General features: G+C 46.2%; 2 protein-coding genes and 1 long non-coding RNA gene across 3 annotated transcripts; 2 read left to right on the forward strand and 1 right to left on the reverse strand.

The window, feature by feature from the left end:
• The first annotated feature begins 14,012 nt into the window (after window positions 1-14,012).
• LOC147684616 (uncharacterized) lies at window positions 14,013-167,038 on the forward strand. Its single transcript, XM_086939720.1, has 11 exons — window positions 14,013-14,604; window positions 57,474-58,631; window positions 66,654-72,059; window positions 87,869-87,981; window positions 90,064-90,122; window positions 96,437-96,603; window positions 98,506-98,668; window positions 102,212-102,403; window positions 110,167-110,406; window positions 120,837-120,990; window positions 166,249-167,038. The coding sequence occupies exons 1-11, from the start codon at window positions 14,013-14,015 to the stop codon at window positions 166,321-166,323; spliced, it is 8,319 nt and encodes a 2,772-aa protein (XP_086795846.1). The 3' UTR covers window positions 166,324-167,038.
• TNRC6A (trinucleotide repeat containing adaptor 6A) lies at window positions 167,032-456,789 on the reverse strand. Its single transcript, XM_086940455.1, is given in 25 exon segments — window positions 167,032-170,195; window positions 181,864-182,003; window positions 196,268-196,338; window positions 196,871-197,089; window positions 197,176-197,283; window positions 210,219-210,359; window positions 210,929-211,087; window positions 217,440-217,571; window positions 221,188-221,392; window positions 243,608-243,685; window positions 243,769-243,897; window positions 252,454-252,600; window positions 264,640-264,782; window positions 283,873-283,924; window positions 285,453-285,533; window positions 285,772-285,953; window positions 306,870-307,040; window positions 308,143-310,998; window positions 321,768-321,815; window positions 325,445-325,786; window positions 336,933-336,954; window positions 369,615-369,702; window positions 455,910-455,957; window positions 456,576-456,602; window positions 456,604-456,789. Coding segments are annotated over 25 exon segments (6,051 nt in total). The 5' UTR covers window positions 456,693-456,789; the 3' UTR covers window positions 167,032-169,822.
• On the forward strand, window positions 237,256-244,129 carry LOC147684618 (uncharacterized). The gene is made up of 3 exons (XR_015300648.1): window positions 237,256-237,972; window positions 242,730-243,267; window positions 243,407-244,129. It is a non-coding gene; the product is annotated as an uncharacterized LOC147684618 (long non-coding RNA).
• Window positions 456,790-576,716: the final 119,927 nt, after the last annotated feature.

Genomic DNA, 576,716 nt, shown 5'->3' on the forward strand with positions numbered 1-576,716 from the left:
AAATGTCCCTGTTTTTTTTATTAAAAATTCTGGTCGCCCTCCTATGGTGAGCCCATCACGCCTCGGAGCGGCATAACTCACACAGTCCGCTATGCTCCTCCAACACACACATGGCAGTTTTATCATGCATGACGCAATCAATAATTCTGTGTTTAAGGGTCACAGTCGATTAATCTCTCATAAGCTTGTTTCCTTCGAGCGCACACACACTCAGACAGAATCCAGTGCAGTGAGTGCACTCATAAATACACACACACGCGCATGATTATGCAGATTCCAACTTGCACTGGGGTGCACTAGTGAATGGACAAGCATATCCCAATTCACACACACACGCATGAATAGGTACATTCCAATGTATGCACCATGTGCACGCACACACTGTGACCAAACCTATTTATGCCCACTGAGGGTGGACTTACCAAACTGAAATACATGTAAACAGTGCACAAAATTACTCGGACAGATCGCAGAGCAGTGTATATATGCACACACACACACACGTATGAATGGGGGATTCCAGTGCACATTGCCTATACACATGCAAATCCTAGAGCGGTGTATGTGCACACGCCCACACGCCCATCAAAGGGGAATTTCAGTTCACACTCAAACAGACAGATCCCAGGAACGTGTACACGCACGCGCGTGTGAATAGGTGATTCGTGTGCACACGGCGTGGTGGTCACATGCACAGATGTGATGGCGCCGGGAGGTTTATTCACGGTATCTTTCAAGCGGTGGCCTTTGGAAGGAGAAATGTGTTTTAGATTCGCTCGTTGAAGGGGGAGGGCAGAATTTCAAATCACTTATCTAGAGAAAACGTGTCCCAAGGGGGGAGGAACGGGGCGGGGGGGGGGGCACTCTCTGAAGACACAGGTCAAGAACTCAGTTTTCAAACTATGTCAGTGCATGGCGGGGAGGGGAGGGGGGGGGGAGAGGCCGGCAGGCACAGCCAATGAGAGTCGCCCCAGCCTAGTGGTCGAAGTGGGGAAAGAAAAGTATGGGAACTGTGGGTGGAGAATGAGAAGGCGGGAATAACCCTAGGTGTGGTCAGAAAGAGCAAAACATCCCAATTTAAAGTATTTGTTTGACATTTTACTGACAGTTACAGCTTATTACGTTATTTAATAAAACTAATCAATACACATGTTTATTTAAGGTTCAATATGAGTTTTTGACATTAAAATACATTCACAAAGTGGGTTACGTTTCCAATCGCAGAATGTCCCATCGCTTAAAAGTGGAAGCGCGAGCCATTTGACTCCGAGCCATTTCTGTCATCCGCCCTTCTCTCTTTTTCCACAAGAGCAGGTCTAACAATGATGGCTACAATACCTCCCCTTGCAAATGTTTTCCACATAATTATTACTCTGCCGTATTTGCCAATTAATAGAGGATCTGCTGCATAATCTGAATATTTTATCCCAAAAATTGTTAGTAGCTCAAACAGATCAAAAGTTACAAAAAACGTGACTTGTGTTGCTGCGAAGTGTAGGGCCCTTTGCAAGGGTTGACTGGTCACCTTTCTCACAGCTGCCTTTGTATGTTACACTGGTATTAATGAGACAAAATCTTTGCAGAGGCTCTTAGTATGTGTAAAAAGGTCAAAATAATAAAGTATCAGAAAATGTACCGCTTTACACTGCAGCCTGTTTTTTGCAGCATCATTTAGTCAACACTGCGACATAATTTTGTCCTCCATTGCTGCATAATTCCAGTGGCCCCAAAGCAGGCAGCATATGTTTAACCCCTTGCATATTGATGACGGCCCCCGTCCGTCATACAGCACGGTGGGTGTGTGCTGATGACGGCTGGGGGCCGTCATGAACCCGCCCACTCTTTAAAAGCGCCGCACAGGCGCAGAATCGCGGCCGCACGCAAGGGGTTAAAGTGCTTGTGCATGAAGCAGAGAGACCGTGAAGTTTGCAAAGTTAGTTTGGTGTGCCCGCAAATCCTGCATTGCCGATCCCTGGTGATTTACACTACTGTTGCTGAATCAAGGCCAATGGAGGTACCAATGGGTGAGGTGGACTGGCCCCAAGGGTCCTATGACCTCAGTGACCGAGTTAGTGTTGATCTAGGGTGTGCTGCTTCGTAGGCCTGCCCGCAAGACTGGAGGGGACTTCTGTATGGATTGTGGTGGACAGGCCTTCAAGGTTAACTCACACTTGCCACCGCTAAGGTCCACCTGCTGGTGCTAATACACCAGGAATTATAAGGTCTACAAAGGAAATGTGCTCCCTCAGGAAAGTGGTCTGGGGAACTAGTCATGATGCTGAATCTGTTTCCCCAGTTTTTAATTCGGCAGCTCTGACGATAGTGCCTCATTCTTTTCTCCACAGAATTGCATACCGCCCCACTGAGAGAAACGTGCACTGCCTTCAGCTACAACCCAATTGTGCCACGCTATATACAACTAGACAAGAGTATTATGCTGCCTAAAAACTAAAAGTAACAACATCCTGGAAAAAGCAAACACTCATATGGAATGCAAGATTGAGTAAAGCATGTGAAATGTACGCAGGAACAACATGTTACCTTTTTCCTTTTACACTCAGTATTCAGAAACCAATGAGTATTTTTGCCTGAAAACTTAGGCACATGACTACAGGGCCAGGATTGGACCCGTTTCAATGTCCATTGCTTATATCCTTACAAAACGTAAGCCGTATGGTTTACAAAGACCACATCCCTGAACACAGAGTCGCGGTACACTTTTATACACATTAAGCATTCCCACTCCATGCATCAGCCAGGTATTGCAGTACCTCCATGAATGGTGCACTTCCCCACCCAGGGAAAGCAATGTTGTTTAACCTCATGCGCGCTAGCGTTATTCTGCTCGCACGCTGAGATTTTGTGAATCGCACTTTACATGACGAGCTGGGCTCGTCATCAGCGTGCGAGGAGGCTACGCCATGACGAGCCCAGCTCATCATGAGCGTGGAAGGGGTTAAAGAAAGACGAGAAAACGAAGGCAGCACTTCCCTGGCAGACTTTGTAAAGTGGTGCTAATGTGTGTGGTTGTGAATACAAACAATCTGGCCTCTTTTTGTCCACTCTGTCTTGCTTTTATTTAGTTATTTTTTGCATTTTTAATCTTTTTTTCTTTCCATCCTGAGGCTGCACTCTGGAATAGAAAAATGTCTGAAAAATACATTTCCAGCAAAAGTGTTTCTTAACTTTTTTTGATCCATTTCAAAGGGGAAAGAATGAAGGAACCGAGAGAAAGGAGAGGGTAAGGCAGCTGCCAGAGGCAGAACAGGAGACTTCTGTGTGGACACTGTCCTGGTCTTCTCTAGGCAAGAAGGAAGAGACAGAGTCCTTTTCCTTCTCTGCTGGCCGAGCCTTATCTGTAGGCCTTGGCTATTTCTGCCGTCCTAGGAAGTATTTTTAAAATAAAAAAGTAGGGGGACGCATTCTATTAAATTAAAAAAGTAGGGGCACTCCATGCCCTGTCGACCCAACCCACTTCGACCAATGTCCCAGCCCTATATCCATGGGGGGCCTCCACTGCTCCCCTAATATGTGGGGTGAAGAATATCCTCTGCCTGCTCCTGGGAGCCCCCCACTACTTACCTGGTTACCCTGGAAAACCCCTGGGGTAACACCACTTTCCAATACCACGGGCCGGAGCACCCCAACCCCAGGCCCCGTTTCTCTGCGAATATTACGCCCCGAGACCCAGGGTCGCCCTATCCAGGGTCTCCACTTCTGATATCCCTGGGGTGAATACACCCCCAAACCCTAATCACCGCTGCCAAGTTTTCCACTGCATTTTTTCTTTTAAATCTCGGACTTGTAGTCCTGTTTTAGAATGGAAAAAACAAGAATACAAATCCCAGAATTCAAAGGGAAAAAAAAACCTGGACTGGAGCAGCACATCATACAGGGACCTGGGAAGCTTGGGAGGGCTGCTCCTCACTATAACGTGCCATCCACAGCCAGGGGAGCTCACATACACTCTCCGAACACCACTAGGAGACTACCCTGGCACCCCGGGAGTCCCGTCACTTATTAATGTCACTGCACTGGGTTGCACACTGCACGCACCTCCATCACCCACCTCCCATTAAAGCCAATGGGGGCTTCCCAACTAGATTGTACCCGCTCCCCATTCAAAGAGGCCGAGTGGAAACACCCCCCACATTACTTATTAGCAAAACTAGCCTCACCTGCATGATTAATTCTGCATGAGGCCCCCACCGTCCGAGAAGGCCCAGGTGAACTTGGTTCAACTAGTTATCTAATCACACACTGGTGACAGCCTGCACCCGCGTCTGTCTCATGCACTTGCATAGCCCTGACTAGGCCAGCCAGGGTATCGGGCGCTGCATCGAAGATATTGAAAATTGGCTATACACAATTTCAATGGAACACTGACATCAGAACGCATTGCAGATGTACACTGTGGTGAGGCCACTGAGATTATGTGGCAATGACTGATTAAATAATGTGAAAAGGAAAGACAAATTATGTGGCGTAATGCGGTACATTGTGTGGCACCTTATTTTGTCATTTTAATGCACAGTTTTAATAATGTCTCTGCAAAGGTTTACCTCATTAGTCCCAGTTTAACTCGAACATTCAGTAATCACTCAGCAGCAAGTCAAAGGCGAACAGTTAACTTTTCCAAAGGGTCTGTTACTTTTCTAATACTAGGTCTGATGCATGCTTTTATTAGTAGCTTTGCACTGTTTGGGCTAGCAACATCTTTTTCCACAACTGCAGAACCGCATAATTCCTGTGGCACTGACTATACTATTATACTGGCTGCCAAAGGCTATACTGGTTGTTAAAGGCCCTCAACCCTAGTTATTGGCTTAAGCTGTAGGTGTGAGGGTCTGTAGACTCAAGAATGAGACAGAGGCCCTTTAATAACAGCTACAGGCCGAGGGAGAGGGCTATGATGTTATCAGAACATTCCATCCACTGAGGGTAGAATGCTCTAAATTACACATAGAGAAACAGAAAAGACAAATATTGGAATGATGGTGCGGCAGGTCTGTAACACCTAATATTGGACCGCTGGAGCTCTGTTACCGTTAATGGACCTCCCAACATTCCAAGGTTCTAATAATGAATGAATATAGAAAGTAAGGTAAGTAGAATCGAGATTGGCTGATTATACAACTGAATATACAAACACAGAGTTTCAAACCTGCGGAGAGTGTAGGAGGCGAGTAATGGAACCAGAGCTGAGTAGGGAGGAAGAAAAGAGGCCGCAGGAAAACGTCTAAATGTAGAATTAAGCACCCTGTACATGGGCGGTGACAGGTGTGGGAAGCGGAAGAATCCAGAATGAGGCAGAAAGTAATAGCTAGGGCTTCCGGTTTTATGGTATTTTTTTTAAATGTTTTTATTTTTACATTTGTCGCATTTTCTCTTGTTACTGCAGTTTATATACATTTACTTTTGGTCAGTGAAAAAATAACAGCAATTAGTGTGTGTCCACTTTTGTTTTACCTATAAGCATGCACTCGCACCTTGATGTGCACAGGCTGTTTGTGCACTCAGCCGCCGTTTGTGATGCTACGGGACACACACCTGAGTAGAAGCACATCTGCAGCTATGTACGCTTCATTAGGTGGTCACATTCTGTTTTTTTTTTATTTAAATCCCTCTGCTGCTTATGTGCAGGACGGCTGCCTGGGCCGCCAAGGCTGATAACATTAAGGCACTAAAAAATCGACTTGCTATGTGTTCTGTTTTTAAAAATAAATATAGACCGGGAAATAGATTGTATTCCATATTTAATTTTATGGAAAGATTAATATAAAGAAAAGACTGGAAACCCTAGCAGGCAGCCACAGGAACAGGTATCCAGACGAGGTGGGGAGAACCTGGTAGGAGAAGACGTAACAAGCCCCCCCCCCCACCCCCACACCCCCACAAGGAATCCGGGGAGATACAAATAATGTATGTTGCGTTCACACACACACACATAGGTGGACATGCCGATCTCAGGAGACCGGGCGGATCCCCCCACTTAGCAGAGATCATTGACATGAGAATTTCTTCCAAACCCTCCCCAGGGACCCCTGCACTCTTTTCTGTATGTACAGTTGTTAAGCTTTTAATTGTGCATTCAAGAGCTCCTCCGGGTAAGGTGATTGCACAAGAATCCTGCCAACAAAGCCACTGCAGGAACTCACCCTACCCCCGCCCCATACGCCCAGCACTAAATTTGAGCCAGTGCTCAGCACTTAATTGTCAACACCGTTGCTTGTGACAGCCTGCCACAAGGTGGTGCTGTATGACTAATTTAGAGATGAAAAATCAATTATGGGGAGAATGAACCACTTGTCCTGTGTTTCCAGGGTAATGGTAACGTGCATGGAGTCGTAACAGTAAAAAACCCTCATATGCGAACACAGGCGTTAGGAGGTATATCTTGGTTCTCCGTCCTTCAGTGCCGTAACAGCATTATCATTGGGTCTTTTCCTTTGTATGTTATGCTGACCTCCACATGGAGGAAGACCAACTGGAACGGAATGACAGTAGTGGCCAGGAATAAAAAGAGGGCGTGTTGGTGCTCAAGTGGGTGTGGTATAAAATTCCTTATATCCAGTCACAAGTGTTTTTATTCTGTAGAACACTGGTATAGGAAGTTAAAAACAAAGCATTGTTACCAGTAGCGGGTGCAATATGTGGTGCAAGCTGCAGCGACCGCCTGGCGAGAGCACTGGCTTTTTTTTTTTCACAAATCAAGCACTGCTTGGGACAAACACCTGGTGCTAAAAATCAGCACAAGCAGCGCAACGTATCGCACTCCGCCACTTACGGAACTCTGCGTACTGCGGAACTCCTTGAACTCCGTCCAGGCCTAGTCAGCACAATGCTTTTAAATGGGATAGAGAACACATCCCTCTTTCTGCTCATACGTGTCATTTTTTTCCGTTTTATTGACAATGACCAAATAGTCCATTCAAACTACAGCCTAGCAAATCGCGTAGCGTCTTTGACATTTTCAGGCCTGCAAGCTTAATAATATGCAATTTCTGCTCTTTAACCGGTATCCTTGTCTATAGCGACATTTTATTTCTATTTTATTGGTCGCTGAAGAAATACTACATATATATTTGTCTATTTTGCTAGCATAAGCAATCAAGGTCACTATTTCCCCATAGGCCGGCTGAATAGCCACCGCCTTTATCTCTAAAGCATGTCCCACATAAAATCCATTTGTTATACGTATTTCAGTACGAAATTAAATACGCCCGCCTTTTTATTTATTTATTTATTTATTTACTGCGATTTTATATAGCTCGAACATTACCTGAAGGTGTCAGAGCGCTGTACAAAAGAACCAGTTGCGTTACATAAGGACTTTGGATTTCATGAGTTACATAAGAGATACATACAGAAAAAAAATGCAAATGTACAAGTTATAAACTCTAAAATCACAAAGGAATGGTAGTAAGTACAAAGGTCTACTCTCCCCATATAGCCCCTTTTCCAACTTTCTAAGATTGGGACTCGCTGAAGAGAAACTTCCTGTCTAAACTGTCTGCGCAGGGCATGTGTTACAAGTGCCTTTCACGGGAATAAAGACGCGCGTGTTTCTAAGTGAAAGTGGATTCAGCTGCTCATTAGCCCTGTCTTTCTCGCAGCCGCTTCTTGATGTCATCCCCATCCCATCGAGCTTGGGTCACTGGGTAAATAAACATGGCTGCTTCCGGGACACGTTTTCCGGGCTGATAAGCCACCTCTGAGCGGCCCTGATCTGCGGAAGCAGCCCTGAGCCTGCCTATCCCGACCGGAAGCGCACGCGGCTGCCTGTGAAAGGGGACACTGCACTGAGCCTCCCCAGACCTCTGCTGACTGAAGGCACAGACAGGCGAGGGGAGGCCGGCCACAGGCAGCTGGAAAACGCGGGGCAGGGACTGTCCGAGGTTCAGACTAAAGATTATATTTTCTGTTACGGTGCTTCCTTTCCCATAGCAAGAAGGGTGTTTTTACACAATCCGTTGCAATCTGCTGCCCCCCTGTGGTCATTTGTGGGGGCGCTGTAAGGCAGTCGCCTAGAGTGACAGTGCTTAATTTGTGCCTTTGGTGGGTACCTGCACCCATTTATTAGAAGCAGAACTTCATTCATCGTCAGACTTTGAGAGAGAAAGATGGAAAAGTGAGGAAGAGAAAGGTAAGAAAACAGTGACAAAAGGAGATAACATCTAACCAGCATGAGTGAGACAAAGAGACAGGAAGGAAGTCTGTGGTGGTGGAAGAAAGAGACATGAGGTGGAATGAAGATTAGGCAGCCTTGGTATTCAGTAACCATGGCCTTCCGCACGAGTCCCGATGCAACAGAAAATAACATAATACCATGACGTGGCATATAAACATTACCTACAGTGACATCAAATGATAAACTAAAATACAGGCAGTAATAGAGCATAACACCATAAGACTGCAGGGCAAAACAACACGGTAAGATGTAGAATAACATAGTGCTATAACTTCGCATAATAGCATAGACCTGCATGTTCAAGCGTGGTTTGTGTTTTTGACTGCGCCCAGTCTAAAAAAGTGCAGAGGCATAACCGCATCACTGCTGTGAAATTTTTCAGATTTGGAGAGCGTTAGTGTGTGTGTGTGTTTCATGCATTAATGCTATCTATCTATCTATCTATCTATCTATCTATCTATCTATCTATCTATCTATCTATCTATCTATCTATCTATCTATCTATCTATCTAATCACAAAACCTTTAGGTTAGTTTATAAGTTTAAATACAAACCAAATCCAGATTCTGATGTAATTTTTAGGTCTGTTCTAGAAAATAAATAAAATATACACATTTATATACAAACACAGAGGGGCTTTTGGGTCGACCAGCTGTAGTCATTGGCTCTTTGCACTGTGAGTGACCGCATTTCCCCAGCTCACATATCTGCCTAAAAAGAAGTTCAGTTTTTAGTCAATTTTGTGTGTTTAAACTATGATTTTAGGTAAAAATGATTCAAAGACAATAGTACCTTTTCTTTGTGTCAATAAGATCCATATTTCCTGTGATGGGCCATAAAACCAGAAAGGGTTTCTATACCTGTACCAAGCATGCCTGTCTGCTAGGAAGCACCTGTACTGGTCTATTAAAATTTGATGGGATGGTTAATTTATTTTTTCATTTCACATTTTTAATTGACGTACATGGCCTGTGTGATTAGGCGTTGGCATTACTTTTTGAGGCCGTATTTGCTTTTACTGTTCACCTGAGCCAGACCTATTATCTCTACAAATGCCTGCTGGAAGTTGACCCAGTCCAAGCATCTGATCAGACCCTGCTCAGCCCCCACAACCTAGCTAGAATCCCCAGGCTGCTCTCGCTCTCTTTGCCTTTGCACCTCTTGATTGTTCATTGGACGCTCCAAGCGAAGAACCCATTCTGGCCTTTACGAGAGTCCTCTATCCGGTTGCAACTGTTCCTGATCCATCCCTGCTCTCACAATGATTTTTGTGGGGTTTGTGGACCATGATCAGACCCCAGTGTCACCGGATTTTAGTAATCGCCAAACAACATGTTGGCCGTCTGATCTGGAGATGGCGGAAGGCTTAGGGCCTTATTTAGATCTCGGCGGATGGAATACTCTGTCAGAATCGTGATGGATATATTCTTTGCCGTATTACAATCTCCATAGGATATATTGGGATCGTAATATGGCCGACGTGATCGCCGTCACATTTGTGACGGAGTATTCTCCTCCGCCAAGATCTCAATTAGGCCCTCAGCTGTGACTTGGTCACATGGCTATGTCAGGCTTTTTATTCCTGGGGGTAAAGGCGTGAAGAAACAAATGCCCCTGCTTGCTCAGTCCGGCATCACTTACAATCGCCAGCATAAGCATCCCGGAATGTTCTTTGATGGTGCCAGCTCGGGCTTGGCACCTATAGTGACATTATTCACCAGTTGACTCCATGAAGGACGCCTGGTGCAAATAGAGGCTTCTATGGCCCTACTCAGGCCTGGACGTTATTTGGGGAGGGACGCTGCCATCCAAGCCGGAGACTGGTATTTCCAGATGTAGTGGTCTGCAACCATACCACAGAACACCTGAACTTACAATGCAATGTTGTCACTTATTTTAACTCCTACCCTCTCGTTTTTTAACTCCACTAATCTCTATAGTCAGCTTTTCACAAGCCAGTTGTCTTTTTACCTGCACAATCTCTTGTGCATAGAGGTTATTTGACCTGTGCATTCATATTTTGTTACACCTTCCCTGTACTATGCTCCTCTTCTAGCAGTCCAGTCCAGTTGTTTTTATACGAAATGGTGGCCTACATATTCCCTGCCACCCTTTATCTGTCCTCAGCAGACCAGATTAGCTCTACTCAATACAAAAAAGAGGGAAAGCCTCACAACTGATGAACTCCTAACATTTTAAGAGGTCAAATAAACTGGTCTCAATATATATCAAAGTGGAAAGGGCTCTGCACCCAGGTGAATCGGTGCAACCCTACTTGGCCTGTGTGGCATGAAGTCTTACAGCTACTTTACCACAGTCGCCTACGCGGAGTGGTCCAGGCGCGTTTGCACCTATCAGGGGACCCGCAGCCTCAATATTAGTAGCTGCATCTGTACACTACATCTGGATGATGAGAACTATAACCCTGGACCGAGGAGGTCTCCGTTGAATCTGTACCTCTCCCTTGGGTGACTTTCATTAAGAGATTCTGATCAGGATAACCCAGACTTGCTCACGTGGTCTGAGTAATTATCATATGGCCATCCCATTTTTACTTGAGTTGACATTAAAAGGGGCAAGTTTTCTACATTACCTCAATGGTTCTATTCATGGAATTTTACATCCAGATAACTCACATCTATGAAAGCTAGCAGGGAATCTGTGAGCTGAGGTCTTCCCAGCTGCCCTTCTATCCCAAGTGGTCCTAATTACTAGATGTTCCCATCAAAAACATCTGCGTGCAGTGGCCAGCATGCCACAGCATGACGGGAGCACAACTTTGGTCCTTGAGTACAAGAAACGCTGACCCCTGGAGGTACTGCACAGTAAATATGACAAAACAGCTTGGTGAACTCGCTTTTTAGGGTTTTAAAAACATTTCTTATAGATTTGAACGTTTTGTTTTGTAATCCATTACTTTACATGAAAATTAATTTTTTTAAACATGACGTAATATAACTCAACATAAGTGGAAATGGCGACATGATATGATACAATAGCGCCTCACAAGCCACAAGGGAGACCGGTAGATCCTAGTAAGGGATCATAAACTAATAACTTCAAGATTCACTCCTTTATGCATCCGAGAGGACAGATTTTTCTGAGAAAACGGAATAAAAGTGACAGACCAATGAGAGATCAGAGAGGGGCTGACAGAGGGGTCCTACTTGTCCCCAGGGGCGGGAAAGCAAATGGGGTGGAGAGATGAATGGGGTGGGCATGAATGGGGTGGGCATGAATGGGGTGGAGATGAATGGGGTGGAGATGAATGGGGTGGAGATGAATGGGGTGGGCATGAATGGGGTGGACATAAATGGGGTGGGCATGAATGGGGTGGGCATGAATGGGGTGGGCATGAATGGGGTGGGCATGAATGGGGTGGAGATGAATGGGGTGGACATGGAGGAGGTGGGCATGAATGGGGTGGGCATGAATGGGGTGGGCATGAATGGGGTGGGCATGAATGGGGTGGGCATGAATGGGGTGGAGATGAATGGGATGGACATGAATGGGGTGGAGATGAATGGTGTGGGCATGAATGGGGTGGAGATCAATGGGGTGGGCATGAATGGGGTGGGCATGAATGGGGTGGAGATGAATGGGATGGAGATGAATGGGATGGAGATGAATGGGGTGGGCATGAATGGGGTGGGCATGAATGGGGTGGGCATGAATGGGGTGGAGATGAAGGGGATGGACATGAATGGTGTGGAGATGAATGGGGTGGAGATGAATGGGGTGGGGTGGGCATGAATGGGGTGGGCATGAATGGGGTGGAGATGAATGGGGTGGGCATGAATGGGGTGGGCATAAATGGGGTGGGCATGAATGGGGTGGGCATGAATGGAGTGGGGATGAATGGGGAGGAGATGAATGGGGTGGGCCTGAATGGTGTGGAGATGAATGGGGTGGGCATGAATGGGTGAGATGAATGGGGTGGGCATGAATGGGGTGGACATGAATGGGGTGGACATGAATGGGGTGGAGATGAATGGGGTGGACATGAATGGGGTGGAGTTGAATGGGGTGGGCATGAATGGGTGAGATGAATGGGGTGGAGATGAATGGGGTGGGCATGAATGGGGTGGACATGAATGGGGTGGGCATGAATGGGGTGGGCATGAATGGGGTGGGCATGAATGGGGTGGACATGAATGGGGTGGAGATGAATGGGGTGGAGATGAATGGGGTGGACATGAATGGGGTGGAGATGAATGGGGTGGGCATGAATGGGTGAGATGAATGGGGTGGAGATGAATGGGTTGGGCATGAATGGGGTGGACATGAATGGGGTGGGCATGAATGGGGTGGGCATGAATGGGGTGGGCATGAATTCTTTGGGCATGAATGGGGTGGGCATGAATGGGGTGGACATGAATGGGGTGGGCATGAATGGGGTGGACATGAATGGGGTGGGGATGAATGGGGTGGGCATGGATGGGGTGGAGATGGATGGGGTGGGCATGAATGGGGTGGACATGAATGGGGTGGGCATGAATGGGGTGGACATGAATGGGGTGGACATGAATGGGGTGGAGATGAATGGGGTGGACATGGATGGGGTGGAGATGAATGGGGTGGGCATGAATGGGTGAGATGAATGGGGTGGAGATGAATGGGGTGGACATGAATGGGGTGGGCATGAATGGGGTGGGCATGAATGGGGTGGGCATGAATGGGGTGGGCATGAATGGGGTGGACATGAATGGGGTGGGCATGAATGGGGTGGACATGAATGGGGTGGAGATGGATGGGGTGGGCATGGATGGGGTGGAGATGGATGGGGTGGGCATGAATGGGGTGGGCATGAATGGGGTGGGGATGAATGGGGTGGGCATGAATGGGGTAGGCATGAATGGGGTGGGCATGAATGGGGTGGACATGAATGGGGTTGGCATGAATGGGGTGGAGATGAATGGGGTGGAGATGAATGGGGTGGGCATGAATGGGGTGGGCATGAATGGGGTGGGCATGAATGGGGTGGGCATGAATGGGGTGGGCATGAATGGGATGGGCATGAATGGGGCGGAGATGAATGGGGTGGGCATTAAGGGAGTGGGCATGAATGGGGTGGGCATGACTGGGTGAGATGAATGGGGTGGGCACGAATGGGGTGGGCATGAATGGGTGAGATGAATGGGCTGGAGATGAATGGGGTGGGCATGAAAGGGTGAGATGAATGGGGTGGGCATGAATGGGGTGGGCATGAATGGGGTGGACATGAATGGGGTGGACATGAATGGGGTGGACATGAATGGGGTGGGCATGAATGGGGTGGGCATGAATGGGGTGGGCATGAATGGGGTGGGCATAAATGTGTGAGATGAATGGGGTGGACATGAATGGGGTGGGCATGAATGGGGTGGACATGAATGGGCTGGACATGAATGGGGTGGAGATGAATGGGGTGGAGATGAATGGGGTGGAGATGAATGGGGTGGAGATGGATGGGGTGGAGATGGATGGGGTGGAGATGGATGGGTGGGCATGAATGGGGTGGGCATGAATGGGGTGGAGATGAATGGGGTGGAGATGAATGGGGTGGGCATGAATGGGGTGGGCATGAATGGGGTGGGCATGAATGGGGTGGGCATGAATGAGGTGGGCATGAATGGGGTGGTGATGAATGGGGTGGAGATGAATGGTGTGGGCATGAATGGGGTGGAGATGAAGGAGGTGGGCATGAATGGGGTGGGCATGAATGGGCGGGGTGGGCATGAATGGGGTGGAGATGAATGGGGTGGAGATGAATGGGATGGAGATGAATGGGGTGGGCATGAATGGGGTGGAGATGAATGGGGTGGAGATGAATGAGGTGGACATGAATGAGGTGGGCATGAATGGGGTGGGAATGAATGGGGTGGAGATGAATGAGGTGGACATGAATGAGGTGGGCATGAATGGGGTGGGCATGAATGGGGTGGAGATGAATGAGGTGGACATGAATGAGGTGGGCATGAATGAGGTGGGCATGAATGAGGTGGGCATGAATGGGGTGGGCATGAATGGGGTGGGCATGAATGGGGTGGAGATGAATGAAGTGGGCATGAATGGGGTGGAGATGAATGAGGTGGAGATGAATGGGGTGGAGATGAATGAGGTGGGCATGAATGGGGTGGGCATGAATGGGGTGGAGATGAATGAGGTGGGCATGAATGGGGTGGGCATGAATGGGGTGGAGATGACTGAGGTGGTCATGAATGGTGTGGGCATGAATGGGGTGGAGATGACTGAGGTGGGCATGAATGGTGTGGGCATGAATGGGGTGGAGATGATTGGGGTGGAGATGAATGGGGTGGAGATGAATGAGGTGGGCATGAATGGGGTGGGCATGAATGGGGTGGAGATGACTGAGGTGGTCATGAATGGTGTGGGCATGAATGGGGTGGAGATGACTGAGGTGGTCATGAATGGTGTGGGCATGAATGGGGTTGACATGAATGGGGTGGACATGATTTGAATTTAGGAGTGAGTTTAGATCCGGTTTTAAAACCTCTTCTGTTAATCTCTGCTTTGAAACCCCGACTCTGGTCTGCTTGAATATCACAATTCCTAATCTCTATAGCGCCAAGAACCTTCTATAATGGTGTACATCTGCGCTGTATAAAATAACAACAAAAGTCCTAACCTGAAAAATGTGACATTCTGCCCTGGAACCCTTGAGCTTTGACTTTGCCCCAGCCCCACACACCTTTGAGCGAGAGAGACCCCTATAGGGTGGCAAGGGAACAAGGGATGACACCAGACCTGCGTCCCTGGTGTCGCAGTTCCGTTGTTTGTGTGTTTGGTGTGCGTTTGTCGTGTGTTGTCCGTGGTTGTGTGTTTAGTGTGTGTGTTGTGTTTGGTGTTTAGTTGTGTTTGGTGTGTGTTAGGTTCTCGGTTGTGTTTCTGTGTATATGTTGCGGGTAGTTGTGTGTTTTGTTTGTGGTTATGTTACTGTTTTATGTATATGTGGTCTTTTAGTGTGTGGTTGTGTGTTTGCCTGTGGGTGTGTGTTTGCCTGAGTGCGCTGCCTGGCTCCCTGTACGGATGCGCTGTTAACATGGTTTTGCTCCCACGCACGCCAGCACGTCACCAGAGGCAGTACACGCCAGCTGAGCCATTCATGCAACCAGCGGTGCACACAATTATACATTCTTTATGAGCGTTCCTCCATACGGTGCCGCATTCTGTGATTCGTTAACTATTTATACTCCACTCAGGATATATTCTACATCGTATAGCTTGCCTTTTCTTGCATTCCCTTGCACCATAAGCTCTTTTTTTTTTAAATATAAACTTAAATTTCCCACTAGGGTTTGAGATGACCTGTGACCGATGACAATCTGGCGATAATGCAACGTATAATGATTAGACAAAAAAAGTTGAATTAAAAAATATAAAGTATGTTGTTTGTTATAAAGACGTCCGATCTCCCCTGAGCCCAAAACCCAATACTTTGAGGTGAGCACTGAACTTGCCCTAAGAGACTGGGGCTGGTGCGGGGGGAGGGAGGGGGGGGCGGGGCTGGGCTGACACAACTGGACGACTTTTAAAATACATGATGATGGGATATTCAAAATACAGTATAAAAAGAATCATAATAATGACAACAACTAAAATATACACGATTTGTACATTATGCCAATCTATAGTAAGCTCCATTTATTATCGAAAAAAATGTTCAAAGAACATGGTTTTCCTTGTGCTGATAGGCTGAACGTCCTCCTGACAGGCTGAGTACCACTGGAGACCAGGACCAATCAGATGGCAAATAAAGTTATTGTGCAACTCACTCCCATGATGCTTTTATGGTAGCAAAGTACAGCCCTTGGACCAACCTTCATTGGTCAGAGCCTGCACATCAGCTTTCTGATTGGCTATTCGCCGTTCAGAACTGGAAATCAATGCTTTAGTCTGTGATTTCTCACAGCAAGGGAGGCATAAGACACAGTCCCTGGCCTCCATGTATGTATTTATACTTGTTGGGTGTTGAAGAATGTAAAACAAGTTCTGAAGCTCCAGAGTGCTTCAAAAGGTTCTATGAGTAGCACCTCTTCACTGCGGAGACGACCTTTACTACACTGGAGTTTCACTGCGGTAGGTTTACAACGCGGGTTTTACAACGCAAGTCGTTTCAACAAATTGTGCTGGAGGGCTCTGTAAGCTAAGGAATAGTACGATTTACTATCCAACACCTTCCCTACTGTACGTAGACTGGTGTTGGAATAGTAAATTGTACTATCCCTAAGTCCAGTGCTCTCCAACGCAAGTCATTGAAACGATTTGCGTTGTAAAACCCGCGTTGTAAGATACCGCGATCAACATGACCGCGTAGTATCGTCATACAATCCTTCACTGGGGTCCACGTAGAGGAGTCCCTCTTGAATTGCTGTTCGTGCGGGCAATGGAGGAAGTACCGTCTCTTTCTGACGAGATGTTCCTTGATGCTTTCTTCAGTTTATTATCGATATGGAAGAATAGCATTTCTGGTTGGATCTTTTCGATGCGCCGTTCCAGTTGCTTGATGAACAGCAGCAGATGACTTGTCCTCGATCCTTCTCCTTGCACTTGAATGTTTTGATGCTATGGCAATACATGTTGTGCTGGCCACCAGAGATCCTGATTGGTCTGTCGGTAGGGTGGGCTCCTGGGTGGAACTGCCTTGAAGACCATGCATAACATGAAGTGATGCAGACGAGTAGCCGGCACCAGTAATGTAGCCGTCATCTGACTGTACATCGGTAATCGTTTGATGAATCTAACTGTAGCATGCAGAACGCTCTTTAGTTTTCAAGATGTCTTCCTGAGGTGCTGATATGCAGGTCTTGCTGTTGTTCAGGTTGGAGAGAACCTGAGTTGAACCAACCATGACTTATTTCTGAGCTGAATGGAAAGCTGCTTCCAGGCTACCTGTGTCTTCTTGTAATATGAGTCTAAGGTGAGGATTATTTATTTATAACTTTTTATATAGAGCGAACTTGATCCAGAAGGATATCAGGGCGCTTTACAATTTGAGGCAAAGGTAACAATAGTCTAACATTGGGAATCTAATGGGCATTGAATCAACTAGAACAAACATAACAGCTCAATATAACCTGAGTGCACGAGTAGGAATGGGCTATGCGATGGAGCATAGAGAGATAAGGGGTGTACGTACAATAATCATATACAGGAATAATAACCAGTACCCAAAACAATAATCGAAACAAGAGTCAAATGGAGAGTCACCTAGGTGAACGAAGAATGTGCTAGACGATGGAGCATAACATTGCAAATGTACAAGTTGTAAAGCACAAAGAAGCCATCGAAGTCAAGTGAAGTCAAAGTTTATTCATGTTTAGACACTTGTCTTTAAAACATAATACAATGACACACATTGACAAATGATTCATTAAAAATAACCCTGGCCGCCCCCCATCAATCCAATTTGACCAGATCAGTTATTGATTCCCATAGATCGACAGCAAAACATTGATCTTAAAAGAGCTTTAATTACTAAATATCATTCCTGCTCTCAATCCTAAAATGTGCCATTGAGAATCCTAACAAATCTTGGACCTGCAGTCCTAGCACGGTTAGCCCAGACTTATTTTGAAAACTATTACTAAGGCACAAGCTACATCTAAAAATTCAATTTCACCAGAAGTGCAAATGCTTCATTCCGAGGTTTTATATTATTTTTTTTTTAAGTGGCTTTAAAATCAAACAACAAATCTTATAAAAATCAATACAATATAGTAAAAGATGGACATTAAAATGTTGATACTTTAATCCACACCTGCAGTTATTTTCTGAATCCAAAAGTGCATCAAATTTGTCAGGCCTTAGATACCGAAAATTCAAAGCAACCTGTTATTTTATAATAATAACCGTAGCCGTGTGTCTGGGAGTGTAGATATTTGCGGGAATCCCCTCTGATTTCCCCATGATTCCAACATGTAGTTGGTCGAAGGCTTCCTCCTTACTTACTCCACATCACACAACCTAGACGCTCTAATTCACCTTTGGAGAGGTGAGATGCCTCAGACCACTTCAATTTCTCAATTTTTAGGTCTGCAGCTATTTTCCCTAGTCTATTTCTGACCTGCCCAGCCAATCTGAGTACACTCCTTACAATTTCATTAGCACCGAGGAGGGATACCTTCTGAACCTCCTAAGACCAAAGTTTGTCCCAAAATCGCAGGGTTTATTTGTAGGCTAAATATTTCCAGGCCTGTAAATCCCCTTCCAATCTTATTACCGGGCACATCGTACTTTTCAGGAGGCCTAATAGTTTCTTCAGACATTTGCTTTCACACTTCTCCCAGCTTGCCTCCATACTTAGGGTCAGTAAATTAGCCCCATATAGGCATTGGGCGAGTACCATAGCAATGTAAGCGGTTAAAAGGGGCTCCAAAAGGGTTTCCAAAGCTGTTCTTAAAACATAATAATAATAATATTAATAATTTATTTGATTCAGTTCTCTTACGAGAACAACAAATTTATACACAATAAAAGTTTCAATTTTTACTAAAAGAGATTATCACATTAATATAATTTTAAAAAAGACTTTAAAAAGTTATACAAGTTAATACACACAAATTCATTGGGTGGACCATTGGAGAGGGAAATCAACATCTCAACCGAATTTATATTACATTTTGTTTTGATAGGGGTAATGTATCTGTTCCTGGCTGCTACAACAATCTCGCTTGGACATACAAACAGAACATGTTCTAGATCTTGCACCCCACCTTTGCATAAGTCACAGAGATTCGTCTCTCCTTGATTTGATGACCACTTAAAAGTGTATGATTTCAGCGGTAATATTCCTAGCCGTACTTGAAGAATAGTTCGCCTTACTCCATGATTTATTTTAAAACATAATAGGCTTTCTATCTTTGAGACAGGCCATGTCGCCAATAAACCTTTACGTAGAGTCCAGGTCAACTTTTTTGAGAGCATCATACCTAAGTATCTGTACGAGGTTACCATCTCCACCATCCTATTATCCAAATGCCATGTAAGTGGTGCCAAGTTTTTCCCAAAAGCTATTATCTTAGTTTTTTCCATGTTTACCTTGAGTTTATTGTCTTCACAACATCTATTAAAACTATTGAATTTCCTCTGTAGGCCTTCTGGGGTCAAGTCCAAAATAGCCAAATCATCTCCATAAAGCAGGCACGATATACGCCTGCCCTCAATTTTCAGAGAGAAAGAGCTGGTTGAAATAAGCGTTCCAGGGAGGTTTGCAAGAAGAAAATAAATAAAGAACGACCGAACAAAGAAGCTCTCTTCATATGCATTGATTGTATGCTGGGTGCCAATGCACAATGAACATAATGAAAATGTGTATGCTTTAATACTTTAAATCCTGGGTCCTTTGCTCACTTTGCCACTGGATTCAAGATGGCTGATGAGGGTTACGAACCCGAAACCGGTCCCAGGATGCTTGTTTCCAGTGCAGGGAAGACATGCCATGGCAGTTCTGGCTGGACTGTTGCCATGAGGCACAGGGTCAGACTGATTTGCATATGGCCATGTCTGAACTGGGGTGGTGGAGTGAGCTAAAGAATGATGATGGATTAAACCCAGATCAGTTGACTGGGGGTGAGGGTTAGCAATGTTCAACACTCCATCCATCCTCTCCTTTGGTTTTGCTTTGTTCGCCTACGTTGGCAGGATAGGCTTTGAGACCCATTGAACCGCCTTCAGTTCCCAGTACGAACTACCCCCCCGCCCCCATACACGGACCTGGACTGGACTGGAAAGAGGCACTGAAGACGGTAGTTGTCTGACCTTAAGATGGCCACCTGGCTGCCTTGACAGCACCCATCTTGATCCAGCCTCCTTCCCTCCCACCCCTCCACCCCAACTGATATTTCTTAAGTGAGGTCTCCCAGCACCTATCATATGGACTGAGTTCCTGAGGCACACTCCCCCATGCGCGTTGAGTACCCACGGGGAGAAGGGTGCTGACCGCCGCAAATTTCTGAGAGCCGCAGGAGAGACTGAGGGCGGGCGGGGATGCTGCTGCGCGATCCCCACCCAGGTACTAAACCCCCCAATTCAGTAAATGTTGGGGGCAGCCACTGGCACCAGTACACGGGCGCATCGCTGGTGCCAACCCCCCCCCCCCCTCTCTCCAGCAAATCCCGAGGAGGCTGCTACTTTGCGTCACACTTGCCTGACCTCAAAATGGCACAGAGGAGATGAAACGCTCGGCCCATTAGGCAGATCTCCACCATAGGACTCACAAGCCGCAACAAAGGAGGTGAGAGGGACGAGGGCCTGATTCAGCTGCATAAATACCCCGCTCTGCTAACCCCCACCCACTCGCTGCAGTGCCTAACTGCGGGCTGGTCGCAGTGACTGCCATTGCCTGACCCTAAAATGGTGGCCACCAGAAGGCGTTATCACCAGTGAAAGCACCGACATTCCGCCCAAGCAGTAGCAGACAAGCGCCTGAGACACCATTGCTACTAATCTCTCCTGCGACACCACCTGTGACACGCAATACCACCTTTTGGGTGCCTCGCACACCTGAAGTCACAGTAAGGTTTTGCTCTTTTCCTTCCTCTGCCAGTATGTTTAACTGAGGTACGCCTTGTCATAAATATCAGGGCCATGCTTCAGTGCTGCATTCTGGGGTGCCTCCTCAGGGGGGAGGAGGAGGAGCCAGGATCCAACTTGGCTGCTCAGAGCCTCTGTTCCGCTGGAGCCCCGCTTTCATCAACTAAGTGAGGCACTTAATTCCCCACCTAAACAACTGTTTCAACCATCTCTCGACATCGGATGGTCTAGAGCGTCTGACGCTGTGGCCGCCGTTCCAACCGGTCGTAGCAACACAAAGATACTGGCGAAAATTTCACCTGGCGTTTTAACCTCAAGGTAGCGCCTGAGAAGGAACAGACCTGCTTTTTGAATGACTCGAAGCAGATCCATGGGAACTTTTACCGAACTACCTACCCCCTACCCCTCCCAGCTCTACTCCTCTCCACTTTCCTGCTACTGACCTCTGGCCTCACCTGTCCTGGCCCTTAGTTCCCACCCTGTTTACCTGTGAATTTTCCCTCGTCATTTGAGATCTAGCTATTTTGTCTGATGCCCGATGGAGCTACCTGGTTTAGTTATAGGGGAGACAGGTCGGGGATTCCCTCCTTGGACGTCACCTACCCAGTCGGTCTTTAGCCAGTCTTCCTTTTCTCTCTCCTGTCGTCTCTTCCCGCATCCTACCTCTATTTATGTCTCTCCTTCTCTCCTCTCTCAATGTATTGAGACTGAACTATTTTGTCTGATGCCCGATGGAGATACGTGGTTTAGCTATAGGGGGGATGGGCCGTGGACTCCCTCCTTGGTCGTCACCTACCCAGTAGGCCTTTAGACAGACTTCATTTCTTCTCTCCTTGTTGTCTCTTACCCTACCCTCTCCCCTACCCTCTCTTTCTCATCTTCCCTGTCCCCTCCCCTCTACGCTCCACTTATTTTGCCCTCCATGCTCTTTAAATGTTTTCCCATTGAGACCTAGCTATTTGGTCAAAGCCTGGTGGAGCTACCTGATAGCGATAGAGGAGATGGGTTTTGGGACTTCCCCCTCGACCGTCACCTACCCAGCCGGACTTTGGGCAGACTTTCCTTCGTCTTTCTGCCGTATCTCCTCCCACCCCTTTATCCTTACCCCCTTCCCCTCTACACTTCACTTATCTCGTTTTCTAACCTCTTGTAATTGTTTGTCTAGCAACTGATGTAAATTGGAACTGACTTAATCTTGTAATTTTGTGGAACCTCATGTAAAGTGCCCTGATACCTCCGGGTCTAGCCAGCGCTATATAAAACTCTTAAAAAATAAAAAAAATGCTTAGAAGTGGGTCCCTTGCTCACTTTGCCACTGGATTCAAGATAGCCTGGCTGATGAGGGTTATGAACCCGAAACCAGTCCCAGGATGCTTGTTTCCGGTCCAGGGAAGACGTGGCTTGGCAGTTCAGGCTGGACTGTTCCCATGAGGCACAGGGTCAGACTGATTTGCATGTGGCCATGTCTGATCTGGGGTGGCAGAGTGGGCTAAAGAACGGTGATGGATTAAACCCAGATCAGTTGACTGGGGGTGAGTGTTTGATTTGTTCAACACTCCGTCCATCATCCCCTTTGGTTTTGCTTCATTTATGTTGGTAAGCATATACCACAACGATTTTCACTGGATTTGTGTTACAAAATATATGCAAACCTGGAGCAAAGTGTTGGCAAATCTGTGCCCTCATGTGATTAGTGACGTTATTTCCAATGTCATTAATTATCTCCCATATTATGCAACCTTAGCCTGAGAATGCCACGTAATATTCACAACCCTGTTGGATTTGATGTTTTGTTAATGTAATGTGCTTATATATGTCATCTGGTTATTTGCCGGAGGTAGCGCCTAGATGCTCCATTGGAGCGATTGCTGCGCTATATAAATAACATTTTACATTACATTACATTACATTAAGTGCATCCCTAATGTACGCATGCGGTATTTGTAATGCGCAAACCTAGCTGAAAGGCAGCCTAGCACTGGGCGGGTTCAAAGGCAAAGGCACCGCCAGTGTGTGATTGGAGGGGTTTGGGGTTCTAAAAGCACACGTCATCCCTTCTTCTCCCTGACGTCATGTTCTTTAAAGATGTCTTCATCTCTTTCCTAAACTGGTGCTGGTTTGAGGCACTTATTTAGTCCTGATGAATAGGGGAGGGCCTTCACCAGGCTAGGTGCATGTGTGTCTTTACTGTATGTGTATGTCTGGATGTATACGTGAATATTATGATTGTATTTAGGTACGCATCGTGGTTACTTTGTATTCATGTCTGCACTGTTGTTTATGCACTGTGTGTGTGCTCGCGTGCGAGGTGTGTGTGCAAGCACAAGTTGTGTGTTCGTGCAGGTAGTCTCTCGGCACTGTGTGCCTGTGTGCACAAATGTGTGTGCAGGCATTAGCTGTGTGCCGAATGTTTATGGAGGCATTGTCTCAGCACTGTGTGCCTGCGTGCACTTGAATGTGTGTGTGCAGGCATTAGTTGTGTGTTCGTGTAGGCAGTCTCTCGGCATTGTGTGCCTGTGTGCACAAATGTGTGTGTGCAGGCATTAGTTGTGTGTTCGTGTTGGCAGTCTATCGGCACTGTGTTCCTGTGTGCACATGAACGTTGTGTGCAGGCATTAGTTGTGTACTGTGTGTTCGTGCAGGTAGTCTCTCGGCACTGTGTGCCTGCGTGCACAAATGTGTGCAGGCATTAGCTGTGTGCCGAATGTTTATGGAGGCATTGTCTCAGCACTGTGTGCCTGCGTGCACAAATGTGTGTGTGCAGGCATTAGTTGTGTGTTCGTGTAGGCAGTCTCTCGGCATTGTGTGCCTGTGTGCACAAATGTGTGTGTGCAGGCATTAGTTGTGTGTTCGTGTAGGCAGTCTCTCGGCATTGTGTGCCTGTGTGCACAAATGTGTGTGTGCAGGCATTAGTTGTGTGTTCGTGCAGGCAGCCTCTCGGCATTGTGTGCCTGTGTGCACAAATGTGTGTGTGCAGGCATTAGTTGTGTGCTCGTGCAGGCAGCCTCTCGGCATTGTGTGCCTGCGTGCCCTTGAATGTTTGTGTGCTCATGGCTGAACTGTTGATCTAGGCAGAGAGTGTTTAGGATTTTGTCATAAATCTCCATTAATTAGGAACCTCTGGACTCCCTTTTATCTGAGATTCAGGAATACTGGAGCCTTGTGCGGCCCCCACCCCACACGTCAGATGGAATACTTTATTTCAGTGCTGGGGGGGCACGGGGTTAACGGGATGGACCTCCTGGGGGGAGCACATGTGCTGGTTCCACTTTTGATTTCAGAGCCAGATGTTTGTGTTTTGAGTGGGGCACAGGGGGGCTTGAGGCGAGCTGTGGGGTGTCTTATGTCCAGTGAAGGCGCTCTGCATAGAACACTGCAGCAGGAGCTGTGAGCTGTCTCTGAAGGAGCTCTGCACTGCACCCTGCAGCAGGAGCTGTGAGCTGTCTTTCTTCCAGTGACTTCCCTCTGCACTGGACTCTGCAGCAGGCGCTGGGAGCTGTCTCTCCTCCAGTGACCACTCTCTGCACTGGACTCTGCAGCAGGAGTTGTGAGCTGTCTTTCTTCCAGTGACTTCCCTCTGCACTGGACCCAGCAGCAGGAGCTGTGAGCTGTCTTTCTTCCAGTGACTTCCCTCTGCACTGGACCCAGCAGCAGGAGCTGTGAGCTGTCTTTCCTCCAGTGACAGCTCTCTGCACTGGACCCTGCAGCAGGAGCTGTGAGCTGTCTTTCTTCCAGTGACTTCCCTCTGCACTGGACCCAGCAGCAGGAGCTGTGAGCTGTCTTTCTTCCAGTGACTTCCCTCTGCACTGGACCCAGCAGCAGGAGCTGTGAGCTGTCTTTCCTCCAGTGACAGCTCTCTGCACTGGACCCTGCAGCAGGAGCTGTGAGCAGTCTTTCCTCCAGTGACAGCTCTCTGCACTGGACCCAGCAGCAGGCGCTGTGAGCTGTCTTTCCTCCAGTGACAGCTCTCTGCACTGCACCCTGCAGCAGGAGCTGTGAGCTGTCTTTCCTCCAGTGACAGCTCTCTGCACTGGACCCTGCAGCAGGAGCTGTGAGCTGTCTTTCCTCCAGTGACAGCTCTCTGCACTGCACCCTGCAGCAGGAGCTGTGAGCTGTCTTTCCTCCAGTGACAGCTCTCTGCACTCGACCCAGCAGCAGGAGCTGTGAGCTGTCTTTCCTCCAGTGACAGCTCTCTGCACTGCACCCTGCAGCAGGAGCTGTGAGCTGTCTTTCCTCCAGTGACAGCTCTCTGCACTGCACCCTGCAGCAGGAGCTGTGAGCTGTCTTTCCTCCAGTGACAGCTCTCTGCACTGCACCCTGCAGCAGGAGCTGTGAGCTGTCTCTCCTCCAGTGACCACTCTCTGCACTGGACTCTGCAGCAGGAGTTGTGAGCTGTCTTTCTTCCAGTGACTTCCCTCTGCACTGGACCCAGCAGCAGGAGCTGTGAGCTGTCTTTCTTCCAGTGACTTCCCTCTGCACTGGACCCAGCAGCAGGAGCTGTGAGCTGTCTTTCCTCCAGTGACAGCTCTCTGCACTGGACCCTGCAGCAGGAGCTGTGAGCTGTCTTTCTTCCAGTGACTTCCCTCTGCACTGGACCCAGCAGCAGGAGCTGTGAGCTGTCTTTCTTCCAGTGACTTCCCTCTGCACTGGACCCAGCAGCAGGAGCTGTGAGCTGTCTTTCCTCCAGTGACAGCTCTCTGCACTGGACCCTGCAGCAGGAGCTGTGAGCAGTCTTTCCTCCAGTGACAGCTCTCTGCACTGGACCCAGCAGCAGGCGCTGTGAGCTGTCTTTCCTCCAGTGACAGCTCTCTGCACTGCACCCTGCAGCAGGAGCTGTGAGCTGTCTTTCCTCCAGTGACAGCTCTCTGCACTGGACCCTGCAGCAGGAGCTGTGAGCTGTCTTTCCTCCAGTGACAGCTCTCTGCACTGCACCCTGCAGCAGGAGCTGTGAGCTGTCTTTCCTCCAGTGACAGCTCTCTGCACTCGACCCAGCAGCAGGAGCTGTGAGCTGTCTTTCCTCCAGTGACAGCTCTCTGCACTGCACCCTGCAGCAGGTGCTGTGAGCTGACTTTCTTCCAGTGACTTCCCTCTGCACTGGACCCAGCAGCAGGAGCTGTGAGCTGTCTTTCCTCCAGTGACAGCTCTCTGCACTGGACCCAGCAGCAGGCGCTGTGAGCTGTCTTTCCTCCAGTGACAGCTCTCTGCACTGGACCCTGCAGCAGGCGCTGGGAGCTGTCTTTCCTCCAGTGACAGCTCTCTGCTCTGCACCCTGCAGCAGGAGCTGTGATCTGTCTTTCTTCCAGTGACAGCTCTCTGCACTGGACCCTGCAGCAGGAGCTGTGAGCTGTCTTTCCTCCAGTGACAGCTCTCTGCACTGGACCCTGCAGCAGGAGCTGTGAGCTGTCTTTCTTCCAGTGACTTCCCTCTGCACTGGACCCAGCAGCAGGAGCTGTGAGCTGTCTTTCTTCCAGTGACTTCCCTCTGCACTGGACCCAGCAGCAGGAGCTGTGAGCTGTCTTTCTTCCAGTGACTTCCCTCTGCACTGGACCCAGCAGCAGGAGCTGTGAGCTGTCTTTCCTCCAGTGACAGCTCTCTGCACTGGACCCTGCAGCAGGAGCTGTGAGCAGTCTTTCCTCCAGTGACAGCTCTCTGCACTGGACCCAGCAGCAGGCGCTGTGAGCTGTCTTTCCTCCAGTGACAGCTCTCTGCACTGCACCCTGCAGCAGGAGCTGTGAGCTGTCTTTCCTCCAGTGACAGCTCTCTGCACTGGACCCTGCAGCAGGAGCTGTGAGCTGTCTTTCCTCCAGTGACAGCTCTCTGCACTGCACCCTGCAGCAGGAGCTGTGAGCTGTCTTTCCTCCAGTGACAGCTCTCTGCACTCGACCCAGCAGCAGGAGCTGTGAGCTGTCTTTCCTCCAGTGACAGCTCTCTGCACTGCACCCTGCAGCAGGAGGTGTGAGCTGTCTTTCCTCCAGTGACAGCTCTCTGCACTGCACCCTGCAGCAGGTGCTGTGAGCTGACTTTCTTCCAGTGACTTCCCTCTGCACTGGACCCAGCAGCAGGAGCTGTGAGCTGTCTTTCCTCCAGTGACAGCTCTCTGCACTGGACCCAGCAGCAGGCGCTGTGAGCTGTCTTTCCTCCAGTGACAGCTCTCTGCACTGGACCCTGCAGCAGGCGCTGGGAGCTGTCTTTCCTCCAGTGACAGCTCTCTGCTCTGCACCCTGCAGCAGGAGCTGTGATCTGTCTTTCTTCCAGTGACAGCTCTCTGCACTGGACCCTGCAGCAGGAGCTGTGAGCTGTCTTTCCTCCAGTGACAGCTCTCTGCACTGGACTCTGCACCAGGAGCTGTGAGCTGTCTTCCCTCCAGTGACAGCTCTCTGCACTGCACCCTGCAGCAGGAGCTGTGAGCTGTCTTTCCTCCAGTGACAGCTCTCTGCACTGGACCCAGCAGCAGGAGCTGTGGGCTGTCTTTCCTCCAGTGACAGCTCTCTGCACTGCACCCTGCAGCAGGAGCTGTGATCTGTCTTTCATCCAGTGACAGCTCTCGCACTGGACCCTGCAGCAGGAGTTGTGAGCTGTCTGACCTCCAGTGACAGCTCTCTGCACTGGACCCTGCAGCAGGAGCTGTGAGCTGTCTTTCCTCCAGTGACCGCTCTCTGCACTGGACCCTGCAGCAGGTGCTGTGAGCTGTCTCTCCTCCAGTGACCACTCTCTGCACTGGACTCTGCAGCAGGAGTTGTGAGCTGTCTTTCTTCCAGTGACTTCCCTCTGCACTGGACCCAGCAGCAGGAGCTGTGAGCTGTCTTTCTTCCAGTGACTTCCCTCTGCACTGGACCCAGCAGCAGGAGCTGTGAGCTGTCTTTCCTCCAGTGACAGCTCTCTGCACTGGACCCTGCAGCAGGAGCTGTGAGCAGTCTTTCCTCCAGTGACAGCTCTCTGCACTGGACCCAGCAGCAGGCGCTGTGAGCTGTCTTTCCTCCAGTGACAGCTCTCTGCACTGCACCCTGCAGCAGGAGCTGTGAGCTGTCTTTCCTCCAGTGACAGCTCTCTGCACTGGACCCTGCAGCAGGAGCTGTGAGCTGTCTTTCCTCCAGTGACAGCTCTCTGCACTGCACCCTGCAGCAGGAGCTGTGAGCTGTCTTTCCTCCAGTGACAGCTCTCTGCACTCGACCCAGCAGCAGGAGCTGTGAGCTGTCTTTCCTCCAGTGACAGCTCTCTGCACTGCACCCTGCAGCAGGTGCTGTGAGCTGACTTTCTTCCAGTGACTTCCCTCTGCACTGGACCCAGCAGCAGGAGCTGTGAGCTGTCTTTCCTCCAGTGACAGCTCTCTGCACTGGACCCAGCAGCAGGCGCTGTGAGCTGTCTTTCCTCCAGTGACAGCTCTCTGCACTGGACCCTGCAGCAGGCGCTGGGAGCTGTCTTTCCTCCAGTGACAGCTCTCTGCTCTGCACCCTGCAGCAGGAGCTGTGATCTGTCTTTCTTCCAGTGACAGCTCTCTGCACTGGACCCTGCAGCAGGAGCTGTGAGCTGTCTTTCCTCCAGTGACAGCTCTCTGCACTGGACTCTGCACCAGGAGCTGTGAGCTGTCTTCCCTCCAGTGACAGCTCTCTGCACTGCACCCTGCAGCAGGAGCTGTGAGCTGTCTTTCCTCCAGTGACAGCTCTCTGCACTGGACCCAGCAGCAGGAGCTGTGGGCTGTCTTTCCTCCAGTGACAGCTCTCTGCACTGCACCCTGCAGCAGGAGCTGTGATCTGTCTTTCATCCAGTGACAGCTCTCGCACTGGACCCTGCAGCAGGAGTTGTGAGCTGTCTGACCTCCAGTGACAGCTCTCTGCACTGGACCCTGCAGCAGGAGCTGTGAGCTGTCTTTCCTCCAGTGACCGCTCTCTGCACTGGACCCTGCAGCAGGAGCTGTGAGCTGTCTTTCCTCCAGTGACCGCTCTCTGCACTGGACTCTGCAGCAGGCGCTGTGAGCTGTCTTTCCTCCAGTGACCGCTCTCTGCACTGGACCCTGCAGCAGGAGCTGTGAGCTGTCTTTCCTCCAGTGACTTCCCTCTGCACTGGACCCTGCAGCAGGAGCTGTGAGCTGTCTTTCCTCCAGTGACCGCTCTCTGCACTGGACCCTGCAGCAGGAGCTGTGAGCTGTCGTTCCCCCAGTGACAGCTCTCTGCGCTGGACCCTGCAGCAGGAGCTGTGAGCTGTCTTTCCTCCAGTGACAGGTCTCTGCATTGGACCCTGCAGCAGGAGCTGTGAGCTGTCTTTCTTCCAGTGACAGTTCTCTGCACTGGACCCTGCAGCAGGAGCTGTGAGCTGTCTTTCCTCCAGTGACTTCCCTCTGCACTGGACCCTGCAGCAGGCGCTGTGAGCTGTCTTTCCTCCAGTGACAGCTCTCTGCACTGGACCCTGCAGCAGGAGCTGTGAGCTGTCGTTCCCCCAGTGACAGCTCTCTGCGCTGGACCCTGCAGCAGGAGCTGTGAGCTGTCTGACCTCCAGTGACAGCTCTCTGCACTGCACCCTGCAGCAGGAGCTGTGAGCTGTCTTTCCTCCAGTGACAGCTCTCTGCTCTGCACCCTGCAGCAGGAGCTGTGATCTGTCTTTCTTCCAGTGACAGCTCTCTGCACTGGACCCTGCAGCAGGAGCTGTGAGCTGTCTTTCTTCCAGTGAAAGCTCTCTGCACTGGATCCTGCAGCAGGAGCTGTGAGCTGTCTTTCTTCCAGTGACAGCTCTCTGCACTGGACCCTGCAGCAGGAGCTGTGAGCTGTCTTTCTTCCAGTGAAAGCTCTCTGCACTGGACCCTGCAGCAGGCGCTGTGAGCTGTCTTTCCTCCAGTAACTTCGCTCTGCACTGGACCCTGCAGCAGGAGCTGTGAGCTGTCTTTCCCCCAGTGACAGCTCTCTGCACTGGACCCTGCAGCAGGAGCTGTGAGCTGTCTTTCTTCCAGTGAAAGCTCTCTGCACTGGACCCTGCAGCAGGAGCTGTGAGCTGTCTTTCCTCCAGTAACTTCGCTCTGCACTGGACCCTGCAGCAGGAGCTGTGAGCTGTCTTTCCTCCAGTGACAGCTCTCTGCACTGGACTCTGCAGCAGACGTCTTATCTCCAGTGACTTCGCTCTGCACTGGACCCAGCAGCAGGCGCTGTGAGCTGTCTTTCCTCCAGTGACAGCTCTCTGCACTGGACCCTGCAGCAGGCGCTGGGAGCTGTCTTTCCTCCAGTGACAGCTCTCTGCACTGGACCCTGCAGCAGGAGCTGTGAGCTGTCTGACCTCCAGTGACAGCTCTCTGCACTGGACCCTGCAGCAGGAGCTGTGAGCTGTCTTTCTTCCAGTGACAGCTCTCTGCACTGGATCCTGCAGCAGGCGCTGTGAGCTGTCTTTCCTCCAGTGACATCTCTCTGCACTGCACCCTGCAGCAGGAGCTGTGAGCTGTCTTTCCTCCAGTGACAGCTCTCTGCACTGGACTCTGCAGCAGACGTCTTATCTCCAGTGACTTCGCTCTGCACTGGACCCAGCAGCAGGCGCTGTGAGCTGTCTTTCCTCCAGTGACAGCTCTCTGCACTGGACCCTGCAGCAGGCGCTGGGAGCTGTCTTTCCTCCAGTGACAGCTCTCTGCTCTGCACCCTGCAGCAGGAGCTGTGAGCTGTCTTTCCTCCAGTGACAGCTCTCTGCACTGGACCCTGCAGCAGGAGCTGTGAGCTGTCTTTCCTCCAGTGAAGGCTGTCTGCACTGGACCCTGCAGCAGGAGCTGTGAGCTGTCTTTCCTCCAGTGACAGCTCTCTGCACTGGACCCAGCAGCAGGCACTGTGAGCTGTCTTTCCTCCAGTGACAGCTCTCTGCACTGGACCCTGCAGCAGGTGCTGTCTTTCTTCCAGTGACAGCGCTCTGCACTGGACCCTGCAGCAGGTGCTGTGAGCTGTCTTTCCTCCAGTGACAGCTCTCTGTACTGGACCCTGCAGCAGGTGCTGTCTTTCTTCCAGTGACATCTCTCTGCACTGGACTCTGCAGCAGACATCTTATCTCCAGTGACTTCTCTCTGCACTGGACCCAGCAGCAGGCGCTGTGAGCTGTCTTTCCTCCAGTGACATCTCTCTGCACTGGACCCAACAGCAGGCGCTGTGAGCTGTCTTTCCTCCAGTGACATCTCTCTGCACTGGACCCTGCAGCACACGTCTTTCCTCCAGTGACTTCGCTCTGCACTGGACCCTGCCAGGGCCGGACTGGGAGCCAAAACCGGCCCTGGCAAAATGCTCGGCCACCCTGGCCGCTTTTCGGCCGATTGAGTTACAGGGACAATTTTGAAGCTATGCTGCAAAAACGGCTCTGTAACAAACTCGGGCCCGAGGGGCGAAAACCGCCCCCACCCGTGAGGGGCACCGGGGGATTGCCAGGTGCCTGCTACGGCCCGCCAGGGCCTGGACCCTGCAGCAGGTGCTGTGAGCTGTCTTTCCTCTAGTGACAGCTCTGCACTGGACCCAGCAGCAGGCGCTGTGAGCTGTCTTTCCTCCAGTGACAGCGCTCTGCACTGGACCCAGCAGCAGGAGCTGAGAGCTGTCTTTCCTCCAGTGACTTTGCTCTGCACTGGACCCTGCAGCAGGCGCTGTGAGCTGTCTTTCCTCCAGTGACTTCACTCTGCATTGGACCCAGCAGCAGGCGCTGAGAGCTGTCTTTCCTCCAGTGACTTCACTCTGCACTGGACCCAGCAGCAGGCACTGAGAGCTGTCTTTCCTCCAGTGACAGCTCTCTGTACTGGACCCTGCAGCAGGCACTGAGAGCTGTCTTTCCTCCAGTGACAGCTCTCTGCACTGGACCCTGCAGCAGGAACTGTGAGCTGTCTGTCCTCCAGTGACATCTCTCTGCACTGGACCCTGCAGCAGACGTCTTATCTCCAGTGACTTCTCTCTGCACTGGACCCTGCAGCAGACATATTTCCTCTATTGACAGCTCTCAGCATTGGACCCTTCAGCAGGAGCTGTGAGCTGTCTTTCTTCCAGTGACAGCTCTCTGCACTGGACCCTGCAGCAGGAGCTGAGAGCTGTCTTTCCTTAAGTGCCCGCTCTCTGCACTGGACCCTGCAGCAGGCGCTGTGAGCTGTCTTTCCTCCAGTGACAGCTCTCTGCATTGGACCCTGCAGATGTGAGCTGTCTCTGAAGGCTCTTGCACTGGACCCTGCAGCACACGTCTTTCCTCCAGTGACTTTGCTCTGCACTGGACCCTGCCAGGGCCGGACTGGGAACCAAAACCGGCCCTGGCAAAGTGCTCAGCCACCCGGGCCGGTTTTCAGACGATTTTGTTACAGGGACGATTTTGAAGCTATGCTGCAAAAACGGCCCTGTAACAAAATCGGCCCCCACCCGTGCGGCGCACCGGGGGATTGCACGGTGCCCACTACGGCCAGCCAGGACCTGGACCCTGCAGCAGGCGCTGTGAGCTCTCTCTCCTCCAGTGACTTCACTCTGCACTGGACCTTGCAGCAGGAGCTGTGAGCTGTCTTTCCTCCAGTGACAGCTCTCTGCACTGGACCTTGCAGCAGGAGCTGTGAGCTGTCTGTCCGCCAGTGACTTCGCTCTGCATTGGACCCTGCAGCAGGAACTGTGAGCTGTCTGTCCTCCAGTGACATCTCTCTGCACTGGACCCTGCAGCAGACGTCTTTCCTCCAGTGACATCTCTCTGCACTGGACCCTGCAGCAGACGTCTTTCCTCCAGTGACAGCTCTCTGCACTGGACCCTGCAGCAGGCGCTGGGAGCTGTCTTTCCTCCAGTGACAGCTCTCTGCAATGGACCCTGCAGCAGGAGCTGTGAGCTGTCTTTCCTCCAGTGACTTCGCTCTGCACTGGACCCTGCAGCAGGCGCTGTGAGCTGTCTCTCCTCCAGTGACCACTCTCTGCACTGGACTCTGCAGCAGGAGTTGTGAGCTGTCTTTCCTCCAGTGACAGCTCTCTGCACTGGAACTCTCAGCAGGAGCTGTGAGCTGTCTTTCCTCCAGTGAAGGCTCTCTGCACTGGACCCTGCAGCAGGCGCTGTGAGCTGTCTTTCCTCCAGTGACTTCGCTCTGCACTGGACCCAGCAGCAGGCGCATAGAGCTGTCTTTTCTCCAGTGACAGCTCTCTGCACTGGACTCTGCAGCAGGAGTTGTGAGCTGTCTTTCCTCCAGTGACAGCTCTCTGCACTGGAACTCTCAGCAGGAGCTGTGAGCTGTCTTTCCTCCAGTGAAGGCTCTCTGCACTGGACCCTGCAGCAGGCGCTGTGAGCTGTCTTTCCTCCAGTGACTTCGCTCTGCACTGGACCCAGCAGCAGGCGCATAGAGCTGTCTTTTCTCCAGTGACAGCTCTCTGCACTGGACTCTGCAGCAGGCGCTATGAGTTGTCTTTCCTCCAGTGACAGCTCTCTGCACTGGACTCTGCAGCAGGTGCTGTGAGCTGTCTTTCCTCCAGTGACTTTGCTCTGCACTGGACCCTGCGGCAGGCGCTGTGAGCTGTCTCTCCTCCAGTGAAAGCGCTCTGCACTGGACCCTGCAGCAGGTGCTGTGAGCTGTCTTTCCTCCAGTGACTTTGCTCTGCACTGGACCCTGCGGCAGGCGCTGTGAGCTGTCTCTCCTCCAGTGACTTCACTCTGCACTGGACCCAGCAGCAGGCGCTGCGAGCTGTCTTTCCTCCAGTGACAGCTCTCTGCACTGGACTCTGCAGCAGGCGCTGTGAGCTGTCTTTCCTCCAGTGACTTCGCTCTGCACTGGACCCTGCAGCAGGTGCTCTGAGCTGTCTGTCCTCCAGTGACATCTCTCTGCACTGGACCCTGCAGCAGACGTCTTATCTCCAGTGACTTCTCTCTGCACTGGACCCTGCAGCAGGCGTCTTATCTCCAGTGACTTCTCTCTGCACTGGACCCTGCAGCAGACATATTTCCTCTATTGACAGCTCTCTGCACTGGACCCTTCAGTAGGAGCTGTGAGCTGTCTTTCCTCCAGTGACAGCTCTCTGCATTGGACCCCGCAGATGTGAGCTGTCTCTGAAGGCTCTTGCACTGGACCCTGCAGCACACGTCTTTCCTCCAGTGACTTCGCTCTGCACTGGACCCTGCCAGGGCCGGACTGGGAACCAAAACCGGCCCTGGCAAAGTGCTCGGCCACCCGGGCCGGTTTTCAGACGATTTTGTTACAGGGACGATTTTGAAGCTATGCTGCAAAAACGGCCCTGTAACAAAATCGGCCACCAAGGGCCCAAAACCGGCCCCCACCCATGCGGCGCACCGGGGGATTGCACGGTGCCCATTACGGCCAGCCAGGACCTGGACCCTGCAGCAGGAGCTGTGAGCTGTCTTTTCTCCAGTTACTTCGCTCTGCACTGGACCCTGCAGCAGGCGCTGTGAGCTGTCTTTCCTCCAGTGACCGCTCTCTGCACTGGACCCTGCAGCAGGAGCTGTGAGCTGTCTGTCCTCCAGTGACAGTGCTCTGCACTGGACCTTGCAGAAGAAGCCGTCTTTCCTACAGTGACTTCACTCTGCACTGGACCCTGCAGCAGACGTCTTATCTCTAGTGACTTCTCTCTGCACTGGACCCTGCAGCAGGAGCAGTAAGGTGTCTTTCCTCCATTGACAGCTCTCAGCATTGGACCTGCAGCAGGCGCTGTGAGCTGTCTTTCCTCCAGTGACAGCGCTTTGCAGTGGACCCTGCAGCAGGAGCTGTGAGCTGTCTTTCCTCCAGTGACAGCACTTTGAAGTGGACCCTGCACCAGGAGCTGTGAGCTGTCTTTCCTCCAGTGACAGCGCTTTGCAGTGGACCCTGCAGCAGGATATGTCTTTCCTCCAGTGACAGATCTTTGCATAGAATACTGCAGCAGGAGATGTGGTATGTCTTTCCTCCAGTGACTGCTTTGCAGTGGACCCTGCACCAGGAGCTGTGAGCTGTCTTCCCTCCAGTGACAGCTCTCTGCACTGCACCCTGCACCAGGAGCTGTGAGCTGTCTTCCCTCCAGTGACAGCTCTCTGCACTGCACCCTGCAGCAGGAGCTGTGAGCTGTCTTACCTCCAGTGACAGCTCTCTGCACTGGACCCTGCAGCAGGCGCTGTGAGCTGTCTTTCCTCCAGTGACTTCACTCTGCACTGGACCCTGCAGCAGGAGCTGTGAGCTGTCTTTCCTCCAGTGACAGCTCTTTGCACTGCACCCTGCAGCAGGAGCTGTGAGCTGTCTTACCTCCAGTGACAGCTCTCTGCACTGCACCCTGCAGCAGGAGCTGTGGGCTGTCTTCCCTCCAGTGACAGCTCTTTGCACTGCACCCTGCAGCAGGAGCTGTGAGCTGTCTTACCTCCAGTGACAGCTCTCTGCACTGGACCCTGCAGCAGGAGCTGTGAGCTGTCTTTCCTCCAGTGACCGCTCTCTGCACTGGACCCTGCAGCAGGCGCTGTGAGCTGTCTTTCCTCCAGTGACTTCACTCTGCACTGGACCCTGCAGCAGGAGCTGTGAGCTGTCTTTCCTCCAGTGACTTCTCTCTGCACTGGACCCTGCAGCAGGCGCTGTGAGCTGTCTTTCCTCCAGTGACTTCTCTCTGCACTGGACCCTGCAGCAGGAGCTGTGAGCTGTCTTTCCTCCAGTAACTTCGCTCTGCACTGGACCCTGCAGCAGGCGCTGAGAGCTGTCTTTCCTCCAGTGACAGCTCTCTGCATTGGACCCTGCAGCAGGAGCTGTGAGCTGTCTTTCTTCCAGTGACAGTTCTCTGCACTGGACCCTGCAGCAGGAGCTGTGAGCTGTCTTTCCTCCAGTGACTTCCCTCTGCACTGGACCCTGCAGCAGGCGCTGTGAGCTGTCTTTCCTCCAGTGACAGCTCTCTGCACTGGACCCTGCAGCAGGAGCTGTGAGCTGTCGTTCCCCCAGTGACAGCTCTCTGCGCTGGACCCTGCAGCAGGAGCTGTGAGCTGTCTGACCTCCAGTGACAGCTCTCTGCACTGCACCCTGCAGCAGGAGCTGTGAGCTGTCTTTCCTCCAGTGACAGCTCTCTGCTCTGCACCCTGCAGCAGGAGCTGTGATCTGTCTTTCTTCCAGTGACAGCTCTCTGCACTGGACCCTGCAGCAGGAGCTGTGAGCTGTCTTTCTTCCAGTGAAAGCTCTCTGCACTGGATCCTGCAGCAGGAGCTGTGAGCTGTCTTTCTTCCAGTGACAGCTCTCTGCACTGGACCCTGCAGCAGGAGCTGTGAGCTGTCTTTCTTCCAGTGAAAGCTCTCTGCACTGGACCCTGCAGCAGGCGCTGTGAGCTGTCTTTCCTCCAGTAACTTCGCTCTGCACTGGACCCTGCAGCAGGAGCTGTGAGCTGTCTTTCCCCCAGTGACAGCTCTCTGCACTGGACCCTGCAGCAGGAGCTGTGAGCTGTCTTTCTTCCAGTGAAAGCTCTCTGCACTGGACCCTGCAGCAGGAGCTGTGAGCTGTCTTTCCTCCAGTAACTTCGCTCTGCACTGGACCCTGCAGCAGGAGCTGTGAGCTGTCTTTCCTCCAGTGACAGCTCTCTGCACTGGACTCTACAGCAGACGTCTTATCTCCAGTGACTTCGCTCTGCACTGGACCCAGCAGCAGGCGCTGTGAGCTGTCTTTCCTCCAGTGACAGCTCTCTGCACTGGACCCTGCAGCAGGCGCTGGGAGCTGTCTTTCCTCCAGTGACAGCTCTCTGCACTGGACCCTGCAGCAGGAGCTGTGAGCTGTCTGACCTCCAGTGACAGCTCTCTGCACTGGACCCTGCAGCAGGAGCTGTGAGCTGTCTTTCTTCCAGTGACAGCTCTCTGCACTGGATCCTGCAGCAGGCGCTGTGAGCTGTCTTTCCTCCAGTGACATCTCTCTGCACTGCACCCTGCAGCAGGAGCTGTGAGCTGTCTTTCCTCCAGTGACAGCTCTCTGCACTGGACTCTGCAGCAGACGTCTTATCTCCAGTGACTTCGCTCTGCACTGGACCCAGCAGCAGGCGCTGTGAGCTGTCTTTCCTCCAGTGACAGCTCTCTGCACTGGACCCTGCAGCAGGCGCTGGGAGCTGTCTTTCCTCCAGTGACAGCTCTCTGCTCTGCACCCTGCAGCAGGAGCTGTGAGCTGTCTTTCCTCCAGTGACAGCTCTCTGCACTGGACCCTGCAGCAGGAGCTGTGAGCTGTCTTTCCTCCAGTGAAGGCTGTCTGCACTGGACCCTGCAGCAGGAGCTGTGAGCTGTCTTTCCTCCAGTGACAGCTCTCTGCACTGGACCCAGCAGCAGGCACTGTGAGCTGTCTTTCCTCCAGTGACAGCTCTCTGCACTGGACCCTGCAGCAGGTGCTGTCTTTCTTCCAGTGACAGCGCTCTGCACTGGACCCTGCAGCAGGTGCTGTGAGCTGTCTTTCCTCCAGTGACAGCTCTCTGTACTGGACCCTGCAGCAGGTGCTGTCTTTCTTCCAGTGACATCTCTCTGCACTGGACTCTGCAGCAGACATCTTATCTCCAGTGACTTCTCTCTGCACTGGACCCAGCAGCAGGCGCTGTGAGCTGTCTTTCCTCCAGTGACATCTCTCTGCACTGGACCCAACAGCAGGCGCTGTGAGCTGTCTTTCCTCCAGTGACATCTCTCTGCACTGGACCCTGCAGCACACGTCTTTCCTCCAGTGACTTCGCTCTGCACTGGACCCTGCCAGGGCCGGACTGGGAGCCAAAACCGGCCCTGGCAAAATGCTCGGCCACCCTGGCCGCTTTTCGGCCGATTGAGTTACAGGGACAATTTTGAAGCTATGCTGCAAAAACGGCTCTGTAACAAACTCGGGCCCGAGGGGCGAAAACCGCCCCCACCCGTGAGGGGCACCGGGGGATTGCCAGGTGCCTGCTACGGCCCGCCAGGGCCTGGACCCTGCAGCAGGTGCTGTGAGCTGTCTTTCCTCTAGTGACAGCTCTGCACTGGACCCAGCAGCAGGCGCTGTGAGCTGTCTTTCCTCCAGTGACAGCGCTCTGCACTGGACCCAGCAGCAGGAGCTGAGAGCTGTCTTTCCTCCAGTGACTTTGCTCTGCACTGGACCCTGCAGCAGGCGCTGTGAGCTGTCTTTCCTCCAGTGACTTCACTCTGCATTGGACCCAGCAGCAGGCGCTGAGAGCTGTCTTTCCTCCAGTGACTTCACTCTGCACTGGACCCAGCAGCAGGCACTGAGAGCTGTCTTTCCTCCAGTGACAGCTCTCTGTACTGGACCCTGCAGCAGGCACTGAGAGCTGTCTTTCCTCCAGTGACAGCTCTCTGCACTGGACCCTGCAGCAGGAACTGTGAGCTGTCTGTCCTCCAGTGACATCTCTCTGCACTGGACCCTGCAGCAGACGTCTTATCTCCAGTGACTTCTCTCTGCACTGGACCCTGCAGCAGACATATTTCCTCTATTGACAGCTCTCAGCATTGGACCCTTCAGCAGGAGCTGTGAGCTGTCTTTCTTCCAGTGACAGCTCTCTGCACTGGACCCTGCAGCAGGAGCTGAGAGCTGTCTTTCCTTAAGTGCCCGCTCTCTGCACTGGACCCTGCAGCAGGCGCTGTGAGCTGTCTTTCCTCCAGTGACAGCTCTCTGCATTGGACCCTGCAGATGTGAGCTGTCTCTGAAGGCTCTTGCACTGGACCCTGCAGCACACGTCTTTCCTCCAGTGACTTTGCTCTGCACTGGACCCTGCCAGGGCCGGACTGGGAACCAAAACCGGCCCTGGCAAAGTGCTCAGCCACCCGGGCCGGTTTTCAGACGATTTTGTTACAGGGACGATTTTGAAGCTATGCTGCAAAAACGGCCCTGTAACAAAATCGGCCCCCACCCGTGCGGCGCACCGGGGGATTGCACGGTGCCCACTACGGCCAGCCAGGACCTGGACCCTGCAGCAGGCGCTGTGAGCTCTCTCTCCTCCAGTGACTTCACTCTGCACTGGACCTTGCAGCAGGAGCTGTGAGCTGTCTTTCCTCCAGTGACAGCTCTCTGCACTGGACCTTGCAGCAGGAGCTGTGAGCTGTCTGTCCGCCAGTGACTTCGCTCTGCATTGGACCCTGCAGCAGGAACTGTGAGCTGTCTGTCCTCCAGTGACATCTCTCTGCACTGGACCCTGCAGCAGACGTCTTTCCTCCAGTGACATCTCTCTGCACTGGACCCTGCAGCAGGCGTCTTTCCTCCAGTGACAGCTCTCTGCACTGGACCCTGCAGCAGGCGCTGGGAGCTGTCTTTCCTCCAGTGACAGCTCTCTGCAATGGACCCTGCAGCAGGAGCTGTGAGCTGTCTTTCCTCCAGTGACTTCGCTCTGCACTGGACCCTGCAGCAGGCGCTGTGAGCTGTCTCTCCTCCAGTGACCACTCTCTGCACTGGACTCTGCAGCAGGAGTTGTGAGCTGTCTTTCCTCCAGTGACAGCTCTCTGCACTGGAACTCTCAGCAGGAGCTGTGAGCTGTCTTTCCTCCAGTGAAGGCTCTCTGCACTGGACCCTGCAGCAGGCGCTGTGAGCTGTCTTTCCTCCAGTGACTTCGCTCTGCACTGGACCCAGCAGCAGGCGCATAGAGCTGTCTTTTCTCCAGTGACAGCTCTCTGCACTGGACTCTGCAGCAGGAGTTGTGAGCTGTCTTTCCTCCAGTGACAGCTCTCTGCACTGGAACTCTCAGCAGGAGCTGTGAGCTGTCTTTCCTCCAGTGAAGGCTCTCTGCACTGGACCCTGCAGCAGGCGCTGTGAGCTGTCTTTCCTCCAGTGACTTCGCTCTGCACTGGACCCAGCAGCAGGCGCATAGAGCTGTCTTTTCTCCAGTGACAGCTCTCTGCACTGGACTCTGCAGCAGGCGCTATGAGTTGTCTTTCCTCCAGTGACAGCTCTCTGCACTGGACTCTGCAGCAGGTGCTGTGAGCTGTCTTTCCTCCAGTGACTTTGCTCTGCACTGGACCCTGCGGCAGGCGCTGTGAGCTGTCTCTCCTCCAGTGAAAGCGCTCTGCACTGGACCCTGCAGCAGGTGCTGTGAGCTGTCTTTCCTCCAGTGACTTTGCTCTGCACTGGACCCTGCGGCAGGCGCTGTGAGCTGTCTCTCCTCCAGTGACTTCACTCTGCACTGGACCCAGCAGCAGGCGCTGCGAGCTGTCTTTCCTCCAGTGACAGCTCTCTGCACTGGACTCTGCAGCAGGCGCTGTGAGCTGTCTTTCCTCCAGTGACTTCGCTCTGCACTGGACCCTGCAGCAGGTGCTCTGAGCTGTCTGTCCTCCAGTGACATCTCTCTGCACTGGACCCTGCAGCAGACGTCTTATCTCCAGTGACTTCTCTCTGCACTGGACCCTGCAGCAGGCGTCTTATCTCCAGTGACTTCTCTCTGCACTGGACCCTGCAGCAGACATATTTCCTCTATTGACAGCTCTCTGCACTGGACCCTTCAGTAGGAGCTGTGAGCTGTCTTTCCTCCAGTGACAGCTCTCTGCATTGGACCCCGCAGATGTGAGCTGTCTCTGAAGGCTCTTGCACTGGACCCTGCAGCACACGTCTTTCCTCCAGTGACTTCGCTCTGCACTGGACCCTGCCAGGGCCGGACTGGGAACCAAAACCGGCCCTGGCAAAGTGCTCGGCCACCCGGGCCGGTTTTCAGACGATTTTGTTACAGGGACGATTTTGAAGCTATGCTGCAAAAACGGCCCTGTAACAAAATCGGCCACCAAGGGCCCAAAACCGGCCCCCACCCATGCGGCGCACCGGGGGATTGCACGGTGCCCATTACGGCCAGCCAGGACCTGGACCCTGCAGCAGGAGCTGTGAGCTGTCTTTTCTCCAGTTACTTCGCTCTGCACTGGACCCTGCAGCAGGCGCTGTGAGCTGTCTTTCCTCCAGTGACCGCTCTCTGCACTGGACCCTGCAGCAGGAGCTGTGAGCTGTCTGTCCTCCAGTGACAGTGCTCTGCACTGGACCTTGCAGAAGAAGCCGTCTTTCCTACAGTGACTTCACTCTGCACTGGACCCTGCAGCAGACGTCTTATCTCTAGTGACTTCTCTCTGCACTGGACCCTGCAGCAGGAGCAGTAAGGTGTCTTTCCTCCATTGACAGCTCTCAGCATTGGACCTGCAGCAGGCGCTGTGAGCTGTCTTTCCTCCAGTGACAGCGCTTTGCAGTGGACCCTGCAGCAGGAGCTGTGAGCTGTCTTTCCTCCAGTGACAGCACTTTGAAGTGGACCCTGCACCAGGAGCTGTGAGCTGTCTTTCCTCCAGTGACAGCGCTTTGCAGTGGACCCTGCAGCAGGATATGTCTTTCCTCCAGTGACAGATCTTTGCATAGAATACTGCAGCAGGAGATGTGGTATGTCTTTCCTCCAGTGACTGCTTTGCAGTGGACCCTGCACCAGGAGCTGTGAGCTGTCTTCCCTCCAGTGACAGCTCTCTGCACTGCACCCTGCACCAGGAGCTGTGAGCTGTCTTCCCTCCAGTGACAGCTCTCTGCACTGCACCCTGCAGCAGGAGCTGTGAGCTGTCTTACCTCCAGTGACAGCTCTCTGCACTGGACCCTGCAGCAGGCGCTGTGAGCTGTCTTTCCTCCAGTGACTTCACTCTGCACTGGACCCTGCAGCAGGAGCTGTGAGCTGTCTTTCCTCCAGTGACAGCTCTTTGCACTGCACCCTGCAGCAGGAGCTGTGAGCTGTCTTACCTCCAGTGACAGCTCTCTGCACTGCACCCTGCAGCAGGAGCTGTGGGCTGTCTTCCCTCCAGTGACAGCTCTTTGCACTGCACCCTGCAGCAGGAGCTGTGAGCTGTCTTACCTCCAGTGACAGCTCTCTGCACTGGACCCTGCAGCAGGAGCTGTGAGCTGTCTTTCCTCCAGTGACCGCTCTCTGCACTGGACCCTGCAGCAGGCGCTGTGAGCTGTCTTTCCTCCAGTGACTTCACTCTGCACTGGACCCTGCAGCAGGAGCTGTGAGCTGTCTTTCCTCCAGTGACTTCTCTCTGCACTGGACCCTGCAGCAGGCGCTGTGAGCTGTCTTTCCTCCAGTGACTTCTCTCTGCACTGGACCCTGCAGCAGGAGCTGTGAGCTGTCTTTCCTCCAGTAACTTCGCTCTGCACTGGACCCTGCAGCAGGCGCTGAGAGCTGTCTTTCCTCCAGTGACAGCTCTCTGCACTGGACCCTGCAGCAGGAGCTGTGAGCTGTCTTTCCTCCAGTGACAGCTCTTTGCACTGCACCCTGCAGCAGGAGCTGTCTTTCCTCCAGTGACAGCTCTTTGCACTGCACCCTGCAGCAGGAGCTGTGAGCTGTCTTACCTCCAGTGACAGCTCTTTGCAGTGGACCCTGCAGCAGGAGCTGTGAGCTGTCTTTCCTCCAGTGACAGCGCTTTGAAGTGGACCCTGCAGCAGGAGCTGTGAGCTGTCTTTCCTCCAGTGACAGCGCTTTGAAGTGGACCCTGCAGCAGGAGCTGTGAGCTAGATTACTTGCGATTTATAGATTAGAGAGAGCGATTTATGCTAAAAAGGGCAGAAGGGAAAAGATAAGAGGGCTGGTAGTCTGGGATCCCTTAACCAGAAGGCTTGATACCCTGAATACTCCTGTTGATTTATGAAGGATTTTGTTGAACTTTTTATTTTGTTGTCTCCCTGTGACGACTCTCCCCGATTTCCTTCTCTTGGTCTCCTTTCCTTCATCCCGCCACAATTCCCTCTAGGGCTACTATCAGCTGTCCCTTTAGCTTTTTGTTTTTTTCCTCTTTCTCTTCTCCTACTTGTTCTTCTGGTGATTATGATATGGATAATGACGGGTGTATGCACTCTCGCTGTAGCCTCAATGTATGTAAATTTAAATATATGATTTTGGCTCTTTTTTTTGGACCCAGGGTGGGGGTTGAGGGGGGACGATGGTTAGAGATGGTATAATTGTATTATGATGGTGGTTTTTGGAAAATAAAACTTTTATAAAAAATAAAAAAGACAGCTCTCTGCACTGGACCCTGCAGCAGGCGCTGTGAGCTGTCTCTCCTCCAGTGACCACTCTCTGCACTGGACCCTGCAGCAGGCGCTGAGAGCTGTCTTTCCTCCAGTGACAGCTCTCTGCACTGGACCCTGCAGCAGGAGTTGTGAGCTGTCTCTCCTCCAGTGACCACTCTCTGCACTGGACTCTGCAGCAGGAGTTGTGAGCTGTCTTTCCTCCAGTGACAGCTCTCTGCACTGGACTCTGCAGCAGGAGTTGTGAGCTGTCTTTCCTCCAGTGACAGCTCTCTGCACTGGACCCTGCAGCAGGAGTTGTGAGCTGTCTTTCCTCCAGTGACTTCCCTCTGCACTGGACCCTGCAGCAGACGTCTTATCTCCAGTGACTTCCCTCTGCACTAGACCCTGCAGCAGGAGCAGTAAGGTGTCTTTCCTCCAGTGACAGTTCTCTGCACTGGACCCTGCAGCTGGAGCTGTGAGCTGTCTTTCCTCCAGTGACAGCTCTCTGCACTGGACCCTGCAGCAGGAGCTGTGAGCTGTCTTTCCTCCAGTGACAGCTCTCTGCACTGGACCCTGCAGCAGGCGCTGAGAGCTGTCTTTCTTCCAGTGACAGCTCTCTGCACTGGACTCTTCAGCAGGAGCTGTCTTTTCTCCAGTGAAAGCGCTCTGCACTGGACCCTGCAGCAGCTGAGGGAAGAGACAGCTCAGATGCTGTGAGCTGGCTGTCTCTTCCCCAGCTTCAGATGCAGTGAGTGTCTGCAGCTCCTCCTCACTGGGGCAAACTTTCGGCCCCTGAGCTGTAGAGCTCCGGTAAAGGGATTCCCCTGCAGTCCAGGGCAGCCTCCGCTCTCTTCTTACTTTCTCTGGCCCCTTCACTGCACGGGAAGCCTCTGGTTACAGCCGTCTTTCATCAGCTCCGAGCATTTCCTGATGTGGGGTAATTCTTAATAGGGCACATTAAAGACACAAGTGTCGTGATCCGGGGGAGGGGGTGGGAGGGGAGTTGGAGGGGGGGGGGGGGGGGGCGTCTCAGCACCCAGATGTGAAGATCGCAGCCACTGTGGATGCAGACAGCTCTGCTTGCATTGTAGTTCCATTTATATAGCTCTAAGAATCGTATTTAAGGGCGCCAAAGTACATTACTGTACGAGCAGCACACTGCACCGAAGGAGGGCGTGGGTGGGAGGGGCTCTAGTGCAGTGTGATCTGTTCGACTGGTGTGATTGGTGAGCGCCCAGAGGGATGCTGTTCCCCTGCAGCGCTTGACAGTGTGAGCTGGGAAGGCGTGTGAGCGACAATGCTGGGTTGCTGTGAATTATGTGGTAGGTCCCTTACAGAACTCTTGTGCAACATCTGGAACCCTCCTCCGCGCTGGATATACCTATCAAGGGAGGTGCTATGCACACTCCCGAAGGATACAGAAAGCGACAGGGAAGAGAAACACAGGGATCAGGGCCGGCTCTAGGCTCATGGTGGCCCTGGGCAGGGAGTGTAGGTAGGGGGCCCGTAAGAGGGGGTCCGGGCGGGGCGGAGCGTGCAGGCCAGTAAAGAGGGGAGGGGGTCAGGGAGTTTAGAAGTGAAACAGAGCCAGAGGCCGCCAAATCCCTGCCAGGGGCCACCATGCAAATATGTATCCATCCTCAGAGGATTAATATATTAAGGATATATATTGGCGTGGTGGCCCCTGGGGTTTGGTGGCTCTGTGCAGGTGCACAGCTTGCACATGCCTAGAGCCGGCCCTGCAGGGATGGACCAGATTCAGAGATTAAAGTCCACCTTGATACCTGTCAGAAACACAAAGAATTAATATTGCTTTAAAGCTTCCAATCACAGGAGTGGTAGATGACAGATCTCTTTGTGGATTGGATAGCTGCCCTGCCAGTCACTGGTGGGATTGGTGCAAGAGCTCGGAGGGTGGCTGCATGTACACACTGGCGCGTGAGACCGACTCTGGCTAGAAACCTTCTTTGTGTGCATCTCGTGTCCTCTAATACAGAGTATGATCACGGGCGACCTTCTCACCACAGAATTACCAACAAGGTCGACTCTATCAAGAACATCCTACCAGAATGTTTCATTTTGACTCTATATGACCATATCAGATGACCCAAGGGACCACCTTCTATTACACTCCAGTATCCTGCCCAGTTTCAGCATTCTATCACGTGCCCATTAAAGTCAAAAGTACATTTTCTGCAGAATACATTTAAAGTCGGGATGAAGTTAAATGTAAATGTAAATGTATGTGTCTTGTAAAAGCGCACTGCTGCCCTGAGGCGTCGTGGCGCTGTAGACAGCTGGGGAACCCATCCTGGCTATCCCTGTGAGATGGTACCTACTGGGTATCTCCAAGGTGAAACCAGGCATCTCCGGCGAATGTGGGGGGCCGTTGTAGAGATGAAGCAAGCTAATGCCAAGAGTTGCCGAGTGTGATCCCTGGTTAGAGTAGGCACCGAGGCGAAAATTATCGAGTCCTCTGACCCTGGTCCATGACCCTGCCGCGTCGGGAATTGAACCCTGGTCCCGGGCCGTTATCTGCTTCCGGGTCTGCCGCCTGTAACCTCTAACCAGTGAGCCACACCACTCTACTAAGTTGTGTCTGATCCATCGTTTAAAGGACCAATGGCCTTCTCGCGATGTTCTGCCCATGTCGCTGGCTCCTCTCATGCCCCGGAGATATAATTACAGTAACATTTTTATTAAGCCACCTTCTTTATTTCCATTTCTAAGCAGTGCTAGTTTTGACAGGCGAGCTGTAGTGCTCCATACACGGAGAGGTCGATTTTTATTTAAAATGCATCTATTTATGATATAACTTGGCACCTGGCTTCACAAGCTACTCCTACTTCTGCCGTGTTTTTAAAAACCACAGAGATGGAATTATATTTCCCCTCCTGCACTCTCCTCTGCCTATTTACTCTCCTTGTTAACAGCCGGATACAAGGAAGTGGCGACCAGTCCTGTGTCCAAGAAATCCTGGTTTATTAAACCAAGTGTTTCTGAAGCTCTTCCTGGTGGTAGCTCGGAGTCAATGAAAGTTTCAAGGCAGGTCTAATTGCCCCATACTTTTTTATGCCAGACTGATAGTCCATCCGTCTGGAGGACACATCGCCAAGTCTAGTCTCAGCAGAAGTAGATATAAGCCGGCGGACTTGCTTGCGGAAGAGCAGAGCTCCAGCTCAGGAAGACCCTTTGCCTTTCCTCACCCAGCTGGTGGACCCCTAGGTGTTTGCTGGTCTAAGGCACCTCCACTAGGTCCCCAGTCCCTCCGTGGGCTCCATCTTCCCTCTTCCTTACCACATGGCTCCCTTTGGAAGGCTTAAGGAGTGGACCCCTATGGGCAGAGTCCAGTTTGGCAGTCGCAGCCGCCTGCATCATGTTTGGTCTCATGTGAGACCGCGACGAGCTCCTTAAACCAACTGTCACTGCCTGCTGCCGATGTGGGAGATCTTTAACTTGAGCACAGCTTCCCATCAACGCACCGTCGAACTGGAAAAGCCAACCAGGAGAATCGCAGCCTTTGCCCTGTAACTGGCCTTGTTGCAATATTGGATTCTGAAGCCTCGTCCTGGTGTTTGAAAGACACCGGGCTCTTCTTCGCTAGCACCCCCTGCTGGGCGGAAACTGCACATCAGAGTTTGTACAAGGCTGCTCCTGGCCTCAACATTAGGTCACATGGCGCCCTCGAGCTGCTGAGTTGGTAAATCCTAGTTTTATGGGAAAATCTTAGGAACCAGGATGGTCCAAAACCGGCATCTAAACGCCGCAGAGGGGTGGGCGCTCCTCTTTGTCTGGTGGTAACAACCCTCCGGCCTGGGCTGGCCATAGCGGGCACCGGGCAATCCCCCGGTGCGCCGCTAGGGTGGGGGCCGGTTTTAAGCCCCTAGGGGCCGATTTTGCCAGGGCCCGTTTTGGTTCCCAGTCCGGCCCTGACAACCCTACAGGCACGCGAGTGCGGTGAGACTGTCTCATTGCATGGACGTAAACACGTCCGCTCACTTTTTACAGTTTCGCAACGTTTATTAGCCTCTCCACCGTAAATTGAGAACTTGATGTGCGCTATCAGTACCTGTGCAACTGACTTCGCTGGTGCCCCTTCGCTCCTTGTGCACAGCCCGGTATGCCGAGGCCTCTAGTTAACAACTTGGTGTGTTGACGCCCTCTCGTGGACAATTTTTGTGAAACCAGCGCTCAAATTTTGTATCGTTGGTGTACTTTTTAAATCCTATTTTTTTAAATCCAATATTCAATCAAAAAAAGCTTTATTCGATAACCGGTATCTTAAAAGCATTAACAGCCTTACATTCACCAATATAAAAACAATACGAGTTCTCAAAAAGCACCAATTTACAGTATAAAAAATCCGGCAATTCATTAAATTCTCATTACCCAAGGAATGACAAAAGCAAACTGTAACAGATAAAACTCGAGACCCTGCTAGAGTTAAAATCAATTCCAGCCCTCCCCGCACAATACAAACATTTTTTAATCCAATATTGTTATTTTTAGACATTTTTGTTTTACATATATTGCCAATTGGATTACCGGGTCATTATCCTGTGAAAGAATATTTTTCCATTTTCTAGTAGTACATTTTATTCAGTTTTTGGTGGTGTTTAGTTGTTACATTTCTTATTTTTATTAACTTAGCTTGGACCCAACATAGTTTATTATATACACTGTAGTGGTTTAATATATTTCGGTGTCGCGGTCGCCACTACTGGTATAGCAGAGGTGACCGGACCACCCCAAAACCTGAAAGTCGAATAGTTGTGTGATGCAAGGGCGGAAGGGAGTGGGGCGCGGGGGTGGTGTTTTCACAGAAGGCCCCATCAATCGTTATCCTTATGAGTATGCATTGGGTCAGTGTGATACGGTCACCACTGCCCTTTTAAAAAATTCGGTACCTCTCCCTTTCCAATTTACAGGCTCATTCTGAGTCCAGAAATAAGGCGCCACCTTCCCATTTAAGAGGAAATTGTGTTTCTCTCCTACAACTTTTTGAGGTATTGCCTCGAGTGGGGAAACATTTGCGGAGTGCGGAATTAAATTTGTTTTTTAACAGTGGCCTAGACTGAAACAACGCAGAAGGAAAACCAGAAATCGACCTTAGAACCGCCCCGGGGAATTCCGCGAAAGCGGTATTTCCCACCGGCGGTTTTACCGGTGGAGTCCGCGTTGGGACGCAGGCTGGGGGACCGAGTATTGCGCCTTATATCTTCCCAGGCTTCTTTCGAAGATCAGCTGCGTGAACAGGTTGACTTACTGCCTAATGTTGGTTCATCCCGCAGGTCTTTCTTTTATTTTTATTATGCCTCCTCACAAACATTTTAGGGATCCACTTCAGGGCGCCTGAGGCCAACTCTGGCTAAAAACCATCTTTGGTGTGCCTTATTCTGTGTTCTCTGACACATTTGACCAAACCATGTGACGCCACACAGCAGCCTCCTCCTCCATCCGAAATCCAGCCCCACTGCACAGCATAGCACCATTTACACCACATTACTCAATATCACACTGGTAAACACCGCATAAAACCATCCATCACCGCATTATTCCATACCGAGCCACACTATCCTGCAACCTACTACCCAGCCCAACCCCCTAACACATCACACTATGCTGCACAAGACCTATTACTATTAGTAAAATTAAACTCGTAGTTTGTGAATACCCCAAAAAATAACCAGAAAAGAGTAACTTTACCTTTGTGAACCAGGCCTTTAGTTTGGGGCCAAGGGCAACTATTTTTGATATTTACATAGTCCAATGGACAAGTGGGCCCTGTCCCCTTGAGCCCAAACCCTTTGGCTGTTGGCTTACCCTACCAATCTGGGAAACGACTGTCCGCCTCTAAAGCAAGATTTCTATTTATGTGTATAAATGCCTCAAATGTGTATATACAATTCCTTATTACAAATCCTTTACTGTTAGGGCGAGTACTGTAAGGAAATGACGTGAACTGTGAGCTCAACGTGCAATATTGGCAGTGGTTTCAGTACCAAAACGTATACAGTTGTTTGCAGAACCTAATAATTTAAAACTTCTTCTAATGCTAACCGCTTTCTCCCTTACACGCACAAAACAAAAAGAAATATTGGTGATACTTTGTTTATCAAAATAAAATGTATACTTCAAAAATTCCAACTTGAAAAAAGTATTTTATTAAACTGTTGTGTCACTTTACATACCATTTTTCTAAGGCTTCTTTTAGTAGAATGTGTTTGGTGCATGCCAATATATTAAAACAAGCATTGGCAATGCCAATAGGTCGCGCCTGTGCAGGAGCTATGAGGTTTGCCAGTGTGTTTTAGCCATGTTGTACATCAGTGTGGCTGCTCTTCATCATGGCTAAAGGTTAGTGGCATAGAGGAGAGTCACATGGAGTGTCATAGAGTTGAATGGCAAAGAGTGGAGTGGAGTGGCATGGAGTGTTGTGCATTGGAGTGGCATAGTGTGGAGTTGCGTAGAGTGGCAGAAACTGGAGTGGCATAGAGTAGATTGAGTTGGTGTAGAGTGCATTGGCAAAGAGTGTTGGAGAGTTCGGTGGCATAGAGTGCAGTGGCATTGAATTCAGTGGCATACAATGCAACGTCGTAGAATGCCGTGGCGTAGATTAGAGTGGTGCATAGTAGAGTGCAGTGGTGTAGAGTAGAGCGGCGTAGAGTGGCGTGCAGTGCAGTGCAGAATGGAGTAGAGTGGCATAGAGTGGTGCAGAATTGAATGGCATAGAGTGAGGCAGAGTAGAGTGTGCGGTAGAGTGCAGTGGCTTAGAGTGGAGTGCTGCAGAGTAGAGTGGCATTGAGTGCAGTGGTGTAGAGTGCATTTGCATAGGATGCAGAAGTGCAGAGTAGAGTGCTGCAAAGTGCAGTGGTGTATTGTGGAGTGATGCAGAGTGGCATAGAGTGCAGTGGCATAGAGCGCATTGTATAGAATACAGTAGTGTAGAGTGGCATGGAGTTCAGTGTCGTAGAGTGGTGTTGCAGAATAAAGTGTCGTAAAGTGCAGTGGTATAGAGAGACGCGGAGTTCATTGGTAGAGTGGCGTAGAGTAGAGTGGCACAGAGTGAAGAGACGTAGAGTGCAGAAGCATAGAGTGCAGTGACAGAGTGGTATAGAGTAGAGTGGCTTAGAGTGCAGAGACGTAGAGTGGAGTGGCATAGAGCAGAGTGTACTGGTGCAGAGTGCGTAGAGTGTTGCAGCATATAATGGCGTAGAGTGCAGGGCATAGAATTCAGTGGCATACAATGCAGCTTCGTGGAATGCAGTGGTGTAGATTAGAGTGGTGCATAGAGTGTAGTGGTGGAGTAGCATAGAGTAGAGTGGCATATAATGCAGTTGCATAGAGTAGTGAAGAGTAGAGTGGCGTGGATTGCAGGGTGGTAGAGTGGTGCAGAGTAGAGTATAGTGGCATATAGAGGAGTGGCGTAGAGTGCAGTACAGTAGAGTGGAGTGCTGCAGAGTGCACTGGAGTCGAGTGCAGTGATGCAGAGTAGAGTGGCACAGAGTGCATTGGTATAGAGTGCAGTAGAGCAGAGTAGAACGACAGAGTTCAGTAGTGGAGAGTGCAGTGCTGCAGAGTGTATTGGCGTAGAGCGGAGAGGCAGAGTAGAGGGCGTTGAGAGCAGTGACGTAGACTATAGTCTTGCAGAGGAGAGTGCATTGGCGTAGAGTGCAGTGGTTCAGAATAGAGTGGCATAGAGTAGAGTGGTGCAGAGTGGAGTGTAATAGAATGCAATGGCGTAGAGTAGATGGTTTCAGAGTAGAATGAATTGGCGTAGAGTGGAGTGGAGTAATGCAGGGTAGAGTGAAGTAGCGCAGAGTGGAGTGGTGCTGGGAAGAGTGCAGAGCCGTAGAGAGGCATAGAGTAAGTGGTGTAGAGTGCAGTGGCATAGAGTGCAGTGGTCCAGAGTAGATTAGTGGAGCATATAGTGGATTGGCATAGAGTTCAGGGGCATGGAGAGCAGTGGTGCAGAGTAGCCTAGACTGGAGTGGTGTAGAGTGCAGTGGCAAAGAGTGCAGTGGTGTAGAGTAGCCATTGGCATATAGCAGAGCGATGCAGAGTAGAGAGGCGCAGAGTGAAGAGGTGCAGAGTGGACTAGGGTGCAGTGGCTCAGAGTGCAGTGGTATGGTGTAAAGTGGAGTGGTGCAGAGTAGAGTGCAGTAGTGTATGCATGGTGGGGTAGGGCATTGCCATTACAGACAACACATTTTTAATTGAAATGACCATTACATTTGCACTGACAGACAGTTTTACTAATAAAACGATTCAGTGCACAAATGTGTGGAAATGGCATCAACCAGCGTATTGATTGTTTTGATCATATTAAACTATTTATTTTCAACACAACTCAGAATTAACAAAATATGAGCGTCATTTGTGCTTTGCAAATTCTGATATACCCTGCACTACTTGCACAGTTAATTTAAATATTGCTGTGTGCTAGGAAAAAAACTTTTCCTACACCCATTATTCACCAAGATTGTCACATAAATCCTCTCACTTTGAAGTCAGAGAAAGAAAAGTAAACACCAAGCTCCCTCAGAAGACAGAGCCTGACGTTTGACAATTGTCTTTGAATGCACAGCAAATGTGTCAAGATAAGAACAAGATTTGCCGTTCTGTTTGAGAAAGGTGCACTCAGGGAAGAATACAAGGAGATGTAGTGTGAAAAGGCTTTGCTACTTGGGAGAGACGAACTGATGCTGGACAGCCTAAAGCAAATAAAAAGCCAGAAAATGTGAGTTACAAAACCAATGGTTAGCAGCAGGTGGAATGCATTCTTATGGAAGCTTTCTGAATGTCTCCAAGATGTCTTTAACAAACCAGACAGCGGAACTGTTTGGTAGGCTTCGACCTAAAAATTAGAGCGAATCAATGTAAGTTATGGCCTATTTCTAAAAAAAAAAGACACAAAAGTGTACCTACAGACATGTCTTTGCATTGTGAAGATTTACGGCTTTCAGGATTTTCCAAAATGTTACAGACGTATGTCTGAAAATGTCACTCCTAACAAACTTTTATGAATTCAATTTTTTCATGAGAAAATAACATGATCATAAGTTAAAATCCTGGCTTGTCCACTCACTCTTTCATCCTTCTATGGCCAGTAGAATGCGTACCATGGAGTTAACCAACAATAAACATTATTATTTCTGTACCAAAAGACCCTATGGTGAACATGCGCTTTACAAATACACGGTATGTTATGTTTCCAAATGTGAACATCTGCCCTCCCTGTAAATAGTTGTTCTACTCTTGCCCTTGCCAGGAGTAATCTTTCAACCTTTTCTAGTGTGTGAAGAGATTGGAGAATAGTTGGGGAATACCCTTCAAGATGCAAGTTAGTGGGAGTGTACAAACTCGCAGGAAATTCCAACCCTGGAACTTCTCTTTCCCACCTACTTCAGCCCCTTTTCGTCAAATTACAGAAATGTGAGAAAATCAGAGCCTTTCAAGAATTCCAACCCTGACATAATATGAGTGGAATCAGCGTGATTGTTATCAGAGCACTGATATAATGAGAACACTGCCATAATGTGTCACCTCACTGCATGGTACCAAAAGGGACAAGTGGATTTTTATTACAGGACATGTAGATTTCTACAGCATTGCATCCCTGGGGCAGTTATTTGATAGAATTTCACGCCACTGAATGAATTGTAATGATTTTTCCTATATGCCACCTCGGTGGTGGAGGTCTCCACCTATGTGTGAATAGTTATCACCGATAACTTTACACTTGTAAATCCTGTTGCAGGAGGCTCCGCCCCTGACTTGAGGGGGTGGAGACATGTAGGTCTACATCTAGTTGCAAAGTTACCCTCTGAAGTAGTGCACAGCAAAAATAGTGTCGATTTACACCTACGTGCAGGAGCAGGTTTACACGTGAGTAATTTGACACATGTAAATTTACCTCTGTGAAACAGACCCATAATTCTTTTTTGCATTTTGAAGCAACCTGTCTTATACCAAGTGCAGCCTATCATATGATATGTGTAATACTTTTTTAAACCAATGACTTAAAATTCATAGTGCTTTCTGTCACAGGCTGTGACCTCAAATTACCATAAATACATGTCACTATTCCCCAGTGCATCAACCAAGATTCAAATCAGTGACTCTGCGGTTACACAAGCAGATATCTGAAGTGATCACATTAACCGACTGAGCTTTCCTATCACAACAATATATTTCTCACAGATTAGTTTACCTTGTATTTGTTTACTTAAGTTGCGTTCATTATCTTTTCTATGGAGTTAACTGTAGGCGAAAGGTCCAAAAATAGTTAAGGGAACATTTTGTTACATGTCTGTCTCTTCCCCCACCCTCACTGTTCCCTCCTGCTTTGCACTCAGGATCACAGTTCCCTTACTTTTTTATGACCTTCGACCACTGGCCATACGACACAACATCAGGAACCATCATGACATACCACACCATGCAAAAGGCAACCGTACAACATATCATAACATGCCTTGCAACATGCAATTCATTTGCCACTTCAGTTCCCTTGGTCTGAGGTTTTAGGCATTAACTACCCCAAAGGTAAAGACATTGGGAGTATATTTGAACCTGCATTTACCTACCATATCCTAAGTGACTGGTGTAGTAATATACTGTACATTCAAATTTAAGATTGACAGCAATAGCTTCTTCTTACCAGGTATGTATGTATGTATGTATAGGCATTTATATAGCGCACTACTTACCCGTAGGGTCCCAAGGCGCTTCGACCGCTGCGAAACCCTTCCTGGCATCCCTGAGAGATGGTCCCTTAATGGGTATCTCCAGGGTGAGACCAGGCATCCCCGGCGGTCTGGTGGGGCCGTTAGTGAAGATGAGGCAAGCTAATGCCCAGAGTTGCCGAGTGTGATCGCTGATCAGAGTGGGCACCGAGGCGAGAGAATTATCGAGTCCGCTGACCCTGGTCCAGAAACCTGCCGCGCCGGGAATCGAACCCTGGTCCCGGGCCGTCCTCTGCTCTCGGGTCTGCTGCCTCTAACCAGTGAGCCACACTACTTCACCCACAGGTACAGGTACAGATGGGTCTCCACTAATTAGAAATAACATTCCAATAGTATGCTAACACACTGTACATAAGAGGCCTGGGATAAATGTAAATTATGCTAGCTTAACTTACTCAATGTCAGGAATTTAGTCCTACGCTTGTTATATGAAAGTATGCCACTTTGTGTGATTACGTGCCCTTTGCGGTCAAAATTTTGCCTGAACGGTGTAGTTTACACAGATACATTGGACCAACTGAATACGAGCGTCAGTTTGCGCGGCTTTGTTCAAGTTTAAATTTTTGCTCGTGTTAAAAATTGATCCAAGGATACATTTTGCATTGAAATATAGCACAAAATGATGGATTTGCATTTCTCATAATTACCTATAATTTCACATAATTTGCATGGTTACGCAAAAGCCAATTACGCAAATTTCGCACACCCTACGTAAGAGAAACCATCAAGCCTGCCTCATAACACTGAGCCAACTCTTTAAATTGCAAAAAGTACAACCTAGGATGGGTTGAGTCCTCTCTACACTGTGAAAATAGCCACTCCTCCCAACACCGCCTCGTCAGTGGTAATAAGCGCAATATAAAGACTGACACCGCTCATTCCATAAAGATATTCCCCTTTTTGCCTATCCTGTTCTTTTGTAGTGTTTCTTCAGTTTGACACCTTTCTATTTCACCTGTTTCTTCCTCCTTTTTTCTCTCTTGTCGCCATCGTACGCCCTATGCCTCCCAATTCCTGCTCATCCCAATCCATCGTTTTTTTGCCCACTGTGCTATCTCAGATTAGACCCAGCCATATGCAAATCAGCCTTGATCCTGCTCCAATAGGGACAGTGCAGCCCGAACTGCCAAGCCAGGTCCTCTCTGACACGGAACACAACCATCCCAAGATGGGTTTGGGCCTAGTTGGGGCTCTTCAGCCCTGTGCAGCTTGGTTCAGTGGTACATTTCTACGGCATAATAAGAGACCCAGAAATTCACTCAAGCATCTACAGCTATCCTGGGAAAGAGTGGGTAGTGGCCTCTTCCAGACCGATGCTTATATTACTGAGCAGCCCAGGTGAAAAGTCTGTATTATTTGTAACAAAATAGTAGAGTTTTCTTAATATCTTCTGCTCCTCTGAGACACTACACTCTTTTTAGATTTTAGACCCTCAGTATTTTAAAGAGACAAAAATTCAAGTTACTACCGTGGTTTTCACGTTTGGTCCGATATACATACATTTTTTGAAATATCTCTTGCACGTGCAGCTATTATGTGATTGTTCACGTCGACCTACCTAACATTTTCTGCAATACATTTTCCCACCACTAGCAGAAGAGACAGACAGGGAAAATTCAAGATTTCTTTGAAGTGTGCAAAATAAACACCTTTAAGACAATTAAGAAGAAACTAGCAAAGCATAATGTGTCTTTTTAAAAGAAATGTTTACAATTAAGAGACCACTTATTCACATATTCAGTAGTCACAGAGAAAAGATCTGTCAATGGTCTGCTCAAATGAATTTCTTCTTACAACAGAATTTCCCAACTATTTTGGCTTGTATAAACAGTAGCGGCTACTACCAAATGGGGGCGGTGGGAAACAAAATAATAAAAATGTAAAAAGCACTTACCTACACCAGGGACCGCCAGCCGCGTCCTCTTCTTCCTCTATTCTCCTTACGCAGGAAGCACACAGCCTCCCAGAATCCTTAACCAATCACAACGCTGCCTTACAGCAGTGTTGTGGTTGGTCTGAACGCCGTGGTTCGGCGTTAAGACGAGGGCTGGCAGGCTGTGCATGTTCTCCACGCAGGCTGCAATACAGCCAGCGTGGAGAACATGGAGAGTGCGCATGATGCTTTGGCCAGCCCAAGACGGCTGACCAAACCATCATGCGCACTTTAGGTGCTGCCACCACAGAAAACAAAATGATAATAATGAACGTTCTTATAATTTTATTTTTTGTATTCAGCTTTCAGCTGAAGCCAGTGGGGCGACGCTCCTCCGCCTTAGCGGAGGAGCCACCACTGTGTATAAAGCTTCATTGAAGACACACCTGATGATCTAACATGAAATTACCCAACTGGATAAGAACTCATAGCTATCCCATATAAAACTTTAAATAAATATATAAAACAAATACTCAATTAAGAGCACGAGAGCAGTGTCGGCAGTGTGTTACGGGCTGATGTTTGGTGGGTCGCCAAAGTAGTAGCAATGAATAAAGATGCCTGTAAATTCTGTATTTATCTTGTTACACTTGCTGGAGTTGAAAATGTCAGGCTATGTCTTTTGCTACTTATCTTTCACATGGGGACTGATGTTTACAAACTCCTTTCACTTTGCGGTAAGAGAAAGAAAAGTAAAGAGAATTATGTGACCATCCTGCTGGGGTGCAGAGTGTGAAAGGAAAGGCTGTAGGATGTCATTTTTTTCGTAACACACAACAAAATTAAAAAACCTGTAAATTAACTGCACACATTCTGCAGTTAGGAAAGCAAAAATGAAGCACATTTGTTTGCAATTTTGAAGTGTGGTGGAAACAAAGATTTTAATAGGATCAGAACAAATCAAGACACTTTCCTTGGTGATGCACAAACAATAAATATTCACTGAAAGCCGAATTCCACACATTATCATTTGTGTACAATATAGTTTTATCAGTAAAAGTGTATGTCTTTGCAAATCCAGTAGCCATTTCAATACAAAATGTGCTGTCTGTAAATGACAATGTGATACCACTTGATGCATTAGTTACATTAAAAAATTGCCCACCTCGTGTCCATGAATGCTAGGTGGGTAGTGAAAGTTTCTCGTACTAAAAAGTGGGTTGTGGTTCTAAAATATTTGGGAAGCACTGCTCTAGAGCACAATATTTGATTTCTATGTCGCCCCTGTCAGAATTTCAAAATGGGAGTCGTCGCATGCTAGACTAAGCTACAGAGATTATACACAGTATTCATATGGTCACACTTTGTCCTGAATACAGTCACAGATTTAGACACTATTTTCTTTGGAATAACTACTAACTCCGTGATACTAAATGTTGTTACTATTGCCAGGAACTTGATTGACTGAAACTGGAAAAATAAGAACTCTCACAGTTTCTAGGACTGGTGGAGACAGTTCATTGAGGCTCAAACTCATGAAAACAATATTGCTACAGCTGAAGCAGTCTGGAAAATATGTATAGATATGAGATTCCTTTAATGCGTTTGTGATTTCGTGAGCTAATAAGCTAATATTTAGGTTTTCTAATGTCATTAGATTTTGAAATGTTATTAGATATTTATCTTGCAGCATTTTCATTGACTTAATATACATTTGAAAGAACTTTTTTTAATCACATAAATGGATTATAATAAAAACAAGATGGCCGCTCATTCATCTGCATGGAAAGACCACCTGGATTTCCCCGTGTTTGTTCTGGTATGCATCTTTGCAGCTGCTTTCAAGTTAGACAATTCTGGAACCTGCTTTCAGCACCTCTGAAACATTACCTTGGTGCTGAAAGTCTCACCAGTAATCCCATGGACCACAGGCCGGTTCATCACGGTCATCAAACGATAGTGAACCCCTACTTCTTCAAGTCTAAGAATCCTACGTTGGCTTCTGATGAGAACCAGAATCAATTGTAAAATGATTTCCCTATGTTGCAAGTACCTTGTAGTACCTCCTCCATCTATGTAACAAAAATCTCCCTCATGATGCCAACAGCCTGCTCTCTCCATCTATTCATCCAGAATTGTTGAGTCTTGTAGATCTAGGTTTTGCTGTTGGGGACCTAAACCTAGGAAAACATTCAATCTCATCACTTAACTCATTGCTGAGTCTCAGAAAAACTCACATTTTGATGTGGTCTCATCCCCAAGACTTGGGTTCCTGTGACACTTCATCTCAAGACTTTCGTTCCTCTGACCCTTCATTCCAATACTTACGTTCCTCTGACCTTTCTTCTACTGACTTGCCTTCCTCTGACCCTTCATCTCAAGACTTACGTTCCTCTGACCCTTCATCTCAAGACGTACGTTCCTCTGACCCTTCATCTCAAGACTTACGTTCCTCTGACACTTCATCTCAAGACGTACGTTCCTCTGACCCTTCATCCCAATACTTACGTTCCTCTGACCTTTCCTCTACAGACTTGCGTTCCTCTGACCCTTCATCTCAAGACTTACGTTCCTCTGACCCTTCATCTCAAGACTTACGTTCCTCTGACACTTCATCTCAAGACGTACGTTCCTCTGACCCTTCATCCCGTTCCTTTGACCTTTCCTCTACAGACTTGCGTTCCTCTGACCCTTCATCTCAAGACTTACGTTCCTCTGACCCTTCATCTCAAGACTTACGTTCCTCTGATCCTTCATCTCAAGACTTACGTTCCTCTGACCCTTCATCCCAAGACTTGCGTTCCTCTGACCCTTCATCTCAAGACTTAGGTTCCTCGGACCCTTCATCCCAAGACTTACGTTCCTCTGACCCTTCATCCCAAGACTTGCGTTCCTCTGACCCTTCATCCCAAGACTTGCGTACCTCTGACCCTTCTTCTCAAGACTTACGTTCCTCTGACCCTTCATCCCAAGACTTGCGTACCTCTGACCCTTCTTCCCAAGATTTGCGTTCCTCTGACCCTTCATCTCAAGACTTGCGTTCCTCTGACCCTTCATCTCAAGACTTGCGTTCCTCTGACCCTACATCTCAAGACTTGCGTTCCTCTGACCCTTCATCTCAAGACTTGCGTTCCTCTGACCCTTCATCTCAAGACTTGCGTTCCTCTGACCCTTCATCTCAAGACTTGCGTACCTCTGAACCTTCATCTCAAGACTTGCGTACCTCTGACCCTTCATCCCAAAACTTACGTTCCTCTGACCCTTCATCTCAAGACTTTCGTTCCTATGACCCTTCATCTCAAGACTTTCGTTCCTATGACCCTTCATCTCAAGATTTACGTTCCTCTGACCCTTCATCTCAAGACTTGCGTACCTCTGACCCTTCATCCCAAGACTTGCGTTCCTCTGACCCTTCATCATGTTTGCATCACATTTGATTAAGTCGTAAGATTGAATGAAGGATTTGAATGAATGAATGAATGATTAAGGGGCTCCACGTTTGTGGAAGTTCTGACCTGCTGGTACACAGGACCTCTTTGCCTGTAGAAATGGTATACAGTATCCTAAGTGCATTGATCCGCTTTCTCCTTTACATCTTTATCATGAGGTCACATTGTCACTCCTTCATTACCTCTCCTACCTTATTCTCTCTGGGACTCGCTGCTGTGTGCAATACATGTATTTTATATCCTTCAAACCAATTTCCCAAATCTTTCCTACAGATATCAGTGGCTCTCCCCATAGCCTATATCTAGATGAAGTCGCCCGGCAAGCACGCAACACAGTTTTAAGACATTCTTCACCCAAAAATCAGTCTGTCTCAACGAAGCACCCATCATTGCGGTCTCCATCACTCTCCATCACTCGCCAGATGTCTCTCTCGCATGATGGCGAAGGATCCGCCTGCTCCGCTCAATCAATCCCGATTCTGAGCGCACAAATTGGCTACTTTCGATGCTGGTCCAGCCAAATCATCTCAGTGCATATGTTTCCAGGGCACGTTCTCAGTAATTGCTTTCAATGAAGTAAAACACCATTTGTTCCACTCGCTGCCTCCAACCTCCAGCTTCAGTTTAAAAATGCATCTTAAATCCTGCCGTGTGGCCTGCTATGTGCTGCGCTTCGGCTTGCTCCTGGGTCCAATTGTCACCTACATTATTTAATTCTCTATAAAAATGAGGGCAGTCTGCAAGAACACTCTTTGGCTGCAGTGCCTAATACTGCAACACTCTACCAATATGGCTCCCGGCCTCCGCCACCTCCAGACATGCTTCTGGGACATAGACTGACCTCCCGGGATAGTCAATTTCGGAAACAAAGTTTAGAGTCTTACAGGCACATGCATCAAGGTAGGATTTGTGAGTGCTTAATTGCGATAATTAAGGAATCGCAATTAAGGACTTGCAAAAGCCTATGCATGTAGGAATCGCTTTAAAAATAGCGATTCCTACACATTCCTTATTTGCGACTTGCAAATTGCGAGTCACAAATAAGGAATGGCTTCCCATTCATTCCTAGGGGCCTACAGGCCCATAGGAATGAATGGAAAATTGCATGCGCAATTTGCGAGTACCAATAGGTCCTCGCAAATTGCGCATGCAATTTCAGGGTGCAAGGGTGTCAAAGGACACCCTGTTGCACCCCTAAAATTGATCTGAGCACATATGTTGCGCACACACATGCCCTAAGGGCATGTGTGTGCGCAACATGAAACTTTGAAATATGTGCAAAAGTGCATTTTTTAAAGTTTTTGCAAATTTCAATGAAGTTCAACTTCATGGTAATTTGCGCCCCCTATTAGCGAAATCGCAATTTTTTTTAACATTAATGCATTGCATTTAAGGAATCTCAATTTGAGATTCCTTAAATGCAATTGCAATTTAAGCAATCGCAATTTAGAGATTACTTAAATTGCGATTTTTGCATTTGGGATGATGCATCCCAAATGCAAAAATACCGGTCGCAAAGGGGCAGATTCTGAGAATCTGCCAGTTTGCGACCGGTTTATCTTTTGATGCATGTGCCTGTTAGACCTATGAGTGACCGTTTTGTTTGCATGTTTCCTCTTTGTTGTCTCATACCCGTTTATCCAATTTCACTTAACTAGGAAAGCGATCTCTCTCCCACGTTTCGACTAAGACGAACTGAACTCTCTTTGAAGTGTATTCCCCATTTCTGGTCCTTAGAATTTACTTTACTTTTCTGCCACAAAATATCTAATACTTAACCAGTGTTATTGTTCATGCTATCTCATTTGAAGTTTAAGAACCCCTAAAAATATCCATGGTATATTTATCGGAGGACTTTTCCGTTCCCATCTCATGGACGTTTAAAGATGGTCTGTTTCGCGAAACATGTACACAGTTCAGCAATACGTGAACAACCTACTTAGAGCCTTAGTAATATTCCGTTTTTTACAGCTAACTCAGTTTTCAGCGCTTGGATTCGTTGCTCTTGTTTTGAAGATCATGCAATGTAGTATTGTTTTAAATGTAGGTAGCCGCAGGAGACCGCTCTATCAAAAATTTACCAACACATAACTTTGGTGTCTTCCATTTCAATACTTTTGATTTTTATTAAGGGTCTGTGGAGCTGCGGAGTCCTATAAATGACTGGACCCAGAGACAGAATATTACCAGTTCCAAAGTCAGACTTTTTTATTTACTATTATGGACCATACTTTCCTGAATACCTCGCTGAAAAGTCATATCACATGTGTTTGCAGCATGCAGATGAATCAGAAGCAACAAGCAACTACCTATGCACACCTTAGTAGCAACTATATCAGTAGCAACACACAACTACCTATGAACACCTTAGTAGCAACTATATCAGTAACAACAAGCAACTGCCTATGCACACCTTAGTAGCAACTATATCAGTAGCAACAAGCAACGACCTATGCACACCTTGGTCACAACTATATCAGTAGCAACAAGCTACTACTTATGCACACCTTAGTCACAAATATATTAGTAGCAACAAGCAACGACCTATGCATACATTAGTCACAACTATATCAGTAGCAACAAGCAACTATCTATGAACACCTTAGTAGCAACTATATCAGTAGCAACAAGCAACTATCTATGAACACCTTAGTTGCTTGTTGCTACTGATATAGCTGCTACTAAGGTGTTCATAGATAGTTGCTTGTTGCTACTGATATAGTTGCTACTAAGGTGTGCATAGGTAGTTGCTTGTTGCTACTGATATAGTTGCTACTACCTATGAACACCTTAGTAGCAGCTATATCAGTAGCAACAAGCAACTACCTATGAACACCTTAGTAGCAGCTATATCAGTAGCAACAAGCAACTACCTATGCACACCTTCGTAGCAACTATATCAGTAGCAACAAGCAACTACCTATGCACACCTTCGTAGCAACTATATCAGTAGCAACAAGCAACTACCTATGCACACCTTAGTAGCAGCTATATCAGTAGCAACAAGCAACTACCTATGCACACCTTCGTAGCAACTATATCAGCACTACACTAAGTCGGCACCTTCTGGTTCTCTGGGAGGTAAAATGTTGGACCAGAACCATGTCTTGCATTGATCCTTTGATATTACTCTGAGGCTCAGTGATGTCAGTCAGAAACATCTTAGCAATCTCAACCTTGTTCAGTTAAATGCCTCCTGGGTGTGCCAACACGAAAAAACTAGGCGTAAGGTACTGAACTCAGTTAAACCCTGAATGGTCTGCCTGTGTATTCCTAGCATCACATCGCAAAATGAGCGTAGTGGAAATCTACTCATGGCAAAGTCCTAACCAGAAGATGGACAGGTCTTCGATTGCGGTACATGCTGAATGAACCTCAAGACATTTTGCAGTGATTTTGACTGCCAAAGCCGGGATTTCAGAAGCAAATTCCATATCATTGTTCATGTAGGTGTCTTAATGAGGTATTGGGAACAAAATAAAGGAATTCTATGGTGAAGAGGAACAAATTATGTAGCAGAAATTACTAAATAGTGTGCCATGAAAAGGCAAGTTATGCAGCACAGTGCACGAATAAAAGCAAATTAGGGTGCACATTTGGGGGCGTTATGATCAAGCCACATTAACATTTTAACACCCTTGACTACAAAAGAGATCTCAGTGCTAAGCAGTATATGCATTTAATAATTTCTTTGCTTGGAAGCACGGATTCACCATCCTATTAACACTGTCCTATCTCCTAGAATAAAACAGATGGCAACGTTCTGCAGTCAGCATAAAACAACCCTTCTTGTATACACCTCTTGTAATATAAGTAGGACTCGCGGTTTTATGGTATTTATTTTTTTAACATTTCCATCTGTATTCATCCATATTTATTTTTTGCCCACTTTATCTGTATTTAGCCATATTTATTTTGTGTTTTGTGGATAAATGAAGTTATAAAACTGTGCATTTTCATATTTTTATAACTGATAGACGTGCACTCATACTTTAAGGTCTGTCATGTTTAACTATTTAAGCTGCCAAATATTACAAACAATACATCCACTGATAAATATTAGCATTGTACCGCAAATGTATGTTGACATATGCTGCTATTTAAAGAAATTGCATCCTGTTTTTTAATTTCCCATGATGTCCAACTGCTCAGCTATTGGCCAATAATTCATGAAAAACAGCACAGAGAGTCACTCAAAAGAAGCCCAATTTTCTGTATTTATCCACTGTTAATAATAAATACAGACAGAAAACACATTGTTTTTCTGTCTATATTTATCTGTAAAAATCTGTAAAGATGGAAAACTGGGAACCTTAAATTTAAGATATACTGCATTTATTTGGGCCATCATTTATGGTCAAAAACTAGTCTTCGGTTTTGGATTTTTCCCTATTTCACACTAGTAAGCTTCTCTTTCCAGTAAGAAACAGCTTTGCGGAACAGTATTTGCCATCTCATATATCTTGAGTATGCTTTTCAAAAGCCTGAGTGTCCTCTTGAATTAAATGCCGCTTTGAGAGCGGCATCTGAGATGTACACATGAATTTGTATGAATAATGAAACAAAATATTTTCACACTAAGGTTTGAATCATTATTTTCACTCAGTTTGAATTAGATGTAATTGTTTAGAGGCAAATCTCTAAAAAATAATGTGCTACTCAGCATAGAAACCAAAGTTGTTGTGATATTTGCGAGAGAGAGCAGCGAAGACCCATAGTTACTAAATCTGACTTGCTGCTGTTCTCTTCCTCTGTGCTGGTGCCTAGTGTCAAGCACACCACTGTAGAACACACAGTGCAAAGGTGTGTGTGTGATAGCTATCTTTGGTTTTTGTACTGGACGGACATCCTTCCAACACTAAATCCTATAACAGGATACATTTTTTTTATCATTTCACACATTGGACTCCAGGGGCCGTATTATACAAAGTGCCCTCGTGCGCAACAGGCATTTGCGCGCACCCTGGGGCACGTTGGTATTCCAGAAGATGTCGCCGACACTTGTGTGGCCCCTTCTGTAGTACAGATAGCGTGGTGCACATACAACGCCAGCGACATCATCAGAGGGTTTTCCCTCATTTGCATGGGGGCGTGGCCCCTTGCAAATGAGGTAATCTCTTTGCCCCTGTGCCCGCGCTGTATTACAGATGCGGGCGCCGAGGCAAAGAAGCTGTCAGGAGGTGCACTGAAAGTGCCGCACTTAAAAGGCGGCGCACTGTCAGTGTGCCCCGTGATGGCAGCCTTCTGAAGGGAGTGAAAGGGTCCTAAGGCCCCAATGGGCATCCAGTTTCAGGAAGGCGCAGTCGCTCACTGCACCCACCTGCAAGGGGATCTCTCACCCCTCCTAAAGGTGCAGGCGGGTTGTTGCCTGCACAGTAAAACACTGAGCCGCTGCTTCAAAGCTGCCCCGTATTTCACTTGATTGCGCTATCCCCAAGGTATCACGACTTCGCGTCTGCCCTGGGGGAAGCGCATTCAATATATACGGTGCATTCTCCTTGTTTGTGTAGGGCGTACCTTTTGAAAGGTGCACCTGGCGCAAACAATGCAAATGCGCCGCAACGTGTAACGCAACCCCTGATTTACTATTCTTTGACTCGAGGCACCGCTGAACCAAAGTTACTGTGCTGCCTTATTTAAAGGGAAACAGAAAAAAGTGCCCTATCTGCTAAGATATGGTGCATTATTTCTCCACCCCCCCCCACTCTGGCGCACTGCTGGCTGCCAAGCACCAACGCACACACACCCGTGGAAAATAGTGCAAGGGTGTGTGCGTTCTCTGAGGCATAGGTTATACACTAAAAGGGATCCCTCCGGTACAAAGACTATGCTTTGCGGCTTTTCCCACTTTGTATGTGTGCTGTGCGATGCAGCACATGGAAATCAAAGCATTTCTCCTCGTTATGACTGCCTCGAGGAGGTGTACAATTTTACAGAAAATTCCTGTCTAGCAATGTTTGTAGATAGGGATTTGTGTCAAAGCCCATGGTTGGCTGCATGCATTGGATGCACGGCCCATGGAACGCCTCCTTGATGCACAGTAATGCACAGCAGCGCATAGCACAGCTTTTCGTTACTTTGGGATACTATTGATCACAAATCCTGATCTGAGTTGAATAGTAAATCCCATCCTAACATTTGCGCCGGCACAAAGCGTTAGTATAACTGCACCTGGATGTGTGCTGTACAGTGCAGCAAACGCACAGCGAGTGAGAGGTTTGGAGAAATAAAACATTTCTCTGACTTTACATCTCCCTCAAATAAGCATTATTTTTTTTTTTACAGAAAGCCAGGTTTGATAATCTTTGTAGTTCTGGGTTTGCACCAAAAACCATGGGTGATAGCGTTGGACCACCCAAGAACAACCCTCTGACGCACAGTTGCACAAAACAGCTCAAAGCCCTATCTGTGCGACTTTAGGGCAACTTTCCAGAGCATTAAAAGTTTTGCACTTGACAGTAAATCCTTTATCAAGACTTTCTGCCACTTTGCACAACTTTACCGTGGCACAAAGTTTTGATAAATCCGTCCCTTTGTTTTATGTTGTCTGCTGCAGACGAGCCAATTGGGGACATTTGCACAATGACGCTAAATTGTCACCTCCTGTAAATGTCTGAAAATGCCTATCAACCGCTGAGAGGGGAAACCCGCTAAGTTGTGAAAAGTGTCAACCGCGCCCACGGCGGGTGCAGCTGCCATTTTACTAGTGGCTCCTCGGTCCAGGCGTGGCTTTCCTGTTGCGTCTGAGCCAAGATCACGTTTTTAAGTTGACTTAATATGCTGAAAAGATGCCCAGACTCGGAGGTCAGAGAGGAAAGAACTTACGGCCACATGCATCATTGTTGCCGTTTGCGATTTCTTAATTGTGAAAATTAAGGAATCGCAATTAAGAAATCGCAAACGGCTATGCACCTAGAAATCGCAATTTTTTTTGCGATTTCTCAAAATTCCTTAATTGCGATTCACAATTTGCGAATCGCAATTAAGGAATCCCTTCCCATTGATTCCTATGGGCCTGGAGGCCCATAGGAATGAATGGGAAGTCATTTTCAATTTGCGATTCCCAATTTGCGAATCGCAAATTGAAAATGCAATTTCAAGGGTGCAGGGGGGGTCCAAAGGACCCCCCTGCACCCCTGAAATATAACTTTAAGTGCATTTTTCTCACACACACATATGCCCCAAGGGCATGTGTGTGTTTAAAATGAAACTTTCAAAAATGCACTTTTGTGCATTTTTGAAAGTTTTCGCAAATTACCATGAAGGTCAACTTCATGGTAATTTACCTCTCCCTATTTGCGAATTCGCAAATTAAAGATGTTCAATCGCAATTTTAGAAATCGTAACATGATTGCGATTTCTAAATTTGCGAAAAACATGATGCATCCCAATTTTGTCAATTGCATTCGCAAACGGCCGAAAATTGCGATTCGCACCGTTTGCAAATGCAATTGACAATGATGCATGTGCCCGTTTCTTTGCCCATGAAACCATGTGAGACTTTAAATGGGTGCTCTGCGTAAACCCCACGAGGAGGTCCTTGGCCCACATTTTAAGTAAAATTCAGACGCCATATTCAGTATCAGGAGCGCAGACAAGACATGTCTTTCCCATCCGCCTTCCTTGGGGTATGTCAGTGGTCCGGACCTGTGAAATATTTTCTACCTCAAAATCGCAGAAGCATAAGAAAATGATGTCGCGTCCAATATTTTTTAAGGTATATGTGAGCCAGGGAAGTCTAGAAATGTAATAAGAAAAATGCTGTGTTTCACTTGGGCAATTTATTATGGCTCTGTTACTGTATGTATAAATATGTATATTGCGTATGTGTGCACGTGCGTCTGTGCGAAAGGAAATAGTGCACATCTATGAGGAAAAAAATGTGTATTGTGCGTGTGTGTGAGAGAGATTGCTTGTGTGGGAGAGAGAAAAAGAAATTGAATGCACATATGTGAGTGCAGTGGACCCCCCTAATGTTTGTGTTTTTGTTTAGCCCTAGGCTCGGACACTGCCAAGGCCCAGGGACCCATGGGAGGTGGCATGGACCCGCTGAGGGGTGCTGGCAACCTAGTCAACAAGTCAGACAGCAAAGCAGTGACCTCTGATGACGTGGCTCCTGTCAAAACCACCAGCGTGCCACCGAGGCTTTCAAAGCAAAGACGGACAGTACCATTCCCGCCATCTTCTGCAAGCATGCATGGCGGCCACGTGGTCACCACGGCCCCCCATCCCCATGTAAAGCACCTAAGCAAGTCGGTGCGAAAATCTCTGCGGGCCCCCCCTGGGTCTTCCCCCACAGGCATGGGGCGGCCTGTGAGAGTTGTCCAGAAGCCTGCCCCTGGCCCTCCGTGGAGAGAGAGAACAGGGTCACTGCCAGGGGCTTTACCCCCGGAATACTCGGAATGGAGCAAAATGGCGCCTGCCCAAACTAGGGCACCCAAAGATCTAGCCAAACAGCCGGGTAGAGGTCTCTCTGCAGCCAGAAAACCATTGGGAGAGCAGACGCAGACGGAGAAGGAAGGATGCAATCAGCCAGACTGCGCAGGCTCGCCGTCCATCCCTCGACATCCGAGCAGGAGACCAGCATCCTTTACCCGTGCTCCAGTTTCCATGGTTACCGGGAGTCAGAGGCAGGAGCCTGACAGCGCCGAACAAACACATCGGTCTGGACCGGAGTGGAACGTGCAGCGCGTCCCTGGAGGTGGGGTTACAGACCCTGGCAGCGCTTCCCGCCCGGAGGAGGCTAATGGTAGAAAGGGCACGGGCGGCCCACAGTCCCTGCCCCACGCTGGGCCAGGTAGTGCCAGTCAGGCTGACATCCACCTTGAGCCCCCAGGACTCTCCATCTCTGCCCCCTCCTCCCTCCTCTCCTCAGCAGATAGTCTGCCACGTTCCACAGATGCACGTGAATTCGTTCAGCCAGTTGGCATGGCAACCGGTGCCTCGAAGTCGGAGACCTTGGCTCAGGAGAAGGCGAAAACAACTTACTCTTCCAGGGGGCTTCGAGAGCAGAAAGCAGAACTGCAAGCCACAAAGCTGGTAAACTCAAGGGCCATGCGAAGTAAAGCGGGGCTGACTGCAGGAGCCCCCCCAGTGGGGCCCTTTCAGGGTGTGTCCTTCAGGGGAGGTGTGGAGCCCAAAACATCACCCATATCCAAGCCCTTCCAAGCATCTGTCCATCCAACCCGCACAAGGGTGGAGCGCCTGCCAGTCAGAAACCATGGCTCAAGGACTCCTTCCTCCACCTCTGGACCAACATCTGGCTGTGCTTCAAATGGGGGCGTACAAGGTGCTGTCAACATCGAGGAACCACCTGGGGCCCCCAGATGTCCTACTCCAACGGGCATCTCCCGCAAGCCCTTCGGAAGGCTACACCTGCTTCGCAAAGCAACCTTCCTGGAGCCCACATTGGCCAGTGATCATGGCCGCTCTCTCTCATTAGAAGCAACAAGTCTGGAAGGACTGTCTGTACTAGAGCCTATCACACCAGTCGACCGGCCTCCACCGAAACAAACTCTACCCGCTAAGCAACTTCCACCAGAACTGTCTACCCTAACACAACACTCATCCCCAGGTATGCCGGTAGATAATGTTCAGCGTCAACAAAAAACACAAGCAGAGCATTCTCAACCAGAACTAGCACCAGCCAATCAACCACCTCAAGCCGTAACCATGCCAACTAACAAAGCAACTCCAGAACTAGCCACAGCAGCACAACAAAAAACAACTGTACTGAAAACACCAGGTGGGCATTTCCCACCAGAATCAAGCACATTACTAAAAGGAATTCCACCAGTGTTTGCCACACAAATAAATCAGTATCTACCAGAACTAACCACACCAGCAAAGCAGATCCCACCAGCATTAACCACAGTGCCAAACCATCATGTGAAAAAGCTAACGCCAGTAAACCATTACATACCGGATGTTGCAACTCATTCAAACAAGTTGCCACCTGCAGAAAACATACAAGCAAACAATTCTGTACAGGATATGCCAAGGCCAGCATACCACTCTCCAGCCATGCTCACACCAGCAAACCATGCTCCGAGTGGCCTTACCACACCCGCAAACTATAACCTGCTAAAGTTAACTATGGCTGCACAACAGTTACTGCCTGAGCAAAGCACAAAAGCAAGCTATTCTATACAAGGTCTAACTACAGAAGAAAACTATTCTAAAACAGAAGTAGCCAACCATGAAAAGTATTCTCAAACAGGACAAGAGGGAACAATCATTTATTCTCCACCAGAAATAAGCAAATCATCAGTCCAATCACTACTGGAAATGCCTTTCTCAGAAAACCATTCACGAGCAGAACTGCCACTAGGAAACTTCAATCTACCAGAAGCAATCACACCCAAAAATCATTCTTTCCCAAAGATAACATCGCCAGCAGACCTGTCACCACTAGACCAAACCCTGTCTACAGGTTATTCTAAACCAAAACTAAGCACACGGGAAAAGAAAAAAACAACAGAAGAAACCACACAAACGAACACTTTTCTACCAGAGCTACGAATACCAGAAGACCAACATCCACCCACATTCAATAAACTAACAAAGCAACCACATGCAGAATTAAGCACACAATACATACAGGAAGGAACCTCATTAGAAAAGCTTTCTGTCCCAAACCTAACTAAACAAGTTGCCCACCATTCAGAGGCAGCCACATCAGTGAACCAACCTGTGCCTAATTTAGTAACCTCTCTAACTCAACAATCATCTAAAAGAACACCACAAACAAACTGGATGTCATCAAATCTCACCCTCCTGAATTCACAAGAGAAGACTACAGATGTGCCCAATTCTCAACCAGAATTAGCCACAGTAAAGAGGTATCTCCCAACAGAGAACAACTTGACATCAACACAATCACAAGTAAAGCATGCTATATTTACAAGTCAGTCTCGTCATGAACAAAAAGGCACAACAATGCAGTATCCACCAAAATCACCTACACCAAAAAATAATATACTACTTAAACAAACATCACAAGATGACTATTTTCTTGGAGAAATAAGCACACCAGTCGTTCACTTTACAGCAAACAAAAGCAGATCAGTCATGCACGTGTCACCAGAATTAGGCAGACCATCAGGTCAGTCTCCTCAGGCACCAACCACATCAGCAGAGTACATCCTAAAGGAACTAACCACACCAGCAGGTGGTACAACATCTGTATTAACCCCACCAATTGATCATACCACATCAGAACTAACCCTACAAACAGGTCCCACTGTTTCTGAACGAAGGACACCAGTAGGTCACCCAAGAGGTCACATCCCTTCAGAACAAACCACAAAAAGAGAGCACAACATAACTAACCTAATAACACCAAGCCACACTACCACATCAGAACAAATAACCTTGAATCTCACCACATCCAAATTAAATACACCAGCAGTCTATGCCAACCCGAAGGTAACTGTAGCAGAATTTAGCAACACATCAAACCTAATACCAACAACAGGTCGCACCACAACAGAATCAGCCACACAAAGGGGTCAAACCGCTTCACGACTAACCACACCTGGTGGCACCACATCAGAACTAACCACACTTACAAGTCACCATACAATAAAATTAGTGACAGTTAAAGGTCAGTCCACATCAAAACTAACTACCCCACGAGTTAACACAACATCTGAACTATCTACAACAGGAAGTCGTACTACATCAGAACTAACTGAACAAACAGGTCACACCCAAGCAGAACTAGTTACAGCAGGAGGTCGCATCACTTCAGAAGTAACTACATCTGAAGACAACATCACACATGGACTATCCATACAAACAGACCACAACACATCAGAACTCACAGCACAAGGAGGTGTCGCCACATCAGAATTAACCACACCAGCAGGTCAGACCACGCCAAAACTAACCATACCTACAGTAGACATAACATCCAAACTAACCACATCGAGAGAAGACCACACCTCAAACTTGACCACGCCAACAGACCACACTATATCAGTACTAATCGCACTAAAAGGTCATACCGCATTGGGACTGACAACCACAGCTGGTTACATCACACCAGAACTAGGCACACCATCACCAAGTCCTATCCTACTTGACCTAACCAGCATTGCAGGCCATATCACTATCAAACCAACAGTTGCAAAAGATGACTCTTCATTAGAACTAGCCTCACCTAACAGCACCCCAGAACATAACTCAACAGCAGATTCCACCACAGCAGAATTAATAGCACAAGGAGACCGCACTGTACCAAATGTCACTTCCTCCAAAGTTCCTTCTCCATCTAGTGTGGCTAGCACACATAGTGCAGCTACTGAAAATGAAACCTCATTTTTAACATCCGAAAGAGAATACGATGGTGCAACTCAATGGACACTCCCTCAGCAGACTTACCAGACTAATGGAAACCGCAGTGTGTCAGTCCATGTCACTGAAACACCAGAAATACCCAGGTCAAGGCACAATCCTTCAACCGGTATGGAAGAGGGCACCCAACCACCGGATATTAATACCTCATGGCATGCCCCTTCAACCCGCCCTTCAGTAGGCACACAGATACCAGAAGAACCCGGCTCCTGGCACGAATCACCTGGTATTAGGGGAGGCCCCAATATATCAGAGGAGCCCTTCTCTGGGCAGGAGTCTTCACCAGGTCCTACGGGAGGCCCACGTGTATCAGAAGAGCCCAACCCTTGGCAGGAGCCTTTTTCAGGGCATCCTGGAGGATCCACTGTTACAGAGAAGCCAAACTCTTGGAAGGAGTCATCTACAAGACACACTGGAAGCCCCAGAGGACCAGAAGGCCCAACCTCTTGGCGAAACTACTCTTCAGGTCATATGAATGGCCCTTCTGAACAACCGTCTTTATCAGAAGAACCCAACTTTTGGCAGAACTTCTCAACTAGTCCTACACAAGACACTAAAGTTCTAGACCGAGCCAGCTTGGGGTCCACTCCCACAACTGGTCCCACAGGAGATGCAGAAATAACTACACAACGCGGCTCGATGTTGGCCACCATGTCTGGCTCAATAAGAGACATCAAACCACAGGAAAAACAAAGATCGTGGCACTCGCCTTTGACTGGTGCACCATCAACACCAGATAGCCATGCTCAAGAAGACCTGGAGGTGTTAAGTATCACTGTGACTGGAAGGGTTATCAAACCTTTGCGTGCCGACACTTCCTCATCGCCCATGCCGTCTGGAAGATACCCTACCGTAATACCCAGAAGCAGCATCAGCATCCAAACAACCCTGGTCCACCAGCAATCCCATGCAACGTCATCGGTGATGGTACATCCCACGCACAGGACAGGCCTGAGCACATCCCAGCATGCCACATCCAGAGGCGTGCCGGAGCGGAGCGGAAGGATTTTCATTGTGGACGATCAGCCTCCAATAGTGAAAGGTAAGTTGTTTCCATCACGATTGAAGTCCGTGCTAAGGACCCTTGTCCATTGGGATTTATATTGTTTGCAGCTTCCGGTATATGTTACCTGTCAAAGTCACAATGCTTGCGTAAACACCCACAGACATTTGCTTTGACTCACTATTAAGACCCACCTCCTCAATCACTTTCCTGAAAATAAGGTATTGGTAATTAATGCCAGATTTCACCAATACCTGTTGGTTATTCCACATATTGTTCTAGTGTAATTTACCTAGGCTAAATCCTCCATGATGACCTTTCTTCTAACCTTTCAGCACTCCGGATCCTTCTTCCAGAGGGAGGGTGGCTTTGTGCTGCTTTACAGCTACCACAATATGTTAAAGTCAGACCCCAACAGCTATATATAAGCATTCTCCAAACATACACTGTGGACTCCAGTGTCCAGATGTTCTGCCTGGTGAGGGACGTCTTTTCTCAAGACCCATTGAATCCGAAGACCTTACGGAGCAGGCCCTCCCTCTGACCCAAGATCAGCTCTAACTCAATAATTTCTGGTCAAGCCAGGGCAGGTGTCTCCCCTGGAGCCTTTGGAAGAGGGATAATGTTCAACATTTTTCTGCTATCGCTCAGCACCACTCATCCACCACCATCTTTTGCCCAAAGGTTGACCAAATGTGTTCTATAAAAAGCATCCACAACCTTTTAGTAGGTTGTATAGTAGTTTTCTGCAGGGGCACAAAGCTTTTTGCCTTTAGATCAGTGGTTTAATTCTCACGAGGTAAGATTTAATAATAATAAAACATTAGGATATATTATCCCTTGTAGCTCTATCTGGGGTTTTTAGGGATTTTCGCCCTCCTCGCTAGCGGCGACTGCAGCGCCAGTGCAGGGAGTCCCAAGCAACATGATTTTTTTCCAATTTGGGTACTCCCTTCTCCTTGCAAAACACCCCTTTGTCGTCATTTGACGCCATGATACCCCATTTGTGATGATGGTATATGGCAGATGCCTCTTGTACCTTGATGTAGCACCAGCCCCGGGTGGCTGCCCTAGTGAGGGGTACACGGCCTATCTCTGCCTCTGGGAGATACTGGTCGTTCTAAGAGACTGGGGATGTGTTTGAGCAGACTTCTTACACCATGTGAATCAGTGTCTGTGAGTCTGACTCACCTGGGGGCTCAGGAGGACAGGAGCAGGTGATTGGGAGGTGTAGTGGGACCAGGCCCAGCACATGCATCAGGAGAGGAAGGGGGCAGGCCTTCTTGTACAGCATGGGTACTCGCAAACATTTGCCTGGGGGCCTCAAAGTATGGTCTGTGGTGTGACCAAGGGTCGCACTGATGCCAGCGGGGGGAGGCCGCAGGAGCTCTGGGTGGATGTGTAAGGAGGCCTAAATTGTTTTTAAATAAACAGGCAAGCATTTATTTGCAGGTCAACTGAAGGTAAGTGGTGCAGGACACCACCCTTGCTACTTCAAAACTTCATTTAACTTGCAAATAAATACTTGCCCCTTTATTTAACATTTTTTCTGAATATTAGTGCTCAGCAAGTAAACGGCAGCCCTTGCTACTGTTGACCAGGGGGGCTCCATGAATGAAATGAAATGAAATTTGATTTGTAGAGCGCATGGCTGCCCGAAAGCGTCCCAGCGCTTGCTTAGGGAACCCGTCCTGGTATTCCCCTGCGAGATAACCCATTACTGGGCATCCCCAAGGTGAAAGCCAGGCATCCCGCTGCGAGGGGCCGTTGTGGAGATTAAGCAAGCTATTGCCCAGAGTTACAGAGTGGGACTCCATGATTGGAATAGGCACCGAGGCGAGAATTGTCAGGTCCGGGGAAATTTGAGCCCAAGACCCGCCGAGGCAGGGAATTGAACCCTGGTCCGGGCCAGACCTCTGCATCAGGGTCTGCCGCTCCAACCACTTGAGCCACACTTCTCCACAGAAAAGGTCAAGAGGGCCGCAAGTGGCCCCCGGGCCGCACTTTGAGTATCACTGCTGTACAGGGTAGCATGGATAGTGTTTGGAAACAACAAGCAATCCAGAGCAGGTGAACAGCACCATTCCTTGATTTTGGTGACACTCTTTAGGTACCAGTTATGTACGGTCCCACCGGAGGCCTCCATCAGGACAGTCCCAGCACTGATCTTGCCACAGATTGGCATCTGATGCAGTATAATACACCTGTTGATGCGCACAGGTGGTGCCTTTGGCAGTTTTCTGTCCTGGGCAGCTGAGGGAGATGCTGCTTAAGACTGTTTTTTAGGGTATGTGTTTTAAGGCACGTCCTTAATCACATTAGCCACGCCCCTTTGAGAGACCCCCCAGTTTTTTCATCCCGCTTACAGCGCTGGTAGTAGCAGTCTTTTTCTGTGTGCGAGAGAAGCTTGCACCTATGTTACCTGCTGTTGCGGTTTCTAGGGCGCCTGCGTGCAACACTGCCAATGCTGTCACCTATCACTGTAAACGCAAAGGATTTTATTTTCCTGGCTGTACTTTGTGTCTTACACCTACACAAGAAGTGCTAAACTAATTGCAATTGACAACAGAAGCATCTGTTGGAGTCCACCCTGCCTTTTCCCTGCTGCATGCAGATACAGTGATAAATATGCAACACAGAGGACAAACTGCTGCCAGGTTCAGACTAGGACAAGAACAGGGCCTGGCAGCCAATAACACCTCCCACATTATCTTTTGAAACATTTCTCAATACACTGCTTCGGTGGTGTGTGGGTGGTTTAATGTTTTGGATACTTTGTGGCAAGAGGTGCATTTTAAGCTTCATTGGGCTGGTAACATGCACAGCTGATTGGTATTTTATTGTGTTTTTTAGGGATTATCTGGATAATCCAGTAGGGAAATGTTGCTGTAAATTGGGCCGCTATTTACAAAAGTGCGCGTAGGTGCACACACGATGCCACACAGTTTACCGCTGCACGTGTAGGCCTTTACAGCCAGGACTGGCCTTGGGCATGGGTGAGCTGGGCCAAGGCCCAGGGCGCCTACATTTTAGGGTGGCTTCCTGTGAGGAGACCTTGTTTTTAAATTTCAGGTCGACAGTGCCTGTTCATTTTCTTTATAAGTCAATTTTCATGCTCTTCGTTATTCTCCCTGGAGTTCCCTTTCTCACCTACCCTCTCTTTCTCACCTACGCCCCCTCTCACTTCCAATTTACCACCTGAATAGGTGTTTCAGGCGAAGGAGGAAATTTGCATTCAGGGTCCAGTCAATACTGAGGTAGTCTGTTACATAAACCTGGGGGGTGCCCTTTCATCTCTGCAGCTCTAAGGCTAATAAAATGACTATCAAAAATCATTATATGTCAAACAAATGGAATTTGTTTGGACAGCCAACTAATTAGTTTTGGCAAGCTAAATTTAAAAAACTTAATGAACTCATATATTTTTGTTCTTAACCATCAGAGCTATTTATTTTTTTCTTTTGTTCTTTATAGTGTATTCAAGTGTATCTCAATTGCATACAAAAATGCACATTATAAAACCACAAATATATACAGTCAAATTCACATTGAATTACACACAACATAAACACAGCTTCTGGTCAATCTTGGCCTATCCCGACCACATCTTTTGAAACAATAATATTTGGTGATTATAATGATCCTTCCAAAGAGTTTGTAATTCACAGAGAGGTAGCCTGGGGAAACAGCAAGTAGCTTATTTTAGTGCCTAATTATACACTTCCCCACCATGAAAGATTGATAAAATTCATCCTTAATTGGCTCCTAAAAACAATAGAAGGTCGACAAGTTTCGCCCTTTATTGCTTTAAAGGCTTCATCGGGACTGACGGTTGATAGGTGACCAAGTAGTTCTCTGCACAATGCTACAAGACTTACAGGCAATGTTGTTAGTTTTCAACTGTTGTTATACTTTAATAATAAACACACCTCCACGTCGACCTGCTATTATTTGGAGGAACTTATTAAGCCCATAAGGATGAATATCGAAAATCTGTCATGGAGGGGACGAGCTTAAATGGGCACTACTTGTTGTTTCCCCTAATTAGTTGGTTGTCCAAACAAATGCAATTTTTTTGACATATATTGATTTTTGATAATTTTGTTTTCTGCGCCTTCCTTTTTCTATGGTCACTACTGAGGTAATCAGCCAAGACCTGACCTGTAAACACAAAGCTCTCCCCACTAAATTCAGCAGCAAAGAGGAACATAAGGGATCTTCTGATAAAGTTAGAGTTTCCAAGTAGAACAGCAGCAATTGATATTTTACTAAAGAATGCAAGTATGATATTTGTAAAAGCACAGTTTTCCTCAGGAGGGTGTCCTGGCACTAAGCAAACAATGTGTACAGCACGCAATGGTGTCAGACAACAGCACAAGCTTTACTCATTCCAACAGAAAGCATAGAACAGAAGCAGCATTGTTATGTGTCTTAGTCAGTGCTTAATTTGAGCCTGAGGTTTCTGGGCTGGTACTTTGTCAACACCTGCACTTAAGATAGTCTACCACATGGTGGCGTTGTTTGTCTAAATTAGAGATTAACACGACAACAGCTGTTTATTAATTCAATATACTTTAAAAATGACTAATATCCAGGGCCACTGGAATTATGCAAGTGTGCAGCTGCGGTGATATTTACAAAATTATAAATTTTAATAATCTGCAGATTTTAACAACAAAAAATGTGTTTCTAGCTCAAATGGTTCAAAAGTTACTAAAAATACAGTGACAAGTGTTGCAGCTCGCTGGAAGGTCCTGTGCAAAACTGCACTGGTCACCTTTCTGTGTTACCAAGTTTAAAAAAGACAAAATTATGAAGTATACTATTACGAAATGTGCCTCATTATGCTGCATAATTTGCCTTTTCTTGCTGCATAATTTATTCAAACCTGCCGCATATTTGGCAATCTCCTGCCGCATAATTCCAGTGGCCCTGATAATATCTGCTGCCCAAGCCATTCTTATAGCTTTGGGTGCCTGGAATATAGTCTGAATTGTCACACTTGTAGGAGTGTGATGGTTATTAATTGCGTTGGTACTTTCACTGGCATGGCTGGGAGGGGCAATGAGTGGGGCAAGCTTCAGGGGCGTCCTGACGACGGTCCTGGCACTTGTTTTTTATACAAATTAATCACTGGTATTAGTGATGGCTATTGTATATTGTTTACAGAAGGCAGAAGTATACAAGTGGATGTGGGGACTATGGGAGGGGGATTGGGTTAGGAGGGGCTCTACATTTGCTTTTGCCCAGGGCGCGAACTGTGCCGAGCCCGGCCCTGTTTACAGCGACAAGTAAACAGACGCCAGCTTCTGCAATGCGTCACATGACCATCCGAGCAAAGATTCAGCAGATTTGGGCTAGCATGTCAAATTGTGTTAGTTGAGCCATTTCTAAGAGGTCACCCAGTCCTCGGTAAGGTATGGGAGCGTGCATGTGTATTGTATTGTAATTTCATTTGTATTGCGCTTACTACCCCTGACAGGATGTTAAAGCGCTTTTTCGGTGAGTAGCGCGCTACTCCGGGACCCATAGAGGATTAGTGTTGAATTAGTATAGTGAAACATGCAAGTGTTTGGATTCAGAAGGATAGAAGAGGAAAAAAGGTTTGTATTTATATAGCGCTTGTTACCCCTGATGGGGTGTTGAAGCACGCTACTCCGGATACCCGTAAAGGATTAGTGGTGAATTAGTATGGTAAAATATGAAAGTAATTTGAGTGGTGGATATTAGTCAGTTATTTGGAGTTGCAATTTGTATGCGTGAGTATGTGATCATGCATGTTAGTGCTTGTGTGGATGTGCGTGGACGTGTGTGTGTGTGTTTTTGTATCCGCACATGTGTTTTTGGTGTTTCTGCACGTGTTGCACGCATGCGCACTTCCCTCCAGCCTGCTTACCACCAGGCGGGCCTCTTTGCCATCTCCGGCCGTTGTCCTACCTGTTTTCTTCAGTGCTTGTAATAGTTGTGCACTCGTCATTAAGTAACCAGACCACCACAACTGCAAAACCAGCCAGCACACATTGTCAGAAAAAAACACAGTCCATACTGGCCATTTGAAAGAGCCCCTCCCAGACTGCCCACCTGCTGCCTGTTGGCCCGACAAATGTGGGTGTTTACTTTGCACCCTAGGGTGACCAACCGTCTGTAAATTTCACGGACAGTCCATAAATTGGACCTCACGACCTAATTTTGGGCCTTTTCAGGGAACATAGCTGTTCCCCTGCAAAAGGCCTCGGCTCCCTGATGTCGCCACCTCGCACTCCTCTGAGCACAAGAGCAGCCCCACCACGCCCATTGTGAGTCTGTGTGGGGCTGATTGCCACATACAGAATGACAATGGGTCAGTCTAGGCTGGCACAGCAGGTGGTGGCCTCCTCCAGCCTTGGTCCAGGGCAGGGCATTCTGTCACATGGAAGTGCAAAAACGCCCATGCTGCTGCTAGGTGAGAATCCAGTTAACCAAAGGAAGGCGGTGAAAGAAGTTCAAAGGAGAGGTTTATAGTTATAGTATAGCAGCCATGGTTGCTGCTTTTTTTATTTTATGCAACTAACAACCATTGACAAAGCCAAGAGTTCTGGCTTGTTGTAGGTGTAACATTACTTGTTCTAGGTGTAACGTTACTTGTTGTGTTATGTATATGGATGCAATGACAGAAGCAACAAAAATACCAGTCGGGCGGCACAGATTTTTAGCTTATGTGTTTTAAGCCACGCATTTTATTACATCGAACACCCTTTTGGAGAGATCCCCCTAGTTTTTTCATCTCACTTAAAGCTCTGGAAACAACACCGTGTCACAGTTGCCCCATGTCAAGGCACCGTGCATCATGCATTACTCATGCCTTCCACTTTTGCAGACTGCCTATGTGCAGGGGCATAGCGAACCCTGCCCCCCCCCCCCCCCCCCCCCCCCACCTCCCCCACTCCACCCCTGGCTTTAGGAACTACAGCGAGGGTGGAGTTCTTGATGGATCTCATAATTAATGTGAAAAGGTGAGTGAGTAAGTAAGTGAAGGGATGGCTGGATGGATGGCTGGATTGATGAGTCAAATGATGGATGGATGAGTGAAAGGGTGGATAATGGGTGAGTGAATGGGTGGATGGATAAGTGAAATGATGGATGGATTGATGAATTGATAAGTGAAAGGGTGAATGGATGGAGAGATGAGTGAAAGGCTGGATGTAAGGCTGGGTGAGTGAGTGAAAGGGCGCGTAGATGGACAAAAGGAAGGATAAATGAGTGAAAGGGTGGATGGATGAGAGAAAGGATTGATGGATGAGTGAAAGGATGGATGAATGATAGGTTCAATGGATGGATTCATGAGTGGATGAGTAGATGGATGAGTGGTGGATGGAAGGATGGATGGCTAAGTGAAAGGGGAATTGAAAGAGAAAGGGGGATGCATAAATGGATGACTGAAGGGGGGCGCTAGAGGGCGCACTTGCCGAATGGCTGCTCTTGTGTGAAGCTCCGGCCGCCTGGCATGAGTATCCTTCCGTAATCCTTTCTTCCCTGCACGCACCCGCCCGAAAATCCACACGGGGGTACGCCAGGGGACAATGAACACTCGGTGAAAATCTGGAGGCGATCCCCCCTAGGACACCGGAGTTGTGACCTGCGGAACTCCCCGGCCGGCGTGTGACTGGCCGTGCCGGTGCCTGCTGTCGGCTGCTGACCCTGCGCGAGCCCGGGGATCACCACGAGGCGAGTGGGCCTCCAGCGCTTGGACGGCAGCGCTGCTGCTACTGGCGGTGAGACTAGCGTGGAGAGGGGGCCAGGGAGATACGTGCAGCTCACATAGCTGGCGCGGCCGGGGTGGAGGAAGTGCGGAGCCCCCCGCTGTTTTCGCCCGGCTGAAAGCCCCATTGCTGCAGTGCATGGCGCGATATCTCGGCGCCATAGTGGACTGACTGACATACTCCAATGACATCGTGACGTCCTGAGGCCTGACCCCCCACCACTACATACGGCCTTCAAAACTGCTTGCTGCCGCCTTCACGACGTGCTGCCAGGCCCGACAGCCTAGCACTATTGCGTGGGCCCTCACGGCGCTACGCCTCCTCATTGCTGCGGTGCGAGGCGCTACTTATAGGCGCCATAGAGAACTGCCTGAGCACTCCTGCAGCGGACCCGGAACGGCGCTATTGGGTGGGTCTTCAAGGCGCTGCATCTCTGGCCGGCGCTCCTGCATTTGCTCCCAAGGGGCCGACACGAACTGGCAGAGAGATTCCAGGGGGTAGCCTGAGAGGCCCAGTAACCTGCCTTGCAGTCACGACCTCGGAGTCTGCCTGTTGCCGGTGCCGCAGCGAGCGGACGTCTTGTGGCGCCTGGCGCCCCTGCTCCTACCCTGTAGGCGCTATATCACTGGGCTGCCGTCCCTGCGTTGTGAGGCCTGTCTGCTCCTGCACTGTACTCCTTCTCACGGGGGTCACCCCGCAAACGACAGCTAACCTCCCCCAGTGATCGGCGCGACAGCTACGTGATAGACATTGCTGCGCCGCACTACATAGAGTGGGATCGCTATATCCTCTATCAGCCTCCCTCCAATAGTGGTGCAGACGGCACATAGGCGCAGACAACCCTTATTCATCTTGCCACCATGGGGAAGCCGGACAGTCGCCAACCCAAATTGCAGTTTGAGACCTCGGCGCAGAAAAAGGCGACAAGACACACTGGAGACGTGGTACCGCCCCGAAGCCCGGTAACGGAGGCCTCGACATCAACCCAGCTGACCCCAGATATGACCGCAATCCTGCAAGAAATGCGACAGGGCTTTGCGACAGTGGTCGATAAAGTGGATAGACTCACGTCCAGGATGGACGGCATAGCCCAGAAGATAGACGTCCATGAAGAACGCATATCTGAGGCGGAACGCAGGATATCGGCACATGATGACACGACCGCGGCTCATGACACTCGCCTTGCCAGGATGGGCAACGTCCTGAGGGTAATCGCTGCTAAGAACGAGGAATTGGAAGCTAGGAGCCGGCGGAATAACATTCGAGTCACGGGCATTCCGGAATCGACCAACACGGGGAGGATGGAAGTATATGTCGAGAAACTGCTCTCAGCAACAGTCGGGGCAGACGCTCTTTCGGCTCACTTTATTGTGGAACGTGCACACCGCTCTCTTGGGCCTCAACCCCAACCGGGGGCACCACCGCGACCCATAATTGCACGCCTCCTAAATTACCGAGATCGCGATGCGGCGCTTAAGGCAGCCAGAGCAAACCAGAATCTGGCATATGATGGCGTGCCCTTCTCGATATACCCTGACTTTACCCCGGTGGTCCAAGAACAGCGGCGGAAATTTCTTGCTGTAAAGAGGAAGCTTCGAGATTTGAACATTGACTATGCTCTCTTATACCCGGCCAAGCTGCGAGTCACACACCAAGGTACGCAGCACTTCTTTCTCAACCCACAACAGGTCGAAGACTACATTAAATCCTTGCCCAAAAGATCCAGGCGACCTGCGGACGCTGAAGACTTAAATGCATCTGGTCCTGAGTAGGGGGCGACTGGCTCTCTTCGGATACATCCTTCCACAAGTGGTGGATTCGTCTTCACTCCCCTCGCTGCTGGGGGGAATTCATTCGACTAGGAGATAGCTGCCGCTACCCCTGGGTACCATGGACGGGTGCTGCACCGTGGATGGTAATGTATGCCAGGCACCACCCCCCCCCTCGTCCCTCTCTGCTCCACGGGTGAACCCAGGAATGGACATGCACGGAGTGGGATGGCTGGGGGTGGTAGACCGTGCACCTCTGATGACCCCTAATGGGTGTTCCCCAATGACATTGACTTTGTTGCTTGTTTGTTGGTTGCTAACTAGCACTGTTTTGGGTAACGGGTGGGGGGCGGGACAGGGACACTGGCGAGTTGGGGTGGCTTCAGTGGGGGGGGGGGTGGTTGAAAGACTGTCTAGTAGAACGAACTTACGCTGGGCGCAGTAGATCTTCCGTTGGAATTGTTGATCTGCCTCGCTATTTTTGGTTACATGCTGTGGACCGTTTGTCCCTTTTCCAACTAGGCCTGAGGCCTGGAGTTATCCGGGGAGGTATGGGGGGAGGGGACTGCTGGGGTTACTGTTGGGTTTCAAGTTTTGACATGTGCATGTGGTGGTCTGAACTCACACATTTGCCCTTTGGAGGGCTCCGTAATAGTGGCCGGGGGGCGCGGGGGCGGGGTGGGTGTGTTGCGCACTACTTATGGCAGAGTCGTGACGGAGGTGTTGGGGGTGATTCATTTCTGCTTCAGTTTCTGCTTCCGCTTGAGGGCTTGGCACTGGTCCGAATGTATAATGTTCTATTTGTTGGGAGGATGGGCTTGGCAACCCTCCATGCTCTGATCCCGCGGTTATGGTACTACACGTTTACATGGATTACACACGCCTGAATGTGATTACTTGGAATGTGAGGGGGCTGGGAGATCATAGGAAGAGGAGACAGATATTGAGCTACCTGGATCGCCATAATGTTCACATTGCTTTCCTACAGGAAACGCACTTTGCGCCCCACAAATCGCGAGCCTTTGGGAGCAGGTGGGCTTCTCACTCGATCTTTGCTAACTACTCCTCATATGCCCGAGGTACGGCCATACTAATTAAGAGATCCACACCTTTTCGGCTGGCGGGCTCCAAGGTAGATCCCCAGGGGAGGTACTGTGTGCTATGGGGTAGGCTGGGACACATGTCAGTGACACTTGTCTGTTGTTATGGGCCCAACACGGATGACCCGCAATTCTTTACCTCACTGTGGGCGGCGATAGTTGAGACAGGTCCACAACACCTCATATGGGGTGGAGACTTCAACATAACCCTGCACCCCCCCATGGACAGACCACACCCTGCCCCACATCACTATACTAACGGGCGCGAGGTCCTTAGAGCGACTATTGTTGGTAACAATCTCATTGATGCCTGGCGGGCACACTACGGGACTAGAGAGGAAGGTACACACTTTACTGCGCAAGCTAAGTCATGGGCGAGACTTGACTATTTCCTCCTAACCTCACAACTGTACACAGCACTAATACATGCATCTCATCTCCCCAGGACCTACTCCGATCACTCTCCCGTTTTGATCACGTTGGCTGGTTCTGAGCTAGGCCCCCCAGTGACGGCGTGGCGCATGCAGCCCGCTATGTTATTGGACGCGATATTCCAAGAGGAACTCCGTGAAGAATGCCTAGACTTCTTCAAACGCAACAAAGACTCAGTCCAAGACGTTGAGACCATATGGGACGCCTTTAAAGCCACGCTCCGAGGCTTATGTATATCGAAGGGCTCGGGAGTGCTCAAGAGCATACTCACTCGATTACGCAGCATAGAAGCTGAATTACGCAGTGCTGAGAGCCGTCTTAGGACGCACCCTGACACGGCGACCCTCGCTACCATCCGCGATAAATTGTCGGAATTCTCAGAGGAGGCTGCTCGGGAGGTGAAGTTTCGGAACAAATACTGGGTGGCCAGGAGGTATGGAGAGGGGGAGAGGCCTGGGAAGGCTTTAGCAGCAACGGTCAAACTGATGCGATCGCCGACGACAATATTGGAACTTGAGACGGCGGAGGGGCTGGTACTTAGAGACACCACCCAATTCCTTAACGAACTTGTGCGACATTACAGTACACTATACTCCACTAGCAGACACAATGAGCTCACGTTGGATGACTATTTGGCAGATATCTCCTTGGGGTGGTTGAGTGATGCGCAGAGAGCCTTCTTGAACGCCCCTTTTGAGCTGGATGAGGTCAGGGAGGCCATCATGGGCATGAAGTCGGGCAAAGCCACTGGTTTAGATGGCATGCCTATAGAATTCTACAAGACTTTCATCGACTTCATGGCTCCGGTGTTGCGGGAGGTCTTTGAGGACGCCTTGGAGGTGGGCCATCTCCCTGCCTCCATGAGAGTTGCCCTCATCACGTCGCTGCTTAGGCCTGGGAAACCCGCCTCCAGCTGCGACTCTTACAGACCTCTATCCCTGTTAAACTGCGACGTTAAAATTCTTGCGAAACTGATTGCGACGCGCATAGGCCTCCTCCTGCCTGCTCTTATTCTTCCGGACCAGTCCGGATTTGTCCCTAGAAGGGCGACATCGCATAATCTCCGTACCTTTTTTTCAGTATACGACTCTGTCCATGAAGATCTCCCTATGGCAGCCATTTTTTTAGACGCCACCAAGGCGTTTGACTCGCTCGAATGGGACTATGTGTTTAAAGTTCTGGAGCGAATGGGTTTCCCGCCTGTCTTTATTTCCTGGATTAAATTATTGTATACAAATCCAACTGCCAGAGTACTCATCAATGGGAAATTGTCGTCGGAATTCCCGATCACCAGGGGGACAAGACAGGGGTGCCCACTGTCCCCTCTCCTGTTTGCTATAGCCACTGAACCTCTGGCGGCTATATTGCGACAGCATCATCAGGACAGGGCAATGCGCTGCTTTCAGAGACAATTACTCGTCTCTATGTATGCTGACGATATCACCCTCTATGTTCGCCACCCAAGCGATAACTTGCATCCTATACTTCGTGAATTCATTCGGTTTGGTGCCCTCTCGGGGGTTCAAATCAACTGGAAGAAATCATGTATCTTCCCCCTTACTGCCTCGACAGTTCCATTCCCACTGGAATTCCCACTTGCCTGGAGCACGGGGGATTTTAAGTACCTGGGTATACATGTGGAAAGGAGTAGAGAAGAACTGATGCGTGCAAACTATGGCACTGTGATGGACAAGTTGAGCGACAATATATCTAGATGGATCACGCTCCCTCTTTCCATGGCGGGTCGTGCCTCGTTAATCAAAATGATCATACTCCCTCAACTTTTGTATCTATTCTTGAATATTCCGTACCACCCCGGATCCTATTTTTTTCGTCTGCTACGTTCAGAATTGCTCCGACTAGTGTGGGGTGGTAAAACGCCCAGACTCAAATGGGAGATTCTTGTCCGGCCATTCGCACAAGGGGGATTTGGCATCCCTGACTTTGAACTCTATTACCGGGCTGCACAGGCTCATTATGCGTACTTTTGGGTGCGCCAGCAAAGATACATGCCTCAACTGGCGGCGGAGCACTGGTTAGCACACCCGATCCCCATTGAAGGCGCGCTCTACTCCCAGGTGGAGGGTAGGGACAAGACCCCTTCCACTGTGTCGAGCACTGTGACGGCATGGCACTCTATTATGTCCAAGCTGGACTTGCACTTCTTATACGCACCGAAACTGCCGCTGGCCTACCACCCACAGCTGCCGCTCCTACAGGAGGCTGGCTTTCAAAGACTATTGAAAAAGATTGGTGTTGCTACGTGGGGGGACATGTACCTGGATGGCGTCTTCCGAACTAGGGAACATTTCTATGAGGGCATCCACCGACACCTATGGACTTGTTTTATTATGTCAGACTCAGACACGGCCTACAAGCTATCACGCCTGATTTCCCCTGCGAGCCCCCGGTGCTACCCCCCTTGCAAAACATGCTGCTTCACGATCATCCTATTAAGCTAGTATCTACACTCTATAAAGCTATACGGGCCAACACGACATACACTGATCTGCCCGCTAGGCAGAAATGGGAACAAGATCTAACCTTGACTTTCACGGACACGCAATGGGAATTTTGCCTGCAGCAAACTGAGCGCATTTCATCTAACAGCCGTTATAGAATAATCCACTATAAATTTCTGCACAGGCTATACCACACTCCAGCGCGTCTTCACAGATTCAAGCTTAGGCCTACAGATGCCTGTGACAGGTGTGGGGCCCCGGGAGCTGATTTCCTTCACCTTGCATGGGGATGTCCTGCAGTGAATGAATACTGGACTCAGGTGTTTCAGGCCCTCTCCAAAATGATACACATGACGGTGGATCCATCCCCATTGGTGGCCCTTCTGGGGTATGTTGCACCTCTTCAGGCGGCTCACCGCAAATATGTGGCACTAGCTATGCTTCTGGCTAAACGCAGGGTGGCCTGTAGATGGGGGCGGGGAAGGGCGCCCAAATTCAAGGATTGGTTAAGTGATATGGTATACTGCCAGGAACAATTGAATACCTATTCTGAACTTATGCCGCCTACTTCTAGGCCTACTGACATATGGGCCCTGTTACAATGTTATTTGGTAACCGATCCGCCCGAGGATGACAGCGAGTGAAGGTGGGCGGTGGAGTACCTTTGCTGATATGTCTTGAGCTCGCACTATGGCATCTGGATTGCTGGATATGGCATGATATGTTTGCTGCCTCTCCCCGCTCCCCCCCCCTTCTTCCCCCCCCCCCTCATTCCCCCCCCCTCCCCCTTTCTGCCCCCCCCCCTGCCCCCCCCGTTCGAGACCCTATGTGAAGTACCTCATCCTCAGTGACGTCCAGGGATGCCTGTCTGCCCACTACTTCCGATACTGTGGCTCAGCCTTCCCTCTTCTGTGGTCTCGTGACTCTGCCACTCTGATAGCACCGAGCCTACCGAGAGTAGATATGCCCACCTAGATGCCCGTGTGCCCCCCCCCCATCCCCCCCATCAATCCTGAGTTTGTATGGACACTGCACATGTCAATGGTTATATAAAAATTCAAAAAACTCGAGACTCATTTATTTAGCTGTAAGACGCGGCACTTGTCACTTAGATGGAACTGTTGGCAAAATTGTTTTCAAAGCACATGCATGTCGAAAATGATTTGTATTTCTGTAAGCACTGATAGCGGCCGGCCTCCGGGTTGTTGGCGAGACGCTGTGTATTCCTGACAATGCTCAATAAATGTCTTGAACCAAAAAAATAAATAAATAAATAAAATAAATGGATGACTGAAATGGTAAATGGGTGGAAGGATGAGTTACTGGATGGATGAATGTGTAAGTGAAAGGATGGCTGGATAGGTAAATGGCTGGATGGATGAGTGAATGGAAGGATGGGTGGAAGAGTGGATGGATGAGTGCACGGATGGATAGTTTGAAAGGGTGGATGGATGGATAATGGATGAGTAAAAGGGTGGATTGAGGGATGGATGTGTGAAATGATGGATGGAAGGAAACGTGATGGATAGGTTTGTAAATGGTTGAATATGGACATGAATGGGCACACAGATGGAAGGCCAGAATGACTGGTGAAAGACTGAATGATGGATGAAAGTATGATTACACATTGTAAGCCCCATTATCTTAAGCAACATTTCATATACACTGACTTTCCCATTTATATGAGTGATTGTCTCTATATAATATGTGTGTGTTGTAACGCAATCCAACACTCTGCCCCACATACTTGGGATGAGTAGCACTATAGAAGAAATTATATACAGACGAGAGAGGGTCTATGTGAAGATGAGGGGCGCCATGGGAGGGTGGTATCAAGGCCAGACTGGCCGCACCGGGCATCGGGCGTTTTCTCTGGGAGCTGGAAAGGTGGGGGCGGTTTTGTTACCACAAAAAGACCTGCACATTTGCTTAAAGCTGCGCGTATACTGACAAACATGAAGTGCACAATTATCTCAACGTAATATAAACTTATTTGTACTTGTACTTTAGTGGTTGTCTATTTACTTACTTGTATACTACTGCGAAACCTCCTCTGATGTATCTGTGAAACGTACCTTTTGTCCTGAATTTTGACATCCTGTCCTGAATTTGTGTCCTGAATTTTGACCCTTTGTCCTGAATATTCACACTCGCCGTCCTGAATTTGCACCCATGCCAGTTGGTCACCTTATTTGCACCCCATTACACCGCAGGCCCACTCCCTGCCAGGGACTGTTGGAAGATGCTCTGGGCAGAGTCCCAGCTGTTTGCCCCCCCCCCCCCCCCCCCCCTCCATGGCGCGCGAGGTTCTGAAGCTGCTTTTATATGTCTTTTTTCCCCCCTCAGCGCGGGAGCTGAATGTCACCTTCCAGCTGTCCCTGGAGACGGGGTTTCCGGAGCCCTTCGACAGCGCGGGCTCCCTGCAGCACCAGGCCCTGCTCCTGAGCTTCGAAGAGACGGTCAGTTCCTCCATCTCCAGCACCCGGCTTCTTATAGCGCTTCGAAGAGGGGGCTTTTAAAAAGACAGCGTCTCGCAGTGGGGTCCTTTGCATATAGATTCATGTCAGGGCTGAGACACATTGAGCTTAGCTATAGGGAAACCAGGACCCCTGGGGTGGGGGCTTTACTCTTAACAGCATTTGTAAGTAACAAAAAAAATGTTGGTATAATTACACTCCCTCAAAGCACGAGAACCAACCGGAAGTTACCAGCAAGAGAGAGAGAGAGGCATTATGGGGCAAGCTGGCAGGGTTTCATGGTGAGGGGCTTTGCACTGGCGCAGTCACTCAGAAAGAACCAACTGAGGTAAGCGAGGCAAGGCAGAGCATCATGGAAATTCCAGTCCACCAGTTACAAGTGGTTTAATCACTATGCAACTATTGCAGAAAACTCAATAGAAAAGGCTCATGGGAAATTCAACTGGTTAAATAAAAATGCCAGCCAAAGTCCTTAAGGCAGTCGCAGCCCGTGCAGGTAAGAGCGGTGGTGGGGGATTTCGACAAACGGCGAAGAGGGAAAATGAATAATTTATTTAATTTTCCCTCGTGGTTGTCTCTTGAATCCACTCCCCAGCCTGGCCCAGCGCTCTTACCTGCGTGGGCCGCGGCTGGCCTTAGGTGTCCCAAAGCTCATCCGCTAGCAACTGGATCCTGTAAAAAACATTTATGACTGGTCAACCGGCCTTTACTATTCTTAATTCCACACATACTTACCTCCCAAAAGCAGCATGTGTGGCGTTAGCAATAGTAAATATATTTTTATTGTACCGTATGTGCAGTCGCGGCGGGTGCAGGTATGCGCAGCGGGGAGCAGGGGGAAGTCAACAAATGACGGAATAGGGAAAATAAAACAAATAAAACCGTTGTCTATCAACTCAACCCCCCCCCCGTGCCCCGCCCCACCGCACCACGCTTACCTGCACCGGCTGCAACTGCTTATGTGTGATTGATATTATGGTAAATTGATATTAACAGCCTCGATATTGTGTTATACCACCCACAACCATTGTGAAAAACACAGGGGGGTCATATTTATAAGGGGACTGCGTCACTGGAACATCACTTTTACTGACTTTTGGGTGGCGCAATGCCCTGCACTATATTTACAAAGTAGTGTTAAGCCACTTTCTGTGGCTTAACACCGCTTGTAACTTTGGTACCTGCGTATCTGCGTGAAAGGGGCGTGCAGTGGGTGTCCCTGTGGGCGTTCCCCCATGACACCCATTGCTTTTTGACCCTGCAGCAGATTTACAAGGATCTGTGAACCTGAGGCAGCGCCCAAAACTAACGGAATGCAATAGCAGGCGTTAGAATGGCACAACGAGGAGAAATACCTTTATTTATCCTCGTTTTTGCTTTTTCTCTGTGTGCTGCAGCACACACAGAAAGAGCAAAACGCCATTAATGATTTTTTATGTGCGAGAAGGTGTCCCTTTCGACTCATAAACAAGCCTTAAATAATGACGCTTTGCTTCTTCATTGTGTGTTGCATTCTTGCCTCTTCTAGGTGCGCCGCACATAGCAGCACACAGAAGTAACAAATCACCATTAGTGATTGTTTATGTGCAGGACAGTCATCCCTGCAGAGCGGGCACCCTTGCACTATGGCGCAAGGGTGTCTTTGCTGCTGCTATTTTTAGTGCCAGCAAAGACATATTGTTGTAAATAGGACGCATCCCTGCGTTTTGGAAATAGCAGAGCGCGTCGCTGCAAAATCTGTCGCAGCGCCGCCCTCCGCTATTTCCTTGTAAATATGCCCCAGGGTTTGTAAAACTGATGCACCCTCTGGGCCAGGGTCTGAAACACCCTTTTCCCTGATAGCCAGGGCGGAAAGGATTGATTTACAAGTTATGGAGGCAGAGACCTAACCCCGGTTTTACCTTTGACCCGGATATGGCTCTTTCTCGAACATTTTCTTGCAGGCCTTGGGCAGGCGCACAGTCCCATCTGCACAAGGGATTATTGGTGACGTTTGTAGCAGGGGGTGGGTGTTTCCTCTCCTATCACACGTGGTAGTGATTATTCTCCCTCGCTCTCTTCCAGGTTTCTCCGTTTTATAAATCCGTGCCGGGCTTCCTGTGGCTGGAGGTGCTGAGCGTCAGGTACAGTCCCGGCCGCCTCACCAAGGGTCCTCCCCGTCCGCCATCTTGAGCGTCTCTTCCTGTGCCTCAAACTGCCTATTTAATAGAAGGTGTAATTGAAACAGAAACAGGCCCGTTCAAAAAAGCTTCATGTAACACATGTGATCTGCAAGGACATTTTAAGGATTTCGGGGGACCCTGTTCAGAACAGGTTCAAATTTATAATTCAATTTCAGGTCTTTCACGTCCTCCTCGCCAGGTCACTGGCAGTTCACAAGAACACTTGTGCAAATTATAAATGTGTTTACTTACATCTGTTATTCTGGGTAGTGATAGTTGTTTTAAACATTGAAACACAGCAGCAACTCTCTAATCTTAATGCAAATAATCTCTGTGACATCCTTCAATTTCTCTAAAGTGAGGTCCTCTTTTGATCTAAAAGAATTTTTTTTATGGATGTTGCATGAAACATTAACACAACATTGTGTCTGCAATAGACTCACACACATCACCCACATTAAAAATAATTTAAAGGAGAACGGTATTTAAAACAATCTGTTTAATAATTATTCAAGGTCATTAGGGGAAGGCTCTCTGCAGAATAGAGATGGCTCTATCAGGGGGCCCCTTAAAAAGGTTGGGCCCTGGGCCCGAGCCCACTTTGCCCTTTCCTTAAAACGTCTCTGGTTGATCTGTTTAATGTGCAAGTTGGAAAAGGTACAGGCCTTGATTCAGCAAACAGTAACAGCAACATGGTGATGGATAGAACACTTAAATCACTGGCAATCACTCTGGCTGCATTCCAATCCGTTGTTTTTCGTCCACCATGCCACTCTAGACAAAGTCCTGCTTTATCCAATTAGCACCAGCCCTGCTCATCATGGGAACAGTCCGTCCCAACGTGCCATGCAAAGCCCCTTCCAGAAGGGACCACAAGCAACTCCAGACTGGTTTTGGTCTTCTTGGGGCTCGTCAGTAGATCCGAGCTTGAGTCCTATGGGACAATGAGCGTGGGACCCGCACAATGTAGCCCAAGTGATTGCCAGTGACTGAGGTTAATTCAAGCATTCTACCCATCACCTAGTTGCCACATACATGTAAATAGACTGATTCGGGCCGGATACTCCTGATTTTCGAAGCTAAAAATGGCTTTATTTTGACTGTCTCCCGCCTGAAATTGCCTCTCTTTCAATAGAAGTAAATGGGAGAGATACATTCTCCCTATTACATTTTCAAAACCTTCCACTTTCATCTTCTAAAATGTTGGCATGTATGTTGCTGTTGCATTTGATGCTCTAAGCGCAACGGGTATGTCCAGATATGGCTCCCGTGATCACTGTGCGTCACATTGTTGCAGTTCATTCAGTGCGGGCACTTGTAAGGTGACCATGATAATGCATCACATATGCATCATTGCCCAAAGACGCTTTCCAGGGCCTAGGACGACAAACCCTCGGCCTGGGCTCCGGCAGGCCTTCACAAAAGTATCCAAAGCATATTCGCAGCAAGCTGTACGTTGCAGACTTGGAAGTTTCTTGATATAGGATCCTATAGGTTTCAGCAGAGCCATCGCGCCGTAGCCAAGGGTGATACAAGCACCAACGTCAAGCTCGTACCCAACCTGACGAGGGACCCGGAACACAACCTGGATTTTACTTTGTGTTGTATTGTAGTTGCATTTATACGCTGCTTCATACTCCTGATGGAGCACTTTGCTATATAGAAAACAAGAAAGGCTAGCACCGAATCAGATAATTGCACACATGAGTTGGGCATCCACAACAGGAGGCAAATGAACCCGGATATAGATGCTGTGTCGGGGGGAGCACTGAATCAAGAGTGTGCTTTTGTATCCGCCCATTTTTTATTTATCTTTATTTGCAAAGTTTTATATAGCGCTGGCTAGACCCGGAGGTATCAGAGCGCTTTACACGAGGATCAGCGAGTTACAGTTTACATAATTACATCAATTACAGGAGCCAAGTATAGACATTGGAGAAAAACATGAGATTACACAATAATATGAGTTATTGGCACGAAGCACAGCCAAGACACACGTCTATGGGGAAAGAAAGGTAGAGGGGGATGGTAAACAGAGGTAAGGGATGCAGACAGAGTCAGGCAGGCAGGCAGCCCGCACGGGGGAAAAGTACTTCAGGGGGAACGAAGCGGTCAAAGTGAAAGACAGACAAAACCGACCTGAGTATTGGTGAAAGTATACAAAGGAAAGGGTGGTGGTTGGAGACCATAGGGAGGGTGGACAGGAGGAAAAGGTCAATCAGGTGAACAAGGAGCAGACCAGTAGCAAAGAGGATAGGTCGATATTCACCTTTACGGAAAAGGTGTCATAGGGAAGGTGGTGCATCAAGTAAGTGCACCTCTAAGGACCTGGGGGCAGATGTATCAAAATACCTATTTGCGATTCTCAAATAGTGATTTTTTGAGAATCGCTATTTGAGAATTGCAAAATGGTATGTATCTAAAAAATCAAAATTTGTTTGCGATTTCTTAATATTCCTTATATGCGAATAGCAAATTGCGAATTTGCAATTAAGGAATCATTTCCCACTCATTTCTATGGGCCAGGTGGCCCATAGGAATGAATGGGAAGTTATTCTCAATTTGCAATTCTCAATTTGCGAATCGCAAATTGAGAATAATTTCAAGGGTGCAAGGGTGTCATAAGGACACCCTGATGCAACCCTGAAATTTACATGTGTGCGCATATGGCGCACATACATGCCCTAAGGGCATGTATGTGCGCCACATGGCACCTTCACATATGGCAAAAAGTGCATTTGTGAAAGAAATCGCAAATTACCACCAACCTCAAGTTGGTGGTAATTTGCGACATCTTAATTAGGAATCGCACAACTTGGGTGCTTCATACATAGCATTTAAGGAATCGCAATTTGCGATTCCTTAAATGCTGACGCAAAGTTAAGGAATCACAAATTTTGCGATTCCTTAATTTTGCGATGCGATTTTGAATAATACATCGCATTTTCTGATTTTTTTGTCGCAAACGCTGCTATTTTGTGAATCGCAGCATTTGTGACAAAAAAATCGTTTGATACATCTGCCCCATCATTCCTAAAACCAATGAATTGAGTGCATCAAATTTGAATAAGGCAATTGATTGGTGGGGAGGAAAATCACTCCCTTACCACCTCCCCTCTGGCTACACTGTAGGTTTAGACGCAGAAACAAGGAGGTAGCCTACCCAAAAGTACAACAGAAGCACACCTCTGATTCGCAAAGTGTTGTGCAGCCATATACACGCCCAGCCTTCCGCCAGGCGTAACTGGTTTGTAGACATGGGTCATTTCTAATCCCACATACATTTAAACTGCAATCCACATTAGATACCCACAGCATGCAGTTTCCACTTATGAATGTGTGACCAGCACATGCCCAGTGTGGGGTGCCATATGCAGTTTATCCATCGCTGATGCCCCAGTCCTTAGTATTGTAGTGAGCAGATTTCAGAAATCTTCATTCTCACCCTTGCTAATGCCTGTAGCCCTCCTGAGCATTCCTTAAAGGGGCCAGCCAGGGTAGAGGAAAAAAACAGTTCTCTTCGCCCAGCCCTACATCTCTAACAATCACCAATAAGTGGCATTCTAGAATGTTTGTTTGATGATGTCATCTGGGGCTTGGAGCTCTACTATGAAACCATTCACTGTATGGCGCTTTAAGGTTAGCTCTTCCGCCACCTCTTGGCCTTGCTGGCGTTGGTCAATATGGGCAGCCAATCAGCACACAGCTTTGCAAAACTGAATCCAAGAACCCAATGCTTTGCATTCTAATTATGGGCCCTTATGCACCTTTTAAGCTGCTTTGGAGAATTTTCCTCACTCTTCTATAGACATTTCCCCAGTCCATGGCTAGCTCCTTTTTAGGTCTGGCTCACTGCTTTAGATTTCATAAAAAGCCTCTTGCAATAAAAAATAATCATAGAAATAATACAAACATGTACATATATACATAGAGGGGCTTTCGGTCAGCACTCCACAGCCATTGGTGAGTTTTAGCATCATTTTCATTTTGTTACCGCCCACAAAAGCACCCCGCCTGGGGCAATCGGTCAGTCCACTTCAGCCACTGTCCTGAAAGTGATGGGGGTCTGCCTGATCAGGGGTGCACATCCACCTGGAAACAAGTGTGCTTTTTATTAGTATTCTTTTGATTTGTCTTGCATATGCTTGCGAAAAAAGTCAAGCAAACAGCTTGACATGGACAGACCAGTTGGCTTTGCTAGTGCTTTTTTATTGATACGTTGATGCTCACAATTTTCAACACTCCAACATGTGAACTCGACCAAAGATGTGACCTGAACTTGAACCCCGGCTGCATGCTCACTTTTTGCAAAAATCTTGTACGAACTAAAATGGAAAAATAATGAAACTCGACTTCCTGAGTAGGGCATGTTTATTTATTGAATCATTAGGGAGTTTTATAAAGCACCGCATGTCGCCTTGCAATTACCTCAGGGCATTAATTGTTTTTTGCACTGCAGGAATGCAATCCTCCCCACCCAACGATATATTTTCAGAAATAAGTGCTAGTAAATTCAAACAATTAATTCACGAGTTTCTACTGTGTACATTGAAAAAGGAGCTTCCTTATGGCCAGGTTCTGGATGTGCAATGTTCCCAGAGCACCAAGGAAGGAAAGGAGAGTCCTGTCACATCTAAAAGGCATTAGCAAGACCAATAGGTCTGGTCTTGGCAAGCACGTGTTACTTCAAAAAAACATATTGCAATTATATACCTTAATAAAAACAAAGCCGAAAACAACAATTTGCTGCCTAACCAGGTAGGGGATGGTCAGTTGTTTGGGCAGAGATCCACTTTAAACAAGCATTGACTAAACCAATAGGTTTTTGCATTGGCAAGTTGGTGCAACGAGTATTTTGTGTGCATTTTGTATTGGAAGCATATGCTTGCAAAAAAGATTAACAAAAAGAAAACCTGTTGGCACCTAAACGTGAGGGCCATATGTCTACAAATTTTGGGGGGAATTAAACAGATAATTAACCAGTGCATATCATTTTAATATAACGGTACAGGTGCTTCCTCGTAGGCACGTGTACTTTGAACAGGCATAGAAATCTTTTTTTGGGGTCAATGCATTTCATAAAACCAATGATGCAAATAAAAGGTACTATCGACTTTGAATTACTGTAAATTGAAGACACAGTTGCAACACACAAGGATGACTGAGTGACTGAAACAGTAGAACAGGCCAATGGAGCACGAGGGCTGACTCAAAAGCCCCTAAGTGTGGGTGTAGTTTTTATTTATGAATTTTATTTATTACATGGGACAAGGGAGACAGCTAAAACTGTCTCTAAGCCAGACCTCTAAAGTATAAGCAATTCTGTGAAGGGGACACATTAGGACTCATTTTAGAGAGTCCTTTGTCAACCGCTGCTGGCCAAATATGATTCAAATTCAAGGCTAGAAGTGTTTGTTGGTCAGAGTTTATTTCCAGTTTCTTACAAATAACTCAACCGTGGACTATTATTACGCCTGAAATATTATTAATGAAAGCACGCCTCAATAGAAGATAGCAGCAAGATTTCAGGTTTGACACATTATCCCAAAGAATTCCAAGACTTTGTTGACGTGCAAACGTTTTACCCATAATATTTAAGTTACTCATGTTATTTTGGAGCAGTCCGGATCTGTACCGATATCTCCTCTTTGTAAGTCTTAAGTCTCAACAACATATCTATATTACAACAACAATTAAATGATAGCTGATCAGCCCACTTCTTTGGAGGTATTACTCTTCAGTGCCATGTCCAAATAAAGGAGAAAGGAGATATCTGCTCTACAAAGGCCCAACCAAGGTCACTCCAATAGCCAGGGTGTCATTTAAGGTGCAAAGGGTTGTCTATTTGCAACTCCTTGTGGTCTCCAAGATACTCACCTTTCAGGTGAGCTAGTGCCTATGTACCACCGATGCCAAGACACAGACACTTGTTGATCACCTCTGGGAAACTAGCGAGGGCCTGATGAGCAACACTTCGCCCGAAGCAAATTACTTCAGTGCCACATCTTGGGGTCCGTAGGGTTCTTGGCGGTGCCCATCTTGCATCCATGCTCTAATCCTTGGAATCTTTCTAAAGACATATAGTTGTCCCTTGCAACCTTCATGAATTTGCCTGAATGATTCTAGTGTTATTTGAATAAGCAAATGGGACCCAATTCAGACTTAAAAACTCACCCTTTTACTAACCCGTCCCACTGGGTGTCTCTGGGTCCTGGGGCTGACTGAGGCTGGTTCTGTTGTCCTCTCATCTCACCCTGTTCTTCTCTGTGCTGCAGGGAGGGCAGTGTGCTCCTGGAGTACGATGCCGTCTTTGACGTAGAGTCGATGAACCCACTGATGATGGAGCACCCAGAACATCTCTTGAACCTGAGCCGACTGCCTGATGCCATCTCCGCGGGGCTCTGGGTGGCCGGGCACAGAGTACTAGGCGTTTCAGCGACAGGTGAGAGCTCCTCGTTCTCTTTCTTGGGTTCCAAGGTCTGGCAGCGCCAACAGGTGAGAATGGATGAATGTGCTGGTGAGTGAAAGGGGAGTGCTGAGGGCCAGATGCACAGTACCCTCTTCTTGGGCTTTGCACCTCTCTTTCAAAACAAACCTAGGAAAATAATAATGCTCAATCCCTCAGTCTTTTTCACTCTCTTTCTGTCCTTCTTTCCTTGTGTAGCTTTCTTGCTCTGTTCTCTTTACGTTGTGATCTATTGAGGTCATTGCTTCTTCCTTCCACTTCTCATCCATTCCACTCCTCTGTCATGTCTGATCCTGGTCTGTTTTCTAACCCAGTTCTGTTCCATCACCTTGTTTTGTTCTCTCCCCTTCTTGCTTTATTTCCCTGGACTCGGGCTTTATGCACTCCCATCTGTACTTTGTTTCCTCCCCTTCTTGCTCTATTTCCTTTCATATTAGGCTCTTTGGACTATTTCCTCTGCTTTTTGTGATATTCCCACATCTTGTTTTAATCCCTCTTCTTCCTACGCTCTTTTATTTCTTTGCTCACCTCCCTCTCCTTCTACATTTAGTTCATCTAATTTCCTTGTTCTATTCCATGTTTGACATGTCCTGACGGTGAAAACTCAAAATTGTCGTTTTTCACTGTAGCAACGATGGTGGTCCCGTTAGCTAACATGGAGCTCCCCTAGCCTGCGCGCTAAGTGCTAACTTCCATATGGGACCACCAAACATAGTACTCCAAGGTATCAAATTAATTCTTAAATCCAACCCTACTTAAAGTTGAAGTCGAATTTAAGTAACTTTTAATGATAAGGTACTTCAGAAGGCCACCACTTTCTAGCCCCAAAGTTCCTGTAGCTGTTGCTGAATAACTGGAGCAGTTGTCGCCTGAAACAGCGCTGCCGCCTCTTTGGTAGGAGGTGTAAAGTGCGCCCAAGAAGGGAACAAAGGGTGTGCAGGAGGGAGGAGGTGTGACCGCCTCCTGACAGGATGGTCCAAGGGCCGTGCCGACAGATACCCCAGCTTCAAAGAAGATACTGGGCCTGATTCACAGAACTAACTTAAGACAAAATCCTAAACTTACTACTTTTGGTATTGACAGAAGTTAGGATTTTGTCTTCAGTTTGTCTTAAGACAAACTTAAGACAGACTTAGGACAGACTTAAGACAGACTTAAGACAGACTTAAGTTAGTATTTTGCCTTAAGCCCGTCTTAAGTCTGTCTTAAGACAAACTTAAGACAAAATCCTAACTTCTGTCAATACCAAAAGTAGTAAGTTTAGGATTTTGTCTTAAGTTAGTTCTGTGAATCGGCCCCACTGTCTCTGAGGAGCAAATGTGAGTCGCATCTTAGCTTGCCCGCTTCTTTGTGTAGGTGGATAGGCTGACGTCTCCTCCAGAGAGGGCAGGGTTCTTCATTTACGTTGTTTATTTTCGCACACTGGGGAGGAATCCTTGGTAGATGCTTGCATCAAGGAAGGGCCTGCAAGGGTGAGCTTGTTAATGCTCTAAGAACTGCACTGTCACTGTGAAAGCGTTGTTTTTTACTTGCAGTGCAAGAAAAGCAAAATGCTGTGTTTAACTTTTTTGTTTGGTTTGGAAGCTAAACATCATGCAAATGAAATCTGCACTGTGAATTATGGGGAATAATTTACAGTTGGCTTCTTTTCTAGTAAATGATACATACTACCTACCTACCTACCTACCTACCTATCTATCTATCTATCTATCTATCTATCTATCTATCTATCTATCTACCTACCTACCTATCTATCGATCTATCGATCTATAGAGTCTGTTAAATAAAAATATAAAGCACGCCTTCTTGATAAATTAATGGTGGCTGGAACACTTCCACACTTGCTGTACTCTTCATCATGATATTCTTGTTATGCAGAGCGATGGGCAGACCTGTGTGCCACAGCATATACCTGCGTTGCCGGTTTTACGTGTGCCCACAATAGGAATGGGAACATCACCTGTACGTCCCTGTGCCATGACGGCTTTTGCAAAAATGAAGGAATTTGCACCCACCGCAGGGGTCAGGACCCCATGTGCCAGTGAGTATACGCTCTTTACATCCCCACTGTCCCTTGTCCATCCAGTCGGGTCTCCAGTGGCCTCTTGAGGTAGCAGTCAAGTTAGTCTTCACAAGGTTTATCAAGCGGCCCAGCCCCGAGGAGCCAGAGGAGGTTCAGTCGCAAACCGCACCGAAAGGGCGTATTGCAGTATAGGATTGTTATATCGCTTCATTCCCTCCCCCTCTCAAGTCCCCGAAGTACCTCTGCATGGTTTGGTAGGAGTCTCCTCCGTTTGTTGTGCTTGGCTGCTTCACCTTGGGTTTATAGGGTGGTCTATATGGGAAGCATTGGGTGTTGTCAGTCAAAATACTTTATTTCGATAAATCAATATCATAAAAAGAGACAATAGCACTATACAAGACAAACACATTCTAAAAAACATGAAGTGTTGTGCATGAGTTTCGAGGGATGCTCAATCGTCTTTCAAAAAACCTGTGGCTGTACCTAAACATGTAGTGATGCAGAAAGATAGAACTGCAGTTGGAGTTTCTTAACATGTTCAGGGTGGTTTGGCTACTGATACTATGATTGATTGCAGATGTACTTTGCAGAGTGTGTTTTTTTTAGTTGGCCAGTATGGGGACCATTGGTTTGTGTGTGAGTTTCAGAGAAGTGCTCCATTTTGACCCCGCAAACCTCTGGCTGCACTTACACATGGGACGTGGCAGAGAGGAGCACGAAAGAGGTGCAACATCGAGTCAGGTTTGCATGAGGGCGCTAGCAACGTTTATTCTGGTATGTGAGTGATTAGTGTTCCACTGAGTGTCACAGTAGACTTCCATTCAAGGAATCAATGAATGCATGCTAAGTTGCTCAACAGGTTGGGTTAGCTGGCCTCGCGTTCAAATCCTCTGGTCGAGGCAGCTTTAGCTATACATTGATGGAATCATGTCCTTCCACCCATCACTTATTGTTGTTTTACGTGAGTCGCCCTAGGTGGCATGAACTTGCCCAGACATAGGCCCGCTGTGCATAGAGACCCAGGCTGCACCTGCGGCGTAAGGCCCATTAAGGCTGAAGGGTGCCTGGGTTTTGTAGTCTTCCCATGCAGAGAGCACTAGCCTAGTAGATTGACCTTGGCTATTTGGTTATGGTTTGTCCTCTTCTGTAATGGAACAGATGAGCAAAGAAAACAAATGCAGATAGGAGGCTGGCCGCCTTCTGATAAGTTCATCGGGACCATGGCTGCGCCCACCATCATGCACACTTTGACCAGGCATTACCTCTTGTCCCAAAACCTCAACAGCTTCCATATTTTCTGCTGAGTGTCTAGAAGAAGGATGAAGGTGGAAACTACAGAATATAAACATGGCGCTTGGGGTCTCGGTGACCTTCAGTTCCTGAAGCGAGGCTAGCAGGATGAGAGCTGAGGGTAGAAGGGCCAGTGGCATCAGCTCACTGTCCAGAGCTCCCAGTATCTGGAGGACATGAGCTTGGGGACGGTGTGCAGAAGGTGGGATTAAACAATCTTTAGAGTGTGGTAGAAAGAGCTAGACAAGCACAGTCGCACCTCAGAGAGTACCAGAGGTGAGGCTGCTTGGGGTCTGGTTGCAAAGTATTTCTCTACAGGAGCTACTGTTTAAAGGGGGGCAACCTGTGAAAAGAAAAAAAAAACTGTATCATCAGCAAAAGGATAATAGGATGATGATTTCTGACTGGGTTTTGAGACATATTGTCACATCATTTACTAGGTGGCTTTTTAAAACTGTTTAGGTCAAGAAGAATAAACTGCAGTGGACAGGAAGCAGGATCCTGAGGCTGCTCTTGCCGAGGGGGCTGAAGAACAGCTGGCAGCTAAGATGTGAAGTAGGGTTTTTATTCACTTGTGTGACAACAGCACCCACGTGCAAGCGCTCACCCCTAGACTTCACCCTTTGCTGAATGGTCCTTGTTTTGTCTTCTTGGGAGAAATAAGATGCATGAGAAAGAGCTGGGGTGGGAGCAGATGTACACTGACGGGCAGGTACTAGTTGGAAGGAACCAGTGGCACACAGAGTAATCAAGAGGGGACACTAGTTAGTGGAAATAAGAGAAGAATGATGACAGCAATGAATGTGAACAAAAGGATAATGTTATGTTGCATTATACATTTTTGTATAACACACGTTTAGCAATTATTTGGCCTCTTAGCACTTTGGTGCAGTGCTTGTCTGTGGTTGTGGATTTGCCCGGCGTGCAGGCTCCTTGGGGCATATGTCCATGAACATGCCTTTGCCCAATAAGTAAGTGTGCTGTGGGATGAGTGGAGAGATTGCCTTGGGATGGGGTCCTTATGGTGTGGATCTTTGCAGCCTGCCATCAAAACCTCTGCGGAGTTCATATTACCTGATTTTCTCTTTGGGGTGTATCGCATCGCAGTGCGGTTGTAGGTTTTCTGGCCCTTTGCCTAACCCAAGTCAGCTATGTAAGTATAACTATTCTCCTCGGTCTTACCGGACAGCACAGTGCAGGGGCTGGTTGTTGCTTTTCCTATGTGTTGGTGAGTGATTGTGTCAGTGGTGGAGAGGCAGTGATAGTTGACCTTGTGTAGGTGTTATTTGGCTAAGCCTTGAGGTGCCTTGAGCTTTACTATAGACATTGGATTATCCGCATTATCTAGGGCAGTTAGAATGTACCAATCCTTCCTCTAGTTCTGAGAAGTATTCCACCTGACCTGTGTACCAGGCCCCTGTGTTTCCTATATCTGTGTGCCTTCTGTGTTTCCCAGGTGCCCAGTTCTCTTTCTCCCATCCGTGCTTGGTCTCGTTTGGTTTGTTTGTTCGAGGGTTTGGTTTAGAATTAGTTTGTGTGGAGACTTGTGATCAGTTACGTTACCAGCGAGATGGTGGGGGGTGTCATGTACTGATGTCTAGATTCAGAAATAAATGATTGATAAAGAACCAATAGGAAGGACACAAAAAGAGGTATGACACAAGAGTGTTCCTAAGTAGGCTAACAACGTTTCTAGAGTGAGCATAAGAGAAGCCTTGCAACCAATCTTGAAACCCCTTATTTTCTCCTTCAACATGCTTATACGCGTGTGCCCATTTAAATCTGTTTCTCTGGGGCCCTGTCTAAGCTAGTCTTTCTTCCTCCCAAAGCTATCTACGTCATAGGGATGGGCATATGACATATAGGGGCTTGATTCACAAACTTAATACAAGTGCTGGTCACAAACTGCACTTTTTTACTAACTCACACGTCTAGGTAGGTTTATTACTTTTCCATATTCACAAACTGCACTTTGCAGCAACTTACTCTTTTGTAGTAAGTCCCTACCTTCATTATTTTCTATGGGATGGTGTTGCAGTACCAGTGGTTATCCGTATGTAGAACTGGAGTTACTACAAAAGTATAGTAAACTTGCTCAAAAGTAGTAAACTTAGTCAGAAGTGTGAGTTACTTTTGTAAATCAGGCTCCTGATCTCCGGCTCCTGCCTTACTGGACCCCAAATGTGAGGTTCATTAACTTGCTGAAGACCATGCCTTCGCCTCCTCGCTCATCCCATGCCTCTTAACCCTTTCCCCTCTGTCTCACCACAGATGCCCCGTCGGCAGCGACTACTGGTTCATGGGAGTGCGCTGTGATTACAGGATGACACAGCAGGCTCTCCTGGGCATCTCCTGTGGAGTCATCCTCAGCCTGGCACTTTGCATCTCTGCCATTGCCTACCTCGCCATGAGACGGTTCAAGGCCTTGCTCGTCGAAACCAAAATCAACCAGACGAAGAGCAGGTAGGTGGCCGCATGCAGACGCACTAGACATCCCCAAAATCTGATCTAGGAGAACAGAGGGAAGATCTTTTTCTAATGGAAAAATTGTGGAACTTGTTTCCCTTACATATGTGTGAAATTCAAAATCACCTTCTTCAAAAAATTTCAAAACCTGTCTGTTCTCCAGCCATGTACAGGTTTTGCTCCATCTCAGAATTGTTTTGGCTCCTTTAAGTTTGGTTTTAGGGTCTATTAGTGCCAGGACACCCTTGGGTAACTGTAAACCTCAGGAAGTCTACATTCATTCATTTAACCGTTAGTTCATTTATTCATTCATTCAAGTAAGTGGCTGATTCAAGTCGGTAGGTGCAGACGCAGGTATGTGACTGCAGACGACCTTCTTGTGGACAACCCTGTTTGGGGTGTTGCGCTCCAGTCCGGGGCTTCCACAGATTGCTCTGTGTCAAATCCTGCGATGTGGCTTGGTACAACTCCGGTGACAGAGCATCCCCTGCACGTGGGAAGCATCGATATCACTACAGCGACACATTTACCTTGACAAGACTTAACTGTTAGCCACATTTACCCATATACCATGACATAAGCAAGCTTTTACGTAGTCACAGTTACATAGTAATACCTTAACACTTCACATAATCACCTTCACAGTCATACCTACATAGTCAAACCTTTACGTAGTCACCTTTCATAGTCACACCATTACATAGGCTCCTTTACACAGTCAAACCACTGTATCCGCAGCCTTTGGTGTGACCAAACAGCTGCATCAAAGCTCCACCTATCTGTACCTCTCCCCCTTAATCCAGCCCCTCACCCTGATCGTTAGCCTACCACAAAGGGGCAAATTCACTCTGCCATTTCCAAAACACAGGAATGAGCTGTATTTACAAGAATATGGCGCACCCCTGTGTTTTCACTAGCTCTGGCGTTAAAAATAGCTGCTCAGCGCCAACACCAACACCCTTGTGCCATAGAGCAAGGGTGCCTTTCTGTACATAAGCCATCAATAATGGTGATTTGTTACTCCTGTGTGTGCTGCATTTTGCATCACATATAGAAGTAGCAAGTCGTCATTATTTAATGATTGTTTATGTGCAGGAAGGGACACCTTCAGGCACGTAAACAATCGTTAATAGCGTTTTGCTCTTTCTTTGTGCCCGGCAAAATGCAGCACACAAAGAAAAAGCAACAACAAGAGAAAGAAAGGGATTTCTCCTTGTTGCGACATTCTAACGCCTGCTAGTGCATGGCTTTGTGTTTTGTCGCTCCCTCACATTTACATATCCTTGTAAATCTGAGTTTGCATCAAAAAGCGATGGGTGTTGCAGTGGAACCTCCACAGCAACACCCATTGCACGCCCCTTCCAAGCAGATACCTGTGTGAAAGGGTACTTTATTTACAAAGTGATGTTAACCCTTTCCTTGCTGCCATCGGCCATTGGCCGACGGCAGCACTACCTCCCCAGTGCTGCCGTCGGCCAATGGCCGACGTGGCCCCACCCGCGCACGGAAACGCCCGCACCGTGGCTGAATTACCGCCGCGGACCACAAAAAGTAGCCAAACGCCACTTTGGTAATCTGGTGTAGGACACTGCACCACCGAAACGTCGGTAAAAGTGAAATTCTGGTGGCGCAACGCCCTTGTAAATATGCCCCAAAGTGTCTACCTTTCCCTTGCTCTAAGTGGACCTCTGACCCTCGTCATACGCCTACACCTAATAGTAACCTTTTCCTTCGCTCTAAGCCTATATTTAAGATTATCCCTAGCCCTTACTATCTCTTAGCCTAATCCTTACAGCGATGCTAACCCTAATTTGTGCTGAGGGTGAGAAGTCCTAATCCTGCCCCATCTTAATGGTACTCGGGGTCCTGGATCTGAGGTACTAAGCAGCTCAGTGGTTTGCACATCTGTATGTAGCCCTCAAGTCAGCTCTGAAAGGGGTTTATAGTATCAGATAATAGAAGGAGAAGTGAGAAGTGTGGCTCAATGGTTAGAGCGGCAGACCCTGATGCAGTAGTCTGGCTGGGACCAGCGGGTCTCGGGCTCAATTTCCTCGGACCTGATAATTCTCGCCTCGGTGCCTATTCTGATCATGAGCCCCACTCTGCACCTCTGGGCAATAGCTTGCTTAATCTCTACAACGGCCCCAACAACGCTGAGGATGCCTGACTTCACCTTGGGGGTGCCCAGGAGTGGGCTCCTCACAGGGAAAGGCCAGGAAGGGTTCCTCGGCAGTATTCATACAAGCGCCGAGATGCCTACGGGTAGTCGTGCTCTATATAAGTGCGTAATTATTTATTATTATTACTTGTTTTTAAGCACTTGGCACTTTGAGGTCTTATACAGTTGTTTATAGTCTGTTCGAATTTAATGCACCAAATGTTTTTTTATTTGGATATTTTAGCTCATTATTTGTATATTTTGTCCCAAATGTATTTTATCGAATTGTTATGAATATATGGATTTGTATGGGAAATCTTTTTATGAACTTGTGCATTTATTATGCTTTGTGTATGTATTGTTGAGTGCTATTTTGTGATGATTTTTAATAATTAGACAATACATCTATTTATACTTATACTCAAGTCAGATCTGAATCCTAGCAAACCCTTTATTCTTCTGAAATGAAGACGAAGACCATTGAGTGGGGTATTAATAACACCTGTTATTTAAGCATTGCATGATAACGTGTGGTGCTTGCTAGAGGAATGGCCACTATATTATATGGTTATTAAATATAACCCAGTTGCTGAACTGCCTTCCTCCCCCACATAGTACTAGGAGGAAGGGATCCCAGTGTGGACAGGGAACATATAATACATTTCATAAGAATTAATCCAAAACAATTATTTTGATCCGCAAAGTTTTATTCACTGTGGGATCCGGTGTAATGAATACACGTAGCATAGCAAAAAAGTCAACTGTATTTGAGGTCATACAGTGCCCCAGGAGGGAGGGGGGAAGTGATAGTGGAGAGGTAGGGAAGTGGAGGGATTATGTGACAGTAAAAATCAACAATTCAGAACACTTTTCATGCTATAATTCGTATAGCAACAGCTGCCATAAAAACTGGCGACATTATTTATAGAAAGGCATACAACACACAGTCAGACCCCCCAGGATATAGCGGCATGGATTCGCAAATTTAGCGGCACAAAAATGGAAATTTAGCGGCACAAATATGGAAATTTAGCGGCAATTTTGCAGCATTTTATTTGGCCATTTTTCCTACAACAAACACAGATATCTTAGCTTTTGTAGTTATTTAACAACATGAAGCTATGAATATTTGGTTTAATTACAATGTAGACACTTTGTTTCCCTCGAAAAGCATGTACAGATATTCAAGTGTATCTCTGGATATGGTTTGGGAATTCTCAACGTGTCAAATCCTGGTGCTGGTCGTGGGGAAATGAAGTGGTGAAGTATTCCAGGGGCGTGACGTCTTTGGACAGTCAGCACCATTGGTCTCTTGAAGTGCGTGCTCTGCTTGTTGTCGAACCAGACCTGTAGTAGGTGATGGTGTGACCTAGTGAGATGTCAAATGCAGAGTTCACCAGAGTCCACCGTGATGCACACCCTTTGGCTCACAGCTCTACTTTTGCCTCGTTGTGATGCACGGTGCACTTTCGGTTCTCTGCAGCTATATGTGTACTGTGAATGCACCCTCTCCTAACCCCTAAACTCCAACATGCAGAACTCCCTATGGATTCCCAAGTCCAATGGCGAATCCAGAAGTTTCTTCTAAGTAGCTGCCCGCCCCTACCAATCCCCACACCTGTGCAACGCAAACAACCTGCTCACTTTCAAGAAACTGCTGGAAACACATCTATTCAAGAACATGTTCCACACTTTCTTGCATCCTTCTCTTTTCTCTCTGCCCCTAGAAGCAATTCGGGCATCCGGTGCACACAATTTAAATATATGTAAATAAAATAAGTATTCAGTGACAGTGCAGCTTGCATTGTGGGCACCCCACCGGCAAAATCATATGTAGTGATGTGGCCAGGAGTATACTGGGCACGCACGATATCCTGGAAGGTCTGATTCCCTGATTCCCTGATGGAGAGGACGGTAGGCAGCTTGCTGCACTTCTCGCTTTACCCGTTTTTAAAAATTTTTGTTTTGAAAATTATCTTTTTCTAGTCCTTTCTCTGGGTTTGCGTTAAGTGTTTATGGAAGGTTAGGGAAGGACACGCGACATCAGCATAAGCATATGCACCAGGGAGATGCCCTGAGCTCACGAGGCAGCCAATTTAAGAGCTAGGCTCTCTTTGTCAGTGAGAACTGTTTGGACTGTGCCTTTCTAGAGGCACCGATGAAAACAACAGTCGCATCTAACTTTTCCCCACTCAAATGTCGGTACTTTGCATAAACGCAGTTATTTTGTACGAAGTATGTGTTTATGAATGTTCCTATTCGATCATAAGCTTGACAGCTGCAGCAGTTTGTAATTTATGTTTCTACTTTTCTTGCAGGAAGTAGTGTCGTCACTTCACCTAATTATTCGTTGTAGCATAATTGACACTGTATGCTATAGGGGCATCCCATGTGAATCGAACAAAGTAATCTCTTCTACCACATCCGTCCACATGAAAATCATGACAGTGCATGTAGTATGCATCCTTTCTTATTCAATTAGAATGTACTCGTTTTCTGTAGGGTACACTTACAGAAAACAGTGTTCCCCTATTTATTTAATGCACTTGTACAAAAACACTCTACAAAACGTAAGTTTGAAAATAGTTACAAAATTAGGCACAGTGAAATGGACGCTTTTTGTTATACGTTAATTTCGCTCCATGCAGCGGTAGCATTATTTTGATTCCATCTCATGATTTGAAGTGAACATTTGCAAGACATTATCTAGGCGGTATTTAGAACATGTTTAAACATGAGGTACTGCATTTCCTGTATAAATTAGGGAAGTTGAATTAGACGTTTGTCAATAGTCAGACCCCCCAGGATATTGGATTAGCTTTTGTAAAAATACCGCGATTTCAACAAAAGTGCCGATTTCGCGGGCACTTATGTAAAAATCGCGGCATTTTTACAAAAGTGCCGATTTCGCGGCAAATCGCGGAATCGCGAAATCGCGATATCCTGGAGGGTCTGCACAGTACAGTGTATATACAAATTTTGGCGTGTGTGGTTGCCGCAGTTGGAAAAACCGTCAACGTTTCGACCCTCTGAAACTGCAGGCAAAGTTAACCTTGCTGCGGGGTCTTCATCAGGACCAGGGGGAGGGGCAGGGAACCTAATGAAACGGGTATAATAGACTTATGTTAGAGGGTTGCTGCTCCGGCCTCTAATTATCACATAGGTAGTTATGAGCGTTAGACACCATCGTAATTTGAGATGCTAACAGTAGGAATTTAGTACAAATCAAGAGTAAATTAAAGAGAACCAAGGTTTGGTAGAGTCCGAAACCTGGAGTCGGAGTCTGAGCCTGGTTTAACACAAAGGTCCAAGCACTTGAGTGGGGAACCGGCACGGTACAAGACGGCCAACCACTTACACAGTAAGGCATACAATGGAGAATACCAATAGGAGAGAGTATAGACTAAATTTGCAGACATGAAGGAGCCACTATATTATATGGTTATTAAATATAACCCAGTTGCTGAACTGCCTTCCTCCCCCACATAAGCAGAACGACTACTGCACAAAGCTATTTCCAGGCTTGAGTGGTGGGCACATATTACTGCTGGTTCACCAAAGGATAGTGTGCGTGCATATAGCTGCTGTACATTACATGTGTCATCACCCCCAATCTGTGCGCCAGTCTCTTAGATTTTGTGCTTTTACAGGAAATAACAGTATTGCAATTTCATTAATCAATATTGTTTATTTCGGATACAAAATATCCCAACCCCTTGGCTGCGGGGCAAATTCCCCTGCAGTGCTGGGGGGAAGGGGCGCGCACAGCGCCCCCCGCTCATGACGAGCTCAGCTCGTCATGAGCCACAGTGCTTGTGTGCTCATGACGAGCTGAGCTCGTCATGACCACACCCATTTTCATGGAACGCTTAGCACAGCAGGGGAATTAGCCCAGCGTGCGAGTGTTCCAACGGTTATGACGAGCTCAGCTCGTCATGAGCACCCGAGCACCGTGGCTCATGACGAGCTGACTTCGTCATGAGCACTCAAGGGTAAAGCTGCACATTAAAATACAAATTAAAAACAGGGTATCATCACAGTTCACCAACTATTAATATCGATCTACGATCAGCTTTGTATTTTAATCTATACCATGAATAAAAATGCTAAAATAAATTCATCAGTACCTCTACGATTTTCGAGGAGATGCAACACAAAAATTCCTTTTCATTGCCCATGATAGTAGTAAAAATAAATGTGACCACACTACGGGCAATTGCTACATCCGTAGTAGTTCTCAAAATTCCCAGCGCTTGTAAGTGCTGTCTAGTTCCTGGCAAGCAACACCTGAGTAATTGTTAATGAATACATTAAATTCCACAAGATCCTGACCCTACACATGTGTATTGCTTGTATTGCTTGCAGATTGCGCCAGTAGGGTTGGGGAGATGGCCACTAGTCACCATTGTACCATACATATACGCGAATGTGTACATTACGCATCACAAAGGAGCGTACTAAAATACTAATGAATTGTTAAGCACACACATGCAAAATGTGTATTTGGACCAAACAATTTTACTCAAAAGTTTTTGTTGGTGCGGTATAACAGATGTTTATTGTTACCCAACTCACTGGCATTCATGTTATGGAACTCAAGGCAAATACTAGCCGTAATGAACCATCGCCCCATGACTCTAACCTGTGTATTGCCTAATTTATATGTCTAATTATGCAAACTTCTGAATCTGCCCAAGAATGAGTGGTGTTACTGCTATGGAGTAATTCGGCATCAGGTACTCCATAGTCGGTCACTTGTAAATTCATATATACTCCCCAAGAAAATTCACGTGTTAGTATGCGTTAAATGTTAAATCAAACCATTTTGGTCAATGAAAACAGCGTTACTGTACAGCGAAGAGATCTCTGGTTTAAACTTGTGATTTCACAGTCTCTTTGCATGTATCACTGGGTCTGTCACTTCCTGTTCTAGAATGTTTCCTCATCCCAGGAAAGGAAAAATCCTTAGAAAAGCCAATGATTCTGGCATTGGTGGGCAGATTTTTGGCTTTACCAATGCTTGTTTTTTTTATTTATTTATTTTTATGGAATTGAAGCAAAATATTTTTGGCCTCAAAAAGTACACATTGTCATAGTAGATCTTGGCATTGAAGGGGATTATTTTGTCTGTGGATATGCCCCTTGTTTAAGAGCAGAATGCGTCAATCACAGTGAACGCTGTACTTGACCGAAAAAATATGTGAATAACAGAACTTATCAGTGGTTTACGAGGGCGGCTTAAATCCCCCTTGTATACAAGTATATTGCACATATAATTTAAATTAAATTAAAAAAAATATTGGCTAATGCTTGTGCTAAAAAAACAACGAATTATCAGGCAAATAAAGGCCAGCAAGGAAGTCCCTCACCTCCACCTTGCAAGAACTGAAGATTCAGGGCATTTTTGGGGTACTGGACACTCCCTCGTACTCCATGTCCCCTTTACTGCTCACCCCAATTGCCCTGTACCACTTGAACTCGAATCCTACCAAGAAATGTAAATGCATGGATACTGGAGGTACATTAAGCATTGCAGACATTACTATGAAGACTTTGAGGTATTTGTGGGACAGGAATTACAAAATAACCTTTTGCTCTCCAGCTACAGACGATTCAGTCGCTTCGATGACATCTCCACCCGCTACTGGTCGCACTCGCAGTCGCAGTCCTGGCTGGGCGCCTCCATCAGCTCATTGGACAATCTGGCCTTCAGTCATTCCGAAGAGGTGCTGCACCTGCACGCCCTGGAGAGCCGGCGGGGCAGCTCTCTGGAGGACGCGGACCACGCCGGCACCTGCAGCCCACGGAGCACGCCGCACCGCAGGCCGGAGTGCCGACCAGGGTGAGACCTTACTCTACCTGTTTGATTGTGGATATGGACTGACTGCTGGGGATGCTGACCATGCCAGGGATGCTCCTGCATCTTCTGCAGGAAGCTTACTGCTCGCCTCACAATCTACATCCATCCTTTAGTTTTTCATATTTAACTCTTGGGTGCTTTTTAATTTCTTAAATTTTTTACAGGCTCCCAACAGCTCCCCAGCAGTCCTGGTGGCCTGCTCACTCACCGCTCTTTTGCTGCATGTCACGCTGCCACTACTTCTAACCTAGGCGGCCATTTTGGGACAGTATTGCCCCTTTTACTGATTTACCAAAGAACCACTCCATTTATTTGCTAAATTTAATTGACTCACTTCTCCTCTTTATCTGACGTCATCGGCTGGCTTACTTTCCCTTGCCTTTTCCAGATGTTGCTGAGATTTAAACCCTTTACACTTGTATTTTCAGCCATTTTTTCGAAAGCTCCATGTTGTCTTGCTTTTTGTCTTCTTCATTAGACCTCATATTCTAGCAAAGGTTTTCCTTGTCCTTCTCTAAGGCAAAGGCCTGGGACCTCTCTGAGTTGTGCAGAACAACAATGAAACCAGGGCCGCATTGCACTGAAATGGTCGTTCCTCTCTGCAGCTGGCAGGGAGCCAGACTAAATACAATGTCATCTTGTGTTTATGAACGGAAGCGCTACGAGTCCCTGATAACCATTTTCCAGGAGTATCTCTATTATTTCTATGTAGTTGATCCGATATATCCCCAGCTCACCCATCTATGCAACCAGCCCTTCAACTTAGGACTGGAAATGGAAAAAGTAACTAGATAAAAGTTCCCATTTCCTGAACAAGCTGGGATGTGTGCCAGGCGGTCCAGCCTCTCATCACTTCCCACCACAGCCCATCACTGTGATGAGGTTCCACCCTTTGTGGTTGGAGTGGTGAGTAATGTGTGGCGGGGGGCAGGTATAGCACAGACACACCCATTGTGGGCACATCTAAGCCACATAAAATGGCAAACAAATGGGCCAATTAGGTACCAGTAATCTTCATTACTCTGATTGCCCTTCCTCATCCCAGTGTTTACTAAATGAGATGTGTCCACCTCCTCCCAGGCACCACAAGGCTCAGTTAAAATCCTTCTCACCCCCCTTCTGCACCACCCTCTCCTTAAGGACCCTCCAATCATGAGAAGTAATACGCAGAGGACCAGCCCTGCAGCACATCCTGCCATCCCCAAGCACAGGGAATTGATGTTATTGCAATGGGGAGTATTGTATTGTAATTGTATTGTAATTGCATTTATATAGCACTTACTACCCCTGACGAGGCGCCGAAGCGCTTTTTCGGCAGGTAGCACGCTACTCCGGGACCCACAGAGGATTAGTGTTGAATTATTATAGTGAAACATGCAAGTACATTTTAAGTGGCGGATAGGTTAGTCAGTTATTTGGATTTGGAATGATAGCAGAAGGATAGAGGAGGACAAAGGTTTGTATTTATTTATCGCTCGCTTGTTGACGCACGCTATTCAGGGAGCCTATAAAGGATTAGTGGTGAATTAATATGTGAGAGAGAAGCAAGTACTCAGACAAGAAAGCATAGTTCCTTGTCCCAGACCTCACTAAATGAGGATGTATCAAAATAGTAAGCCCTCAGCCTGAACCCTATAAGCAGGGCCACTGGAATTACAAGATTCTGCAGCTGCATCCTTTGTCACATAATCATCTGTTGCATAATCTGCAGTTGTTAACATAAAAAAAAACTTGTTTCTAGCTCAAAGGGATCAAAAGTTACTCGTGTTCCTGTGCTCTAGAAGGCCCTTCCGCAAGGCTGACAGGTCATCTTTCAGTTGCTTGTTGATGCATTTGGGTATTAAATTGGTACTAATCAAGGGAAACATTTTCCCCAGACAGTGCTACCATGTGAAAAAATGACAATAACACAGTAATATTGTCACAAAATGTGCCGCATTACGCCACATAATTTGCCCTTTCTTGCAACGTAATTTAGTCAACCCTGCTGCATAATTTGGTCCTCCCCTGCCGCATAATTCCAGTGGCCCTGCCTATAAGTAACACAAAAGGTCCTCAGAAGCAAGTGCACAGCATGATAGGTAGAAGTGTGGCTCAATGGTTAGAGGCGGCAGACCCGGAGGCAGAGGTCGGCCCGGGACCAGGGTTCAATTCCCGACGCGGCCGGGTGCAGGGCCAATGTCAGCGGGCCCGATAAATCTCGCCTCGGTGCCACTCTAACCATGGGGTCCCACGCTGCAACTCTGGGCAATAGCTTGCTTAATCTCCACTCCGGCCCCATCACCGCCGGGGATGCCTGGCTGCACCTTGGGGATGCCCAGTAAAGGGGCCATCTCACAGGGAAAGCCAGGATGGGTTCCCCAGTGGTACAGCGCTGGTACGCCCCAGGGTAACCACGCGCTCTATAAATCCAACATTCATTCATTCATTCATTCATTGGTGGAAAGGCTACAGGAGTAAATAAAACACCAAACCAACAATCCAGGGATCAACAAGCACCCATGGCCAGCTTAGAGAGGGGACCAACCAGAGGATGTTGCCCAAGACACAAGCAGGCATGTCACCAGCCATCAAGCCAACTGGTCCTGCACAAGCCAGACAAACCAGAGAAGATCGAAACAAGCCCAAATAGCAGATGGGGACAGCCCTAGAGATCCAGGCACAGGGAACAGAAAGGAGTTGAGGAAGAATAGCACAAGAGCCGGCACCAAACAGTCAACTACAGCAGAGGCAAAGGAAATAACCAAACACTAGCAAAAACACCCCATGAAAAGCAGAGGACAGTGAACAAACTCCCCACAAGACTAGGGTCCCAAAAGAGCCACCATAGCGACTGAGCACCCAAGTGCCCAGGCAGACTAATAGTCAAACGCTGCACAGGAGAACACCAACAGGCCAGTCCAAGGTGAGCCAATCCAAAGAGAGAAGCGCACTAGGGTCAAAGAGACAAGATGGGTCAGGAAAGACAAGCGACAGCAGCCTCCTCCCCCAACCCGCTTCCAGGAAAATAGAATGAGAACTGAAAACACCCTGCGGTGATACCTCAGAAAAGAGGGGTGAGCATCAATAACTAGGAAAGGAAACCCCAATCAGAGGCAATACCCACACTCTAGACATCACTCCGAAGCAAATCAGTGTAAAACACAGAGTGAAGCAGAAGGCACCCAACAGGCCACCAACAGCACCAACACAACAGGCCCAAAGAACAGCGCAACAGGCAGAGGCGAGAAGAGTGATAAGGCTTGGCTCTGAAAGGAACTGAACTTCCTCCATCCCAGTCTCCTCCAGAATCCGGGTCACGAGGAAGAATAGACAAATACAACTAGGGTGAGCAACGATAACCACAAGGAGACCTGAACCCATGAACAGAGCCATCTGAAAATGACGAGAAACTCAACCAAGGAGAACAACTTACCAGAGCATCCCACTCTAGTGCAGTCCGCCAAGCCATCCATCAAAACGTACCAAGGACTTTTACAAGTCACACCCGAATTCCCAAATCCCAGAAGAAAGGGAGGCAAGACAACCCAGGCAAACCCAAAGTCGACCCCCGACCTAACCTTCACAGAGAGCCACATCCAAATACTAAAGGGGCCACCAGAGGCTCGCTGGCATCAATGAACCAAGAAAGGAACCGCAACAGGTCCAAAAATTGCCACAATAGGAGACAAAACGGAGTCTAACTAGGCACCAAGACGCAGAAAAAGTGAAGGGATACCACCAACGCCCATAAAGCAGCTAACTAGACACCGCAGGTCAACAAAGGAGACCCATGGATCGGCAGGCACCAGGACGCACTTTCGTTAAAACTTTTGCCAGAGCGGAGTTCAAAGGTAAATCGTCTGAGGAAAGACATAGGATCAGTGCCTGTCTGCAAGTTCTCACCCCTCTTTCATTAAATAGACTCCTTAGTACAGTTACTCTTTCATTTCTCAGTTCAGAATAGAGACACAGGAGATGAATAATATTCTCCTCACCAGATTTGCACAGCCTACATACAGTATCCGTTGCATGCTTTTTTCAGTGGGGTAGATGGCATAGACCCGGCAATACACCAAAACGCGCTTTAATAAAGATTTGTTTATTTTTGAACGACCATGGAGTGACCAGGTATTGCTGAGCCATCTTTTTTGTAAAACCATTTATTATGGGCCATGCGTGCCTTGTCGTTTCGCAGTGATAACTGATCTGTTGTTTTATTAACACTTTTCTTAGATTATTTCTGAGTAGTATTTCCAAGCTGGGGATTTGCTGTTGCCGCTAATTTCCCTCGAGATTAACTGGGACATTAGGTTGTCTTGGTCATTTTTTTATTCTGTACCAGACTTTACTTATATGACCCTTTCGAGCATACATCTGGTTGTTTAGACCGAATTCCAGTCTGACCTTTTTTTTTTTTTGCAGAGTTTTATATAGCGCAAACGTGACCCGAATCGGGTATCGGAGCGCTTTACATAGCACCAGTTACGTTACAAGGACACACATTCATTTTTGTTAGGCAAGGGGAGATTAAGTGTTTGCCCAGAATCACAGGATGTTCAGCGTCATAACCGAGACTCGAACAGAGTTCCCCAGATTCGAGGTCGACCGCCCTAGCCATTAGGCCAACTCCTCATCCACCCCAACTATCCTATCCGCAGTGCCGTCATGGTCTACCTCTAGTAGGCCGCGGGTAGACCAAGCCTTTTCCTTGGTTACTCAGCAACTCACACACTATGTCAATCCGTACTTCTGTAGTAACGTTTTGCATGTATCCTTCTAAAGGGTTCATGTTATAGATGATGCCTAGCACTTGTTCGCCAATTTCCACTAGAAATCAGAAATGGAAAAGGATTTTAAACATTTTAGAGATAGCATCGTTGATAATAGCTGCCTCTTTTCCATTTAAGGCTTCGCTTCCGTAGGTTAGTGAGGGTAGCAGTTTAGCAGAAATCACTTTTAAAAACGGGCGATAGGTAAGGTCACTAATAGATTTTTGGATAGTCCTAAATGCTGGTGTCAAGGCATTTGGTTTCCTATGGATTTCAAGTTTTTGTAGAAGAAAATTTCCGTTATCATTGAATATAACCCCCGAATATCTATAGGTTTCTACTTGATCTAATTGTGACTTTCCCAGAAACCATTTAGATTTATATTTCCTTCTTGAATTTTTTGTAATCACCATGACTTTGGATTTTAATTCATTTATAACCATCCTATTCTCTTTTGCATACTCCGATAATCTCGCTATAAGGCATTGTAATCCCACTTTTGTATTGCTTAAAAGGACCACATCGTCGGCATATAGGAGGTTTGATATGTGTTTGTCCGCAAGCTTAGGTGGATGAGCATTTATATCATTAAGTACCACCGTTAAGTCTTCTAGGAACAGGTTAAATAATAATGGAGGAAGTACGCAGCCTTGCTTCAGGCCCCCTGACGTCTCGATTTTCTTAGTTAGTGAATGGCCATCGCCCATCCGCACTCTTACCCAAGTGTGTGTGTGGAGGAGATGAATCAACTGTAATAGTTGTGGTGGAATCCCTTGCAGTTTTAGCTTTTCCCAGAGTAGATTTCTGTCCACACAGTTGAAAGCTGATTTAAAATCGACAAAGCAAAGGTAAAGTGGTCGTTTTATTGCAATAGCTTTGTCCATTAATATCGATAAGGCTAGGATGTTTGTTGTCGTACCTAGACCTTTAATAAAACTTGTTTGATTTGGCGGAAGAATTTTATTTTCCTTTACCCAATCCGATAGGCTTGACAACAAAATCCCAGCAAACAATTTTACGTCCGCGTCTTGTAATGTTATTAGACGACAGTTCGCGGGGCGGGCCCAATTTCCCTTTTTAAAGATAGGGTATATTAGTGAGCCTCTCCATGATTCGGGCCGCTTCGTACTACTTCGTTAAAGACTTTGGTTAGGTGTTCAGCCCATATGCCTGGACCCTCCTTGTAGAGGGCAAAAGGAATACCGTTTGGACCTGGTGCCCCGTCTTTTTGTTTTTTTAATTAAATTAGCCACTTGAACTTGTGAAATATCTATTTTATTTTCCAATTCTGGTTCTGATGTCTCCTTCCCTTTATGGACGTATCTTTACGTTGTTTTGCAACCCGGATTTAGATGGTTCCCCAAAAAGTTTACCTATTCGGTCTCAGTTAGTACAGATGACACCACAGTTTTATCTGGTCTTACTAAGCTATTTATCATTTTCCAAAACTCCCTTGAGTTTGCTTCATTACTGGCATAAAAAATGTTGGTCCAGAGATCGTGCTTGGCTTTAAATTTTTTCATTCCAGATTAGCTTCCTCAAACTTTTATTTAATGATTTTATAGTGTTAAGTATTTCGTTGCTGTTTGGGAGCTTAGTTAATTCCTTCAAGAGTTTATTTCGCGACTGTTTCATTTTCTGAACCGTATATGTAAAATTAATTTTGTTTCAGTTTGTTCTCTCCGTTTTCAATTATTATTCCTTGACTTACTTAAAGGGGCGTGCGGCTCAACTAATTTTCGTGTAAAGCTTACCCAATGATCAATTGCAAACAAGGTGGTTTTTTCATGAAAGCATTTGATTACCAGCTTTTGTGCTAATTCACTGGTACGTTCTTTTAAATTTGGTTTCCAAATTGATTTCCTGTAATTTATAGTTCCGACCTGCCCTTGCATTGACCGATATAATTCAAACTTCATGTTTTTAAGTGATGTGGTGAATATTTGCTGGTTGTGATCACTCTCAGCCAGTTTCCTGAAATAAAACGAAGTGATATTATTAAAGATACTCACAAATACCATCGTATAATCTATTCGTGACTTCGTGTTTTGTGCATAAAAAGACCATGCTGGGGCGGAGTCAGTTTGAAATCTCCCATTTAATATACGTAGCCCCGGTGCTTCGATATCTTTAACAAAGTTTAGATTTGATCTTTTATGCTTAGTTTTTGTTGATGTGTCCATTATTTGCTCTGGGATAAGCCATTGTTGATCTTGTGACTGGGTGACATTGTCTCTTGTAAATGGAACTAGCAGGTTTAGATTAAGGTCTCCCGTAACTATAAACTCTGCAAAAGGATCGTCAATCATTTGTTCCAATAGATACCTAATGAGTGTAGAACACATAGACTTCCTTGCAATTCCTGTCGGAGGAAAATATATGTTAACCAACTTTACAATTATTACTTGGTTGTGTGTTTTATATTCTAGCTTTACCATTTGAATATTGTAATTTTTCGACGCCACTTGGAGATGTTTTGCTTTCAAGTCTATTGATATAAATATCGCTAAGTTTCCGCATGGACGGCCATGTTTATTATGCTTCTTCGCCAGTTCAAAGTATCCTTTACATTCCTGTAGAGGAAACAGGTGGATTGCCCAGGTCTCTTGTAATAATATAATCTGGTAGGAATTGAATATTGATGATTGAGTAAAGTCATCTAATTTTTTACTTATTCTATTTATATTCCACAAACAGAATGTTAATGTATCGCTTTCGTTTGTTAAATGTTTGTATGACTTGTGTTGTTTATTGTGTCATTGGTTATCTTTCCCATGCAAGGACATAGTTATCCATTTCTCATTTATCCCTCTGGTATTCTCTAACTTTTTGTCGACCCGTTGCTTTTCGACATCTAAGTTTTGTTTTTCCTTGTGGATTTTTTAATACTGAGACCGGGATGCCATGTATTCCTTTTTCGCTGGCTAGCCGTTTTTTTACTGTTAACAATGGTATCGGGTATTCCTTTGGTTTGACTTTGGTAATAATTATCCCCAATTGCGAAAGGTTTCTTGCTCGTTTATAATTTGTTCCACTAAAGAGGATGATATTACAGTTATTATTGTTAGTGGCTGAGAACATCAGAATTATGTAGGAAACCAACACATTCATTGTCACTCGACGACATGTTGGCTAGCAAAGGTATCGATTTAAAGAGACACAAGAGATTGCCTCTGTTCAACATATCTTGCTGACCTTGGGATTCGTATATAGGTTTGAAAATCAGTTGTTCCGACCCGTTAACTAGCAGTTCCCTTCCTGGATTGTCTACCGATTCCTTGTGGGCTTTATGTATAACTCTTTTGTGCTCACCTTGTCTTACTATAACTAAATGGTCCATTTTTGATAATAGATTTCTATCCTCAATTGAGTCTGATCGTTCCAAATGTCGCACCTGTTCGTGCTCTGCATTGGTTTTTAGTTGTATTCGACCTGAACAAGTAATATTACAAGCTGGTTGCTTTGAGTTCCTGTTTAAATCCGACACTATATGACGATCGCCTTAAGGTGATTGTTGGCCCAGGTTACTGCGATATGTTTGCTCTACTTCTTTCAAAACTTCTAGGGCATTGGCTTTACCCTCATTTAGCGGACTTGTTTTATGCTCTCCCATTATCGGTGTGCTCCGTTGGGTGTTCTCCCTGACTACTTTTTCCTCATTGCAACTCCCCTGCTGCTGTTTGGTAGTCTTGTCTGGTTGAGCTTGCTTCCTTTCCTCGGTTACACAGCGCGTCCGTGGCTGATGAAGGAGTGGTTCCGTCACCAACACGCAAGGAGTTAAAGTAGTGGCTGTCTTTCTGTTCTTGGTCTGTCTCCCAAAGGGTTGTGACAACCCTGGGGCCTCCACTGTGAGACATGCTGTGTCGGCTCATCAGTCAAGCCATGGTGACTATTTGACTTGTCCTACAACCCGAGAGCCTGGTTTGCAAAGATATTCTGGATTAATGGACATCAGGGATTCAGACAGGGCTCCAACAGTACTCCTGCTAACTTGTGACAGTTGTAGGTTAGTAGGTCAGGTCCAGGGAAAGTTTAGTTCATTCAGAATTGCCGCCATGCAAAGGCCTTTCCGCGTGCAGAATAGTACATAGCATGCAATAATGTAAAACTAAGGTACTGTGGCCTCGTAGTGCGTCCATAGAGTACAAAGATATTTTGCGGACAGTGCCCCATCACAGTTCCTCGTGGAGCTTCTCTACCTGGGAACAACTGGACAGGCGAATGCACATGTCAAGGCCCGGCCCTACATTGAATTGACCAGGACAGCACCCTGGGCGTGAAGAAAATTTAGGGGCAGATTTTTTAAAAATACATGCAACGCAGCACAGCACCCAGGGAGGGAGCAGGGGAGTGCCATATCTTCGGAGATATGGCTCTTTCCCTCGCGCTGCACTGATTTTAGCTGCCCTGCCCCAGGCACACACCTTAGCGCCATAGTACTAGAGTGCGTGCCTGATTCTACCATAAGTTATGTACAGGTAGGGTACCCTTCCTGTACAAAATACCACGCCTAGACAAGTTTTAAAGCTTTTCCCACTTTGTATTTGTGCTGCACACATGCAAAGCCGGAAAACAAAGGAGAAATTAAAACAGTTCTTCTTTTAAGTGGGGTTAAAATTTGGTGTTAAACCCTGTCTACAATGGTTTGTAGATAGTGTTTTGCACCAAAAGGCATGGATGGTTGCATAGGAATGCCCATATACCACCCACGTAACACACTCTTGGTGCTAAGTAATGTTTTGCACTGCTTTACTGTACTTGAAAGTAAATTTCCCCCAAAAAATGTTGTTCTGGTGTTGTGACGCTAACCCAGTGCGAAATGTTTGGAAATCTATCCCTTGGAGTTAGTTGTAAGGGCAGGCGGGTCGTAGTGGTGTGAAACAGGAGGTTGATGGGGTTCTAACATTGACGCGGAGTTACATTAAGGTTTGATTACAAATTCTTTAACTGGACCGAGTGAAACCAAGTGGGACGGACGAGCTGCTGTTTGCATGGCATTAAGTCAATCGGCTCCCTGCTGCGCCCCTCGAAATATTGGCCACCTGGGCCCGGCTTGCCCATGCCCAAGGACAGCCATGCACGTGTCTCTCTTCCTTGCAGCACCCTAGAAAGTTTGCAAGGCAGTTGTGTACTTTGTAATACAGAGCAAACACACTGACAGGAGATAAGAAACGATATCGACACTGGCCATTACTCTGCCTACCACAGCCATAGGCCCTCCTCCGCTCGCCCAAAATATAAAAAAAAACAAAGATTTATTTTAATTAATCCTGGAATAATTACTAACTCATTAGATGCTCCTGGTTGTCTGTTTTACACTTAAAACGTCTAAGCTTCCTTCCACAACCATGCTGTTACATATATAAAACACAAATACGTCTTTATTTAAACACGCAAAAGCTTTTCAGTAAAAACACAAAACTGGATTCGCTGGCTTTGCCAATGCTTGTTTTGCACTTTCCTTCCAATGCTGTCTTTCGAACCACCTTGGTGCGCTGCGGAAGGCTCTGGAAAGGCAGGTCTCGTCCATAGTCTGGCACCGAGCTCCTCTGCTGCGAATGTGTGACACATTTAGGAAGTGTAAGCATAATTAAGGCAACAGCTGTGCAGACGCGTTAACAACACGCAGGGTCGTGTTTTTTTTCTCTTTTTTTCTTGCAGATTTCACTCTGACTGGGAGACCAGCTGCAGCAGCTTCAACGATCCCATGGTCGACTCGGGCAAAGCCAGCGCCATCTCAGTGTCCAGCTGGCCCATGGAACCCATTCAGTGGACGCCGTTCCCCATCCTGCACCAACTAAGTGCTCAGTCACCGGTACGTTAGTGGACCTGCTTCAAGCCGTGTGAGTCTCACTTATTGGCAGTGCTTAATTTGAGCCGGTGGTTTCCGGTGCTCGCCTCCGGCACTTAATTGTCAACACCGGCTCTTGTGACAGTCTGCCACAAGGTGGCGCTGTCTGGCTAATTTAGAGATGAGCACAACAACAGGCAATTATTAATTTAATATACATAAAAAATGACTATTTCCTACTGCCCAAGCAATTCTTATAGCTTTGGAGGCCTTAAATAGTCAGAGTTCTCACACTTGTACAAGTGCAGTGGTTGGTAGTTGTGTTGTTACTATCATTGGCAGCGTGGCAGGGGAAGTGTGTGGTGCAAGCTGCTGTGGGCTTCTGATGAGAGCCCTGACACTTAATATTTTACAAACTAAGCACTGCATTGGGTGTGTGTGCGCCTTGAACTCTGGCCATTTTCAATGGGCCGCTGGGTGGCAGGTGCCCACATCACGTACAGCAGCTTCAACCACTGCGATGTTCGAGCCAACAGCACTTCGCATTCCTGAATTTGCAGACCCATGTCTATAATGGTGTATGTGAAACTACATGTCCCAGAATGCAAAGTGCTTTGGTTTAAAACCAGGGCTACATGAGGGATGACATGGAGTCATTCCTCAGCAGTCATGTGGATTATTATGGAGCTTCTCACCTTGGAATAATATTTGAGACACTATATTTATTTTGAATTTTATTTATTTTGAAAGTTTTATATAGCGCGAACAAGATCTTTGCAGATAACAGAGCGCTTTACATAGACGAGGGGTAAGAGGTAGGGTGGGTACACGAGGGAGCATAGCAAGTAATACAGATAGGAGGGAGTATGACAAATCGGGTAAGGTCGATAATACTGGTAAAACACATGTGCAAATGGATCAAACAAGAGTACAGATCGACGCAGAGTCTTAAAAAATCAAAAGTAGTAGTTCAAGTGTATTTAGCCATGAGGATAGCTTTAACTTCTTTCTTAAAAAGAAAAGTGGAGGAGAGGAGCCTGGTTTCAGGAGGGAGTGAGTTCCAGATCCTAGGCGCCATTCCTGAGAAGGAGCGTTTGTAAGTTCTTTCCTTCCGGAATCTTCGAGGCTTCAGCAGAAGATTTTTTGTGCTTCTGGTGGTTCTGGAGCCGCCGGAAATTGTCAGCTTCTGAGTGAGGTAGCCAGGTGAGTTTAGGTGAATAGCCTTGTGCGTCAAGCAAGCAATTTTCAGATGTATTCGGGCTTCAAAAGGCAGCCAGTTCAGGGATTTAAAGTCAGGGGAGATATGTGAGTGTTTTTTTGATCCAGTGATGAGTCTCCCTGCCCTTTTAGTGAAGCTCTTAGGGGTACAGTTGTAGTTAGGGGGGAGACCGCAGAGGGCGATGCTGCCGTAGTCTATGCGAGGGATGATTAGTGCTTTTACTGCAGTTTGGAAGTCTTTGGCTGGGAGGAAGGGTTTAAGTTTCCTCAAGGAATTTATTTGGAAGTTCGCTCCCTTAGTTGCCTTGCTGATATGCTGCTGCATGTTGAGATTGGCGTCAAGTGTTATGCCTAAAGATTTTTATTCTACATACATGTGCTAAGTATCCATAGGTATTACAGGCAGTTTTAAAGAGAAACCACCAGAATACTCATGGTGTGTAAAATAACCTAGGCACATTGTTTCCACAGCAAACCATGTATGTGCCTTTAGGAAAAGTGTGTGCTTCTCCTTCAGGGCTGGTCTGTGGATGGTGTGGCAAGTGAGTTCATCACTCCAGCCATACAAGCAGCCCCATGCCCTACAGCTTGATGTGTGTTTTTGTTGTGTCCTGGGTAAACCTTAATCACGACTCTTCACCTGATTGTGAGAAAATAACTATCTTCCTGTGCCTCAGTTCCCTCTTCTCTCCAAATGGGGTGGTTAGAAAATAAGGTGGCAAAATCACTTTAATTGATTCATCTGAGACAAACACATACATCTACATCTTGACATGAGAGGGTTTTCTGGAGCACAGCATCATTAGACTTGGTGTAATGGTCAACCAATGTGCTTGAACCCTGAAATATGGAGCCCAGGCCGGCAGTGCTGTAGAATTAACCCTGGGTGGAGTTCCACTATGCAGAACTCCGCAAAGTGCAAAAAACTCCGCTACGCAGAGCTCCGCGGCGAAGTTTATTTAGATAAATGCAGTTCGCGATGATTTTCAGTGCCAGCTGCTTGTCCGCACTGTGCAATCATCGCAAACTGCACCATGCACAGCTCAAGTGGACGCTGCTTCCTTTCTGCCACTCGAGTAGATTTTACTCGAGCAGCAGCTTTCTCAACGCGAACGGAATGTTTCTTATCATGAGCATACGCGACCACTCGCAATGAGAAATGTGACCGTCTGCGTTGAGAAATCTAGCCAGGAGTTTTATTTTCTACCTTCGCGCTTGCCAACTTGATGTTGGCGATCGCGAACAAGGAAAAATCTCACGGGGCGGTAGATTTTCCTCACTCGCGCTTGCCAACTCGACGTTAATGAACGTGAGCGAGGGAAAAAACTTGGAACGGAGTTGTTCGGAACTCTGCGAGCTCCGCGTAACGCAGAGTGCAGAAAACTCCGCGAGCAAAGCGGAGTTCACCCCCCAGACTTATGCAGAAGGGGTTTCTATAACTGGGACAATAGCAACCTGCCCCTCTAGGTTCCACCAGGTGGCAGCATTGATGAACAAATACAGCCCTCTAGGAGTATTGATAGAAACACACCCCAGGACATGTACCAAAATAGCACATACATTACACCAGTGGTCTTCAAACATTTTAATACCGCCCAAAAATCATTAGGCCCCTCTCCGAATTTTTCACAATTATTCTATAAAATTGGCAATTTAAAAATATTTTTGGACCAATTTAAAGATTGCGATGACGTTTTGTCACTGTTTTAAAAATGCAACTAAATACATGATTGCTAAACATACTACTCTGGTCAGGCAGGCCTTACTAACATGTAACTGTATCCTTTGTGTAATTATTGGAAATAGGGGTTGGGGTTTTGAAAAATACTTGGAGTCCCTTCCCTTGTGACACCTTCTCCCAGACAGAATATAAATGACAAAAGATGTTAGTGATGGTCCATTAATTTGCGGATTACTGCCGCCCCCTTGCGAACACTTGAGGCCCCCCTAAGGGGGCCTGCCCCCCAGTTTTAAGACTCCTGCATTAGACTGAGCTGATTTAGTCTGGAGCACACCTAATGGTGCTAGATTGCTTAATAAGAGGTGTGACAAATTCCGTGATGTCACTGGTGCAGTTGTTGTGGTCCTGGTAACCTGTATCCAAGGGTTCCGCTCAAGGAGAAGTTTGCTGTGAAACGCAGCTTGAAGCAACGTGTTCTATATAGCTGGTGGGGGTGTTTTTGATAATTATGGCAAGTCCTTTTCCGGGCTTGTGCGGACGATCTCGTCTGGTGATTTTCAAGCCAATGGCGATCTCTGGTGTAGAGGAAGCAATCAGTCATGTTTCTGTGCGGAGGAGGCGGTCTGGAGCAGGATCTTGCAGCAGGTCCCATATCTCTGTGGCATGTTGAGTGAGCGGGTGTTAAGGTACATGCATGTGAGTTTGGCGTGCTATGTTGATAGTGGTTGGTCCATGTTGATGTGAGCGGGTGGTTGCTTTGGGTGAGCGGGTGGTTGCTTCGGGTGAGCCGTGTTGGGGTGGGAGATGGGAGCGCATGAGGAGGCAAATGCAAAAGCATCCTCAAAGGTATATGGAGCAAGGCAGAATCTGGGTCCAAAATGATGGACCAGGCACAGAAAAGTCCCAGGGGGGTTAGGGCTATGCACCTGCTTAAACCCAACACGTTACCATACCCACCCATGCTGCCAGACACCTATTGGGTCTGATTTACTCCTGCATCAACAGCATCATTGGTGACAAGCCAGCTCGTTTGACATGGGCTGACCACGCCTTTCTCAGGTTTGACAAACCCATTCCGCATCAATACAAATCCACCACCTCTAGACCCACCCGCCACAGTTGGGAAAAACACAGAAAAGGATGGGGTTTCCGCACCAGTGCAGCGCACCAGCAACCTGCCAAAACCTATCAAGAACCTCAAGAGCTTGTGGCCTACAACCCCCGACCACAACACGCCTTCACAAAAGGACTCCTACCGATCAGCGAAGCACCAACACCCATCCTCAATAACTCCATTGACTCAGCTACATTTCCAAACTCCTGGAAACACACCATCTCCCCTCCTACCTTACGCAGTCCAGGTCTAGCAGAAGCTTCTCAAATGACTCACCGACCACTTCAGCAACCACCAGTTCCACAATGTCCGGATTCTGGAACAACCATAGTACAATAGTACATAAACAGCACTCATCGCCACCACAGATGATATCCATATAATCCTTGACTGAGGAGAGACAGCAGCCTTCATTCTCTGCAGTATTTGACGCTGTCTCACACCCCATCCTCATGAGGTGCCTGCCGAAGATTGGCATCAAGACTCGCTCTCAGTTGGATCTGTTCCTTCCTAACAGATAGTAGCCTGACATCTCACTCCTCTGACGCCCGCAGGCTCATCTGTGGAGTGCCTCAATGCTCATCGCTCAGTCCCACCATCTTCAACACATACATGATTCATCTGGTCAATGTCATCCGTGCATTCATCAACATCCTCTCCTTCTCTGATGACTCGCAACTCGTACTCTCCATCTTAGACAAGACTGCCTAACAGATGAAACAAGTTCACTACCTGCATGACCAACGTCGCTAACCGGGTGAAAGACAACTGTCTCAAACGCAATATGGACAAGGCAGAAGTAGTGATCTTTGGCAAGAACATCTTACCAAGGGATTCCAACTGGTGGCCGTCAGAACTTCGACCTACACCCAGCTCCCGGAACCTCAGAATCATAATTTTCAACAAATTAGACCTGATTGCACAAGTCCACACTGTCACTGCATCCTGTTTCCACACCCTGAAGATGCTGAGAAAGATATTCTAATCACTCCCTAGCAAGAACGAGAAAGACGGTTACTCACGCCAACATCACCAGCAAGTTGGACTACGGGAACACCCTCTATGCTGGCATCACCAAGCAACTCACCAGAAGACTACAAACCACCCAGAACTCTGCAACCAGACTCAACCTCAACCTCCCATGCAATGCTCACATCACACCACACCTCACAGAGCTCCATTGGCTCCCAATACACAAACACGCCCACTTCAAACTCCTCACACACATTGAAGGCACTTCACAACTTGGGTCCGACCTCCATGAACAGCTGCATCTCCTTCCAATAACCGTCCAGACACCTCCGCTCTGCAGGACTCCTACTCGCACACATTCCACGTCTATACAGAAACAGATCAGGCGGACGGGTGTTCTCTTACATTGCTCCTAAAGCGTGGAACAACCTTCCACTTCACATCAAAGCCTACTCCTTTCTACTTAAATTTCGCAAGAAGCGGAAGACCTGACTTTCCAATTAACCAACCCAGGACTAAGTGCACACAACTGCACAGTGCCAGGATGCTATCTGAGGTGATAGTGTACTTTAAAAATACATATAACATATCCCAAAACAGGACAGAATTTCCCTGAAACCAGAGGTCTGAAATTTGGACCTTGGTTAAAGGGGAACAGCGTTTACCATGCAACTTTTACCACGCAGACCTTTACCACGCAACTTTTACAACGCAAGTCGTTACAACGACTTGCCCTGGGGGGCGCTGTAGGATAGGGAATAGTTTAATTTACTATCCAAAACCTTCCCTACTATCCACGGGGAATGGAGTTGGAATAGTAAATTAAACTATTCACTATCCAGCACCCCCCAACGCAAGTCGTTGTAACGACTTGCGTTGTAAAACCTGCGTGGTAAAGGCATGCGTTGTAAAAGCATGCATAGTAACGACATACATCCTTGGTTAAACCCTCTTAACACAATCTGACAAAGAACAGACCTATTGCAATACTTTTCTCGCCAAATATCAGATTGCCAATTTTGGAATACAAACTTCACATTTTGAGCACATAAATTAAATTTCTCTCAAAAAAGCTTTTAGTGTTTGAAAAAAAACAGTAGCTTGTGTCAAAAACACCAGCGTTTCATAATTTCTACATTCACATTTTTGTTTTCAAAATATTTTCCTATTTCTTAGTAATCACATGTTCTAGTGCCTTACATGGAGAGATTTGGCCTCACTTTAATACGCCAGTCAATTTCACATCCATTGTTTACAGGTGTTACTTCTGCATCTATTCGGGGGCCTATGTTCCTTCCCTAAAACTATATTGAAGCTAAAATCCAATTGGCATCGCTGGCCACATGTAAGCCCCTGGTAAATGGTACCCAGGGCATTGTGACTTGAGAAGACCCCTAAGGGCTGCAGCACTTGTTGTGCCACCTTAGGGGCCCTGCACCCTGACACACACACACACTGACACACACACACACACACACACTGACACACACACACACACACTGACACACACACACACACACACACACACACACACACACACACACACACACACACACACACACACACACACACACACACACACACACACACACACACACACACACACACACACACACACACACACACACACACACACACACACACACACACACACACACACACACACACACACACACACACACACACACACACACACACACACACACACACACACACACACACACACACACACACACACACACACACACACACACACACACACACACACACACACACACACACACACACACACACACACACACACACACACACACACCCACACACACACCCCCCCCCCCACATCCCTGTGTGCCATGCCCTCAAACCCACTGTCCTGGCATTCCGCAGTCACCCCTCTAGCTGGGTGCCCTATGCCGGTGGTGTGGGCACAGATGCATGAGCCCTGTGCCCCTACAGTACCTAGGGCCATTCCTGGGCACTGTAAGTGCAGTGATGCCATTAAGAGTATATGGTGCTGGGAGGTTGTCATTATGAACTCCACAGCACCATAATGGCTACACTGAAGACTGACAAGTTTGATATCAAACTTCTCAGCACATTAAACCCACACTGATGCCAGTGTGGGATTTAATGTACAAATGCACTACAGAGGGCATTTTAGAGATGCCCCATGAAACCTAACCTACAATCCACGACTTGTCTGAGAGGCTGCCTAGGCTGTCTCACAGCAGACATGTTGCTGGACCCCTGGGTGGAGAGCCCCCGCTCTCCTGGGCCTGCAACAATGCACATCCTGGGCGAGGTGCTCGGTCTCCTCCCCAAGGATGGGCAGGGGGAGCTTCAAAGGCATGCCGCCTTTGTGAGCTTCTCCAGGCCACTTGCTGTACTCCGCAACTGGCCCCCACCAGTTCTGACTCTGACTCCCACTCTGGCAGGAAGACTAGCTGGAAACCCTACGTCAGGAAAGGGTGTGTGTCAGTCTGTGCCAACTCCACCACTCAGGTGGAGGCGGCACAGTGAAGCACGACTCCGAGTTACCGCCATCTTGAGGATGGGGAGCCCTACCCAATCACAGCTAGGCTCCTGCCCCCCTCCCACAGAAGAGGAGCAGGCTAGGGGGTGTACCCACCCCAGGACAGGGACCTATTGGTCCCTGCCCTCACCCTACCTATAACACCCCTAAATGTTGTATTTAGGGGCACCCTGAATCTTCCTTCCTCAGATCCCGATACAAGGAAGAAGATCAAGAAGAAGACCCGCCGTGCAGCTGCTAACAAAAGGACGACACCAACTGACTTGGCCCCAGCCCTACAGGCCTGTTGATCCTTGAACCTGCTCCTGCTAAATCTCGGTGACTCCTGCGGGCAGCAACCTTGAAAACCCTGAAGGACCTGCCTGCCTTGACCCTCTGAAAGACTGGGACTCCCTTGAGCAGTGGTTCTGCTCAAACAGCCATACCCTCGGTGCCAGCCAAAAACCGTGACTCCAACACACTCTGCACCTGCCGAGCCCGGCCCGAGTGACCCAAGACCACAAGGACGTCCCCCCGGCGACTGGGACCCGAGGTCCAGTGCCCAAAGACCCGCCTCGACGAACCAGAAGACGCCTGCAGCCTCACAACCAGGGACCCCTCCAACCACGACCAGCTGAGGGTAAGATTTCCCAACGCCAAAAGACACACCTGCACCCGGCACCCCACGGCCCCCTGTGCCCAACTCCTGGATGCCTACCTATCCTCCCAGACCCCAACTTACCTCTCGAAGTGCTGGTCGCTCCTGAACAATCTCCGTCCCTGAGCCTGCAGCCTTTTTTTCCACTTTCCAAGATCCCCATTGGTTAACATTGAGCGCCCGAAGGCTCAAAAGCACCCTGCACCCAGCCGCCCGAGTGCCCCTGGCAGTGCAACCTTTGCCCTATTCTACTTCCCCAGTTGCCCTGAGCAAGTGACCAGGAGCCTAGCTCCCACAGCCGCGTGACCTGCTAGCCAGCAGCCACCAACCGAAGGCCCCCTGCCTCTCATTGGATAACATTGGGTCTAACTACCTCTGCACCCAGCTGCCCTTGTGTCGCTGAGGGTGTACCAACTGTACCTACCTGACCCTGGGAGACCCCGGAGTCTATGCCCAGAACCTTAACTCTGCCAGTCGAGTACTTACCTAAAAGCCGATAACTCACTTTTCTTCTATAGGCTAACATTGACTGGTTTCACTCAGAAATTCTTCTAAGTATGGCGTTTTGGAACTTTAAAATATTCACCTAAAATCAGCCGAACAACAAATGCAGATTTACTCGCCTGTTATCAGGGGAGACCTCCGTGTTGCATCTTTTAGCCCAGCACAAACCCTGAAAAGTAATCCTTACCGTACTTACCAGTAACTTGAATTTTCTTCCACAGGAAACCATTGACTGTTTTTCTGTGAAATTTCTTCTAAGTGTCGATTTTTGCAAACTACAAATATTCTTTAAAAATTGTACCAACTACCAAAACATAATTACTTACCTGTCTTAGATAGAAGTCCCAGTGCTGAACCTAGGAGTCCAGTATTGGATTACAAAAGTAACGTGAATATACTTTACTTGCAAGTAGAATTTCCTTCCGTAGGATAACATTGGTACTTTCATCTGAAAAAGTTTCCAAGTGTCAACTTTTAAAATACAATAATATTCCATAAAAATCACTACTGTAACCAAAACGCTTTTACTTAACCGTTTACAGCTTAGGTCCTGGGACTGAATCGAGGATCCAGTCCTGTGGTTAGAAAAGTAATTTCAAAAAGTAATCAATTGCATTTATCTAGAAAAACCCATTGAGCTCAATGTTAAATTGTGTTGCCTATTGCAACCACCGTAGCTATTGTATTTACAAAGTCTATTACCTATTTTGCAAACTAATTCCCTAAAGACACTCATATTGAGAAGTATATTTTGATACCTTGTTGGTTCTAAAATAAAACAACTATATCTTTTGATACAAAACAATTGGCCTAGAGTTCAGTTCTTGAGTGTGTGAGACCATTTGCTGACGGAGGGCCCGATTCACAGAACTAACAAGACAAAATCCTAAACTTACTACTTTTGGTGTTCACAGAAGTTAGGATTTTGTCTTACATACAGACTTAAGACAGACTTAAGACAAAATCCTAACTTAAGTCTGTCTTAAGACAAACTTAAGACAAAATCCTAACTTCTGTGAATACAAACAGTAGTAAGTTTAGGATTTTGTCTTCAGTTAGTTCTGTGAATCGGGCCCTGAGCGAGTACAACAGATGCTTTACACTGTCCTCTGATACTGCCTTACTGCTCGACCAAGCTACCACTTTAGAAAGTAAGGTTATATCTAACTTTAGCCTCTGCCAAACCTCTGGGGACTCTATACACACTGTACCTTACTTTGGTTCAGTATATATAGAGCCACTTTCTTACAGGCTACTTCATATCCGCTCCGTTTTTCACTTGAATGCGCTGCCCCCACGGCAACACGACTTTGCAGCTGCCCTGGAGGCACCCTATTCAATGTAGTAGGGTGCACTTCCGCTGTTTTTGGGTGCGCCGTGTCGCTAACAGGGAAAGTGCGCCCTATGTTTCATAGGGCCCCTGGTCTTGATTCCATCGCCTGCCTATTTCTGCTGCCACAATACATTTATTGCCTCTTTATCTCACTCTTGCGGGTACTTGTTCATTCTTTCTCTCTGATTGTCACTGTATTCCTACCCTTCTCTTATCCCTAATTTCTCTACTTTGTCTCCCTTGATCTGGGTCGGTCTTATTCTGAAAAATAATCCCGGGGGTCCAAAAATGAGTGGAGGCGCCCACCGGCACAAATTAACTATGGTATGTAGCACTGGAGCAGTATAGAAACTGAGAACGAAAGAGGACAGACATCACGGGAAGGAGGATACAGAGAATAAACACAAGTTAAGGCAAGAAAGAGAACTGATTCTAATGGAAAGAGGAAGATAAAACCGGCAGCGAATGGAAGAAAATGAATGAAATCCTATACTAGAACGGGAGTGTATGAGGGAACAGACACCACAGGGAGAGTGTAAGAGAACAGATACCAAAGAGAGACAGAACACTCAACATACAATGAGAAGGGAAGGAGGGCTTAGAAGTTACAGATGGGAAAAGAGAACAATAAAGAGGGGCAAGGCGAGCAAACAATTTTCACTTTTCTCTCCCTTCTGGTATTTTTATTCTGTTCCTTTTTCTCCCTTTGGTTTCTGTTCTCTGTTGCTTTCTCTATTGTCTGCAGTGCTTGAAATGGGGGAAAAAAGTGCAGGTACTCTGTACGAGAGTACCTGCTTGCTTCTGAGAAGTGCCGTTACTCTCCAATAAAAAGTATTATGGTTCCCTTGAGAAGTGCAGGTACTTCTCAAAATAAAACGTGCCGGTACTCGGTGTCGGACAGTACCGGCCCATTTAAAGCACGGGTTGTCTGTAATATGTACTTCCATCTTTGGCGCTCTGCTCTTTTCCTGTGATCCCTTCCAACCCTCGTCTCTAGAATTTAAAAAAACCTGTCCATTTTACTCCCCGTTGTGCCTCCACAACGTAACAAAACTAATGCGCAAGAAAAACAAAACAACCAAAAAATGGTACTAACCTACTGACTACTAATCTTGGGTTCCGGAGTAGCGATCTACTCGCCGAAAAATAGCCTCAAACCCTGTCAGAGGTCGTAGGCACTATATAAAACATTTCCAATAACAATTCTAGTCGCAGTCTTTGGTACTCTCCTGCTATCTGGTGGCCTGACGTAAACCAGCACAAGTGACCAGAATTTCCTCATCTCGGCTCAGTAGAGAGCACTGCCACTCTTTTTTCTTGGACAAAGAAGTAGGGGCCAGATGTAGGTAAGTAACATTTACCGATTCTTAATTACCGAGAATTACCGAATTTTACCGATTCGGTAATTAAGAATCGGTAAATGTGATGGGTGGGTATGTAGGGAATCCAGATGTTCCCTTTTACCGAATCGGTAAAAGTCGGTATTTACCGATTCGGTAAATACCGAATCGGTAAAGCCTATTGATTCCTATGGGCTTCAAAGCCCATAGGAATCAATAGGCTTTACCGATTCGGTATTTACCGAATCGGTAAATACCGAATTTCACAAGGGTGCAGGGGGTGTCACTTTGACACCCCCTGGCACCCCCTAAACAGGATTGGGTGCCATGTGGCAGGCGTACAAGCCCTAGGGGCAGGTCTGCCTGCCACATGGCATAGGTGTGCATGCACACATGTGCATGCACACCGGAATCGGTATTTTACCATGAAGTCGGATTTCATGGTAAAATACCGATTCGTTAAGGCCTTTGGGACTCGGAAGAGTCCCACCTACATATGGAATTTGCAGAATCGGTAAAATTACCGATTCGGTATTTTACAGAATCGGTAATTTTACCGATTCTGTAAATGTAGATTTACCTACATGTGGCCTTGGATTTAGGCCCCTACATACCGATTGGCCATTTACCGGTCGGTAACGGCCGAAATCGGCCGTTACCGGTCGGTAAATGGCCTGAAACGGCCACCTACATCGGGCCCTAGGACATTACCTCTGAGGATGTCATTTTCACCCCACTGTGTGGCACACTGCACAGGGGTTGTTTCTCTGCTCCTTGCCCTCTTAGATTCATGCTTCCGCGCCATGGCTGGAATGCTTGGCCTTCCATCGCGGCTCTCTGCACCGGAGGAAATATGTGGTTACTTCCCATCGAGCACGACACTAGTTTAGTGGGACAGCGGCGCTTCCATAGCTTTTTTTTTATTCTGCTGCGGTAAGGTGTAGCATTTTTAGCATTTATGGGTCACCTCATCACCACTCCAATAACGCCCATAGGCGCTTCTGTGCAGTGGCCAGGTGGTACCCGGTGCGGAAAATTTCTTGACACCCCCTGCTTGACAAAAATGTGTTTAAAACACATTTTTGCCATTTTGTCACCCCCCTCAGTGATGACACCCGCGGCGGCCCACACCCACCGCTCCCCCCTTCCTACACCCCTGCCCCTGTGCCACAACTTCCTAAATTAGGCAGTGATCAAAGGTCAGTCTCCACTTCAGGGTCCCTGCTCCACTCTGACGAAGGAGCCTGTAAAGTGGGGGGCTATAGGCCCACAGACTTGCAAATAAGGCGCGCACACACAGTGACTTTGGTACTGATTGAAAACTGGCCCAGGGCACGTGCGCCCGGTCCCGTTTATTTTCAGGGTCACCTGACCAGTGCGCTTGTGATGGGTGGGTGTTGGGTATGGTACAGCACAAGGCTGAACACTAGAACTTGTCCCGCAGGATACTACATCCCTCTCAAACTTTATTGGAAAAGACACAAACAAAAGTCCGACCTATGGGAAAAACAATCAACAATAACGAGCACCAATGAGTCTCTTCAAGCCATCGGCTGGGCAGGGTTGGAACTCTGAACGGCATGGCCAGGAGGGTTTAGTCCATCTCGGTGTTGTAGTTCGAACTGGCCTGGTCTCATGGTGTAGGAGACTATTTACACAGTTCAATAGAGGTGCATTTGGAGACCTTGAAGGTACTCAGGCTTCGGTGGACGGCAAACCTGCAAAGACTGAGGATGACCTTGGTGAATGAGGGTCTTCCTTGAAGGCGAGGATCATTCCCAGTGCCTGCTGGTAGAGAAGCTTCCGACTTGCCTCTCCTGTCTGGACTCCCCTCTCACAGGAATCTCCTTGAGGCCCCTTCTGCCAGGCTACCATGGAAATGTCTGGGGCCTCCCTTAGGCGTTGCTGAGGAACTTCCAACAGGACCACAGCCAAGTCACCCATGCAGCTGCAAAGGGTGATGTCTCAGAGTCTGTGTGCTCTCGCGGTCAGGACTCGGGTTCACAAGCCTTCATCAGATGGTCTTTGGGTGACCAGTCTCTGTCTGCGACCTCTGTTTCCTGGTGCCAGTCGTGGAGCTTCTACAGACACATCTCTTGTGTCAGGATTCCCCCTCTAACCAAAATTCCCTTGAGGCCCTTGCCCCTGGATTGCCCCATGGCTGTGTGGGGCTTCTCGCAGACCGTGCTGAAGGGTCACTGCAGGACTCCCTATAGGGCTATGACCAAGCCTAATGCAACCCCAAGGGTGGATGGTTCAATAGTCGATTATGCTCTTTTTGGCAGGCCTCAGGTTCACTGGGGCACACAGAAGGTCTCTGCGTGACCAGCCTCCCATGGTGCCAGGAATGCCTGGTCAGTCTCCTGATGTTTTAGACGTTTGTATCCACTCTGATGGTGCAATGCTCCTTCGGTTGTACGGGTGATGCACCTGGTAATGATAACTATTGCCTTCTTACACTTGGGCTACAGGTAGCGGTGTCTTGCTTGGAGTGAGGAGGACTGGATGGACTTCATGACCTCTTGTAGTTTCTTTCTTCGGCATGTGCACTTGCTAGCTAGGATGCAATCACTGCTAAGCAGCCATTGTGAGGTGACTGGACAGTTGCACAGTGAAGAATAGGGTCGGTACGCAGATTGCGCTTATTAGGGGCTGAATTGGTCCTCCCACAAAGCTGTTTCCTGTTACTTCGCTGCACCCCAGTGGCTGGCTTGTGTTGATGGATCCCCTCTCTGGTAGTGGCATGAGCCCTTGGTCTTAACGCTCTTTTTTTTTTTTGCTTGTGCACCTGTGGTGGTTGATTTGTATAAAAATATTATTTAGTTATATTTATTTTCTATAACCAAGCACGCCTTGGACAGGTAATTGTAAAGGGTACTTTTCAAAGCAGGTTGAACAATACAAGCAAGCTGAATGAAAATGTCTTTGTTACAGGTTTGTAAATACTTTCAATACAGTGGAAATGACTGTTAAATTACTTTTGATTACTTTATGGTAAATTTTTTCTACTCAGCGTGATATGCTTAGATATCACACTGGGACATTTCCTAGAGAAAAGGTAAATAAAGCAGTTTTTAGATATATGCAGTTTTCAAGTTCTCATACAAAACCATCTCCACACTTATAACAATTTTCACAAAACAGCAGTCCTATGGGAGGAAATAAAGTTATCGGTTTAAAAGTAAGTACTTGGGAGTTGGTTTTCTGGGGTTCGAACCAGAGTTCCCCCAGGGTCAAGGATGCACTCTCAAAGCACCCTCAGCTGCACTAGGGCGGCCGGGTGCAGAGTACTGTGGCCCAAGGTTATCCAATTAGGGGGCCTCTGGTTGGTGGCTACTCACGAGCAGGCCACAAGGTGTGGGAGCAAAGCTCCTGGTGTTAGGCTAAGGACAAAGGGGGATCGGAGTTAGCACCCAAAGTACATCCGCAGGGGCGGCTGGGTGCAGGGTGCTGTTTTGGCGTTGGGTGCTCAGTTGATTTCAAAAGGGATTCTCTGGGTGCAACAAACACTGCAAGCTCAGGGACGAAGATCTTCTGGAGGTGACCACCGGTTGGAGAGGTAAGTTGTGATGCCTGGGGATGCTGGGACACCGTTGGTTGGGCCACCCAAGGCCGTGGGATGTCAGGTGCAGGGGAGCCTTTAGGCATCGGGGTTTCTTACCGGCTCCCGTCGTGGTCAGGAGGATCCTCCAGAAAGGGTCTGCAGGTGTCGATTGGAGATTCAAGCAAGGTCAAAGATCACTATATCTCAGGTCCCGATCACCAGGGAGATCTCCTCATGGTGTTGGGCCACTCGAACTCTGGTCGTGTGCGTCGGGTGCGACTCACAGATTTGGCCAAAACCAGTCTGTTGTTGAGCAAATCTGGTGCTCACAGGAGACATAGTCTTGGTTTTGGAAGGCAGGGCAGGTCCTTCGGATGCTTGAGAGATGCTGGCTGCAGTACACACCAGGATTTCGCTGGAGCAGGTTCGAGGTGCGGATTGGCCAGTAGGGCTGGGGCCAAGTCAGTGAACGTCCTCCTCTTATAAGTTCAGCATGGCTTCTTCGTCCTTTTTCTTTTCTTCTTGCTCGGTTCTTGTCTGAGGAGGCAAGGTTCGGTGTTGCCCCTAAATACTAGATCTAAGGGCGTTATAGGTAAGTAAAGGTCGGGACCAATGGGTCCCTTCCATGGAGTGGGTACACTCCCTATTATGCCACCTTCCAGTGGGAGGAGGCCTATACCTCTCTGGTTGGCTGGGTCCCCCCCCCCCCCCCCCCCCATCTGCAAGATAGCGGGGACTGAGTTGTGCTTCACCTCCCCTCCCCCACCGGAGGGGTGGAGTTGGCAAAGGTGGGCACACCTCCCTTTCTCCTCGGTTTTTCAGCCGATTCTCCCGCCAGAAGGGGGAGGGTCAGGACCAGGGTGGGTCAGTTGCTAGAAGCAGCAAATGGCTGCGGTAGCTCACAAAGGCGGCAAGCCTTTGAAGCTTCCCCTTCGTGGACCCTGCCCATCCTGGGGGAGGAGGCTTGGCACCTTGTCCCAAGATGTGCATTGTTTCAGGTCCCAGAGAACTGAAGGCTCTCGACCCAGGGGTCCAGAAATATGTCTCAGGGTGGCAGCTGGCGAGCAGACACTCAGCCAGGACAGGTCATTTTTCAGGGGGCATCTCCAAGATGCCTGTTGTGTATTTTTCATTTAATCCCACACTGACATTAGAGTGGGTTTAATGTGCTGAGAAGTTTGATACCAAACTATCCAGTTTTCAGTAAAGACATTATGGTGCTGTGGAGTTTGGAATGACAAACTCCCAGCACCATATACTCTTAAAGGCATTACTGCACTTACAATGTTCAAGAATTAGCTTAGACACTTTAGGGGTACAGGGCTTATGCACCTGTACCCTCACCCCTGATATAGTGCACCCAGCTAGAGGGGTGGCTGACCTATGCCAGGGGGCAGTGGGTTGTAGGCATGGCACACAGGGATGTGTGCCATGTCGACTCTTCACTTTGTTCTGCACCAAAACATGCAGCCTGCAATGGGGGGGAAGAGCAAGAGAGAGGGAATGTATGTATGTAAAGGCCACACTACCCTTGGTATATGGTACCTTTTACAAGGAACTGACCTGTGGCCAAAAGGTGTCAATATGTTTTGGTTTTTAATGCAGTGTAGAGCAAGAACATAGGCCCAGGGTACCTAGTTTGTAGGAACCGAGGGCACACTTGGTCAAAGTACATCAGCAGTTTTGCAAAAAGTGGGGACAACCATGCAAAAAGGGGGCACTTTCTTACAACGTGCACCTGGCCCCATTTATTCTCAGGATCACCAGACGCCTGTGATGGGTGGGTGTTTAGCATGGGTACAGCACAAGGCTGAACACTAGAACGTGTCCAGCAGGGCACTACAGAGTCCTCGAACAAGTTGTGCGAGACGTCCATTCTGAATGCGGCATCCTGTTTAGATTTCATTGTTCACACAGGGCCGGAGCTAAGCTTGCGCAGTGTGGGCAGCTGTCAGGGGCCCTGTACAAAGCCAACAAACAGCGTGCGCCATAGCCAGGCCACACATTTCTATCTCACCCCAAAGATCTTCTTGTTCCCACTCCCCCATCTAATTGAGAGAGTGGTCTGTCACACTGCAACTAGGCCCAGAGGAGGGGCAGTGAGCGCCCTCCACCTGGCCTGGCAGTGATGCTGTAGTACTTTAAAGCATGTGGGAGGTGGGACTCTCCTAGGCCCACTTGCAACATTGCTACCTCCCAGCCACCTACAAGCACCTTCCTTTACAGCCCAAGGACGTTGATGCTTAGGCAACTACTGTGGGTGAACAACCTTTACAACAAAACTTTTACAACGCACTACCATTACAACGCAAACCATTACAACGCATTGCACTGGGGGGCGCTCTAGGATAGTGAATAAGTTTAATTTTCTATCCAACACCTTCCCTAGTGTTCACGGGGACTGGAGTTGGAATAGAAAATTAAACTTTTCACTATCCAGCACCCCAAAGCGCTATGCGTTGTAAAGGTTTGCAATGTAAAAACCGCGTTGTAAAGGCATGCGTGGTAAAAGTATGCGTTGTAACGTCACACATCCCTACTGTGAGGCCTGTGGGATGGGTAATCTTTCAGGGGTCATACGTGTTTTAAAAATGTTTCAAATGCAATTTGTTCTAAATCACATGTATTAATGTCTGCCAGCTGTGAGATTTGTTTAATAAGATGCAAACATTTTGACCTATTTAACACACAAAGCTAAATTTTCTTATAGTATTTCCTAGATCTTCAAATGGAACAGTAACCTCGTTTCCTCTCAAACCTGCTACTCTCCTAATCATTCTCACCACTCAGAAAAACATCTACAATAACTTTTTCCTTAGACAGGGCAGAAAACTTCACTTCCTTAAGTGAAAATATTAAAGTAGATATTTGCCCATTGTGGTCATCTGCGTAGGCTTACTTCCTTCACGTGTTGGAAAATATGTTCTGTTAACAATTTTTCATTGTTTACTGGAGGGGATAATAGTTTGGTTTCCTTCTTTAACACTGCCTCTTTCTTGAAAAACCTGCAAATTCTTTAAGAGCTTTTTATGGGCTTACTTTTCTTTATTACAGAGTATACATTAAACAATATTTCCATTACTATTTCCTTATTAACAATAGTAGATAAGAGACAAAAAAATCTAAGGGGTAAAGATGCATCTGACCTTCACTACCCCTACACCTTTTCCATTTAACCCTTCGCTGCGGGGGTTATTCCCCCGCTGTGCTGGGGAGGGGCAAGCACAGCGCCCGCATGCTCATAGCGAGCTGAGCTCGTCATGAGCTACAGTGCTAATGACGAGCTCAGCTTGTCACAGGTGCATTGGCTCCGTGGAACGTTCAGCACAGCGGGGGAATTATCCCTGCGTGTGAGCGTTCCACGGCTCATGACGAGCTGAGCTCGTCATGCGCACCAGAGCACCGTGGCTCATGACTAGCTCAGCTCGTCATGAGCATGGAAGAGGCTAAGGACACTTCTCTTTGATTTTCAACATCCTGAGTAATTGGTTCGAGTGCAGGTAAAACGAAATTACTACTTACCTGAAGATGTAGTTTTGCAGCTTGAAGGATATTCTGGATTCTCATGCTGTGCGTTATTCTGCTAGTTGTTGGGTCCAGAATTGTCCTTGGGTCTTTTTTTCCATCTCCAGTGCGAAATTGACCATTTAATGCTCTGTCCTTCCCTTTGTGATGTCTGCCCCAGAAATCCTTGGGTGCGGCCACCATCTTCAGAGTTTTTTTCTCCCTTCCCTTGGCGACTTTATACTTTTGTAGCTTCCATGTATTTTTTTTCTCTCTTCCTTGACCTTTCTGTTAATCAGCCTCCTCATTTCCGGGAAAGTGGGAGGGTCGCATGTGAATCCAGAAAATTCTTCAAGCTGCAAAACTACTCTTACAGGTAAGTAACCATTTTGTTTTGCATAGTTTCATACAGTGTGCATTTCTTATGTATAGGGACTGGCCACCTTTCGAAGGTTGGTTAAAATGAGTTTGAAGAAGCCAATAGGTGTTTAGCACTTTCCATCCTACCAGTGACTCTTTGTCCGGTTGAATACCCACGCAGTAATGTTTTGTGAAGACATGCATTAAAGACCTTATGGCTGTCATACAGATTTCTTTAATGGCGACAATCACTATGAAAGCTAGTATGATTGCTTTCTTCCTTGTACAGTGCGCTCTTCATCTCTGTCCTAATGCTACACTAGCTGCCTTGTAGCATGTCTGGTCTATCCACCTTACAATGGTCCCTTTAATAACTGGTGTGCACTTGTTTGTTTCCCTGATCTTTTTTGTTTCTAGTAAGTAATACATGACTAACTTTATTACATCCAGTGTGTGAATAGGGCTCTTTGTACTTCTGGAACAAAGCTGGCAGTTGTATTGCCTGATTGACATGGAAGTGCAAGATGATCTTTGGTAGGAACTATAGATTTGTTATTACTACTCTGTCCTTGTGCATCTGTAAGTTGGCTCTTGTGATATGAGCACTTGCAATTCACTAACTCTCTGCAAGGACATAAGGGCATTCAAGAAATTCTCGAGTGTCAGGTATTTTAAAATCTGCTTTGAACATCGGCTCGATTGGTTTCAATAGTTGTCCTAACACTAGGTTGTTTCAATTCCATTGTGGTAGAAGCACCGTTCTTGGTGGGGCCACGCTTCCTGCCCCTTCAAGAAACCTCTTGATCACTGATGTATTGAAGAAACGTCTTCCTACTACCCCTATAGTGTATGCTGCTATGGCAGAGGTCTACAATAACCCTCACCTAAAAGGTGGATGAGGTATTTGACCATTATGGTGTCGTATGAATCTGTTCCACTTTGTAGAGTCGCATTTCCCTGTGCGCCCTCTTTTGGCTTCTTGGAGGATCATCTGGGTCTCCCAACAAGAACCACAAAGTCCAGAGGAACCATGCTGCAAAGCTCTGGGTGGTATGGCTGGGCTCTTTTCATTAACGAGTCTTGATGCGGTGCTAGTTTCGTTTTACTAACGATCAGTCGCCACCAATTCTAACAAGCATTTACAATGCAATGGTCTCGGCATTATTAAAGGTAGAGCTATTGGCATTGCTCATGACTTTTTTTTTAAATCATAAACAAATGGCATTGTCATTTACAATGCCAATAGCTTAATCGCTCGCAAATGCATGACCTATTGCCTTTACACCCACACAGAGCCACACATATACAGAGCCACCCACACAGAGCCACCCACACAGAGCCACCCAGAGTCATTATCACAGAGCCACCCACACACAAACAGAGCCACCCACATATAGAGCCACCTACAAAAAAAGCTATCCACACATAGAGCCACCTACAAAAAATAAATGGCATTGTCATTTACATTGCCAATAGCTTAATCGTTAAATAAATGGCATTGTCATTTACAATGCCAATAGCGTAATCGCTCGCAAATGCAGGACCTATTGCATTTACACCCACACAGAGCCACACACACAAAGCCACCCACACACACATACAGAGCCGCACACACAGAGCCTCCACACACACCCAACGCCCCCCCACACACACCCAACGCCCCACACACACAACCAACGCCCCACACACACACCCAGAGCCCCACACACACACCCAGAGACCACCACACACACACCCAGAGACCACCACACACACACCCAGAGCCCCACACACACACCCAGAGCCCCACACACACACCCACACACCCAGAGCCACACACACACCCACACACCAAGAGCCACACACACACCCACACACCCAGAGTAACACACACCCACACACCCAGAGACACACACCCACACCCAGAGACACACACCCAGAGCCACACACACCCACCCAGAGCCACACACACCCAGAGACCACCACACACACCCAGAGACCCCCCACACACACACCCAGAGCCCCACACACACACCCAGAGCCCCACACACACACACCCAGAGCCCCACACACACACCCACACACCCAGAGCCCCCCGCACAAACACCCAGAGCCCCCCGCACACACCCAGAGCCCCCCGCACACACCCAGAGCCCCCCGCACACACCCAGAGCCCCCCGCACACACCCAGAGCCCACACACACACACCCAGAGCCCACACACACACACACCCAGAGCCCACACACACACACCCAGAGCCCACACACACACACACCCAGAGCCCACACACACACCCAGAGCCCACACACACACCCAGAGCCACACACACAGGAGAGCAAGCAGAGCGAGGGGGCAGGGGAGCAAGCACAGCCAGTGTGCAGGGGAGCAAGCTCAGCCAGGGGGCAGGGGAGCAAGCACAGCCAGGGGGCAGGAGAGCCAGCACAGCGAACTTAAAGGAAGGCACGGATACACACACTTGATTACAGGTATTATCATTCTTTTAGCACAAAAAAGGTGGAGGTAAAGGGATCAGAAGGAAAAAGCGAAGGAAGAAGAGAAAAAATGGAGAGAGAGGAGGAGAGCGACAATGGGAGCAGGGAGAGTGGAGGAGGTAGATAAAAGGAGGTGAGAGGGAAAGAGATAATAAAAAGAATGGGTATAGTTGAGATTGGAGGAGAGAGATGGCCAAAAGCAGAAATGGAAGGGAAAATGCTACGTTCTAATCGAAAGAGGCCCACTTCACCTTTCACCCCAATTAGGCAGACAAGAACAGTTTCAAACATGGTAAATAATAAATTAGCAATAGAGCAACATGCAGGCATGCCAGGACACTACAAAACTTCTGTGAATTACAGTGATTTTTGTACCCGACCGGCACCCACTGTGACATCTGCCGATAGTGCGCTCTCTTTTGGAATTACATAATCACACACGCACAGGCTTCATTGCAGCACCCCACGACTCCCACTTACTTCTCAAAGCTGCAGGAGCTCGAGCCACCGCAGCATCACACAGCCTCCTCAGAGTGTCTTCTGGGCCAGGCCTAGACTCGGGTCACATGACTATAGTCATAGTGTCAAGAAGGGCGGTATTTCAGCGCTGGTTTTTAATTTTTAACAGGTCTGCGAATGGCGAGCCCCGCACCTCTTGAAGCCCTGTATAAACTACTACTGCAGCAGCCGTGCTTAGAAGCTTGTTTACACAGTCCCATTAGAAGACTAGCAGCCCTGCTTATGAGCTTGTTTACACAGTCCCGATAGAAGAGTAGCAGCCCTGCTTAGAATTATGTTTACACTGTCCCATTAGAAGAGAAGCAACCCTGCTTAGAATGTACTTTACATCGTCCATTAGAAGAGCAGCAGCCCTGTTTTGAGAAGTGCTTACGTGCGAAAGAGGGAAAGCAAATGCAATGAGAAGTGCGGCTGCTAGTATGCGAGGTCTGCTGAGAAGTGCTCGTGACAGTACACAGATCTGCTGAGAAATGCAGGAGCTAGCATACCAATGAAGCTGAGAAGTGCAGGTACTAGTATGCAAGACCTGCTGAGAAGTGATGGGTCTAGTGCAGCAGATCTGCTTAGAAGTGCAGGTGCGAAGCCTTTGACCGGAAGTGCAGGGCACTGAAAGCTTGGCAGTATCGGCCCTGCCACTCCCCCTCGATGGAATGAAGGGAACTGCGGGGGGTGAGCTGTAAAAGCTTCGCAACAAAAATTGTTTTTGTTCTTTTTTTCAAGACACAAGTTTGAGCGCAGAGATGGCCAGCAAGGCAACATCTAAAGTTGGAATGGAGAGCAGCTCTCCTTGCAGTTTGCCTTCCTTTGTGGGCTCAGCACAGCTTGCTTTCTGCTGTTCAGCCTGCATCAGGTTGCCCACATCTAGGGGTAAGTTTGGCACTGAGTGATGTCTTCTCCAGAGATGTCTGCGGGTGTAGCTGGGCATCAGTGTTTTAGGTGTGGGCAAGAAAACAGGGAAGACGACAAAGGTCATGTGCATTATTACTAACTGTAAAACAGCCATGGCCCGCTACCACAGAAAAGAGGTTCTAGGTGCACCCTACTAGAGCCACTGGGCACATGGAGTGGCAGCTGGATATTCTGGTTGGCACAACGACTGATGGGCACTGGGTGGGTCATTTATCACCTCTAGCACCACTTTCCGTGAATTCTTCATTGATAAACGATGCAATTTCTGCCCAGTCATGCTTCATATGGGTAGACATCAAACAGGTTGGGCAGAGGGAGATCAGTGCCAAATGCCAGGGCAGAGGAACAGGGAACCAGCATGCCCACATAACCAGGGGTCTATGAGGGGCAACCTCTCACCAGTGACTTCATGGGGCACATACGCCATTACACACACTCACTCTTCATGTTATCTATCCCCAACACGCCTATCCTATCTCACAACACTTTGTTTTTGGTTTTTGCAGTTTTATATAACGCGAACTCGACACGAAATTATTGGAGCGCTTTACACGAGCACCAGTTAAATTACAGAAGGACACATTCAGCTTTTTGGTAGGCACGAGGAGATTAAGTGATTTGCTCAGAATCACAGAATGTTGAGCCGACGCCAAGACCTGAACCTGATTCCCCTGTCACAAAGTACTACAAACACCGAGTACAGGTTCAACAAATACAAATTCAAACTGAAAGTCAGCAAACTAATGACAATGTATTCTGAAGAGACATTGTCTTATTGGTTGTTGGGGCGGGGGGAGGGGGCGGGAAAAGCTGTGCAGCAGAAAATATACAAACAGGGATAGAATCACGCCTGCTTGTGTATGCGATTCCTTATATCGGGGGCTTCAAACAAACGGGCAGAATAGGGGCGCGAGGAGTCTGCTGAGGAGTCGTCGACGCTGTACATGGTGAAAGGAAATGCATACACGTATGTCGGTGTGTGCATAGTTCAGCCCTCCAGGGGCTGGAAATGGGACCCCGGCCTGTCACTCAACATCAATCATTCACCGAGCACTGCACAGGTGTGATGGGACCGCGGCCTCTTTCATACAACATCCGTTAATTCACTGAACACGGTACACGTCTGACGGAGTACAGCCTTTTACCTCCACGCCATCCATGTAGTCACTTAACACCGCAATCCACTCAGACATATACATGTGAGCATGTTCCACCTTTGCAGCGTACTTGAAGTAAACGTTGTGTCAGTGAATACGAATATCTACACTTCCATTAGCCCACACTGCACCATATGCATAAAAACATCTACAGATTACACGCCCTGTGCTGTTTCACACACTACACCTTTATACATTTACACCTAGAATGCTGATACGCACTGCAGCACTTGCACACATAGTACACGCTTAAACACAATGCACCCCCTCTTAGAAGCGCACATACCTCTGTTACTCAACCTGCACCCCTCGCATGTGCAGACCTACAGTGCCCGTGCACACAATATACCCCAGGACAGCTCGATCCCCATTACATAATCGTACCTGCACACTCCTTCACACCTGCACAATCCCTTACACAGTCACACCTATTCCATGCCCACACACCTTCGGACACATAGCAACCCCTTCACAATCACACACACAACTCCCTTAGACCAGGCACACAAATATGACACTTTTGCACACATGCGCTTCTTAAACGTGCATAGCAGCGCCCCACACACACTGGCCTCTCATGGCGCATAGCACGACACAATACACAACACAACCCTCTTACACATTAACATAGTAAACAGTCTACACACATATTTATAAATAACTATACAATACAGTAGAGTACAGTACAACAGGACACAGCGGGAGGACAACGGTGCTGTGTATACAATAAACTGCAAATCAGCCACGACCAGAGATGATGGACATGTTTGGGTACTCTCCACACCACCCGTGCATCACGCCACATAACATGCCGTATAATCGAGACTATAAACGTGTAATGTTACTGGCCGCAAACCCCCGCTCCCCACCACTGTAATGTCCACCGTACCTGGATGTGTGAGGGGACCTGCACACCTCCAGTCCTCTCTGACATGTCTACCATTTTGTCTCAAATACCCCGACCGAGGGGTTCCTAGCTTAACTAGGTGTAGCTGATGTGTCCATAGGAATAAATGTCCCACCGGCCTCAGGTTCCCTCCAAAGCAACCTTTCCCGAGCGGCCGCGCTTCCGAGGCACTGAACTAGCTGCCGCCTGTGTGCACGGGCACTAACGTGGCACGGGGGTGTCTATGAGGGCGGGGGGATTCAGGGGAAGAGCGGGACCAGGGCTCGGGACTCTTAGGATATTAGGTGGGTAGGTGGGTAGCTGGACAAGACGGAAAAGCAGGGTTTGAGAGTGAGTTACAGAGGCAGGGCACGGCAGGTGGGGACGGTGACAGGGGGGCACCGAGGGTCACACCGTGCTTGTGCGCAGAGGAATCCCTCCCGGTGCCTGCCAGTCCCCGCGCTCTTCCTGGTTGCACCGCCAGTGCCACAGCCGCCCCAGAGACTCGTACCTGCTTACCTGGAGGTCACCGCGCAGAGCAGGGGCAGAGCCCGGGGTGGGCGGCAGGGGCGCGGGCTGTCAGCACACACTCGATGCCGTGCGAGGGGAGCTTGCACCTCGGCCTTGAGCTCCTCTGGTCCTCCTCTTTCTCCTCAGCCGTGTGCGGTGCCGGAGCTCCGGGTGCACTCGCCAGGCTGTGGGCAGAGCTCCTCGGGCCCAGCGCAGGCTCTCGGCCGCCACCCAGCAGAGCGAGGGGTGACTGCAAGCCCTCAACCCAAATGCCTCCCACAGCAACAGCGCTAGATATGGAGCGTGTAACAAACAAGGAGAAGGAGGCAACAAAGAGAAAAACCGCACGCAGCAACAAAAAAAAAAAAAGGTCCGGGAACAGCTACCGAATCCCACAGCGGCCGACCTAATCAGCGGGAGGAGGGTGGGAACAAACACGGACAGTGGGAGGGGGGCGGGAAAAAGACCACGGCAGGGAAAGAATACAACGGCCGACCGATTCAGCGGGAGGAGGGCGGAAACAGAGACGGACAGCGGGAGGGGGCGGGAAAAAGACCACGGCAGGGAAAGAAAACAACGGCCGACCGATTCAGCGGGAGGAGGGCGGAAACAGAGACGGACAGCGGGAGGGGGGGCGGGAAAAAGACAGCGGGAAACGAGGACAGCAGCCTACCTCATCACAAGAAGACTTAAAATGGCGGCCACAAGCTTTTGAAATTTTTTCGGAATTGGGGGCGTATTTTGCTGTTCTGAGTGACGGACGACGTCACTGTCTAAAGAACAGCAAAAATGACGCCCCCAAATCCGAAAAAGACGGGGCTTCTTTGGAGGGATGGCTCTCTCCTCCAATGGCTGGCCTCCATTTAGGAAGCCAGCCAATGGAGAAAGAGCAAAAAGAGGGAGGGATAAATACAGCACTCTAAGAATCATTAAATCTCCGACTTCCGGTTTCTGCCTTACGGCAGAACCGATAGTCCTCGACCTAAAAACGATGTCTGCCTGGCCCACTGAGAGGCAAGGAATATCAGCGCCAAGAGTACTTGTATAGAACTAGCAGCATCATCTGAACTAATGGAAAAGCATATGTTCCCCAGACCAGTCTATCGACGAGGCATTTCTCTCAGACCATTGGTGTGGGTATTTGGAAGCAAAGCTTTAGCATTCTGTATTTGCTTGAGTTGCAAAGAGGTCTATCTGTGATTTTCCCAATTTGTGGAAGACATTTTCCACAATTGGCTGTTTTTGTTCCCATTCTTGCGAGGAGTTCCTTTGCCTGCTTAGGCTGTACACTGCAGTATTTTGTATCCCAGGTAGATAGGGCTGCTTTTAATGCTAGCTGCCTCTGGATAGCTCATTTCCATATTTCCTGTGCTAAAGTGAGGGTGACATCTCTCTACTTTTGTTGAGGAAAAAAAATGTGGTTGTGTTGTCCATTTGGAATTGCATTGTTTTTCCCTGCGTATGCTTTGGAACGCATTTAGTGCCAAGAACACCACTGTCTTGAGTTCCAATATGCTTCTGTGTATTGATGCTCCTCTTGGCTCCTGATCTTTAACTTCCACATGCGAGAGCCAGCTGACCCCCCCCCCCCCCCCCCAACCCCCCACCCACCCCCACACTGTTGATTGTAGGGAGGGTCCTGATAAGTCACTTTTGGGGGCAGGTCTCCTTGCAGACCCACACATCTTCCTTTGGATGGAAATTGAAATTGACATCTGTTCTTCCCCTCCGGGAAAAACCTAGTCTGGACCATTCAGATCCAAACAGCCACCCGACCTACATCTGGACTCCCTTTTCCAGCTAAAATTGTACCAAACTTGCCTTGATTACAGCCACAGAACAAGTGAGACGAACGGTCAACGCTGGAGGCAGTGCAGCATTAGTCCTATGGACTTATCTACAGTATTTGACATGGTCAATCACAACATACTTTTGGACCGTCTTGCAGCTATAGGGATAGAGGGTCTTGCCCTATCTCTACTCACATCCTTTCTTGAGAATTGTAAGCAGTTTGTGGCTCTGGAAGATTATCGCTTCTCTACCATGCAGTGTACCACCGGGTCGTCACTGAGTCCCACTCTTTAATACATGTGTGGGCCCCATTGGTCAAACTGATCAAATCCTATGGATTCACAGTGGTATCCTATGTCTATGATACACAAATTGTGATATTGGTAACCCGCGACCCTGATGAAACTGCCTTGCGCTTTCAGGGATGTATGCTCCAAGTGGAAAAATGGATGACCTCAAATCGCTTAAAGCTTAATTCTAGCAGAACCAAGGTCCTACTTTTTTGAAGAAACACCACTTTCTGCTCCCCTACCTGGCAGCCACAGGAATAGGGAACATTACCTAATCCCGCTGATAAAGTAAGGAATCTTGGAGTGATATTTGACAATAACCTATCCTCCGAGGGACAGGTCACTGCTGTTACATCAGCCTCGTTTTTCACCTTAAAAATTTCCTTTTATTCCTCCGAAGCTTCGAAAAACAGTGAAGTCTGCCGTAGTACTTTCAAGAGTTCACTACTTCAATGCCCGGTTTATAAAAATCAGGAAGAAATCCTTGACCAAAATTCAAATTGTACAAAATGCGGCTGCTTGCTTTCTCTTCCACATCCCTATCTGCTTCTTCTGCACTCAGTCATCTACACTGAGGTCTAGTTAAGAAGTGCATAGACTTTAAAGCACTGTGTATTGTTTTCAAATCTCTTCAGGGCAATGGCCCTCAATATTTCAGGAACTGCTTTCAGTGGTATGTTCCGCCTAGACCGCCATGGTCCGCTGCAGTACACAATCTTATTGTGCCTAAATTTAGGAAAGCCAACTGCGGTGAGAGAGTCTTTGTTGTAGGAGGCACCAGCACTGTGGCACTCTCTCCCTCGTACGCTGAAAGGGATTACCAATTTGTTTGCTTTCAGGAAGGCACTTAATGAACAAGTTACTTACCTTCGGTAACGATATATCTGTAAGAAACATTAGTTAGTGTTAGATTCCTTACCTTAGAATATCCCCAGGCGTCAGTCTGGATCCGGAAACTTTTGCGTAGCAGTACCCTTGCGCGTCGGTAGGCGTCGTCTGCAGGCGTCTCCTGCGGCTCCGCGTCCGTCGTTGGCGTTGTGCGCCGTGATGACGTCGCTGGAGTATATAGACGCCGCCTCCGCGCGCTGACATCAGTTCTTTGTACACAGCTTTTCCGCGCCAGAAGACGCAGAGCCATGAGAGAACCAACACTGGTGCCTTTTTGAAACTAGGGCCCTGAAAGGGATGACCTTAACCCTAGGTATCAGTTCGCAGAACGGGGAGGATGGGTGGGTTCGGTAAGGAATCTAACACTAACTAATGTTTCTTACAGATATATCGTTACCGAAGGTAAGTAACTTGTTCATCTGAAAGAAACACGTTAGTGTTAGATTCCTTACCTTAGAATAGATACCCCAGCAATACCAACCCCGGTGGTGGGTCTGCGAACCAATACATTCCTACACCAGAAAGTCCTGGAGAACAGAACGGCCAAAGAAGCCATCCCTCCGGACTTGACTGTCTAGGCAGTAGTGCCTCGCAAAGGTGTGCAGCGAGGCCCACGTAGCCGCTTGGCAAATGTCCTGCAAGGGGACTCCCCGGCCCAGGGCAGTAGTAGCCGCCGTGGCCCGAGTGGAATGGGCCCTCAGCCCAACAGGAGGCTCCTTCCGAGCCAAAGAGTAGCACGCTTTGATGCAGAGAACGACCCACCGCGAGATGGTCCGTTTATGTACCGCCCATCCCTTCTTCGCACCCACGTAGCCAACAAACAGTTGGTCATCCACCCGGAACTGGCGTGTGCGATCCATGTAAAATGAAAGCGCACGTTTTGGGTCCAGACGATGGAGCCGCTCTTCATCCTTTGAAGGATGCGGAGGCGGGAAGAAGGAGGGGAGGGTGATGGACTGCCCGATATGGAAAGCAGAAACTACTTTGGGCAGGAAAGAAGGTCTAGTCCTCAGAACCACCTTGTCAGGATGGATGGACAAGAAAGGAGGTTTGACAGAAAGAGCCTGGAGCTCACTCACCCTCCTGGCAGAGGTGATGGCAACCAGGAAAGCCGTCTTTAAAGTCAGGAGACGGAGAGGGCAAGAATGAAGGGGCTCAAAGGGAGCACACATTAAAAAGGTTAGAACCAGTTTCAAGTCCCACTGAGGCATCACAAACGGAACAGGTGGATACATGTGTGTGATGCCCTTCAAGAATCTCGTTACAATTGGGGACTTGAACAAAGAAGGCTGATCAGGAAGCCTAAGAAAGGCTGAAAGGGCAGAAAGATAGCCCTTGATAGTGCCCAGAGCAGAGCCCTGCTGGGCAAGAGAGAGAAGGAACAGAAGAACCTCGGAGAGAGGGGCAGAAAGAGGATCCACAGCCTTTGCTGTGCACCATGCCACAAACTTGTTCCACCGACAGGCGTATACCGATTTCGTGGAGGGACGCCTGGCTGCCAGAATTACATTACAGACTTCAGGAGGCAAGTCAAATGGCCTCAACTGCCGCCGCTCAATCTCCAAGCATGGAGGTGGAGACTGGACAGGTTCGGGTGGAGGACCGTCCCCTGTTGCTGCGACAGAAGGTCCTCCTGAAGAGGCAGGCGGATCGGGGGACCGACTGACATGCTGAGTAGCTCGGGATACCAGTACCTTCGAGCCCAGTCCGGAGCCACAAGGATAACTTGGGCCCGGTCGCGCCTGATCTTCTTCAGCACTCTGGGCAGAAGTGGTATAGGCGGAAAGGCGTATAACAGACCGCAACTCCACTCGCGCCGAAAGGCGTCGCCGTGCGAGTGCCGTCTTGGAAACTCCAACGCGCAGAATTGATGACATTGCGCGTTCTCTTCTGTGGCGAATAGATCTAACCAAGGCTCTCCCCATTTCCGAAAGAGGCCTTGCGCCACGTCCGAGTTCAGACGCCATTCGTGATCCATCGAGCACCGACGGCTGAGTTCGTCCGCCCTGGCGTTCAGAGAACCTGCCAGGTGTTGAACCGTCAGAGTCACACCCTAACGTTCCAGCCACTGCCAGAGGCGCAGAGCCTCCTGGCAAAGGGTCCACGACCCCACCCCGCCTTGTTTGTTGCAGTACCACATGGCGGTGGTGTTGTCCGTGAACACCTGCACTACACTCCCGTTGACAAAGGGGAGGAATGCCTTCAGTGCTAGACGAATCGCCCGTAGCTCCAACAGGTTGATATGGAGCCGGGACTCCGCCGGAGACCAGATGCCTCTGATCTCCGCCTCTTCCAAGTGGCCCCCCCAGCCCTGGAGGGACGCGTCCGTCACGACAACGTGCTCCGGTTGGGGAAGGGAGAGGGACTTGCCCCTGACCCAATCGCGGTCCGTAAGCCACCACTGCAGTTGTCTCGCAGTGCCCTCCGAGATCAAGACGTGGTCGGACAAGTTGCCCTGATGCTGGGCCCACTGAAACTTCAGGTCCCACTGCAGAGCCCGCATCCGCCACCGGGCGTGATGCACCAGAAGGATGCAGGAAGCCATCAGTCCCAGCAGCCGCAGCGTCAACCTGACCGAAACCCGGGATAGCGGCTGAAAGATGGGAATCAACGCCTGAATAGCCCGGATCCGCCGTTCCGGAGGATAAACCCGAAACTGCGCCGAGTCCAGAACCGCTCCGATGAAAAGGAGCTTTTGAGAGGGACACAGGTGTGATTTCAGCACATTGATGGAGAACCCCAGGTCGTGCAAGAGGTCTGCCGTCATCTGGAGGTGGTGGACGACTGTCTGGGGCGAGCCCGCCTTCAACAACCAGTCGTCTAGGTAGGGGAAGACTGAGACCCCTAACCGGCGCAGATGGGCTGCGACCACCGCCAACACCTTTGTGAACACCCATGGGGCGCTGGTAAGGCCGAAGGGGAGCACGATAAACTGAAAGTGCTCCTGGCCTACCGTGAACCGCAGGTAACGCCGGTGGGCCGGCAGGACGGGGATGTGAAAATACGCATCCTGCAAGTCCAACGCTACCATCCAGTCTTGCGGGTCTGGAGCAGCCAAGACCTGAGCCAAAGTCAACATCTTGAACTTCTCCTTCCGGAGGAAGCCGTTGACATTCCTTAGATCCAAGATAGGACGTTGGCCCCCTTTGTCCTTCTTGGGTACCAGAAAGTAGTGGGAATAGCAACCACGTCCTACTTCTGGCCCAGGAACGCGCTCGATGGCCCCCTTGGCCAAGAGGGCCGTAACTTCCTCCTGCAGAAGTTGCAAGTGGTCCCCCGACACACGGTGGTTCTGCGGTGGCATGGCTGGAGGAGTTGTCTCGAAGGGGAGGGAGTAGCCCCTTCGGACGATTTGCAGCACCCACCTGTCCGATGTGATCGTGCGCCAGCGGGCGTGGTGATGGCGAACCCTGCCACCCACTGGCGTCACGTGGGCCTGAAAGCACGGACTAGGAGGATTTTGAGGCAGATGCTGCGGGGGAGATGTGGCCTGACCCCACCTCTGTCCCCGACCGCCTCCACGGCGGTTTCCACGGCCGCCACCGCGTTGAAGTGATTGCTGCGGTGCGTGGCTGGCAGCACGTGTGGGGGCGCCCCTTCCGTGGCCACGAAAGGAGCGAAACGAACCCGTTTGCTGGCGCTGGGTCGAGAGACCCAAGGACTTAGCCGTGACCCTGGAGTCCTTGAAGCGTTCCAGCGCGTGGTCCGCCTTGTCACCAAACAGATGACAGCCATCGAACGGCATGTCCATCAATGTGTTTTGGACATCTGCCGAGAAGTTGGTGGATCTCAACCAGGCGTGGCGACGAATCGCCACCGTCGTGGACATCGCTCTGCCTAGCGAGTCGGTCGTATCGAGACCACATCGAATGGAATATCTAGCTGCATCTCGGCCTTCAGCAACAGCTTTGCCGAGTTTTGCCCGCACCTCCATGGTGCATTCAGGCAGCAGCTCCGCGACCGTGTCCCACACAGAGTGGGTGTAACGGCCCAAGAGGCAAGCGGTGTTGCAAGACCGCAGTCCTAAACTCAGGGACGAGAAGACCTTCTTGCCATATTGGTCATACCTCTTGGATTCCCGATCGGGCGGGGCCTACGGGAATGCGGACTGGGAGGTAGAGGCCTGGATCACCAGGCTCTCAGGGGTGGGGTGGGTGGACAGGAACTTGGGGTCGTCCGGACAAGGACGGTGGCGTCTGGCCACGTTCCGATCAACAGGCGCACCTGAAGAGGGCCTGGACCAAGTGCCCAACAGAACGTCTGATAAGGCTTCGTTAAACGGCAGCAGAGGCTCCTGTGGGCATGACCGCGGTTTGAAGACCTCAGTGAGGATGTTAGGCCTCACGGCCGCGACGGGGAGCTCAAGGTTTAAGGCCTTGGCAGCCCTCATCAACACCACTGAATAGGCAGCTCCCTCCTCCGATGCCACGGAAGGAGGAGAGACAAAGCCAGGGTTGGGAGAGTCATCCAAACCACTGGCGTCCCCCAAATCACCTGTCCAGTCCATGTCATACTGACACTCACGTGACAGAGGGTCCTCAGACCCCTCCCAGCCCTCACCGTACTCTACCGGTGTCAACCATGTAGACCGGCTCCACGGGGTCGACAGGCCCCATCGGCGTCGATCCCGGCGTCGGGCGACGCCGGTCCGACTCCGCGTCCGGATTCGGTGAGGGTATGGGGACGGCGCCGCCCGGAGCCGGAGCCCCAGTGCCGCCCGAAGCCGGCACCGAGGAACCGGCGTCGCGCGGAGGCGGCGCCGGGGGCAACCCCGATGGAATCGGCGCCGGATTGGACGGACGTCCATCCGGCGTCGACGCTGAAGGCCCTAGCGGCGCCGGGATCGGCGCCGGAGTCGGAGCATCCGACGGCGTCGAGGTAGGGTCAGCTGAACCGCTAGGACCCCCGGACGGGTTCACTGGGCCCATAGGCGCCGTGGAACCCGCCGGAGGAGATAGGGCCCTCATGGCCACGAGGAATGCCTCTATCTCCTCAGGCGTCGCACCTTGCCCAGGGACCTGAGGGTATGGGGCAGGCCGCGCCGGCGACTCTCGCGGAGCCGCGGGGTTGGGGTCACCCGAACCCCCGGCCGCATTGCGCGAGCGTCGGGGGGGAGTCGGGGGTACGATGACGACGCCCCGACTTCTTGTGTTTCTTACCTGATGAACTCGACGAGTGATGTCGACTTCCGGAGCGCCCGGCGCGGCTCCGCGACAGCTCCCTCGAACGCTCCCTGGACCTCCGGCCGGACCGCGACCTCTCTCGACGCGGGGCCGACACCCGGAGCTCGAGCAGCTTGCGGGACCGCTCCCGCCTAGCCTTGCTAGTCAGAGCCCGGCAATCGACGCAGGAGTCGACATCGTGGTCGGGGCCCAGGCACCGGAGACAGAGTCGGTGATGGTCCGTGACCGACATCGTGCGGTCACAACCGTCACAGTTTTTGAAACCGGGCATCCTACCAGGCACAAAAGATAGAAATAAGTTGAAATAACTTGGTCAAAAGACCGGGTACCGCTCTTCAGATCTGCGTCCACTGGCGCGGAAAAAAGAAGAACTGACGTCAGCGCGCGGAGGCGGCGTCTATATACTCCAGCGACGTCCTCACGGCGCACGACGCCAACGACGGACGCGGAGCCGCAGGAGACGCCTGCAGACGACGCCTACCGACGCGCAAGGGTACTGCTACGCAAAAGTTTCCGGATCCAGACTGACGCCTGGGGATATTCTACGGTAAGGAATCTAACACTAACGTGTTTCTTTCAGATACATGGTTATTTAAGCTCTTATTTTATCTGACTCCTCTATGTAGTTTCCCTACCTGAGGCCAGCGCCTAGACTCCTTCGGGCAGTGGTGTGCTTTATAAATCTTTTTTTTTCCATCTTTCTTTCTATAGCCTGGCTTCCTTGCTTTGCCGGGTATTGCCACTGAAGTGGTGCAGAAAGGCACAACGCCTCTTACCAGAGGTCTGCTATGTGTCGAAGTCCCTCAGAAAGGTCTCCTGAACTGTAGATCTCTCATGGCTTTGGCAGTGTCACTGTCGTTTGTTTTCTGCAGTGATTCAACCACTGCTGGTCCAAACAAATTGCTGCCCATTTGGGACAAAGTTTGAGCCACCATCTGCACCTCATGCTTGAAACTAGCAATGCATGTCTTAGGGTGGACAACAAATATCCACTGCATCTAGAGCAGACTTCAGGCATGTGTTTGAGATAACCTTCTGGGCAAGTGTTTTTGCTCTGTGTCAATATTGCTCTGGAAGGTGTAGCATCTCCTCCCACTGTTGGTGTGCATACATGTTAAGGAGGGGGGTGAAGTTGGCAATGCACCATTGAGTAGCTGCCAACCTCTTTACATCAACACTAGCAGCCCGCCCCAGCGTTGCCTGGGGCAGCAGGGGGCTGGGGGCAGCATTTCAGGCTTGCGTGCACTCCCGGTCGGGGTACGGGGCGGGAGTGCACGCAAGCTTGAAATGCTGCCCCCAGACCCTGAGCCTTACCGCAGTTGTTCCGGGCCAACCTCCCGCACCGGCTCCCGTCCCGCGTCCCGTGTCTCTGAAATGCTGCCCCCAGACCCTGAGGCTTACCGCAGTTGTTCCGGGCCAACCTCCCGCACCGGCTCCCTCCCGTCCCGTGTCCCAGAGCCTTACCTGAGCCGCCGCTCCTCCCCGAGCTCCTCACTTCACCGCCGCTCCTCCTCCTCCTCATCACGTACGTTGCGGCCAGCGCTACGTTGTGGCCGGCGCTACTTTCAGGGCAATACTTTTTTTTTTAAAGTTATATTTTTAAATTTACGTTTTTTTTATTTTCTATAGCCTATGTCCATCTTCACACCCTGAGGATTACAACAATGGATTGGGTGTGTGGATTGGCCCTGTGGTTCCAGAGTTTACCTTGCCAAAAGGTTTGTGTTCTCTCTTTATAATAGTAGTATAGATCTAGATTATTATTTTCTTACGCTTCCTTGTCCGTTGGGCCCTCTGTGGTATTGGGAGCCTTGGCTCTCTTACATACAGTGGTCACGATAATGGAGTCTGACCATTTTGCCTCCCATGTAAGGTGGATCTTTCGAAGAAAGCTCTAAATACTTCTTTAACTATGCTTTTACAGCTTTTGCTGACACTGTTTCCATAAAAGATTCTGGTCCTTGATCTGGAACATTCTGAAGCACTGGTAGAAACTTTTTTCCGCTGCATGGTAAGACTGTGTCCAGTAAGAAACAGAACTATTTTTCTCTGCTGACTGGACCCCCTTATGTGACTGCTGCCCTTCTGACCAGGAGATTGCAGAGACACCCTAGAGTAAATAGAGATAATATGCCTACCACAAGCATGATATTTCCTGGCCCTCTTCCCGGAGGAACAGGAGGGAGAAAATAAAAATTTTGGGTGGCTAGAGATGCCTAAACCACGAACCTCTTAGCGGAAGGATGCCTAAAGAGACAGGAGGGATCCCCCGGGGCCAGGCGATGCCTGTGAGAAATAGAGCGATCCACAGGAGGCCCCTTTTCAGGGTTAGCCCACGCACCTAACAGGATATCAAAAAGACAGTCAATAAAAAGGAATTACAGGCTCAACATTAGACTGGTCAGGATGTAGAACGTCAATTAAAGGGTCTATTGACAATTCCACAGAAGGAAGTTGCAAATCCGGCATGACAAGCTCAATTGAGCATGTCCGCCAGAGCAGTACTCTTTTCCATAGCCAAACCAGGAGGAGACAGGATGCTGGAGAAGATTCTAAGCCACTGGCATCACCCAATTCAACTAACTAGCTAAACTGCATAGGAGGTGGAAGAGTGTGCCAAATGGGAGGGGGACACACCACACCATATATAGTACTTCCACAACCATGGTCCTCAGAAGGAAAAACCAGAGGAAGGGAGTCTGAGAAGGTCGGCTTCATCAGCGCAGCATCTGATGCAGTAACCAAAGCCAGACAATGCCTTGAAGGCGATGAATCAACGTCAGAAGGAGCGAAGATCAGTGGCTCCACTATGAGAGCCGACAGACAAGAGCCCGACACAGACATTGGAGTCAACAGACCAGAAGGAGGATCTGCAGGGTCACAGGCTCTACCTCATGCACTGGGGTGGGGCCCAAGGGCGCTCCACTCCAGAGGGAGGTGATGACCCAAGAATAGAATGAAGAGATTGGAGAATATGGTCTCATCTAGGTCAAATAAACCCAAGCCCCAGGATAGGAGGGGAGATGTGGGGCGGACTTATGCCCTGACACTTCAACAGAAGAGCGAGGACCAGCAGTAGGTGACGAAGGCGAGAGGTGCAGCGACTTCAACTGCAGACTTACCTCAGGACGATGAAGGAGAATGATGCCCGCAGGTACTGCTCCTAGAGTGGGCGGTCCGGGGAGTGCGCAGGGAACTGAGGAACACGAGAAGACTTTGATGACTGACATCCGCACCGCAAGGAGCTTCATGAAACACTCCCTGCACTCTTTCAGTCCGAGCTGGCAACAGGAGTCGCACTCTTCGGAGGCATGGCGCTGACCCAGGCCCCACATGCAAACCGAGTGAGGGTCCTAGACGGGCATTTGTGGTTCACAGGGCTCACAAGGCGTGAACCCCGAAGACTGAAGGGTAGAAAAAGGCAAACTGCTCAACTGTCAAGTAGGCCAAAAAACGACGAAGAAACCGCAGTGTGAATTAGTGTGTCTAGCGTGGAAAAGTAGGAACTGACATCAGTGTGTCAGGGGAGGGCTTGTATGGACTCCATTGAAGTCACATTTGGGAGATGACGTCGCACGATGCCTTCTACTGACGCACAGAGGTACTACTGGAAAAAATTCCAGATTCAGTCTGGTGCAGGTTCTAAGAAAAGGAATCTGCAGTTAGATGTCGCAGGTACCAAGTTTCTTTGATCTCCACCAGATGGTCTTCCAAGCAACAACGCATCCACAACTTAGTTCTGGGTGGGGTAGAGAGAGGGGTCTGCAACTGGTCAAACTGTGGTTGAGTAACCACCACTGTAGATGTTTCTCAGTCTCCTTCAACACCTGAATGATTGTGATAGGTCCCCTTGATGCGGAGCCCAAGATGTCAGCCCCTACTCCAAATCCTGCATGTGTCACCTGCTGTGATCCACAAGCAGGATGCAGGAGGCCAACAAGCGTCAGACGCTCTCACTGAGGCCGAGGTCAAGGTTTGAAACATTGGGGTTATTGGCCTAATGTCCTTTACTTGAGGCAGAGAGAAGGGTCGGAAAAGCGTCGTATCCAGGATGGCTCCAAAGAAGTGCACCCATTGTGAAGAAGTCAGGCGTGACTTCAACAGAAGAATGTACAAACTCAACAATGTCAATAGGTAGGCTATTGTCTGGAGCTGGCTTATGACTGAGGTGAGCCTTCTTTCAGAAGCCCGTCGTCAAGGTAAGGCAAGACTGGCCTTCCCAACCTTCGCAGATGGGCTGACCCTCCCTCTTATGAACACCCAAGGTGCACTGGTCAGGCCAAAGGGGAGCTTGGAGAACTGAAACTTTGCTTAACCTACCTGAAACCGCAGATCGTGTCTGCTGGACTGCATGATGGGGATGTGGAAATGAAAATCCTGCAGGTCCAACACAACTGTTCATTCTTAATTCACAGGGTTATTCAATATATCTCTTCTTTTGTCAGAATCTTTGGATCAATTCTAAATATTCTGCCAAGGTAATCAGCAGCACGTGTTACTTAAGAGTCCACAGCACGCTCCAGGTCTGTTCTCAGATTCTGGACTTGCCCAGCTCTATCTTTGCAACTTTGATCACTTGTCTACAAATGAAATCCAGTTTGCAGACTGAACGCTGCAAGACAAATAAGAGTGTTCATGAGTAAATTGGTCTTCCAAGAGGAAAGGCTCTGTGAATAATTAAGAGTGTGCCGCCGGTTATTAAATATGCTATGGTTCTTTGGGATAGAACACAGGGGAGTCAAGAAAATGGCACAGGCTGGCTAGTTAGCTAGTACCAAAGCCTGAGGGTACAACCATCAGTATAGAAGATGCCCCAGAAGTAGTTATGCTGGGCATCCACTGGTACTGATGAGTCTTCAATCTGTTACTGAATGTTGCTTCATTCCAAGACAAAGCGCTGGAGAAGTTTATGGCCATGGTTAGCAACAAGTCTTAGAAAAGTGCTTCAACCCAAATCCAATGTAGTGAGTCTCAGTTATGGGATCATGTCTAAGGCTTACTCTGATAAAAGTACCTAATAATGCTGTTCGACCGCAAGGTCAGAGTTCCAAGACAATAAGGGCAGGAACTTGCAGGATGGTTTCAAGATATGAAATATAGACCTAGTAAGGACCAGCAGATGAAACTGCCCGATGCACAGCTTGAATCAAGTGGTAAATGGAAAGTACTGAAACTAGCAAAATGGATTGCAGACCCATTCATCACAGCAATCCTCCAGTGCCAAATGAACCACAATATTCAAAGAAGGGAAAACAGCAAGAGAAAATGGTCCAGAGCCCCTACTGTGAGGTTGGGTCACCGAAAGGATAATGTTACTTACCCTATAAGCATCTATTCGTAGCGTGTAGTGCCTCTGGTTCACATGCTATGCATTCGTCAGCCATCTAGTATTGGGTGCCCGGGTTTGCAAGGTGTTTTTCCTGGAGGAAGCTTTACAAACGGCGTTGTGCGTTCTCTCCTCCCCCCCCTCAAGGTATATTGCGTATGTTGAAGTGTCTGTTCCTCAGAAAGTTTTCTTTTTGCCACAAAAGGAGTGAAGATATCGTCTGCTTTGTGTTTTCTGTTAAACATGCTGCTGTGTAGGTATTTTGTCAACATCCAATACCTGCCGGGGAGGCAGAAGGGTGCATGTGAATCTGCAGCACTACACGCTACGAATAGATGCTAACAGGGTAAGTAACAATCAGTTTGCAGCATGTGTTGGCTGCAGATACACATGATCTGCATAGACTGTAAAGCAGTAACCCTCAAGGTGGTGGCTTTAGGCCTGATATGGTGCAGTTGTTTGAAATAATGTTTAAAGGGCCATTTGTCCAACTAGAGCTGGTTATTTTGATTGAACATCCAACACAATGTTTTGTGTAAGTATGCAGGTTTATCCATGTTGCTGCTTTGCAAATCTCATTGAGGGATATTTCCCCCAAAAAGCTATGGCTGCTCCTTTTTCCTTGTTGAATGAGCCTTTGGCACATTTTGATAGTCTTCTTTTTGCATAACATATTTGGATGCATTTAACAATCCATTTTGCTATACCTACTTTGGATAGAACATGTCCTTTTGTTGGATTTGAAAAAGAAAAAAGGCTTGTTAGTTTTCCTGAAGGGTTTAGAACGTTCTAAATAGTACATAAGAGCAACTTTTAACATCTAATGTAAGTAATGAACGTTCTACAACGGTTTGTAGTTTTGGAAAGAAGACTTGCAATTCCAAGGCTTGGTTCAAACAAAATGGTGAAATAACCTTGAATAAAAATGTTGGGCTACTGCTTAAGCACACTTAGTCTGAGGAATTTGAAATAAGCTTCTTCATTGTGAGGGCATGTATTTCACTGATCCCTCTTAAGGACGTTATTGCTATAAGGAAAGCTGCTTTCTATGATAAGAATTGTATTTGACAATTGTGTAGTGGCTCAAATAGTGGCCCCTTAAGCCGCGTTAGGACAGTGTTTACATTCCACACTGGCATTGGAGGTGGATGTGGTGGTTTGACACTTTTTAATTCTTCCAGGAAGGCCTTGATTAGAGGAATACGGAAAACTGATTGGTGCTTCCTGTTTTGTAAATATGCTGCAATGGCTGCTAAATGTATGCGTATTGAGGTGTATGCTAACTGTGATTTTTGTAAATGTAACAGGTAGCATATTAATTGTTGTTCTGTTGGAGAAGAAGGGTTAATGTGTTGTTTTGCACAGTAATGCAAAAAATGCTTCAATTTTTCTGCATAGTAAACTTGTTGTAGGGCTTCTTTTAGCACAAAATGCTTACATTTTTCTGCATAGTAAACTTGTAGGGCTTATTTTAGAATAGTCATACATTCCTCAGGTACATTTAGGTATCCAAATTCTACAACCTCAGGAGCCAGATTGCAAGATTGAGCAGTTGAGTGTTGGGCTGTTTCATCCTGCCATTGTTGTGTTAGAAGATTTGGATGGTTGCGTGGCTTCTCGTGAGGTTGTAGGGAAAGCTTGAATAGTGTTGTGTACCATGGTTGACAAGCTGATGTGGGTATGGTCAGAGTCACTGAAGTCTGTCTGAGTTTCCTGACCACAGACTGTATTAATGGGAGGAGGAAAAGCATACGCAAATATCCGACCAGTTCATCCAGAGCATTGCCCTGGGATTGTGGATGACTGGATGCAAAGCTCTGGCATTTTACGTTATCCTTTGTTGCAAACAGATCTATTGTGGGTGTACCCCACCTTTGGAAGTATGTTTGTAGTAAGATACTGTGCATCTCCCATTCGTGAACCTGTTGTGATGTCTGCCACTGTGTTCTCCTCTCCTGGTATTATTGTCCTAGGTGAATGTTGGCCCATTTCCATGTATTTTGTGCCAATTGTATGGAATGGGTTCCCTAGTTTCTCTATGTAATACATCACAGCCCTACTTTCTGTGCATGGAATAGTCTTTCCTACTAAATTTGTGAGAAAAGCTCTGAGAGCCTTTCAAATGGCTAGTAGTTCCAACATGTTGATGTGTAGCAACTGTTGTTGTGTTGTCCAGCGAACCAGAACCACAATGCCGTTCATATGAGCTCCCCATCCCAAAAATGATGCATCGGTTGTTATTGTTATTTGTGGGATTGGGCCTTTGAACACTGTCCCTGCCAAAATATTTTGATTGTTCCACCGTAGTAGAGCCTTGGGTGAAAAACACTAGATCCTCCATGTCCCCTCCCTGTTGTGACCACTGCTAAACACTCCTGGGGGGGGGTCTCATGTGTAGCTGAGAGTGGGGCACTATTGCTATGCAAGTTGCCATCATTCCTAACACTTTCATGATTGTTTTAACTGGTGGATGTGGCTGAAAAAGATCCAGCTGGTTTTGGAGAATAAGAACCCTTTGGGGATTGGGGTAAGCTGTCCTCAAGATGGTATTGAGAATTGACCCCAGATACGGTTGAATTTGTGAAAGTGGGTTTTCTATCAATGCAACAGTCACATCTTCAACCATTATTCAAAGAGTTGCATTAAGCGAAAAACACCATTAGTCCCTAGAGTTCACAATTAATATTAGGGAGAGCTACACGATATCATTAAGCAAAAAAAGATAGGTCAAAGTCCCTAGGATAAAGGTGTGCTTTCCAATCCACATCCCTACCCAAGAGAGGGAGTAAAGAAGTGAAGGTAATTTATTTTTACTACTGCTGGAATGGGGAAAGAGTTCACGGTATCTTTTTGTACATTTATACACCACGTGCAGATTCCAGTACAGTGGTGTGGAAATGAAGCCCATTCTGTAATCTGTGCATTCTAGACAAGCTTGTTTCATAGACAAGCATAATCCTGGCAAACTAATTTTCCTCCACCTTATTTGACAGACATTCCATAATTGGAGTCACTTTAGAACAGTCTTGATGCAAATACAAGGTGCATGACTTACAAGTTGGTTACCTTCAGTAACGCTCTTGCTGCTGATTTCCCACCTTTAGAGAATCTAAGATGCTAGACTGCACTGGGAGATATTTCAATATACCTTTGCACCCTTAGCTGGCATTGTGTGGCTCTGCTCTGTTCAAGAAGTAAGAGTTGGCGCATATAAGGACCACTCAAGCACAGTGACACAAGTCTTTCTCCACACTTTCTGTACCCTCTTGACGCTTGTCTTAAAACCAAATATCTGTGCCAGTGTGCAAATGTCTAATTTGGGACTTTTTTTAGAGTGAAAAAATGCCATTCCACGGGGAGGTGGGTGTAGATTTCTGCAATTACATAGCATATCCACTAGAAAGAGCACTACTAAAGGCACATAGCTTGCTCTTTTAACAGATACTTCTAACTGCAGGCTCGTCACCTTTCAAACAGAAACCAATGCAGTACCTCTGTTGGTGCTGAATCAGTGGAAGGACTCAGACCAAAAATTCTTGAGGGACTTAATGGCCAAAGTGCCCTTTCTGTAGGATCTAGCCATCAAGGCAATAATGTTTTGTTAATGTGTGCACGGATGTCCACATTGAGGCCTAACAAATATCCTGGACAGGCATGCAGTGTGCCAACGCAGTGGTAGCAGCCTTGGCCCTGGTGGAATGGGCCCTCAATCTGTCTAGAAGCTGCTTCTTGGACATCTCTCAGTATATCTTAATGCAGAGGGCTATCCACCTGGATAAATTAAGCTTCTGCACCGCCTTTAATTTGTTTGCCCTGGAGACCCAGACAATGAGCTCATTATCTACCCCAAAGGATTTTGGTACGATTGATAATAGGAAAGTAGGACCTGATTTTATGGTTACCCCCACTTTTTGCCTGTTGCTATGCTGTTTCTGACTGGGATCCTGATAATCAGGACCCCAGTGCTTTCTCCCCTAAATTGGTATGGTTGTGCAGATTAGCAGTGCATAAGTATGTGAAAGTGAAAAGGTGAGGTATATAAAATTGGAGAGAAGAGAGTAGAAAAGGAAATGTAATGGTATCTCTCAAATCTTCCAAGCTCTAAAAACAGTGTGAATTATAAGCAGATTTAACAAAATATCTGCTTCTAAAGGTTGACGGTCGACATGTTTCAGCATATGTGGACACTATTTTTCCACTGCTTTCTTCAGGACCATACATTCACTACTGCAAAATCGTGAAAGCACTAAAATTCATTTTAGTACTTTCACGATTTTGCAGTAGCTAATTTATGGTCCTGAAGATACCATTACATTTCCTTTTCTACTCTCTTCTCTCCAATTTTATATACCTCACCTTTTCACTTTCACACACTTATGCACTGCAAATCAGTTACTCCTACATCCACTTATTCTGGTACTCCCTATTATTACATACGATTCTCAATGGTTGGGCGGCAGCCACAGCAACATCTGGTGGTTGGCAGCGTACTCTCCTAGGTATAAGGAGAACCCATATGATGACAAGGCCGGTACCGAGCGGGAACTGATGGGTACTTTTTACACCCTAGTGACATCATGCTGTGCCTTTAGTTTATATAGGTGCACATATTTCCTTCATCACTATTAAGTTTTACTATTAGTTGTGTCTTGGATAGGATGTATAGTTGAGCTCTTTTGACCCATAGACATTTTTTGTTATTATAGTGTATCTGTCGGGGCCCATGTCTATGTGTTGGTCTTTAAACTTGCCCTTAGACCCTCGTTCAAACTGTTGCCTATGTGGACCGGGAGAGATGCCAGCCCCATGTCCAGGGAAGTGTATGGTCCAGTGGTCTCTTGTGGTTTCAAACAGAAATAATCTATAATACGAGGAGAAATTTAGCCCCAATCATTGCCATAGGCTGGATGGATTTTGTCAGAATCTTATTCGCAACTTCTTGGGATTGCTGGAATTCAGTTCCTACGCAAAGGTGCTGTTTTGACTAAATCAGAATTAACAAGGGCCTGTCGTATTGGGATTTTTTGCAGGACGGGGTCAAGGTTGAGACTGACTCGGTTCAGAGGCAGATAAGACAATACGATTAGCGTCCTTTTCTAGCATCACGGCCAGGTTGAGGTGGCAAGAACTGTTGTGGATTATGATACTGGTTGTCAGGTCGACTACTGGACATCAGGTCTACTCCGGAGCTGAACTTTGGAGAGGATGTGGCCTAATGTCTAGGGTGGTCAATCTTAAATCTGGAGAACCGGATTAGAGTCTCTGCAATGACGCTCAACATCCTGTGATTCTCGCCAATTCACTTGATCTCCCTGTGCCTAACAAAAATGAATGTGTCCGTCTGTAACGTAACTGGTGCTCATGTAAAGCCCTCTGATACCTTCGGGTCAAGTTCGCACTACATAAAACACCGGGGGTGGAGGGGGAACCTGAAGTGGATTAAGGGGGACACAGACTGTGAAAAAGGCAGATCTGCCGGTAGCAACCAGACAGGAAGCCTTCTGTGGATCCATGGGACACATAGGCACCAGACGGAACTTGCACTCTCCCAAAGATGTGCTACATGGCTTCCTTGAGAGCCTCCCATCAGTTGCGGCATCACAGACAGACCTTGTAATTCATGGTGCTCCCCTGCAGGGTATTGGGGAAAACCCTTGACACCCTCACGACTTAGAGGGAGAGTGACGAGTGGGGAGAGTGACGAGTGGGATGAGTCCAGTTTGGCCTAAAAGTTTCTTTTTTTAGTCCAACCACAATGAAGATCTGTTGCAGGTCTGTGCTCCAAATTCAGAGTGGGAACAGAGTGTACAAGATTTTCTGCTAAGTTCAGCAACATGCAGCTTGGCTATGCGATCCCGAATCGCCTTCAGTTGTTTAAAGGCATACTTCTCACACAACTTGAAGTTGAGGCCTGAACCCAAAACACCAAAGACATACCATGTGGGGATCAGTCACAGACAATTGCCTGAAACGGGCTTAAACCCTGTAATTTTAAGAGTGTCCTGTTCTCTTACACACTGGAGAAAAATAGTATATAGAGAAAGCTCCTAATATGAGGAAAAAAATTGGGTGCTACCTCTGGGTCTGCATACGAAGGTGTGGGAAGAAAAGAACACAAGTTCGCCAGCTTGAGTGCTTCATATACGCAGCACCAACCATCACTTCCAGGGCAGAGCCGAGTCGACAGAGCTGCACAATGCTACCAACCACGGCACAAAGGCTAGGCTGAAAAATCTTCTGGATTCAGCCTGGCACCTGAGGTTATTCTAAAAGTGAGGAGTTAGAAGTAACTATAAGAATAACGAGGAACTGTATACTACATATGAAGATGTGTTCATCATTTGCTGCACAACTATCCACTGAAGCAAGAGAAAACAATGAAAAAACACTATGACACTTAAATGTTAACATCACATATTTCTTTCTGATAAGAGCAATGCCCACTGTGTAAACCCTGAAAGACCGACTTGGTCTCCCTAAAATATAGAAAGTGTGGAATCTTTGAAGATATTATTACGTGATACAGTGTGTTAGATTTTCATATTCATGTAGAGTGCTTTCAAAACAATAGTCTGCAATTCGTAAACTTAACTTTTCTTTTTCCCATCACAGTTCAGAACACGGAGACCCCACTCTTACTGCGAAGGGATGGAATTGGTTAACATGGAAAGAAGCTGGACTGCATGATGCCCTGATGAAGGCGAGTTGGAATACAAGGGACTTCAAAGACTCTAAGAATGATTAAAGATCACTGTTCAAGCAGTCTGTGTTGGAACAAGCAGTCCTGGTGCAAGCAAAGGCATCAACCTACTTCTTAGAGCGTGTGACTGCAGAGAACAATTCACAGCCAGGTGTACGAAGAGGAATACGTGGACATGCAGATGCTGTGAAAGGACCAGGTGGCTTCACTGCCCAAGCGAAAGTTCCCTGCTGATATGAGGACAAGGTCTCTTTCCCCGATGTTAGAGAAGGCTTCCTTGCCCATGCAAGTGGGGACCAGGTGGCTTTCTGGCAAATGCAAGAGGACCACATGACTTCTATGCTCGAGAGAGGACAAGTTGGCTTTCCCACCCATGCAAGAGCACCAGGCGGCTTCCTTGCCCACGCAAAAAGACCAGGTGGCTGGCTTTCCTTCTCATGAGATAACCAGGTGGCTTCCATGCCTCATGTGAAAGGACCAAGTAACTTCCTTGCCCATGTTCGAGGACTCAAAGGACTGCACTTGTGAGCCTTCCCATTCATGTGAGATCTAGGTGGCTTCACACCCACATAGAAAATCACTAGACTATTTTAAAACCAATAGCTGGAACAAAATGGTGAAAGAGAGAAAAGCTTCATAATAAGTAAAAACTTTCAACTTCTTTAAAAACAAAATGTAAAGAAAGAAACACAAACTTTATTAAGAGCAACCATACTTTATTTTTTTACATAACAAGCTTTCTGAAATGAAACAAGAAGCTTGCAAACACTTGAACAATACAATAATAAAATGCAGTTAGGTGGTAAATGATTCTCCATTCAGAAGGCTGAAGATTATTGTCAGCTAAACCTTGAGCAACTAGTTATTCTCCTGGGAAGAGTCTGAAGCCAGCTTTGGTTGTTTTCTCCTTCTTTTGTTAAGTAAACTACAGTACTAATTGTAATAAGTTACACAGAAATGTCAAGAAATACAGAAGGATGACTTAAAAAATACCCAACAAAGTTCACATCCCACGAACTGGCAGGCGGGTAACTAGACTTGACAACAGTTGGCAAAGCCTTACAACAGAATACACAACCAGTTGTGCCTTACAACACCTTTAGAATAAGCAGCACACATGTGCTAAAAAGTGAAGATATACATTAGTAACCGCTGCGTTATTCAATACGTGTGATACAACTGAGGTATAAAGAAGTTAAAAGCTTACTTAAAAGTGTTCTACACATCCATAGTTTGTTTTCCTAAATGCTCTCCTGTGCGGAAGAGGCCTTTTGCAAATGCTCTCGTGGTGAGCCTAACTGGCACAAGTGGTGCAAACTCCAACTGCACACTAGAGGCGGCTAAGGCAAAGGGGATCCTGAAGGCGCTGAAAAGGGGCTATGAATGCACAGCCCCACAGCCTTTTTATTCCCTTCCCATGGCTGCGCTCAGTATACACTGAAGCAAAATCCTGTGCATCTCAGACGGCCAAGCCAAGTCTGGACTTTTGTACATTAGGAGATAACGTGTCAAAAAAGTTGGATTTCCTTTCTCCTTTGAATAATAAAAAAAAAATAAAGACCTTTACAACACAAGTACAGTCCCAGCAACTTTTTTTTGAGATTGCATCAATACAGCCTCCAAGTAAGTCACACAAAAATAAAAGATTAAATGCTAAGCAGCCAAAAGTCATGATTAGTAATATCCGTAGAAACTTCATTATTCGAAAAACACAACCAAATCGTACAATTTACAGTCACATTCTATTTGTAAACAGTTAAAAAAAAGCCACCGACTTGGTTTGCATCATAGGACACAAAACAGTTTTAAGTTTTCAAGGCAATGGCAGCATGGCGAGATCTGCATGTTAAAATATTTTTTTTATTTTTTTTTTATTTTTACCCTTGCTTAGTCTTTTCCATTCTTTGACTAAACAAGCATAATACCATTTATGGCAAAAGAAATAATAAATGTAACTTTTTACTTTTGCAAGAACGCATTTTCAAGAACTTTTTTCCTAAACATTTAAAACTTCAGCCCTCCCGCTCTTCTCCCCACTATACAACATACTATCCTGTAAGCGTGGGGCTCGCATACAAGTTATGCATAGTTACTAAATATCTGTCTCCAGGAGCCAGTCAAAGGTTCCTCCTGGATAAAAACACAGTCACAAGCAGGAACATTTAGCCACACAAAGTGTTACAAAACAAAAGGAAAAAAGTCAAATAGCTACAGCATTCTTCGCAAAGCATCTTTAGGTCACTAAAAGGATCAAAAGTTAACGTTGCAACGTTAGCAGCCAGAAAACCATCTGGCTCATTTCTTTTTGGCAGAGAAAAGTATTCGAGCGTCAGTGCTATAGAGTTCGATTCTTTCTACAGGAAACACAAGTCCCTTGGTCTGAATTCTTATATTTAAACATATCTGGGGATGGGGATTTTTTTTTATATTTTTTTATTTAATATTCCTGAGAACCATGTTCTTTCACCTCTCCCCTACCCTATGGATCTAGGAGACAGGAACAGAAATCAAAGAAAAAGAAAACAAATAAGAAAAAAAGAAAAACACGGTCAAAAACACTGTTTGATATTCCCAGAGATACAAATCATCTTCATCCGTACTTTCTTTTTCCCCCCATATTTTTTAAATGATGGAAGAGTAAACACTTGAAAAAAAAATTAAAAAAGGAAACATTTTGTAAACAAGAGGTCGCGGCCAGGGCGCCTCCGAAAGAAACTCACTGAAAGTGCTGCCCGCCCTTCCTGACTCGCAGGCTGGGGGGGGGATACATATCACAGCTGTGGCCACAGTTTGATTTCATTTTTATATACATTTTCTTTTCTTTATTAAAACCGCGGAGCTAAATTCTTTTAGGTTTCAACACGAAAAAAAAAAAATCTGGTGCAATACTCTCTGCAGGAATTGAGAGAGGTCAGTCGTCACAACTTGATCTTTGAACTCTGTAATACCACAATACAACAGGCATACAATCAAGGCATAGTAACAGGCCAAGAAAAAAATCCTTATTGGATTTACCAAGGCCTTTTTTCTACTTGAGTGTGTTCATCTTAAGTACATCTCGGAGAAAACACACTTGAAACTCTCCTCCTTCTCCAATATTGCCTATTAGCTGGAGAAAAAGGATACACCATCGGTCAGTGCAAGTTGAAAAAAAGCTCCATCATTATCAGCACAAAATTTTTTTTTAAATAAAAAATGGAATTCGGACACCATGATTATTACACAGAACGAGCTTGACTGCATGCGTTCCGATTGTAATGTGTATATGTGTAGCACTGTGTGGAAGTGTTAACTATATACTTATTTTTCACATTATAATCTTGGCCTACATAATTCAAGTATTTTAACTGATATGTTTTGGGCTAAAACAAAGTGTGGAAAATGTGCAGAAGGAAACTTTCCACAGGTGACCCCACCTCCCCAGTTGTAGGTGGACAGTCCAAATTAGTGCTGCTTTGTTAGGAATTGCTGAGGTCATAAACGACATTACATGGACTCTCCACCTAAGTGGTCAACCGGAAGAAATGAACCAATGGGAGATTGACTTCCCATCCCCCGGGGGTCACTGCTGCTTGAAGTGCCCCACAAGCTTGTGGAATAGGATGGTGTTCCCCAGAGAGAAGTGCCATGAAGGTCCCCAGTGCCAGTGCCAGATAGCCCAGAGCTATTCCAGTGTGAGAGATCATTGCGGTTGGAGAAGCTGTGGGAAGCCTCCATGGATCCTAGCCGACTCTGAGTGGAGCCCATCGACTGCCAGCCGCTGGGAGACGAAGTCAGAGACTGGCCTTGTGCAAAGAAGCGACTAATCTCCTCTTCACTGGCAAACTCAGCAAGGATAGTAGTGTTCCCCAAAACACACCTGCAGAAGCGGAGAAAAAGAAACACTTGTCATTCCAGAAACTGTGTGGTATGGAATTAAAGAACATTCTTGCATGGCAGCAATAGGTATAATCACCACATTTCAGATAAATAGATAGGCCTCAATGGAAGAAAAATAATCCTTTCTGTAGCGGGGTACATGTAAAGGTAACTCATTACATACATGAAAACCTACTTACCTGTAAGAAAAGGTTACCTTTGGAATCGATATTTCTGTTGGGTACTCTATTTACCTGCAGATTTATCACCTTTGAATAATAACCAGGCATCAGACGGAACAGGAAACTACAGCAATAGCTTACCAGCACTGGTAGAGGGAGCAGATTACTTTGTTAGGTACAGAATAATCATAACGTTATAGGGTGGGGCATAAAGTGGCAGGACAGGTACCCTGATATCAGTTCAGTTTTGTTCTTCCCCTTTTGACGCGTTTGACGCGTTTGGCGCTTCGTTTTGTTACACTCTGTGGAGAATTGTTTCATAATGGTGCAGATAGGGGCACTTCCCCTGTAAAAAGGCCTGGTTTCAAGCCCTGTCGCCAGTGCAACAGCCAAATGTTCATAAGAGACCCGCATGTGACTACGGTGTCCAGACACGAAACGTTGTCTGGTGACCTCTGCCAGCAGTTGCATCTGAAGGCCATGAAGGAGAATAAGGCCAAACTGTTCATAGCTCACTCTGAAGAATGTAGTTGGGGCGCAGCAGGAGAAGATCACATTCGCAGGCACAGTCTAGATCCAAGTCACCACCAAGGTTGTCCCAGTCCACCTGGTCTTCGAAGGAATAGAGGAACAATAAGACAAAGCACTCTTCCCCTCGAAGGTAAAAAAAGAAAATGGACTGGTAAGCCAAAGTACTTTCCAACCCAGTCTCAGGGGGCTGGCCCCCGACTAGACAACTGTCTCCACTCCCACTTTCTCCTCTTCAACCAGATCGGGTACTCTTTTCTGGAGCACTCAGGGAGAGATTAGTCAGCATTCATGCAGGCTATGCTGGACCTTTAGAGGAGGGTGGTCGTCTCCTCTGGAAAGACATTGGGCTCATGGGACGAGTCGCTGGCTTCTACTTCCTTATCACATGGAGACTCTTAGCACTATACAGTTTCTTATCTGTGTTGTCCCTGCCTTTTGGGCCCCTCTTAAGCACAATGACTTTGGATCCGACGTCTGTAAAAACCTCAACTCTGGTCAGGGCTGAACCTACTTTGAGTCTAGTACTGTTGCATCTCAAGAATGCTGCCTGGGTTATGGAGTTGCAGACCCATCGTCTCGATCTAATTTATGGTCAGTCATAACCATTGCATACCATTCAAGTTCTCGTAGCTGCCTCTTTCGGGCTTCAAGGGCGTAGATAATTCCTAGCCAGCCTTGTCCTTGAGCCTCCTCCTCATTCCGAATGTCAGGCCGCAAATGCCAGCCTGGCAGTGGAACCTCTGGTTTCAGTGGGCCCAGCATTTGGGCTGCCTCACTGACTCCATCCAGACCTCACAGGAGATGGCCCAATTCTTCTGTGGTGGCAGACTGATCTGTGCCCGCAGCTCTCGCTTTCTCAACCAGACTTCATGGTTACAACAGGCATGCCCCTGATGGAGGGTGGGGTCCGCTGGAAGGATTATTATACTTACCCTGAAGCTTCTATTCGTGGCATGTAGTGATGTAGATTCACATGCTCTACATACTCCTGCCATCTAGTTTTGGGTTTGGAGTTGTGCAACTTGTTCTTTTCCAAGAAGTCTATCGAGTCACGCAGTAGTGACTCCTCTCAGAGATACTGCACATGCGCATCAACTCATTTGTTAAGATTATTGTCCCGCAGGCGGGTGAGAAAGGAGTGCAAGGAAAATGTCAGAATAAAAATGTCCATACAAAATGTTGATGTACTAGAAAAAAACATAACTGCAACGCCACAGGCATCCGGGGAGGAGGGAGTATGTGAATCTACAGCGTTACATGCCACAAACAGATGCTTACAGGGCAAGTGAAAATTTGTTCAATGGCATGTGTGGCTCTAGATATACACGCTCTGCAAACACTGTAAAGCAGTCCCTCCTTCGTAGCGGTGGCTAGAATGTGGGAGTTGCAGTAGTTTGAAAAAGGGTCTGTTACACTGTCCGACCTACATTAGTGTGTTGACAAGCTAACACATCTTCACAGCAGTGTTTAATGAATGTATGTGGGGTAGACCATGCGGCAGCTTTACAAATGTCAGCTATGGTAATATTACCTAAAAATGCTATAGTCGCTCCCTTCTTACGAGTGAAGTGTGCTCTTGGAGTAACAGGTCTTTTTGCTTTCACGTAGCAGGTTAGAATGCATTTAACTATCCATCTGGCTTTGCCTTAATTGAAGAGGCTACCTTAGGTAGGAATTCAGAGTTAGTCCGAAGAACTAGTTTGTCTTCATGTATTTAAAAGAAAGGTTCTTCCAAGGTTTGTGCCTGGAGCTCACATATACACCTGAACGGGAATGACAACTAGAAATGCCACTTTCCATGATAGAAATTGAAGGGGCATGAGCACAGAGGCTCAAAAGGAGAACCCATGAGTACGTGCAATTTCAGATTTCAAGAGTGCTAGAGCTACCAACGAGCACGCAACGAACACATCTCCGGTCACCTTAAAGACCTCCACTGGCTACCCGTCAATAAGAGGATCACTTTCCGACTGCTAACCCACGCACACAAATCACTCTACGACATCGGACCAGAATGCCTCAACTCACGACTGTCCTTCTACACCCCCTCCCGTCAACTACGTTCTTCCAGCCAAGCCCTCGCCACTGTACCTCGCATCAACAAGACCACCATGGGCGGCAGATCATTCTCATACCTGGCTGCTAAAACATGGAACTCACTCCCCGCTTACCTTCGCCTTACCCAGAACCACCTAGCATTCAGAAAGCAGCTTAAAACGTGGATATTTGACAAGTAATCTCCCTCCCCTCTCTAAGCGCCTTGGGACCCTCTGGGTATGTAGTGCGCTATATAAATTCTCTGACTTGACTTGACTTGACCTGAGGGGGCATGACTCGCTTGAGTCCTTCCATGAATGCTTTAATGACTAGAATTTTGAAAAGCGATAGATGCAGTCTTTTGGACAGTTCCCATGAAGCACAGGGTCAAGACTGCATATTTGCATATGGACAGGTCTAAACTGGGGAGGCATGGTGAGCAAAAGAATGATGGATTTAACCCAGATCTCTTGACTGGGGGTGAATCTTGATTTGCTCTGCATTCCGTCCATCAATTGTGTCTTTTGCTTTCTCGCCATAAGTGCGCCAGGTACACCCAAGACGTGGGCTCTAGGCTCACTGTGCCATTGGATTCAAGCTATCCTGGCTGATGAGGGGTTAAACCTGAAACTAGTCCTAGGATGCTGGTTTCTAGTTCAAGGTGGACCTGGTTTGGCAGTTTGTTCCTATGAGTCACAGGGTCAAGACTGATTAGCATATGGCCAGGTCTAAACTGGGGTGGCATGGTGAGCAAAATAATGATGGATTTAGCCCAGATATCTGGACTGGGGGTTAATGTTTTGATTTGTTCTACATTCCATCCATCAATTGTGTCTTTTGCGGATAGGCAGCTATTGCAATCTAATGAAAGTGCATTAGAAATTTTACTTGTGCAAATTAAGCAAGTAATAAATAATGTCTTGTACTGAGGCTTTGATGGGATTAATTTGTTTTGGTTGGCAGCAGCAAACAAAACGTTTCCATTTTACAGCACTACAGGCTCTAGTTGTAGGTCTGCTTGCTTACTTAAGAATCTCTATACATTCTGATGGCAAGTTTAAATAACTAAATTTTAATACTTCAGGAGACCATTCGCTAGGTTGAGTAGCTTTGAGTCTGGGTACCTGATATGTCCCTGATCCTGAGTGAATAAGGTCCGGCTTGTTGGGGAGATTCTGGTGTGGGACTACTGAGAGATACTGCAGTGTTGTAAACCATTGTTGACGTGCCCAAGTGGGCTCGGGAAAGACAGTGGTGAGAGGTATTTGCCCGAGTTTCCGAACCAGTAATGGAATAGGAGAGGCGGGAAAGCGTAGGCAAACTTCCCTCACAAACTCAACCATACATAGTGTGTTGCCCTTGGATAGTGGGTGTGGGAACCTGTAGGCAAAGTTTGGGCATTTTGCATTTTTGGCTATGGCGAGCAAGTCTGAGGGAAAACCCACTTTTGAATGTAGGGAAGGAGGACTTGTGGGTAGAGTTCCCATTCGCTGGTTTGTTTGTACGTTCTGCTGAGCAGGTCTTCAAGAACGTTGCCATCCCCTGCAGATATTCTGCCAACAATTGAATGTGAGCTTGACGAGTCCAGTTCCATATGGTCGGAGAGAGAGCCGACAACTGAAGACCGTGCCCCACCCTATTTCTGTAGCTAATACATGGCTGTTATATTGTCCGTCCGGACTAAGACAACCTTGTAGATAAGAAAGGAACGGTTTCAGTCCTAGGATAACTGCCTGAAGTTCTAAGCAGTTGATGTATAGAGATTGAGGTCTGGCATTTCACAGACTTTGAATTGTCAAGTCTTGCAGATGTGCACCACAGCCCATCTCTGAAGAGCCTATGGTTAGGGTGATGCGAGGCACAGAGTCCCCAAAAGGACACCATTTCAACAGATTGTTGGTGTTCCACCACTGCAGAGAACGGTAAGTGGGGCAGTCTATCAACACTACATCGTCAAGGTGTCCCTGTGACTGAGACCACTAGTGAGATGGACATTGCTGTAATGGCCGCATGTGTAGTCTTGCATGGGGAACAATGGCAATGCAATACACAATCATCCCAGAAGACTCATGACAGTCCGAAGTGAGTGTTTAATTTGACTGGAACTAAGGTACACGTGTCTGAAAATGTTGTATTCTAGCGGGATTGGCTAAACTAGTCCCAAATGTGTGTTGACAATTGCTCCTAAGTATTGCTGAAGTTGAAGAGGTTGAAGGTGAGATTTGGGGACATTGATGGTGAACCCTAAATTGTGGAGCATATCTACTGTCAACTGCATGTGATGTTGACAGTGGTGACGGATGTGAGTAAAATACCCAGGCAAATTTTTACTACCATCTAGCACATGAAAAGTGGCTTAGGCCACGTAAAGAAATGATAATCCACTACTGTTTTTACACATTGGAATACAGATTTAATACTTCTTACAAAAACATGATATTTGATAAAATCAATACACAGTTATACACAAAAGATAAAAAAGTTTTTTGTCGCATTATAGCATATGCATAACTTCATTCATACAAATAATTCATAAATATAAAAACTGTTGGATGGTTTCCTGTCCCAGCCACTTTTCATGTGCTAGTTGGTAGTAAAAATTTGCCTGGGTATTTTACTCACATATGTTATTTGCCCTGACCCAGGAAGTTGATCTGGATCAGGGGGTCCTTTTTGTCTCGCATATTGACAGTGGTGACGGATGCTGATTTTGATAAGCCAACCATCCAAGTATGGAAATACATTAACATTTTGTTGTCGTAAATGTGCTGCCACTACCATCAAGCACTGTGTGAACACCCATGGTGCAGTAGCAACTCCAAACAAAAGAACTTTGAATTGGTATTGTTTTCCAGCAACGACAAACCCGATGCATTTGTGATGACCAGGATGAATAGGTATATGGAACTAAGTGTCCTTTAGGAAAGCCCATAAAGGTGCCCTGTTGTAGAAGTGGAATGACATCTGTAGAGTGACCATATGATAGAATGTAGTAGTTAAGAGGTCTGAGGTCCAAGATTAGTCTGAGTGACCGGTCTTTTTTTGGAATCAGGAAGTATAGGGAATATAATGCTGTGCCTTGTTGAAGAGGGACTTGCTCTATAGCCCCTTTGAGAAGGACTTTGACCTCCTGTTTTAGAAGTGTTATGTGATAACCTTTAAGTGTGAGTGGGATGTTGGGTGGGGTGGTAATGAGCTTCAGGCAGTAGGCATGTTTGATAAAGGCTAATATCCACTGGTCTGTTGTGATGGACTCCCAGACTGTGTGAAATGTCTGTAGTTTTCACCCAACAGGTGTTGTGGGGTCTGGGCAATCACTGTTTGGCACTAGAGGCTACTCTGTCCCTTCCTCTATTACCTAAAAAAAAAACACTGCAAAAACCCTTAGTATTGGTGGACTGGCTCTGCTTCTTCTGAGAAGAGGCATCTGCGGTAGTGTATTTGAATCCGTCTCTGTAGCCAGAGCGGCTAGAGGAGCTTCCAAGTGTAGGAGTTATGTTAAGCTATAATAGCTTTAGCAGTATCAGTGTCTTCTTTCATCTTATATACAGTGGTGTCTACCTGAGAGCCAAACAGATGTTTCTTTCTGTAAGGCATGTTTAGGACTGCCTGTTGGACCGCAGGTTTAAAGCCAGACCATCTGAGCCAAGCATGACTCCTGAACAATATGATGGTATTAATGCACCTAGCAGCTATATACGCTGCTTCTAAGGTACACCTAATCAAACTATTAAGAGATGGCCTGACAATTTGTTGTCCACTTTTTCTACTTTCCTCTTGGAGATGCTGAAGCAGTTCTTCCATCTTGTTCAGATGAGCGCAGTCATAATGTGCAAGAAAGGCCAGGGAATTGGCAATGCGCATTGCTTGTGCTGCTGCTCACTTCCTTGCTGCATCAATAAGTTTACTCTCCTTTTCAGGAGGTAGCGTATCCCCAACTGCCTGTTGGCTCCCACAAGCTGTAGTATCAATACTAGAGTCTGGTGGTTCCTCCTCCTCCTCTTCGAACAAGATTTCCTCTTCTTTCTCCTTCTAAGGTTCAGGAGTTAAGGGGGTTTCTAGGTCTTCGACAATTTTCTCCCCTTACTCTGTTGTCATCGAGCTTTAGAAGGGTTTGATGTGGTTATAGACTTTCAAAGTCGTCCTTTTGTACAAGACTAGACATTTCATCCTCGAGCCTTCTCCTCTTCCTCTATCTCAGACGCTTGATGCTGGGCATCAAGAACTTCTGTTTTTCTCTATATCAAAGAATCTTTTGAAGACTGTGCTGATGGTGAACTGTCTCTCTCGGATTCGGACTGCTCCTGTTTCAACGCAGATGTGTGTTTTCCTCAACCGTCTTTCGCCAACATGGATTTGTAGTTTTTTTTTTTACAGCTGCTGTTTCCTTTTCCATTGATCCGAGGGTACTTTTGTCTCTGGTCGCGCTGTTGTTGTAGAGTGCTAGGATGCTGAAGGTCCCTTTGAGGTCTTAAAGAGCATGTTTTTTGGGACTGTCCTAAGTTTAAGGAGAATTGTTCTTTTACCTCATATCTTTATCGATCTCTCCAGGTCCTTCAGCAACGATGTCCTTTTCGTCACTTGAGGCCCAGTTCTTGTAGAGATTGTGGTGTATGTTGGCCCTGCATGTTGCAGTTGGCTCTCCTCAGCCTCTCTCTCACCCTCTGTCTCTTCGGGGTGAACGCTGAGCACCCGTTGCAGTCCCCATTTCGGTAGTCTACCAGCAGGCAGAGGTTACAGACTAGATGCAGGCCCTTCTGGGCAAACTTGCAATGGCAATTCTTACAGAACTGTAAAAGTGTTTTTTCCATCATCACGTACAGGAAGCCACCTGCACATGCATCCTCTGCACTCTAAGGTACTCACATCTCAGCTAAAGCTTCTCTGGTACCTTCTTCTCAGGTTTCCTTCTCTCTGGTTGGCTTTCAAAATTAGTTTTTCAATTTTTTGAGAAGTTTTTTTTCTTCCAATTGTTGGAGTTCCTCAGCATACATCCAGACCCAATGGCAGGAAAAAAATCTGGATGGCGACTAAAGGTAGGAGCTTCCGGAGGAAGCACACCATCACAAGGGGACACCAAATGGAGATCTGTCGACGCCCATCAACAACAAAAAACAAAAATAGAATAGGTTTTTTAGATTAATAATTCAAGACAAGCACTAGATGGTGGAATAATGCACAGTAATTGAATCCAGAAAAGTGTAATGCTGCCAAACTCAAAATCGACCTCATTATAATTTGCCCAACTTTTTGCTCAAAAGGTGTGAGTCGAGTTCGCTGAATTTGCCCATGCCACGCGGTTGAGTGAAATACAGAAATTGCAGGCTGAGTGCCTAAGTGCAGAACTAAAACAAGAATCGACATGGCACACTTCCCTGTGTCCCATGCCTACAGATCCCACTGCCCTGGCATACTTCAGTCACCCCTCTAGCTGGGTGCCCTATGCCAGAGGTGAGGGCACAGGTGTATGAGCCCTGTGCCCCTACAGTACCCAGGGCCATTCCTGGGCACTGTAAGTGCAGTGATGCCATTTAGGAGTATATGGTGCTGGGAGGTTGTCATTACGAACTCCACAGCACCATAATGGCTACACTGAAGACTGCCAAGTTTGGTTCCAAACTTCTCAGCACATTAAACCCGCACTGATGCCAGTGTGGGATTTAATGTAAGATGCACGAGAGGGCATCTTAGAGATGCCCTCCAAAACCCGAACCAACAATCCACGTCTGGGCTGAGTGGCTGCAGAGGCTGCAACACAACAGACATGTTGCTGGACCCCTGGGTGGAGAGCCCCCCGCTCTCCTGGGCCTGCAACAATGCACATCCTGGGCGAGGTGCTATGTCTCCTCCCCCAGGATGGACAGGGGAAGCTTCAAAGGCATACCGCCTCTGAGAGCTTCTCCAGACCATTTGCTGTACCCAGCAACTGGCCCCCCACCCGTTCCACCCCCACTCTGGCGGGAAGATTGGCGGGAAGAACTACGTCAGGAAGGAAGGTGTGCCAACCTATGCCAACTCCACCCCTCAGGTGGAGGAGGCGAGGTGAAGCACGACCTCGGGCTCTGGCCATCTTGTAGATGGGGAGCCCTGCCCAATCCCAGATAGGCTCCTGCCCCCTCCCACAGGGGAGGAGCAGGCTAGGGTCCTCACCCCAGGACAGCCCTTGCCCTACCTGCAATGCCCCTAAATGTTGTATTTAGGGGCTCACTGAACTTTCCTTCCTCAGATCCCGATATCAAAAAGAAGAAAGAAGATCAAGAAGAAGAAGACTCGCCGCGCAGCTGCTAACAGGACAGCAACAACTGACTTAGCCCCAGCCCTACCGGCCTGTTGATCCTGGATCCTGCCTAATCCTGGCGACCTCCACAGACAGCAACCTTGGGACACCCAGAGGACCTGCCTGCCTTGACCCTCTCGAAGATTGAGACTCCAATCAGCAGAGGCTCTGCTGTAACAAACCACCTGGTGCCCACCAGGAAGCTCCAGTCCAGCCCACTCCGCACCAGCCGAGCCCGGGCCGGGCCAACCCAAACCACGAGGCATCCCCCCAACCGCGACCAGCTGAGGGTAAGCTTTTCAGACACTCAAAGACACCCCTGCACCCGGCGCCCTACAGCCCCCTCTGCCTCCTTTGGGGGTACCTACCTGTGCTCCAAGATCCCAACTTACCTCTCGAAGTGCTGGTCGCCCCTCGAGAGTCTCCGTCCCCGAGCCTGCAGCCTTTGTTCCCTTTTCAAGGTCCTCATTGGATAATATTGAGCGCCCGACAGTTCAAAAGCACCCTGCACCCAGCCGCCTGAGTGCCGCTGGCTGTGACCTCTTTGTCCTATCCTACTTCCCCCCTTGCCCTGAGCAAGTGACCAGAAGCCCAGCTCCCAGAGCCGCGTGGCCTGCTAGCCAGCAGCCACCAACCGAAGGTCTCCTTTCTCTCATTGGATATGATTGGGCCTACCTCTGCAACCGATCTAACTGTACTTACCGGACCCTGGGGGACCCCTGAGTCTATGCCCAGAACCTTAACTTCAACAACCAAGTACTCACCTGGAAACCTGTAATTCACTTACCTGCCATTGGATAACATTGACCCATTTTGACTCGAAAATTTTTCCAAGTGTGAAGTTTTGAAAACTGAAAATATTCCTATAAAATCAGCCAAAGCCCGAATTCCGAAGTACTCACCTGGGATCAGGGGAGAAGCCAGTACTGAACCTTTCAGCCCAGTACTGAACCGCAAAAGTAATCCCTAGCGGGTTTACTAGTAATCTGTATTTTCTCCATAGGAACCCATTGTCTGCTATTCTATGAAATTTCTTCTAAGTGTCTACTTTTGAAAACTGCAAATATTCTTTAAAAATCGACGAAATACTGAAACGCAATTACTTACCTGTTTTTGAGTTAAGCCCCCAGGGCTGGAGCTAGTAGACCAGTGCTTGGCTACAAAAGTAACGCGATCGTACTTTACCTGCAACCTGAATTTTCTCCCATTGAATAACATTGTGAGATTTATATGGAAATGTTTCTAAGTGTGAACTTTTAAAACAGCTTTATATTCATGAAAATTCACTACAGTAACAAACGTTTATGCTAATCTGGTTTCAGCTACCACTTTGGAGAGTAAGGTCAGTTCTGACTTTAACTTCTGTTATACCTCTGGGATTGGTGGACTCTATACACACTGTACTTCATTATAGTCCAGTATATATAGAGCCACTTTCTCACACCATTCATACACACGTCAGTCAAGTTTACCATAGAACTTAAGATGACAGATCGCAGGAGGGTAAATGGACAGTTTATACATGGGTTAATATGCCCCAGCAAGGAGGGGAAGGTGTCAGGCCATAAGTGTTAAACAGATCGCATTGTATAGGAGTCTATGGGCCCCATCAAGTATTGGGGAACTTACACCACAGGAAACTAGATACCATTTCACATAAATCTAGCATTCATTGTTAAGGCAGAGATCCCCTGGAAATGGTCAGGCAGGGTTGCTGCATCCTACCATTTTGTACTGGAGTTGATCTATAGGATACAGTGATGATGTAATCCTCAGTACGCTGGGACTGACTAGGGACCCAGGTGAGTGGGCATTCAGATTGGCCCAGTTTGGGGGAATACAAGTAACCTTCAAAAGATACTCAGAAATAAGTATGTGAAAGCTGGAGGATGAAGGAAGAAACACTCAAAGGGATGGGGCACAGCTTCTGGTCCTAGGCCCTAAGCACAAAGGAAGAGTGGTACAGAAAGACACCTTCAACTTTGAGCCCATTATCTTGATGCTAAGACTAGACACCTTGCAAGAAGCTCAAAGTATACATCAATAACAAAAGTGGTAGAATGTTTGGCTAGACGGAAGGCCTGTACTGGAACACCACAGCACAGGGGCACTTAGTGAGACACGGGAGGAACTAGGTGTTATGACTCTAGAAGAATACTTATAAGGAAGAAAAGAGATCTGCCACAAAAGAGCATTTAACACACAAAACCACTTGCACCTACACATCACAATCTACAATGGTGAAAAAGGGGATGGGGTGGACTGCAGGAGTGATACTGCTTAAGAGTTTGGTGCCATCAAAGAAGCAAGCCAATGAGTGACAAAAAAGTAAACCAAGTGATAAGCAATGTCCCAAAGCCCACTGTAAGCATTGATATTGTCCACACAAGGTCTTCAACGACTGTCAGCAAAAAGCTGTAGGCGAGTCCTATAAATGAGGAATGACAAATCTGAGGCAACACAAATGGTTTCCATTAAATCATAAGTATGTGGAGTTAAAACTGGGCAAGCAGAAGCACAAACAAGTAAAAGTCATTCTGACATGCTCAATATCGATATCCCTGAGAAATGAACTACCTAGCCCAAGGCAGCATATTCTGTCTAAGTGCACTAAAGCAGTCAATATTGTTCATTGTACTTACATGTGCAGAGATTTTTGTGCCTTCACTACCTCTTCCTTGGAACTGTAACGAACCAGCGCATTCCCGTGGGGAAGGTTAAGGTGGAATGTTATCAGTGGCCCATGCTGCATGCACAAGGTTCGCAGAGTAGAGCCGTCGATCTGAAACAAACATAGCATAAAATTCAATGAGAGTTTACACACATTAACACAGCGGTGCCATTATATATTTTTCTTTAGCTAGCTGGACAACCTATAATATAATATAATCACAGGTGCAGGACCCTTCCACGATGCCTCTTAACCCCTTCCCTGCGGGGCGTTTTTTCCTGCTGTGTGGGGGACCGTGTGCGGTGCCGCCGTGCTCATGACGAGCTCAGCTCGTCATGAGGCACAGTGGAGCTGCACTCATGACGAGCTGAGCTTGTCACGGCCATACCCGTTTTGGAACATTCAGCACAGCGGGGAAATTATCCCCGCTTGCGAACGTTCCAAAGGCTGTGACTTGTTGAGCTCGTCTTAGTGCAGCTGCACTGTGCCTCATGACGAGCTGAGCTCGTCATTAGCACGCAACGGGTTAAAGTGCTTCAAAGAAAATGAGCCTGGAGATACGGAACAAAGCATCAATCTCCTCAAAGCAGGCAGCCTAATGTGCGCACCAGGAGACCAAATATCCCCAACTCAGCATTCAGAAACTCCCAAAAAAATCCAGCTTAATGAAACAATGCAGAGTATGCAAACCCATGTCCCAAAGAACAAGTTACTTACCATTAAAAACCCTCTTTGTGGTGGATATTCTATTCGCAGATTGCTCCCACACAGCTCTGCTTCTGCTGTTAGGTGGCGTTGTGCACATCCACACCGACTTTATTCCACCTGGGAAGTGACCGAGTGCTGCTGATTTCCCGCCACATGCATTTGGACGTCACTTTATTTCTTAATCGGATCTGAAACCTCAGATGCAGAACCCAAAATGTAATCAGCGGTACGAGGGTGCAGATCTCTAGATTGGAACCTTTTTATTTGGGAAAAGAGAATATTCCACATGACGGGGCAGGTGGGAGGGCAGAGAGGAACCTGTGGTTAGAAAATGTCCGCCAAAAAGAGGGTTACTGAAGGTCAGTGACTTATTTGGACATGTATATCACAGGCGTGGATGCTCTGCATTGTTTCATTAAGCTGAATGCTTGCCTGGAGATTCCGGATGATGAATTGTGAAGTAGCATGATTCTTGTGATGGATACTTCAAATTGCAGAATCCTCAACTTTAGAATAGAGCTAAAGCAGTACTTCCCACGGTGGAGAGTCTGTGGAATGGGTTAAGACCAAAAACGCCCTTCCCATCAAACCTGGCAGCAATGCTTCGTGAATATGTACACCGATGCCAATGTCGCAGGCTAACTAATGTCCAGGACAGCCTCTCATTACTATTCAATACTAGCACCATTGGCCCTGATGGAATTGAGCAGTCAATGCTTCTCGGGGCTTCTTATTGGCCAGTACGTAGATCTTAATGCCAATGACAATCAACCTGGACAACACTTTTCTGCACTTTCCTGCCAGAGAACCTCACTATGAGCTGACCATCCACTCGACTGTCTTTAGTGTAATCAATGGAAAAGCTCTTTTGGGGTCCAGGCAATGGGGTCTCTCTTCCATCTTCGAGGAGTCAGGCGGAGCAAAGAACATTTGGAGGGTGATGGATTGCCAAACATGAAACGGAATCATGATTTTTGCAAAAAAAAAAGTCATGCTGTTTTGCAACACCAATTTGCCTGGAAAAAGGTTGGTGTAAGCTGGTTGCATTAACAGGGCTTAAAGCTCACTGCTACGGCAGGAAGAATTAACTGCAACTACAAAAGGAAAGGAATATGCTACTTACCAGTATGCCTCTGTTCCTGGCATGTAGGGCTGCTGACATTCATATCTTGTGCATAGATCGCCGCCTAGTGTTGGGTCCGGATGATTGCACTTGTTGTCTTGGAAGAGTTTTCAAAGTATCACGAGATAGGCGACTCCTCCCTTGGACTACAGTGCGCATGGGCATCCTCTCCATCCTCAGATTGCTATCTCCATCTCTGCCACCATGGCGAAAAACAAAGTAAGAGATGGCCATGCCAGAGAATGCTGCAGCTGCCACAGGCACCTGGGAGGAGGGTGGGCGATATGAATGTCAGCAGCCCTACATGCCAAGAACAGATGCATACTGGTAAGTAGCATATTCCGTTCGAGGCATGTGGGCTGCTGAATTCATACCTTGTGCATAGACTGTATAGCAGTATCTCCTCTAGCGGTGGCTACCTGTGCCAGCTGCAGCAGTTTGAAAAAAGTTTTGAGGACAGCCTGGCCTACAGCAGCTTGCTGTTTTGTTTGTACATCTACACAGTAATGTTTTGTGAAAGTGTGTATGGTGGTCCATGTGGCTGCCTTACAGATGTCTTCAAGAGGAATATTTCCTAGGAAAGCCATGGATGCCCCCAGTTTCCTAGTGGAGTGTGCTCTTGGGGGGACGGTTAAAGTGCGTTTTGCCTTTTGATAGCATATCTGAATGCATTTAACTATCCATCTGGCTATTCCTGATTTTGAAATTTGATTCCCCTTGTGCTGTGGTGCAAATGCAACAAACAGTTGCTTTGTTTTCCGAAAGGATTTAGTTCTGTCCACATAGTAAAGTAGAGCTCTCTTTACGTCTAGTGTGTGCAGGGCTCTCTCAGCTACTGACTGTGGATTTTGAAAGAACACTGGCAGTTCTTTTGATTGGTTGATATGGAAATTGGATACAACCTTAGGCACGAATTTAGGGTTTGTTCTAAGAACCACCCTGTTGGCGTGTACCTGCATGAAAGATTCTTGAATTGTAATCGCTTGTAATTCACTCACTCTTCTGAGTGAGGTGATGGCCACTAGAAAAGCAACTTTCCACGTTAGGAATTGTATTTCGCAAGAATTTAAAGGTTCGAAAGGAGGGCCCATGAGTCTGGTAAGCACTATATTGAGATTCCAGACTGGGGAAGGGGGGTGCCTAGGAGGAATCACCCTTTTTAGACCCTCCATGAAAGCTTGGATTGCTGGTATTCGAAACAGTGAAAGGTGCTGTCTGTTTTGAAGGTATGCTGCAAGGGCAGCAAGGTGTAGCCGTATTGAAGAGTATGCTAAGTTACATCTTTGTAGGTGCAGCAGGTAACATATAATGTTCTGTATTGATGTGTCTAATGGAGTGATTTGGTGGTTGTTGCAGTAAACAACAAATCTTTTCCATTTAGCTGCATAGCACGCTCGTGTGGTTGGTCTTCTTGCCTCCTTAATGATATTCATGCAGTCTGGGGGCAAGTTAAGATATCCAAACTCTAAGACCTCAGGAGCCAGATCGCTAGGTTTATTTGGTTGGGATCTGGGTGTCTGATTTCTCCATGGTTCTGAGTTAGAAGATGAGGTGCAGTCTTTGATGGGGAACTACTGAGAGTTCTAGGAACGTCGTGTACCACGGTTGTCTCACCCATATGGGAGCAACTAGGATAAGTGTGAGGGAGGGTTGCCGCAGTTTGCGTGCCACCAGCGGGATCAGTGGTGCTGGGGGAAAAGCGTATGCAAATCTACCTGACCAGTTCATCCATATCGCATTGCCCTGTGACAATGGATGTGGGAACCTGGCGGCAAAGTATTGGCATTTCGAGTTTTCTTTTGTGGCGAACAGGTCTATTTCCGGGTGACCCCACTCCTCGAAGAATGGTTGGAGGACCTGGTGGTGAATGACCCATTCGTGTAATTGCTGGCTGTGCCTGCTGAGCAGGTCGGCAACTTTGTTGTTCTTCCCTGGAAGGTGTTCTGCTAGGAGAAAAATGTCTTTTGGAATCGTCCACTTCCAGATGCTCTGTGCCAGATGGGACAGCTGTGGAGAGTGCGTTCCTCCCTGTTTCTGGATATAGTACATTGCGGTAATGTTGTCCGTCCGGATCAACACTGCCTTGCTGTACAAGTATTTCTGAAATGCTTTCAGGGCTAGGAATATCGCTAGCAACTCTAGTTGGTTGATATGCAGCCTTTTCTGCTTGTTTGTCCAGAGCCCCTGTACTGTGTATTGAAGGAGATGGGTTCCCCACCTGGTCAGTCATGCGTCCGCTGTTAGTACTAGTTGTGGAACCGGCTCTTGGAACAGTCGCCCCTTGGAAAGGTTTTGTGGGTTCCACCACTGCAGAGAGTTGTGAGTGCGACTGTCTACCAACACTAGGTCTTTTAGTTGTCCTTGAGCCTGGTCCATTGCCGTGCTAGGCATTCCTGTAATGGGCGCATTTGGAGTCTGGCATGGGGGACAATGAATATGCAGGAGGCCATCATGCCTATGAGCTGCATAAAGACTTGAGCTGGCAGAGAGTGTTGTGGCTGGAATTTGCGAATGAGTCTGCATACTGGCTATCCTTGTTGAGTTTGGATACGCCTTTGCCACTGAGGTGTTTATAGTGGCTCCCAGGTACTGCTGTATTTGGGACGGTTGCAGATGTGATTTTGTGTAGTTGATTGAGAATCCTAAGATGTGTAACAGCTGGATTGTATGAGACGTGTGTGCTGCGCATTGGTGGTACGATTTTGCTTGTATAAGCCAATCGTCCAGGTAAGGGTATACATGGACGTGCTGCCTCCTGAGATGTGCTGCCACGGTCGCTAAGCATTTTGTAAACACTCTTGGAGCTGTGGTAACCCCGAAGGGCAAAACCTTGAATTGGTAGTGTTGACCTTCTATTGTGAACCGGAGGTATTTTCTGTGGGCTGGATGATGGGTATGTGGAAATACGCATCTTTGAGGTCCAGTGTTGCTAGGAAATCCCCTTGTTGTAGCAATGGGAGCACTTGTTGTAATGTGATCATATGAAAGTGCTCCGACAGTATGTATTGATTATGGGGTCGGAGGTCCAATATTGGTCTGAGAGAGCCGTCCTTCTTGGGAATAAGGAAATATAGGGAGTACACTCCCTTCCCTTGCTGTTGGAAAGGGACTTGCTCTATGGCCCCCTTTTCTAGCATGCAGTTCACCTCTTGTTGTAATAAGGTGATGTGTTCTCTGGACATTGGACAACGTCCTGGTGGTATGTTTGGTGGTGTTGAAGTCAGTTCTAGGCAGTAGCCAGACTGGATAATTTCTCTCACCCACCTGTCTGTGGTTATTGTGTTCCAGACTGGTAGGAACTGTTGGAGTCTTCCTCCGACCGGTGTTATGTGGTCTGGAGGTAGTGTGATAGAGTCACTGTTTTGAGGCAGTGGAGGATCTGGTGCTATTGCCTCCACGTCCTCTTCCCTTGGTATTGTTACCTCAGTAGCCTCCTCTGGTGGTGTTTTTAGCAAAGGAACTTTGTGTGTTACCTTTATATGAGGCCATTGTTTGTGAGGTATGTCCTCGTGTGTTTGACCTGTATGAGGAGCGACGAAAGGAGCCCCTTTGTTGCTGAAATTGCAAAGCCCCCATAGATTTTGCTGCCTGTGTCCTTTTTCATTTTATCCAAAATGGTGTGGACAGCAGGGCCAAACAGAAAGTCCAGTTTAACAGGCTGGTTAAGGATAGTGGACTGTACCTCATTTTAAAAACCAGAAATATGCAGCCATGCATGTCTGCGGAGTAGAAAGCTAGTGTTGATTGACCTAGCTGCAGTGTCTGCTGCGTCAAGCGCGCATTTGATGGAGGAGTTTGTTATGAATTTTCCCTCCTGTATGAGATCTTGGGCTTGTGCTTTGAAAGGCTCAGGCAGGTGTTGCATTAGGGTCTCTAGCTGGTCGTAATGCGCCCTGTCGTACCGAGCCAGTAGAGCTTGTGTATTAGCTATCCTCCACGAGTTGGAGGCTTGTGTCGCTACTCTTTTCCCTGATGCCTCTAGTATCTTTGACTCTTTGTCTGGGGAAGGTGCTTCCCCGGTTGTTTGGGAGTTGGCCCTTTTACGTGCATTTGCCACTACCAGTGAATCAAGGGTAACTGCCCTTTGATGTAAGTAGGGTCTGTAGGGGCTGCCCTATACTTTTTCTCTATTCTGGGGTTGATTACCCCTGCCCTGGCTGTGTCCTTAAATATGTCAGGTGCATGTTTCAGAACTCCCTTTAACATGGGAAGTGTTTTGACACTTTTTTCTGATGTAGGGAAGGTGTCAAATAAGAAGTCTTCTTCAACGGGGTGATTATGCATATCCACTTTGTGGAAATGTGCAGCCCTGTCTATGAGCTGATTAAAAACTACTGTGTCGTCAGTAGGAGACGGTTTAGTAGGATAAGAGATCATGTCAGGGATGGGATGGGTGTTGTAAGGGTCAGTTGGCTCTTCCCATGGTTCCTGTGATTCAGTGTCCTTTGGGATGTCATATTCAGGATGTGGCTCATCCCCTGGTGTTACCCTAGTCGTCCCTGTGATGAGCAGGTATCGCAAGAACTCTGGAGAGCGGGGTAAGAACCGGACAAGAGGAGCGACCCGCAGCGGCAGCCAAGACTGCTTCACCTCACAGCGACAAGCAATCTGCAGGCGGGGATGACTCTTCAAACCACAGATCACAGCACCAGCCAGAGCAGCTCCCCAGCCGATCTCAGGGCCGTCTCTCCAGGCCAGCGAAGCCAGACACCCCTCTTAAGACTACTGCTGCGGGTGAATACAAGACACTGCTGCTGTGAGGGCTGGGGCGCAAGTTTTGGCTTATGCGCAACTAGAAGATGCTATTCTGCGACAGTTCGGCAAGTACTGAGAGATCAGCGAAAAGATCTCCCCCACTCCCCCGAACTGGGCCGCGTTGCCTATGTGAACTTCCGCAGTATGCCAAGGACGCCCGATACTCAAAGGGGGGCCGCCTGATCCTCAACAACCGCCCGATCAATGTGAAACCTGTCTTCCTGCAGATGCCGGGGCCGCACGCTCCCTGAGCCTGCCTACCAATCCAAGATGGCTGACAAGTGACTAGCTCCGGCCGGGATCATCTACGCCCCTAGGGATCTATGGACGGTGGTCTTCTGATTTTCCAATTCCCTAGATCCATCTTGAATGCGATTTAAGAATTTCTAATTGAACCGTGAAAATCTTTCGACTGTGGACTAGCAACATGGCCGATACCTGGTGGAGCTACCGAAATAGCTGATTTGCTGTGAATCACCATCTCGGCTGCTCCAGACATGGGCACGGTTTCTCGCCTCCCTGCCTCGTCTTCTCCTTCCCTCGCCATCCGATGAATCAACAAAAATCTGCTGATTGAGCATCCATTCCTACAATACCGATGCTCGGTTGAGCTGCCTAGGTAGCTCCTAAGGAGATGGGCTGGGGATCTCCCCTCCGGCTGTCACCTGCCATCCGGACTGGACCACAGTTGCTTGGTATCCCGCTACGCCTTCAGGAATGGCGGTCTGGCACTGGATGTTATGATAACTGGACCCCAACCAGTTTGTTGACTCGTTTACTTTGACTTTGTGATGTTCCCCTGAAGTACTATCTCCCCGGCCGGCCTGCCTGACCTGATCATTCCAACCCCTTGCTATTCCTCAAGTACCTTTTATGCTCCATAGGACTTATTTCTATGTTATGTTATGCTCTAGTAACTGATGTAATGGAAGTAACACTTTTTTATCTAATGCTAACCTCATGTAAAGGGCTCCAATACCTCCGGGTCTAGCTAGCGCTATATAAAACTCTTCAACTAAATAAACAAATATGATAGTCCTCTGGTAACTCAATGGTTTTTTGGAAGAGTTGCCTGAATATGTCCTGTTTTAGGGTTTATTACCAACTTTTTCTATTTCAGGTCTAAAGGTTGCTCATTGGACCGAGTCTCTTTGGGGAGAATGTCTTTCTTTACGTGGTGATTTTGGCGCCAAAGGTTTTGGCTCCTAGCCTTTGGGCGTCGAAGGTTTTGGCTCAGAGTGTTTAGGCTTGGAGGGTTTATTCTCAGAGTCTTTGGCCGTTGAGGGCTTCAGTTTAGAGTCTTTAGCCTAGGAAGGTTTCAGCTAGGAGTCTTTGGCCTTGGATGGTTTCGGCTCAGAGTCTTTGGCTTTGGAGGGTTTCAGGTCCGAGCCTTTCGGTGTCGAAGGTGGAATCTTTGGTCCTAAAGGTATGTTGACCAATAGATGCTTGGTCTTATGTCTTAGTGTTAAAGTTGTCGGTTTGGCATCAGAATGGGGCTGGCTCGAACTAGAGGGCTTCTCTTTTTGTCTCAGGGCCGGAAAGCGGAGCATCGGAAACATTTTGTCGGTGTAGACCTGACCGGAGGGCAAAGGAGGGACAGGAAACTTTGTCTCATGTTGAATGGGCACAGGGGGATCTGTACTCACGGTACGCTGATCCGGAGCGATGTTTTCTTCTTTTTCCATGTCTGAATTGGCCTCGTACACAGAGATCTGCTCTTCTTCCCCTGCCCCTTGAGCTGGGTGTTGGGTATCGGATTCTTCGGCGAGGATGTCCGGGACAGAGTCGCTCTGATGTTTCATCTCGTGGAGTCGAGCCCGCCGATCACGAAGTGTCTTTTTCGATCGGAATGATCGACCCGCGTCGCAGTTGTTGTCGTGTTCCGGGGACAAGCAGAGGTCACACACGTCCTGCAAGTCGGTGCATGGAAATTTAGCACAACACCAGGGACATGGCTTAAATGGAGTCCGTTCCATCGACTGCTAGCGTGGTCGGCACAGGTAGGCCAGATGGCCTGCCTCGAGTTTTCAGATAGAAAGGTTTTTCCGAATTGAGACTATGTGCTTTGAATGAGGAACCGCGATCGATAACAATACCGTCAAAGGTAGTGGATTGCGAGTTGAAGGGGTCCGAAAACGGTAACGAACCGGAGCGCAGCAATACACAACCGAACCTGATGGCGGGGAAAAAAATCTAAGGATGGAGTTGAGGCCCACGCGCACTATTACTGAAAGGAGGAGTCACCTACATCATGACAACAAGACTTCTTCGAACGAAAACAAAGTGCAAACATCCAGGCCCAACACCAGATGGCGATCTATGCTAAAGCATATGATCTACAGCTCATATACCTCGAACAGTATTTACGCAATTCCGATCTTGGTTTCTAAATTCATATAAGAGTATGTTATTTTTATAAACTGGTGTCAGAGTTCTGAATATAATGTGTCTCTAACTTACTGCAGTTGTGTGTGGAATAAATGCTTAGCATCACCCTATGATATGCATAACTGCTGGTCACTGCACCACATAAGAGCATTTGGGGTATCCTTTCGTGCTTCTGAAATTCCTTTAGGGTTTGCCAGGAGTCCTTACACAGTGCACCACTTTTTAGTTCCCCATATAAAGAGCAGGCTCCTACACTCTCAATTACAATGAGAATGTGTTTTTTTTTTCTCCAACAGAACGGTAAACTGTGAGGTCATCTGGTGCTTCAGGGATTGAAGGGTAAAATTCAACATCTTCTCGCGCTGAAACAGATTCTATATTTCTGGTGTATGAATGCTTCAGCCTGATCTTCCTGATATGGCTCCTCCTAACACCCGAAGTTGATCAACATCTCATTCAATGTTTTTCTCATGAGTATATTTTAGTGTGGGTGCAATTGATCTAGTCTTATCAAATGTTTGTAAGGATTTTACATTAATCAGGCTGTTCACCAAAGGGCTGCTACTTCTATTAGAAATGTTACATTGATTTTGGAAGCCAAAACACCCCTACAACCTTTCATAATCCGATGTTGCAGATGTTTGCTGGCATACAAAAGCTTCATTTTCTTTGGTTGACTTTCCATCTCTTTCAAGTAAGACTACTGATTCTGCCTAACCTGTATAGCTTGTGATTCAACTTGGAATGACTTCTTTCTACTCACTCTCAACTGCTTATTTGATATTACAAGCAGGTGTTTAGAATTGGAATCCAATTGTACAGAAGAATAGGACAGTTTGTACAGAAGAATAGGACAGTAAAAAATGTGAGTGTCACTATTCTCTGTGTTTTTACTACTCACTCTGCTCCCTCCCAGCTCCTCTTCGGTAACTTAATCACCCGACCACGCCGCGCAGCGAATCCAGCGCTGCTGCGGTAGTTGACCCGGGATACTCTTGGCGTCATCACCGGCGCTCGCCGAGGCCACGCCCCTTAGTGAGGCCACGCCCCCTTCGAGCCCTTTAAAGGCGTTGATTACAAGCGCCGGGCAGACAGCCTATCTCCTGAGGCGGAAAGCCGTGAGTGTGATTCGTGCTATTTTAAAAATTTGAGTGTCACTATTCTCTGTGTTTTTACTACTCACTCTGCTCCCTCCCAGCTCCTCTTCGGTAACTTAATCACCCGACCACGCCGCGAGGCGGATCCAGCGCTGCTGCGGCAGTTGACCCTGGATACTCTTGGCGCCATCACCGGCGCTCGCTGAGGCCACGCCCCTTAGTGAGGCCACGCCCTCTTTCCCCGCCCTCTCTCTATAAATCATGTGCCGTTTCAGGACGCGCAGCGGGAGCGCCGTTTGCGCGTCGAAGGCACGCTTAAGGCAAGCCCGTCTGCGCCAGGACGGGCCCTAGGGCACGCCGCGCTGACCATCTTATCACGTACTCACCTCAATTACTCAGAGATCTACAATATACTGCCACCATGCCATCCCCAACGACCATTCGCCGCATATTCACTGCTGGCCTTATGAGCCCTGACCAACTCCATCTATGCAGACGCACACCTTTAGCTATGCCGATCAGGAACACCACGTCCATCAGGGTGTCATATTTGAACACTCGTTCATTAGTGAAACACTCAGAGGACATTTTCATCTTGTTATCCAACACCAATCCTGACATGCTCCTGCTTACGGAAACTTGGCTAACATCAGAGTCCCTCCCAGATATCCTGGCTGCCCTCCCCCCTGATTATTACATCCTCCACGCCGATCGCCCCGGTGATCGGCCCGGGGGTGGGGTGGCAGCCATCATATCCAAACGCTTGAACTATCTCCTCTCACTCTCTTCCCCTCCCGGAGGTGGAGAACTTACTCATCAGTGTGCAAACTGACATCGGCACCCTTACTTTCCTCGTCTTATACCGGCCTCCCCATTCTATGGCATCTTTCTCCCCCATTATGAGTGAACAACTGGCCACTCTGTTAACACTGCCCTCTAGCTTCGCCATCTTCGGCGCCCTAAACTATTGGTTTAACAACACTAATGCCGGCCCCCATGCCACAGAGCTCTTCGAGACTCTTAAAAGTCTGAATCTTACTCAACAGGTCACCCAACCCACCCACATCAAGGGACACATCCTGGACCAGATCTGGACTTGCAATCTGGCCCTGTCCCCACCAGACGTACTCCCCTGTGTCTGGTCCGACCATTACCTAGTTGACACCACCATCACAGTCGCCGGTCAGATTTCTGCCCCCCTGATGGCCTCTCACGGAAATGGAGCATACACGACTCTCAGGGTTTCCTCACTGCCCTGGCCGACACCCGCCCAGCCTCTCACCCTTCTAATGACATCGACGAACTAGAACACGACATCTGTTCTTGGTTAGAATCGGCCAGTGACCTGTTTGCTCCCCTAGTCAAATTCCCCCGCACCAGGCATCGGAACTCCCATAGGTGGTTCTCTGACGACCTCAAGGCTCAAAAATGAAAAACGTGCCAGTTAGAACGCACCTGGAGACGAGATTATTCCGATTCAGCCAGACAGTCCTATCTGGCCGCGCGTAAAGATTATAAAGCAGCCATCAGTTTAGCGAAGATGGAACTCTTTTCCAACAGGATCTCTTCGGCGGTCGACAAATCTAAGGAGGTGTTCAGAGTCTTGAACGAGCTAACTACAGATGACAGAACCCTCCCAGCCCAGACCCCCACTCAGGAGGCTTGCAACACCCTCAACTCTTTCTTCTTGGAAAAGATCACAAAAATTAAAAAATCTATCCCCCCCCCCCCCCCCCCCCCCCCCCCAAATCACATTCCCCGGATATCTCCTCTAATAATTCCTCGACTTTTACCACTTTCCCCGCTTTAGACCCTACTTCCCTAGCGGAACTTGCTACCCACGTGAAATCTGGCTCCCCGAACGACTGCTGGCAACCGTCCGTCCTGCGGAGTATATGCCTCAACCTGCCAGATTGTATCCTACATTTACTTAACATGGCTCTTAGCAGTGGCATTTTACCTACTTCTTTTAAGGAGGCCATCCTAGTGCCCCTCCTCAAAAAACCCGGGGCCGACCCTGCGGAGCAGTCGAATTATCGCCCCCATCTCCCTCCTCCCATACTTCTCTAAACTAATGGAGGCCCACGTAACCCGGTGCCTGTCAAACTTTATTGAATCTTCCTGTCATCTTGAGCCTAATCAGGCCGGCTTCAGACCCGCCAACTCTACAGAGGCCGTCATCCTGGCAGTCCTTGACACACTCCGGAGCAACGCGGACGTGGGGCTCCCCCAAAGCCCTCGTTCTCCTAGACTTGTCGGCAGCGTTCGACACTGTGGATCATAACATCCTTCTCCACCGTGTCGAGCAGGCAGGCATCCAGGGTACTGCTCTTGAGTGGGTCAGGTCCTTCCTCACTGGAAGAACACAGGCGGTCCGCCTGGGTCCCTACACTGCCCAAAAAACCCCCACGTCTTGCGGAGTCCCCCAAGGCTCCTCCCTTTCCCCGCTTCTATTTAATCTATACCTCCGGCCACTGATTCAATCTCTTCTGAAATGGGACACCATTGTCTATAATTACGCTGAAGATTTACAAATCAGCCTATCACTCAACTCACCACATGCCATCAATACGTTCCACGCAGCCATGATTCACATCCAACTTTGGATGAACCAGAACCAATTGAAGTTGAACCCCGGTAAAACTGAGCTCCTTCTCCCTGGACTCAGTCACGCCCACTGGGGCCCGCAGTTCTGGCCTCCGGAGCTTGGCTCTCCCCCTGTCCCGGCAAAAACAGTTAAGAGTTTGGGTGTAATCATAGACGCCAAACTCTCCCTTAGAGCCCAAGTTGGAGCGGTAGTCTCATCCTGCATGTACCAACTTCGGAGGATCCGCAAAGTCCGCCATCTTCTTCCCCCTGCGGCACTTACCCAAACTGTCATCTGACTTGTGCTCTCCCGTCTGGACTTTTCTAACTCCATTTACCATGGTCTTCCACAATTCTTGCTACATCGCCTCCAAATCGTCCAGAATCAAGCGGCCCGCTTAATTCATGGAACCCCCAGATGGCAATCAGCCAAGCCTTTGCTCCACAGCCTTCATTGGCTCCCAATAGACCAAAGGGCAGCCTTCAAGGTGGCATGCCTCACTTGCAAAGCCCTTCGCTGCTCTGGCCCCGCGTTCCTCAAATCTCTCATCCGTCCTCATTGTCCAATACGTAACCTCCGATCAGCTCACCGTCATCTGCTAGTCACTCCTAAAAATAAAACCAAGAAATTCTGCGGTCGCCGTTTCTCCTACCTAGCTCCCGTGCTTTGGAATCTCCTTCCTCTTTCAATCAAATCCTCCTCTTCCCTTCTGAACTTCAGAAAATTGCTAAAAACTCACCTTTTCCCTCCCCTTAGCTAGAATCCCGCCACTCATGCTCCCTCCTCACTCATTCTGTCTATCAGCGCCAGGAAGCTTCGGTGTCAGTGCGCTTTACAAATTGCACCCAAGATAAGATAAGACAGTTTCTGATCCTTCAATGTTAATAAAACAAATAAAACTTTAGAGGGTTGGATGTATTCTGGCACCATTTTAGTAACATATGAATCTTGAATTGTTATTGCGCATTTTCGGCACCTTGAAATTGTTTGAGATGTCTCTTTGGGGAAGCTCATTTCCTCCAGGGTTGGCTCTTTAATTTGAGACATACCCGAACCTTATCTTTTTGATAACGCATTTGTGTGACCAATGCAGTCGGCATTTTTGGGTTAGAAATCACAAACTGTCCACTCATTATTAGCTACACAATCTGCAGTAGACGAAGCTTAAACTGTCTATCGTGAAAGTCAAAAACAGTTCTAGAAGCTTCCATTCTTGACCTATTGCCAAAACCATGCAATGCCGGTGTTTAATCAGCACAGCCTCAAATGTAGTTATTGGCACCTTCCTGCACATTCAAGGTATGTGATGTTAAGATACTCAAACATTCTTCAGCTTATATCCCAGTCTGCCCCTATCTCATTTCTGAACTCACAAGAAGGAAAAACAATCAAGAGGATGGTGGATGCGTACTGGGTCACTGTGAGCCTAAGTAGGCATCCTAGTCCGTTGTATTGGCTCAGCCCATGCCGAAAATATAGTTATTCTGAAGTTTATGCCCCAACCTAACCATTAAATAACAGAATACTACTAAGCACGTGAACTAGTCAGGTACTATCACCCACCTTAAAAACGTTTTTGTGCACTACTCCTAACAAATAGGCATTTGAAAAAAAGGGCAATCTACGACCAACAAAATTGTCAGATGCAAAGCACCCCTTTACACAATTGGCAATGACAACAAAGTATGCAAATACTAGAATAGTAGTGATTTCTTACCTGAGGTGTAAGGTTTTTTAATACAAGCCAATTTGTTATTCTCCCTGAGCTGCTCTCACCCCAGCTAGAACCTAAAAGGTAAGGGGCAATATTAGCAGACCTACCACACCATAACAGTTCTCATGATGAAAAAAACACAGCCAGTACATAGAGAAAGAATGGAACTGGGGCACAGATTGATAAAGGGGCTACCAAGAGTCAAACGTACGTCCCTTACTTGGACCAGATACTACCTTAGCTGCCACACTCACATGCAACTCACAGATGAAAGTGCATGTACAGTGTAAGAGTGTGAGACAAACAATACTAAAGACTATGGCGCATGGGACAAAAGTGTGTGTAACTGAGCATTTTAATTACTTGGTTGATCCAAAAAGCATGCATAACAGGAGCAAACCAGTACCCAAGAGAACATGTGTATGCATTAGTAAGACATGCACAAGGGAGTCTGTTGTGCTAAACTGAGTTTGACTGCTATAAGAGCAGAGTTGTACAGTTGTAGTGACTAAAGAGTCATGAGTAAAAGGCCTCCATTCAATAAGAGTGAGAAAAGTTGATGAGGTGCAAACAGAATAAGCGACAATACTAATAGTATCCATTTACCTGGGGTGTATCTGGCATCAGAGTTGCTCCACCCACCGAGACGCAATGAGTTGTTATCCCAAGTGGATAATGGTGGCTTCTGGCCCGTAAGACCTGGGGGAGGACGGGATGGAGCAGTGGGATTCTTAGGCTGTAATGGAACTTTCCACAGCTCATGAGCCAGAGAGGTGTTAGATACTGAACCAGGAGGCCATGAAGATTTCGGATCACTGTTTCGGGCTGTTAAAAGAATAAACGAGTTAACTAACAGAATTTCTAGCATTATGGTAAAGAAAACAATCTGGTAGAGATTAAAGAATACATACCTGCAGTGCTCTGTGCGGTACTGCTATGGGAGACACTGTAGCTGGAGGCACGAATGGAGGACCAGGCACTAGTTGAAGGCAGCGTGGTGTTCATTGATGAGGATGACCCTGTGAGGATACATATGGAGCTTTACCAAAAATGTAATTTTTCAAAAAGTCCCAACTTAACAGGACCCCCTTCATACTCTTTTTAAATAGTAAAGTGTCCTTCACTTAGATTCATTCCATTTAATGACTATTTAGTCCGGAAAAAATCATCTTCAACAAAACTTGTTGCAGCTAGCATGCACTGTGTCCAGGCATATAAACTTGTGAACTCGCAATGAAACTAATTCTGGTACAGAGTGTGCATTTCATTTGTAAATGTAGGTTTCAAAGCATACCCTGGTCGTTGCCAATGCCACCTAGTAAGTAACCCGTTAATAATGCCAAATAAAGGATAGCCTTAATCTACTCGCTTGAAAAGAACTAATCAGCAAAACTGACAAAGCAAAGCTTTAACTATGTGACATCTTGGCTGCTGCTTGTTGAGAAGCTGAAGTCATAGCAGAGCAGTGTGTCTACAGGATGGAAGAGAGTGGAAGTCTACACCAACAGGAAGTCTTGCTCTTAACCTGTGCATAGCACTCTTGAATATACATTAAAATGTGCGTCAAATGTAATACGACGTTGGGGTTTATAGGCATTCATTGCATGTACTATAACCCATTCAGTAAACATTAGATGGCCATGAAATTAAAGTGAAGTCATTACTGGCTTGTGTACAGTAAATTAAATGAGCAAACTGCAATTCTAGATTCATAACAGAACACCCAACCACCTCACTGTAGCTAGCAATGTTGAAAGTATTAGGATCATAAGTCAAATAAGACTAAATCTTTTGATATTAAAAAGGCCTTCAGCAAACCTGAAAATAGACAGCAGAAGGCCTTTCCTGGGACAATCAAATGTTACAGGGCTTTAACGTTTGTGGATACTGTTTATCAGAAAGGTTTCAGGGCGATAGCAGGTGCACTCCCATTGGACAATTAATGTACTTCCTTAAAGGGTACCAAACTCAAATAACAAGGTCAACCACTCAAGTCTTACTTCAGGTAATGGTTTGAAATTCAGGTTGTCTTCATAGCTTTGTAACATTAGGCCCTAACTTTAATTTCTCTGCATGGTCAATGTTATCCTAAGGGCATTAACTGGGTTCAGCTACATGATGTGGGTGATTGGGTCTTAGTTTGATGTTGAGGGAATTGATAGGATTTAGTCGAAAGTACTGGAAAGTAAGCTTTGCTGGGCTGATAAAATGCAACACGTCCTAAAGATGCCCAAGTCAATCACCAACATTACCAACCTTGCTCTTTGTGATGCTCATACAAGAGATCTGACGCATAGTGAAATGTCCACTTTCAAACACAGCCCACTATTACCGTTCAAATTCAAGTTATTGGCCAAAATAGTCCCTATTGTGGGACTGGATATTTCAGGCCAGTTCTCACTAAATGGGCATGAGGGGGCCAGATACCTATATCGAAGAATCATTCTTCTATGGACAAGATTTTAGGGCAGGGCACCCAAAGAGACAGGGAGAACCCAGAGTAGACAGGGGAGACACCATTAGTCACTGAATGGTGTACAGGAAATCTTTCCTGTAGCTTCAACTGGCAATATCTCCCAAACCATAACATAAGGGCTCATAATATGGTTCAAGAATCAGGACAATCCCCCCCAGCAATGTGAACCAGATACCATAAGTGAAAGCACAGGTGGCGGTTTCTCAGTGATACAAGGATCAACTTTCTACTGGACCAGGCTGAGCAAGAGGAGTCTGGCACCATACAAGAAGAAATGGACTGTAGGCGATGTAGGTGCGCCCCCTGATCCACATACTAAATAAAGTGAGGAACTTTAACAACCAAGATGATCTTCCTCATTTCCTCCTGGGCAAGTGTGCCATTGAGGCTTCTGAGGAGTCTCAGGTGGTCAAGCAGACCTCACGGTAGTCCTTCCAGTTAGCAATCCTTCCAGTCCAGCAGAGATTCTACCCTTAGTCATGCTATTTTTTCCTCCTGTAGTAGTGTATAGCTTCCTCACTGTTGAGATGATGGTGAACCAGGTTATGGTTCAGTGATCTACTAGCCCTCTTTGTGGCGAAGACAGGAACTACACAACCAAGGAGAGAACCTGCCTTGACTAAATGTTTAATGGCTCTCCCAAGTCCTGAAAAGAGAATCATTCTGGTATTGTTGCTGGTCAGATTCTCTGCTTTCCTGCTCAATATCCACACAAACCAGTTTTGATTGGTACACTTGCAATATGTATTTGACTGCCTGGAACCTTGCTTTATCCTGGAAGCCGAGGGGGACGGCCAGGAAACTGGGGATTAACAAATTTCACCCTGTTGGGGAAACCTATACTTAGGACTGGGGGAATAGGATGGAGACCTTCCACACTCAACTGAGAGATGTAAGCAGGGGGATAGGGAGTGTGAATATAGGCCGACACCGCTGCCAAAGTTTCAGATTGCTTATGTGTGACATTTTCATAATTTCAGTGTAATTATGAGTGACATTCAACAACTATGTGAGACACGTTCTCGCTGAGAATTCTGAGAGGGAAATCAACAGCCCAGAAGAAAGAAATCCACCATCTTGTTCAGCACAGATACAGGGGGCTCACTGGACCCCAACACTAACTAGTCAACTTGAAAACAATACAGCTTACATTCTTTATACATGATAAAGGCTAAAAAACAAATATGGGGAAAGAATAGTCCTTTTTTTTACCTTTACTCCTACTGGGAGATGATGTATCTGCTGTACTCAGTAAATTACCTCTCTCTGCACTAGAAACTTGCTACTGCCACCACCAGTCATCAAACATGAATGGAGAGGGCTGTAGCCACTATATTGCGGGTGCTCTTTTCCACCTGAAATCAGAATACAGCTCTGGTGTAGGCAACAAAATACGTAATTTACCTGTAACTATAGTCTACTTCCTGGTGGATTTAGGTCTATCAGTTTTTTAACTGTATTTATATAGTGTTTACTATAACTTGTCTGAAGATTGCTCCAGTTTAGTCAGGTGAAACCTTTTCAACATTTGAACCTGGACCTCTCACTCTGTTACTTTTTGGTAAAAATGCCTATAGTGCCACACATTCAGGTTTGACTGCAGCTTCCGAGGCCTACAATCATCTGATTAAGATCCCATGTGTGCAGGACATCCAGTGTGTAATGCATCAGTGTGGATGGCCACTGTAAGAGTTGGTTGTTTTTAGTTCCTGCCTCATACTAGTTTTTTTTTTTAATAGTCTACCGTTGTAATTCCTTCTGCAATGTGTTTGTGACAACCACTAAATCGCACCAGTCCTGTGTTCCCTAGAACCACTGGTTTGTGACCCACTCCTACATGAATTGCATATGGTTCGCGCTATACAAAACTTTATAAATAAATAAGCTTCCCAAGGGTATTAATGGAATGCGTGTTATTATTAACCTCTTCATCACAGTTCAGAGTATCAGAGAATGTGATGTCTAGTAAAAGCGCACTAGCTCCACAATGTAAGTTTAGTAAGCCTTGGCTTTGTGTTTAGTTCTGTGCTCAGAAAATGTTGTCTTTGAAGGATGAGGCAGGCATGTTCCCATGTTTGATAAGAATCACAATAAGTCCATAGCAGACTTCACTTGAATGAAATGGTTCTGCCATAGTTTGAACGAGTTTGCCTTTAGCAACCAATCGTTTCAGCTACTGTTATGCAAATATCCCATGTCACCCAAAGTGTGCTGCCATCACGCTAGTATTTATCCCAAAAGGTAAAACTATGGACTAATAGTGAAAACTCCAAATTTTTCCTTATCTTGCTCGTGGTAATATGGCAGCAGGTGTCATTCAGACCTCCAATGCAGTGCCTGTTTTGTAGCTTTGTGATTCCTTCCTTCAAGGCTGTAATTATGAATTTTGGATTCTTTACAAACTTGCTCAAGAACTTTACGTCCATTGTTGCTCTAAAAGTCAGATCTTGTTTTGGGATTAAAAGTAGAACTAGTTCACCCCCTGGTTTCACATTTCTTTGGGACTATAGTGCCCCACTTAATTCCATAATCTCATCCCACCAGTGGGGGACAAACATACTCTGTGGATCATTTGTGACCGGAATTGGTCATGTTTCCGCTCCCTTTTGACTTGGGGTAATGACTTCAGGTGTAACTTACTTTGAAGATGACTCTCTGAAAGCTTCCTTTCACTGGAAAGCATGGGCAAGAACTGATTAAAATGTTTTGGGATTGTAGGAAGCTGGCTCTGTATATACTATTCCAAAGTGAGGTATAGGGTGCACAGAGTCCAGTGGAACCCAAAAGGTAGGCAGCGGTAAAGTAGATAGCACCTCACTCTCTATTTGTGGTAGTGAGGTTGAGCAGTAAGGCTGTCTCAGAGGACAGTGTTACGCATTTGTTGTACACACACAATCTGCAAATGATTTCACACACAAAGACTGAACTTCAGTCCAATTGGTTTTGTATAAAAATATTCTTTTAATTATTTTATTTTCTTGAACCAAGCAAGCCTGGCACAGGTAAGCAAAAAATGCTTTACAGTAGTAATGCAGTTGCAACACAGTTTGGATTGCAATTTTATATGCGCTTCGTTTTGATTACAGTTTTGTTACTGAAAATGCAATGCTTTGGAAATACAGTCCAACTATTTTGTATTGGCGTTTTAGTAAAATGACCAATAGATGAATTTGCAGATTAATTTTTTATGACTTTTCCTAAACAGTACAGTATACCTGAATAATGCACTGGGACATTTCCTAAAAACAGGTGAGTAGAAGCGTTTTTTTGTTTAGTACAATTTTAAAAGGTTTTCCAACTCCACACTAAAAAACTTTTCATGGAAAAAATAGTCAATGTTATCCTAGGGAGGACAGCTTAGCCTACTGCAGCGTGCTGCTTGACTTGCACATCAACACAGTAGTGTTTAGTGAAGGTTTGTGTTGTAGACCATGATGCAGCCTTGCATATGTCCTCTAGGGGGATGTTTCCTAAGAAAGCCATAGAGGCTCCTAGTTTGCGTGTGGAGTGAGCTCTAGGAGGAACTGTTAATGTAAGTTTTGCTTTTTGGTAGCATATTTGTATACATTTTACAATCCATCTTGCAATTCCACCTTTAGAGATGGGGTTGCCTTTATAAGGTGGAGAGAAAGACACACAGTTGTTTTGTTTTTCGAAAAGACTTAGTTCAATTATATAGTAGAGGAGAGCTCTTTTAACATCTAGTGTGTAAAGCCCTTTCTGCTACAGAGTCTGGGTTTTGGAAAAACACATGCAACTCTACAGACTGGTTTAAATGAAAAGGAGTAATGACTTTTGGAAGGAACTTTGAATAAGTTCTTAAAACCACTTTGTTACAATGTATTGTAAAAATGGTTCTTGTATTGTGAAAGCTTGTATCTCACTTACTCTTCAAAGAGGTAATAGCAATAAGGAAAGCTATTTTCCACGTGAGGAATTTCAGTTCACATTTATGTAAAGGCTCAAAAGGGAATCCATGAGTCTTGTAAGAACAACGTTTAGGTTCCACACTGGAGAAGGTGGCAACCTGGGTGGGATGATTCCTTTTAATCCTTCCATAAATGCTTTAATTGCAGGTACTCTGAAAAGAGACAATGTTGTCTGTTTTGTAAATATGCAGCAATTTCTGCAAGGTGCAGGCGTATGGGTAAATATGCCAAGTTACAACTTTGTAAATGTAAAAGTTGCAAATGACATTCTGTATGGAAGCATCCAGGGGATCAATTTGGTTATTGTTGCGATAAATGGCAAATCTCTTCCATTTAGCAACATAACAGGCTCTGGTAGTAGGTCTCCTGGCCTCTTTAATGATATTCATACAGTCTGGTGGTAGGTTAAGATAACCAAACTCTAAGACTTCAGAAGCCAGATCGCCAAATTCAGTTGATTTGGGTCCGGATGTCTCCATGGTTCTGTGTTAGCAGAGATGGAGTCAGTCGTAACTTTTGGTGTGGAACTAAATGTAAATGTAAATTGATACTTGTATAGCGCACTACTCACCCACAAGGGTCTCAAGGCGCTTGTACGAATACCGCTGTGGAACCTATCCTGGCATTTCCTGTGAGGCGTCCACTCCTGGGCACCCCCAAGGTGGAGGCCAGGCATCCTTAGCGTTGTGGGGGCCGTTGTGGAGATTAAGCAAGCTATTGCCCAGAGTTGCAGCGTGGGACTCCATGATTGGAATAGGCACCGAGGCGAGAATTATCAGGTCCGTGGAATTTTGAGCCCAAGACCCGCCGAGGCGGGGAATTGAACCCTGGTCCCGGGCTAGACCTCTGCATCAGGGTCTGCCGCTCTAACCATTGAGCCACACTTCTAGAGAGTTCTAGCTGTGTGGTGAACCACGGTTGGCATGCCCATGTGGGAGCTATCAGGATTAATTTGAGAGACTGTTGTCTGAGCTTGCGTACTACTAATAGTATTAGTGGTAGTGGCGGAAAAGCATACGCAAATCTGCCTGACCAGTTCATCCTTATCGCATTGCCCTTGGACATCGGGTGTGGAAACCTGGCAGCGAAGGTTGGACATTTTGTGTTTTTGTGTGTGGCGAACAGATCTATGTCTGGATGACCCCACTTGTGGAAGAATGGTTGAAAAACTTGCGGAGGAAGTTCCCATTCGTGAATTTGTTGTGTTTGCCTGCTCAACAGATCTGCTATCTGATTGTGAACTCCTGGAAGGTGCTCTGCCAACAGATATATGTTTTGTGGAATGGCCCATCTCCAAATGTTCTGTGTGAGCTGGGACAGTTGTATAGAGTGTGTCGCCCCCCCCCCCCCCCTGTTTTTGTATATAATACATGGCTGTCATGTTGTCCGTCCGGATTAAGACAGCTTTGTTTTGTACTTGGAATGTTTTGAGTGCTAAGAATATTGCTAGCAACTCTAGATGGTTGATATGGAGCAATTTTTGTTGACTGTTCCATTGTCCTCGAGTTGTATGATGTAAGAGATGGGCTCCCCATCCTGTGAGATACGTCTGCTGTGAGCACTAGTTGTGGAACAGGTTCGAGGAACGCCCGTCACTTTGTCAAGTTTTTGGTGTTCCACCACTGCAGAGAGCGAGGTCTGTTAGTTGACCTTGAGCCTGGTTCCACTGTTGTGCTAGACATTCCTGTAACAGACGCATTTGCAGTCTTGCATATGGTACTATGAAGTTGCAAGATGCCATCATGACTTAGTCTCATGAACACTCTGGCTTGCAGAGATTGCTGGTGTTGAAAGGCTGTGACTAAGGCTTGAATGCTCTGTATCCTTGCTGGACTGGGATACGCTAGAGCTGTAGACGTGTTTATTGTAGCCACTAGATACTGATGTATAAGAGAGGGTTGCAGGTGCAACTTGGTGTAGTGGATTGTGAACCCTAAGTCGTGCAATGTTTGAATTGTGTGATGTGTGTGTTGGACACACTGACTGAATGACTGCTTTTATGAGCCAATCGTCTAGATAAGGGAAGACATGTATTTGTTGTCTCCTGAGATGTGCTGCTACTACTGCTATGCACTTTGTGAATACTCGTGATGCCGTTGTCACTCCGAATGGAAGGACTTTGAACTGATAATGTTGTCCTTCCAGCACAAACCTTAGATACTTTCTGTGAGCAGGATGTATAGGAATGTGGAAGTAGGCGTTCTTTAGGTCTAGTGTTGTAAGGAAATTGTCTTGTTGCAGCAGTGGGAGCACTTGTTGTAAAGTGATCATATGAAAATGATCTGATTGTATGTAATGATTGAGGGGCCTGAGGTCGAGAATTGGACTTAGTGTCCCGTCCTTGGGAATTAGAAAGTACAGTGAGTAAACCCCTGTTCCTTGTTCTTGTAAAGGAACTATTTGTATAGCGTCCTTTTGTAGAAGTGACAAAACTTCTTGCTTGAGCAGAGTAAGGTGTTCTGTAGACATTGAACGCTGCCTGGGTAGTATGTGTGGAGGGGTTGCTGTAAGTTCTAGGCAGTAGCCATACTGGATAATCTGTCTTACCCACTCCCCCACTTTGTGTGGGAGAACCAGCGGGGAAAAACAAGTGAGGAAGAGCGGTGTGCCCACCTCTGCCAACTCCACCCCTCGGGTGGGGGTGGCGAGGTGAAGCACAAGTCTCAGTCCCCGCCATTTTGCAGATGGGGGGGGGGGGGGGGGGTACTCAGCCAATCATGGACAGGCTCATGCTCCCCTCCCACTGGAGGGTGGCATAATTGGGAGTGTACCCACCCAGGGAAGGGACCCATTGGTCCCTGCCTTTTACCTACCTGTAACACCCCTAAATCTAGTACTTAGGGGCACCCCTGAACCTTGCTTCCTGGGATAAGAAGAAACTACAAGAAGAAGAAGAACCAAACAGCCGTGCAGCAGCTAACAAGATGCCCACTGGCCTGTCTCAACCTCGAATCTGCAAAATCCTGGCGTGTCCTGCAGCCAGCAACTGCGAAAACGCCGGAGTAATTTTACTGAAAAGCCCATACAAGTCTATGTACTGTATTTACAAAGTATTGCATTGCTCTGAAACCATACTGTAAGTCAAAACAAATTGCACATACAATGTAAATTGTTTATGAACTGCATTACTACTGTAAAGTATTTATTGCTTACCTGTGCCAGGTTTGCTTAGTTCTAGAAAATAAAATAACTAAACAAATATTTTATACAAAAGCAAGTGGTCTGAAGTTCAGTGTGGGAATTCATTTGCTGACTGTGTACAACAAATGCTTAACACCGACCTCTGATACTGCCTTACTGCTCAACAATACTACCACAAATGGAGAGTGAGGTGCTATCTAGCTTTACTGCAGCTGACCTTTGGGTTTCCACTGGACTCTGTGCATAATATACCTAATTTTGGTATAATATATACAGAGACAGCTTCCTACACCTATCCACAACGGGAGTACACTTAAAAAAAAACTAGAACCTCAGTGTAGGCACTGAGACTGACCCAAAAAGGTGAAACACCAGGATCCATTCCATGTCATGGGCCACTGGTCAGAGCTGGAACAGGTAGTCAGGCTTCTGATCCTTACGAGTCTACGTCTCTGTCCTGGGTACAAGGAGAGCAGGCCCAGTCCTCTATGGCTCTTCTGAGGTCTCTGCCAGCAAGTACAATCCATTTCTGACCTCCTAGAGCAGGGGTCTCCAAACCGGTCCTGGAGGGCCGGATCCATGCCAGATTTTTGGGATATCCCCATTGAGATACATGTAGTAATTTTAAAAATCTGGCGTGGATCCGGCCCTCCAGGACCGGTTTGGAGACCCCTGTCCTAGAGGTTCAGTAGTTTTCTGAAGTAGTTGCATGGGGATGCCATAGTTCTGCCTGGTACAAACTAGTATGTGGTAATGGCTTCTAGGCACGGTGTAGCCAATGGCAAAACAGTACCCAGGGCCTAACTTTCTTACTTTGGGCAATTTCGAGACGGATGAAGCTTTCAGCCATAGTGAACTTGGCCGCTGTGGGTGTGCAGATGAGATAGTCTACTATAGTTATCTTAGTGTCCTCCCACATCAAGCACCAGAGCCAAGTTAAGGGGAGTCACTGTACCATCCATTAACCTAGAGAATAAAGTTTGGTAAAAACAAAGCTGGCTTTACATTAACCTGACAAGGGATACACAAAAATTGTTTTGGAATTCTGCTTCTCGTCATTTCAAGTGCATCCCCAGTATCATTTGTAAACCCCTGCAAACCTGTCAAGCAAGATTTGACATTAATGCCAAAAAATGAGGTCCACTGTGATTGGACCCTGGCTGGTGAACAAATAATGAACGCTGGCCAGATGTCAGCTAACATCTGTTACTAACAGGGAAGGCCTCTGACGTTAATCCAGTCCTTGGCCCCAACACCATTGGCCATCTTGTCAATGGAACAAGTGCCCAACCTCGAGCCTTTGTTCTATGCTCTGGGACTAGTTTTTGTAATTCTTCAAATGCCGATTATGGCTGGCAGAAGACAAAGAATAAATGCAAGAGTCGCCAAAGGATTTAGTCGGGTAAAAGGTACCTTTCTGAAAGTCCCTTTCACCTAATACTCATCAAAAAACCCCTTCAACATTCAATTGGATTTTAGTAACAATTAAAATAATTGGTTATTTATATTTCAAGCTGTTTCCTAACCGAAATTATTATTAAATGTAATATTGTAATCCAAGGGTTTCTCATGAGATACTTTGCAACAGTGTTAATTGGATATTTTGTACTGTAGGAACGTATTTAACATTAAATTCCTACATATCCTACTTTTAAATACCATGCTCCCTGCCCTATGGGCAATAAGGTTTACAGAGGGGTGACAATATTTAAATGAACGGTTTTGATCTGTCAAAAAAAGATTTTGACAGGTCAAATGTGCAATGTAAGGTCAAATTTGCAATTCAAAACTACAACAGCAAGGAAGCAAACTTGTTGAAGTACCACACGTAGCTACTGTTCTGAATCTCTTATCCTCCTCAATGGAGGTGACCAGGTGATTGGGAACCATTTATACTCCTAGCTCCTGTTTGAATGTCCCCCTGCGGGGGGGGGGGGGGGGGGGGGGGGGGGGGGGGGATTCAGTAACGGTCTGCTTCTGCAGCTGTACTATTTGTGGCTCGGAGACTCGTGTGGTTTTACCTGCCTCTCATGGGTTTTGTCTGTAAAAAGTGTCCCTTGAGGGGATGAACTGTAGCACCTCCATGAAATTTATAATGGCAGTATATTTTATACATTTTTGCCAACATTTCATCCACTGCGAAGGGAATGTTGGAGAGGTGTTGTTGAACGTCCGGTTTAAATCCTGATACACAAAGTAAAGCCTGCCTGCGAAGCAAGACACTAGTGTTGCAGCGCCTAGGGCAAAGGGCATTTTTGCATTGGTGATTATTTTTCCCTCTTGGAGCACCCTTAGCAAATCTAAACAAGAGTATTCCTCTGTATAACTCTTTAAGTTACATCTCACACTGGATCCTGGTTTAGAGCGCACCAACTGAGGCCTGTATTGTATGGGCTTCGTATTTGGTGTGTTGAAGAGTTAAGACAATTGAGGAATGCGCTTCATGATTTTATTACTCAACCTCAAGCCTTGAAGATTCCTCCGCAAAGCTATATTAAGATGTCCCTATTAATACTTGGCCTGGGAGACAGCTAGGACAATCCATCTTCGATTTGCCAACTGTAGTGATGGGGCAAAGGGCAGGTATTGGGAATCATTCATGGAGAAGAGGGAATCTTCTATATCTCAAGGCCCCTTATTAAAATATTTTTGCACCGTAATCATATAAGTGGGAGGGATTATTTGACCTTATTAATCCACCACTTTTAAGATCTTTATATTTGAAGTTTAGATATGGTGTTTTACCATGATCTAAATTCACATTTGCTTGGTCATCATCTGCCATTAAGTCCACGCTGTGCCCTTTATATTGTACGGCGGAGGAATCCAAGGAACATCTGGTTTTCTCATGCAGCCTACTCTAGACCGAGTTGCTCCATTATATCGGTCTACGGACATATCGGACCAGATAAAAGTGGTAAAAATATGCTAAATTAATTCAAGAAGGTATATAATGTTTGCAGTCTCTAAATTTCTGTATGTGGCGTGACTGATACGGTCTAAATCACTTGCCACGGCCAATACTTCCAACACATAATACCTATGATTTAAAGCTAGTCTTTTTTCAAGTGTTTTAGAATTTCAAAAGGATTATGTTACTTAACCTGTAAGCATCTGCTCTTGGCATGTAGTGCTGTAGTTGCAAGCTTTGCACACTCTTGCAATCTAGTGTTGGGTCAAGATGTGTGAAAGTTGTTTTTCTTCGAAGAAGTCTTTCGAGTCATGAGGTTAAGTGACTCCTCTCAGTAATAGTGTGCATGGGCATCAACTCCATCGTAAGACTTATCTTTTCGCTGCCTAGTTCGGACGTGTATTACTGCGCTCCGGTTCAAGACTGTTTCAGATTCCTTTCGGTTCCTATTTCACCCATAACCTGGTCAGTAAATGTTATCGAACGCGTTCCAACCTTTGCATTTTGAAATCTAGTAAACTATCATCATACCTAGAGGACCTACACTGGCCCATGTTACACAAATGCGCTCAATTCAAACGCCTCATGCATTCAAGGTACTACACAACTCCGGCACAACATACTTGAAAAGTCGCATCTCCTTCCACCAACCATCCAGAAACCTCTGCTCTACTTGAACACATCCCACACATTCAGAACAGGACGGACGTTCTCTTACATTGCTCTTAAAGAGGGACATAACCTCCCACTCCATATATCAGACTCTTTCCTCTCTTCTTGAATTACGCAAGAAGTTGATCTGGTTTTTCAATTAACCAACTTAGCAAAGCACTTCCCGAACTAAAAACACAAAAGTGTGCTGATTCCCAGTAAAATAATTCAGCATGTTCACCTAAATATCTAACACATTACTCCATGGACAACACTTTGGTGTGTGTCACCCCACAAACCACATGGGAATACATGCACCAAAAACAATTAGCACACTTCTTACCAAAATGAAGGCATTCCCCTCTCAGAAATCTAATTGAAAAAAGCTTTACGAAGCAATGAGGGTACTCCCTTTCACCACACAGATTTAAAAGACCATGCCTGTCATTCATCAGCATATTGGCATTGCTAAACACTGACCCAGCACTGCCTACAGGAAAGAACAAGCATCCCAAGGAACTGAAATTCCAACCAGCAGACTCTTGTGTGCCATGGCAATCCATTGTCTTACATTTATTATGGCAGCCTCTTGTGTGCCATGGCAATCCATTGTCTTACATTTATTATGGCAATGTAAAGGCCCAGTAAGGTATTTCAAAACTGAATGGGTCTCCTGAAAGTACTTAACTGCCACTAAAGTAAGACATTAACAATTTAGAAGTGGTCTAAGGATAACTCACTAAAATAATATGTAGCATTATTACAAACATCACCCCCCCCCCTTTCCCCAAAAAAAAAATAATCCTGACATGTCCATCTTCTTAATCCTCTTTCCAAGTCACTCACCATTATTCCTGTCCCTGAGGTGGTCAACATCCCGCACAGTATTAATGGACAGATTGTTGATGACACTGCCGGGAGTGACATAGGGGTCAGTTTCAGGGTCAATGTTCGGATAACCTTTCCAAGGCTCACCAGGGCGAAACTCTGAAATAAAGATTAACAAATATCTTGATTCCTTACCAAAACTAAAATTATACAAAAAAAGAAAATTATATACTGATCACACAGTAACAACAAAATTCTACTACAGCATGTGCTTGGAATAAAAAGGATAGCTATGATCTTTAATCATGATAACAGAACAATGAATGCATCAATCATGCTAAAACAATGAGAAGCTAGCAGTGGAGGTAAATACACTGCCATGATGCAGGAAGACAAGCAGTGCCTGGTTAGACAGGGGGCACATTGCAAACAAGCATTCCATGCATCTGTGAACAGGAAAACTGCAAGGACAGTTCATGCAGTTGTAGAACACTGGTAGAAGAAACACAGCTTTTTGAGCAGATCTCTCGATATTAGAGCAACATTTAAACATCTAACTGATGCCGTAAAAGCGCCATTCTTGATACTCTGCCTTTGACACCGTTTATCTTCATTGTTAAGTATGACGCATGATAAATTATGTTCATTTCCTGTACATGCTGTATGATGAGCAATGTTTAAATGAGTTTAAAAACAAAAAAAGAAATGTAGAAAATTAACTATGTTACCTGGTGGCCAGTTAACATTGCTGGAGCCATTAGGCGATTTGGCACTGGACCAGCTGTCCCCAACCGATCCGGGGGGGCTGGCTGGAGAATTACTGCTATTCAGGAAGTCATAGTGACTGTAAGGAGGGTCTTCAAGGCGAAAATTATTCGAAATAGCACCTTAGGAAAAAAAAAAGGAAAAATGTTAGCATAAAACAGATTTTTGCTAATGTACTATCACTTACAGAAGGCCAACATGAATTGATTACTTGGACAAAGATTATCTTTGTGTGACAAAAGGTAGAAACTTGCAACTGTACACCAAATCGTCATTCATTTTATACAGATATCGCAAGCTCTTCCTTTCTACAAAGATCCAACAAGATTGAAAAAAAACAAAAGCTGTGCACTGTAAAAAAGGAATGTCTGACAGAGGAGAAAGTTTCAGCTGTGGTAGGCATATGCAAAAAAAAAATCTCTTTATATTGTTTATACAGCCTGCATTTGTTTTAAACAAAGGAGCAAGGCAAGCTGAATCTTCCACACAACATCAAGGATGAGCTGAGACAAGCTGTACACATTCAACTTGAGGAGGGCTGAGTGATGGGCTTAGTGTGGTAGTTTCAAGAATCCTCATTCCTGTTTTTCATGGAATTATACTTGCGTCCTAGTTGCTGGAGGCATATATATGGCATAGGAAGTTGGCTCTGTATATAGTATACCCAAATGAGGTATAGTGTGCACAAAGTCCAGCGGAACCCCAAAGGTAGGCAGAGGTAAAAGTAGATAGCACCTTACTCTCCATTTGTGGTAGTGTGGGTGAGCAGTAAGGCTTTATCAGAGGGTAGTGGTAAGCATTTGTTGTACACACACAGGCAAGAAATGATGTCACATTTAAAGACTGAACTCAGATCAATTTCATTGTATAAATTACTATTTAATCATATTTCTTTACTCGAACCAAGCAAGCCTGGCACAGGTAAGTGTAAAGGGAACTTTTCAAGGAACGTGGTACAATACAAGCAAGCTGCATGAAAATGACTGTTACAGGTTTGTAAATACTTTGAATACAGTGGAAATCACTGTTCGATTATTTTTGATTACTTTTCAAAGCACTCTCTGTGGCACTAGGGTGGCAGGTACAGAGTGCTGCGCCCCAATGTTATCCAAAGGGGGAATAGGGGGCCTCCGGTTGGTGGCTCCTCTCGAGCAGGCCACAAGGGTGTGGAAGCAAAGCTCCTGGTATTAGGCTCAGTGCAAAGGGGGATCAGAGTTAGCCCCCAAGGTACACCTGCAGCGGCACAGGGCGACGGGGCGAAGGGTAATGTTTTGGAATAGAGTGCCCTGTTGATTTCAATGGACATTCTCCGATTGCAACAAACACTGCAGGCTAGGGAACGAAGATCTGCTGGAGGCGACCACTGGTTGGAGAGGTAAGTTGGGATGCCTAGGGATGCTGAGACACTGTTGGTTGGGCCACCCAAGGTCGTGGGACATCGGGTGAAGGGGTGTCTTTAGGCGTCGCGTTTTCTTACCAGCTCCGCTCACGGGCATCCTCCAGAAAGACTCCAGGGGTCGATTGGAGATGCGAGGCAGGTCTGAGATCACCAGATATCAGGTCAGGATTGCCAGGGAGACCTCCTCGTGCAGTTGGGCCACTCTACCTCAGGCCGTGGGCGTCTGGTGCAGACTCAGGTGCGGCAGATCCCATTCTCTCTTCACCTAGCACACTCTATAACTCTTGGCCAACCTCCTGGTTCTGTGACACTAAAAATATTGACATCGCTTCCCTCTGTGAATCAGCTTCGCTGTCACTTCCAAGGCTAGACCCGAACCTAGATGCTGACAATCTCACCTCCCAATGCCTCTCAATCCTTGCAGTCGAAATCAATAATGTCGCTCCTCTCCAAAGCAAAAAGAAAAGGCCCATTCCCTCAGCACCTCGGTGCAACAAATCCCTCTATGAAGAAAGGAAGCACCTAAGACTCCTGGAGAAACAATGGAGGCAAGCACCTTCCACCGATAATTTGGCAACACTTTGTTCAGCAAGATCCAAGTACCACAAGCACATCTTCCTTGGGAAAGCAACACACTTCAGAACCCTCCTTAACTCAGCCAAAAATAGACCCAAAAAACTATTGGATCTCATCAAGAAAGCTAACTGCTCTCCCCCAACCTCCAAGTTGGAGGATTCTACAAAGAAAGCAGCGGATTTCGCTGTAATCTTTGACGAAAAAGTGAAATCACTTATGGATCAAGTCGCTCATCCTACCCCTCCAGAGGAGCGCAAATCACTAGCCATTTGGCAGAACTTCGACCCCATCTCTCAAGATATTCTTCTCAAGTGCATCCTCGAAAAAAAAGCCCTCCAACCATTCTCTTGATCCCATCCCTAGTGCCATTGCCATTGACTTCTATACCCATTCTCTTCCCTATTGGACTACTCTGGTCATCCTCTCCCTCTGTCAAGGCTCCCTTCCTGTTCCCTTCAAAACTGGGCAGATCACCCCTCTGCTTTAAAAACCCAATGCTGATGCAAATGACCTCAACAACTTCCGCCCCATCACTAACCTACCCTTTCTTGCGAAGATCACAGAAATATGTGTTGCGAAACAACTCTCTCGTCATATCAAGGACAATGATCTTCTTGACAATTTTCAGTCCGGCTTCATCCAAAACTGCAGCACTGAAAAAGCCCTGCTGCAAGCGGTTGATGACGCGCTGCGGATACTCGATTCGGGGGGGGTCTTGTCTTCTAATTCTCCTTGACCTTTCTGCAGCCTTTTAGACACTGTCAATCCCAACACCCTCCTCAACACTCTTCAACAAAGAATGGGCATGGAGGGCACTGTGCTTTAATGGTTTGCTTCCTTCCTCTGATAGATCCCAAATGATCAAAATAGCGGACAGTCTTTCATCTCCTTTGGTGGTGGGTCAAGGTGTTCCTCAAGGCTCTATACTTGCACCCACATTGTTCAATCTCTATTTGGAACCACTGGGAAATCTAAGTAAATCAGGGGTCCACTATCATCTATGCAGACGACACTCAAATCTACCTCAAGGTTGCCTCCACTCACGATCTCTCCGTCCGAAGCTCTACTCTGAACTCCATTCAAAACTGGATGTCAACACATCAACTGATTCTGAATTCCTCCAAAACTGAATTCCTCCTCCTCACTTTCTCCTCCCCTAGTTCAATCATGTATGGACCATATGAATCTACTGAACAATAAACCCATCATTGTCGACAGCGCAAAATCCCTTGGTGTCATACTCAACACAAAACTCAATCTACTCTCCCACATTAATTCAATTGCAAAGTCTGCTCTATAACAACTTTGCCTTATTTGGGGGGGTGGGGGGTTGTCGCTTCTTCCCGGAGTATGACCTTAAAACCCTGGTCCAATCGCTGGTCCTCTCCAGACTCGTCTAGTGCAATTCTTTTCTTACTGGCCTCCCCAAATCCCACCTGTCCCCCCCTTCACCATTCAGCAGCTCGTTTCATTTATGGGGCCAAAAGAAGCGACCACACCACACCCATGTTATCCACCTTCCGCTGGCTTCCCAATGAGGCAAGATTATCTACAAGACTGCCTGCGTCAACCACAAAGCCTTGCACTCCTCCTCTCCACGCTACCTGGCGAATAAACTGAAACTCTCTGGAGACTCTAGACCATCACGAAAAGAGGAAAATCTACAGCTTGAACCTCCCACTTTCAAGAAGGAAAGATCAATGGCCCAATCCTTTTCAGGCAACGCAGTGAGAATCTGGAACTCACTTCCGCCTCAGCTCCGGACCACCTCCTCCTCCCAGGCTTTCAAAACTGACCTCAAAGTTCGCCTCCTTCAAAGACACTTCCAAATTTAATTCATGCCCTCTATTACCTGAAGGAAGACCTTTTATTATATAAAATTTCTATTCTCCATGGCTATGGAAGTGCCTTCCCAGTGTGTTCTTGTGGTTTGAGAGTCTGCCATTTATTGCAGTATTACCCTTTTACCTGTGTTTGGTACTCTTTTGTAACATGCACACGTCACTTTTCTCTTGTAACACACTGTTTGCTACCTCTTACATTTTGTTTGCTTTCGATACTTGCACAAGGGCCACCATTGCCTACCTAACTTTTGTTCTTGTGTTTTGGTGTCCTCCATTTATTCCAGTATTATACCTCTACTTGTACTTTGTACGCTTTTGTAACCTGCACACATGTCACTTTTTCCTCCTGTAATGCACCGTTTGCTACCTCTTGTATTTTGTTTGCTCACGATTGTCACTTTTGCCTCATGTAACGTAATGTTTGCTTTTGTAATTTGTTCACTTGTAATGTTCTCATGTATCAGTTCTGTTCCTATTGCGAAGCGCTCTGACACCTTCGGGTAAAATCTGCGGTATATAAAAACGCATAAATAAATAAAGTTCAGCAAAAAGTGGGGGCAACCATGCAGAAAGAGGGCACTTTCTCACACCTGGGGGTGGGTGTTTCTAGGCCAGTCTTCCGATAGGTCCTATTTGAGTGGTGGGTAAAAGGCGGTGTTTTACTCCTCTGCTGGGGATTAAGGGCTGCCAGTGTCAAAGTAGGAACTGTGGTGAATCAAGTGAAGAATCTGAAGGAGTTGACAATAGTGGAGGATGTTTAGGGCTGGTAGGCTGGTAGGGACACTTGGGTTATTGCAGGCTTGGAAGAGTTGTACTGTGCTTGAAAAGCAAGCCTTCTCTTCTTAGGCAAAGTCTCTGTGGTGCTTGAAGAGTTTCCTGGTACAGGGATGGATAATCTGTCTCCATCAAGCTCCTCTTGGAGCTTTTAAAGTACCGGCCTGTCACAGTCTTTGGAGTCAGTCGTGTAAGGGGGTCTTGGGCTCAGACGCTGGTTTCTCCGTCCAACGGGGCAGGGCCTTCAGCTTGGAAGGGTGTTTCGGTACAGACAGACCTCAGGCTTTAAGGCAGAGGAGGGTCAGAGCTCTTGCCTGAATCCAGTCTCAGTTCTGTTACTATGCCTAGTAGCTGATCGCAGCTGAAATGCTCAATGCCCAACACACCCTGGCGGGCAGTGTTCCACCTCAACATGCGGTTTTGTGCAAAGCTTATGTGCTTCAATTTCAACCATACACACTGCTCTATAGGTTGACTGTGTGAGGGCCTGTGTGAATGAAGTGTAAGTAGCACCTTTGTGTGTCTCTCTCTCTCTCTCTCTCTCTCTCCTTCCGATTCAGAGGAGTCAGAATCTATGACCTCTGGGATGAGCTAAGAAGCCAGGACACCGGATGATTCATGGCCCTCCTCTTCTTCAGGTGATTGTATCAGCCTTCACCAAAAATGTCAAGCATGCTGCATCCTGATGTTCGCCCAGTATCTGTCTTTCCAGAGTCTTCTTGCAACTAACGTATAAGAGAAGGTATATGAGGTGCTGTCATGGCTTAGGAAGGCAAATTTAAGACCTTGTGGAGATCGTCCCAGGAGTATTTGGCATGGCACTGAGGGCATTTCAAGATGGTGCCCATGCTTTCACCCTGTACAAGTCCGGAGTAGATGAAGAAGCCACGAGAGACAGGGGCCGGGTCTTCAGTAAAAGTCTCAAAGCATGTTGAGAGAGCAGACAAGGAACGGCCAACAATTCAGGAATTCTTCTTGGCAACTGGAAAGGAGGATTTGGTCATGTGGGCCGAAGGCAACAACCATTGAAGACAGAGTCCAGGAGCACCATTGATGCATGTCTGAACACTATGTCGGAGAAAAACAATCTAACAATGGAGTTGGTGCCCAGACGCATTGTCAGGGAGGAGTCACAACATTTCCCGTTGCTCAAAAGACGGCTTCTAACAAAAACAAGTTACAAATGTCGGAGCCTAACACTAGATGGCAGAAGTATGCAGACCATGTCTACTTACAGCCAAAAATCCTACAAAAACACTGTCCAGTGGTAAAAGAGCTCACACTGAGGACTTTCACAGGAAGAGAAAATATTCGGACCTGTCCTTCGGTGGTGGATCTTCAGGTTAATTGGTAACTGGAGTAAATACCCAACCCAAATAATGAAATGGATGGGCCATGGTTTTAATTAGTGATTTACTCATGTTGCTAAACTAAATATTTAGCTTTTAATGAATAAATCATTAAAGGCATGTCATTCTATGAATGAACCAATGCTGATGAATCCCACCTTCCAAAGTTTAACAAGAAAACGTAGGCATGCCACACCTGCCCAAAAATCATTCCAGGCAATTAGTTTGTGTTTTTTGTCAGGTTCTAACTCACTATGGAGGAATTGATGAGCAGATACCCCACAAGGACACCATCACATTAACACATAGGTATACTTTGCACCAGATACCTCTATCCGGCCTAGTAAAGGAAAATCTAAGATATGTAGTTAGCTAGGCCAATGCGGCGCATTTCAAAAAACAGAGAAATCTGCAAACACGGTTTTAAATATTGTTTTACGTATGATTTGCTATCAACTTGTATGCAATTAATTATAGGTATTTTATGTTGTAGGGGTTTCAATTATATTATAGCATTCCATCCCGAACTTACCATGTTTGCTGGAGTTTTGATCCAACGATAGGTTAGACATGCTGTTGTCCCCCATTGTCCATTTTCTAAGTCTTGACTGTGGTTCTTTTCCACTGCCCATGTCGACATTTACACTCAAGTTAGAATTCAAGCCTGAGAAGAAATTACCAGTCAAATCCGTAATGACGAAATGTCAAGTAAAATAAATCCCTACTGCCCATACCCCCCCACGCTCTTAACAGTAAAAAAAAGTATATGATGTGCATGAAAATACAGGAGACTACACAATATTTTTTTTAAAACAAGTTCCATGCAGCAGTAGGTGAAAACAAAACCTGTAATCTTAGAGAATATACTTCTAATAGGCTAATTCATAGGTTGTTAGATTTCAAGACACTTCTTTCCAAAACATTCTCAAATCATATTTGTGGTCTTGCTAATCCATTCAAATTCACTCCAAATACATCCCATCCATATATAGAAACATATTTGAGCCAATCACGACTACCTTGTATTTAATTACGACATTTATTTAGGGCTAACTACCACTTGTGAGGCACTTAAGAGCCTCCTTTCCCAAATATATAATGAAGAAACCACCAGAATCTAAATCCCATCAAGCGAACCTGTGGTGGCACAATACTGACTGTTTGCACACACCCTCTAAACAGCAGCACATATGGTGTTGGGAAAGATCAAAAGTACAACATATTCGAGCACAATCCCAAACGATTACAATTTTAACAGCAAATCCTAATTCTAAATGTATTTGAGGTCTCATACAAATCACACCAAATGAAGCTTGATCTATCAAGTCTCACGTACCCCATAAGAAACTAGTTGCTTACTTACATGCATGTTTATTTCAGGAACATAATGTTCCATGTGTACCATGTCTTTGCATTTCTCAATGCCAAGTGTACTAAGCAAGCCTTGATAGTGGATAATATAGTGTTCCTCTAAGCTGGCTTGGGTAAAATATTTTGTGGTCTGTTATTATTTGTGCTACCGGAAACTATCAGACTCTGAAACATGCTTAAGACTAAGAGCTCCATTTTTAATTCTTGACAGTGGCTATGTTTTACCACATTTTTGGTAACCACTGTCCGCCAATGCTCAACATATTAAAATGTACTCTCCAACCCATGTGTGGCTGATCTAATGTGATTGCAGGACTAGGTGTTTAAAATGTCTCACAAGTTGCTGATGGTTACTGTTGAAATACAGAAACAATTTAGTAGACAACCAGTAGAACCTTCTAGTCCCTCTTCACTTGAGAATTCTGACTGTTTAAATAATCCTGAACAGGTTTCATGTGAAGGCAAGCATTTTGGATAAACTGGATATGTGGTGCAGTCATTCTAGTAGTTACACCACAGCCTTAGTAGTCAGCAACTGATGTTTTGTAAAGATAAATAATTTTGCAGTGCCAACATTTTCTCCTGAGCTTGATTCACTGACACAATCTTTGTATTTGAATTATGATTCATACACAATGCAGTGGCGATTTTTTTGAGTGTACTTTATATGCTTTAGATGGTACACACAACTTGGAATGCTAAATTAAAAAAATATAAAATACCTATTAGGAATTAAAAAGCAGAGCCAGACAAAGATTGGGGGGAGACACAAGAGAGGAGCAACAGGAAGCTAGGTAGGGGGATGTAAAGTGTGAAAGCAGCAGAAAGGGGGGCAAGGAAACAAGATAATAAACACTCCCACTAGAGTGCTGAAAGAAAAGGAAAACAAACACAACCAATGATAAGCAATGGGTTGAGCCAAGGCCTGCTTTAAGTTCTGGTATTGCACAATATCGATCATTTGGCAGCTGTCGGTAGGCAAGACATAAAAACATTCTCATGCAATGAATGTGGCTAAAGGTTTCTAACGTGAAACAACAATCCTCGTCATAAGTGCAAAGGCTCTCCTGAAAATACATATATGTTTCAAACGAGCAAGGCCAGACTGAACATCAGCATGAGAGCACTAACTCTAGAGTATATGCATGTCTGGGTTAGGGCACAGAAAACTAATATTCTTAACAGTAATGCCATCCAGCCTCCCAATAATCAGGTTTGTAAAGACATACAAGAGGAAATATTTGCCTGCCTTCATTATATAAGTGCAATAATTACCATCTCTCTGACATGCAAGATTTAAATCCAAATAGTGCCCCTCTCTAATCTGCCCTGACGGCTTTAGGTACCTTCATTGGTTCCACAGCGGTCAGCCTCTTTCAATACTCTATGACCTTAATATTTCTTTTTATGAGCTGGACTTACCAGCTGCTTTTCAAGTCAATTTGCAGAATCTTGGCTTATCCCTAACCAGTAACAACTATTTCTAACCCACAAGGATCTTGGTATATCAAGGCTGTTAACTAGGGAAAGCTCTTGTATCTTTCACTTTGGACACTGTTTTTTTAGGCTTGATAGATCACTTGGGTATTGATGGTCTAGACTGTCTCGGAGGCTTATTGACATTGCCCACACAAGTAAATAGTGAAGGTATTCATTCCAAATTCGAGCCACTATTTCAATGCCTCTAAATCATCATCCACATTAGAAACTTAATTTCTGATGAACATGGCTTTTTTATTTGGACATTTATATGAATATATCCATTTTAACTATACATTCTAACCTTCTGTGTTTTTAAAAGTCATGGGTTTAAATCCGAAGCATAAATAATAGTGAGAAAAAAGTTGTGCGTCGCTGGATGCTAATTTTCGATGGCAATTGGAGGCTGGGGGGCTGACTGGAGTAGTCACCTTAACTACTCCAAAATAGAGCTGATTACACCCAAAGAATACAATCCCTTAGGCAGACATTCTCTCACCTTGAAAGTCAGATAAACAAAAACCCTGCCTCAAACGGTGCAACTGAAAATAACTTCTGTGAAGTTCTCCAGAGGCTTCTACCTAGGTCACGCTTTCACATCTGTATTGATTTTTCGAATAAATCAAGGAAGCCCTGTCTTGATTGCCAACTCACCACCAGTGGAATAAAAGAACCTAAAATGGTGGTCACATACTGGGGCAATTTGGCTTATGGTTGACATAGGTAATCATCACGGCTTTGCATACAGTCAACATCCAGAGTTAAGAAACTAGAAGACGTTCATACTACAAATCCATGAGCATGAATATCAGCAGCGGTAAGCTCACTTCAACAGGACCATGCCACGTCATAACTTCATGCATCTCTCCTAACTGATTCCACATAGGTGATACTACAACCACAACACTTCTACAACCAAATAAAGATGTAAGCTTGTAGTGACTCTAAATAGTTAAGAGTGCCACAATGCCCCTAGTGAATCTTGGGTGTTATTAAACATGCCTGCTAACAAACCACCTGTCCAGACTAAAGAGAAATTGATTGTTCCCATCCAAGGGAATTAAAATCACACATTATGGAGCCACAATAGTCCAGAGCTCAGGCAGAGCAAATGCGCTACACCTATCCAACAATCAAATATTTGGAGGTATCAAACTCACTTTTTCATAAAGCAAAAAGGTTATTTGGATACACATGGTGTGCATATCCTATGACAGGTTGGCACCAATTTGTTCCCCATGACTCCAAGGTCGGGCAGGGAAGCCCCCTCAAAACCCAATAACTCTTTACCACGGATCCCAAAGTAGGATAGACAACATCCGTTACAGAACACTCATTAGTAGCTCCCCCATCTTTGAGCTCATTCCAAAGTGAACATACAGGACAATATCGGACAACCCAAACATACCATTAGGAAATTAATAACCCACCTATAGGAAAGTTGCTGAATGAACTGATGGGTGAGGAGCCCTTCTGTTGCTCCTGGGAGGAGTGGGGAAGCATACTATCAAGGTAGGATTTCATTCCAGGAGGCTGAAGGACTTGCTGTTGAGGCAAAGGCTGCTTCATCAGCAGGTTTGGATCCATTTGTCGGGCCTGCTGCATCATCTGCTGTTGCATGTTGAGATATCGACCCTAAAAAATAGGAGGCAGGAAACTATACAATATGCAAGACAAATAACTTACTAAGTTTGCAAGATAAACATTCTTTCAAATTAAAATGGTTGAAAGGTAGTATGGGCTATATATAATGCTAGGACTGTCTCTCCATTCTCCAGAAAATCATTTAAACATCAAATGTCTCACTTTACTAAAATCATTGTGCCTACCACGGTCTTGCAGGGGAAAGTGTCTTCATTAAGGACTTATGATTGAATCCCAGTACACCAGACTCAGACAACCAGTTTGCAGCTTGTATTGCAATACAGCCCTATTCTCTGGGAAATTCTATCTAATGTTCTGTTCGGCGCAGACATAAGTTGTTTATATTTGAGCACAAGTTACATACCTTGGATAACTCTCTTCCTGGTGGATCTTAAGTCAAAATGCAGATTCCTCACTCACCTTTAGAATAGACCACCGGTGTCAGGCTGAGTCTGGAAAATGTGTTGTCAGTCTTCCTGAGCGCCTTTAGAGGGCGTTGTCTAGTTCCACCTTTGGCTCTATACCACCTCGTAAGTGACAGAATAGCCGTACATAAGTGCACCCATGCATGCAGACTTCTGTTTTTTCGTATTTTCCCTTACAGTGCCCTCAGACACAGCACAAAACAATTGTAGGTAACAGTATGCCGATTGCTAGCTTGGGATCTTTTTTTAATTTGAGAGACCACTCTACAGAAAGGGGAGGTGGGAGGGCAGCGAGGAATCTGCAGTTTAGTGTAAGATGAGGAATACACTAGTAGAGTAGGGTGAGATGCAGGAACCTTTTGCCCCATTAGTTAGGGGGTGGCCAGGAGTAATTCCTACACATTATCTAGTGCCAGGCCTGTGTGCCACCTTTAGGCACCCACTGGAGAACAGTTCCTGGACCTGTGAAAGATCAGAAGAGCACTGAACCTGCTCTGTGACCCGGGTTGAGCCCTGAAGGACTGGACCTGCTCCCTCTTGTACCCAGGATAAAGTTGACTCCCAAGAATTGTAAGACTGACTTTCTGTTCAAACTACAGGGATAGAACAAGCTACAAACGTAGTGTTCCTGGAAGCTGATCATTGACAACTGGACCTGAATTGGACCCTGCTGTTGACCTCTGCCTAACATACAGAGTCTTTAAATGCCTCCCCAGAGAACCTGGGGAACTTATGAAATGTACTCCTGTGGTGGATTGCAACTTAAAGGGCTAAATCAGATGTTATTATCTTTGACCAAGACGAACATGGCTGGTGTATCCGACTGGCGCTCAATTGAGACTCAAATTGCACCTAGATCCCCACTCTACCACAACCACTATAATTTCAGCTTTGTGTTTTTGGGCGCTATTTCGAATTAAAACTTAAAAAGTTATACCTCTGGTTTCCTTTATTGGATTTTTATTGTTTTATCATATTATACTCTATTGTTCTAAATTGCTTTGAGGATTGTTATTGTTTAGCATTTTGACTTTATGGTTTTGATACTGCATACGTATTTTAAACTTTGTCCTAAATTAATCCAGTCTTCTCCCTGCCATAGGCACCAGGGGGTTAAGCTGAGATTAAATTAGTGACAATGATTGTGCCTATTCCTTGAAGTGGGCAGTCGGCCACACCATAATCCAATTTCGTATAGCCAGGCCAAACTTCAGGACCTTAAGAGGTAGATCACTGGGCTGGCCGGTCACTGGGTGAAAAACCTTGGGCCTGAGCGGAAGCTTGTAGACATTTTCAAACTATGGAGTACCAGGGCTTAAGGATCCAAATAGGAGCCACTATCACGAGCGTCAAGGACACTTGTTGCATTTTCCTTATTACATACAGAAGGAGTGGGAGAAGAGAAAAGGCATTGGCAAAGACCCATTAACAGTACATCCTTTTTGCATTTTCCACAAACTGTGGATGTGGGTACCTGGAGGCATCTTTTGGTATTTTGCGTTTTCAGGGGGGTCACAAAAAAGTCTATTTGCAGTTGTTTCAATGCTGAAGTAACTGTGAAGAGTTGCTGGTGGAGTTCCATTCGTAGACTTTTTGATGCGTCCTACTGAGTAGGTTTGCAAAGTTGTCGTTCACTCCCAGAAGTGTTCAGCAAGGAGTTGAAGGCTGTGGTAGATAGCTAAATGCAATATACCCTGCATTAGTGTTTATAGTTTTGGGAGAGTGCATGCAGCCTTGTTTCAGCAAGTAGTACATGGTTGTCATAATGCCTATCTTCATGAGAACTACCTTCCCCTAAATTACCTCAGATGGTTTTGAGGGCTACGGATATGGCCAGTAGTTCTAGGTAATTGATGTGGTTAACTGTGTTTAGGGGCCCACAATCATGGCATCAAGAGGCGTTTCCCAGCCCATTAGGGAACCATCTATGATAATGGACATCTGTAGGTGTGGGTCTTAGAATGGCCTGCCCTGCAACAAGTTGCTGCTGTTCCACCAATGAAGAGAGCAGTTAGTACTGGCCTTCATCTCCAGATCCTTCCAGTAATGTTCCACATGTTACCATTGCCCTGCTAGGCACTCTTGCAAAGGGTGCATGAGGAGCCTGGTGGGGGGTAGGATGGAAATGCACAAAGCCATTATCCTTAGAAGCTGCATTACCGTTCTGACCATGAGCAGACGACTGGGATGAAACAGATGCCTCAGCTGCTCGAATGCAAACACTCTGGTTGTTGCCATAGCTTTCACTGTAACTGCATTCAGCATATTACCCAGGAAGGGATGGATGCTAAGTCTCAACTTGGCCACAGGCCTGGGGCTTCTTCCAAGGCTTCTTCATGGATATCAGGGTCCAAATAGAAGCATGGAGTATTCTGAAGGTGTCCAGTGACGTTCAGCAACACAGTAGTCTAAGCACAGACTGTTCTTCTAAATTGTCTAATTTGAACCATGAGGGCACAAAAACCTGTGAAGAACACAACAGACTGAGCTCTCACTGCACGTTGGAACCAGATAGTAGAAAGAAAAACAATCTAACATGGAGAATAGTGCATATGTGCTTTGAGACCAACTGAGAAGTCAAAGCACATCTTAAGACTTGAGGCTTCTTCAAAGAAAAATTACTTTCTAATGCTCAGACCCAACACTAGATCGCAGTAGTATGAAGAGCATGTGTATCTAATGCTACAAAAATGTGGATTCCTTTCATGATCGGTTTTGTTTCCTGTAGGTAATACATGATTGCCCTTCAGTCATCCAATGTACAAATAGTCCTTACTGCTTGTACTTTTGGGAAAACTGCAGGTAGCTGTACCGCTCAGTTGACATAAAAGTGTGAAATCACCTTTGGGAGAAACTGTGGAATAGTTATTACTAGGTCTTTCTGTATTTGCAGATAAGATTGTGTTGTGAGTACCTGCAGTTCACACAACCTGAAAAGGGTGATGGTGATTAAAAAAGTTGCTGAGTTTTAAGTACACGAGTCCTGCGTTATGAAGGGGCTCAATGAGTGGGTTTATGATCAGCACTAGATTTAAATTGCACATTGACTGGAGGCTGACCTAGGTGGCACTATAGGTTTCACTCACTCCCGGAATCTCTGGATGATCAGTCTTCCTATGGTGCCCCTTGTGTACAGTAATGTGACTAGCAAGTGCATTTTAAGTGTGGTGTAGGAAAGTCCATCATTTAGCAGGTAAATGAGATACTTAACAAAAGAAGTGTCTTGAATCCAGCTTCCCTAAGTCCTTTCTCGTTATGCCAGTGCACAAACCTCTTCCTCCTTGTGGAGTAGCACTTCCTTGCAGTAAGATTTCTGGTGTTTTTTGGGACCCTCTATGACCCTTAGAGGTAGCCTTATGTGACCAAACTCTAGGGTTTCAGGAGTCATTCCACTAGGCGGAGGGTGGATGGTTTTGGGATATGTACCTGGCACTCTTATTGCCAATAATTCCTGATGGGCTGGCAGTTTCATAACCCTAGTTACTTACTATTAAGAGTAAGTTTGCACCTTGAAAAGTTTCTTGGTTCATATGCTGTGCATTATTCCTCAATCCTCTTGGTGGATCTGGAATGCTGTCTTTATATTCCTTTTCAGTTTTTATTTTTTTGTATTGTCTACATCGAACATTTAGCTGTCGGTCTCTCCTTGCTAAGGTAAGACAAACCTTCTAAAATCCTCTGCATGTGGTAGCCATCTTCAGATTTTCGTTTTTCTCTCCTCCTCCCCTGGTTGCAGAGACTCATCCAGGGAAGGAGGGTGGTGTCAATGACACAGTGTAGTGTAGTGATGGACACTAAGAAGGCTGTTCGAAGGGTTATAAAACGCAATTCTATGCTGTGCATTGGTTCAAAGGGAGGCTTCATGAGTTGTGTAAGCAGTGTTTAGGTCCAATGTAGGTATAGGGTTTGATCTCTGTGGTGCTAATCTCTTTGCCCCCTTCAGGAATCTCTATGAATAAAAAATTTAAAAACTTTCCTCTTCTAGAGTAAGCCACAATGGCTGCTAGTAATACCTTGAGTGAGGCATAGGATAATCCTCAGTCAAGTAGAATGCAGCGGTATTCAGCATGGCTGCATTGTGTGCCCAGTTGAGATCGGGTGGTACTGTGGTGTGCCGTTGTTTGAATGCTTTACAATTTGCTGTATAGCACCATCTTGTGGAAGGTCTTCTAGCTTTCTCTAGCACCTCCATGGTCCTTTCTGGCAAAGGTAGGTGCCCAAACTATCTCGCTAGGAGCCATGGTGCAAGGCTGAGTGTGTGTGTGCTTCTGGGTGGTGCACGCATTGCCCCTGCATTGTTGGCATGTCTTGTAGCGTTGGAAATGGTTATCCTCCTCCCATGCGCCACTTGTATTAGATCAGAGTACCAGCCTGTCTCGCCCACTGCTGGCAGATTAGGATTAGTGTCATAGCTAGATGTTTGTATATCTCCAATACTAGTAATATGTAAGGAATTGGTGGAAAAGTGCAATCAATTGACAGGGCATTTTCGCAGCACTTGTTGGTTCGAGAATCTGGCTGTGAAGTTTTGGGCATTTTGCATTATCCTGCAACACGAACGTCTATTGTTGGTGTTCCAGACTTCTTGAATATCATGTCCGCCAACTTGTACTTTAGCTCCCACTCGTACAAGATGCTTGCCTTTGAGTTCTGCCTTCCTGTTAGGTGTATCATGACCGTTGATGTGCCTCTGAATGGCCTGTATCCTGTGCTAGAGTGGACAGTTTGTGGGATCCTGCCCTTTCTTGTTTGTGGAGGTAGAACATGGTTGTTGTTTTGTCTGTATGATGTCTCTATGATGTCTGTATGAAAGGCCTTCAGTGTCAGAAAAACTGTCTTGAGTTGCAGCAAGTTTATGCGAGTCACTGCGTCCCAAGGGCTCCATATGCCCTGATATGTAACCCGTTCATGTGAGCTCCCAAACCAAGGAGCGAGGCATCCATTGTGATCATACCTGAGGGAGTTGGGTTAGCCCGTCGGGATGTTTGGAATGCTGCATGTAGAAAAGGGACCCTATTCAACATGGTCACCCCCAATTTTTGTCTGGTATTCAATGCAATTTTGACAGAAAGTGCAGTGCTTTCCGGCTAACCAGTCAGATAGCCGCCACCCCCCCCCCCGCACCAGATCTCTTAGTCTAAAACGGAACAATTGTTACCCCAACTGGAAATACCTTTGGCACCCCTGTAAGTTCCTAGTGAACTGTACGCTAGGGTATGAGTGCCAAAGAGGGTCCCTAATGGCTGCAGTATGTATTATGCTAACCTAAGGAACCTCTCACCTAATTCATGCAGACTGCCATTCGAGGCAGTGTGTCTTGGTACAGACAAAAGCAAAAACACAACATGACATCCCAGTGAGACACTGCATTCAGTTTAGATAAGTTTCCCCTAAAGCAGGGCTTACAGCCATGAGGCAGGGTGCACTATACAACATGCGTGGACATATTTTTATGAGTAGAAATGCCCCTGTGCTGGCCAGTACAATTACTACACAACAACAACAAGTGAGGAGGGTCTAAGGGCAAGTTTATCGACCAACCAGATATATGCCCCTAACACAATCTATCACAACAATTGATATCTGGGGGTCAGAAAGAGAAAGGAAAGTTTTAACAGTAGGATCCACTATACCAGACAGTAACAGTGAGAAATAGTAAAAGTGTGGTCGAGTCAAGACTCAAGGGTACCAGGAGGGAAATATTGTTCCCATCAGAAGCCACACTGTACCGCCCTTATTATCATCATATGGGATCTCCTTACCCAGGAGGCAAGACGGCCGGTAGAAATTACCGTGACCGAGATGTAATATGAGGTATGAGAGCAGAACAGAGAAGTGTAGTGGTGGCTGCTGAAAAAAGCAGTGTATAGTGATGAAAAAAGTGAAGGGTACTAAAATTAGGTGAATGGGTGGTAGAGAAAATTTTAATAATAACCCCCAAACCCTAAGGTTAAAAGGCAGGTGTAGGTGCAGGCTTTAAATAATAACCGCACTTAGTGGTCGACATGTTTCAGCATATTGTAAGATGTTCTTAATGCATTCCTCAGGACCTGTATATTTAATACACTACTGCTTTCAAAAATAATAAATAAAGGTGTCACCTGAAAGTCCAGGCGTTCTCAACCGTAAACTGTCAGTGAAATGGTCAAGGATCCAACATGTAAAACAAAACAACAGACAAACAGACAAATAATACAATGCACGTTATTATTTGTATTCGTAATGACATTACAATATGTTCAATCGTGCCTGAACGTTATTTCAGGCAAGCACTCACCCTTATGTGTAGGCTGAGGAGCTTCACCCCACCTGGCTGCAGCGCAGGTAAAAGGAGCACCGCTCTGTGAGAAATCACATGACGTTAAATAGAGCGGTCAGTGTTAAATCACTAACAAATTTGAGTAGCATAAAAGACTTTGAGATAGCCGATAAACCGGGCTATTAATAACCAGGCTGTGCGTGGGCGCCGTGTGCTGTCATAACTCGGGGGCCGTGGCCACACGCGGGGGACAGGTGATACGATAGGGCCGTACAACGTCAGTTAAAAGAAACTGACGGAGGTCGCTTTAATAATTAAGTTACAGAAAGGCATTAAAAAGCGTGTCAGTTTCAAAACGCGCACAGAAGAAAACCGCTGCGCATTGTAAAAGCGGCGTTTAAGATAAAGAGAGGCGCCGCATATGCTTGATGTTAGGCTGTCCTCTGGCGGCAAGAAAAGTCCAGCGAGGCATCAGAAGACTACGCCTAATGCGTTAGCTTACCTGGCCGTCGGCGTCTCCAGGCAGTCTTCAGTACTGCTCGGGGGGGCGCCGACCGCCGAGTGAGCCAGCGTTTTGTTAGATTCCCAGATCCAGCGCGTTGACGAGCAGTCACGTGATGGTGAGACTGCTGGGAGTTGTAGTCCGCTCTAGGAGCCCACTACATAGGACCAAGTATACTGATATGACCAAAGTAATGTATGGGTCCTAAGTGATTTACAGAGATGCGCAAAAGAGTGGAAAGTAGTTTTTGCGAGTATATTCCAAAAACCAGGGCCCCGCTCTAGGGAGGAGAGTTATTATTGCGCAATGGATGGACATCTACTAACAATGATGATAATATGAACGCGCTCTGCGCTCTTGGAGCTGATGCACATCAGCGCCGTGGATTTAGAAGATGACTACTGATGCTGATGTTATTATTAATGCGCTACAAGGGAATAGTGATGCGCTATTAATATTATAAAGCATATTTTAAATGGGGAACGGTGGGAACAGATTTCCAAAGGGTATTATGTGCAGTGCTAAGGTATGTAATGATTACGCACAATCAGAGGGACATCCAAGGTATGGGTTCGTTAAGTCCATCCTTGTCACTGTTGATGCGGTATACCCATTTTTGTTCTATCTTGAACAGGAACCTGCTTATATCTGCACATGAGTCTGGAATGTGCGGTTGTTCAAGAACTGTCCAGTAAAAATCTTCCGGACCATGGCCTTTCTCCAGGAAATGTGCGGTAAGCCTGGTTGCTTGTTTGCGGCAACGCACCGTGCTTTTGTGTTCCTGGATGCGTGTTCGTACCTTTCTAGTAGTCATACCGACATACCGTAATCCACACGGACATTTGATAAGATATATCAGGTTGCTGCTATTACAATTAGTAAACCTGTTCTGTGTCCATGGGCGATTGGTGCCAATGTCAACCTCTGTGGATTTATTAGTCTGAGGGCAGACAGAACAGTTACCACATGGGTGGTGGCCGACCACAGCTGGTAAATCCCACAGGGTTCCTACTTGTCTCTCTTCTTTACTGCGTGGACGTGTGTGAACCAGCTGATCCTTCAAATTGGGTCCTCTTTTATATGCAAACATGGGTTGGGGAATATTGTCACCTCCCGTTTTTAGGATGGACCAATGTTTCTTTATGATTTTCTGCAACTGGTTGGATCGGCTGTTGAAGGTATTTACAAAGGCAATCCGGTCTGATTTTTCTTTCGGAGGATTGATTGCAAGAAGGGCATCCCTCGGATTGTTGGAGGCCCTCTTTTTAGATCTCCGAATGATTTTCTTAGGATATCGTTTCTCCTTTAGTTGTTCCTCCAGGTTTTTGGAGTGCGTTTCAAAGGACTCCTTCTTAGAACAGTTTCTTTGGACCCTCAAAAACTGGCCAAAAGGTAAATTGTCCCTCAGGGCTCTTGGGTGGCAACTGTCATACCTTAACAATGCATTCCTGGCCATGGGTTTACGATATAACTCGGACTCAATACCCACAGGGGTAGCATGTAGTCTCAGATCAAGGAATGCCAGTGAGGTTCTACTGTGCTCTATGGTGAACTTCAGATATTGGTTTACACTGTTTAACCAATTATGAAATGATAGTAGTTGTTCTTCAGTGCCCCGCCATACTACAAAAATATCATCAATATAGCGTTTCCACACATGTATTGATGATAGGTATGGGTTGGTGTTAGTGAAAACATTCTGTTGCTCAAAATGGTGCACATAAAGATTCGCCAGGCTCGGCGCGAAAACACTGCCCATACTGGTCCCGGACGTTTGTAGATATAGCGTGTCTTCAAAGCAGAAGTAGTTCTCTTTCATCGCCATTTCTGCAAGTTGCATTATAAATGGTATTGGTGTCATCGATTGATGGTTGTTCTGCTCCAGAAGTGCACCCACTACTTCTAGAGTCTCAGTTTGAGGGATCGAGGTGTATAAGGATTCGACATCAAACGATACTAGGATGTCAGTCTCCATGTTGTATTGTATCGTCGGAAGAAGTCTTAGGACATCTTTGGTGTCTTGTAGAAAGGTGGGCATGGCTTTGACCATCGGGTTGAGGAAGTGATCCACGAAAGTAGAAAGGGGTTCCAATACTGACCCAATGCCAGAGATAATGGGCCTCCCAGGTGGTGGCCTGATTGGCTTGTGGACTTTGGGCAAGCAATAAAAATAAGGAATTGTTGGATGTTGCGTGACCAAATATTGTCCTTCCTGTGAGGTAATCCATCCCTCACTCGTGGCTTCTTCTACCAGGGCACTTATTCTGTTTTGTATACCTTCAGTAGGATCCGATCTCAGTGGTAAATAGGATTTACGGTCACTGAGTTGACGTAGACACTCATTTCTATACACTGTAGTGTCTAAAATTACAGTCGCTCCCCCTTTATCAGCCGGTTTTATGGTGATATTATCGTTGGCGGTGAGTGAGCGCAACGCTTGTTTCTCATCTCTGGAGAGATTCATAAATGGCTTAACATCCTTTTTGTATAGGTCCGTGACATCCTTTTCAACAGCCGTCTCAAAGGTAAGGACTTTCGGCGGTAGTGTGGCACTGGGAGGATTGAATGAAGGTCTCTTCAGACCAGTGTTAACGTCCATACAGGTAGTTTCCAAAGAGGTAGTCTTCGCAAAAAAATAATGCAATCGTATCTTCCTGAAGAGTTTGGAAAGTTCAATTTGGGCCAAAAAGGGATCACCTTTTTGGGTAGCCACAAATCCCAAACCTTTATTCAGGAGAAGTTCCTCGTTGGTGGACAGGGTGTGTGAACTAAGGTTTATCACGAGGCCGGCTGATTGCTCGTTCCCGCTGCGTCTTGGGGGACTTTCTTCCCGCTGCGTAGGCCCATTCCCGTTTGTTGCGGGATGTTCGTGTCCGTGTTCCAGTGGACTTGCTGTTGCACTACCCCTTGTCTCCTCCTGCCTCGACCTCTTCTCTGGCCAAAACCTAAAAAAGGAAACGATCCCGGGCCTTGTTGCATCTGTGGTGGATAAAAGGGGGGACCCATCTGTGGAGGGCAGTTTGGACCCATCATCCATGGGTTGATAGGCCACCATGGTTGGTGGTTACCAAAGTTTTGGGAATGGTTTCTCCAATTTCTCTTATTTCCACGACCCCGTGGGGCTTGATTGGATGATCCGGACTGTGATGTATCTGAGTCGCTGGATGTCCCATCTGAACTTGAAGTGCCATAGTTAGAGCCGCCTCTTTTGCCACTGCGACTGAATGTGGGTGCTACATAACTGTCGCTGCTGTAGGGGTATATTTTCTCCATTGAGAATTTCTCGAGATCCTTTTTAAACTTCTCTAGTTTTATCGATAAGATCGATTCCTTGAAATCTTTATTGGTCTTATCTGTGTCATCCTGTCCTTTTTTAAACTGCCCACTTTTAAGAGTGGCTTTTATGTGGCCTTCCAAGACCTGAATCTCAATTAGAATGTTATCCGCGACTCTTTTCGCGGTTTTAATGATCAGGACTAACCAATCTCTCGTACATCTCCAGGCTATTAGTGCCCAATCTTTAAGAAATTGCTTATCGTCAAGAAAGAGGCGTGGTGCATTATTGACGATGAGGCCTGTGGGTGCACAGTTGCCCCTAAGAGCCACTAATAGCCTGGAGATGTACGAGAGATTGGTTAGTCCTGATCATTAAAACCGCGAAAAGAGTCGCGGATAACATTCTAATTGAGATTCAGGTCTTGGAAGGCCACATAAAAGCCACTCTTAAAAGTGGGCAGTTTAAAAAAGGACAGGATGACACAGATAAGACCAATAAAGATTTCAAGGAATCGATCTTATCGATAAAACTAGAGAAGTTTAAAAAGGATCTCGAGAAATTCTCAATGGAGAAAATATACCCCTACAGCAGCGACAGTTATGTAGCACCCACATTCAGTCGCAGTGGCAAAAGAGGCGGCTCTAACTATGGCACTTCAAGTTCAGATGGGACATCCAGCGACTCAGATACATCACAGTCCGGATCATCCAATCAAGCCCCACGGGGTCGTGGAAATAAGAGAAATTGGAGAAACCATTCCCAAAACTTTGGTAACCACCAACCATGGTGGCCTATCAACCCATGGATGATGGGTCCAAACTGCCCTCCACAGATGGGTCCCCCCTTTTATCCACCACAGATGCAACAAGGCCCGGGATCGTTTCCTTTTTTAGGTTTTGGCCAGAGAAGAGGTCGAGGCAGGAGGAGACAAGGGGTAGTGCAACAGCAAGTCCACTGGAACACGGACACGAACATCCCGCAACAAACGGGAATGGGCCTACGCAGCGGGAAGAAAGTCCCCCAAGACGCAGCGGGAACGAGCAATCAGCCGGCCTCGTGATAAACCTTAGTTCACACACCCTGTCCACCAACGAGGAACTTCTCCTGAATAAAGGTTTGGGATTTGTGGCTACCCAAAAAGGTGATCCCTTTTTGGCCCAAATTGAACTTTCCAAACTCTTCAGGAAGATACGATTGCATTATTTTTTTGCGAAGACTACCTCTTTGGAAACTACCTGTATGGACGTTAACACTGGTCTGAAGAGACCTTCTTCATTCAATCCTCCCAGTGCCACACTACCGCCGAAAGTCCTTACCTTTGAGACGGCTGTTGAAAAGGATGTCACGGACCTATACAAAAAGGATGTTAAGCCATTTATGAATCTCTCCAGAGATGAGAAACAAGCGTTGCGCTCACTCACCGCCAACGATAATATCACCATAAAACCGGCTGATAAAGGGGGAGCGACTGTAATTTTAGACACTACAGTGTATAGAAATGAGTGTCTACGTCAACTCAGTGACCGTAAATCCTATTTACCACTGAGATCGGATCCTACTGAAGGTATACAAAACAGAATAAGTGCCCTGGTAGAAGAAGCCACGAGTGAGGGATGGATTACCTCACAGGAAGGACAATATTTGGTCACGCAACATCCAACAATTCCTTATTTTTATTGCTTGCCCAAAGTCCACAAGCCAATCAGGCCACCACCTGGGAGGCCCATTATCTCTGGCATTGGGTCAGTATTGGAACCCCTTTCTACTTTCGTGGATCACTTCCTCAACCCGATGGTCAAAGCCATGCCCACCTTTCTACAAGACACCAAAGATGTCCTAAGACTTCTTCCGACGATACAATACAACATGGAGACTGACATCCTAGTATCGTTTGATGTCGAATCCTTATACACCTCGATCCCTCAAACTGAGACTCTAGAAGTAGTGGGTGCACTTCTGGAGCAGAACAACCATCAATCGATGACACCAATACCATTTATAATGCAACTTGCAGAAATGGCGATGAAAGAGAACTACTTCTGCTTTGAAGACACGCTATATCTACAAACGTCCGGGACCAGTATGGGCAGTGTTTTCGCGCCGAGCCTGGCGAATCTTTATGTGCACCATTTTGAGCAACAGAATGTTTTCACTAACACCAACCCATACCTATCATCAATACATGTGTGGAAACGCTATATTGATGATATTTTTGTAGTATGGCGGGGCACTGAAGAACAACTACTATCATTTCATAATTGGTTAAACAGTGTAAACCAATATCTGAAGTTCACCATAGAGCACAGTAGAACCTCACTGGCATTCCTTGATCTGAGACTACATGCTACCCCTGTGGGTATTGAGTCCGAGTTATATCGTAAACCCATGGCCAGGAATGCATTGTTAAGGTATGACAGTTGCCACCCAAGAGCCCTGAGGGACAATTTACCTTTTGGCCAGTTTTTGAGGGTCCAAAGAAACTGTTCTAAGAAGGAGTCCTTTGAAACGCACTCCAAAAACCTGGAGGAACAACTAAAGGAGAAACGATATCCTAAGAAAATCATTCGGAGATCTAAAAAGAGGGCCTCCAACAATCCGAGGGATGCCCTTCTTGCAATCAATCCTCCGAAAGAAAAATCAGACCGGATTGCCTTTGTAAATACCTTCAACAGCCGATCCAACCAGTTGCAGAAAATCATAAAGAAACATTGGTCCATCCTAAAAACGGGAGGTGACAATATTCCCCAACCCATGTTTGCATATAAAAGAGGACCCAATTTGAAGGATCAGCTGGTTCACACACGTCCACGCAGTAAAGAAGAGAGACAAGTAGGAACCCTGTGGGATTTACCAGCTGTGGTCGGCCACCACCCATGTGGTAACTGTTCTGTCTGCCCTCAGACTAATAAATCCACAGAGGTTGACATTGGCACCAATCGCCCATGGACACAGAACAGGTTTACTAATTGTAATAGCAGCAACCTGATATATCTTATCAAATGTCCGTGTGGATTACGGTATGTCGGTATGACTACTAGAAAGGTACGAACACGCATCCAGGAACACAAAAGCACGGTGCGTTGCCGCAAACAAGCAACCAGGCTTACCGCACATTTCCTGGAGAAAGGCCATGGTCCGGAAGATTTTTACTGGACAGTTCTTGAACAACCGCACATTCCAGACTCATGTGCAGATATAAGCAGGTTCCTGTTCAAGATAGAACAAAAATGGGTATACCGCATCAACAGTGACAAGGATGGACTTAACGAACCCATACCTTGGATGTCCCTCTGATTGTGCGTAATCATTACATACCTTAGCACTGCACATAATACCCTTTGGAAATCTGTTCCCACCGTTCCCCATTTAAAATATGCTTTATAATATTAATAGCGCATCACTATTCCCTTGTAGCGCATTAATAATAACATCAGCATCAGTAGTCATCTTCTAAATCCACGGCGCTGATGTGCATCAGCTCCAAGAGCGCAGAGCGCGTTCATATTATCATCATTGTTAGTAGATGTCCATCCATTGCGCAATAATAACTCTCCTCCCTAGAGCGGGGCCCTGGTTTTTGGAATATACTCGCAAAAACTACTTTCCACTCTTTTGCGCATCTCTGTAAATCACTTAGGACCCATACATTACTTTGGTCATATCAGTATACTTGGTCCTATGTAGTGGGCTCCTAGAGCGGACTACAACTCCCAGCAGTCTCACCATCACGTGACTGCTCGTCAACGCGCTGGATCTGGGAATCTAACAAAACGCTGGCTCACTCGGCGGTCGGCGCCCCCCCGAGCAGTACTGAAGACTGCCTGGAGACGCCGACGGCCAGGTAAGCTAACGCATTAGGCGTAGTCTTCTGATGCCTCGCTGGACTTTTCTTGCCGCCAGAGGACAGCCTAACATCAAGCATATGCGGCGCCTCTCTTTATCTTAAACGCCGCTTTTACAATGCGCAGCGGTTTTCTTCTGTGCGCGTTTTGAAACTGACACGCTTTTTAATGCCTTTCTGTAACTTAATTATTAAAGCGACCTCCGTCAGTTTCTTTTAACTGACGTTGTACGGCCCTATCGTATCACCTGTCCCCCGCGTGTGGCCACGGCCCCCGAGTTATGACAGCACACGGCGCCCACGCACAGCCTGGTTATTAATAGCCCGGTTTATCGGCTATCTCAAAGTCTTTTATGCTACTCAAATTTGTTAGTGATTTAACACTGACCGCTCTATTTAACGTCATGTGATTTCTCACAGAGCGGTGCTCCTTTTACCTGCGCTGCAGCCAGGTGGGGTGAAGCTCCTCAGCCTACACATAAGGGTGAGTGCTTGCCTGAAATAACGTTCAGGCACGATTGAACATATTGTAATGTCATTACGAATACAAATAATAACGTGCATTGTATTATTTGTCTGTTTGTCTGTTGTTTTGTTTTACATGTTGGATCCTTGACCATTTCACTGACAGTTTACGGTTGAGAACGCCTGGACTTTCAGGTGACACCTTTATTTATTATTTTTGAAAGCAGTAGTGTATTAAATATACAGGTCCTGAGGAATGCATTAAGAACATCTTACAATATGCTGAAACATGTCGACCACTAAGTGCGGTTATTATTTAAAGCCTGCACCTACACCTGCCTTTTAACCTTAGGGTTTGGGGGTTATTATTAAAATTTTCTCTACCACCCATTCACCTAATTTTAGTACCCTTCACTTTTTTCATCACTATACACTGCTTTTTTCAGCAGCCACCACTACACTTCTCTGTTCTGCTCTCATACCTCATATTACATCTCGGTCACGGTAATTTCTACCGGCCGTCTTGCCTCCTGGGTAAGGAGATCCCATATGATGATAATAAGGGCGGTACAGTGTGGCTTCTGATGGGAACAATATTTCCCTCCTGGTACCCTTGAGTCTTGACTCGACCACACTTTTACTATTTCTCACTGTTACTGTCTGGTATAGTGGATCCTACTGTTAAAACTTTCCTTTCTCTTTCTGACCCCCAGATATCAATTGCAGTACAATTACTGCCAGAATAAGTGACCAGGGAACAATTTTAAATACATGTGCTGGACACTGGTCAAAAACTAGTTCGCCAGCTACATGATGGCTTCACTGAATCGAACGATGTTTTTTTTTAATACATCGTATACTTTCTTGCCAGTCGTAGTTTTGCACCTTGAAGACTTTCTGGATTAACTAAGCTGTGCATTATTCCGCCATCTAGTGGTTGGGTCCGGAATTGTAGTCTTATTTCTCGCTCCCCCCCCAAACCCCCGTGGGCGTCGACTTAACACCATTTAATGTCCTTCATGACGTCGACGCACTTCCTCCGGAAGCTCCCACCTTTGGTCACCATCTTCGGATTCTTTTTTCTTGCCTTGTGTTACTTTTCCTTTTATCTTTCCTCTCGTCTCATCTTTCTGGCTGAGGAAGGTTTAAATCCCTGGTAGGAAGCTATGAATTTTTACTTCTCGCAGCCAAATATATAGTCTTGGGAGCTAGCATGATGTATGATTTTGCACTTATGCTCATTTAAACATTGTTTTATACATTATATTCAGGTCTTTTATCTTCGTCTTTTTGAAAAAACGTTTATGCATGTTTTTATCGGTCTTATTCGTTTATACTGTTTGTACATTTTTATGGCCCCGAAGGCCGAAAAAAAGTAATTTTAACAGAACAGCATGTGAATCCAGAAATTATTTACCCTGCATCCTTGTCTGGTCCACTGATTGCCATCAAGATTAGCGCCATAGGTGAATGCTTACATTTCCCTAGTACGAGTAGTTTTGGGGGGGAAAGGTACACACGTTTCCCTGACGATTTTATAGATGGTGCATTCACCAGTGGCCGGTAATATTGGCACCTGGATGCAAAGGTTCGTTATTTGGGGGATTTTTTGAGTTGCAAATATGTGTGTTTGATGTACTTAACTGCTGAAATATGTTCTCCATTGTTTATTCTTTTGCATAATATAGAAGCCTGTGGTTTGGAGGTCTTGTGTATGTGAAAATAAGTGAACTTTAACCTCTAGTATACAGGCAGCCAAATTCATGCTTTAAAGGAATGTTGTATGTGGTTGCTTGTCCATGGTAACAAGCATTGGAAATGCAATAGGGCTCGCATTAGGAAAGTTTGAGCTATTGGTCTTATAAATGATTTTTTTAAAATGTATGTGTTATTTTTTAAAATAGATAAATAGCTTTGTCAATTAGAATGCCAATAGTTATAACTTTCACAAACACGTATAGCATTTGTAATGCAACATGTTGTGTATTTACGTGACTTAGATATATTGATATTACAAATAACAATGGCAATGCCAATAGCTTAAACTTTGTAAATAAATTTTGTGAAGATTATGTTCAGTGTTTTTTATTGTGACGAAAATCCAAGAACAGAAGTGAAATATTAACATTTTTTTGTGATTTGTAATAAAGCATGAAAGCTTGAAAACAGCTTGAAACATTGAAAGAACATATTTGAACTAGTGATGCTGTGGTTGCGCTGAGTGATGCTGTGGTTGCGCAGAGTGATGCTGTGGTTGCGCAGAGTGATGCTGTGGTTACGCAGAGTGATGCTGTGGTTGCGCAGAGTGATGCTGTGGTTGCGCAGAGTGATGCTGTGGTTGCGCAGAGTGATGCTGTGGTTGCGCAGAGTGATGCTGTGGTTGCGCAGAGTGATGCTGTGGTTGCGCAGAGTGATGCTGTGGTTGCGCAGAGTGATGCTGTGGTTGCGCAGAGTGATGCTGTGGTTGCGCAGAGTGATGCTGTGGTTGCGCAGAGTGATGCTGTGGTTGCGCAGAGTGATGCTGTGGTTGCGCAGAGTGATGCTGTGGTTGCGCAGAGTGATGCTGTGGTTGCGCAGAGTGATGCTGTGGTTGCGCAGAGTGATGCTGTGGTTGCGCAGAGTGATGCTGTGGTTGCGCAGAGTGATGCTGTGGTTGCGCAGAGTGATGCTGTGGTTGCGCAGAGTGATGCTGTGGTTGCGCAGAGTGATGCTGTGGTTGCGCAGAGTGATGCTGTGGTTGCGCAGAGTGATGCTGTGGTTGCGCAGAGTGATGCTGTGGTTGCGCAGAGTGATGCTGTGGTTGCGCAGAGTGATGCTGTGGTTCCGCAGAGTGATGCTGTGGTTGCGCAGAGTGATGCTGTGGTTGCGCAGAGTGATGCTGTGGTTGCGCAGAGTGATGCTGTGGTTGCGCAGAGTGATGCTGTGGTTGCGCAGTGTGATGCTGTGGTTGCGCAGTGTGATGCTGTGGTTGCGCAGAGTGATGCTGTGGTTGCGCAGAGTGATGCTGTGGTTGCGCAGAGTGGTGTGTGCATCGGTGGAGGTTAGTGGGTGCATTGATGGAGCTGTGTGGTGGGTGCATTGGTGGAGCTTTGTTGGAGCATCGGTGGAGCTGTGTGGTGGGTGCATCAGTGGAGCTGTGTGGTGGGTGCATCAGTGGAGCTGTGTGGTGGGTGCATCAGTGGAGCTGTGTGGTGGGTGCATCAGTGGAGCTGTGTGGTGGGTGCATCAGTGGAGCTGTGTGGTGGGTGCATCAGTGGAGCTGTGTGGTGGGTGCATCAGTGGAGCTGTGTGGTGGGTGCATCAGTGGAGCTGTGTGGTGGGTGCATCAGTGGAGCTGTGTGGTGGGTGCATCGGTGGAGCTGTGTGGTGGGTGCATCGGTGGAGCTGTGTGGTGGGTGCATCGGTGGAGCTGTGTGGTGGGTGCATCGGTGGAGCTGTGTGGTGGGTGCATCGGTGGAGCTGTTTGGTGGGTGCATCGGTGGAGCTGTTTGGTGGGTGCATCGGTGGAGCTGTTTGGTGGGTGCATCGGTGGAGCTGTTTGGTGGGTGCATCGGTGGAGCTGTGTGGTGGGTGCATCGTTGGAGCTGTGTGGTGGGTGCATAGGTGGAGCTGTGTGGTGGGTGCATCGGTGGAGCTGTGTGGTGGGTGCATCGGTGAAGCTGTGTAGGTGGAGCTGTGTGGTGGGTGCATCGGTGGAGCTGTGTGGTGGGTGCATCGGTGGAGCTGTGTGGTGGGTGCATCGGTGGAGCTGTGTGGTGGGTGCATCGGTGGAGCTGTGTGGTGGGTGCATCGGTGGAGCTGTGTCGTGGGTGCATCGGTGGAGCTGTGTGGTGGGTGCATCGGTGGAGCTGTGTGGTGGGTGCATCGGTGGAGCTGTGTGGTGGGTGCATCGGTGGAACTGGGTGGAACTGGGTGGTGGGTGCATCGTTGTAGCTGTGTCGGTGGAGCTGTGTGGTGGCTGCCTCGGTGGAGCTGTGTGGTGGGTGCAAAAGTGGAGCGGTGTGGTGGGTGCATCAGTAGTGCTGTGTGGTGGGTGCATCAGTGGAGCTGTGTGGTGGGTGAATCAGTGGAGCTGTGTGGTGGGTGCATCGGTGGAGCTGTGTGGTGGGTGCATCGGATGAGCTGTGTGGTGGGTGCATCGGTGGAGCTGTGTGGTGGGTGCATCGGTGGAGCTGTGTAGGTGGAGCTGTGTGGTGGGTGCATCGGTGGAGCTGTGTCGGTGGAGCTGTGTGGTGGGTGCATCAGTGGAGCTTAGTGGGTGCATTGATGGAGCTGCGTGGTGGGTGCATTTGGTGGAGCTTAGTTGGAGCATCGGTGGAGCTGTGTGGTGGGTGTATTGGTGGAGCTGTGTGGTGGGTGCCTCGGCGGAGCTGGGTGGTGGGTGCCTCGGCGGAGCTGGGTGGTGGGTGCATCTGTGGAGCTGTGTGGTGCGTTTTAAGGCCTACTACAGTATGGATGGCGTGTGATTCCTACACCTTGTAATAATACTCATTGTTTTATGTAACAACTCCTGTATACTGATTTACACACATATCATTCACTTTCTTTGTATAATGTGTGCGTGATCGAAAGTGTCCTGACACCATACACTGGTAGAAGTAGCGCTAAAAAAACAAATGAAAAGCATGAGATTACAGAGATGAGGGGCACTGTTGAAGGATAGAAGTGAGTTAATCCGTGGACAAGGAGGTCATAGGTGGTGCCAGCACTAAAGCCAGCCTGCGTGTCAAGCAGTTTTCGCAGTAATACCGAGTGCAAAGGCTATTTCAACTTGATTTTTCAGAGTGAATGATTTTGTTATGGCAATTGATCGAAGCACCATTCCTCAAACGTGCAGTGACATGGACAGCAGCAGCTTGTTCATTTTTTAAGCACATCTCAAATATTCCATACTTGGCCATTCTGTGAAGTCAAATTAAAGGTTTCAAGTGAGGACGGAGCGCTGAATTGGTGTTAAAACTGGCGAGAAGAACATTGTTTGCAGGCAGGTTAGCCATAAGAGAATTACTTATGCCTCAGAATGCATACATAAGGTGATCTGAACTGATGAAAGTTGTAGAGTAAACATTTTTATGGCAGGGCGGTATTACAAAGAGGGAGTACACCATTTCAGAGAAGCACAGGTCACACGGCGGTACGAGAGTGGAAGTACATTTAAAAGGATGAACTTAAAGGAGACCACATAATTTAGAGGCAGGAAAAAAAATACAGTGGAACAAGTTTCAAGAACTACAATCGTAGCAGGCAATGATTTGAAGGAGCACGGTTCGAAGAGCATACAGTGAAAAGGGGCAAAATGCTAGGACTGTAAAAGGAAAAAAAACACAATTGAGAGCACAAATTCAGGTGTGGTGCTTATCCAGAAGTAATGCCAAAGCAGCGGACGATAATAGTAATTAAGGGACGATGAGGAAATTCAGAAGTGCATCAGTCACATGACAACAGACTGAGCCCAGCAGTGGAACTGAAATCTGTACAAAACTGGACAGCAAGGGCAAAGTAGTAGTAATTCTGAGGTGCAGAGACTTGGAGTAAAGGATGAGCGCAGATCAGGCGTGGAGTACAGCCAGTGCGACGGTAAGGAATGTAAATAGTAATTCATGAACATAGGTGAGTTCTGCAGTACATAAACAGGTGGACAATTCAACAAAGGGCTGTTAAGAAGCAGCAATTCACAAAGTGAATTAGGTTTCAAGTTCCAGGTCAGATGTGCCATCCTCTTTATTCATTGCATTAACTAGTGTGCTACAATTCATTTTCATGTAAACATGCTGGCTGGTACAAAGCCATGTATGGAGTACAAATAGAGGAATCTACACTACAGCACAGAAAACAAAAAATATCTGCTGCTAAACTGAACAGCAATTCTAACGGTTAAACGATGCTCTACCTCTTCACCCAATGCAATTTAAGGCTGTGAATAAATACAATTGTAAAATGTAAAAATCTTAAATATTAATTTAATGTTAATCATCTTTTATCTCCAAGTTAAATAATGTTGCCTGATGCGTATCCGGACTAGGGCTTGGTACGCCCGCCGCCATCGAAGGGTTTTGGTATACAGACTTAGCTGGGCTACGTGCATGTTGAGCACAAGAGACTAGGAATTAAAGCAATACTGAGCAGTAGAACAAAATGCAAGGGCAAGAAGCAGCAGGAGAAACAATAACTGGGGTAGCCAACGTAAGAAAAACGAGAGGGTGAAAGATGGGACGACAGGTTTAGAGGCAGCGACTACAGCAGAGCATCAAAGGGCTGGGCGAGAAGGGAGGGGGGAATGCGAGGAGATAAGGACCCAGAAGGGGGAGGAGGGAAATGCGAGCAAGTTAAACAAGTTATAAAAGGAGACTAAACTGAAAGTACGGCCGGCAGGCCGTGAATAATTAGGGGGTGACAAATGCGCTGGGAGGGCTGCCTTTGATGTGGTAATGCGAGGCAGGCAGGCAGGCGGCTGGTGGCATTGTGCACGCGCTTCATGCACTGCAAGGAATCGCCAGTGGTGGTTAAACACTGGATAAGCCCCTATAGAGCTTGCCAGCTGTGCGCATGCGCACAGCAGGCGAGCCCTAAAAATCAATCTGGCTTCTTGATGATTTTGAAGCCTTTGGTGCTGGTCAATAGTTTTTTTAAGGCATAGTTGAAACAGGAAGGCACTAGTAAAATTTTGCAATTGCTCAGGATCACATGGACTCATTTTGGTGGTTAAAGCAAACAGGAGGAACATTCTCTTGGTTTATAAAGAAACAATATCAATACTGGGTGTTGACTTGGGGCCCAGACCTTTTGCCTCAACAAAAAGGCAGATTCCTCATTAGAGTTTGAATTTTGAACCATCTAAATTGCAGTGGCATTTGAACTGATCTATCCCACCCAGCATTAGGACCACAGTTCTTGGCTTCATGCAAGCACAAGAAGCGGTCTTTAATGCAACAGAACCCATGGCCCTGGCAAGTGGGTAATGTGACCAGCTTTATTTGCCCATTTCACTGGCATAATGTATTGTCAGCATACATCTGGAGGTTGACATGATATACTAGATGCCACTCTCGATAGGGAAGAAAGAATTGAGGACTTATTGGTTTGCTGCATTACACCAAGTTAACACCATGCGCGCTAGCGGAATTCCGCTAGCGCACTGGGTTTTTCAAAAACGCACTTTACGTGACGAGCTGGGCTCGTCATCGGCGTGCGAGGAGGCTACGCCATGACGAGCCCAGCTCGTCATGAGCGTCGAAGGGGTTAAAAAGATACCACTGACTTGTTAACTTCGATTGAGAGCATCTATACCAACGCAGAGCAGCAAAAGGAAAGACAATCGCTACTTGCATACTATTCAAAGTAACAATTTAATGTCACACTTCCGTAAAAAATTATAATTTCTTACCAATGCTTCCTGGCATACATAGATTTTGCAGAGCAGAAAATGACTTTACCAACCTGCTGGTCTTGATGCTGGCGACCTCCAGGAGCCATACCTCTCTGGTTCTGAACCTTCTGCTGCTGGGCTAACAAACGCTGTAAGAAAAAGAGAAACAATCAGGACACACGTCTTAATCCCATGGCAGTATAACAGTGATGGATTCATGATGAGAACTTACCTGCAACTGAGAGATTTGAGACAGCTGGTTTAATTGGGAAAGCTGGTTCAACATGGCTACTTGCTGAGGCCCAAATAGTGGGTTCAGACCTCCATTGTTTGGCGCATACTTGAGTGATGAAGCTGAAACCTGCTGATAAAGTAAAGCAGAAATAATTGCATAATAGAGGTTTCTTCAACAAAATGTTGAAGTGAAGATGAACATTACATCACATTTTAAGGGTCTAAGAGTGGTCACCCTTAACAAGGGAATGATATGACTTTCAGCTAAACAGCAGAGGGTCTTGGCCAACCTTTGGTACTGCCAAGGTTCATACCTTGTTTGAGGTCTTTAAGCAAAATAAATTCTAATTAATGACTACGGAGCCCTACAAGAACATAGTCTGAGTAATGAACATGGCTGACTTGTTCCATGCATAAATGTCAGTACCTTTGGTAACTATATTTCTGTAAATACAACATCTTTCTGCAGATTACATACTAAGAATAGCTTATTAAGCCATCAGAATGGTAAAACAAATCTCTTCCACAGCTTTAGTGTTGCTAGTTGGCATCAAAATGCCTTGTGCAGGGAGTTTGGCCAGCATACATGACACCTGCCTATTCTGCACAACAACCGTAGCTCTGGTGTCAGTTACTGGCAGTTTTCACATCCCCCTTAAGGCATGCAGCAATTACAGTACATGACACATTTGCATATCTTGGGATCTCTTTCACAGCACAACTTCATAAAGCAAGCAAGCCCGAGGCTTGGGGGGCAGAGGGGTGGCGCAGTGGGTGTGTGATAATCATGGTCGGGGAGTTGTGACAATCAAGCCAAGGAGCACAGCGTTGGCAAAGTATCAATCACAGTGTGCCTTAGCAGTGAAGCAGTAATGTTTGGCAAAGGTATGCAGGGATGACCATGTTACCTCCCAGCAGATGTCAGCCACCAGAACACTTCTCATACGTGCCATAGACCCAGCACTGCCCCAGTGGTGTGGGCACAAACACCCTCAGGAGGATCTTTTTTGGCTAATGGGCAGAGGTTGACTCAACGAGAAATTGTGCTTTCATAATGCATTTTTTTTTAAGCACCAGTGACACCCATAAGAGACAGGTTACTTACCTGCAATTATGGTTTTGCAACTTGAAATTTTTAGATGTATATGCTTTGCACAATCCTGCAATCTTGTAATTTGACCAAGAAGTGTTTTTGCTTTCCCCAAAAATGGGTTAGCTTGAGGGCAACTCAATATAGGGGAGCTCCTAAAGGGATGTCGACCATGATTACCACTGCCAGCACCTCTGTGAAGACCATGGCGAGGGATTTATTCCAAACAGTAGGACTTTGAATCGGCAATGTTCTCCCTCAATAAAAATCTTAGGAGCTTCTTATGTGCTATGTGAATGAGTATATTGGAGTAAGCTTCTTAAAGCTACTGCTGCTAGGTAGTCCCCTTCATCTAGTAAAGATATTACATCCTGTAATATAGTCATTTGAAATTTGTGTGTCTTTATGTACCCATTTACAAAGGGCATGTCTAAGACATGCCACATGTTCAGATCTTGCTTTGGTCCTTCCTGGACCTGGTGGTTTTGTTGGTGGTTTGCATGAAATCTACATAGTAACCATGGCTAATATTTGCAACCCACTTGTCTGTTGAAAAGACTTTACAGTTTTGAGTAAGTCCTTTACTTTCTACCCTACAGCAGTGTTGTGAGCGTGGGGAGGAAAGTTAGATCGTTTCTGCCTCTCAGTTTAACTTTGCCTTGAAAAAGGGACTTGAGCTGCTGCTATTGCCATGGCCTTGAAACTGGCTGGTCACTGGCTGCTTCCAACCTTGTGCACCAAACATCTGCCTCCCCTGTCCCCTCTTTCCCTGAAAGCTTCCCATTTTAAATATAGACCTAAAACTTGAAGGGCTCTCAAATCTTCTCCTCCAGCGCTTGGTCCACCTCAGCGTCAAAGAACTGGTTTCCTGAGAGGCGCTAATCAAGAATATTGGATTCTACCTTAAACTTAAAACCAGAGATGTGTAGCAACATGTTTTCTCACGAACGTGCCCGAGGCCAGCTGCCTACTTCATTTGCCTGCATTACTGGAGGCTGACTTGAGGCATGAGTTTCCGATGTTATTTTCCCCTTGAATAATGCTTTTTGTCCTAGTATGGTGTTCCAGAGAGGTGCGACATGAAGTCTTCCATATCCTCCCAGCTTTGGTGAGCATGTCGATTTAATAAGGCATTGGAATTAGCAATTCACCACATTGTGGCTGAAGGCCTCTCCATTTTTCTTCATACGGCCTTTATCCATTTACTTTCGTTGTCCGGAGAAGGCCACATGGATGCAGAGGACATGGCTCTCTTCCTAGTTCTTGGAAACAATTAAGAAGTCTAGCTCTACATGGCACTGAAAATATTTGCAGTCTTGTGTTGAGGCCCTATATTTCTTCTCTAAGCCAGCAGCGGCGGTAACACCTTGCATAGAGAAAAGCTCTCTGCCTTGTTAACAGTGATGGGAAGATACTGGTTCTTCTTGTAGGCTGGAGTTAGGTCTCCTCCTTTTCGACCTCCATTTCCAATCTGAAGGCCCCTGCTGCCTCTATGTCGAAATGTCATCTGGAGAGGTGGGCCTCAAGGGATAGGATTCTATCTCCTACTGTGGGGAGTGGAACTACACATCCTCCCATAACATTTTCCACTGTGGTTCATCTATCCCCAAGCCTTCAGCACTTATTCCAAAAATGCATTCCTCTTTTCCCCCCCACATCTCTGCCCAGTCTTTCTTCAAGTGTTCCGTCCTGCTTTGTAGGTAGGATTTCCTGTCCGGGTCTCCTCACCCCTACTAGACCTTTGACTAGATGATCATAAAGGCATTCCCAGCTGATCCATACAGAGTGAAGTATAGAGCAAAAAACGTACGCCTATCCTGTTCAGGGCTGTGGCAATCATTATGGATAGTCCAATGTGCAATAGATGACATCCTTACTGTGGGATGTAGTTCTAACTCTGGGTCCTCCAAAGAGAGGTAACAGAGCATAAATTCTCACATTAAGGGAACCCGACAGAAAATTCCCAGTTGCTGTGCCCAAAGCAACAGACTTAATACCACCAAGCCCATGGCCTACGACTTCACACCGCCCACTCTTGTTGATATAATCGACAGCAGTGATGCTACTTAACAGAATCTGATCAGCACTTCCGGAGATAGGCCACACTTCAGGATTTGCTTCAAAGCATCCAACCCGTCATTGACCAACTCAGATAAGGGCTTCTTATATGTTCTGGGGGACAGTAATGTTTGGTAAAACTGGATTTTATCAGAGCATGGATACAGGGGCCCAGAAGGCATGTGGCATTCACCAAGAGGTTTTAGACTGACTAACAAAAACTTTCCTTCCCAGGGTGTTGACGGTCACTGGCTATTTGGAGGCGCATGGGAAAGGCATTTAAGTTTAGATTTAAGGAAAAAGCCTGGCACACCTGGCTGACTGCGATGTGTGTGATGACAAGAACATAAGGTCACAAAAATACAGTAGGTCTTGTTTACTTGACTTTTTGTACTGCAGGTCCGGAAAAAGGTTTGCTACAACCAGGAGATGCAAAAGTATTGCACTGACTTACTGAAAGGGAGCAAATGTACAGTAGCTGTGATTAAGAGTACAATTTTCCCACTGGGAAGAGAACAGGGGGAATTTTCCGTCACAGCCCACAGTTATTGCCTGGAGTTTCATCTCACACTTCAGAAGAAAGGAATAAGTCAGTCATAGTTTTGAGGCAGCAGACCCTTAGCTTGGGCTCTTATGGCTTTGAACACTCTTCGAGTGAGTTTATGGAGTTTGACTCTCTTGTAAGGACTACTGAGAATGCTGGAGCAGATTTTTCCCCAGCTCTCGCCTGGTGCCGCTGAAACCATATGCTACCCGTCTAGGCCAGGAGTGGTCGCACTACCTTGGTTGTGTCTGGGCACTCCTACTTTTTCGACCACAGCATCCACCAGATAATGGAAAATAGGTTTGTTGTTGAAAAGAACACTGAGAAAGTGTGTCTGGCCTTCAGAGCAGAAGACCAAGACTCTGAACTAGCTAGGTCTCTGAAGAAGGATGCACATGCTTGTCCCAATGTGTGATAGCAGCAGCAGGGCGCATCTAATGTTTGCATTTGAGATATTTTTTTCTTTCTTTGACCAACACCTTGCCTCTTTTGCAAGAGGAATCTCAGAATGGTTTAATCAGCTGTTCCACGTACCCCCAGTAATACCGGTCGTACTTGGATAACAGGCTAAATACATTCTCAACAGGCCAAGCTGCTCTTATCAAGAATTATTAAGAACAGGGGCAGCCCAAAACCACCTGGAACTTGTGGCATGTAAGGACATAAAAACAAAGGTTCTGAGTGGGGAGACCAGTGATAATCACAAAATTCAAAGCAAATCAACAATGGAATGATTCATTTGAAATAGGAAAATGCTGGACTCATTCATTCAGTATGAACTGTATTGTTTGAATAAACAATTCAAAAGCTTTTTCAGTCAAGTGCTCATGTGATCACACAGTGAGTAAGAACAGTGAAAACGTGTGTATAAAACAAAAGATTAAATGATATTTAGAAGTCAAGTAGTCAGTAATTTTCAGGTCTAGGGACTAAATGGCTAAAGAGTTAAATCTTAAATTCGTTTGCTATGGTTGTAGAGCTATCCAAGAATTCAATTTGAATGAGAGCAAAGAAGGAATTAAATGCCATGGCTGCTTTAAGGGTCCAGGGTCCAGCAGGAATGTCTAATTCTTTCAGTGTTCAGAGAACCTTCTGATCAATTAATCCCTCGGCCTAAAAATTGCTCAATCACACTTCGAGATGGTGTTCCATTCATTTGTTTTACACACTCTTTAAATGTGATCACATGAGCGCTTCACTAAAAGAACTTTTAAACTGTTTACATAAACAATATAATTCATACAGAATGAATCGGTCCAGACTTTTCCTATTTCAAAAAATTAATTTAACTCTTTTGCCAGTAGCATCAATTCACTTACTTTACTTATCTCGAAGAGTGACGCTTCACTAACTGGTGCAAAAAAAATTCTTGGCTACATGGACTACCATGGAATTGGGCAACAAGTACCCTCAAGCATAAGTGATCCTAAAGGACTGCTTTGTATTTCTGTCTCCAGTCCTGAAGTGATCACCCTGGGTTTTATGGAGTCCTTAGTTTTCTGCCAAGCACCTGATCATATTCTTAAGCATCAGCATAAACTTCACTGAGTGCTCGGTTATTGAGAGCATCTCTGAAGTATTACTCCACCACATTTAGTTTAACTTTATAGTGGTTACCCACCCTTTGGACAACTAAATGATAAGCAGCATCATCCAGTGGGAATGGCTTATTCAAGGATAGGGCTCCAAACAAGGGTCTTTCCTGCGAGGTCTTCTAAATCAAAGTCATGCCTGGGGTCATTCCCATTATCGTTGGGATGGCTCCTCCCAAGGGTCTAGAAGATCCTCTGAAGGTTTAGTATCAGAATCTGCATGAGCTGGTGACTGCAGTGGTGGGATACTCTGTGGGACAATTATTCATTAGCATAGCGGTTCTATGCTCTTCCAACACGGCCTCTGCACATGTGATCCTTCTCATCTTTCAGTGGGACTGATCAGGTAATGCAGGTTGTTTGTGTGGGGGGTGCTACTATGTGCCAAGTCAATGCATATCTTTCTTTCTCTTACAGCTCTTCTGATGGTGTGAGCTCACTCAGCATCTAGGTCAGTTCCCAAGCAGACTTTAGAATCAACCTTAGTTCTAAGTCAGCGTGTCAGTATCTTGGTACCAATTTGGGGTCTCTCATTACCTAGGCTCTATGGGATGGTGTCATAGCTTCTCATGAGCGGATATAGGCTTTCAAGGCAGAGATGGCTCTGGAACAATGAGCCCTGCAGAATTGTGAGGTCTATTATGTGGAAGCTTGGGGCTGAAAGCATGCTTATCCTTGGGCAAATATTTGCCCTGGAGTGGAGTCACCTCTAGAGGCCGAACCCCAAAGGAAACCTCCTCAGAAGGTGTGGATGGTGGAATCATAGTTGCTTACTAGTGTTTTGGGAGTGGGATTCACTGGGAGCACTGGAGATGAAATTTATCCGAAGTCAGAGTGGTTATAGAAAATTATTGGGAACTCCCCTTCTCTTGGTCTCAGAGGATACAGGAGAGTCCTTCCTTTTCTATGGACGTCTTCAAATCCTAGCTCAGCCACTGACTCAGGAGAGCACCAACACTACATTCTCTAGTGCACTTTTAAGAGTGCCCTCTTTTTGCATGGTTGCCCCTACTTTTTGCCAAACTGTTGATGTACTTTGACTGAGTGTTGCCTGGATTCCTGCCAACCAGGTACCCAGGGCCTATGTTATTTCCCTAAACTGCATTGCTACAAAACCCAATGGTACTCTTTGGCCACATGCAAGTCCCTTGTACATGGTACCATAGGTACCAAGGGCACCGTGGCAAGGGAAGGCCTCTAAGGGCTGTAGCACTTATTGTGCCACACTTAAGAAGCCCTGTACCTTTACAGACACACACACAAGCCACTGCCTCGGCATAGGTAAGCCAGCTCTCTAGCTGGGTGCACTATACCAGTGGTGAGGCTACAGGTACATGAGCCCTGAAGCCCTACAGTGTCTAAACCAATTGTTAGACATTGTAAGTGCAGTAATGCCATTAAGAGTATATGGTGCTGGGAGTTTGTCATTACAAACTACACCGCATCATAATGGCTTTACTGAAAACTGGGAACTTTGTTATCAAACTTCTCAGCACATAAAACCCACACTGATGCCAGTGTGGAATTTAATGGAAAATGCACTCCGATGGTATCTTAGAGATGCCCCCTAAAAAACGACCTAAGTCTAGTGTCCTGCCTGAGTGGCTGCTCCCCAGCTGCCACCACCAGACATGTTTCTGGACCCCTTGGTCGAGAGCCTGCTGCTCTTGGGGGTCGGAACAAGGTGCCAAGCATCCTCGCCCAGGATGTGTAGGGTCCACGAAGGGGAAGCTTCAAAGGCTTGCCACCTTTGTGAGCTACCCCAGCCATTTTCTGCTTCCAGCAACTGGCCCCCACAGGGTTTGAACCCCAATTTGGGATAGAAAATCGTCAGGAAAACCAAGTGTGGAAGGGAGGTGTGTCCAGCTTTGCCAACCCCACCCCTCAGGTGGGGGAAGTGAGGTGAAGCTCAACTCTGTCCCCGCCATCTTGCAGATTGGGGGACAAAGGCAACCAGAGAGGCATATCCCCCCCCCCCCCACACTGAAGGTTGGCATGACAGGGGGTGTACCCAGCGCAAGGAAGGGACCCATTGGTACCGACCTGAACCGCCTATAAATTTTGGTTTTAGGGGCAACCCTGAACCATGCCTCCTCGGACAAGAACCGACCAGAAGAGAGAGGACCGAAGCAGCCGTGCTGAACTAAGAGGACGACGTCCACTGACTTGGCCCTTAGCCCTACCGGCCTGTCCCCAACTCAAACCAGATCCAGCAAAATCTTGATGTGCCCTGCAGCCAGTAACTCCCCAAGAACCGAGAGGACCTGCCCTCCTTCCCAAACCAAGACTTTCTCTCCTGTGAGCACCAGATTTCCTCACCCACAGACACTGGCTCCGGCAAAACCGTAACGACAAAACCAGACGCCAACAGACCGAGTTAGATTGGCCCAACATTACAAGGAGTTGACTTGACAGGAGGAGGTCTCCCTAGCGCTCCTGATTTGAGATCCGGTGATCTCTGACCTGCCTCAAATCTCCAATTGATGCCTGCAGCCCCCTTCTGGAGGATCTACTGACAACGACCAGAGCTGGTAAGAAAAACCCAATGCCTAAAGACACCCTTGCACCCGACGTCCATGGCCTTGGTTGGCCCTACTGGTGGTGTCCCAGCATCCCCAGGCATCCCAACCAGTGGTCACCTCCAGAAGATCTTCCTCTCTGAGCCTGCAGTGTTTGTTGCAACCAGAGAATTCCCATTGAAATCCACAGGGCACCCGACGCCAAAAGAGCACCCAGCCGCCTTTGTGGGTGTAATTTGTGTACTAATTCGGATCCCCTTTGCCTTGAGCCTAACACCAGGAGCTTTGCTCCCATAACCTTGTGGCCTGCTTGTGAGCAGTCACAAACCGGAGGTCCCCCTATCCCCCATTGGCTAACATTGGGCCTCAGCACTCTGCACCCAGCCGCCCAGACAGAAGCACTGTAAGAGAGACTCCTTCCTCGACACTAAGTGCAAACACAGCTGAGCAATAGTGGACACAGAGTTAATTTTCAAACAAGAAGAACCAGCCAACCAACTATTGGGTGGGTTTCCAGTTCCGTTCCCTGGCCAGAGCAACAGAGCTCAGCAATTTATCAATAGCAGATGAGCCAGGCATCCCATTGACCCAGCTACAGCAAGCAGGGTTGGGCAAAGGTCCGATTAAAGCAAATGCTGCAATTATTGCCTCAAGACCAAGGGGCCAACAAGCAGATGTTTTCAGAAAACTGAAAGCCGCAACATTAGTTTGCATAACATATTAAACATTCCACTGAGTTACCTATTTCGAATGCCCAGAAGCCTAGCAAAAAGAGCTAGGACTCTCCCCATAGTGCACCAGGAGGCATACATTCAGGTTCTGTGTTGTCCCAACAATCATTTCATGTGGCTCAAACATCTTAACAGTATCTCAGACTCACCTGGCGGACAGCATTCAGATTTGGCAGGCCCAGCCCGGCCATGGAGCTTAGGGGCTGGTTAGGTAGTGCATTATTAGACGAGGGAAGCTTCATGTTTTGATTGGACATAAACAGGCTGTTTTGGGACTCTTCTGCTACAATGCCCTCCTAAACGGACAAAAAGACATGGAACACCAGCCAACAAGCAAAGAGAAAGGAGGAGAGGGTAGAGCCACAAACGGAACAGAAAACAATGCAAGAGGTGGAAGGGTGGGCAAGCAAGGGAACAGAAAAGATGTGAATTAGTATAATGTGTACAGTGAGCACTAAAGATTAAACTGTAAGGTAATGAGAGCAGTACAGTGGACTATGTAGATAATAAGAGTTATCACAAATAGAAGGATATGGCTCAAAAATGTATACACTTTGTTACAAGACCACCTCCCAAAGAGTTATCTACCAACATCCCCTTGAGCGTAATACAATAGTGCCTATCAGCACAGTAATGTACCACATGCATGATAATTTAACACAAAAAAATAAGCTCCAAGAACAAGTCAGCTTTCCCCTACCAAGAAATCAGGGTACTGGCAAGTAACAACTATCTTGAGGTAAAGCTTACATGTATTATTGGCAAATCCAAGCGCTCAATCAGGTTGTAAACTACTACAACAAACCAAACCATGTAAAATGCTTTTTTAACATGTTGCTCCAGGTGCATAAGAGCACCAAGAAAAGTGCAGCAGTCAACCAAACAAACAGATTAGCATACCAAGAGATAAGAATGTCCAATAAAAAAGGGGACCCTGAGCCCTGCATTATTCATGGTAGCATCCCACCTGGGAGTCCAAGTATTACCCTTTAATGGAAAGGAACACCTACATTAAATCGCACAAAAAATACTAAAAGTATGCCCATTCAGACCAGAAACATTGAAAGGCAGAAGCTGTGCAAACAGATGTGGGGAAAAAATCTCAAATAGAAAAGGAGCTCCACATCTGTGCTAGATGAATGCGAGGAATTAACTTTCCTCCAGTCTTTAGCTGCACTTTAGTTTTTATCAGAGCAGTGTGTTAATGTGCACTGCCATATAGAGTTAGGCTCAGATGCCTGAAAGTTGCTTTTATTTAAAGTTTTCTTCAGACTTGAGATTTCTTCCAACTCCTCCCTTAGCCCACAATGGACCAGACCTTTTAATAGGGGAGGGGGAATAATGAAAGTAAACATCTTAGATAGCTTTATAGGGAGGTAGAAGGGTGCATTTAAACTTGCAGCACTACAAGCTACAGATGGTTCCATAGCATTCTGTTTGCAACTTTGACAAATCAAAAGTTCAGCAAAAACGGAAAAGTGGTGGCTAGAGTAGCTCTTGATATTTAAGATACAGTTCTGTCAAATAAAGTCTCTTGATGGGCTTGAATATCCATACTGAAGTGCTTAGTGTACTTGTATGTTACTGACCATGTAGCAGTTTTGAAGATCTATGCTATTAACATTTCATCTATTTGTAACAAGCATGCTCACCAACAGGCATCTTGGTGCTGATTAACAGATGTTTATTGTAATCCAACTCAATAGTACTCATTTTAATCAACCTCAGCTGGATGAAAGGCTCAGTGGACCCGCCAGATTTGAACCTGTCTCTATGAGGTCGAACACAGGCCCTTGCAGTGGACACATTAGTCCACTGAGCCACAAGAACTGGCTTGGACTATTGGCACATTTCTTAAGGAGGTCATAGTTGCTCTCTTCTTTCTACTGTAATTTGTCCTGGGCACCAACTGCAGAGGGAATTTTACTTGAGCACAGCACGTTTCTAGGTACTTATCAATCTTGAAAACGCTTGTAAATGGGGTTTCTTAGGTAAGGTTTCGCTAAAGCAACAAACAGTTGCTCCATTTTGCAGATGGATTTTGTCTATTTAATGTAGTACATTAGTGCGCTTTCGACATTTGGTGTGTAATGCTCTTTCTGTTAAGGTCTCTGGGTGTGGGAAGCATTGTTAACTCAGTGTTGTCCTTGACATGGAAACGAGACACCACTTTTGTAGAAATGTTGGATATGTCCTCATGACCCCTAACATAATTACTCCACTAGGAGCACTTGGCATTCACCAACTTTCCTCTGTGATGTAACTGCAACTAGGCTAACTTCCATGACAGGTACTGCATGCCACAAAAGTGCTGCAGCTCAAACAGGTCCCATGACTCTTGTCAGCACCACATTAATGTTACATGTAGGGCCGATGGAGCTACAGAAGGAATAACTCATTTAGGTACTTCATAAATGCTTTGATAGCTGTATTAAACCAATAAATGTGTTCCCTATTTGTCACGAAGGCAGCTTAAGAAGCCAAATGTAATCCAATAGGAGTGTATGCTAATCCAGGTTTTTAAAAGCACAAAAGGTAATACATGATAACCTGCATGGATCCTTTAAGAGGTCATGCCTCTTTAGTTAAACAGCAATGCACAAATCTTTTCAACTTAGCCGCATTTCAGACTGACACAGTCATCTTGCCTGCCTCCTAAAGAATTAGCATGCACCATTGCTTAAATTAAGTTTCAGATCTCATGTGCCAGATTGCTAGGTTCATTGCCTTGAGAAATGGATGCCTGAGCTGACCCTGATGCTGAAGTGAGGAGGTCTGGTTTAATGGGTAACTTTTCGAGCAGATGGACAATTATTTCTAAAAGCATCGAATACCATGGCTACCATACCCACGTTTAGCTGTGCCTAATGGATCTAGTGTGTGTGCCCCATTTTTGACAGTATCATTGAATTACAGGATTCATCTGTCACTGGTATATTTGTTGATGCATCCTGCTTAGCAAGTCTGCTAAGCGAGTGTTCATTCAGAGAAGGTGCTCCATTAGGAGCTGGACATGGCAGATTGTTTTGGCAAGAGTTGAGAGCTAAGGCGAGCAAGTCACTAATGCAACATGCCAGTAGCTGCCAGATGTCTGGAGATGTGGAAGTAGGCGTCTTTGAGGTAAAGAGTCACCCACTGATCTCCTTTGCAGAACAGAGGAATTAAATCATGTAGAGTTGTCATTTAAGTACTGTAATTGGATGTGCCGTTTGAGCGGCCCAAGGTCCAGAATGGGCTGCAGTCAAAGATCCAGAATGGGTTAAAGACCAAGGGCCAGAATGGGCTGCGAACTATACGTTTCTTCTGAGAAATAAGAAAGTACAGACAGTATAATCCTTTACCCTGCTGGGGTGGGGGCATTGGCTTGATAGAACTTTTTCCGTGAAGTACGTGTACTTCCTATGGGTGGAGTTAATGTTACTGACAGGTGGAATGTTCAGAAGTATGGTGTGAAACTCCAAGCACTAACCTTGATGTACTATGGGCAGGACACACTCATCTGAAGTTTTCCTCCCAATGGGAAGGAAATCATCATTAACTCCGAGCTATGTGCTGTGCAATGGGGGTGTCGTTGATAAGTCATTGCATGGAAGTGGAGGCATCCTTGAAGAGCTGCCTCTACCCCTTATTCGTCTGTTACCCCTGAATGCCCCAGAAGTATAGCACTTCTGGGTTTTTCCCACCTGCAAGAGTTGAAGCTGTTCGTACCGGCAAAGTAGCATTCACATCGCCTTGCATTTGTGAAGCACCTTTCACCACACCCAGGCCTCCCAGCAACTTCTTCCACAGCTGGACCAAAGTCACAGACCCAAAAGACTGACGCCCTCAACACTACCCAGCCCAACGCCGCAACCAACCTTGAATAGCAAGTCGAGCACTTCAACACCTGCATCACCAACGCCTCCGACCGAGTTGCCCCCATCAAACCAGGGAAACCCACAGATCCACCAAAAGAGGCATCTGGTACACATAGGAACTAAGCACAATGAAACGCAGCTCTAAACAATTGGAAAGAAGATGGCACACCAGCAGAGACAATAAAGACTGAGCCACTTTCAAGTCAGCACTATACAGATACCCGCAGTGACTCAAATATGGATATACAAAAACAAATGCCCTTGCAGACCGCATTGAGTCTAGCGTCAACCACACCAAGTAACTATTCACCATTGTCAGGGTTCTCGTGCCCACTGCAACCGAGAACACGATGCCCTCCTTCACGGGAACTCTGCAACGCTCTAGCAACTCACTTTAACAAGATATTCACCATCTACATAAACTTTTTTAGCCATCATATCTACCTCACTCCAACGGATGCCTTCAACAATCAACATCTCATTGCATGATAACTCAGCACATCGGATACCACAGCCATCATGAACTCCATCCACTCGGGAGGACCCACAGACCCCTTCCCCCACCACCTCTGCAACCTAGGAAGCAACAAGATCAGCCACCAACTCACCACCATCCTCAATACATCTATCAGCACAGCCACCTTTCCCTAAGCACGGAAACAAGCAGAGGTCAGGCCTCTCCTCAAGAAACCATCAGCAGACTCCAGCGTACTTAAGAACTACGACCCCATCTCGCAGATCCTGTTTCCCACCAAAGTCCTGGAGAAGGCCATCAAATGTCAGCTAACCAAACATCTCAAGAGAAATAACCTGCTAGACCCTTTCAATTTGGTTTCCAAATCAATCACAGCACCGAGACCGCACTGATCGCCACTACGGTCGACATCCGCACCCTATTCAAAAGGCTAATAGGCTGCTCTGATCCTTCGACCTCTCCGCAGCTTTCAGCACAGTTTCCCACCACACACATCGAGACTGCACCAGAGCAGAACCAAGGGAGACAATCGGATTTAATCATTTCTCACATGAAGCATGCAGAGAACCCACCTCCACCTTCACCTTGCAACCCACAAGAACTATAGCAGCATTCCTCAAGGATCATCCCTCAGCCCCACCCTATTCAACCACTATAGAATGCTAGCCGATATCCTCAGTACCCACGATATTAACATCATATCCTATGCCGACAGCCAACACATCCTCTCGCTCTCAGCAGACCCAAGACCGGCTTCCACAACTGCATGAAGAATATTGCAGCCTGAATGAAGGACAACTGTTAAAGCTCAGACAAGGCTGAAGTGCTGATTTTTTGGCAACCATGCCTCCATCTGGAACGACACCTGATGGCCAGCTGAACTCTGACCCCACCCCACTCCAAAGGACCACCCTGCAACCTCTAGATTATCATAGACCGCAAGCTCACCATGAACAGACAGATCAACAGTCTCCTCTGCCTGCTTCCACACGTGGCATGCTCCAAAGAATCATCAAATGACTCCCCACAAACAAAATAAAAACAGTCAGGCAAGCCCTAATCAGCAGCTGTCTGGAATACAGCAGAACACTGTATACAAACTCATAGGAAGTCTCCAGAAGAGGCTTTTTTTATGTTCTTCATTCGTGCGAAGGCCTTGGCCTTTTTCAGCAGGTGTCTAAGGCCACCTATATAGGCGGCAACCTGCTGGATTTAATTTTCTCAGAGGCCAATCTTCTTACTATTGGAGAAATGTTACCTATTGATTGGACTGATCATCCTTTGATTACATTTTTTGTGAATTCCGCTACTCACAATACTAGGACAGCAGCAACAGACTGGGGCTGAATCCTCAGTGGTTCGTGGCAGTGGGGATACTGTGCAGAAGGGCTTGGTGGATTCCGGTGCCACCTTTGAACAGGTGGGAGCTAAGTATCTTTCAGAGTTTGCGCCTTTGACTTTAGAGGATTTTAGTAGGTTGGCACTTGGTATTTTGTCAGGGTCACGGCTTGATACGATCCCTCTAAAAATCTGGAAAGAGTTTGAGGCAGAGTTATTTCCCACACTCCGCATGGTCTGTAACCAGTTTCTTTCTACCGGACTGATTCCACCTCAATGGAAACAAGCATTGGTGACCCCTCTGCTAAAAAAAAAGCCCTCTCTCGATCCCGAGTGCTTGAATAACTTTAGGCCCATCTCTCTTTTGCCCTTTCCTGCAAAAATTGTGTAACGGTTGGTTGCTGGTACTCTCACCTAGCATTTGGAACAGCATAAACTCTTGGAGGAAGTCCAGTTTGGTTTCCGGCCAGCCCATGGCACCGAGACGGCCTTGGTAACCATGCTGCGATGGCGGGCAGACAGGGGTCAGGCAGCTGTGCTGATCCTGCTCGACCTGTCTGACGCCTTCGACACGGTTAACCACGGGACCTTACTGAGAAGGGTAGGGGTTACGGGCAGCACTTTTAGGTGGTTCCCGTCCTTTCTTCTGGATAGACAGCAAGCTGTGTCCCTCCCTCCTTACAAATCCGCCTTTACAAACATCTTGCATGGCATTCCACAGGGCTCTGGTAACAGCCCTATTTTATTCAAAGTCTATAGGAAACCCCTGATTGCGGTCATCAAAGAACATAACATTGAAAATTATGCTGATGACACGCAGTTGATCCTCTCCCTTGAGGGAGATCAATCGACTTCTTTGGAAGTGTTTCACAACTGCCTGCGAGATACAGCGCTCTGGTTGAAGGTCAATTCTCTGCAGTTCAATGCAGGTAAAGCGGAGGCGCTTCATTGCCCTAGGGACAGGGTCCCGTCTGTGCTGCCCAGCAATTTTTGGCCTATTGACTCCCCCCCTTCGGTTCAGTCAGTGAATAAGGTCCGTAACCTGGGTGTTATGTTTAATAGCAAACTTACTTTGGAAGGTCAGGTTTTGAAAACAGTGGCAGGTTGCCTTGCCATTATTAGAGTGCTTAGGAAAACTCTCCCTTTACTGCCTCCCCTAGCCCAGGCAGTAGTGGTGCGCAGCACCATGCTCAGTAGATTAGATTACTGTAATGCCCTGCTGCTAGAGTCCCCGAAATATCTACTCGACAGACTTCCAGTCGGCCACGGCCAAGTTAGCCCTTGGGTGGCCTAGAAGGTCCTCCTCCTCTTTGGCTTTGGCTCAGCTGCACTGGCTCCCATTGAGACAGAGTCAAGTTTAAGTCTCTGTCTGGTGTTTAAAGCCCTTCAAGGGCTGGGACCTGTTCCTTTGCAGAGGAAGTTTGAGTGGTACGTGCCTGTGCGAAACCTTCGCTCCTCATCGGCGAGACTGGTGAGGATACCTAGGGTTCAAGAAAGCTAAGGCAGGGGGTGTAGCTGCAGCTAAACTGTGGAACGTACTCCCGTTGAAGCTCAGGCAAGCCACTGACCTCTCTTTTAGAAGGAGATTAAAAACCTGGTTGTTTCCTATGATTTAGTTGGTGTTTAGTCACGGTTTTTCTTTGTCTGAGTCTGCCAGCGCCAGGATGCCTGCTAGGTGACAGCGCACTTTATAAGTTAAAAATAAATAAAGATACAGAATTCAGCGGCCAGATTGATCCTCATTCTGCCTCATTCTGCCGTAATGTGCCCTAATTACCCAACACCTGAGTATCCTTCACTGGCTCCCTGTTCAGAAAAGATGCCAACTGAAACTACTGGCACGCCTAAAAAGCCCTCCTTATCGAAGAACCAGCATAAATGAACCACTGACTGAACTTCCACCAACCATCAAGAAATGTTTGCTCAGGGCCCTTGCATTGACACCATGCATCTGCTGTCGACACAGCAGTCACCTTCTCACTTCTCGCCAAGTCCTGGAATGACCACCTACGAACATCCCACTCGCTGACAGTATTCAGGAAGGGACCTCATGCATGTGAGAGTGAGTGTGTCAGATGGCGAGAGACTTGAGTGTTGTGGTGAAGGCAATCTGTGAACTGGTGTAGGAATGAGGCTTCCTGGTAGCTGTGCCGTTTTGTCATGTAAGGGAAGAGGTGTGGCGCAGCGGCCAGTGCAACTGACTCAAACCCAGGGGCTCACGGCTCGATCCCCGGCACAGGTGGCAGATCAGTCCAGCACCATGTGACTCTAGGCAATAGTTCGTTTAACCTTCCCGACGGCACACAGCGCCTTGACACCCTCAGGTGATTTTTTGCGCTTTACAAATAATAGACATTTACATTTTACATATACATGTTGGAGCTTCTTTGGGATGGGCGAGTCTCCTCTTTCTGAAGGGCATAGCATACGGCTTACGAGAGGGAGGGAGAGAGAGACCGAATATTTTTGTAAGCTCAACAGGCATGGTCGTGGGACTATGCCTAAAGATACAGAATTCAGCGGCCAGATTGATCCTCATTCTGCCTCATTCTGCCGTAATGTGCCCTAATTACCCAACACCTGAGTATCCTTCACTGGCTCCCTGTTCAGAAAAGATGCCAACTGAAACTACTGGCACGCCTAAAAAGCCCTCCTTATCGAAGAACCAGCATAAATGAACCACTGACTGAACTTCCACCAACCATCAAGAAATGTTTGCTCAGGGCCCTTGCATTGACACCATGCATCTGCTGTCGACACAGCAGTCACCTTCTCACTTCTCGCCAAGTCCTGGAATGACCACCTACGAACATCCCACTCGCTGACAGTATTCAGGAAGGGACCTCATGCATGTGAGAGTGAGTGTGTCAGATGGCGAGAGACTTGAGTGTTGTGGTGAAGGCAATCTGTGAACTGGTGTAGGAATGAGGCTTCCTGGTAGCTGTGCCGTTTTGTCATGTTAGGGAAGAGGTGTGGCGCAGCGGCCAGTGCAACTGACTCAAACCCGGGGGCTCACGGCTCGATCCCCGGCACAGGTGGCAGATCAGTCCAGCACCATGTGACTCTAGGCAATAGTTCGTTTAACCTTCCCGACGGCACACAGCGCCTTGACACCCTCAGGTGATTTTTTGCGCTTTACAAATAATAGACATTTACATTTTACATATACATGTTGGAGCTTCTTTGGGATGGGCGAGTCTCCTCTTTCTGAAGGGCATAGCATACGGCTTACGAGAGGGAGGGAGAGAGAGACCGAATATTTTTGTAAGCTCAACAGGCATGGTCGTGGGACTATGCCAAGGTGGGAGTCGTCTGTTTTAGTGCCAGCTTCAAAGCAGACTTCTACGCAGAATATGTTGGATCGTCGCCTCAAAGCTTGGGGCAGAGTCTCAGATTGAAAGTGCTCTGGTGGCCGAGCAGGTTTGCTGCCACAGACCCAAGGAGACTCACACCCTCCTCACTTTAATCTCATGGCTTCATGCATAGATTCTTCAAGAGTAGTGCTTGGCCACAGTATGAGATGCATTTCGAGAGTCATGTGGGCCGATCCTCAAGTATTGGTGGAGGTCCTCAGTATTGACTCTGTTATGGCTTTAGGATTCCCTCAGGCCCTAAAGGTCTCTTCACCTTAGCATCAAAGCCATCTGAAGAGAGGGTTGAGTTTGAAGCAAAAAAGATTGTAGGAAGCTGGCTCTTTATAGGATATATATCAATCTGATATACTGTGTAAAGAGTCCAGGGGTTCCGTTATGAGTGGACAGGTGCGTGCTCTAGCAATTCCAAGGGGCTCTATATGGGGTAATGCGGTCAAGCAGCCTTAGGCTTAACCAAGCTTAGTGCAAGACATCTGAAAATACACCCAATGATCAAAAAATGACATGACTGAAGGAGATCCACACCAATTTATAAAAATAGCAAGTACCTTTATGTATGTTTAGGCATCAGAGCAAAATCTTTCAAGTAAGGACGATTTAAAACCTAAATTCCTTTCAGTTCAAAAAGTGAACACAAGGTGCAATGTTATCCTATGTGAGGAAGAACATGTTCTGCAAACAGATATAGTACAGCGATTTACAGGGCCAATCACCAAGAGTTAAGGTGAGTGGTAGGTAAGGTCCAAGGCAGCAACAATAGAACACCAGCAGCACAAGGGCAGCCAGGTGCAATGTGCAAAATAGTGTTGGGACTCCAATGTTATTTTATGGAGATTGGTCTCTGCGAAAAGAGGCTGCAGGCGGGCTGAAACAACAGGGGGGCTTAGGCATCACAATGCATTGGAAGACCTTTGTTCCTCTTCTCCGCAGCCAAGGGGAGAAGAGTGCAAAGTTGTCCTTATCGGAACAGTCACAGTGAAGGGGGCCTGCGTGCAGAGGCTGTAAGCAACAGAGGGTCCACGAAGGGTGAAACCATGATAGACTCTGGCTCTGGAGGGCTGGGGAACCTTGATGACTCAGTTGTCCCACTTCGACTCTGGCTTTGAGCAATGGATGGAGTGGTGCCTTCAGGTGTTGGCGGGTTCCACGGGTTTCTGGAATCAACAGCTGCAGGAGGAGTACACCTTGGTGCAGTATTCAGCGAGGGATGCAGACAGGCGGACGGGGATGGTACCAGGTCAGCTGCTGCTTCTCTCTCTGCATTTGCGGCTCTTCTGCGTCTTCTCTTTTTAGGCCATTAGGATTTCTTTCTCTGGTGCCAGGGACTCCCCTAAATACTGAAATTGGGTGTGGTAGGGGAGCCAATAAATACTGACCCTGGGGGAATACTACACTCACTATATGGCCACTTGCCGTGGGAAGTGGGCATAACTGTCCCAGAATTCCTAAGTATGCCATCACAAAGATTACTACTTCTGAAAAAGTGTATCCACCTCAGTGTAGCCCACCTTAAGGGTGATATTCGCCTGGAGGAGGCAAGCGTACCCAAGTACCCAATATTCCCGCCTGTCCGAGTGCCACAGGGTCCTGAACAAAGGAGGGCTGCTTCCTCTCCTGTGAGGAAAGCCAGACTCACATTCCAAAGGTAGCAGCTCTTTGAAGGTTGTCAGCCTGGGGAGGGTAATCACCAGGTTATGCAGTAGGAGGGGGTGTGGCACCCTCTTCCAAGACAGGTATTTGCTTCGAGTCTCCTGAGAGCAAAGGCCCTCACCCTAGGAGGTCAGAACACTGTCAGGTGGCAGGCTGACAGAAACCAGTCAGGAAGCACACAAGATGCCGATAGCATGGATATGAAGATCTATGGGCTAAGGTGCAGAATGTATAGCCCGCTTACAAATGCTGGTGTTTTCAGAAAGATGTGATTAAAACTATACAGATGGGGATGTATGAGCTTTATACTCCACTCTTCAAAAGGGGGTGAAACTTAGTGGCTCACAGTGTGCCCTGATACATGTTTGCGAGATGAATAATTCTAGAATACCAAAGAGGCAGATCTAGTCCTGCTTCACAAGGTGTGGCTAGAAAGAAGGCTGAATAGCATTGTCTAATGAATGGAAGACGAGGGGTTTATGTAACCAAATGCCTTGCATGCTCTTCCACATTTAAGCAGTGTGAACAGCCTTTAGGAGATAGCTCTTCTGCTAATTTGAGAACTGACTTGGTCACTGGTAGAAAGTTCTAATGAATGGAACTTATTCCGAGTAAAGACAGTCAGGGATGAGTTCTTAGGCTCGCACTCGGGTGTATTCCTACGTGACAGTGGGAAGGAGCTGAAGAAAGTATGCAGTTAAAAATTACCTTTAAGCTCAAGGATTGTCGGGGCATGGACCCAATGGAGGAAGTTACTGCCCATAAGACGTGAGCGATCAACCCAAAAGAAAAAAGGAAGCTGAAAGGGCTTACATAGTGCAACGGAGGGGGCATGGCACCTATGACACCAGAATATATGTTCTGAATGTTACAGCTACTGAAGCAGTTTCTAGTTGTGTCAGTAGGTGGCACAGTACCACATAAAGTGAGCATGGGAAACAATAAAAGAACACTTGATTGCAGCACCCTGCAGATCCAGTTAGTGCAGATGTTTTTAAGCCTGTTTGGATTTTAAGCACTATGCAATAGTGTGTATTAAACACACCCCAATAAATGTAACAAATCAATCTAGCAATCTTGCCAGCAGTTTCAACAATCCGGTCACCATTAGCAAAATAAGAACTTCCATCATTATTAACTCATCTTTAAATTCTTACGGACGTCCTCCACTAAAACTTGACCCAAATACATCCTCCCTACATTTCATATAAATGTAAACGAAGTTCAAACATTTATCATTAAGGGAAATTGAGAACCTCCGCTCTGCATCCTAGTGTGTCAGCTTTATTTTGTCTTTCCTAAATATAGCCATTCGTGCCACCTTTCCACCATCCTGATCGGAAACATTTATGACCCAACTGGCTCAAATTGCATGTATTCGTAATAGCAACAGTATTTATCACTGAAAGCCATTTAGGCCCACTGAGTAGGAATTCTATCACCTTGACAATTATATATCTTATGCTACAAGCTGTATAAGCATTTCTGCAATGAAAAGGTCTCAAATCTTTAAACCCTTTTAACCTCGGATTGGTTTAAAAATGTTTTGGTATTTCATATTGAGACCTAAAAAAGTTCAGGTTTCAATGACATGTCATAGGACAACACAAAAGAAAGAAAACCTTTTAGGATAAGACAAACCTTATCAAAGTAAGAACTGCGATCCATGGGAAAATCTTTGGCAATGTGAGGTCTCATCCCCGGACCTTTCCCAACCACACGGCTACAATCTCCAATGGCAAGAGAAGGCTTGTCCACGTCCATTCGTTTATCCTGCACCATTCCTGCAAAGGTTTTAAAAAACAAAACTGAGGAAACTGACATGTCCAACTAAATAATATCACTGACAGCAGGAGGTACCCATGGATTCAATTGCCATGTAACCATTTCTGCAATTCAATCAATAGTTGCACATACCATGATTAAACATGCTTCATATCTGCAACAGTTTTGCAGTTTTCCGCTTTTATAGTCGCATGCTGTACATAATTTCACCAGTGTCTTGACACAGAAGGGAATTGTGCTCTCCTCAAACTACTACCCTAAAGGAGTAAAGCAAAGTCAAACCTATAGAGATACACAAGGACATCAGTGATCAGCCAATGATGGCCAACCTTTGGACCCAATCATCCTATTTTGACTCTCTCCTGGATATCGTGAAAGCGTTGAGTAGCTTAGCATATTAATATAATATGCAACCTCGGAGTGGCCTACGGACAGATAAAGAGGGGGAAAGGCGCTTATTACCCATGAAGGATTTACTAAAAATCCCCGATTTGAGGATCACTGCATAGTGATGTGATCCTAATCTTAAAACGGAAGGATACTAATTTTACTGTGTTTTCATTAGTCTACCGACCTCCAGTCTATAGTTCCCCCATTACACAGCTCACTGACCTGGCTTCTCTTATTCATCCTAATATCCAGGATGTGATTTGGTGAGCCTGACATACAGCTGGATGATCCTACTCAAGGCCGTGGCTCTGTATTTCTTTGTGCAGGTGCGAGATCTTGGACTCTCCTTGATGGCATTGACTCAAACAGACAAACTTGTGACCTGATTTTCGCTCCTCCAGGCCTGAGCCAACACATGACCAATTATCTTCTGGGCTACTCCGGCCACTCTAGAACTTGATTAAATATTTTGGTCCCTTTAAAAGTCGATAATTTAAATTCCTGCTTGTAGGAAGCTGGCTCTTTACACAGTATATCAACTTACTGATATATCCCATAGAGAGTACACAGGTTCCCTTATGAGTGGACTGGGGCTTGCTATGCAATCCCAAAGTGCTCTATAAGGAGGTAGTGTGGTCGAGCAGCCTTAGGCTTAACACAGAGGAGTGCAAGAATTTTGCGTTATACACACAATTAATAATTGACAACAAGACTCAAGAAGGAGATCCTCATCAATTTACAAAAATACCAAGTACCTCCATGTATGATTTGGCAACAGTGAAAAATTGTTCAGGTAAGTACTTTTTAAATATAAATTCTTTTCATTTTAAAAAATGGACACCAATTTCTGAGTTCTGCAATGTTATCCTATGGGAGGAAGAACAAGTTCCGCAAACAGGTACACTACATCAACTTACAGGACCAATCTCCAAGAGTTAAGGTGAATGGTGGGCAACGTTCAAGGCAGCACCAACAGTACACCACCAGAGGCATGAGGGCAGCAGGGTGCAAATCAGCATTGGGAACCTAATGCGTTTCACAGAGGATCGGTCACTGTAAAAAGAGGCTGCAGGCTCTGGCTTGGAAGGCAGTTGGGCTGAACCAGCAAGTGGGCTCAGGCCTTGCGATGCTCTGGGATGGAGGAACACCTTTGGTCTCCTTCTCCAAGGCCCTGGGGTGATGGGTGCAGAGGTGTCCATAGGAGTCTGGTTTTTTCTTACCGGAGCGGTCAGGGGGACCTGTGTGCTGAAGGTGATGCCAGGAGTCCTGCAAGGGTGAAACCACAATGGACTCGAGCTCAGGTGGGCTGGGGAACCTTGTGGGGACCGGTGGAATACTTCACCTCTGGCCAGAGGCACCTGGTGCAGTGGTGGCTTCGGGTATTGGATTTTAGCAGGTCGTGAGGTCTCAGTCTTCTCTTTTGGAGATGCTTTAGAAAAGGTCAACTGCTCATGGGAGTTCTTCATTCTTTTTCAAAGGCAGGGAGTCCATCCAAGTTTCTGGAGTCACAGCTTAAGGACGAGTCTACTTTAGAGCAGTTTTCGATGAGGGATGCAGACCGTTCAGCTGGGTTGGAACCAGGTCAGCTAAGACTTTGTTCTTCTCGACTTTTGCAGCTCTTCTGTGTCCTCTCTTAGGTAGTCAGGATCAGCTTCTCTGGTCACACCCTTAAATACTGAATTTAGGGGAGTGTATGTCAGTAGCCAATGGGCTACTGACCCTTGAGGTCAATACACCCCCTATATGACCACTTCCTGTGGGAATTGAGCATAACCTTGTCTCAGAAATCCCAAGTATGCCATCACAAAGATGGCTACTTCTGAAAAATAGTGTCCACCTCACAGTAGCAGACATTAAAGGTGGTACTAGCCAGGAGGTGGCGCGCCCGACTAATTTCCCCGCCTGTCCTGATGCCAAGGGTGGTCTGGACAGGGGGTCTTCCTCTTAGGTTAAACATTTTTAAATTGCTCATTTGCTCCTAAATGGAGCATCACCGCACTAAGACTGCTCTGGACCGTAGCAGGAGAGAAGGACTACAAACCTGCCTGGCAAGTAAGATTAAGGAACAGGTAGCATATTAAAGACTGACTAGACAAGTTTTGAGTTTCCTTCTGAATGTTTTTTCCGTGGGTTCAAGCGGTAGGGTGTTCCACAATTTAGATGTCTGAAAGCCGAAGGAAGAGTCACCCAGGTGTTTTTTTTTTTTTTACAATGGGTGCTTTTGCCAGCGCGACGTCCGATGATCCGAGTTATCAGCTGGGTTGATAGGGTTTGAGGAGTGGGAAGAGAAAGCAAGGACCTTTGCCGTTCAGGATCCTGTGACAGAAGCCCATAGCCTTAAAGGAGATTTTTTTTCTTAACGGTAGCCAGGTGCCAGTCTTGGGAGTTTCAGCAGTAGGCATGCTGCCGCATTCTTCACCCTCTGAAGTATGTCTAATCTGCCCTGAATGGCTCCAATGTAAAGTGAATTAGAGTAGTCCAGCTGGGACATAATGAGAGCTTATATGACCATTTTTCTAGCTGATATAGGCAGAAGATCCATGAATTGGGCTACAGTACCAAAGGACGAGCTACTTACCTTCGGTAACAATGTATCTGGTAGAGACACAGTCTAGCTGCAAATTCCTTAACTTAGAATGTCCCCAGGCGTCAGACTGGATCCGGAAAATTTTCCGCAGCGGCACCTCTGCACTGGGGGCGGCGATGCACGGCTCAGCCCTAAAATTGTCCACGGACGCGACATCAGCGGAGCCATATATGCTCCTCCTGGCGCGCTGACGTCAGTTTTCATCGTAGAAACTTTTCCGCGCCACAACACGAGCCACCACCAAAAACTGTGAGAATATGGTAACAGTGTGCAAAATTTGAAGAAAATTGAATCACAAAGGATAGTGCCAGGCACTGTATCCTGCAAACCAGTAGAAAGAAGAGCAGAGCACCGCACTGAGAAGCACGCCCACAAATGCGAAGGCCAAACCACCTGTGGAGGAAGAGGAAGATGTGAAAAAACAGCAAGGCAGACTACAAAAGCCTGCAACTATAATGTATAACCAAGAAGGACCACAAGTCCAGAACATAGGCTCAAGAACAATTTCACCATAAGACGTCACCAGAAGAGAAGTCGCAACCCCAATAAAAGACCAATTGATTGTGACACAGCCGATAGACTTGAATCAATGCGTCGCAGGGGTGGTAAGAGACCCCAAGGCGACGGAGAAGGGGAGAGCAAGGGATGGGGAAAAAAAACCTGAATAAATCCCACACCGTACAATCCTGGTACAGGGTTGGAAAGGACACATGACATATGAGCACACCGCCAAATCACGTGAATGGTCGGAGTAGAGCAAAGAAAACAGAATTAACACTGTGTCGTAGTGAAATGAAAAAGTCACCCTGTAGAAAGGCAAGCCACCCGGAGGGAGGAGAGTATAGAAAACCCCACCTGAAAAGATCCTCACAGAACGGGGAGGACGGGCGGGCGTTAAAGAATCTGCGGCTAGACTGTCTCTACCAGATACATCGTTACCGAAGGTAACTAACTCATCCATCCGATAGAGACATCTAGACGCAGATTCCTTAACTTAGAATAGATACCAAAGCCATACCCATAGAGGAGCGGGTCTGCGACTGAACCCCATTAAGTTCCAGAGGGAACGTAGCCGTCAACAAGGTGGCGAAAAAACCAGTGGGTACCACAAGTCAGCGCAGCCACACCAGACCATGAAGCTCATAAAGGAGCGGAAAACATGGGGGGGGGCAAAGGCACCACAAGCCGGCGAAGAACAGCATGAAAACCCCCGTATGTATACCAGGTGAGAAAGAAAAGCAATATGCTACTTACCAGTATGCATCTGTTCTTGGCATGTAGGGCTGCCGACATTCATATCTGTGCATAGATCGCCGCCTAGTGTTGGGTCCGGTTGATTGCACATTGTTGTCCTGGAAGAGTTTTCGAAGTATCACGAGATAGGTGGCTCCTCCTTCGGACTACAGTGCGCATGGGCATCCTCAGATTGTTTTTTGCCATTGTGGCAGAGATGGAGTATAGTACAGTAAGAGATGGCCATGCAAAGAGTGAATGCTACAGCTGCGACAGGCACCGGGGAGTGGGTTGGCGATATGAATGTCAGTGGCCCTACACGCCAAGAACAGATGCATACTGGTAAGTAGCATATTCCGTTCGAGGCATGTGGGCTGCTGTATTCATATCTGTGCATAGAATGTATAGTATCTCCCTTAGCGGTGGCTACCTGTGCCAGCTGCAGCAGTCTGAAAAAGAGTTTTGAGAACAGCCTGTCCTACAGCAGCTTGCTGTTGAATGTACATCTACACAGTAGTGTTTTGTAAATGTATGTGTGGTTTTCCATGTGGCTGCTCGACAAATTTTGTGTAAAGGAATATTATCCAGGAAAGCCATGGATGCCCCTAGCTTGCGTGTGGAATGCGCCCTAGGGGGAACAGTTAAGGTACGTTTTGCTTTTAAATAACATATCTGGATGCACTTAACGATCCATCTGGCTATACCGGATATTGAGATAGGGTTGCCTTTGTGTAGTGGTGAGAAAGCAACAAACAACTTATTTTTTTTCGAAATGCCTTGGTTCTATCTATGTAGTATAGCAGAGCTCTTTTGACATCTAGAGTAAGCAAGGCCCTTTCAGCTACTGTCTGTGGGTTTTGAAAGAACACTGGCAGTTCTATTGTTTGATTTATATGGCAATGGGATACCACCTTTGGCATGAATTTAGGGTTTGTTCTAAGAACTACTCTATTTGCATGTACTTGAATGAATGGCTCTTGAATAGTTAGGGCTTGCAGCTCGCTAACTCTTCGAAGTGAAGCAATGGCAATAAGGAAAGCCACCTTCCAAGTAACAAATTGTAGTTCGCATGAGTGTAGTGGTCCAAAAGGTGGTCCCATAAGTCTGGTTAAAACGATGTTTAGATTCCAGAGTGGTGAAGGTGGGTGTCTTGGAGGAATTACGCGTTTAAGTCCTTCCATGAACGCTTTAATTGCTGGCACCCTAAATAGTGAAAGGTGTTGCCTGTTTTGAAGATATGCTGCTAACACAGCTAAATGTATCCTGATGGATTATTAGGCTAAATTGCAGCGTTGTAGGTGCAAGAGATAGCAAATAATGTTTTGACTGGAAGCATCAAGTGGGTTTATATCATTGTTTCTGCAGTAAATGACGAAACGTTTCCACTTCGCTGCATAACATGCCCTGGTAGTGGGTTTTCTTGCCTCTTTGATAATGTTCATACAGTCTGAGGCAAGTTTAGGTATCCAAACTCTAGGATTTCAGGAGCCAGATCGCCAGGTTCAGCTGTTGTGGATCTGGATGTTGGATTTCTCCATGGCTTTGAGTTAGGAGATTGGGTGTGAGTCTTAGTCTTTGATGAGGCACCACTGACAGTTTTAGCAATGTTGTGTACCATGGTTGCCTCGACCATGTGGGAGCAACTAGGATTAGCGTCAGTGAATGTTGACTTAGTTTGTGTGGCACTAGCGGTATTAATGGAGCTGGGGGAAAGCGTACGCAAATTTGCCTGACCAGTTCATCCATATCGCATTGCCTTGCGACTGTGGATGTGGGAAACTGGCAGCAAAGTACTGGCATTTTGCGTTTTCGCTTGTGGCAAACAGATCTATCTCCGGGTGTCCCCACTTCCGGAAGAATGGTTTGAGCACTTTGGGGTGAATCTCCCATTCGTGCATTTGTTGACTGCCTGCTGAGTAGGTCGGCTACTTGATTGTCCTTGCCGGGGAGGTGCTCTGCCATGAGAAACATGTTCCTCTGAATGGCCCATTTCCACATTGCTTGAGCTAGGTGCGACAGCTGTGGTGAGTGTGTTTCTCCCTGTTTTTGAATATAATACATAGCTGTCATGTTGTCTGTCCGGATCAATACAGTTTTGTTGCATAAGTGTGTCTTGAACGCTTTTAGGGCTAGAAAGATTGCCATCGACTCCAGAAGGTTTATGTGCATCTTTTGTTGTACACTCCAGAGTCCCTGGACTGTGTAACTTAGGACATGGGCTCCCCACCTTAGTAGGGATGCGTCCGCGGTTGACACTATTTGTGGGACAGGCTCTTGGAATAGTCGACCTTTGCAAAGGTTTTGTGGATTTCACCAATGCAGAGAGTTGTATGCACGACTGGTCACCAACACTAGGTCCTGTAATCGACCCTGAGCCTAATTCCACTGCCTTGCTAGGCACTCTTCGAGCAAACGCATATGTAGCCTGGCATGAGGGACTATGAATATGCACGAGGCCATCATGCCTATTAGTTGCTTAAACACTCGAGCTGGTAATGAGTGTTGAGGTCTGAACCTTTGGATCAATGTTTGCATTCCGTTGATCCGTGCTGCGTTGGGATATGCTTTTGCTGCCAGTGTATCTATTGTTGCCCCCAGGTACTGTTGGACGTGGGAGGGTTGCAAATGCGATTTTGGATAGTTCCGCGAGAAGCCCAAACTGTGCAGAAGATGGATGGTTTTGGACATGTGGTTGGCACATTGCTGGGCTGATGGCCCGTGTATTAGCCAATCGTCCAGATATGGGTACACATGGATGTGTTGCCTCCCGAGATGTGCCGCCACTGTAGCTAGGCATTTGGTGAACACTCGTGGAGCTGTTGTGACACCAAATGGTAGGACTTTGAACTGGTAGTGCTGTCCTTGAATGGTGAACCTTAGATACTTTCTGTGAGCAGGGTGTATTGGTATATGAAAGTATGCGTCCTTGAGGTCTAGACTTGCCAGGAAGTCTCCCTGGCGAAGCAATGGTAAGACTTGTTGGAGAGTGAGCATATGAAAATGCTCTGACAAAATGTACAGGTTGAGGGGCCTGAGGTCCAATATGGGTCTTAGAGACCCGTCTTTCTTTGGAATAAGGAAGTATAGGGAGTATACTCCTGTTCCTTGATGTTGTAGTGGGACTGGTTCTATGGCCCATCTTTGCAGCATAGTGACCACCTCTTGCTGTAGCAATGTTATATGTTCCTGTGACATTGGACGGTGCACGGTTGGTATGTTGGGCGGTGTTGAAGTGAGTTCAAGGCACTAGCCATGTTGGATAATTTGCCTGACCCACTTGTCTGTAGTGATATTTAACCAGACCGGCAGAAAATGTTGTAGTCTTCCCCCGACCCGTGTTTTATGGTCTGGGGTAGTGCCAAGAAGTCACTGTTTGGTGTTAGTGGAGGATCTATTTGTATTGCCTCCACAACCCCTTCCTTTGGTGTTATTGCCCCTGTATCCACCCCTGTTGGTGTTTTTGTTGTACGTGGATTGCGTGTTCGTTTTGTAGGTGGAGGATTGCTGTGATGTATTACTTCTGGCTCCTCCTCTATAATTGGAGCGACGAAAGGAGCCCTGGTGTTGTTGGGACTGGAGAGCTCCCATGAACTTCGCATCCTTTTTCATTTTGTCCAGAATTGAGTCAACTGCTGGACCAAATAAAAAGTTTGGGTTGATAAGCTGATTAAGAATAGTGGATTGGACTTAATTCTTAAAACCGGATATGCGAAGCCATGCGTGGCGCCTTAGCAGCACGCTTGTATTGATGGATCTGGCAGCTGTATCAGCCGCGTCTAGGGCACATTTAATTGAGGCATTGGTGATGAGCTTCCCTTCTTGTATCAGTTCATCTGCCTGCTGTTTATAAGGGTCAGGTAAGTGTTGTAGAATTTCTTCTAAGCTGTCATAATACGCCCGGTCATATCTGGTCAGCAAGGCCTGTGTATTGGCAATAAGCCGAAGTATTTCTGAACTTGGTTCGTCAATCTGCTGGCAAATAAATCTAACAGGATTGGACCCCAAACTTCCTGAATTAGATGAAAAAATCTGGGATTCAGCATCCAATCGCTGGAATCGTGAAGAAAACGTGAATTCCAGTCTGCTCTCAGATTTAACGAACCGGGAATGTAATCTGCTCTGAGGGTGATTTTGTGTTCCCAACAGAAATACCTTATGTACTAAGACTCCCTTCCCCTTTCAGAAGACGCTCGGGAAGACCTGCATTGGTGGTTAAACAACCTCCAAGCTTGGAATGGAAAAGCTATATTTGGAAATGTACCAGATTTTACCCTAGAATCAGACGCGAGCAACCATAGTTGGGGTGCTCGTCTGAACAACTTAGAAACCGGTGGGAGATGGTCCTTTTCAGAACAATCCCTCCACATAAACTCTTTAGAAATGGTGGCAGCTTTAAATGCCCTTATGAGTTTCAAAGAACTTCGGAAGAACTCCAATACTTTAATCCGTTTGGACAATTTTTCAGCCGTCTCTTACATAAATCGTTTGGGTGGCGCGAAGTCCAAAAATCCCTCGGATATCGCAAGGAAAATATGGTATTTCTGTTGGGAACACAAAATCACCCTCAGAGCAGATTACATTCCCGGTTCCTTGAATCTGAGAGCGGACTGGAATTCACGTTTCCTTCACGATTCCAGCGATTGGATGCTAAATCCCAGATTCTTTCATCTAATTCAGAAACTTTGGGGTCCAATCCTGTTGGATCTGTTTGCCAGCCGATTGACGAACCAAGTTCCGAATTACTTCAGCTGGAGACCAGACCCGAACGCGTCAGGAGTAGATGCCTTTCTCAAACCTTGGGAAGGGACGAAGGGCTGCTACGCCTTCCCTCCCTTCTCTATGATTCAGAGACTATTGTGGAAAGTGAGACTCGAATCATGCAACGTAATTCTAGTGACTCCTTTTTGGAAATCCCAAGTATGGTTCCCCGGTGTAATGGAACTGGCGGTAGACTTTCCATGGTTAACCCCTTCATGTCCGGGCCTACTACAAGGCCCAGACGGAGAAGAACATCCTTTAGTCTTGGAGGGGAAAATGAACCTTCTTGTTTGGAGGATATCAGGGATTCAGGAAGATATTCTGAACTTTCGGGAGAAGCTAAAAGCTTACTGGAAGAATCATGGGCCCCTGGGACCAGAAAGAGATACAGAGGAATATGGAACAAATGGTCTGGTTGGTGCCTTGAAAGGGATCTGGATCCCGTTCAATGTCCTTTACAATATGTAGCTAATTACCTCGCTCATCTTTTTGAGTCGGGTCTTTCTTTTAGAACCATCAACTGTTACAGGTCAGCCATCTCTTCAGGTCATTGTTTGATTAATAACCTTGCTATCGGTAATAATCCACTAATCAAAAGGGTCATGAAAGGCATTAGACTTAGGAGACCTCCTAGAGCTCGCTATGAATCTCTTTGGGATGTTAATCTTATTTTTAACCCTTTCATGTCCTGGCCTGTTAATCAATTACTTTCCCTTAAAAGAATTTCAATTAAATTAGCAACCCTATTGTGTTTAATATCCTTCAGGAGGGTGTCTGATATTAAAGCTCTTGAACTTTCCTATAGGTTTTATTCTTCTGAAGGTGTTCATTTCGATATTTGGAGAAGAACGAAAACAATGTCAGAATCTATCTTCTATCCCTTCTTTCATGAATGTGAAAAATTATGTGTTGTTAATTGCATGAAGTGTTATGAAAATAAGATTTCAGTTTTCAGACCTCCTGGATGTGATCAACTTCTTTTATCTTTTGTTAGACCTTTTAGGCCAGTGTCATTAGCAACTTTAGCGAGATGGATACGCCTGATTATGCATGAAGCAGGTGTAGATCTATTTAGGTTTGGTGCTCACTCTTCTAGAGGTGCAATGGCTAGCAAAGTCTTTTGGGCTGGAGGTTCTCTGCCCAAAATACTTAAAGCTGCAGATTGGTCTAATGCAAGTACCTTCTCGAAGTTCTACTTGAGTCCGATAGAACATGTTAGCGGTGCAGCTTTGCATGGCTTTAAACATGCATAATGGTAGCTTCCGGTCTTGTAATGAAATGTCGATTCTCCAATTAACATGAAGAGAGAATCTTGATTTCATTAAAGACATACGGAGGCTAACATTATCCCACCCTCCTCTCCGAGAGGTTTGGGTTGATTGATGTCAAATGTTTTTCTTGTTATATTTGAAAACATGATATTTGTCTCTTACCTTTTTCACTATATATTTTTTCGTTCCTTCTCAGATAACAATCTTAAGGAATAATTGTTTCCATGAAATTTCTTCACTGTACTCCTGTGTCATCGCAGCCCACGAGGAAGATAGGAGCCTGCTCATCCTAGTTGTTATGTGTTAAAGTTCTATTTTATTGTGATGTAATAGTATTCTTTAAAGGGCTGCATGTTTGGGCAGCAAATAAAAGTATTTTCATAATGTTAGCCTCCGTATGTCTTTAATGAAATCAAGATTCTCTCATGTTAATTGGAGAATCGACATTCTCCATGAGTTTGCTGCTTGAGCTGCTACTCTTTTGCCTGATGCCTCAAAGATTTTTGACTCTTTGTCTGGAGGAGCAGCCTCTCCGGTAGTCTGGGAGTTAGCCCTTTTACGTGCGTTGGACACCACTAGGGAGTCCAGGGGTAGCTGCCCTCTTATGTATGTAAGATCTATAGGTGCAGCCCTATATTTCTTTTCAATTCTAGGGTTAACGACCCGTGCCCTAGCAGTGTCTTTAAAAATGCCATGTGCATGTTTTAAGACGCCCTTTAACATGGGGAGTGTTTTTACATGTCTCTCAGATGTTGTGAGTGTATCAAAGAGAGTCTTCTTCAATAGCATCAGAGTGCATATCTACGATATGGTAGGTAGCTGCTGTATCAAGTAAAAAATTAAAGGCCACTGTATCTTCAGTGGGTGATGGCTTAGTTGGGTAAACTGCTGGGTCTGTAATGGGCAGAGCCCCCTCATTATCTGGTTCTCCTCCTGTACCCCATGGCTGTAGGTTGGGGTCTCCAATTGGGTTTTGTGGATAACCAAACCCCACATCTGCATCCTGATCTTCATCTGGGTTGTAGTCCGGTGATGTTGGGGCATATGGGGTTGTAGGCATGGCTGGACTGATAGGTTCAAAAAGGATAGGATAGGTAGCACAGTCTTGTTTCTTTTTGAGTGATATTCTAGGAAAGTCTGCTATTGGCAGAGGCCTTTTCTTTTTTGTGTAGACAGTCACTTTGCCAGTTGCTGGGTCAACATACAGCTTTGACTGGTCCTCTGTGGAGGGGTCTGGGTGAATAAGCTCTTCCTCCACAGTCTTTGCCTTCGGTGCCGTAGCCTTTGGTTTGCCAGATTTTGGGTCTGTAGGTTTATTGGGTTCGACCGCTTTTGGTGGTTGGATCGGTTTTTGATGTTTCTCGACACTTTGTTGGCTGGATGTCTTTAGCTGGCTTCACCACCTTTTTCGGACCGAGCGGTTTGGTCGGTTCGACAGTCTCTTTAGGTGTTTTAGGTGTATGTGGTTTTGGCTCGATGCCTTTTTTCGGTTTGAGGGGCTTCGGCTCTACCGTTTTGTTTTTGTCCACAGTAGGTTTCACTTTCGGTTGGACGTTAGTCTTGGGCGTCGGCCTTTTACTTTCGTCGACAGTGTTTTTCCCTTTGTCGATATTTGAGGCTTGTTTGCTCGATTAGACGTGCTTTGGTTTAGAGGTTGATTCGACGTGCTTTTGCTTTGGCGTCGAATCGACGTGTTTGGGCCGCGAGGTGGACTCGACAGCTTTTAGCTTTGAGCTCGACTCGACAGGTTTTACCTTCGATGTCGACTCGACGGTCTTTGGCTTCGAAGGTTGTGTTGGGACTACGGCCTTCGGCTCGAGGACCTTTGGCTTAATTACTTTTGGATCGACGACATTTGGTCCGAAGACGGTGTTGTCGACGAGTTTCGGTTTAAATGGAACCGGTCTCCGAGAACTTTTCGAATATGTTCTTAGCCGGGCGGTACGGCGGGGCTGTAGAACTTAAAGTGTTGATCTTGGCTAAGGCCCACTGGTGATGCCTCAAACTGAGTCTCTGATATTGGTGTAGTGTCTATATGGGGCGGTGTACTCACGGTTCGGCCCTCGTAATCTGAGTCGTCTTCAACAGCTACGATGTCTTGATCGTATTCCTTGAGATAGACGATTTGTTCGTCCTCTTCGAAGTAATTTTAGGAGTCGCGCTCAGAGTATTGTTCTTCGTCTTGATCCGAGTCTTTGGCACTACCTAGTTCTTCCTCATCGTCGAAGATGTTGTCGGGTTCTGGCGTCGACCTCTGCATTTCTTGCCTTGCTGCCCGTCGATTCCGGATAGTCTTTTTCGACCGGAACTGGGCACAAGCTAGGCAACTATCTTTCTTGTGTTCCGGAGATAGGCATTTGTTGCACACGGGATGCTTATCTGTGTGCGGGAACTTTGAGTTGCACTGCAGGCAGTATTTAAATGGACTTCGTTCCATCGACGGTCGGTCCACGTGGTGTCGAGAAGGCCTCACACGGCCAGATTCGACGACTGGAGTGCAATAATTGTTTCTAAAGTGTCTTGGTACCGAGCGCTAAACAATACCGACAGAATCGAAGGCCTTTTGACCTTTAGAGAAGAGTTAGTTAATTCTGAACTTGGAGTGTAGGAAAGTACATCAGAACCTAATGAGGATGGAGAGGATGCCCATGCGCACTGTAGTCCGAAGGAGGAGCCACCTATCTCGTGATACTTCGAAAACTCTTCCAGGACAAAAATGTGCAAGCATCCAGACCCAACACTAGGCGGCGATTTATGCACAGATATGAATTCAGCAGCCCACATGCCTCGTAGCATATGAGATATGTAGGTGTGAAAAGGAAAGTGCAGGACTTTGCAAGAAGTGAAACTGAACCTAGGGTCTGATAGATCCACAGGATCCGGCGTGCCGACCATAAGTAAGACCCAGAGAGATGGCAACTGGTATGACAGAGTTAACGCATACCAGTGCCATATGCACAGCAGCGGAAAGAAGCACTGTGGAAACCAGCACTAGCAAAAATTAGTGTGACAGCAGTGGCAGGATGCCAACCCACGGCCAGAAAACGCAGGTAGTACGAGAAACAGAAGACATGCCAGTACATAGTCAGTCTTTCACAGATATGTGAAAGGGCCGACGGCAACCAGCAGATGTGCCCAAAACAGGACTTACAGTAAGAACGACAGTCAAGCGGAAGACTGGAGGGTACATGAGCTGACAGTGTGGACGTTAGAACCACACGAAGTATAGCAAAGACCCTCCTATAGGGTAGTGTGAACAACCCAGATGCAAGAGAAGCAACAGCAAGAAGGCAACCGGCTAAAAGGGAACAAGCGAAGCCGGACACCTATATAAGAACTTGTAGCACAAGCAGACCAGGTCAAAGACCACGGACACCACATGAAGGAACGTTGCCAGCATGATTCTACTGTGTGACGCTCAAAAATGAAGCGTAACAACAATAGACTAGGGCATGTGAAAAGTACCAACAGACATGTGGAAGCAGAATTGGACAGGACAATGTCCAGGCCCATAAGCGACATCCGCCCCTCGCCCGGGAGGAACGGTGGTCCCCAGCAAGACAGAGGAGGAGATGGAGCTAGGCACGATAGTGGAAACAGTTGGGACCAACCTAAAGGTCATGGGACCCACGTAGCGAGTATCCTGAAGAGAACACTCCCCTTGTGCGGAAGCAGCAGGGAATGTGGAAAAACTGCTTTTGGGAAAGTGGCCAGAAAACTAGGCAATAAGACAATGTACAGCAGAAACGGACATGGTAAATCCGCTACCTTGAAAGACAAGCCCAGTAAGGGCAGACCATAGAAACAACATGCCAGGGTGTATCCATATTTGCGCCAATAGTAATAGGCGTGCCGCCTAGCTGCTTTTGTCCCTAGAGCAAAGCGAGGACAGGACGTCATCCGTGAAAGAACTGCGCCTGAAGTGAAGGGAACAAGGGCCCCAAGAGACGGTGGCCGTCAAAAGAAGAGCAACCATTATAGACCAAAGGAACACTGCAACGCTGAAAAAACATAAGGACCTCGTCAAGGCAGGCGAGGGAGAGGCCGCACGACAAGGAACCCATGCCTAGGCCTAGAAGCATTACAGACATCTGGACGTCGACGACCTCCAAAGGAGACTCGGCCTGGGCGCTGTCCGATGTATTTTCTCCCCACATGTTGCAGTGGGGTCGACAGGGCGTCTAGCCCGGCGCCGCCTCAGACGTCAGCGCAGGAAGCTGCTAAAGGCTATGCAGTGACTGAAGGAGTGGACTGGACGGCGGACTGAGGGCCCTCTGGCCCGTGTCCCGTCGGAGTCGTATCGGCTCCGGAGTCGATGCAGGCAGCCGGCAGCGAGGACGAATGTGCCAGCGAGGACCCAACATGAGTGCCTTCCACCTCTATGGGACCCGAAGGTGCACCAGGGAGAGAGGGTGACCCAAAGTAAGAGTGGAGAGCTTTTGAATAAGACTGTATTTGGGCCTGCGTTGCTCCAACACCCGGGAAGGGAGGGTACAGAGGAGACGACTGCCAGACGCCTGTGCCAGGCAAAGACCGAGAGGAACAGGTGCCAGTACACGCGTATGGGAGGAAGACCTCTGCGACTTGCGCTTGGGCTTACCCGCCTCCAAATGACGTCCGCGGGAACGACCTCGGGAATGGGCTCGACCCCGAGAGTGAGAGAGTCTACGTGAAGGCGTCGAGAAGACCCAAAAAACAGGCCAAACATCAGCTAGTTTTCCAGGATCTGTGTTGGGATACGGAAAAGAAGAAAACGGACGTCAGTGTGCCGGGAGGGGCATATATGGCTCCGCTGACGCCACGTCTGTGGACGAAGTCAGGGTGCAGCCGTGCGGCGCAGCCCCCGGCATGCAGAGGTGCTGAAGCAGAAAGTTTTCCGGATCCAGTCTGACGCCTGGGGATATTCTAAGTTAAGGAATCTGCGTCTAGATGTCTATCAGATACATTTGCCTGCTACACAGGAGAATTGGTTCTCAAAGGTAAGATTGGAATCAAACAAAGTCCAAGTTTTTTACTTGGGTCTTGGGGTCAGGGTTAGGCCAAGTTCTGCTGGCAACCATGCGGAGGACCAGAATGAAGGATGTTTCCAGACAATGAGAACCTCCGTTGTTAGTGTACAGTTTAAGGCAACTCATGTTCATCCATTATGAGAGATCCCTCAAGTAAGATCTGATATTGAGGGCAGCTCCTTCCTCCTCCAGGTAGATATTGACAATAAGCTGTGTGTCATCGCATAGGATACCATGGTAAAATGTTGCTGTTTAATGACATCTGCCACGGAACGCATATGAAGAGTTAACAAAGTGGGACTCAAGATTGACCCCAAGGCAGGGAAAGTACCTCTGAGGCAAAAGGAGTCTGCACTACTTGGAAGGTCCGACAGAGGAAAGTGGTCAGCCATTTTAAGGCTGGGCTCCTGATCCCGTAGCTTCCCAGGAGCTCTAGCAGTAGGCCATGGGACACGGTATCAAATGCAGCAAGGAGGTCAAGCACGATGAGGGCAGCCATTTGGCAGCCATTTGGCCCGTTAGCACAGATTTTAAGAGACTCAGAGGCCAACTGTAGGGCTGTTACAGTGCTGTACTGAGCATGGACGCAATATTGTCAATTATGAATTATGTTGTTTGTGTTCATAAAAGTTGATAATTTAGGCATTCATAGGTTTCTCCACTTTTTTTTTAGGTTAAGTTTTCAGAGAAGGACGGATCTAGTGAGGGGTTGAGAAGAGGGTTATGATTGCATGCTTCCATTCTAACAGAACTATGCCAGTTGTGAAGGAGATATTGAGCAGGTAGCTCAGTCTAGACAAAATCCCCTCCAATCAATAGATTTTGGGGGAGCTGGTTCAGAAGGGAGATGTGAAGGTAGCGAGGCAGTCATCTTAAGCAATCCGGCACTGGAAATTCCGTATTGTCTCAGAGGGAGGCGTAGATCTTAGTAACTTTGTAAGAAAATAAATAACCTATGGAGTGACAACCCTGCAAGGAAGGATCTATATAGTCAGAGACGCGATCTAAGGATGACGGATTTAACAGTTTACAAGAGCTCTTTCGAAAAATTAGATGAGAAGTCAATTTTATGTGCACAGAAACGGCTACACGTGATGCGGATGAGCTTATGGTACTCCTTCAAAACTGAGGAATAGATGGCTTTACTATTGATGCTATAGGCCTTACGCCAGATGCATTTGAGAGGTTTCCAGGATTGTTTCTATAACTGGAGCTCCTCATTAAGCGACTCTGCAGGTAGTTTGGAGCGAGTGATGCAATGTTCTTTAATAGGGGAAATCTTATTGAGGGCCCCGGTGATCTAGTCATCCCTATGTTGGTGGGATGACTCAATATTACTGTCGGGCTGAGGGCCTTTGATCAAAAGTGTGGTCCTGAGGGTCACAGAAGTGACCCTGGCCGATTTCCTAGATTTTGGCTTCATACAGTTCTTGCAATTTATAATGGGATTCATTAAGGGAAAGGTGAACAGGATTGCATCCAAAAGATGACCACGCCTGTGGGTGGCTACGCATTGGGTCATCAGAAGGGATGCTAAATCCTTGATAAGGACAGATGCGGATCATCAAAATGTAGATTCAGATAATTGAGAATAATTAAATTAGAGTGGCACAAAATGTAGGAAGGCAGAATGTCAGCTAAAGAAGCAGCAAACTTTAGGACAGGTCCATGTGGACATAAATTAGAAAGCAAAGTTTTATGGCTCGATGTGTTGAGGGGAAAAAAAAAAATATGGCCTTGCCGTCTGATTCTAGCGTCAAGCACATTGCAAATGACAGATTGCTTAAAAATGACTGCGATTCAATCCCCTTCCAACACCCCACATCACCTGTCTCCTCCTCTGGGATTGTATTGTATTGTGGTATTCTTGTATAGCGCAACCTGTCACCACCAAGGGCATCCTGGCGCTTTGAACCCTGATCAAGCATTTCAGCGGCTAGCCTGTCCTCGGGAAGAGGTAGGTTTTCAACGCCTTTCTAAAGGCTGAAAGAGCCTCCAGACTCCTAAGAGACAGTGGCAGGGAGTTCCAGAGTTTGGCCGCCGCTACTCTGAACGATCGGCCACCCATCCTCACTCTCTGGAAGCGCGGGACTATTAACAGCTTGGAAGACGAGGAACGTAAGGCTCGAGATGGAAGATACCAAGCAAACATTCTCCGCAGCGGGACCGGTCCCAAGCCGTGAATAGCTCTAAACACAATACATGCTGCTTTGTAAGGAACGCGAAGGTGGACCGGCAGCCAGTGGAGTTCCTGTAGCGCTGCTGTGGAAGAACTGTAGTAGGGGCGGGAAAGGGCGAGCTTGGCCGCCAGATTTTGTACCCTTTGAAGCTTGCCCAGTAGTGTTGCAGGGGCATCCAACAGTAGTGCGTTACAGTAGTCGAGTCGACTTAGGATGGTACTCCGCACTACTTCGGATCTGGCTTGCTCAGGGAGGAGGGGTAGGACCTTACGCAGCATACGGATAAGCATCATGCACGTTGAGGTGGTCTTATTTACGTGCAGATCCAGCTGCAAGTTAGGCCCAAAGATGACCCCCAGATTACGCGCCGAATGTGTGTCTGACACCGTATCAGAGAAGGATGGGGGCCAAAAGTCAGTTGGGAGGTCCCTGGGGACTCGGTCGCTGGAGCAGTGTAGCACCTCTGTTTTAGTACCATTGAACTGTAACGAGTTCAGGCGGAGCCAATCCGATGTGGCCTGCATGCACCGGTGGAAAGTCTCCAGTGGGACCGAATCCTGTCCTTCCAGTGAAAAGACCAGCTGGGTATCGTCTGCATAATTAAATGCAGAGATCCCAAATGATTTAATAAGCTGGACTAGAGGGCGGAGGTAAATATTAAAGAGTATAGGGCTGATGGCTGAGCCCTGAGGTACTCCTTGTCCCACTCTCCGCTCCTCTGAGCTGAAAGGAGGGAGCGACACCCGTTGTTGACGATTGTCCAGATAGGAAATTAACCAATCCCTGGCCTTGTCTTTGACCCCACACTCTTCCAGCCTCGCTATCAAAGTCGGATGGCTGACCGTGTCGAACGCGGCCGACATGTCGAGCAGCACCAAAAAGGCTGCCCGACCACTGTCGACTCGCGCCCGCAGATTGTCCAGCACGGTCACTAACGCGGATTCCGTCCCATGAGCTGGGCGAAAGCCAAATTGCGTCTCATCCAGCCAGGTGGTCCCATCTCACAATCTGGTAGCCTGATAGTATTGAGCCAAGGATCTCAGGGGCAGAGAACTCTTCCTGCCATGTAGACAAAAAGTACCCAGGCTGATTATCGGCAAATAACTCAGATATAATTTTCTATGCTTGGGTAGTGAGCGGCAGTTAATTAAGAGGAAGCAGCGCACCAACACGTGAGGGCTAGCCGCGGTGTGGTTTGTGGACTCTGCGGCAGGAATACCCATTAAGGTGAAGCCGGACCTACTGCACCACACATGACAATTACCTTGCATGCTCTAGAAAGTGTGCAGCTGTGTTATCCCAAATATTTATACAGTTAGCGGAGTCTGATGTGTATTGCCAAAACTATCAAATCTGCAGCCGTAAGCAGGAATACAGTTTCACGGATCACACTAACTAACTACATTGTTTCCATTTGAATCACACTGCAGACTGCTGAGTGTGATGGCATGTTTCACATAGAAACATTTAAACAGGGAAATAAGGAGGTGGACAGAACAACGGGCATTCCAAAGGGATAGCTGCAGGGGAAATTTGCTTGAAAGCATGTTGAAGTGCAGGTCTGGAGGGAGATAGTACCAAAATATGTCAACGCTTCACTTTAAAATGGTGCATATTGTGGATTTAATTCTACATTAGAGGAGCATAGGGTGCTTTCTTACCTCCCGAAAGATCCATCTTATTGCTCTGCATGGCTTCCTCTGGTGATTCCCTCTGAAATAAAACATTGCATCCATTTAATGTTTCACTCTCAAAAGGGCAGACACCATACCCGAAACAGCTTTCCTAATTTATACAATGCAGTGAACTAGAGGAACACAATGGGTGAAACAAATCTCAAAATAAACAGCACCAAGACAGAGTGTGGGTTATAGAATAATCAGTCTCAAAACCAGGTACTTGTACTTTTTCAGTGAATAGCTTCTAAAAGAAACTCAAAGCAACTTTCTTCCAAGGAGAGTATGCCACAAAAAATAACCATAACCGGAGACTGACTTGCCAGGTATTGAAGTTATTTGCAAAAGTATACATTTAAAAACAGATGCACAGCACTAAATATTTTCATATGGAAAATATTCTCATTCAAATTCCAGGGTTTTCTATTACCTCACTTTAATTTCTTTATTTAAAACCGAACATCAAATGTTACAAAGGAGACAGCCAATGCGTTTCATCCACATAAATGGACTTCAGGTAAACTCTATTCGATGATGCAATCCTTAGATATCAACCTTTAAACATACCATCAATCCCATGCGATAATCTCTTCATGGGAAGGCAAGTTCTATGACCAGTTTGGGAAATCAATCCAGGAAGGATTTGGGCTATTCAACCCGTAGTTGGCACCCATTAGTTCACATTGCGTGATGTGGAAAGGAGTACAGGTATGCGGCTTCTGGCTCCAATCGAAGTGCAAACAACGAGGTGGAAAGGCTCGAATAATTTCCAGGTCCATTTCCCAAACTGGTCATAGAATTCGCCTTCCCATGAAGGGACTATCGAATGGGATTGGTTAGATGGTTACAGGTTGATATCTAAGGATTGTCATCAAATAAAATGTGCCAAGAAGAAGTCAGTTTATGTGGACGAAACGCATTGGTTGTCTCTGTTGTAACATTTTCTGTTCGGTTTTTAAGTGAAGAAATGGAAAACCCTGGAATTTTAATGGTACTTTTTTCAAATGAAAAGCTTTACTGCTATGCATCTCTATTTGTAATGGTATGTTTCTTTGACCAAAATGTTACACCTTGACAGCAGGTGCCTATAGCGAATCCACGCTGACATTAATTGATTTATTGCTATTGATTATTATTGGAGCTCAGGAATATGTGTGGCTATCTATGGTCTACTGCCTAGTTTGTTGCATTACTCACAAAAACAGTTTTGACGTACATGCCAGCACTTTTAAAGGCTCCATCTTAGAAATGGATCCAGGTGACGTGGCCGTACATTGGATAACATTTTTTCAACAATAACAGAATGTTAGTATTTCATTATTATTTTTATCTACGTCAAAGGAAGTGTTTTCAAACCAAGTACCTGCTGGGGTGTAAATGCTAGATTGGTCAAGGATGGGTAGGTGAAGTTGGGATGAGGGATTAGAAAAATGAGACTAGTTTAAAGTTATCACACTGATAAGTAGGAAGCAACTTAACAGCTACCAATTAGGGAAACTCAGCCTTGCTACATGGGTGGAATGGTTTCATTTTAGCACAAAAGTGTGAAAGGCACTGGTACTTACAGAAAATCCCATGTTGTTGAATTGCTTCACAAAGGGATTCATCCAGGACTCATCTTGCTTATTTACATTTTTCATTGTTCCCTGTAAGAACATTGTGATGCACAAAATCATCAGAAGGACAGATCAACAACACTTAAAACTGATAAACAGTGGGGTAAAGCAAGCATAACTGTACACATTTTGAGGGCGGACAAGTTAGAAGGCAACACTCCGAAGTTTATTATACAATCAAATACAAAATCATGTTAACAGGACACCCAGAGGAAGCTAAATTAAAATCCATTTAGACTCTCCTCTACATTTATCAACCAGCCATTACCTTTGATGGCATTTTCTTCATGTAAGGTGGCCAAGCGTGGTGAGATGGGTTCGAATCCTGTGCAGAATGATGACTGTTCCACATTCCAATCTCAACATCTTCGTCTTCATCCCACCTTGTATGGCGACTTCCAGTTGGTGGCATTTCCTCCCCACACCAGCCATCTTGCATAGATTTGGGGACTGCAAATTACAGATAAGTGTCCAGAAGTGATTGGAAGTTCCTTCAGTCTGCAATGGTTCTAAAACACTGAAATATCTGCAATCCTATACCCTCAAGCGCTTCATTGTTTAATGAAATAAATAACATAGAATAGAAGTTGCCAGAGCATTCTAATCGTCAACAACACAAATGCATCTACGGTTAAAATTCTCACCTTAATTGAGCTGGCTTCCAATGACAAGAACCTGGAATGACTGGTTCAGCACATTTCCAAGACTCTTGCAGTAATAAAATACTAGCACTATTTACCATTCAGTTAGATATTGAGGTAAGAACTGTTCCCCCGTTGCTGCTTCCCATAGGTAAATTATTCCCCTAGACCTAGCCGGAGTTCATGGCGCAACAACGACATTAGATGGTATTTTTTGACAAAATATCTCATTAGAATGGACTAGAGTGAGTGAGCAATGTTATTGATATAAAAGGACATAACGTCCATGATTAAACTTAATGTTGCCCATGAGAACCGACACGCTAATAATAGCGACTTCTTTAATGTTAAAAAAATTGCGTAAAGAACATGTGTATGAAGCTACGCAGAGAAACAGGTAAACCAATAAAAAAGTTTAAAATGTAAAAGACTAAGTAATACTAGATGGGTAGTTGCTAGAGATATCTAAATAAAGCGTGGATAAGAGCATCAGTATATTCCCCCTGAGCAGCGCTACGATACTTTCTCCTTCATTGGAGATACTAAACTATGCAATCAATGTACCGCTGTGCTAACACTAAATAGGAGGAGCGAATCGATAAAAGTAATGTCGCTCCCGATAACAGCCTCTTACATAGAATTAGGTAGAGAGCCACAACATAATATATACTACTGTGTGGTAAAAGCTAAACAATGTACATTGAGCACTGAGAACCAGGTAGGGTGGCAATATAAATTAAAAAGATACAAATAATGTAATTCATTACAGGTCAAATTGAATGAGACACTGCAAATGAAAATTCAGCACTAGTAGAAGTTAAAAGAATCCAGTCACGCTGCTGTGAGGGCTGCATAACCCTGTTTTCAGGGTAAGTACTATGTCTTGAATAATGAACTATAAGTAGACCACATTGGGTTCTTTACATAATTTTTTTTTTTTCTTCTGTTTAAGAAATAACACTCAAATCATTAGCATCTTCTATGGACTTTGCATATAATTACGTTTTTGTAAAGCACGAATGAATGAACGACCCTCTGATCGATCCTAATGTATAAATATGCTTCCTTGTAGTGATATATTCTCTAAAATACGGTGGCCCCCCCCCTCCGGCCCTATTTCTGATAGATTTCTGATGCACATTGAGTTGATGTGACCTGGGTCCCAGTCAATCAGGTTGTATGGGCCTGTGTTCTTTCCAAAAACCGTACATTGTACCCCCAATTGGCACCTCAATGGCCACATATGAAACCACTGTAAAAGGTACCAAGGGCACTGTGACCAAGGAAAGACTCTATAGGCTGCAGCACACTGCCACCCTTAGATGTCCTGTACCTTCACCCCCCCCCCCCCCCCCCCACCCCCCAATTGCAGGCTGCATGTTTTGGTGCAGAGAAAAGTGAAGTCGACATAGAACACATCCCTGTGTGCCATGCCTAAACCCCACTGCCTGTGGCATTGGTCAGCCACCCCTCTAGCTGGATGCACTACGCCACTGGCGAGGGTACAGGTGCATGAGTCATGTACCTTTACAGTGTCTAAGTCCATTTTTAGACATTATCAGTGCAGTAAAGCCATAAAGAGTATATGGTCTGGGAGTTTGTCATTACAAACACCACAGCACCATAATGGCTTTACTGAATTCTGGGAAGTTTGGTATCAAACTTCTGAGCATAATAAACTCACAGACGCCAATATGGGATTTATTATACAATGCACTCAGAGGGCATCTTAGAGATGCCCCTTGAAAAAAGCTAGCCTCTGGTGGGTTCCCGGACTGGTAAACACCAGCCTGCCACCACAAGACATTTCTAGACCCCTGGGGTGGGAGCCATCGCTCCCTGAGCCCAGAAATAAAGCCTTTCCTTGGCGGAGGTGGTCACACTTCTACCAGGCCAGGAAGACCAATCTGTGGCAGGGAGCTTCAAAGGCCTTGCTGCCTTTGTAAGGCGACCCCCAGCCTCTCCTGCTATCAGAAGCAGGCCTCCTTCCTGTCTCCGATCCTTTTCATGAGTCAAAAAGTGGGGCCTAACCAGGTCTAAAGAGGCACTTTCCCACAAGGGCTGTCTCTGGCATTGTTGTAATTGCAATGCAGTGAGTATTCCCTCGGTGGTGCTGGTGTGTGGAGTCAAAGTTTAGGGAGGAGTTAGTTGGGAGCCACCCTCTGCCCACTGTTTCCCTGATGGGTGTTATGCCTCTCTTAAAAGTGCCCTAAAATAACGCCCCATTACTTCAGTGCGGTCACTGTACTTTTTAGGCCTCACCTAGACAGCATATGTGTGCTGCCTCAGAGAATTCTGTATATACAATATGGACTTCAAGCACCAACCATCTTTTTCATTGGTTCCTCTTACTGTCCTTTGTAAAGGCCAGCTTTTGTTTGGTGAATACGCTTAGGGGTCCCTCTTTTTTGACTTTTAAAACCTCCCATGAGGACTGCCCCTGTTACATGTGCTCTTACACTTCAGGATAGTTAGGATACTCCGAGCACTTTTTTTGTTGGCCCGCCTCTACCCATGTTAAGTGTTAGTGCTATGCTTACTTCATACGCCAGCTTGATGAAAGGTTTGCAGCCTCTATTTGCTGCGCCTCCACAAGGCTTGTTTAGGGCTTGTTCTATTTTGTTTCTGCAGGGCAGGAAGGGAAGGCTCTTTGGTTGCACAGCTACTCCACTTGCCTTTCGATTTACAAAACGATTTAAAAAGGGGTCCTGTTGATTAGTTTCCTGCTGATGGCAGCCTAAAGACAGTTCTAAAGTGAGACTGTGTTTGCAAGCCCTTTTTAAAATTGTTTTTTTTTTTTAATTAAGAGAAGGCGGCGTATGTACCATGCTTGAATGGCAGAAACTTTATGTATATATATGTTCTATTGTTAGGGTTTCTTGCAACCTTTAGAATATGCATGCAGTCCCCAGGAAGCTTTAAGAATCCAAATTCTAGGTGTTCAGGTGCCAGACCACAAGATTGAGAAAACCGACACTGGGGTGTAGTTAGCTTCCCTTTGTGGTGACTGAGTTAGTCTGCTAAAAAAAGTATTAAAAATGCTGATTTCCATGTTAACAAATGAGTGTCTCTGTTGTTAAGAGTAATATGACTGAAGCGTTCAAGGTGGAGCACTAAAGAAAATACCATTGGTATGTGCCTCATTTTCTGTACCGTACAACATAAGGAATCAGTACTAGCAGGAGAAAAGCATAAGCATATAACCCCAACCAACTTATCAATAAGGGACTGCCCGGTAACAGCAGGAGTAGGTACCTCTTGTCAAAGTTTTGAAATTTTGCATGTTTTTGCGGTTGGATAACAGGTCTCCTGTTGGGTTCCCCTTAACATTGGATGTTTGTGTGTAGAAAATGAAAGGGGATCCCCCATTCGTACGTTTGTTGGTACATCTTGCTCAGTAAGTCGAAGTTCCTATCCACATCCAAGAAATATTGTGCATGTATTTAGAAACTCATTGTCCAATGCCAAATTGCTGTGCTAATTTGAAAAGTTGTGGAAAATGTGTACCCCCCCCCCCCCCTGTTTCTGTGTGGGATACATAGCAGTCATGTTGTCTGGGCAAAAGAGAACCACTTTGTTTTGATGTGTTGGGTAAGACTGCTGCTTGACTACACCTATAAGGAGGATTCTTTCCTGGTGTATGAATAGTTAGATTGACTGAGTGTTCTCAACGTCCGTTAGGGATGAGTCAGTTTAAGTAATCTGGGACTGATTAGAAAAACAATCCCCCTATTAATACATTTCTGTTCCGTGCACCATTTTGTGGGTGTGGTGGGGTTTAGAAATTATTTGAAGTGATCTAGGGGTTGACCGCTCAGAGGTGAAAATTATTCTTTTGCATTTTGTGAGGTAGGACGGTACATTTGGAGGGGTAATTTGAAACTACAAGCAACATGCTTCAGCTAAAATTAATAACTCAGTGATCTGAGATTATTTCCTTTCATTGTGAAAGATACAACTCCACTCTTCCGCAAGCGGTGTTTTGTGGTTAGGGGAAATGAGGGGTTGACCACTCCCGAGCAGAGAAGTTACGATCAACTTGTTCACTTCCGGCCTTTCCATTTCATGTAAGGCTCATCTTGAATATTGCGGCTATCTACCTCAAAGCTGCCCAGCCTGGAAGGCTTCTGTTGCTGGTATGCCTGCATTGTATAATTAGGTTTGGATTCATGACTAAATTAGATTTCTGGTCATGACTAAAGTGTATGAAATCTAGTTCTTTGTTGATTTTAGCGAATACTCATGGCCTTTGCTGGGTCTTTTTTTTATATTCTACAACATCTCAAGAATTTTCTATTCCAAAAAGGAAAATGTTACTCACTAGTATGCATGTATTCTAGGCATGTAGGGGTGCAGAACCACACACTATTGCATAGATCATTTGGTGGTGGGCCCGGATGATTACACTTTGTTTTTCTTGGAAGAGTCTTTGTCTGTTGGATGACTCCTTCTGTAGATCATAGTGCGCATGGGCATCGATTCCATCTTCAGATTGTTTGCGTCATTGGGCAAATGATGGAGTTGTAGGAGTATAGATAAGGATGTCCGTGTATTGTGTATCTAATTAAGATATTACTGGAACAGATATAGGTAGACGGGGAGGCAGGTGGGCGTGTGTGGTTCTGCAGCCCTACATGCCAAGAACAGATGCATACTGGTAAGTAGCATTTTCCGTTCGAGGCATGTGGGCTGTAGACCACACACTATTGCATCGATTGCACAGCAGTTTTCTCCATTAGCGGCGACCACCCGTATCTGTTGCAGTAGTTTGAAATAATGTTTGGAGTACAGTCTGGCCCACAGTAGCTTGTTGTTTTGCCTGCATAGCTACACAGTAGTGTTTAGTAAATGTGTGCGTGTAAACCATGTAGATGCTTTACAGATATCTAATGATCTATTTTCTAGGAATGCCATAGATGCCCCTAATTTACGGGTAGAATGAGCCCATGGGGGAATGGATAGAGTGCGTTTTGCTTTTTGGTAACAGATTTGAATGCACTTAACAATCCACCTTGCAATGCCTGATTTTGAAATAGGATTGCCTTTATATGGAGGAGAAAAGGACACAAACAGTTGTTTTGTTTTACGAAACGGTAATGTCCTGTCAATGTAGTAGAGGAGTGCTCTTTTTACATCTGTGTGTAGAGCTCTTTAGGCAACTGTTTGTGGTTGGGAAAAGAATACTGGAAACTCAATAGATTGGTTGAGGTGGAATGGTGAATTGACATTTGGCAGGAATTTTGGGTTTGTTTTAAGAACCACTTTGTTGTGATGGAGTTGTATGAATGGTTCTTGAATTGTTAATGCCTGAATCTCACTTACTCTTCTGAGTGAGGTAATAGCAACTAAAAATGCAACTTTCCATGTAAGGAACTGTAACTCACACTTATGTAATGGTTCAAATGGAGGACCCAAAAGTCTAGTGAGAACAATATTTAAATTCCATACCGGAGAGGGTGGTATTCTGGGAGGAATTATTCTTTTGTATCCTTCCATAAATGCTTTGATTGTAGGTACTCTAAACAATGACAAATGTCTGTTTTGAAGATATGCTGCTATAGCAGAAAGATGTAACCCGATTGAGGAGTACGCTAAATTACATCTTTGAAGTAGGTAGCGAGCATATGATGTTTTGTATGGAAACATCTAATGGGTTAATGTTATTTGTGCAATACACAACAAACCGTCTCGCTTTTTTTATTAATGACATTCATGTAATCAGGCGGAAGATTGAGGTATCCAAATTCTAAGACCTCAGGAGCCAAATCGCTAGACTGAGCTGCATTGGGTCTGGATGCATGATCTCTCCATGGTTCTGTGTCAGTAGATGTGGAGGGGGTTGTAATTTTTGATGTGGTACTACTGATCGCTCTAGTAATGTGGTGTACCACGGTTGTCTTGCCCACGTTGGTGCTATGAGAATCAATGTGAGGGCATGTTGCTGTAGCTTGCGTACTACTAACGGAATTAGTGGGAGAGGTGGAAAAGCGTACGCAAATTTGTTTGACCAACTCATTCATACCGCATTGCCTTTGGACAATGGGTGTGGGTATCTGGCAGCGAAGCTTGGGCATTTGGAGTTGCGGTGTGTGGCAAGCAGATCTATTTCTGGCTGTCCCCACTTGTGAAAGAATGGTTGAAGAACTTGTGGATGAAGTTCCCACTCGTGTATCTGTTGTCTTTGACGACTTAAAAGATCTGCAACTTGATTGTGGACTCCTGGTAGATGTTCCGCTAACAGAAAGATGTTTTGAGGAATGGCCCACCTCCATATGCTGTGCGCCAGCCGGGAGAGCTGTACGGAGTGTGTTCCTCCTTATTTTTGGATGTAATACATGCCATCATATTGTCTGTACGGACCAGTACAGTCTTTCTTGAGAGGTAATGTTGAAACTATTTTAGAGCTAGGAAAATCACTAACAACTCCAAATGATTTCTGTGGAGTAACTTTTGTTGTGGTGTCCATGTACCTTGTACTGTGTGTTTCTGTAAATGTGCTCCCCATCCTGTGAGAGATGAGTCTGTGGTTAGCACCACCATTGGAACAGGATTTATGAACAGCCGGCCCTTGGAAAGGTTTGTGGTGTTCCACCAGTGCTGAGAGCGATATGTCCTGTCGTCTACCACCACCAGATCGGTTATTTGTTGTTGAGCCTGATTCCACTGACTTGCCAAAGACTCTTGTATGGGGTGCATTTGTGCAACAGGCAAATGGTCTGATGTGTGTGCTGTACACATTGGTGGTATGACTTGGATTTTATTAACCAGTCGTCTAGGTATGGAAAAACATGAATGTTGTCTTTTCTCAAGTGTGCTGCTACTAATACTGCTAGACACTTTGGAAACACCCGAGGTGCTGTAGTCACTCCGAAAGGGAGTACTTTGAATTGGTAGTGTTGACCTTCTAGGACAAATCGAAGGTACTTTCTGTGAGATTGATGAATAGAAATGTGAAAGTAAGCGTCCTTGAGATCTAATGTGGCAAGGAAGTCGCCTTGTTTTAACACGGCAGAACTTGTTGTATTGTGACTATATGGAAATGGTCTGACTGTATGTACAGGTTTAGGGGCCTTAGATCCAGTATAGGTCTGAGGGACCCGTCCTTTTTGGGTATGAGAAAGTATAGGGAGTAACCTCCTGTGTTTTGATGGTGTTTTGGGACAGGTTCTATTGCATTCTTTTGTAATAGAGATGCAATCTCTTATCTTAGAAGGGTGAGATGTTCCTGTGACATGGGACGTTGTATGGGTGGTATTGTTGGAGGAGTGGAAGTGAGCTCCAGGCAATAACCGGACTTGATTGTTTGTCTTACCCACCTGTCTGTGGTGATGGAGTTCCAGACAGGTAGGAACTGTTGTAATCTACCCCCGACAGGAGTGGAATGGTCTGGGGGGATGGGAGGGAAGTCACTGTTTGGGAGTAGAGGCATTGCGGTTGTTGTTGCCTCTGCCCTTATTGTGGTTTCCTCTATATCCTCCTCAGTAATATCCTCCTCAGTAATACCCTCTGTTGGGTGAGGTTTGAGTGGGCGCTTTATAAGAAGGAGGTGTTGTCAGTTTGAAACCCCTTGGATGCACCTCTATATGAGGAGCGACGAAAGGACGCTCTATGGGTTTGAGTTTGTAAAGCGCCCATAGATTTTGCTGCATCTATATATTTTCTCATCTTTTCTAGTGCATTATCAACTGTTGGACCAAAGAGATGTTGCTGGTCAAAGGGTTGATTTAAAATGCTGGCCTATACTTCTGGTTTGAACCCAGAGATGCGTAGCCATGCATGTCTACGCAATAGTACTCCTGTATTTAGCGCTCTAGAGGCTGTGTCTGCAATGTCTAATGCACTGCCGATTGAGGTATTAGTAATAACCTTGCCTTTTTGTATTAGATCAGAGGCCCTGGTCTTATTTTGCTCTGATAAATGTTGCATGAGTGATTCTAACTAATCATATTGAGCTCAGTCATAGCTGCTAACAAAGCCTGAGTGTTAGCAATTTTCCAGACATTGGCTGCTTGTGAAATGGTGCGTTTCCCTGAAGCATAAAAAAACTTAGACTCCTTATCAGGGGGTGGAGCATCCCCCGTTGTCTGCAAGTTAGCTCTTTTTCTCACATTTGATACTACCAAAGAGTCTAATGGCAGCTGACCTTTGATGTATGCTGGGTCAGTTGAAGCCGCTTTATATATTTCTTTCCAGTCTGGGGTTAATTACCCTGGCTCTGACGGGGTCTTTGAATACCTTTGGTGCAGGTCTCACCACTTCACTAAGTATTGGTAATATGGTCATGGTTTTATGTGACGACAGTAGAGTATCCATGAGGAAATCCTCTTCCACTGGATCTGTGTGTAAGTCTACTTCATGAAATGTGGCTGCTCTGTGAATGAGCTGTGTAAACCCAATAGTGTCATCTGGGGGAGATGGTCTAGAAGGGTATGCGTCATCTTGTGGCAGATCTGGTGCATCTGGCACATTATAATCCTCCCAGGGATCATCTGATGGCCCAGGAATATTGTCTGGGTCATCTGTGGCGTCTATATGATGCTCACTTTCTACCCCATGTGATTAATGGTCTTCATCATCATCCTCCTGTGGTACAATGCTACGTGTGCTGGATGGTGAGTGTACTGGAGAAATTTCTACTGGTATCTCTATTAATGGTGAAGGAATTCTTATAGGGGAAGTTTGAGCATGTTTTTTGAGAGGAACTGCAGGTGGTTTAGGATAGTCCATTTTCCTCTTTTCAGGCACTGTAATAACATGTCCAGTTTTTGGATTAATAGGAAGTCTCTTTTGCTTTGGGTCTGGTTGGAAAAGCTCTTCTACTGAAAAATCCTATTTCGGTGCCGATTTATCTTGTTTGGGACCAAAATGTTTAAGTTTTACAGTGTATTGTCTTTGGAGCGGATTTTGGTTTCGGTTCCGAAGACTTGGTCTTTCTTTGGATCCGGAATCTTTGCTCCTGAATTGCGTTTGTGATCATAGACCTTCGGAGCCGAAGTGTGTTCCGATGCCGAAGCAGGCTTCGGGTCAACTTTTTCGGAACCGGAGTAGACTTTGGTTCGGCAGACTTGGGAACATCTTTCGTGGCTGAGCTTATTTTCGGCTCGACCAGTTTCGGCGCCGATGGCTGCTTTTGGTGCCGGGGTTAATTTTGGTTTGAGAACCTTTTGCTTATCTGGACCGACAGACTGACTCGAGCCCGAGTCGACTGGAGGCTTTTTTTGTATTCTTCGTTGCCAAGACGGAAGCGGGGCGTCGGAAGGTTTTGGTCGGTGTGACCCGGACCCGGAGGTGGAGGTGGAACCGAAGCCTGTCCCGGTAAGGGGAGGTGAACAGGGTCAACGCTTGTACTCACAACCTGTTGACCAGCTGGAAGACGATAGTCGTCTTCCGATCGGTCCTCTGCTCCAGAAGCTGAATCCTCTGCTTCGGAAACAATGTCGTCCTGCTGCTGTTCTTCGGACTCTACTTTGATCGGAGCCTCGTCTATGATGAGGTCGGGTGTAGATGAAGATGACTGCGCCATGACTCTTCGAGCTCGACGGTCCCCGATGGTCTTCTTGGACCGGAACGAAGCACAGGTCTCACAGTCTCGACTCTTGTGCTCTGGAGACAAGCACAGACTGCAAACCTCATGAAATCAGCGTGAGGGAATTTGTTACCACACAGAGAGCATTTCTTGAAAGGTGTTCTTTCCATGAGCCAAAGGCCCAATGGCGCAGTTGGACACTGGAATCAAGAAGTGCAAGCCTTTCTGCGACGCAGGTAACTGAAATTACTGTCGAAGACTATACCGAAAGTATGATGAAGTCTTGGAAGTTGAAAAGAGATCGGTAACGGGACCCAACGATGAACACATCCGAGCCCAATGGTGGGAAAAAAAACAATCTGAAGATGGAGTCTATGTCCATGCAAACTACAATCTACAGGAGGAGTCATCCAACAGACAAAGACTCTTCCAAGAAAAACAAAGTGTAATCATCCGGGCCCACCACCAGATGGTGATCCATGCAATAGTGTGTGGTCTGCAGCCCATATGCCTCGAACACAGAGTTCACTGTTAGGTAGTGCAGTGGTGTGCAGACCAATTATCATGAGCCTGAACCACAAACTTAGAAGCCAGCCATGTCAGTTTAGAAAGACACTGGTGTTGGTCTACAAGGTGTTTCTGCAACATATAAAATACAACAAATGTTAGTGTAAGATATTTTCTTACCCTTGCCAATAACTAGGTTTGCTCTTTTGTATGAGTCTTGGAGGTGCTGCATTAAACTGCACTTCCACTGAAACCTATCATATGTTGAGAGGAGGATCACTGAATGTGCAAAGCTCTACTGCATAGTTGACCCCATAAGAATGCGCTTAATGCAGTCATTTATCTTAGTTTCTTTGTCCGGTGGGGGTGTAGCCCATGTTCCCAATGCCCTTTTCCGGGCAGCATGGGCCACTAGTGAACCAGCTGGCATGTGTTCCTGATGAACACAGGATCCTGTGGAGCAAGTTTCTATTTATTCTCCACTCTGAGTTACTACAGTGACTGACAGGGACTTATGAGTTTTCCCTTGAACACTACCACTGTATTCAGCATTGACAGAAATTGAGAACTTCCTCTAAATTCCAATGAATGTTGGTATGAGCTCTTACTACATGCTTAGCAGACATATCAAGTGGAGAAGCTTTAACTGGGTGTGCCATTGGGAAAGATAGGACTGCTTTGGTATGGCAGCCTCAAAAGTAAAATGGAGACTTCCCCGTGCTAGGGAAGCTGGTGATCTAGGAGTCAGAGGTTTTTAAGTGGAAATTACAGCAAAAGATAGTAATGACTGGTGCTGTTGCTACTGATTTTGGCATTTATTTGGTCCACCCCACCCTAAAAGGACCAGTATTCTGGCTAGAAGTATAGATCAGCTGGGAAGGTTGCCTTTGTTGTACACTGTTGTGGTGTCTGAACCTATTCTGTTGTGCACAGTCTAATTCTACTCCAGAATGGGAATGTTTAACAAGGGGGGTTTGAAGTAACACCATTTTTGCTGACAGATTGGACTGTGGCTGCAATGTGTAATTAATAGACTGGATCTGCAGCTTACCTACTTTGATCATGTGTTGCATTTCCTTCAGTTTTCCTCTGGAGAAGCCACAAAAAAAGACAGTACTGTTGAACTGCTTCACTGCTGAGGCCAAAACAAGCAACTGTGTTGTGACGTGGCTATTCTTGAAGAGTTCCAGCGAGTAGTCTGCCTTCTTCCAGAAGGAAGAATGTCTGTTAATGCTTCCTGGCCAGTTACCAAAAAGCCCCCGGAATGCATGCAGGCATTTTAGTGCAGGGTAGCCATGTATCAAGAATTTATCAACAGGAGAGGAGGAGCTTCGCGGGCAACCAAGATGGCCGCGTAAGCTCGGAGCTCCGCGGACCTTCCGATCCTCCGCAAATATCCTGCCCGAAATCCTGATCCACGAGGGTGGATATTCGTTGCTGATGGTCCACTGAGGCAAGAACCGTTTTCAGATCACGAATCGGTGTTTCCTACGCTGAGCTACGTCGAGTGGGACTCCGTGCCAGTGCAGTGCCATTGTCTCTCCGGACTTCGCCACTACGCACGACCGACTTTCGGAGTGCCTGCCTGTCGTCTTCACCGGTGGGGTGTTATTGCTCGCAGTGCGTTCCTGAGGCGGCCTCCTACTGTCCTGCCCGGACAAGATCTCCGGCTCACTGGGCTCGGGCTGACCTGGCATAGCCCTTTGTTCTTATCGGACCTAACATGGCGGGCAGAGGGGACCCCGACAAGACTTCGGGCAAAGGCGTCCGCGGCAAAACACAGCAGCAGCAGAACAGGATTGAGCGCTATACCCAGCCAAAGACGCCACCTGTTACCGGACCCTCTACCAAGACCCTCCCGCCCTCGGGCTCGCCGGACGGCTCGGAGCCTACCCTGAGCGACATCATGGGGGCCATCACTAGTTTCCGGGCGGACATGCAGCAACAGCATGAAGTCCTTACACATAAAGTGGACACTATGGCCGTCGACCTGACTCTCATTAGAGCCGACTTGGGTAAAACTAACGATAGAGTCAAGAACCTGGACATTAAGACATCCAGCCTGACGGCCGACGTCTCGGACCTGCAAACAGAGGTCCGGAACCTGCAGAGGACCGCGGAACAATTCTCAAGGCGGCTGGAGGACTTTGAGAGCCGTGCCAGGCGGCAGAACGTCCGCATTGTCGGTGAACCGGAGGGTTCAGAGGAGGCGGCGACGGACCTCCTCGTAGAAGATCTGATCAAGACCCATCTGGCACCGCCTGGCCTTAGCAACTTTTTCTCGGTGGAGCGAGCTCACCGAGTGCCGGGTGGCACGCCGAAGACGGGCGTGGCGCCCAGACCCATCGTGGCCTGGCTGCTCAATTTCCGAGACAGAGACGCGGTCCTGCAGGCTTCCAGACGGCATGGACCACTTAAATTCCAGAACGCCGACGTCCACTTCTATCCGGATTTTACCAGGACAGTACAGCGACAGCGCCAGAGCTACGCCGGGGTGAAGCGGAGACTACGGGACTTGGGGTTCAAATATTCCATGATGTTTCCTGCCAAGCTCCGAATCGAATACGAGGGCCATGCCCTCTTCTTTGACTTTGCTGAAAATGTAAGTGACTGGCTGGACACTTTATCGCCGCGCCGAGATGCTCAGGATGACCATGAAGGTGGTGCTGCTGGTGGTCCGGACCTATGAGACTTGGCTCTATAGTGGGTGATTCATCGTTTGCTATTTCTGCCTCATAGGACTATCGGATGTTGCCATATTCTACCCTGTTGACTTTCCTGTCTGTACATGGAGGGTGGCGGGGGGTGTTCGCGGAGATTCCTTACTCCTCTGGGTGTCTTCTTGTAGAGTAGTTATGGGGCGACAGGCACACTGCTGGTTGGGGGGGCTTTTTAGTCATATGCAGGGGTGCAGGGTGGGGGGTGCAACTATGCAAGTTTATTTGTTCGTTTGTTCTTTCTCTTCCCCTTTCTTGAGGCAATGGATTGTGTTTTTTACTGTATACTTGATGATTGCGTTGGTTGGAGTCGGGTGGGGCGGGTTGTTGGACGATGGGGGGTAGGAATTTAAAAGTGCTTAGCTGGAATGTTAATGGGTTGGGTGACCGAGTTAAGAGAGGGGTAGTAATCCAGTTGATAAAGAGACATATGCCTGATGTTGTGCTTCTACAGGAGACGCATTTGGTAGGGAACTCCTGCAGGCCCTAAACCGTAAAGGCTACAAAATGGTTGCCCACTCTGGGTTCTCCTCGGGCTCCCGGGGGGCGGGCATCCTTGTGCGTGCGTCCCTTCCCCTTGAAATAGACGTCACAGTGCTTGATGATAGGGGGCGCTACGCCGCCGTAGCGGGAAGATGGGAGGGGCGTGCCCTAGCGCTGCTTTCGGTTTATGTTCCCCCAGGCCTCCAATCCAGCACCTTCCAAGACCTTGGTGGCGCCATCTTGTCCCTGCCTGCGGGCTTATTGATCCTGGGGGGGGGGGATCTCAACTCAGTCTGCTCTGGCACCCTGGATCGCCAACCGCCGAGGGACCTCCGGAGTTCCCAAATGTGGCTGCCGGCCTTCCTCGACTCCATGGGTTTGGTGGATAGCTGGCGACTGTTGCACCCCGCGCTTCGCCACTTTTCCTTCCTCTCCAGTGCCCATGGGAGTCTGTCCCGTATAGATTATGTCCTTACCCTTGCGGCACATTCGCCTGCCGTGTCTGAGGCCCGCTTTCTGGCACGGGGCGTTTCTGATCACTCTCCGTTGTGGGTCTCGTTCGACTTTGGCATCGTCCTGTCCAGCCGTCCGGTGGCAGTAAACCCTTGGTATTTCCGCAACCACAAGACGCGCGCACTCCTAGCCAAGGCCATCGACTTGTATTTCTCCGAAAATGCCGGCTCGGTTGGCTCGGCGGTCACCCTGTGGGAGGCATTCAAGACTGTGTTGCGGGGGTGAGGCCCTAGCTCTCATCGCGGAGGCTAAGCGAACTCGTGACGCCGACCTTGTGCATATTGAAGAAGAGGTCCTGGATCTCGAGTCCCGTTTGGGGCCTGAGCCAGACCCTTTTCTTTTACACGACCTCTCCCTGAAACAGTCGGAGTATCATGATCTTGCTACGAATGCCGCCCTAGTTTTGGCCAAGGAACAGCAGGGTCGCATTTATGACGTTGGTGATAAGGCCGGTAAGTTACTGGCCTGGTTGGACAGGCGCGAGATGGCGAGCCGGGTGGTTCCGGAGATCCTGGGCGATGACGGAGTGGCGGTCACGGACCCAAGCGCTATTGCCGAGTCTTTTGCAGACTACTTCCGGGGTGTCTATACTTCTGGTTCAGACCGCTCCGAGGATGATTCAGCCGAGTTCCTCTCGACGATTGACCTTCCCTGTCTTTCTGACGAGGAACGTGCGGATATGGATCGAGATATAACCGCGGACGAGATTGCCTTGGCGATCCGCGCCCTGCGGTCGGGTAAAGCTACCGGCCCCAATGGCATACCGGTCGAGCTATACAAGATCAGGCCGGACGTGGTCTCTCCTCATTTGAGAGCTATGTTCCTGCGGGCCCGGGAGGAGGGTGTCCTCCCTTTGGATCAACGACTGGCCACCATAGTGGTCATTCATAAGGAAGGCAACCGAGGGACGTTTGTAGATCCTACCGTCCTATCTCTCTCCTCAACGCGGAACCCAAGATCCTGGCTAAACTGCTTGCAAATCGGCTGGTCGGAGTCATTAGCGACTTGGTACACCCGGACCAATCAGGTTTTATTCCCCGCCGCAACACTGCCCTCAACCTGCGACGGCTGCATGGTGTCATGGCCAGGGCTCACACCCTGGAGGAACCGGCGGTACTTGCTTCCCTTGATGCCACGATGGCCTTTGACTCCCTGGAATGGAGCTACCTTTGGGCGGTGTTAGCAAAGCTTGGGTTTGGACCGGGCTTCCTGGGCTGGGTGCAACTTCTTTATGCGAGCCCACTGGCCGCTGTCACAGTTAACGGTCACATGTCGGCTTCCTTTGCGCTTCATCGTGGAACTAGACAGGGTTGCCCCCTGTCACCACTCCTGTTTGCGCTGGCCCTGGAGCCACTTGCGGCCATGCTACGTTCGCACCCCGATCTGCATGGAATCACCTGGGCCCCGGGTTTTGAAGACAGGGTCTCCCTATATGCGGACGACATCCTGCTTTACCTTACCTCTCCCTGTAAGTCGCTTATTGTGGCGTGCGACGTACTCCGGCTGTTTGGGCGCTACTCGGGCCTCATCATCAACTGGGCCAAGTCCTCCCTTTACATTCTCAAAGGAGACACGCCGCGCCTCCCTAGGGGCTGCAAGGTACAATTGGCCGGGCAAGGTTTCAAATACCTGGGAATCTACATATCGGGTAGTCCTAAGGCGTGATATGAATACAACCTACTCCCTCCGCTCCAACGACTGCGGAGGGATGTGGATAGTTGGCGCAAGCTTCCGCTTTCTCTCCTGGGCCGGGCGGCATTGTTCAAAATGATGTCCCTGCCCAGGTTTCTATATGCCTTGCAAAATACCCAGGACCCTGTTCCGGCTCGCTACTTTAGAGAGGTTGAGAGCCTGCAACGTGCCCTGCTCTGGGGGGGTCGGCCCCGCGTCGCCATCCAGAAGCTAACACTACCATGGTACGACGGGGGCATCGCTCTACCAGATGTGCGTAGGTACTACTGGTCCTCTCAGCTTACTGCCATCAACCATGGCCTTTATGGCCCCGCGGAGAGTCCGGGTTACGCTATGGATAGGTGGCTTTTGCGTGGAGGCAACTACTACCGCGCCCTGTATTCCAGGTCCTTTGATCGGCGCCTTACGGGCCCGACCAAGGCAGCGGTTCACACGTGGCGGACGATTACCAAAATACAGGGCTGGCATGGCAGACTGACGAGATTCACCCCTCTGTATGATTCCGATATCCTAGGCAAGCTCTGGCACACCAAGGGTTTTGATAAATGGGACCTTATAGGTATCTCGAGGGTGGAAGACATGGTAGCTAAAGGAGAGGTCAAGACTTTTCCCCAATTACAGGCTGAGTACCACTTGGGCGGATCGGAGTTTTTCCGCTACGCCCAACTGCGGCACGCGTTAAATGCCGCTAGACCAGAGGAGGGCGAAATCCCCGAAAGCTCCCCCTTGGAGGACAGGATTCTGGACGGCCATATGCCTGACAGTGCCATCTCTTAGTCCTACAAGAAGCTGATCAATGTTAGAGTTGACCTCCTCCAGCGCCTACGAGAACAGTGGGTAGCCGACGGTCTGGAACTGGACGACGAGGACTGGCAGAGTGCTGTGTCTTCCCCTAAGGAGGTCGCCATTTCCTCGCGTCTGCGATTAGTGCAGTTCAAGATCCTCCACCGGGTGTATGTTACCGGCCCCCGGCTTGTGCACATGGGCTTCTCGCCTGATGGCTTTTGTCGTCGTGGCTGTGGAGCCCTTGCTACCTTCATGCATATCTTGTGGGAGTGCCCAGTCATTGCCCCCTACTGGGAGAGAGTACACCGAGTAATGAGGGAAGTGACTGGAGTGGAGTTGACAGCAGAGGCGCGGAGGTGCCTCCTCAACATTTGGGAGCCGAAGGACTACAACACGGCGCAGACTCGCTGGGCTACACTAGGCAACATGATTGCTAAGCGAGATATAGCGCAGAAATGGGGTTCTAACACGGCCCCCCTGGTGGTGCAATGGAAGGCCAATATGGATTGGTGTATGCTGCGAGAGAAGACGGTGTACGCTGCCAGGGGGAGGCCTCAGACATGGAACAAGGTGTGGGGGGCGTGGAATGCTTACAGGGGTGACCTGTGCTTACCACCGGAGCCTGTTCCCCGCGAGGAACACCCGTCACCGTAACCGTTGACACCAGCCATTGTACACTTGCTGTAATCCTCCTGCTTTCCTTCCCCCCCCCCCCTTTTCTACATCCTACTTTCCGTTCTTCTCTAGATTCTTACCTGGCCTCCGATGCCTCCAACTGACTCATACGCATTTCTTTTTCCTCCATTGCCTTTCTCATGCGCCCTTTGGCGCTTCTTTCTTGGTTTCTGTTATTATATATAATACAAAAACCTGCAATGTCCTGCTGTGATTCGTTTTGCACTATAGTCCTCCTGGTACCATGCTGCCTTGCCTCCGGGATGTTAGGCTGAATAGCTGTGTGCTTTGATATAATGAAGGTTTTAAAAATTAAAAAAAAAAAAAAAAAAGAATTTATCAACAAACTCCGGGCCACACTTCAGAATCAGTCTGAAAGCATCCAAACTGTTGCTCACCAGTTAAGAGTTTCATGTGGTAAGGACGAAGGCAGTCTTAGTCAATTGACATATCACTCATTAAGTCACACGGCACTAGTGCAGGAAGGAATGAATTTAGATTCATTTTGGCTAACAAAGCCTAGAAAACCTTGCCTGCGAAGAATGTGTACCAACAAAAAACAGTTACTTAACAGGAGGAGTAGATTTCCAGCTTGAAGAGTTTTGTGGATTCCCAGGCTGTGAATACATTCTGCCATTTAGTGGCTGGGTATAGAATAGTGTTAGTTCTCTATTGCCACTGCCCACAGCCCCCCACCCACTCCATGGGAGTCAACCACCACCATTTGGTGGCAAGTACATCCCCTGTGTGACGTCCGGTCGTGTGCCCCAGACATTAATGTGCATGGTCGCCACCTTCAGATTTTCTCCCCATGGCGAATTTAGTAGCTGGAACCTTCCAAGCTCTGTTATTGACCTTGCCCGTTTGCCCTTTCACATTTCCAGGGAGGCAGGTGGGTCAAATGATAATCCAGAAAACGCTTCATTCTGCAAAACTACTTCTATTGGGAAGTAACCATTTTGGTTTGCAGCATGAATACTTTTCTGGATTCACATGCTGTGCATTTATTTCATAGCAGTAGTTGCCTCCCCACGGAGGTAGGGTTGAAATGTGCCTAAGTTTGCAAACAGGTGTTGTAGTACTTTGTCCCACGTGTAAATCCTTGTTTAGATGTCCAAACAGTAGTGTTTTGAGAGTGTGTGTGGACGACCATGTCGCATCCACACAAATGTCACTGATAAGCATGTTCGCTAGGAAGGCCAGGGGTGCCCCATTCTTCCTCGTGGAATATGCCCTAGGCCCAGGAGACAAAGGTTTACCTGTCCTTGTGGAGCAGGTTTAGATTGCTTCTACTATCCATTGTGCGAGGATTCTTTTAGTTACTGGTGTGCCCTTGCAAAGCAAATGTAGTTGCTTCCTCTTCCTTAGTGTTTTTGTCTCTTGTGGGTAGTACATGTGTGTTCTTTGCATGTCCAAGATGTGCAGCGTCTATTCAGCCTGAGGCTTTGGATCCTGAAAGAAGGGCGGTCGAATACTCTGGTTGACATGGAATTGTGGTAATACCTGCAGTAGGAACTAAGGTTTGTTCTTAGTACCACTTTGTCCTTGTGGATTTGTAGGTAGGGCTCTAGGATGGTGAGCACTTTTTGAGTTTGCTTCCTCTGCGTAGTGGTGTGACTGCTATTAAGAAGGCAGTTTTTAGAGTTAGGAATTTTAGTTCTGCCTTCTGCACAGGCAGAGAGGGTTCTATCATCAGCTGTGTAAGTATAATGTTTAAGATCCACATGGCTGGTGGTGCTACTTTCTTTGATCATTTCAGGAATCTTTTCCCAGCCGGAAGGGCGAAGAAGCTAATTCCCATTATTGTTCTGCTGTATGCAACTATGGTGGCTAGGTGGACTTTCAAAGATGAAAAGGTCAGGTCGTGGTCATCCTCCACACCTCGACCGACCAAGCACTCATCCCTTCCGCCCTGCGTATAATTCCACACATGGACATGGGAATTCTGACACCCGTCCGTAGTTGGAACTGGGTTGCATATTCCGTAACCCTCTCTGTCTCAGGCCTAACTTTTTATGTCCTGATGATCCTAACATTCCTCTTAGGATCGAAATGTCGTCCACAATAGTACCCAGACTCAATTGTTAAATTTGTTTATTCCTGAACACATGAGCACTGGTACTTAGAGATGGGGACAATAACCATTGTGTTTCATTGGGTAGCATCTCCTTAAAATAAAGAGTCATCCCTGTTTCTGTCCTTTAAGGGCCTTGTGGCAGAACATGTGCACTATTCACCCCACCTTTCTTCGAACAAAGTCTTTGCCATTACCTCACCTGTTGTAAGACTACATACAATTTCCTGGCATCCATATAGCCTAGATATTTGCTAAATGCCCATCCCTATCCTTAGTCCTTTGAATCAACTGATTGGATACCGCAAAGCTGACAAAGTAGCTGTTCACATAACAATGGTTGGTTCCTCTCGCCACAGTGAAATCGTCAAGAGTATACACTATGCCAGGTTGTACAATGACCGTTCCAATGGCTTGCTAGTATGGGGCTTGCGGCAGGATCCTCAGAATAGACAAATGACTGACTGTAGGATACAAAATCTCACAGGTTTTCTTTACTGCCACTTCTAGGAGGTGTCCTCAATCCACACTTAGGCTGTCTGGGCAATACCCGTTTATGTGGGCAGCTCTATGCCCCATAGCATAAACTATGCTTGTTTTTATGTCCCCTATTCCCATACGTTTTTCTACTGCTACTCCTGGATGGACCCCTCAATTCATACAGTATGATAACTTGTATTAAGCCCAGTTCTAATTGTTGCTCCTCGAATCTTCCAGAGAGAAATTTCAGAATAGGCCACCTGATGCTTGTACATTCCACTGGGTTCATTCCTGGCACACCTGGGTGGATTTCACAGACACATTCTTTGGTTGCTCATACAATGGTTCCTCCTCTGACCCATCAGAACATGTACTATTGATGGCTGCCACTATCAGTCATTCTGCCATAACCCTTCAGAGCATTAGTGCCATGGTTGTATACTGCAGTAGGGTACAACAGTTATATATATATTGCAATTCTCAAGTGGGTGATCCATGCCACAAGAGGGTAATTCCCCCACCCAAAAGCTTATAGGATGGCTGCTTGTTTAAGGCTGGTTCTTTGGTCAATCCACAATAACCAATCTGGTGGGTCAAATAATACCATGATCGGTAAAATAATACTCATTGCCATGGAAGGATTCCTGCTATATATGGGTGGACTCCTCGGAGCATAAGCTATGATTGGTCGCATTATGCCTGTTCCTACGAATAGATTCTCTCCTTCTCCAGAATTGACTTCAGAGCAATTCGTTTTTTGGATGCAAGTTTTCACTACTCAAGAGTAACTCTTTACTTCTGGGCAATCTTCGTACAGCCATGTTTAATGTGGTCAAAACTAGAGGACACAAAGTAAAAGGTGTATTTTCACTCCCATCTTTTCTCACATACTCAGTAGGACATCAAAAAAATATACAACATAGGCCAAACAATATTAAAATATCTAATGCTTAAGAATCCAGTCTCATTTTAAATTTACCGAGCACAATAACCAAACTCCTCTAGTCCTAGAGCAAAACATCTAAACACTACCTGAATACGCCATATGACCGACTTCTCCATCCTTAGCACTCCATAAAGTTGTAATGCTACCCCATCAGCGATGCACTTTAGCACATTGTTAAGGTTATGTAGCATTATACAAATTCAACTCCAACAAAATCAGAAGCTGCATTGTGAGGTTTAGTGTTAAAATCAAAGTCAAACAAGCTCTGCCCCACTCTCCTAGTGGTTCAATCTGTAGTGGAGAATAAGAACTATTGTAAGCCATACCAGGTTTGCTTGGAGCCAAATGCCCGATAGGAGCATTTCCCCAACCAGACGAAGAATCAGTGTTGTGCTGTCCCCAGCCACTATTTGTTTCCATAGGCTTTCCCCAAGCAGATGTTCCATTATCCACCGGAGCAGCCGGAGTAGGAGGTTCTGACCAGGGTTCCCCCCAACCTTCAATAAAACAAGACAAAACAGAGTTAATCTGTGATAGCCAAAAATGTCAAAACGTGTACTGCATGTGTTTGAGTAAAGAAAATGTTCAATGTGCATACTAAATAGGATCTGAACTAAAGTGGCTTTTAAGACATCCAGTGAAAAAATTACATCGAAAACAATATTTTTTCAAAGACAGCCTTAAATTTTAACTTGAGCCATTTATAAAACTAAAATTGAATTATGCAGGCATACCTCTTTCTCTGAAGACCAATGTCACTCGAGACTACAAAAGCACTAAAAGAAATGGTGGATGCAGCTCAAAGGTCAAGATAACCTAAGGTTGTGATTGAGAGTTTGAGGGCCAGGTGGGATGGAGGACAACAATTTGTACAGACTGTCAACATCACAAGTGAAAATCTGCCAAATCTGCTCGGATACATTCAAAGTGCCAGATTAAGAGTTGGCATACCCAAAAGAAGTAAAGTGCACAACTTGCATTAAATGGGACATGTGGTGATAAATGAAGAAAATATTAAAAAACATAATAAGGCATGGCCAGGAAAATACCAGAAACAAATCTGGACATCAAGTAGTAAACTATAAAGAGTACATGGGTTGTATTACTTTACGTATGTATAGTTTTATGATATTTGACTACCGTAGCAAAATAGAATAGATCCATCTAATACTAGCACTGCTGATGGACAATGTGACACCTTGCAACAACTGAAGGTAAGACCGGTCGTCAGACTAGCTAATACAGGTCTATTGCCATACCAGGAGGTAGGACGACTGGCTGGACATCTGTCTACCATGTACAACTTGAGAGTCTGATCAATAGAGTAAACTGATTAAAGGGTATTAGACAAAAAATTAACAGTGGGCATAAGGAATTTAACAGCATATATAAAATGAAAGTACCAAAACTACGCACACACTGCAGTTCACCATGTAGCTCTTTTTAGCCTCCTTCTTTAGAATGCCATTTGGTCTAAATAGAACACCAGGTTAAAAAAAAAAACTTTCCAATTAAGGCATTAAGCTTGACAGTGATAGTTGCCTGTAAGCATGGCCATGATAAAGCTATAGTGTCCGCCACTATTGACAGGAGACTCACCTGATGTGCTACTGCTTTCCTTTATTGGCATGGCACTTGTAGGCGGTGGTTGAGGAAGGCTCTGGACCATCTGCTCTGAAGTGTTGCTACTGTTTGGTGCATTCTTATTCCACAGGTTGACATTTTTGCTGTTGTATTTACTTGGGTCCCCCCAAGCAGCAGTCCCATCATCGATCTCCATTTTACGACGTATTGATTCTGGTGAAGGCTCTTCCCATCCTGTGGGTTCCTCTTCCTTGGATGAAGTCGGTATTGGTCCACCCAACCAGCCTGAGGGTTTATTAGTGCCAGGTGGTGCTCCCCTTGATCCAGATTTTTCCTGGTGCTTGTTCCACTCAGCGGGGTTGCTTGACTTGGAAGATTCCTCCCACGCTGTAGGCTGGCTAGGTTTTGTAGACTCTGTCCCCCAACCCGGAGACTGGCCGACTTTTGAAATGTCATCACCCCACCCTTGAGACATACCAGCTTTTACAACCTCAGACCCCCAGCCCTGTGACTGATCAACTTTAGCTGGGTCAACCCCCCACCCCTGAGTAGGGCCAACCTTGGTCTGTTCACCACCCCACTCTTGGGACTGGCCAGCTTTTGCAGAGTCCCTGCTCCAACCCTGTGACTGGCTGATCTTGGCTTGGTCGCCACCCCACCTCTGGGACTGGCTACCCTTTGTAGCTTCTCCGCCCCAGCCTTGGGACTGATTGCCTTTTGCTGAGTCACCCCAACTCGAAGTACTACTCTGATTTGGATTATTACTGTTCCCCCAGTTAGAAGTTGACCGATTAGGGTCATTCCAACCAGATGGCGATTTGTCACTGCCACTACCAGATGAGCTTGCTTTCTGAGAGTCCCCCCAATGGTTACTTTGGGAGTTCTCCTCCCAGCCGTCAACAGCCGGTGAACCCCAGCTTGGGTGAGGCTTAGGTCCATCTGTCCATCCCTGTTTGACCTTTTGTGCATCATTCCATGTAGGTTTGTCCTCTTTGCAATTTCCCCATGATTGATTGCCCTTTGACATTCCTGTAGCAGCAGCAGTGGAAGTATCCTCTTCCCACCCACCCTGGCTGGCTGAGCCTTTGGTGTCCCTCCACCCTGTAGCAGACTTTGGATCCCCCCACCCAGAGGCTGATGAGGTATCATTGCTAATGGTGCTCGGCCTTCCCACCCATCCCGAGTTAGGTGCTGTTGCAGAGCCACCCCAGGCTTCTGTTCCGATGTCAGTCTTTTTCTCCGCCCTGTGTGAAGCAGCTTCAGTTTCCCAGGCAGTATTCTGTTTTATTGGTGTCTGACCCCAGCCAGAGTTGCAGAGGACTCGGGGATCAAGGTCTGCTCTGTTTACAATACTGTGGAGCAATGCCTGCTGATCAACTTTCCTTCTCTCTTGGCTAGAACCATCGTCAGACTCTTTCTCGTGCTGGCTTCCTGTGCTGCTCTCAGTACTGCCTCGACTGCCCCCACGTTCCGTACCTTTGGCCCACATATTCTGCTGATTCTGGCAGCTGGCATCTTCATCCTCATCAGTGGACTTCCAGCCATTGGTTAGCTTCTTATTCTTCGTTCCATTTGCACCATCATTGGAATGCTGATTGTTAGGCAATTTGCTCCATTCCCCATTGGATACATTAGTGCCAGAGTTTTGTGCTGGATTTCCCCACCCTCTTCGATCTCCACCAGAGGTATCCCCATTTCCGGTTCCCCACTGCATAATATGGGGATGGGAAGTGCTTTGCTCCCATGACCCACTTTTCTCACCATTAGTTTTCTGGTTCGATACGCAGGGCCCGTTAATGCCAGGCTGCATTAAAGTTGCATTCACAGTGTCACAATTAGCTTGCCCATTAGGGACTGAACATTTGTCTCCGGAGTAATTAGCGCTGGAGACGCTCCATGTAGTACCATATGATGCGCCATTTTTTGCCTCACCATTACTCAGGTGAGGATTGGAAGTGCCATTGGAATTTGAAGGGGTGGGAAACGCAGAATGATTTGCACCATTCGCACGCCACGATCCGTGTCCTGGAGTCTTAGGCTGCTCGTTCATCTGCATGGAACTAGCAGAGTTTGGTAAACTAGAGGTCGTAAAGTTAGTAGTGTTATTTGGTCCAGTTGTTTCAGTGTGAAGGTTTTGAGGTTGCCCACTGAAAGAAACCTTCCTTGTACCATTTACTTCTGAGTGGCAAGACTCCTGCAGGCTTCCCCAGGAGCCATGGGTGGAACTACCCACCTTAGAGTTAATACTCTGATTGTTAGGCACCTGACCTATGGTACTGGACTGCATCTTTGTGCCAGAATTAGTTCCCCCAACAGGCCCATTTGGGGTATGTCCATTGCTCTCCGGATTGGGCCAGGCACCGTGGTTACCATTAGAATTCAAAGTGCTTGGATTTATCCCTCCTTTTGCTGAAGAGCCGACGGTGCCCCAAGCATTGATCCTGTTGTGCCTGCGTTCAGATATGCTCTCGGGACCGTCGACAGAACCTTGAGATGTGCTTAGGATGGCCCCGTGGGAGGCACCCCACGGACCATTAATACTTCCGTTGCCCACATTATTGCTGTTGCTACCAACCATGAACTTGCTTGGAGGACCATACCCAATACCGTTCCTGCTGCCATCTAATTCACTCATTGTACTCCCTGAAGCCATAATGTGGAGGTTCTTCTCAGACCCAGAGGTTGAGGCAGAGTCAGTGTCCATACATTCTGAAGCCAGCTCCGAGTCACTGCCCGTGATTGATGGCCAGGCCTCTTTGTCAGAACCGTCTACAATAACATTGTCCCAATTTGTGCTGGAGTCACTGTTGGAAGAGACCGGTCCCCAGTGTGAATTGTCATAGTGAGATCCTAGACCGTTGTGGTTCAGATCTAGGTAGGAGATAAAACCATCAGTCAGAAAAGAATTCTAAGTGACACAGATACATTTCTGACACATACAGACAACAAACCAGAACCGATTGCAAACTCAACATAGGCACAGGGACCAGTTGTGATATACACATTTGTATTAAATCTATTTCAATAGTGAATATTTAAGAGTAACTTTGAAAAATGCTCAGAAAAATATATATATATTAAATCAGCTTCTGAGTCCCCAACACAACCAGTTCAAGTATAAAGCATTTTAAGTCCAGAGGTACTGAGGCAAAGCCTTCACCCAACATGAGAACTACCTGTTCGTGCATACACCCACACACTTACCTTGGAAAATATTATCACAAGTAAGATTCGAAATTCTGAGTCCAGCTCACAAAATCTGCTAGTTTGCGTGTTTGGTCTTTGTATTACATAAGTGGAAGGTTACATGAATAAAATGACCATATAAAAAAAGAACACAATAGATTTGTCAATGGTTTTGACACTTTGTTAGGAATAATGGTTGATTTTAATGTGATTTTAACATGTGGAAAATGTTTATTCCCTCATGGCATTTGATGTTCCATTTATGAGAGAAACCTGTTTTCTTCATGATTTTTCATTGCAATTTTGGATATTGGTCCTAAGTTGAATTAATGACATTCTGTTAATTCACAAACATCATCCTCACGAGTCTTAGAAAACGTATGAAATGTTGACTGAAACCCATACTCCTAAATCTCAGCAGAGTATCTGTAGATCTAATAGTGCTGCACTGTACTGCCCCCACAGTTCTAGGAAAGAACTAGAGAGCAAATACTGTACATTCATAACAAACATGAGTCACATCAATGCCATGTTGCGGGAACCGCATCAGAATTTTAAACATTTCCAATTTAATCAACTGCAGGTAATGTGCAATTTCAGTTTGTGTTGTACTATGTATTGGTTATGCAGATTTGAAACGGGCAGTTTTACAAAAAATGCGGCTAAGTGGGTTGTAGTCTGTTTTACCCAAAATTGTTTTAAAGGACACATTTTTTTAAAGGGATTACACACTTGACCAAAACATTGCCTTTTCAAATGGGTATGCTTGGGCAAATACTGGTCTGTGATTTTATACTTCTACAGTTAAAATAAAAAAATGAAAGTAGCATCAATGGTCAAACAAGGTTAAACACTTTTCTGCAGGGTTGAGTGCCAGGAGAAAGATACTGAAATTAAAATCCAGCTCCGGAGCTCATCAAAATAATCCTCCCAGCTTGTAAATCAGTAAGACAGCATCCTCCGTCAGGACTAGTAATTGCTTTTGTATACTAGTCCTGCGGCAGTTTTTTTTTGCAACCCTTTAAATTGTATTGTAGATCATTCTGTTAAGCTCTTTTGTACTTTACAGTAGAGTGCACAGTAGTCCAACTAAATACACTACTACACGCATATAGACAATAGCTAGACAGCTGCATGCATATTAACTGTGGCAGTTGTGCTTCTTCCAGTTGTTAAATAAACGTGTTTTGATTTGAGAACTTTGCAATCTTTTCGGTCAATACATTTACATCCTACGACATTCCTAATGTGTATCACGAGTGGTCCATTAAAGGGAAACAATAGAAGACCCAAACCTCAACATATGCTTGCCTGACCAATTAAACTATTTAAACCACATTGAAATCTGTGATAAGACTTTAAAACTATTTTTACAGACTGAAAACGTTTTGAAAGAGGATTGTTTCTGAGCATTCTTTAGTTCTCGAAGAGGAACCAGCAGATATGAACTTTCCTGCAGAGTTTGTTTTCATAAGTCCAAATTTAAGAATCAAGCTCTTCAACTGAAAGCTAGTAAAAATATACCACCAGCATTGTCAACCCATGTATTATGAAAAGCCCTGTCATATGATCACACAGAATAGCCCAACTCCTCTTCTACAGAAGCCAAACTGATTATACAGCAAAGATTTCTGGGTTTAGCAGCGGACCCAGTACCTTAGCATACACAGATGAAAGCTCTACATCTCGTAAACAACTGATCTCTATAAAACAAGGTTCACATGTTCATAAACTAAACAATAGCTTCATTTCTGTGTTGGGTCTAGGTACGAGGACCTGACCAAAACAACAAGGGACATTGTTGTTTGACCATGTCTGCTATTCAGAATAAAACAACAAGGGACATTGTTGTTTGACCATGTCTGCTATTCAGAATAAATCCCAGGAAAGAACAGCACGAGAAAACAACTGCAGGTTCTGTGTGAAAATATAATATGGAGCAGAAGCAAACGTGATTATGTAGTAACCTGTGCATAGCTAACGCGACCAGTGTTGTGCACACTTCAGCTAACACCGGGAAAACTACAATAGGCCCTGTTACAAAGCACATGACAGGATCCTCACTCAGACCGACCCTTATCATCACTCATAGGATACCTCTGGCCAGCATCGCCAAAAGTCACGAGCTCAACATCATTCCTATGCAGACGACAAACAACTCATACTCTCCTTCTCCAAAGACACAAAGACCAACTTCCACGACATGACAGACTTTGCCAACTGGATGAAGGACAACTGCCTGGAGTTCAACATGGTCAAGACAAAGGTACTGATTTTCGGAAACAAAAGCTCCCCATGAGATGCACCCTGGTGGCCCTTGGAACACGGACCTAATCCTGCCACGGACCATGCTAGGAACCTAGGCATCATGCTGGACAACAAGCTAACCAGGATGACTCCGGTCAACTCCTTCGCCTTCATCCTCCACATGCTTCCTAAGATATCCAAATGGCTACCCCCAAAGCTCAAGACGCATCATCACCCAGCCCCTTGGCTCTAGTCAAATGGACAGTGGCAATGCTCTACACAGGGATCGCAGCTCACCTCCCCAGACTACAGACCATACAGAATGATGACGCCAGACACCTCCGGGATCTCCCTTGATGAACCCACATTACCGCCTAACTCAGGGATCTCTACTATCTTCCCTGTACAGAGAAGATGGCACTTATTGTCATGACCCAAGAATACAAGGCCCTATACAACTGCGGACCCTCCTACTTGAACCACCACCCAATCTTCCATCCACCCACCAGACACCTGCACTCCTTTCTCAAATTCTCGCCCCCCACCCGCATCGGATTTAGCAGAGGCGATGGTTGCTCCTTCTACCTGGTAGTGAAGACATGGAATGAGCTCCATTTTATCTACGGAACTCCCCCATCTATTTCAGAGTTCCGAAAATCCCAGAAGACCTGGCTATTCGGCTAATCAATTGGACCCTGCCTTTATACCCTCATGGGTGACCAGAAGCGCTCAACACATCTACTGATTGGGGAAACAAATGAGATACAGTGACAAGCCATTGAAATTTGCCAGTTAAGGTCACCTATACAAAGCAGGTCTAGTGCTCCGCCATGAAAACCTTAACTCCCTTCCAAAATGGGCTTATCATTTCTCATGTGACTGATGCAATCACTAACATTGGTGACTATATATTAAGACCTTATCATGGATGTTATTGATTACATCATTTTGGATTCAATTTAATTTTATTGTGTAGCTGGTGCATTTTATGGGCTTTTAGGCTTTGCTTTGGATCCTTAAAGTCACTCAAACCTTTCTCAGTTTATTTCAAAGGACGTTTTTCTTTGGGAATGAATGTTAAAGGGTTTGTACTACCTAAAAAATAACCAAAGATTTTCTAAAAAGAAACATTTAGGCTTAGATGCAGAGCCATCACTTGTGCATCAATCTCCCACAGCACATGGCACAAGCCGATGCACTGTAGGGTTTGAATGCAAGGCCTGGCTTGAGGCAAGTCCCTCTGCTCATCGCCTGTACGTTCAACCACCACCAAATATAACATTAGTCTGTTATGCGAGGCCTAAACAAAGGATCTCGGCCAGGACTTGGCTGCAACCAAGAGAGATCTCAGAAAAGGATTCAAGTACACCAAAATATCTCATGGAAATTAGTTACGGCTAGCCGATCTTACAGTACAATAACTATTGTGAATAATGACAAGATTTGGGACAATCACTACCTACTAGATCAAGTTATCACATCCTCTGCAAGCGCATTCAATGCTTGGTCTTTAACTACATATGCTCTGAGCAAAGAGGTCAGAAGTTCTAGAACACTGCAATTTAAAATACTACCTAGCACTATTCAAATATAAAAGTATAATTATTACCTGGCTGCTCATTATTTCTAAAAACCTAGCACAAATAATCTGTAGTTTTTATGGGACAGTACATACGGATGGCAAGAATCATGAGCAAATAGAGGGTCGGAGTGATGAAGCACGGGTTTGCCTCAGATGTTCGGTGACCAGGACAAATTAAATAGGAGTCCTAACGTAAATCACATTAGTTCTAGGCAGGGATAGTATTGACCATGTGATCATGCCTACTAGGGTGATGCATTAGAACGCTTCCAGAGACTTGATCCATTCATGTACTCTTCAACCAAGAAATAACGGGTCTTTTAAAAGAGTAGGTGGAGCAAAGACGCATATCTGAATGGATGTTAATTTGGACAATGGGATTGGAGAGGCAGCGATCAATATTTAAACATGACTGCAGCCCAAAAATAGCTACGAAGACGCACAGAGACTAACTTTTTTTTCCACCACAAACTTGGCCCGAAGGTATCAGAGCGTTTTATGCGAGCATCAGTTGCATTACAGACGGACATTCGCTTTTTGTAGGCACAGGGAGATTAAGTGATTTGCCCAGAATCAAAGGCTGTTGAACGTCCCTGCAGTGACTCATGCGATTCCCCAGTGTTACGGTCGACCCCTCTAGCCGTCGGCCACATCCTCTCAAGATTAAAGTAGTGCAAATGTCAGAAAGCAAAGACTGTTTTTCACTGTATTCTTTTCTTTGAAATGCTTAGATTAAGCATGCCTAGCAGTCCTCATTTGAGAACTTATTTTAGCAGATAGGATTTGGGATATCGAGGGTTACATATTACGTCCCTGACAGCCATAAGAAAGAAGAGCACACCTAATGAGTTTCATAAATTCCTACCCAGGTTAATCATTTTAACAAACGTTTCACTAAACGCACTAATTTCTGATACTCCAAAGGTTCTCAATAGAAAATACAGAAAACCCTAGTCAATTTAATCCCCCTTCAAAGGACAAGAAATTCAAGCTGTATTACAATCGGGTATCAATGCAAGCATGATGGAGATATACACATTCCATGGTGACCATGCTCTTCAAAAGACCTCCACCTCATTCCAGATGCACTAGCAGTATTATTTAGAATTCGAAATGTGATGCTTTGCAGTTTAAGTTAAGGTCAACCATTTGGGAAATGTGAGGGTTATGTCAAATAGAGTAAAAACTGCACACTTCCAATACATTACGAGTTTGTTTTTTAATTGCTTTTTTTTAAATCCACATTTTTAGGAAGACTGGAAATCAGTCTCACTATCAAGGCACTAAACAAACCTATTTTAGATACAGCTACAAGCTGAAACAAGAAATTACTAACCCCATTTGACATCCGTGCTCAATTCATAAAGACTCAAATAGGTTTGCATTGATGCCATATTGTTCTTCTTAAACAGCATGAAAATCTAAGGAATTACTACAATTACTATTTGGATCACGAACAGTACACAGACAGGGATTTTCAGCTGTTTTATTACTCTTTCGCAATTACCTTGTGCGGGGTGTAGATGGAGTAACATTTTAGTACACATACTTAATAAGTTTATAGCTACGGCCAAAGGAGCTCTATAACTACACAAAATAGGAATCCATCACAGAGAGAAACAACTGGAGTTTGTTGTAATTTCTATCTGTAAGGTGAAGAATAAGCCTGTGTTAGATTGCTTTTAGGATTCTGGAGCTTTGAGGGTATGAAGGACAGGTGGCCTACAGTCAGACCTATTAAAAACTCGCAGGGGCTTCCTTAGCAGGTTACCTAATGGATATGATGGACAACATAGTCCAACTGTACATATCGGACTTGGCCCTTCTTTGCTTCGGGAATTATCACTACATAAGAGGTCATCAAGCTGTGACTGGCTCTGACCAACAGGTGCATTAGTATGAACAGAACAATGGTTTAGGTGGAAGAAAATCATACCTATCGATAAACCTAACCCCCCCCCCCTTTCGATAAACGACGATCAAGTTGTGGACACTCATCCATTTATTTTATTGCACTTTGAAAAGTTCAACTGGAAGTCGTCTTGATTTCAAATTGAACCAGAGAACATTTTCAATAAAAAGTGTGCATATAGAGTAAAACAGTCTGAGATTCAACTGGATGTGCTAAGAACCAAGAAGGGTCTAGAGCTAAATTGAACTCTTGAGTAACATATATCAGCCAGAGTCATTCTGATAAGATACCCTTGGGCTTTAGCAGTCTGATCAGAAAGGCTGGAACCATCCTGAACAAATACTGCAAAGCAGGGTTCTTAAAACAGGAAAGTTTTCATTAGCCAGTCAAAATAGTATGTTATCACAGCATTGTTCATGAAAAATAGCAGACTTAAATCGCTTAGTGACGCCCCCACATCTAATAAAAAATCAATATGGACTGTAGTTAGATAGGGAAATGACTAACACAAGGAAGAGTGTAGGTACCAGGTTATTTATTCACCAAAGTCAAGAAATAAAACCTGAGACACTTGTTCATAAAATGGGACCCTGTGGATTTCTTTTTGGCTGGTCACACATGATGACAGACTGAAATGTTCAAGTTGCTATTTATGTATTCTCATGAATAAGGCTTCAAAATTCATGAAAAAAGCTGGGACAAAAGAAGGCCTAAACAAGTCTACCTACAAGTGATCATATGCATGAGAAATCTATAATTTCCAAATAGACCACAACTAAAGCATGGATGGCTGGTTAAGGGACTTATTGAATCTTAATTTTGTCTGGCCCCACCTTTAAATTCTTCTCACTCAAAAGCAACGATACAAAAGTATTGCAATCTGTGCACACTTTTCAATCTCCATGGCCAAGAAAAAATGGCGTGCTAACATAGAAACAGCAAAGCAGCAACCCTTTCAAGCAGAACCAATTTATAGATATGATCCAAATTATTTCAGTACCAGTAGTTCCTTTGGCCTCGTCAGTGGCTCGAAGCTCTGGGACTAGAGTCACAGCAGATCCTTTAATGAAACCAGCAATACAACTCAGAATCCAGGAGAAAGGGTTCCCAAAAACAATGAAGTAGAGATCCTGGCTGGTCATGACAAAATTACTTGAGTCAAGGAAGCGACATGTCCACCACAATGGTATATACAATACTGTTGATAAACTGTACTGTTTGAAGAGAACCCACATTAACTTCCTCTAGTTAAATCTCCAGAGGATCAGACTGAATGAGGAGTACATCATGAACAAAGAAAACCTTTGCACGTTTGGAGGTACTGAAGTCATTGACGCAGGTAACAGTGTACAAAAATGTCAAGGCGCTACAGGTATAAATCCTTTTTTCTCAATTTAACAGGCTGGAACTGGGATTCCTAGTAAAGTTTTAAAAACAGGTCTTGAACACGTTGCAAAAGTTTACCAATTTTTTTTTTTAATGTAATTAAGGCTGCACATAATTCCCCCAGCCTGACCTTTTCATGCCCAGAAAGAGAGACAAACAGCAGTGTCTTAACTTGCTCGTAGAAGTCCCCATACATTTACCACCCATCAGGGTCAAATAATTGACCAGTGCCTGAAAACTAAATAAAAACGCGGCTTACATTTTGATGCAGCTCTTTGCGCATTCCTTTCAACGATGCCCGATTCATCTTAAGAAAGTCCAAACCTCCTTTATATAAATCGGGTAAGACCCTATTTAATTTAATACTGAAAAAACATTTACTTATCGGCAATGTGGAGCTTAAGAAAACAAGATCAAAATGTAATGTTTTTTCCATAGAAAAGGATTATTTTTCATTTGAAAAGAGCACACACAATGAATGTATGGCTCAAGTTTCTCTGCTCAGCCTTTCTAGACTCGTGGTGTGGAGAGCCCCTACAGCCTTGCTGCTCCACAAACAAAAGAAACTACTAATTTAATAACGGCAGTTGGCTCCTGAGACGCAAGCTAACAAACCTAAACATATCCTAGAATCCAGACTGCATTAGAAACACAAAACTACTTAATTGTATTACATCCTTTCTATAATGCTTTTTTAACAAGCGGCATACAATTCTGGAAGGTGTTGTCAGATAGGTCAACTATGAGTGAGTGTTTTGATATTTTGAAAGACGCCCAGAGATGTGCTCCACATGTATTGGAGAGCATTTAGCAGTGGCTTTACATGCCAAACAATATTCTTAAACACTGGAGGTATAGTTTCGTACATAGCATACACAAACCAAGTGAATTTTAGTAAATGCTGTTACCGAATCATGATTTTGAGAAAAGACAGGTTTTTAACGCCTTCCTAAAATCTAGAAGGCTCCTGGGGGATTATGGTTCTCTTTGGGAGCTTGTTCCAGAATGTGTGCCCTTAAACATAGAAGGGGCAACTTTAAAAGTCTTGATTTTTAAAGTAATTATTGAAATGGACTAATTTGTCTGAATAACTTAAGTTTCAACTATAAGGCGGCTGGTCCTGTGTGTGTGAGATGTAGACTACTTTGTCGATTGTTCTTGCTACTGGTATCAGTGTATGGATTTGGGAGCAAAAAAACAAAAACATGTGCTCATGTTAAATATCAGGACATTCTTCCATATTTGGGAGTAATCCGTCTGTTTACTTGGAGCCCAGAGTGCAAGATGCATGATGGCACTTGAGTGAAATGAGCATGTATACAGAGCGATATGAGAGGAAATTCTGCAGGGCACAGAAAATGTCAGTTACCTGCAATAGAGATGAAGCATTTCCAGCTTCACCTGACTCTGGAGCCGACCTGTTGGCATGCACTTTGTAGGGGCTGTAGCAGGTTCACTCTTGTCTGCGGTATGGATTCCAACCAACTCTCCTCCCAGAGAACTAACCAGGATGAAAAGGCTGCCAATAATCAGTCTAGCTGGCCCTAAACTACCTAGTGTAATCTTCGCCTATGCTCAGGACGTCTGGCTTGTGTCTGACAAAATACATTCCCTCATTCGTCCCTTTCAAATTGTAGCAGGAGCAGAGAGACAGAAAAAACTCAGAATGCTTGCACTTAGTCTCTCAAAAACAGTCTGCTGACTATGTAATGCTTTATATTCCCCTCCAGTATTAAAATGACAGGGAAAATGTGTCCTGTTGAAACTGGTTGAAATTACGAGAACTCCATTTGACAAATACTTATTCTACTGATTCAATGCTCAGGTGTTTTGGGTGCTGCTCAGGAGATACTGAATAAGGGCTATATGTTGATGTGCCAATCAAGGCTATTGCCACGGCATCTAACTGTTCTGTCCAAATGGAGAGATGCAGCTTTGACGACCAAGCACAAGCCTAGCAGACTAAAACCTTCTTGGAGAACAATCTGAGAAAGCCTAGCCAAGAGGACATACAGATTTTATCTTTCAGTATCACACAAGGGTTGAAGGATTCTGAAAGTTATCAAAGGACTTTGTAGCAGCCAGAACCCGCTACTCCTAAATCTGAAAGCATTGCACGAGTTCTAACTTTCAACCAAGTTTTTGGGTTGCACCTTTGTGACTTGAGCTGCTTGCTCAGAAGCTGGAAACCTTTCAAACTCTGTACCACAAAATATAGTTCAAGAGATTACTTTGTGAACACAAAGGACACACAGCAAGTGTCTGTGCCACTGGCCTAATCAGCTGATATCGGCCATTAAGGAAGTTTGGCTTTGGCTGTGCATAAATTGGTATCCCCACATCCCCCAAGTAGTGGTGGGCACCTTGAACATGAGCTGGACCAGTTCTGTTTTTCCACTGGTCCTTCTAATATTTTGGGCAGCCCCAACATTTACAACACCATAGCCTGAATGGCCTAGTATGTCTGATACTCCATTTACCTATTTTGAATGTTTTGGTTCGAGTAAGAGTATTGGGTTTTCAAACACTTGTCTTCTCAGTGAACGTGGAATGTTCAGAAACAATATGTGTGATGTCTCCCGTCGCTTGACGGGCTGTTTCGAAGCAAATCCTATTATATTGGTATGCAAGAATCAGACAGCGGGATGAATGCAACTCTATTTACTACGGTATACCAAGGTTCTTTCAATTTGCTAACAACTTCCCATCAGCTAGTCATCAATCTCCACACACCCTTCCCTTACACCTAGTCATATCAAAATGAACAATGTGTGGCACCATCATTTGAAGGATGGCTTCGAAACCAGGAGCATGCCCCAAAAAATGAAAACATTACGAACTCTGCCATTTTACTACCCTCATCCTGATGTCAACTCCGGTGTTTATTATGGTATCAGTACTGGTTGCAAATTAATGTTCTTCTGGGTCAAGTAGTCACAAGACAGGTTCTCAAATCACTTTTTTTTGTTTTTGCGATGAAATCCTTCCCCGACAAAGCAGGAAATTTCACACACCCACAGTATCATGATCATCAGTCTTGGAAACAGACGGGACAGTCATAATCTACTGAATGTTCAATTACAGCGGCAATTTCCTTCTGCACCGCTAGTGAGCAATTGAGGCAGAGAGACATAAAATTTAACAGCAGCCTTGACATGAAACACCGAGAATGAACAGTGCACCAGAACACCAACAAACGCACAAAGACGAATGCCACCGAGCCCATGTGCTGGAACCCAAAAAGCAAATGAAAAGTGAAAGCAGTGGCTTCATGAGCATTTAACGCTTCGACACAGCTTACAAGAAACGTAGCCAAGAGTTAATCACCTGATTGATCAGGGGGGTGGTTGACCAAATCCCGAATGGGAGGCATGCCTAGGGGAAAGTGAAATTACAACAAGGTTACTTTTCTTTCCTTCGCAAGGTCATGAGAAACTTCTCCCCTCTTGAGATCCAGTCTCTTACATAGATTGAGCTGTTACTACTGAATGAAATAAAAACCATCTCCAGCACACATTTTCTGAGCACAGTACAAGTGTCCTTACATACATATGCGCCATTTGACAGTTTATCACCCTTGAAATGATTAAATACAGTGTGTCAGACTTGTGGTCACCTTCTCTTCCAAAAAGAATGAAATACTACATTAACTCATGCCCCAACATCAGGGGGGGGGGTCTAGCAACTGAGCAGATGACACTCAGGAGCAAGCAAAGACCCCATGCAATGAAAACGGAGTATACAATAAGTCATTTGGTTTTTTACTGAGCCCTCCACTAAAAGATCTGAGTAGAAGGTTACTCTATGGTCTGACGACCCCTATTTCAACGGGATGGTGACAGCTTATTGAGGCAGACAAGACTAAAATATCCAACAGACTTCTTCTAACTAAGTTTTGTTAACCGAATGATTGGGAGTGGACTGGAAATTCCCAAGCTTGTGAAAGGCCCTTCGAAGGAACAAAAAGGCCAGTGAGTGAACATCTTAAGCACAGATGGCTAACCTGCCAAACTCACCAGAGGTATGTTTGGTAATATGTCATGAATAACTAAGTGGGTAACCTTAAAAGATAGTTCATCTTGACTGAAGATGCTCGGTGGCAAGAAACAAATGGACAGAGAATGGATGTCCTCATACAAGGTACAGCTCTGCTCACACGGACAATCTCATGTAAACAGCAAAGTAAATATGGGGTGGTAACGTGGCACTATACTGTCACGGATTTTATAGCAAAACATCAACCCTGGCCAAGCAGACGTGCTAGGTGGTAAACAATTAAACAGTCATCTCAAAGACACCTACTGAAAAGAAGCTGACAAGACTGCATTAGGCTCTTAGGAATCATACGGCGTACATCTTAGTCACTCTGCATGTTCTCCAGCATGGCGGTTTCAGAAATGTGACAGATTAACTTAGCTTTTTGGAATGTACCATAAACCATGGGCTGTGAATGTAAAAACGAAGTTGTCTCTTGTTTTTTAAGTTTCCATGGCTAAAGTTTCACGGTCTGCAGACACTCCACCAGGCGGGATCGGAGCTCGCAAAACTGTGGCTTGGAAAGGAGCCTTGCATGTCCTTCCAGAGTACAGGCTCCAGCAGAGATATGTCCTGTAAAACTATGAAAGCCACGCTTACTTTAACACCGATCACCCACGCTTGATGCTAAATACAAAAGTGCACCTTGATCAAAATCCAGGAGTATGCTGGCACTCTAAGGAGATACGGCAAAAAGGCACACCCTCAACAGCCATAAAAGCAGAGACCTTTCTAGGGCACTGGATACGTTAACAGAAGTGTGCAAGAATCTGAGGAGCATGGACGGTAGATGGTTGGCAACAAGGTTAAATCAAAGACAAACTGTACCTTTGTAGTAGGACTGGTTTCATTTTCATTGTCAGTCTGGTGAAGATTTCCATAAATTACAAACAATGGTGATCTTGAAAACTACAATAAGAAAAGAATCTATGACACCAAGAGATTATTAAAGTACTGGGTATCATGGTTATATATTACTGTCGTCATGGCGGAGTCCACTTGCCTGAATGGAAGCAACCATGATTTAAAACTCTCAGAAGACATCAGGCTCTCCATTTAAAGTCTAGGACTGAAACCAGCGCCCTGGTGACTTAGAGCAAGGTGGAATCTGACCTATACCACACAAAAACCTTTGAACGGTGGATTCTAAATTTTCAAATGTGGTTCAACTACAATATCTTCTAAAACAGCATGTGCATTTATAAAGATCTAACTACAAAAAGAGATGCTCACAATAGTGGCCAGTCAAGCATGTTATTTCACTGCAAGCTCTAGTCTTAGAATCTTCAACATAAAAAAGTTGGTTGTCAAAAATGCTGAAGCCCATCAGCTACCACAGGAGTGTGTTAGTGAGAATGTAGGCACCACAACCATATAGTACTATTTCTTATGACTGCACCAAAAAATAATGCATTTTCAGGGTTGGAAAGTATAGTCTGTATCTATGTACCGAGAGCACAGAGTTACTCTAACATTTTATAAACATTCAATAAAAAAAGGAAAACATATCGTTAATAAAATTATCTCTGGGCTATGAAGTATTGCATATGAAACTGTAACAAATACCAACATGCCTTCCTTTCTCAAGCACCATTGCATACATGGTCAACGCCAAGAAACAAACCAATGTTTGTCCTCCAATGATGGGCAACGTATCATAAGGTATCACAGAAAATTATAATCACTCCACTGACCGAAACGGAGGTGAAAATTGTGTCCGATTTCAAAGTTTCCCTAGCAGACAATAATGTAAGAACCCACTCATAGGGTGAAACTAAAATGTCAAAGGTGTGTGGGAAAATCTGATTAAAGTGCAGCGACCTGTAATTCCGGATCCCTCTTGTAAAACCAGAAAAATAACCGCCATGCTAGCTGTCCTTCATACAGTATGAAGTTAAGTGGCTGCTTAAACTAACAATGTATTTTCCTCTGTGTGAGGCAACACGATTACACAATGTGCTTTCATTTTCACTTTTAATCGGAGAACTTTCACGTTCAAGGCAGCACTGTTCTTTGAGCTTTAAAACAGTTGGTTTGATCTATAATTTTTTTTTTTTTTTTTTAAATGGGAAGAGCCTTGCCTAGACAAGTTTTTTTTTTTATTTTGTTCGGGAATATTTTCGTCACTATTTTAAAAGTGTTTTGTGAATGTGGACGGGGATGAGTGTTTTATTTAATAATGATTCCATGGCAAAGGAGAAAGACGACTAAATAATTAATTTTATATCTTGAAAGAAGGATGTAGGACGAGGGGGGCTGTCATCTTACCAGCCCATTGCATAAAGCCTAGAGTGGACCCAGTCCCAGCCCTGCTTGTCAAAAAGCAATCTGATCCAGATATGGCACTGCAGGCGTTTACGTCGCGATTCACACTACTTGCAAACAAAACAGTAGACAAGTTTTCTGGGGCAGTCGCATTCAACAAGGCTCGTTAACACTGCAACTATTAACCATGGTAATAGTCTCCACCTGCTAGTGCTACCCCCAAGTGACTTCTCCCTTCACCCAGTCACACTGATCGGAGTAAATGCAACAGCTGAGCACACAAAAGGCAGCTGCCTCAAGGGTGGCCAACTGCACAGCACTGGTAAAAATAACCCGACTCAGCCCAAGGGACAGTCAACGCTTCGATCAGATCCGACATTGGGGGACAACAGGGCTGACATAAACCAAGCAACATATTGCCTTCCAACTAGTCTGCACTGCAGACCACGCCATAGTTCTATCATAATCCACTGTAGCAATGCACGATCTGAAATCATAAGCCGACAAATAACGGTATGCAACACATACTCCACAAACAAAGATGTATACAGAGTTTGCATATTAACAGTGCTTCAAAAGTAATTAGCCACACACACAGGGCCACTTTAACAAAAACACAAACACGGGCTGATGAATGAGCCTATGGAGTCGGCTGTGGGTTTGCTAGAGAACCCCCATACACCCCCGCCCGTCCTCCATTTTACCTGATTGCTTGTTATCGCTGGTCTGTACCTCTCCGTTGGTGACTGGCTCTTGGCTTTTAACAGTGCTGCTCCCTGATTGGCCGTTCAACAATTTAGCAGCAGATCCCAGGTTGGCAGCGATAGTAGGCAACTGCTGGCCCCGCTTCAGAAGCTGTTTCTGTTCCTGGTGTCGGAACCGAGGTGGTACTTCACGGGGAGGGTATCGAGGCAGTGGCTGCGGCGGAGGCGGCCAGTTGGTTGTGGCCCTCTTGGCATTATTAACAGTGCTGGTTGCAGTGGAAGTGCCGTTATTACAGTTGGCAGGAGGAGGCTGGCTTACTATGGTCTTGGTTTGTTCTGGTGCTACTCTCCCAGGAGAAAGTAAGAAAGAAAGATGATCAGAAACAGGAACAAAGTATGCAAAACTTAAGGTACATGTGTAAAAAAGGGTACGGGTGCTATAAAACTAGGGGAGATGGCATACCTTTCAGTACAATGCACTTGTGTGCAGTGTACTCTTCTTCGCCTTTCCAAAGAGACAGTGGGCAAACAGAGTAACAGAAGTAGTGAAATCAAGAAATTACTCTCATACTAAAAGTAACCTCTCTACTTGGTCCCAAAACACATCCACTGACCAGATTTGGGAGTATTACCAACCTTTCCTTAGTCTAATGCTGTAGAGCATAGAGGTTACAAATGCGTTTGTAGGCTTACACATTGACCTACTCTGCCACCTGCTAGATTAGTCTCTCCAGTTACTAGCAACTAGCAGCACAAAACCATAGCAGGTTGGGATGGACGAATAAGCTCTTCCGAAGGAGTGGCAAATGATTAAAAGCAGAAGCACAACCCAACAATAAGTGTACACAGGTGAATACAGTATGCATACTAGAACCTCATTCACTCAATAATCCACTGTTATGCAGCCCTAAGTATGGGAAGGCTCTAAAGCACAGAACAGCAGGATTTAGCAGCACCAGCATCTAGAAGGCAAGAACTAACTTGTGCATAATTTCAAACTTTGCTTCAGCCCCAAAGCTAGTGTTGGAGCAGCAGTGAGCAGGTTCAGTAGCCCAGGTAACATATCAATATGAACATGCATTTGTAAAGCAAATGATATCCTGGCTATGATGTCGCGGACATCCAGGTCTTTACTAAATGAAGCTAATCAGTGACTTAATCTAGTGCTGCTACTCCCTCTCCCAGAGAACAACATCCGATGAGGGACGGATGCCTAGAAAACAGGCCCGTCAAGGGCAGTCCTTCTGCATGTGGCAGAGCATGGAGGATGGTGCTTTAGTAAGTTACATTTAAGGAAAGAACCGTAGATCAGAGGGTAAGAAATGCGGTCTAGTGGTACACTGTCTACTTAGACACCTGTTTTTGAATCATGACCCCAGCACTTGACTGGAAATCCTGTAATGCTGGTCTAAAATCTAATCCTCACAGGACCAAAACTACAACTGCGTGAAACATGTTATTCTTTTACCCGAAATGCATTACATTTGTGAAAATCAAACATGTTAAACATAAACTAACGCACAAAATATCTCGGAACAACCCCATTAATGTAGAAGGCTTAGCTGCTATCCAGCCAGGCCTGTGCTACAAAAATACAGATACACAAATACAGTGACCATCTAGCCAAGGAAATATCCATGACCACAGCACCAGATAATTCTGAAATCATAGAGCCCCGAACTTAAGTACATTTCAGATTGAAATATGTAGCAGTGAAAAACGTAACGTGGGCGATTTATGCAGAAACTACCAGTTTTTCCTCACATGCCAGTAGGTTGGTTTGCTTTTGGCGGCGCAAGTGGAGGTGGTTTTACAGTGTCTGTGAGAAGCACCAACAGATTGCAAAAAAAGCCCAAAACACGGCCCATCCTCTCAGAGGTGTGTGGTGTGTTAAGAGTACATGTTTTATAAGGTTTTACACCCAAGGACACATCTAACACGTCTACATAAACGCAAGCACCTTAATCATCATGTTCTTTTTTTGGACCCACACTGTTTCTGAAGTGAAACTACACTGACCGAATTTCCTCATAACTTACTTTGGTAACGGGTAATAAATGAAAAGACCAATTAAATAAGGCCACTGTTCCAATTTGCACATCACATATATGTCTCTAATCAAATGTTATACAACGTAAAAAGAAGCTCTGCAACAGAATTCATGGGCGTCTCAAGTCTGCTATCTGCAGGGAGGGCAGTAGGAAGGGTGCTGTGCTAACGCCCTGCGTCTCCCCCAGATTAGGGCCAATTGGGTGGGGGGGGGCTACTACTCATCCTCTCTAAGGAAGGGGCAAGGGACCAGCTCATCACTTCAATGACGACGGACTCAGGTATCCAAGTTGAAAACAGACCCTTTAGTCCTCATGTTTTCAGGCTAGAAACGAGACATTGGTTGTGGTTTTCTACATGTAAGCATCCAAAAAAGGTAATGAGCAATTTACTAGTCGCTGCTATTATTTTAGGTAGCCTGCAGTAAACATTTTGGTAAACAAAAGGATGCCAGATCTGCAACTAATTGACGTGGAGACAAGTACCACAACACAATATCGATCCATGTGTAGATATCCTGCAGATGCACAACAGCCTATAGGACAAGGGCCATGGAAAGGTGGCACAATGTAAAATTAACAGGAAATATTCCCTAAACCAAGACGGATACCAGGCCTAGAAGATCATAAATGGTGTGTAAAACCAGAGTGAGTAACTATCAGACCTTCATGACTGCATGTATTAGTAGCAAACAACAAGGAAGCTTGATTTGTCGCTTGTCACCCAAGAGGGAACCTTAAATTCTTAGTGGAGAGCATCAGGCGGGGATGCTAGTCTTGGTCAGAACACAATACAATATGTCGCAGCACCTCAAACGCTGGACAAATTGTTCTGTACAAAAAAAGACGAAAAGATGGTGTTTGCACCCTCACCCTCTCAAATTATGGGTCTCAGAACACTGCTTTTGTTAAGGAGGAACAAGCAAAAGACTTCATGTAGTGTCATATAGAGACGAGTTCATGTATTAAAACTACAATTGTGCCAGGACGCAGCCATATTTTACTTAGGCCTGGACGAAATTTGTTACACCAGCGTAATTCAACAAATTATGCCAATACACCACATGGTGCTACCTGGCCAAAATTAAGCGTGGGAGCACAAGAACAATGCATGCGAACAACCAGAAAGCAAACGCCTGCTGTCAGCAACACGTGCTTTTACACAATTCTTTTTAAGGGTAAAAAACTTCAAGTAAAAAAAAATGGATGCAAGGACACGTTTCTTCCTAAAATATAGCAGTAATGCCGGTTTCGTATTTCATTCAATTTTTGCAGAACTTTGCATAATTATACAAAAGCAAATTACACGAATTTCGCACATTAATAACTCAAGGCGGCTGCTCCACTGCATTTCAATGTGGATCAGGGATCTCTCTTGTCTTGCAGAAACTTACAGCAGGCTCTAAATACGACCAACTTGGTAGCAGCCAGGAGAGAGCTCGAGTTAAGGAGTGGAAGGGTGAAAAGTTTATTTTAAAGGCCCCGCAAAGTACCTTACATGTTTAAAAGAAAGAAGCCCTCAAGTGTTTCAATGTGGAGGGTCTTGCCAAACTCAAGCAGAAGCCATAACACACTCAATTGGACTAAACCTTACAGCTGCTGGGAGCCGCAAAAGTGCAAAGGACTGGAGCAGGTGACAGGAGGTATGTCATGAGGTCCGCTGTCAGAGACCCTCCAACAAGACAGTCAGGCTTTGCAAGCAAGGCAGGCGATGCTTGATTTTAATGAAGACGGATAGCAGCCCTTGAGAGGGGCAGTGTGCAGCAAGCAACAAAGCACGAGTCTTCGATGACAAAGATAGCCAGCCAGGGGCTAACTGCCGCACCATGCATGGATGGATGGATGCCCCTTCCCCGCCGCCTCCCCTCCGCCTGTCACCGCACAAGCCACTTCCATTTTATTTCACAGCTGAATGGAGAGGGACAAAACAGGACGGCAGATATGAGCCATTTCAATGTTCAGGACTTCAGAGTGAAGAGCAGGCCCTCAATCATTAATTCAATTAGCAGCTAGATTGGATAAATTGACTAACACGGCCTCTTAATTACATTACGCAGAGAAGCTATGGCAGATCTAAGCAGTCTCTTCCACATCACCAACAGCTTCCTGAGTGCTGCTGATGCGTGTATTCATCTTTCGTTGGCAAATGACGCGAAGGCTGCAATATCTTAATCTGGGAATTGAAGGCAAACATTATGCAAAGAGTGCCACTCAAAGCAATTTACAAAGCAAACAGAAAGGCCTGCTAAATCCAACCTTTCTTTGCAGCAACATTTACAGAAGGAACCGAGAATTGGACAGATTAGATTGTTTTTTTTATTGTGCTGCTGGTTGTCATCAGTTTAATAGCTTATGGACTTAAAAGAGCTTGTACTCTGTTGCGCATCATTCATATGGAAGAACGAAAAGGGAGCAACTTCAAGGTAGGTATTATTTTCTTGGGACTGGTAAGTTCGGCAAGTCCAAAGTCAATCAAGAAAGCACATATCTCGATAACGTTCCAAATATTGGAACAGTGCAGATCTCACTAAAGCACGTAAGTTTATGGGTTGGGGTTGAGCAACTGAAATGGCTCGTATTTGCTGTCCAGTTTGCCCCAGCCCCAGGTGAAGATGACACCCATGGGGCAGCAAACGACAAGACTGATGTCAGCATGAACTTCATTAGAGATCCCAGAGCAGGGTATGAATATAACCTGTGTCCAACCCAAAACAAGATCAGGCTACGAGGTCTCATTCTGAAATACAATGGTCGGATTTTCATAATCGGAGGACAGAAAAATACCCCCCCAGAAAATGTACCTCTTTGTGATGTTGTTTGAGAGGAGAACTCAGGATTACAGTCTCAAAACTTGCCAGTAAAATAAAGGTACATTTGGCATTTACAGCAAATCAGACTCCCAGGAATAAAATATTAACAACCTTTCAGAGCTATCAGAGCCATAACTTATTTGACCAAATCATCACACCATCTCTGGTGTCAACAGAACCATCTGGTTCTTCTCGACTCAGTTCTTCAATTATCACCAAATTCTTAAAAATCTGGTGGAAGTATTACTACAAAGGAGACACTTCTTAATATTTAAAAATGAAACCTTAGAATACTTTTTTTTTTAAAGGAAATGACATTTTAGTGTAAATATTGCAGCTGAGAGCTTTAAAGGCGCCTGCAAAACGCTGGATGCATTAGGGACAATCGCTATGGAACGCACAATTCTCCAAATAGCTGTGAATGTAAATTTAGAACCAACATGGCTAAGTGAAAATGTCCTGATGAATGGTTCAGCAAGATCAGAATAAATTTGTGGATACAAAAACTGAGTAACTTACTAAAGCGAATTCAATATTATCTATGTATGAAAGGCTAAAACTGTAATTCTTTCAGAATCCCTTATGTCACCTTGAAGTAGATAGAATACCATTCTTTGCAGACCTACCCCCTTAACTCCCAAGATGAAAGATGGCCTTTCTGGATTACTTTGGATTGGAGGAGCTATTCGACATGCAAGCGTTCACAGATCAGAATCAACCAAGCTGGGGGGAATTACATCCGTCAATGGAGCAAGAACCAGGAACCTCTGATGTCATTTGGTACATGGATATTTACCATAACAAGTTTTGGACACAGTCCGTCTGCAATACCAAATGAACATACTGGATAGAAAAGAATACTGTGAATGTCTACAGCTTGGCAGCTTTCTATAGGTTTGGGTTTCCTTGCTCTCATATATAGTGCTTGTTCTCTGAAAGTGATCCAATGCCTCCGTAGTCTAGTAAGAAATAAGCATCTATTGAACTTTGCAGATCGAGCAATCAAGGCATGGCGCAAAACAACAATCGTTGTATGCAGCATTGTTCAGTCCCACCACCATGAAATGACAATTATACTTTTGGTCAATGCCTTGCAGGTCCTTCTACATCTAGACTCCCCCCCAAGGAGCAGGATTCATAACTTGAAGGCCAGTTGCATGTTCTCCAGTCTTTATATAATTTGCTCACAGAAAAGCAAGATGGACTCCGCCCAGAGTATTGGGCTTAAGAACTGGCGACTGCCGAGCGGATTCTAAGCTGGTGAGGTCATCATATTGCAGTTGTTGCCAGTGGATAAAGCATCTATGACTGGCTTTGCACTACAGAGCAATCTCTTCGAGGTTGTATGCACCTTGATACCAGTCTCCAATCTGAACGCACAGAAGTAAACACCAAGCAAGTATATGGAACGCGTCAGATCACCACAAGGTCTAGTCCAATGGGCTGTGGCTCCGTTGTCTGTGTACCAATCACGGTCTTGTGGAAAATATTTCCTCCGAGCCAAAACCATGGAGTCAGTAGCAATAACTAAGGAGTCAGGAGAGTTCAACTCTGACCCTTTTCCCAATTTAACTGCGATCAACAATCGCTTCGGTCCCACCAAATGAGATTACAGGAACTGGATCTCCCTTTTGGTACCGGAGATTTCGGCAGCCTGGGACACTGAACTAGGTCCCTTGGCAGGTTACACCTCCTTGCCCCTCCCCACCTAGCCTAGCCTAGCATGTTACACATGCCAGACTCTGACATCTGCAGAATATATTCAATACACTTTACTTCCAACAACTGTAGATTCTGGCCTCCCATCTATCGCCAGTCACGGGTACACTCAACAGCCTGAGGTCCAATAACCACCATTATACTCACTCCAACCTCAGCAGGAAGACTCTGCCCATATCCAGTTCATATTTTACCTCCTGCACCCAAGCAGTCACTGCTCATCGTCCATAGCAATAAGTGCTGCGCCCCATCCCAGCAATCACAACTCTACGGCCCAGGCCTCAGCAGCCATTGCTCTCTCAATCTAAAACCAGCAATCTCGGCCCGTTGGCCAGAGACGTCCCCACTATTCCATCCCTGCTCACAACAGGCAATCCCCGTGTCCCTCACAACAGCATGAAGTGCTCGTCCTGCATGCCCGGCCAGCAACCACGGCTCTCACAGAGGTCAGCCACCGCAGCCGACTCTTCCTGAACCGCCATTGTTTATTCCATGCCTGTCACTCGCCTCAGCAGTCAGCATTAACCCTGGAGTGGCCAAGCGTCCCTCACTAGTCCCCGTCACCAGCGCAAGCCACCACAGCCATCACACACCCAGCAGAACAGCAACCACTGCTGTGTGCAGAGGCCGGACAGCCACCGTTCTCCTCTGCCCCACCACTCAAACCTCAGCATTCCTACCCCCCCCCCCCCAGAAGCACCCCCTTACCGCGCAGCCCCCCGGAGGCGTGCTCCTAGCTTCAACTGTTACCGAGCTGCCCTCGCTCGACCCTGTCCCTGCTCTGTCCTCGCCAATCAAGCCTTTTATTGTGCAATCACTAACAAACAGAGAAAAAAAAGCAAAGGTCTATTTACAGAGCAGACTTGGACGTCTGACCTGGCAACTTCGGGACGGCGACAAAAAAAAACACAAAAAGATTTTAAAAAAAAGATTAAATAAATAAATTTGGAGCCATTTAGTTGCTGAAACAGAGGAACGAGGTGGAAAACAAACTCGAATACTTTCACCCATCGTCGCCCGCAGTCGGGGCTAATTTTTCTTCAAAACACCACAGAAGTGTTTACTCACAAACTTTCTCTGCTGCGCCATGCCTGGCACACACACACCCGCCCATCCGGAACAGACTCTTATGCAACTGAGCGGGTTTACGCGTTCTCGGCGAAATCTCTCGCCCGCACTACTTCTACATGACAGCAAACATTAAAACATGCACACACAAAAACAAAACAAAAAGTTTCAGGAGCCCGGACTTACGGCGAAGGTCTCCAAGGAAAGGCGCTTCCAGCTCCTGTTGCTCTCCCACTCGGCGGATTTCATTAGAAAATGGAGGAGCAGCATGGTGTCATTTTACTGCTCCGAGCGCGCTGCCTGCCAACTCCTCCTGGTGCAGGGGCCCCGGCGCGGCGCGCAGAGCCCCCGGCCCCCGCCCTCGCGGGCACGGAGACCTTCATGCACAGTCCCGGGCGGGCAGGGGGGGTCGGCGCGGCCGGACTGCGGTGGGAGGAGGGGCGGACGGACGGCAGTCGCAGGCAGCACCGGGCACCGACGGGGGAAGATGGCGGCGCAGGCTCGGCTCCCCGACCGCAAACACTTCACGGGGGCTGCCTGCGGCCCCGAGAGCGGAGGAATGCGAGCCAGGAGCGCCGCGTCCCGTCCGAAGAGGGCTTTCATTCGGATGCAGCTCCCCGGTGCATCGCCGGGCCAGCAGACCGTGCCAGCACGCCTCGAAGCCCTGCCACGGAAGGACACACTGGGCCGTGTATAGACTTTCACTTGGCGTCAATAGAACGGCGTCTATGGAAAGAGCACCGAGTGGTGTATTCTATACATCTAAAACCGTTCGAACGGTCAACACCAATGCAAGCTCTCTTGCTGTGCACACAAAGTAAAATAAAGAGGGGGGAGGGTGCCACTTCATTGATAGTACACAGAGTGGAGACGAGCTGTTGAGAGGTGGGCAACTGGGACAGATCAGAGCACACAGTGCACAGAACAAGCGGTCGCCCAGCTGGGATTCCCTTACCACTTGACGGGAAGACACTTGCCTTTTAAAGTGACTGAGTGAACGAACGGTTCGGTCTTCTTTCATTCGAGGAGTGAGTTTTTTGTCGAATTATATATATATCCGAAGAATGAACGACCGAGAGCGGGATGGCGTAGCTTTCATCCATGATCAATATTATGTGGAAATAGAGCGGGAGGTCAAGTTAGGTCGTCAGCCCTAAGCCGGGGTTCCCGCATAACGCATGCTGGCTGCAAACATCCATTTGTCAAGACTGGAACCCGTGAACTTCGACTTATGAACCTTCTATCGTATTCCAAAAGAAAACATTGTTTTTTTTAAATGCATTTTATACAAATCCTCACAGGATACAAACAGGAAGCAAGGAAGATAGTACAACAATGACGTACGGGAAGTACACCGCAAGTGATCATGAGAACTACTGGCTCACTAATACAAATATTCGCCTTGTCTATCTAGTATCTTCCACAAGAACATACATTGCGTTAATGAGGGATTTCAAAAACATAAACTAGTATTTTTAATAGGCGTTTAAAGTTTAATTAAAAGAAAATACATGATTTTTTGTAATGTATAATATTTTGGAATGGATTATACTTGGAGAAAGATTGCCCTACAAATTACTGTACAGCAACCGTTGATTTCTGGCCATTTCTGAAACAAAACCACCAACACCAGTATGTACTATGATAGGGAAGCCATCAAAAGTGACGTCCTTAAGACATACAATTCAACTCCTTTGCGGTGCAAAGCAAGCCACAAGCTCCAGGCGAAGATTTCACCACAATTGGAGGCTGTAACAGGCCCCTCACCATTACCACACTGGAAAAGGCATGGATCAGGATTAGTTCTACTTTGACTCTTTCAGCTTATCCCAGCACCTTGTCAAGTGTAGTCGCCCAGCGCTGCCATGCTTGTGACGGAACCACTCCGTCGCGAGCAGTGGGCTGTGCTTCTAACAGAGTGGTTCCGTCGCGACTCCGCCCACTCACGAATTCGCCCGCACAGGCGGGGAATCAGTGCCCCGTGGGCGGAGCGGCCGCGGCATGACGGAACCATTGCGTCATGAGCACACGCCACCCGTGGCTCGTGACGGAGTGGTTCTGTCACAAGCATGGAAGGGGTTGAAGTGAAAGCACTGTATGGGACACTTGTAAACAAAAAAGTGAATAAATATTAAGAAAAAATTGAGTCAGCGTTCGGGCCGCAAACAACAAACTAAAGGCACGCACACCACTGCACTGCATCAGTGGCGTGCTGTGCTATGAAAAAAAAAAATTGTTGGGGAGAGCGTGTCCTGCCTGCAAAGGCAGGCAGAAAAAAAACATTTAACCTACCGTATTCGGAGGCTTTACTTAAAGCCTACTGAGTAACAACACATAACAGGGGGTGTCTTGATCGGAGGTTACAAAATGAGACCAGGTGGTACAAAGGAGGGACTACAAAACCTATTGACCAATGAAAAGCCACAGTTTACAAAGGACAATGACAAGCCAATGAATAATATGGGCGCAGAGTGGGCGGAGCTCTAAGTTCATACCTGAATACAGCATGCCTCTCAGAGCAGCGCATGTGATGACCCGCCTCAACCTTAAAAACTAAGCTGCAGTGGCGCTGGTGAAAAAACGGTCAACTGCTCGACTGATGACCATCACCCTTTTGCGAGAAGAAAAATCTGTGCCTGGATAATCCTTCTGGAGGTGGCCAGAGGATTTGGAATTATTCTAAGGACTCAAGTTTGCAAAGTGTCTCAGGAAAGAGGGCTACAGCACATTCAGAATCCTCCCAGGATGCATTGTACCTAAAAGCAGGATGCAGCTGGTCTAAACAAGGGCTAGTCTAGAGGAAATGTGGCTCATACTAGTGTGTAAGAGACTAGAACAGAGTCGCAATTTAACTGCAATCTTATCACTACATTAGAAAACTGATCACAACACAGGCAAGTGTGGCACACTGGCAGACTTACAGGAACAAACAAAGCCCCAAGGATGCAGGTGCTGCCCCCAAACAAGAAACAAATCTCAAGAAATGAACTCGTAGTAAGTGATAAACCAGGTGAGAGAAACTGAACAAATCTTCTGCACAAGCCGAGGCTCAGGCACTTGAAAGCACTCGAGATGACCAACTCCTCAATTTGATCCAGCAAATTCACCACAAAAGTAAAATACACAAAACTGATGGCATTTTTTTATTTTTAAGAGCCAGCTGCAGGTGGAGAACTGAGGCATACACCAGGCAGAGAGGAAGGTCACCTCACTAACTCAGTTGGTTAAAAATGCACCTTAAGCAGTCAGTTTTTTTCCTTGCATGGTACTGACTGCTGTAGGGTTCAAATGACCAGTTGCATGAATCTGAAAAACTGTGTTTGTACATTAAGGGTCACTAAGCCAACTGTCTGCTTGAGCGCTACATCTAAAACACTTCACTGTTCTAGTAAAACATTTGATCAAAGTGATGTGGAAAAACAAACGAAAAATCATTTGCATCAGACACTAAATAATCGAACTCCAAACCCTACGTGCGGCCTAACATTCCTCGTGGTCCTTAACAGGGATCCAGAGCTTCTGACTGGACTTTCAAGAAACTTTAGAATAGATAGGGCAGACAGTACAAATGCAGGCTGTCGCTCATGGAGAGATACTCTAATGTACTAATAGAGTACGACCTCTTACAAGAGGACCACTGGTTATCAATCATCCCAAAAAGGGAACCATTTCACACAGGAATTACAAAGTCAACCAGAGAGCCACTCTTCAGCAACAGAACATCACACGACTAGGATGCTAAAGTGATGGAGACATCGACCTTCTTTGGAAAATAAATGATTAGTTCACAAAATGCACTGAAACGAACACTGCACAATGAGAACATCTGAAACCGAGGCTTACCTTTGTTTTTTTGTTCAACGACCTGAAATGTAAACAAACAGACGTGTTACTGTATGGGATAAATAGGTCAACATGCAACAAGTGGAGAAGCTCACCAAAAATAAAAGGCGGATGCATATCGGCTATGGCTCGTCACCACCCACCCAGTCAAAGCCTTTGCCTGATCACTGGAAAGTCCTTTATGGACTAGGCAGGGAGCTGAGACAATACACAGCGATTTCTTGTTCACTATGCACAGGTAATAAGGACACTGTGCAGCAATCCTTTTTATAATCTGATTTTAACACCACAGAACGTTCAAGAACGCTAGAGCAGAGGCGAGTGCTCTTGTCAGTTTATGTTGCAGAAATATGGCTAAAAAGCCGTTATTTGCAAGTTTCCACAATAAACAAAATATTTAGGTGTATTCCGCACCCCTCAAAAAAATATATAAATAAACAAATGCACTGGCAAAGCCAATAGGTCAGGCGTTGGCTGCCCGTTTTTGGCTTTGTCAATGCTTGTTTTGACAGTTTTTGCAAACCTTTTTATGTTTGGGGTGGGGGGGGGGGGGGACCATTATAAACAAAAAACATTACACAAAAAAAAAATCAATGAGCACACATTGCAACTGTAGTGACAGGCACTCAAGGGAAGTTCTTTGGGGTTGGATGCGCTCTTTATGAAAGCAGAATGTCAACTCATGCTTCACACAAAAGGTGATGGGTTGAAACTAATCACTGGCAATCGATCAGGGTAGCATTACGACCCATCGTTCTTTTGCTCACCACACCACCTTAGTTTGGACCCAGCCATATGCAAATGAGCCTTGACCCTGCACCTCCTGGGAACAGTCCAACCGGAACTGCCAGGCCAGGTCCTCCCGGAACTGAAACAAGCAACCCAGGACCGGGTTTGCCCTAGTTATGGGCTCATCAATCAGCCAGGCACAGCTTGGTTGCAGTGACACAGTGAGCACAGGCCACCCTTTGGGGCTTGAGAGGCAAAAGTGGCGACGACTGGACTGTTCCCATGAGGAACAGGATCGAGACTGATTTGCATATGGCTGGGTCCAAACTGAGGGAGCATGGTGAGCAAAGAACGATTGGTTGGGACGCGGCCATGCGATTGCCAGTGATTAGACAAATTGCAAGCATTCGTCCCATCACCTTTTATGCGTTTCAGGTCACTCATGGTTGCATGGCTCTAGTGCAGTGACCCAATGCCCCATGCAGCAGTGGGTGGAATTAAACTTTATTGAACCGAAAAAGTCAATGGTCAAAGACGGCTGGCTGAAAAGCATAAGTATATTTTACAAGTAGTTTTAGTAAAATCAATAGGTCTAGGCTAACTTCAGATCTAACACGTTTATGCAGAATCAAGAGACGGAATGGAAAGGGGTGGTGAGGCAATTGAGTGTAGGGGTAGGAAACTGAAGGGTCAAGAAATTAGGTGACAATCGAAGCAGGACGGAGGAGAAACGTGGGTGGACATAAAGGTGGAGGGACAGAAGTGAACAGGAGAAGGCAGAGTGCAGAAAAGGGGAGAGGGAAGGAGAAAAGGGGGAAAGAATAGAAAAGGGGGAAAGAATAAAAAGGTTAAGGCTGAGTATTGAAGAAATGGAAAGTAGTAAGAGGGAGCTAGAGGAGCAGAAAAGAAGTGGGAAAGGATACAAAAAACCGGAAGTAAACGGACACATACTTTGCCATTCTAGATGTTACTGGGTTGGGATCCCCTATGGCATAGTAACCAAATTATTCCATTACTGCATTAATCTGCAGAGCGAATCCACCACTCCTTTACATCCGGGCTGGATGATGGGCAAAATGCTCAGATTGGACAGGCACTGGGATAGCAGCTTTCACTTGGGTTTTCCTACCTTATGTACTTGTGTGACACTTCTGCTTGAGCCCCGCTACCCTATACTTCAGAAATGATAGTCCAGGATACCCCCACAAGAACAAGAATCAAGACTCCTCAACGGATGGCATTGTGGTCCAGAAAAACTAAAATTATTCAACATTTAACAGGAATCTAGACAACCTGTTGTTGAAGCATTTAAGTGAACATTTCTAGCCGCAATTAACGTCATTCTGACAAGTGGACAGTGAGTGAACCTCTGCTCTGAAGTGGCGAGTGGGGTTTGGCATCCCATACTAGACGTATGGTGGGGATGGAAAGGAGTCTGGCATAAGCCACCCATGCCATCACAAGGCATCTAGTCTTCCAGTGGGATACCAGAAGAAGTCTTCGAGAACGAAGGGCTAACACCAAATTACTTCAACACAGATGTGCTTGAAAACCTTGCACAGAACCTACTTGCCCTAGCAAAAAGGTACAGAAGGCAGCTGCTTGGGAAAGGGGGCTGGGGGAGTTGGATGCCAGCCAGATAAGGGCGTTGCAGAGCACGGCAGCATGAACACTTGGAGAGTAACTAGAGCAGCTGTAAGCATAACCACTGACTGTTATACGGCCACTGTACAGTATATACTCGTATGTGCTTTCGCATCATTTAATATTGCTATTTACTTTTAACTGTGTGAAAGCACATATGCTGTATCAAGTCTTAGAAAGCCGTGCCATCCTACCAGTAGTTGTTCAAACGAGGCTTCAGCGACGCACCTGCAAGATAGCAGTTCTGCGCAACATCTTGCTGTCTGTCAGTTGACATTTTAGTAGCAGTAGTAGTGGGATAAACCATCCATAGGATCCAAGAAAGGCCAGCCAAAACGCCTACTTCTCACTCGGCAAGCAGAGGCTCCAATGTAGCCCAATACATTATGGTGCTAACAGGCATACATGCACTAGAGTTTCAGAGCACACTTGGTGGAAGGCTGCTGCAAACACATGGCATTCCTTGGTGACTGGTCACACAAGTCAGCACGGTGGGCTTTGGGTTTCCACTCAAACAGATCACTTTAACTGTGCTTACTACCTACTACGCCTGTGCTATGGATTGGAGTAGGTCTGCCTCACAAATGCAAGCAATTCCACATATGACCACATGTGTGGCACCACACGTATGTGGTATCTTCAAAGTAGCCAAAAGACTATAGCTTGCATAAAAACTTTCAGGCGATGATGCCTTAGAAGAGAACATGCATACTCAGAAATACACACTATGTTTTGCTTTGCACCAACTGCCTACCAAGTTTAAAGATAAATCTTTGAAAAGCTACTACGAAACATTTAAAACCTATATATATATATATATACATATATATACACATATATATACATATATATATATATACACATATACATTATATATATATATACATATATATACACATATACATATACATATATACATATACATATACACATATACATATACATATATATATATACATATACATATACATATACATATATATACATATACATATACATATATATATATATACATATACATATACATATATATATATATATATATATACATATACATATACATATACATATATATACATATACATATACATATACATATACATATATATACATATACATATACATATACATATACATATATATACATATATATATACATATACATATATATATACATATACATATATATACATATATATATATACACATACATACATATATATATATATATATATATATATATATATATATATATATATTATTCACAAACCCCCAAAGCTTGAGGCAGCACTCCACGAGGTGAGTTTGACAAAACTTTTTATTTCAAAAGCGGCATGGTATCACCTGAGTCTCTTTATTGTGTCCCAACGCGTTTCGAAGCTGACAAGCATCTTAATCATGGGGCGGCGTCTGGCAAAACCTGGGGTGGACTTCTGCCATTCAATCCCTTATGGCGTTCGTTTTTCAGTAAGCAATACGTCAGGAGCAGGAGTCCCAATTCCACTACTTCAGTATAGCCATTTCTTGCCAAACTTCACTTTCCAAAGCCGATTTTTAATTACACTTTTCCATCCCTCCAGTGGGCCTCTGTGCATATCATCCGCTTTATTTCCTATCACTCTCGTGCTGTAAGGGCTGCAGTTCATCTCCCAACCCTTCAGAAATAAGTCCAGTTTCACAAGCGGCACAAGTGTAATTAAAAATCGGCTTTGGAAAGTGAAGTTTGGCAAGAAATGGCTATACTGAAATAGTGGAATTGGGACTCCTGCTCCTGGCGTATTGCTTACTGAACAAGCATTAGAAATGCAATAGGTCTCGCAGCATTAGAGTTAGTGCTTTTAGAATTGTTTATGGTTTTTTTTGTAAATCTTTAGCATGAGGTTGAGGGTGAGGGGTTGAGGGTGAGTGAGGGTGAGTGAGGGTGAGGGGTTGAGGGTGAGTGAGGGCGAGGGGTTGAGGGTGAGTGAGGGTGAGGGGTTGAGGGTGAGTGAGGGTGAGTGAGGGTGAGTGAGGGTGAGGGGTTGAGGGTGAGTGGGGGTGAGTGAGGGTGAGGGGTTGAAGGTGAGTGAGGGTGAGGGTGAGTGAGGGTGGGTGAGTGTGAGTGAGGGTGAGTGAGAGTAAGGGTGAGTGAGGGTGAGTGAGAGTGAGTGAGGGTGAGTGAGGGAGGGTGAGGGTGAGTGAGGGTGAGGGTGAGTGAGGGTGAGTGAGGGTGAGTGAGGGTGAGTGAGGGTGAGTGAGGGTGAGGGTGAGGGTGAGGGTGAGGGTGAGTGAGAGTGAGAGTGAGAGAGTGAGGGTGAGTGAGAGTGAGGGTGAGTGAGAGTGAGGGTGAGTGAGAGTGAGGGTGAGTGAGAGTGAGGGTGAGTGAGAGTGAGGGTGAGTGAGAGTGAGGGTGAGTGAGAGTGAGTGCATTTCTAATGCTTGTTTTAAACTTATTTTCCTGCACCTCCCGAAACAGGTTTTATTAAAATTGTATAGGTCTTTCTAATTAATTCTCAAAGGGGTGGCTTTAAAATATCAATGGCATTTTATCACTCTCCTTCAATTTCCCTGTCTTAAACAGGGTTGGTGTTCAATTATTTAGGGATGAGATGTCCCTCAGTCGAATTATTGATCTCTATGTTTGTATCTGTGGCCAAACCTTTTTAAGCAAAGCCTGGATATTCAGCTTTATAGTTCTCAATGGCCCTTTCGAAATACGATTGCCCCAAGTCTTTATCTACAACTCAGATTTGATTGTGCCTACTGCGATGGAGCTGCAGTCTATGCAGAGACAACTATAAGAGTGGACTGGAAAAGGCAACTCCAACTAGCTTCGTTGCAATGGGCAAGTCTATGAGGCATTAGTTTGAGAACCCATACGAGAGACAGATGCCCCTTGGTCGTAAACATAACTGAACATAAACTGAATGAATCTGACACACAGAATATGATACACATTACATATAAGTGCGAAACTAGTTATGAAACAGACTGCACGGTTCCCAGTTTCACCACAAACTGTAAAACTAATTCAGTGGAATCTGAAACTGCCCTACCAACTTTGATACTAAAAGGCAACAAAACGTAGAAGAATTGATTTATGCATGCACTGGATTATAGAACATTTAGAACCTGGCATCATCAACATGCAACAGAATGACTGGTTTGAAATAGAAGCAGCATTTGTAAATATAATCTGAATAGCTTTTGCAATGCAATTGATTGTAAAGTGTTGCGCTATAATATCTTGTGAGAAAAGGGTTCAGAGGGACAGGCAAAACTGGCGTCTGGGTAGGTTACTAAGCCAAGCAAGCCTGCAGATCTTTTGAAACCAATCTCTTTCAATATGGGGGTTATTGTCTCTTTTGGGGCTAGATTTCATAGGTATTTGGTACAGTTAGGTAGTATGTAACAACTATACACGATTGTTGTGAGGAGAATAGGGTCCAGAGTTGAAGCATACATACACGAATAAGAATTTACAGCAACTGGATAGGGCAACCATTTTTATTTTTAAATGGAGAAAGCAAAAGCATCTCTGCAAACATCTACATGGGGGGGGGGGGGCAGCATTAAAAACATGTGAAATTATAACACCTCACAGAATGGTAGTGGTTCAGTGATAAGGAACGCCTGATCTATGTTCAAAGGGTGTCCATTCTGTGAATTGCAGGGTAATCAAAATGCGTAAAGGCGTTCACACCTCGAGGTAGGCTGATTAGCAATTCTAAACAGGAATGCAAGGTTCAAAGCATGTATCCAAAGCTTTTGCTCGAAAAATGCTTAAAGGTTTCGGAGCTCATGGGATGTACAACAAAAGGGCAATTGACCAGTGAGGTTCAGAACCGCCAGGGCAGACACCCAATCCATCCTCTGCTTTCACAGCTTATTTTTATTTCACTGTATCCAAAATACTAACTACTAGAAGAAACATAAACAAATGCAACAGTCGGTAAGTAGTACAGCAGACACAAACACAACGGTCACATCAGGTGAACAATAAAGTTTATTCCACTTTGGAAACACAAAAGTATTCATACTATTTACAGCTAAATCGTTAGCTGATAAACGTAGAATTGAGAGAAAGAGAGAGTGTGTGTGTGTGTGTATATGTGAGTGTGTGACTGTCTTGTCTGGGACGTACTGACTGGCGGAGAAGGCTACCACTGAAATGTCACTATGCAAATCTATTGCTGGATGTATCTGCACCCTGGGAGAAGTTACTTAGCTATAATTTCCCTCTTGAGTTTAGGGAAACGTGTATGCCCCCATGTCAGGCAAAATGTCAGGTGCTTAGATAACTTCTCGGTAACGCAGTCCAACGGTTGATTTAAAATATATAAGAGAAAGTAGAATCTACCAAACTGAGCGGACATAAAAAACATACAAAATCATAAAATGAATTTACATCGTGCATATATTTAAAGAACTGCACAAAGATGGGGGGGCGTGGCTTGCGCGCCGCTGCAGTATGGCGGATCGCGCTTGAGCTCCGTGGCAAGTCTGGCCCGTTGAGCTGCTTTCTCCGTGTCCAGCTGCCCTTGCCGGCGGAAAAGACACCATTCTGCACCGGAACATGAGGAGCGCTGCCTGAAGGTGTTTTTGTGTGCGTTTGGCTCCCGGCTGCATGTAGTCTGCTATTTGCCTCAGAGGCGCTCGTTTACCTCACGAGCGGACGCCATTTCCCCGCTCTTCGCGCTAATCTCTCTTCTCCTCAGAAGCGCCGCCTGAGCTACAAACTTGCAATTTTGTAGCGGATGTTTCCTTTTGTCTTCACAGTGATGCCTGCAATTGGTAACGTTTTTTCTCTTTTTTATGCTGTATCTTTGCTGTTTGGATGGGATTAAGCTCTCCATGCGTTATTTCTCTCAGGGCTGCTCTCTCAAGTGGGTATGAATCTTTTTCCCACAAGTTCATTATTGTGCTCCCCTGCGTTTTTGTAGCTGTGTTATTTTCTGCTACTTGTCTGCCTTGCATATAAGTCCGCCGCTGTTCATATTTTAGCGCCCATTGACTTTAGTGTGCTATATCTATATCTTTTATGGTATAGTCTGCGCACTCTTTCCTCTCTCTTTTTCCTCAAGTGGTTGTGCATTTTTTCTGGAGGCTGCTTCTTTATGGCTGCCAATATGGGGCGTTCTTCGACCAATAAAGACTCAAAGGACGTGGGCACGTCGTTAAAAAGGCTTAAGTCACTGTCTCCTACGCCTGACCCTCCTCAGTCAGAAGCTGCATCAACGCTGGACACAATTTTAGTGCGCCTCAATCAAGTTCATGATATTGCGCAGTCCACGAAAACAAACACAGATTTATTACAAGTGGAGGTGGCTGCTATCAGGAATGACTTTAAGGCCCTCTCTCTTCGTGTATCTGAGTCTGAATCACGAATCAGTTCTGCAGAAGATAGTGTACAAAAACACTCCAGATCCCTCAACCACTTGGAGCGCTCCATGGCGGCATTGCGCAGAGACTTAACCGAGCAGGAGGATCGTAATCGTAGATCTAACCTACGCATTTTTGGTCTGCCGGAAGATTCAGAGAAGTCATCTTCATCTATGATAGAGTTCTTATCTCATTGGATTCCGGATACCTTACAAATTTCTTTCCATAGAGACTTTGAGATTGAAAGAGCACACCGTGTCCCTACGTTTCGATCTAAGGCAGCTACCCAGCCGAGAGCAATCATTTTTAAACCATTGCGGCATCAGCATACTGAACTGATTCTATCTCACATGCGGAAAGCTAAACAAGTCTTTTGGGACGGTCATAGGATATCCATTTCTCAGGACTTTGCCAGAGATACGGTTATCAGGAGAAAAGGTTTCCTCAATCTTCGAAAACGTCTCTCTGAAATGGGTATTCCCTTCTCGTTTTCTGGTCCATCGAAATTCCGCATCACTTATAAGGGGCGTTCTAGAATTTTCGATGAGCCGGCTGATCTAACTACCTTCTTGGACAACCAGTTGGAGATCGAGATGGAGATTCAAAAAGCGACCTCACAGGATCCTGGTGCCTCGGGCACTTGAACTGTCCCTTTCTTTTTCTCTGGATGTATTTCTCTGTAGTATTGATCTCCTCTTCTCTCCTGGTCAGCTTCTTGGCCGACCTTAACTCCCATGGATGTTCATGATATTTTTCTGTTTTTTCTTGTGTTCCCACTCATGTTTGTTCTATTCTTCTTTCTGGATTCCACAATTGTTCGTTCCTTTTATAGCTCTCTTTCTCTTGATACCTTTTAGTATCTCTTTACTGCTTTTCTTTTATCTTTTTCCACTCTTTCCTACTTATTGTTCTTTTTTTCTTTCTCTTTTAATCAACGTATTCTATATCTCTCATTTCTCTTCATTCATTCTTGTTCCAACTATTTTTCATGTCGGTTTATCCTTCTGACAATGTTCGTCCTAACGTTGCACATCTTTCATCCATACTGATATTGTTTTTCTCATTCTTCCTTATATTCACCCTACCTATATGTTCATCCTGTCTATCCTATGTTAACACTTACTTCCTATCCTTTCACTTTTTCTCTTCTTACTTCCTATCTGGCGTCCTTTTCTCAATTTCCTCCTGTTTATTTCTTCAACACTGTCATTCCTATTTTATTCCGAGTCTTTTCCATTCTCTTTTTTCATCCAAGTTCTCTTTCCTCTCTGTCTTTCTTTCTTTGGCGATTTAGCTTCATATTCTTCTCTATTAATGTCATAATTTGTTTTCACTTATGATGTTCTTGTTCTAATTATGCATTTTACCTGCCTTACATTTATCTAATGTTTAAATTTTTTGTATATATTTAGAGTAATTTTACTTATTCCACTTGCATTTTTACTCACATTTATCTCCTGCTAGGATGTTCTTATTTTATGATTGATGTACACTTCTCCTCTCTATTTGCTCTGCTTTTTACTATAATTGTTTTCTTCCTTTTATTCTCTCCCTTTTTTTTTATCTACAATACTCTTTTCTATTCTCTTACGCTCCTCTTTTTCTTATTTCTGTTAGTTGACTTCATAGTGTACTCACATGCAGGTATTCGTTATTCTTAACTATGTTTAACTTTTTATAATATGTATTATATTCACTTAATGTTATATGCTGGCTAGCTTTTTCGTACACAATTACACTGTTATTATTTTTTCTACTATTGTTGCTTAGTATAGATATTACTCTCGTTAGTATATTATTACTCCATTCTGCATTGATGTAATCTTTTCTTTATCAGTTCAGGAATTGCATTGCACTAATGTTTTCCGGGTTATTTCCTCCTCGCTTTTCTTACTATTAGTCGCTGTATTTTAGTATTGGGCTATTCTTTTTTACCCACTTATGCTCCAATACGGGTCCCTTACTTGCTGCTTCCACGTTCTCCCTTGCATGATATGGGTCTTTTTTAGACCTCCCCCCCTGCCTCTTCTCTCTCTCCTTTCTCTTCTATTTTCATCTCTTCTTTTTCTTTCTTTCTCCTGGTTCTCCCACATGGGTGCTCCCGCAAAATCTCTTTTGACTAATAGTTGGTCCCTTATATTTTTCATGTTCGTTCTTTTTCTGTTATCAGTGTTGTCTTCTTGTGATCCCTACTTTTCTACATGCCAGGTTTAAATGTGTTATCCCTTAATGTTAAAGGGTTGAATCACCCAGTGAAAAGGTCTAAAATCTTGGATTACTGTAAGTCCCTCTCTGCAGATTTAGTTCTTTTTCAAGAATCCAAGATAACTAGCAGAGAAGCGCTGTTTTTAAAGAAGCAATGGGTGTCGGATGTTTCATGTTCCGATGCCTCTGGCAAACGGAATGGAGTAGTTACGCTAATTTCAAGGAATTCTGGTCTATCAATTCTCTCTTCCCAGCATGATTCTGAGGGTCGTTGGCTCTTATCTAAAGTGTCGGATGGACAGCATGATTTGTATGTCATGAATATTTACGCTCCGAATGTTGATGATCCAACGTTTTGGAAATCCATTACTAATATTTTACATAATACCCCACATGCTGGCAATCTCATCGTTGGTGGCGATTTTAATTTACCAATGGACCCTCTTTTAGACAGGAATTCTGCATTTCAGTTTCGTCCCCCTAGAGCACACAAACAGATGCTCAATATGTGTTCCATTTCTCATCTTCACGATATCTGGCGTCTTCATAATCCCACTGGGAGTGATTTCTCTTTCTTCTCCTCGCCACATTCCTCCTTTTCTCGTATTGATTATCTCCTGGTTCATTCTTCTCTTGTCGCATCTTCTTCTTCTCCGCTTATACACCCCATTGTCATATCTGATCATGCCGCGGTCACTTTTACACTATCTTCCTTTACTCCTAAACCACGTGGTCGTTCATGGAGATTAAATACTGAAGTGTTACATGACTCCTCTCAGGTGGCGGAATTCTCTACGGATATAGATACTTTTTTCCGTGAAAACGAGAACTCTGTTTCTTCCCCAATAACTCTTTGGGATTCTTTTAAATGTACTTTTCGAGGTCAAGTCATTAAATGTATGTCCAAACGTAATTCGGCTATTAAAAAAGAGCTTACTGACTTATCATCTGAAATCAAAACGCTAGAAGCTTCCTTTCGACACACCAAAGATCCGAATAGTCTACAACAAATAAAGCTCCTAAAATACAAATATAATACAATTGTTACTAAACGGGCTCATATTGGTGTCCAAGCTCAAAAGTCTAAGAAGTTACTTTTGAAGAATCGTGCTGGGAAACTTTTGGCTGCTACCCTAAAATTTCAAGATTTCTCTTTTAAGTCCTCACAAATTTCTTCTATTACAGATCACACTGGCTCTAAAAAGTTTCAAACGGAGGAGATTCTTGAAGTTTTTCGTGATTTTTATAACAAACTATATACCCCCTCTAACCAATCCTCTTTTGACAAATGTCAAGACTTTTTAAAATCGATTCCGATTCAGTCAGTTTCTGAGGATGATCGCTCCATCCTGAACGAACCTATTTCTTCCGAGGAAATTGTCGCGGCGATCAAGGCCACTCGTTCTGGGAAAGCTCCTGGCCCGGATGGATATCCAATATTATTTTATAAAACCTTTCTTCCGTTGCTTGTCCCTAGGTTACACTCTGTCTTTAATTCTTTTGTTCAGGATGGCTCTGTTTCTGGTACGGCTGCTGAAGCCACCATAGTTGTGATTCCGAAAGAAGGAAAGGACCATTCGGATCCTAAAAACTTCCGGCCTATTTCGCTCCTAAACATGGAAGCAAAGATTTTTGCTAAAATCCTGGCTAAGCGTTTAGAATCGTTTATTCCCCTCCTTGTACATCCCTCCCAAACTGGCTTTGTTAAGGGCCGTCTGGCAAGGGACAATATCCGCACTTTCTGTCATATTATCGGCGCTGCCAAACGGTCCCAACTTCCGGCCGCCGCCTTGGCCCTTGATGCAGAAAAGGCCTTCGATAAGGTTTCTTGGCCATTCCTTCGAGCTGTCCTCTGTGCTCATAACCTTGGAGATTCTTTCATTAATATGGTAATGTCTTTATATTCCCAACCTAAGGCTAACATTAGAGTCAATGGCGCTACGTCTTCATTTTTTAATCTTTGTCAGGGCACAAGACAGGGGTGTCCCCTATCCCCACTCTTATTTTTACTATCTATTGATCCTCTTCTTCGGTTGATTGATTTACATCCTAATATTAAGGGTTTCTCTTTTGGTTCTCACTGTCTCAAGACTGCCGCATACGCTGACGATGTTCTCATTTTTTCAGATGATATCGCCTTGGCCATCCCTGCTATTTCTGACACCATTTCCTTGTTCTCAACAGTATCGGGATATACTCTAAACAAAGATAAGACGGAGATGTTCCCTTTAAATGCCTATTGCTTTCCTGCTCATATGGGTTTGGCTGGTTTTAAATGGCAGTCTTCACATCTCAAATATCTGGGAATTTATTTCTGTTCTACTCTGCATGCCACCGTTGCTTATAATGAATCTCAGACTATTACCAAAGTACGTCGTCTTCTGGATACATGGTCTCCAAAACATATTTTTTGGTGGGGTCGTTTACAAACCCTTAAAATGATGATCACGCCGGTTATCAATTTCGTCTCATCCATGTTGCCGCTTAAATTGTCTGATTCCTTTTTTCGAGAACTTGATGCTCTTACTTCTAAGTTTTTATGGAATGGTAAACGGGCTCGTTTAGCATATAAATATTTACGTCGACCTTGTGATATGGGTGGATGTAACTTTCCGGACTGGGAGAGATACCAGATTGCTTTCTTGGCCTCTCAAGGTGCTTTTTGGTTCTCTCCTCCAACTCGTCATGTCCCCTCTTGGATACTCATAGAACAGGAATTAGCATCACCTTTACCACTTGCCTCTTTCTGTACTACGTCCACTTTGCATATTCTGTTTTCCCGCTCTATCATTATTGATACAATTACTGCAATTAAGAAAGTAGATAGAAAGATGGCAATTCCTTTACATAAAACTAGGTGGTCTTCTATCTGGAGAAATTCCAAAATCAAGATTACTATTTCGCCTGCTCTCATGTCCTACTGGGCTGCAAAGGGAATCTCTCTTGTCCAACATTTATATAGTGTTTCTGGTGATCCGTTACCTTTTTCTACCTTGGCACATGAACACTCTTTAACAAATCTTGACTTCTATACCTTTCTTAAAATCAAGGTTGCTGTTTCTAAAACTCGTCTTCATCCCTCCTCCTCCACCACTTCGCTTTTCCACATTTGGATCAAAGCTGGCCATGTTGCATCCAAAATTTATAAGTTTTTGTCTTCCACTTCGCTTCCTGATCAGACGGTTGCACAACAAAAATGGTCGCGCCATTTTGATCACAACATCACAGATCATATCTCATCCGAAGCTTGGCAATCCATTGGTAAATTGGCCCTCCGTAATAAAATAGCTCCTTCCCTAATGCAATCTAAATTTTTCTCGATCAATCTCCTTCATTGGACGCCTGCGCGTCTTCATTCGCTCAACCTTAAAGACGACGACCTTTGTTGGAGCTGCGGCTTGGTGTGTGGTGATTTTCCACATATGTTTTATCATTGCTCCTTACTTAAATCTTTCTGGGACCTTATTCAGCAACATTTATCCCTTATTTTTAATATTGATCTCCAACTTTCCTTTCCTATAGTCTTACTAGGCCCCTTGGCTGCTCCTACTCCTCTTCCTTTAGACCCGATAGACCTACAACTGTTAGATCTTCTCTTAACTGTAGCAGTTAAAATCATTCTTATGGAATGGAAATCCTTTTCGTCTGTCTCTTACCATGCGTGGTGGGCTTGGGTTTCCTTCTTACGCAGTGCCCACACCTCAGTTGATCTAGCACACCTATCGCCTTCCATCTCTAAAGGGGTTTGGAAACCCTTGGATGACTTTATGGAACTCTCCTCGAAAGGGTTAGTACCTCAATTCCCTGTTGATTCGTCTGTCTAATTGTTGTTTGTTTCTTTCTGGTACAGTGGGTCGCTCATGTGGGAATCCTTCTTTTTTCTCTTCCTTCAGCTTTCCTGTCCTCTCTTCCCTTTCTTTCTTTATGCTTGGTCTTTCTCCTGTCTTTCCTTTTTTCTTTCTTTTCTTCTACTTCCTCCCTTGTCCCCATCCTCAATTTAGAGAGTGATGCGTTTTGCTTTTGATCACTGACAGCCTATATTGGTTCATATTCTCAAATTTGCATTGATTGTCTCTTTCAATTTAGTTACATCTATTTTACCTACTTCTTGAGTGATGTATATTATCCCTTTCTTTTTTATTTATGTCAGATTGTATCACCTCTTTTGTATTTGGTTTTTATTACTTGGATCATTATCTCTCTCAATAAAATCTTCTTGAAATCAAAAAAAAAGAACTGCACAAAGATAGAAAATAATGGACAACTACTATCTGAAAAGCACAAACTTGAGGTTGGAGCCAGCCAGCCAGCCACCCAATCATTTGTCCCACGATCCGAATGCCTGGTCCGCTGATGGAAGGCACTCTTAAGGTGTCCCCACTTCACTGCTCATCAAACACTAACACAACGACTGAAATCAAAGGCAACGAGGGAAGGCAAAATAACGACGCACACAGAATAGATAGATGGACATGCGACACGACACTGTGTTACGCGGAAGGAAGTTAGACGGAAGGAAGAGAGGGGAGGAGAAATGCGACACGGCGGGAGGGGCGGAGCGGGTAAACAAAGACGGACGTGCACGCGCTTTTAAGGTCAATGCGCATGCGCATAAACTCAATGCGCATGGACCTTAAAAGTCACGGGCACTGCAAGGAAGTGTGTGTGTGTGTGTGTGTGTGTGTGTGTGTGTGTGTGTGTCTGTGTGTGTGTGTGTCTGTGTGTGTGTGTGTCTGTGTGTGTGTGTGTCTGTGTGTGTGTGTGTCTGTGTCTGTGTCTGTGTCTGTGTGTGTGTGTGTGTGTGTGTGTGTGTGTATGTGTGTGTGTGCTATGCTCTTAACCCGAAATCCATGAAACCCCACTGTCCAATCCTTCACCCTCTAGCCTAAACACATACAAGTCTAAGATTAGTTCTCGACCAAAGCTTGTAGGAGAAAACTCAGACTATGCCCAAAACCACAAGTCCCAGGGGGGAGGGGGGAGCAAGGCCTAATCCACAGGCCCTAGGGGGCTAAAATGAACTATCCTACAGACCCCCAGGACTAGGCATAATCCCCAGGCTTCACCACATAAATCCAAGACCAACTTCATAAAATCTGATCATGAAAAAGTCTACCTCTAAGAATCAACTCCAATAATCCACAAAACTAAATTAAGTTGACATTTTAGCATCAACCAAGTCTAAATATAGCAGGCCTAAGGGTCAGATTTACTAGTGCAGTTGAATTTCAAATAAAACATCACTGGGTAAGCACTATTGCAGCAATCTCAGGAACGGCCACTACTGTAGCTATAGTAGGAATATTCACTTAGGTCACACAGGAGTAGTCAATGCAATTGGTTTCATAGCCATAAGAATGAAACAGATATTTAGGTGCTGAAGATTACTGAGGTAGAGGCATGATCAACATTGACTGTGTATTCGCTTTGGCAATGAAGCTGCATGAATGGTGGGCAATAGAGGAACCCCACCCCTTGTTGCAAAGTGGAAAGAAAGAACATGGCTCTTTGCAGCTGTCCTTCCACAAATCTCTACTCCTGAGCTGCCAATCGACAGATTAATGTAAATGGTACAGATCTTTGGGAGGGACAGTGGCTTCATAATAAACCGGTCTAAATTGATGATTTAGCCTCTGAGAAATTGGATACCCAGGGCACCATAAAGGGGGCAACTTCAGATCTACAGGGAAGGATTTAGTTACCTAGACATATATGTCACAAGGAACCCAGATTTATTTCCAAAACTTACTTTACAAACGATCTTAGGGAAGTTTGGGGAGGACGGGACCTGTTGGTGGTCCCTTTCTCTTTCTATGCTAGGAAGGGTGGCCATGTTCAAACTCCTCAATTTTATATCCACCCTCCAAAATAGTCCATATAGAGTCCCAGAGGGGCGTTTCCAGCTTGGTGAAAGTGGGATCTGTCGGTTGCTATGGAATTATGGTGCGCCATGAAGGGCTCTCTCCAAGTTGGTATGGGAGGTTTAAGATGGGGGCACTCATAGATCAGAAACACGACTCTCAAATAACTATCAGTGAGAGTATAATGTCTCTGCTTCACCCAATTTAGAAGTGGAAGGGCCGTTCACTTTGTCAAGCCTCAGTCGTAGAAACTTGGCTGCACAGAAGCCGCCTATGAAGGAGGATGAACGAAGAGTACTGTTTGGTCTACAAGTTGTTCCAGAACCTTTACAGTTTGCTTCTTCCAAATATCAATCAGGTGGTGTTACCCTTGAAGAGGGAGAAGAATTTTTCAAAGGTATGCCCAAGTTTCTAGAGGGATCAAAGTGCAGTTGAAGCATTTGAATTGTATAGTTCTGGCAAATGGTCAAAGATGAAATGTGAAGATAGCGGCTGTGCATCACAGGGGTGCTGAACCTGAAGATTCAAGCCGAGTTCACAGGTGGACAACAGGATGCTTTGCGGAATGTTGCACGGATAGTGATGCTGGGGACAATGGAAATGAAACAATTGGGGATGAAGTTAGTATGGTTAGGATATTTGAGAAGTTAGATTAGGTATGGCATCAGTGAAGTTAGAATATCATCTGGCTGTTTAATCGGTCTTATCTTTGTGCAGTAGCTACTACTTTCCCGATGTTATGCCACTGTTTCACGTTTACTTCATTTTGAGGTCTGTTCTTTGATTGCATCAATAGAGGAGATAAATTATAGTTAGTTGTCTCAGAACCATCGACTAGTTTGAATTCTACAGGTTACAAGTGTGTGAGCATTGTAGGAAAGCAGGGGGCGAGCAGACTGGTGCCAGGGCCAACATACATGATCTGTAGGCCTAATAAGCGTCTTACTTCATCACTGATCCATGACAGACAGGCTTTGACAACATTAGCCAGAACAGTCCCTTCTGGAAAAAATTCAAAAGGCACTTATTTTCCCAATCTACTTTTGCCACCCAATTGATCTGTATCCGCCACTCCATGTTTGGGTGCAAACAGTTAGAAAACGGTGGTTAGAGGATCCTAAGACCAAAAGTCAGAGAATAAATGCATTTGCTATGGCCATCTGATCAACATGTTTCTTGATCACATTTTCATTAAAGACTATTCCAAAAAGGAGTTAAAAAGAAAAAAAAACACTAAGTCAAATATCAAACCCTTAGAAATAATAAAAATGTATGAAGGTTAAAAAGCAGGTACTGAAAAAAACTGTACGAGAGTGCTAACAGTATTCAGACATATGGGGCACTTAAAAGTTCAAAAGGGAATAAAAATATTACACAGTGCTTAAAGAGCCTCCTTTATTACAATGGTAGAACAAGCATTTGCAATGCAATTAGTCTCGCATTTTTGAGAGTTCGAGCTATCAGTGTTGTAAACGACAATGTCTTACCTACGTGTTTTGGTTTGGAGTGTGGGGGATGTATGAAGAGAGGTAGCTGCAGCACTGCCAAGAGGAATGAAAATGGGAAATTACCACTGTGACCAGAGACACAGCTGCAGCACTGCCTGGAGAACTTGAAATGAGGAATTAAAGACTGTATCAAAGCAGCTAGCAGCTCTGTCTGGCGGACTAAGAATGAAGAATTATCGGGGGCGTGGCTAACCACCAGCCAAGATGGCCGCACTCAGAGAGCTCTGTGACGGACGAGCCCTCCTCTCGAAATCCGTCCATTCAACCGTACCTTTAGCAGCTGCTACACGGCAGGATCGTAAGCCCCTTATTCTCCGGTGCACTCGGCTTCAACCAGCATCAATATCCGAGGTTCCCCGGAGCCGCTACGTCGTGTTGAAGCCTGCGGCCTGGTCTGGCGCCAAGAGCCGGGGTCTTGCGTAGAGACCAGACCCGAAGTGCCCCGCACACAGCGACGCCTGCCGCACCCTGCTTATACTCAAAACCGGGACCAGACGCGCTCCCGCCCAACCTACGGGACCTGCCAACGTCTCGAGCGGAGCCTGTCCCACATGCCGGCTCCGGGAATCGATCGGGCTGTAGGCGGGTGTCATTGCCGGCGTGGCCGGAGGCAGGGAGGACTAGGAAGCGGAGGGGACTCTGCGCGCCCCGGCGACAACCCCACCGTTTTACCACAGTAAGCTCACGCCGACAGCTCCTACTCCGGCGGCTCGCTGAGGGTGAAGCGGCTTGCTCCCACTCCTGTGGTCTAACAGCTCGCCATTGCCCACGCATCTCGCGGGCCGCTTGCTGAGACACCCCGAAGGTGGGCAGAACTACGAGGGCAAGCAAAGCAGGAGAGTGCCCAAATACAACGAGGCCGGACCACGCCGACAGATCGATCTCCGGACCCCCACTGGCCGTTGCGATGCAGGGGCCTGATATCAAGACGTCCGAATCGGCCCTAGCTCACCCCAGGTAATCACGGTCACAGCCACACAGGCCTAGTCGGGGGACAGAAGCTGCAGACAGGCAAGGGCTGCGACGAGACCACTCAACACGGCAGAAAACATATCAGCTCGCCTCCCACCAGAACCACTTAAGGACGCACTCCACTGAACACTCCAAGCACCTTCTTGTGCAACATAAACGACGTCGGCGGCGATGAGTGGAAGGGGGACGAGGGGCCAGCAGGCCTCAAAACTGGAAAAGTACGCCTATAATAGAGACCCACCGGACGCTGCGAGGGGAGACTCCGCTCAGACGCCACCCCACCCCGGGGAAGATGTGAACACAGACAAGATCACTCTCCACGACGTCATGGCGACCCTAAAGACAATGCAATCCTCAATGGGCACAATCTCAACAGACGTCTCCCTGATTCGAGCAGACCTCCAAAAATGTCTGACCGCCTTGTGAAGGTTGAGAAGACAACCACTGACCTCGTGGGAGACACGTCGGCTTTAAAGCGTAAAGTCCAACGGTTGGAAGAAGACAATCTCATGCTAAAAACAAAACTGGACGACCAGGAAGGCCGCTCGAGGCGAAATATTGTGCGCCTGATTGGCGTTCCAGAAACGGAACGCGGCCCGGCCCTGGACCTCTACGTTGAGGTCCTTGTAACTAAGCAGCTCCAACCCAAAGGACTATCAAAGTATTTCTTGGTAGAACGTGCCCATTGAGTTCCTGGAGGACAGCCAAAGCCCGGGGCACCACCTCGGCCTATCCTGGAGCAAATTTTTAACTTCAGGGACCGGGACGCCATTTTACAGGCAGTGTGCACTCGACCTCCCATCCAAATTGACAACGCAGAGATCCACTTCTACCCGGATTACACAGTGGCAGTGGCTCAACGCCGGAGCTTCACGGAGGTAAAGAAAGAATTGCGTGCTCGGGAGCAAAAACACTCGATTTTCCCGGCGAAGCTGCGTGTGGAGTCTGAAGGGAAAACATGGTTCTTTGACACGCCACAAGCGACTCAGGAGTGGTTGGAGGGATGGAGACTGGCGAGAGATCCGAAGAACCGAAATCCGCAACGCAACCATGGAGAAAGAAGCCCTCAACCTAACAACGACGCAGACTGAACAGGGATCGTCGCACTACAATCCCCGTCAGGATCACCAAAAATCTTTCAACCTTTGATTTTCAAACCAGGCATCAATCCACTCATCAACAGGATGGAGGTTGCCTGACATGCAGAGAGAGGGTGAGGAGGTGGGCCACTTACGAATGGCCAATTATGGTGAGACTATGGTGTGACACAGCAAGACCCATGCAGGTAGGACTAAATGGTTAAGACTAGCACTGCATGAGTATCTACAGAGGGGGGGGAACGGCAACGGACACAGAAGTCTCACCCCCACGAACAATTTTCATGTGTTGGGACTGTAAGCACTCTGCTCAGTTGGGGAGGTGGAAGGTTCATTGTCCGCCGGGCAGGGAGGTGGGTAGGGGTTCTTTACGTTTTAACCTGGTTTAGTTTCTGTTTTAATTGTATCTTTCCAACATGGTGGGCTCCTTGCAGGCACACGCAACACAAGCACCGTTTCTTCATCACACACTTAGGCACAACGGCCCGGCCGGAGCGACCACCTGGGAGCGTCCGGTCGCGATCTCCTTGACATGACCCACATCACAGGCACACCGCTAGACAGCACGTTCTACACTCCCTCACACATCGGTCCGCATCCTAAATACAATGACACTGATGCACTTGCTTACGGATGATCATGGCTAATCATGATGTCTCTACACCAGCCCCCAATCACAACCACTAGTCGCTCCCACGCTGACAATAATATCGTAGAATGTCAATGGCCTAGGCCATAAAATTAAGCGAGGCATAGTCCTTCAATATCTCAAAAGAAAGGCACCCACATTAGCCCTGCTGCAGGAAACACATTTGGTGGGGACTACCTCCAAGGCTCTTAATCGCTGGGGCTTCAAGATGGTCACACACGCAGAATTCTCGGCGGGTTGCTGTGGGGTTGGAATCCTAGCCCAAAAAAATGCTCCAATCCTCATCAAACGCACGTGGGCTGATGACCAAGGGCGATTTGCGGCGATACATGGTCAATGGGAGGGACGGCCATATAATATACTCAGTATACTGCTGCTTGAACTCCCAGAAGGCGAACTTATCATTGGAGGAGACTTCAATGCAGTATTAAATGCAGCGATCGATCGGCAGCCTCCTCGTGACACCACTAGATCTAACCAAATGTTCAACGACTTCCTGGACGCAATGGGATTGGTGGATATGTGGAGACTTAAACATCCCCATGACCATTATTACACGTTTCACTCAGGGGCCCATAATAGTCTCTCTAGAATAGACTACATGCTAACCTTGGTGATCCCCCCGGAAAAGATCACGGCCCTCGAGCTCCTCCCAAGAGGGATATCAGACCACTCCCCAGTGCACCTCACCTACACGACACAACCCACCAGACGACAAAGAATATTCCCGATTTATCCCGGCTATCTTAAACACAGATCTATTTTGAAAGCACTGAAAACCTCTACCACGCATTACTTTGAGAAAAACCCAGACTCTGTAGATTCGCCCTCGGTTGTATGGGAGGCATTCAAGGTAGTGCTCAGAGGACAGGCTATCTCTACCATTTCCAGGCACAAAAAAAGAACAGCGGGCGGCTGTTGAAGCGCTAGAAACAGCAGTCCAAACAGCAGAATTGGCCCATGCCTCAGATTACATGGAAGACACAGCACACACACTAGTATTGGCGTCACAGGAATACAAGGCGTACGTAGAGGACATAACCAAGACAAAACTGACTGACACACTGCATAGGGTCTAGGAGTTGGGTGACAAGACTGCGAAGCTGCTCGCATGGATTGAACGGAAGGAAAGGGCCAATAGATGGATTGCCACATTAGAGCGCTCAGATGGTACACACGACTGCTCCCCCACAAAATGTGGAAGAACTGGCCACATATTATGAGACCGTATACACTACACGGGGTGGGAGGACGGAGGAAGACTGCTCGCAGTACCTACAGGACATACCCCTGCCCGCGCTATCCCAGGAGGATGCACAAACACTTGAGGGCGACTTCATAGGGGAAGAATTGGGGAAGGCAATAGCAGCACTACATACTGGGAAAGCGATGGGGCCGAACGGCCTACCCGTTGAACTCTACAAAACACTATCACGACAGATAATCCCCTACATGCTCCCGATGTATAATGACTGCCTGTCGAGAGGTGAGCTCACGGCAGACCAAAGGCTAGCCACCGTTGTAGTACACAAACCCGGTAAACCACCTGACCAAACATCTTCCTATAGGCCGATGCTAAAGTCCTGGCAAAAATTCTGGCGCTACGACTACAGCCCCACCTTACAGACCTAATACACCCGGACCAATTGGGCTTTATGCCTGGTAGAAATACATCACTTAATCTACGGCGCATTAATGGAGTCCTACATCGTGTTCCCATGTTACGGGAAGACAAAGCCATCCTCTCTCTTGATGCAACGATGGCCTTCGACCTGGTAGAGTGGCCATTCCTATTCGCGGTCCTCAGAAAGATGGGCTTCGGCCCTAAATTTTGCAGTTGGGTTAAACTTCTCTACACCGAACCGACGGCACAGGTGGTAGCCAATGGCCACACCTCCTGCACATTCACACTGGGGCGCGGAACAAGGCAAGGATGCCCTTTGTCCCCGCTACTCTTCGCTCTTATACTTGAACCCCTGGCGATGCAGGTGCGAGTAGACCCCATAATTAGAGGGATCACATGGGGGAGTGGATGGGAAGATCGCATCTCCCTCTACGCGGACGATGTATTGATTTATTTGATGTCCCCCACCCAGTCCCTGACAGCCTTGATGGGCCTACGGCGATGTGTGGGGATACACCATTAATTGGACCAAATCGCTGCTTTATGTCCTACGAGGCCATACACCGACGTTGCCCCCAGACTGCACACTACAGACGGTCACCAGGGGATTCAAATACCTGGGAATCTATGTCACGCCACAGGAACCCTTATTCATAGAATAAAACTTACTGAAACCTCTACAGAGGCTAAAATCCGACGTCACACACTGGCGCTCTTTACCGCTTACATTGCTGGGGAGGGCCGCATTATTTAAGATGCTATCACTCCCTAGATTCCTTTACGCGCTGCAAAACACACCCTTTCCAGTCCCTCTCACCTATTTTAAGTCCATAGACGCAGAAATCTCGGCACTTCTATGGGATGGGAAACCAGCCTGTATAGCACACTCTAAATTAATCCGATCCTGGTATGAAGGTGGGATCGCCCTACCCAGTGTTAAATTGTATTACTGGGCAGCACAACTAATAGCGGTTAATCAATGGTTACACGCCCCACAACTGGACCCAGCCTTCCGCCTTGACCGAACTGTGCTACCACCTGACCAACTCATGAGGGCATTATACACGAACAAACAACGCCACACCTTTACAGGCCGAACAGCCCACACGATCAAGATCTGGCACGCAGCACAGAGAGCCCTGGGATGGGAGGGAATGCTCACGCTCGACAGGCGGCGTCTGGGTACCCTAGCAAACACAAAGGGCTTCCGGCAGTGGTACTTAATTGGTATCTCCAAAATCGGGGACTTATGGAAAAGAGGTGAAGTTTCCCAGCCCTCAAAGAAAAATACGGGATGGCAGACACCGAACAATATCGCTATGCACAAATCAAGCATGCACTACAGGGGGCTATAATAATAATAATAATAATAATAAAGAGCTTATAGAGCGCTCAGTAACGCCATCACGGCGTGTCCCCGCGCTAAGCTACCAGTGAACCTGCCTAGAACACCCAGCACCTATGCAGTATATAAGTGAGTTTTGAGCAGAGCCCTGAAACGTAGTTCATTTCCCTCCAGTCGCAGCACAAGAGGTAATTTATTCCAATTTTGCGCTGCTAGTAACGCGAAGGAACGACCACCTATTCTCGCCTTCCTGATCCTGGGGACTGTCAGCAGACCGGTACCCTCTGAACGGAGGGTCCTGGTAGGCTCATATCGGCTGACTAGCTCCTTCAGATATGTTGGTGACTTGTCCCAGACAATACGGTGGCAAAAAAGGAGACACTTAAATAGCACACGCTTCTTCACCGGCAGCCAATGAAGCGCATCCAGCGCCAATTTCGAGCTAGCTCTCCTGGGTCTTCTTAACACCAGTCTGGCGGAGGAATTCTGGATGACTTGTAGGCGACCTATGCTGCCCTCGGTTGCCCCCAAGAACAGAATGTTACCATAATCTAACCGCGAGGTCACCAGCGCCTGCGTTAGAGTTCTTCTGGCTGATAAAGGCAGGAGGTCTAAGGTTTTAACAGGCACATAACTGGCTGAAACCTCCCCCCGGGAGGATAGACTCCTTACTGAATGCCTAGACAAAAAAGCGATCTCCCTCTCATATCGCAAGCTTATCAATAACATGCCCGACCCCACAGCTGTCCTCCGGAGCAAATGAGAAATAGAACTAGGGGACATAGAGGATGAGGATTGGCTGTACGCACTAGCATCTGCCAGGGAGGCCTCCATACCATCACGACTCAAGCTAGTGCAATTGAAAATTTACACAGAATATACTACTCCCGCACACTCCTACACCGGCTGGGCCGCATCCCGGAGCCTATCTGCCTACGAGGGTGTGGTCTCCCGGGCACATTCTTTCACATAATATGGGACTGTCCCAGGATCCAATCATATTGGGGCCGAATACTCTCCGAAATATCAGAAGCAAGTGGTGTTGAATTACTAAGAGAACCTAGATGTTGTATATTCAATATTTGGTCGCCCCCTGACATGAATCGAGGAATGCAGACGTGGGCAACATTGGGTCTAGCCCTTGCTAAACGGAATATTGCCAGGAACTGGGGCTCAGGTGTGGCACCCACATGCGCACAGTGGGGAAGAGATATGGACACAGCTATGCTGGCAGACAAGGCGGTGGATGTTCGAGGATGAACCAAAAAATGGACTAGGATATGGGGGAAATGGAACTACTACCGGGGGCAGTTGTGCGACCCACCACAAGAACTGTCTGATCATGAAAGTAGTCCATGAAGGAGAAACCCTGAAATGCTAATGATACGATGACCCAGGAGTATATTTGCCGAAGGAAGGGATAGAGACCCTATGTAGCTCTTGCCCGATACGATGGGGGGGGGGGAGAGAACAAATGTCAATGATACGAAGATGTCACTCTTCTCAGAGGATTTAATTTCAGGAGCACCCATTGCTCGATATGTTGGAGGAAATCTAGCTTTGAATAGAAAAGTAATGAAGATTGCCTGATGTATGAAACGGAAATGTATGTTGCAAAGAATATGAACAATTGTTACTTACCTGTAAACAGGTGGTTCTCCAGTATTGGTGTCTTTCATAGATTCACATGCTTGAATATTCCCCGTCGTCGAAGTGGGAGTCCCACGGTAAATAAAATAGCAATAATGCTAATAATATATATATATAAAAATATATAAAGTATCATATAAGTAGTAAAACTGATAAAATATGTACTGAAAAACCTTTACAAAGGTTACTACATAGGAATGCATTAGAGAGAAAAAACTCATTTGCAACATATCAGTGTCATTATGTTAGTCCAAACTGCAGCCAATCAGGCTCAAGCACCCTCTAGAACCTTCTCCTCAGAAGCTCAAGCCCTCAGATTTTCGTAGCACTAGTAATAATAGCGCATGAGGAGAAAAGAGCCTCTGAGGGGAGGATGGGTGGGTCGCATGTGAATCTATGAAAGACACCAATACTGGAGAACCACCTGTTTACAGGTAAGTAACAATTGTTCTTCTCCAGTATTAGGGGTATCTTTCATAGATTCACATGCTTGAATAGAATAGATAGCAGTAACCTCCTAGAGCTGAGATTGCAATATTTCCAAACAATAGAAGAACAATGTATAGCATAAAAGCAATGCAATCTCAAGAATGGAGGAGGGAAAGAGGCTCACCTTATTTGAAAAGATGACGAAGCACTGCTTGCCCCACTGCGGTGTCCGCCTCGTTGACAGCATCCAAACAATAATGTCTGGTAAAGGTGTGCCTGCTGGACCATGTCGCTGCACGACAAATCTGGTGTAGAGGCACTCCGGCAAACAATGCGATGGACGACGCCATCGCTCTCGTAGAATGTGCTCTCACTGGAGTAGGTAAAGGCCTGCCAGCCTGCTGATGGCAAAACGATATGGCTGAAGAGAGCCATCGTGTTATTGTCTGTTTAGTCACTGAGTGTCCTTTGCGCAGTAGTCCATATGCTAAGAATAGCTGATTGGATTTACGAAAAGGGGCTGTTCTAGAAATGTAGAATTTCAGACACCGTTTGATGTCTAAAGAATGTAGTCGCTGTTCCGCAGGGGATTTAGGATCCGGGAAAAAAGTCTTTAAGAAAACTGGCTCGTTCAAATGGAAGTCAGAAGGTACTTTCGGAAGAAAAGAAGGATTGGTACGAAGTGACACTCCATCAGGTTTGAACTGCAAATATGGAGGTTTGATGGTGAAAGCGTGTAAGTCACTTACACGACGAGACGAAGTTAAAGCTAAAAGCAAAGCCACTTTCCAGGTCAGAAACTTGAGGTTTGAACGATGAATTGGCTCAAATGGAGGTTTCATAAGTTGTGATAACACCACGTTGAGGTGCCAAGCTGGAGGAGGGCGCCTTAACGGAGGGAACTTCCTGAAAAGTCCTTTAAAGAACTGTCTGATGATTCTGGATGAACAGAGAGACGTAGAGCCGTCATGACGGTAGCGTGAGATGGCCGCCAAAAAGACTCTCAATGTGGCATGTGAAAGACCAGACTGAGCAAGACTTAAGAAGAACGGTAACAGTTGTTCTGGAGTGGAACTGATAGGATGTACGTTGGATGCTGCGCACCAATGACAGAAGCGCTTCCACTTTAGCTTATATGTTTTGATTGTTGATGGAGCTCTAGCTGACGCTAGAATGTCTCTACAGTCCTGAGGTATACTTAAAGAGGCAAATTCCATGAATTCAGGTTCCAAGCCCATAATTGAAGCGTTGACGGATCTGGGTGACACACTTGTCCGCCGTCCATAGTCAGAAGATCCGGACGTGGATGGAGGCGAATTGGTTTGCATTGGGACATCAGAAGGAGTTCTGAAAACCACGCCTGTCTGGGCCAACGTGGGGCGATTAAGATCAAGCGGCAGGGTTGCCTGCGCATCTTCCATAACGTCCTTGGTACCAGTGGGAGTGGTGGAAACGCATATGCAAATAGGCCGGTCCAGTCCATGAGTAGGGCATTGCCGCTGGATTCCGGATGTGGATGCCAACTGGCAAAAGCCTGGCATTTTCGATTCACTGGCGTTGCAAATAGGTCGATCTTGGGATGACCCCATTGGTGGAACACGAGGTCCAGAGTCGACTGGTGTAACTCCCATTCGTGAGTGGATGACGCAGACCTGCTTAGGGAGTCTGCTAGTATGTTTGACGCTCCCGGCAAATGGACTGCTGTCAAAGAAATGTGGTGACGAAGTGCCCATTCCCAAATCCTTTGGGCAAGACAAGACAGGGGCTGAGATTTCGTGCCTCCCTGCTTGTTCATGTAGTGCATGCTGGTGGTGTTGTCCGTTTGAACCAGCACCGATTCTCCGTGCACCACCGGTAAGAAGGCCTTCAGCGCTAGGAAGATCGCCAGCAATTCCAGCCTGTTGATATGCCAGGTTTTCTGAGTCGCCGTCCACTTTCCTTTGATGGAAAGATCCAGGATATGGGCTCCCCATCCGTCCATGGACGCATCCGTGGTCAATGTCAGATCTGGAGTCTGGATAAGGAAAGAGACCCCTTGGTTCAGATTGGTCCGTCGCTCCCACCAGAGTAGACTGTTCTTCATGCCAGCTGTGACTGTCACCTGGTCGTTGAACGACCCCGACACCTGTCGCCATTGTAGGTCCAATTCCTCCTGAATAGGACGGGTACGTAACCTGCAATTCGGGATCAGTGCGATACAAGATGATGCCATCCCCAGAAATGACTTTAACATTCGCACTGAAACTGACTTTCTTGATCTGATGGTGGAGACCAGATGAACTATCTTCAGTCTCCGCTCGGGGGAGATGAACGCTTTTGACACGTCCGTGTCTATAACAGCTCCGAGGAATGTCCTGCTTCGTAGAGGAGTGAAATGTGACTTCTTTACATTGATGGTCAACCCTAGGGAATTGAAGAGGGTGAGACACAAGCGTGTGTCGTGATGTAGCTGACTTGCGGATTGGGATTTCAACAGACAATCGTCCAAGTAAGGAAATATCTGGACTCCTTGAAGACGCAGATAAGCCATAACCGGAGCCAGAACCTTCGTGAACACACGGGGAGCTGATCTGAGGCCAAACGGTAGGACCTTGAATTGATAGTGGTTGCGTCCTACTTTGAATCTCAAGTACTTTCGATGTTGAGGAATGATTGGTACATGAAAATAGGCGTCTTGCAGGTCTATTGTAGTCAAAAAATCGCCGCTGCAGAGAAACCGCAAGACTTCTGACAATGTTAGCATGCGGAAGGACTGTTGTTTCAGGAAGAGGTTGAGATACCTCAAATCCATAATGGGACGCCACTCCCCCGTCTTCTTTAGAATGAGGAAGAACCTCGAATAGAAGCCCTTCTCCCGCTGTGATAGAGGAACCACTTCGACTGCACCCTTTGTTAGTAATAGTTGAACTTGATGTTGTAGTTCTTCGAGATGGGGAGGTGGCGGGCCCGAAGGCGGAGATGGAGGAGGAAACTCTGTGAATTCCAAGGCGTGACCCTTGCGCACAATGTCCAACACCCATTGGTCCGATGTTATTTGAGACCACTGGGAGTAGAACTGCGAGATTCGACCTCCAACATCCTGCTGCACTGGCAAGTCATTGTCGTTTGTTGGTGTTGTTGGCACCTCTATAATTGGACTTCCCTCTATAGGGTCTGGATTGTTGTTGGCGAGCAGATTGAGGATTCGAGTACCGTTGGTTTCCTTGATTGTACTGGCGGTACTGAGACTGTCCTCCTCTGTTAAAATTGGACGAGGTGCCCCGCCCCCGTGCAGCACGAAAGGGCTGTTTCTTAAATTGTAATGACCCAAGCGACTTCGCTGTGTCGGTATCCTTCTTTATGGTTTCCAAAGAAGCATCGATTTGGGAACCGAACAAAGATTCGCCATCATACGGCATGTCAATAATCATTGACTGGACCTCTTGCCTGAAAGAAGTAGACTTTAACCATCCCTGGCGACGGAGCGCCGCCGCACTGGCAAGGATACGGAATGCAGTATTCGCCACATCTACAGCACAGTCTATAATCTCCTCCGAAGCCCTTTGACCATCTTGAAGGACCTGGAGCGATTCCACTTTCTATGACTCAGGAAGTTGCGCAAGAAAGATGGACATGTCTGACCACATTTGTCGGTCGAAACGACCCAAAATTGCAAGAGCATTCGCAGCACGGGCTGAAGTTGAAGCCATGGATGAAAATTACTTTCCGATTGAATCCAATCGGCGTCCCTCTCTATCGGGAGGGGAAGTGACAGGCGCTGTAGGATTACGTGCACGACGTTGTGCTGCTTGAGTCACAACTGAATCTGGCTTTGGGTGAGAGAGCAGACAAGCAGGTGAGCCAGTTGGAGCCTTGTACTTCTTCTCCAATCTAGGTATCTGGGCCGGCAAGGAGTTAGGAGCCTTCATAATCTTCTGCCCTTCCTTCCAAATAAATTCAATAATTGGTATTGTATGCACCTGTTTATACGGCTGATTTTTGAAATCATACAGAAAACAGTCTTCATCACGTTGGACCCTTGTCAACTTGAAGCGGTCCGCCGCCTTGTCCATAAGTTTATGAAAACTAGCAATATCCACAGGAGGTGAATCACTTGAAGGGCCCTGTTGCGGCGAAGGTGTTTGCACTCGATAATCATCAAACTCCGCCAAATAAGGATCCTGCTCAACCTCAGAGTCCTGACACACTTCTCCTTCCTCTCTCTCTGGCTCTGAGTCAGTGTCAGTAAGTGGATTAGTAGACATGGGAGCACCCAAATGTACTGACGGAGCCGACTGTCTTGGAGGAGTATGTAGTGGTTGATGCGAAAGTGTTACATCAGTAGACTCATGAACCGGTGTACCCTGAGGGGTAGGTGGAAAACGTCTGTTATAATCGTCTAACATATGTTGGAGGTTAGAGAAAAGTGTCATAGGAATAGACGTCATAGGGATTTGCACGCATTGGCCTTCGTGCTCATCTACCTGCTCAACTTCTTCTTCCTCTTCTTCTTCAGAAGAAGTGTCCTGGCATTTAATGATTAAATCTGATGCGCTCCGTGCATCCCCATAAACAGTGTCATCTGGAACTGACTCAGTCTCATGGTCAGACACGAACAACTGAAGTGGTGGTTGTGGAGCAGGGGATTGAAGGTGGAATGCGGAATCTTCCTCTTTATTGAATGAGGACTGTACAGTAGAAACTGAAGTGTCCATGGCCACCAAAGGCATGTTGGCATAGGAAGAAGAACTGGAAGTTGCTGTCGCCGTAGACGGTAAATCTCTAGGCGCCTCAGTGGACGTAGAAGGCTTAGGCCCTACTGTCGCTGGTTTGCTCATCGACGAGCCCGTCGATGACGCTGTCGTCGACGATGCAGTAAACGTCGTCTGGGCCGTCGACGGTGACTGTATTGCAGGCGGCATCCTAGAAATCGAAGGTGCCTTCGTCGACGGTGTCTCCGTCGACGGTGTCTCCGTCGACGGTGTCTCCGTCGACGGTGTCTCCGTCGACGGTGTCTCCGTCGACGGTGTCTCCGTCGACGGTGTCTTCGTCGACGGTGTCTTCGTCGACGGTGCCTTCGTCGACGGTGCCTTCGTCGACGGTACCTTCGTCGACGGTACCTTCGTCGACGGTACCTTCGTCGACGGTACCTTCGTCGACGGTACCTTCGTCGACGGTACCTTCGTCGACGGTACCTTCGTCGACGGTACCTTCGTCGACGGTACCTTCGTCGACGGTACCTTCGTCGACGGTACCTTCGTCGACGGAAGCTTCGTCGTTGCCGTCGACGGGAGCCTCGTCGACGAGGCCTTCGTCGACGATGGGATTGACGACGATGGGTTCTTCATCGACGATGGCTTCTTCGTCGACGATATGATTGGGATCGTCGACGAGATTGAAGAAACAGAGGCTCTCGTCGACGAGAGAGCCGTCGTAGAGATTCTCGTCGACGATGACGACGCCGATGTCGTCGTGACTGTAGTCGTAGACGAGGCCACAGCAGCCAATCTCGTCGTCGGAGTGGTCGTCGACGGGCCCGTCGACGACCGCGCTGTGAGAAGTGTAACCACCTTAATAGAAGCTGGAAACGACGCCTGAGAGTCAGATCTCGTGGGCGTAGTTACAACAGGCACAGAAGCAGTAGGTGGAACTTTAGCCACAGTCAAAGCCAGCTTTCTTTTCTTCAGGAAAGGAGATGGCAACTCCTGAACACTGCCAGGCTTAGAAGCCACAGAAGAAGGTGCTGACTGAAGGCTCTCTGCGTCAGAAACAACAGCGTCCTTATCTTGAAGGCGCTTAAGCCATAATAGGAGGCGACCCTCCCTGTCCTTAAGGGTTTTAGGATTGAAAGTTCTACATAACCTACAATCAACCACTTTGTGATCAGGATACAAGCAATAAATGCACTTGTCATGAGGGTCTTTCTCAAATAAACGTAATTTCCCACAGGAGGAACAAGGTCTAAATAAAGACTTCTTACTTGACATCTTTGTGAAAAAACCTGAGAAGAGTAGATAAGTTGAAAAGAAACTGAGCAGAGCTCAGGGAGACTCCCTTCACACGACGTGCGGTAGAAAATCTGAGGGCTTGAGCTTCTGAGGAGAAGGTTCTAGAGGGTGCTTGAGCCTGATTGGCTGCAGTTTGGACTAACATAATGACACTGATATGTTGCAAATGAGTTTTTTCTCTCTAATGCATTCCTATGTAGTAACCTTTGTAAAGGTTTTTCAGTACATATTTTATCAGTTTTACTACTTATATGATACTTTATATATTTTTATATATATATATTATTAGCATTATTGCTATTTTATTTACCGTGGGACTCCCACTTCGACGACGGGGAATATTCAAGCATGTGAATCTATGAAAGACACCCCTAATACTGGAGAAATGCATGTATCCTATAACCGAAATGCCAAGTGTTGTGTGTAACATGTAAAAGCCAATAAAAAATAGGTTTAAAAAAAAATTTTTTAAATCAAAAAAAATAAGAATACTGTTTAATGTTATAAAATCGGACCTACACCAATCCGCTTTCTGAACGCGAACCACATACACATATTGATTTATAACGCCGCCGTACCCCCGGGTTGTCGGCACAGGGGCTGTGTAATCCAGATATTATTGCAAACGTGAGAAAATGTTGCGCCGGCCCCAGGGGTTGTAGGCCAGAAGCTGTGTAATGTTTAATGATATAATAAAGGTCTTTAAAAAAAAAAAAGGGAGGAATTACCACTGTGACCAGAGACACAGCTGCGGCACTGCCTAGAGAATTTAGAATGGAGGAGTTACTGACGGGACCAGAGAAGCAGCTAGCAGCACTTCACAAAAAGGTACCATAACGAAGGGAGCAGCCGTTGGAGCCAGGACTGGGAACAGCCAGCTATGGCAGACTATGCGATCCAGGTCCAGCAAGATGAGTAGACAAACCGGAAAAGCTAGGACCCGGAACAGCGAGCAAGAGAGGTCGACACAATACACGTCCAGGACCCAAACCAGGAAGAAACTTGTTGAAGACAGAAGAAGGGACCAGCTGGCTGCTGACATCATCAGTCCTGTGGGTAGAGACAATAGAGGTTTGCCCTGTCCCAGCAACTGCAACATACCTGGAGCCCTGGACAAGACTAAGGATAGTGGAGCTTTGCAAACAGATAGGAATATCAGCTGCAAGCTGCAATATAAAACTCCTTCACTTTCAACACATTAGCAGAGCTTTTTGGTAATAGACAGCTTGCCTGAAGCAAGAACGCTCTTCACGGCAAGGCTGCAGGGAGTGCGCAGACGAGTAATGCGCAGCACAAACCGTTATGGCCTTTGTGATGCATGTAATAGGGACAGTCTTTAGGGCATGACCAAACCAGCAAAAGGAGGGACAAATGTAATCTATAAACAAATCAATGGATACAGCATGCCTAGGCTCGACCAAAAAATAAATCCAGGGATATATACAAACTAAGTAAACTTAGACATTAGTGAGCCCCCGGTTATAAGCAACAGCTGCTTCATCTGAAGAGAACAAAAATGAGATATGAATGAAGTCACCTAAGTGATCCACCAAGCAACTTTAAAGAACACCATATGCCTACCACGCTGGCAATTTTATCCATACTCGCAATTTTACTGTACCTTCTTTTGAGCGGCTTCCTTTTTCTTTTTGTCTTTTCTCTTTCTCCTTTCTTCCATCAACCGTTCTTCCTCGCCTTGCACTAAATTCCTGTGGGAGAAAAAAAAACAATTACTTATTAGCATTAACACAGGAGTAAAGCTACAACCATGAATTTACGAAAATGATGGATAGAATGGGTCCACCAAGTTGGGTCAAATGGCTGGTTGGATACCAGTCAATTGGGTAAATATGCAACTGTATAATCAGCCTGCGAGATCCCTTCCTTACCTCCCCATTTCCACATTACATGACGTCCACCAGAGAAAGGAACACTAACAACTCTGTACTGGTTAATCAAATCTCAGTAAATTCACTACTCCATTACATCACAGAGGATTACAGAGCCCAAAGTGACGTTGTCAATGTGGGCTCCGAGAGCTTCCGATAAGAATATAAATGTTGGCTTGTGCACTTCTTGTAACTGATGCTGAGCAAATGGCCAATGAAGGCATTTTAAAAGATACTAGGCCACCAACGCTTTTGGTATCCACAATCACAGTAAATCCATCGAATAATAGCTATCAGAAACAAAATATTGCTCTAGTCACTGTTGGGACACTTCCAACTTAAAGATTCTACCTTTGATAAACTTGGTTTATCTTTTTATTTTTATTTTTTTATTAGACTTACATTATTAAATTCCATGTTAAGAACAATTGTTGTTATACAGAAATTATGCATTTCTTTTTTGCCTCTGCTGCCTACTCTTATTTTAAGAGGTAAAGAACTGGGAGCACCAATGAGATTAAAGGAGAATACGATATAAGAGATTGCACTAAACACATGAAATTAGGACAACAAGCAGCACGCTAGTTTGAGCTATTGGCATTGTAAATGACAATGCCTTAAAAGGCACTGCCATTTATAATACCAATAGCTTAAACTCTCTCAAATGCGAGATCTATTGCATTCCAAACGCTAAGCTGCCTCCTGTTTCCCATAGCCCCCGAAGGGCTTCCCATTTGTTGCGCGTTACATAAACAAGCCTGTGGTCACAACTCGCACAAGAGAACCTCGGGCCCTCCTGAAGTAAGAGAAACTCAAAGAAAATAGAGCTTACAGACTAAAGAAGATGTGCTTTGGAACAACGGAAGTAAAAGGGTCAGTACTCATGGGAGGTTACAAATGAAGACAAGGCAGGACTAACAAGCCTAATATCAAATCAGATGCCAGCATTTGAGGACAATGACAAGCCAATGACAAATATGGGTGGAGAGTAGGCGGGGCTTCAAGTACATACTCTAATGCAGCATGGCTCGCAGAGCAGCGCATGCATTGCCCAGGCTCAACCTAAAAAAGTGGCGCTCATCCATTTAGATCCTATTAGCAGTCTTCAACTGTACTTTGCAAAAATACTTCCAGGCCCCATATCAACATGCATAAACTTGGGTAATTCACTTGGTGTCGAGTACTTTGTGGCCCACAAGAAGACTGGTTGGAAAGGATCCCCTAATTTACAAACCAACCAGCCATTCATTTCTAGATGTCTAGTCCGAGGGATCCCTTCTTCTGTGTGAACATCTATTGTTAAAACTTAGGCTGCAGCATCAACATTATCGGCGCCATCTTGCCCCTTTTCGAGCCCATTCGTGCGCGTAAGCGGCAGCCATTTTGAGTACCATGGCCTCTCTGCCCATCTTTGATAGCCAGCGCGTCTCTCTCTCTCCTGACCTCGCAAAGCATCCCCCGCACGCTGACAGCCCCCGCTCTCACATGCCTTGGGTCATAAACCCCTCTTCAGCGCAGCTCTGCCTCGGAACCCCATCCTGTTCCCAGCGCGACACCTCCCTCCATTCCTTTCATGGTCCCGGATCCTTTGATAAAACCCCCTTTCCTTTGTGCCCGTTTGTCTTACTCGTTCCCAGGCCGCCACCTGGCCCTGGGGATACTGTTTATTGCCCCCCCCCCCCCCAGTACAGTAGGAAGCTTCCCCCATCAAAGGATCCATGAGTTGATCAAAGCCCCCACCCCATGAGATCCGATCAACCACATACATTCCGTGAATCGGCGGAATGTCCAGCTGCGTGATAATCATCACCTGTTGTGACCGGGGTGGGGACTTCAACTGTAAATGTGTGTGGGAACGGGCCTGAAGCGGGGATTCCGAGGATGTCTTTCCGTACATCAAAGTAGTGACAGAGATGTGTTTAACGTAATAAAACAATAAACTTGTGTATAAGAGGCCAGGCCTCAGAGATGCGGTTAGAGCACCTCGAGAAGATACCCTGTTGTCTGATTTGATGTGTTCTGCTCCGTCGGAATAAAACTTCTGTTTCCTGCCTTCCAGTCTCCAGCGCCTGCCTCTTTGTTTGGTAACTTGAGTGGGTATAGAGGCGGTTAACGCCGGGCAACTCTGAAAAAGGTCATCAGCCCTACCTTTTTCCACACTATATGCTTCAACTTTTCAAGTTCATATAAAAAACTCCTCTTCATCTCTTCTTAAGTGTAAATGTACATGTCTTATTGACCTAGAAATATCGCCCTAACACTCACCTAAATATCATTCAGTCACTTCCTGAAACCCAACCAGTAACTTCTGTGGCTAACAATCACTTAAACACCAAGAACTAAATGTGTGCATTCATGGAAAGACTATTAGAGGTTCAAATAAAGAAACTTTAGAGCTAGCTCAATTTTCTTATAAAGCAAGCTCCGATTCAATTTTCTTATAAAGCCAGCTCAGAGTCATTTTTCTTATAAAAACAGCTCAGAGTCAAATTGTGCACAAAAAACTCTAACCAACGTACATAAAAAGGTTCAAAACAGCCTTTGACATACTAGCTTTGCTTCAATGATAGAATATGGGATTTAGTATTCAGTTCATAATGAATAAAATGCACAGGTTGGATAAAGTGATGCCGTTGTACAAAGGTTTGCTTCTTGATAGTTATGAGTGGCCATTTCCAAAGTCCTCATCCTTCACTGAGGACGTTCAGAAGGACACAGAATGATCAAGATCTAAGAGGGCTTGGATGATCTGAATTAATGTCACTGAAAAACACCCAGACGTAAGCCTTCAGTAGCCTTTTAACCACAAACATTAGGTTATCAGTCTCATAGGAGTATGAGTTTACACTTTGGCATATTCAGTTTGGCCGCTTAGTGCTGAAAAGAGGGTAGAAGGAACTGAAGCAGTTGTACAGATACTGTGATGGGAGGCGAGTCTTCAAAGGCATTTCTAAAGGCTGGGTAACGTTCCACTGATATCTATAACCTTCCAATGAAGTGATTAATAAGGTCTTGCAACTAGGTGGATTGTACTTTGGAGGCCCTTGTGCCGGAGTGGTTTAAGAATGTTGCACAAATTCCTATAGGTAAACATAACCTGGAGGGTCATGAATGCAGTCCAGGACATGTCTCCGCTTGAGATAAAATGTGCATCTTGAGCAAGCTCTTCAATATACACCAGGAACAGGCAAGCCAATTTCAGTTTAAATCCTGCGCCACACTAGCCTCAACTTCTTTCTGCATCATTAAATGAAGTAAGCTTTCGGTCTTGGACAACAAAATCATTATTACAACAGTGATCTTAAGCTTGAAAGAGTTAGTGCGAATCAAAGTATGTTTTCTACAGCAACTGCCAATTTTCGAAGGCAATGCTTTGATGTAGGTCAGGGTAAAACAGCCATTTAAGAGATACTGGGACTGAAGATAAAAATTGCCCCCAGATGTGATAATTTGTGAAGATCTACAATGAGCTGGTTAACCTAAAATGAACCATGAAACCGAGCAACACAAGAAAAAGTATGCCCTGGATCAGTCCTTCCAAAGCAAAGCAGACCTGGTCATTCAGAACCACCACCCTCCCCTCTACTGATAACCAAATTACTTAATCTGTGTTTTGCACAGGGATTGGCAGCATTCAGGCTTGAGCCAATTCGCATCAACAGCAGTGTTCAAAACACTACTAGCTTGAATCGTGTCCATTATTAAAGCAATAGGTCTTGTAAATATTGCATTGCAGTAGGAAGTCATCCATCTGCTGCATTACTGCACTTAGTTGTGAATTACTTCCAACATACACCACCCAAAGGCCCATGCTCAATAGCACTAAAAGAGCTGAAGCACAGCCATATGTGTAGTCCTACGTCATAGGGTGAGGTGATCTGAAAGGACGTAAGACTGTTAGTAGTTAAGACTTATGGTGTATTGACTGTTGGCAAAGTATTAGTGCCCAGAAGATGAGTGAAGGGATTTCCTTCCGATCTCTTGATTGTGATCCTAGTTTGGGCCACTCTTTCTTATCCCAGGTTGGCATGTCTTTCTAAAAGGATGCTGTGCAGCCCTGTGATCCCTACCCCATCCTCAACTTACAAGATCAATCAGTTCCTCTAGTCTTAGCCACAAAGGATTGGATAGAAAAGGATACAAACGTGTGGTGCTAAAAAAGTTTGCTACTATGAATGAAGACCACAAAACCACCACACAAATGTAAAATCTTTCCAATGAAATGTTACCGCTGATTTTAGGGGGAAGACACATGTTTGCTGTTACACAAACACCATATGAACTAATACACAGCAGAAAAGCAGAGTTTGAAGTTAAAAAACAAATGCACAAAAGTTAGACCTGTATCCTAAATTGTAGTTAAAAAAAAAGCTCTGATCAAAATGGCTGAATACCAGCCTCAGAGATCAGTAAACTATCACGCTTATTTTTCAATAGCCATAAATGAAGCATTAATTTCAAACCACAGATTTCGTAGCCCTATTATGGGGGACAATAAAAACAGTTGGCAAAACCGGTGACAAAAATCATTTTATTTTAAACATCTTTTGAAACCGTTGCGTCTCTCTCACACAAAAGGCGGTAGCTTATACATCAAAGAAGTGTTAAACTAAACAAGAGAATGAGGTCTCTAGGCCAGACCTAGAAACACTGCTCTAAAAGGCGGTTGTCACGTTCAAGTTGTAATACTGCTTCATCACTAGGAGTGTACTTGTGTCTCTCTAGACCCAGTATCCTGCCCTATGTGTTGCCAGCAATCCCCATCAAGCTCGCTCATACTGTCCGAATGTCACACCGGTCAAGACTGGGAAACTACATAAGCAATGAGGAGATAGCTCCGTGGTACAGTGAAAGGATTTAAGCTAGGCCTAGAAACAATGACACGCCAATGAAGTTACATTTTCTTTACTCTGCCTCTTAAGACTTTCCTTCTTAATATTGGTAACATCAGGTCATAGCTCAAAACACTAAGAAGAACAGTACCTGACCAGTCTTGAAGAAAATAGACTTCATGCATAGAGGTTCTGGTCAATTCCTGCATCCTTCAGCAAAGATGAATCTAAAGAGTAATGCATACAAAAAGCATGAGGAGTGGGACAAGTTTCTATCTACTAATGACAGCAACGGCACAGAGTTTTAAAAGGGCACCTAACCCCTTTTGGTCTTGTTGGAGGAGTCTGGAGTGTGTGTGAGGAGTCTAACAGTAATTTTGGAAGAATTTGAAATGCAAGAAACTAAGCACCCGGCAAAGATTTGTTTTGTTGCCTGGAACATGGGGGTTATTTTTTTATTAGATTTTTTTCATATTTATGGATTTAAGATGTTATTCAACATTTCATGCATAGTTGGCAGATTTAGAAACACTGTTCTTAACTCAAACACGTCAAAGTTATTAAGAAGCATCATGCATAAAGACATTTCCCTATACTATTCACTATACTAGTTAATATCTGCTTTCACTTTCATGAAAAATGACGAGTTAAATAGTTCAAATGGATAATTTCTGACGTTTTTAAATAAGATGAAGCAAAGAATAATTCCGAACACCTAGTTAGCCATTACACAATGGCAACTATAAAGAAATAGTATTGCCACAATCGGCTCAGCCCTCACGAGGGTACAACCGCCTCAAGCTAAAACTTTCTATGGGTGGCAGTCCATTACAGTAATGTCTGGGTCAGAAGACCTTCTCACAACCCCAACCCATCATCTCTTGCAAGCTCTCTGCAAACTGACAGATGTGACAAGACCAAGAAAGCAGAGATTCCGGTTTAAGGAGGCAGTAGAGACTGAAAACTGACCAGCAGATGCACGGGGATGAAATGTGGTATGTAAGTAGAAAAGCTGGACAAGTAGGTGGCCAGGTTCTAGAGCAATCAGATATACAGTGAGCAATAACACGTTTTACCATCCCCGATTAGCCCAAACCTTGTGATGTGGGTGGAGGCCACTGATAAGTATTACACTTTAAGAACACCCAACAGAATAATGGGACCATCAACAATAGAGTAGCGCAGGCATATCACTGCAGATCTTAAGAGTTATTTTTAGGCCCGCCTTTGCAGCGCAGTTGTTGCTAGACCTTAATTGACCAAATATTTTTATTTTTAAATCAGGGGTATGCCATTAAAGGGATTTGGCTCCGCCCGCATGTTGGTGGGCAGAACTACAGGTTTTGATTGAGCAAGATGTATGCATTCACACAAAACGGTCTTCTTTACACAGCTGTGATTTGGTTTATCCAACTACCTGAGCTAGCAGCAGTATAGCTGCCTTGACCTTTCTCTGGCACAAAAAGGGTAGTTATGTTAAAGTGGCTTTAATAAATAATTTAGAAATGCTGTTTTTTTCCGCAGAAGCCCATATAGGAGGAAGGTAGTGATAAGGAATGTATGGCTGTTTTACAGTCCATGCACCTTTCCATCCAAAATTAACTTTAGACTTCAAACTCCAGTTGTGTGTTAGATCAGTATTGGGGGTGTAGAGTCCAGGACTACACTTCTCAAAGTGGATCTTTGTGTCCGGCTTGGTAGCAAAGCTGTCAACTGACCTTGTGATCAACAACAAAAAGAGCTTTCAAAGTACTACTGAGTGTGTATAGGCTCAACCCATATGTTTGGCTTGTGGCAAAGTTCATACTCAGTGCAGCATGACTGAATTGGTTTGGGTGGAAAGCCAATTATTATAGCTATAGACCTGATCTGTTTGTTATGAAGTGTTAGAATGAAGGCAGAGGGCCTGAAGTATTGACTGTGAAAAGGACAAGTTAAAGTCAATAGGCATTCAAGGGTGGATTGGTATTATTATATACTGAAACCTACTGATATGCATTTTGTTACAAGGAATCTTACAGATTACTGTAGTAGGCATGTGTTTTGGTGTCTGCTACCTCTGACAAATTGAGGATATAGAAGATTTGCTCAGAGAGCATCCTTGTTAAGCCCTATTAGACACAGTCATTGCTAAGACAACTGTAATGTTGTACTCTACGTAATTTTATAGCTGTGTGCTTTGTGGTGGTCTTGTGGATTGTGCTCAAAACAGTGGGTCCGAGTTTGTTATGGTGACTAAGGTTAGGCCTGAATGGATGTACTTTCAAACATTTATGTCCAATCCCATGAATCTGGTCTGCCAATTACGAAAGTTATGACAACAGCAATACGCCAGATTTATTTATAGTGAAAAAAGTGTCAAACGTAATAGACATTTAAGGTTAGGTTGTTGCTACGCTGTGGTAAAGCCTGTTGTTGGGTATATTGTTACATGGAATCTCAAAGACTGCCAATAGGCCTCTAACTGTGGGTTGTTATTGCATTATGTTACATGCTGTAGACCGGTATTAGTTACATGTAATCCGACACATTATCACAGTAGCAAGGGTGTTGGTCACCCAATCTGACAAACCCAGAGTGTAAAATTTTGCTATGATGTTTCTTGCTAAGCCCTACTCAGGGGAGTTGTATATTATTTTTCGAACTGTAATTTTGAACTTTTTTAATTTTATAACTATGTCTAATGGTTGCCTGTTCATGCACACCTCAGGAAGCCTGTGTTGTATTTCGTGTAAAGCCATTGGTGAATTCCAGCAGCCTGATCGATTCACTGGGAAAAGTTGTGTCAGATTCCTTAGGTGTCATTGGTTAATAATGAAAGGCTACAACTGAGCAAAGAGGACTTATTTATTGTAAAAAAATATATATATATTTGATCAAAGGCAATGTGTGTTTAAGTGTGGATTGCCATAAACACTGTGCTATTGCCTGTAGGCAGGAATATCGTTACACAGATTCTCAGATTACCATTGTAGGACAGGGGTTTGGTGTTGGTGACCCACCCGAACAAGCAGTCCAGGCTGGACCACTGCAATTCTCTCAATCTGAGCGTATCTCAGTTCAGTCTGAATAGGCTTCCACAAGTACAGAACGTGGACACTGCTTGGATGCTCCAAGAATACCTTAATCAGCACTGCTCGGAGGAAACTGCACTGGCTACCCATAAAGCAGAGAACAACTTTCAAGACTGTGTCTCTGTTCTAGGGCCCTCGCCTCTCAAGGCCCCCCAAGTACCTACTGTCAACGATTAGCCCCCCCTATGTTAGGACTAGGAATCTAAGATCGCCTGGCGCAAAACAAGCATTCGTCCTTAAAATTCAGAAGAGCCAGAACGTTATCTTGCACCAAAATTTGGAATTCTCTTTCAGCTGGAAACCCTCCAAAATTATTTTCAGTTAGAGATTGAAGACCTGGCTCTTCGGATCTGGTTAAAATCTCCTTTAGTTGTTAGAACAACCTGTTTTTTTTCTCCCTGAGGTCAGTATCCCAGCGCTGGGACACTTCATTCTGAAATAGCCATGCACTCTATAAATCGAGTTATTATTACAGTAAGCATTTAAGGGTAAATTGTTATTTATCTGTATTAAACGCCTGCAGATCGGTATTTTGTTACATGAAATGTCACAGATTATCGTTGTAGGGAAGGGTTTTGATGTTGGATACTGCCTCCGACAAACCCTAGGGCTAGTAGATTTGAGCTGTAATAATTTTTGCTAGAATCTCTTTGGCTGACCTGACTGACTTTTGTAATAAAATAACCATTAAATAATACATACATTCACATATATAAAGCTCCGTGTAGATACACAGAGGGTCTTTGGGTGATCTTTTCTGCCACTGATCTTAGTGTCATTTACACTCTACATCAATCCATCACTGTGTACTGCATGGGGTAATGGTTCTCATCAATCATTGTCTCTCTTGCGCTGTGAATGGCAGAAGTTTCTGATCACACGTGTACATTCACCTAAAACTGAGCGCGTTTCAGTGCCTGAGCAGGCTGGCCAGTCGTTTAGTATTTTGTGTTCTCCTTTTATAGTTCCCAATGCACTTCTTTGCTACTCTATTTTAATTTTTGGAAATTTTTGGATACTACAGCTCTCAGAGCTGTGCTAAAGGGCCACTTGCTTGCTGCTCGTTTCATCTGCATTGCACCAAATCCCACATGGCCACTTTCTCTAAAACAGGAGACCATTTGAAATGCTGTTGTCTATACTGTATCGTTATTTTACCATTCTAAGATGGCCAACATGTTGGCTTTACATGTGCCAGTCCTGGTGAAACAGGTAATAATCCATAGGCTATTTACAAAACCTCTACTAACAGACAACCACCTATTTTTAGTTTCACTACTGCAAACATATGCCAGCCATGTCTAGACAGCATGTGTTCTATTTTTCAACTTCTAGTCTTTTAATTTATCTTGAAAAGAATGTTCAGTTTGTGTGTGGTTTACTGAGGCTGTGTCAAAGCTAAAATGAGTCAGCCGATGGATTAGTGGATCTGCGAATGTAAAGATAAGTGAATGTATTTGTGATTGCTTATTGAGCTCCTATATTCACTAATTCAGAATCAATGGCATTACCAATGCTTGTTTTAAGATTTCTCCTCAACTCCAATTTATATATGATGTTCCTCCATTAATAGTTGCATTGGTCTAATGCCCTTCCACCAGTGTTGAAGGCACGGAGGTTTAGTCGAAGAGCCAAGTCTTGAGGTCCTTCCTGAATAGAGGCAGTTATGAGGACTGCCTGAGGTGGAGAGGCAGGGTGTTCCAGGTCTTTGCTGCAAAGTAGAAGGAGGATCTTCCTCCGGCTATGTTCTTGCGGATACGTAGGACAGTGGCTTGGGCCAGTCGGGTGGAGATGAGGTCTCTGGTGTGTGGGTGAAATGTGAGGCACTGGTTGAGGTACTCTGGTCTCTCATTGTGTAGGACTTTGTAGGCATGTGTGAGGAGCTTGAAGGCAATTCATTCTGTTGACTGGGAGCCAGTGGAGGTCTCAGGTGGACAGTGATGTGGCTGTAGCAAAGGATGTTGAAGTAGTGTCTAGCGATGGCGTTCTGAATGTTCTGCAGTTTGAGGAGTTTCTGGGCGATGCGGGCGTAGAGAGCGTTGCCGTAGGAGATTCTGCTACTAACGAGTGCATGGGTGACAGTCTTTCTAGACTCAGTGGGGATCCACATGAAGATCTTTCGGAGCAGGTGTAGTGCATGGAAGCAGGATGATAGGACGCCGTTGATCTGGTAGCTCATGGTAAACGAGGGGTCCAGGAGGATACCGAATTTCTGTGCATGTTCTGTGAGTGGGGCGGGGGGATTTCCAAGTGCTGAAGGCGACTAGAAGTCATCATAGGGGGAGGGGGTGGAGCCCATGATGAGTACTTCGGTCTTCTCGGAGTTGAGCTTGAGGGAGCTGCTCTTCATCCAGGCGGCAACAGCCTTCATCCCACTGTTAAAATTGTTCTTGACAACTGAGGGTTCATTGGGGAGGGAGAGAATCAGCTGGATATTGTCGGCATAGGAGACTATGTTGAGTCCGTGGATCCAGACTGCTTGCAAGCGGGGCCATGTAGATGTTGACCAGAGTGGGGCTCAGGGAGGAGCCCTGAGGCACTCCACAGCTGATCTCTGTAGGTTCCGAGAGGAACGGAAATAGTCTAACTCTGTATTCTGCCAGTGAGGAAGGAGCAGATCCATTCCAGGGCCTTGTCGCGGATGCTGGCGTCCTGGAGTCTTGTGCATAGTCGGTGGGAGAGGGTATCAAAGGAGGCTGAGAGGTCCAAGAGGATGAGGGCTGCAGTTTTGCCGCAGTCGAGGAGGGCACAGTCGTAGTCTGTGGCGGCGATGAGGGTGGTCTCGATGCTGTGGTTGCTTCAGAAGCTGGATTGGGAGAAGTCCAGGATGTGGTTCGCTTCCATGAACGCACCATCCAGCACCATTAGGACACTGGGTTTTGAGAGCTCTGCTGTAATCAGCACAGCAGCAGCAGACGGAGTTGGTGACCTGTCCCAATATTCAAATCGGTACGTCTGAGTCCCTTAAGCTTCCCTGATCTAGCATGGCCACTTCTGCGACACACTGTGTGGAAATTTTAGAGGGAGGATGGGAGAAAGATCAACACAGAGGTCGAGACCTCCTTTCTCTCTGCTCTGCAGCTCCGTCTGAGTGCAGTCGGGCTCGAGAGCAGGTAGAAGAAAGTTTGTGTTAAGGTTTTAGCCCCTTGTGAATTGCCCTCCTAAAAGTCTGTCCCGCAATTCAGATGTGTGAACTGTGGAGCCATGGGCTTTACACCGCCCGCAGAAAGAGTTAATCCCTGGTAGCTGGTCGGCCCACAATGATGGGCCCGAGCAGAGGTGCAGAATGAGGTTACAGACAACTAAAAGCGATTAATACCCAAATGCATTATGCAACACAACAACATACACCCGCTACCCACCCTCAACAAAGACAGGCACGCATGCAAGCAAGCAACCTGTGGCTATTTGCACCATAGTCTTGCTTCGCACTCACTGAGTCTTGTGTGCAGGCAAATAGGGTTAAATTCAGCAATCCCAGCATTTTGAGTGGCAGGGACAAGCTCTGCATTCCAGACAGGATGCCATTAAGCAATACAGGCCGCAAGAGCAGGCTTAAGCTGCTCAGAAATGCACGAATCAAGTTGGAAAATGTTTTAAGGCGCCTGCCCAATTTCCACCTTTTCAAACATTTTATTTTTGGTGTTTACGCAGGTTGGAGAATTGCTTTGTTTACGAATCACTGGTCGCCAGCTTTACTTTGTGAAGCATCCCCGACAGACAACGAACCCCCAACCCTCCTCCTGCCCCCCCCCCTCCCCACACACACACGCATCCTCGTCGTTATCGCAGGAATGCTGAAACTCAAACACAGCCTTACAAAGAAAACCTTGACGCTGTCGCAAAAAAAAAAAAAAAAAAAAAAAAAACATCCCGAGAGGATGCTGGCAAGCAGCACTGCATGGCCTGAACGGACTGCGAGAGCCCGTCTGGCACGGCCTGGAGAAAAAATATACCAAAACCGCATCAACGGCCGATAAGGTGAAAGACGATTGGTAACAAGTCGCATACAAAGTTTCAGCACAGAAAAAGCTTGTGCGTGGGGCTTACCACAAGGCTTACCATTGGCATCCTCTCCAGGGAAAGAGGACCAATGCAATCAATGCCTGCCCTGCTGCACGTGAAGAGATGGGAGCCCGATGCAGCCGGCACACCGACCCTTCAGCCGCAGAAGTGCATCTGTCGGCAGCTTGCACACAGGTCTGATGGCCAAACGGAGGGGGCCGTGCAAACCTCCTATTTGTGTGTTTTATTGCGAAGGAGGGTCACTACTGGCGTGGCATCGCTGCAATAGGTGGGGTGGGTGTGCAAACAATTTCACTTTCAACAAGCATTGGAAATGCAATAGGTCTCGCATTAGGAAAGTTTGAGCTATTGGTATTGTAAATGACACTTTTTTTTATTTATGTGTTGGTTTTGAAAGTAGCAAAATTAATAGCTTTGTCAGTTACAATGTCAATAGTTTTAACTTTCGCAAATGTGACACCTATAGCATTTGTAATGCAATGTGTTGTATTTACGTGACTTAGATGTATTGATATTACAAATAACAATGGCTTTTAATTTTGTAAATAATTAATACTTAAATAAAAGTTATTGTAATTTATAATGGCAATAGCTTAAACGTTTGTAAATAACTTTTGTGAAGATTATGTTCAGTGTATTTTATTGTGACGAAAATCCAAGAACATTGCATTTGCACCTAAACACAAACAGAGCTACACACATATGGTGGTGGTGGATATGGTGGTGGTGGATGTGGTGGTGGATGTGGTGGTGGTGATGGTGGATGTGGTGGTGGATGTGGTGGATGTGGTGGATGTGGTGAAAGTGGTGGTGGATGTGGTGAAAGTGATGGTGGTGGGTATGGTGGATGAAGTGATGGTGGTGGGTATGGTGGATGTGGTGGTGGTGGATGCGGTGGTGGATGAGGTGGTGGATGTGGTGGTGGATGTGGTGGTGGAAGTGGTGGTGGTGGTGGATGCGGTGGAAGTGGTGGAAGTGGTGGATGCGGTGGAAGTGGTGGATGCGGTGGAAGTGGTGGGTGGATGTGGTGGTGGATGCGGTGGATGTGGTGGTGGATGCGGTGGATGTGGTGGTGGATGTGGTGGTGGTGGTGGTGGTGGATGCGGCGGTGGTGGTGGTGGTGGTGGATGTGGCGGTGGTGGATGTGGTGGATGTGGTGGTGGATGTCATGGCGGATGTGGAGGTGATGGTGGATGTGGAGGTGATGGTGGATGTGGTGGTGGTGGTGGTGGATGTGATGGTGGATGTGATGGTGGACGTGGTGGTGATGGTGGATGTGGTGGTGGATGCGGTGGATGCGGAGGTGGTGGTGAATGCGGTAGTGGTAGTAGTGGTGGATGGGGTGGTGGAGGATGCGGTGGTGGTGGTGGATGTGGTGGTGGTGGATGTGATGGTGGATGTGGTGGTGGTGGATGTGGTGGTTGTGTATATTGTCTAGAAGCCTTGTATCAGCAGAGCTGGGCATTATTGACATGACAGCAGTGGCACACAGGTGGGTAACATGCACGTGACCTGGTGACCCTGGAGGCGTGAGTGGTAGGACATTGTTACACCCCTACAGTGTGCGTCTGTGTGGTGTGTCCTGGTGCGTGTCTGTCCGTTTTCCCGTGCATTTGGAACAGGTTCAGGGAATCCCTTAGTATCTGCTGGTATTAGTGGAGCCCACAATATTTGTAATCCAGCCCTGTAACTTCCTAACTTGAACGTCTGGTAAGGAAATCCAATACTTAAATATGTTTACTCACAAGTTAAGTAATTTCACTCCATACCTTCTGGTGCTAGCACATACAATTACATTAAGAATATTACAGTGAGTGGATTGATTTTGTTACGGTAATTTTAGCAACATATCATCTTCGAGCAGCGTTTTCACTAGACTTCAATGGAATTAACAATATTTGAGGATTCTGTCAATTATTCAATCGTTTTAAGGTCTGTTTCTTTCAGATGTTAACAACGAGAACACCAGCAAAGGAGTAAAACGTGATGTGTGCGAGTGATTAATCAATGCTTGTAATGCGTCTGTGTGGTGTGTCCTGGTGCGTGTCTGTCCGTTTTCCCGTGCATTTGCAGGCAAAGGGAGCTTAACCCCAAGCATGAGATGGGACCCGAAAACACTGGAATGAGAAGGGGCTGAAAGGAGCTAGTGACAGAGTTCAACTGGAGGAGAGGTGGGCAAAAACAATGAAAAGGTGGACAAGGGAGGAGAGAAGGAAAGGTGACAGAGAACTGCTGGAGGAGCAAAGAGGAGAAAAGAAATGCGAGACGGCGGGCAGGGGAGGGGGCGGAGCCCGTCTGTGTGGTGTGTCCTGGTGCGTGTCTGTCTGTTTTCCCGTGCATTTGCAGGCAAAGGGAGCTTAACCCCAAGCATGAGATGGGACCCGAAAACACTGGAATGAGAAGGGGCTGAAAGGAGCTAGTGACAGAGTTCAACTGGAGGAGAGGTGGGCAAAAACAATGAAAAAGGTGGACAAGGGAGGAGAGAAGGAAAGGTGACAGAACTTCTGGAGGAGCAAAGAGGAGAAAAGAAATGCGACACGGCGGGCAGGGGAGGGGGGGCGGAGCGGGTAAAAAAAAAAAAGGGGAGGGGGCGGAGCGGGGAGAGGGTGTGAACAAATATGTTTACTCACAAGTTAAGTAATTTCACTCCATACCTTCTGGTGCTAGCACATACAATTACATTAAGAATATTACAGTGAGTGGATTGATTTTGTTACGGTAATTTTAGCAACATATCATCTTCGAGCAGCGTTTTCACTAGACTTCAATGGAATTAACAATATTTGAGGATTCTGTCAATTATTCAATCGTTTTAAGGTCTGTTTCTTTCAGATGTAAACAACGAGAACACTAGCAAAGGAGTAAAACGTGATGTGTGCGAGTGATTAATCAATGCTTGTACTGCGTCTGTGTGGTGTGTCCTGGTGCGTGTCTGTCCGTTTTCCCGTGCATTTGCAGGCAAAGGGAGCTTAACCCCAAGCATGAGATGGGACCCGAAAACACTGGAATGAGAAGGGGCTGAAAGGAGCTAGTGACAGAGTTCAACTGGAGGAGAGGTGGGCAAAAACAATGAAAAGGTGGACAAGGGAGGAGAGAAGGAAAGGTGACAGAACTGCTGGAGGAGCAAAGAGGAGTAAAGAAATGCGACACGGCGGGCAGGGGAGGGGGCGGAGCGGGTAAAAAAAAAAAAACAAGACGGAGGGAAGGCAGATAAGGGGAGGGGGGAGGAGAAATGCGACACGGCGGGCAGGGGAGGGGGCAGAGCGGGGAGAGGGTGTGAAAGCAGCAGGGGCCTGGAGTGCGGCTGAGGGAACTGATGTGCACGCGCTTTTAAGCTCAATGCGCATGCACATTGAGCTTAAAAGTCACGGGCACTGCAAGGAATCGCCACGATTCCTTGCAAGTTAGTTAAAGAGTGGTTAAGCCCCCATAGTCTCGCAAGCTCGATGCGCATGCGCATCGACAGGCGAGACCTAAAAAGGTAGCACCAGAGCAGGTTCCACCTACCGTAAGACTTTGGGAGTTAAGTGTCACTGCTGTGCTCTGAAAGTGCAGATAAGTAATGTAGCAGCCACAAGTCAAGGAAGCAGACGACCAATAGGTACAAGTACAAAGGTCTATACTCAACTAGCAGGCACGTGCACGGTAAGCAGGGCAGTCGCTGAGGATATGAAGCTTCAGACAGATCCCAAATGAGGCCAATAAGCAAACAAGCACCGACAATGCCAATAAGTCTGACTTCCAAGTGACCAATCCTCTTCAGTCGCTAGTGGGTTAGCTACTCAACACCTTTTTACAAATGCACTCGTTCACTCATTTTTGCACTCATGCATCCATTTGTCGGTTATGGAATTCAACCACTCCTCAATCTGCAAGAAAAAAACATGCACAAAACATTTGCAAAATAATTAAAAGAAAAGTCGACTTCAGTGTCAAACCCAAAAGGCAGCACCTTTTTAAACTATTCTTTTTGTCTTTTTGCTTTTAGTCAATTCAGTGCAGCATTGGCAAAATGTAAAATTGCCACTGCTGTGTGTTTAAGACAAAAGGTGCAAAAGCGGGGAATGCATAAATTCGTAGGCGTGATCGAGGGATGATGTGGGTGCAGTTTTTTTTTTTATTTAGCAATCACAACTGAAGGACACCTGTTGGATCAGCAAATTAAAAAAAAATAATAATAACATGACTTGCCCGAAAGCACATTTTGACATGCAAAGTAGCACCACAGCAAACGGCAGCTGCCAGGCTCTTCAAAATACTTTAAATAAAAACATATAGGACCTTAAGGGAGAGGAACAGCTGGAAGTGGGTGGGGGCAAGGAAGCAAGAAAAGGGGCTAGGGGAAAAAAAAGTTTTAAAACAAGCATTGGAAATGCAATAGGTCTCGCATTAGGAAAGTTTGAGCTATTGGTCTTATAAATGACTTTTTTTTATTTATGTGTTGCTTTTTAAAATAGCTAAGTTAATAGCTTTATCATTTACAAAGCCAATAGTTATAACTTTCGCAAATGTGACACCTATAGCATTTGTAATGCAACATGTTTTGTATTTACGTGACTTAGATGTATTGATATTACAAACAATGGCTTTTAATTTTCTTAAATAATTAATACTTAAATAATTTATTTAATTTGTAATGTCAATAGCTTAAACTTTTCTAAATAACTTTTGTGAAGATTATGTTCAGTGTTTTTTATTGTGACGAAAATCCAAGAACAGAAGTGAAATATTAACATCGTAATAAAGCTTGAAAACAGATTGAAACATTGAAAGAACATATTTGAACCAGTGATGCTGCGGTGGTGCTGACTGATGCTGTGGTTGCGCTGAGTGGGAGATGGGTAGAGGGAGAAAAAGGAGAGCAGGGAGAGGGTAAAGAGAGGGAGAGAGGAGAGAGAGACAGACGGGGAGAGAGGAGAGGGAAAGGGAGAGAGGGAAAGGGAAGTGAGGGAGAGGGAAGTGAGAGAGAGGGAAGTGAGAGAGAGGGAAGTGAGAGAGAGGGAAGTGAGGGAGAGGGAAGTGAGGGAGAGGGAAGTGAGGGAGAGGAAAGTGAGGGAGAGGAAAGTGAGGGAGAGGAAAGTGAGGGAGAGGGAAGTGAGGGAGAGGGAAGTGAGGGAGAGGGAAGTGAGGGAGGGAAGTGAGGGAGAGGGAAGTGAGGGAGGGAAGTGAGGGGGAGGGAAGTGAGGGAGGGAGAGGGAAGTGAGGGAGGGAGAGGGAAGTGAGGGAGAGGGAAGTGAGGGAGGGAGAGGGAAGTGAGGGAGGGAGAGGGAAGTGAGGGAGGGAGAGGGAAGTGAGGGAGAGGGAAGTGAGGGAGAGGGAAGTGAGGGAGAGGGAAGTGAGGGAGAGGGAAGTGAGGGAGAGGGAAGTGAGGGAGAGGGAAGTGAGGGAGAGGGAAGTGAGGGAGAGGGAAGTGAGGGAGAGGGAAGTGAGGGAGAGGGAAGTGAGGGAGAGGGAAGTGAGGGAGAGGGAAGTGAGGGAGAGGGAAGTGAGGGAAAGGGAAGAGAGGGAAAGGGAGAGAGGGAAAGGGAGAGAGGGAAAGGGAGAGAGGGAAAGGGAGAGAGGGAAAGGGAGAGAGGGAAAGGGAGAGAGGGAAAGGGAGAGAGGGAAAGGGAGAGAGGGAAAGGGGGTAGAGTGAGAGAGGGAGGGTAAGAAGAGAGGGGGAGGACGAGAGCGAAGGACGGAGGGGAGAGAGAGGGGAGAGAGAGGGGAGGGAGAGAGAGGAGAGCAAGCAGAGGGGGAGAAAAAGGAGAGAAGGGGGACGGAAAGAGAGGGAGAGAGGGTGAGAGAGGAGAGATAGAGGAGAGGGTGAGAGAGGAGAGAGGAAAGTGAGGGAAATGGAGAGAGGTAGACGGAGAGAGGGAGAGTGAGAGAGTGAGGGGAGGGAGAGAGAGGGAGGGAGGACGAGAGGGGAGAGAGGGAGTGGAGTGAGAGGGAGAGAGAGAGAGAGAGAGAGAGGAGAGCAGGGAGAGGGATAGGAGAGAGTGAGAACCATGTTATCGACTCCAGCACCATGAAATACCAGGAAGGCACGTTTGGTTTAGGAGCTTGATGCATAATAAAAAAAAATCACCGACGCATTTCTCCACTTTAAGGAGTAACACGCATAATGATTTGGTCTAGTAGTTTGTGAAATATTGCTCTGTGTCACATATACACACACACGCCTAGTAAATATTGTTTTGATTCATCTCAATGTTATGCTTTAAACAGTGAATGTAACTGACAGTCTCACAAGATGTCCTCGGCAAAATGAGTATGAGATACTGCATACATTTAAGACCACGTGTGTCCCACAAAGGCCGCTTGCCTTGCCACATCGATTTTTTTTAATTGTTATTTTTATTAAAGACAAATTAATACATAAAATAGCACATTACAGACAAGTTAAAAGAAAAGGAGACACGGCCTGGCGGCCGTGAAACTGAAAGCACGGCCGGCCGGCCGTGAAAGCCTTTTATGCAGCAGGGGGCGGAGCGGGAAGAGCTGCTGGCGGCACCAAGCTTGGCAACAGATGGCTGGCGATTTGATGCTGTGCACGCGCATTTTAACTCATTGCGCTTGCGCATTGACCTAAAAGCGCACGTGCACTGCATCAAATTGCCACTTTGGTTAAACTGCGGATAAGCCCCTATATCTCTCACCAGCTCGAATGCGCAAGCGCATTGGAAGGCGAGACCTAAAAAAGAACAGTTAGGGAGGGGAGAGCCTGGGTAAAAGAACCAGTAGAGAATAGTGATGGTTGTAAGGGGCAAGAAAAACACAAGTAAAAGAGCTAAAAAACGTGCACACATGGAATACTGTAAGAAAAAATAAACATTGTCAAATGTAGTAGGTCTCACATATACCACCAGTTCTATTGGCTTTGACATTTTGTTTGCAGCCATGTTCTATAGCACAATCAATGCTGGTCGCATCATAGGGTTTTTAGGTTTCGCCTGCCAATGCGCTTGTACATTGCTGGTTAGGTCTCGCCTGCCAATGCGCTTGCGCATTGCTGGCGAGATTATAGTAAGGGAAACGAAAAGTGTACCAAAACGGCAGATTAGACACAGTTCATGTGAGACAGGCATGTGCACAACACCAGCCACGTCACACACCACCATTTGTCTGTGCCTCGCATCAGACTTCAAAGGCTGCCCCCCCCCCCCCCATCAGACTTCAAAGGCTGCCGCTCCACGGCCCCTGCATCAGACTTCAAAGGAATGTGCTCCCGCTTCCCGCCACAGAAATGCAGAGAGCTTGTTTCTTAGGGCAGCTTTATGAAGTTTCTGAACTCCGCATTACTCGCAGTAACTTTACCCGACATTATATCAATATTGCCGGAACATGACATCATATCCAGTGCTTCAGCTTGCACATTGGCTTAGGTAGCTGTCCAATCCTTGCTCGCACACTGATCTGGATGCTGATGGGACTGCCTGCCTTTTCGTGTGCTACCCAACTACCTTTAAAGTGCCCTGAGGCTTCTGTACAAATCAGTGGCACATCACTTTTATGCCTGCATTCTCCTTCTCTGCATGGCTGGCGGCTGCAACTGCCCACCCCACACAGTGCCATGATGGACTCCCACACAGTGCTGTGATTGGGACCTGCACGGAGCCACGACCGGCCCCTGCTGGCTTTATCCGTGTCTCCTCTGCACAGAACCCAGCCATGAGCAGCACAGAGAACGTCTGTCTGCATACTGAATGACAAGCCTGCAAAGGGCTACAGAGTGCTGAACGACATCGGACCGAGCCTCGGCTGTTCTCCACAGAGAGCCACCATTGTGCCCTGCTAGGAGCCTACCCCGATTTCATTTTGTACCCCTGCTCGCACAGAGCCCGTCTGCTGTCCTGTCCCTTATTTGCGATCTCATGCTCCTGCTCCTCATGCATTCTCTCAGTATTGTACGTGTCTGAAGTGTTGGCACACTATTGCTTTTCCTTGCTGAAACCAGATACCGCTTTTGGTTATTTTGACCTCTGTTGGGCTTGCACTAAAACCTGCTGTACTGGTGATATATTTGCTGATGTGTTCCGTGTGATTACACTGGGTGTATTTATCAATTGCCTTAATTCTGAGTTCTTCATTTTGCGGTGATTAACAATTCTGAGTTCTTCATTTTGCGGTGATTAACATCGAAGCCTATATTTTCAAATAATTTAGATTCATAAATTCAGATCTTTTGGGAAGTGAGTTTTGTTTTTAAAATGTGTGCTGATATATGCTTTGAGTCATTCACTGGACATGGCATGGATAAAGAGCAGGTGGAAGGCAGAGCTCGAAGATGACAGATCACAGCACAGGAACTAAATAGACCAGAAAAATACATCCCCCGACATCTCTGGTCCTTTGGAGTAGTCATTTTAGAACTGTCACTGTTTGACCTTTCATTGCTCCTCCTGTGATTACCCCCAGAGCTCACTGACTTTTCTTATCGCCCGCCCTCACTCTATATCTATCTATCTATCGCCCTCACTCTATATCTATCTATCGCCCTTTATATCTATCTATCGCCCGCCCTCACTCTATATCTATCGCCCGCCCTCACTCTATATCTATCGCCCGCCCTCACTCTATCTATTGCCCGCCCTCACTCTATATCTATCTATCTATCGCCCTCCCTCACTCTATATCTATCTATCTATCGCCCTCCCTCACTCTATATCTATCTATCTATCGCCCTCACTCACTATATCTATCTATCTATCGCCCTCACTCACTATATCTATCTATCTATCGCCCTCCCTCACACTATATCTATCTATCGCCCTCCCTCACACTATATCTATCTATCGCCCTCCCTCACTCTATATCTATCGCCCGCCCTCACTCTATATCTATCGCCCGCCCTCACTATATCTATTGCCCGCCCTCACTCTATATCTATCTATCTATCGCCCTCCCTCACTCTATATCTATCTATCTATCGCCCTCCCTCACTCTATATCTATCTATCGCCCTCACTCACTATATCTATCTATCTATCGCCCTCCCTCACACTATATCTATCTATCGCCCTCCCTCACACTATATCTATCTATCGCCCTCCCTCACACTATATCTATCTATCGCCCTCCCTCACACTATATCGCCCTCCCTCACACTATATCTATCTATTGCCCTCCCTCACACTATATCTATCTATTGCCCTCCCTCACACTATATCTATCTATTGCCCTCCCTCACACTATATCTATCTATCGCCCTCCCTCACACTATATCTATCTATCGCCCTCCCTCACACTATATCTATCTATCGCCCTCACTCACTATATCTATCTATCTATCGCCCTCCCTCACACTATATCTATCTATCGCCCTCCCTCACACTATATCTATCTATCGCCCTCCCTCACACTATATCTATCTATCGCCCTCCCTCACACTATATCGCCCTCCCTCACACTATATCTATCTATTGCCCTCCCTCACACTATATCTATCTATTGCCCTCCCTCACACTATATCTTTCTATTGCCCTCCCTCACACTATATCTATCTATCGCCCTCCCTCACACTATATCTATCTATCGCCCTCCCTCACACTATATCTATCTATCGCCCTCCCTCACACTAAATCTATCTATCGCCCTCCCTCACACTATATCTATCTATCTATCTATCGCCCTCCCTCACTCTATATCTATCTATCTATCGCCCTCCCTCACTCTACATCTATCTATCTATCGCCCTCCCTCACTCTATATCTATCTATCTATCGCCCTCCCTCACTCTACATCTATCTATCTATCGCCCTCCCTCACTCTACATCTATCTATCTATCGCCCTCCCTCACTCTACATCTATCTATCTATCGCCCTCCCTCACTCTATATCTATCTATCTATCTATCGCCCTCCCTCACTCTACATCTATCTATCTATCGCCCTCCCTCACTCTACATCTATCTATCTATCGCCCTCCCTCACTCTACATCTATCTATCTATCGCCCTCCCTCACTCTACATCTATCTATCTATCGCCCTCCCTCACTCTATATCTATCTATCTATCTATCGCCCTCCCTCACTCTACATCTATCTATCTATCTATCTATCGCCCTCCCTCACTCTACATCTATCTATCTATCTATCTATCGCCCTCCCTCACTCTACATCTATCTATCTATCGCCCTCCCTCACTCTACATCTATCTATCTATCGCCCTCCCTCACTCTATATCCACCTATCGCCCTCCCTCACTCTATATCCACCTATCGCCCTCCCTCACTCTATATCCACCTATCGCCCTCCCTCACTCTATATCCACCTATCGCCCTCCCTCACTCTATATCCACCTATCGCCCTCCCTCACTCTACATCCACCTATCGCCCTCCCTCACTCTACATCCACCTATCGCCCTCCCTCACTCTATATCCACCTATCGCCCTCCCTCACTCTATATCCACCTATCGCCCTCCCTCACTCTATATCCACCTATCGCCCTCCCTCACTCTATATCCACCTATCGCCCTCCCTCACTCTATATCCACCTATCGCCCTCCCTCACTCTATATCCACCTATCGCCCTCCCTCACTCTATATCCACCTATCGCCCTCCCTCACTCTATATCCACCTATCGCCCTCCCTCACTCTATATCCACCTATCGCCCTCCCTCACTCTATATCCACCTATCGCCCTCCCTCACTCTATATCCACCTATCGCCCTCCCTCACTCTATATCCACCTATCGCCCTCCCTCACTCTATATCCACCTATCGCCCTCCCTCACTCTATATCCACCTATCGCCCTCCCTCACTCTATATCCACCTATCGCCCTCCCTCACTCTATATCCACCTATCGCCCTCCCTCACTCTATATCCACCTATCGCCCTCCCTCACTCTATAGCCACCTATCGCCCTCCCTCACTCTATATCCACCTATCGCCCTCACTCTATATCCACCTATCGCCCTCACTCTATATCCACCTATCGCCCTCCCTCACTCTATATCCACCTATCGCCCTCCCTCACTCTATATCCACCTATCGCCCTCCCTCACTCTATATCCACCTATCGCCCTCCCTCACTCACTCTATATCCACCTATCGCCCTCCCTCACTCTATATCCACCTATCGCCCTCCCTCACTCTATATCCACCTATCGCCCTCCCTCACTCTATATCCACCTATCGCCCTCCCTCACTCTATATCCACCTATCGCCCTCCCTCACTCTATATCCACCTATCGCCCTCCCTCACTCTATATCCACCTATCGCCCTCACTCTATATCCACCTATCGCCCTCACTCTATATCCACCTATCGCCCTCACTCTATATCCACCTATCGCCCTCACTCTATATCCACCTATCGCCCTCACTCTATATCCACCTATCGCCCTCACTCTATATCCACCTATCGCCCTCACTCTATATCCACCTATCGCCCTCACTATCTAACGCCCTCAATCTATCACATCACCACAGCATCACTCAGGGGCACCACAACATCACTATGTGCTGCCACAGCATCACTGAAAGCCACAGCATCACTTGTCGCCACCACCAGATCACTCAGCACCACCACAGCATCAATCTGTGCAACAATTCAACAACTGGTTCAAATATGTTCTCTCAATGTTTCAAGCTTTATTACAAATGTCACAAAAAGAGGTTGATATTTCACATCTGTTCTTGGATTTTCGTCATAATAAAATACACTGAACATAATCTTCACAAAAGTTATTTACAAAAGTTTAAGCTATTGCCATTATAAATTACAATAACTTCTATTCAAGTATTATTTAAAAAAAATAAAAGCCATTGTTATTAGTAATATCAATAAATCTAAGTCACGTAAATACAACACATACTGCATTACAAATGCTATAGGTGTCACATTTGCGAAAGTTACAACTATTGGCATTGTAAATGACAAAGCTATTAATGTCGCTATTTTCAAAACCAACACAAATAAAAAAAATGTCATTTACAATACTAATAGCTCAAACTTTCCTAATGCGAGACCTATTGCATTGCATATGCTTGTTTTTTTTTTTACTTTCACCAATCTGCTCAGTGACCGCACTGCTGTGCACACTCGTTTATCACATGAGTTTCCATCAATCCAACTGAAAATGCTTCACACTTGCTAAGGTGCCTTCTGAGAGATCACTGCATCCCTAGGGTCTGCCGAGACACCTGACCAAGACTTAAGATCAGGCTCTTTCAGCAAGGAAGGAAGAAGAGATACTGAGCAATAGTGGTTGTACTGGGAGAGGGGTCGAGGGCTTACCACCGCGACGCTGAGCCACCAAGACCTACTTTGTGGAGGATGGGTTAGGAAGGTTTACAGAGGCCAGGGAGTCGAATGTGCAAGTGTGGGATGGTGCAGGCAGGGGTACATTTGTACTATGTGGCTACTGTTCCTTTACCCCCTTATTCCTATTTACAGGACTTTGGGCTATTCTAGCGGGTAGCAAACCTCTGACTTCTACCTTACATTAAACACCCAGGTGAACAGCCCTTCCCTTACACCCATCTGCCCTCCAAATCAAGTTCTATTTTTCGTAGAGAACGAGCGTCATTGTGCAGCTGAAGGTCACACGGTTCCGCCAGAGGGACACACGGCCATTCCCGAACCCCCCCCACCCCCTCACCCCCCGGCCTCACGTGCTGCCGACCCCACCAACTGTACACAGGATTAGCTCAGCCTTTGACCGGTTGCTCGCTTCCTTTCTTGGTGTGCAGCGGCCTTTCGGCGCCACAAAGGATGAATTGTTCCATTCCAGACAGCTCTGTGCAAACACTGGGGCTGAACCGTGTGCTGCAGATTGCGGTCATGGAAAGATAGCACAGACCGGCTTTAGATCAGCGAAGCCACGTGCACGGCTGTGTTTGGCACGGAGATTGTGTTCTCAAAGCAAAAAGGAAAACAAACGGACTATCCCGGGGCTACCACGGCTATTTCTAGCAAAAGGGAAGTCAACATTGGCCCACACTGGCTACGTTTGCTAACCCTCCCAGCCAAGCTGCAAACAGCATCCTATAAACACGATGGCATGAATTAATTAATTAATGATGCTCAGCCTACAACAAACTTACCACGCAGCGCCGGGCTCTGCAGCAGATGGTGGCATCGCTATGTATGCATTAAAGGGGATAGGCGCCGATACATGCACTGATTTTCCCACAAACCTTGGGCGCACCGCAGTAAATTAATATTTAAAATAAATCCTAAATAAATGTATCGGACAGAAGCAGGGTGGGGGCTACCCCTCACTTTCCTGAGTGCTGGCGTGGATGTACCTCTGTGGCCACAGCAAGGGCTCCATTCCAGTGAGGGGGCCAGCTCGTGTCTCCAAAGAGGGTCTGTTGGCCTAGTGTCCGTCTCCCATCACACCCCGGGGTGTGGATTCTAGCACCAACCGACAGAGCATGACAGAGGAGGCCACTGAGCGCTTCTAGTTTTACAGAGATCTCTAGCTGCTAAAACCACACGCTGCTCCATCCAGCGTTGAAAACGGACAGCACAATCTAGGGGTCATTTTATGTGAAAGATGAAAGATAAAGGCAAGCAACAGTGATACTATGGCAAAAAAACGGGGGGCGTTTATGCACCGAAGCCCACCAGAAAGGGACACTGTTTGGGGGGGACAAGAAAAAACGGATTAGTGGGGGCACAGTTTTAGAACTTCTTCCAGGCACATTCAGGTAAACACATCTGTCGTGGTCTTCAATGACAGTACCTGTGCAGCATCCACTTGAAGCAATTTCCAAGAAGTAATTCAGTGGGTCAGATAAAGTGCCTCAAAGCAGGAGTTCATTTTCATTGTGTCACTGGCACAAACGATAGCAAGGCGCCAAGCCTGGTATTTTTAAGTGAGTGTCGTCAATTACATAATTCTATGCCCGTAGCTGCTGAAAAGTTATAGCTTACTGCCTGCAGGAGGTAGGCCCGGTTTCAAGTATTCAAAAATTGTGATAGTCGTAAGGACAGTAGTGCAATACTATGTCAATCAAATTTTTAGATGAGGCTCACAAATCGACAAAGTAATTTAATATTTTATTCATGCTCTGAATTGTATTAATGCGATTGTATGCAAGGAAACAATTTATTACGCCTTGAATTTTACATTTTAGAAATCTTTTACCCATCTTGCGATACTTGTACTGATTGTGATGTTTTTATACCTTTTATTGTTCTCTTTAAATTAATACAATAAACGTATTACTTTCTACTACTGGTGACCCTATGCAGCAAGCTGCAACCCCCCCCCCCCCAGTCCCTCCTCAAAAAGCCAGCGTGGACATGTGAACAGGCCAGTCCAGCACCAGTCGACACACCAACTAGATAAATGCAACACGTCCTATGCACACGTAGTGTGTAGTGCAGTGTTCCTGTTGACAGGCGATATAGAGAATGCGTGGATCGTGAGGCGTTCTCGCCAGGGATAACCACGCGGCTTACTTTGCCGTTCTTATTATTAATGGAGTGGAGGACGGAAGCGCTGCACTCGGCGAACACGGAGTTTGGAGGCTCAGATCATCCATTTATTTTGGATCCGAGACTCCGCATAGGAGAATTAAAGAGTCAAAATCACTCTGGCACAACTTTATAGTAATAACCTACCGGGTCGGAATTATCACTGGTTCAAAGGTCTAGGCATCCACTTAGCTTAAGGCAGCCCTGAAGAAGTCTAGAGTTTTACAACCCAGAGTCGTTTCGTGTTGGCTGGTTTGCTCAGGAACACTGCATTAAACGAACAATACTGACTAAGGACATAGTCTTCTTCATTTGTGAACAACAGACACTGTGTTGTACTGTTTACTTACCCTCTTGCGTGTGCAGAGGACATGTTGCATTTATCTAGTCGGACCGCCTGGTCAAAATTTTGGGAATTTAAGGTGTTTCTTCCCCCACCTGTGGCACCACATTCATCTGTTCTTTTCCAGCATAATCACTTCCACGTTATTGGTCTAGCGCAGTTTTGAAACACCTGTGAGAATTAACAATCTCCCTCTTTTTCAGACCACACCATCAACTAGCACTGCTTTCCTGCCCATTCTCGCCTCACTGTGCCACAGCACAAGACACTGTCATGGATTTCCTTACCAGCAGAAAAGAAGGAAAAGCCAACCACCCCTTGCAGATGCACACCTTTTAGGTGGTAAGGCTCAGCAGTCTTCCTTCAGTTTGGAGTCCAATAAGATTCATCCAAAGCGAGAACCCGTAGTAAGCCTAATACTACAATGCAGGTATACTATACAGAAAGGATAAACTGAGCCAGATCCTACTGCCATGGAGCAACAGAGGGGGGCACAGTGTGTTGGCATCAATGGCAAACATTCATTCATGACACAGTGAAACAAATATTTTGCTGTAAGAATTATTCAAAAGCCATTCAGGGCAACATGTCCCTTAGTTTCCGAAAATGGAGGTGGTGGTGTTTAGGAAGACAGCATAAATTCTCACTTTGTGAAAATGGATCATCATTAAGAGGATCGCATCAAACGAACCAGGAAAACTGGTAGCCCCAACTGCTAATCCAGGCGCCATTAGTTGCACCTGCAAACTGAACAGGCCTAAAAATTAGGGCTTCCAATCTTTATTGATTTTTACAATTTAATACAGACACAAAATCATCTCTATCTCTGCATTTATTTTAAATACGGATAAGGGGGGGAACGGGCTTTTTTGGGGTGATGCTGAATGCAGCCAGTCATGACTCCTTGGCCGATAGCTGTGCTGGCTGTGAAACTGAGAGGTAACAAAACAGAGGTTATAATCTCTGCAGGGGGTGACAGGTATTTGTACTAGAAAGCTTGTGTATTCTCGTGAGCACTGATGTATCATACATCAGTGCTTAATGACCTAAAACAAATAAGGCATTAAGTTATGCGAGTACATTCGTAGGTTAGATACATGAGGAAATACGCTAGTTGCAACTTTTTTCACTAAAGTGAAAATAAAATTGACAAGCAGATAAAATGTACTAGAAAATAAATAAGGATAAATACAGACTGACATGACAAAAACACACCAATATCCAGGAAGCCCTGCTTAAATTTAGACATAATGGGTTATTGTTTAGAAGATTTGGGGGAAACTGGAATTAAAGCATGCACTGCCATGTTAAAGTGAATCACCTGGAGCTTCTGCTGTAATTCTCGAGGTCTACACCGAATGAGATTTTGTGACCTGGTAAAAGCAACACTGGAAAGATGGTGGGACAAAACGACGATGGGGACAGTGTGCAAAAAGTGAACTTTCTCCCACGAAAATTGTGAAATTGTAGAAAACTCTTATCCGCACAAGGGCCAACAAACAATGCCACTGAATAAAGGACCGCATCAAAGATGGACCAGAAAGTGGCAGACATCCCCTGGGGCGCTCTGACAAACTAATGGATGTACTGAGGGCGTGGCGAGGCTCTGCTGCAGAGATTACAGCTTGCATAGGGGCATAGACTTCTCATAGGTGGTTGGTTTCAAGCGGGATTACAATTACGCAGCAAATTATTCTTTGATATTTAAGCAAGCAGAAAGCCTTTTTCCCCATGTATGAATGTCGTGTGTATGTTAATTTTCTTTTCTCTTCCGAATTGTTAGTATCTTGGTGTTAACTAGAGGTTGATCTGAGCAAGTTTCTTTTCCTCAAATCCTTGCTCAATCAGTTGCAAAGTACGCAAAACTAATAGGCACAAGGGCTAAACTAGAAACTGCAAAGAAACAACAAGGGTCGGTCACGCCAACAATGCATTCTTGAGTTTAGGGGCCTTCTGCGTTTGTGCTTTCCCTTCCAGCTTTCCATCCTAGCATCAGTGCCCCCGGGCACAGCGGCCCTTTATAAACCGCTTATACGGACGTGGCTACAAGAGTCGTGTGGTATTGGCACGTGAGTGTTGGTGCACGTGTGAAGGGTTGCGTGAGGTATGTAGAATGTATGGGAATGTGGTACGTTTGTAATTGAATGTGTGGTCGGGTGGTTCAGCTGGGGAACGGTTGTTGATGGAAGCGGAGGAAGCCATCTCCGGTGTCGCTGTACCTTCTTCATAAAATAAAGAACTTGTGGAACCATCAGTCTTATTGGACTTTCCTCATTTCTACAAGCAGCACAGGTCATCTCTAGAAATAGAGCAGAAGACAACCCTAAAATAAAACAAAACATGGAGGCACACACTCCAGTGGTGTCTGTGCTCGGAGAAGCTCAGTTAGGCGTGCGATGACACGCTGAACTCAAAAGAGGGCAGGGCCGTGACAAAACGGCACCCGCCCCATCGGGCCGGGCTCCAGGAGTGGGTTTAACTCGGCTGGAACATTTCAGCTCCTCCAGAAAAGATGGCGTCGACGTGGGCGTGCAGCAGTGAAGTAGCCTCTCGGGCATGCAGCTCGGTCTTGTTTACACAAGAAACCGATGTTTTACGGTGCCATAAATGTGTTTGACGAGCAGGGTTTTGGGACCTGAAGTGCGCTGTCAGGAGCTGCTCGGGAGCCGCCTTCCCTGGGAGGGGAGGGGAGGGCGCCTCCAGGAGCCCGGGCTTGCGCTGCCAGGCAGGCCCCGCTCCCGTGGAGCCTCGCCAGGATGCTGTTTGTTTTCCAGCGCGGTTGTCATGGCAGCCGAGGGAGGAAGCGCAAAGGTCAGAAGTCGAAAGCTATTCTAAGAGCCCATTCTGTAAACTGGCGGAGACGCCGGCGGCGGCATGAATGTCTCGCAGTGTTACACGGGCTGCCACGTTAAGGGCCAATATTAAGCAGATACAAGGAAAACAGACGGGCGCACAGCGCGGGTATTCATCCAGGCAGATCGGCGCTTTCATAACCCCTGGACCGGAGGGGGCCCGGTTATCAAATATTAAGATGCAACTTTAGCTGGCCAGTGACAGCTCGGCCTGTCCTACTAACCAGGGCAGAATGGGCGGCGTTATCTACTGTAGAAAGAGCCTGTCTGGCCAGCGAAGGTCTGATGCAACAGAGCAGGCCTTCCTGGGCAGCCTGGTGTAAAGATGGTGGCCCGGTGACCCGTATACATAGATACATACATGCATATCCTTCCTGGACAGCCTGATGTAAGGATGGCCCGGTGACACACACACAGCATTCCTGGGCAGCCTGGTGTAAGGATGGTGGCCTGGTGACCCGTATACATACACAGCCTTCCTGGGCAGCCTGGTGTAAAGATGGTGGCCCAGTGACCCGTATACATACACAGCCTTCCTGGGCAGCCTGGTGTAAAGATGGTGGCCCGGTGACCCGTATACATACACAGCCTTCCTGGGCAGCCTGGTGTAAAGATGGTGGCCCGGTGACTTGTATACATACAAAGCCTTCCTGGGCAGCCTGGTGTAAGGATGGTGGCCTGGTGACCCGTATACATACACAGCCTTCCTGGGCAGCCTGGTGTAAAGATGGTGGCCCAGTGACCCGTATACATACAAAGCCTTCCTGGGCAGCCTGGTGTAAAGATGGTGGCCCGGTGACCCGTATACATTGAAAGCCTTCCTGGGCAGCCTGGTGTAAAGATGGTGGCCCAGTGACCCGTATACATACACAGCCTTCCTGGGCAGCCTGGTGTAAAGATGGTGGCCCGGTGACTTGTATACATACAAAGCCTTCCTGGGCAGCCTGGTGTAAAGATAGTGACCCGTATACATACAAAGCCTTCATGGGCAGCCTGGTGTAAAGATGGTGGCTCGGTGACCCGCATACATATACAGCCTTCCTGGGCAGCCTGTTGTGAAGATCATTGTGCGGTACCTGCAAACTCGGAAATATTGATATTTATGGTGTAAGACCAGATGGGGGGGGCGTTCCTTCTCTTGGAATGCCGCAAAGGAATGGAACTCTCTGCCCACTCTTCTTCGCAGTGAACCCAGCCTTCTAAAATTTCGGAAGGACTTGAAAACTTATCTGTTCATTTAATTTCTTCCTTTTTTATATAGTATGACTGTACACAGCGCTACGAGGCCTCCGGGTTGTTTGCGCTTTATAAAACCCGATTAATAATAATAATAATAATAAGACATACAGAGTCCCCACCCTCATCAGTATTATTATTATTAATGAGTTTTATATCGCGCCTGGTTACCCTTGGGCATCCCCGCGCTCATCCAGAGAGATACGCCAAAGCAAGAGACAAAAAAGAGTTAGGCAGGGAACAAATGAGTTTTTAAAAGTTTGCGAAAACGTAAGGTGCTCGTTTCCGAGCGCAGGTGCAGCGGAAGGGAATCCCACAATGTTGCCACATTTATGGAGAATCTTCTGCCACCGGTTCTGGCCTTCCTTACCCTCGCAACTTGCAGCAGATGTTGATGGTCTGAGCGAAGGGCAAGGGGGGCCTTATAGGATTGAACCACATCCCGTAGGATAGGTGGGCCTTTCCCCTGCAAAATTTTGTGGGCCATACAGAGTGCTTTGAATTTCACCCTCTCTCTGACAGGGAGCCAATGCAGCGCCTTCAACGCAGGGCGAGCTGATTGACGCCTGGGAAGGTCCGTCAGGAGCCTGGCGGCCGCATTTTGCACTTGCTGCAATTTGTTTAAGGTAGATTCTGGAGCCCCCAGAAACAACGCATTGCTGAAATCCAGCCGTGAGATGATGACATAGTGTAGAGCCCCTATTCACAAAGCACCCTGGGGGAGGGCAAACACCTTTCAACACGGCCGTTACCACGCACAATTTTACAACGTATATGCCTTAACCATGAAAATGTAAGTATTTCACAGTTAAGTATAAAGCGTGTATAGGTGTGTATATATATATATATATATATATACATACACATATACACATATACACACACACACAATGGCTTTTTTGGGTTTAGGGGGTGGGTGAGGGTATTGGCTGGCAAGGGTTTTATAGGGTTTAGAGTAGGTGAGGGCAAGGGGTGGCTAGGGTATTTGTAGGCTAGGTAAAGGTATTTGGTTGGCAAGGGGATTTTTAGTGTTATGGTGGGTGGGCATATTTGGGTGGGAGTATTTGGGTGGCATGGGTATTTTTAGTGTTTATGGTGGGTAGGGGTATCTGGGTGACAAGGGTATTTTTAGGGTGGGTAGGGTTTATGGGCGGACGGTCAATAAGGTCATATTCATGTATACACACACACACAAAAAAATAAAAAGGCATAATACTTGCCTGCAAAACACTCACATTTTCGTTGTAAAGGCATGCACGGTAAAGAAATGTGTGTGAAGGCATGAGTTTTTAAGGACGCGTTGTAAAGGCATGCGTGGTTCCGTCATATATATGCCCCTGGGCGTCCAGACACCCAGCACAGAGGCTGCACTGCAGACACATCCTATGTGGTCCCCAGCTTGTCTCTTCGTTCAGTAGTATCACTTGCGCCGATTGAACCCATTCCCATTTTAGTGTCCACCGCTTTGCTGGGAGGCTGCAGATACCACTTTGAGAGAGAAGTTTCCAGCAAAACAGTAAGGGCAGACACTCCAAGATCAGCACCAGTTATGTGGCTAGCAACTGTGAGGGGTGTGTTTGAGGGGGAACAAACAACTCTCACCATCCTCTCCTGGGGGGGCTATACTGTTTTAATGCAGAGTACACTGCCCCCTTAAGTATCAACAGACTTGCAAAACAATGTTTATAAACGTAACGGTGCTGTATGAATGGAGCGTCACTGTTCAGACAGCAAGCTATGGGAAAATATGATGGATAGCCTATCTCTGTAAAGGTTACACTTTACGTGGTATTTTAATTTGCGTTTAAATTATTACATTAACACAAACGATACGAAAACACAACACCTTGTTCGCAGAGGCTCCGAGGAATATATGATTTTTCAACGATTACAAGTTCCACGCATGGCATTACCACGCGAATTTTACATCGCAAGTGGCTTTACCACGCTGGAATTTACAACGAAGGATTGTACCACGGTAGAAACGTCTTACCTGCACGTCTTTCTCCAGCAGCCCTTACTTCCATCTACCATGGAAACAAGCGTCAAAACACGTCTTCCAAAATAAAAAAAGGACTGGTTTTTTTACGTACACTGCACGTCTTTGGGGGAGGCTCTTTCCTTTTACTTCATTAATACCACAGAGCGTTTTTTTTATTTATCTAACTCGCTCCTTAATTGTTATTTTTTTTTGGGGGGGGAGACCCCCCCAGCCCCCATAGCCCCTCTCCCAACCCTCCCCCAGCCCCCCCAGCACGACTGGACGGAATACCACGTCTCCCCCCAACCCACGCTGCACGTACTTTCGTGGTCAAGACGGTCGTGGAAGGCACCCACGTTGAAAAAACGTTTGCGTGGTAAGTGTACCGTGGTAAACGGTATGCGTGGGGAAGCCTTCGTAGTAAATGATGTTTCCCGGCTCCGAGCTGGCATCCCATGACTATCCAAACACCAGTTCGGATATTTGTAGACTGAAGAGAAAGTTGAACCATAACTGTTCAATCCTTTGATGTTATTGGGGTGGAGCGGACACATGACCTGGTTGTTACTTGCTTTCCCACAAGGCTCTGGCTAACGCTCACCCCCGTATGACTCCCGACCCATCCCATGATATCGGCAATGCGATGGGCATGCGCCAACCAAATAGGTGTAAGGCAGGACGAGTAACCATGATGAAGTGAGTCTCGGGGCACATTTTGGGATTGGGTTTGCTGCACACTTTTACAACCGTAACTAACTATAGCCCTCTTCCTTCTCTATCTCCGTGTGGATGACTACAGGGACCGTTCTCACCTGAGACGTTCGGAGCCTGGGAGAGAGAAGAGCGAGAGTTCATATTACACAAGGCGTGTTGGATTTTTAAGTGTGATGTGTGCCCTATTATAAGTGCTAGAGTGCAGGGATTTCACGTGTGCCTGCCTTGACGCACACACCTAGCATGCTGTGGCACTTAGAATTTGATGCCGGAAGGCATAATTATGTGCCAAATATGAGAAATAATCTTTGTGTTCCTCTCTCGTTTAGACGTATAGAGGAAGATTCCCTTAAGTCTGAGCAGTGATAGCGTGCGTGCTGGTCAGTAAGTGTGATAGTGTTGCCCCATTCCAATACTAGATACTAGCATATCATAGTAGAATAGGGGTTAGACTCATTTTGGTCCTGAAGAAAAGCCCATCGACCCTCAGGAGCAGTTAGTGGGGCTAAAACATGTTGACGCAATCCTGATGTTTGGGCCATTATACCCAGTATACCAGCGGCAGCGGGCAGGTATCTAGGCTGCGTACCAGGAGGTCAATGTAACTTCTTGAGCCGCTTTCTCCATCAAGGAGGCAGCCCTGAATATTACTGGGGTAGGATACACTCATTAAGGTAACTACAAACGAGTGGGTGCAGAGTTGCCCAAGACCACACAAACCTGGATCAGGGTAATTCTACATGGTGTACTGTGTGTTTCTTTCTCAAACCCCTCTATCTTTATTCACGATACTATACACCCACGGTCCTGACAAAACGCCAAAGGATCCACTAGGGACTATTTAGGCATGAAACATGTCGACCTAACTAGACCAAAACTTATCACCCACCACCTTTATTTTTCACCAAAAAAACAAATAAATACACACCTTTTTCATTGAAATTAGGGGGCTGTCTTATTTTTCACTTGCTTTTAACCGCACCGTCTGGACCCAAAAATAAATACTTTGGAAGATACCAGCACAGTGTTTTTAAACCCACCATTCCCCCACACACGCACACTCACCACCGCGGCATTACTTTAAAAATAAATCCGACATAGAGCCCTCTCGCAGGGCCCATGGGGACTGCAGCGCTACTCCCACGAGGAGAAAAACGCCCAATGATTAAGCAGGACACCCGTAAGGGTGTGTGAGGGCAACTCTCCAATCTTGAGGAATTTCCCCCCCTGTATTTAACCTTTCACTACTTATGTAGATCGGCACCTTTTTACCTATACCTCGAGATGCCTATTAAGTGGGCCCTCTCTATTAGGAACAGTGATCCCCCCCCCCCCCCCCAGTGACTTACACATGCTACCTTGGGAGCACGGGTACTGGACCTCTCTTTTCCATTAGCTCCCCGTCCTCCCCTTGTGTGCACGAGCCATTATACCCAGTGACCTCAATTTTATTTTTAATCTTGACACTGGTACTCAGATTAAAAACAATACAGAGGAACCGGCAGGCACTTTTAACTAACAATCCCGGTTTAGAAAGTGCTCTGCTTACAAAGTGCATTGAGCACACCGACTCACACGGGCAAGGATCCAATGAGGAAGCATGCCATGGGTGGTACCTGTGGGTGAGGATCCTAATAAGCTAGCCAATAGATTTTTTTTATGTCTCGCGATCTACCACCTTTGGGATTCAGGGTAAAGAGAGGATAGGATTACCCACCATTTTTTGTAGTAGTTTATTCCACTTGGGAGGCTGAGGGGATCCGAGTATTGTAACTTCTCACTCCTCATTATTGTGTTACAACTATTTACTTCCCCCCATTTAAGTCTGTATCTGAATTAGTCGTTACTTGACTGTTCTGACAAGTCCTCAAGTCAAAGCAATGCTTAGCTAAAACTGACAAGCCAGTAGGGGGAAATTCTGCAAATGCCATGCACAGAGAATTATTAATCTTTTCCACAGTCCCACAAACCCTCTCGACTCCCACCATACCCAGACCCACCCCAAACAAATTTGTCAGCCTAAGATGGCTTGGGAACAGGCTTTGACATGGAAGAAATGAGTAATCTATTCACAGTCCCATTCCTTTCTCTGAATGAGATCCCAAAAGAGCCATTAAAACCTTAGGCCAACGAAATACTTATGGCCACCCTGTTCAGGCAGATAGCTTTTCTCCTACACCAAGATCTCTTTAACGTCCCCTACATCTAGGCTCTCATTGGCACAGTCAGATGCCCTAGGCAAGTCACCAAGGCTCCACTAAATCAACGTCCTGCTCAATGCTTCTCCATCTTAAACACGCATGCTGTGTGTATGGACTATTGGAGCATATCACAATCATAATGACATTTATGCAGCTACATTGCTACTGTACTCCATCTTGTCCTTTGAAGCAGCTATGAGCAGCAAGCAGCACTTTAAAAAAAATCTTAGATAAGGTAAACATGGTGGCATATTTCTACACTTGAGAGCTTATAGAGCAAGTTAAGCCACCTGGACCCATGTGTGCCCTAACTATGTTTCTAAACCATTCCAAGTTGTCTCCCAAGCAGCCCATAACATCCATTTAGCAACATTTGACCATTCCCTGTGGAGAATTAACCCCTTTCACTGCGGCGGAAGGGGGTGGGGGGCCGCGCAGCGGTCCAGTGCTCGTAACGGAACCGCTCCGTCATGGCACGCGGGTGAGCTGTGCTTGTGACGGAATGGTTCCGTCACGGCCCCGCCCGCGCTACAGAAAGTTAGCGCAGGCGCAGAATTCGCGCTGCGCAGGCGCGGCAAGAGGGCCGTGACGGAACCGTTCCGTCACCAGCACAGCGCACCGGAGGCTCGCGGTGGAACGGTTCTGTCACGAGCATGGGAAGGGTTAAGATAAACAACAACTATTAACAGAACTACTGTGTATTTGTTTTAGGAAATACGTGTCTAAGAGTATGAACACACTGCAACAGGTACTTTTTTTTTAGTCTCACTTCACCAACAATTCTAGGTTATAAAAAGTTGAATTGCAAGCAAAAAATGAGAGCAATACATTTTATTGTCCAACACAAATCTGACATTCTTGATCTACTCTAGTATGGTCAAACTTGACCTTGGAACGGGTCTCAAATGAAAAGTCTATTTCGAACAAACCCAGGGTAAATTAAGCTGGTGGGGATGTCCCTTTCTAAACCAAATGAAGCATCCTGATTAAGATGGTGTTGGGAGGGATATGTGTTGAAACAGAGGTCCCTTGTATTAAACTGCACTTGAAAAGGTAGAGAACTATCCAACAGTTCAATGATGGTCTGACAAGGTCAACTTTCTTTATGTCAACAGCCTGGCTAGTTTATTAAACGTATACCACACAAGCTTCTTTAGCCTTAAAGGCACAGGAAATGAATTGGTGCAGGTGTAGATGTTCAGAAGATAGCTTATCAGGTGATAGTGGTGATTGAACTTTTGCATATTTGGGCTTATCCTGTGATTCACACATACTACTAGCAGTGGATAGTCCGGGCTCAGTTGGAGACCAGCTAACTAATCTACAGATACTGCTGGTAGTGGTGCTCCAGTTTCCACCAGCGGGTTTGGGATAGTGGTTAGCAGCGGTGGTTCTGCAGGCTTCACACGGGTACTTTTTCAGTGAATGAAGGTTACTACTAGTGGTGGATTATATGTGTTGAATTAGGAAACCTTCTCAAGACTGACAGCTAGTAACAGTGAACCAGAATGAACCAACTGAGAATGTATTCTCGCCATTACCCAGTTCAAATAACAAAGAACAATGTATACAGTAAACCAGAAGGGATGTTTTTCTGCCTATGGCTACTTTCACACATTAAACAGGTTCTAACAAGCTTTCAATACTGAATAATATCTAACCCGGGCGCATCACTACTTGCAGTCTGAGTGCGCAGCCAGTCCCTGCTTCCTTATTTGCAAACATGAGCTACTATATTTATTAAACGTGCCTAGACCGGGGGACCACTATTGTGACAAGGAATTGTCACTGTAAACTATCAGCCACAGAAAGCATCCTATATGCCACAAAGGTGGGAATAAACTGAACCACATCACAATAATCCGGATGTGCATGATGTTCAAGTCCGGCTGTATCACTCGGAATGCCACTGCAACGTACATATTCGGCAAAGAATATGCACCACCCACAGCTAGGGCAGTGTTAGATGGAAGAATAAAACTGGCAAAAAATTATAGTAAAAACACACGCACAAAACAGGTTTTCATCTATGCTCCGTTGGTATTAAACCACAACCCTATCAATATCCCAAAAAGGTCCGGATCCAATTTCGGAAATAATGGCAGTTTCACTTCATCAAGGAATAATACATCTCAAAACATTATAACTACCCCCTTCCTAGCTGAATAATGTAACCAACCCTCCTAGCTGTTGACTTCTCCAGTGCCCCCACACACCAGCTAGTTGTGTGCTGTATACATAAACACAAGCATAAAAGCTCAAAATGTCAAGAGAGACACCCATCAGAGTTGTATGCCGCATATAATATGCTAATACCCTTATGAGCAGTAAGCGAGTGCACTTCATTGCCCACCACTAGTAGGGAATCCATAATGGAGACCGAACCCCATCGGAAGAATCCCTTGAAGTGTCCTAATACAGTCCACTTCCGATGCTAAATCTAGGCTACAAACTACTAGGCCAGAGCAACTCGCACCCCCAAACAAGAAAGCTGTGTACCACAAAGGAGCGCAAACATAAGAATGAATGAATATTTTTGTATACTCAATTACAACCACTGCAAAAGCTTGAGAGATCAAAACAATTACACACATTAACATTATTAGATAACGCAATAAAACCAATTTAAACAAAGTCGACAAATCGGTCAACCCAAAAAAAGAAATTCCTACTCTTTGCCCCAGGAGGGTGCCCATACAGATATCAAACTAAAGGAAGAGTGGCATACACAATCTCTTCAAATAGAATGTGCTGCTCTACTTTAAAGACACAAAGACTTGTCGTAGCACAGCGACGGTATCACCGAATTAATACGGTAAGATATTGGATAAAAAAAAAATGCAAGTCTTCTTTCTAGCCTCCAAGAACATGAGGCGAACTTTGTGTACAAGAATTATCCACTCTTCCATCAAAATAGGAAGTTAACACGTAGCTAACCAACTATATTTTATGCATTTGGACTTAGTGGGACCTTTGTTGAATGCACTTAAGTTATTGACTTTTTGAAAGAACCAACCTATCCCAACAATGAGCAATCCAGCCATCAGTAAAATGATAATATTGCCATGTCTTCTCTGTCTCCTATCCATTACGCTTATAAGTCTGCCCAAAAGCTTACTCACCAATTTGGACATTATGTTAACAGACTTAACATGGGGCAAGCAGCAAAGAGTAACCCATAACCGACTTCAATTATTGACCTCAGAGGGAAGTTTACAAGAATCCGGTCTGGAACTGTACTATATCACTGCACAACAGATGGCTAATGGAATGGCTCATGGGTCCTGACAACCCAGATGTTCGTTACACGCATGAAGCATTTGGACGAAGAATGGTTGTAAGATACATTTGGACAAACTGCACTAAAATCACTCACTATCACCAGGAGCTTCAGGACAAAGTAGAAGGAACTAAGCGTGTCAGTGCTTTTCTGTAATAATGCATGGTACATGCAAGACAGGCCTGATGTGACATATGCATGTAAACGTGACTCCATTCAATATTAGAGAATAGGTGTAGGGGCTTGAAATGCATAGGGTTGGAATGGTAATGATAATCAACGTGCTCTCGCTGGCCAGGTTTTCAGTTTAGAAACCTCAGATTTTCTGTCACTGTTTTACGGAGGAGGAGCCGAGACGGGGAGGACGTGGACCGTCTCGGCTCCCGGCCAGCGCGCTGCTCCGGCCTGGAGCCCGGCGTCCCTGGGAGGTCCCCTGCGACGTACTCGCCTCATAACTGTGGCGGAGGGTGTGGGCACCTGCAGGGCTACCCAGATCGCTGCTGGTGCCGGTGGAGTGCAGAACGCTGAGTGCTCCCGATCCCCGCCGAGGACCCAACATGGCGGCCGCCCGTTGCCAGCTCGGGCGGTAGAGCAGCGGGGAGGAGGAGCGGAGACCGGGAACGAGTCGGCCGGGCGCTGTGCACCCGAACCGTGTGTGGGACGCCTGCCGCGTCCCCCGCTGCCACCTCACTGCTGGTGTCTGTGGAGCGGCGCTGGCTGGCGGCTATCGGTCCCTGCCGGAGACCCAACATGGCGGACGCCCGCTGTCGGCCCGAGCTGAAGAGCGGCTGAAGGAACGGCAGAGAGGTGAGCGGAGACCGGGGGCGAGTCGCACAGGCGCTGATCAACTGAGCGGTATGTAGGGCCCCCACTGCGGCCCCCGCTACCACCCGCTGTCGCCCGCCGAGACTCTTGCCCCCCCTTCCCCCTTGCTGACCACGCTGCTTAGCCGGTGCCTGACTTTAAGATGGCGCCCTGGGGGACACGCTTTCTCTGACCGGCAGACACAGGCTACGGGCACACGAACACGAACGCGGAGGATAGTGCCCTGGTGGACTCTGGAGGACTTCTCTCGCGGACTAGACCCTCACTCCGTACCCTGCATCCTATCCACCCTTCATCTATGCTGGGAATGCTGTTGTTTGCTCGGACAGTTTGCGCTGGACTCTAGCCCTTCCCTCCGGACCCTTGCATCCCACCCACCCCTCCTCTATGCTGGTACTAGTGTAGTGTTTGCATTGGTCCTTTGTACTCTCTACCACCCCTATATATTACCTTTAGAGTGCTTCCAGTCACATCCCTCCTGTTAGGATAGAAGACAACTCTAACGACTAGTATCCTATGTGATTATTAGATTGTATCCATGTGTATCCCCTCCCTGTCTTTATAACTATAGCCTTAACGACTAATCGACTGTGAAACTGCTGGAATACAGCCATGTGTTCCCGTCCCCCGTGTGAAGTGATAACCCTACTCACTAGAGCAAAAAGAAATGTGTTCCTGAAATGTGTAACGTAACTGACTCTATGTAAAGTGCCTTGTAAAGGGGCAGCTGACATTCCAGGAGCCTAGTCCCGACAGCTCGACGACTTCGGAGGGTTGGAAGTGGTCCCCCGCTACACGGCGGAGGAGGGCTCTGGACATCGAATGCTGTCCTTGTAAAGCGCGCTGATAACCTAATCGGTTCAAGATCCTGAAATGTGCAACGTAACTGATTCTATGTAAACTGCTGTGATAACATGTAACTGTTGCTATGTAAAGCGCTCTGATAACCTAATCGGTTCAAGTTCGCGCTATAGAAAACTCTAAAAATAAATAAATAAATAAATAAACCATCAGGACAGAGATGAAAAACTTTCCACTTCTCTAGTGTGCGTGTTGCAACTGAGGCTGCAAAATAAAGAGGACATGACAGACTCCGTTTTGGAAGGGAAAAGTAGCATTAGCTTCTGCAGCTTCCATATGCTTCTACAGAGGGACATTTGCATGATTTTTTTTTTTATAAAACGGCAGAAGCCAAGCATGAGTGGCCCCCTTCTCGCTCCATTAGATAGACTATTGGTGCTAAAGGTATATAAAGTAGTGGTTCGGGGTCCGGGCAGGGTTAAGACAGGTCCTGTGGCTAAGGGACGATGCTAAATGAGAGATAATTCAGACTACTGATCCAATGACAGCATAAGCTTTGTGGGGAAGCTATACACAGTGTACAATCATTTAGGCTCGGTACAATAAAATGAAAAAAAAGAGAGATCCCTTATTGTGCCATGGGAGTAGGGTACTCTTGACAAGTAAAACAAATGTTCCCTTGGGTTGTGAAAACAGGGAAGGACCAAATTCTCAACTCACAAATAACTCTTACCTTACAGGGCACACAATTCTACAGCTCAAAGAAACTTCCACATAAAATTTGTATTATATGCTAACTGAGTCGCTGAAAATATTGCAAAAATATTTTATTAATAAAATGCGTGTTACAATGCTAACAAATTGCTACACATCCTATGTATCACAATAAGGTTCGCACATTTTATATTTTAGTAAAAACACTTGAAATAAAAAAAAAACAATTTATAAAAACACAAATTAACCCCAATTACATATAATACAATCAAATTGCACAATAAATGAGGACATAAAAATAGAAGAGAAAAGGATTAGACAGTATACTTTGTCTTTCAAAGAAATATATCCTATGGGACAACTTTAAAAAACTAGCCCTGGATACACCAATTACTTTCGTATCTGCAGTTCCAAATTTTCCCTTAGATTATGTACAGTGATGAGTCGACGCGTTTCGATGGGCGTAATTAATGTTGCATCTTTATCAAGACAATAGTTGGTTCGATTCTCTCTATGTTTGTTGTATAGCCTGGTTTATATGCCCTCGCGAGGAAAAAGACTAATGAGTACTTTGAGTTCTCCTACTGTTTAGGACTGCTTTTTATTCTAAATTTCATCGCTTACCGCCGATACTCTGGTTATTATAATCAGTGTACTTGTACGTTCGAACTTTCCTTATGGCCAAACTGGGACGCCACTTAAATTTCGTGCCGAGTGGCTGCTATATTTACGGGCCTTATTTGTGTATTCACTTACATATACGCTCTCCCGGCTCCGTTAATTCACAAGAGTAGAGGGACTTTAGGTTCTAACCCTCCTCTCTCTTGTTGCACTGCGACTCCTGGGAATCACCGTATGATTTCTCCTCTTCATTGGCGGGAAAGCAAGCAGTGAGAGAGGTGAGGATTTTGGTGTCCTCACTAACCTAGGGAGAGAACCAAGCAGATGCCTTGAACCAAAGAGCACATCATGCTAAACGATTGGTGGTGGTCCCATCCTCCTAGGACCACCCCAAGCACAGTTATGGGCAAAAATACAATCCCAACCAAAGGCCCAGCAAAGCATTATGGGACGAGATTCTAGAGTGCAGTGAATATTATTGTATTAGCTCTCAGCTGAGGCTGGAGAGCCTGCTCCTTGAGGAATGTTTTGATATGAGGCGAGATTCTAGAGTGCAGTGAATATTATAGTATCCAATATCAAAACATTCCTCAAGGAGACGGCTCTCCAGCCTCAGCTGAGAGCTAATACAATCATATTCACTGCACTCTAGAATCTCTCCTCATAATGCTTTGCTGGGCCTTTGGTTGACATTGTATTTTTTCCCATAACTTTGCTTAGGGTGGTCCTAGGAGGTTGGGACCACCACAATCATTGAGCAGGATATGGTCTTTGTGTTCAAGGCATCTGCTTGGGTACTCCCCCTAGGTTAGGGGGGACCCAAAAATCATCACCTCTCATTGCCTGACATTTTTCAAAGCTCACTTTTGTGAATTGGTTATATGCTTTTTAGCATGTAAAGGTAAAGTTGTTTTATCAAAGGGTTGTGGGTTCAGTAGCTAACTCCACTGCATAGCGGAGATGGAATTATTGCATGAATTCCGTGTTTTCAATTAAATAGTTCATTGCCCATGGTTAATCTTGGTTCTACTGCTTCAGAATGGGGCAGTGGGTAGCTCACTTCAGCACTGTCTCTCTTGCACTGTGAGTGACAGCGTTTTGCTCTAACAAACATGCACATTCTAATAAAAGAAGCGCACTTCAATGGCTGGGCCAGGGCGACAATATTCTACTTTGACAATGCTATTGTTTCCATTCTTTAGCTTTTTAGGTCTCGCCTACAGACAGCTTTAAGAGGTCTGCATGCTAAAGACCTTTTGTGAGCAATACCAAACACTTACTAATTGTGGCAGGTCAATGTTTACCACTGGTTAGCTTTCTTCTCACTCAAGTGCTTTTTTACTCAATTGCTTTTCTTCTGCTTGTCGCTCCCCAGAGCATGATTCTTTAGCATCCTTTTGATTGGTTGACTTGTATATTTCCTCTGCTCACTTTCAGAAAACTAATTTTGAGGTCACACTTGCAGACAGCATTTGCTCTCTGTATCGCAGATAAGCGCAAGTTTTTTGTTCTGCCATGCACAGTTTTATTTTTGTATTGCGTAATCCCGCTCAAATACCTGTTCCATGAGTGCAGTTGCTCCCTCATCGCACCCTCAGCTATTTTTTATTTACTTTAATGACCCCTTTATCAGCTTCCAAGGCATCTGTTGCTTTCCATGCCATTCCCAAATGTCTGCCCGCACCTGCACCTTCGTTATTGACATCTGTCCTTATCAATAAGCATTTTATTTTTTAAACAATTTTTGGGCTGGCCGCACAGCTGTTATTTACTGCCAGGCGGCTCAGTCTTCACAAACCAGGTCCCAACCAAAGAAAAGTTATTCAGAGCTCCAAGTGGCCTCTGCCACATTGTAAATAAATATAAATAAAACCACATCTGTGTCACATGAATGCTTTTTAAAAATGTTTTTTATTTTGATTTGCCGATGCTGCACAGCATCCCCAAAAAGAATTGGCAACACCAAAACACCAAAGGCGATACTTTTGGTTACCGTAATTCAAAACAAAGTAACTCGTATTTGTTCCAACGACGTTTCTTGTGATTCACATTAAAACGAAAAATATTTCATATAACTGTTTTAAGTCAACCTACATGCCAGGAAGCACTCAGCTGTGCGCTAATAAAAGAATTGATTAGGCTAATTTTTATTTTAAATTTTTATTACAAACATTGCTGCTACGTTTAGAAAGCATCAGCTGTTTTTATTTTTTTTAATTTTTGTATTGTAAAGTTGCAATTAAATACGGTAAAAAAATGTAACAATAACACCAGATTGCCAAGGCCATCTCGAATGACTTTTTCAATGCCCATTCGAAACTTCTTTTACTCACTGGAGGGTGGTAAAGCAGCTAAGGAAATCTGTACAGCAGACCTAAAAATATACCCGATTTGTGATCACTTATTCATGAGCAATGTAAACGATCTTTTTAAAGGGATTGCTGTTGGCAGCAAAGTGAGGTTTAATTGACAAGGTTAGTAATTTAGACTTTTGATTTATAAGAAGAGCAGCAGTTGACCTCATTCGAAGAGCAGGGTCACCTGCTTGATTTGTATGCAGGCCATCACGCCCAGCTGCAAAGGTAGCAAGCATGAAATCAATATTCACGCGAAGAATCGAGAATTCATTAATGCCCAGCCTCAAAACATCTAGACACTGAGGCAGGCGGGTCCGCGTGCCTGGAAAACAAACAATTTTAAGGCCGGACAACTTCAACACCTATCGGAGCGAGCACGCCTAGCGTGGATTGGTTTACTGCAGTTCCGAACAAAGGTAAGAGGTCAGTTGAACAGCAACCACCACAGAATGGATCGAAGTGTAACTGTGGGACTCGGCATTTTACCAACGCGCACTTGCATCTTGAACCGAACCAGGGATCGCTGCCGTCGGAGCAGGGCCTGAAGGACAGAGACATGCCCTGGCCGAAGTGTCACCTCGGATCCAGGGATGGCCCAGCCGGGTCCATGACAGGCAGCCACATCGCCGAACCCACCGTTCAGGCAGTGCGGTTACAACAGGGTCCACGAGGGACGTACATGCTACATGCATCTCCAGGTGACAGCCGGACATGCTGCCTTATCACGGGCGTGCCAGGCATGGGCGATCCCATAACGGCGGCGGGCCACCCTCCGGGTGTGAATGGGTCCAACGCCCGCCTGCCCTCTGCAGTTAAAATGTACCTCTGAGGCCTCACCCCTTTGCCAGTCGGTGCAGAGTTGAAGGCCTTGGTTTTTGCTATCCCGAGGTTTGTTTTTGTCCACGCCAACTAGTCTTTGTAGGCATCACAAGGTGATGTCACATTACCCGAAGATAGACTGTATGCACGATTCCTCTGCAAGTTTACCTTTCACAGCATGGATTCACCTCGGGAATCAGCAAAGTTGTACATTATGTTTTACTAGGGCTGTAAAAAACGCACTATTAGTCAGGGTTTAGTAGAGCGCACTACTCACCCATTATGGTCTACGGGTGTTATGGGTTGGGTGTGAGCAGCTATGCCCGTGAAAAATGAGCATACCCAGTTCTAGGGCCTTCCTATGGATGCTGGCATTGTGGAGTCTGGTGACTAATGAGCCGTGGAATGCTGGGTTGAAGGCTGCTTATAGGTCCAGGAGTATGAGGGCTGCTGTTTGGCCTTGGACGAGGAGGGCACGGATGTAGTCTGTGGTGGCTGGGAGGGCGGTCTCAGTGTTGTGGTTACTGCAGAATACTGATTGAGAGGTGTCTAGGACGTTGCTAGCTTCGATGAATTGTGCTAGCTGGGTGTTGACGGCCTTTTTGATGACCTTGGCTGCGAAAGGAAGCAGTGAGATGTGCCTGAAGTTCTTGTCGTCCATGGGGTCTGAGGAGGGTTTCTTAAGGAGGAGGTTGGCTTTGGCACGCTTCCAGTTGTTGGGCGATGTGATGGCTTCAAGGGAGCAGGTGATGGTTTGACGTAGCTTGAATGCGATGGCTGTGGCGGCCCTGTGGAAGATGTGCAGCGGGCAGGGGTCTGAAGGTGCTCCGGAGAAGATGCTCTTCGTGGCCTTTAGGGTGTCTTCTGTTGTGAATGGGGTCCAGGTAAGTAGGGTCTGTTGGGCAGTGTCACTGGAGGTGGCGGTTTGGGTGGTGCAGAGGTCTTGGTCATCAAAGTTGTCGTAGAGAGTCTTTATTTTGAGCTAAAAGGAGCAGAGTCTGTTGCAGAGGTCTTGGGAGGGAGGGACGTCAGTTGTTTTGCTGTTGGCTTTGGCAAATTCCTGAATGATGGCGAATAGCTCTTTGGAGTTGTGGGCAATGGAGAGGAATCGGTCTTGGAAGGAGTTCATCTTTGTGGATTTGATGAGGTGGTGGTGTGCCGTAGTGGCTGCGCATGCTTCTTGAGTTTTCCTGTTTCTCCACGTCCTGGCCAGTGGTCCGCAGGTGCGCTTGGATTCTTGGGTGTGCTGTGGTGAACCATTTTGCTTTCTTCTTCTGTCGTCTTGTGGTGTTCTGGAGGGGGCAAGTGTGTTTGCGCAGTTGGCTATCCATTGGTGGAGGTTGCTTGGCACGGTGTTGGCGTCTTTCGTAGTTGTGGGAGGAGTGCAGGTGAGGGCGGAGTGGAGGTGTTCTTCGGAGACTTTGTTACAGATTCTGCAAGGGAGGCGGCACTCGTGCATGTGTGCGGAGGGTTTAGTAATGGATAAATGGATGCAATGGTGGTTGATCCAGAGCAGTTCTGTGGTGTGGCTGAAGAAGATGCTGTTTCCTCCTGCGAAGATGGGGTCGAGTGTATGTCCCGCTGTGTGAGTGGGGGCGGAGACAAGTTGCTTCAGTCCTATGTTGGTGAGGTTCTCTAGGAGGGCAGTGGTGTTGGGGTCGCTGTAGTTTTCCAAGTGGAAGTTCAGGTTTCAGAGTAGTATGTATTCTGTGGAGGCGAGGGCATTGGGGTGCAATAAGGTCGGCGAGGACTCTGGTGTACAGGGTGCGGGGGCCAGGTGGTCTGTAGACGAGTGTCCTGCGGAGCATCGTTCTGGGATTGGCTTGGATCTGGAAAAGAATGTGTTCCATGGGGGGGGCAGGGTGTCGTCTGAGTGTTATTGTCAATCAGAAGGAGCTTTTGTGGATGATGGCATGGCCTCCTCCTGGGCTATTGGGGCGGTCTTTTCTCAGCATCTTGTATCTGCCGGGGATGGCAGTTGCGATGGCGGGTGTGAGGCTGGCGTTGGTCCAGGTCTCAGTGAAGATGGGGACGTCGGGCGTGTGAGTGTTGAGGAGGTGCCAATTTCTACAGAGTTTCTGTGTAGGAAGTGTACATTGAGGAGGATGTGGTTTGTGTGCGCTGGCATCTGGTGGACTAGGGAGTACTGCTCGGGTCTGGAGGTGGGTGAAGTTGTGGCTGCTGTGATGGCAGAAGCTCAGGCCTTGGGTGTTGCTCGGTAGCGAGAGTTGACAGTTGTGGCTGCATTCGGGGTTGAGATTAAAGGGTGCTGGGATCATAAAAGCAGGGGGTCCGGGTAACAGGCTCCCTGGTGCTGGTCGCAGACAAGTCATGGACGTGCGCAGACGGGGTTGACTTTGGCGCGCCAGTGGCAGCCATTAAGTAGGGGTCGGGGGAGGGTGATAAGCTAGGGGGAGGGAGCGACACGCTATAGAGGAGGGCCATGGGGCAGCAGCGACAGGGAGCATGGGAAGAGGGGACGAGCAGAGGGAAAAAGAGAAAGCGGCAAAAGAAAGGGAAAGAGAGAAGGCCGAAAGAAAAGGGAAAGAGGCAAGAAAAATGGGCACTAGAAAAGAGGCAACAGAGGACACAGAGCGGGATAGCAGAAGAGCAGGGTGCTCTTCCACTAGACCATCAAGAATTAAGTGTAGGCAGGAGCCTGCGGGGGGAGGAGGGCCTCGAACACCTATCTGGAAGGAGCTCTGGCTCAACGGCAGAGCCTTACCGGTGGAGCTGCGGGGGGAGAGCAGTGAATGACCAGGAAGGTCAGAGGTCTTGCTCCACTACTTAGAAGAATATGACCCTTAATTCCCCGGGGAGCAGCAAGATAGCAGAACCGAGGCAACAATGTGTACTCACTGCTGCTGTGAGTTTACGGTAGCAGCACAGGAAAGCCCCTAGTAGGCAGCACTCACCAGCCAACAACAAAAGGGCAGGCTCTAGAGCAGCCTGGAGCAAGGCCTTAGAGCAGTAAGCACTTGAACCCGGGTCAGTTACAGGGAGGCCGGCCTGCAACCAACACACAAAGCGATGGAGGCCTGCATCGTGATCTCTCTTGACACAGTTGCTCAAGAGCCAGACCAAGGTTAGTTACAGGAAGGCAGACTTGGAACCAACACACAAAGCGATGAAGGCCTGCATCGTGTTCTACCTCAACACAGTTGCTCAAGACCCGTACCACGGTCAGCTACAGGAAGGCCGGCCTGGAACGAACACACACAGCGATGGAGGCCTGCATAGTGATTTCCCTTGACAGGGGGACTCAAGAGCCGGACCAAGGACAGCTACAGGAAGGCCGACCTGGCACCAACACAAAGATATGGAGTCCTACATTGTTATCTCCCTTGACACAGAACCTCGAGACCCGTAAGGCACAGCGGACTTGCTTGGGTCCTACTAACCCGGTAACAAAGGACAGGACAGGCCCTATTTACTGATGGGGAGCAAACTAAACAGGGCAAGGACTAAGACAGGCCTTTCTGCAGGGTCTGGCGAAAAAGAAATAGGGTTCCGGCATGGCTTGGATTAACCAAACTCTTACATCACCAATAGGTTCACCGTTTGTATGCGTGTGGTTCCGATGTGAGCATGCTGTGAAAATGTGGAAACTATTGGCTTTGCCAGCGGTAGTATACACTGCAGCACTAGGAAGGGAGCAAAAAACACAGTATTTAAAATAAGCCCAGGCAAATTCAAAAGTTCACACCTTATTTCAACTATTATCTTTGGCAATTTTGCTGAACGTTGGTGCGGTGAGAGCTCACTGCCAGTCATTCCCTAGGCACACATATTTGTGATCGTGTATAGTGCATATGCATCACCACACGTGCACATCTACAAAACGAAACAGAAGCTTTTTTTATTTACCTATCCAAAATAGATCAGTAAATAAAACAAAAAAAAAATCGAATGGCATGAGTGACAGGCGGAGGGGTCAGCAGCGATTTGCATCTTGATCTGCAGAATTTTTTTTGGGGGGGGGGGGATGGGGTGAATAGAGTAGGAGCTACGAATAAAATTAAAAGTTGGGTGGAAAAAGAAGGGGGAAATCAGCACATGAAGGAGCAACACCGAGCAGATGGGGGAGGAGCTTGCTTTCGTGGAGGTCAAGCACAAAAAGAAGAGACCTGGAAAACATGTACTCAAGTAGTGCTTAACCAATAACAAAAAAGAAAACAAGTTGTTACCTAAAAGTGGACAGTGGAAAGATACATGTCAGCCAATCAAAAAGATGTTAAAGAGACTGCTCAGGGGATGACAAAAGAAGACGAAGGCGAGCCATTGGCAAATGAAAGTGATCATGAACCCTGACATGGTAAGCAATGGGCTGTTCGTACACAGAGTTCTTAATTAGCCCACAATAGGTCTTTCGCAATCAGACAGCTTGACCTGTCCAATAGGTGAAATCTGAAAAGGATGCTACAAAAAGGAGGAAAAGAAGCATTCTTTTCTGAAGGACCCACTTTGCAGATGCTATGGTCATGAGACATCCGGGATCTCAAGCTGAATCCTTAATTACTTTTAGTCCAACGTGAGCAGCAAATCATACATATATATATATATATATATATATATATACACACACACTCTAGGAATCAGGAAAGTAGTCCAGAGGCTCGAGATAAAAAAATCTGACGACCAAAAGTCTGGCTCGTCTCCAGATTGAGCCCTTTTTATAATAAAACTCAGTGATAATCTGACTGTTAACATAAGGTGAGCAAAGTGTAACATGGGTTCAACAAATCAATACAGAATACATCTGACACCAACTCCAACATCCTAGCAGCATCGCCTAAACCAATATTGATGTGTTCCTTTCTGACCTATTGTCTTCCGATGTGACAATGCAAATGTAGTAACACGAAACAATAACAATCAGGAAGAATAGGCCCCCCTGCAACAGCCAGGAAGGACCTAGAATAGTTATATTTTGTAAAACAGCTTCTTCTGATGCTCACCAAGAACAGTGCCAGTAGGAGGATTGTGCAAGAATACATACAACGCCCATGGAGTGGTAAAAGAAAAGTGGTTACCTCACTAAGCAGTGGGTGGGACACCTAGTCATCCAACAAAAACACGGTAAAGATAAAATACTGTAGCGGCAGGACATGGTATACGTTTGAACGCAATAAAAATATGAAGCATGGAAGAGACAGCCAAGAAATGCATCCATTATATTGTGTAGTTTGTTAAAAGCTTTGAGAGATAAACAGTTAAAAGCAAGCATAGTAAAAGCATTACATTACAAAAAAGTTTCAAAACATCCAAAAAGACTTAAAAAAAAGCAAATCCTAAAGCAGCCTCTAGTGAATCAAGAATGCACAAGTAATCAAGTCCTAATATTTAGAAAGAAAAACAGGGCTTAAATATTTTTTTTCCAGGATCGAATGGCAGTTCAACATTAAACGAGATATTTTAGATAGATACCTAAAATTACAAAAACAAAGCAAACAAAAACGATTCTGATGAATAGCAAAAGAATTCCGTAGCAGACCACACCTCAGTAAAATCAAGTGGCTTCTTAAGTCAGGACTGATTTTGTCAGTCAAGCGCATTTCCTTTCCAAACGTGGTTTTATGGATATACAGAAAGTTTAAGTGATTTCTGCTGTTAAAATACTAAAAATTTCAATTTCCTCTGGCACTATTTTAAACGGTGTATTAAAAGCATGGGATATCCCTAACAATGTCCACCTCTAGACTACATTTATATTTTCGAGGTATATTAAAAATGGTACATCTCAACCTCTTAACTACAAAGTGGTAAAAATGTAATTCAAGCATGTAGCAGCTACAGATTGCACGTTATTAATCACGTGTATCATTAAAAACATAATTCTCAATACTACAACTTCAACCTACAAGGAACAAAGACCACATTTCATACACAACTGGACCAATCTGCCCATTGATTTCCGAATCCACCTGCTTCCAACTTTTGCTCTCTAGTCAATGGCCACCTGTAGATAAGTGAACTCCGTGCCCATTCTACCTGTGCCAGAGTACATCGGACCCCTTATAAACATGGCACCCAGGCCTTCTTTGCTCTTCAGTACATGCTCCTCCCTGGGAGTGACATTTAGCGGTGCCAGATCACGCCAACTACATGCGTCTCTATATGCAGTTGTGGCTTTCCTTTGATAAAACCACTTTATTAACTGGGCCAGAAGAAGCTACCAGATCATAACTCCCAAAAGGAACCAACTTATTTAATGAAAATGTTAAGATCAGAAACAGTGTTTACGGTATGGATAAATCAAAAATTCCTACGGTGCACTGCACTTTACATGCACCAACTGAGTCAGATTTTATGTAATTACTTGCTTTGGGTCCCGAAATGAAAGTATGGATTTTAACACCTTGCACCGAAGTAAAGAGTAATCTTTTATATTATTCCACACTGCTCGTACGCATTTGTTTACGTTAATAGCTCTTAATCGGTCATGCAACATATCTTTGTATGGGGAAACCAGGGATGAAAGAGCTCTGAATTGAAGTCTTGTTAACATGAAGAGGCAAATGCCTTGACAGGCTGCCAAGACCGCACCTGGGTCAGGCGAGCAGCAGATTAGGAAGAAGCCATAGGAAGGCCATGGAGCATAAACCGCATTTCATTTCTGAACACTCTTGCTTAACCAATTGTGCTACCACAGAGTGAATCCCATGGGACTGCGCTGGGAGCATTGCATCCCAAGCTCCTTTCAATTAGCCATATTTGGCAGATGTTATTTAAGTGAATCCCTCCAGGATCCTCTGGGGCTCTGCACATTTGGCACTCCCTCACCACAGGTTTACAAGAGGTCCCTTGATTGACAGGTTGTGGATATTGTCGGTCCACTCCAACATTTCTACTCGGAAGCCCATTGATTGGCTGTCCTCTATCCAGGCGGTTCACACATCCTTCGTCCTCGACACCTGTTGTGATGCTTTTTTATAAAAACACTCCCAGGGTCGAAACGTCGACAACATTAATAATGAGGATCTGTCCTCTCGGCCATCAATCCTGAAGAGTGAACCATCAGTACAACAGACTGCGACTTTGAGCTGACGGGATTGAAATAACGTGTGATCTAAACTTATCAGGTTTATGTCATGTGCTGATATTTGTTGGCGATTGTTCTTTTGTTCACACTTTGTCACCTTCTCATGAAGTCCGAACGTTTGCTATCATGGTGGAACGTGTATAAGAAGGTGAGCAACCCAATATACCCTTGCGGGCTCGGGCAGAGTTTATTATAATAGAGAATGGCCAGCAAGGGGTTTGTTTGTTATGTAGATTTTTCAGCACTGTTAGGACTTGTTTAGGGGCAATCAAAGTACCTAAACCTGAGCTAAATCAGCAGTTGGCGATTGTTCTTTTGTTCACACTTTGTCACCTTCTCATGAAGTCCGAACGTTTGCGATCATGGTGGAACAGCCTTATATGAGACTTTTTCTCCCATACTCCGTGTATAACCTGGATTCATCAACACGAATATGCGGAGTGATCACAGACCTAGGAGTATGGTGTTACAATCATTTATTGATGTTTATATGTTCCATTTGACTGTTGCCTTAATTTACAAATGTCATTAAGAAAGCAGGGGTTGGGCCTGTCTCAGACAGCAAAGCAAGGCCCCAAAAATGCCATTGCTGATGATCATTTGACAATACCACTGATTTTTGGTTTAATGACCGCACAATTTAATTACCATGGCCACTGTTTAATTCCCATTATATTTATAAAGAAAACACCCCAAAAAAAGTAAATTAATCATTTATGTACACCAGCATCATACAAGGAAGTCGGACACACATTCGAAAACAATCAATAGATTTTAGAAAAATCCAGAACCACAACACATTTCACAATACATAACATGTAACAAAATATATTACAATGCCATTTAGCCTATGTGAGAGGCGTGGCTTGGACGCCGATCGGGATGGCGGCGTGAGCTCGCAGCTCCGCGCGGAATCCCGCTAATTCTCCTGTTTTCGGAACCCTAGGCGACCCGAAGACGACGTTCCTGCCCTCTGAAGTGTAAGGGGACAGCTGGGCGCAATCGGAGAGTCGCTGGGGGACTGCTGGCCCCGAGGAGATCGAGTGAAGAGGCGGCCGAGGTGTTGCCGAGGGTGAGAAGAAAATGGCGGCGAGGAGATCGGACGGTCCCGAACTTCGGCCCTGAACCAAGTAGTCGCCGAGTGGCACGAGATCCTGCACTTGGCTGCCCGAGGCACTAGGATTGGCGGTGCTGTGTCCTGAGACCAGGGGACGCTGACCTGATTCACCCAGGAGCCCGGGGACCCTCGTTGGCCACCGCTCTGAGACTTATCCTTCCCCCCTCAGGCCGGAGGGGGGTGACGGAACGGAGCCCGTCCACCTGGCCATTGTTCCTGAGAGCGTCGGCGGGGACATTGCGCTGCCTGGTGCCCGGAGACCGGCACGGACCCACGGGCGTAATCGCAAAACGGGCGACAGGACTTGTGACGCAGCACCCTGGCATGGCGGCGATCGGAGGGCCGATGCCCGGGAGTCGCGAGGGGGACTCGGCGACATCACCTCAGCTGGGTGAGAGTCCCTCCCCGGAGCTTGACCAGGAACAGCGGCTGAACCGGCGTTTGGATGCCATCCTTGATGCGATCACCTCCACGAAGGAAGCGTTGCACAATGACATTGCCCAAGTGGCCACGGGCCTGGGGCTGCTACGCGCGGATCACGCGAAGCTGGCAGACAGGGTCAAGGACCATGACCAGCTGTTGCTGGACCTGAAGCCATCGGTTGTGACCGCGGAGCATAGGATCACGGACATTTTGGCCCGACTGGACTCACTGGAACGGAGGGCGGAGGATGCCGAAGGCCGCAATAGACGGAACAACGTGCGGGTCGTAGGCCTGCCGGAATGGATTGAGGGGGAGGACGCGGTGGCCTACATGGAGAACTGGTTCCGCACTGTGGTGGCACCGGAGGGGCTTACTCCTTTTTTCACTCTGGAGCGAGCTCACCGGGTGCCTGCTCGCCCGCCGGGGCTTGGCCGCCCCCCCCGACCGATGGTGGTGCGGCTCCTCCACTACAAGGACCGGGATCTTCTCATCCAGCGGGCCAGGATGTCGGGCCCGTATGGGGTGGAGAACAGTAAGGTGACGATCTTCCCGGATTACACTCAAGCGGTCCAGAAGAACAGGGCATCGTTCCTTGCTGTGAAGAAGGAGCTCAGGGAGGAAGGCATCCAGTACTCCTTGCTCTACCCAGCCAAGTTGCGGATCATTATGGACGGCACTACGCACTTCTTCCAGACTCCGGACGAAGTTTGGCAATGGCTCGAGTCATACAGAGCGGGGACGGACAAATCACACCAAAGTAGGCGAGACCAACCCAAGCAGCCCCGGGTGAGGCAGTCACAACGCATCAGATCCCGCAACAGGCGCCAGCGGGAGAAGCGGGAGGCTCAAATGGCGGCGGAGAAGAGGGATGCGCTTGCAGCGACGGCGGCCATTACAGGGTCGCAACAGAACAGTGAACGGGCAGAAACGGACTCGGGAGGGGAAGGCAGCAGAACAGGAGAGGAACTTTCAGAGGCGGAAAGTTCGAAGGGGCCGATAGTGACCCCACAGACATCGGATGGTATTTTCTGCGGCTGAGATAGAACTGGGACTAGATCGGGACTTCATGGTAGGGTGATATCCTGTTGATGGAGGGCGGGTTGCCGGGAGGGGGAGCTGTGTGCATTGGAGGGGATGAAGGTGAGGGGTGCGGGCTCCGCTAGCTGGGGTCGGCGGCGACTCACCCCCCTTGGGCCCTTAAGGTCGACTGTGGTGGAGACCACAGGGTAAGAGTGTGAGAAGTTGGTTCAAGGTTTGGATGGGGGCGGCCACTGGGTTCGTGTGCTCTGTCCTGGGGAGTGGGGTTTGGGAAGTGTTTCAGTTTTGGGAATGTTCGGGGGGGGGGGCAACTGCAATGGGGGGGCCATGGACCTTTGTTTTTTGATTCGGACTGTACGAAGTTGGAATGGGGACATTACCTAACTTGAAATGCCTAACGTGGAATGTCCGGGGGCTGCGGACCATGGTGAAACGACACAAAGTACATGCATATCTGGTACGCAGGGGGGTTCAGATTGCTATGCTCCAGGAGACTCATCTCACCAAAAAAAGAGTGCGCTGCCTTGCAGAAAAGATGGCGGGCCAGGTGTTTGGCACCACTTATTCAGCGTATGCCAGGGGGGTGTTGATCTGGGTGAGGGCGGGGATACCCTTTCAAGTGCTGAATCAAGTAGTAGATCCGAATGGCAGGTATGTGGCGGTGGAGGGGAGGCTATATGGACGGGATGTGGTTTTCTGCTGTGTCTATGCACCGAACACTGACCAAGGCCGATACTTTGATAGTCTCTCGGGGTCCTTGGCCTCCTTCCTGGCGGGTCCGATAGTGTTAGGGGGGGACTTTAACTCGATTACGGATGTTGCTCTGGATAGGTCCCATCCCCCCCTAGTAGATTCTCCGGTGCGCAGGCTGGCCGCGCACAGGAAGGACTGGCAGGAACGATGGGGGTTGCTGGATGTCTGGAGGGAGCAGCACAGGGGAGCCAGGGATTATTCCTTTTATTCCGCTCTCCATGATCTACATGTCAGGATCGATTCGGTGCTTTGCGGGGGATCCCTGGCCCCATTGATTACCCATGCGGAGTACCTGGCTAGGACTATATCCGATCATAACCCCCTATTGGTGCACATTCAGTGGCAGAGAGAGCGCTCAGTGATACCAACATGGCGGCTTCGGCCGGAGACGCTAGAGGACTCTGTGTTCAGCGATGCGGTTCGGCAAGGCATAGATAGTTATTTCGGAGTGAATGAGGGAACGGCTGCGAGTAGGTCTATTGAATGGGATGCAATGAAAGTGGTGGTGAGAGGGGTGTGTTTGGGTAGGTTCTCGAATGCTCGTACGACTGTGCTGAATGACCTATTGAAAGCGGAAGACACTTTGAGGGACTTGGAGCGCCGCAGGCCGGCTAGGCCAGGTCTACAGGCCCAGTTGTTGGAGGCGAAGGAAGTGGTTGCCACCGAGACGGAACGTTTGAGGTGCTATGACTATAGGCAGTACATCAACAGGGCACACGCAGAAAGGGACAAGGTGGGTACCCTCTTGGCCAGATTAGCTAACCCGGAACTTAGGGGCTGCCCGATTCTCGGCATTAATAATGCGCAGGGAGAGATGGTGTACTCCCAGGCAGCGGTATTGGAACGATTTAGGGGATATTATGAGGAACTGTACCGGAGTCAGCTGGGAGTGGGGGTTCAGGACATCGCGGAATACCTGGGGGAGAGGCAGCTCCCGGTCCTGGAAGAGGAAGATGTGAGGGAGCTGGGTAGCCCGATCACGCTCACGGAAATACGGGTGGCCATCAAACATATGGCCCGCAACAAGACGCCCGGGGTGGACGGACTGCCAATTGAATTCTATCAACAATATGTGGACAGCTTGGCGCCCAGGCTGCTGGTGGTGTACACGGAAGCCTTCGAGAAGGGGGCATTGCCTGGGTCCATGCGGGAGGCCTTGATTGTACCGCTCCTCAAGCCTGGCCGGGATGCCGCGGATGTGAGGTCTTATCGCCCGCTGTCCATGCTGACGGTGGATTATAAGATCCTGAGCCGAATCCTGGCCACCAGGCTGGCCCCGCACATGACGGGTCTGGTACACAGGGATCAGGCCGGGTTTATACCCACGAGGAGCACGGCGCTGAATATCCGCCGCCTGGTGGGAATAATGGACGCCATCTTGGACAGGGAGGGAGCACCGGCGGTTCTGTCCGTGGACATCGAGAAGGCCTTTGATAGCTTGGAATGGCCTTTCCTGGATGGAGTGCTAGAGAGGTTTGGCATGGGCGAGGGGTTTCGGAGGTGGACGAGGGTCTTATATACCTCGGCGACGGCGAGAGTACGATTGGGTGGCCTGGTGTCTGCGGCGTATCCAGTGGGCAGGGGGACACGACAGGGATGTTCTCTCTCCCCCCTATTGTTTGCCCTGGCGATGGAACCCTTGGCGGTCCAAGCGAGGTCAGGTGACCGATACGCGGGGATAGTTAGTTACGGGCAGTGGCATTATATATCGCTATACGCGGATGACTTGCTCCTGTACCTAGCTGACACCTCGGGGGCATTGGTTGGAGCGATGGACCTGCTGTCTGAGTTCGGCCGGCTGTCGGGCCTTAAGGTCAATTGGGCGAAGACTTGTGTGTTCCCGCTGCGAGCGGGATCGCCAGCCCCTAGCAGCGATTTGGGTGTAGTATGGGAACCCTCTTGCATCACCTATTTGGGTGTCCGCATTTACCACGCGGCTGCGGACCTATTGGAGGGCAATATCGGCCGCTGCGTCCGGGCGCTGCGGGGCAGCTTGTCTTTCTGGTCGACCCTCCCGCTGTCAGTCCTGGGCAGGATAGCACTGTTGAAAATGGTGGCGCTCCCCCGTTTCCTCTATTATTTCCGAACGCTGCCTGTCTGGATTCCCCAGGGGGTGTTTAGGGAACTGCGGTCAATGATAATAGGCTTTCTTTGGGGGCATGGCCGCCGTAGAGTAGCCCTGAACACGCTACTTCGCCCCAAGCTGGAAGGGGGCATGGCTGTGCCCGACCTCGAGCTGTATTATCTTGCAGCGCAGTTGCAGGTCCTTACACAGAACGTAGCCAGGGTGTTCCGGGGCCCGGAGGAGGACCGGGATCGGGGAATGCAACGCCACGTGCTGTCCTACATCATTATGCAGCAGCGGCTCGAGTTACGGGCCCTCACCATGGAAGAGCGGACGCTCCGGCTGTGCTGGCAACGGAGCCTTCGGAGAGCGAGGGCATCGCGGCCTTATGCCCCGGAGATCCCGATCGGGATGTTGACGGCATTGCCGCACGGAGGGGATTGGTCCCCGTTGCTGGATTGGGAGGAGGCGGGACTGCAGGTGGTGGGCGACTTGTACATAGATGGGGCTCTGGCGCCATTCGAGGTGCTCAGGGACCAGTTCGGGCTGCCTGCTGGGGGCTTTCTCCTACACGCGGCAGTAGTTGCTGCCATACAAAAGCATTGGAAAATGGGGCTCCTGGAACCCACGACGACTATGGCGTGCCAATATGTGGTGATGGCGGCTGGCACGTTCAAGGCTGTGACGTGCCTCCATAATAGGATGCTGAACGAGGGGTTGGAACCACTCCAAGGGCTCAAGGCTAAATGGGAGGTGAGCATCGGCCGGCCCATACCGGATACGGCATGGGGTCACATCCTGCGACGCACGTGGAAGGGCACTAGAAACGCGCGTTTTCAGCAGGTGCATTTCTATGTGCTCCATAGGGCCTATTTAACTCCTGAGAAACTACAGCGGTACTTTCAGGTGCCGGATGCCTGTTGCCCGCGGTGTTCGTCCCAGGGAGCGGACATGGACCACTTGTTTTGGGGGTGCCCACAACTGGGGACCTATTGGGCGGAGGTAGGGGACCTTCTGAATGAAGTGACTGACAGGGAGGTGGAATTCGACATGGCGGCGTGCCTATTGCTCTGGTTCCCGCATACTAAGCACACCAGGGTGACAAGCAAATTCATAGACCTGGGCCTGATATTGGCACAGAGGGAAATATCGTGGCATTGGAAGTCCAGGGGGGGACCCTCACTGCGTAGATGGAAGAATGAGCTGCTGCGGTGGTCTGACTGCGAGAGTGTGCTCCGGATGAAGCAAGCTGTAAAGTTGGGGAATGAGAAGGCACTGGATGCGGCGCGTGCATGGGAGTTAGTGGTACAGGCTATGCGTGATTCTTTGGTAGAGGATGAGGATGGCGAGACCTGAGCCGCTGGACACCGCGGGGCGAACACAGAAGTATAGCATCACGCACTGTAGTGGACCCATCCAATTCGACAGGACGAGGCACACACCTTAGCAGTTGCCGGGGGGAGGGCCGGAAGCCATTAGATGGTCACCTGTTAGGGCCCTGGATCTACTGGGACGATGGTTACTATGTGGAGGGTAGAATGGCTGGGTAGCGTGGCCAGGTGTGACGACCCATGGCGCCTAGGGCAGGTCCCGACAAGGGCGACATCACTAACTATCACTGGGATGGCTGACGGGAATGTTGTTGTGGGTGGGGGGGTAAAAGCAGATACGCAAAACGATCTTTCAACCAGGGTCCTTATGGGACGTGCACTGTGATGTGTTCCTCTTGAGCGATATAATATGCCGCCCGGCCTCCGGGATGCGGGCTGAATGGCTGTGTACGACTGGGAATTCTTATTGGACGGGGGGAGCTCACAAGTGTACTGGCTGCTTAATTGTATCCTGTGGTTTATAACTCTGCAATAAAAATATATTTAAAAAAAAAAAAAAAACAATGCCATTTAGCCTATGTGTAAACATATAACTGTGTTTATATCCTGGTTCTGATCTAATCTATAAAAGCTGTAATAATTACAACTATTTCATAGCTCCGACCTGGGGGGCTTATTGCAGAAGCGGAAACAATTCAATTCTGTGACACATTACAGGGGTGTTTTCTTTACACCATGAACTTCATTATCCCTGTGTGCCCAAAATGTCTTCCAGACCATGCTCTTTGGGTCATGCCCCTGTCGCCACGTTTCGAACCCTGGAAAGGCTTGAGGGTTGTGCTCAGGACTCGGACCCATGGATACTCTTTGGTCAGGGTAAGAATCCATATACTGATATCCAGAAACACTTCTTGCTGGAATTTTAAACTTTTTCTCATAAACCTACCAGCGCCTTGCTTGCATTAAATCTTCAAAAATCTCTGAAATGCAGGGAAATTGGTCTTGTTCTGGACGGGATCTTAATTAAACAATGCTACACACATGCTGAGGGCGAAGCCTCATGGAGTTTCTTCAATTGTCTGTGTGCGTTCCCTTCAATCTTTCATTTCTAACTCCGATTCAGGAAAATCATTTCTCCAAATTACATATGTGGCACTGATCATCCATCGGTCTGTACGAAGGTGTTTGCGTTAAAGCACCTCAATATCTTGTAAAGAAAATCACGACTCTCAACAGAACAGAACTCACTGACTCACTGAAGATTTGTAATAATCAATAGTGAAGCCAGAAACTGCACTTGGCCCACACACCCAACAGTTGGTTCTCTGGGGTGGACTATAAATATATATCAACATATGTCTTACCGGCAACAAAGGTTGGGCAGCAAACGGGCCAAATACTCCCTCCTAGTGCCCTGATCATTCGTAGAAGCTCACCACCCAGGACCTGCCTCACACTTACTCCAACAGAGGCAGACACCAGGAAACACAGGCACATAGGCTCACTGGCAGTCTAGGGCAGCAGCACGGGGGAGGGGGGCACCTCCACCCCTCTGAGGGTAACAAAAACAAGGTGATGGGTGGAATGCCTGAATTACTCACTGTGCGGCCGTAATTGAACTAACCCCGACTGAAATGCCCCAACTGGGGGAACATTAGGGGATGGGTGGGTGCAGAGTACCATAGCTGTACTACAGGAAGTAAGGCATTCCTTGCGCCCATCAATAAAAGCGACTCTAATTTAAACCCTCTATTACACGTTCCACTCAAGCACTACTAATGCAAAAGATCACTGAAGTGCTGTAAAACGCTAGAAAATGACTAATAGCAGGTCGCTGCTATGAGCCCAAAGCCATCGGCTTCCCAGAGACATCAGAAAACTAGAAAAAAAAGAAATGCCAAATCCATCGGCTTCCGCAAAGCATATTTTACAACACTTGTATTTCCGTTCGACCACCGAAAGGGCCCTTCCCTGCCCCATCGCCACACCGTGCTACCACTAGCCTGCACACCACACACCATACATCAGTGTTACCACAGCCCTCATATGAAACGGTCCCGACAGACTCCCCTCCGAGCTCACTTACAAACCGCTAATAGACGGTAACGAGCAGTTTATTCACCAGTTCCTTTTATAGACTCCCACAAAGCTAATTTCCCTCCATGTCTGACCCTACTCGATCACGCCTCAGCCCGCAGGCCGGCGCTGCAAGGGTCGCCTAATTCACTCTAGGCGCGTGGACGGGTCCACCCGCACCTCGCCCCAGGCTCGACACAGAAGGCTTCCTGTTGCACGTATTTATCTCCAACACGTGGCTTGGCATTTTATGCAAACAAATGAAAGCACGCGGCCTCGGGCGGGCAGATATCACGTTCTCTGAGCAGGAATAAACAGCAACCGTGCGCTGCTGATTTACACAAGCGATGCCTGGATCGGTGAACTATTTCAAAGGAGCGATGCAGAGACAGGACTTCCCTGATCAACACTCCCCAGACGCGTCATATCTGTGCCACCAGTTTAAAACTACTTCCTACGTCCGTAGCGCCCCCACTCACTAATAACAGCGTAAGTGTGGGCGGGGGCAATCGACGCTCTTCGTGTCAAAAAACACTGAGGGGGACTTTGACTGATCGGAGATGCTCCCAATCACCACTGCTTAAAGGTTAGCGCTGTGGGACTGTGGGGTGAGGGAAGAAGGGAGCGAGGGAGGGAGGGGAAAGAGCAATGGGGGACGGGCGAGAATCCTGCCTGGGTGGGCGGGTGCGTTTTTACTCGCCGTCATTTTGGGATGTTGTTGAAAGTTGGGGGTACTTTAGTTGTCTGGTTCTTCCCTTGCTTTACGTCACCAAAGAGGAGGGAATGGGGAACAAGAAGGCACAATGCACAGCCCAGGAGGGGAAATTTGATCTTTGCAGTGGGTAAACATGAGAAGCGTGTTCTGCCTGAAACACAAAGACAAATACGATGTGAGAGCTACACTGTGCAGACGGCGACGAGGAACACAATTTAACCGAGAGCAATCACAACATTGAATACAACACCCTACGAAAAGTGTCTTTTGTAGATCTGATCAGATCTCTGCACACCTCCCCTACCGCTGGCCTCAATTCTTACAGCGCCTCGTGCTCCGAAAGAAGTACCGAATTGTCAGCACTTTATGTAGCAATCTTCAGGAGGGTAGGCAGCCCGTTAGTACCACGTTATGGGATCCCGGGAAATAGATTTTCAGGTTTAGAGGGGCGGACAGAAGAGCAGAGGCCTACAAAGGGAACACCTCTATATTAAGCGTGCCGCCGCCACCATCGAAATCACACTTAAAGCACCTGTCACACCCTGGTCTGGTTAGAAAAGCCGTCAATCTCCCGCCCGCGTCGGGCGTGTGCAGGTATACCCCAGGTGCCCACCAGAGCTTCCACGTGTGACGGACGCGGCCTGTAGCGCAGACCCAACACCCCCACGAGGGCGGCCCGCGGCAGTGCTGGCCCGAGCCCCATCGCACAGCAGCAGCGTGGGAAGCGGGGCCCCGGGGATTAGAGGCAGCGGCTCTGAGCGGCCAGGTGGCAGCCGGCCAGCGCGGTGCCAATCGCAGCCTTGCACTGCTAGGGAGGCGCCCGGCTGGATCCTGTCCCCAGGGACTGTCTGCAGCTCCGCTGTGGCGAGGGGGAGGCCTGCATCTGAACAGCGAAGGATCGCGCACTGCCAAGGAGGCGATCGGCGGATTCAGCCCCCAGGGCCGGCCTTGAATAGAGAACGATCGCGCAGTGCGAAACCTTGCACTGCTGAGGCGGCGCCCGGCTGGATTCCGCCCCCAGGGCCTGGCTGCAGCCCCACGGGGAGGGGGTGCCTCTGCACCACGAAGGATCGCCCAGTGAGCAGGCTTGTGCTGCTAAGGTGCTGCCCGTGGATTCAGCCCCCAGGACGTGCCTGCAGCCCCACTGTGGGATGGGTGTGTCGCTTCCAACACAAGGGCTGTGCTTGGTCTCACTGAAGCTCAGCGGAAGATGCTTTAACTAGGAAACCCGTGTTACCTCACGACCCCCCCCCCCCCCCCCCATCAAGCCACAAACCGCCCGACGCTGAAGACCGCTCTGGAGTCGACTGGCGAGCAGGCACGGGTGGCTGAAAACGACGCTCTGGAGTCGACTGGCGAGCAGGCACGGGTGGCAGAAAACGTTTACCTTACTTTGATGACGGACCACGTGGGGTTAATAGGAAAGATTATGGTACGTGGCTTAGCAAAAGCGTCATGAAACCAACGAAAACGAACCACCTGGCCACAATAAAGCTGTAAAAGGCTCCCAGAATTGCAGCACAAAGCCCTAGGCTTCCCTGCACCTCCTGAAATGTAATCGATGGAGAATAGAACTTCGTTCAACTCTTGATCGAAATACATATAGTTAGGGATTTGCTCAACAGTGTTTTCTATAACTTTTAAACTTACCCGTGTAAGATTGAACTTTAAATTATGCATCAATAAGAAACGAAAGGCAAGAAAGACTCCAGTTTAACCATTGAGTTGACCCTACAAACCCCTTAAAATGAGCCTGGCTTCACTGTGTTTAAGTGAGCCATTGTCAATGGGCTTATTCCGCATTGCCAAAGATTTTCCACCCGGTTATGTAGAAGCGATCGAGAAATCATTTAGTTGGAAAACGGTTCTTTATATAAGTTCCGGTGAAGGAGAACAACACGTCCGGACCATTGATGACTCCAATATTACAGGCGTCAATGACCTAACAAATCAAGAGGACATGAGTATATATATATATATATATATATATATATATATATATATATATATATATATATATATATATATATATATATATATATACACATATACATACACACACACACACATATACACATACACACTTACGAACCAAGAGTAAACGAAGAAACACACTAGTGAAGAATAAGTAAAGAAACAGCCTACTAAAGTACTAAATGAAACACACCCACTGCTACAAGCATCAGAACTAGCTACTGAAAAGCTGGTGCCTGTACGCTGCCAGTGTGTGAATTCATACATATATAAAAACTTACGAACAAAGAGTAAACGAAGAAACACACTAGTGATGAATAAGTAAAGAAACAGCCTACTAAATGAAACAACACACCCACTGCTACAATCATCAGAACTAGCTACTGAAAAGCTGGTACCTGTACGCTGCCAGTGTGTGAATTCATACATAGCAAATCAATACTTATTTGATTGTTTTTGTGTAGTGAGGACCAGGTATTCTAACAATAAAGGTTCCAAAACAGTGTGATGATAAAATGGCAAGGTTAAAACACGGATTTCAGCATTATGCAACAGTATTTAACTTTACAGCCCATTGCCAATGTCACACACTTCCTAAAAGCGACAATGGCTGTATGAACTCCAGCCGGTGGGCGCTGGCAGAATTAATTCAGCTCCAGCAGTGAACAGCCTAACTAAAGAACATTTTGCCCTCATGCAGGCGGAGCGCTATCTGCATTGATGAGGCACCAGACTGTGATATAGGGAATTCGCACAGCTTTAATAAATACATCATGATGCCCAGCAGAATGTAGACTTGTCCCAGAGCCTAACTTATCGACAGGCACAACATTCCTAAGTTAGTTGCAAAGCTCTCGGGTGACACCCCTCCCACACTAAAAGGACACCCTCTGGCCCACAGAATAAGACACGGCCACTCACATATCAAGCATTGTTACTTCTGGCCCTCTTGCCATTAACCCAAAGCACAACCTTCACATCATGCAGCAGATACACCAGTATCTTGGCAACGGACCAGAACAAAAACACTCACACCATTGCAAGACAAGTTAAACTCTAGCCTGTGAGCCATTCTGGAAACTTCATGGAACCCACCCGAAAAGTCACAGGTCTATGTATCCAAATAAACAGCAGATGCACAAGTTGAAAGCATAAGGGAAAGAAGATCACTACATGATCTCAAATATTCCAGATAGGTTAGGTGTTGCAATGAATAACGTCAAATTGCTACGTGGGATCTACACTTCAATCTCAATGCTTTTTGGTTGCAGGAAAGGGGCGCTAAAGTGGCACTACAAACAAAATACTGAATTAAATTAAGATCTTGCTGAGCATCCTTAGTCACTTTGGTGTCAAAGATGGCACCTTCTGTATTCACTGCCGCAACGCCACGGGGTGCACCCAGAAGACTTCGTACAGTTCAATGACATCTTGCTTTTAGGGAAACAACGAAATCCCCAAAAAGTGCTTTTTTGCACTGTACTACAAGCGTTCTGCCAGTTCCAGAGAGGCCCGATCTTGTCAAATCGAATCCTACCCCAACCATTTCATGTTACTTTCTCCTTCTCTACTGACCACCATCTTGCAATGCAACATCCTCAAACAAATTGTTCGAATCAATCTCCAACCTTTTTACAATATACTGAAACATATGCATCCTTTGTGAACTCAACATATGGTTTGACAAACTTAATATGCCACACCCCAAAACCATCCTCACTGGCCTAATCACACACAATATACAACTGCTCGTTCCCAGTCCCACACACATTGCTGGACACAAGATATCATCTTCGCCAACCCAGTCCTAAACACGTTTCAAAGAATTAATCCAGTCACATGGTCAGTCCACTACCAGTTTGGCTTCGATCAAAAGATAGCAAATCCCACCCTAAATAAAATCATCTTGCCATCAACTACAATATAGGCCTTGGAACAAGCTAAATTTGGAGGAAGTAGAAATCCTGCTTACCTCCAAAAGAAATCAAGTCACAAATTCTGTACAACACTATTGATGGCTCTAGAAAGCTTTAGATTTTCTAATTTCTCTGAAAACATCGACACAAAAGAAAACATCTCTTAGATGAATGTATTTAAAAAAAAAAAAAAGAATAAAACAAATTGCTAAGCTTAAACACAACTGGTTCAAAACAGAAGACCCTCAATACAAGATATGCCTACAGACAACAGAATATACAAGTCAACAATCAAAAAAACAAAAAGACTATAGTATCCAAACTGAATCCACCATGCAAAGTCTGCTAATAAAATAATGTAATAAATACTCCCAGAATTTCGCAATCCAAAATGCACCTAAGCTACCTACCCTACTTCTTAAGAACTTTGTCAGACTGGCAAATCATTAAACAACTAAAGCAAACATGTTGGATTCTTATTTAAAGAAAGAAAAAAAAAAAAACAGCGCAAACCCATTTCCTACAAAAACCCTCCAGGGAAAGGCAAACACAGCCTCTACGCTCTTTCAAAAAACTATCACCAACTGAATTGCTGGATTTCATCGAAGCAAGCAAGCCAGTTAGACTGCCCCTCTGACCAATGTCCATCTCAAATCTTAAAATGTTTTTAATCAACTTCTGCGGCCATACAAGACCGAGCACTCAACAACTTAACAATTTTCCCAGAAGACTTAAAAAAGGTATACATAAACCCACTATAATTTTTTTTAAACAAGCATTTGCAATGCAATAGGTCTCACATTTAGTAAACTCGTAAATGCAAGACCTATTGCATTGCATGACATGGGGGGGCTTTTACAAAAAAAGCATTTGTCAAATTGACAATTTTGTTTGTAGTAGAAGCGCCCCATGCCGCGGTTTCACTTTAATGGCGACCGCACCCCTTTCCTGAATTGAGCTAGTCTAAGGAAAGGGGCATGGCGACAATTAAAGTGAAAGTGCGGCATGGGTCAGTTTAAAAATTAAAAACAGTTAATAAATAAAATAAAAAAAAGAAGAACATGCGGCCACGTTCAGAGCTGCATATAAATAAAAGGCACACCAGCCACTGTATTAGCATGGCTTTCAATGCCATGGAAAAAAAATAATGTGTTGCGTGAGAGCGTGTCCTGCCTACAACAGCATGCAGGAGAAAATCATTTAAGCAAATAGTGCTCGGAGGCTGTAATGAAAGCCTACCGAGTAAGAACACATGTAACGGGGGTGTCCTCATGGGAGGTTACAAAATGAGACAAGGCGGTACTAAGGAGGGACTACTAAGTCTACTGACCAATAAAAAGCCACAGTTTACAGTGGACAATGACAAGCCAATGAAAAATATGAGCAGAGCATACCAGAATACAGCACACCTCGCAGAGCAGCGCATGCACTGCCCCGGCTCGACCTAAAAATACCAGCCTGGACAATCAGGACCACACCAATTACAGTTTTCAATCCAGATGTCACAATTCATGGAGGAAGATTCAATACTTTCCGACTTACAAACTGGACTCAGTTCAGGAAGAGTCACAGAATCAACCTTAGTCTCTCTCTGAGATGATCTTAAAATACAATAGACCAGACCAGGGTTGCTGCCATTCTTTTGGGCCTTTCGGCTGCCTTTGACAATGTGGATCATGACACACTGAGCCAAAGAATTGGGGAGAGGATGGAGCCTTACAGCTAGATCGGTCGACCTCGAAGCTGGGGAACCGGGTTCGAGGATTGGCAACGGTGCTCAACAGCCTGCGATTCCGGGCAAATCACGTAATCTCCTTGTGCCTGACAAAATGAACGTGTCCATCTGTAACGAAACTGGCACTCATGTAAATCGCTCTGATACCCGATGTCTCGGGTATAGTTTGCGCTATATAAAACGCTAAAAGATAAAAAGAAAGCACAACTCTGGCTGGGATCACATCGTACCTACACAATAGATCAAATATTATACATACTCCTCCATTCTCTTCTAAACCATACAGCAATAAAGCAGGTGTCCCTTTAAGGACCAACGATCTCACTCATGCTTTTCAACATCTATATAAAACCAACACCATATTGGATCAATCGCTTTGACTTCACCTGGAACAGCAACGCAGATGACACTCAGAATACTTCGGAAATTGAAAAAATCCTAAAGGACATAGGAACATCAAAAATCTCGGGCCACTGATCAGTAGATGACATGGAGCGGCCTCAAATTGAATGCCACCAAAATGAAAAGACTAACCTGTGGAAACTGGAAAACCTATAAGCCTCTCTGCGCCTGGCCTGACGATCTATGACCATAGCTAAAAATATCCAAGGAGGTAAGAAACCTCAATTACCTTGAGCGCCAAGCTGTCAATGACTGAACAAGTCGGTGAGGTAGCCAAATCAAGCTCTCACACAATGAACACACTGCAACACATCTTCACCCACCTAGGATTCCCACACAAGGTTCAAGCTACCATCCCTCCTGTCCAAACTCGATTACACTAACGACCTGCATCGCAGCTCAACTTTGTCAACTATGAGAAGACCACAAAGAATTCATAACGCTGCAGCTCCACTCAAAGTAAAGCCTTAAGCACACATCTCCCCTGCCTTGAAGGACGCACACTGGCACAAGTTGGCAGAAGATCCACCTTCATGCTGCTTTGTATCATACAACAAAGCAATAGATGGCTAAGGACTACTCATCAGGAAGAAAATCTACCAATATTTACAAAGGAATCTACACTTGAGAATGGCTCCCCACCTCAACATTCCTAAATAGAAGAAAAAAAAACAAGGGTGGAAAATCTCTGTACAAGTAGCCGAATTATGGAATTCACTACCCATACACATGAGCCACTGTCAATCATCTTAACTTCGGACAATTAGTCAAGAGAAGGTATATTCCCCAAAGGATAACTTTACTCACAACACAAAATCGTACAACAGTAGTATTTTCGGCCATGACAAACTATACTTCTCACGGCATAAAGATATAGTTTATTATACATGCGTTACTGTACATTGAATATTGCTTCCCGTTATAAGCAGATACATTTATATAAGGAAAAATGTATATTACATAACAAGATACCCGTGTATATAGACAATGTCATGTACGTAGAAGCAGCAATTATATGGGTGCACATAGGAGTTTATGCCTCCTACCAAAACTTTAAGGTCATGAAAACATTTGCATACTTCACAGCGAGATAAATGTGCACATCCAGAAACGTAAATATTGCTGCTTCTATGCACATATGGGTATTTATATAGAGGGGTTTTCTCCAGCCAAAGACATCAGTTTTTGTTTTAAAAAATCCTCCTTTAAAGCTTTGGCCTATGCCTCCTCTCTGGCCCATCCCAAAACCTTTGTTACTACTATGAACCCCCAAACATCCTTCTCAAACTTTCTCCTCTTTTTTTAAACCAACTTACCCAGCTAACAAGCATACACCTTGCCACTTACAAAAACAATGTACTACATTCCCTTTCAAATCTATTCCCAACTTTCTATCCCTATTCTAAACTCTACTAAACACACAATAAACCAAGAGCACAAACCTTACAACGAATGCACAAAAAATGAACTAATCTACTATTAACCTTGGGTTCTGGAGTTGCGTGTTAATTACTGTAAAGTGCTTTAATGCTTCGGATGGGGTTGTAAGCGCTATATATTTACCATTTACAAATAGTGCCAACAGGCAAGTGGCCAGAGAGTTACAAGAACTGTACCAGTATCAACAGTGCCAAGGGGTGAAAATATTGTGCTGAGAAAAAAAATACCATAACTTGATCAAACACATGACAATAGACTACTTTAGAGCGGGTTGGAAAATCGTGGTAGCAGCAGAGAAAGTGTGTAAGCAGAACTTTCACATCACCTTTGAGGTACGGAATTTCCTAACCCAATGAGTTCATTTTTTTAAGTCGAGCATTCTAGACCTCTTGTATATACTTTAGTATATACTTATATGTGGACTCTGGAGATCAGCCCTAGCACTAGCCTGCTTCCACGTAGGGACTTTTTTTATCTGTTCAACTGCCTCTATTTAACTGTCTTGATAGAAAACTATCAGTAGAGGCCAGTAAAATACCAGAATTGCTTTCTGCTGAGGGACCTTTTTTTATCTCAGCAACTGCCTCCATTTATCTTTCTTGATAGAAAATGACCAGCAGAGGTCAGTAAAAAAACAGAATCACTTAAGCATTCTTTAGATTCCAGTCCTTAGCAATTGTCTTCCACAAGCACCAGTAGACAATATTTTTTTCAAATCTTGTATTTTCAGTGATATGACCACAGAAGGCCCAGATTTTATATAAAAAAAATAGTGCTTTGGACTATGCCATTTCCCGCTGAAAGGCAATACTTCTCTCCATGAGTTCCCATACTCGGTGTGTCACGCAGTTTGGTGCTTACTTTCCCTCCATGTTAAAGAACATTATATGTTTCAGCACCCAGGCTAATGTACTGCATAGCTAAATACACACAAGGTCCCAAAGGCAAGCCAGATTGCATTGCAAATGCTTGTCTGTTTTTTGTAACTCAGCTGGGCCTGCAGAGAAGTAGCAGAGTCTGCTCTACTATGCATTCAGATAGGGAAGACCAAGCAATCACACCTCCAATACAAGACAATCTTAATCTCCCATCCCCATGATATTACAATAGGAAGCAATCCTTTCTGACATGTTCCACTCCACCAAAATATTGCAATGTTTATTTAATTTACAAATTAGTAAAGTGCAGCCTCCATGTAGAAGGGAATATGGTCCTATAGATAGCGGAACCCAACCCCGTAAAAGGCACAAGAGTGAAGATGGATGTAGCAATACAAATGAGAAGAGAATTGGGATGCAAATACAATAACCTATAAAACAGCAAGTAAAGGCATAAGAGCAATCTAAGCACAGATCGACTACACCAGCCAAATCAATTTGTCAAACATTTAAGTTTTGCATTAGCCTAACAGAGTACACACCTTAACAAAAAAAAGAAAATATCGGCAGATGGCAAAATTCATACCTCTACTAGTCAAGGATTTATCAAGTGAAGGCAGCATCTGCAAAATCTTGTTTGGAAAATGGGGCTTATAAAAACAGGGGCGATACAACAGGAAAATATCTGGGTTATCGTCTCAAATCACCAGAAACATAGATCTTTTTACCAGGAAAAGAGAGCAAGAAGGGAAAAGAGCCTTGAAGGGGATTGAAGAAACATGAAAATGGATCTCACAGATTCTTGATACTACGTGCAACTTAAATACAATTTGGGCAATATGATCAACCTCTGAACATGCTGTAGGCTTAAGACCAATAATAGGGGACATATCCCCATCCAGTCTTGAAATCAGTGTCTTGACGTTAGCAAAAAATTAGAGTCTGTAATTAAAGTTTTAACCTTGTATAGTTTTTTTTTTTTTAATAATGCCCGCAAAGCTTGTGTATTGTGTCCCCAAAGTTTAACAACATTTTTCACTAAACAGTCAGTGCTTTTCACTTGATCAAACATGTGCCAACCTTCTTCACGCCAAAAAGCAGCAATAGACTCTACAATATTACCGTTGAGAGGCCTGCACAATGCAACCATTTCGGAAACGGTGAGAGTCACAGGTAGGGGACAGTCAAGATGCCTGTGGTAGATGACAGAAACCTATGAAACACATGTCCGGTTTCTGGGCAACCTACTGCAAAGGAAGGCAAAGAAATGACCTGAGAAATTTAGATTGGTATTTGAGAAACAGTTTGCATGCTCTATTTATTCATCATCTAACCTACATTTTTGAAGTCCAATTTGGCCACCCCGCTGGTACTTAGAACACCAGCTAATTGACTTGGGAGCCGGAGTGCTAGTCACTGGATCTCCCAGATATACTCTTTAGAAGGCAAACTCCTCTGCTCCATCACAAGGAGAGAAGCTAAAGGCCAGTAAGTCTGCTGAACCCCTTAAACTCCCACGCCAGAGCAACCCTCAGAAGGATCCTCCTGGCACCCTTCGGGAGATGGGACTGGCTAACTGGGCCAGATCTTGGTCCCCTTACACAAAACTCCAACTCCCCACAATCACAAAGGCTGTGCCAAAAAGTACTTAATAACCAAGGACAATCGCTGTAGCGCAAATATCTGTCCATGTCCTACAGACTGTAGTACTTCTGCTCCTTCGTGCTCAAAGGTTTAAAGCCAAACGTATCCTGAATTTGCCTGCCTTCTTGTCCTCGGAAGCTTGTTTCCGGTCAAGTCAAGTCAAGTCATAGAATTTGTATAGCGCACTACATACCCGGAGGGTTTCAAGGCGCTTAGGAAGGGGAGGAGGATTATTTGTCAAATATCCACGTTTTAAGCTGCTTTCTAAACGCTAGGTGGTTCTGGGTGAGGCGAAGGTAGGCGGGGAGTGAGTTCCATGTTTTAGCAGCCAGGTATGAAAAGGATCTGCCTCCCATGGTGGTCTTGTTGATGCGAGGTACAGTGGCGAAGGCTTGGCTGGAAGAACGTAGTTGGCGGGGGGGGATGTAGAAGGACAGTCGAGAGTTGAGGCAATCTGGTCCGATGTCGTAGAGGGATTTGTGTGCGTGGGTAAGCAGTCGGAAAGTGATCCTCTTATTGACGGGTAGCCAGTGGAGGTCTTTAAGGTGACCAGAGATGTGTTCGTTGCGTGGGATGTCTAATATGAGCCTGGCTGAGGCGTTTTGGATTCGTTGGAGTTTCTTCTGGAGTTTAGCGGTGGTACCTGCGTAGAGGGTGTTTCCGTAGTCCAGTCGGCTCGTGACCAGAGCGTGGGTGACTGTTTTCCTCGTTTCAGAGGGGATCCAGCGGAATGTTTTTCTGAGCATGCGAAGAATGTTGAAGCAGGATGAGGATACGGCGCTGACTTGTCTGTTCATTGAGAGTGAAGAATCCAGGATGACGCCAAGGTTCCGTGCGTGGTCTGTCGGGATGGGTGCTTTTCCGAGGGCTTCCGGCCACCAGGAGTCGTCCCAAGCAGAGGGGGATGTACCTAAGATGAGGACTTCTGTTTTGTCTGAGTTCAGTTTCAGACGGCTTTGTTTCATCCATTCTGCGACTTCTTTCATTCCTTCGTGTAGGTTAGATTTGGCGTGCAGGGGTCCTTGGTGAGAGAAAGGATCAGTTGAGTGTCATCCGCGTAAGAGATGATGTTGAGGTTCTGTTGGCGGGCGATGGCCGCGAGGGGGCTCATGTATACGTTGAAGAGGGTGGGACTGAGTGAGGATCCTTGAGGTACGCCGCAGATGACTTCAGAGGCCTCGGACTTGAATGGCGGAAGGCGGACTCTCTGGGTTCTTCCGGTGAGGAACGCGGTGATCCATTCAAGTGCTTTTCCTTGGATTCCGATGTTATTGAGGCGTTGTAGAAGGGTGCTGTGGCAGACTGTGTCGAATGATGCCGAGAGGTCGAGGAGGATGAGGGCGACTGTGTCTCCATTGTCTAGTAGAGTTCGAATGTCGTCTGTTGCTGCGATGAGGGCGGTCTCAGTGCTGTGTTTTGCTCGGAAGCCAGACTGTGAGGGGTCGAGAGATTTGTTGGCTTCGAGGAAGGCGGCGAGCTGGTTGTTGACGGCTTTCTCGATGACTTTGGCCGGGAATGGAAGAAGCGAGATGGGGCGGTAATTTTTGAGTTCGGTGGGGTCCGCTGTGGGTTTTTTCAGAAGGGCGGTGAGTTCGGCGTGTTTCCAGACTTCCGGGAAGGTGGCGGAGTTGAGGGAGCAGTTGATGACGTCTCGGAGGTGCGGTGCTATGACGGAGTCTGCTTTGTTGAAGATGTGGTGAGGACATGGGTCTGTGGGGGATCCTGAGTGGATGGAGTTCATCAGGCGGATGGTATCCTCAGTGGAGATTGGGTTCCAGTCGTTAAGGGTGTTTACGGGGGGAAGATGGTCAGCAGATGGTGGGGTCCAGGGAAGGCATGGCTTGGCAGTTCAGGCTGGACTGTTCCCATGAGGCACAGGGTCAGACTGATTTGCATATAGCCATGTCTGAACTGGGGTGGCAAAGTGGGCTAAAGAACGGTGATGGATTAAACCCAGATCTTTTGACTGGGTGTGAGTGTTTGATTGGTTCAGATGCTCCGTCCATTACCACCCCCTTTTGTACCGTTCTTGTCCCAGCTGCCATGGTGTCTACTAGCTTTGTGGCCAAACCGGACTCGGTCACTGCCACAAACTCGGTTGGTAAACTGACTGACTGGGGCTGCCCCATGTGATCTATAGAAATGTATTGAAAAGTCAAAGATTCCACAAACATTTCATTACCTCGAGCAGGTACACCATCTTTATTAATCTAAGCACCAAATGCCATTGATGTGCCCCTACCCGGGCAAGGTGATGGCCCCACCTGTTGCAGAGGACCTCTACTGCGGTTTGCCACTCTAGTCAGTGTGACTCACTCTGTGTCCTACACACACACACCCCTAGCTCCACACACTTCATACACAAAATCTCCCTTTGCTTTTCATCTGCTTGTGGCACTAAAAGTGAGCTTTCAGCAAACAGGCTCTCGGCAGGAGCAGCAAGGATATTATGAGCACAAGGTCTGAAGTCTTCACTCCGGAATGAACAAGTCTGAGGGGTACTAAAAAGCTTATATTACTGTTTCAAGTGCTCTCAATACTCTTCCTTTCCCAGGGGCTGAGCTCAAGAACTCTGCTCAGAGGCAAATTACACAAAAACAGAAGTTACTTTTCTCACCACCTACTTCTAGCAGAAAAGCATCTTAAGTTTGGAAGTTTATAGGCATGAACCCAAAAGAAAACTGCTCCCAGCCCTCGGGAGTCATATAATCCGCGTTATTACGGGCAGTGCAGAGGGAATTTGCATTCCTCGAACTGAAGCACACTTCCACCGCCTGCTTTTGTATTACAGCCGAGTTAGACCAGCAATGGAATGCAAGCAGGCTTGAGCAGGTTCACACTTGTTTCTTTACAGTGAGCGGGCAACACAAATCACAGAAGACAAAAAGGTAGGAGGAAGGAAAAAAAAAGTAAAATATAGACTTGAGCCACATTGCAAGTATTTCATATCAAACAAGCCCATGCGGGCCATGCCTCAGTTTTCCAGGCCACGTCACACTCGGAAAGTTCTTTTCCACACTCCACTGAATTACAGGGCAGGGAGCACCCAGTCCAACCTCCCTTTAAACAAAGAGGATGAGGAGACTCAAGCGTGCAAATCCACTTTCTGCCACTGGCCTAGGTTAAATGTGCTCAGATAAATCCAACACCCATATTTTCAGGTGCCTACGAGAACCCACCGTCCATAGACATAAGTGTTTACATTTCGTGCAATCAAGCATCCTACCTAACCAAGGAAGCAGAGTGTGAATCAGCATTAGGGTGGGAGTGAACTGCCGCTGACCTGGCCCATACCAAGGAATGCACCACTAAACCACAGTATGCGGCTCCAATGGGAAGACCTGGGTCGCATATAAGCCCTACATCTGAAAACCACGCAGCTACAGCTCTTTGGGTATAAACTCTTCACCTGAACATTCTGATGTCTTTCTTGGCTATGACACAACATATATGAATGGGACTGGGGACCCTCGTGTCTGAAAAAATATTTCCATAGCTTGGATTTGGAAATGTTAACATTTATTTACTTATTTTAGAGTTTTATATAGCGCCGGCCAGACTTAGAGGTATTAGAGCGCTTTACAACATTTATAGTGAAGAAAATCGAGCACATAGTATGGCAATCGTAAATACAGTAAAACATTGGTAAACAAGGAGATGCTACGAGTCCAGTTAACCATTCAGGGGAGTACGATAGAGGTCTTTGAGCTGGCTTTTGAATTTTAGGAAGGAGGGGGTGGTTCTGATATGGACTGGAATGGAGTTCCATATTTTGGGAGCGTTTCCAGAGGAGTGGGATTATCAATCAATCAAGAAATTTATATATAGCGGGCTACTCACCCGGGGGGGTCTCAAGGCCCTTGGGGAGGGGGGGTGCTACTGCTCGAACAGCCAGGTCTTGAGTTGCTTCCTGAAGGAGAGGTGGTCTTGGGTCTGACGGAGGTGGATGGGGAGGGAGTTCCATGTCTTGGCTACCAGGTAGGAGAAGAATCTTCCTCCCATGGTGGCTCTTCGGATGCGTGGAACGACGGCGAGGGCGTGGCTGGTTGAGCGAAGCTGGCGGGTGGGAGTGTAGAAGGTCAGGCGGTTGTTGAGGTACCTGGGGCCCAGGTCGTGGAGAGCCTTGTGTGCGTGGGTGAGAAGTCGGAATGTGATTCTCTTGTTGACGGGGAGCCAGTGCAGGTCTCTCAGGTGTCCGGAGATGTGGCTGTGCCGGGGGATGTCCAGGATGAGTCGTGCGGATGCGTTCTGGATGCGTTGGAGTCTCTTCTGTAGTTTGGCTGTGGTTCCGGTGTAGAGGGTGTTTCCGTAGTCCAATCGGCTGGTGACGAGAGCCTGGGTGACCGTCTTCCTGGTTTCTGTGGGGATCCATCGGAAGATCTTGCTGAGCATGTGAAGGATGTTTAAGCATGAGGAAGAGACTGCGTTGGCTTGTCTGGTCATCGAGAGGGAGGAGGCCAGGATGAAGCCCAGGTTGCGTGCGTGGTCCGTTGGTTTGGGTGCGCTGCCCAGGGCAGGGGGCCACCAGGAGTCGTCCCAGGCTGAGGAAGATGGTCCCAGGATGAGGACTTCCGTCTGAGTTTGAGTTTCAGCCGGCTGTTCTTCATCCAGTCGGCAAGGTCTCTCATCCCTTCGTGTAGGTTGGTTCTGGCGATGGTTGGGTCGTTGGTGAGGGAGAGGATCAGCTGAGTGTCGTCGGCATAGGAGATGATGTTGAGGTTATGTTGGCGTGCGATGGCCGCGAGAGGGCTCATGTAGATGTTGAAGAGGGTGGGGCTGAGTGAAGATCCTTGAGGTACGCCGCAGATGACTTCGGTGGCCTCGGATCTGAACGGGGGGAGGCGGACTCTCTGGGTTCTTCCGGCGAGGAACGAGATGACCCACTCCAGAGCCTTCTCTTGGATTCCAACGTTGCTGAGGCGTTGTACAAGGGTGCGGTGGCAGACAGTGTCGAACGCTGCGGAGAGGTCCAGGAGGATGAGGGCAGCTGTTTCCCCGTTGTCGAGCAGGGCTCGGATGTCATCAGTGGCAGCGATGAGGGCGGTCTCGGTGCTGTGGTTGGCTCGGAAGCCGGACTGTGAGGGGTCGAGGGATCCGTTTGTCTCGAGGAAGGCGGCAAGCTGTCTGTTTACAGTCTTCTCAATGACTGGCAGGAAAAGGGAGGAGCGAGATGGGGCGGTAGTTCTTGAGGTCAGTGGGGTCTGCTGATGGTTTCTTCAGGAGGGCGCTGAGTTCGGCGTGCTTCCAGCTCTCCGGGAAGGTGGCAGTGTTGAAGGAGCAGATGATGACGTCTCTGAGTTGGGGTGCGATGACGGAGGCGGCCTTGTTGAAGACGTGGTGGGGGCATGGGTCGGTTGGTGATCCGGAGTGGATGGTGTTAATCGTGCGGACGGTGTCTTCGGTGCTGACCGGGGGTCCAGACGCGGAGGGTGGTGGTGGGGTGCGTCGGTTCGGTGGTTGGGTGCGTGCCGAAGCTGTTGTGTATGTCGGCGATCTTGCTGTGGAAGAACGAGACGAGTGAGTCGCAGAGTTCTTGCGAGGGGGTGATGGCGTTGGTTCCGGCGCTGGGGTTGGAGAGCTCTTTGACGATGCTGAAGAGTTCCTTGCTGTTGTGTGAGTTGTTGTCCAGTCGTTCCTTGAATGCTGTCTTCTTGGTGGTGTGGATCAGCTTGTGGTGTTTGCGGGAGGCGTGCTTGAAGGCAGTCATGTCTGTAGTCGGGTCTTTGCGCCAGGCTGTCTCGAGGGTGCGGCAGTTCTTCTTGGAGTTCTTGAGATCGTTGTTGAACCAGGAAGCCTTCTTGCTGCCGGGCCTGTTGGGATGGTTTTTCAGGGGTGCGAGGTCATCAGCGCAGGTGGTGATCCACTGTGTGAGGTTGATGGCTGCTTGGTTGGGGTCCGTTGAGCAGGCGGGCGGATTCTGGTTCAGGGATGTGGAGAGCTGGTCGGAGGTGATCTTGTTCCAGCTCCTGTGGGGAACCGGCTGCGGGTGATGGTGAGTCGTGGTCCTTCTGAAGCTGAAGTGGACGCAGCTGTGGTCAGTCCAGTGGAGTGGCTGAAGGTGATGTCCTTGCTGGAGGAGAAGACGGGGTCAAGCGTGTGTCCGGCGTAGTGGGTGGGGGTGTTCACCAGCTGCTTGAGTCCGAGGTTGGCGAGGTTGTCCAGCAGGGTGGTGGTGGGTCACTGTTCTCCAGGTGGAAGTTGAGGTCTCCTAGGAGGATGTAGTCAGCGGAAGGGAGGGCGTGCGGGCTGATGAAGTCTGCGATGTCTTCGCTGAATTGTGTGCGAGGTCCTGGGGGTCTGTAGATGAGGGTGCCTCTGAGTGTGGTCTTGGGGTCGGTGTGCATCTGGAAGTGAAGATGTTCGGCAGCGGTGAGGGTGTCGGAGTTGGTCGTGATGCGGATGGTGTTCTTGTGGACGATGGCGATGCCTCCTCCTGTCTGGTTGACGCGGTCCCTCCGGGTGATCCTGTAGCCGTCCAGGATGGCGATGTCGGGCGCGGAGGTTTTTTGCTTGCGAGTTTTCGCGGGAATGAGAAGTAGAGTGTTAGAACTCCTGAGGGTTCTTGTCTGGCCGGCCTTAATGAATTTGGCGGCCAGGTAGGCAGGTTTCCCAATGTGCAGAGCTTTGTGTGCGAGACAGGCAGTTCTAAAGTTGGCACGCATTTCGATTGGGAGCCATTTTTGCTCTCTGAGATTAGGAGAGATGTGTTCATATTTCTTTACTCCAGTGACCATCCCGGCAGAGCCATGAGATCTCAGGGATGACCGTAGGCTGCGTGATGTTTAACCGACTCGTGGTTTCTGGGTTGCACTGTGCCCAGCATCCATGTGTTACCACAGATTCATAGAACGTATATTTTGAGTGCAGCAGTATCTAGTGCACTTGATAGAGTTGGCCCCTTCAGGAATAATATTGTCAGTTATTCGGATTAGCATTTTTACATTAATTTGTACGTCAAAGACAAAATATAAATTTTTACTTCAGGGTTCAAAGTATTTAAGGGTTATAAAAAATACGAAAAAAAGAGTAATACAAAGCTAAATAAAATTTTTTAAAAAACTGCCAACTAACACTACCCGTTGAGATGTTTACCAGTACCTCTCTTGCTAGCTGACTAACGATGCTGTCTCTGCCTGCAACAAGCCTTATTTATTTACGCTTATTGCTGGGAGGGCGTCCCACGCATTCACAGGGGTTCACTGACTTCTACCGCAGTCTCGCTTCATTTCAGTTTTCATTGTTCTATCAGTTTTACAGCAGGCCCGTTTAGATGTATTTATCCTCCACCATGTGGGACTGGTGGAACATCCTTGGACGGCTCAAATGTGTCTATTCTTTTCACATGTGGGAAACCATCAACGCCCCCAGAAGTGCCCAAATGAATAACTCCTACATTGCCACCCATTTTGCTTTTCTGCTTATCGGAACTCTTGATACGAGAACCCTACCCTTACTCACCCCAAGACCAGGCAACTTTGTATGCTTTTAGGTCAAGAGACAACGCGGAATACCCTCCACTCCCATTGTGTGCCCTTCAATAATGTACAATTTTGTACTCTGGTACCAATTGTTTTCAGTGCCACTCATCGGAACCCCCTCGCTGTTTCCACTTCCTTTATGGAGTATCAGCAATATAACCCGGTCCCAGTTACATTTTGCGGACATGTTTTTTTAAAAGAAAAGAACGTGAGCCAATGCCACACGTATTCACACTGCCAGGAAGTGCGCATGCAAATATACAACTGCAGTAGACACACCAGGTAACGTGCACATGGCCTGAGACAGCCCAACTCTGAACACGCTACAAAGAACGCAGAAGCATCACGTCACCCTATGAAGCAAATTCTGTTTAGGGACTTAAAATTATATGACAAATACCCACTGTGTTCATGACAACGGTACAATAACTAACTTTGTAACCAATTCAAAATGACTTGGTTTCAACTCCAGACTTCAATTAAACTGACACATTCAATTTACTTACACACTATAAAGGCTAATTAAACAGTCTGATTTGCTCGATTATTCCACCAATTTGCTACATTTTTCAAATCTCAATCAGGGTGGAAGGCAGAGAAATGCAGATCTAATAAGGAGGCCCTCGTCTTTAGTGATCCGTGCGCTGCAGACGTCTCAGAGGCATTCCTTCTCCCCGAAGTGTACTCCCACCTGCTTGTTAGTCAGTCCTACACCGTAACACTGATATCAGGCAGCTGTACCTGTGCTGCCAGCCCCATTAAACACCGAGATAATCACCCTCGGCGGAGCCGGGCTTCTCGCCACTAGGAGCGAAGCTCTCAAGCATCTGCTGAGCATCACTGCGAAACGAGGAGAGAGAGGCCAAGGCTCCTTGCACAACAACTCTTGTGATGGCAGGATAAGGACCTCTCTCCACCGCCACAGGCGAGCACAAGAGGACAACGAGGCGCTACGCAAAAGAAGCCACAGTGACCCCAACAGGACTCAAGACTACAGAAGGCTACTGCACTCCGCTCTATCCTGACAGACAAAAAACGGGGAACAGGTTAGACACACACATATATATGTACACACACACACACACACACACACACACACACACTGCGATCCCTCTTGAAGTTGATAGCCAGGGCACTCCGGTATATTTATGGTAAATAGCAGTTTATTTCCCAAGCGGAAGATGTTCCACCCCTTGGGAATAAACTGCTATTTACCATAACTATATCGGAGTGCCCTGGCTATCTACATCGAGAGGGAGCTGTGTTTATGGACGTTTACAGCAACGCGACGTAGCTCTGAATTTGGGCACCACTAGCGTCCAGGAAGCCCGCAGGCAATACGAGAAACAATTGAAGGATATATAGCCAATTTTTATTAAAAGGAACATCACGTGAATCTAGCCTGAAAAAGCATCAAACGAGACAAATACTAAAACATTCTCTCTCTCGTAAGGCTCATCATTTACATCAGCCCCCACCAGTTTGCCTAGGTTTCAGGGTGTGCAAACCTACCGGTGGGGTTGTCATTCTGGAAAACGTGCTCCCCTATTTATGCGTCCCCTCTCTGTTGCACAGTAGACATTAGAACAAAGACCCGGGACTATCAGATGGAATACCAGCTCCACCAGAACTGTTAGAGTGTGATGGCCAGCAAAAATAACCTTAGTCAACGAAAAGAGGGAAGAGCACGAGAGTGCCCATTTAAATACCCGACTACTTTGGGCCAAATAGTATGTCATCCGCCAGGGATCAGGGGCGGAGAAGTCATGTTGGCCAGAGCTAGTTTGCTTAGCCAGGTGACCAATGAAATATACTCAGCTAGAAGTGGGGATTACACTAAAGGACTGTCCCTCTTTAATGTTCCCCTGTTGGCGACGTGGCCTTCCATGTGCAAGACCCTGTTTTAGATGACCTCTGAACCGCAAGTGCAAAGGTCCTTACTGCACCAAACCTGGTTCTGGCGTCATGGGCACTCACTCAACTCCTGTCAAAGATCCCCAAATACCACACATCAACTCACTGAGCAATCTCAGTCTTCCAGGTACTGACACGAAGCAATGTCCACAATTATTGACCAATGTCAGAGGCTTAGCCCAAACAAAAGCTATTACCCAAGGGCTCGTGGTGGAGCAGACTGCCAGTGTAGATGCAAAGGAGAAAATATATATATATACACATATGGTCTAGCTATCACTTGCTAGGCTCTCCCAAAATATTACACGGATCCTATAGCCACACGCATGAGTTCCAAGGTTGGGTTACTAAAGGCATACGGGCTTAAGTGTGATTAGATTACTATTGTTGTAGACATACTATGCTAACTCAGTATATCTGGGCCTACATAATACACCTTACATAGACTCAAAGTCATTCAAAACTAGGCAGCTAGTCTGATCTTTTAACTCCCCAGAATTACATATGCAACCCATTACTCAAAAAGCTCCACTGGTTGGCAGTGAAGCAACGTACATAGTTAAAAACTTGCTGCACTGTTTTTTTTCAAAGTTTAGGAGTGTCAGCAACTCAATTTGTTTCTGTAAAAAGGGAAAAGTACATGACAAACACGCAATCTAAGATCAACACATACCATCAAACTCTTTAAAATAACACAAAACCAGAAAGGGTGGACGCAGCTTTGGAAGATTAGCCCCTGCAATCTCGAAATCTCTGATGGCAAAACTCCACAACTAAAATCAACCACACGTCCTTCCAAAAAAATTAAAAAAAAACGCTATTTAGCCAAGCCCATTTTTCCCTTAATACTCTCCTTGACGTTCATAGGCTTGAATTGTTTATGTCAAGAAACCATTGGTGAAATTGACATAACACACCATAGCTATCTCTTAGTTTAAACACATTTCACATTCGGACTGCTGAACTATCAGCAAGGTCTGGAAGACATCGGACATTCAGAAGCAGAAAAAGAAGGATGATCAAATATATAGTGAGAGTGTGTTGTGTGTCAGATAAAGGGGTGTCTGCAGCACTGTATTAGTCCTTCAATGTGTAAGTACTGCAATAAGGAATAACCCGGAAACACACCTTTGGCAAGGTGGAAAGAGCCAGCTTTAGGTACTGCGTGCAGAAATCTTGTGATACGTCCCAAAGGTTGGGGCAGTACTGCAACAAAAGCTTTTCTGGGAGAAAACTCCTGATCCCAAACTCAAAAGTGTCCCATCATAAATGGCTATTTTCAGCAAGTTTAGCAGCAGGTGCTGGGTCCAAGCTGTTGAATGGCTGTGGGTGGCACCCTTTCCTTGCCCCCAACCCAAGCAGTCACTGATCATCTTAATCCCAACACCCACTGCAACTATACATTCATACCCACTCGGCTTGAACGGGTAGATGCTGTTGGTGCAAATAAAGATACAAATTACTTCAGGTCTCATTTACCCACACTCCCCTAACATGGCAACCAAAGGGGAATTATGGTTCCTTCCAGGCCTCATCATTTACCAAAAATAATGTGTTAATCTTCCCGGCGGTCTGATCGGTCTTAAGTAATACATAAAATTGTATACACTTCATCCGAGCGTTCCTAGACACCATAAATGGATTAGTGAAGGCACGTTCCAATTCAACATTGTTGAAGTCTGCTTCCCATTTAGCACATAACAACTCTATGGGGGCATCCTAGGTGTATATAATCAATGCTTTGGAAAACCATCTGATATGCCAATCATTGCCCTTGACATGGGGCGACTAATCTCTGGAAACTACATATACAATTATTTACAGGCAACAATAAAAGTTTGACAACAAAATAAATTCTAATATGAATAAGAAGATACAAAACTATGTTATTTTAAACGTAGTGAGAAAAAAAAACATGAGCTTTCAGTTACATTCTGAACTGTAAACAATGGTATATAGTTGGCAGATGGTGGCAATATGCCCCAAAGCGAAATAGCTGTCCCAGATAAAGATGTGCTATAATCACCAAAAAGTGGTCGATTCATATGCAACTCTTCCCATCTTCAGGGGAAAAAGCAGAAATTGTACAAACTGGCAAACGTCTAGTTAGTGTACGCTTTAATAGTACGCTGGGCAGGACAACCTTTGGAGCAATTCTAAACACAGCTACAACCTACAGCCACAGCTGCAGAAGTCCTATTCAAAACTGGAAAGTAAACAGAACACATTTTGTCTCACTGGTGTGGAGCTTAAGGCGATATGTCTCATCCAATCTCTAGGAGCACTGACGTGCCCCCAATGTATGTTTATCCACCTGCAAGGACACCTAAAGATCATGTGATGGACAGCCTCCAGAGCAAGGACCGCGATCAGACAGATGAAGTTTGACAAACGAACGTGAGGCAGAGGAGCAGATATCACCAATTAATTACGACAGAGTACATTTATTTACTCCAAAGTATGGGGTCCTAATCCCCATCCAATATTGATTACTACAACAACAAAAAAACAACATTTAATTCATCCCTGGTCTCAACCTTAATTTAATTTATTTCTTATTTCGGAAACTGGTTGGGACTATTACTCTTTTCACACATATTTAACACACAATTTCTATATACAAAATACACAAATTGATAATCCAACTAGTTTCCTAAACCCCAATTCTTTACACAACCAGTGGAAGTATATCCCAAATCTGTTGTGGTCCACTGTGAGGTAATCCTAATGTACAGATGAAGAAACTGTTCCACCTAAACACATTCTTTTTAGTAATGTACACAACAATTAGTCTATGCCACTTTGGTGATTACTGGTCTACGCGTTTCGACCCCTTGATTTGGGTCTCATCAGGACGGGGATAAAGCCTGTCAAAACTTCCGGAACAGCCGCTCCTGTCAACGACTCATGTCATCATGGGACTCACGAGGGACCAACTCATTTCTTACGGATCCTGTTTAGAGGTGTGGGTCCAAGTCGGGTCTTGCTTTGCCTTCTATCAGGCTGACGCTAGCAGTCTGCTGGATTTGCAAATCTACGCTGCTCTGCATCAATCAAGAGCCCCGCCGTGTCAGACGGATGAGCGCATCCTCAGTTGTTGGGTTCCAAGGCCAGGAAACAACTCATCCAATATACAGACCATACTGTCCATAACCTGCATGGTGACTATTGCGGTATTGAAATCCTCTCAAAACCCATAGTGATGCACTACTAATAAATCATGCTATGTCATGCAAAAAGATAACTTTACTTGTAACTACTTTAAGAGGAAGTGAATATTTTGTCATGGATACGTTTAGCAACTGTGACGAGTAGGGCAGCAGATCAGGAAATATGATTTATGATAGAGGATGTGAGAAAGTCATTGGAGAAGAGTGTAGGCTTCGAAAGCAGTAGTTTTACCAACCTCTTCCAGAGAAAGGTTGTTGTAGGAGGACCAGAGGAAAGTGATTGCAAATGCGATCTAATAAAGAAGTCAGTGGATGGTCATTAAACTAGAAGTGCAAACACTAGAAAGTGTTCGTTACATTCTGATTTCACTGAAGATGTAATGTAGTCACCAACCGCAAGATCAAGCTTCCAAAACCCAGAGATTCAAACCTTTATTTGCCTTCTTAATTGAACTGTAAAAACACCCTAGTAGCTCAAAAAAAATTCAGCTAAAGGCGCTCCAAATAAATATAAAAGTGTGCAATATATGGACATTTTCACCGCGAACTGAAACTGCACATTTAGTTCCGGAAGGTATGATTCCCACCAGCGCCTGGTTTAATTTAACTGCACTTTTGGATGCATTAACTCCACTGTGACCAATTGAAAGCTTGCAAAGTCATTAACAGACAACTAGTTTGACTTTTGTTTTGTGCACGTGCTATACAAGGTGCACATAAACCCACTGCTCATATGTTGAGAGGCCAACATGTCCTCAAATACCGATTGTTATACTCACAATCCAAAGTGAACGTTTATCCAATGAAAAACGTGATCTTTTTGTCAATATAGGATAAGGAAAGACCCGTCAACGGCCGACTTTCTTCCAATAAACAGTGCTCAAAATCGTAAGCTTCCGGCTGTATTTTAGCGACCTGAAAGATTATATATATATATATATATATATATACACACATACATACATATACAGTGCATGAACACCCAGGAAGGGCATAGAATGAGAGGTCATTTGAAAGTTCGGCAGCACGCACAGCAGAGACAAATGCCTAGACCAGTTAGGACCGCATTCGGGTTGTTTACATAATCAAACAACAGTCCAAGTGGCAGAACACAGGCCAGAGCGTTGCTCCACAGCATGCGCAAGTAACAATTCACCTCAGTGGTAACCACACCCAAGTGTTTATATACAGGAGACTAACACACAATTAGGTAATCAAATAGCAGAACAGGTAGCCACGGATACTTCAAACAGAACTGCAATTGCTTTTTTTTTTTTAAGAACATGAAACGCCTGTCCCGTATTAGCTCATATTCCACTTTAAATGGCACACAAACAGACAGCAGCTGATCTTCCCCAAAAGCAGGCGCAGACATTGCAAGCTCCAGAGATGTATCCAAAAGTACAGAACGCAAACGTGCGCAACTTATGAAAATAAACACAGAAAGCAGCCCGAGGTCGCAAACCACTGCTCACATGAATGGTACAAGGCGCATACCCAACGCCACTGAAGAGATGTCATAATATAACCATCCACTTCCATAGTGGCAAAATACCTTAGTGCGGAAGCAGGACCGCTGTGCAAACTTATTGTCCCAAAAGCAAGTCCAGTAAACAATGCAAAAGGCAACCCTGCGAGTTAGCAGAACGAGTTCACAGATCCCACAGACGAAAACACCCCCACCCCACAATAAACATCACAGAACAGACACGTGCCCCTTGCTCACAGGATACAATGCCCAATGAATAGACTATATTCGTCAGCACCAATGAGCGACCCACAATCGTCTCTACCGCAAAGTCTATTTAGGTACAGACCGTTTCTTACCTGCTATGTTTCCCTTCAACGTCTTTGGTAGCTGCAACTTCCAATTCTCTGCAAGACAAAACGCACCATAAACTGGGTCAGCAGCAGTTTAAAAAAATATGAAAAATAACCCAAGGTGGCGAAAAAAAGGCCGGTGCAGCCAAAACTGGAATCATGCCTAATTGACAGGCAAAGTACACTGGAGGGGAAAGGCAATGTCAAGCACAGTGCAAGGTTATGCACGTCTTAGAGGGATCATGCACGTCTTCGAGGGATGGATTATTATGGGGAAAGAGAGACGGCGAGGATTAGGGTTCTGTACATTCCAGAAGTACTGCAACCATGTTTGGGGTGCAGGGCACGCAGTACTGTATGGGTGAGGCAATACTGCAGGTTTATGAAAAGGGGTGGTGCATTTTAACGGGGCTGTACATGCGAACGGCGCGGAGTGCATTGCTGCAAGTGTGGTGATAAATATTTTAGGCAATGGGGCATGCACACTGAAAATGACATGTCAAATAGAAGTGGCATAACGCAGAGACCTGCGCCTCTGCGGCGCAAATTCAGAACTGGGCATCCTGTCGCACACCCGAGCCTCGTCCTGCAGCAAAGAACCCGACATGGTATCCCCGTCCTTGCTCTCAGCCCTCTTTACAATGCAAATCGTGCCCCGGCCGTGCAGTCAACCTGCCCTCCAACCGCCCAGTTTTGGGGTCTCGGCTGAGCATCCCATCTCTGCAAACACACCGCCTGTGCACCCTCCCTCACCTCATTAATGTAAGGCGCCGAGCGGCGGCGCTGCATGGGCGGCTCCTCGGGGCCCGGCTGCGGCTCCTTCACTCCGCTCTCCGCAGCGCCGCGGACATAGAGGCGCTCGGCGGGGCCGCCATTTTCTCCCTACTCAAGCCGTTCAGGAAGAGGATGCCGCGCGCCGCTACCAACTTCCGGTCCGCAGACACCGTGCACGCGCGTGCGACACTCTGTAGCGAGACTGTAGGGGGCGCTCGCAGGACTGCGGCCACAACTTGAGGTAAACGGTGAATATTGTGGTGAGAAATTATCCGCTTACTGACGTAGGGGCTGTTTAAAACAACCATAACGCAACAATAACCGCGCTTCAATTAAAATGAACTATTTTTAATAGTGAAACCGCCCGTGGGTAAGTAAAATAATCAAATATTTCGATTTGTTATGTACCTAAACGTATCGTAAAATCATTTCGGCGAAACACACGTAAACGTAAAAATTGTCGTTCGAAGGAGTCAAATGAAAGAGTCGCATTTCTTTAGCCTATCGTTTGTGATCTTCGCGTACAAGCGAAGTATTTGCTAAGTTTCAAGATGGCCGCCGGTGTTGTGTGAAACGATCAATGTTTCTTGTATGAAACCGACGACCATGTTTGGAACGAAAGTCGTCCTTGCCCTGCAGTGCAATGAAACCTCAGCTCTTCTAGCATCTTACCGTACTCCACTGCAAAACTGCATTTTTTATTAAGAAAAAAGTAGGTAAATCAACCAGGGGAATGAGAACATGGTATATGATGACAGTTCCAAGGATTGTCAGGTCGTTGCCTGTAAAAATTTACTGTACGAATCAGATTATTACTGTACCTTGGCTCCCAAACTGTGGAACTCCCTCCCCCTTGAGCTTACCAGTCAATCCTCCTTAGCAATATTTAAAAAACTTCTTAAACCTGGTTTTTCTCTCAAGCATATTAGGTTCTTGCTCTCCCAATGGATTTTTGGTCTAGTTATCTGGAGTCTGGACTTTCATGTCTATCTGTATTGCGCTGTGATGCCCCTTGGGGCTAAGTTTTGCGTGGTATAAAAATGCCATTCATTCATATAAAAGTCTTTCAAGTATTACTTCTCACCGCGCCAATGGGAATAATGAAAACACCACCAACCCCAGCCAACCATCAGGATTACCTTTGGTTCTAGTTCACCTACATCTGATTATCTCAAAAGATGAAAATCAAGTAGCCTCATTAACCATGGCTGTATACAGCCAAATGGTTGAGAATACTTTAACTTCCCAATCAGCACCAGCTGTTAAAGCAAATTGTATAGCACCTTGTGACACAATTACATCTCTCAACCTTGCTATCCACTGAGATTATAAAGAGATGCTGTTTTATGTTTAATACCCTACCTTTTCAAAAAAAAGTCAGCGTTGTAGAACAAGAATTGCACACTATTGACACTATCAAAACTGCAGGCAGACCCTCATGCATAAAAATGTCTTCCATAAACATCAGAGCAGAACTAGTATCCTCTCTGTTGAATACTGAAATGTAGCTAAATGGCCAAAATTCACTTTTGATCGTTATTTATGTGTTGCAGGGATATCATTTCCTTCTTCCACATTTGTCAAATAATTTAAAAAAAATCTCCAATCCAACAATCTCATACAGGGATTACTATCAGCTGGCCTAAATGGTTGAGGTGGGCTACGTGAACTATTTTTTGAAGCCATAGTGGCATAACCAAGTGGACTAGTTCAGTGTCCTTGCCCACACTAATACCAAAACGAAATCTAGAAAATGAAACATTTTTTTAAAATATACAAGAGGTAGATGTCCATGCGATTACATTTGTAAACTTTATTTCGGCCGTAAAACACCATAAAAGTCACATAATAACACAACATACACGTAAAAATGCATTAAAAATAGCTCCCAATAAAAAATTAAAAAAAAAGATTATTTACATATTACATCAAGAAAAAGACATCCAGAAGCTCATTAGATTAAACAAGCATTTGCAATGCAATAGGTCTCGCATTAGGAAAGTGTGAGCTATTGGTATTGTAAATAACAATTTTTTAAATATGTGTTGGCTTTGAAAATATATAAATTAATGGTATTGTTATTCACAAAGCCAATAGCTTACACTTTCCTAATGCGAGTCCTATTGGCTATGGCAATGGTTGTTGGTAGCAAGCAAGGACAGTGCTGTTCTGGTGCTGAGTGATGATGTGGTTGGGCTGAGTGATGTGGTGGTGTATTAGAGTAATGTGGTGGTGTCCCAGAGTGATGTGGTGGTGTCCCTGAGTGATGTGGTGGTGTCCCCGAGGTTTGTTGTGGTGCCCCTGAGTGATGTGGTGGTGTTCCTGAGTGATGTGGTGGTGTCTCTGAGTGATGTGGTGGTGTCCCTGAGTGATGTGGTGATGCCCCTGAGTGGTGCCCCTGAGTGATGTGGTGGTGCCCCTGAGTGATGTGGTGGTGTCCCTGAGTGATGTGGTGGTGTCCCCGAGTGATGTGGTGATGTCTCCGAGTGATGTGATGGTGTCCCTGAGTGATGTGGTGGTGTTCCTGAGTGATGTGGTGGTGTCCCTGAGTCCCTGAGTAATGTGTTGGTGCCCCTGAGTGATGTGGTGGTGTCCACGAGTGATGTGGTGGTGTCCCGAGTGATGTGGTGATGTCCCCGAGTGATGAGGTGGTATCCCCGAGTGATGTGGTGGTGTCCCCGAGTGATGTGGTGGTCTCCCCGAGTGATGTGGTGGTCTCCCCGAGTGATGTGGTGTTCCTGAGTGATGTGGTGGTGTCCCTGAGTGATGTGGTGGTGTCCCTGAGTGTGCCCCTGAGTGATGTGGTGGTGCCCCTGAGTGATGTGGTGGTGTTCCTGAGTGATGTGGTGGTGTTCCCGAGTGTGGTGGTGTGTCCCCAAGTGATGTGGTGGTGTCCCCGAGTGATGTGGTGGTGTCCCTGAGTGATGTGGTGGTGCCCCTGAGTGATGGGGTGGTGTCCCTGAGTGATGTGTTGTTCCTGAGTGATGTGGTGGTGTCCCTGAGTGATGTGGTGGTGTCCCTGAGTGATGTGGTGGTGTCCCTGAGTGATGTGGTGTTGTCCCCGAGGTTTGTTGTGGTGCCCCTGAGTGATGTGGTGGTGTTCCTGAGTGATGTGGTGGTGTCTCTGAGTGATGTGGTGGTGTCCCTGAGTGATGTGGTGATGCCCCTGAGTGGTGCCCCTGAGTGATGTGGTGGTGCCCCTGAGTGATGTGGTGGTGTCCCCGAGTGATGTGGTGATGTCTCCGAGTGATGTGGTGGTGTCCCTGAGTGATGTGGTGGTGTTCCTGAGTGATGTGGTGGTGTTCCTGAGTGATGTGGTGGTGTCCCTGAGTGATGTGTTGGTGCCCCTGAGTGATGTGGTGGTGTCCACGAGTGATGTGGTGGTGTCCCGAGTGATGTGGTGATGTCCCCGAGTGATGAGGTGGGATCCCCGAGTGATGTGGTGGTGTCCCCGAGTGATGTGGTGGTGTCCTCGAGTGATGTGGTGGTCTCCTCGAGTGATGTGGTGGTGTCCCTGAGTGATGTAGTGTTCCTGAGTGATGTGGTGGTGTCCCTGAGTGATGTGGTGGTGTCCCTGAGTGGTGCCTCTGAGTGATGTGGTGGTGTCCGAGTGATGTGGTGGTGCCCCTGAGTGATGTGGTGGTGTTCCTGAGTGATGTGGTGGTGTTCCCGAGTGATGTGGTGGTGTTCCCGAGTGATGTGGTGGTGTCCCCGAGTGATGTGGTGGTGTCCCTGAGTGATGTGGTGGTGCCCCTGAGTGATGGGGTGGTGTCCCCGAGTGATGTGGTGGTGTCCCTGAGTGATGTGGTGATGCCCCTGAGTGGTGCCCCTGAGTGATGTGGTGGTGTCCCCGAGTGATGTGGTGATGTCTCCGAGTGATGTGGTGGTGTCCCTGAGTGATGTGGTGGTGTTCCTGAGTGATGTGGTGGTGTCCCCGAGGTTTGTTGTGGTGCCCCTGAGTGATGTGGTGGTGTTCCTGAGTGATGTGGTGGTGTCTCTGAGTGATGTGGTGGTGTCCCTGAGTGATGTGGTGATGCCCCTGAGTGATGTGGTGGTGTCCCCGAGTGATGTGGTGATGTCTCGAGTGATGTGGTGATGTCCCCGAGTGATGAGGTGGTATCCCCGAGTGATGTGGTGGTGTCCCCAAGTGATGTGGTGGTGTCCCCGAGTGATGTGGTGGTCTTGAGGAAATATACATTTTTTGGTCAAGAAATGTTCCCTAACGTGTACCCCACCATCTCCATGTACGAGCTTAAAGTGCATGTAACTTCCCTCCTGTGCCAGTTATGAAGACGCAAATACATTTGCGTCCAATGTTAACATGTCCTCTTTCAGACCCACCGTGAATGGGTCGGATATTCCGTTCCTAAGTATGCCTTGCCACCGTCTTTGTATGGTGCACTTTCACGTATTTCTGGCTCTGTGCGAGCTAGGCCCTGTTTTCTGTCATCGAGCCTCTTTTCAAAGTCATCTCTGCCTCCTGAAACTGCAACGTGGGATGCCCCCCCGTGAACTCTGTCCTACTCCCTGCGAGGCGAGCGGAGCTTGGCTCGGCCTGCTTGCCTGCCAAAGACAGTATTTTACCTTCACGTTATCAGCATAGCCAAGCTCAGCTTCCCGAAAACACATTCCAGTCCAACAGAATAGATAAACAACCCCTCAGCCGCAGAGTAAAGGGCCCGGCCTTTCTGTCTCCATGCAAGTAATTCATAGCTCCCGTTACCATGGTAGGCCCATGGCCCCCTCGCTTTACACTCAGACACGTAGGCACATATGCACGCATTCATAGTCAAGCATAGGATAGCCTCTGCCCAAGAGACCTTTCCTTCTAGATAATATGGTTCCCAAACACCAGATATCAGATATGATATAGGAACGAGTTGATCTGACATGCCAGACTTCTGTCTCTTTCCTCTAGTGTAAATGTCAAGTCCCCTGCACCCTCTAGTTTCACGTCAAATCACACGTCATGCAGCTGCGCGCGCATCCAGACTTCAGATTTCTGCTGACATTGCAAGATTCTGCTATGTACCCACCCACTTGTGACACTTTCATGTGACGTTTCTAGCACACACCTCCGTATTCACGCCTAGTTCACGCCTTCTGATTACGTATTGCTAACACATGTGTGTTCTTATCTCATTTTTCTCAGCTGTTACGCCTTCTGCATTGGTTACCATTATGTACTTTAAGTATAAAAGTTATGTATTGTCAATAAAGTATGCTCTATCCCTTCCTGAACCCCAGTGGTGTCAGGAACCCGATATCCGGTTCGAGAACCATTCCTTTTTAAGGAATAAAACCCCTAAGAACTCTAACACCACGGACTCTGCGTCTTTCTTTCCGATTGAGTTATTTCTTTTTAAGTACTTACCTGCATAGAAATTAGGACGGTAATTAAATATTTACCACATTAATTTGGCGCCCGAATAGGGACCCCTCCCCCACCTCACGCGCCGGTTGGTGCGTTGCAACCTTTGCCCCCTGCCATAGTCAAGACGGACAACTACGCGTACCCGCAGGATTTCCTGTATCTCCCTCAGGCCTACGGAGGTGACGGAGACTGCGATCAGCACCCAGACGAGGCGGTGAGGAGTGCGGAGGATCCCGACCAGAGCCTAGCCGAAAGAAGCAAGGTCCGAGGTGTCAAGAGGCCCACCAGTTCCGAAGTATCCACGTGTCGAGTCCAGTCCAGTCCAGTCCGGTCCAGTCCAGTCGAGTTTTCCGAGGCCTTCTGTTCCGTGCTTCCCGGTGAGTACCGTTGCTGGGGACGCATCTAGACGGGTGCATTATTATGTATCCGGTAAAGACGGGTTTGGGTACACAAACACGGTCTGCGCTGTTTTAGACAGTGTATCTGTACTGTTTAGCAGTACATCAGGCATTCAAGTTCTTGCACTGTTCTTGGCAGTGTATCTGTACTGTTTAGCAGTATATAAAGTATTCAAGGTTTCGATTTTTTTTCCTCGTTTTCTGGAGTTCAAGGGTAGTCCATATGTGTTCAAAATGTTTCATGTGATTAATGTCGTGGTATGAGTGACTGTTTGATGTACATTACTGTGTTTTTGTATAGCTAGCTGTGTTCAGAGTAAGTAACAAGTATCGAGTATCCAGTATCAAGTAACAAGATGCCGTTTTTCAATAAATTAAGACAGATAGGAACTAGGAAAGGGATATTAGAGGAAGAAATTCCTGTCCCACCTAGGGACACTCCTGGAAATTTTATGTATCACAAGCATGGCTTAGATGCCATACTGTACCTAGATTTATGGGCTGATTATACCAAGCACCTAGAAGAGAGACACAGGTGGCCTGCTACAGGAACATGGGATGCCGAGTACATCATGAGAGTAGAGGAAGCGCTATGGAAAAAGAAAGCCAGACAATCCCAGAAAGATGCCATAGAATTGTGGCGTAAAGAATCGCATAAACGTACAGAAAAAGCATTCCGAAAAGCCGAAAAACATAGAGAAGAGTCAGATGAGGTCCGAGAAAACGAATTGGTTACTGAAGGTATTCGAGTAAAAGCAGAACAAGTAGACCGCATGCGAAACACTCTTGCAAATGGCATGTATTTAGTGGCCGAGGGTTTGCCTAAGGCCACTCCAGAAATACCGAAAGATCTGCCGCCACCATTGGTTCCAACTAAAGTAAGTCACAGGACCACCAAAGACATATTTCTTGCTTCCTATCTAGACGATGTAGCTCCCGCTTACACCAATACACGTGCCCACGTACCGCCTACTGACGGTGACGGTGGTGGCAACCCACTCCAAGACAATGCCCAGCCAGTACCGCAACAAAGTTCACCCGTTCGACAGCCCGCTCCACCTGCTCCTCCACCACTTCCCACACCTAAGATTAATACACTGAATCCGTTTGGGCCTGATCCTGGTAAAAGACAAGTTCAGTTACACATACAGACTCCACAGACAAACCATGCTCAAGCCCCCGCCTCAGGAGGTGCGACAGGAGGTTACCAGACCCCGCCACAAACACACAGATTAAAACTTAGGGACGTAGTAAAGCAACGTACACCTCGAACACCAAGTTACGACATGCTTAAAGAACCCCTTTCAATTTGCAGATACGATCCAGTACCCGGTAAAGACGATAGAATGTTGTTAGCATCACTACGCTTACGAAAAGTTACAGATTACTTAGTGTTATTTCCAGGAATGACTGAACACCTAGATAGAATATATCATTTTGTTCAGACTGGGGAAGATCCTGAAAGTATTAAAGAGGCCCTGGCTCACCAGAAAGCTGACACTCAAGGTTGTATATTACGCTTCTTCATAAATTGTTTAATAAGAGAACGAGACAGGCCTGGAGTAGACAAGGACGAGATGGACGCACTAAACAAGTGGGGTCAGAATATAGCTGATGGAAACCATGATAAACAGAGTTGTATAGCAAGCATGAAAGAAAGGAACAAGAAAAGGAAGGAGATAGCGACAGGAATGACTCCTCCGAGGAGGACGGACCAGAGGAACATGACGCGGCTAAAGAAATGATAGCGTATGTAGGTAAGGGAAATTACCTTAAGAAAGGCATTCGTCCAGAAAGCAAGAGAGTTTTTCTCTCTGGCATCTCAAAAACGAGTTCTCCTGAATATCTGTTTCAAGTTACCGATAAAATTCTTCAAGAACGAATGGGGTACCATGTACTCAATTCTATGGACGAACAAGAACTAGCCCGGTCAGCAGTACTAGTGGGCTGACAATCCTAGCACATATAATGATGATACAGTAGCACAGACATTTTTGAATCTTTCCCCAGACGAGCAGAAGTTAGCTGGTATATACATGATTCAGCATCTCATCACGTTATACAGAAATCAGCATTCTGATCCAGGTCCCCTACCTGATACATTAGAAGCACTACTTATGAATAGATGGAGAGGCCTAAGTACCAAGTTAATTCAAATAATTCTAGAACAACGGCACAGATATAACGCTTTCTTAGGCCCACAATATGTTTCAGCTCCGCCCCCAGAAAGAAAAATGTTTCACCTCGACAGACAGAATCCTTTACGAGAAGTACATCCAGTAAGGAAAAATGATGACACGCTAGAACGTGTATTTGTATATACACCTTTAACTAAAATGGAATTACTGGAAATGAAGAAACTAGTACCCTGTCACGATAAAGACCCGGCAGGTTTCCACCGAGAAATTAAAGACATGTTACTCATGGGAGATTACACGTATACGGATATTATGAAAATGTTAAAAGTACTGTTGCCCACAGGCATTTACGAGAAACTCAAGGAAAAAGAATGGGAGGTGGGAGATAAAAAGATTATTTGGACTGAAATAGAGGACGAGGAAAAAGGTCGCACTCCAGGGCTAGGCCTTGGGGACAAAGCTAAAGCATTACCAGGATTAATAGAACAGGTCTTGCCAAGATTATTGACAACTAAAAAGGAAGACTGGGATGCAATCTCAGCCTGTAAACAGAAACACGATGAAGATACTAGTGACTTCTATTCAAGATTCGAGAAATGTTTCATTATTAATAGTGGCCTGAAACCAGGTAGCGAGTCATACCCGCACCTTTTTGTAACAAAATTAGTCGAGAATTCCCTGACACAAGTTAAGAACCGTGTATATAAGGTCGAAAGTACATGGCAAGCAAATACGCCATCCCAGATGTTACAAATGTTACAATATCACCAGAACGGAATTAGAGAAGAACAAGATCACGAACAAAGACGTATGAAAGACACAAAAATGAAAATGTTAGTGGCCCAGTCGGTTCCAGCCGACGGTCAGAAAAAGGGTGTGACCCAGACAAGTAATTCAGCAGCTCCTGTTAAAGGGACATGCAACTATTGCAAACAACCAGGTCACTACGTAAACCAATGTCCAGTCCTGAAACACAATATATCAACAGGTAAAACTAAAGAAAGACCGCGTCAGCCTAGACAAGACCAGGTCCAGCAACAGACTTCACAGAATATACAGCCTATGCATGCTCCACCACATACAGTACAGAACGTAGCGGTATCACAGCCACAGCCCATTGCCGCGACGCAGCAAGTTTCACAGCAGATGTACCAGTATGCCCAATCTGATTATCCCGATTATCAGCGATACACATGAAACAGCCTAGAGAGGGAGGTTGGCTTGCCTCTTATTGAGATTCCTGTAGATCAAGAGGGTCCTTATGTACATAGTCAAGTATTAGGAAAAGACAGAAAGTTTTTAATTGACACAGGGGCAAGTCGCACCACGATCAGTCACGACGAAGTTCCAGGGGCACCCCTCTCAGGCTCACAGAATGTTTCCCTTGGTTTTTCAGGACAACCTATTGTAAATGAAGTATCGAAACCTGTTCCCCTAGCAGTAGGTCAATTATCACGTGTTACAGACTTGTTACTCACGAAATCATGTCCAGAAAACTTGCTAGGTATCAAGACACTGAAGGCTCTAGGAGCTGTGATATGTTGTTCTCCGGAGGGAGTTAGACTTTTCCTACGTGACTTTAAGGGTCACTATGTACTACGAGAGTTTGATGTCAGATTGAAAAATGGACCGAAACACCTGTGGGCACAAGGCCCAACCGATGTAGGTTGTATGCACATCACACCATACCGTGTTACACTCAAACCAGGAGTTGTATTACCCCGAATCAGACAATACAAGTTACCGCCCGATGCTGTAGTGGCTTTACTGGAAATCATTGAAGAGCTCATTGCCCAAGGAGTGGTCGTAGAAACTGACTCCAATATCTGTAATTCCCCTATCATTCCGATTCTTAAACGTACTGATCCCAATGCACCGCCAGTATATCGGCTGGTGATTGATTTACGAGAACTGAATAAATGCATTGTACCACAGTATCCTGTGGTTCCCGACATCTCATCCTTATTGACTGCTATTGATTCAGAAGCGACGTTCTTTACTGTAATCGACCTCAAGAACACCTTCTTCAGTGTACCCATTGATCCAGAGAGCCAATATCTCTTCGGATTCAGTTTAAATGGCCGAAGCTTCAAATTTTCACGCGCACCTCAAGGATTCACAGAAAGCCCCAGCATCTATAGCCAAGCACTGAAAAGACAACTTGACTGTATCCAAATGCCAGTTAACACTGCCTTACTCCAGTACGTCGATGATCTGCTGATCACCGCACGAAGTGAACACGAATGTGAACAAGCATCACTGACAGTTTTACATTTTCTGGCTGACAAGGGACACAAGGTGTCTCCTTCGAAGCTGCAATTCTGTGTTCAGCAAGTGGTGTACCTTGGGCACTTGCTGTCCAAGTGGGGAAGACAGCTCACACCTGATCGAGTTCAGTTAATTGCACAGTTACCACAACCCAAGACACAAAAGGAAGTGCGGGCCTTTATAGGCCTCACCTCGTACTGCAGACAATGGATTCCTCAGTATGCATTTCTAGCTAAACCACTGATACAGTTGACAACACAGGAGGCAGCGACTTCGACTGCCCTCCCTTGGACTCAGGAACATACACAGGCTTTTGAGGAATTAAAGAAAGCTTTATGCCAAGCACCAGTTTTAGCGACACCATGTTACAGCAAACCTTTTACACTTTTTGTTACAGAACGTGATGGTACAGCGTTGTCTGTCCTCACACAAGATCAAGCAGGTTCACATAAGCCTTGCGCTTATTTTTCAAGTACATTAGATCCAGTGGCCCAGGCTCTGCCTGCGTGCTTAAAATCAGTTGCAGCGACAGCCCTAGCAATCAGACAAAGCGATTCAATAGTATTAGGACACCAATTGACAGTACAAGTTCCACATACTGTAGAGGTCCTTCTAAACCGAACACAGACTCAACACCTGACTATAGCACGACTGACAGGTTATGAATTGACGCTATTCCAGCCACACATAGAAATCAGACGCTGTAACATTCTAAATCCTGCAACATTGCTACCCTCGGTTATGACAGATTCAGCCCCGCATGATTGTATAGAGATCATTAATGCAGTAACAAAGCCCCGACGAGACTTAACAGATGTTGCACTGACAAATCCAGACCTGACACTTTACGTGGACGGTTCATGTATGAGAACAAGCACAGGAGAATTAGTGGCCGCATATGCAGTGACCACTGAAACTGAAGTCAAAGAAACACACCGTATTGATACACTGTCCGCTCAAGCAGCAGAGCTTATCGCTCTGACCCGAGCCTGTATACTAGCCAAGAATAGGAATGTTAACATATATACAGATTCATGCTATGCTTTCGGAGTCGTACACGACTTCGGAGTGTTATGGCAAGAACGAGGCTTCTTGACCTCTCACGGTGCCAAGATCCAACACGGTCCCCTCATTCAAGCACTGTTAGAAGCAATACATTTGCCTTCAGGCATATCCATCATGAAGTGTAAAGCACATACTAAAGTTACAGACTCTATTTCCCAGGGTAACGACCTGGCAGACCAAACAGCAAAACATACAGCATTGACTCACACCCAGACAACTGATGTGACAAAGACAATAGTACCGACACATTGTATGACAGTTAGGGATCCCACCCTAGATGTAAACGATATCCAGACACATGCTACTCCAGACGAAATCAAGAAATGGATTGAACTAGGAGGGATCCAGACAGATCAGGGATGGATGACGAAGGGAAAATCTACATGGTTTCTCCCCGACTCTATGGTTCAAGTCATAATAAATACAGCACATAGTCCAGCACACCTGGGAAAAAAAGCTATGTTAGACAGTTTACAGAATCTCTGGTTCAACAAACATTTACGAGCAGCAGCAAAACAGAAAGTGCGTACTTGCATGATCTGTTGTCAGTTCAATCCAGGTAAAAGCGTCCCTGTAGAGCAAGGTGGATTTCATCCTCCCGATCACCCTTTTGAAGTCCTCCAGATGGATTATATCCAGATGGAACGTTGTCGAGGATTCAAGTACGTCCTCGTAGTTGTTTGTGCACTTTCCCGTTGGACCGAAGCTTATCCAGTCCCAGATTACACTGCCCGACCACTGCCAAGCAGCTGGTTCGAGAATTCTTCCCACGGTACGGCTTGCCTCGTATCGTGTACTCAGATAACGGACAGCCATTCTCATCCGAGCTCATGAAGCAGGTTTCACTCCTGCTAGGATATCAGTGGAAATTCCATTGCGTCCGACATCCCGAGGCAGCTGGCCTTGTAGAGAGGCACAATCAGACACTGAAAACCCGTCTTGCTAAAATATGTAAAGAGAAAGGGGTCGACTGGATAGTCGCCCTGCCAGTTGCACTATTCTATATGAGAATGGTCCCACATTCGAGATCAGGACTATCCCCGTATGAGGTGATCTTTGGCCGGACACCAAATATGTGGGGGACGCCCATGCCTAAGAAAATAACCGATGTTGACTGTAATATGCTGACAGATTACCTTGCCTCCTTGATGTCTGCACTCCAATCATGTCGTTCACAGGTTGCCGCAGCCTTTCCCGACAACACTGATGTGAAGCCACACGATGTCCGTCCCGGAGATACTGTCCTGATACGCAATTTCGATAGGAGGAGTCCGCTGGAGCCCCGTTGGCAGGAGCCGAAGCTCGTCCTTCTGACCACGAGGACTGCAATCAAGGTCGAGGGACGTAAGGGGTGGATCCATACGAGTCATATTAAAAAATGTAATGAACTGTTGCCAGAGACTGACTCTTCCACCCCCTCAAAGGACTGCCCAGATTCTAGTGACTCTAAACTTCCCATGGTAGAGAAAACTCCGCAAGAGGAGTATAAATTAAAGTTGCGGTCTAGCAAGTCAGACAGTTTAATTGTTTAAGTCCCCCCCTAGGTGAATCGGTTAAATAGTTTCTGACATGTATCCCCTAGACCCCAATAGAGAGAGAGATCGAGAGAAACAGATCAAGAAGCAACGATATTGCAAATCTCTCAAAAGTTACTGTATTGTTACCTTATGGATTATGTTTTCTTTAAGTCTCACGATTATTGTCACAAGTGTAATTTTGCATATCTATTTTCCTATTGCTACACGTTCACATTCTTCTTCTAATAACACTGCCGAGCATTCTTTTAGTGAGTTACCCCCTCACGAGTTGTCTTACCGACTTGCGCTGCGCAACAATACATTCATTAGTATGTTACATCACTCTCATCAGACCAGCAACGCTACAAATTGTTGGATATGTGGCCGACTCCCTCCCTACCAGAAATACAGGGGAGTTCTGCCCCTCTTCCCGTACCCGTTCACACACAATGGTTCATGTGGCGCCTGGTTTAGTTTTATTAATTCCTTAGATTCAAATTCCGTAGTTTATCAGGGTAACTGGGTATGGGGAAACCTGAACACAGTTTTGCATAGAATATGTTATCCTGACAGAGAGGGACTTCCCAAAAGGACAGGGACTGATCTAGAAAATGAAGTATATGGATTAGGAAATTTTACACTTAACCTCATGATTCTGAATGTTGAATCCAAAACTGAGCCAGACTTGCCCACTATGTCAGTACTACCAGTCAAAGGTGAATTATGTGTCAGAAAGAATGGTTCCGTACACCTGGGTCATAGTAAATGTACTACTGTGGTCGAATTTAGTGATAAGGGCAAGTCCACATTCAAAGCTACACGTCATTCCTATTTCATTTGTGGTCAGACAGCATACATACGTTTGCCACTAGATTGGGATGGTACGTGCTACATTGGATTCTTACTGCCACCTGTTTTCCTAGCTCCACCTGATTATCATAGAAATTCCCGTCTAGTTCACAGACCCAAAAGAGATCTCCCAATTGTCGACTATACTGAGACAGCATGGGAACAGTACACAGATTTCAATAAAGGTTTCTTTCCCTATTTAGGAGCTATTTTTAATAGTAAGTCTATCCGTCACTTGACCAGAACTCTCGAAGCAGTAGTGAAAGAGAGTACTTCCGCCCTAGGTAACTTGACTGAGGAACAGTCTGCTATGAGACTTGTCGTTCTTCAAAATCGTCTTGTTATTGACGTCATACTAGCCGATCGAGGAGGAGCCTGTAAGGTCCTCGGGTCAGCTTGCTGTGTTTTCATTCCAGATAATGCTCCGTCCGTATATAAGGCTATTACCCGTCTCCATAAGATAGCTAGTCAGATACATCAGAATCCAGGCACTTGGACTTGGTCCGGTTGGCTCTGGACTACTATTTCATCTTGGGGATGGAAAATACTGTCACTCCTTGGAACAATACTACTTGTAGTATTCAGTTGTTGTCTATGTTTACAATGTGGGCCAGCGATTTGCGGCTTGTGCGCCACATCCTGCACTCCCCATTCAAGTCAACGTTCTAAATCCCATGTGAAAAAGGATGAGCAGATGATGCTCACTACACAGATAAATGGATTAATGAAGATTGATGTATCATGAAGGGTCCGTAGGGAACAAGGAGGGAATGAGGAAATATAAATTTTTTGGTCAAGAAATGTTCCCTAACGTGTACCCCACCATCTCCATGTACGAGCTTAAAGTGCATGTAACTTCCCTCCTGTGCCAGTTATGAAGCCGCAAATACATTTGCGTCCAATGTTAACATGTCCTCTTTCAGACCCACCGTGAATGGGTCGGATATTCCGTTCCTAAATATGCCTTGCCACCGTCTTTGTATGGTGCACTTTCACGTATTTCTGGCTCTGTGCGAGCTAGGCCCTGTTTTCTGTCATCGAGCCTCTTTTCAAAGTCATCTCTGCCTCCTGAAACTGCAACGTGGGATGCCCCCCCGTGAACTCTGTCCTACTCCCTGCGAGGCGAGCGGAGCTTGGCTCGGCCTGCTTGCCTGCCAAAGACAGTATTTTACCTTCACGTTATCAGCATAGCCAAGCTCAGCTTCCCGAAAAACATTCCAGTCCAACAGAATAGATAAACAACCCCTCAGCCGCAGAGTAAAGGGCCCGGCCTTTCTGTCTCCATGCAAGTAATTCATAGCTCCCGTTACCATGGTAGGCCCATGGCCCCCTCGCTTTACACTCAGACACGTAGGCACATATGCACGCATTCATAGTCAAGCATAGGATAGCCTCTGCCCAAGAGACCTTTCCTTCTAGATAATATGGTTCCCAAACACCAGATATCAGATATGATATAGGAACGAGTTGATCTGACATGCCAGACTTCTGTCTCTTTCCTCTAGTGTAAATGTCAAGTCCCCTGCACCCTCCAGTTTCACGTCAAATCACACGTCATGCAGCTGCGCGCGCATCCAGACTTCAGATTTCTGCTGACATTGCAAGATTCTGCTATGTACCCACCCACTTGTGACACTTTCATGTGACGTTTCTAGCACACACCTCCGTGTTCACGCCTAGTTCACGCCTTCTGATTACGTATTGCTAACACGTGTGTGTTCTTATCTCATTTTTCTCAGCTGTTACGCCTTCTGCATTGGTTACCATTATGTACTTTAAGTACTTTAAGTATAAAAGTTATGTATTGTCAATAAAGTATGCTCTATCCCTTCCTGAACCCCAGTGGTGTCAGGAACCCGATATCCGGTTCGAGAACCATTCCTTTTTAAGGAATAAAACCCCTAAGAACTCTAACACCACGGACTCTGCGTCTTTCTTTCCGATTGAGTTATTTCTTTTTAAGTACTTACCTGCATAGAAATTAGGACGGTAATTAAATATTAAACTTTCTAGTGACTCTTTCTCCCCCATGTTTGTCTTGTACCTGTCCTCAATGTTAAATGTACAGGTGATCTTGAGAAGGGAATCCCCCCTCTCACAGTTAGATACACTTTAGGGCGTGTAGACACATAGACTACACTACACAACCCCTATTTTAACCCACACATATTTTACAGTCCTGATGAAAGCCAGATTAGTAATAAGGCACTGGCTGAAACATGTTGACACTCTAAGGACGTAGGAGGTCGTAACCCGCCTCTAACGTCCCACAGCCTTATTTTTAACCGCTGACGGAGGCCCTTTTAATAAAGTATCCTCTCCTCAGGGACCATCCGCCAAGCCGTTTTAACTTCACATACCTGAACACCCTACACCGCACACACAGTGACATACCTGCTCCGCTGTAATCAGGCGTCGAAGCACACCCGGGACACGCTAGGTGTCACTGGGTGGGCCCGATGATGAAGCATGCCACCAACTAGGTTGGTGGGTGAGGGCTTTCCAAAGACACCCAACAGGTGCCACTGCCAACTGGCAAAACCATACTGAGTCGCTATGAAGACAATAATAATAATGTCAGATTAAACCCCTGCTCTTGAGCTAGTCCCCTTTTGATAAACTAACATATAACCGGGGATCTGGACTAGCTATCTGGTCCTCTCTCTCCCTCTTGATTTTCGCAATTAAATATTTACCACAGTCTCCCCGAGTGATGTGGTGGTGTCCCTGAGTGATGTGGTGTTCCTGAGTGATGTGGTGGTGTCCCTGAGTGATGTGGTGGTGTCCCTGAGTGGTGTGGTGTCCCTGAGTGGTGCCTCTGAGTGATGTGGTGGTGTCCGAGTGATGTGGTGGTGCCCCTGAGTGATGTGGTGGTGTTCCTGAGTGATGTGGTGGTGTTCCCGAGTGATGTGGTGGTGTCCCCGAGTGATGTGGTGGTGCCCCAGAGTGATGTGGTGGTGCCCCTGAGTGATGTGGTGGTGTTCCTGAGTGATGTGGTGGTGTCCCTGAGTGATGTGGTGTGTGAGAGTTTTGGTAGCTCCGACCCGCCTCGGACTGCGGAAGCTGGGATAGGGCTGATTGCCAGGAGCAGCTCGACATTGTGCGAGGAGCCGGGAATCATTGTATCCCGACTCCCGGCCTGCCAAGTGTATGCAGGAGAGGCTGTAATGTCAGTGGGGGCCTGAGGGAGTCACAGGACACCATTCCCACACGGGACCAGCCACTGTTACAGCAATCATCTTTTCTCCCAGAGGATTTTAACATCAATTAGTTACCCCCGTGCACTGCCTTCAAATCCTGGTGAACTGTGGGGGATGTAGTCAGGATTCCAAGACTACAGAAGGTGTGCATAAAAACAACAGGGGGCGGAGCTCTCCGACCAATGAGGGAGCAGGAGGAGACACTTAAGGTGGAGATGGAATGGTGGCTCGTGTGTGGAGGCATCTGACGAGGTGAAGGGTCTCTGAAATGCATAATGCCCAGTGTCCACATTAAAGGCTCCCAAAAGGATTCCTCCGTGTGGCCTCTTACTTCTTGGAAATAGAGGGGTGTTTTTGGATGTTTTACACGCTGGCCAGTAGCATGTTAAAGAGGCCCCGTTCCGCTTTGAGGCCAGAGCATTGCTGGCAAAGTTGTGGACTTGACCAAGGTTTTGGTAGCTCCAGCCCGCCTCGGACTGCGGAAGCTGGGATAGGGCTGATTGCCAGGAGCAGCTCGACATTGTGCGAGGAGCCGAGAATCATTGTATCCCGACTCGCGGCCCGCCAAGTGTATGCAGGAGAGGCTGGAACGTCAGTGGGGGCCTGAGGGAGTCACAAGACACCATTCCCACACAGGACCAGCCACCGTCACAGCAATCATCTTTTCTCCCCGAGGATTTTAACATCAATTAGTTACCCCTGTGCACTCCCTTCCAATCCTGGTAAACTGTGGGTGATGTAGTCAGGATTCCAAGACTACAGAAGGTGTGCATAAAAATAACAGGGGTCGGAGTTCTCCGACCAATGAGGGAGCAGGAGGAGACACTTACGGTAGCGATGGAATGGCGGCTCGTGTGTGGAGGCATCTGACGAGGCGAAGGGTCGCCGAAATGCATAATGCCCAGTGTCCACATTAAAGGCTCCCAAAAGGATTCCTCCGTGTGGCCTCTTACTTCTTGGAAATAAAGGGGTGTTTTTGGATGTTTTACATGCTGGCCAGTAGCGTGTTAAAGTGGCCCCGTTCCACTTTGAGGCCGGAGCATTGCTGGCATAGTTGTGGACTTGACCAAGGTTTTGGTAGCTCCGGCCCGCCTCGGACTGCGGACGCTGGAATAGGGCTGATTGCCAGGAGCAGCTCGACATTGTGCGAGGAGCCGGGAATCATTGTATCCCGACTCGCGGTCCGCCAGGTGTATGTAGGAGAGGCTGGAACGACAGTGGAGGCCTGAGGGAGTCACAGGACACCATTCCCACACAGGACCAGCCACCGTTACAGCAATCATCTTTTCTCACCGAGGATTTTAAGATCAATTAGTTACCCCCGTGCACTGCCTTCAAATCCTGGTGAACTGTGGGTGATGTAGTCAGGATTCCAAGATCACAGAAGGTGTGCATAAAAACAACAGGGGGCGGAGCTCTCCGACCAATGAGTGAGCAGGAGGAGACACTTAAGGTGGCGATGGAATGGCGGCTCGTGTGTGGAGGCATCTGACGAGGTGAAGGGTCGCCGCAATGCATAATGCCCAGTGTCCAAATAAAGGCTCCCAAAAGGATTCCTCCGTGTGGCCTCTTACTTCTTGGAAATAGAGGGGTGTATATGTGTGTATATATATATATATATATATATATATATATGCAAAAAGTATCCAAGCATTCACTGCCTCCACCAAACCGAGAGTTGCGTCGTCTCCATAAGACTCCTTGGATCGAGTCTCGCTACTCCATCAATTAAACGACCACGCCGTGTGAGAATTCAAAATTTCTTTATTTCGCCGCTGCCAAACGCGTTTCGACTACACAGTAGTCTTGATCACTGGTTACGGTTTGAAGAGCGCGCGGCCATTTTTAAAGAAAAAAATATTCAAAATACGTCATTGGCACTACCTGTCAACCGACAGGAAAGACAGACTTAAAGTTCGCTGTTCTGTAATATGTTCTTTTTACACATTCGCTTTAACATAATTAAACACATTTTCGAAAAAATGCATAACAAATGTCAGTTAGTTCAATTCATGCATAACTGAGTGTTTTAAATAAAATATTTGGTACGAGCATTTTCAATGTTCAACTCTCATGTCAACAAAACTTTATCGACAATGGCGCGTAGTTTAAAAGCTACGAGCTGTACATGTGTGTTATATACCCATTGTCAATTCATTCTATAAGTTGAAGAATATATATATATATTTATATTCTTATATAGCGCCAGATTCAACTTCCGAAGGGGTATCTCCACGCTTGCCTGGGGAACCTGTCCTGGCTTTTCCCTGTGAGATAGCCCCTACAGGGCATCCCCAAGGTGAAAGCCAGGCATCTCGCCGCGGAGGGGCCGTTGTGGAGATTAAGCAAGCTTAATGCCCAGAGTTGCAGAGTGTGAACCCATGATTAGGTCAGGCACTGAAGTGAGAATTATCGAGTCCATGGACATTTGAGCTCAAGACCCTGCCGCGTGGGGAATTGAACCCTGGTCCCGGGTCTGACCTCTAGCTTCAGAGTCTGCCTGCTCTAACCAGTGAGCCACACTTCTCTCTGCTCCTTCTTCCTACCCTGCCAATGGGCTTTTCACTAGTTACACAGCAGCACTGTTTAATCAGGAGCTGCAGTGCAGGTGGTGAAATTCTCATTGGCAAGAATGATGCAGCGCAAAGTCCACATACCATATTTCTCATAGTCCAACCAGTCTCTTCTGTGTGGGGGATTGGAGGGTTAATAATGAAGTTTTTGCCATCTTGTACCCACATTCCCTTCAAAATCGTGGTATAGACTCATAAACGAAATATCAACATTTTACGCCAGTCTCTGACCCCAATATATAAATTTGAATACCACATATAACAGACAACCAGACTTCTTGAATTTCTACTTCAAATATATGTGGTCACCACTTACTTTCAACAAATTTGAAGATAGATGTATGTGATGTCGCTTTGTTATGTGCACGCTTAACATATCTCACCCCTAAATACCAACCATACTGATGTTCTTCTTTCTTGTGATACAGTTGTGCCCTTCTGCTAAACACCTATAACAGGCTCACCCAGATACTATCAAATTATTTTTCTCTTTGTTATAAAGCTGGTGAAAGTTCAATATAAAGATTTTACGCATTACAGCAGGATGACTAGATTCTTGAATTTTTAATGGGATTAGTAAAGAGCCTCTAACAACACGGATGCTGTTTTGCTAGTCCCAGATGTTCATTTGACTCCTTCCCTGGTGAAACATATACTCCTCAGGTCAGTCCATCCCATAGGACTAGGAATTCCTTGCATTACATTTTGTTCCTGCTTCATATTTCTGCAATAATTATTCACTCCTTGTCTTACCCCCACATTTTTGTATAGTTTATTTTTGAAATGCACGCATTTGAAGCCTCTAGTTGTGGGACTAATTTCCTTCTAGACTTTAGGGCACTATTACTACCAATTTGACCAAGCCGTCCAGTTATGAGCTGTATATTACATTAAGCAAACCTGGCTTAGATGGATAGAGACCAACCTACCAAATGGAATCATAAAATAATTTCTGTCGCCATGACATATACCTACTCCATATATTTATATCTCACTTGAACTCATGTGACACAGTTTATTCTGTCCCCTTACAAAATGATCAAGCACAACTGCTCCTCGAGCCTTACACACTACAAGATAGCAGAATTAACTGTGACACATTAAGACCTATCCTAAGAACGGCACACCACTATGTGGCACCAACCCACCAACACCATGAGGGCAACACTCATAATTGGTCCCCTGTCTTCCTTCAATACCCATTAAACCTCAAGCTTCCCAATCTCTCTCACTCATAAAAGCGATGTACCGACTCAACAGGCCAGGCAAGGACTCCATAAACAGAGCCTCATGAAAATTGCTTGATTCGCCGTCCTTCCTGACATCCCCTTTATCGCATGCCATCTCAATGTACCTGAACTTTTCTTTTCTCGTTATAGAAGTGTAGTCCTTGTTAATTCTACCTTGAACCATAGGAAATTGCCATCTCTCATTTGTAAAAGATACCCATAACATTTCTTAACACTCACATAAAAACCTATGATTGGCCCATTTTCTCCCTAACTCTCAGAGATTTATTTTGTTGCACTGTGAGAGCAACCTAAAGTAATCTAAGACCACATTGGAAGTAAGCGTATGGGATAGAAACTGATTAGTATGTCCCATCACCATAAACCAGCATCCAGTCTTTCTATTTTATAAGTCCTTAAAGGAAGTTTCATATCAACATACTAATTCATTTCTTAAAGAACTCACACATCATCCACCTAGGAAGGTTGTACAACACTTCCTTCCTGATGCGCCTCCCTCAGTAGCTCTCCATTGGATTCACCCTTAAAAACTTTTCTACGTCCCCCCTACTCCCTTAACAGGGATGATTATAGAATAGAATGGGAATATTCATATTCACCCTCTGACCCTCCACCCCTCCTGCCTTACCCACCTGAACTACGTATTCTAGAAAGCCATAACACCATGGTTATAATGAACCTTTTATTTCACTTTTCTAATAGTTCTATACAATGAGAAGTTTAATATTCCGTCATAACTCCAATACTGCTAATTTGTACAATGGGTTTTATGTTGGTTGCAGCTGGTCTGGTTCCTCCTATACATGATTGCCAACACTAGATATTTAGGATGGAGTCTCACCATTTTTTAAGTTCAGTTCAATGCAATTCAATGGGAGATGAAATCCCCCTTTTTTGCGGTCTTGCTAAGGTCAACTCTAGCTGCTGCTACAGACAGCACTGTTACAGTACTCAACTGAGTCACCTCTTGCTCATGACTGGATAGCTGATTGCTAATCTTAGATCCCTTTTTTCATCTGAGACTTTCCTCCATATTCTGTGTGTGACCCTCCCTTGGACCATTGCTTTTGACAGGCTAGAGTGTCTTCTTCCAATGCTGATTTCAAGGAACTGCTTTTTTGTGTCATTACTTGTTTAGCACTCCATGAGAGTGCATGTCTATGATTTCAGAGTGCATTCATGTTCTTTTCTTTAACCTTGTTGACTAACCCCATCTCAATCCGATTATGATCCTCGGCACTGCGCAGAGAACGAGGTGGTAGCATTGGTGATCCCTCTCCGACCGGTCCACCTAAAATTCCTCTGTGGTGGGCCATGGGCCAACTGGCTGCCTTGGTGGTGCTCTTAATGATCCATGGTGATAGCCGCTATTGGCATTTACTATGACACTAAAATTAAAAACTTCTAAACGGCTCCGGAATTGGCAAAACCAATAGCGGCACCCGGCCACATTAAAAATATAGAAAACAATGGTAAGATTGTTCTCTAGACTTTAAATATGGCTGCCACATTGCGCACCAACACAAATGATGACTCACCTCGGACATTGGCAAAACGGATGCTGTCACTCACTGATCACTGACAAGTAAGACCAACTGGCTTTGCCAATACTTGTTTTGGAATGTATTTCACCCATGGACCAAATGTCAGTATCTATGCCCATGGGTTATTCCTTGTTTGTGTTTGAAGGAATGTATGTGATCCCTGAGTATAGGTAGCAGTAGAGCTTCAGGACTATAAATCCTGTGACACATTCTAATAGGCTGGAGGGCCTGTGACATTACTGTAGTATTGTTTAAGTTAGCAATGACAGAACCCTTTTGGCTCCTGGTGGACTCCGTAGAATGGTGACGTAAGCGTTAGAGCATAGTGAAGTAAATGTAGGTTTTGAATGTTGAGTGCACAGTTACACGCAGAAGAATAAAGACGTGTTATACTAAGCTGCATGTATGGTGTACTGATTAGCGTGTGCCCAGGTTTGGGAAGACGCTACAATTACTTTTTTGGTTTAACTGTATTTTTTATTTTTTATTTTAAATATTTTTATCTATCAACAAGACGGCACAAACAACAAACAAAAGAATAAAGCTACATATACCCAATATAGAATAAAAACAAAAAAGTTTCTCATTAATCATACATAACAAAAAAAGTTATAATACAGATATATAAATAAAACTAAAATTCAAGTATTTTGATCTCTATTACAATAGACCCTAGTTCATATATAATATACATTAGAATATAAGCCCCATGTAGAATTTAATTTAGTCATAGATTGAGCACCCCTTACATTTGCCAAAGCATATTCCATGTCATATGTTTCCCTAACCAGCATCCACCAATCACTTGTATGTGGAGGGTTCTGACTAATCCAGACTCGAGCGATTACCAAACTAGCAATTACCAGCAAAATCGAAAGTAAACGGGGCTGTCTATGATTCAAGTTTTCAGGACCCAACATAATATCCTTAATCGTAAAAGAAGGATCTACCCCCATCTTCTGAGAACATATTTGGGCCACCTGCTGCCAGTAGCTATCTAGTTGAGGACTAGTTACAAACATGTGTATAATATGTGCTGCAAATAAATTGCATCTGAGGCATTTTGCTCGAGTGCTACCCGGGAAGACTCTACAATTACAATGGGGCATTTAAACAGGTTAGAACTGGTCCGGTGGCTGGAAACGTGGAGTGGTGGAGTTTGGAAATGGCTGGAGGATGATAATAGAAGCGCCCTACCGGAAATCTAAGTGACAGCAATTCCTTCAGGAAGAATACCACACAAGTAGTGCTTGCTTAGTGCACAATTTGAGGCTTTTAACACGTTTAGTGTTGGAGGAATCCCTTGCCCTCAGACTCTAGCAGAACTCTAAGGAATTCATCCTTTGGGACTGTAAAGTTCTACAGTTGAGAAGTGGACCCTAGAAACCCTAGTTTTTGAGTGAAACTCAATAATTCTTGTAGATACTGTGGTTTTAATGGGCTTCTTGTGATGGACTGGTGAATAGCAACTAGCAGGACCCGTGAATGACAGCTGATTGTGGAGTTACTGCTCCTGCTGAAGTCCTGTATGCCTTTTTACCATGTATGGGCATATGAAATGTAGCGTGACCATTTGGAACAGCTTTCTGACCACATTATGTGAGAATCATCTCCTCCTGCAAGATGCCCTGAAGACAAGGGAGAACGTCCTCGGCACACATTTGTTTAAAAAACTGTGTGAAGTAGGGAAGGATGCATAATGATGAACCTTGGGGGGCCCAGAGCTCCACACATTATTTGTTAATTAGAAGGACCCCTACAAGGTCCACAACTGTGTCTAGGATTATTGTAAATATGAAGCTATCCCTAGAGGGTCCCATACTAGTAAAGACGTGAGAGCGGATACTTTCAGGAACCCCCAATAGTTCTCCTCAAGGTTCACTCAAAGAAGGCCACAGAAAGGTGTGACTTTGGAATTACAGGTCTGTACTCATTTGTGCTAAATATATTTATGAAAAGGGGGTGGTGATGAACAGAGTGTCTGAATTAAGCAGACCACTCTTACCCAGTCCAAAGATCATGGCTTGATCCATCACCGTTATTTAGCTCACTGCACCATCCCAGCTCAGAACCTGGCTATATGCAAATCAGTCTGTCCCTGGCCCAGTGCATCATGGGAACAGGGCAGACTAAACTACTCGGCAACTCTGGGCATTAGCTTGCCTCATCCTCACTAACGGCCCCACCAGACCGCCGGGGATGCCTGGTCTCACCCTGGAGATACCCATTAAGGGACCATCTCTCAGGGAAGCCAGGAAGGGTTTCGCAGCGGTCGAAGCGCCTTGGGACCCTCCGGGTAAGTAGTGCGCTATATAAATGCCTATACATACATACAATAAACTACCAAGCCAATTCTTCACCAGAAAGGAGACAAGCTTCCGGGGATCGGTTTCTGGCATTTCAGCCGTCGTCGGCCCGGCTTGCTTGAATCCTGATGGTGCAGTGAGAAAGGGACTCATGTCTGAGTATACCCTGCCACACTTATAGTGGCCAAAAATGATTCAGAAAAGGGGGTGGTGATGAACAGAATGTCTGAATTAAGCAGACCACTCTTACCCAGTCCAAAGATCAATGCTTGATCCATCACCGTTATTTAGCTCACTGCACCATCCCTGCTCAGAACCTGGCTATATGCAAATCAGTCTGTCCCTGGCCCAGTGCATCATGGGAACAGGGCAGACTAAACTACCAAGCCAATTCTTCACCAGAAAGGAGACAAGCTTCCGGGGACCGGTTTCTGGCATTTCAGCCGTCATCGGCCCGGCTTGCTTGAATCCTGATGGTGCAGTGAGCAAGGGACTCATGTCTGAGTATACCCTGCCACACCTATAGTGGCCAAAAACGATTCAGAAAAGGGGGTGGTGATGTCCATCACCACCCCTTGTTGTTAAATATTTTATCCACCCTAAGTGTGGAAGGGTATACTCAGATGTGAGTCCCTTGCTCATTGCACCATCAGGATTCAAGCAAGCCGGGCCGACGACGGCTGAAATGCCAGAAACCGGTCCCCGGAAGCTTGTTTCCTTCCCAGTGTAAGAATTGGCTTGGTAGTTTGGTTTGCCCTGTTCCCATCATGCACTGGGACAGGAACAGACTAATTTGCATATAGCCAGGTTCTGAACTGGGATGGTGCAGTGAGCTAAAAAACTGTGTTGGATCTAGCCCTGATCTCTTGACTGGGTGAGAGTATTCTGCTTAATTCAGAAACTCTGTCCATCACCACCCCTTGTTGTTAAATATATTTAAGGGCTGTATGGGTAGTCTTAGATAGGGGACAACCCGCTTCTTGGGGTAGAATTTTGCACCAGGTCTCCGAAAAAAAGTAGGAGGCCTGAAGGACAGTCAATTGTTTTTTATTACATAAAGCCAATAGAGAAATTTCAACAGCAACCATGGGTTGGAATGCTACCCCAAGGGATTGCAAGTGGTTAGACTTATTGCAGACATCCTTCTTTTGTGTGTCTGATGTACTGCCCTCAGAGGGCATGTGTGTTCCTAAACATAGGTCCCTTGCTCACTGTGCCCCTAGAAGCAAGCTAAAGCCAACTTAAGAGCCCTAATCAGGGTAAAACAGGTCTTGGGTTTCTTGTGTTCCGTTTTAGAGAGGACCTGGCTTGGCAGTTCGGGCTGCACTGTTCCTACTGGAGTAGGATCAAGACTTATTTTCATATTGCTGGGTCTAATCTGGGGTGGCATGGTAGGCAAATGAACAATGGGTTGGAATGCTGCCCGAGCGATTGCCAGTTGTAAGACGTATTGCAAGAGTCCTCCTATCACATTTTGTGTGTTTGATGAGGTGATATTCACCTGGGTCTTCTAGATATTTCCTGTCCTAAGCGTACTTGGATGTTATTGGTATACATTTACAAGCTCAACACCTCCTGAGCACCATGTATTCATCCAATCACATGGTCTCCTATCACCCATCATTGTCTTGTAGGTTTAATTGTTTCGAATGAAGTAAGCAAAGACTATTACTCACAGAATGCATTGATTTGTTAAATGACATGGGGTAGAATCGTGGTATTTGGATTGTAAGGAGCAAGCTGGCAGCAGTATCAGCAGCTGTACAAATATCTGCTCCAACTCTCCGAGCCCCCTCTTCAATAATTACTGCCTTTAAAAGCATTTTATATAAAACTTGCTGCCATAGATTTGCTATTTCTTAGTGCTGTATATCAGCATGACAAAGGTTACCAGATAACTCCATGACATCTGTTCGAGACATTTGGCTGTTGCAAATCCAATCTGTAGAACCGGAGATATGCAATTTTAAAGAGTTCAGATAAGTATAGCACCTAAAAGCACAAAGTGCCACTCACGGTTATCCGGTTATGCAAGACTGGGTGAAAGTCACAAGTTCAGGCTGACTGCGAGGTAGCGCGGGCCAGACATATGGACCAGGTTAGTCCAGCTGAAAAAGTTGCCCTCTGAAGTCCAGCACGAAGAGTTCTGTTCACGGTGGAGTAGGCCACAAGAAGCAGGAAGAGCGTCATGGATAGTAGTTACTGCTGCACGAAGAGCAGGCCGAGCATTGCAGGATGTTGTCGCTGTAGCTTCAAGATTCTGTCAAGCAGATGGTTGTTGCTGGAGATTCACATTGGTGATCACTGTGGGCTGTCGATGCTGTAGCGCAAAGTACAGATCTCGCGTGATCGGTCGTCGCGGACGGGCACTGTAACGCGAAGAGTTGGGTTGACTGGAGCTTTGAGTTGCAGGTGGCAAGATCTTGGCATGAACAGGCCTGTTTGTGGTCTCAAGGAGCCCAAAACATAAGGACTTCTTCTCTTCTTTAAGGAGAGCCCCAACAGATGACACACCAAGCATCCAGGACCTGAGGGGCACCTCTTGGGAATCAGGAATTCACTCCAGCAGAGGCAAGCAGAGCTTGTTGTGCCGCTGTAGCTCAGAACAGGAGGCCAGTAAGCTGACCCTTGGAGTAATTTCTGCCAGGGATGAAGGGTGCAGGTCCAGTCTTCCTTCTCAGACAGCAGAGCAGGCCTCAAGCATCTGGGCAGCAGGGCAGTCCTTCTTCTGTAGTATCTACATATCCAGGAGTGCACTGAAGATTGGGTCTGAGGGTCTCCTTCTTATACCAGGTGTCCTCTTTGAAATGGAAGAAACGTCTGTAGTGTTCACCCTGCAGAAGTGGTCTGAAATGTTCTGCCTCTTTGCCCTGGTCCCAGTCTGTCTGGGGGCACAATAGGCTAGTGTGAAGTCCTTTGTGCGTGAGCTGGGCCAGTGCCTTTGAAGTGCAAGTGTGGTAGGTGACTGCTCACCCCGCACCCTTCTATAGAGCCAGGATGGCTCATCCTGCCAACTCCCAGCCCTCTATTGTGATGCTGTCTAGGAGAAATACACAAAAGATAACTTCCAACTGCATCTAGTCATGTGACCCAGGAAAATGCTGCAGGCCCCAAATGGCTAGGACAAGAAAATGCCAACTTTCTAAAAGTGGCATTTTCAGAATAGAATTGTGACTTAAAATCCTACTTTATCGTTAAAGAGAGTTTTTTACTACCAAGACATGTAAAACTTAAAAGTACATGTCCCACTTTTTAAATACAATGCACCCTGTCCTAAGGGCTGTTTAGAGCTAACACTAGGGGTGACTGATATGTATTTAAAAGGAAGGGTTAAGCCTGGCAAAAGGTTTAATTTGCCTGGTCGAAAAGGCAGTTGAAAACTGCCCACAGGTTGCAATGGCAGGCCTGGGGCATGTTTTAAAGAGCTACATAAGTAGATGGCAAAATCAGTGCTGCAGGGCCACTAGTACCAATTAATTTAAAGGCCTTTGGTACAAGTAGTACCTATTTACTAGGGACTTGCAAGTAAATTAAATGTGCTAATTGTGTGTAAGCCAATTTCACAGTGTTTAAAGGATAGAGCGCATGCACTTTAGCACTGGATAGCAGTTGTAAAGTGTGCAGAGTCTTAAAGCCAGAAAAAACGGGTTCTGAAAACAGGAGGGATGAAGGCAAAACGTTTAGGGGTGACCCTGCGAAGAGGGCCAAGTCCAACAATCTGGAACACAATTATCCAGTCCTGAGCATTTCTTTAACAACCTAATGGATTCTGAGAGTTGTAACTTTGGTTAATTGCACCTAGACAGACCTAAAAACTTTTATTTGTAAAAGCAAAGAGCAGGAAGGGAGTTATTGTCCTAAAAGAAAGCAATCCTCAGGTAACCTAATGGATGACTGAGCTGATAAACAGCACTGCAAGTGGCTCACAAAGGGTTAGCCCACTGTGCCCATAGAGCAGACACACTGAAGACAAAAATCTAAACAGTCTACAGCTTCTCATACACCAAGGGGAAGGTTACCAGATTACTTCATGTCATCAAGGAACCATTTTTGCAGCTCTTGGTTTTTCTGTAAAAACATTCTGCATTCTAGGAGTTGTATTACTGGTTCATGTCAACTAAATGAGTGGACTACCGTCAAAAGCAATGATGATAAAATGAGAAGCCCATGATAGGACCGTGCTGTCCCTGATGACAGAAGGTCTTCTGTAACCTTAACCGGAGGAAATGAATTGGTGGAGGAGATCCTGTGTCTTCTGGTCTAAACACTGCCATAAATGGGTCTGTAGACTGTATGTGTACAAGCAGAGAGAGCAGCGAGGCAGAGCAGGCTCACTAAACTGCTATTGTCAGCTTGGGCTCTTCCACATGCCCCTTTTCTTTATATTAGTGTTTTTGTTTCTTTGTCACACTTGGCAGCTGATAGGATAATCCTCTGGTCTTGGGCTGGCCTTTCCTTCCCAAGCACATATTTGCTGCAGGTCTCTTTCAGCTAAGCATAATGTTTGTTCCATGGAGTCAGGGGCTGTTCCTCTTCACACAGAGCAGTCCACTTCCTCTTCCTCCTTGCAGGGTGCTGCAGTTGTGGTGTTCCACTGTTTCCCCAAGAAATGTTAGCTTTGTCAGGAGGACAATACCTTACTGTTTCTTAGGTGATGGTGTATATATATGCAAAGTTGTGGATTTGGAATGATAATAAGTGTTTAATCAAGAGGCCAGCCACCTTTGAAATTTAGGTGTCTGTCCAATTAATTCATGTGCATTCATGTTTCTCATTTTTGCCACAGGAAACATGGAAGAGGATAAGGAAGAGCTCCAAATTGTGAGTGTATTGTGTCCCTTTGTCCAGGCTCCTGTGGCTGGGAAGATCTTTTAGCTCTAAACACAGCCAACAGTAAGGAGCACCAGGATGTGTCCTTGCCTCCCAGGGCCACATTATAAAGCATGATCTGGAGGCAGATTTGAGTTTGCACCGGCCTTTTGCCTCCCCATGGCACTTTGGTATTACAGAATGGACAACAGACACTTGTGCAGCCTCTTCTGTAATACAGGTTGAGTCGGAGCTAAATGTGTGCTGAATCAATCTCAAGGCATTCCCTTATTTGTACGGGTACCTGGCCCTAAGCATGTAAGCGAATAATTTGCACCAACATCATTTTACAGAGGCCACTAGGAGGCACACTAACTGTTAGCTAGATAGAAGTGGTGCAGAACAAGTGTGCCCCCAGGACTCCCCTCAGAAGAAAGAGAAGAGGATCTCAGGGGCCCAAGGTGTAGTTAGTGACTGCACCTGCCTTCCCTGGTAGTCAATGTCGGACCATTAAGGACCTTAGAGTCCTTCCAGGACCTGCGACTAAGCTGGCAGGTGCCTGCAGCAATGCTACACCTGGTTACCATTCACTCACCACTCAATTATCGGTTATAACACAAAGACAACAGACACAGGTAATGGCTTCCTTGTATGTCAGAGGTCTTCAAACTGGCAAGGAGGGTCCCCTTAGGAAAGTACTAAATTGGACTCAGTGGCGAGGGGGGCACCAGGTATGGGCCAAGAGAAGCATTGTGCTAAACACAGTGCTTTATTTTTAGTGAAAAGCAGAAATGCAGTGATGCAATGTGTAACAGCTAATTTTGTCACTCATATCCTGGCTGGGAGTAGATGTAAAAGTGTGGGGGGGGGGGGGGGTGGGCTTCAATTAATCTTCAAAGCCCCCTCCCCACCATTTGTGATGATAAAACTCTCTCTGGGTACTTTTATACTTCAGTAAGACCAGGCCAATAGCATGTTGGCAATGATATATTTTTCATTTTTAAAAAGATATCTGAACATAACTGCTAAGTTTTAATATATTTAGACCTGCCAATTTTATAGATAGTTGTGGAAATAATATTTTTTTATTCTGTGGGGGCCACAATGAAATTATTTTACATGGGTGGGGTTGAGGCAATAAAACGTTTGAAGACCACTGTAATAAAGTACATTAAAAATCAGTTGCCACAAATATATTTTAATTATTTATGCTGCTACAATAACTTTCATAAAATGGTGAATTGTCTGTCTTTAAATCTGTGCTTATAGGTTAATTCCTTTACTGTGGTGGAACCCTATAAAGTTTAGTGGTAATTGTGACACTAACTTTTATTGGAAAGAAGATGACCAGTTAATGCTATTTCAAGGCATTTTTATACAATGGTCTTCTTGTGACATCTCCCTATCCGAGAGACACCGAGACCAGTGCTTAATTTGAGCTTGTGGTTTTCAGTGCTCAGCACCGCCACTTAATTGTTAACACCAGTACTTATGACAGTCTGTCACATGGTGGTGCTGTTTGTCTAAAGTAGAAATTAGCACAACAACAGTTGTTTATTGATTTAATATACATTAAAAATAAGGAAATTCCTGTCTCCCAAGCCATTCTTATAACTTTGGAGGCCTGGAATAATCTGAACTGTCACACTACTAGGAGTGTGATGGTTAGTAGGTATGTTGGTCCTTCTCTGGCAGGGGCATTGGGTGTTGGAAGCTGCAGCAGCCTCCTGACGGGGGCCCTGGCACTTATTTTGTTACAAATTAAGCTCTGACCAAGACACTTGCCTTCTTTGAAGGGACGAGGTCTCACAGACCAGCCTTCCACCACATGGGATGAGAGATTAACTTTTTGATGCGCTGGTGACCAGAGGGAGTTAACACAAAATTCTGAGAAACCTTTTTCAAGAACTGTGTCCCAATGTAGTGGCTCCTACGTGGCAATAGTTAGCAGACTTTATTTTAAATTGTTTAGGGGTCATTGCCAGTCACTGCTGAGTGACCTCTTTACAACTGCAGTTTAGCCGCTCTGCAGTCAGACAGCTCAATTGAAAAGGAGATTTACCTGTTGCATGTGTACATGTTGGATGAATCCCTATCTGTTTGGTGAAGCGCTTAGGAGATGTCTAGAATCTTTGCAACTGGAAATGCTGGTCTGAGAGTTAAGGCCCTATTAGCCACTGCCTGATCACTCAAGGGCAAATAGCGTCCATGTCCTGGCTAGGTGAAGCATGCCTACTGTGGAATTCCTTTAATGAGAGTGTAAAAATGTGGAAGACCTAAGGACAGAGACAGCTGCATCTACCTGGATTAAAACTAGCAAGATTAATGGCTGGGCAACACTTGAGTAGAATTGATGGTAAACCCATTTCCTACTTGTCCTGTTTATAGGACAGTACATTTCCCTAAACCTTTACGTTTTAAACTTAAAGGCATTGCTTTGTTTCAGTGACAAATGCACACCTGCTTTCTAGTGCCCGTTTTTTATTAACTTCAGCCAACACATTGGCATGTTGAGTTTTTTATTCAAAACAATTTCTGTTTTATTTTTTAATAACTTTTGCTCATATATCAGACTTAATTAATTTTTGAGTACCTTTGATAATTTAATGTTCACTATAAAAATTGGTTTGGGAATTTTAATTTGGCTGCTTTTTAACTGTATTAAATTGGAATTGCTGATCATGCCCTGCATGCATTTGTCTCTGTGGAGGGCCTTGCTTACTTATGGAAAGCTATCAAGGGTAAGTTAGGGATTCCATCAAGAAAAATATTTACGTGTTAACTATTCAATTGTTGCGACTAAGATGTCCATACAATAGCTCCAGAGGCCTGTTTACTTACATGGTCAAGCATCCATTTGCTCTTCACTAGGCCATATAAGTAGAAGAGGACCAACAGACCAGTTATCCGTGTCCATCCATGGTCGGGCTGACCTCCGGGCTACTCATTTATTTGCAGACCAGGAATGGACTGAAGAGGTAGTGACAAGTTCCTGGCTGAGCTCGTCGGCCTTGGGTCCCTGAACGTCTGCGCCTGGTAGGGAGAAAAATAGGGAGACAAACATGCTATAATGATCCACAACAAGTAGGCCAATCTGCCATTCTTGTATTTAATTCTGAAATACTCCAGTAGCTGCTGAGATGCCAAAGGGCCATTATCTTCTCTGCTGTTTGCATGTTGAGAATGATGTTACATAGCAGGAGTCTTTGAAGAGTTTCAAAAAGTGATACCCCTCAGGTCAATCACTATAAAACATTGTACTGCATTCAGGGTTGCAATGCTCTTCATGACTTAGTGCACCAAGCCTTGCTTGGAAAGCATATGTCATTTATGAGGCAAACTTGTCCTAGTTGCTTTGTGTTTTTTTGTGACTGCTACTGGTTGGAGGCATTGGATTTGGTTTATTACTCCTATCTTTACAAGGTGTTGTGGGTGTCTCTGGTTACCCTCAACCTTAGATGCGGAGCGGGATTCTTTAGTGGTGCACAGGGACAGTTTGGACCATGATTACTTTCCCTTTGAGGCACCCCATGCTGCTAATTAGTTATTGGTATTTATCAAGGCAGCCTACCTCACAGGAGGCTATATTCAAAGTGACTCATAATCTTTGGAAGATGAATGCATCTCTGCTTGTCTCTCTCTCCTATCTTTTTGAGTATATTCAAAGTGAAGCTGATACTTTCTAGCTCCTTGTCTCTTGGTTTGTATCTCCATGTTGTATGTGGCTTTCGAATGTGCTTCCTACAAACAGTGTTGTTTACCTTTGTATTCTTGTGTGGGATGGCATAATCTTGGGGCAGGTGAAATTGATGGTGCTGCTTAGACACCATTATGATAACAGTGATAGAGCATCCTCTCCATCTGGTTGGACATATGGCTCTTTTGTAACACACTGCCTGCCTACAAATGATCCAGTTAGCTATTTAGCGTCTGATGCTGGTTTCCAGCATGACCTTAAACACTTGTAGAGAACCTGGTCTGTTCATTGTTTGATTTATATGGTTGAGAAGGGTGCTACCTTTGTGCTGCATGCATGCTTGACAGCTCCACAGACCTCCCTAGTTCCTGTATTTCATGGGCACAATACTCCTGTAAAATGGCGCCCTTCAGTGTGGGTGAGTGGCAGCTTTGTATTCTTAGGGTCTGGCTTTTCGTCAGAGTCGGTAGCTGTGCAGTGCTCATGAATCCCATTAGTGTAGCATAGAACATGTCATGGGTTTCATGCTATCCTTGCTGGACTCTGTGAAGTAAGAATGTCTCATAACCAGGAGTGCAATCACACAGGAAGGTCCGGTTCCCACTGCCTGCCTCTGGACAGAAAGAGAGCACTTGTTTGGCTGATGTGTCCATGTCAAAGGACCCCAGTACAACTGGTGTTAGTAGGCCCGAGGAACGCGCCTTTAAGGGTCATTCCTGGATTAGTCGTTTGTCAACACGACATGCTCCACACAGGGCTGCCTTAGAAAGGTCCTACCTGGGACCTGTTTGCATGGACAGTCATTGATGCCTGCTGGGCTCCTCACAGTGCTTCTCACTTGTAGAGCATACTCACAGGAACCCTGCTGCTTGTTTGCTGTTCCCAACCCAAGGTAGTGTGCCTTCTGGTCTCCTCAGTGGAGCAAACGGACTGGCCCAGTTCTTGTGCCCCTAGGTTCATCGCAGTCTGTGGCCGGGTGCCAGCTATGCTCCTCCCTGGGCCTTCTGACCAAGAGCACACCTATAAAGCCCCTTGGGCCAGTTTGCTACCTTTGTCTTAGGCAGGAGCATGCTCGTTTTAAATCCCAAACAAGAAAACTGAGCCTGTGGCTCTCTGCATCATTTCAAGTTATTACCCCCGGAATTGGCCAAGGCGCGGGGGTTGGTGCATCTTTCTTTTATCAATTGTTTAGGGAGAGGGGTGTATGTGGGACCCCCCTGCCTGACTCCAGGTTTACCCATATGACCCCCATCTCCTCAAGGGCCTGCACAGCTTTGTTGTCCCCTACCTCCCCGTCACCTGCAGGGTGATATGGTACACCCGCTCCATGTGCCAGTGTCGCGGGGCGTGAAAATGCAGAGCTTTCACCCTGTCCACATGGAGCGGGCAGGAGAATGAAGATGCCAACTCCAGCGATGGCAACCAGTAGTGCTTACCAGCCGGGAGCGGTCTAGGGCAGCTGGAGAGGACTTTCTGTGTTCCCCCAACATAAATTGGCACCCAGGTGCCCTGGGTAGGACTGGGGGGAGAAAGAGACATCCATTAAAAAAGAAAGCAGAAAGATCACAGTGTGAGGCCGCAAAGAGAACAAGGAATGAAAGGTGACCGCGGTTCAGATATTCATTTTCCTGGCACCACAAAATGCCCCCCTTGGGTACACCCACATGTTTTACTTTGATCATGGTGCCCCGAGGTGGGGCAGGGGCCCCCACCAATGTACCTTCGAAGTTTTGGGAGATAGGGTGCAGGGAGTGCAGCTGAGTCCTCTCCAGAAATGACTAACATGAGTAAATCTCCTGGGACCACCATATGAGCCTGGCCCCAGGAGAGGTTTGTTGTGTTTTTAAGCACTCACTGCAGTGGAGCTTTTGTTTCTTTACTCTGGAGTGTCAGGGTGGTCCTATGGCTACATTATGTCGCCTGGGGAATGTAAAAGAAAGACTAACACTTTTGTTGTTGTTTTGAATATAAATACTTTATTGTTATTGTTGGTCAATATGTTATTATTGTTATAATTGTTTCTAATGATGCTATAAGATCAAACATGTGCAAAAATGTAAGGTACGAGCGCACTGTCGTTTGTTAAGGAGTTTATATTTTCAGAAAGTAACTTTCGTCAATTTTGCAGCGTGCTGAAACAGAGTGGCGCCTTTTGTTGTAGGCGTCTAACTGAAAGTCTCAATGTCGTGCTCCCCATCCAACTGTGAGAGCATCCCCTGTTGCACAGCTTGTAAATCCTTCTGGCTGTCCCAGAGTTCCTCCAAATATTAAACCAAAAAATATGTTTTACTACTTTTCGAATTTATTTCATTCTTAAGCTTTTCAAAAGTCCATTTTTCATTCGTCCAATGCATTTCGGTCATAGATGACCTTCATCAGGGACAATCAGCTGAAACAAGGTATAAAAATGCCAATCAATGAATAGTTAAATTAGCGTTTACAAGCATCTAATCAAATAAACATTGTGATCAAAATAGTGTTCAAACGTGATAAACCCAGTGCATCGGTGCTGTGTGACGTGCATATAAAAAATAATGCCAACTTGGCACTCACTTGTGCTCATGTTCCTCGATTCTTCAATAACGCATCAACTGAAAAGTACGACATAACTGTAAAGTAAAATAACATCGAGCAACTCGCTTTATCTGAAGCTCTTAAAAAACAGTTTACTGTTAGAAAAAACCACTTAATCGCAATGTTTCTAAACTTACATTTCTGACGAAGAAACGCCTATAGCTGTCTTCCTTAGCTTGATCCAAGTGATGCCGGCATTAGCGGGGCATCTGACCTTTAGCGTTACATTTAATAACAACGAAGTAGCCTCAAGTAGAATGATGAGTTCTAATTGGCCCGAACTACGATCACGTGATCGGAAAACCGGCCAATGAGAAGGTTAACATATCCACTGTTTAATCTGACACTGCGCTTTGTGAACAATAAAGTTTACGTGTATCCAAGACATTAAAAATAATAATGAAGCTTTAGCAAAAATAAAGATTTAACAAAACGTAATGAGAACATGTTTCATGAGGTACTGGGTAAATGTACAGACGTCCATGTGCATAGGCAAGGCTGAAGCACCAGAGTGCCTAGATCTCGTTACAACTAAAAAGGGTAAACCATTTGCAATGTCCTAAGTTTAAAGGTAACATGTGAATTCAGTACGATCATTGAGCCCTAATGGCTTATGGGAGTTCAGAAGATGCATCCAATTGTTTTCCCTTTGGAGGAGAAAACGATTGTTATCCTGTCCTTCTGTTTTATCGATTGTTTCCAAAATCAAAAATTTCAGTTGGGACACATTGTGTTTCTCGAATTTGAAATGTGTGGCCACTGTCGATTTCACGTTGCCAGTTCTAATGTTCGACTTATACTCATTAAGTACTATTTTTATTTTTCCCGTGGTCTTCCCCACGTACACTTTCGCACAGGGACATTTTAACATATATATTGCATTTGCTGTATCACAGGTAGCGTTTACATGTAGCTTGATGGTGTGTCCTTTCATCGGATGCGTCACTGTGTTCCCCCCTGATGATGTTATTGCAGTGCCCACATTGTAGGTAAGGTCTCGTTCCTCGGAAACACGTTTCTTTTGGACTTTTTTGTTTCAATATTTCCCCTAGATTTTTGCCCCTAGTAAAGGCAAAAATCGGTTGTTGTTCAAAGGCTTGGTCAAAATCAGGTTCCGCTCGTAGAATGTTCCAATGGTTTCTGATGATCTTTTTGAATTTATAACTCATAGTAGAGTATTTAGCCACAATTGTCATCCTTTCTTCCTTCGCCTTAGGTTTTGTTTTCAGTAGATCCTTCCTAGGTATGCGACTCACTTTCTCTATGGATTGTTTTATTAAATTGTTTGGATATCCTCTGTTGCGAGATCTTTCTCCCATGGTCTCCAATGCGTTCTTTACCTTGTCTTCGTTTGAGATCATTCTTTTGGCTCTCATCATCTGTGATATGGGTAGATGTGCTTTTAATGGTTCCTGGTGAAAGCTATGAAAGTGGAGAGTATTGTTCCTGTCTGTTTCTTTCCGATATATTTCTGTTTCTATTTTTCTTTGATGTAAGATCAAACATAACATATGGCTGACTTCTTAACAGCTGTGAGGCCTTCCTTATTTACATTTAAAATGACACCCTCTTATCTTGTGATGTTGCATTTTGTGGATACTGTAATTATGGGGTTCGGGACCCACAAGGGATGATATAAGGGTATCACAAAACGCGTTTCCATCTACCTGATGTATATATTTGTAAGTTAATGCATAGTTTTTAGTAGTGTGTGTAATAAAAGAACTTTTTGTTTTTAAAGTGCTCTCTGGAAAATGTATTGAGTATTGTTGTTGCGAGCAAGTGAATGGAGATTACAAGTGCTCATCACCTCCCCTGTGTAGGCCTTGAACTGCTCTGCTTTAGTACCCTAAGAGAGTCAAGTACTACAATGGGGTGTTTGCTTCAATCAATCAATCATTTAAGAATTTGTAGAGCACACTACTCCCACGAGGGTCGCAAGGCGCTGGAGAAAAGGGGGGGGGGCGCTACTGGTCGAACAGGCAGCTCTTGGGTCTTGAGTAGCCTCCTGAAGGTTGGAAGGTCTTGGGTCTGTCGTATGAGAAAGCTGCAGACTTATGATGTATAAAGGGCCATACACAACAGTTTCTAGGACTGGAGATAAAATAGTAAATTTGACTTCTAAGTGTCGGCCTCGCCCACTGCGGGCCAGAGGCTGCAACTCACTACCTGTGGTCGAGCTGCGGCGGTGCTTTTCAGTCAGGAGGCTGCCGACTTCCCAGGTTTCCTCTGTAACAAAGACGCCCTTAACCGCCGCAGTAAAATAACACCACAAATGAAAGCCAATGCAAACAAGAAAGAATTCCTCCGGGGTGAGTTATCTTTGACGTTTCCTTGGCACTGCTTCACAGGAAGGGACGCCAGTGTTTACAAACAGACTGCAATCATAGACGCTTGCTCACTCGCGGATTCCATTGTTCCCCTGGGCTGTCTTAGTCTTACATTTTTCTTCCTCAATATTACAAACTAATAATTGCATCTGTTTTGTGGGGTTTATAATCTGTTTTGTGCATTAATGCTTTTTTAAAAATGTTTTTGGCAGGAATTACACAAATTTGCATTGAAAACAAGGTTACCTCTGTGTAAGAACATAGAGTACTGAGGAACATGCCAACTGCAATTCAAAAAAAAGAATTTTCCATGCAAAAGCTCTCGCAATTATTTATGTGTTTTTCAAAGCAACACATATATAAAAGGCATTTTCATTTCGAATGCTAATATCTCAAATTCTCGCAAATGCGAGACCACTTTAATGACGCGCCCCTTTCTTTAGACGCTGCTCAGCGTATTCAGGTTACAGTGAGCAGCATCTAAAGAAAGGGGTACGGCCAACATTAAAGTGAAAGCGTGTTTGGAGCACTTTTACAGAAAGTGTAAAAATAAATAAATAAAGCTTCTGTAAAGCGGCTGCTAAAGTGAAAGTGGTTGCACTGTAAATTAAATAAATAAGCACATCCGCTAAAGGGAAAGCGGCCCGCGCTGTAAAATAAATAAATAAATAAGCACAGCCGCTAAAGTAAAAGCAGGCCACATCGTAAATTAAATAATTAAAGAAGCGCAGTCTCTATAATTAAAGTGGACCACGCTGGAAATGAAAAAATACATGACTAATAACAATATAAAAGGTGGCGGCATGCTGCGACGTCATGGGTGAAATAGGGAAGATCACTAAAGAAAATACCGCTCACCGACTAGATAAAGCAGACCGTGTAGCAACACAAGTAAAATGGCCAGTCATTATGGGAGGATACAAATGCAGATAAGGCGGTACCAAGGAGGGACTACTAAGCCTATTAACGAATGAAAAGCAATGATTTTGAAAGGACGGTAACAGAAACCAATTGAAAAGATGGGGGGAAATGGGCGGAGCTTCTATGCCATACCTCAATACAGCATGCCTCGCAGGGCAGCACATGCGCTGCCCAGGCTCGACCTGATGAACAGGCATTGGCAATGCCAATAGGCCTGTCTCCTGGCTATGAATGAAAATATCTTTTGTGTCACTGATGGGTTTACATGCACTCTGTCCCTCATCTTTGAACTCCTGCTTCCACATCCAGACTCTTGCATTCTCCCTTTGACACAACCGTGATAAAACAAACACAAACTTACCAACATATGCAAGTATACTAGTAGAAAAATGAAAACATGAAGTGTAAAAACTATGTGAATATGCTTGGAAATACAAAACTAAACATAGCAACAGGTGTCCATCTTGCAACTGTATTGTACATAGTCTATTGTTGCTTTAATGCTCGATCATGGCCGTCACATTTAGAAAGGAATTTGCTGGCCATCTTGGAATGGTAAAATAAAGATACACTATGGACAACACCATGCCAAAATGGTCTCCTGGTTTAGAGGAAAGGGCCGCGTGAGATGCGCCGTACTGCAGATGAAATGAGATGCAAGAAAGCAATCTGATAGCACTGCATAGAGTGTGGCGCTATGCTTTTTTTAAATAAGAGAAGAGATACATGAAACTAATGAAAGTAGAACAATAAAAGGAAACAGTTGAAAACTAAAGGGCTGTCCAACCTTTCTTCACTGTGACATGCACTCATTCTCAGATGGATGTGCACATGTGATCAAAAAACACCATCATTTACAGGGCAAAAGTGCCAATGGCTAATGGTGACTGAACTATTACCTCACATAGTACGCTGTGATGGATGGAAGCAAACTGTAAATGACACTCAGATCAATGGCAGAACAGAACTTACCCAAAGGTCCCCAATTTATAAATATAGACATATATTTATATATGTGGATGTACTTATTATTTAATTATTGTTATTACAAGATCCTAACGTGCTGTTAAGAGAGCGAGACCTTCCAAAGAGCTATTACCAGTGGCGGCTTGCATAGGGCGTGCTGCGGGGCAGGGTAGGACAGGGTGGGGGGGTAGTAAACTTGGACATACGACAGAACGGAGGAAAGTAATTATTACGTTCCTCAGTTCCGTCGTATGTCCGAATTTACTACCCCCCCCCACCCTGCCCCTCCACGGCCCAGCACCGCAGCACGCCCTATGCGAGCCACCACCAGATATTGCACTGCAAATCATCTACCTCTAAGATTCGTCATAGGCGGTAACCAACACCAAATTCTTCCCAACAAAGGTATTTTGTGACATTTGATGCAATAAAATACAAATACCTATCTGCAGGTTTTAATCCAGAGAAATAGCAATCCACTCTAAAATTCCTATTTACTTTAACATATGTTTTTCACAATACATATGTCAGCCTACTGCCTTTATTGTAATTTTTCATTCTAAACAGATCAGACCTAAAGTTTCTGAAATGTCTTTTTCCTAGTGGACCAATCAGGCTTCTAGCTGTCATCATTGGCCTGTCACTATAACCTACACAGGCCTCCTATATTAAGCTTTTCCAAGGGTAGCCATCAGGCACACAGTCTTAAAATTACAAAAATATGCAAAATTACAGTTAGCTAAGCAAAATACAATTTCTCCTAAAGAGTCCTTACAAGTATTCTAACAGTGCAAATCTTCTATACCATATTGCAATTCTGCTATCCCCATGGTCTGGTCGGGTATGTAGCCAATGCCAAAATACTTGACTACTATTGTAATCTGCAGGATTATGTGTAACAAAATACCAGCCTACAGGCTTTAGCACAGTGTACTAACAACCCACCTTTAAAAGCCTATTTCCTTTAACACATTCGATTCACAATAAGTAGCTCAGGTCTACTTGCTTTGTCATACCTTTTTATTCTAAACAGATCACACCGTAGGCATCTGCAAAAGTTTTCCTAGTGAACTGATAAGACCCGTAGCCTTTACCATTAGTTTGGCACTATAGCCAACAAAGGCCTACTGAAGTGTGCATAAACTAGCAACCATTACGCATACATTTATGAAATAACAGATACCTACAGAACTGCAGTTGGCAAAACGATGCACAACCCATCATCACAGTGCAAATCTTCTACTCCAAGAGTTGGTCAGAGTGGGTGACCAACACCAAAACAAGGGCCGGACTGGCATTTGCGGGCACCGGGCATTTCCCCGGTGGGCTGGAGGGGTGGGGGCCGGTTTTGTGGCCGCAGGGGGCCGCTTTTCTTACACAGTGCCGGTTTTGTAAAATCGGCCCTCTGTAAGAAAAGCGGTAGCAGTGCTTTGCGGTTAACAACCCCCTCCCCTCCCGTTACCAGGGCCGGTGGAGAAGCAACCTGCCAGGGCTGGTTGCTGGTCTCAGTCCGGCCCTGACCAAAACCCTTGTATACTAGGTAATCTGCAAGATTACATGTAACAAAATATACCACCACAGCCTGTAACCTACTGAGATACTGTTTTCCCAACTAATCTGTGTGAGGATTTGGACTCTAACTGATGCAACAGCTTATGCTGTTACCGCTTAAACTCCAGGTACCGGTATGGAAAGTGCTATCAGATTACAAACACAATATACAGCTTCCAACAGAAACAGTGTTAAATCAATCTTCTGCGCCTGAGATTGCGCTTGCCATTCCTGGGTGCTGCTACCTAAAAAGTGTTGCGTGCGCTAATAAGTGTGGCAGAGGGGTAGCCATTATCCGCAGGGACTTCCTGCTGTCCTCTCATATAACGGCTCCTTTGGTTTTGAACTGTGAATGCCTATCATTTCCTACTACGGTTCAGAATACATTACTGGTTCACTGATAAACAGGCCACCTGAAGCCAAAGCCATCTTCGTGGCTAATTTAGCCAAATATCTGTCACCTCCCATCTTAAAATCTTAGAACTTTACACTGTTGGGAGATCTAAATTAATATTTGCGTAACAAAGATTATAAAGACACCTTGGTACTCACCAATGGGCTTGAGATATTGGGGTTAAAAGAGGTTGGCTACTCATCGGGCAGGCCACATTTTTGGTCTAAATTTTTTCTGTCATGGTTCTTGTTCAACCTCCCTCTATACCGGTGATCTGGACGGATCGTTTCCTGGTCCCATTCCATATTATGCTTTCCACAGGATCGCATATGCAAACTTGTAATTTGCCGGATAGGTCAACCAGATCTTGGCATAAGGTTAATGGAGAACAACTGACATCTGCCTTATGGACTACAACATAAAATTCATCTGCATCATTATTGGAAGACATTGTGGTGCTCAATCATTGGTTATCAAGTTTCTAGGACAACATTTCCCCTGTCAAGCTCACTAAATCGCACAGAGCTAAACCATCAGCATCATAGTACTCCGGTGATATCAGAGCACATATAGGGGCAATGTAAAACGCGCAAACATCAGTGGAGAACAGATTACAATGAAGAAGCTAAAGCACCCTATCGTAAAGTCACTAAGAAATATCACCTTTGCATCCAGTCTGCTCTTGCAAAGTTCTCTGTGGGCAGGCTCGAAACTGCCAAGAACCCTTCTAGAGAGGTTTTCTCCTTTCTCAAGAGCTTTCTACCCCTGGGTGTCTGTCCTAACACGATAATGTACACTCAAGATCTGTGTGGTAATCTAGCTGCTTTCTTTAAAAAAAATATATAATGAAAATGTGATGCTCCTTCAGGCCATACAACACTAGCGGCATCACATCTGGCAGTGAGCCAGACACTCTACTCCGCTCTAGCTTCTGTCTGTCAAAATGTCCTCTCCTGTGTGCAGAAATGCTCAGTTTTCTGATGCTAGCGATCAAATATGGTTCGCTAGATGATCCCTGCCCCCCTTGTATCCTGGCCTTGGCTGATCTTGTGTCGCCTAAACTAGTGGAACTATGTAATAAATCGATGGCAACTTCTATCCTCCCTGTCAATTTGAAACATGCATTTATAGCACCTCTGCCTAAACGACCATCTATAGATACAGCTATTCTTATGAACTACAGTCCCAACTCTTTGCTCCTGTATGTATTAAAGATGATCAAAAGTCATGTTAATACCCAGCTATCCACCTGTTTTGAAAAGAACAAGTTACTGAACAAGGTCCAGTCAGGTTTCAGACCATCTCACAGCACAGAGACATCCCTTCTTGCTGCAGCTGAGAACGTCAGAGCAATCTTGGATCAGGTGGTTCGGCCACCTTAATCCTATTGGACTTCTCCTCAGTATTTTGATACAGTGTCCCATCCTATGCTGTTAGAAAGCTTAAGGAACATCGAAGTCTCACATCTGGCTTTGAATTGGATCAAGCCCTTTCTTTCTGACAGATCCAGTGCTTTTAATGGGCCGGTACTGTCCGGTACGGATTACCGGCACTTTTTTATTTTGTAAGGGAGAGTACGGCACTTCTCGAGAGAAATGCTATACGTTTAATTGGAGAGTACCGGCACTTCTCAGAAACAAGCAGGTACTCTGGTACAGAGTACCTGCACTTATATTTTTCCATTTCAAGCACTGGACAGATCTGTGTTTATCTTTCCCTATTCGTCTCAGGGAAGTTCAGCTAATCCTTTAGGGTGCACCAGGGACCTTCTTTGAGCCCGTCATATTTCACATATATATGGCTCCCCTAGAGACTCTTATTAGATCATATTGCTTTCCCTATGTGACGTATGGAGACAACCCAAAGATTAGAGTCTCCATCTCTGATAATCTGTAGGAATCTCAGAGACACTTCTCGGTTTGTATGTTAGCCGTCTGTAAAAGAACAAACTCAAGTCTTCTGACTCTTAATGCAGGAAAAACCGAGGTCTTACTTTTGGGAACTAACAAGTCTAAGTGGTGCTACAAATGGTGACCAGAAGTACTTGGTTCCCTACCATCTCCCATTCATTGCCCCAGAAACTTGGGGGTACTATCACTTTCTTGTCTCCTCTGCCCCTTATTGTCTCTATAGTTCCCTCCAATCCTACCTGCTAAAAAGACAACTAAGGCCTCCTACTCACAGTACACTATTGCTCCATTCGGTGAGATAATAGCGTTTTAGGAGCTACCACTCTATGGACAATATCCCTTCCTCTGTTGTCTTTCAGGCTCCCTCCCTCTTTTCCACTCTCCTGATCACTCTTGCCCATTTATTTTATTTGACCACATATGTAATATATGTTTAACTAATATATCTCACCAGGTAGAAGTTGAAGTTTTGGCAAGAATGAAGATTAAAGCTGACTCAATGTTTCACTTAGGCCTCTGGAATGTTTAAGTCCTCAATACGCCAAAAGACCTTCATTCATATGATCAAGAAGCTCTAACACATTTATAGATGTTATTTAACATCTGACTTCCAGTTATGGAACCTATGAAGTATGTTTAATTTGCTGATATCAAGGGATGCCACTTTTCTCAGAGAAAAATACTGGTCATTACTATATGTTTTGTAGTTCCAAAGGGCTTGGAGGTGGCTCCTAAATTACAATTGGTGCAAACTCCTCTGCACTTCTAACACTAAGGGGGTCATTAGGATGGAAACGGGACCGCCCGCAAGAAGGGCGGGAGTCCCGTGGGGGCAATTAGGATGCGCCCGCCACAGTGGCAGGCGCATCCTGCATTCCTCTCATTGTGGCGGGCGGTGCACTCAGCACCGCCCGCCACAATGCCAGGAAGGCATGCTGTGCACTTCCATGCACAACATGGCAGGCTCCGCGCGGTGCCTGCCATGTTGTGCATGGAACTGCTGGGGAGTACCATAGATACCCCCCATGTGCACCCCCCACCCCCAGAGTACCTGGGGGCCTGCAACGGGGGGGGGGGCGATCCGCCCATGATCCTAATGGGTCCCTACGTTTCTGGGTCTAATTGTCTCAATGGCCATTTGCGTAATAGTTTAAGCACCTGTATAATATGGTTGATGTGTTTTCATTTTGTATTTGTTGCTTTAAGTTCGCAATTGGGAAAAAACTGGATTTTGATTACCTTCCTGCCTATTTGGTCTGGCCTAGATTCAGCTTTAAGTCATATTTTGACAAAATGTGTTAAACGTGTGTGTGTGTGTGTGTGTGTGTGTGTGTGTGTGTGTGTGTGCGTGTCTTGTGGTTTCGGCTCAGCTCAAAGTTGTGAAACCACTAAAATTCGAAAGTTATGGATCAGAACAAGTGGAATAATGTAATTTTGTGGCTGCCTCGTTTTCTGCACAATTATAAATTTGCTGCATTTGTCACATAATCTATCATCTGAAAGGTAATCTCCAGATTTTTAAGGAAAAATGTTGTTTCTAGTTCAAACGGATAAAAAGTTACCAAAAACACAGTAACACATGATGCTGCACAGTGGGAGGCCCTTCGCAACGGACGGTTGACTGGTCAGCTTTCTTTTGCTTATTGCTGGATGTGCGTGTCAGAAAGGTTCTAAGGAGGTCACACTGTTGCCCAGATTGTGTTAACACGTGTAACAAGGCTTAGCAAAGCCAATAGGTCTCGTCTATGCGAGCTATTTGACTTTGGCAATGTTTTGTAGCCATGCTGTACAGCAGTGTGGATGCTTTGCACTGGCTAAAACTAATTTTAAAAAGTGCTATCACTCTGCCAGGGGTAATGCGATTTTTTTTTAAGTGCATTAGCATGGGATGCTGCTTAGTGCTTTCTTAAAATTATTAATATGATTTTTAGCACAAATAAGTGCCAAAGTTGCCACTGCCCATGCTGTACAGCATCAACAAAAGGCAATGGTGGAGCCAAGAGTCTCAAAGGTGAGACGTATTGGCTTTGCCAATGCTTGTTAGGTCTTGGCACAACACCCCTGTAATTCTGAACAAATTTATTCATCTCCTCATGCATGGAAAAGAAAAAAAATATGACCTCTGTCTAAACATCTTGTCCTATCATATAAAGAAAGCAATTCTGCACATGTCCTTTCTTTAGTGAAAATACATTCGGAAGCAGATAACATCTGTTGCCACAATAAGCGTTTGTTTTAATAGAGATTCTTGAATTGTGTGAGGAATAATAAAACATAGCTACAAATGTCAAGAGGTTCAAGAAGGATGACAAGAAAAAAGAAAGGGATGCCTCGATTATAGCGCGCTCAGCGACAGCAATCAGTACATGGTCCATGCTCCAGTCAAACGAAGAGGAAGTGAAGTCAGCACTCACTGGCCAATTAAGACGGCAGCTAATAAGAGTGACAATGAAGCCGACAAATGTTAAGCAATGGGCGGGCTACAATGAGGTAATTCTATCACAGCTTCTGATCCTCACAAGCTGCATAATGGTTAGCAACACAACGAAAATAAAACGCCACCCACCATGGAATCTTCTGCTGTCAGCATTGGTGCTTTCAATAGGGCCCTGTGCCAAAACAGACACATTTCACTGGGTTTGGGAGTGCATTTGAGTTGCCAGGTATGGGATTGTTTATTCCTTTGCCTCCATCCCTGAAGAGATGTGTCAAGAGGGCCGCCTTGGGCCGGAGCAGAAGACACAGCCGGCCTCGGTAGGTCAGGGGCATCCAGGCGGGACCAGGGGATACAGAGGCGCCTTGCATATGGGGAGAGGGCCGCGCGAGGCGCCCCCTCCGTCACAGGAGCCTCCCAGAGCCGGCCCGGGAGGCCCCGGTGGCCGTCGCCATGGTAACGCACCAGGCCGCAGGCACATCACCATGCCCTCGTTAATGCAGCGCTGCAGCCCGGGTCCTCCCCCCCGTCAGACTCCGTCTCCTTCGCTCCGGAGGTGTCTGATCGCCGGCGAGGCGGCAGGGAGCGCTGCCTGCAAGCGCCTCGAATCAGTATTTACAGCACTTCATTATTCAGATCACTCGTGAGCTGCCTCGACGATTAGGACGTCACTGGATCTGTAAACCTGAGATCCCAGAGTGACTTTGCGGGATCCACGCCTACCTCTCACCTCCATCCCTATCTCGCGAAGCTAATGACCCTCCTCACCCTCTCACGGCTTCCCCGGGTGCTAATCCGATCACCTGGCCGTCCAACCTTCCCTGGTGATGCTGCTGCTGGCCCATTTACAGACCGCGGAAGGCTCGAGGGTGAATTGACCTTTCATGGACCCGAAACTGCAACTCCTAGGTCACAGCAGATGTCAGCAGCTAGCATTTAACATTTCGCCAGCACAGTTTAAGGAAAAAACTCCCTGTTATGCAACCTTACCATACATTGTGTGCCCTGCGTTATATAATAACAGATCAGGCAGTTCCATCTTTCTTCCTCACCCATATTTTGGAGGCAGTCCCCAATGGAATGATACACAGCCTTACATTTGTTTAGAGACACTTATGCTTGAGGACTCGTTCAGGCAGGAAAATTTGCTGGTCGTCCACTTTGTGAAAAAGTGGGGCTACCCAGTTTTGTTATATATATATATATATATATATATATATAAAGCTCTTATATATATATATATATATATATATATATATATAATGGTGTTCACCAATTTTCTCTTCACAAGGAAGTCACCGCGCGCCTGAGAATATGAGTAATATAATTTATTGCAAACGTACAATTATCATCACCGAACCACCACCAAAACGTTTCAACCTCTACGGGTCTTGCTCATTGGTGGTGCATATATATGTATATGTATATATATCCACCCAACCTCCTCCGAGTAGAAGAAGCAGAGGCCACACAGGGGAATCCTTGAGAAGCTCTTTATCTGACCAACAGGGCATAATGCATTTCGGCGTGGAGCGTGCCTTCATCAGACGCCCTTCTCCCTTGGAAATCATCGACACACTCCTTTTGTGCTGCTGGCTGCGATGCTCCCCCTGGGTGGGGAAGTCAGCTGACTGCTCCTTGCAGATTGCTCACAGCTGCAGTCCGATGTACGAAGACTGCATTCCCCAGAATGCATCTTGGCGGTGAGTACCAAAGGCGGAGTCCGTGCTCAATGAGCTCTGGAATATCGGGCAAAGAGGGGGGGTTTAAGATGTTGATCATTGGTGGTGCATATATATATATGCACACACATATATATACAGGCACCCTTTAGTTGCCTGTTTGAAAGGGCGTTTCTTGTAGTTCAGCGTAAGTAGGAACATTTGGAATCAGTGCATGAAGTTTGATGGATTGGAAGGGCACACGGTCATGAGATCTACAGAGATTGGGAGAACAGACACAGCTGCATGCGCAACTACTTACCATCCTCGAGTGGATGGTGTTAAGTACAGAAGTGGACATTGACGGCGTCGGTGTGGTCCGCAGGACCCTTGCAAGAGACGTCAGATGACCAGATCACCATTATCTTCTGTATCCTGTTATCCCAGCCGCCTCTTATCCACAACCCCAACTTTCACCTTTGTACAATGAATACCAAGATGCGAGTGCTTCTTTGGAGTCATGTGGGAATGCTGCTACTGTAGATCTGGAGCCTTACTATGTAGCTCTAGGCGTGCTCTCTTTGATCCTGGACAATGTCAGATAGACACACTTCCAAGACTTCATCTCCCACAGTGATGCTCATGCTTGATCTATAATCTCTCCGTACCATGACAGTAACACGTTCTTGACGATCAGTAAATGACTCCGTAACCCATTTCTCTGATGAAATTATCACTTTTAGAGAAACCCTGTTTGCACTACTTGCTGTTCCACCACCACCCTCCTACAACATCATAACCAACCAACCACACTCCACTACACGCTTGCATTCCACCACCACATCATCATAAAGCTAACTTCCATAATCAAACCTGCTAATCTGTCATGCACCCCTTCTGATCTTAATGGCCTGCAAACTATTACCTTTGGGTTCTCCCCGATGAAGTTCTTTTCCACCTAATCCCTTTTTCAAGCACTCGCCCAAATCCTGCCCTTACCCCACGTCGTATCTCACACAGTTCCAGTGAACCCAAGAGAAATACTATTAAATATCTCAGGAGAAGACCCTCGCCCGAGGCATCTTCTGATCTGGGTCGCTCTAGCTCTGGGGGTAGCTAAAAGAAATATAGCCAGGTCATGGGGCAAATCAGCTCCCCCTCAAACGGTGCAACAGTGGAGGATTGACCTAGACTGGTGTCAGAAGGCTCAGCAAGTTATTTACAAAGGGAGAGGATGCCGGCAGAACTGGGAAAAAGTGTGGGGACCGTGGAAATCCTACAGGGGACCTTGAGATCTCAGTGTGGAATGTAAACACGTACGTTGACCAGGGGAAGGCCTTACTAGAATATGTAACTCATACATTCAAATGTAAACTGTCATTTAGTTTCTAATATGCTATTCTTTTAAAGCTCTATTTGTTACCGAACTTACGGAAAAAATATATACGCTGACATGTATTGAGCATAATGATGAAAATGTTAAATGAAAAGAGTTTAAAAACAAAAAATCCTGCACGTACTTTAGACAAACTACTGCTTATCTTTCCTCTCCTTCTAGTTTCTTCCCACCCTCGCAGGCCTACCCAAGATCTCTCTGGCACCCTTGAAAGCCTGCCTCAACGCCGCAGCCAGACTTCTAACTGGCTCTAAGAAGTTCGACCATATCTCGCCCCACCTTAAAGCTCTGAACTGGCTTCCTCTTGAGGCCAGAATCCAATTTAAGCTGGCTAGCATCACCCACAAGGCTCTTTACTCCAAGTCCCCTGCATTTCCTGCCCAGAAACTCGTGATATCCGGAGGAGCCAGAAACTCCCGGTCCGCCAGAGACCTTTTGCTCCATCCCGCCCGCTTCGGGAAAAAAAGAATGTGCAATCGGGCCTTCTCTGGGGCTGCCCCAAGAATATGCAACTCACTCCCACCTGCCATCAGAAGAATATCGTCTCTAGCACACTTCAAAAAGGAGGCAAAAACTTTCCTAATGGGCAAATTCCTCTCCTAACGCTCACGTTACAATCACCTCCGTAACCTGGCTCCACCTATCACTACGGCACTATCTCTGGGTCTTTTCTTCTTATAATACCAACCCGGCACTTCCGAACAAACCTCCCGAGTGTTGAGACTGCTTTCTCTAGCTTAATGTATCAACTTGTTCTCACCCCAAAATGTATCCGGGTATTATGATTGTTCGTTTTACCAATATATTGTATCTATCTGTCCCTATCCCTTTAGCTCTTTCCCCCCTATGTCCTTGTATCCCCCCTGTTACTACTGTAAAGCGCTCTGATACCCTCACTGGTCTGGTTCGTGCTCTATAAAACTCTAAATAAATAAATAAATAAATTCTCGTACTGCTTGACCTGGCTGCTTTATTTGATACCGTTGACCACATACAATACTATCCTCCCTCAACACTCTAGGTAAAGCAACGGCACTCTCTAGAGTAGTGTTCACAGAGTTAGGGATCAAAAGACTAGCTGCAAGTCGCTCGCATACCAATTCTCTGACCGTTCTTTTTCAGTTGCCAAGGACGACAAACAAATTGCACCCACCTCACTTGCAGATGGTGTTCTTCAAAGCCCATTCCCTTGGTGACGTCTCCTTTGTTTTCTCATGCCATGTTCATGCAGACTTGTGTTACAGCAAACAAGTGATGGACAGAATGCTGACAATGCAAACATTTCTCCCCCAGTCAAAAGATCTGGGTTAAATCCATCGTTCTTTTGCCCACTACGCCACCCCAGTTTAGACCCAGGCATATGCAAATCAGTCTTGCCCCTGTGCCTCATGGGAACAGTCTAGACCGAACTGCCAAGCCAGGTCCTCTCTGGACCATAAACAAGCGACCTGGGACCAGTTTCAGGGTATGTTACCCTTCATCAGCCAGGCTAGCCTGAATCCAGTGGCACAGTGAGCAAGGGACCCACGTCTGGGCATACCCATCTCACTTAGGGCGAAAAGTGTTACAACAAAAAGAATGTTGGAAGGAATCCTGACAATGCAAACATTCTCATGCAGCCATCACCAACAGCTTTTTCTTTTTTCCTACATTTCACTCGTTCTTAAGTAATTTCTTTTTAACTCTCTTACATCTGTCGCTGGATGCTCTTGCTTCCCTCATACTGAAGTTTTCCAAGACAGAGGTCCTGTGCTATGCTTCCCTGTTTACCCTCCTTCCCCAGTACCCTGAATTCCACTTCTGTGCCAGGAACCACAGTGTTCGCTATGCAACCCCTTCAGGAGCACAGAATCTTTCATAAGCCCCACAGTCACTGCAGCTTAATATAGCCAACCAGCCATTAAAGGCCCGCTCCAGCATTCAGCGAGGGCCTTTACCAAGGGGTGGACCTTTAATGGCCAGTTGAGCCCCCTATGGGGGCTCTAAGGCTATTAAAACCTTCCGACCCTAGAGGGCAGAAAGTTCTAATTTGTAAAACAAAGGACTCTCACCCTGAGCCACAGCTGTGAACAAACATTGAATGTTGTTGCTTTGGACTTCTACCGTCCATTAGAAGCCCGCAGCACTCCATAGTTTTCAATGGAGCTCCCAACATTTCACTGGCTTCTCTTCCTAACTCCACGCCATATCTGACTAATCTTACCACCACCATCGCTCTCTTTTTCGCTCTTTCTTGGTGCATTATTCTCCCTTCTTCAACTTTTAACTGTTTTTACTGTGTGGTTTCTCTTACCTCACCTTCTTTTCTCCGACCCCCCCACTTCCATTCTCCAGCTTTTCGCTTTTGTTAGACATTTGCCCATCAACTGTTTGAGACTGAATTTTGAAACTGAGTTTGTAAGCTGTATATTTCTGAACAATATCACTGTATGAATTTCCAAGATGTGTCTAGCTTCGATTTTTGGCCTTCGATTTTGAAATTGCATTGTAATTGAATTTCCACCCTGAACCTCCCAAGTAAAGGCTCAGTCATGAAACGATTGATGTTCCGCGCTGAAGAGTGAAGAGGCAAAATGGAAACATCAATCTAAACTATTAAGAGAGAGATCTTTTGAAACACCCATGATTTTGGCTCCAGGCAAGTAACCAACATCCACTTGGGAAGTTCAGGCTTCCTTGGCACACTACAAAAGTATTGGACAGCTCTTTCAAAACCTCTGGCTTTTTACCTGATTTGCATGAACATTGTTTAGTAAAATGTACTCTCCCTGTTTTTTTAAAAACATTATGAGTATAGAGAAAGCTTCTAAATCCCCTAACTGGGAGTCAGGCTTGTTCAATCCTTATTCAGGTAGATGTTTACACCCCACCGTTTTCAAAGTTCACCAGCTGCCACTGTGGCTTAGATGACTTTTAGGTACCTGCAATACTCTGTGGTGACGATTCCATCCTTACCCCATGCACTCCTTTAACCCCTTCGATGCTCATGACGGAACAGTTCCGTCATGTGCGTCGGTTGGCCTGTGCTCATGACGGAACCGTTCCGTCATGAGCCCTTTGGCTCATTAGAACCTTCAGCACAGCGCGAGAATTCGCGCCGCGCTGAAGGTGTTAAGCCTAGAGGCTTTTGTATATATTTTTATTATTATTAGTGATCCCGGTTTTATGGTATTTTTTTAAACATTTCCATCTGTATGCATCAATATTTCTTTAGGTCGGAGGCTTTACGACTGACATCATTGGTTTCAATTCCGACTGGCTGATTACGTTACAGCCGGTCGGAATTGAAACCAACCAATCATTCCAGCTGTCTTCTGACGGGCCCAGGAGCCTTTCGGCCAGTCAGGACCGGCCCCATATGGATGGCGGTTTACGCCGACCCGATTACGATTCACGGTTTCCGGCAGGATTTCCCTGCTTCCGGCCTTTTCAATTCCCCGTGGTGTTTATCTACTTATCAGTTGGTCTGTGATCCATGACGGACAACAAGGAGAGTCACTTACAAAAAGCTACATTTTCAGTAATTTTCCACTTTGAAAAATAAGTACAGACAGGAAATATATATTTTTCTGTCTGTATTTATCTGTAAGAATGAAAAACTGGAAGCCTGAATTATTTTTTACCACCCACCCACAGAAGACATGCACATTTCAACATTTCAAGGGAATAGACAACTTAAGAATAGCAGTACAATCGCCACAACCTTTCCTGCAAGACTAAAACCGTGAATAATAACCCCCCAAAAAAACCAAGACGATTCTGGAAGCCAGCTTGACACGGAAAAGCTGGATATAAATATCCCCAAAGGCTGAATGAACCACATATAGAAGGGCGTTAACTAAGATAACGGGAATTGAAGTATTGACGACTGCAATCACATGTATAAATTTTATCCGTTTTGCAAGATTTTAATTAATCAAACAAATAAATAAAAAGAAAAATCACATTGAAACTGGAAGGAGGGTGTGGGTTAAAGGGCAGTTGCTGAATTATTCATATCAGAATGACACACTCTCAGCTAAGTTTGAGGGTCAGGGGACAAAAAGTTAGGGAAGGCGAGTGAATGATGTTGGAAAGACACAAGCTGTCTGATACTCCGTTAAGGTAAATGATCAAATGATGGATTCAGGGAATTATAGAGTGCACACCACTCTAGAGAGAAACTCAGAGCTGAACAAGGGGCGAGCAAGCCAAGCTGGGAGGAAGAGATAGGGGATTGTCGTAGCAGGTTAGGGCTGGCGGTGGTGGGGTGCATGGGAACAAAATACAGATGTGGTGTTGGGACGAGGAGGAGTGAGCAGATGGGGGTAGGGAGGGTTCATGGACGGGAGAAATGATGGGGCCAGGTCACGAATAGGCTTTGGGCCTTCTTCAGATGGCCCAAATCCTAGTTACCTAGTTACTCGAGTTATTGCTCGAAAAAAAGATTTTCAAAGTTATTTTCTGATGTGGAAGGAGGATGTCTGGCATGGGTGCTCCATCCAAGCGGGATGAATGTAGCTGTGTCACACCACTCATGAAAAAAGAGGAGCCTGTCATAAACAGACTGATTTGCTGCTTTTGTTTTGCAATAGAAACCAAATATACCTAATTGGAGTGTGGATAAGTGAGCTGTAGTAATTATAATGTATATTGATCCCTAAAGACCAAGGGCCAGATGTACGATCCTTTTTTGCGGAAGATCGACCTATTTGCGACTGCAAAAAAGGGTAATGGTGTGTACAAATGCTATTGTGCGAGTCACTGACTTGCAAAATAGCGTTTGCGGCTCTCGCTATTAGAAAGGGGTGTCCCTTCCTAATAGACTCACTGCCATGTACTATTGTTTTGCAACCGCATTTGCGGCCGCAAAACACTTGCAGTACCACTCGCAAACGGGATGGTTTGTTTTTAAGAGCAGGCAGTGGACCCAGGGACAATTGCCTGCCCTTAAAAAAATGAAACTGAAAAGTTTCATTTTTCTTTTTTAAATGCATCTCGTTTTCCTTTAAGGAAAACGGGCTGTGTAAAAAAAAACTGCTTTATTTAAAAAGCAGTCCCAGCAGGCCACCATCCCTGGGAGTGCCAGCCATTCCCAATAGGGTCGCAAATTGCGCTTGCCTCATGAATATTGATGAGGCATGCAATTTGCGACCCCATTGGGAATCGCTAACAGTGTCTGTGACACTATTGTACATTGCATTTTGCGAGTCGCAAATCGACGCAATGTGCGAGTCGCAAAATGTAAGGGTCATACATCTGGCCCCAAATATTGTCTACAAATTGATTAATGTTACAAGTAGAAGTAATGAGCGATGTAATTAGGACCATTGTGTTTTAATCAATAGCACAATAATAGAGATAAATGTAAATGTAAATTTTGTGTGTCTTGTAAAGCGCACTGCTACCCTGAGGCGTCCTGGCGCTATAGACCGCTGGGGAACCTGTCCTGACTTTCCCTGTGAGATGGTCCCTACTGGGTATCTCCAAGGTGAAACCAGGCATCCCTGGCGTCTGTGGGGGGCCTTTGTGGAGATGAGGCAAGCTAATGCCCAGAGTTGCCGAGTGTGATCCCTGGTTAGAGTAGGCACCGAGGCGAGAATTATCGAGTCCGCTGACCCTGGTTCACGACCCTGCCGCGTTGGGAATTGAACCTTCGGCCCGGGCCGTTCTCTGCTTCCGGGTCTGCCGCCTCTAACCAGTGAGCCACACCACTCCACTGAAAACTGATAAAGTGTTAAGTGCTCAATGTGCTCCTAAAAGGTGATATTTGAGCGATGATTCATGCCTAGTTCAGAAAACCCATTACTGATTTTGATCTTTGCTAACATGTCGCACGTGGGCTACGCTGGTTATTTTATTAATTCATTATCTATAATGATACATCTTTATGTGATATTATCACTACACTTGTCTACACCCTGATCATGTATGATTGGTATAACCTGTCTGCTCTCTGATCTTCGTGTAATTGCACAGTAGAATTGTTGTTCAGCCTACAAGATTTGTTTATCTCTGCTATTTACGGTCTTTAATTGTGAAACTTGTATGAATTGCGGTTTGTTCTCCCTGCCCCTCCCATGAAGAGTCTTAATCATTAGACAGAATTGAATATTTACTAGAAAGGGACTGGATAGAGAAATTGACTCAAGAAAGATACTCTAAACATTTTGAGAAAAATTAGTCCATACGACCTTGACCAGTTTTTTTTCTTAACAGCCTGTTTGACATTTAACTTTTTAGGCAAATTGTAGAAGACAGGTAGAAAAATCCACTGTTCTGCCCACACCATTACTTAGGGATGGCGGTCCCTACACCCCTGGGAAGGGAAGCCTTGCCTGACGCGACCAAAAATATTGGAATCCCTTAATTAGAACCCATTCAGAAACTTTGGAATTTCATTACATTTAAATCTAAAATGTACTGTAAAATGCACCATTGTGACCTGTTTCATACAGATTTTTTCAGGGAATGTGCACTCGTCCGAATCTCATTAAATGATGTCTGACTTATTTGCTTAGCATATTTTAAGGCGGTGTTAACTGCGCACAACTTTCTAAGTTCACCAGCAGACACTTGTGCCTGGCAATTAACAATTGATTTTTTTGTGGATGCCATTCCCACATTAACTGCGGTCCAACCCTTTTCTTCTATTAAATGATAGCTGACGAGACTTGTAATAGACATTTAAAGGCCTCCAGAGGCCTGCTAGCACATCCCAGCCGCTATCAACCAGTTTATATGATGGATGCTCCTGCAGATGGAGCCAGAGTGATGGGTCTCAGTGGGGTCATTACCAAGCCCACAGAACACCTGCACGGTGCTCAGAGGCAGGTCGCACGTGTACCTCCATCGCCCCTTTACTCTTGATGAAGAACATCTGAATTTGGCCAATCAGCCCCCTGAAGCCTAGCTCAAGTTTACATATTAAGAATTGTTGGAAAATGTTTTCTTGTCACAATTTGAATTGATTTCTTTTTTTTAATTTATTTGAGTTTTATATAGTGCTGGCTAGACCCGGAGGTATCAGAGCGCTTTACATAAGGTTCCACAAAGTTACAAAATTACATCAGTTACTAGAAAAACATTTCAAGAGCATAAAGACTAGCTAAAAGGAGCTTAGAAGGGAGAGGGGGTAGAGTAAAGGGGTAGGAGGGAAGTAGGATGGAGAGACAAGGGAGAGTCTGCCCAAAGTCTGGCTGGGTTGGTGACGGCCGAGGAGGATGTCCACAGCCCATCTCCTCTATAGCTATCAGGTAGGTCCACCGGGCATCAGCCAAATAGCTAGGTCTCAACGGAAGAACATTAAGAAGGGGATGAGAAAATAGAGCGTAGAGGGGGAAAGCGGGTAGGGTAAAAGGGTGGGAGGTAGAATGCAAAGGCGAGGCGAAGGAAAGTCTGCCCAAAGTCCGGCTGGGTAGGTGACGGCCAAGGGGGCCATGAATGTACCACATGTGCTTTTAAAACCACAGTTCCATATTGGAGTTTTTACAACTTGAAACACGCACGCGGAAACTTGCATGGAAAATGTTAGGTAAAGTGACAGTAAGGGGCATATTTAACAAACCTTCAGGCGGCGCAGCAAACCACCGTGCTGAGCTGTGTGACAGAAAGCAGGAATTGACTGTATTTAACATTGTACTGCCCTCTACCTGCACTGACGCACAATGTCAGGGACCCTTGCACTATAGTGCTAAGGTGCCTGCGTTTGGAAGGCAAGATTGTTTTTGTGCAGGCAGGGGCACCTTCCTGCAAAAAAACCAACCAATTCTCAGGTATTTTCCTCTTTTTAATTGTGCTAAAGAATGCAGCACACTTAACCCCTTGTGCGCTGATGACGGAACCGCTCCGTCATCAGCTGGGGTGGCGCTGTGCTGATGACGGAGCGGTTCCGTCATGGCCCGCCCGCCGTTCATGCGCGGCGCGAATTCCGCGCCTGCGCTGAGCGTTCTATTGAGCGGGGCCATGACGGAACTGCTCCGTCATAATCACAGCGCAACCGACACTGGTGACGGAGCGGTTCCGTCACCAGCATGCGCCCGCCGCTCTTCCGCCCCACCCCGTTAGCACTGCGGCGGAATAGCCGCCGCAGTGAAGGGGTTAAAGAGGAAACAAGGAGAAATAGATATTTCTCCCCGTTGTGCCTCCAGTGGAGACGTACAATTCTGGTGCATTCCCACATCTACTCCTTTTGGTAAATCTGGGAGTTCGAATACGTGGGAGGATGCATGAAAACACCCATGTAACGCCCACACCACGCAGTTCACCAAGCAATGCAGGGTGGCGTAGCGTAGGTTGCAAAGTTTCATTGTACGTTTTGCGAAGCACTGTCACCTTGCATGGCACAGGGCAACGCTATGCCCTGGCAAGGCATGCTATGACGAGCGATCCTGTGTTTTTGGTCTTGGCCGGTAAATCCTAAACAAATAGGACTGAAGCCATAGGCTAAACTTGCGGTCTAGAAATTGCATGTACCTTAGGACAAATGAACAATGACAGACTATGTGTAGCACACATGTGGACGTGCTTATGTGGTGTATTTCTTGACAGACTTGCGCTCCACAATCTCAGTGCGACTCTAATTCCTAGCTGATTTATTATGCCTGTCTAGTAAGGATCCAAACGAGCATTTCCTACGTTTAGAGGAAGGCTACTATAAGCCTACGCAAACAGTGAAAATCGGTGTGGGATTGTTGATCCACACAATAATTCTTGGTGAGAATTACTGAATCTGAAGAAAATGCCACTGCAGGTTTCACAGAAGGAACGCGCTGCGGGATTGTAGATCTGGAGTGGAGCCATCGTACTCACGCGAATACAGCATGGCTAAGAATTGATAGCAGTGTGCTGAATGAGAGACGCATGCGCAGAAGTTTGTGCCAGCTGCATGAACTGCCAAGTGCCTCAAGTGAAGACACATGGGTCAAGGCCACAGTGATCTGTACATTCCTGTCACTGTGCCAATGTACCAGTCTTTGTGAGAGAGTGTCATCCCTGCGTGCAAAGTAAAAGCAAGGCGGAAATGGACTGATACGTTTTTCTGCTTAAATATTGCAATATTGTATAATTATTGATGGGGATACATATGATTGTATTAAGCCTTAACTCTTCCTTTGTTAAAACCGGTATGAGTTGGATTTGCAATGAGAACAGGATGGTGAGACCCCTATGTCACCTGTGCTAACCAACCATAGTGCGAGTTTCTACTGAAACTGCAACATTATTAGTATAGTCAGCCAAGAATTAGAGTATAAATATTGACCCTTAGGGGGCGTGTCGGACTAGAAGAGATTAGAGGAGAAGAGATGGCAAAGCTTCTGGAATGGCCTGTGCTAAGCTTTTACCTTAGAGATGGGGCAAACTCATGGCCGCAGAGAGAAAGCAGTCTGTCCCCCAAACTGATGCTGTGTGTTCCCTTTTAGTACTCTTTCTTTCTTTGTCTACTTCCTTTGCTCCTATCCCTTCTCCCCTGAATCTCTCCCCTTGCCTGCTACACCCCCTAGCTCTCTATACCCTTTTTGTGCCCTTTGACTAAGCACTCCTTCTCCCCTTGTTGGGGAAGGATCTAATATTTATACTCTGGAGTCTCAGCGAACCCGGTCAGAGAGTCCACAGCGCCAAGGGAGCCACTCACAGTTGAGGCAGGGTATGGCACCCCTTGCCGAAGCACTCCCTCTCCCCTTTTTGGGGAAGGATCCAGTATGTAGGCCTTGGAGTCTCAGAGACCCCTCTGAGAGAGTCCACTGCGTATAGAGAAATGATACCACTTCCCCGTGGATAACAGCTTTGTCTTGTCTACCGGTTGTGTCCCCGTAACCCGCCCCTCCTCTTTCCCTCCTTCATTCTCTGTCTAGTTCCCCTGCTCCTACCCCCCCTCCTCTGAATCTCTCCCCTTACCTGCTCTTTCCCTTACGTATATGTCCTTCTTGTTTGTCTCGACCTTACGTGTAACTATGTTGCCATGCTCTAATAACTGTGTAACCTTTGTAACAATGTAACCTGCAACTATAGTCTGATACTCATGTAAAGCGCTCTGATACCTCCGGGTCTAGCCAGCGCTATATAAAACCTTTAAAATATATAAATAAGGCGGCAAAAAGGAATAAAGTGCAGCAATTGGGCAATGACATTTGAGGAATCTACAGATGCATGTGTCACTGTAGGTAAATAGAACACGCGTGCATTATGAAAATAACATACTAGAATCAATTACTTACACAAGCTAGTGGTAAGTTCCTAAATTCTTTAATTATTGAGAATACACTAAAAACTTGTCAATCCATTGACAAACCCGTGGTAATATACCCCCAACTCTCTTTGATATTATTGGAGGAAGGTTATGTCAGGGGAACTGAATTATTGGGTTATGGGGGCCAAGGGTGCTGCCAGACTACAGCCCCTCAGGAGCCGCTGTGATTGGTGGTTTACACTTTTTAAGTTAAAATCATAGTTATAGCTCCCACCATCTGAAAATGATGGCCTCATAGCACTACAGAGTTAAGGACTAAGTGGAATGAGTCCTAAATTTGAGAAATGTTTAGAAAATATGAAGTAAGCTTGTTTTAATGAGCTGAGGCAGCAGACCCCAGCTCTCTTCCTCAAGCCCAGACAGATACTTATGCTGCTCAGCGACACATAAGCCCATTCTGTCTCTCCCTTGCCTCCACTGCTGCTGCTGGCCTCTTTTCTCCTCCAGCAGTTGTGGAATGAACATTTGTTGGTAGGACTTTATATTCCTCATCATCCAGTATTTGTAAAGCGCAAACTAATCACCCCTAAGGGTCTCAAGGCGCTGGGGATTAAGTGAGCTATTGCCCAGAGTCACATTAGGCTGAGCTGAGCTGCCGCCGGCGATAGAAACGTGAGCTCTGCGTTCCGGAGTCAGCCTCTCTTTCCGCTGCGCCACACCTCTCTCCTGTCTGCTGCGCCACACCTCTCTCCACAAGACTCCCCCCTCATTCCCTTCTCCTTGACCCTCCTTACCTCCCACTACCAACAATTTGGAGGCAATCTCCAGGCTGCACTCCAAGAGACCAACATCACATAGTATTATTGTTTGCCCTGTGCAGGTGTACACAGGAGGACTGGAATGTTTTTAATCAAACAAAACAAATCCTGGCCTACAGGGCTTGAAAGACTACTAAAACAAGGATTGGCAAAGCCCATAGGTGCGCCTTTTTGTCAGAGGAAGTGTTAGGATACAGTTGGGTGACGCTTCATTATGGAATTTTGATTCATGGCCAGTTGGAAGCAACATCTTGGTTTACATTGATATAGATGCTTGGAGTAGGGCACCTTTGATGAAAAGATGGCATTACTAGAGCTAAGCTGTACCCCCAAATGTAAATTGATACTTGTATAGCGCACTACTCACCCGCAAGGGTCTCAAGGCGCTTGTACGAATACCGCTGTGGAACCCATCCTGGCTTTCCCTGTGAGGCATCCACTCCTGGGCACCCCCAAGGTGGAGGCCAGGCATCCTTAGCGTTGTGGGGGCCGTTGTGGAGATTAAGCAAGCTATTGCCCAGAGTTGCAGAGTGGAACCCATGATTGGAATAGGCACCGAGGCGAGAATTATCAGGTCGGTGGAATTTTGAGCCCAAGACCCGCCGGGGCGGGGAATTGATCCCTGGTCCCGGGCTAGACCTCTGCATCAGGGATTGCCGCTCTAACCATTGAGCCACACTTCTCCAAGACTTCTCAAAGAAGAGTGTTATGAAGAGGAGTCGGAAGGCTATGTTAGCGTTGTAAAGGCTGAGATCTAAAGGCATTCACAGCAAAATATGGCAAAGTAGGCACTTTTGACAAATGTGATTATTTTTGTGGCACCTTTAAGAATGTCAGTGTGCACACACATTGATACTTTGAGACAAGAAAAACGGTAACAACGCTATCATGACAGCAAAGAAAAAAAATGAATGAACAAGGCCTGTAAGTGAATATCACTGTGTCTTTACAATAGGTTAAGGGATCCAAATAGCAAGCTCTCCTTAAACAAGAAAACACAAATCAGCAAATACATTTTTGTTGTATCAGCAAAGTAAACACATCAAAGAACAGACCTTGGTTTTTAATTACAAGATACACATTTATTTAAATATAGGTAATCACTTTACCATATGTATGTGTTGTGCATGAACTAACACCCCTGGAGGAAACATAATGAAGTAATGCATGGATACATTTCTTTTAAGTACACAGGATTAAAACCACTAACTAAACAAATTGTTACACTAGCCATGATTCCCGAAGTAGATTGCTAACCGCCACCAGAAAAGTGCTTCAAAGCCTCGTCGGCGGTAGTAAGTGCAATTACAATATAATATAATCAGGGCCACTGGAATTATCCGTCAGGGGAGGATCAAGTTAAGCAATCCTTCCCTGATGAATGCAATGATTTTATTTTTGTATGTTTACACATACTAACACTGTCTGGGCAAACCTTTGGTCGCATTAGCACACGTTTAACACCCAAATACAGCCATAGGCAACCGAAAGGTGACCAGTCCACCTTTGTGAAGGGCCTTCTACTTAGCAGCAACATTTGTTGCAGGGTTTTTAGTATCTTGATCTGTCTGAGCTAAAAACAATTTTTTTGTTAAAATCCACTAATTATGCAGCAGATGATGAATTATGCGGCAAAGGCGGCAAATCCATATTTATGAGGAAAAAGCAGCAGCCATAAAATCTCATATTTTCCTTTGGCCCTTTATATAAAAGATCACTCCACATCTACAGTTGAAAAAAAAGGATGACTCTATGTCCCATCGCCAAAACTTAATAGGAGCACAAATGGAACAATGTTGCCACCATCAAAATGGTCAATCCATCCAAGCAATGGCAAACCATGAAAAACACATGCAAGCCAGTGGCTGAAGGGGGATGACCCAAGGCCTGCGCTCGCTCTGTGTTTTTTAATGCCTGTGGTTCCTAACCTGTGGTCTGCGGAATCCTGGGGAACCGCAAACCCAACTCTAGGTGTTAGAGACTGCGCTTAAAAATACATAATATTAACAGATTAATAACATATATGTAATGTAATGTATACTTGTAAAGCGCACTAATACCCCAACTGGGGTGTCCTGATGTGGAACCCTTCCTGGCTTTTCCCTGTGAAATGTCCACTCCTGGGCACCCCTAAGGTGAAGCCAGGCATCCCAGCGCTGTTGGGGCCGTTGTGGAGATTAAGCAAGCTATTGCCCAGAGTTACAGAGTGGGACCCATGATTAGAATAGGCATTGAGGCGAGAATTATCAGGTCCGGGGAAATTGAGCCCGAGACCCGCCGAGGCGGGGAATTGAACCCTGGTCCTGGGCTAGGCCTCTGCATCAGCGTCTGCCGCTCTAACCATTGAGCCACACTTCTCCACATATAGCAAAATGTACTATTGAAAATGTAAAACCCTATTGTAAATGTGAAGGAATTTGTAAATGGATGCTAAAAATGAAGGTAGTACCCTCAGATTGATTCATGGGAGCAGAGCAAAGTGCCAAAAAGAATTATGGACGATAAGTGGCCTCAATTGAGTTTAGAAAAGCTTCAAGCTTTCCATACAAATTTAGATTTTGATATATATGTTTGCGAATTAAATAAAATATTTAAACAATTGTGTAGTTGTTTGATGACTCCTTGTTTCTGTATTTTTTCCGTATGGTTTTGCGGTTCAAATTGCTGAAAATGCTTAGGCTGGGGTCACCTGCTTCCACTAATTACTCAGTGGAGGTCCCCAGACTCCAGTAATGGTTGGGTGGGGGTTGCTGGTTACAGTAGTGATTAAGTGGGGGTCCCCTGATCCCAAAAGGTTAAGAACCGCTTCATGTATTTTTTGTGATGCCTAAGGTTTTTCTAACAGTTAAAGCTGTCTTTAACCAGTCAAAAAAAATTCCACTGCAATGTATACAACGTGTAGGTCAGAGGGCCTCATATATGAGCAGTGACGCATCGCTGCGTGAAAGCAGCGATGCGTCACTTCTCATTGCACCCTCCTTGCGACATGATTGATGCGTCATATTTACTGTATGACGCATTATGTTGCAAGGAATTACAGATACGTCAGTATTTCTGACATATCTGTAGGTGCAAAAATGACGCATTGCTGGAGTGTGTCACAAAAGTGACGCAACTCCAGCAATGTGTCCTTCACATGGGTCAAGCACCAAGTGAAAGGGCCAGCGTCAGTCTAAATCCTGCTGTGAGGCAGGCGTAAGATATTGACGCGTTTGCACCCTAGAAGTGGCGCAGTGAAATCTGGTAGATTTCACTGCGTCACTTCTACGAGGCTTACTTATGTGGGAACACCCACCCTGCATACATTATACCTGATGCAGGTATAATGTAGCGCATGGGTTTACAAAGTGACACATCTGCTTAGATGCGTCACTTTGTAAATTGGGTGCAACAGGAGGCATGTTTTACGCCACCGATGCATCACAAAAAGTGATGCAACGGAAGCGCAAAACTGTCGCAAGGCCTCATAAATAAGGACCTTAGGCTTAAGGTGAGTGAATAATATAGTGAGTTGGCCAGGGTCACACCATTTGAGAAAGTACGAATGTCTAGATTAAGATTTGTGGTCATGAGATTGCACAGCCAGTAATTTGGCCGACAAACCACTTTGGTCTGATATATTCGTTCGTATTTGTGTAGTTCAGTGACACTGAAACCACCTGTCCGAATTAAACAGCAGCGCAATTGCAAAAAAAAGAATTTATCAGTATTTAATGTCACAAAATGTATTTTTTGCATGAATCTTCGAAAAGAATACTATTGATTTGTTTCTGCTGAAAAAAAGAAATATCGCTGTCCGATGTGTGTTAGGTTTGGCATTTAACCCCGCCTGAGGATAATCCAAATTGTACCTTGCCTCAGGTCACGAGGGAGGAAGGTGGTACAGAGGTTTAATCTATAACCTGCTTGGTGTTCGATCGAGGCTCCCAGCGAATGCTGCAATCCTGCTGCAAATACAGAAATATAGCGGGCCTCAGTTACAAACGCTATTTGTAAGTGTAAATTCAATTTACAAGTGTAAATAGCTTTTTTCTACTGTAAAGCCACGTTTGTGATTCACAAAACGTGATTTCACACTTGTAAAAAAGTAAATCTCAAACTTTTTTGGCCTAATCGCACTGAGAAGGCAGGAGACCTAGGCATAGATTCATCAAGCGAAAATTTGCTCGCAAAGAGGCAGATTCTCAGAATCTGCCCCTTTGCGACCGGTATTTTTGAATCGCAATTTAAGAAATCGCAAAATTGTAATAACTTAAATTGCTATTGCATTTAAGGAATCGCAAATTGAGATTCCTTAAATGCAATCCATTAAAGTTTAAAAAATTGCGATTTCGCTAATAGGGCTCGCAAATTACCATGAAGTTGAACTTCATGGTAATTTGCAAAAACTTTGAAAAATGCACTAAAGTGCATTTTTCAAAGTTTCATGTTGCGAAGGGCATGTGTGTGCGCAACATATGTGCACAGATCAATTTCAGGGGGTGCAACAGGCTGTCCTTTGGACACCCCTGCGCTTTTGAAATTGCATTCTCAATTTGCGATTCGCTAATTGCGATTCGCTAATTGAGAATGTCTTCCCATTCATTCCTATGGGCCTCTAGGCCCATAGGAATGAATGGAGAGGTATTCCTTAATTGCGACTCACAATTTGCGAGTCGCAATTAAGGAATTTTAAGAAATCGCTATTTTTTAAGTGATTTCTTCATGCTTAGCATTTTGCTATTCCTTAATAGTGAATCGTTATTTTTCGCTATTAAGGAATAGCAAAATGGGTTCTTTATGCATCTGGGGGTTACTTCTTCGGGTCGCTTTCCGGGACAGGAACTGGGCCAAAAAAATCCTAAAGATTGGTGGAGGAATAGGGGGGGGAGGGGAGGGGGGTAGTCGTTTTCCACAGGCAATTTAATTTCCTAATGGCGCAAAAAAATGATAAAAATATAATAATAAATGCACTTGGCCTCATCTGAAGATTTCCTTATGTGCAAATGTACACCTTGTACATTTAAATACCTCCACGGGCGAGTAACTAAACATTCACAAAAGTATTTCCAGAGTACTCCTGAGAGCTTAAAACATCCCAAAATTTCAAACAAACTGAAAATTGCTCAAATTGTAGAATGAAACCTGAAGGAATTTTTTGGGCTGAGACTGGTCAAGGCCTTTATAGATAGCAGATGCAAGCGCACCATGTGCAGATTGCAAGCACTGAGGATCAATGCCCAGTATTGATTTTTGAGCAGCGGGGCCGGCTGAGGGAGTTATCTCTGGCCCCAAACAGGTCCACGAGGCCTACTGTATCCATTCTGGAATTTTGGAATCAATAATCTCTATTGAATTTTTTGTTGCCACCGCTGTGCGCTGCGGCGAACGGTTTGTTACCAATTGAGGCTTCACCGCAGCGGGCTTGACTTACGACAATTGATTTTCACAAGTTTGGCTTGGAAAATGAAGGACCCAGTTGTCATTTTCAGCTGTGTTAAATTTTTACATTCCCTTTATTGCCTCTTCTGATAACGATTGCACTAAATGGAATCAGCTATTGGGTTCTTACGGGGTAATAATAATTGATTTGAGCTGATGACTCTAATAAATTGGAATACATCTGTTTCCAATGAAGCCGGCTGTATGGCACTTTACAGGGTTGTAGACGGAGAATTTGATTCAATCTGAGGAATTCTGCTTTGATGAGAGTTGATCTGAAAAAAATTCTAACATTTGTAAGCCTAAGGTAGAGTAGAGTTGTTTTCACTTATAGTGAGTTACAATCAAAAGTGTTTGCAACCTATAACACCTGTACCACCCCCTAGTGTTTGGAGGAGCTGGGAGAAAGCTGATCTTTTAGAGCTGGGTGTATCACTCCTCTGTTAGGGCACATTATGCTATGTTACCTTAATCCTTCCCAACTATTCCCCCATCCGAGGGCGACCAGTCTTTTAAAGCCAAAAACCGGGACATTTCACAAAAATAGAAGAAGGACTTCAATTTTGCTTCAAGTGAATGCACAGTAAGACAGCACTACTCAGCAGAGAATTAGAGAAGAGGCAGTAAGAACATTAATAAAATGCAATTTCTAAAACCAGTAACATGCCTGTTCATTAAATTGCTTTCTTATAACAGCTGGCAACCATCCCTGCTTTGGAAAACATAAAAAGGCACCTCCCACCATTTTCAGTCGACCCTCACAAAAACCCCTCTTCCCTTCACTGCGGCCAGCAGCGTGGCAACAGAATGTGCTGGCCAGTGCTTCCATTAGGCGAGGTAAGGCTTTACACCATCTAGTGGTAGGGACAAGTTGTTGCAAAGGGCTTAAAAAAATAATTTATTTTGAAAATATTAAAAAAAATTTTGTACATTAAAACGGTACTTAGACAAAGTATATCTAGATTCAGGTACTCCTCATTACAGTTGCCGTGTTTGGTGGGGCTGCAGTTAAAGGTGTATATCTTCAGTTGTTTTGTCACAGTCGTAAGTACCTATTAATATAATGCATGCTCATCACATTACAACATTGTTAAAACCTTCATACAAAAAACATCATTTTTAAGTGAATGTGGAGCGCTCCAGCTGTACAAATACCCTCAATGTTCCTGGCTATCTATTTACTCAAGGCTGCAGTATGATAGCATAGTGTCAGCTATCGGTGTCTCAACATAACATATACCTTTCTCCTAAATCCTTTCCCAGCTTGTTGAGGCAGATATACATGCAATGAGATTCTGTTGCAGAATCATCCCCTCTCCTCCCAGGCCCCCATCTTTACTTTTAAGACCTAGCACAACAACGGGCCTTGTAGGTGGAAGTTTCCCAGCTTGTACGTTTCCCAGCTGTGGGAACCCTAGCAATGTATCCAGCTGAGTTCACAGTAGGGACGCTGCAACTGCTTGGTTTTAGCAGATAAAACGCTGATGCTGCCAACATCATGTTTTTCACATTAATTATGCTTCTACTCTTCTTGTGCCTCCCTAAAAATGTTCTTTAATATTACCAATAACCATTCATTTCATCTTGACTCATTTAAAAAAAAATGTATTGCCATTTTTAATAACCACTTTACATACGCATCAATATATGTTATCCATAACAATTAACATTCACGTTGGAAATGATAAAACCCACGAAATTTATAAAATAAAATAAAACCATAGCACAACTCTGTAGCCGAAAAAAACAAAAATAAAAAAATACCTGCCTCAAACTATCTTAATTTAACACCTAAGGTAGAGAAACAAGACTATTTCAGCACATAGATTGTGGTTTAGTATTTGGCGGATTGGTGCTCTATCACAAATTTGACGGGTATACTGTCCATCTTTTTACAAATGCATTATATCTTTATACATTGTAATAAGGCGGACGGGTATCCATCATATTTGTGATGGAGTGCCGGTCTGCTAAACCCTAAACTAGGTGAATAGTGCTTAAATTTTGCAGGTAGACGAATTTGACGTCTAGCCCGACTTCCTACTCCTTCTTAACTGGGCACAGCATTCTGGTTGTGGTTATGTTCGACTTCAACACCTGCAGTACCTATTTGAACAAGCTGACTTCCACCTCCTTCAGCACATAGCACTCAACCCAACATTTAGGGCTCTATTACGAGTCTGGCACTCCACAGACCACCAGTCTGGTGGGGGCATGGCAGTGGCGGTCTTCTGACTACCCTATTACATTTAGGGCGGTCGGACCGCCATTTCTCCACAGCAGCCGCCAGGGAACCACCATTGCCTGGCAGTGTTGCAGGTGGCAGTAGAATCAAGTAGCGTCCCCTGTTAGGGTCCGTCCCCCCTTGGACTGTATAGCCCCGTCGTCCTGGGGTTGTTCAATTGTGATGTATTCTTAACACAAATTCAAACAATAAATCTTTCTTGTAGTTAGGCGATGTTCATTGGTTATCTGCCATCTTCTGTTCGAATTCCACACAAACACATTGTTTCAACAGTGATGTGAAAATCTGACCAAACTGTTTAATGCAATCCTTCCTCCATCCAGATGCATTTCGGGCAAAGAGCCCTTCGTCAGGGGTTCTCAGTTTGGTGTTATGATGTCAACACTCCCGAAAATCCCACAGGATGCGCACTGTGGTTGCCACCTTCTTCAAAGCAGGCAATAAGACCCAGATGCATGAAGCTAAAAACCGCTTGCAAAGGAGCAGATTCTCAGAATCTGCCCCTTTGCAACCGGTATTTCTGCATTTGGGATGCATCATCCCAAATGCAACAAGCATTTGCAATGCAATAGGTCTCGCATTAGGAAAGTTTGAGTTATTGGTCTTGTAAATGACAATTTTTTTATTTATGTGTTGCTTTTGAAAATAGCTAAATTAATAGCTTTGTCATTTACAATGCCAATAGTTATAACTTTCGCAAATGTGACACCTATAGCATTTGTAATGCAACATATGTTGTATTTACGTGACTTAGATGTATTGATATTACAAATAACAATGGCTTTTAATTTTTTTAAATAATACTTAAATAAAAGTGATTGTAATTTATAATGGCAATACCTTAAACTTTTGTAAATAACTTTTGTGGAGATTATGTTCAGTGTATTTTATTGTGACGAAAATCCAAGAACAGAAGAGAAATATTAACATCTTTTTGTGACATTTGTAATAAAGCTTGATCCATTGAGAGAACATATTTGAACCAGTTGTTGTTAAATGGTTGTGCTGAGTGATGCTGTGGTGGTGCTGAGTGGTGCTGTGGTGGTGCTGAGTGGTGCTGTGGTGGTGCTGAGTGGTGCTGTGGTGGTGCTGAGTGATACTGGGATGGTGCTGAGTGATGCTGGGGTGGTGCTGAGTGGTGCTGTGGTGGTGCTGAGTGATGTTGTGCTGCTGTGTGATAATGTGGTGGTGCTGAGTGATAATGTGATGGCGCTGAGTGATAATGTGGTGGTGCTGAGTGATAATGTGGTTGTGCTGAGTGGTGCTGTGGTGGTGCTGAGTGATAATGTGGTGGTGCTGAGTGATAATGTAGTGGTGCCGAGTGATGCTGGGGTAGCACTGAGTGATGCTGGGGTAGCGCTGAGTGATGATGTGGTGGCGCTGAGTGATAATGTGGTGGTGCTGAGTGATGCTGGGGTAGCGCTGAGTGATGATGTGGTGATGCAGAGGGCAGAAAGGCACAACAAGTGCAAATTTCTTTTAAAACCATCCCTATTTATACGTTTTCCCTGGCACCCTTGGCTGTGTGTGTGCGCGCGCAGTGCCGGTGTGTGTGCGCAGTGCCGGTGTGTGTGTGAAGTGCGTGTGTGTGTGTGAAGTGTCTGTGTGTGTGAGCAGCATCTGTGTGTGTGTGAGCAGTGTCTGTGTGTGTGTGAACAGTGCTTGTGTGTGAACAGTGCTTGTGTGTGAACAGTGCCTGTGTGTGTGAGCAGCCTGTGTGTCTGAGAGCATTGTGTGTGACAGTGCCTGTGTGTGTGAGCAGCCTGTGTGTCTGAGAGCATTGTGTGTGTGACAGTAACTTGTGTGTGTGAGGGCAGTGTGTGTCAATGCAACGGGGCTCATGTTATCGACCTCAGAAGCATGAAAAGTGTGTGTATTGGAACGTCTGAGGGCAGCTCGTGTTACAAGCTTGCTTTGAAGATGGTCATGCAGCGCTGGGAGTGGAGCAGATGGTCCTGTTTATGACCTGCACAGCGCGTGCGAAGTGGGCGCGGATGAAGTGACTGGGGGTGAGGGGGTGTTGAGCCTGGTGTGCTGAAGCCTGGCAGCAGAGGCAGCACGCGCACACAAAGTGGCTAAGTGGCTGAAGGCAAATGGACGCACATCAAAGGAGCCGCGGACCAAATACAATGACAAAAACAAAGCATTGTGGGATATTCTTTACAGCTGAATTAAGGGTACATTCAACTTTAAGTAGGCGGAGATCAGAAATAGGGCTAACTGACTTTGTGCCACGTGCTGCACCATCCCCTTGGTCATTTTCAAGACTTAGCCAACACACTCCAAGGAAGCCCCCATTTACAGAAATGTTTTATTTAGAAAAAGCTACAGAACCTTCTTTCCGCTTTGTTAGCCTCTTCTCGGTGCAATGCACTCTTTGATTTTAATAAAATGAACCACAGGGTTGGAGCGCTCCATTGCTGTCTGCACGCACTTGTTATTTGCATGCAGCAGTCTCAGCCCTAAACACGTACTTTAGTCCATAGACTGTGCACAAGTCATTGGCCAGCAATGTAGTGTGACCAGGCGTCCCGGATTTTCACCAGCTGTCCCCGCAGATTTCGGGAACTTTAGCTCATGTCCTGTTTTTAGAGTGGTGAGACTGAAAATGGTGGGGGGGGCCTTTTTATGTTTTCCAAAGCAGATGTTACAAAAAAAGCGATATAATTACTACTGGCTTTAAAAAATTGCATTTCATTTATGTTCTTACTGCCTATTCTGTAATTCTCTGCTGAGGAGCGCCACCATTCTTTGCGCTCGGTTAAAGTAAAATTGTAGGGTTTTGTCTTTAAAATTCTGGTCACCTTACAGCAATGGTGATTGGGCCAAAGTACCCACGTGCAGCTGATTGACCGGCAATGATGGCTCTTCCCTTGAGGCCATGCAAAGTTCACTGGCCAGCAACAGTGGTTCCAGGCAAAGTGTTCGAACTCACTGATCAGCAGTAGTGGCTCCGGCTGGAGTACACACATTACAAACAGCTCGCAGACCTTCAAAAGGGCCTCTGAGCCTCTGCTAAGTGGCCAGCAACAACTGCTCTCGGCAGGAGTCCACCTACAGATTATTGGCCATCAATGGGGACTCAAGGCCTGTGTTTAGTCACAAGAAATTGAGCAACAACAGTAGCTCTTGACCCCATTGCAGACAGGGCTCAATGGTCAGCAATGTCGACTGCAGGTGGAGTGTATGCACAGCTCTCTGGCAGCAAGGGTGGCTCCAGTCTAGGGTCCACACAAAGCTGAATACCTAGCTGGGGGTCTGCAGGCTGGACTGCACGGGCAGCAAACACATTGACAAGCGCTGGTGGCTGTTGGCCGATGGCTACACACATGCCATTGACGTGCAGCTGTGACTTAAGGCAGGACATCTCATTGGCTGAAAAAGTGGCTTCTGTTTAAAGCAGTCCACGCTGCGGTAACGGCTTCAGATCTGATCCACGCAGAAGTCATTAGCCGCAGAGGTGGCTTCCGGTTGCCGTAGGCCAAATCTACACCCAGCAGCACTGTTGCCTCTGGACTAGAGGTCTTGCACAGCCCAACAGTAGTGGTTCAGTTAGGGAAACTGTAATAGATTCCACCTAGTCGGGCTTCTCTTGTGTTTTGAACCTGGTTGAACGGCTTCTTGGCGCACATCAGCATATACATTGTTTTAAGGCCACTTCTGACCATTAGGGGCGGAGCTCGGAATCTGTCACGGACTTCATGAAAGCGCACGCACACTGGTCACAAGTTATTGTTGGAACATTCCTGGCGCGAGCTCCAAATTCCGTCCGTGGTAACACATTAAACAGTGAACTTTATCAAGCAGCGGGAACTTTCTGCATGGGCGGCACTTCAAGGTACGCAAAGGGTAATGAGTCCAGCTCGCGCCACCGACTTCACACGAGCCGCAGCTGCAATTATTACCGCCAGACTGCGCCTCCTGCGCGCGCCGCGGAAGAAAAGGAACGTCCCTGGAAGCCCAAAAGAGGGCGTCAGTGTAGCGGTTTACAATCACGATTATTTCAGAGAATGCACCAGTCAACGGGCTATCCTCTTTCAACGCGGCTCCAGCTTTGCTAAGTGGATGGAGGTGATTTGCAGATCACACAATTTAGATGAGTGTAGACACCGGGAGTAGTCGTAGAAGCGCCGGGATCTACGCCGGCCATTTAGCTCTAAACACAAGTTCAATACAGTCGTATTTTCAGTTTTATTAATTTGTGGAACTTCAATGCAAGCAAAGTTAACGTTCAACACCGGAGCAGTGTGTGCCAGCATGGTGTGTCGGCAGAGATACTTTTCTGGAACTGGCCAGCCAGTCAAAATCTACAATATCACATAGCGTGTTGTTGGAGCGAAGATCAAAATCAGACGAAATACAATAAAGAGACACGGCCTGGCGGCCGTGAATAATTTGGGGGGAGGAGAAATGCGAGACACGGCCTGGCGGCCGTGAAAGTGACAGTACGGGGGAAGCTTCAGAAGCCTGTGGGAGGGAGGCTGATTGCTTTGATGTGGACGCGAGGAGGAGAAATGCCTGAGGCCGAGCGATCGCATGCTGGGGGAAGCAACAGATGGCTGGCTTTGATGTGGTGATGCGGGGCAGGCAGGGGGATAGAAGCGCGTGCACGGGACACATGCACTTCTGGAAATACACATTTTTTGAGAGCCTAGTTTAGCCCAAATAGGTTTCGAGTTATAAATAACTCAACCTAAAAATCGCAAATTAAGAATTTTCTAAATTGCGATTACTTGCATTTAAGGAATCTCAAATTGAGATTCCTTAAATGCAATGCATGAAAGTTTAAAAAATAGCGATTTCGCTAATAGGGCTCGCAAATTACCATGAAGTTCAACTTCATGGTAATTTGCAAAAACTTTGAAAAATGCACTAAAGTGCATTTTTCAAAGTTTCATGTTGCGCACACACATGCCCTAAGGACATGTGTGTGCGCAACATATGTGCACAGATCAATTTCAGGGGTCCAACAGGGTGTCCTTTGGACACCCCTGCACCTTTGAAATCGCATTAGAATCTCTCTGATGTCTAGTTACTGTCACATCGCCTCAATGAAAAATTCTTACTTTTCTTTTCTTCTTTTCTATAATTCCATAGTGCAATTGCCAAGATACATTCACGCCCCTGCATGGATAGCGTTATATCACGAGGGCTGACATAGCGGTATCCACATCTAGCCTCGGTCAGAGTTTTGGGGTGATAAGATGGCAACATCTGGAATGGTAGTATGTCAGAGTGCAGTCATGGATGTCATCGCTATACTGCATCTTCAGTATAAGTTATGAAGAAACACTTGTGTGGACCTGGATTGCTTTGGTGAAGACTGTGCCAGCCAATAGCCAGCTTCTGTCAGTGGAGCAGAACCCACAAAGAAGAAAGATAAATTTTCTTCAACTACTTCATCATTCATTGTGGCGTGGCTTACTATAGCCTTAGAGCCCAACCTACAGGGCAGGACTGGCCGTATCGGGCACCGGGCAACCCCCCGGTGCGCCGCACAGTTGGGGGGCCGGTTTGGGGCCTCTGGGGGCCTTTTTTGTTACAGGACCATTTTTGCAGTAAATCGGCCCTGTAACAAAATCGGCCGAAACCGGCCCTGGCAAAGAGCTCGGCGGTACCCACAACCCCCCCTCCCCCCGGGGGGTGCGCCCGAGTGCTTTGCCACGGCCGGTTTTGGTTCCCAGTCTGGCCCTGCCAACCTAGCGGGCCCTACCGGCCATTAAAGACCCGCTCCAGCGTTAGGGTGAGGGCCTTTAACAAGAGAGCGGGCCTCTAATGGCTGGTAGAGCCTGCTAGGAGGGCTCTAAGGCTATTAGAACATTCCGCCCCAGAGGGTAGAATGTTCTATTTGGTAAAAACAAAGACCTCTTGGAACCCAAGGGGATTTAAATCCCCTAAGGCCCAGAGAGGCCTTTGTTCAAAGCAACAGCTGGGAATGAAAAACAACATTAGAATGTTGTTCTGCAGCCTTCTACCGACTCGTAGAAACCCAGAGCACTCCACTGTCTGCAAGGGAGTGCTCAACATTGTGATGTTCTAATACGGATTACAATAATCCAACTGAAAAGACTACTGGCCTGATGTAGAATTTGGCAGAATGGTTACTCTCTCACAAACATGACGGATATCCTGTCTGTTGTATTACAAGTACATATCCCTTGGCAATGTTAATATGGCGGAAAGGATGTCCATCACATTTGTGAGTAACCCGTTCTCCGAACGCTAAATCAAGCTCTATATTACCTCAGATCCAGTTCCAACATCGGCTGCAGGTACTATTGATATACTTAATCTGAGATGACGTTGCAGGACCAAACGGCCTGTGCTAAGCAAGACCACGCGCGAACAGTCGCAGTGTGTAACAGCATCCTTGTGCCTTCTTGTGTTCTGCAGTATTCAGTATTCATTGTTGGAGAAGGAGGCTTTGGCAGTGGCTTGGTATGGATAATATTTCCACACTTTTCTACTGGGAGTGAATTTCAAGGTTTTTTTGTTTTGTTTTATATAGAGCGAAGTCGACCCAAAGGTATCAGAGCGCTTTACATGAGCACCAGTTGCATTACAAACGGGCACATAAATTTTTTGTAGGCACGGGGAGAATACGTGATTTGTCCAGAATCACAGGATATTGAGCGTCCCCTGTCGAGGCTCGAACCCGGTTCCCTAGCTTCGAGGTCGACCACTCTAGCCATTAGGCCACATCCTCTACCCATAAGTTATGTAAAGATCATAAGCTAATTTTGAACGTATTGTATCCAAGTGGAGAGGGCAATGGCTTGACGAGACCGGTAAATTTACATTCAGTTTACAAGAATTCAGGTATGATGTGGAATATATGGAGGGGTGGACACATGTTCTTGCTGATTGGTTATAAAAGTGTTGTTTAGCTGGGAATATGTAGATATGAATGTGGTAAAGAGTGATCTAAGAGAATGTATAGTAGCAAATGTGGAGAATGCACTGGAACAAGAGAAGAGGGCTGCAATCTGTGAAGAGTGTAAAAATGCTTTTAATATGCATAGCTTGCTGCAAGAGCTGGTGAGGTGCATAAAGGCTTGATTATTCTTTTTTTCAGAGTTTTATATTGAGCAAACTTAACCCGAAGGTATCAGAGCGCTTTACATGAGCACCACTTGCGTTAAACAAGGACACATTTTTTTTAGGCACGGGAAGATTAAGTGATTTGCACAGAATCACAGGATGTTGAGCGTCGTTGCCGAGACTCAAACCTGGTACCCCAGATTTGAGATACACCACCCTAGCTGTTTAGCCGCATCCTCTGCCCAGATGGAAAAGTGACGTGAACCTGGCCACTGGGTTGCAGTTTTAAGAACTTGAGGGATAAACTGAACATGGGTGAGACAGGAGTATTAGTAATGAGGTAGAAAATATGTATTCCTCTGGAGGGCATTAAGAGAAAATTGATAGCGTTGGCCCACAAGGAACATTTGGGCAGATGTTGACTATGAGACATTTGAATAGAAAAATTGGGTGGCCAGGATTAGATGTGAAGTACTGGATGGAACGGTGTCACTTATGCCTTAAATGTGAGAAGAGGTGGAAGATAGATTGAGAGCCAATGGGAAGGTATGATTTGCTCGGAACAGTGGGGGAGAAGGTGTTTTGGACTTCTTTGGACAAATGGATTATTTAGGTGAGCCGAAGCAGTTTCTAATGCATATAGTAGATGTGATTTCATTGTGCCTGGAAGTAGTACTCATGAGAAATATAATTACGGAGTAAGGCATCAGGGTTTTGAGGAGGGTATTTTGCAGAGAGGGATATCGCCGCTATTTAGACACCAAATGGCACACAACTTATCTCCAGTGAGATGAAGATGTTTTTGAGTGCTCATTGCAGGAAATATAGTAGAAACTCCCCGTATAACCTGCAAAACAACGGTCTGTTGGAACGTGTCAATTGTTTGAGGAAGGGCGTAATCCGATGGCCATCACAAGTAGAATGAATGTGAGGATTGAGGTGAATGAAATGATGTGGGCTTACTGCATCACACAAAGTAATGTGACAGTCATCCGTCCTTTTGATGGAATGAAAGGCAGGGAGGTGAGAACGAAGTTTATGAAGCAGTGGGTGGGCAAGGACAGCAAAACATCTATCACAGAAAAAGTGGCAGTAGGAGGGTATAAGCTGGTGTATGGGTAACATTTAAGTTAGGTAGGCAGGAAGATGGAGGTCGCAAATTCTCTGAACCACTTGAAGTTGGTAGTGTGCATGGGTGCCATGTAGAGTTGATGAATGGGCAGAAGTGAAACAGAGTTTGAAAGGCTTTGAATTGAAGGAAAGACAAGCAGAGGAGAATAGTGCCTGCTGAGGGAGAGTGTAGAGATTTCATGATGATGAATGATGCCGACATTTTGGAGGGAATTCAGAGTGAGAGGGTATTGGTAAGAGCTCTACTACTACTAATAAACCGCCCACTGGCACAGACCATACTCATTGAGTGAATGAAAGGAAGGGGTCGGAATGTTCTTAAACAATCAATACTGAAGTTGGTTTGAAATGATTCATACCCAGAGAAGGGGGTGTTCCTCGGTTCAATGAAACTAACAGCAGGTGAAGATACCATATCAACAGGTGGGAAAGTTAAAGTAGGAATCTGGGGAATATACCCAGGGGAATTGAAAGGCAATATCAGTTTGACCGAACACCTTCAATAGTAGGGGTAGACTATAAAACCGGGGTACCATGGTAACCTATGTATTGAATTAAAGACAGGACCATAGTCCGCACTCAACAGGATGAGTAATTAGATAGTGGGGCACTGGTAGGTGAGGTAATGGGCTGAACTTGTAGGTTCAGCCCATTATTGCATCATGGACCCACAAAACTACTATACAGACACAGCGAAAGAAGGTGTATGTAATGCTGCGTGGGGTGAAAAAGACCATCAGCAAGGGGAAAGTGAAGCCAAGGACCAGGGACATCTAGCCTAGTGTGTCTTCATGGCAAATCTGAGCCTGGGCAATTTCCTCTTTATAGACTTGTGCCTGCTGAATAGAATTATTGTGGTCTGGTAATACTTTTATACGGATACTACCCGAGTATGGACCGCAGCAGAATGCCACTTATTGCTGAGAACTCACCTATATTGCTTTGACTAAAGGAGAAATAACAGCTATAGGAATACCATGGCATAACATAACAATACAAGGAGAATATGCTATCACTGGGATGAAAATACATTTGTGGTCCAACACAATCATTACAGCGTTGTCCCACTGACTTTAATGTATGCACGACCAATAGGAATATTTTGCATCCAAGCAACAGGAGGAACTGGGACTTTTGTAGTGCAAGCTAAATTAGACAATATCAAAGGTTTATTACTGCCAGACAACTCAACTATAAATGGGATGATCTTCCGGGGATGAAAAACAGAAAAAGGAAGCTGGAGGCATGTTTGACAGTAGATATAAGGGGCCCGATTCACAGAACTAACTTAAGACAAAATCCTAAACTTACTACTTTTGGTATTCACAGAAATTAGGATTTTGTCTTAAGTTTGTCTTAAGACAAACTTAAGACAACATTGTGTCTTAAGTCTTTCTTAAGTCTGTATTAAGTTTGTCTTAAGACAAACTGAAGACAAAATCCTAAGTTCTGTGAATACCAAAAGTAGTAAGTTTAGGATTTTGTCTTAAGTTAGGTCTGTGAATCGGGCCCACTGTAAGGAAGTGGGTTTCTGTTGCAGTAACCCCCCCCCCCCACTTTTTGCCTGACAACTGATGCACTTTTCCTTGGTGTGCCCAGGGTCCCTGCCAATCAGGTACCCAGGGCCTGTGTTCCTTCCCTAAAAACTGTACTAAAGCCTAAACCCAATTGGCATCTCTGGCCACATGTCAGCCCCTGGTAAATGGTACCCTAGGTACCCAGGGCATTGTGACCAAAGAAGGCCCCTAAGGGCTGCAGCACTTATTGTGCCACCCTTGAGGGCCCTGTACCCTGATACCCACACACTGCCTTGGTAGGCTGAGTATCTTGGTGCAAAACAAAACAGAGAGTCGACATGGCACACATCCTTGTGTGCCATTCCCACAACACCACTGCCCTGGCATACCTCAGTCACCCCTCTAGCTGGGTGCCCTATGCCAGTGGTGTGGGCACAGGGGCATGAGCCCTGTGCCCCTACAGTGCGCTGGTCTATTCCTGGGCCCTGTGGGTTCAGTGCTGCCATTAGGAGTACATGGTGCTGGGAGGTTGTCATCACGAACTACACAGCACCATAATGGCTACACTGAAGACTGAAGTTTGGTATCAAAGTTCTCAGCACATTAAACCCGCACTGATGCCAGTGTGGGATTTAATGTAAAATGCACAACAGAGGGCAACTTAGAGTTACCCCCTGAAACTAACCCACAACCAGCGTCCTGACTGAGTGGCTTCCTAGGCTGCCACACAGCAGACATGTTGCTGGACCCCTGGGTGGAGAGCCATCCTTTCTCCTGGGCCTGCAACAATGCACATCCTGGGACAAGGTGCTAGGTCTCCTCGACCAGGATGGGCAGGGGAAGATTCAAAGGCATGACACCGTTGTGACCTTCTCCAGGCCACTTGCTGTACCCAGCAACTGGCCCCCACCGGTTCTGACCCCTACTCTGGCAGGAAGACAGGCGGCGGAAAAAACAAAGGAAGGGAAGGGGGTGTGCCAGTCTCTGCCAACCCTATCCCTCAGGTGGGGGATTCGAGGTAAAGCACAACTCCGGGCTCTTACCATTTTGAGAATGGGGAGCCCTGCCCAATCAGAGACAGGCTCCTGCCACCCTCCCACAGGAGAAGAGCAGGATATGGGGTGTACTCACCCCAGAACAGGGACCCATTGGACCCTGCCCTTCCCCTACCTGTAACGCCCCTAAATTTAGTATTTAGGGGCACCCTGAACCTTCCTTCCTCAGATCCCGATTCGAAAACAAGCAAGATCAAGAAACAAGAAGACCTGCTGTGCAGCTGCTAAGAAGAGGACAACACCAACTGACTTGTCCCCAGCCCTACCGGCCTGTCGACCCTTGAACCTGCTCCTGCTAAACCCCGGCTTCTTCTGTGCTCAGCAACCTCAAAAACCCCAGAGGACCTGACTGCCTTGTGACTCTACCAAGACTGGGACTCCCACGAGCAGTGGTTCTGCTCAAAAAGCAACACCCCTGGTGCCAGGCAGGAACCGCGAATCCAGCACACTCTGCACCCGCCGAGCCCAGCCTGTGCCTAAGTGGACAAAGACCCTGAGGACGCCCCCCGGCGATTGTGACCTGAAATCCAGTGCCCAAGGACACTCCTCGACGACGACCCAGATGACCCCTCCAACCGCGACCAGCTGAGGGTTAGATTTCTCGACGTCAAAAGGCACCCCTGCACCCAGCGCCCCACGGCCCCCTGTGCCCAACTCCTGGGTGCCTACCTATCCTCCTATCCTCCAAGATCCCAACTTACCCCTCAAAGTGTTAGTCGCTCCTGAAGAATCTCCGTCCCCGAGACTGCAGCCTTTGTTCATCTTCCAAGTTTTCCATTGAATAACATTGAGTGCCCGACGGCTCTAAAGCACCCTGCACCCAGCCGCCCATGTGCCCCTGGCAGAGCAACCTTGGTCCTAATCTACTTCCCCATTTGCCCAGAGCAAGTGACCAGGAGCCCAGCTCCCACAGCCGCATGGCCTGCTTGCCAGCAGCCACCAACCAAAGACCCCTGCCGCCCATAGGCTAACATTGGGCCTAACTCTCTCTGCACCCGGCTGCCCCTGTGCCGCTGAGGGTGTACCAATCGTACCTACCTGACCCTGGGAAACTCCTGAATCTATGCCCAGAACCTTAACTCTGCCAGTCGAGTACTTACCGAAAAGCCGATATCTCACTTTTCTTCCATAGGGTAACATCAACTGGTTTCACTTGGAAATTCTTCTAAGTGTGGAGTTTTGAAACTTTAAAATATTCATCTAAAATCAGCCAAACAACGAATTCCGACTTACTCACCTGTTATCAGGAGAGATCCCAGTGCTGGATCTTGGTGCCCAGCACTGACCCTGAAAAGTAATTCAAACCGTACTTACTAGTAACTTGAATTTCCTTCCATAGGATAACATGCCTGCCTTTTGCTGAAAAAGTTTCAATTTTTGAAACTTACAAATATTAGTTCAAAATCGCCTGCATGACATAAACGAATGCTTTCAATTGTTTACATGAGATGCACCAGTGCTGGATCCAGGACCCAACACTGAGTAAGAAAAAGTAACGATAACACTACTTACCAGTTCAGGGAATTTCCTCCCATAGGATAACATTGGTGATTCTATGAGAAAAAGTTTCTAAGTGTCAACTTTTAAAACACAATAATATTCCTTAAAATCACTACTGTAACCAAAACGCTTTTACTCGACTGTTTACAGGAGATGTCGAAGGACTGAATCTAGGATCCAGTCCTGTGGTTAGAAAATTAATCCACAAAGTAGTTAATCCCATTGAGCTCAATGTAACACTGTGTTTGAAATTGTGTTGCCTATTGCAACAACTGTATCTATTGTACTCAAAAGTCTTTTGCCTATTTTGAAAAGTACTCACCTAAAGCAACTCATTCTGAGAAAGTATATTTTGATACCTTGTTGGTTCTAAATTAAAACAACTGGATATTTTTATACAAAACATTGGCCTAGAGTTCAGTTCTTGAGTGTGTGAGTCCATTTGCTGACTGCGTGTGTACAACAAATGGTTTACACTGTCCTCTGATACTGCCTTACTGCTCCACCAAGATACCACTTTAGAGAGTAAGGTTATATCTGACTTTAGCCTCTGCCAAACCTCTGGGGTCTGTGCACTCTGTTGTGCACACTGTACCTTACTTTGGTCCAGTATATACAGAGCCACTTTCTTAAACATACCGCTATTCAAAAGCGACTTCACCAATTAACCCGTTTTCCGTGGCTGAAAATCCACCGCGGTGGCTTTGAAAATCCCCCGCGGTGGCTTTCAAGAGTGGACGGGGTGCAGTCGGCCAACGGACGTGCAAGCACTACGGAGGTAGTGCTCATGGCAGCTGTTGGCCAACAGAAGCAGCGAACGGATTAATAGAAACAGGATGGCAATTGCCTAGGACAATATATTATTTGTGTGGCAATTACGCACATAGATGGTTACCCACAAAGTGGAGTGGAACTTGACTTTTGAACGGTGTGATTCTTGGAATTTAGCAGGTCGAAAACCCTACCCCAAAGGAAAAATTTGTAATATGCAGGGTGTTGTGCGGATAAGGGAGAAATACCAAACTAATAACACCCCCTTTGGGGGGTCAATAGGGCTTTCAATCTATATAACACTTTTGGAAACAGGTTTAAATAGCAGTATAGCTGCTATAGAGAAATTATCATAAGAACAAATCCAAATTTGTAAGGTAATCTCATAAAATTGTTTAGTACTTGATTATATACTAGCCATGAAAGACTGAGTCTGTGCCCTCATGCGTATAGAATGTTCTGTGTATGACAATGATAATTATGAGAGTATAGAGAATGATTTGGGGAAAATATTCCTTATGCTGTCTTTCCACTGCGGTCATATTATGAAACCCTCCGGGTGTTGTATCTATCTTGGAGGTTCCCTTGAAACTATTTAAAACTACAGGTCGAGGGGGCGCAATACTGTCCCCCGTCTCTACATCAATTTCTTCTTCCCAATCGCTATCTGAGTCTTCCCCTACTATATCTACGGGTGTTACCCAAACCCTTCTTTTGCCTTCCCTCGCCTGGGCAATACTATGCCGGGAGTCTAGGGACCTTGATTTTCCCTCAATTTGTCTTTCCCAAAGGCATCAAAGTTCTTTAGTCAATTGCTCTATAACCAGAGGAGTTTCTAGAGGTCTATTGGCTTTCTTGATTGTCGCAATTCTACCTAACTTTTTCTTAGTAATTTGATCACTTTTTCTGGGGCATAGAGCATTTGCAACATTATTCACGCTGTTCTGGCAGCTGCTCTGCGTGCTCCCTCATCATATCCTTTTAACTATAATCAGGCTAATCCCTTCTCCAAATATTGCCCCAGGTCCGCTTGCACAGGGTCATGAACATATCTTACTGGTCCTCTGCTACATTTTGTCATTGACCCGTAGCCAACTCTGGTGTTGGGTATTTGGATGTGTACCCCCTTGCTGTTTCCTAAACCAAAATATTCTCCTTTTTACCATTCAAGATTCGGGCAGAAAATCCCACTTCTGACACCAAAATGTGTTGTTAAATGAAATGAAATTATTTGTAATTAAATTTCAGCTTGTCCCTTGAATAAGAAAATATACGCATGACACCATGAATGTTCAAAAAAGAAGTTTTACTTACAGGCGTCAAACACACACCAACAACAAGCAAAAAAAAAGATCAACATGTATCTGGCAGGAGAGCTCTTCGTCTGCACAGCTCCACCCAGGACGATTCCTTTGATCAAGTCACAAGCTCTCCTCACCTGTCCAACAACTGCCTTTCATATTCTAATGACCGCTTTGTCACATAGCCATCTCCTTGTCTCCTTGGATAAAGGTTAACAACATGTCCTTGTAACATCCACAGTCTTCTTGTTACAAAATCACCTGCCCTGCCAATATGTTACTTAGAGTGGAAGTAGCATGTCCTTGCCATGTCCGTAGTTTCCTTCGTACACAGTCACCAGCCCTACTAATATGTTACTTTGGACCAGCCGTGGAAGACCAAGCGGCCCAATTTGGGAAAACGTGGGTGCGGTGCATCAGCTGTTTACCTGCTGAAATCAGAGAGCTCACGTGCTCTCGATATCCCGGAATCCTTCGCATCACACAAGCACATTTAACTTAAAAGATACATAACATAGTAGGCAGATATGACAATAACTCTGGGGAAGCGGACTCCCAGGATGGAATATGAGAGCGTATTGTGGCATAAATCGACATAGATAAAACTCACAGGTCAGATTAGGGGAGGAATAGGAGTGGGTGGGTGTTGATCTGTTTATTTTTTCAAATGTTTTTAATGTTTAACACACAGTAAAGCTGATCTTTCAAGCATATACCCCACCAGCCTATGGATGTAGGTTGGGTGTATGTGATAAGCCTACATAAACATGATAAAAAGGTTTACACCATAATATGTTACTTTGTATAGAGTTTAAGCAACATATTCTTGTCACATAGACAATCCTCCCCTACCTGCCCAAATCCACTATTCAATAGAGTTTATTTACTCAACTGTGACTTAGTTTTCATAACCTTGGCTGTTCATAAATTTTATTAATTTACGATATGAGGGAAAGGGCAGAGATAGGAGCATGGCATTGGTGGACAGTGGTATGGTTTGTAAGTAGTGCACATTGTGACATGCCGTAAGAGAGACACCTGTTGAGACTTTAAGCCAGTAACATTTCAAGATTACCTTATGTCATAGTTTTCAGTTAGTTTCAGAGTTTTCTTGTTTCAAAATTGTTGTTGGTGTTGTTCTTATAAGGGAGAGAAATTTGTTAACTGAAATTAGGAGGTCTATTGACCAAACTGTGCTCATCTAGTGAGGCAAGTCTTGGGTGCTTATTAGTTGTCCTCTCAATCAGGTAAGCCACTGGGTAATTCGGGTGTCATTGCACAATTGTACTCAAATCACTGCCCCTAATATAGTTCAGAAAGTGTGGCAAATGCAATGGAGGAAAGGTTGGGGATTGTGACAGAAGCAGCTAGATAGGCGAATGCATAATGCAGAATGAGAAACGACTTTCTGTCATACCTATTTTATATTAATTTCAGGGGAATAGCTGTATAAATACACATTGAAATTAATGAAGAGTACTTACCCTCAGACATCATTTTTTACACACTTCAAAAAAAAGAATAATAATCTGATGAACTTTCCAGTGCAGTTGATAATATGGAAAACAGAATCCCCACCACAGCCACTTTCTGTACACATGCAGAGTTGTAATGCCCTTAGTGAAGGACACAGCATCTTTTTGGGAAAAGTGCATCTATTTTTCTAAGAATGTTTCTGGTCTGATACAGTTTAGTTTTGAGGTGCTGAATAGCAATTGTTTACTACATGTTTTAAAAGTCTGTATACCAAGGATTTCTAAGTTAAAGGCGACAGAGGTTTTAATAAACGGATTTGCTTAGACTTGACTTCAAATGCAAATAAAGATTTCGTTTCCAATTTATGAGAATAGACTTTATAGTCAAAGGAGTCTATTCACAAACTGCATTTTGTGGTATGTTCAATAGTACAACCATACAAATTTCTATCCACAAACCTACAATTGTAAATCTCCACCTCCAATTCGACTGTCTTTTTTATGAGGAGATCCTCACACATGCAAGTTAACTACTTGCAGTGCTTAATTTGAGCCGGTGGTTTCTGGTGCTCGGCACCGGCGCTTAATTGGTTTTCTGTGCTCAGCACCGGCACTTAATTGCAAACACTGCACTTATGGCAGTCTGCCACATGGCGGCGCTGCTCATCTAATTTAGAGATGAGCAGAACAACAGTTGCTTATTAATAGAATATACATTAAAAATAAATAATGCCTGCCACCTAGCCATTCCTTTAGCTTTTGAGATCTGGAATATTCTGAACTGTCGCACTTGCAGGAAAGAGAGAGATGGTTAGTAGTTGTTTTGCTACAGTCATTGGCAGCCATGAAAGGGGCAATGGGTGGTGCACGCTGCAGTGGCCTCCTGGTCAGGGCCCTGGCACTTATTATTTTACAAATTAAGCACACAGTGTCAACTTGTAATTTGCAAAACTTTTCTTTTTTAGGTTAAAGCCTACCAGACAGCACAACTGTCAGGTTAGCTAATGACATCTTGGGGACATTCAGAAAGCTTCCCTGGGAGTGCATTCTGCCCATTGCTTACCATTGGCTTTATGGTTTGTAACTCACATGTGCTTGCTTTCTATTTCCTGGCTTCGTTTGTTTTAGGCTGTCCAGCTTGAGTTTGTCCCCTCCGTGGCCGATAGCCTATTTATGGTATCCTTCCGCCAGTGCTCATTTCTTTACCCTGGCCTTTAAAGCTTGTTCTTATCTTGTCACATTTGCTGTGCATTCAAAGACAGAGGTTAAATGTCAGGCTTAAGGAGGTTAGTGTTTACTCTTCTTCTCTGACTTTAATGTGAGAGGATTTCTGTGACAATCATGCTGGCTATTGGGGGTGTGCTGGACGGAAGGATGTTATTTCTTTCTAGCACATAAACTTTAAATGTCTGTAAATTAACTTTGCAGATATTTCACAGTATATGGGGAAGCATTAATGAAGCACATGTTTTGGTAATTCTTAATTGTGGTGGAGAAACAAATATTGTATGGCAATCTAAACAAATCAATACACTAGCTGATGACCTGTCCACGCATTAAGGTTTGTGCGCTGTATACTTTTCTGAATAAAACTGTATGTCTGTGCAAATGTAATGGTCATTTCAAATGAAGATGTGTTGTCTGTAATGGAAGTGCTCTATGTTAGGATTGAAAGCGTTATTCCCCTATTGCCTGTATTGTATGCTGTGTTAAGTTAGCATTCATGCTGCAATTTTATTTAAATGCCACCATTTGGTCTATGATTGAAACTAAGCTTCTGTCTCATGTTGCTTGCCTCAGCAGAAAGCTGCTGGGATGCATTTGCATCTCCAAGGTTAGGCCTCCCTAAAGTATGAGAAAGTTGCTCATTAGCACATACCTTTCCCTGTAGATAGAGGTTTGCTCCCACTGTTCCAGCTGCAGGCACGGACTATATGACCTTGGCAGACTCATTTCGGGTCACTTCCTTCAACTACCATACCATGCATACTTCACGTTACCCCACTCTACTCTTCACTACTCCACTGCACTCTACTCTGCACCAGTCCACACTACTCAACTTCACGCCACCCACACTGCATCATTCCACTCTACTCTGCACCACTCCACTCTATGCCACTTCACTCTAAGCCTCTCTACTCTATTCTCACCCCTCTACTCTATGCCAGTGCACTCTACCCCACTCTACTCTGTCCCACTGCACTCATCGCCACTGCACTCTGTACCACTCTAGTCAAGGCTACTCCACTGCACTCTACACCACTCCAGTCTACGACACTCTACTGCACTCTGTGCCACTGCAGTCTGTACCACTCTAGTCAAGGCTACTCCACTGCACTCTACACCACTCTCCTCTACACCACTCCACTCTACGACATTCTACTGCACTTTGTGCCACTGCACTCTACACCAATGCACTCTATTGTGTTCCACTCTATGCCAGTGCACTGTATGTCACTACTCTATGTCACTGCATTCTACCCTGCACCACTCCACTTTACCCTGCACCCCTCCACGCAACTTCACTCTACTCTGAAACAATCTACTCGATGCCACTGCACTCTACGCCGCTCCACTCTACTTTATTTTGCTGCAAATACTATACATTGTTGTGCTCTACGCCACTCCACTATGAAAAAGGGAAACAGCATTAACAATGTGGGCCAAACCACGCATGTCGTTACAACGCAAGCGGAACAACGCTTGCCTTAACCACGCATGTGCGTAGTTAAGGCAGTCAGCGCTGTAGTTGCAGAGTGGATGGACGGGGAGTGGAACAGGAAGGACCGAGACACAGCTTAGTAAGTGGGGCTGGGTTTTAGGGTTCAGGGAGGAGGGGTTGGGTAATTTTTAGTATTGGGGGACGTTTTTAGGGCTCAGGGCAGGAGGGAGGGGCGGTTTTCAGGACTGGGGCCAGTTTTAGGGCGAGGGGCGAGGGGAGCTGGAATGTGATCTTTACCACACATATGCCACTACCAATCATGCCTTTACAACAAAATTCTTGTAAAGGCATGTGTGGTAAAGGCATGCATGGTAAAGAAGTGGTTATGGTTGAGACCACATGTTTTAGGCATGTGCTGTTTAGGAATGTGTTGTTCTCTCATATAACCTTTCGAAACCACTGCACTCACCACCAAAGCACTTTTCACCACTTTACTCAAAACCAATGCACTCTACACCACTGCGCTCTATACCAACTACTCTGCACCACTGCACTCTAGGCCACTATACTCTACTCTACAACACTGTACTTTTTCCCACTACATTCCTATCCTCTGCTTGCTACACCACTCTGTAACACTTTACTCCACACCACTGCACTCTACACTACACCACTGCACTCTATGACACTCTACTCTGCAAGACTGCACTCTACGCCACTGAACTCTACACCACTCTACTCTACGCCACTTCACTTTACTCTGCACATCCAGCGCTGTCAGATCCCAGTTGTTTGACCAACTAGCCAGGTCTTCAGGGACTTTCTGAACTCTAAATGAGATGGGGAGGTTCATAGATGGAACGGTAGCTTGTTCAATGTCTTTGCTGTTAAATAGGAGAAAAAGCGACCTCCACATCTGCTAAGTCGTGTGCGGAGCTGAGGTGTCTGGTGGGCTGATGGAAGTCCAGGCGGTGGTTCAAGTAGCAGAGTCCGCAGTTGTGTAGGACCTTGTTTACATGGGTCAGGAGCTTGAACTGGTATCTATTCTGTACTCTATGACACTCTACTCCTCTCTATGCCACTCTACAACACTACACCACTCTACAAAACTCTATGCAACTCGTCTACGCCACTCCATGCCACTTTATTCCACTCTATTCTATGACACACTACTCTACTACTCCACTCTATGGCCCTCCACTCTACGACACTCTAAAACACTCTACCCCACTCTATGCCATTCAGCTCTACTACACTCCATGACAATCTACTCCGCTCTGCGCCACTCTACTCTATAACACTCTACTCCACTCTAAGCAAGACCCTCTAGGCAACTCCACTCTGCTCTATGCCACTCCACTCTATGACACTACGCCACTCAACTCTTTGGCACTCTGCTCCACTCTAAAGGTTGACAGAGTGCATACCAAACAGGTGCAAAAAACATTTACAGACGTTATTCCCCATTCATTGCCACAAAAATAATAGTGAGGTGAAAAGAACAGCCCAATGCCATGCGCAAACGGTATTTCACCCAGGAGATTTTGAGCCTATTAATCTCAAGGGTTGCATTGTATGTCAGAATCTTGGGTGCAAAAACATTTCCTAAACATCGTTTACAAAAATATCTTTCCGTAAGGTGTAGATTTTCTATTAGAAATAGAAACTCCAAGGGGAATTTTTTGTCGCGCAATTTGTCAGTTAGGCCAGTGGTCTGAGACTGACATTCTCAAGAACAAATGCTGCACACAGAATGCACACAGCAGGTGTGTGGAGGAAGGACGTGTCGATGAGGTAGCACTTCTAACATGTAAATAAACTTCAAAATAAGGCCGCCATTAAGAGTTGTTTGTTCCTTTTTGGCCCATGAACAAACTCCCGTTTGCACCAAGTCGGCATTCGTGTTTTTGTAGTAATTTTCATATCCCCTACAATGCCGTGGAAAAATGCCTGGCAGGTACTAGTACATGTAGATATTGGTCCGCAAAGGACACAAATACATGTTATGCCCCATTTTAAAGAGCAAAACTTGTAAGAAGTTACTTAGCGCACCGGTTATTCCAATCTGCATGGTATCAAAGAGGAGATAATTGTCACATTATTAATGGGCCACTTGTAATTAGGGCAAAAGGCAGTAGTACATTGTAATCACAACACACGCATGTGCGTCGGGGGAACCAATGGGTGATGGGGTCAGAGGTCCTTACTGTTGAATGGCTGCTTGTGCAAGACCGGAAGTGATCTCTTCGGGACCCCTGGCGGCGGAGGCATGAGGGGTGCTGGTAGATTTTGAAGCTTCTACGGAGGAATCGTCGGCAACCTTCAGAAAAAACAAAAACAGGAATGTTATATTTTTGTGATTTTAAATGTAGCACAAAGACAAGCTCAGAGGCCCTCCAGATGTGCCTACACTCAGGGCCAGATGTAGGTCACCAAATACCGGCACCGTTACCGACTGGTATTTGGTGATTGAGATGTAGGATGCCTGAATTTTACAGAATCAGTAAATTTACCGATTCGGTAAATCTATATGTAGGTGGCACTGCAAACAGTGCCACAGGCCCCTAAGAATTTGTTATTTACCATGTAATACTATTGCATGGTAAATAACGAATTCCTGTGTACATGCACATCTGTGCATGTACACCTGTGCCATGTGGCACACAGACATGCCCTAAGGGCATGTATGTGTGTCACATTGCACACAAGCCAGAAACAGGGGGGCAACAGGGTGTCAAATGAACACCCTGTCCCCCTTTGCAATTCGGTATTTTTAGCGATTCAGTAATTACCAAATCGGTATTTGCCATTGATTCCTATGGGCTTCAAGGCCCATAGGAATCAATGGCAAATACCGATTCGGTAAACCAAATCCTACCGATTCAGGATTTGTTACCGAATAATTACCTACATCAGATTTACCGATTCATGAATATCGAATTGGTAAAATTCGGTATTTATGAATCGTTAAATCTGATTTACCTACATCTAGCCCTCAATTGTGTGCTCCTTTCACTCGCAACGCTTATTCACCAACATCTCAAGTGGCCAGGGGGGCCAAGTGTCACTTTTGCATGTTATTGAGGTGTCCCTGCATCATCAGATCTGTTCCTACCTGAAGGCCTCCAATAGGCTCCCAGTGTTGGCTGCACTGTCACTTCCACAGTATCTCAGGCTTTCTCCTAGTTCACTATTGCTGTCTCTCCCTAAGTGTCCGATGGGGAATTCTGGTATTCACTAGTGCACTGCTGCCTAGGACTCTTCCAGGGGACACAGGGGTGCTACCACTGTGAGCGTGGGACCCACCGCTGCCCCATGCCAGGCTCTCTTAGGGGTCCTGGTCTCCATTAGTGCATTTCCCAGTTGTCTCCAAGGGAACCCAGAGCTCTATGGTGCTTTCTTTCTGCACACTTACAGTGACCTCAACTCCTCTTGACATTCATTCTTAGGCCTCTCGGTGGAGTCTGGTGGTACCGGGTGCAGTGAGACTCAGGAGAGCCTGAGCCAGGTACGGCTCCGCTGTCCCTTCAGTGAGTCTCCCCTTGTTCTGCCTCATCTAATGAATCACTCGGGGACCCATTCCCCATTAGGGATACCCTTCCCAAGGAGTCTCTCAAGGGCCTCGGTGCCCTTCAGCGCTACCCTTCTCAAGGCATCTCTCAAAGCTCTCAGTGCCCTTCAATGCTGCCCTTCTCAAGGCATCTCTCAACGCTCCCAATGCCCTTCAGCGCTACCCTTCCCAGGGCATCTCTCAACGCTCTCAGTGCCCTTCAGCGCTACCCTTCTCAAGGCATCTCTCAACGATCTCAGTGCCCTTCAACGCTTCCATTCTCAAGGCATCTTTCAACGATCTCAGTGCCCTTCAACGCTACCCTTATCAAGGCATCTCTCTGCACTCTCAATGCCCTTCAACGCTACCCTTCTCAAGGCATCTCTCAACGCTCCCAGTGCCCTTCAGCGCTACCCTTCCCAGGGCATCTCTCAACGCTCTCAGTGCCCTTCAAAGCTACCCTTCTCAAGGCATCTCTCAACGATCTCAGTGCCCTTCAACGCTACCATTCTCAAGGCATCTTTCAACGATCTCAGTGCCCTTCAACGCTACCCTTATCAAGGCATCTCTCAACGCTCTCAGTGCCCTTCAACGCTACCCTTCTCAAGGCATCTCTCAACGAACTCAGTGCCCTTCAACGCTACCATTCTCAAGGCATCTTTCAACGATCTCAGTGCCCTTCAACGCTACCCTTCTCAAGGCATCTCTCTGCACTCTCAATGCCCTTCAACGGTACCCTTCTCAAGGCATCTCTCAACGCTCTCAGTTCCCTTCAACGCTACCCTTCTCAAGGCATCTCTCAACGCTCTCAGTACCCTTCTCAAGGCATCTCTCAACACTCTCAGTGCCCTTCAACGCTACCCTACTCAAGGCATCTCTCAACGCTCTCAGTGCCCTTAAACGCTACCCATCTCAAGGCATCTCTCAACGCTCAGTGCCCTTCAACGCTACCCTTCTCAAGGCATCTCTCTGCACTCTCAATGCCCTTCAACGCTACCCTTCTCAAGGCATCTCTCAATGCTCTCAGTGCCCTTCAACACTACCCTTCTCAAGGCATCTCTCAACGCTCTCAGTGCCCTTCAGCGCTACCCTTCTCAAGGCATCTCTCAACACTCTCAGTGCCCTTCAACGCTACCCTTCTCAAGGCATCTCTCAACGCTCTCAGTGCTCTTCAACGCTACCCTTCTCAAGGCATCTCTCAACCCTCTCATTGCCCTTCAACGCTACCCTTCTCAAGGCATCTCTCAGCTCTCTGTGCCCTATAACGCTACCCTACTCAAGGCATCTCTCTACACTCTCAATGCCCTTCAACGCTACCCTTCTCAAGGCATCTCTCAACGCTCTCAGTGCCCTTCAACGCTACCCTTCTCAAGGCATCTCTCAACGCTCTCAGTGCCCTTCAATGCTACCCTTCTCAAGGCATCTCTCAACACTCTCAGTGCTCTTCAACGCTACCCTTCTCAAGGCATCTCTCAACGCTCTCAGTGCCCTTCAACGCTACCCTTCTCAAGGCATCTCTCAATGCTCTCAGTGCCCTTTAACGCTACCCTTCTCAAGGCATCTCTCTGCACTCTCAATGCCCTTCAACGCTACCCTTCTCAAGGCATCTCTCAACGCTCTCAGTACCCTTTAACGCTACCCTTCTCAAGGCATCTCTCAACACTCTCAGTGCCCTTCAGCGCTACCCTTCTCAAGGCATCTCTCAACGCTCTCAGTGCCCTTTAACGCTACCCTTCTCAAGGCATCTCTCTGCATTCTCAATGCCCTTCAACGCCACCCTTCTCAAGGAATCTCTCAACGCTCTCAGTGCCCTTCAACACTACCCTTCTCAAGGCATCTCTCAACGCTCTAAGTGCCCTTCAACGCTACCCTTCTCAAGGCATCTCTCAACGCTCTCAGTGCCCTTCAATGCTACCCATCTCAAGGCATCTCTCTGCACTCTCAATGCCCTTCAACGCTACCCTTCTCAAGGCATCTCTCAACGCTCTCAGTGCCCTTCAACGCTACCCTTCTCAAGGCATCTCTCAACGCTCTCAGTGCCCTTCAGCGCTACCCTTCTCAAGGCATCTCTCAACGCTCTCAGTGCCCTTCAATGCTACCCATCTCAAGGCATCTCTCTGCACTCTCAATGCCCTTCAAAGCTACCCTTCTCAAGGCATCTCTCAACGCTCTCAGTGCCCTTCAACGCTACCCTTCTCAAGGCATCTCTCTGCACTCTCAATGCCATTCAACACTACCCTTCTCAAGGCATCTCTCTGCACTCTCAATGCCCTTCAACGCTACCCTTCTCAAGGCATCTCTCAACACTCTCAGTGCCCTTCAAAGCTAACCTTCTCAAGACATCTCTCAACGCTCTCAGTGCCCTTAAACGCTACCCATCTCAAGGCATCTCTCCACGCTCTCAGTGCCCTTCAGTGCTACCCTTCCAAGGCAACTGTCCAAGGAGTTCAGTTCCCACTGTGTCTCAATTGCTATTCCTCCAGGATTTGTCTCAGTGTGACAATGTCTGCTTTTGAATTCATTGCTCTGGGACATTTCCATGGGTCCATGCCTGCTAATAATACCATTCCTTTGAGGACATTCTTTGGGTTCTGCTGATCGCTAATCCTATCATCCATGCCTCTTAGAGGACCAGAGCTTTTAAATGTTGCTGCTTCCTAAAGGGCTTTTAGGTCTTTCCTCCAGATCCTGTTGTCTGCATGGAGTCCTGGAAGCTCCAACTGGGATTGCATGTCTTCCCAGCCGACCCATGATCCAGGACACCAGGGAACAGATTCACTATTTTTTTGCGCAGGTGCTTGTGCATTGCAAAGCGGATCACATGTCAGTGTACTTTCTGGTGTAAAATATATCTTGCGCCAAAAGGTTTACACAAGTGCAGTGCACAATGACTTTGCATTGTGGAGCACTTACCCACTGTAGGAGATCTAATGGGGAAGGAAAAGTGCAAACACCTATAGTTTTTCACACAAAGTTCTACCTACTAAAATACAGAGATTTGACTCAGACTGAAACCTCAACCCTACTGAAACCAGGTACAATCGAAGGGGTAAAAGGAATATCGTGTGATATTCTTACTCGTTATGTGTATTTACTGCAAATACATATGAAATAATTTGCAATGGAGGGTGTACCTGGGGCCCTATTACATATAGGGTGCACTTTTACTGTTCGCGCCATAGTGCACCTTTAAATATGTGCACCATTCACAAACAGGGAAAGTGCGCCCTATTACAGTGAATGAGCTGCCCCTAGAGCAGTCGCGAACTTGTGCTGCGTGGGGGCAGCGCATTCGAGTGAAATACAGAGCGGCTGCTTCAAATCCGCTTCATATTTCACTGTGCAGGCGGCAACCTGCCTGCACTTTCAAGATGAATTAGAGATCCTTCGCATGCGGGTGCAGTGAGTGACGAGTGAAGTGGGTCTCATGCCCACTGTGTCATTGGAACCAAACTACCCAGCAGATGAGCCCATGACTAGGGCAAAACCGGACTTGGGTTACTTTTATTCTGATTCCTGGTGGACCTGGCTTGACAGTTCAGGCTGGACTGTTCCCATTGGAGCAGGGTCAAGACTGATTTACATATTGCTGGGTCCAAACTGAGGGGACATGGTGTGCAAAATAAGGATGGACTGGGATGCGGCCACAAGTTATTACCAGTGGATGCGAATAATTCAAGTTTTCCATCCATCACTATTTTGTATACTGTAGTTACTAGCGCAGTAGCATTTTTTTTTGATATGCATTTAAAATAAATATATAAACTTGGAGAACGTTTGTACAAATATTTTTATGTCAAATATTAATGGAATGTCTGTGTTGGTGTCTTTAAATAGCACACAAAGAAACTACCGGTCTACGAGCAAGAAAAAAGGATTAACACAAAGGCCAATGTCTCTAGACCAAAAAAACTATTCACAATGCAAAGGAATGAATGAAATCTCATCAGCCCACCGTGGTAGCAATTCTCATCATCTGGTATTGCCTCTTGGTTGCAAGACTAGTGCAACCAAAAACCGTGCCCCTCTAAACATAGATGGGGAACACAGGATGTAGTAGCAAAACTGAGCCTAGTAGAGATCCCAGTGACTGGTAAAGCTAATGCGTTATCTTGAAAGAGGTGCTGATGATTTGCAGTGCAAAAAGAGTGAAAAATGAAAAAGTGCAAATATTTAAAATTGCTACTAGGACACACAACAATTTTAATAGACGCTATCCTAGTGTCAAACATAAAAACAGTGCGTGGACAGTTTGAAAGAATAACTGTCAAAATGCGATGGAGTGGCAGGTCTACATGTTTCAGCCTAAGGATTAGCTAAATCCAGGCTTTCATCAGGACCATTATATCAAAACGTCATTGCAAAATTGCGCATACAATCTGTGCAAAATAAATCTCGAAATGAAAATGGTAGGTACGATACACCCTACCACAACCTGGGTATCCAGAAAGTGGTCAAGTATCACAGGATTCTTGTATTCATTCCTAAAGGAAGTATGAATAGTACTTTAAGACCCAGCACACAAAACAAAATGGCGTCCAAATTCTCATTTTTTATTGAATTTGTGGATACACCTGCCACTCCATCGCATTTTGACAGTTATTCTTTCAAACTGTCCACATACTGTTATACATACCGATTCGGTACTAGGAAGGAGCCTGTTTAGGGCGTCCCTTCATAATGCCAAACCGCAGCATTATGTAGGAATGTTTTGCAAACTAAATGTGGTCGCAAAACATTTGTATTTTACCACCTACTTTAAGTAGGTGGTAACCCATTGGCAAAAGCGAAGGGGACCCAAAGGGACCCCTTACCCTTTGCGAATGTTCGTAAAAAAGAATTTTAAGAGCAGGCAGTGGTCCCACAGACCACTGCCTGCTCTTGAAAAATAAAAATTAAGCTTTTCATTTTTCTTTTTTAAATGCAACCCATTTTCCTACCAAGAAGACTTGGTGGTCTGCTGACCCCAGCAGGCCACCATCCCTGTCATTTTAGTGACTCCTAAAGGGACACAAATTGCGACCTGCCTCATTGATATAAATGAGGTAAGTTGATTTGTGACCCAGTAGGAAATGCTCAATTAAACTCTTGGAGTTTCATACATTTATATAGCAATTACCTAATTGTGATCCGCAGAGAATCGCAAATAGGTAATCGCTATTTGAAATAATGATACAAGTGGCCGTTAGAGTGCCAAGGTCTGTTAATGCCATGGCGTTAAGTGAGGCAGGGCCTGCCTGGCCTCAGATGCGGCAGTATTAAAAAGTTACTTCGATGGGTCCCTACCAGCCTCTATGTTCATGACCTTAACATTATAGGCAAAAACACTGATCTACTTCTTGTTAATGACTGTAATAACCCTTAACTCTTTCGACGCTTGTGACGGAACGGTTCCGTCACGAGCGCCGGTTGGGCTGTGCTTATGACGGAACCGTTCCGTCACAGCCACGTCCGTTTCTTATAACCTTCAGCACAGCGCGAAAATTCGCGCCGCGCTGAAGGTGTTAATGTAATTCATGTCACCTGTGCAGTCGCTGTTTACCCTTCAGCATGTTTTACTTTGTCTTGCATTCTGTACCTTCTTTAGTTTGTTTATATGCAACACAGGACTCTTATACAGTGAATTATGTGAGCTAATTTGCCTGGGTGAGTTCAGGTTGTCAGTGGGTGTTTGTGACAGGGTACATTTGAGAGCTCTGGAGATGAGGTTGAAGGCAGTAGGAGTTTTTCACTGTGCACGTCAGTTGCTCATAAAGCTGTTCAGGTGACACGCTCAAGCAATTCATGGCCTCTATGCAGATCGCACAGTGATAGTCACATATATACCAACTGTAATACCATCTTAAGTGAAAGTGTGTCAAGGATATTTACTCAGCTGCTGAAATACTGTCAGCACCAAAGGAAACAAAAATGCTGGTGAGGGGAAAGAGTGTGTGTGCAAATGTGGGTTTGTGAGAGGGGGCAGGGCTTGAAGTGGCTTGAAAAAAATGTGGGTCTCTAAAAGGGGTGTGGTCTATAATTAAGGACTTGGTTTAAAACATGTAAACTACATTTCTGTGATTCCCACTCACCTGTAAACACTTCATTTTCTTTTACTTTCGTCCTGTCAATATTTTGACAACTGTGTTCATCCATCACACACTTTTGCACAGATTCACAATTGCAACTGGAATACGTCACCATTACTCTGCATGATCTGCAGAGAAGTAAGGGTTTTGATGACCATGTATTCTGCAAAAGAACAATTGATTTACAGAATGCAGCACAATGTCCTACATTCACCACAGTACAGACATCTGGGCCTAAGTCCATCGTTTTTTTTGTCTCATCATGCCATTCCAGTTTGGACCCAGCCGTATGCAAATCGGTCTTGACCCTGCGCCCAATGGGAACAGTCCTGCCCGAACTGCCAGGCCAGGTCCTCCCTGGACTGGAAATAAGCATCCTAGAACCGGTTTTGGGCTTTCAGCCCTCATCAGCCGGGATAGCTTGACTCCAGTGGCATGGAGAGTACGGGACTCACGTCTGGGCATACCCGTCCCACTCGGGGTGACAAATGCAAAATAACAATTGATGGACAGAATGCAGCACAATGTCGTACATTCACTCCAGTACAAAGATCTGGGCCTAAATCCATCGTTTTTTTGCTCACCAAGCCATTCCAGTTTGGACCCAGCCGTATGCAAATCGGTCTTGACCCTGCGCCCAATGGGAACAGTCCAGCCCGAACTGCCAGGCCAGGTCCTCCCTGGACTGGAAAGAATCATTCTAGGACCGGTTTCGGGCTTTCAGCCCCATCAGCCAGGATAGCTTGATTCCAGTGGCATGGAGAGCACGGGACTCACGTCTGGGAATACCCGTCCCACTCGGGGGTGACAAATGCAAAAGAACAATTGATGAACAGAATGCAGCACAATGTCATACATTCACCCCAGTACAGAGATCCGGGCCTAAATCCATAGTTTTTTTGCTCACCATGCCATTCCAGTTTGGACCCAGCCATATGCAAATCGTTCTTGACCCTGCGCCCAATGGGAACAGTCCAGCCCGAACTGCCAGGCCAGGTCCTCCCTGGACTGGAAACAAGCATCCTAGGACCAGTTTCGGGCTTTCAGCCCTCATCAGCCACAGTTCGATCTGGACTGTTCCCATGAGGCACAGGGTCAAGTCTGATTTGCATATGGCTGGGTCTAAAGTGGGGTGGCATGGTGAGCAAAAGAACAGTGGATTTAACCCAGATCTCTTGACTGGGGGTGAATGTATGATTTATTCAGCATTTTGTCCATCATTTGTTTGCGTAGCACTTTTCACCCTAACTGGGATGGGTATGCCCAGATGTGTGTCCCTTGCTCACTATGCCACTGGATTCAAGCTAGCCTGGGTGATGAAGGGTAGTACCCAGAAATTGGTCTTAGGATGCTTGTTTCGGGTCCAGGGAGGACCTGGCTTGGCAGTTCGGTCTGGACTGCTCCCATGAGGCGCAGAGTCAAGAATGATTTTCATATGGCTGGGTCTAAAGTGGGGTCGAAAGATGGATTTAACCCAGATCTCTTGACTGGGGGTGAATGTATGATTTATTCAGCATTCCGTCCATCACTTGGGTGCCTTGCTCACTGTGACACTGGATTCAAGCTAGTCTGGCTGATGAAGGGTAATACCCAGAAACCGGTCTCAGGATGCTTGGTTCCAGTCCAGGAAGGACCTGGCTTGGCAGGTCAGTCTGGACTAGAACAATGGATTTAACCCAGATCTCTTGACTGGGGGTGAATGTATGATTTATTCAGCATTCTGTGAGAAATGCGCACTGTCTTCAGTATCAGCTTTAAATCTCTCAATTGACTCTGTTAAAAACACCTGACCTGGTGCCTCCGTTCAAAATATGCATTTTGCAAGAGTAATATGATTAATGAGAAAAAATAGAGAAATACAACATCCAGGAAATAGCTAACACTCAAACACTCTTAGGGAATGAAAGGGCAACTAAAACGTTTGAAATATAAACAGGAACTAAATTAATGACATGGATTAATGCCTTTGAACTTTATTGTTCAGAAATTGATCAGTGTTTTGCGATGGAACTTAAGGACATGAATAAAGGGCTCAATGAAGCTAGGTCTGGCGGCTTAGTGGACTAATGCGCCCACTTTAGGAGCCTGTGTTTGATCTTACGGCCACAGGTTCAAATTCTGATGGGCCCACTCAGCCTTACATCCTCTTGAGGATGGTAAAATGAGTACCATTGAGTTGGGTAAGAATAAACATATTTTATTGAGTGCCAAGATACCAATGTGTGCTTTACACATAGTTATGATAGGGACCGGTTTCAATGTCCATTTTAAATTATTACCGGGTCTGAGACCTGGAGGGTCCCGGCCCACTTAAAGACCTGTTAGGGAGCATGATGAAAAGGAGGCGATGCAAGGAAGTGCATGCAGAAGGACAAAGTGATGAGGGAGGAGATGGTGAGTGGGATATGCAGGTGGAACATGTCAGAAAGATGCTGGGAGTTAAAATGTGTAAGTAGAGGGTGAGAGACTGCAGAAGAAAACGGTGTGAAGGGAAGAACCGGACTGATCCCGGCATTCCAAGAGCACTAATACAATAATAGCCCAGCTAGGATGCCAAGGGCCCTGGTGCAAGAGGGGAAAATGACCATACTGGCTTCTGCTAGGGTAGTAAAATACAGCAACTGACCGGGTTCAAGGGGAACCCTCAGGGCTCCGTTGCCACTGCGCCTGCTGCACGAACAGTAGCTGCGCCCCTGCACTTAAACTCCCAAGGGCGCCATGCCAGGTGGCAGACTGTGTGAAGCAGAGAACGTTAGTTCGCCTGTTTAAAGTCGTGTCCTAATTACACCACTTGGAAAGGGTTCCCAATTACACTTGTGGGCCACGCCCCTTTTAAAGCGCCCTGAATAACCTTTTGCACCCTACGTAAGTTGTGGTTAAAGGTAGCATTCCCTGGTGGTTTCTCCTTTTGAGTCCAAGGATCGGTGAATTCTTCCCCCGCCCCCCTCCCCCCCTTGTGGCCCCGGAAGCTGAATATTGAGCCCATGAGCCCTCCCCCCTTCTTCCTTCTCTGTTGCCAGGCCTCCCGCCGTCTCCCTGGGGTCTTCCCCAGCGGCATCCCTCCCTCCCACCCGCCCCGTCCTCTGGTTCCACGGTGCGCCTGGATTCCCCTCACTGCCAGTCACAATCAGTCACAATTAGGCCTCGCTGTGTATTGGTCTAATTAACGGCAGCCAGCAGGGGACGGCGCGTGAAACCCTGACCCCCATTCCTCACGTAATTCATCAGCCGCCTCCCCCGCGAGGGGAGAGGCTGCAGTGGTATAAATCACAGAGAGGAACCCGCGTCACAAACGGGGAGGGCTGCAAGCGCCTCCTTTGCACAGCAACACACGCAGCGCTTAAATACTAACAGATGTCAGAATCACATAAAACCCTCTTCATTTTATATAGGCATGCATTATGGTTGATGCTATCTTTATACTTTCATGGGAGCAGGCCTCTCATTCTGGAGTGTAGGTCTGAACAGGGGATGGCGTAGTAGGGTTGCCCGCACCTGTGCTCGTAGGAGTAGCTGACAAGGTTGTGGAATGCGCTGCTCGGAGCTCTGACATCATGGGCATGATTTCTGTACTTTGCTGCACCCTACGGGCGAGGATGTGCAAACGCGGCCTGGCTGCAAACTCGCTGTATTTTCCCAGTATGAGCCCCCCCTCACCAGCCGTACCTCCACGCCCCCCCCCCCCCCCCACCCACCTAACGTAGGACTGGCCGAGGCCGCAGTGCTAGCCTCCCTTGCCCAGGATCACAGCAGCGTCAGATGGCTGTCGAAACTTCCCATACATGGGGCCTCATTTATGAAAAGTGACGCATCGCTGCGTGAAAGCAGCGATACGTCACTTCTCAGTGCGCACTCCTTGCGACATTCCTGATGCGTCATATTTAATGTATGATGCATCATGTCGCAAGGAGTTACAGATACGTCAGTATTTCTGACGTATCTGTATGGCGCATAAGTGACGCATTGCTGGAGTGTGTCACATAGTGACGCAACTCCAGCAATGCGTCCTTTAACATGGGGCAAGCCCCATGTGAAAGGGCCTGCGTCAGTCTTACGCCTGCTGTGTGGGAGTGGCAAGATTTTGACGCCATGGCGTCCTAAAAGTGACGCAGTGAATTCTCATAGATTTCACTTCGTCACTTCTACGACCCTTCCTTGCGTCAATACGCCCCCTTGCATACATTATACCTGGCGCAGGTATAATGTGGCGCAGGGGATTACAAAGTGACGCATCTACCTAGATGCATCACTTTGTAAATATGGCGCAACAAGGCGCATTTTTTACGCTACTGGTGCGTCACAAAAAGTGACACACCGGCAGATTAAAAGTGACGCACAGCCTCATTAATGAGGCCCATGGGACGGACAGCCGTAGACGCTTCCCTTGCTGGCGGTGCGTTGTGGTGTAACGCAAAATGATGCCCCTCCCTGTGTAAAATGTGTTGCGGGGCCACTGAGTCCATATCGCACATATATGCCTTGGGCTGAATAGGCCCCCCTTGAAGGGGAGGGCCCCCTGCACGCAGGGGCCCTCCCCTGAGTTACAGACAGCAGTGCACGCTTTCCTTGCACAGACGAGAGCGCAAGCTTCATTTGCGCTAGAAATTCTATCGCAAATGAAGAATTTTGGCATTAAAGGACTCACGAGGACAGACAGCTGTCCCTGTTTCAATTAAGCAGGACAGGTACCTGCCCAAGCTTCCATTACACAGGACAGACAGCAGTGGAAACTTTAATTTTGAAGGACAGACAGCAATGCAAGTTTCCCTTATGCAGGAAAGACGGCAGTACATGTATTTGTTACCACAGGTCACACAGCTGTACAAGCTTTACTTGCATAGGGCAGCAAACAGCACATTTTACCCTTACACAGGACAGATAGCATTGCAAGCTTCCCTTGGGCAGGGCAGACAGCAGTGCAAGCTTCCCTTAGGCAGAGCAGACAGCAGTGCAAGCTTCACTTGGGCAGGGCAGACAGCAGTACAAGCTTCCCTTAGGCAGATCAGACAGCAGTGCAAGCTTCCCTTAGGCAGAGAAGACAGCAGTGCAAGTTTCACCTAGGCAGACCAGACAACAGTGCAAGCTTCCCTTGGGCAGGGCAGACAGCAGTGCAAGCTTCACTCAGGCAGGGCAGATAGCAGTTCAAGCTTCCCTTAGGCAGATCAGACAGCAGTGCAAGCTTCCCTTAGGCAGAGAAGACAGCAGTGCAAGCTTCACTTAGACAGACCAGACAGCAGTGCAAGCTTCACTTAGGCAGACCAGACAGCAGTGCAAGCTTCCCTTGGGCAGGGCTGACAGCAGTGCAAGGTTACCTTAGGCAGGGCAGACAGCAGTGCAAGCTTCCCTTAGGCAGGGCAGACAGCAGTGCAAGCTTCCCTTAGGCAGGGCAGACAGCAGTGTAAGCTTCCCTTGAGCAGGACAGACAGCAGTGCAAGCTTCCCTTAGCCAGAGCAGACAGCAGTGACAGCTTCTCTTGGGCAGGGCAGACATCAGTTCAAGCTTCCCTTAGGCAGAGAAGACAGCAGTGCAAGCTTCACTTAGGCAGACCAGACAGCAGTGCAAGCTTCTTGGGCAGAGCAGACAGCAGTGCAAGCTTCACTTAGGCAGGGCCGACAGCAGTGCAAGCTTCCCTTGGGCAGGGCAGACAGCAGTGCAAACTTCACTTAGGCAGAGCAGACAGCAGTGCAAGCTTCCCCTGGGCAGGACAGACAGCAGTGCAAGCTTCCCTTAGGCAGGGCAGACAGCAGTGCAAGTTTCCCTTAGGAAGGGCAGACAGTAGTGCAAGCTTCCCTTAGGCAGAGCAGGCAGCAGTGCAAGCTTCCCTTCCTTAGGCAAAGCAGACAGCAGTGCAAGCTTCCCTTAGGCAGAGCAGACAGCAGTGCAAGCTTCACTTAGGCAGAGCAGACAGCAGTGCAAGCTTCACTTAGGCAGGGCAGACAGCAGTGCAAGCTTCACTTAGGCAGAGCAGACAGCAGTGCAAGATTCCCTTAGGCAGGGCAGACAGCAGTGTAAGCTTCCCTTATGCAGAACAGACAGCAGTGCAAGCTTCCCTTAGGCAGAGCAGACAGCAGTGCAAGCTTTCCTTAGGCAGGGCAGACATCAGTGTAAGCTTCACTTAGGCAGAGCAGACTGCAGTGCAAGCTTCACTTAGGCAGAGCAGACAGCAGGGCAAGCTTCCCTTGGGCAGGACAGACAGTAGTGCAAGCTTCCCTTAGGCAGGGCAGACAGCAGTGCAAGCTTCACTTAGGCAGGACAGAAAACATTGCAAGCTTCCCTTGGGCAGGGTAGACCACAGTGCAAGCTTCCATTGGGCAGGACAGACAGCAGTGCAAGCTTCCCTTAGGCAGGGCAGACAGCAGTGCAAGCTTCACTTAGGCAGGACAGAAAACATTGCAAGCTTCCCTTGGGCAGGGCAGACAACAGTGCAAGCTTTCCTTAGACAGAGCAGACAGCAGTGCAAGCTTCCCTTAGGCAGGGCAGACAGCAGTGCAAACTTCACTTAGGCAGAGCAAACAGCAGTGCAAGCTTCACTTAGGCAGAGCAAACAGCAGTGCAAGCTTCACTTAGGCAGGGCAGACATCAGTGCAAGCTTCCCCTACAAAGGCCAGACAGCTGTACATTCTTAACTTTTATAGGACATGCAGCAGTACAAGCTGTCATTACACAGGACAAACAGCAGTGGAAGCTTCCCATACGCAGGACAGCCAGCTGTACAATCGCTCATTATACAGGTCAGAGAACTGTACACGCCTTATTTCTAAAGGACATACAGCAGTGCAAGCTTTTCTTACACAGGACAGACTGCAGTGCAAGCTTCCCTTACACAGGAAAGCCTGCCGTGCAAGCTCCCCTTACACAATACAAACTGCAGTGCAAGCTCCCCTTACACAGGACAGACTGCAGTGCAAACTCCCCTTACACAGGACAGACTGCAGTGCAAGCTTACCTGCTTACTTAAGGCAGTGCAGATAGAAGTGCAACTTCCCATTATACAGGCCAGACAGCAGGGCAAGCTTACCTTACACAGGACAGACAGCAGTGCTAGATTTCCTTACACAGGACAGCCTGCAGTGCAAGCTTACCTTACACAGGGCAGACAGCAGTGCAAGCTTACCTTACACAGGCCAGACAGCAGTGCAAGCGTCCCTTACACAGGACAGACAGAAGTGCTAGATTGCCTTACACATGACAGCCTGCAGTGCAAGCTTACCTGCTTACCTAAGACAGTGCAGATATACGTGCAACCTTCCATTACACAGGCCAGACAGCAGGACAAGCTTACCTTACACAGGACAGACAGCAGTGTAAGCGTCCCGTACACAGGACAGCCTTTAGTGTAAGCTTATCTGCTTACCTAAAACCGTGCAGACAGAAGTGAAACCTTCCATTACACAGGCCAGACAGCAGGGAAAGCTTACCTTACACAGGACAGACAGCTGTACATTACACAGGGCAGACAGCAGTGCAACCTTCCATTACACAGGACATACAGCAGTGCAAGCTCCCCATATGCAGGACAGAAGCTGTACTTTACACAGGACAGACAGCAGTGCAACCTACCAGTACACATGTCTGGCAGCAGGACAGAAAAGCAGAGCAGGTTCACAAGCTCTGAAAATATTCAGAACAAACAGCAGAACAGAAGATGACAAGGACAGCCAGCAAGGGTGCAAGTGACCCTCAATCTCAGACCAGGTACACGCACAGACGCAGCCTTCAAAAATCCCTTCACATGCAAGACAAACATGACAGTATGTACAACCTACCCGTGTTTGCCCTGGGCAAGTCATTATCACACTCTCAAAAAATGATGCTTCTTTTGTTTTGGGTATGTCCAGGGCCAGACTGGCCATTTCCGCATCTGGCATTTCCTTGGAGGTCTGCAAGCTAGAGGGATGCTTTTAAAGCCAAGAGGGCTGCCCTAAACCAGCCTTCAAAGTGCTTAGCCAATACATCTGACTCAACATCAGAAACAACCCAGAACAAAATACCAGTAAGCCCGGAGTGGACTGACCACTTTGCCATCCTTGTCTCCTTGCTTAGTGATCTACCAACCAACCAAGGTCCAAACAAAAGAGTGGACCAAACCTTCAGATCCTTCAAAGACATCTCCATGGAGGACCTAGTGTTGGAATTAAACTCTTACCCTATCAACTCCATGTGCAATGCCACACCCTTCTAAGCAACTTTAGCAATTTTTTGAACGCTATGTGATGCCAGGGTAATGATGCCTAGCAAGGGACCCGGGGAACCTTGGTTTTAGCAGTCTTGGTCTGCCAGAGATAGGGGTGACCCCTTCGATTTGGTAGTGCCTAAGCAGATAGTGCCTTTGAGAAGGAGCCCAAAATTGAGGAAAAAGTCAGATGGAAAAAAAACACCTAGATGCCAGCAAGGCTCCATGTGGGATGAATGGAGACAACCAAGAGTAAAACTAAACACTTCCAAACTTGGCTCAGCCAGGAACAACTAGAGACTGACTAACCAGGAATTACTTAGAGAAGGTCAGGAATGAGGAAACACACAGACAGGACTGATGAAGCATTGCAACACGAGGCGTAAAGGAATTCCTTTTATACCTTTAAAACATGGTTACCTCAAATGCAGTGGTGCCGCCATGTTGGACTGGGAAACTCTCATAGGCAATATTGGCATTGCTGCCATCTTGCAATCAGCAATGTATTTATCACAGGAATCCTCACTAGATTATTCTGGAAAGCGGAAGGATATGGGAGCAAGGAGGCAACAAACGTGTTTCCCACCAGGAGCTCATAGGAGAAGAGTGAGAATGCAGGAGCCAGTACTGGCGGGCCGACTGCCGTAAGGTAAGTTTATTGATGGAGCGTGGTAGCCTGCCAATGCTCCCAATCCCCTGTTCATGCCCAGGAAGCCACGCGTCCTACCCACCTAAGACTAGCTTAGGAGCTTCCATCGGGCAGGGTGCCAGCAGCGACATGACGTGAACATTCACGCCCCAAATACAAGCACCCCAAGTGCAAGCCAAAGCCTTCAGCACACTCGTATTCTAAAGACCTCACTGATAATAAACAATCCTTCTGCAGACAGGAAAGAAAATGCAACAAAATCAGAAATCCTGAGGACTTCTTTACACTGATGTCCTTCCATGCAACATGCAGATGGTTCATCACATCAGCCAGGCAAAGTACTACACCAGCATCATCGATAAACCCTCCCAGCAGATGCAGAACGCTATTCAAGACAATCAAGCACTGCAGTCACCCATGGCTGGACCCACCTATTCCTCCCTCCACAGAAAAGTTTAATGCCATCAACCTCTTCTTTAGTGAAAAAATACAGAAGATCTAATAGCAGATTGATGACAACAAGCCTGCTTCCATTTTTATACCCACCCCTCCCTGCAGAATCCGGCAATGGTCCATCTCCAAAATCCTGTCTCCCAGATCTCGCTGAGAAATGAATCTCCCTCAAAGCAGCATCTTATAAAGATGTCAAAATGTCCTTCATCGAAACTCGCTCTGGGGACGCTCTCTTACATTTACTTACCATTGTCAATACCTTCCCTGCTCAAGGCATCTTCCCACTCTCAAGACAGACTCCCACTCTTTAAGAAACCTACACTAGACCACGACAACTACAGACACGCTACTCACCCACTATTCATCGGCAAGGTCACTGAAAACACAAACTATGTTCATTGCCAAGATCACATCCATCCTAACCCTCTCCTACACAACTACCGATTTGCTTTCAGATCAAGCTGAAGCACAGAGACTGCTAAACTAGACAGTGTAGACGATGCCCTCCTTACCATAAATGAAGATGACCCAAGCCTCCTGTTATTGCTGGACCTCTCAGCTGCCTTCGACACAGTTGACCATCCCACCCTCATACACATCCTGGAGCCCTGAATGGCATTTACCAGCAAAGTCATTCACATATTCTCCTCCTACCTTTCCAACCAACACTAGCTGGTTCATCTACGCACCTCCAGATGACAAAAGATCCCTATCACCTGTGGGGTCCCTCAGGGCTCCAAGCTGTCTCCTGTCCTATCCTCTTCAACCTTTACATGGTGCCTCTTGGTGCTGGACTCACAGATAACATCAAGATGCATCAATATGCTGAGGATATACAACTCTACTTGGAACCCTTCTCTGCTTCAGATATCCTATGCCTCAAACAGACCTAGATGTCAAGCGCCTACCTGAAGCTCAACACAACCAATACAGGATTCCCTGTTATTTGCCAAGATTAACAAACGAGATACAGTACAGACCGGATTCAATGACATGAAGCTTGTTGTCTTTGAGTCCCAACTTTCACAGAAAGGCTAGTCACTTGGATTCAGCCTGGACACCAACATCATCCTCAAGGAACACACTGCCAAAAAATGGAGGGAGATGGCCTGGTACCAGTTCTCTTTTTCTGAAGAAAGTGAAACTGTTTCTTCCAAAAAGCAGCTTTAGAACTGCTATTCAAGCACGCATAATCTTGCATCTGGATGGTGGTATTGCCCAACTCCATGGCCTCTGAGACTCAACACAGGCACCCCCTGGGAGACATCCTACACACCGCAACACATCTCATCAACTTCCTGAAGAAATATGATCACAGCACCATTCATCCTTATGTAGATCCATTGGTTTCCCTAGCCGGCCCACACATCTACAAAACGAGCTGCATCATTTACAAAGTGATCACAGCCAACATCCCTGCTTATCATGCAGACAACCTTACCGTCTCTGATGGTTCTCTGCAACTGAAGTCAGGACACAATCAGAGTGCAGACTAAGAAGAGTAAAACAGAAAAAAACAAGATAACAGGCGTTTTTCATGTTTCTACCCAGGATCAGGAACAACGTCCCTGACTCTATCAGGACCACTCCAATGCTGATCTAATTTAGAAAAGAGTTGAAGATTCACCTCTTTAACCCCTTGCATGCTGCCTCAATTCTGCGCCTGTGCGGCACATTCCGATCGCGGGTGCGGTCATGACGGCCGGGAGCCGTCATCAGCACACGAGCACTGTGTGCCATGACGGCTCCCGGCAGTCATCAGCATGCAAGGGGTTAAAGAGCACTATATCACAATGCATTAACCGTCCACAACTGAGCTTCTTCTCCCATTACTTGTAGATTTTATGCTTACCTTTGACCATGTACAACACTCTTCTGATTTTTGGCTAGGTCTGCACTAATACAGACTAAGACAGAATATCAATGCAAAAATGTCAACTTGCAAAAATATCGAGTTGCAAATATCGTGGGTCATAAATATCGACATACAGATTCTCGTGGGCAAGAATTTAGATTTTAGGTAAGTAAAATCAAAGTTAAAAATATTGAAGTGTTTAATATGGTTTGCCAAAATATAGGTATTGAAAAATATTGTTTGTTTATTATTGATATGTATTTTAGTATTTATTTTATATGAATGTGTTGTATTTTTTTTGTATAAGAATTGTTTGAATTTTTAATATATGTGTTACATTTTTAGTAGTTTTTTATTTTTTTTATTTGAATTTTGCATTTTTAGTTCCGTAGCGGGTTGTGGGTTTATAGAGGAATAGGGTGGGAAGTAATTTAATTATATTAAGTTGATTATTTTTTATTTATTAATAATTTTTTATTAGAGATGTTATAGTGTTAAATATGTACATTAATTTATTAATAATTAATTAATAAATGGTTGTTAATTAATGTAATTTATTTAGTAACGAATTATGGTAATTGTGTAATTCATTGTAGGTTTGTGTTGTGGTGTTTATAGGTGTTAATGGTGGGAAGCAATTTATTTTTAGTTGATGAATTAATTATTGGCTGTTAATTCATTTTAATGAATTGATTGGTAATTAATTATGGTAATTATGTAACTAATTTTAGGTGTGTGTGGTGTTTATAGGTGTTAATGGTGGGAAGCAATTTATTTTTAATTGATGAATTAAAAATTGGGTGTTAATTAATTTTTATTTAATTTGTAATTATTGATGGTAATCGTGTAATGAATTTTAGGTGTGTGTAGTGGTGCTTATAGGTGTTAAGGGTAGGAAGAAATGTATTTTTAATTGATGAATTAATAATTGGATGTTAATTAATTTAAATGAAGTAATTGGTAATTAATTGTGGTAATTGTGTAATTGATTTCAGGTGTTTGTTTTGGTGTTTATAGGAGTAAAGGGTGGGAACAAATTTGTATTTAATTAATCAATATATACTTGTTAATTAATGTTAATTATTTGATATTTATTTTGGGTAATTGTTTGTCTGTTTTTTTACTTGTAAAGGTGTAAAAGTTGTGTATTAAATGCATTTTAATTACTTTATTATTAGTTGTTAATAGTAATAGTTTTTAATTTATAAATACGTTTTAATTGTGTTTTATTAATTTAGTTTGATTTAGGTGTGTGTTGTGGATATCATAGTGTTAACGTATGTATAGTCAATGAATGTTTATTAGTTTTTTTATGAATAATATTTTTTAAATTGTTTATTAATTATGTTAACTTTGGTGAAAAATTGAATTTGAAATGTTGAAGTGTTTTGTTAATGGTGTGGTGTTATAGGGTAGGAAATACAATAAATACATTGATGAATACATTAATTTATTTGTTTGTAAATATTCTCTAGTTTAAAATAATTTTATCTCATGCATTTATTTTTTATTTTTTATTATATATTATTTGTAAGTTTTTTTATATTTAATTAATAATATATTTTTAAAATTTTTGAATATATTTAATATATTTGATTTTTCATTTCTAAATATTATTTTTGAATGGGTTTTAATTTTTTTAAATAGTTTTTTAGTTTTTGTTTTACCTGTTTGAGTTTGAAAAGTAATTTTTGTTTCTCCGCTATCCAACACTTTCCCTACCGTTGATCTCTTTGGAGTGGGAATAGTAATTTTTTAACCCTCCGCTATTCTACACATTCCCTACTGTTGCTCTAACTATAGTGGGAATAGTAATTTTTAATCCTCCGCTATCCAACACTTTCCCTTCTATTGCATTGTTTGGAGTGGGAATAGCATTTTTCCCCTCCGCAATCCAACACTTTCCCTTCTGAGGCTATCACTGGAGTGGGAATAGTAATTTTTACCCCTCTGCTATCCAGTACTTTCTCTACTGTTGCACCCACTGGAGTGGGAATAGTCATTTTTACCTCTCCGCTATCCAACACTTTCCCTACTGTTGCATTCACTGGAGTGAGAATAGTAATTTTTACCCCTCCGCTATCCAACACTTTCCTTACTGTTGCACTCACTGGAGTTGGAATAGTAAATTTAATTATTTTGCTAAGCAACATTTTCCCTACTGTTGCACTGATTGTATTGGGAAATTTAAGTTTAAATATTTTCTTAATAGTTTAATATTTTAAATTATTGTAGAATGTTATTTGTATATTTTAAATTATTGAACTATATATATTATTTTTATATAATTTCAAAGTTTTAAAATAAATTAAAGATAATAGTTTATTAAATATTTTAAAGTAAATATATATATATATATATATATATATATATATATATATATATATATATATATATATGCATAAATTATTATGTTTCTGGTTTTATTTTTTTAATTAAGTTTATTTGTTCTATTTTGTTAAAATCTATATTAAATGTAATTTGTTTTGTTAAAATTAATATTAATATTTCAAATATTTTATCATATATATATATATATATATATATATATATATATATATATATAATTATATAATTATATATATATATTTAAATCAATTTTTTTTACATTGATATTTTTGATACAATATTTTTGTACTTACCTGTGTAGGTATGGGAGTCGATATTTTTGTGTTGTATATTTTTTTTCTCTATATTTTTTATATTGATGGTTTCTTCATCGATATTCTATCAGTGAACCGGATATATACATACGAAAAGTTTTGGTGTAATATGCATCACTTAGACTCATTTTTCTAAATAAAATCTTTGCAGGAGCATACCCACAAACCCACTGGGGAGATTCAGAATTGCTTACTATATTCCAATGCAGGGTTATACAGAACATATTTGCCAGGGCTGGTTTTGGTTACTAGACTGACAGTGAAGTATTCGTCTGATTCTTCTAACTATGCTGGATAGGTGCAACTTTTTTTTACAGCCATTTTTATTTCTGCAGTAGCAAACACAAACCAAACCTAACAGGGGAGTGAGTTTGTACAAATGCTTAGGATGGAGGCGGCATCCTATCGTGAAATGGGACCGCCTGCCTTAAGGGCGCGGGTTCCGTGGGGGCCATTAGGATGCGCCGCCACAGTGGCGGGCGCATCATGCATTCCTGACATTGTGGCGGGTGGTGCACTCGGCACAGCCCGCCACAATGCCAGGAAGGCATGTTATGCACTTCCATGCACAACATGGCATGCACCCCGGAGAGTCCCTGGGGGCCCGCAACGGGCCCCCGCAAGCAATTCCCGCATGCCTCTCCGTGATGGCAATGCCGCCATGGAAATGCATGTTTCCGCACCCATAGTAATATGGCTGGTGGTCTCTGACAGATACCGCCACCATATTAAACTATTTTCCGCCCGATCGACTTGTTGACGGGTGGAAAAGCGGCAGATGGTCTTTCCGTCCGCCGCGGTCCCCTCGCCATAATAATATGGCGGGGGAAAATGGGTGGCGGGCGGGGACGGATCTCGGGTGGATCGTCACCGCCATGCGGGCGGTAGCGATCCACCCGAGATCCTATTGGGCCCCTTAATTTGTGATCTGTAGTCCCTGGAGACATAGAGATGACATTTCATTTAAAGGCTAAAATAGGCACTGCATCTCTGACATACAACCTTTGCCTCTCTGACTGCACCCCATTTCTACAGAATTTGATGTGACTAGTTAGACTGTGCATAAACAGTCCTTGACGTATATTACATTTGCACATGTGTATTCTGGGTTTTTGCGGCAGATTTAAATATATATTCAGCTAAATTTTAACTGCATGCCTTATGCAAACATTTTCATCATACAGCATTTGCAGTCAATAGCCGGTGTTAAATGTATATGCAAACTATGAGCAAGCATAATGTAAACTAAGGTCAAAATAGGTGCTTATACTGAAACAAACATAAATAGCGTTTATGCCCATTTCAGTACTACCGCCAGGTCTCAATCCTCGTTAATAGTGTGTTTATTTTATAGGACCCTATAATGGGGTTATTATAATTGAAAGCGCTTTCTTTTTTCAGATAAAGGAAGCAAAGCAGATGATGGATGATTTGCAGAGGAGTACACAATGTGGTCAAGTGGGGTAAACTTTAAACTAGAACTCTGGCTTTCGTGGCAAACACTGAGCGCTTTGAAAACTGCATCAACATTTCTTCCAAAGGTCTGCACGTCATCAGAAGCCATAATATATCTGAATTTGGGGTAGGAGAGGGGAGCAAGCTTTTCTGGTTTTGAGGAGGCAGGCTGTTTGTGTTGTGTGTGTAGGACTGGTACGCTTGCAGAGGTGTAAGTATGTCTTGGAAATTATGGGTACAGTTTATTCATGGCCAGCTGCTAAACCTGGCTATGAACCCAGGCGATATTCACCAGGGATTACTGAGACTTTTAACAAGTAGAAAAAAACACAACAGGGCAATTATGTTTTCACATTTTTGGCTTGTGTACTAGGGAATGGAGCTAATGGTATTTGCATCGGGACGACAATGACACAAACTGATTTCACATTTTTTTGCAATGTACACAGTAAGATGAAAATAAAACACATGTCCTCCCCTTTTCAAATGCAAAAGATAGTACCATGTTGATGCAAAACAATTTTCTTTTAACTTTTTGGTCTGTTGTTGAAAAGATCTATTGTAGACTGTACCAAAACCTACAATTGACTTAGGGCCACCCATTGCTTGCTGCTATTTAACTCTCTTGTCGATATGTTTTGCTAGATTCCTGTTTCAGGAATTTTCTTTCTTCTTGTATTTGTCTTTCCCGTGTTGCATAGATTCTTTGCCATCCTTTTAAAATGGATGTTTTAAATCCTTCCACCGCTTCCATCCAGGGAACTACATTTATTTCTGTTTCTGCATTTTATGGGTGTGCCTATTTTTTCTTGTTCTCGCTTGTGTGCTTCTTTCCTCATAAATACCCCCTCTAGTGCAATGTTGCCTCCCCCAGCTCTGACATGGCATTTTTTGTTTTTTAACGTATGTCCCCTGAGCCTCAAGCTCCTCCGTTGCTCACCCGCGCCCTGCCCAATGCATCATTCTCCCTCCCCAAGTGCTCTTCCGTTACTCCCATGCTCCTCCCATCACAGCCTTTAAAAAAAAGATTTTTTCTTTTTAAATATTTTGAAGGGCCCGGCAGAGGTGATTTTCTGCCATGTTAATCCATTTTAAAAATGCACTTTTGCGCACATTTAATTGAATGTTTTTTATTTACAGCGGAAGGATTGGCATCCATCATCTTGGAATGGTAAATAAAATAAAAAGTAAAGAAAATGGTGGCTTCACCATGCCATATGCACATACATGTGTGGTGACGCATGCACGCCCCTATGACATCATGCTGGAGGACTGTAGCATCATGACACATCACGATGCATGTGCCAGGAGCAAGTTATTGCCCTTGTTATGTTATTGCTATGCTTTACAGCTCCAACATGAAGCACTTCTTTTTCCTGATGCTGAGCACTGTTTTTGACAATTGTTAATCAAAAAACATTAGCAAACGAGGCCTGTTAGGTTTGGCAAAGCATTTTTGTTTACATACTTCTCAAACAAAAAAAAGTGTGCCCATTTTCTGAAAGAATGAGCTGTTCATGGCCTATGATTTGTTTGTTAAAATCTCCATGACACAAGTGAATTCATGTATTAGCAAAAATGCAGAGCGCTGTGTACATTCAACAATAGCTCCATCTTTTATGGTCAAATTTCTAACCTGTTGCAAAAACCCGTTCGATTCCGTAGACCATGTCAACTTTTCAATGCTCTTTTCCTTATCACAGAAGTAACATAACAATATAATTTTTTTCAGTGGCTTATGCACCAATGCAGTGTTTCTGTGACGCAGCCCAGCACATGATGACGACAGCCGAGAGCTACAACACACACATCCAAGATGGCGGCCCTTCTCAAGGTCAACAGCCTGTCTACCAGACACGATTCCAGGCGCTCATTAAGCGGACTCTCCAGGAAATGTAGGGACAGGCTCCTTTCCCAGTCACGTCCCCCCAAACCATTTCAGAATGCTGACCTCAAATTACTTTTGCAGGAACCTCTTCAGCTGCCGGATTGGATTCACGCTTCCCGCCTTTGATGCCAATCTCATGCATGAGTGGACTACCTTGGTAGCATGATGGCTGTCTAGCATGTTATGGTCTGTCAGAACAGAAGTGCTCGTGGGTCACAGAGCCCTGAGAGGGGTCACTGTAAAGGAAGGGAATGGATATGAGGGGCTCTGAAGACTCTGACCTCACAGCGCTATTTCCGGGCCATCATTTCCATACAATTTTACAGAATTTTACGACTTCTCCCTGTTTTATAGGGATAGAAGCGCTTATGTGCGAATTCGATCCAGTCTGCCAATTATGTCCAATAGGGGCTTCTCTGCACATCTCGAACCAACCTCCTGGAGAGCAGGATTTTTTTTGTTGTATTTTTTTTTCTACAAAATAGTAGCTAGACTGATTTGCATGCGCAGCTGGTGCGGGTGGTCCATTGTGGCGAACAAGGTACCACAGAATTGTGATCACCACTGTGGATTCAGAGGAGACCAACCCATTATGGGCCAAGAAGAGCAGGGCAGAACTGGGGTCGCTTAAGAAATGGAGTGAACGTAGAGCAGGCAGCAGATTCACACCTCAGTCTTGGTAGAACTTCTACCACCTAACTTCAAAGGAACCTTGGGCATAGATTCCAACATTTTTAAAAGTGGAGGGAGGCAGAAAGTGAAATAATCGGGGCAATTTATTTTCCCCAGAGATTTATATGAAAACGTACTACATTTTAGGCGAGAGACTGGCGCATGTACGGTTGGGATGAGGGCTCTGGGCCTGACCCTAAACTTCAGGGCGAATCAACAAGTGAGGATTTAGATATATAACATCTGCCAGGGTTGGCGCGTTGTGAAGATAATGGAAAATGTGTTCTGTAAAATGCACAACACTGATTATATCCAGGAGAGGTAGGGGAAGAGATGGGGGGAGTGCCTCTGTTGTTGGTGTAGTTGGTGATGGGAAGTAGGTTTCTGTTTTAGTACTATGAGGGAACAGAGGGTCTTCCTGTAGGATGAGAAAAGGTGTGTGGCATTGACAAATGCATGTTGTTCGCAAGTAGACTTATTCTACAGCCGCCAGCATGCCTAAAATGTAAAATATTTTTCATTCTGACAGGACCACTTGTAATCCTACATATTTCCTAGTCTTAAATACCACATGCGGATTTTCACACAATAATTTGAAAAATCAGTCCTTCTTGTAATGTTCAGCACTGATGAAAAGTCAGGCACTTGGCACATTTAGGGTGTCAAAACTCACTGGTCAATCCAGCACATTTATGGATTATATTTTTTTTATTTATTGAGTGTGATGCATATTAATAATTATTTTTCTTGATATAGTTAGAGACACAGGAATTATGCGTCAAGGCTGAATAAATTATGCACCAAAAGAAGTCAAATTATGCAGCATAATGCAGCTTAGTTTATGATAGTATTATCTCATTATTTTATCATTTTAACATGTTAACACTATCTGGGAAAAGGTTTCACCACATTACTACCAGTTTGACACCCAAATACAGCAATAAGCAAAGGTGACCAGTCAACCTTTTACACAGGCCTTCCACAGTGCAGCAGCACGTGTTGTCGCATTCTTAGTAACTTTTGATCCGTTTGTGGTAGAAACAATTTTGTTGTTAATATCTGCAGATTATACCATAGATGATGGATTATTGGGCAAATCCACAGCGTTTCGATAAATGCTGCAGCTGAAAAATCCCAAAACTCCAATGGCCCTGCACAGGGTATATTTGATTGCGTACGGCTTTCTCTGTTGACATCCTTAGTTTTGCAGCGTTTACCATGTCTAGGCAAGAAACAACAACATCTAGAACTATAGATACCTAACTATCAATAACAGGATCTTTTTTCCCACAGAAGGGTTACAAATGATATCAAATAGATAATTATAATGAAAGTTGAGTTGCCAGTGACGCCACCTGGAAGCCTGAGGTGCCAAACTCCACATTTTCACAGCTGCCCATCTACTATTTTATTTTGTGTTTGCCCCTCACACAGCTGCACGGGTAAAAAGGAGCTCAGGGGAGCCTCTGCTCCCACTGTACCTTAAAAAAAATACACACCTGATGCCTGGAACCCATTCTGGCCATCCCTTCTGCATTTTTTTAATGGTACTTGACATCCTGCCAATCTGCCTCAGCCAATGTTTAAATCCTCCTGTCTACCTCTGTAATATCTTGAAAAAAATACATGGCGTCCAGCTAATCGCTCCAGCCACCCTCACTTTAAACCCTTCCCGGCCCAAATATAAACACGCATTATAAATGCAATAGATCTCGCATTTTTTTGAGTTAGACCTGCTGGCATAGCTCAACAGCTACTGGACAGAAACTACCACTTTGCAGGTGCGAACAGAGCATTGCTCTGTGAAACAGCCTGAAAGCCTAAAACGATATTGATAGCCTACAAAATAAATAGGCAGATTAGGATGACCAGGAGGAACCTTGGACGTATTGGGATGGAATGCAAGCAAACAATAAGTGAAATCGCCTGGACGTGACCCAAGCATGCAATGGTAGGAGAATCCGACCCAATGCCCCAATAAAAACCTGTATTTCTAAATGGCACAACAACGAACAAATGGCAATTCATGAGCATGCCAAAAGCCGATAGTGGAGATAACAACAGGTCTTGCAGGCAGCGCATGCCTAGGCTTGACCTAAAAAGCACCCATCTTCCAACACCCTCTACGCCTTTCTTACTCAAACTAAGACGAGCTCACTACTTGCAATGCGGAAGGGAGAAGTGTCCTCGTTCTGACTGCACCTGAAAGAGCCAGTAAGCACAGAATTTGTGCGCCCAGCCTCCTCATGCCTGTTATGGCACAAGAGGCTGTAGAAAGCAGGAGAAACGGCAGGTTGCCACCTGTATCTTCTCCCGGGTGTCTAGAGACCCATGCGACGTAAGGTGACATCACAGCCATGAAAAACAACTTTTTCATTTCATTGCTTTGATGTCACAGCAGTGAATAACTAGACTTTTATTCTCACTAATGGTTTCTAAAGGAGCCACAGACAATATGATGTATGTATATGGTATTTGTATAGCGAGAACCCAGCCAAACGCCGTAGGGCTCTGTACAGGGTAAAAGACAAGGATACAGTTGGCAGGTGATTTGAGAGGTAGCTGGTTTGTGGACTGTTACTGCATCATGATGTAGTGTTCTTTCATTATTGTTGAGTATAACCAGGGCCACAGAAATTTTGTAACAGAAGAGTACCTAATTATGCAGCAGGGTTGACTAGATTATGCAACAAGAAAAGGCAAGTTATGCGCAGCACATTTTTTGATAGCATTATTTTGTCATTTCTGCAAATCGTAATACTATCTATGCAAAGGTGTCACTTCATTACTGCAAGTTTAACATTCAAATGCATTAATAAGCACATAAAGTTGACCAGTTAACCGTTGCAAAGGGTCTTTCAATGTATGCAAGTACATATTGCCACGTTTTTGAGTAACTTTTGATCCGTTTGAGCTAGAAACAACATTTTTTTTGTTAAAATCTGCAGATTGTGCAGCAGATGATGGATTATGTGGCAAATGTGTTACATTCTTAATTATACAAAATAATTTGCAGCTGCAAAATCGCATTATTCAAATGGCCCTGCCCCCTGAGTATAACAAGCATTAAAATCTATTACTTCCTGTGGGATTCTTGTCATCATAAGCCTTAATCATGTCATTAACAGATAATTGATTTAATGTTGTACTTTGCTAGCAGTGCAACATATAAGAGGACCAGAGAACCAATATCTCCATGCCCCTTGGTGTTAAGGTACATGTCCTTAAGGGGCAATTATTTTTAAATATATACTTAGAGTGCCAAGGACTAATTGAGGTACCGCAATACACGTTCAACATTGACCAGTTAACACCATCGGTGCAGCGCATTTTCCCGCAGTGCGCTAAAGATTCGCAAATCCTGCGGTTCATGATGAGCTCAGCTCGTCATGAGCGTACGAGAGGTGTATTTCATGACGAGCTGAGCTCGTCATCAGCGTCAAAGGGGTTAATAGCAAGAGAATGCAAAGGGAGATAAGATGCTACAAGACAAAGAAAAGGAGGGGCCAGACCTTAGTGGACATTCACTGGGAGGTGGATGAGTGTGGAACTGGAGGAGCACCAGTGATGAAGAAGGAACTTCTGTAGAACGTTGGTAGTCAGTCTTCTGGGGAAACTGTCCTCTACAGATTCTAAACACTCTTCACTCCAAGTGGAGTTGAGCAAGTGTCAGATGTTAACTGATAGCCATTCCATATACATATAGGGAAGGCTGCATTTTGAAGGTCCTGACATTTTCCTGGGCTTGAAGAGTTACTTAACTTTTTCCCTAAATACTTTGATTTGTATCTTGCTCTCTGCAGAGGGGATCCTGATCTGGACAGTTGAGTATGTGTCAGACTACTGCTGAAATTAAAACAAATTAAGTGAAATATGTTGTTGAGCATATGCAGTGCGGAAAGCGGAGGTGGGCCGAGTATGCTGGGAAGGAAGTCTGAGGAGATAATTGTGCGCCTAGTCTACCAGTATACAGTCCAAAACACCACAATGGGTTATACGTGCTGTCTTGAAAATGGGTTAGCTATCAGTATGTTTAAACCTTCAGCCTATAGTACAGTGGTTGGGCTGAGTCATGTCTAATCCACGCCAGTTACCTTTGATAGGTCAATTGGCCCAGGGAGGAACCTTACAAAAAAAAAAATGGAATCTGGTGGTCAAAAGGATTAGCAAAACAAAGATGAAAGAGGAGATATAACTACTGATCATACAGCGTTCTGTAAAATGTGTTAAATTAATAAAGTTTGTTCAATTGAATGAACCCTTTGTAACATAGGAAAGGGTTCATTCAATTGAACAAACTTTATTAATACTGGAGTCTGCTGACAGGGATATTCTGGAAGCAGATATCACGGTCAAAGAAGTGGAGGAGGCCATGGGGGACTTGCAGACGGGTAAGGCCCCGGGACCCAATGGGTTCCCAGCAGAAGCGTGTGGGTGCGTGGCAAGTCGCCCGGCACCACACATGTGCAATATGTTCCTCGAGGCCCGGGAAACTGGACAGCTTCCGAGGGATATACGGCTGGCAACGATCGTAGTGATCCATAAGGCCGGTAAGCCACAGGGGGATTGCAGCTCCTACAGACCTATCTCCCTCCTTAACTATGAGACGAAGGTCCTCAGGAAGATCCTGGCCACATGCCTGGGTGCGGTGGTACAATCACTGGCGGGCTTTATGCCCCATTGAAACACGCAACTCAACCTGCGACGCCTGTTTGGGGTCCTGCAACAGTAACTAAGCGCCTGGGAGTGCCGGCGGCATTGCTATCTCTTGATGCCCATATGGCTTTTAATAGCATTGACTGGTGTTGCCTAGATGCAGTTTTGGAGAAGCTAGGATTTGGAGACAACTTCTGTGCATGGGTGAAGCTCCTATACACATAGCCACTGGCGAGAGTCCGGGTTAATGGGGCTATGTCCCGGGAATTCCAACTGGGGCGCGGCACGAGGCAGGGCTGTCCCCTTTCCCCAACTCTCTTCGCCCTAGCGCTGGAGCCAGTGGCGCATTGGGTTTGAATGGACCCTGAGGTATGGGGCATAGACCTGGGGAGTGGATGGGAGGAACGCAAATCGTTATATGCCGACGATATTTTGCTGTGTGCCCAGAGAACGTCTGAGTCCATACAAAGGCTGATGGTCATACTATGCACATTTGGGGAATACTCCGGATATCGCATCAACTTGAGCAAATCCCTGGGCTATGTCCTGGTGGGGCCCCAGCCTCAAATTATGGGCGAATGCGAGGGCCTAGTCTGGCGTACAGAGTTCCGGTACTTGGGTATATGGGTCACACCATCTGACACCGAATTCCTCCGTTTAAATGTGCAGACACAACTGGAGCACCTTCACAGCGACGTGATGCACTGGAGGACCCTCCCGATCTCCCTAATGGGACATGCCGTCTTATTCAAAATGATGGCCCTGCCTCGGTTGCTCTATGCACTGCAGAGCTCGCCCTTCCCGATCCAGGAGCACATTTTCAAAACAGTAGTCAGAGCAACATTCCTTATTGTGGAGTGGAGGGTGCTCGAGAATAGCTCTTAAAAAACTGCAGCGGGACTGTATGAGGGAGGGTTGGTGGTGCCCGACATTCATCTATACTACTGGGCGACACAGCTGGTCAATATAAATGGTTGGGTGTTTGCCCCACAGGAGGAACCCGCATATCGGGTGGACCGTATGGCCCTGGGGGAAGAATCCTACTTGGCGGCTTTATACTCTACAACCAGACGCAGTCAGACCTTGCCTGCCCTGAAAGCGGTAGTGGCAGAGGTGTGGAAACGGGCAACGAAGTCGCTGGGGTGGGAGGCGAAACTTACAGACCATACACCTTTGTGCAAAGGCGAATTCTTTCGGGAGGTTGTGAAGCTGCGAGACCTGCGCCAGTGGAGTCTGATAGGCATAGACACGCTGGGGGGCGTATGGAGTTCCACATGGGTGATGGTGAATTCCTGCACTACCAACAACTCAAACACGCAATACACACACATCTGACGCAGGGGGAACAACTACCTCAATATGCCCCACTTGAGGATAGGTTACTTTTAGACCCTATGATTGATAAAGCTATCTTACCTATCTATAAAAAGCTCAGTAATAACCTTCCGGACACACTGGGACCATTGAGGGAAAAATGGGAGTCGGATCTTGGCTTATTGGAAGACGATGACTGGACCGAGGCCTTGCAGTGCCCTAGAGAGGTTGTGATCTGGGCTAGATTCAGACTGGTTCTGCTGCGTGTCCTCCATAGGTCCTACACCCCACAGACGGTGCAATATAAGATAGGGTTTGAGGCTTCACAATTCTGCCTAAGGGGTTGCGGGGAGGAGGGCACCTTCTTTCACATTCTATGGGCCTGCCACAAAATCCGCACGTATTGGGTTCGA

This window comes from Lissotriton vulgaris, chromosome 10 (assembly GCF_964263255.1).
Source record: "Lissotriton vulgaris chromosome 10, aLisVul1.2, whole genome shotgun sequence".
Lineage (NCBI taxonomy): Eukaryota > Metazoa > Chordata > Amphibia > Caudata > Salamandridae > Lissotriton > Lissotriton vulgaris.

Coding starts and splice junctions, on each gene's coding strand:
- LOC147684616 (XM_086939720.1), top strand. CDS start 14,013: ATGAATGAGGTGGGCATGAATGGGGTGGGAATGAATGGGGTGGAGATG. Junction 87,982..90,063: donor TCCTGAGCTTCGAAGAGACG/GTCAGTTCCTCC, acceptor GCTCTCTTCCAG/GTTTCTCCGTTTTATAAATC. Junction 96,604..98,505: donor ACTAGGCGTTTCAGCGACAG/GTGAGAGCTCCT, acceptor CTTGTTATGCAG/AGCGATGGGCAGACCTGTGT.